This window comes from Pelophylax lessonae, assembly GCF_965119305.1.
Source record: "Pelophylax lessonae genome assembly, chromosome: 8".
Lineage (NCBI taxonomy): Eukaryota > Metazoa > Chordata > Amphibia > Anura > Ranidae > Pelophylax > Pelophylax lessonae.
Genome location: NC_138775.1, coordinates 95,692,386 through 96,152,463, shown reverse-complemented (window position 1 = coordinate 96,152,463; position 460,078 = coordinate 95,692,386). Strand labels below are relative to the sequence as shown.

At 45.4% G+C, this 460,078-nt stretch overlaps 1 protein-coding gene and 1 pseudogene across 4 annotated transcripts; one reads left to right on the top strand and one right to left on the bottom strand.

The window, feature by feature from the left end:
• Positions 1–98,499: 98,499 nt before the first annotated feature.
• On the top strand, positions 98,500–402,539 carry SUN2 (Sad1 and UNC84 domain containing 2). Of its 3 annotated transcripts, none has more exons than XM_082266172.1 (19): positions 98,500–98,773; positions 99,140–99,228; positions 119,221–119,335; positions 120,442–120,599; positions 134,184–134,321; positions 178,885–178,983; positions 205,156–205,249; positions 229,909–229,979; positions 260,742–260,884; positions 278,684–278,893; positions 282,295–282,372; positions 282,626–282,669; positions 312,856–313,021; positions 316,874–317,107; positions 318,034–318,118; positions 318,222–318,337; positions 327,272–327,439; positions 358,168–358,260; positions 402,120–402,539. In XM_082266172.1, exons 3-19 carry the CDS (start codon positions 119,232–119,234, stop codon positions 402,231–402,233), a joined length of 2,115 nt encoding a protein of 704 aa, XP_082122298.1. In that variant the 5' UTR covers positions 98,500–98,773; positions 99,140–99,228; positions 119,221–119,231; the 3' UTR covers positions 402,234–402,539. The 3 variants fall into 3 exon arrangements, with proteins under 3 accessions (XP_082122298.1, XP_082122296.1, XP_082122297.1); XM_082266170.1 differs by having other exon boundaries at positions 119,218–119,335; XM_082266171.1 differs by having other exon boundaries at positions 98,500–98,780; positions 119,218–119,335.
• A 31,767-nt stretch (positions 402,540–434,306) lies between these two features.
• Positions 434,307–439,072, bottom strand: LOC309562063 (annotated as a pseudogene). Its single transcript has 3 exons — positions 437,719–439,072; positions 436,073–436,136; positions 434,307–434,339 (listed from the first exon to the last, which is right to left on the bottom strand). The product of its transcript is annotated as an uncharacterized misc_RNA (transcript).
• Between the last annotated feature and the right edge of the window lie 21,006 nt (positions 439,073–460,078).

Below are 460,078 nucleotides of genomic sequence, written 5' to 3'. Positions count from 1 at the left end.
AGTTGATCCCGAATGTTTCATACATAGACCCCTAATAAATGTTCACTAAGATTGCATAGTCAAAAATGCATCCAAGAAAATACATTTTTATAATCTTATTCCACTACTAAGACTTTGTTCGCTACTTCAACATGAATTACATGCTGCCATTTGTTATTTTTATTGCAGTACAGCCATGTGAAGTAGCTCTGAAAAGAGGTCTGGAATGTCAGCTTCAGCTCAAGACACCAGTGCTTAGATTCTAATTTTAGCCTCTGCTTCAGTTCCAGAAACTCTAACTCTAACTCAACTCTGGAGATCCTCTAAAAATTGCGGTTAGTTTTGCCCCTGCTCCAGAAAATGGAGCCAGCTCTCAGTGGAAATAAATATACAGTATATAAATTACTCCGCATAGGTCAAGTGCACACCACTACATTACAACACTATTGCTATACTTGCATTTTTTTATTTCCACCAGGAACTTTTTTGAGTTTTGAATGGTTTAAAACCAAAAATATAATCTATTGCAGCTTACCAATCAGTAGATGTGGTGGCTGCATTGGGTTCTTTTTCTTTGGCTTTTTTTTCTCTGTATTCACCTGGTGATCTGGACTGAATTTTGCTTGTTCACTACCCGCCAAATTTTCGGACATTTGTTTACATTGGGGAGAACTTTGACCCATGACACAGCCGTCAGGTGGAACAGGACAGCCAATTGAAACATTCCAGCACATGGACATGCTCATTAGGGAGAGATTGCTAGAGACATATAGTGCTGTGAAGATCCACAAAAGCCCTTTTCAGGGCTGGTATTTCGGTATAGGCCTTCTACAGTCTCTTTTCAGGTTAGGGACAGGTATCCAGTGGTTGCTTTAGGGGCAGTTAGAGATCGGCTGCAGTCACAAATCGCTCTGTCAATGTCCACAAAAGTCCTTTTGAGGGCTGGTATTTCGGTCTAGTATCTTTAGTCTTATCTAGTAATATTTGAAAATATTGCTAGAGATAGGAAAAAAAGCACCACATCCCTATGATAAATAGTAACTACAATGGGGGGGAGGGGGCAAATTGGGACTTTAAAGGTGCAAATGATGGAGAAAAAAATCTGAATTCTCAAAAATTTAACATTTTATTACACAAAGAAAAAAAGACAAGACAGGACATTTGATAAAATGTTAAAAGCAAAGGAATGCACTCAAAAATATCAACTCTACATGTTTCGCCATCTTCATAATAGCTTCTTCAGGAGTTTTGCCAGATATTTCTTGAGAGTGAACATTTCTAGGTTACAGAAAAAAAGAGCATAAACAATAGAACAAAGGAATAACTGCTAGGGCAGAAACCAAAAGGTCCTAAATTTGATGCCCTCATACACTTCACAGTTTTAGCACTAATATCAAAAAAGTACCTTTATAAAGACCTGACCCCTTTCTTTTGCCGGAGGTGAACACAACGTAGGCGCCGGAGACCAGATGAATGAGGAGGGAGGAACTGAGACATCTAGCCCCTTAAAGTTGACCCATAGAGAAGGTGATAGCCAAGCCAAGGATAATACGTATTGAAAATGAGAGACTGCAATATAGGAATATGTTAGAAACCATATGGATTTTGTGACTTATAAATATCACATTCTTGGATAGGAATATATTTACCTAATCTGAGATAGCAATAAAATATGCTTCAAAGGTATTCCAATATCAAAAACGGGGAGGGAGAACAAAGATTGTCCCATATAAATCCCCAAGAAGAAACATCCCTTTGAGCAAAACAAAAAAAAATATATATATGGTGTATAAGTATACCTAGAATTGTAAAAAAAAAAATATATATATATATATGCTGATGGTAAAAGGTAAAATGACCAAGAATATTTACCCTTATGAGGCAGTATTGCACACATAAAGTTCCATCCAGACTGATATATAATCGGGCATCAAATTGCGACAGACTTTCCCAATGGTATGCTCCAAAATAATGCTGCACAAGGGAGAGAAAGGGGCATAAAGCGCAAAGTAACCTGATCAGTATAAATAAGCCCAAAAGGAATCAGTGGAGTGGTAAAAAAGAGAAATGTTCCAATACCGCAGAAATCTTCAACCGCATATGTCGTTCCCCGGTGGTCTAATGTAATACTGACCATGTTGCGCCGGCATTTATACACCCTCTCCACTCCCGCGGCGTCTGACGTCACCGTAGGAGTGAGAGCAAGATGTACCCGGCGATCCAATTGAAGCCAAGCAGGAAGTGCGTCATATCGCCGCGACCGCATCACATGATGCGAACCGGAACCGGAAGTCGAGGATGACTACATCCGGTCCGGTCGCCATGTAAGCAGAGGAGGTGAATTGAAAAGGAGAGATAGTCCGAAATAGATTCAACACTCGGATCAACCCAAATGGCGCTACTTGAAGCGATGATACTTACCTGAGAGAATATTGAAATATATAAAATATAGAGACGATTTTATAGGACACAGTCACATACAAAAATCTGCCTCAATTACTCTCTAGTGTATATAGCAAGAAATATGTATTCAGCTGCTGAACAAAAGTAAAGAAAAAAGAGAGGAATAAATTATGGTATAAGGCTCCAAAAAAGGAAATCAGCCGGGAATCAAAGGCGGTGCTGCTACTAACCAGGCCGAACCAATTTTGCCTGGAAGAATAAGGTAGGGCACCGCGGGTGTTCGCTACCCGCCAAATTTTCGGACATTTGTTTACATTGGGGAGAACTTTGACCTGTGACACAGCCGTCAGGTGGAACAGGACAGCCAATTGAAACATTCCAGCACATGGACATGCTCATTAGGGAGAGATTGCTAGAGACATATAGTGCTGTGAAGATCCACAAAAGCCCTTTTCAGGGCTGGTATTTCGGTATAGGCCTTCTACAGTCTCTTTTCAGGTTAGGGACAGGTATCCAGTGGTTGCTTTAGGGGCAGTTAGAGATCGGCTGCAGTCACAAATCGCTCTGTCAATGTCCACAAAAGTCCTTTTGAGGGCTGGTATTTCGGTCTAGTATCTTTAGTCTTATCTAGTAATATTTGAAAATATTGCTAGAGATAGGATAAAAAGCACCACATCCCTATGATAAATAGTAACTACAATGGGGGGGGGGCAAATTGGGACTTTAAAGGTGCAAATGATGGAGAAAAAAATCTGAATTCTCAAAAATTTAACATTTTATTACACAAAGAAAAAAAGACAAGACAGGACATTTGATAAAATGTTAAAAGCAAAGGAATGCACTCAAAAATATCAACTCTACATGTTTCGCCATCTTCATAATAGCTTCTTCAGGAGTTTTGCCAGATATTTCTTGAGAGTGAACATTTCTAGGTTACAGAAAAAAAGAGCATAAACAATAGAACAAAGGAATAACTGCTAGGGCAGAAACCAAAAGGTCCTAAATTTGATGTCCTCATACACTTCACAGTTTTAGCACTAATATCAAAAAAACGGAAAATTCCTATCATACTTACCGTAATTTTCCTTTCCTGGTGGTCTCCATGGCAGCCTACGTGTGGGTTAACCCCGCCTCCTCTCCAATGGTATAGGACCCCCCTCTATAAATTTCAGCTTGCAGGCACAGCCAGTGTTCCATATCTTAGCCGAATCCAAGACCAGAGGGTGGGAACTCCGGCTGCCATGGAGACCACCAGGAAAGGAAAATTACGGTAAGTATGATAGGAATTTTCCGTTTTCCTGGCAGTCTCCATGGCAGCCTACGTGTGGGAAATAACTAGCCCAAACCACACGGGTGGGAATGTTTCAAATCAAATTTTACTTCAAATTATTAGCAGACAAAACAGTCAAGCCAAAATTAACTGAAGATAAGGAGGCTGGCTCCACACAATAATGTGTCATAAACGTATTTACAGAAGACCATGAAGCTGCTCTGCAGACTACTTCTGGTGCAACATGATGTGAAGCCGCCCAGGACGTTGAGATGCTTCTCGTCGAGTGGGCTGTCACCGCCTCCGGAGGAGCCAAACCCTCTACACAGTAAGCTCGCTGAATGGCAGACACAATCCAGGCCGCAATGGACCTTGACGAGGCCCGTTTCCCTCTATTCTTGCCTGAGAAAAGGACGAAGAGATTATCCGATTGTCTGAAAGAAGACGTTGACTGGAGATATTCCATAAGAGTTTTCCCTACATCCAAGGGATGAGGTTCATTATCCTCTGAAGAACGAAAGGTAGGAAGTACAATCTCCTGGTTCTCATGAAAAACCGATGATACCTTCGGATTGTAATTGAGCATCGGAATTAGGACTACTCGGTCCGGGAAAAACGTGAGAAAAGGTTCTTTATAACCAAGAGAACTGATCTCAGAAACTCTTTTAGCTGAAGTGATTGCTACTAAAAAGGCTGTTTTAATGGTAAGATCTTTAATGGAGTCCGACAAACTAGATCTTGAAAGGACGTTAAGGACAAGGGGAAGGTCCCATTTTGGGAACCTTGGCTTCCTCTGAGGTCTGAGTCTGACCGCACCTTTGAAGAATTGTTGTATGAGTATATGCTTGGCCCAGGAGAACCCTGAGAACACCGATAAGGCTGATATTTGCACCCTGAGAGTCCCAACTGATAGGGACTTATCCAGACCTGCTTGAAGGAACTTCAGGACTTCTTGAACTCCGAAATTCAGGGAAGGATTTCCCTCCGGGTACGTGAATTCCAAGAATCTAGACCAGACTCTACAGTAAACTCTGTTCGTGCTAGGTCTCCTAGAGTTCATTAAAGTAGGGATTGCCCCAGGAGGGCATCCGAGTGACTCCAACCTCTCCCTCTCAAGAACCAGACCGTTAACCTGAGCAAGGCGGGGCAGGGGTGTAATGTTGTTCCCTGCGAGAGAAGGTCTGGTTTGATGGGCAGGGGAATCGGGCTCCGATAGCTGAGTTGCAGGAGAAGTGGGAACCAGGGCCTGTTCGGCCAGTGAGGGGCTACCATGACGATCTCCACATCTTCTGCTTGGAGTCTCTGAAGAAATCTGAGGATGATGGGAAATGGGGGAAAAGCATATGCCCTGCTGAATTCCCATCTGTCGGTCAGAGCATCCGTTCCGCATGCTTGGTGACACTTGCTGCGTGTGAAGTACCGGACTAGCTTGTGGTTGCATGGAGATGCAAACAGGTCTACTTCTGGTGAGACCCCTAGGGACAGAATCCACTTGAATGAGTCTATGTGGAGAGACCACTCGTTGTGATTCAACTGAACTCTGGAAAGGAAATCTGCCTGAACATTCTGTGGCCCCGGAATGTAGGCCGCCGAGATGTTGGACAGATGGGCTTGGGCCCATGTCATGATTGGGTCTACTTCTTGAAGAAGGGAGAGACTCCTGGTACCGCCCTGTCTTTTCACATAAGCCACTGCCGTGGTGTTGTCCATTCGAAGAAGTACGGATTTGCCTTCTATTAGATGATGGAAAGCTTGAAGAGCTAGAAAAGCCGCACGAAGCTCCAGGACGTTGGAAACCGGGGAGTGGGCTTGCGGGGGCCATTTCCCTTGAGCCACCTCTGTCATACAATGGGCTCCCCAGCCAGAGTTGCTGGCGTCGGTTGTAATGATGACCCATGTGATGGGGACTAGAGAATGGCAATTGAGCAGGTTCTTGCGTTGGAGCCACCAAAATAAGCTGCTCCTCATGCTGTGGGAAATAAAGATATGCTGATCGTGATCTTCCGGATTCCACTGCCGAAGGAAGCCCCTCTGAAAGGGCCGCATTCGCCACAGTGCCCACTTGACCATAGGGGCCGTCGAGACCATTGTGCCGATGATCTTGAGACACTGGGATGCCGTCAGAAAAGAGGATGAGAGGGCTGGAAGGATCCTCTCCCGAACCACCGGGATTTTCTCTAGAGGCAGAGAAAGTGTATTCTGAACGGTGTTGAATTGAGCCCCTAGATAGACCAGATGTTGAGAGGGCTCCAGATGACTTTTTTGAAGATTCAACAACCACCCGAACTCCATGAGAGTTGTAGTAACCAGGTCCTGTGGAACAAAAGTTGCTCCCGGTCTTGTGACAACAGTAGAAGATCGTCCAAGTAGTGATGTAGACGTACACCCTTTGTTCTGATTAGAGCCACCACAGCTAGAAGGACCTTGGAAAACACCCTTGGGGATGTGGACAGGCCAAAAGGAAGGCAGATGAACTGGAAGTGTTGATGTTCTACCGCGAAACGAAGGTACTTGTGGAAGTTTACTGCTATAGGCACATGGAAATACGCGTCTTTGAGATCTATTGACACTAGCCAGTCTCCTGGAAGTACTGCTTTCTGGATAGTAGATAAGGTTTCCATTTTGAACTTTTCGTTCTTGATGAACCTGTTGAGATAGGTGAGATCTATCACAGGGCGCCAGGATCCATTCTTCTTCTGTACTAGAAAGAGGGGCGAGTATACGCCTTGGAATCTTTCCTGCACGGGCACCGGCATTATTGCGCCCTGAGCTACCAAAGTGCTTACATAGTCGAGCAAAACGTTTCTTTTCTCGTCCTGAGAAGGCAAGCGAGTGGGAATAAATCTGGACACGGGATCTGTTGAGAAAGTCCATGTGTGTCCTGTGGACACTGTCCTGATGGTCCAGAAGTCTGAGATTGAGGCCGCCCAGACACGCTGAAAGCGGAGCAGGCGTGCCCCCACCTGGCATGTCTGAACGGGCCCAATCTCAAAAGGACTTCGAGGTTTCTTGACCGGAAGGTGCTGAGCCTCTGACCGGCTTACGAGAGGATGCTCGGCTGCTCTTCCAATTTCTCCTGTAATCTCGCCCAGGCCTATATGAGCGGGCATCCTTTGATCGCTCTGCAAACTGCTTTCTTGGTTGCTGCTTCTTAGGGCCAAAGAGGCACCTATCTTGGGGAAGGAGACCTGACTTTCCACCCGTCACTTTAGTAATTGCATTATCCAATTTGTTTCCAAATAAAGAGGAACCTTCAAAAGGGATTTTGCACCAAGCCTGTTTAGAGGCTGGGTCTGCCAGCCAGGGACGCAACCACAGGGCCCGTTTGGCTGTGACAGAAGCCAACATGGATCTGAATAAGAGACGTAACACATCAATGGATGCTTCTCCAAGAAACACAGAAGCTAACTTCAGTTCCTGAACAGGAGAGTTCTCTACTGCATCTTCAGACACACTTCTTAATTTTAGTTCAACATCAGAAACCCAGGTTTCCATGGCCTTAGACATGGCTGCTAGTGCTAGCACAGGTTTACAAGCCGCACCGGCTGTGACATAAATTCTTTTTAAATCCAAGTCCATCTTCCTATCCAGAGGGTCTTTAAAGGACACCGCATTATCCAGCGGGAGTGTAACGTGTTTAGCCAGTCTGGAAACTGCAGCATCAACCAGAGGAGCTGATTCCAGGTGACTGACTTCTTCCGATTTAAAAGGATACAACTTGGACAGTTTGGAGGATAAGGAGGTCTTGCTGTCCCCTTTACTCCACTCTTCTAGGATGACATCCTTCAATTCTGACAGGAGCGGAAAGTTTAGCCGCTCTTTCCCCAAATGTTTGAAAAACCTTCTCTGTTTTACTTGTGGGGTACTGGGATCTTCCCATTTCAGAGCCTCTTTGACTGCTCTTATGAGAGGTGCAACAAGGGCAAAATCAAAACCCCCAACTGCACCTTCCTCTTCTTCCGAATCGCTCTCTGAGGATTTCCCGGAAGTGAAGCTTGGCTGAGAGGGACCTTGCTCTTCAGGAGCATCAGCAGGAGAGCTGGGAGTAGCAGATCCAGGTGTGGGACTAGCATTCCACTCTTTCATGGATTGTTGGACAATCCGTTTCACCAGGGATTCCAATCTCTGATCTTCAGACTCTCTTTCACCAGCTGCACGAGCGAAACAGGGCTCGCAAAGGGACTTGTCCTCCGGGACATGCGCCCCACAACCCCAACAGGCTCTCTGGGCCGTATGGCTACTGTGGCGGTGTGTGCGGTGTCTGGAGGAGGAATGTGAGCGTCTCCTCTCATGTCTGCTCCCAGATGGAGACTCACGGCGTCTTGACCTTGAAGATGATTCTCTTCGTGGCCTGACAGGGTCTCTTTCTTGACCAGACCTGGAGGAGCTGGGAGAAAGAGAAATCCAGGGAGACACAGGATTTAGCCATGAATCATGAGCCAGCATCCCTCCCTTCATATCCCTCTAAATGTACCAGCACTCACCTGTTGTGAGAGGGCTGGCCACAAGAGGGCGGTGAAGCAGGATCCATGTTTCAGGCAAAACCACAAACTCACTAGGAAGTAGAGCATACAGGGATCACTACAAAGCAATAAGGAACATTCAGGTGTTGTCCTAATATGCATCCAACCGCTCTCCCCCCCCCCTGCATACCACAAAAAGGTATGCAGCATCCGGTCCCCACATACCTGGTAAACAAACGGACAAGGTACCGGGAAGACGTCGCTATGCCCACAGTGCATTCCCAAATGCTCTGGAGCTGACAGGCGTTTAAATTTTCGCGCCAGGATGACGTCAGCGATGGCCGGCCGTGATCGCAAGTGCGCATGCGCGGACCAGGCCTCGCTTCCGATCGCGGCGAAGTGCGCATGCGCAGGCAGCGAGCGGAGCTCCATTACCATACAGCGCATGCGTCCGCCGGACTGAGCGGAGGGGAAGCAGGAAGGAGATGGCTGGAACGCACGGAGCGTTCCAGCCGCCATTGGGCCACCAGGGATAGCAAAGAAAGATAGTTTGGAGACAAACAAACATAACAAAAACACTGCCATGGAGGAGACAAATCTTCAGACCCTGCCAGGATATCCGTCGGCCATCCGAAGCACCGCACAGTTATCAGCCAAAGGGGATTTTGAAATGTCACTCACCCGCCCGTGGCTGGGCCCTGGACATAGACACCGACTTTTCATTCTGAGGTAAGCCGACCAAATTCCAACAGGAAATAATCCAAATAGTTGGTCCTTGGAGGAGGACAAAAAAGGAACACTGGCTGTGCCTGCAAGCTGAAATTTATAGAGGGGGGTCCTATACCATTGGAGAGGAGGCGGGGTTAACCCACACGTAGGCTGCCATGGAGACTGCCAGGAAAGTACCTTTATAAAGACCTGACCCCTTTCTACGTAGGCGCCGGAGACCAGATGAATGAGGAGGGAGGAACTGAGACATCTAGCCCCTTAAAGTTGACCCATAGAGAAGGTGATAGGCCAAGGATAATACGTATTGAAAATGAGAGACTGCAATATAGGAATATGTTAGAAACCATATGGATTTTGTGACTTATAAATATCACATTCTTGGATAGGAATATATTTACCTAATCTGAGATAGCAATAAAATATGCTTCAAAGGTATTCCAATATCAAAAACGGGGAGGGAGAACAAAGATTGTCCCATATAAATCCCCAAGAAGAAACATCCCTTTGAGCAAAACAAAAAAAAATATATATATGGTGTATAAGTATACCTAGAATTGTAAAAAAAAAATATATATATATATATATATATGTGCTGATGGTAAAAGGTAAAATGACCAAGAATATTTACCCTTATGAGGCAGTATTGCACACATAAAGTTCCATCCAGACTGATATATAATCGGGCATCAAATTGCGACAGACTTTCCCAATGGTATGCTCCAAAATAATGCTGCACAAGGGAGAGAAAGGGGCATAAAGCGCAAAGTAACCTTATCAGTATAAATAAGCCCAAAAGGAATCAGTGGAGTGGTAAAAAAGAGAAATGTTCCAATACCGCAGAAATCTTCAACCGCATATGTCGTTCCCCGGTGGTCTAATGTAATACTGACCATGTTGCGCCGGCATTTATACACCCTCTCCACTCCCGCGGCGTCTGACGTCACCGTAGGAGTGAGAGCAAGATGTACCCGGCGATCCAATTGAAGCCAAGCAGGAAGTGCGTCATATCGCCGCGACCGCATCACATGATGCGAACCGGAACCGGAAGTCGAGGATGACTACATCCGGTCCGGTCGCCATGTAAGCAGAGGAGGTGAATTGAAAAGGAGAGATAGTCCGAAATAGATTCAACACTCGGATCAACCCAAATGGCGCTACTTGAAGCGATGATACTTACCTGAGAGAATATTGAAATATATAAAATATAGAGACGATTTTATAGGACATAGTCACATACAAAAATCTGCCTCAATTACTCTCTAGTGTATATAGCAAGAAATATGCATTCAGCTGCTGAACAAAAGTAAAGAAAAAAGAGAGGAATAAATTATGGTATAAGGCTCCAAAAAAGGAAATCAGCCGGGAATCAAAGGCAGTGCTGCTACTAACCAGGCCGAACCAATTTTGCCTGGAAGAATAAGGTAGGGCACCGCGGGTGCCCATATGGGCAACAAAGGCAGAGGCAAGATGAAGGCCCAGTTCAAATTGCCTCTCAATCTGATGGAAAAAAGTCACCCGATCTGTTTGACGCCCCCAGTCATGCCCACCTACCGGCAAGGATCAGGAATTTGTTGAAAGCAGTTTGGTAAAGGAGGAGAAATTCCTTGTTCTTTTGTGAGTAGAGAACTACATCTGAAAAAATATAATACAATCAATTCATATCAACACTGTATAAATTCACAATGCATGAAGCATAAGAAAAGGGGATGCTGTGTCAAAGCACAGGATCCTGAACTGTTAGTTTTCAACCCTAATAGTGGATTTTAACTAACAATGAATTCTTTTGACATTGCCTAGCCAAGAAAGGGCTTGAAACTAATGGATTCATTTATACCAGGCTACTGAATGGCTGATAAATTAAATATCCATTTTGTTTCACATTGCAATAAATTTCTGTCTACACTTCCACCTCGTTCATTCAGTGGGACATGTTCCAAAGCAAAAAATGTCATCATTTTGTCATCAAAGCCATGATATAGACCCATATGTCGGCTAATGGGACTTTCGAACTTCTTGTTTTTGACAAGTTTCACGTGATCTCGAATTCTATTAAAAAAAGGTCTTTTTGTTTTGCCTATATAGAAGGCTTTACAACTACAGTACATTATATATACAACTCCAACAGTTTGTCAGTTTGCATAAAAATTGGGTTTGTATAATTTTCCATTTGGAAGAACAATTTCACTCAAATTAGGCAAATATCTGCAAAAGTTGCATCTTCTGCAAGAATATGTGCCCGTTAATTTATTTTTGCCTTTGTTTGAAGGAGTGTAGTGACTATGGACCAGCTGGTCCCTTAATGATCGAGACCTTTTAAATGTTATTTGAGGACGGTCACCAATATATTTGGACACCTTTTCATCAGCCTCTAAGAGGTACCAAAATTTCTTTAAAATTAATCGTACCTGGTCATATTGGCCAGAGTAACGAGTAATTAGCCGTACCTCATCAGTATTTGTAGTTTTTTTCTTTTTGCCAAAAATCAAATCAGTTCTGTTCCATTTTTTAGCTCTATGATAAGATCTTTTAAGACATGCCCTGCTATATCCCCTACATAGTAATCGTCTCTGTAATTTTTTTGCCTCTCTCTCAAAGTCTTCTAATTGGGTACAATTACGCCTAATTCTTAAGTATTGACTATATGGTATACTCGATACCAATGGTTGGGGGTGGGAGCTATCTGCCCTCAGGATGGTATTCCCTGCGGTGGTTTTACGAAAGAGGGTGGAGCCCAATGTTCCATCTTCACCTACATAGATGGTGATATCCAAGAAATCCAATGATTTCTGGCTATATGTATATGTAAATTTGAGATTGAAATCATTGATTTTTAAAGTTTCAAGAAACTTCAATAACATAGTTGAAGAACCTGTCCAAATCGTAAAAATGTCATCAATAAATCTTCTCCATAGGAGTACGCAGGAGAAAAGAGACTCGAGATCCTCCCTGGAGAAGAGATCACGTTCCCATCCCCCCAGGTGCAGGTTGGCATAGGAGGGGGCACACTTGGTCCCCATAGCCACACCCTGCACCTGGAGGTAATGGGAACCATTGAATAGAAAGACATTATTTGACAGAATAAATCTAAGAAGTGAGATGATGAAAACATTGTATTCTGATGAAGAACCTCCTCTCTCTGATAGGAAGCCCTCCACAACCCTAACCCCACAATGATGCGGGATAGAGTTGTACAAGGCCTCCACATCAATACCCACCAGCCATGCATCTTTAGGAACTTGAATGCCATCTATAGCTTTAATCAAGTCACTTGTATCTCTAATGTATGAGGGTAAAGCCAATACGTGGGGACGTAGATAGTCATCCACTAATTGGCTGGCTCGCTCTGTTAGGCAACCATTACCAGAGACTATTGGCCTGCCTGGAGGCTTTTTGAGGTTCTTGTGGACCTTAGGTAGAGCATACATAGTGGGCGTTTTTGGATCTTTTACATTTAGGAACTCCCATGTTTTCTTATTTATGAGGGCTCTGGAGTAGGCCTCAGAAATAAGTTGACGATATTTGATGACTATTCTTGCTAGGAAACTTTCAGAAATTTTTCTATACCAATCTTTGTTGTTTAAAATATCTAGAACCATGGCCTCGTATCCAACTGTGTCCATTACAACGACATTTCCTCCCTTATCTGAAGGCTTGATAGTAAGGGAAGAGTCGTTCTGGAGCGATTGAATGGCCTTAATCTGACTATCATTCAGATTTGAGGAATTCAAATCTTTCCACTTAGTTTTTTGAATTTCTCTAATCACTTGTTGGGTAAAAGCCCAAATATTCGGATTAGATTGCAGTAGAGGAAAAAATTGAGATTTAGATTTGTAAGTAGCTGGGGGTGGGAATATGGCATCCACCTCTGAGCCCTTTGAAGTGTCCAACAGAAGATTTGGCTCCTCATTAAAAGGCCAACCTGACGATTCTCCCTCTTCCCAGAGCTCCATCAAATCACTGAGTGCCTGCATCTCCGCCAAAGAAAGTTCATGGTCCTGTGCAGGCAGGCAGTGAGACTGATTAAGTTGATCAGGGGGGTGATTGTTTTTGTCATAAATTACTTTAAACATCAGTCTGCGCGCAAACAGATGAACATCCTTAATTAACTCAAAAGTATCAATTTTCTGAGTAGGACAATAAGTTAGACCAAGGGACAGGACCTGTATTTGAATTTCATTGAGTTTTTTGCTGGATAAATTTATGACTTTCAAAGCATCCGGATCCGAACCCTGAGGTTCCAGAAATGGTTGCTAACTAGGTAGGCTCTTAGTGGACTGAAAAATGGGTGCCGTGCGAACTTCATTATTCACCACTGTGCTGTGATTCATTTTGGAGGAAGAAGTAGTGTTAGGACTTGGGGTGACTAAAGAATTTTCAATAGTTAAATCCCCAAGATTTTGTGAAAATTGAGAAGGAGATTGAGGGAGTGATTGGTGATATTCAGGAGGGAATAGGGGGGTGCGTTTAGAGGACATATTGGGATTTCTTTTACCCTCTATTTTTCGTTTGTGAGGACCATTAGGATTGGTGTAGTGCTGTGACTTGACATGTGATGATGAAGTAGATGATTGAGACGACAGGTCTGAATCACTAACCTCATTGATGTGCGTTTGTGAATGAAAAGAGCTGGAATGAGGATTTTTGAATGTTCGTTTATTGTTTCTTTCTCTTGTCCAGTGGTAAGCTTCATCTTGTTGATATGCTTGCTTATCTCTGGCAAACTTTTTTTCTTTTGTTTTTATTAAATTGCCTACAAATGATTCTAATTGTTTTTGCATTTTAATTTCTCTCTGGGAAAAGGAGGGATCGTTCAGTAACAGTGCACTGTCAACAAAGAGTTGTTTTATATCGTTGTTCACATTATCAAAATCTTTTGTGTACTGTGAACACAATAAATTCATCATCTTCAAGGAACAGGAATGCAAGTTCATTTCCCATTCACTTTTTAACTCTGCATTGACTGTTTTAATCAAAGGAAAAATCTGAATCCTTAGTCCTCAAGGGACCAACTTTTCATCAATATATTTTAGAAAGTATTTTTTATTCCAAAATATCTTGGATTTTTTTTCCAATAATCTGCGTAATCTCAAAAAGAAGTGGTCAAGAGTAATTCCCCCTACTGAGGAGCTTTGAGCTTGATGGAACTTGTCCATTAATCCATCGAAATCTCTTCCACAATAGCCGTCCATATTGTGATGGGTCTAGGCTACTGTGGAAGGGGTTTCTAAGTCACAACACCACTAAAACGTAGCTAGGAAATGTCTATAAGCAATAACACTTTGTAGAAAAAATATAAGGCATATGTTATACTGAACAAGAAATTAAGTAAACTTAATTAAAGGATTGAATACACATTTTTCTCCAGCAATACAGGGGAAATGGGAAATGTAATCCCTAATCGTAATTTTTGAAAATATTGCTAGAGATAGGATAAAAAGCACCACATCCCTATGATAAATAGTAACTACAATGGGGGGGGGGGGCAAATTGGGACTTTAAAAGTGCAAATGATGGAGAAAAATCTGAATTCTCAAAAATTTACATTTTATTACACAAAGAAAAAAAGACAAGACAGGACATTTGATAAAATGTTAAAAGCAAAGGAATGGACTCAAAAATATCAACTCTACATGTTTCGCCATCTTCATAATAGCTTCTTCAGGAGTTTTGCCAGATATTTCTTGAGAGTGAACATTTCTAGTTTACAGAAAAAAAGAGCATAAACAATAGAACAAAGGAATAACTGCTAGGGCAGAAACCAAAAGGTCCTAAATTTGATGCCCTCATACACTTCACAGTTTTAGCACTAATATCAAAAAAGTACCTTTATAAAGACCTGACCCCTTTCTTTTGCCGGAGGTGAACACAACGTAGGCGCCGGAGACCAGATGAATGAGGAGGGAGGAACTGAGACATCTAGCCCCTTAAAGTTGACCCATAGAGAGGGTGATAGCCAAGCCAAGGATAATACGTATTGAAAATGAGAGACTGCAATATAGGAATATGTTAGAAACCATATGGATTTTGTGACTTATAAATATCACATTCTTGGATAGGAATATATTTACCTAATCTGAGATAGCAATAAAATATGCTTCAAAGGTATTCCAATATCAAAAACGGGGAGGGAGAACCAAGATTGTCCCATATAAATCCCCAAGAAGAAACATCCCTTTGAGCAAAACAAAAAATATATATATATATGGTGTATAAGTATACCTAGAATTGTAAAAAAAATATATATATATGCTGATTTATATATTTCAATATTCTCTCAGGTAAGTATCATCGCTTCAAGTAGCGCCATTTGGGTTGATCCGAGTGTTGAATCTATTTCGGACTATCTCTCCTTTTCAATTCACCTTCTCTGCTTACATGGCGACCGGACCGGATGTAGTCATCCTCGACTTCCGGTTCCGGTTGGCATCATGTGATGCGGTCGCGTCGATATGACGCACTTCCTGCTTGGCTTCAATTGGATCGCCGGGTACATCTTGCTCTCACTCCTACGGTGATGTCAGACGCCACGGGAGTGGAGAGGGTGTATAAATACCGGCGCAACACTGTCAGTATTACACTAGACCACCGGGGAACGACATATGCGGTTTGAAGATTTCTGCGGTATTGGAACATTTCTCTTATTTACCACTCCACTGATTCCTTTTGGGCTTATTTATACTGATCAGGTTACTTTGCGCTTTATGCCCCTTTCTCTCCCTTGTGCAGCATTATTTTGGAGCATACCATTGGGAAAGTCTGTCGCAATTTGATGCCCGATTATATATCAGTCTGGATGGAACTTTATGTGTGCAATACTGCCTCATAAGGGTAAATATTCTTGGTCATTTTACCTTTTACCATCAGCATATATATATATATATATATATTTTACAATTCTAGGTATACTTATATACCATATATATATATATATATTTTTGTTTTGCTCAAAGGGATGTTTCTTCTTGGGGATTTATATGGGACAATCTTGGTTCTCCCTCCCCGTTTTTGATATTGGAATACCTTTGAAGCATATTTTATTGCTATCTCAGATTAGGTAAATATATTCCTATCCAAGAATGTGATATTTATAAGTCACAAAATCCATATGGTTTCTAACATATTCCTATATTGCAGTCTCTCATTTTCAATACGTATTATCCTTGGCTTGGCTATCACCTTCTCTATGGGTCAACTTTAAGGGGCTAGATGTCTCAGTTCCTCCCTCCTCATTCATCTGGTCTCCGGCGCCTACGTTGTGTTCACCTCCGGCAAAAGAAAGGGGTCGGGTCTTTATAAAGGTACTTTTTTTATATTAGTGCTAAAACTGTGAAGTGTATGAGGGCATGAAATTTAGGACCTTTTGGTTTCTGCCCTAGCAGTTTTTCCTTTGTTCTATTGTTTATGCTCTTTTTTCTGTAAACTAGAAATGTTCACTCTCAAGAAATATCTGGCAAAACTCCTGAAGAAGCTATTATGAAGATGGCGAAACATGTAGAGTTGATATTTTTGAGTGCATTCCTTTGCTTTTAACATTTTATCAAATGTCTTGTCTTTTTTTCTTTGTGTAATAAAATGTTCAATTTTTGAGAATTCTGATTTTTCTCCATCATTTGCACCTTTAAAGTCCCAATTTGCCCCCCCCCCCCCTCCCATTGTAGTTATCTAGTAATAGGTCTAGTATCTTTAGAGCTTAGGGGCAGGTATCCTGTGGTTGGTATTTCGGTATAGGCCTTCTACAGTCTCTTTTCAGGTTAGGGGCAGGTATCCGGTGGTTGCTTTAGGGGCAGTGAGAGATAGGCTGCAGTCACAAATCGCTCTGTCAATGTCATCAAAAGTCCTTTTGAGGGCTGGTATTTCGGTCTAGTATCTTTAGTCTTATCTAGTAATAGGTCTAGTATCTTTAGAGCTTAGGGGCAGGTATCCTGTGGTTGCTTTAGGGGCAGTTAGAGATCGGCTGCAGTCACACAGTCCTAACATGGGGTCAAAGTGCTTTGGGGGGGCTGAGCCCCCCTGCCCCAAGGTATCCCCCCATGTTGAGGTAATGTGGCCTAGTATGGTTCAGGAGGGAAGGCGCTCACTTGTCCCCCCTTTTCTGGCCTGCTAGGCTGCATGCTTGGATAAGGGTCTGGAATGGATTTTGGGGGGGCGCCATTTTGTTTTTTTAATTTTGGCATGGGGTTCCCCTTATAATCCATACAAGACCTGGAGGGTTATATTTCATTACCGGCATTCTCTTGTTTACATTTCAACTGTCAGTGGGGAAGCCCACTGACAGCTGATGAGTCTACTCTTCACACAGTATTCAGAAAGTATATAGAAAATTAATAAACAAAACAAATTTAAATGACATGAAACCAAACTAAACAAATTCTGAAACAAAATATTGAAACAAAATTAGTAACATGAGGAATCTATCTGAAACGAAACAAATTTTCCTTTCTGCACATGTCTATCTGGAAGCGTGCCAGATCCTATGCAGGATCACCAGGAGATGCTGTTGAAGGAGCCCAAGCGATGCTGGAGGCAGCAGAGATGGAGAGCTTCCTTGGGGAACCGATGTGCAGTTTGCCGCTAACTGGAGACCGGGACCTGGTCAGAAGTGCAGAAAAGGACCAGCGGAGACAGCAGCAACAGAGAGAACCCTCGGGGAGCCAGAGGGGAACACACAGCTACATGGAAACCGAGACCTGATGAGAGATGCAGAGGGGACCAGCAGGATGACGTGGCAGACATGGCTTACGCATTTCAGGGCAACAGGGACCGCCCCTTTGTCAAAGCTTGAATAGCATCTATACAATATAAACTAGAATAAAGTTGGGCTACACTGAAATTACAGTGGACCACTAAATTGTGCATCATACAAAATTAGGCTGGTTAAATTGAACCATAAAGTCCTTTCATTGCCGTGCTAAACACCTGTGCAAATATAGAAAAAGTCCAACAAAAATTTTCGCACCCTCTGCTACCAAAGTAGTGATGAAACCTCCACCAAATCAGGAATACCTGCTTACCAAACAAATAGGACCTCTTGGGTGAGAGGTCAATACCACTTTTGGCTTAGCCCTGCCAGGACCTCTTAATCCTCCAAGAGGGATGAGCGATTAAGGATGCAGTCTCGCTCAAAGGACATGCGGCGATGGTCCAACTTCAGATCCTCTCACATAGTAACATTCCAAAAAAATGTATTGGTAAACTCGCAATAGTATAAAATCACTTATAACTTTATTTGTTGAATAAAAGATTGCCCTTACAATTGTGCGGCATTGTGCTAGCTTGAGCCTCGGGCAGTCCACATAGGTTCCGCCATCTTAAAAGAGAGAAATTGTCCCATCCTTATTGGTTTCACCTCCAATGTGTTTCCTATGGAATCAATAACCTAAAAACAACCCCATCTACCCAAATCAAGGCAACAAAAAATTCCCATAGCATGAAAAACAGAATACATGGCCCTCGATACTCAAATGTAAAAGGATCTAATCATATTCGGTCTCAGGATTAGACGGTTAAACTGGACAAGGGCTTATCATGTACTAATATGTATGCCCAAATCGCCAAATTGGAAGTTAAAAACCAAAGTATAAAACAAAATAATAAAATCTTTTTATATTACATTAATACCACCCAACTATAGGAAACCGGAAGTATCTCCCAAGTTAGTATGGGGACACTGAGCCTTGGGATTAGAAAACAAGAGACCCCTAGTGGTCAATGTTAAAACCATACCTGTTAAAAATGAATAAAACGGGTAGATTTATGTTTCTCCACAAAATATTTATATTAGGGATCAACCGATTATCGGCAACACCGATATATCGGGGGCCGATATGCACTTTCCCTGATATATCGGAATAGGCCCCTGAGGTTACCGATATTGCTGATATTTAGGGAAACTGCATGCAGCTAGAGACATCATCCCGGTACCGGTGTCCATAGCCGTTGGTTGGCTGACTTGTAATGACAACCGATGCGGCTGAAAAGCCGCTCGGCTGTCATTACAAGGAGCGGGAGGGGACGTTCCACCGGGAGACCCGGGCATCCTACCTCCACCGCCACCGAATAGAAGACCCGATCAAAGCTGCATTCGTCTCTGATCGGGTCTCCATGTAAAAAACCCAGAAGTGATGTCATGACATCCCTTCCAGGTACTCAGCGCCGAATTAAAATAACTGACAGCATTCAAAACAGCCAAACTTGGCGTTTTGAATGCTTTTTAGTGCCGAGGAGGGGTTTGGGGTCTTTCAGACCCCCAAATCCCTCCACAAGGAGTACCTTTGGAAAAAAAAAATTTTTTTACATGTCCGAAAATATCAGCCGATACCGATATCCGATGACCAAAATATCGGTATTAAAAAAACAATATCGGTCGATCTCTAATCTATATACCCATATTGCTTTACACTACCCAAATCAGTTAGGATTGCAAACAATAATTGAATAAAATTAAGATTGAAACATCAGTGAAGTGAATAAAAATAAACTTCAACACAATCTAAATTATTTTTCGTCTTTATCCACTTAAGCCCCAGCCCTATTTCGGACACTTTTTGTTTACAAGTTAAAATCAGTATTTTTTCCTAGAAAACTACTTCGAACCCCCAAACATTATATATATTATTTTAGCAAAGACTCTGGAGAATCAAATGGCGGTCATTGCAATATTTTTTGTAACACGGTATTTGCGCAGCGGTCTTTAAAATGCAATTTTTTTGGAAACATTTTGAAAAATCACATTTCACTGCATTTAAAAAATACTAAACAGTAAAGTTAACCCATTTTTTTTATATATTGTGAAAGATGATGTCACGCTGAGTAAATAGATACCCAACATGTTACGGTTTAAAATTGCGCGCACCCGTGGAATGGCGACAAACTACGGTCAATAGAAATCTCAATAGGCGACGGTTTAAATTTTTTTTAACGGTTACCAGTTTAGAGTTAGAGTGTAGCTCTGTTTTTTTATTTTTTTTTTACTATTTATTTTATTTTTTTTTTAACTTTATTACAGGTTTTAAAAAAAAAATAATCTGATCAATTTTATTGCTGTCACAAGCAATGTAAACATCCCTTGTGACACCAATATGCAGTGACAGGTACTCTTTATGGAGGGATCGAGGGTCTAAAAGACCCTAGACCCCTCGACTACACTTCCATGCATGCAAAACGCTGAAAACTGCGTTTTTGCATACAGCCATTTTTAAATTTGCCGCCTTTTGCAGCACAGTAACCCGGAAGTGACGTAATGGACGCCGCCTCCGGGTTACGTCATCGGAGACCCGATCAAAGCCGTTTCTGGCTTTGATCGGGACTCAATCCAGCCGGCGAACATGCCGGCTGGGTGCTCGGGTCTCCCAGTGTATTTTATTTAAGGTAACAAAGCGTGTATCAATATAGTTTCCACAAGATCCAGTGTCGACCATAGCCTTGGTGGTGATCCTAGTTTGGTCCCATTGTAATATTAAATGAACAAAAAGATAGGGGTTAGAAAAGGAAGTCGTTAATCCTCCCAGCAAGACATGTGAACACTCACCCTCTTTTTTGCGGACAAGGGGACAGGTGCTTATCAAATGATCCGAGGATGCGCAGTACATGCAGAGATTTCTGGATGTTCTTCTAGCTCGTTCAGTAGTCGTTAAAGGTGGGCGTATGGTTCCTACATCCATGGGAGTAGGGTCAACGGCCGAAATCTGAGAAGGACTAGACAATGGTATTCCCATCTTTTCAGCCCTTCTTTCTCGCAGTCGTCTGTCGATGTTGATACTAAGTTGTATCAAGGCCTCCAAGGTGCCAGGTAAATCCGCTCGGGCGAGCTCGTCTTTAACAGCTTCCGATAACCCGAGTCTGAATTGAGTTTGCAAAGATGTGTCATTCCACCCTGAATCAAGGGTCCATCTTTTGAACTCAGATACAAAGTCTTCTACAGGTCTCCTTCCTTGTTTTAAGGCCCTCAACTGAATATCAGCAGTACTCTGCCTATTGGGGTCATCGTATAAACTAGCGAGTTCCGCTAGGAATAAGGAATAGGTGTTGAGAATCTGATCATTATTCTCAAAGAGAGAGTCTGCCCAGGCCCGTGGATCACCCGTCAAGTATGAAATAACGGTACAGACTTTTATTTGATCAGTGGGGTATGTACGAGGTTTTAACAAAAAAAGCAATTGACATGCGTTTTTGAATTCACAAAATTTTTTCCGATCACCTGTAAACACTAGAGGAGGGTTTATTTTAGGTTCAGGAGGCTGAACAGCAGTAAGCCGTGAGAGCTGGGTTACCTGCCGTGTCAGAGTCTGATTCTTTTCTTGTACGTCAGTCAGAGCAAGTATTAACTTTTTTACTTGTTGTGTTAATTGTGTCACTTGAGTGGGTAATTCTGCTGAATCCATTTTTAAGGTTCGTTCAATCTGTAACGCTCCTGCGTTTTTAGTATAGGCTGGATTTGCAGCTGCAAAATCTCCCCTCAGTAGTCATGTAGAGATGTGTTGAATACCAGATCCAACTCTCCAGGACTCATCACCGTGGGCCTGTCAGCTTCAACATACAGATATATACACACTCAATGAGATGTTCCTGGAGTGATAGGATATATATGATAGTATGAAGGTGATGTGCTGAAGGGACAGGTGTGAACAGTGACAAGGATGGTAATCACTTGATAGGTTTGTATAGGAGAGTTCAAGATGGTATTTAGGAATGCAGATAGGTTAGTATCGAGTATGCTAACAGTTGGTGAGGACAGCAGATGACAAATACAGGATAGACTAACCCAGTGCAAGGATAGATTGTAGTAGACAGGAGAGCTAGCAATCTATGCAGCAGTGCAGATGATAGATGGTAGTAGGCTCAAGAGCTAGCAATCTATGTAACAGTGCAGATGATAGGATAGTATGGATAGGTAGTAACAGTTCTTAATGTGCATAGGTAGATAGTGCAATAAGGTTATGGAGGGTTCCCCTGCGGGGTACTTATCACTTGTAATGTTAGTAGTTTAGAGAGGTCCAGTAGATAAGGAATGATCCGGTAGCGAGATACAGGGATCAGTAGCGAGGTTCCGGTCTGCTCCAGGTAAAGGGAATAGCTGGAGGTTCCGATCGAGAGACAGGCTTGATAGCATGTGAATAACAAGGCAGGTTGAACGAACAATGTGAGTGAGACCGCCGGCGGTTGAAATAGCCGCTCTGCGGCGCTCAGCAGTGACATCATCGTTCTTAAAGGTATATGCGTACCACCTGAAGAGAAAGGTGGGACGCATTACAGAGAAAGTGGTGATTAAGGGTACCGGAGGTACCAGAATCTTACATCCAATTACTATCCTTTTCAGCGGTGGTGAGATCAAATGCCTGTTTCCTCAGTTTTACCATCTTCTGGAGATGAGCTTCTATCATGTCTTGTGTCTCAGGGCTTTCAAACCAGGTGCAGCAGGCATTATTATTTGCACGCACACATAGGCCTCCCTCTTTGGCTATCAGGGAAGTCCAAGGCCAATTTAATTTGCATGGTACGCTTGGGTAGTAATCCTAGGTCTGCAGCTTTTTCCTTGATTGCACTGTCAGTTTCAATAAACATCTGGTCAACCAATTCACTATAATTATAAAGAACTTTTTCCATTTTGTCTACTATATTTATGCCTCCCCCTAGTATTGCTGGAAAACATGCCCATACCTTTTCCCCAGTATTAAATACTCTGCATTTTCGTACAGGCATGGGTTGCTGGTGGTCCTCTAGATGACTCATTTGTACATTATATGCCCTGATGTCATTTTCCTCAACCACAAAGAGGGATGGCGCTAATGTCCCAATATATCAGGTACCATAACTATGGGAAGGTATCCACTTATAAGCCTTTTGATCACAGATAAGATAGTAAAGATCTATTAGTCCATATGGTGTAAAAGTCTGTGACTAGGGCAACGTATATACTCCCTGGTCTTATGATCATAACATCTGGCTGCAGAAACGTTTCCCATCCTGGGATATTAGATTAGAGAATACAGATTCTGATGAAACAGTGGGAAATTATCCACTTCAGCTTGAGTATAGACCAATGAGGGCTCAAAAGGATTTATAGATAAACTGATCATTTTGGCCCCATAGTTTCTGGGTATATGTGTTCCTGTGCAGTCCTTGGGGGCTAGAAACCATTCTGCTGACTTAATGTATTTACCATCCAGAGTTGTATAAAGTACTCGAAACCCATACTTGAGTAAAAGTGCAAGTGCTCGATCAAAAAGTGACTTGAGTAGAAATGGAAGTGCTCAATCAAAAAGTGACTTGAGTAGAAGTACTAAAGTATTCAACATTTTTTCTTACATTTTGCTACTCAAGTACTGAAAGTAAAAGTACCAGTAGTTTTGAAAAAAAAAATGCTACTCAAGTACTGAAAGTAAAAGTACAAGTACTGTGTTATGTAGTTATTAAAGAAAGAAGTCAAAAGTTTGAACATCATATTGTCTTTTATTATTTCAAATGCAGCTTTTATTTATGCATACAGTAGCATTTATTTTCGTATGCGCTGATAATACACATGTTTTGAGCTTCATGAAACCTGCCATCTACTGTTCTGGCAGTGGTAATTTTTATAAGAGTAACGAGTAACTATGCAGCACAAAAAAAAAAAATATCGGAGTAGAAGTATTGAAATCATCGAAAAAATGTAGTGAAGTAAAAGTGGAAGTAGGAGAAAAAGATTCTACTCTAGGAAAGTACAGATACCGCCTTTCGGTACTTAAGTACAGTAGTGAAGTAGGTCTACTTAGTTACTATACATCTCTGTTACCATCTCTGTACAAAAAGTATTCTGGGTTTGACATATTTTCTATTTTAATACCACATTGTATACATTTTGTCTGTGCCAAGCAAGGGGATGTTCCCAAATGTCTTTTGTTATATTTAGCATAAGGTGTATGTTCAATATAGTAAAACATTTGTAGCATTTCTAGACACACTGGTATTTGGACACCTTGTATTGTTTAAAATCAGAGTGAAGGTAAATTGGTTTAACATCTGGGGTCCTATCAAGGTAAATTTTTGGCCTGGCCCATAAAGATACAGTTTTCCAGGTGGTTAAATTAACTGCTTGCCGACCGCCGCAAGTAGATTTACTGCGGCGGTCAGCCCCTGCCAGGCAGAGTGACGTTAATTAACGTCACTAGCCTGGGAGGGTCTGGGGAGCGAGCGCGCGCCCGCGGAGGCGCGCTCCCGCGCGGTCACGCACCCCCCCGCGCGTGTGACCAGCGGACCCGATGTCCGCCGGCCACTCGGCGATCGTCGGGGGAAGAGGGAGAATGTCAGGCAGCTTGTGTAAACAAGCTGCCTGTCATTCTCCTCGCTGTAAAGACACTGATTACACGGATCTAGTATGTAGATCCGTTGATCAGTGTCCTTACAGCTAGAGCCACAGCCAATCACAGTAAGAATCACGCCCCTAGGGACACACACAGCCCCTCCCTCCCAAATAAAGTTAACCCCTTCACTGCCAGTGTATTTTTACAGTAACAGTGCATATGTATAGCACTGATTACTTTAGTAATGTCACTGGTAACCCCAAAAGTGTCAAAAATATCAGTCAAGGGTCCGATCTGTCCGCCGCAATGTCGCAGTACCGCAAAAAAAATCGCAGATCGCCGCCATTACGCGTTAAAAAAAAAAACAACAAAAATGACAAAAATCTTTCCCTTTGTTAGTAAACGCGATAACTTTTGCGCAAACCAATCAAAATACGCTTTTTGCGATTTTTTTTACCAAACATAGGTAGGATAAAACAAATTGGCCAAAAATGTTAAAAAATTTTGATTTTTACATTTTTTTTGGGGGGAATTTCATATAAAAAAATGTGAAAAATATTGTTATTTTTGCAAAATTGTCGCTCTTTTTTTGTTTATAGCGCGTGATCAAAAAATCGCACAGGTGATCAAATACCACCAAAAGAAAGCTCTGTTTGTGGGAAAAAAAGGACGTCAAATTCGTTTAGGTACAGCGTCGCACGACCGCGCAATTGTCCGTTAAAGTCACGCAGTGCCGAATCGCAAAATACCCCCTGGTCTTTTAGCAGGAAAATCCTCCGGGGCTTAAGTGGTTAATGGGAATGGGTATCAGGTGTATACCTTTCGAAATGTCTGGTTTATGTAAACAGATCCAGTAATTACTCAAGTTAGTCCTTATGCCTGCGAACATGTGCAATTTGTGCTGGCGGTTTTCTTCTATAGCCTTGACTACTAGGTTAAAGCAAAGGCATAACAGCAATTTACTCATCTTTTAAGGGTGGCTGTACTTTCTTGCAATGGCTGGCATGTATCCACAACTGTTTTCCTTCCAACTTTTGGTCCCAAGTGTACTTTCATGTGTTCTTTCACCAGAACACTATCACCTGGCTGTAAGTCATGTGTTACAGTTACTTGATCTGGAATAGAACCAAAAACAAACTTGTGCGTCATAGTTAGTTGCTTGTGCACAGCGATTACATAAGCAGCAAGATCATTCTACATTACAGCAGTCTGATGTGGAAAATACAATCCTGTCTTAGGTGGACCCCCAAACAAAATCTCATAAGGCTTTAAATTCTCTGCCTTATAGGTAGGGGTAGTCCTAATGCTGTAAAGAACCAGTGGCGACAGTTCTGGCCACTGTTTCTTCACTGACCCTTCCTCTCTTTCTTGCATTAGTTTAGCAAGTGTCAGGGTGCCAGGAAACCATACCAAACGAAGATACAAGTAAAATAAAGCGATTTATTTATGCAACAATAATAATCACACAGCGAGAGAGAGGAGTCAAATCAAGAACAGCTGGGGTCAAGTTCTGAAGCGGGTAGTCATCCAAGCTGGGATTGAGTCCAGGAACAGGTAGTCATCCAAGCCAAGATAGAGTCCTGAAGCGGGTAGTCTGCTGAAGCCGGGTCGTTGCCTGATGCAGGGTCGTCTGCCAATGCGGAATCCAGAGCCAGGAAGGTCATTAGCCAAGCCAAGTCATGCACGGAGAAACCACAGAGACCAGAGGACTGCTAGCTGCCATTCACCTTGGAGCACAAATGCAGGGGCAAGGTCTGAAAGCCATCAGGTGATATATATAGTCAGGTGTGCAACATCATCACTGAGCGATGCCCAGACAGCAGACAAGTGACGATGCAAACAGAGTTTGTAAGAGACAGTAGTCTGCACATGTACAAGATGGCTGCCAGCAGGAAGGCAAGGTAAGACCTTGACAGCTAGCCTGTTATTAATGATCCCATTGTATTTTTCTACCTTTCCTGAACTCTGAAGATGATAAGGGGTTCGAAAGGCCTGCTCAATTCCCAAGTCTTTGCATATAAATTTGCATGATCTTTCCATTGAAATGTGTTCCAAGGTCGCTCTTTATGGTTTCAGGGACTCCAAAATGGCATAATACTTCATAAAGGAGCTTCTTAGCTATCGTCTTGGCATTTGCTTTAGTTACTGGCCAGACTTCCACCCATCCTGAAGACATGTCCACACACACCAAAACATATTGGTATTGGCCTGATTTAGGTAATTGGATGTAGTCAATCTGAAGTCTTTGAAACGGTAATAGTGGCTTGACCAAATGTCTTTGTGTCACTCTAGTTGGCTTTCTTGGGTTATTTTTAGCACAAATTATGCATCCCTCAACAAAGTCTTGACATGCATTCCTGGAGTATTGAATAAACCATCCAGCCTTCTTAATGTCTCTCTTCATTGCTTTAGGGCCTACATGACCTGGGCCATGGGCTAATTGCATGATCATTTTCTCCATTTGGGGTGGGACACTTATTCTATTTTCCTTGCACAAGAGTCCATTTTGGTCTTTCCTTGCTCCATCCCTTTCCATGATTTCATACCAGTTATCGGGTGCAGATTCTTGCAGTTTCCTGATGAGTTCTTTTGCCTTCTGTATTCATTCTCTACTTTCCTCAAATCTTTTACAAGCTTCTTTTTCTTTTGAAAAATAAGTGACTAGGGTCATAATTTTTTCCATTTGTTTCCTTTTTTTCCATGGTTTGTCCACCAATATGTGCCTTGACCTTCAGGATAGCAACTTCCTTTGGGAGAGTGACTGCTTCAAAAAGCTCTTGAACATATTTCCAGTTTTGAATTAGTTCTCCTGCAGCAGTTGTGAATCCTCTGTTTTTTCCATATGGGTCCATAGTCATGAATTACACCTAGAGCATACCTGCTATCAGTATAGATGTTCGCTGATTGATCCTTTGTGGTCTCACAAGCCCTAGTGAGTTCTACCAATTTGGCAACCTACATTGAGAGTATTGAAGGGAGTAATTGGGTCTCAACCACTTCCTCCAGTGTTGTCACAGCATATGTTGTTCTTGGGACTCCGTCCTTGTATAGACGTGAACCGTCTACAAACAGGATCAGATCAGGATTTTTAAGAGGAATGTCCTTTACTGGGGAGATTTGCAGCATTTCTTCTTCCATGAGTTCCAAGCAATATATATATTCCAATATACAGTGGGGATCGAAAGTTTGGGCACCCCAGGTAAAAATTTGTATTAATGTGCATAAAGAAGCCAAGGAAAGAAGGAAAAATCTCCAAAAGGCATCAAATTACAGATTAGACATTCTTATTATATGTCAACAAAAGTTAGATTTTATTTCCATCATTGACACTTTCAAAATTACAGAAAACAAAAAAATGGTGTCTGCAAAAGTTTGGGCATCCTGCAGAATTTATAGCATGCACTGCCCCCTTTGCAAGGCTGAGACCTGCCAGTGTCATGGATTGTTCTCAATCATCATCTGGGAAGACCAGGTGATGTCAATCTCAAAGGTTTTAAATGCCCAGACTCATCTGACCTTGCCCCAACAATCAGCACCATGGGATCTTCTAAGCAGTTGTCTAGAAAACTGAAACTGAAAATAGTTGACAAAGCTGGAGAAGGCTATAAGAAGATAGCAAAGCGTTTTCATGTGTCAATATCCTCTGTTTGGAATGTAATTAAGAAATGGCAGTCATCAGGAACAGTGGAAGTTAAAGCAAGATCTGGAAGACCAAGAAAAATATCAGACACAGACAGAACAGCTTGCAGGATTGTGAGGAAAAACAATTCAAAACCCACGTTTGACTGCACGATCCCTCCAGAAAGATCTGGCAGGCACTGGAGTTGTGGTACACTATTCTACTATAAAGAGATACTTGTGCAAATATGGTCTTCATTGAAGAGTCATCAGAAGAAAACCTCTTCTACATCCTCACCACAAAGATCAGCGTTTGAACTTTACAAATGAACATATAGACAAGCCTGATGCATTTTGGAAACAAGTTCTGTGGACCGATGAGGTTAATATTGAACTTTTTGGCCGGAATGAGCAAAGGTACGTTTGGAGAAGAAGGGGCACAGAATTTAATGAAAATAACCTCTGTCCAACTGTTAAGCATGGGGGTGGATCAATCATGCTTTGGGGTTGTATTGCAGCCAGTGGCATAGGGAACATCTCACGAGTAGAAGGAAAAATGGATTCAATAACTTTTCAGCAAATTTTGGATGGTAACTTGATGCCATCTGTGAAAAAGCTGAAGTTAAAGAGAGGATGGCTTCTACAAATGGATAATGATCCTAAACACGCCTCAAAATCCACAGGGGATTACATTAAGAGGCGTAAACTGAAGGTTTTGCCATGGCCTTCACAATCTCCTGATGTCAACATAATTGAAAATCTATGGATAGACCTTAAAAGAGCAGTGCGTGACAGACAGCCCAGAAATCTCAAAGAACTGGAAGACTTTTGTAAGGAAGAATGGGCAAAGATACCTCAAACAAGAATTGAAAGACTCTTGGCTGGCTACAAAAAGTATTTACAAGCTGTGATACTTGCCAAAGGGGGCAGTACAAGATATTAACTCTGCAGGGTGCCCAAACTTTTGCAGATGCCGTTTTTTTTTTGTTTTCTGTAATTTTGAAAGTGTAAATGATGGAAATAAAATGTAACTTTTGTTGACATATTATAAGAATGTCTAATCTGTAATTTGATGCCTTTTGGAGATTTTTCCATCTTTCCTTGGCTTTTTTATGCACATTAATACAAATTTTTACCTGGGGTGCCCAAACTTTCGATACCCACTGTATATATCAGGTGATCACCCTCTTCTTCAAGATCTTCTTCTCTCTCTGGGGGAAAGCTGGCAGGGTTGATTGTAGCACATCTTCCTACTTCTATCTGTCCTGATTCAAGCAGGATTGCTTCATATTTGCTCTGCTTTGCTGATGACAGATGTTTGCTCTTTAATTTTTTCAGGATTTAAGCTTCGTACACAGGCACCGATTGTTGGCCGACCGATTGGCCGACTTTTGTCCAGTGTTGTTGTGTTGGTTGAAATGTGCTCTAGACTGCACACAAATTTTTTCAGCCAACAACAACCAACTTCAGAAGTGATGACACGTGATGGTTTACTTTCCGTGTGTTTTTTCTTCTCTGAGCATGCCCAGTCTTGCTCATCTGATTTTTGTCGGCCGAAATCTGTACTGACTGACGAACAATCGGCCGTTCTGTTGAGGGCCAACAAAAATTTTATAGCATGCACACCAGATTTTGTCGCAGTCGGTTGTCGGAAGCATCATACTAACAAGCCGACAATCGGCCAATCGGACGTTGGCCGAAAATTTACGGCCAACAATCGGTGCGTGTGTACAGGGCTTTAATTTGCTGCATGTGTTGTGCAGACTGTCAGAGGCTGATTCATAATTACAATGGCAACCTTTTCAACTAGTAATGCAGCAGCTGCAACTGCTCTTACACAGGTTTATGTTCCTTAAAGGATTGGGTCAAGTTGTACGCTTTCATAGGCCACTATGTGTGTTCCTGATGGTGATCTCTGAGTAAGGACTCCGTTTCCTGTGGCTCCCTTGACAGAACAATATAATTGGAAGGGCTTGTTTTGGTCAGGCAATTTGAGAGCGGGTGCAATCTGGATATCAGCTTTCAACTGGTTGAAGGCATCCTCCAATTCCTTTGTCCACTAAAAGGGTATAGTTAGGGCAGCATACAAGAGTTTCAACTTGATGTTAGCATCTAGTATCCATTGTCTCACATATGACACCATGCCAATTAATTTTCTAAGTTTCTTGTGGTTTTTCGGCCGAGGCATTTTAACCACTTCCCGTCCGCCCTATTACAAAATGACGGCGGGAATGTGGTTGAGTTATTCCCACTCGACGTCATATGACGGCGGGCAGGAAAAGCCGCTGCCGCGCGCTCCCCAGTGAGTGCACCACGTCGATCGGGCATGTAATGTGTCCCTCGGACACAGCGCATACCCGATCAGGGTAAACAGCCAATAAAATTGGCTGTTTACCACGTGATCGGCTGTGTCCAACCACAGCCGGTCACAATCAAAACACAGGAGCTGTTACTACTGATCTGAGCTCTTTTCCTGTCACACACCGTTCGTGTGAGGAGAAGAGAGCAAATCTTTCAACAGGGAGTCAAAATATTGATTTTTACAGTACCCAGTGCACTACACAGCCCCCCCCCCCCCCCAATACAGAGAACCTGTCACCAGTGTCACAGCCCATCTCTGTCACATCTGGATCTGTCACCACATCTGGATCTGTCAGCACATCCATCAGCCCGCCAGTACCCACCAGTACCGCCAGTACCCACCAGTACCATCAGTACCCATCAGTACTATCAGTACCACCAGTACCCATCAGTACTATCAGTACCGCCAGTACCCACCAGTACCCATCAGTACCATCAGTACTGCCAGTACCCATCAGTACCGCCAGTACCCATCAGTACTATCAGTACCGCCAGTACCCATCAGTACTATCAGTACCGCCAGTACCCATCAGTACCGCCAGTATGACCAAAAGGTTTTTTACAGCAGAGGAGGCATGTGAAATTCTAGCCATGTCGGATGATGAGAGTGCCGGGGAGCTCGCATCATCTGATACTGGTTCGGAATACGAGCCAGTAGAGGATAGTGGATCGGACCTTGAATCCGTGGAGGAAACAGTCCCTCCTCCTAAAAGGATAAGGAGAATTAGGAGAATAAGCCCTGAAGACCTTCCAACAACCAGCAGCACCAACACCGCCACAGCTAGACCCCAAGAAGAGGAGCCCAGTACCAGCACTGGAATAACAAGTGCAACCCAAAGAAGCTGGGCCGAAACCCACCTTCCCGATGCCCTGGCAAACCCCGTATGGTTGCCCGCCAGCTCAGGATCAACTATTATACCCCCTTTCACCGCACAGCCAGGTGTGCAGCCCAACACTTCCAATTTTTCCCTATTAGATTATTTTTATTTGTTTTTTCCCCAAGATTTGCTGCAGTATATGGTGGACCAAACAAACCTTTACGCAGATCAATTTATTGCCTCCAACCCCAATTCTTTCTACGTCCGTGTGTTCAATTGGCGCCATCTAACAGTGGACGAATTTAAAGTATTTTTGGGCCTTTCACTCAATATGGGGCTTTCTAAGAAGAATGAAGTCCGTGCTTACTGGTCCTGCCACCCCGTCCACCACATGCCTCTTTTTTCCTCTGTCATGTCCAGATCACGGTATGACATGATCATGCGCTTCCTCCATTTCAATGACAATTCCCAGTGCCCTCCCCGAGATCATCCCAACCACGACAAACTATAAATTGCGCCCCCTAATAAATTATTTTTTACAAAAATTTGCGGAAGTGTATGTCCCAGACAAAAACATCTGTGTGGATGAATCCCTTATTAATTATACTGGCCGGCTGCACTTCAAGCAATACATCCCAAATAAGAGAGCCAGGTATGGGGTGAAAATGAACAAACTATGCGAAAGAGCCACTGGGTATGTCTATGTCTATGCCTTTCGTGTGTATGAAGGCAAAGACTCCCAGCTCCAGCCCCCCGAATGCCCAACATACATTGGAACCAGTGGGAAAATTGGGACCTGGCATACCCCCTGTTCAAAAAAGGATACCATCTTTATGTAGACAACTATTACACCAGCCTGCCCCTTTTTCGTCACCTGTACCTGGAAAAACCCTGGCCTGTGGTACCAGCAGAAAAAATAGGAAGGGATTCCCACAAGCTTTGGTCCAAAAAAATCTTCAACCGGGGGAAACCGCATTTATGAGGAATGAGGAAGTGTTGTGGAGTGGAGGGACAAGAAAGATGTTTACATCTTGTCCACCATCCACAATGACACCTTGGTGGAGATTTCCAGAAGACGTGGCCCCATTACAAAGCCTGAATGTGTCCACGAATATAATCTGTTCATGGGGGGTGGTGGATTTAAATTACCAGATGCTGCAACCCTACTTATCAACCCGAAAGTCCTGTGACTGGTATAAAAAAGTTGCATTTTACCTTTTTCATATGGCCATGTACAATTCCTTTGTCTGCCATCAAAAAATATCAGGAAACCAACACATCACCTACCTCAAGTACATTGAAGACATCATCACTGCCCTAATATACCAACAAGGACCGGCCCCAGCAAGCATTCGCTCTGATTGTGTGAGTAGACTTCACGAGCTACATTTTCCCTATAACATTCCCCCCACAGAATCAGGAAGAAGGGGCCAAAAGAGATGTCGTGTGTGCAGCAGAAATGGAATTAGAAGAGACACTAGTTATCATTGTCCCGATTGTCCCTCTCAACCTGGCCTATGCATTGGAGATTGCTTCAAAATCTACCATATAGCTATAAGATTTTAGATCCCCTTATTTTTAAGACTGCCATTTTCCATTTTGACATTTTCCATTTTGAAATACCTGTCCAGATCATTTGCCTGCTACTATGTTTCTACGTTACCTGACCCTGGCCTGTTTACCGACAATGCATTTGCCTGCCGTTTTAAAAACCACGTTTCTGAAATCCATGTGCACCGACCTCAGCCTGTTTACCGACGATGCCTTTGCCTGCCATTTTAAAACCACGTTTCTGACATCCACGTGCACCGACCTCAGCCTGTTTACCGATTATGCCTTTGCCTGCCATTTTAAACCAAGTTTCTGACTTCCAAGTGTACCGACCCGGCCTGCTAATCAACCACGCTTTTTGCCTGTCACTTGGACTGATCTTTTGCCCTTCTACTTCAGTAGACAGGGGTCTCACACATATGTGAGGGGCTTCAGAATAGAGTTTGGAGTATAGAAAAACCGTTTTTGGTTTTCTGTGTTCCCAGAACAGGGTCTGGAGTCCAGAGGCTCCAAATAGATTTGGGTGGGAGAAGCCTCTACCCCTGTCCCCATTCTTTCCTGACAGAGGCCTAAGCTTGATGGTCCTTCCTGCTTCCTGGATCAATATTTTGGCTGTGCTGAACATATCGCTGCATATAATGACCCAGGACTTCATAGACCACATCTCTGCCTGCTACCTGGACCAATGCTTGGCTGTGCTGACACTATCCCTGCTTGCTGCCTGTAATGACTATGGACAGTATTCCTGCCTGCTGCCTGTAATGACTATGGACAGTATTTCTGCCTGCTGCCTGTTCAATTGCTTTTGCTGTCACGGACCACATCCCTGCCTTCTACCTGGATGCTCTCCTCTGTGGACCACTACTAAAATCACATGTAATCTTTTGTTTACCCTTTGCTCAGCAGAATATATTTTGGGGTGTAATTAGTATGTACATGCTATGTGTTAGAAATATGAAAGGCTTTCAAAAATTTAATAGGTTGTCAGGAAATTAGATGTAAAATGCATGCTCCTAGAACGTCTGAAGGTGCTACTTGGATGTTGAGTCTCTTTATGTGGTCAGGCTGTGTAAAAGTCTCACACATGTGGTATCGCCATACTCAGGAGGAGTGGCAGAATGTATTTTGGTGTGTCGTTTTTGCTATGTACATGCTATGTGTTAGAAATATCTTATAAATGGACAACTTTGTGAAAAAAAATAGGTTTTCATTTTTTTCCCACATTTTCCAAAAACTTGTGGAAAAAATGACATGTTCAAAAGACTCACAATGCCTCATAGAATATACGTTGGAGTGTTTTCTTTCCAAAATGGGGTCATTTTGTGGGCAATTCCATTGTCTTCGTGCTCCAGGGCCTTCAAAAGTGTGATAGGTAGTCAGATAATTATGTGTGTAATTTAAACTCCTAGAACGCCTGGCGGTGCTACTTGGATGTTGAGTCTCTTTATGTGGTCAGGCTATTTTTCAGTGGTGGATTTTGCACTTCCCATCGGTTTCTGAAGAATAGTCCATTTAAGAATGTGCATCCAATAACAATCAATAGTGACCTCTGTGACGGTGGCGGGTATCAGACCCCTGGCCTTCTCATCCAACTCGTGACCAAAGACCAAGCAATCTCACACCCTGCCGTCACTTGCGTAAAAATGCCACTCTCAGCTGCGCCCGGCACAAAGATTTTCCAGCTTGGGGGACCACAATCTAGATGCCAGCAGACGGAGAGCGATTGTCACCGGGTTAATTAAACGATTAACCCTTTCTCTGCCACCACCGCTACATGTGAATGAGTCCAGCGGACGCTAATGAATTTAGAAATATCAATTATGACTTTAGAATAATCATCCGTAACACGCTCTGTCACATGCAGACAGGAATGTCCGGAGGATTTATCCTAACAGTAGCGCTCTCAGGAGGCAGGTACTTTGGGTCAGTTTGCGTTTAAGAGCTTAGGGACAAAATTAACACTTTTCAAAATAAGGTTTAATTATAAGAAAGGTTAAGATTGGTGCAAATAAAAATATTTACAGAAAAACGGGTTACAAAGAAATAGAGACACAATACAGCAATTTAGAAATATAAAGATAAAGAGTGAAAATACTTGCATTCAAAAAGTCCTGGTATTATCAGAGTTCCAGAAGCTGAACATGTGTGATCGGTCTCCAATGGATAGATGTTCCTATTCTTTGATGTTACATAAGACTGAGAGCTCCATCAGCTCCTGTCTTTTTCTCTGAGATCAAAGGGGCGGTGACGGACACCCCTGACCAATTACAACAGAGTGGCAAAAGGGCTGTCCAGTGGTTTACGACCATTTCAAATGTACTTTTGTGGACAGAGTCATACCACTCTTAATATCTCAACATATGCAAGGGTTACATTCTTGAAACTGATATTTTATAACTAAGCATGTCATTTGCTTTCAAACAATATCAAACATGAATATCTTTTATCACAGAGGGAATATCTTATCGCTTGTTCCAATTCCCTGTATGACAGGGTGACCATGTGTGGTCTTGTTACGTCCAGTATGTTATTCGGCATTCAAATATTTACTTTTTGTCAATGTGTCATGTTCGGGTAAAAAGTTATGACTTTGTGGGTAACTGTGGTTATTTTCCTAATGACCCTTTGCTGTGGAATTCCACACAGCCTGTAATGGACATCTGCTCTCAGATAAGACTTGTCAGGATGTGTTTTGAGATAAGATCTGCTTGTTTATGACCCCATGCTGTGTTTTTGGAGACACAATTCCTGCTTGAATCTGCAAAGGTGGGGGCTACTTTAGCTCCCGGGAGAGATAGAGGGGGGAAGGAAATTACAGATTTTAAATGAACTGTACAAAATGGATGCCGTGATGACAAAATGGTGTCCTAACGCTCGACACCATTACACCTCCCCCTCTTGCGGGCGCATAGAAGGGGATTGCAATTTCCCTCCGAACGCAACCGACTCCAGTGGGTTTGGTTTGTCGCGACAAACCACCAGCATTGCCATGGGTGCTGCCTTTCTTCTGCTGGGTGACAGATGCTACTTGGGGAGCAGCTTCCAGCTCAAATAGAGGATGAGAGTTTCCTCTCCTTTCGCATCCCTCTGGCCTAGGGCTACATCTGGCCCAAAGGTAATGGCATAGGGTTGTGCCGGGACTGGGCGTTTAAATTCCGGGCGCCATGTCCCAGGTGCACGGACCAGTACCTCCGTCAGGGCCTGACGGTCCTTCTGACACACTGGCGTCAAGGAGGCCCTTTTAGCCAGGGTACCATTGGGTGGGTCAGTCACAGGTTCAGCTGAGCCACTATCGTCGCACCCCAGCATCCTCCTGTGGCCAGCTGTACCCAGGAATGATGTACCCATAGTTGTGGTTCGAGGAGTAGGCCAGGTCCTGGTAGCCTCAGTTCCAGATGTCTGGGTGCCTACTCCTTCCTGCTGTTCCCAGTACCAAACCCCTGACTGATCCATCTGACAGTTACTATGCAGAACTGTCAAACTAGGCCGTGCCAGAATGTTTGGGACTGTGGACAGGAGCTCTGGGTGTTCAACCCAGACAGGGCCAAACACCACCAGGCCCCTAAAGCAGGCCACTGCACCAGGTTCGACCTCTCCCCGTAGATCACACGTGACCCTTAGGGAGGTGTCTGATGCGTTCCTAACCCCATCTAGCACTGCTGTAGACGCAGTTAAGCCACATGGGGTGGGGAAGACTGGCTTGTCCTGAGCCTACCAGGTTAGAGGGCTTGGTCCACGCCCCCTGCTCAAGTTCAAGGCGGTTAGACAGCGGGCACCAGCCAGCTTCTGTGACACCTCACGGTTCCTGGGCACGGGGTAGGCCACAATCGCAGGGCTGACATTCAGCCTGCTAAAGGCTCCACAAAGCCTTCGCTCTGTTTCTTGTTCCCCATCAGCCTGCGCCTCCTGTGAGACAGGGGGGGTCGCAGGTATGGGGGAAACAGACACCCAGGCGCCCACCTTGTGGACGCCAAGGTGTGCCCTCCCAGAGTCTCCAATATCTCTGACGTGGCATGCTGTAAGCACTGCCAGCAGCATAGATACCAGGAGGGGGAAGGGTGGCTTCAGCTGAAGGCCCAAGCCCACTCCCTGAGTGTCAGCTACCGCTAACAGGACACCTGTCTTTCCCAGTTCAGGGGTACTAACTCCGCCCCTGGCAAGTGCTGGGCTAGGATGCTGTGTGAGAATCAGGTTAGGCCACAAGCCCTGGTGCTTCACTCCCGGCCTGGCCCTCCTGATCTCACAGAGACCCTTACCAAACAGATCAAGTGACACCTTCAATACATGTCTGTGAGGTTGACTGGACACAATGAACAGCTGTTTAACCCCTTCAGTCTCCAGGCCTCCTGCCTGTTGGCCTGTCACACCTCTCTGCTCATTGTCCCAGTCAAGCTGTTGTTTACTCATCACAGCAGGGGGCCTTTCAGCCCCATTCCTGAGTGATTTGAGAGTCTGGTTGATCCACAGTGCTGGCTGACAGGCAGTACTACAAGTTCCAGCCAGCTGTCCTGTGGCAAACAAAGACAGCTGCTGAGGCTTAACAGAGGTGGAGTCCACTTGGTCAGAACAAGGAGAGGGCATAGAAACCTCCTCCTGCTGCTCTGCGAACAGGGCCTGCATCTCTACTGCCTTTGAAACACTGCGAGGGACCATGTCTTTGATAACGCCCATTAAGACGGGCGAAACGCGTCAACGCACTTCCGGGCATCGGAGCATCGTCACTACGTCATTTCCTGGAACCACCATGGAACGCACGCCGGCAGCGTCCACAGAAGCGGAGGAATGCGCAGTGTTATTGCTTTGTATATGCCGATTACCAACCGATGTTTGTGAGTACTATTTTAATGCCTAATATTTATTAAATTCCATACGGGCTTCACTATGTCTGCCTCCTTCCTTCTTGTTTGAGACATAATACAGAAAAAAAAGGGGCAAGGTACCATTAAGGAAGCCAATATTAGGAGGTCCTAATCCAACCATCCGGTTAAAGGAATTTCTGCTTGCTTAAGGCTCTCTATTATCCTAGTTGTGGTGAGTGCATTCCCTTAGGGGGATTTTTCTTGAAGAGCACCTGGGCACTTTATGGATATGAGCACCTTTCCAGCACCTTAGTTTTCCTTGGAAGAAATCTTTCTTTGGACTGTACCTAATTTAGCACTTTGTATATGATTGCACAAAGGACATTTGATATTTATATTTTTGCACTGAGAATATTGTTTTTTACTATTGATCACCGTAGTATTTATATTTATACCTATATTCATTTATATCTCATTCAAGCACTTTATATTTATATTTATACCTATATTCACTCATATTTTTATATTCATTCAATTGTTTTATGATCTGATCACTCAATATGTAGTTTCCACAGACCATCTGTTTTACACATTATCCCCACTTTTATATACCTGTCAGCGCTGCCTTATCCATCCTTTCAATCCCACTGGTATTTTACCTAGTGAGCAGCAGCTTCAGGTTTTATCATTATTAATTTTTTACCATTCATCACAGCGCGGGTATTAATTTATTGGTTTTACACTGCGAGGGACCACCAACATAGGCAAAACATCTTTAGCATTATCATCAGTAATTGCATCATCATCAGCATTAGCATAATCATTTTCATCATCATTAGCATCAACATTATCATCATCATCATCAACATTATTACAGCATAACCCTGGTAACTTCACAGGCAAGGGGGCCTCCTTTCCCTCTTCAAAAGATGGAGGACTTGGTAATTCAACACTACCCTTCCCTTCCCCATCCCTCTGTCCATCCATAGGTTGCCCAGACATTAACCCAATATCTGCACACAGTACCTTGTCAAGTCCAGAGAGTTCCGTGGAGGCATCCAGGGTGCTCTTAGCAGGGGTGTAGTAAGAAACAAGGTTGCCTAGGTCGGCACCCAACAAAACATCTGTGGGGATTTCCTCAGAGACTCTCACCTCCCTCATCCCACTCCCAGCACCCCAATCAATGAAAACACGGATACGGGGCACCTGTGAGCGGGTCTTCCCCAACTCCAGTGAGGGTGAAAAACTTTCCAGGGATGATGTCCCTTCTTCTTATCACTTCTGGTCTGACCAGGGTGACTTCAGCTCCTGTGTCCCAGAAACCAGTGACAGTCCGGTTGCCCACGGTGACGGGCTGCAAGTTGGCGGTGGTCACCCGGGATTTCCTGCGGACAAACTGCACTGAGGACGAGTTGCTGGCCGGCTGACCAGGTGATGTTATCTGCTTCTGCTCAGGGCACTGTGTCCTGAGATGTCCCGCTTTTCCACAGGTGTAGCATTTGCGGGTGTCAGTTGCAGTGAAGGTGACACCAGGAACTGCAGGTGCTGGTTGTTAGGGAACTGGACTCACAGGTGCAGGAGGGGTTGCCATGTGCGATTTCCCTGCTTTCGCGCCATACAGAGGAGCCTTGCGATAGTCAGATACCTGAGTGTGGATGTAGATATCTGCCAGTTCTGCTGCTTCTTGAGCAGAGGCTGGCTTCCGTTCCAGCACAAACTGTCTGACGTCTGTAGGACAGATGTGCAACAATTGATCTCCAATCATGAGATCCTCCAGGGACTCAAACGTAATGGCTTTCAAGCCCTTAGTCCACTGCCGGAATATGCTGTGTAAGCGGCTTACCACATCCATATATGAGTCCCCAGGCCCCTTTTGCAGGGACCTAATTTGCTTCCGGTACACTTCCGGGGTTAGCTGGTACTTTTGGGTGATTGCAGCCTTTATGGCCTCATAATCACCATCCTTTTCTGTTGGCATTTCGACGTAAGCGTCCAGGGCCTTGCCTCGCAGCCCGGCGTCAGGTACCGGGCCCACTGTGCTTGGGGAAGCTGGTACTGATGGCAAGTATTTTCAAACAGTAGGTACACATCAATGTCACTGTCCTTTTCCATGACTGGAAATTTGGCTGCCGGGCTCACAAGCAGAGAGGTGTCCCTGTGCTCTAGGGATCCAAAGTTCTGAGCCTGTGGCTGCGGCGGGAGCTTAGCCATCTCCAGGTTGTGCCGACATTCAGCCTCCCTCTCCATAGCCTCTCTCTCAGCCTGGTGTTCTGCAGCCTCTCTTTCAGCCGCCGCCCGGCGTTCCTCTCTCTCAGCCGCAGCCTGGCATTCCAGAAACTGCAGGTACGCCATAGGATCCATCTCCTTGACACGTTGCAGCGTTTCCTGCATTTGAGGAGAGTCTATGCTGGTTGCAGTCAAGCTGGGGCTGGTCTGCTCATGCTGTGGCTGGGGGGTGACTTCCAGTAATACCCCAGTGTCAGTCTCTGCTGGCCCATCCTGCGAGGCCGTTCCTGAATCACTGGGCTCTGAAGTAACAGACACTCCAACTCCTGGTTGCGCCAGGTTCTGGATCGCCTGGATATCATACTCCTGCAGGGCATGAATCATTACTTCACAACTTTTGCCACTGACGTCAAGTCCTCTTGATGTGCACTCAGTAGTAAGCTCACTTTTGTTCATTTTCTTATAATCCGATAAATCCGGCATGTTTGCAAGCAGAAAAGATAGAACAGAAAGCAAAGATAGGAAGGAGCTGTAGAAAGTAGAGATTGCTGTGTGTCTCTTTTTAAAAAACAAAAAATATGCACCAGTTTGTCTCTAAGGACTGCTTTCCACAACCGTTACAATCCTTCAGTGCAGAGATAATTCCTAACAGTGCACTGAATGCTCCTAAATGCAAGACTATCCCACGTACCCTGCCAGCCAATATGTGACGGTGGCGGGTATCAGACCCCTGGCCTTCTCATCCAACTCGTGACCAAAGACCAAGCAATCTCACACCCTGCCGTCACTTGCGTAACAATGCCACTCTCAGCTGCGCCCAGCACAAAGATTTTCCAGCTTGCAGGACCACAATCTAAATGCCAGCAGACTGAGAGCGATTGTCACCGGGTTAATTAAACGATTAACCCTTTCTCTGCCACCACCGCTAAGTTTGAATGAGCCCAGCAGACGCTCGTGATTTTAGAAATATCAATTATGACTTTAGAATAATCATCCGTAACACGCTCTGTCACATGCAGACAGGAATGTCCGGAGGATTTATTCTAACAGTAGCGCTCTTTGGGTCAGTTTGCGTTTAAGAGCTTAGAGGCAAAATAAACATTTTTTAAAATAAGGTTTAATTATAAGAAAGGTTAAGATTGGTGCAAATAAAAATATTTACAGAAAAACGGGTTACAAAGAAATAGAGACACAATACAGCAATTTAGAAATATGAAGATAAAGAGTGAAAATACTTGCATTCAAAAAGTCCTGGTATTATCAGAGTTCCAGAAGCTGAACATGTGTGATCGGTCTCCAATGGATAGATGTTCCTTTTTCTTGATGTTACATGAGACTTACAGCTCCATCAGCTCCTGTCTTTTTCTCTGAGATCAAAGGGGCGGTGACGGACACCCCTGACCAATTACAACAGAGTGGCAAAAGGGCTGTCCAGTGGTTTACGACCATTTCAAATGTACTTTTGATGACAGAGTCATACCACTCTTAATATCTCGACTTATGCAAGGGTTACATTCTTGAAACTGATATTTTATAACTAAGCATGTCATTTGCTTTCAAACAATATCTCAACATGAATATCTTTTATCACAGAGGGAATATCTTATTGCTCGTTCCAATTCCCATGACAGGGTGATCATGTGTGGTCTTGTTACGTCCAGTATGTTATTCGGCATTCAAATATTTACTTTTTGTCAATGTGTCATGTTCGGGTAAAAAGTTATGACTTTGTGGGTAACTGTGGTTATTTTCCTAATGACCCTTTGCTGTGGAATTCCACACAGCCTGTAATGGACATCTGCTCTCAGATAAGGCTTGCCAGGATGTGTTTTGAGATAAGATTTGCTTGTTTATGACCCCATGCTGTGTTTTTGGAGACACAATTCCTGCTTGAATCTGCAAAGGTGGGGGCTACTTTAGCTCCCTAGAGAGAGAGGGGGTAAGGAAATGATTTTAAACGAACTGTACAAAATGGATGCCGTGTGGACAAAATGGTGTCCTAACGCTCGACACCATTACAACCTCCACCGCAACACCCTGTGAGTCTGGGTTCTCACCTACACTCGTGCGACCTAGTGGTTAAGCTAGGTCTTACAGCGCGGATTGCCCTAATTAGGGTCACCTTTCGCAGAGTCGGTGGTCTGCTGGTCTCCCAGGGGGTTATTTCTCCTTAATTGATGTCCCTCATAGTACCATGCGATGTTACATGAAAAAAAAATGAGGGGGACTCCAATAGTGCTTATATCTTTCGAATAAGTTTTATTAAATAAAAGCAATAATGTACTCACATTTAGTGGGTGCTTCAAGGGCACCAATCATACAAGCATCTTTAGTAGCAATTGGATGTGATGGCGATCTGGTGGGAATGGGGATTCTCTGTGTACTGTATAGAAAAATAAGCCGCGCTGCGTGAAGTGGGTAAACAAAAAATTAATGTCCAAACAAAAATCAATGTCCCATATAACAACTTGATTGACGCTGAAAACATAGATCACACTCCACGGTCTCTGTAGGAAATGTGCTTACCGGATAACCACTAAAGATATGCAAATTCATATGCTGAGATATGGTCACAGATCCGGGAGATGGGAGTTGTCAGAGTCCTCAGCGAATAACGTGTATAATATGCAAAAGAAAAAAACTTACATAGTGTGATACCGTAATTTAAATAAATTTCCACCACCAATAAGGAATCCCTATCAATCGTGCAGCAGCTCACCAAATGAATAATGAGTAAAACATGAATAGTCCAGTGTGAGAAGAGGAATGTGGAACAAACCACCACCAATTGTGAAGCCTCTTACCGAAAAAATAGGTCAAATGAGCAAATAGATAAATCCAGATCGCCAAGAAACCAGAAACGTCACTCAAAGCCCTATTAGCCTCTTACCAGATGACAAATAATCCAAGCAGTAGATTTAGTAACGCTTGCCCATCATGTATGAAGCTCCGGGACCAACAGCATCAATGGTGTTGACTAGAAACTCAGTGCCAAGATGTAGCCCGAGTAAAAGAAAAACCGCCAATAGTCAGCACGCCGTCCGTACCTTTGATAACGTCTTCTTGGACGAAACGCCGTCAGGTCGCGGCGTGCTGACGTCATCCCGGAAGTTATCGTAGGAGCGGATGCGCTTTGCCGTCCGGCCGGCGGCTCCCATCCATCGCGTTTTTATCTACTAAGCTTGTGAGTGTTTCTTTCCTTTATTAAATAAATCAGTCATTATTTTATTACACTATTGGCGGTTTTTCTAAGAGGCTGGACGTCATGTTAAGAGATCTGGACAATATTCAAGTCCATAAGTCTTCTCTCTCATCTGATCTGCAAAAGGGACTAGACTCCCTATGTGCGCGTAAAGACTTAGTGATAAGGCCTGCAGACAAGGGAGGAGGTATCGCGGTACTGGATAAAAAAGACTATGAGCATGAAATGCAGCGTATCCTTGGTGACAGACAAACATATGTGTTGTTACCCAAGGACCCCAAAGCCTCATATAAAAAAACTTTACAATCATTGGTAGAGAGGGGCTATAATTCCAGTATCCCATAGTCAGTGGTATTGACTCTGTGACGTCCCGGGTGGGGAAATACATAGACACGTATTTGCAACCTTTGGTTCAAGCCACACCTTCATTTATTAAGGACACTAAACATGTCATTAATATGTTGGCTGACTTAAGTCCTACAGAACATCTATGGCTGGTCACAGCTGACGTTTCATCTCTCTACACTGTAATTCCGCATGAGGTGGGTCTTGATGCCGTCAACATGTTTCTAACCCGTGACTCTAATTTACCAGAACCCCAAATTTCCTTTATCATGGAGTTACTCAAATTTGCAGCACAGCACAACTATTTTTGGTATAACGGCCAATTTTATCGTCAAATCACTGGCGTGGCCATGGGGGCCAAGTATGCCCCGTCCCTGGCCAATTTGTTTATGGCCCAGTGGGAGGAGGACGTCATCTATGCATACCACCGCCCACAGATTCTTCTGTGGGCTAGGTATATCGATGACGTCCTCCTCCTATGGGACGGTACATATGATGACCTATCCTCATTTTTGGAGGACCTCAATTCTAATGACAGAGGTATACATTTAAATTATGAATGTAGTCAATTAGGTGTTAATTTTTTGGACTTGAATATTTCCATCAGGGATGGACAATTTGTCACCTCCACCCACTTCAAGTCCACCGACAGGAATTCCTATATTCCTGTCGAGAGTTGCCACCATGCTCCTTGGTTGCGAGCCATCCCCAAGGGACAATACCTCCGCATTAGACGGAATTGTTCCGATATACGAGACTTTGATAGACAGGCACAAACATTAACTACAAGATTCCTGGATAAGGGATATAATGAGGAATTCCTTCAACATGCTCTGTCTGAAGTGAGATCAATTGACAGACAGGCTTTGTTGAGTAAATCTAGGAAGCAGGATCAGACAGATCCTTTTACTTTGCCATTTGTGACCACATACTCTAGTCAACATATGACCATAAAGAATTTGGTCGCTCGTCATTGGCACATATTAAATAATGATGTGGTGTTTCGTGAAAACTTACCTGTTAAACCTAAGGTGGTTTTTAGGGGGGTCCCCTCTTTGAGGGACAAAGTTTCTCCCAATATCTTGGAACCCCCTGGCCCCAAACCCAGTTTTTTGCAACAACTTACGGGATACTATAGGTGCAATCGTTGTCAAATCTGTACCCTTAGTTCTAATAAACGAAGAAGAGTTCAAGAATTTGTATCCAATAGTACAGGACGTAAGCACAATATAGAGCCTTTTATATCATGTACAACTACTGGGGTTGTCTATCTACTGCAGTGTCCTTGCGGACACCAATATATAGGCAGGACAAAACGCCCACTTAATGTAAGATTAAATGAACATGTGGCGAATATAAGGAAGGGCTTCCCCAAACACTCAGTATCTAAACATTATGCAGCAGTACACAATAAAGATCCTAGACACACCCTTTTTTTGGGCATAGATCGCTTTGTGCCACATTGGAGGGGTGAACCTCTTGTGAGGGGCATCTCTAAACTTGAGATGTCCTGGATACACCGTGTAAAATGCTATGTGCCTTATGGCCTTAATGTTGATGTTGAGGTTAATGCTTTTTTAGATAATTCATAATAATTTTTTTAATTTTTTCCTTTTAGATGTATAACTTTTTATTATATGTATAGAGTGATCAACCCTTGGGAATTGGTCACATTGGTTCAAACACTAGATGTAGATCAATTTTCCCTCTCCCCTAAAATTATATATACCATACATTATGGTGTTTATTAAGTATAATTGATGACACATTATATGATGGCTATCATGCTTTGTTGAATGGTATTAGTCATTTATGGTCATATATTCATCTATTGGGGATACTATTTCAACCGTTTTAATGTATTTGCAATATTTAGCATTTGGTCTATATTCATGATGTTGATCCCCGGTTGGAGTTTGAACTCATTCCGCTATAGTTTGATCCAATTTGTACATAATACGGTAATTATTTTTGTGTTCTCAGTGTATCTGGGCACAAGACGATATAGTTACACACAATGCCCATATATGTCCTTATGTTAATTTTGCTTACATTTATGGTTTGGCAATTTCTTATTTCACATCGGCTGTGTTAAATGGGCCTGCTATACTTTTAAATGGATTTTGCATTTAATACAGGACATTCCTGGGTTAGTGAAGTTGATAAGTGCCCTTAATTAAAATGGTGAGATAGACCTATCCCAGTTCCGGTCTTTGGATGTCCGGTTCACAGTTTCAGGGCGGAATTGTTCAAACACTTCCGGGTATCATAATCAGGTTTTTTCTATAAGAGATGGCGTCAGCACGCCGTCCGTACCTTTGATAACGTCTTCTTGGACGAAACGCCGTCAGGTCGCGGCGTGCTGACGTCATCCCGAAAGTTATCGTAGGAGCGGATGCGCTTTGCCGTCCGGCCGGCGGCTCCCATCCATCGCGTTTTTATCTACTAAGCTTGTGAGTGTTTCTTTCCTTTATTAAATAAATCAGTCATTATTTTATTACACTATTGGCGGTTTTTCTTTTACTCGGGCTACATCTTGGCACTGAGTTTCTAGTCAACACCATTGATGCTGTTGGTCCCGGAGCTTCATACATGATGGGCAAGCGTTACTAAATCTACTGCTTGGATTATTTGTCATCTGGTAAGAGGCTAATAGGGCTTTGAGTGACGTTTCTGGTTTCTTGGCGATCTGGATTTATCTATTTGCTCATTTGACCTATTTTTTCGGTAAGAGGCTTCACAATTGGTGGTGGTTTGTTCCACATTCCTCTTCTCACACTGGACTATTCACGTTTTACTCATTATTCATTTGGTGAGCTGCTGCACGATTGATAGGGATTCCTTATTGGTGGTGGAAATTTATTTAAATTACGGTATCACACTATGTACGTTTTTTTCTTTTGCATATTATACACGTTATTCGCTGAGGACTCTGACAACTCCCATCTCCCGGATCTGTGACCATATCTCAGCATATGAATTTGCATATCTTTAGTGGTTATCCGGTAAGCACATTTCCTACAGAGACCGTGGAGTGTGATCTATGTTTTCAGCGTCAATCAAGTTGTTATATGGGACATTGATTTTTGTTTGGACATTAATTTTTTGTTTACCCACTTCACGCAGCGCGGCTTATTTTTCTATACATTATCTGAGGGTGTGGTCGCACTTGAAGTCGCTGCTCTTTTTATATTATTCACTTTAGCGCGGTTATTTTTCTCTTTTTTACTCTCTTTTTTATTCTCTGTGTACTGCTCCTTTCCTGATTGGAATTGGCAATGATACCATCTGAGCCCCTCCCCTACGCGCTCGACACAGGGTCACCGTGTCTTCTAAGGGGGATATGATAAGACGGTATCTTTGGATCTGTTTGTATATATAGGGAGTAAATTATTTGAAGCCGCCCTGATTTACTTCCGGGTCTGTATTCAATGTCATAAATCTCCTCCCTTGTGCTTCCTAATGACTCCTTTATCCAGCAGGCATTAGCATAAACACACGTACAGTATACAAATTATGTAAATAATGAGTGTTGGCCAATCATAGGGGTGCACCATGACAGCCATGACAACCAATATAAACAAAAACCATAGGCCAATCATTAGGAAGCACAATTGAGGAGTTTTATGACACTGAATACAGACCTGGAAGTAAATCAGGGCGGCTTCAAATAATTTATTCCCTATATATACAAATAGATCCAAAGATACCGTATTATCATATCCCCTTTAGAAGATACAGTGACCCTGTGTCGAGCGTGTAGGGGAGGGTCCCGGACGGTATCATTGCCAATTCCAATCAGGAAAGGAGCAGTACACAGAGAATCCCCATTCCCACCAGATCGCCATCACATCCAATTGCTACTAAAGATGCTTGTATGATTGGTGCACTTAAAGCACCCACTAAATGTGAGTACATTATTGCTTTTATTTAATAAAACGTATTCGAAAGATATAAGCACTATTGGAGTCCCCCCATTTTTTTTTTTTTCATGTAACATCGCATGGTACTATAAGGGACATCAATTAAGGAGAAATAACCTCCTGGGAGACCAGCAGACCACCGGCTCTGCGAAAGGTGACCCTAATTAGGGCAATCCGCACTGTAGGACCTAGCTTAACCACTAGGTCTCACGAGTGGAGGTGAGAACCCAGACTCACAGGGTGTTGCGGTGAAGGTCACTATTGATTGTTATTGGATGCACATTCTTAAATGGACTATTCTTCAGAAACTGATGGGAAGTGCAATATCCAGCACTGAAAAATAGACACTTTTCTTCACAATTTATTTTTCAATAACGGCTTACACTTGGTTAATTCGTGCATGTTGATTTATTTGTTATTTAATTTTATTATATCATTCGCTATATATTATATAAGCACGCTATGCACTTTATTGATTATCACTACAAATATTGATATTTATTGCCACTGTAGAAATACTTATTGCACTTTGTACCAGAAATATTGAAGTCACCTTTTATTGTATATTTTATTATTTATACTGTTATCATAATATTATTATTAGGCGGCACAGTGGTGTAGTGGTTAGCACTTTCACCTAGCAGCAAGAGGGTCGCTGGTTCAAATCCCAACCACGACACTACCTGCCTGGAGTTTGCATGTTCTCTCTGTGCCTGCGTGGGTTTCCTCCGGGTACTCCGGTTTTCTCCCACACTCCAAAGACATGCTGGTAGGTTAATTGGATCCTGTATAAAATTGGCCCTACTATGTATGTATGAATGTGAGTTAGGGACCTTAGATTGTACGCTCCTTGAGGGCAGGGACTGATGTGAATGTGTAATGTATATGTAAAGCACTGTGTAAATTGACAGCACTATATAAGTACCTGAAATAAAATAAATAATAAAAATTATTATTGAATGCACTTTAATTAATCAAATTCATGCCGTTTACCTATTAATTATATTTGCACAAATACAGTACAGATCACATTTGCACAGATACATACATATAAGTTTTTGGAGCACTTTATATTGCGTGGCATTACCTAAATTCATTTGATTATTTACACTTTAGAGAGAGTGCTGTGCTCGCAGCAGTATTGAGAGAGAAGTGCTAGACCTATTTAGCTCGCAGGAACACTTACTTGTTAATACTAAAGAAAGAATTGGCCAATTCTATTCCGGTGTACACCCTTGTTCCTGTAGGTATATCATTGAGCAAGGTACTAGAATTTATGATAACAGGAGTGTCTTCCTCTATGATCTGATTGATGGCCCTTGAATCATGTACCATTGGATATACTGACTTCTCACCCTTTTTGACCTTTTTCTTTACAGGAAACATTGGCATTTGTGCTCTGCTCTCTGTTTTCTTTATAACACCTGCTTCAAGTAGTTATTTTATTTGTATCCGTATACCGGTAAGTTGATCTACTGATAGTGGGTTTTGTGGTATGCGTGGGATTTGGGCTCCTGCTTTTATTTTTAATTTTACTGGAGGGACTTGTAGAAGCCCCACATCATACTTTCTCTTGAATAGTTTATAGTATTGAATATGCGTAAGGCATAGGCATATTCTAAATTGTAATCTAGGTGTGATCGTATAGTCAATCCAATCAGTGTCCATATCTTCTGAATAGCAAGCTAATAGTTAAATGGGCGTTAACGTCATGTGACTGACACAAAAAGGGAACTAACAGGAGTCCGCCATGACAGTTGTTGGTTCAAACTGGTTCTGCCACAAATGTCTATTCTTTGATCAAACAGGAATGTAGGTGGTTGGTTTTCATCAGGCGGTGTGTCATCACAGGCTTAAACTTTGTTTCCTACAGTTAACAGAAAAGTGTACATTAGCTCTTAAAATAAAATAACAAAAAAGCAGAAGTAACAGTATATATATATGCGTATATAGAGAACACATTTATCAGACCCCCATATATTTACTTATGGGTAATGATTGGGTGTTGGGCACCATCCTACCTGACAAACCCCAGGTAGTTTTTAGAGGCACTTCCTCTCTTGGGGATACGATTGCCCCTAATATATTTAACCCCCATTGAAAGACCAAGTTTTTTCCAAAACCTTACTGGTTATTACCAGTGTAGGAAATGCCAGGTGTGTTCCATTAATTGTTGTAACAGTAGGAGGACGACAAATTTAGTCTCTACTAGTAGTTCAGCTGAATTTCAGATTAGGCCCTTTATTACATGTTCTAGTACTGGTGTTGTCTACTTGTTGCAGTGCCCGTTTGGGGTTCATTATGTGGGCAGGACCAAACTCCTCCTTCAGGTTCGGCTTAACGAACATTTTAGTAGTAACATAAGAAAGGGTTTTAAGCAACATTCAGTATGCAAACACTACTTGTCAGTACGCAATCAGGACCCTAGAAATACAATTTTTTTGGGGATATTCAAATATAGTCCCCATTGAGAGGGGAGTTCTTCAGTGAGGGAGATCGCCAAACTGGAGATATCCTGGATACACAAGGTTAAATCACATGTCCCTTTTGGGTTGAACATAGACATAGATGTTAATGCTTTTATAGATAATTCCTGATGATGGTGTGGTAACATTTTGACAATGGCTGACTATTTTTGATAATGCTAAAAAAAAAATTAAAACTATGTATAAAAAGTTTTTGTGCACTCGGTTTAAGTCTCAGGTCAGATTCCTATAAAGAGGAAAAAGAATTTAGATTGTGTTGAAGTTTATTTTAATGTACTTCACTGATGTTTTCATTTTAATTTTATCCAGTTATTGTTTGCAATCTTAACCGATTTGTTTAGTGCAAAGCAATATGGGTATTAAAGATTTTCGATTAAATCAACCTGTTTTATTAGTTTTCAATAGGTATGGTTTTAACATTGACCACTAAGGGCCTCTTGTTTTCTAATCCCACGGCTCAGTGTCCCCATACTAACTTGTGAGATACTTCCTGTTTCCCATAGTTGGGTGGTATTAATGTACTATAAAAAGTTTTTATTACTTTGTTTTATACTTTGGTTTTTAGCCACCAATTTGGCGGTTTGGGCATACATATTAGTACATGATAAGCCGCTGTCCGGTTTCAAGGTCTAATCCTGAGACTGAATATGATTAGATCCTTTTACATTTGAGTATCGAGGGCCATGTATTCTATTTTTAATTTTATGACAATTTTTGTGGTAATTTTTTCTACTACATCTTCGGGGAATGTTACTATGCGAGAGGATCTAAAGTTGGTCTATCGCCACATGGCCTCTGAGGGAGACTGCATCCTTATTCGCTCATCCCTCTTGGAGGATTAAGAGGTCCTGGCAGGGTTAAGCCAAACGTGCTATTGACCTCTCACCCAAGAGGTCTTATTTGTCTGGTAAGCAGGCATTCCTGATTTGGTGGCGGTTTCATTACTACTTTGGTGGCGGAGGGTGCTATCATCAAGTGGAAGATTTTTGTTGGACTTTTTCTTCACTTGTATATTTGCACTGGTGTTTATCATGGCAGTGAAAGGACTTTATGGTTCAATTTAAACAGCCTAATTTTGTTTGATGCACAATTTATTGGTCCACTGTAATTTCAGTGTAACCCAACTTTATTCTAGCTTGGTCTGATTTTCGTGTCTATCTCACAATCAAGTTGCAGCTCTATTTCTATATTTTTTATATTTTATTTAAAGCGCAGATTTTTTTTTTTTTTTTTTACTTCTTTCTTTGATCTATACAATGTGCTTATAAAGGGAGGGGGAGAGGCTGGGTGGAACTTATGTAAATAAAAAAAGGTGAAAAAACATGGGCCTCTCTATTAATCCTCTCTGGAACACATTAAAGAGGAAGTAAACTCTTCCTGTTTTTTTTTTTTTTTTCGTTTTTTTCCCCTTGCAAAGTTAATGCATAATGTTCTAGTATGCATCGCAAACTAGCACATTATGTGAAACTTACTTGCAAACGAAGCCCACATTGTCCCCACTGGCGGCCGCATCCATCTTCCCCTGTCTTCCTTATAGGTCTGCGGACTCCGGCTATATAACTGGCCGGAGCCGCGTAAAGTCAATCCTACGCATGTGTGCAGGAGTCGCCGGTCACGGCACAGGGCTCTGAAGAAACGACACGGGCGGCCGTTTATTCAGTGTGCATGCGCCAATGACGTCATCGGCTGCATGCAATGTAAATGTCTCCTAAACAGTGCAAGTTTAGGAGATATTTACAGTACCTATAGGTAAGCCTTAACCACTTTACCACCGGAGGATTTTCCTGCTTAATGTCCATGCCACTTTTTGCAACTTGGCACTGTGCGAATTTAACTGACAATTGCGTGGTCATGCAACCCTGTACCCAAACGAAATTTACGTCCTTTTTTCCCACAAACAGAGCTTTCTTTTGGTGGTATTTGATCACCTCTGCGCTTTTCATTTTTTGCGATATTAATAAAAAAAGAGCGAAAGTTTTGCGAAAAAATTGACATTTTCTAATTTGACAGTTTAAAAATATCCAATATATTCAATTTTTGTCATATATTTAGGCCAAAATGTATTTAGCTACATGTCTTTGACAAAAAAATTCTCAATGAGCGTATTTTTAACCGCTTTAAGACCGGAAGATTTTATCCCATTCCTGACCAGGCTATATTTTGCGTTTCGGCACTGCGTTATTTTAATGGACAATTGCGCGGTCGTGCGACGCTGTACCCAAATTAGATTTATGGCCTTTTTTTCCCCACAAATAGAGCTTTCTTTTGGTGGTATTTGATCACCTGTCCGATTTTTAATTTTTGAAAAAAAGAGCGACAATTTTGAAAAAAAAAAACAATATTTTTTACATTCTAATATACTGTATAACATTCCAAAAAAAAAATTAAAAAATCAAAATTTTTTAACATTTTAGGCCAATTTGTTTTCTGCTACATATTTTTGGTAAAAAAAATCACAATAAGCGTATTTTGATTGGTTTGCGCAATAATTATTGCGTTTACTAGTAATGGTGGCGATCTGCGATTTTTTTTGCGGGACTGCGACATTGCGGTGGACAGATTGAACCCCTAACTGACATTTTTGACACTTTTGGGGGTACCAGTGACATTACTACAGTAATCAGTGCTATAAATATGCACTGTTACTGTAATAATGACACTGGCAGGAAGGGGTTAACTTTATTGGTGATCAAGGGGTTAAATGTATGCCTGATGCTTACTGACATGTGTGGGGGGAGGGGGTTGTGTGACACAGACACAGATCGCAGGTTCAGCTATCTGTCACTGTCTGTCACAGAGGAGATCTGCCCGCTTTGTTTACACAAACGGGCGGATTTCCTCACTCGATCACCGCCTCTCCTCCCCTGGCCCGAGCGGTGGCCCTACAGCGGGAGCGAGCCTCCGTCGGCGCGTGCGCCGCCGAGAGAGGGGAGAGCCTGGTGACGTAGGTCTACGTCGCCAGACGTTAACGAGCCACTTTGCCGCAGTAGCAGCACAGAAGACTAAAACTGGCAATAAAACATGAAATGAAGGAGGAAATGTACAAAGAAAAGGGGAAGGAAAGGAAGGTCGTTATCCTGGGCAATCATCTTAAAAAGTGTAGAATTAAGTAAAAAAAACTTTACTGTTTGAAAGCAGTGAAATGTACGGATGGATGATGGGACTAGATAAAATGAATATTTACCAAAAAACAAAAAAAGATCTTTCAAATAAAGCGCTAGGGGGGAAAAACTTGGATAAGTAGATTGAATTCTTTTGGAATTCAAATGCTCTATGGAAAGATCACTTCTTACGAGGGTGTACATATGGATAGGAATGAAAATAAAAACGAAAAATTAAAAATAATAAAAAATAATAAAAACAACTCATGAATGAATTCATTAAAGAGAATGTGTCCTCGTGCACACTGCTCAAAAAAATTAAAGGAACACTTTAAAAACACATCAGATCTCAATGGGAAAAAATATCATGGTGGATATCTATACTGATATGGACTAGGTAATGTGTTAGGAACGAAAGGATGCCACATCATTTGATGGAAATGATTATCATCCTACAGAGGGACATGCCAAAAATTGAAGTGAAATAATGATGCAGCAGGCTAGTCCATTTTACTGAAATTTTTTATTGCAGCAACTCAAAATTGTAAAACAACAAGAAAAGGGCGCACCAAACTCGTGCATTACAACTAAAAAAGTTTATTAAAATCCGAAAAAGCAGCATACATTGTACTCACAAACGCATGATAATTGCAAACATGTAAGGAAAATGGAACCAATCACCTCCAGGACTGCCAGGATACTCCTATGGTGCTGGATGACGTGATGGCGTCCGCATATGCCTGTAATGTTCCGGTACCTTTGGTACCCTAAATTACACTTTCCACAAGTGTATGCGCCCCACCATTTACTTTTGGAAAGGTGCGCATACACCTTTAAGACTGGAGCTGTCATCACCCAGCGCCGGACTAGATGGCTATTTAAAGCGCCGGTTCTCACTCACATGTGTTCGTTCAAACACCCTTACCTGGATGCTAACCTTGCTTGAAGCTTCCATGCTTGCAAGCTTACCTCGCTGACGGAACCTCGCTGCGCTGATCCCTGTATCCCGCTACTGGATCATCCGCCTCTCCTGAACCACCCTTCGGCTGTATCGCTAATAGTGCTAAGTACCCCGCAGGGGAATTCTCTATAAACTTATACTAAGCTTACACTATCTAGCTCTGCATAGTAAAGACTGTTTATCACATCTGCATAACTAGATTGCTAGCTCTTGAGGCTACTGCTACTTTCCTGCACTGGGTTGATCACTCTTGTATGTCCACCTGCTACTCTGTCATCTGCTACCATACATGACTGCTAAACCTTCCTGCATCCATCTGCTACTGTCTCACCTTCAAGTGTCTATCACCTACCACCTTCACTCAACCTATCCCTCAACCTTCATCATTGTGTTACCACATACATAAAGTCACACTAGGAACCAGCTTGCTAATTGTGTGTATTTACTGGCTGAAATAAGACCTTCCACACATGATGAGTCATTGAGGTTGGGAATGGTATCTCAGCATATCTCTTACATGACTACTGACGTGGAACTATTTCTGCAGCTGAAAATCCACACCATATAAGAAACGCAGAAGCGTTACAGATTGAACGAACCAAAAAATGGATTCAGCAGAAATAACCACTCAGGTGACACAATTAAAACAGCAAGTATCTGTGTTAATACACGCACTTGCTGAATTAAAAGAAGACAATCAGGCTCTGTCGCAGCAGGTAATTAGACTGACACAACTTACCTCTGCTCAGTCCCCTTAACCCAAGATAAATCCCCCTTTGGTATTTACAGGCGATCGCAAAAAATTTCGCGAATTTAAAAACGCATGTGAGTTACTTTTTTTGTTAAAACCTCGTACCTACCTTACTGATCACATTAAGGTTTGTACTATTATTTCTTACCTATCAAACGATCCTCGAGCCTGGGCAGATTCTCTTTTTGAGAAAAACGACCAGCTTCTCAACTCCTATGCCTTGTTCCTGGCAGAGCTCACTAGCCTATATGATGACCCCAATAGGCAGAGTACTGCTGATCTTCAGTTAAGATCCTTAAAACAAGGAAGGAGGCCTGTAGAAGACTTTGTCGCAGAGTTCAAGAGATGGACCCTTGATTCAGAATGGAATGATGCATCTCTGAAAACCCAATTTAGGCTTGGCCTATCAGAAGCCGTTAAGGACGAGCTCGCCCGAGCGGATCTGCCAAAAACCCTGGATGCACTAATACAACTCAGTATTACCATAGATAGAAGACTACGAGAAAGAAAGGCTGAAAAGATGGGAATGCCATTATCCGTTTCCTCTTGGAGTCTGGCCGTTGACCCCGCTCCTATGGAGATAGGAACCATACGCCCACCGCTATCAACTATGGAAAAAGCCAAAAGACGAAATGAAAATCTCTGCTTGTACTGTGCATCCCTGGATCACAAGATAAACGTCTGTCCCCTAGTCAACAAAAAGAAGGGTGAGTGTTCACATGTCTCCCTAGGAGGATTGACAACTTCATTCACTAACCCCTACATTTCTGTTTTTTTGACATTACAGTGGGACCAGAACAGGATTACTACTAAGGCCATGATTGACACAGGATCTTGTGGAAATTATATGGATATATGTTTTGCTGCTTTAAATAAAATTCCTATTATTTCTAAACTCAAACCTGTCTCAGTAAGTCTTATTACCGGTGTTCCGTTATCCTCTGGTCCGATCACCGATCAGACACAAGCACTTCTAGTCACTATTAACGAGTCTCATAGGGAGACTTCTACCTTCGATTTAATACCTTCACCCCACTTTCCCATTGTGTTGGGACTTCCCTGGTTACACACACACCAACCAACCATAGATTGGAAGAAACGGTCCTTGACCTTCCCTTCTTGTTATTGCGAGGATACGTGTAACCTCCCGTTTTCCGGAAAGATTCTGTCTGTGGTGACAGATGAGATCGCACCACTATGTTATCAGGATCTTTCTGAGGTTTTTCTTGAGAAAAATGCTCAAAAATTACCTCCTCATCGAGACTATGATTGTAGCATTGATCTACTCCCAAATAGTAAATTGCCGTTCGGTCATGTTTATCCTCTTTCACAGGATGAACTTGCCCATCTCAAAACCTATTTGGATGAGAACTTGGAAAAAGGTTTTATTAGACCTTCCACTTCTTCTACAGCAGCAGGACTCTTTTTTGTTCGCAATAAAGATTCAAGTCTCAGACCTATCATCGACTACAGGAAATTGAATGCCATCACAATAAAAGATCGCTATCCTCTACCGCTTATCCCTGAGCTCATTGAGCAGGTGCGTGGAGCTACCTATTTTTCAAAATTAGACCTGAAAGGAGCATACAATCTCATTCGAATCCGTGATGGACACGAGTGGAAGACTGCATTCAGAACTAGATACGGATTGTTCGAATATCTTGTGATGCCATTCGGCCTATGCAATGCCCCTGCAGTTTTCCAACGATTTATAAACGATATTTTTAAAGACTTACTAGATGTCTGTGTTGTGGTATATCTGGACGATATACTTATATATTCACGGACCCTGTCTGAACACATAAGACATGTAAGACTTGTATTATCGAGATTGCTTGCACATAATCTTTATGTGAAGCTGAAGAAATGCTTGTTCCATAAAGATGAGGTACTCTTTCTAGGCTACATCATATCCAAAACAGGAATCGAGATGGACATGAGTAAAATATCCTGCATTCAGGATTGGCCTACACCAACTACACGCAAGGCGCTACAGCGATTCCTGGGATTTTCAAATTTCTACATGAAGTTCATAAAAAACTTTTCTGCTATTGTGAGACCCCTCACACAGCTCACTAGCATAAAAATACCATTTAAATGGTCAGAAGAAGCAAATAAGGCTTTCCACTTGTTAAAGACAAGGTTTACTTCCGCTCCCATATTACGCCATCCAGACCCATCCCTCCAATACATTCTGGAGGTAGATGCGTCAAACATGGCAGTAGGAGCAATACTCTCCCAACGACCTACCCACACTTCACCACTTCATCCAGTCGCTTTTTTTTCTAAATCCATGAGCAGTCCCGAGATAAATTACCCCGTGGGTGAAAAGGAACTGCTTGCTATAAAATTGGCTCTGGAGAATTGGCGACATTTACTCGAAGGCACCCAATTACCAATAATTATATACACGGACCATAAAAACCTCCAATATCTTCAGACTAGCAAAACTCTCTCGCATCGACAGGTACGATGGTCACTATTCTTTCTAAGGTTTAACTTCCTAGTGACCTACACACCTGCAGATAAGAACAAAAAGGCGGATGCACTATCACGACTAACTGAAGAAAACTACTCTGAAATCCCTTCCGTTCCTATAATACCTCACAAACGCATTATTGGAGTTGTCCGTTCCTTAAAGGAAGAGGTTCTGCATGGTATAAGTTTGGATTCACCCCCACCACAACTAAATACTGATGCAGAAGGCTTCCTCTACTACAAAGACAAACTTTACATACCACCTACCCTACGCACCAAGATCTTGGAATTATCGCATGATGTGCCTATGGCAGGACATATGGGTATGACAAAGACTTTCAATTTGATTTCTCGACAATTCTGGTGGCCTGACATGAAAACATCTATACAAAAATTCGTCTCTTCATGCAATGTCTGTGCCAGGTCCAAAATTGACACTACGAGACCATCCGGTCTGCTATGCAGTCTACCAATACCCCAAACTCCATGGGAGGTTTTGTCATTGGACTTCATCGTAGAATTGCCTCCTTCCAAAGGATTTAATACCATCTTGGTGTCAGTGGACCATCTGACAAAGATGGCACATTTCATTGCTATTCGCAGACTACCTTCGTCCAAACAAACGGCAGAACTCCTGATGAAACATGTCTTCAGATTACATGGTATCCCAAAAACACTTCTGTCTGACCGTGGATCCCAATTTATTTCTAAATTCTGGCAAGAACTATGTCACATACTACAGATTGAGCGGAAGCTCACTTCTCCTTACCATCCGCAGACCAACGGACAGACTGAAAGAGTCAACCAATGCATCGAGCAGTATTTACGTTGTTACACTTCTTACCAACAGGATGATTGGTTGGATCTTCTCCCCCTGGCAGAATTTGCCTACAACAACGCAACTCACAGTACAACCAAGCAGAGTCCGTTCTACTTGAACTATGGGTTCCATCCCTCTAGTCTCCCTCCACGCATCCTTCCTTCAAATAACCCAGTAGCCTCAGACTATCTTACCCAAATAAAGGATTCTCTGGGTTTACTAAATACTACCATTGCACACGCTCACAGTCAACAAAAGAAGTACTATGATCTTCGTAGAAGACCTTCTCCACAGTATACTATCGGGGACCTCGTTTGGCTCTCAACAAAAAACTTGAGACTGAAGATCCCTAGCAAAAAGCTTGGACCTCTGTTCTTGGGACCTTTCCCAATCAAGAAACTTATTGGAAAAGCTGCAGTGCAGCTTACATTGCCAATGGACCTAAAAATCCATCCCATTTTCCATGTGTCGCTACTAAAACCCCATGTTTCGGACCAAGGAATAAGGCCTAATATTCCACCTCCCCCTCCTGTACAAGTTGAAGGTGGAGAAGAATACGAGATAAAAGAGATTCTGGATTCTCGTATCTACAGAAGAAGACTTCAGTACTTGGTTAGATGGAAGAACTATGGGCCCCAAGACGACACCTGGCTAAACACCTCTGACATACATGCCCCTAGATTAATCCGCAATTTTCATGCGAGATACCCAGACAAACCAGCTCCAGAGGCCTTCAGGAGCAGGCCTTAAGGGGGGGGGGTATTGTAATGTTCCGGTACCTTTGGTACCCTAAATTACACTTTCCACAAGTGTATGCGCCCCACCATTTACTTTTGGAAAGGTGCGCATACACCTTTAAGACTGGAGCTGTCATCACCCAGCGCCGGACTAGATGGCTATTTAAAGCGCCGGTTCTCACTCACATGTGTTCGTTCAAACACCCTTACCTGGATGCTAACCTTGCTTGAAGCTTCCATGCTTGCAAGCTTACCTCGCTGACGGAACCTCGCTGCGCTGATCCCTGTATCCCGCTACTGGATCATCCGCCTCTCCTGAACCACCCTTCGGCTGTATCGCTAATAGTGCTAAGTACCCCACAGGGGAATTCTCTATAAACTTATACTAAGCTTACACTATCTAGCTCTGCATAGTAAAGACTGTTTATCACATCTGCATAACTAGATTGCTAGCTCTTGAGGCTACTGCTACTTTCCTGCACTGGGTTGATCACTCTTGTATGTCCACCTGCTACTCTGTCATCTGCTACCATACATGACTGCTAAACCTTCCTGCATCCATCTGCTACTGTCTCACCTTCAAGTGTCTATCACCTACCACCTTCACTCAACCTATCCCTCAACCTTCATCATTGTGTTACCACATACATAAAGTCACACTAGGAACCAGCTTGCTAATTGTGTGTATTTACTGGCTGAAATAAGACCTTCCACACATGATGAGTCATTGAGGTTGGGAATGGTATCTCAGCATATCTCTTACATGACTACTGACGTGGAACTATTTCTGCAGCTGAAAATCCACACCATATAAGAAACGCAGAAGCGTTACAGATTGAACGAACCAAAAAATGGATTCAGCAGAAATAACCACTCAGGTGACACAATTAAAACAGCAAGTATCTGCGTTAATACACGCACTTGCTGAATTAAAAGAAGACAATCAGGCTCTGTCGCAGCAGGTAATTAGACTGACACAACTTACCTCTGCTCAGTCCCCTTAACCCAAGATAAATCCCCCTTTGGTATTTACAGGCGATCGCAAAAAAATTTCGCGAATTTAAAAACGCATGTGAGTTACTTTTTTTGTTAAAACCTCGTACCTACCTTACTGATCACATTAAGGTTTGTACTATTATTTCTTACCTATCAAACGATCCTCGAGCCTGGGCAGATTCTCTTTTTGAGAAAAACGACCAGCTTCTCAACTCCTATGCCTTGTTCCTGGCAGAGCTCACTAGCCTATATGATGACCCCAATAGGCAGAGTACTGCTGATCTTCAGTTAAGATCCTTGAAACAAGGAAGGAGGCCTGTAGAAGACTTTGTCGCAGAGTTCAAGAGATGGACCCTTGATTCAGAATGGAATGATGCATCTCTGAAAACCCAATTTAGGCTTGGCCTATCAGAAGCCGTTAAGGACGAGCTCGCCCGAGCGGATCTGCCAAAAACCCTGGATGCACTAATACAACTCAGTATTACCATAGATAGAAGACTACGAGAAAGAAAGGCTGAAAAGATGGGAATGCCATTATCCGTTTCCTCTTGGAGTCTGGCCGTTGACCCCGCTCCTATGGAGATAGGAACCATACGCCCACCGCTATCAACTATGGAAAAAGCCAAAAGACGAAATGAAAATCTCTGCTTGTACTGTGCATCCCCGGATCACAAGATAAACGTCTGTCCCCTAGTCAACAAAAAGAAGGGTGAGTGTTCACATGTCTCCCTAGGAGGATTGACAACTTCATTCACTAACCCCTACATTTCTGTTTTTTTGACATTACAGTGGGACCAGAACAGGATTACTACTAAGGCCATGATTGACACAGGATCTTGTGGAAATTATATGGATATATGTTTTGCTGCTTTAAATAAAATTCCTATTATTTCTAAACTCAAACCTGTCTCAGTAAGTCTTATTACCGGTGTTCCGTTATCCTCTGGTCCGATCACCGATCAGACACAAGCACTTCTAGTCACTATTAACGAGTCTCATAGGGAGACTTCTACCTTCGATTTAATACCTTCACCCCACTTTCCCATTGTGTTGGGACTTCCCTGGTTACACACACACCAACCAACCATAGATTGGAAGAAACGGTCCTTGACCTTCCCTTCTTGTTATTGCGAGGATACGTGTAACCTCCCGTTTTCCGGAAAGATTCTGTCTGTGGTGACAGATGAGATCGCACCACTATGTTATCAGGATCTTTCTGAGGTTTTTCTTGAGAAAAATGCTCAAAAATTACCTCCTCATCGAGACTATGATTGTAGCATTGATCTACTCCCAAATAGCAAATTGCCGTTCGGTCATGTTTATCCTCTTTCACAGGATGAACTTGCCCATCTCAAAACCTATTTGGATGAGAACTTGGAAAAAGGTTTTATTAGACCTTCCACTTCTTCTACAGCAGCAGGACTCTTTTTTGTTCGCAATAAAGATTCAAGTCTCAGACCTATCATCGACTACAGGAAATTGAATGCCATCACAATAAAAGATCGCTATCCTCTACCGCTTATCCCTGAGCTCATTGAGCAGGTGCGTGGAGCTACCTATTTTTCAAAATTAGACCTGAAAGGAGCATACAATCTCATTCGAATCCGTGATGGACACGAGTGGAAGACTGCATTCAGAACTAGATACGGATTGTCTGAATATCTTGTGATGCCATTCGGCCTATGCAATGCCCCTGCAGTTTTCCAACGATTTATAAACGATATTTTTAAAGACTTACTAGATGTCTGTGTTGTGGTATATCTGGACGATATACTTATATATTCACGGACCCTGTCTGAACACATAAGACATGTAAGACTTGTATTATCGAGATTGCTTGCACATAATCTTTATGTGAAGCTGAAGAAATGCTTGTTCCATAAAGATGAGGTACTCTTTCTAGGCTACATCATATCCAAAACAGGAATCGAGATGGACATGAGTAAAATATCCTGCATTCAGGATTGGCCTACACCAACTACACGCAAGGCGCTACAGCGATTCCTGGGATTTTCAAATTTCTACATGAAGTTCATAAAAAACTTTTCTGCTATTGTGAGACCCCTCACACAGCTCACTAGCATAAAAATACCATTTAAATGGTCAGAAGAAGCAAATAAGGCTTTCCACTTGTTAAAGACAAGGTTTACTTCCGCTCCCATATTACGCCATCCAGACCCATCCCTCCAATACATTCTGGAGGTAGATGCGTCAAACATGGCAGTAGGAGCAATACTCTCCCAACGACCTACCCACACTTCACCACTTCATCCAGTCGCTTTTTTTTCTAAATCCCTGAGCAGTCCCGAGATAAATTACCCCGTGGGTGAAAAGGAACTGCTTGCTATAAAATTGGCTCTGGAGAATTGGCGACATTTACTCGAAGGCACCCAATTACCAATAATTATATACACGGACCATAAAAACCTCCAATATCTTCAGACTAGCAAAACTCTCTCGCATCGACAGGTACGATGGTCACTATTCTTTCTAAGGTTTAACTTCCTAGTGACCTACACACCTGCAGATAAGAACAAAAAGGCGGATGCACTATCACGACTAACTGAAGAAAACTACTCTGAAATCCCTTCCGTTCCTATAATACCTCACAAACGCATTATTGGAGTTGTCCGTTCCTTAAAGGAAGAGGTTCTGCATGGTATAAGTTTGGATTCACCCCCACCACAACTAAATACTGATGCAGAAGGCTTCCTCTACTACAACGACAAACTTTACATACCACCTACCCTACGCACCAAGATCTTGGAATTATCGCATGATGTGCCTATGGCAGGACATATGGGTATGACAAAGACTTTCAATTTGATTTCTCGACAATTCTGGTGGCCTGACATGAAAACATCTATACAAAAATTCGTCTCTTCATGCAATGTCTGTGCCAGGTCCAAAATTGACACTACGAGACCATCTGGTCTGCTATGCAGTCTACCAATACCCCAAACTCCATGGGAGGTTTTGTCATTGGACTTCATCGTAGAATTGCCTCCTTCCAAAGGATTTAATACCATCTTGGTGTCAGTGGACCATCTGACAAAGATGGCACATTTCATTGCTATTCGCAGACTACCTTCGTCCAAACAAACGGCAGAACTCCTGATGAAACATGTCTTCAGATTACATGGTATCCCAAAAACACTTCTGTCTGACCGTGGATCCCAATTTATTTCTAAATTCTGGCAAGAACTATGTCACATACTACAGATTGAGCGGAAGCTCACTTCTCCTTACCATCCGCAGACCAACGGACAGACTGAAAGAGTCAACCAATGCATCGAGCAGTATTTACGTTGTTACACTTCTTACCAACAGGATGATTGGTTGGATCTTCTCCCCCTGGCAGAATTTGCCTACAACAACGCAACTCACAGTACAACCAAGCAGAGTCCGTTCTACTTGAACTATGGGTTCCATCCCTCTAGTCTCCCTCCACGCATCCTTCCTTCAAATAACCCAGTAGCCTCAGACTATCTTACCCAAATAAAGGATTCTCTGGGTTTACTAAATACTACCATTGCACACGCTCACAGTCAACAAAAGAAGTACTATGATCTTCGTAGAAGACCTTCTCCACAGTATACTATCGGGGACCTCGTTTGGCTCTCAACAAAAAACTTGAGACTGAAGATCCCTAGCAAAAAGCTTGGACCTCTGTTCTTGGGACCTTTCCCAATCAAGAAACTTATTGGAAAAGCTGCAGTGCAGCTTACATTGCCAATGGACCTAAAAATCCATCCCATTTTCCATGTGTCGCTACTAAAACCCCATGTTCCGGACCAAGGAATAAGGCCTAATATTCCACCTCCCCCTCCTGTACAAGTTGAAGGTGGAGAAGAATACGAGATAAAAGAGATTCTGGATTCTCGTATCTACAGAAGAAGACTTCAGTACTTGGTTAGATGGAAGAACTATGGGCCCCAAGACGACACCTGGCTAAACACCTCTGACATACATGCCCCTAGATTAATCCGCAATTTTCATGCGAGATACCCAGACAAACCAGCTCCAGAGGCCTTCAGGAGCAGGCCTTAAGGGGGGGGGGGGGTATTGTAATGTTCCGGTACCTTTGGTACCCTAAATTACACTTTCCACAAGTGTATGCGCCCCACCATTTACTTTTGGAAAGGTGCGCATACACCTTTAAGACTGGAGCTGTCATCACCCAGCGCCGGACTAGATGGCTATTTAAAGCGCCGGTTCTCACTCACATGTGTTCGTTCAAACACCCTTACCTGGATGCTAACCTTGCTTGAAGCTTCCATGCTTGCAAGCTTACCTCGCTGACGGAACCTCGCTGCGCTGATCCCTGTATCCCGCTACTGGATCATCCGCCTCTCCTGAACCACCCTTCGGCTGTATCGCCAATAGTGCTAAGTACCCCGCAGGGGAATTCTCTATAAACTTATACTAAGCTTACACTATCTAGCTCTGCATAGTAAAGACTGTTTATCACATCTGCATAACTAGATTGCTAGCTCTTGAGGCTACTGCTACTTTCCTGCACTGGGTTGATCACTCTTGTATGTCCACCTGCTACTCTGTCATCTGCTACCATACATGACTGCTAAACCTTCCTGCATCCATCTGCTACTGTCTCACCTTCAAGTGTCTATCACCTACCACCTTCACTCAACCTATCCCTCAACCTTCATCATTGTGTTACCACATACATAAAGTCACACTAGGAACCAGCTTGCTAATTGTGTGTATTTACTGGCTGAAATAAGACCTTCCACACATGATGAGTCATTGAGGTTGGGAATGGTATCTCAGCATATCTCTTACATGACTACTGACGTGGAACTATTTCTGCAGCTGAAAATCCACACCATATAAGAAACGCAGAAGCGTTACAATGCCTGGCTGACACGTTTCGAGGGAAGACCCTCTTCTTCAGAGCTAAAAGTACTACTGGCCAACCATAAATTCACAAGGTGTTATATAGCCAGTCTGTACCACCCTCATTACTCAGCTCTGCCCCACAAGGAGCAAAGGTCAAGGGTGTAGATAGCTGGGATGGCGTTTGTTTACTGATAGTCTATAACGCCCATAAAAATGAGAGAGCACACAGTGCGAACTGGCACCCCTGTGTATACAAACCAGCCATACACATACACCAATTGTGAATAATGATGGTAACAATAATAAAGGTAAAATTCTACGAACAATTAAAAGCAAGAATTAAAAGAGTGAATGTCATGAATCGTTAACAGAGCCAGCAAACATAGCGACTAGGATTACGCAAGGGCTTAACTTTGGCTTTAAAACAGCAAAGATAGACCAAAATGCAAAACAGCAATACCTGTATATATATATATACAGTATACATTTATTTATTTATCTCTCTCTATTTATGTACTCCAACCTTGATGGGATCAAAGGATATTGGGGATCGTGCTCTACTCCCCCCCCCCCAAAAGATGGTCAATTCATCTGTATAGTCCACAAGGCAGGATTTATGTAGCCATCTGTGCCCCAAGCTGCATGGCACTTGCTTGGAATACATGCCTAACTCATACACCCAGATTTGCAGGTTCCATCGCTCAACACATCACTTCCGGGTGCACTACGGCATCACTTCCGGTTCTATCTGAGGCTGCCCCTTACCGTGAGTGGCAGCCCCAGAGGCCAGTGAGAGTCTCAGAGCATCTCAGACGGCCATCCAAGCCTGCCCCCCGCCTGGCAGACACACAGGGAGAAGAGATGGTGACATAATTCACCAAGTAGCTCACAGTCCAAAACCGAAGAGGACTGAGTGTGACATGTAATGTGCTGCAGTCCCCAAAAACAGAGAATAAAAGATGAGGAGAGAGACAAGAAAAAAGGACCTTAGTCTATTAGTCTAATACCCCCTGTTCTCAGAGCAGACACAGTTAAGAGTTGTATGCCTATGGAGTATGGAACATAGGCATCTTCCATCAGCCTTTGTGTTATCCCCATGGATGCATGCATATGTGTGACCGCATGTTTGGGTGCGACCGCGCATGTGCAGTGGTGCATAGGTAGGAGTACATCACCCTGCACATGTATGTGGGTTGGTTACGGACTATACAGACAAATAGATCATCTTTTGGGGGGGAGTACAGCTCGAGAGTACATAAAGAGATAAATACATATTATATATATATATATATATATATATATATATATATATATATATATATTGTGACAGGAAGTCAGGTAAATCTGTGGATGTAGTCACAGACAGGGCATACATTTCCACCTGGTTTAGAAAATTCACCAATTACTATAGGGTGTCGGCTGCAAAGGTAGCCAGAACTGGCTTAAGGAAGTTGAAAGGCCTTCAGCTGTTCGGAATGAGGAAGTTAAGGTCTCTATAATTTGTCCAAAGGAAGTCTAAGGATTGCTGCCTCCTGACGCTGTGTGAAGCTGGGGAGAGGAGGACAGTCAGATGTGTACCTCCCGAACGCCATGTGGGCAGGGGAGAAGGAATGCCCCCTGAAAGCTGTGTGAGCATGGGGAAGACCTCCTGAAGCGATGGGCGCTGAGGAGGGTAAAAAAGTGTGAAGACTTCTCAAGGTGAGAAAATGAACTATTTCTATGTGGAAGAAATAAATGAACTGTTTGCTATGTGAAGAGCCAAGCAAAGGAATGGTTGCTATGTGAAGAGACAAACAAAGGGACAGGTTCAATGGATATTTGTTGTGTGAAGAGATAAAACATGGACTATTGAGAGTCTGCTGTATGATCAGCCAAGTCTGCCCAACAGTAGGTTGGGGACAGACTTCATTAGATAGGTTCCTGTGTGTGAGAAGGTAGCCGCCCACAGTGGCAAGGATTTATTTTGTGTTTTATTTTTATTTTGCTGTTTTGAGGCTTGCACTTGTGTGAAGTAAACTGCAAGAATAAACCAAACTGTTGTTTGCAACCACTTCTCGGCTATCTCCCTGTGTAAACGCACCCCCCAATGGGGTCATCCACGCCCGCCACCGAGCTAATCTCCCACATATGGTGGAGGATGCGGGCAGAAGCAGAGATCCCTGCAAAAAAGTGCATATGTTTGATGAACTTTGTCTGGTGCATGAGATTGCACAATCTGTGTGTGCAGGAGAGAAGATCCTGAAAGAGAGAAAAACTACTTGTTTAAAGAGACAGTGGTCTCAAAATTTTTGATGAACTTTGTCTGGTGCATGAGACTGCACAAACTGTGTCTACTGGGTATATTTTACATTATGGTTTTATTCTCCTTTTAGGTGGATTACATGTGTCCGCATGGTTAATGTGTTGGGGATAGTTTCCTTGTAATGTATACATGGATGCACGAGTTCATGCATCCTTCTGTGGTGATAGTACACCATATGGAAGACACAATGATTTTATGTGCCTATTTTTGTATATTCATGTAGGAAGTGTATTCAGGTATGTGTGGGTGTATACCGACATACAGGTACATACACATACTATACAAAGGTTCTTACATTTGTTACATTTGTTATAGTCATTTTTCTTCTCTGTTTGTTACGTTGTATGTATTCACATTTTTTCCAATGACTTTCATTGGTATTTTTTACACATTTTTTTGAATTTTTTTAAAGGTTTTTTTAAAAGTTTTTCTATGTGATTGTTGGTCCAGGTCTTTGTGTGTATGGGTGAGTTCACGGTATGCACGATGGGCTGGACCTTCAGCTTGATTTTTATATTTAAATCACCACTGAGATGCCCTTTGGGGCTGAGGCTAGGTGATTATTTGAGCTGTGCACAACTGCTGATCGTTACCGCCCCCGGCACACCTGTTTTCATTGGGGCGGTCTATTTAAGATCTATAGTCAGCTACAGTCATTGTAATGATTAAGCACAAGATTTATGTGTGAAACATGTCTACGAGACTTCATGCTGGTGTCTTTGGTGTCATCACTTGCAACTTTTTGGAAATAAAGGTATTTGAAACCTATTGGAATCCCTGGATGTGCGGCTATTTCTTTTCCTACAAGACCTAACTCACAGATCCTGCTCCCTGTTAAGCAGAGTGCAATATAGAATTTACCTGCTGCTCCTCTGATAGACAGACAGAGCCAAAAACTATACTCACTCTCTAGCACCTACCTAGGAGGGTGCTACATTTTAATTGAAAAAATGTCTAGCTTTGCCACTGACTTCACAGAGAGAAGGGCTCTGGGAGGGCGGGATCTGAGGGGTGGGACTCTCCCTTTTCACACTGGTCAACATATTTAATTGGGCAGGATTGAATTCTAATTGTGATCTATTCAATCCTGCCCAGCAGCAGCACAGCTAGCTTTTTGAATAGGCTGTGTATGAAGGTGTTCTGTGAGGCAGAACACCTGTGATCTGTGAGGCAGGACTTGGGAAGTTTAGACCCTTCCTATAGGTGTGACTGGGCGGGATTGAATGCTAATAAGGATGTTTTCAATCCCACCCACTGTCAGAGTTATGAAGGAAGTTACATCATTTGCAGAGTCAGAAAGACTACAAAGGGGAGTGTTACAGACTCTAGCTGCTGCAGGAAGTAGCTGTGGAAGGGACAGAGTCTATCAGCAGGATATGCAGAGTGTCACATGACACAAAGAAGCAACTAAGCCCAGAATATCAGGGGATCTGCAGACAACAGAGCAACATGGTACAAATGTATAATCATTGCTGGGATTGATCATTCCATTTAGTTCTAGTGAAAAAAAAGTTTTCAGCTTTAAATCTCAAACCGCAACATAATGTTACCCTTGCATTGGAGCAGGACCCTATGTTAACACTGGTTTCTGCATCAGATTCTAGCTTAATCTTAAGCATGCAACAGGGCAGATCTGCCTGGGCGATGCAGATTTCTCTGCAACTATGTGAGACATTAGATAAAAGGGGTGGGAGGGGGTGGGAAGTACCGCGCTTGAGAGGTTATGTGTAGTATAAGGTGACTCAGTGATAAATAAATAAATTAATTAATAAATAATTCCACTGATTTCCAATGTGTTGATTAAATATCATGAAATAATTCATATAATCAAAAAATAAATAGCTGGTATTGGTGCATGTATAAATTCATATAAACTCTATATCTTAAAATTCATATACGTTATGAAGAAGTCACGTGTGGTCGTGACGTAACACGTTGTCAGGATTATTGGGGAGATTAAATAAAAGAAAAATGGAAATATGTCATAAGCTATATATATATATATTCTGTTTTTCATAGAGACTTTAAGCAGTGGCATCCATGTTAAGGTTACTGAAAGTTCAAATCTCCTTTAACGAAAGGTGCCTATTCAGGAGATTCTTAAAAGGTTTCCAACAGACATGCTGTGTTGACCTAAGGTAATAAATAAATAGCCTGTTTACTTTCTTTAGATAAAGTCTAGCTGACGCTATACCAAGATAATCTTATCTGTTTGGCTGACCATGAACACTAGTCAAGTATTTTCTGTGTTTAGACCCATTTTAAAATAAGATTTACAGATACATTATAATCCTATCTAAGAGAATATTAACAAGAAGTATATATATATATATATATATATATATATATATATATATATATATATATATATGAATAACATACATAGATATTTAGGAAATCTTTCTATACTCATTTTGTTTCTTATTCTTGCTAAATTCTAGTTTTCACTGATATTGATCATTTCATGTTTAGAAAAGCTTAAATAAGCTTTTGTAAGTGGTAGAGTGGTCATAAAACTTTTCTGACCTTGCCAAAGAATCTAGAAGGTTTGGGATTATAAGCTGTTTATCAACATAAGGGTTCAAAGTTTACTTATAGGTAAATAATGCTGTTATATTGCTACATACTGAATCTAAGAGCAATACAATACTGCCCTCTGACTGCTACTAAGTGAAGTCTTTGGTTAAACAGTCATTTCCAATATATATAGATATATATTAATAATATATTCTTATTTGGTGTTACCAGATTCAATCCTTACCTAGATACATGATGGAGATATTAGATGGACATGTATATTAGATGAGTATGGATAGATTTTTATGTTGTTTTTATGATTATTCTTAAAGAAATCATCACATAGTTTTAAATATCCAATATACTGGATAACCAAGAGGTGTTGCCCAATGACATCACCAGTTAATGGATAAGTTATCCCAACCAATGGGGATAAAGTTGCTCCTTCTGGGTTTGACTTATGTTAATTTTAGTGCCCATTTGTTCAACACAATATAAAAAGTGAACCCCAGATGTGAGAGGGACACACATTACGACAACATTCATTACACATACAACACACACGCTACTCACATCCATACATATACACATCTATACATACTCCATTTTGCTCCATCATTTATCTGAAACTTTTAAGGACGCCAAACGAAACTCCTCCCTAACTGGCCACCATTTTGGGAAGGCAGCCATCTTAAGGACTCTGGTAACGACCATTTTAAGCTAGCAGCCATTTTAATTATGGTAAATATACCTTGCTGTTTATTTGATTATTATTTACATTAGGGTAATGCGATTACAATCCCGGCCATATGAACCATAGTAGATTTTTCTGTAAGAGCTGATTTTTGTTTTTATACGTTTTTATTAATATCAGATTTAGCGCAATATTAGCGATCTAGTCTCCCGTTTTGCATAGCCTACTCTCGCCCCGTCTGCAGCGGAGTGACTGTTGGCTGCGCAATTCGCAGACAATTGAGGTCTGATTATATAGAACATTTAAATATGGTTTCTACTATACCTGGGAAAATGTAATCTTGCTTTATTTTTACTTTCATCATTGAGTTACACATCATATTGCATTTATCGTTTTAAGTTTGTATTTTATGTAAAGTTATCTCTTTGTGTTACCTCAAGTCTAATTATTTATAGTGAATACATGTTTTGTGAATAAATATTCTGATATATTCCCTGCTGTAGACTGTTTTCACTAAGATTGGTATATGCTGTTAAAAAGAAATTCATCGATTAAAAAGAACTAGTTACATATTGATTTGTGGAAATAAATTGAGATTCTCCTACCTTACAGATCTTTGCTTATTTACATAAATGGAGACACTGTTATATTCAGAGCAGTATAAATATTCTGACAGCGTAGGGCAGAGCACCGGAAGTGACGTAGCGGAGGACGGGAAGGATTAGTCCCGCAGCAGATAGATGCACTGTAGCAGTTTTTAATGTGAGTGGCTAAATTTTTTTGAATAAAAATTGTTTGGCGATACTACACTATATTGGCCCCCTTATTTTGAGATCCGTGGTAATATCAGAGAACCCATAAGTGGATCCCTGCAAGGAGGAATATACCACCATCCCCTTGACTCAGTATATATGTCCAGAGGAGGAGAGGAGAAAGGAGTGGACCCCCTGATAGTTCTTAAAGGCACAGTACCTGAGACATGGAGGCGAGCATTTAGCACACCTAGAGGTGACGAGCACCGAAGAGCACCCATATGCACAAAGTGTATAAGTGGAAGAAGTTACTGTAGCACACAGAAGAGGAAAATTCAAGTTTTTTTATTAATTTAATTTTAAAAAAATATTTTTTTTATCATTTGGGAAACTTGCGCACTTTATGATGTTTGCAGGCATCTAATCACAATTGTTACATATTGAGATGCATTCAGGCATCTAATCACAATTGTTACATAGTGACACAGAGCCCTTTATTGGCACGTGATTATCACTTTTATTACATTTATTTATTGAATCACCATAAGCACCTTTGAAGTTTGGATAATATGCGTTTGTTTATTATTTAAAGTTACCATTTTTATTACATTTATTTATATATTGAATCACCATAAGCACCTTTGAAGTTTGGATATGCGTTGATTTATTATTTAAAGTAGATAACGTATATTAATTTTAAGATACAGAGTTTATATGAATTTATACATGCACCAATACCAGCTATTTATTGTTTGATTATATGAATTATTTTATGATATTTAATCAACACATTGGAAATCAGTGGAATTATTTAATAATTTATTTATTTATCACTGAGTCACCTTATACTACACATAACCTCTGAAGCGCGGTACTCCCCCCCCCCCCCCCCCTTTTATCTCATATCTGTAACTGTGTGGTTAACAGCATTAGTACTAGCGGCATCAAGGGTACATACATTTATTTGCCTACAGGACAGCGCGAGAATCACACCCACATATATATGTGAAACATTCTTGGGCAAATATGCTGGGGCTGTGGAACTAGATGTAATGCTAGCTAACAATGAGCAAGTTTCAGCGGGTAATATTGGGGGCATTAGTGGTAGGGTGACTAGTATACCTAAACACAAGTTAACTAAGTTGGTAAATCCCAATTGTGGCCTCATAACAACAAACAAGGAAAAAGTAAGTGACAAGATAAATGCTAGATGTATAGCTAATAAAATGGGAGAACTAGAGATTCTAATTTACAAGGGGGATTTTTGATTTTGTGGGAATTTCAGAAACTTGGTTTGACAGTTTGCATGACTGGCTGTCAACCGTCCAGGGGTTTTCCCTATATCGTAGGGACAGGGAGGGTAGGAAAGGGGGAGGGGTATGCCTGTACATCAACAATGATATGCAAGTGAACGTGAGGGATGGCATTGCCTATGGAGCAAGGGAGGAGGTGGAAACCCCCAGGTTGGAGCTCAAAAGGGAGGAAGCTAATGGGAAAGTGATAGTGGGTGTATGCTACAGGCCCCCTAACCTGAGGAAGGATGATGAGGCTGACCTCCTTTCACAGTTAGAAATTGTGACAAGGCAGGGCAATGGTATTATAATGGGGGATTTCAATTATCCAAAAAAGGTACTGCTCATTCATCTAAGGCTCCCCATTTCCTAAATGTCTTGCAAGATAATTTTATGGGTCAGTTGGTGAATGCACCAACAAGAGACAATGCATTACTGGACCTGCTGTTTACAAACAACATAGACCTGATCGCAGATGTGGAAATACAGGGCAACTTAGGAAACAGCGATCACAAGTTAATTACATTCAGTATAAACCACAGGAAAAGTAAGCATAAGGGAAATACAAGTACACTAAATTTCAAAAGAGCCAACTTCCCTAAACTGCGCTCTATGCAACACAATATTAAAGTGATACTAAAGTATAATTTTTTTTGTTTAAAAATACCAAACATGTTATACTTACCTGCTCTGTGCAGTGGTTTTGCACAGAGAAGCCCAGATCCTCCTCTTCTCTGGTCCCTCGTTGGTGCTCCTGGCCCCTCCCCCCTGCCGAGCGCCCCCACAGCAAGCAGCTTACTATGGGGGTACCTGAGCCGAGTCACTGCTCTGTGTATCTATTCAGACATGGAGCACTTAAGTCCTCCCCCTCTCTCTGCTCATTGGCTTTGTTCGACAGCAGTGAGAGCCAATGGTGCCTCATTGCTGTCTCAGCCAATGAGGAGGGAAGTCCCAAGCAGCCGAGTCCCTCCTGTAAATAGAGATGGGGCTCAGGTAAGTATTAGGGGGGTTGCTGCACACAGAAGGTTTTTTTTTATCCTAAAGCATAGAATGCATGCAAATAAAAAAACCTTCTGACTTTACAAACACTTTAAATGGGATAAAATCTATGGAATAAGGAACACTGAGGACAAATGGGAGTGGTTTAAGAATATACAAAAAAAAAGTTATTGGCCAATGTTTTTCAATGGGCAATAAATATAAAAGAGCCAAGATTAAAACCTAGGTGGTTAAACTAGAATGTAAAAATGCATATAAAAGTGAGAAAAAGGCCTTCAAAAAATATAAGGCTGATGTGTCAACATTCCAAGAATACAAGCAATAGGGAATTAGGGAATGTAAGAGTGCAATCAGGGCAGCTAAATAGACCACAAAAGGCACATAGTGGAGGAAGATAAAAAAAAAAACCATAAGAAGGCCAGAACATATTAGCCCTATAATGAATGATAATGGGAATTTGGTTACAAAATACAAAGAAAAGGCAACGGTTTTAAACTAATTCTTCTCCTCGCTCATTTTCACAAAGGAAAAGGGGGGATATTTTAACCAAGACTGTAATGTTAACACATGTCACAGAATGTGATACTAAACTCGGCGGATGATACTAAACTAAGCATGCCAATATCTTCTATGCAGGATGTGGAAACCTTACAAGCGGACCTGAACAAAATAATGGGGTGGGCAACTACATGGCAGATGAGGTTTAATGTTGAAAAATGTAAAGTAATGCACTTGGGCGTCAAAAACATGAAAGCAAGCTACTCACTGGGGGGGGGGGGGGGGGGCTCTGGGTGAGTCTAGGATGGAAAAGGACCTGGGGGTACTGGTGGACAACAGGCTTGGCAGTGGCATGCAATGCCAAGCCGCTGCAAGCAAAGCCAACAGAATACTGGGATGCATAAAAAAGGGCATTCACTCCAGAAATAAAGAGATTATTCTCCCTCTCTACAAGACTCTGGTCCGGCCACATCTGGAGTATGCTGTCCAGTTCTGGGCACCGGTCCTCAGGAAGGATGTGCTGGAACTGGAGTGAGTCCAGAGAAGGGCAACAAAAATATTTAGGGGAATGGAGGACATCAGCTATGAGGAAAGACTACAAGCACTGAACTTATTCTTTCTCGAGAAGAGACGATTGAAGGGGGATATTATATCAATGTACAAATACTGTACTGGCGACCCTAGCATAAGGAAAAATCTATTCAGAGAAAGGGAATACAATAAGCCACGTGGCCACTCACTAAAACTAGAGGAAAGGCGGTTTAACCTTAAAATACGTAGGGGGTTCTTCACTGTAAGAGCAGTAAGGATGTGGAATTCTCTTCCACAAGCAGTCGTATCAGCAGGGAGCATTGATAGTTTAAAAAACTATTAGATGGGCACCTTAAAGACCACAACATAGAGGGGTATACAATGTACGGTTAACAGCAAACACACACACACATCATAGGTTGAACTGGATGAACGGATGTCTTTTTTCAACCTCACTAACTATGTAACTATGTACCCCCTGTGGCTACCAGAAGCCAGTGTCAGAAATAGACTTGAAAAACTTACAAAAATAAGTCACCAGGACCAGATGGCTTACACCTGAGGGTCCTTAAGGAGTTCAGTCAGGTGATAGATAGACCATTGTTCCTAATTTTTATGGATAGTTTGCTGACTGGAATGGTACTAGCTGATTGGAGGAAAGCCAATGTGGTACCAATATTCAAAAAAGGGCTGAGATATAACCCTGGAAACTACAGGCCAGTCAGCCTAACATCAATAGTCTGTAAGCTATTGGAGGGGATGATAAGGGACTATATCTAAGATTTTGCTAATGAAAACAGTATCATTAGTAGCAATCAGCACAGATTCATGAAGGATCGTTCTTGCCAGACCGATCTATTAACATTCTACGAGGAAGTGAACTGCCATCCAGATAAAGGAAGGCCTGTGGATGTGGTGTATCTGGATTTTGCAAAGGCATTTGATATAGTTCCCCACAAATATTTACTTTACAAACTGAGGTCTGCTGGCATGGACCATGGGGTGTGTACCTGGACTGAAAACTGGCTACAGGGGCAGGTCTAAAGGGTGGTGATAACTCAGTACTCAGAATGGTCTGGTGTGGTATGTGGGGTCCCCCAGGAAACTGTCCTGGGACCAATTCTGTTTAATTTATAATGTATTTATAAATATTATAGAACACATATATATATATATATATACACACACACACACACATATAAGAGAGAGAGAGAAAGCACGAGAGAGAGAGAGAGAGTATAATATATATATATATATATATATATATATATATATATATATATATATATATATATATTAGAAAACAAAACCTGAGTAATACATTGGGGGTACAGTGTTAACCAGCACTTAAGAAGAAAAAAGGTTTGGGGGTACTTATTTCAGAAGATTGCAAATTATGCAGTGTGACCAGCTAGTGGGAAAAGCAAACAGAATTCTAGGATGCATCACTAGAGGGATTACCAGCAGGTTCTGATCCCTCTATATAGATCTTTAGTGAAGCTTCATTTTGAATACTGTGTCCAGTTCTGGAGACCTCACTTATAGAAAGATACTAATAAAATAGAACGAGTCCAGAGACGGGTAACAAAATTGGTGAAAGGTTTGGGGGATAAAGCAGCACAAGAGCGACTTTAGGAACTTAATATGTACAGTCCGGAGGAAAGAAAGGAAAGGGGAGACATGATTAAAACCTTGAAATACATCAAGGGGTTGATTAAGGTTCAGGAGGGCAGTTTTTTCTATATCAAACCAAAATCAAGAACACGGGGACAATTCCAATTTGTTGCACTGTCATTGGGCCTATCCTCTGCCCCTTGAGTATTCACAAAGGACCTTGCACCCCCACTAGCCATCTTAAAAAAAGGGCTTCCAGGTCACAGGGTACTTAGACAACCTTCTTCTGAAGGATTTATCTCCCTCAAAGCTATCAGTAAACATTAAAAAGTCTACCCAGATTCTTCAGGCCTCGGCTGGGTAATTAACTTTCAAAAGTCTACTCTCCAACCTTCCCTTCTTTTTCAATATTTAGGCTTCATTCTGGAAACTGCCCAGGCAAGAGTTTTCCTTCCAGAAGACACACTTGCGCCGTTCAGACCTAAAGATCAAAAAGACATCCCTCAGTAAGATTCTTCATGAGGGTCTCGGGCCCTGTGGTAGCCTCATTCAAGGCTGTTCCTTTTGCTCAGGTCCACTTGAGGCCTCCTAAACACAACATTCTATTTTCCTGGGAGAAACACACTCTTTCTTCGAATCTTCCTATGCTCCTCTCTAGTGAAGCAAGGAACTCCTTAGCTTGGTGTAGTTTAAAATTCAGCCTTAGAAATGTGGAAATTCTGGTTTCCCGGTTCTACAAATACACTTCTTTGTGGCAAGAACCAAGGATCCTCTAGCACTGGAATCAAATGAATTGGTAATTCCTTTGACTCCATTTGCGTTAAATATGCCATCCCTCCAGTGCAGATTCTTCCTCAATTTCTCATTAAAATAGAGTAAGAGAAGAAATTGGTGTTTTTCATTGCACCAAATGGCCCAGAAGAACCTGGTACACAGACATATTAAAACTTCTGGTAGAAGACCCCTAGCCTCTTCCAAACAGGCCAGAGCTGTTGTCTCAAGGTCCCTTGTTCCATCCTGCTTCTTAGTCACTGGGTTTAACGGCATGGCTGTTGAAACCCAGGCCTTGAAGGACAGGGGTATCGCTGACCTTGTCATTTTCACATTATTCACAGCCAGAAAAGCCACTTTGAGAAAAATATACTACTTACAACCTTTTTTTCTTGCCTGGTTTGAATGCAGGCTTTTTAACCCCAGAGATTCTTCTGTACCTCATACTCTGGCCTTCCTACAACTGGAACTTGATCAGAATTTGTCCTTAATTACTCTTAAAGGAGAAGTATGGCCAGAGCGCTTTTGGCTATACTTCTCCTGTGGGTCACAGGCTTGCACTTAGTTCTCTGTTGCTGTGACCCAGATTCAGCTGATAGCAGGTTAAAGTCTGATGTTGGCTGATGTCATAGAGTCAACGCAGGCTCTGCAGATTTTTGTAATGTTGGGATCCGCCCAGATGTCTGACCAGCAGCTGTCTCAGCTTCTCAGCATGCCACTAGGACCCTGAGCCAACTGCTTTTACCCCATTCACAACAAAGGCTCTCCAGTGAGTGCTAGAGGGGAAGAGCAGAGAGCCAGCAGTGACTTACAATCTTCTCCCTGCTCAGTGAAGACTGAGAACTGAGTGATTACCAGTCATGTCCTAGAGCCAGCAGGGAACAGATGCAGCATTCAAATGATGCTACATCTACTAGTAGGTGAGTATAAATGTTTTTTTTTTTTTAAACCCATATTTCTATTTTAAGGGACACATTTTGGCCTTATTAACTGTATCCCAGAAACCTTTGGCTTTGCTTTCACTTGTGTGAACATTTAGTCCAGGTGTCTTATTAATCAGACAGCACCTTGTGCTGCCTTGGGATCTTAGCTTAGATCTCTCTGCAGAAGCTACTGTTTGAACCCATTAGGAACTCCCCTTGGATGATCGCTCCTGCAAAGTGGCCTTCTTTATGGCTATTAAGCCTGTCAGACTTGTTTCTGAGTTGGTGGTTCTATCTTGCAAAGAAACATTTCAAGGATAAAGTGGTTTTACATCCAATTCCCTTATTTCTACCTAAGGTTCAATCAGCTTTACAGCTAAAGGAGGACATTGTCTTTCTTTCTTTGTGCTCTGCTCAACAGCACCCCAAAGAAGGAATAATTAGATATGTGCGCTCCTAGGTCGCAGGATGTCTAGGCGCACCAAAGAGAAGATAGCTAAAAAGTGCCACATCCTAATTAACAGAGTTGAAAGTAAGGGAGAAAGAGATTGGACTTTATAGGCACCAATATAAAATAGTATATTCTTTATTAGAAAAATTTTTTTACAAAAAACACATACAAAGTAAACCCCAAAAAGGGGGAACATATAAAACAAAGAGCAACATGTCATATACGTTGATAATTGCAGTATGGCGGCAGGGCCTACAAAAAGTAGTGCAAAACACACAGCCTAATCAGATATTGATTATTATACAGTGTTCACAAGCGATACAACAATAACCTGTGTACATGAGGCGGCCCTGGAGATGGGATAGCCGTCTCCAAAGGGTCGTCTGTATATAGTAGACGCAGATGTTAGGTTGAATCCCAGCTGCTCTACATGTTTCGCTTAACCTATTAAGCTTCTTCTGGAGCACAAGGTAAAGACAAACATCTGCATAAGGACAAAACATTAAAAGTGAGTATTCTTATGCAAAGACACAACGTTTACATTTTTTTAAAAAAAAAAACACAAAACAAGACGATTTATTATACAGTCATGACTGAATAGGTCTAATAATCAGTCAGCACATCATTGCATTCTGAGGCTGCATGCCATACCCTTGTCACAGCAGAGGACCAGGAGAGGATAAGTAACGGGAGTGAGAGTAAGAGAGCCGGGTGGCAAGAAGGAGGGGGAAAAAAAGAGGAAGAGTGGACTGGGGAGAGGAAAGAAAAAATAATGAAAAGGAAAAGAAGATAAAGTAAGAAAAATGAAAAAGAGAAAGAAAAAGAAAGAGGGGTTGAAGAGAAAGAAGCCTGAGCGTTTGGGGGTGCTAGCCATGCCCGGAGACACAGAAACAGACGTAGGGACCAAGGCTTGGTGTTAGAGTAGACTGGGGTATATCTGAGAAGATGAGTAAAACAACAACAATATACTTAGCAAAATACATACCTGAAAAAGATATTACAGGTGAGAGAACTTTGTGATGAATCATGCCATAAAGGCTGAAAATAGTAATAACGAGGGGGATCGGTGCGCTGTAGTTGGGACAGGAAGCCAAATATGAACATCCAAACTATCATAGGGTATAGAGCTTGGAGTAGCCTAAAATAAATGATGGAATGAGTATGATACACAATGATTGAGAATGGGTCAGTTTGAAAGGAAAAATAGGGTGGGGGTAGCCGTCCAACACTCCACCTCCGTGCAACTAAATAAATATAGTTCAAGAAGGACCCCAAGTTAATACAAGGACCAGTGTCACATACATTACCCAATGAGAGTGATGATGGTAGATAAAAAGAGAAAAATTCCCAGAAGATGTAACAACATGCATCAATAAGTTAAAGTGAGGGTTAGGGTGCCTAGGGTGAAAAATAGGCATCCCCACTGTAGTGGGTGACCACAAACACCAAGCTGTGATAGAACAGAGATAGGGTAGTTGATGGAAAATACTTACATAAATATAGAGCAAAGTATTAGCTTATTACTGTGGAAGGTATGGTCCCATAAAGAGATACTGTGTGGCGACCGGGTGGGGAGAAAAACCCCGGCCCACAGACCCAAATCGCGGACCAGTGAGACAAAAAGCTCACATGCCAATAGACCTGTAAGGGTTACAGATAGTAAGCACACTAAAGCGCCATGTAAAGAAATAGATAGTTCAAAAGGTCATGTAAGCTTACCAATAGTATGCTAAGGCTGTGGATCCTCACACTACAGCGACCGTGTATGCACCCCCCCGGATGGGGATACCGCCATACTTTAGAGCGAATATCACGCTCTATTTAAAGGCCATGGTCCCGGGTGATGAGTCAGACATGTGACGTCATCAACCCCGGCCGGTATTTCCCGCGCATGCGCGGGCCACGGGCGTCACCATAGTGACCCAGCAAGCAGCTGGCCGCGTCACGACACGGGGAGGGGAGAGTCCTTGTGGGTCAGCTGACCCACAACGCCTCCTCCTATTCACGCCAGCGGGGATGCCCATTGACCGTCAACCGCTGGGCGTGGTTACCCGGCCGTACGTCGGCTCCAAACAGTCAGCGGGGATGGTGTGCATATGCCCCCACACGCACGGCACTTTCCTAAAGAAAATAAAGAGGGGATGCTAGGATAGGGCAAAAAATGAAGATGGAAAAGGTATAGCATAATAAAAAGCGGGGGAAGAGAGGTAGAGAGAAGTGACTAATATATCTGGCAGGTGCGCCGTTGGTATAGCCTGGGAGAGACGGTGCACCTGCAAGTGTCAGTGAATCTTAACTAGTTACATCTCGGGTACAAATCACAAATAATAACTCGAAAGCCCATCTGACCATGTGTTGGACAGTAATGTCACAAACACATGGGCATGATGCAGTCTATCCATACAACATTCATAATAACCACAATAAAATACATAGTATTGGATATTTATGCTAGATGTATCCAACAGTGATGTCTTAAACTCTGAGCCAGTTAAACAGGGGGGCGAAAAAAGGGAAGAGAAAGGAGGGGGGGGGGGAAAAGAAAGGAAAAAGGGAAGGGGGGGGGGGAAAGAGAGAAACTAAGGAAGGAAGAAAAAAAAAAAAAATTTTTTTTTTTTTTTTTTTTTCTTCCTTCCTTAGTTTCTCTCTTTTTCCCCCCCCCCTTCCCTTTTTCCTTTCTTTTTTCACCCCCCCCCCTCCTTTCTCTTCCCTTTTTTCGCCCCCCTGTTTAACTGGCTCAGAGTTTAAGACATCACTGTTGGATACATCTAGCATAAATATCCAATACTATGTATTTTATTGTGGTTATTATGAATGTTGTATGGATAGACTGCATCATGCCCATGTGTTTGTGACATTACTGTCCAACACATGGTCAGATGGGCTTTCGAGTTATTATTTGTGATTTGTACCCGAGATGTAACTAGTTAAGATTCACTGACACTTGCAGGTGCACCGTCTCTCCCAGGCTATACCAACGGCGCACCTGCCAGATATATTAGTCACTTCTCTCTACCTCTCTTCCCCCGCTTTTTATTATGCTATACCTTTTCCATCTTCATTTTTTGCCCTATCCTAGCATCCCCTCTTTATTTTCTTTAGGAAAGTGCCGTGCGTGTGGGGGCATATGCACACCATCCCCGCTGACTGTTTGGAGCCGACGTACGGCCGGGTAACCACGCCCAGCGGTTGACGGCCAATGGGCATCCCCGCTGGCGTGAATAGGAGGAGGCGTTGTGGGTCAGCTGACCCACAAGGACTCTCCCCTCCCCGTGTCGTGACGCGGCCAGCTGCTTGCTGGGTCACTATGGTGACGCCCGTGGCCCGCGCATGCGCGGGAAATACCGGCCGGGGTTGATGACGTCACATGTCTGACTCATCACCCGGGACCATGGCCTTTAAATAGAGCGTGATATTCGCTCTAAAGTATGGCGGTATCCCCATCCGGGGGGGTGCATACACGGTCGCTGTAGTGTGAGGATCCACAGCCTTAGCATACTATTGGTAAGCTTACATGACCTTTTGAACTATCTATTTCTTTACATGGCGCTTTAGTGTGCTTACTATCTGTAACCTTTACAGGTCTATTGGCATGTGAGCTTTTTGTCTCACTGGTCCGCGATTTGGGTCTGTGGGCCGGGGTTTTTCTCCCCACCCGGTCGCCACACAGTATCTCTTTATGGGACCATACCTTCCACAGTAATAAGCTAATACTTTGCTCTATATTTATGTAAGTATTTTCCATCAACTACCCTATCTCTGTTCTATCACAGCTTGGTGTTTGTGGTCACCCACTACAGTGGGGATGCCTATTTTTCACCCTAGGCACCCTAACCCTCACTTTAACTTATTGATGCATGTTGTTACATCTTCTGGGAATTTTTCTCTTTTTATCTACCATCATCACTCTCATTGGGTAATGTATGTGACACTGGTCCTTGTATTAACTTGGGGTCCTTCTTGAACTATATTTATTTAGTTGCACGGAGGTGGAGTGTTGGACGGCTACCCCCACCCTATTTTTCCTTTCAAACTGACCCATTCTCAATCATTGTGTATCATACTCATTCCATCATTTATCTTAGGCTACTCCAAGCTCTATACCCTATGATAGTTTGGATGTTCATATTTGGCTTCCTGTCCCAACTACAGCGCACCGATCCCCCTCGTTATTACTATTTTCAGCCTTTATGGCATGATTCATCACAAAGTTCTCTCACCTGTAATATCTTTTTCAGGTATGTATTTTGCTAAGTATATTGTTGTTGTTTTACTCATCTTCTCAGATATACCCCAGTCTACTCTAACACCAAGCCTTGGTCCCTACGTCTGTTTCTGTGTCTCCGGGCATGGCTAGCACCCCCAAACGCTCAGGCTTCTTTCTCTTCAACCCCTCTTTCTTTTTCTTTCTCTTTTTCATTTTTCTTACTTTATCTTCTTTTCCTTTTCATTATTTTTTCTTTCCTCTCCCCAGTCCACTCTTCCTCTTTTTTTCCCCCTCCTTCTTGCCACCCTGCTCTCTTACTCTCACTCCCGTTACTTATCCTCTCCTGGTCCTCTGCTGTGACAAGGGTATGGCATGCAGCCTCAGAATGCAATGATGTGCTGACTGATTATTAGACCTATTCAGTCATGACTGTATAATAAATCGTCTTGTTTTGTGTTTTTTTTTTTAAAAAAATGTAAACGTTGTGTCTTTGCATAAGAATACTCACTTTTAATGTTTTGTCCTTATGCAGATGTTTGTCTTTACCTTGTGCTCCAGAAGAAGCTTAATAGGTTAAGCGAAACATGTAGAGCAGCTGGGATTCAACCTAACATCTGCGTCTACTATATACAGACGACCCTTTGGAGACGGCTATCCCATCTCCAGGGCCGCCTCATGTACACAGGTTATTGTTGTATCGCTTGTGAACACTGTATAATAATCAATATCTGATTAGGCTGTGTGTTTTGCACTACTTTTTGTAGGCCCTGCCGCCATACTGCAATTATCAACGTATATGACATGTTGCTCTTTGTTTTATATGTTCCCCCTTTTTGGGGTTTACTTTGTATGTGTTTTTTGTAAAAAAAATTTTCTAATAAAGAATATACTATTTTATATTGGTGCCTATAAAGTCCAATCTCTTTCTCCCTTACTTTCAGCACCCCAAAGAAATTGCTCTCCATTGCCTAGAGCTGTCAGGGTCTATCCATAAAATGGACTCTGTTTTTGCTGACAGGGTCTGTAAAAAAAGGGCATCTAACTTCTAAGTCCACTGTTTCTGAGTTGATAAGAACACTTTGTGAAGGACTTATTCTCTAAAAGCCCCTTTACGTACTCACCCCACCGGATCGGTTGAGGATTACTTGGCTTTCTGACATCAAGCCTCTGCCCAGCTTTGCAAGGCCACCCCCTTGTCTTCAGTTAATACTTTATCCAAGTTTTACCAGGTTGATGTCCAGGCCTCTGCGGATGCAGCCTTTGGCTGCAAGGTTCTTTCAGCTTCACTCTGAGTTGGGTCTTTGACCCTTGTTTCTATGAATTGTTGGGCCTGTTGGTGCTGTTCTGTTTGCCTTGGTATTGCTCATCCCTCTGTTCCAATGCTTAGGGATGTCCCAAGGTCTGTGAAAATCCAGCCTGTGACCTGTACTGTGTGATTAATTTGGTCATACTCTTAGTCTTATAGACCAATTTGCCTATTATCCACATATGTGAAAATACTTGCTAAGGTACTTGCCAATAGGCTAAAGAAGGTCACTACACATTGTATTCACCCTGACCAGGTTGGCTTTATGCTCAAAATGTCAACAGCTGTTAACATCAGACAGGCCTATTTGAGATTAGATGCCATTATGGCCTTTGATAGTGTTGAGTGGTCATATATATAGGCCGTTCTTCAAAAATGTGGTTTTGGCTCCAACTTTTCTAAATGGGTCCGCTTTTTGTATACTGCTCCTCGGACGTCAATTAGGGTTAATAGCCTCCCATGTCCCCCTTTCAAACTTTTTCAGGGCATGAGGCAGGAGTGCACACTGTCTCCCCTGCTTTTTTTACATTGCCATAGAGCTCTTTGCCTGTCTCTTGCAGACTGCTTTCGATGTTACAGGTTCGGTTAGAGGTGCTTTGGAAGAGAAGATTGCATTGTAGGCAGACGATGTCATCCTGTTTCTAATATTTGGTCATCTCTTCCAGCAGCTATGAAACATGTTGACGAATATGGAAAATTTTCATGGCTTGGTATTAATTGGGTGAAATCCATGTTATTACCACTAGACCCCTTGCTAGCCTCCTTACCCTCCACACTGCCCCACCTTAAGGTTGTGTCATCTATAAAGTATTTGGTTATAACTATGTCTCCCTCTTCGCAAGCGTTTATCCCAGATAATGTTACTCAATTACACTGTGTGCACAATTATTATGCAAGTGAGTATTTTGACCAAATCATAATTTTTATGCATATTGTCCAACTCTAAGCTGTATTAATGTGAATGTTCATTGAATTTAAGCATATCATTGTTTAATGAGGCAGGGTGTGGCCTAAGGAGATCAACACCCTATATCAAGATGTGCATAATTATTAGGCAGCTTCTTTTCCTTGGCCAAAATGGGCAAAAAAAAAAAAAAGAGATTTAACTGACTCTGAAAAGTCAAAAATTGCACAGTCTTTCAGAAGGATGCAGCACTCTTGAAATTGCTAAGATATTGGGGCGTGATCACAGAACCATCAAACATTTTGTTGCAAATAGTCATCAGGATTACACGACACATGTTGAGAAAAAAAGTCGCTTATAAACTGCCAAAGGTTTGGGAAGAATCAATCGTGGCACTACCAGAAACCCATTATCCTCCAGTACTGTCATATTCCAGAACTGCAACCTGCCTGGAGTGCCCAGAAGTACATGGTGTTCAGTGCTGAGAGACATGGCCAAGGTAAGGCAGTCTGAAACCAGACCCCCACTGAACAAGACACGTAAGTTGAATTGTCAAGACTGGCCCAAGAAATATCTGAAGAAAGATTTTTCAAATATTTAATTGACTGATGAGATGAGTGTGAATCTTGATGAACCAGATGGATGGGCCTGTGGCTGGATCAGTAAAGGCCACTTCAACTCAAGGCAGCTCCACTTCAACTCAGATGCCAGCAAGGTGGAGGTGGGGTAATGGCATGGACTGGTTTTATTAAAGATGAGCTAGTTGGATCTTTTCGGGTTGAAGATGGACTCAAAATCAACTCCCAAACCTACTGGTAGTTTTTAGAAGACACTTTTTTCAAGCAGTGGTACAAAAGTCTGCATCTTTCAAGAAGACCATGATATTTATGCAGGACAATGCTCCATTGCATGCATCGAAGTACTCCACTATGTGGCTAGCCAGTAAAGGGCTTTAAGATGAAAGAATAATGACACAACCCCCTTCCTCACCTGACCTAAACCCTATTGAGAACCTGTGGGCCTTTCTTAAGCAGGAGATTTATGGTGAAGGAAAACAGTGCACCCCTCTGAACAGTGTCTGGGAGGCAATGATTGTTGCTGCACAAAATTATGATCTTCAACAGATAAGGAAACTGACAGACTCTATTAATTGGAAGGCTTATGACTGTTATTGAAAAGAAGGGTGGCTATATTGGTCACTAATTTTTTTTTTGGCATAACAGAAATGATTATTTGGAAATTTTGAGTTGTTTGTTTATTATTCTCACATTAACAGATGAAAATAAACAAGTGCGATGGGAAAATGTTTGTATTTCATTTAGTTGCATAATAATTCTGCAAACTGATATTTGCCCAATAATTGTGCACACATAGATATTCGCCTAAGAAAGCAAAAACCTCACTTTTACTTAAATATTCAGGTTTGAGGTTTAATAACATTTTGGATTGACCAAGAGCACTATAGTTGTTCAATAAGGAAATTAATCCTCAAAAATACAACTTGCCTAATAATAATATGCACACAGTGTATTGTCTAGATTACAAACTCAAAGTAAAGTCTGGAGAAAGCTACCCCTTTCTGTAGTAGGTCATATTAACCTTCTCAAGATTATATGGATTCCTCAGCTCTTGTATTATCTGTATATTTCTCCTGTTTGAATACCCTTGCAGGTATATATTAAGATTAATTGCATATTTAGGGATTTCATTTGGCGAAAGAAGGCCCCTCGTATAAAATTGGAGGTACTACAATATTCTAGGGATGCTGGGGAACTAACAGCACCTAATCTGAGGATATATTTTCTTGATTCTCAACTAAAGCATTTTGCTTGGTGGGCTTCAGTCCCTCTTACCATTTATTTTTCTATGTGTTTTGGTGGTTGGCTCTCAATATATGTGAATAGATGAAAAAAAAAGTGCGCTGCTATGGTATAACAATAAAAATGATAATTATGTGATGTGAATTGCTGCTCCCACCGTGTTCAAGTACTCAAAACTTGAAATGATCAGTAGTATGTGAATGGATAGTGGTGCGCTATTAATGTGTGTTCGCTGTGTACTGTACATAAATTAACTTAAATATAAAGAAATATAAAAACAATAATCCAGAATCTGTGTGAAACTCTTTCTACTCTCGGACCTTTCCACACCTCACTCTCCACTATTACCTATCCTGGGAAACCTGCAATTTGCCCTGGATTATCAAGTTGGGCCTTTCTGCAGACTACATGATTTGGGGTTCTACCAGGCTTCCCATTTTGTGGAGTCTGGATCCTGGATTTCTATTGCTTCCCTGACGGACCGGGGGGGGGGGGGGGGGATCCTATAGACTAGACTTCTGGACAGGGCCGTCTTTAATATGGATTGGACCCTGGGCAAACATTTTCTTGGGGCCCCCCCGCCCATACAATTTCAGAAAATATCAATATAATAAAATCGATCGTGCTTCTAACAGTGATGAATCAAAATGTGCTGGTGTGCAATGTAATCCGACAGTGCCAATATCACAATGACAATTTAAATAAAACCATAATTACATAAATACAATGGTGCTGCAAAACGAATGCAAAACGAATGCCTTATTAACGTTTCTGGAATACACTACCTGTATAACGGATTACACACATGCGTTTTCCCTGTGTGTTTGAGGTAAGTGGCCACTGCACACTGTAGAGCATCAAGTTTTAGATTTCGCTTTCTTTAGTCATCACACCTGATTTTGGACTCTTTTGTGAAAGTTTTTTTGCACATAGGAGTGCATGTTGTTTCACACAGTGATTCATCTTATTTGATTGATTTGGACATTCATTTTGTTAGAAGCACGATCAATTTTATTATATTATTTGATATTTTCTTTGTGATATTTCCGTGTGACACTATTGTAGTGATTACACATCACCCCTTTTTTTTGCATCCACCATTGATTTTATTTGCACATCATAGTTTTTATGAATTAGCGCCGATCCTGCTCACTTTTATTATTATCTTTGAAAATGAGGGCCCCCAACCTGCATACATGTGAATCAGGCCTAAAGTAGGCCCATCAAGCAGTGTCTGGTGGTGGGCCAGAGCCATGCAGCGTGCTCTCTAAGGCCTCTTTCACACATGGAGTCCGTCGGACGGACTCCGTTTATCTCAGCGGGGGATTGATCCGCCGATCCCCCGCTGAGCAGGAGGATGACAGCTGTGTCTCCGTGCTGTGCGCGGAGACACAGCTCTCAGATCCCCATACATCTCTATGGGGGAATCGGATGGGAATGGACCATCAGTCCGTTCCCATCCGATCCGATCCGCTGGACGGATGGAAAATAGGGTTTCCATCCGTCCAGATTTGACGGATCGGATCGGATGACAGCGGACATGTCTCCGCTGACATCCGATGCCCCATAGAGATGCATGGGGGGACCGTTCAGATCTGCCAAAAAAACAGACAGGCGGATCTGAATGGTCCACCTGTGTGAAAGGGGCCTTATAAATAAATCCTTCTGGACACAGCCTGAAATGGTCAGGATTTACTAACTAACTGTATCAACTGTGGTCAGGGCATCAGTTGCAGTTGCACAAATACAAAGTGGAGGGGGGGGGAGGGGGGATTTAAACATGACAGCATTTAATACAGACTGTATTAAATGCTGTCATGTTTAACCCCCCCTCCCCCCCCCCCTCCACTTTGTATCTGTGCAACTGCAACTAATGCCCTGACCACAGTTGATATTGGGCTATTGGGATATCACTACTACCTATGGGGAGCCTAGAGAGGAGAAAGACCTACCTGGTCTGGTCCTGGCCAGCTCCGCTGTGATCATTGATTGGTGGCTGCCTGTAAGTTGTTGTAGCTGTGGCCTGCGTGACAGCCAGGACGGGAGCACTCTGCTTTCGGCTCCACTGTGCAGTCCTGCTGTCTACTCCGTCTCCTACCCCGTCCCCGAGGCCCTCCGTCACATGACACGCCAAGGGGCGGGGCTACGGCATCTTCGAGCTCAAGGCCCCGCCCACTCCTCTCTGCTCGCTCCGTCCGCGGCGCCGATGCCAGGTCCGGCCGGATGCCGGCTTCTTCGCACAGAAAGTGAGTCACTGACAGTCTGAGACTGTCTAGATGCAGCGCCGTTGTCCGCGGACCCAAAGTTTGGAACAGAAGATTTATAATACAGCGGTCAGCGCCGATTTGTGGCTTAAGGGGCAGCTCTGCTTTGGGCCCCTAAAGGTTGACAGGGCCCTGGGCAGCTGCCCCTTTTGCCCTGCAGTAGAGATGGCCCTGCTTCTGGAGGGTCCTTCAACTCCATCACTTCCTACAGTGTTTACCCCAGCCTAGAGAGTTTAGTAGGCCACTCACTATCTAGAGGAAATTTGCACGCAGACGGGTACATTGCCGCACGTGCTCTTGACAGCCTATAACCTTCTTGTGACACCTCCTATAGATTACAGACCATCTTATATAGCCAGCTGGGAAAGGGACCTAAACTGCACGTTTACTCCAAACCAACTAAACAATATACTAAGGTTTACGTTCACGCGGATTCAGAAAACAAACTTTAAATTGCTATCGAGGTGGTATCGCACGCCAACACGTCTGCACAAATTTATACCGACTGTGACGGATCGGTGCTGGCGATGTCAGGAGGAAAGGGGGACTCTCCTGCATATTTTTTGGGAGTGCCCTAGACTCGAGGAGTTCTGGAGGCAGGTACGGGAGGTGTCCCAGAAATTCACCAAACGGGCAATACCAAACGACCCTTCTTTCTCCTCCATGCCCCGGATATACCGGCTGGCAGGTATAAACACTCCATTTAATAACAATATGTGCAGCACTAACGAAACAATGTGAAATTATTAGGTGACACAAATAATAAAATTAGTGCCAAAAAAAATTATCAAAATACAAAGAAAATTTCTGTGATATTAAGCAAACACATTAATTAATATTAGTGTCCAAAAAAGCATAAATATGAAAAACAAGAACAAAAAATCCATGCAAATCAAAAAAAGGAAAAACGACTAAAAGCAGTGTCCAAACAGATTCCTTAGTTGTGATATAAAGTGCTTGGATAAGAATTCAAGGAGCCACAAGTCCCAGCAGGTAGATGTAGTTTTCACATAAACCAGGGATATTGAAGAGACACCCGTGTAAAGATCACCAAAAGAGCGAATTAGCAGCTTACCAGAGCAAGTTGGTCACCCAAATTAATGGGTAAACCTATGTAGGCTTAATGGTAATACCAAAACGAACCACAGGATGTCACTTCACTATTGCCAGGCAGCTCAGATCCGATATCCAATTAGCATGTATGAAAAAAAACGATGACAGGGATATAGTGTAACTCCATAAAACGCAATCCATTTATTTAAAGCATAAAAGTATCAAACTCACATTTCAGAAGAACATCATGAGCGTTTTAAATCAAATGCAAGGATCAAGAGAAGGCGACATCTCCTTGAACATAGCAGATCGTAAAAGCCGGCTGTTGGGGGTGTGGTTGCGTCACGTCTGACTCACCCGACCGGTTTCGTCATACGTTTGACGTCATCAGGGGCGTGGCTGTCATACGTGACTCCACGCCTATATATCCCCCATAGAAGAACGGTGGGCGGGACCACACACGTTCAATATAATCAGACAAAGAAGGGCGGAAGTGCTGTACCGTGATGGACCGACAGATAGATGCTGCAAAAGCTTGTATCCCCCTCCGATGGCGGAACGCCAGCCCCCTGACTATTGGAATGTAGATGAGAAAGGTAGAGGAAATAAACAGGTTTGAGGATCTGACTTTGTCAGCATGAGACAAACATGAAAGATACACAAAAACTTGGGCTTTATGGAACCAGTTTGTCTTCCATGACGAAGGAAGGTCACTTCTCACAGGTTCTTCATGACTGCCCTCCCACCACCTATACCAAAGTGCATCAGTAGTGGCTGATATTCCCTTTAAAACAACTACATCCTTGAACTGAGCGAGATGTATAGTTACCAGAAATTGCTTAAAATTGTGCCTGAAATGCTACCTATCCTGTCACGCTCCCCACCCCTATATCCCACCCTCTCCACTCTACCCCCCCCCCCCTTTTTATTTTTACTCTCTTCTCTTCTTCCCTCCTTTTACCTCTCCTCCTCTCTCTTATTCTCCTATTTCTCTATCGCTTACTTTACCCTAACCTGAGAAAATTAAAAAGCACTGGAATGTTCTGGTTGTTTGTTAATATATACCAGTCTGACTCACAATATGAACTCTTTTCGCTTTATTTTTTCCTCTGGAATACTCACACGGATTTGGTTATGTTTGGAAATGTATCCTTTGTTTATGTTCACACACAACAATTTGAGTGCTGTGATTACTGTACTGGAATGTATCCTCTGCTTTTGTCTAAATAAAAAGTTTGAAAAAAAAAAAAACAATAATCCAGTGTATTAAAATCCTTTCTTAATGAAAAAAATAGCATCATATTACTAGTGGTGAGTGTTAACGTCTGTGATTTTGCATGCAGTGCTTCTTGATTGTAACCAAACAGAATTGTGAAACTTTAGTAACAAAGTGCCTCTTCTTTCAAATACAAACAGGTGCTGTTGTGCCAAACACTTCCACCAACGCACCTTTATGTGCAGTGCGCGCTCACCTGCAGCACAGCAGATATGTGCAATAAGATGTCAAAGTCCTCCGACATTATTATCATTTTTATTGTTATACCATAGCAGCGCACTTTTTCATCTATTCATTAATTTCTCACTTACTCATTATCACTGGTGCTGCAGCCATGGAGATTTTTCATTTTTTAGAAAATAGAGAGGTCAATAAAAAGGAGATCTTCAACCAAGAGGACACACACATTACAGGAGATTTTGATAGTACCTTTAGGAAGTTCAGGCACCTTATGAAAAAAAGGTTAATTTATGGTGGGATTTTTTTTTTTTTTTTCTTTTTAAACGGTTTTTATTGAAGGCAAAAGAAACATGGTACAGTAACATGCAGTAGAAAGATTAGGTACATGTCGTGATATAACAAGTCACAGTAAATATAGAACTACAGCATATAACATTCAAGGAATAGGTAACAATGTGATACGCATAAGAGATCGACCCGGCATCCCGACTGAGAAGCAGTAATGGCACGTGCAAATTGAAGGTGTGGCCGAGGTCACAATGCGTAGATGGGCCCCCTCATAGAAGGGGTCTCAACCAAAACAAAGGTATAACACTTAATGAGATATGCCAGGGGTATGGTGGGATTTAATCTCACACGAACAATATATAAAAGATAAAATAGTACCAAGAAGATTGAGGTGGGATTTCCCCCATCAATTACAGATTAAAGCGGTTGTAAACCCGAAAATGAAAAAAAAAAAAAAAAAAAAAACCTGCAAGACAAAGCCATAATGAGCTAGTATGCATCGCATACTAGCTCATTATGCATTACTTACCTTAGAACGAAGCCCCGACGCGGACCCCCGGACATCGCTGCGGACGCCGCCATGATCCGGAAACATCTCTTCCGGGTTCGGCGGCTCCGGCTCTGTGATTGGCCGGAGCCGCGATGACGTCACTCCCGCGCATGCGCGCGGGAGTGATTTTCCGGCAAGCTGCCAGCTAGGAAAACTGAAGGTCCCCCCGGACCTTCAGAGCGCATGCGCCGCTCGCGTGAGCGGCTGCATGCACTGCAAATATCTCCTAAACCGTGCCGGTTTAGGAGATATTAATTATACCTACAGGTAAGCCTTATTATAGGCTTACCTGTAGGTAAAAGTGTCAAAAAGCGGGATACTACCGCTTTAAAAGATAAGGAATCCGTAGAGGAATGGTTCAAATTTTTCAATACTAAAGGATTAGATGTGTTACAATTTCTACTAAAGAGGAAACAGAGAAAAATTAAAAAAATTAACTTCAAATTTCTGAATGCAAAAAGTTAATAGAACCATTAAAAGACACACCCTAATTTGGCACATTAACCACCCAGTTAAGTAACTGTATGTATTCATGTTCTCACCAATATGTGTATATGCCCTAAGTGATTGTTGTTATATATATTACATTTTATTTTTCCTTTTCTCTCTTTTTGTGTGACGCCCTGTGTGGGGTGATCTGTGTGCTTTATTTGTGTTGTCTTTAAAATCTTGCTGAATGACGGCTACAATGAGGTCGCACATTTCCGGTAGGGTGTCTATTGAGGTCCTCCCAGAACCTTGCCTCCCCGTGCGCCCCCCGGGGAGTGCATTTGGTGTGTTCTGTGATCCCTGTGTCCTTCGGACACAGCTCATCAGGGATCAGGGTAAAGGGCCAATCACAGCGGCCCTTTACCTTGTGATCAGCTGTGTCCAGTGACAGCTGATCACAGTGCAAACAGGATTTGCCAGTAATTGGCAGTCCTCTCCTCACACTGACAGCATGTGAAAAAAGGAGAGCCGGAAAGTGGCAATTCACACAGGGGACATCTACACTGATATCAGAGCACTGATCATCAGTGCCTTGATTATCAGTGCAGCCCTATTAGTGCTGCCTTACAATGACCATCAGTGATGCCTGCCAGTGGCCATCAGTGCTACCTATCAGTGGCCATCAGTGTTGCCTGTCAGTGCTCATCAGTGATGCCTGTCAGTTCTCATCATTGATGCCTGTCAATTCCATCAGTGCCGTCTATCAGTGCCCATCAGAGCATTTCCACATACCAGTGCCCACCAGTGCCCACCAGTGCCACATATCAGTTCTGACTCATCAGTGCCCATCAGTGCAACTTAATCAGTGCATATCAGTGAAAAAGAAAAATTACTTATTTATCAAATTTTTTAACAGAAACTAAGAAAATCTTTTTTTTCAAAATTTGCTTCATCTCTGTGTATAACCTGAGGCCAGTTACTTTACTGGCTATATGTAAGGGTTTAAAACAAGAGTTTAAGTATAAAGGGATTTTGACAGAACACAGGACACCCTCCCCTATGTTCCTACAGTATGTTAAGCGGGTCATAGATGGTTCATTTTTTCTCATTCAGCCAGCAAGCTGAAAAAAAAAAAAAACAGATTCCTTCATCCACACAAAGTGGAAGGAAGAATCCGCCCCTCCTGCCATGACATTGTATTCTGAAAAATTTTCTAGTATGTCCCTTCAACAGAAATCGATCAAACAATCAACTTCTGTCAAGCAGGGACAGCCACAAACTGATTGAATTTCAGCCGGCCCTGCTGAGCCAGCCGAATTCCGATCAGTGTATGGCCAGCTTCACTCTGCATTGCTTGCTAAAAAAACTGAGGGTTCACAGAGTGCGATGGGGTTATTGGAGTATGCCAAGGGACGTAACCAGCAAAACTTTTGCTGTTGTCCATCTACCTGAAGGTAGCAGCCTATAACCCAGGGTCTACATACACCAATCAGCCATAACATTATGACCACCCACCATAACACATCAAAGCATGGACTCCAGTAGACCTCTGAATGTACAGTATGTTGTGGTGTCTGGCACCAAGCTGTTAGGAGCAGATCCTTTAAAGTGTTACTAAAGTCTAAATTTGTTTTAAATAAAAATAACAAACATGTTATACTTAGAGCCCGTTCACACTGGGGCGACCTGTCAGGCGACCTGGTCGCCTGACAGGTCACCGTAGGTTGCCTGCCATAGAGAAGCAGTGGACCCGTTCTAATAGGAGCGACACAAGTCGCTCCGACTTAGAAAAAGGGTCTGAAGCTTCTTTGGGGCGACCTGGAGCGACCTGCATTGACTTTAATGTTATGAAGTCCTGGCCGGCCGCTCCGAGGTCGTGGTGCGAGCTGCGCGCCGTGACCTGTGAGGTCGCCCCGGCAAGTCGGATCGCCCCAGTGTGAACGGGGTCTTACCAGCTCTGTGCAGTGGTATTGCTCAGGGTGGCGATCTTGGCTCCTCCTCTTCTTTTAATGTCCCCGTAGCAAACAGTTTGCTAAGGGGAACACACAGTGCGTGCTCGCTCCTGCGCTGTGTGTCTATGGAGCCGTGCTCCATAGACTTACACATTGGGACTTAGGCCCGTCCCCACTTCCTCTTCACTGCATTTGATTGACAGCAGCAAGAGCCAATGGCTCCTGCTGCTGCTCGAATGCTGTGTGAAGAAGGAAGAAAGGGGAGAATAGATACAGCCATGCATAGCGCTGATCTTTTCTCCCCTCTCTTCCTCTTCATACAGGGGAAGGGGTGCACAGGGAAACTGAAAACTTTTTTATCCTAATGTAAGCAATTCATTAGGGTAAAAAAACGTTTTTAGGTTTAGTATCACTTTAAGTCCTGTAAGTTGCGAGGTGCAACCTCCATGGATCAAAGTTGTTTTTCCAGCACATCCTACAGATGCTCGTTTACATGTAAGACTCTTTTACATGGCCGGGTAGCTGTTGGATTCCTGCTGCAGGAATCAGAAAATTCTTGCTGCTGGAATGACCAGTTTATGCAATCAGCAGCAGTCAGCTGCATCTAGATTCGGATATCTGTTCCTAAAAGCAGCTAACTGCTCTGTGTGCATCTACATGGAAACAGCACTTGCTGCTGTCAGCCCGCTATTAGTTTAAATGGGCTGATGGACCTCTGCTGATTGCATAACCAAGTCTTTTCAGCAGGAAGAATCCACAGATTTTTGCCACAAGAATCTGGTGGCAGGGGCCTAAATCCAATGCATCTGTGGGATGTGCTGGAAAAACAAGTCCGATCCATGGAGGCCTCACATCGCAACTTACATCACTTAAAGGATCTACTGCTGATGGCTTGGTGCCAGATACCACAACATACTTTTAGAAGTCTACTGGAGAGGCCTAAGATCTGGAGAATTTGGAAGCAAAGTCAACAATTTGAACTCATTGTTCTGTTCCTCAAACCATTTGTGATATTATCGGACAAGGCCTTCTTCTTCCATTGCTCTTGTTGTCCAGTTCTGATGCTCATGTGTCCATTGTAGGCACTTTTGACTGTGGACACAAGTCAGCATGGACACTCTGACTAGTCTGCAGCCACGCAGTCCCATATGCAACAAACTGCAATGCACTGTGTGTTCTAACACTTTTCTTTTGGAACCAGCATTAACTTTTTCAGCAATTTGAGCTACAGTAACTCTTTTATTGGATCGATTACACAGGCCAACCTTTGCTCCCCACGTGCACCAATGAACCTTGGCTGCTCATGACTCTGTCACCGGTTTTCCTTCCTTGGATCCTTGGATCTCTTTTGGTAGATCCTGACCACTGCAGACAGGGAAGATTTGGAATTGCTAGGACCCTGACATGTATCCATGACAATTTGGCCCTTGTCAAAGTCACTTAAAGCGGAGTTCCACCCTGAAAATGTTTTTTACCTAAAAATACCCCCGGGACAGTCAGGACTAGTGCATTTAAGCAACGATAGCCTCTGAATTGTCCCCTGTTTCACTTACCTTTTAGAAGAAATACTTACCTTGAAAATGTCTTGTCCAGCGCTGCCATCTCAGGTGTGGGCAGCTGAAGCCGGAACGTCCCCTTCGGTGTTGTCGGAGTCCCAGAATGCCCTGCACCGGCCCTGCTTGTCACTTCCGGGGCAGGCGCGTCATCCCTGCACAGCTTCTGGGCATGCCCAGAAGCTGTTCAGCAGGGAATAACACGCCTGCCCCGGAAGTGACGAGCAGGGCCAATGCAGGCGCATTGACTCCTGGGATCGATTATGCTCATCTCTCAGGAGTCAATGCAAGGAGGAGGTGATGGCGCGGGCCGTGTCCGCAGAGGGAGGAAGAGGAAGGTAAGTATATTTTCATTAAAAACAAGGTAAGTGAAAAAAAAAATATTTTAATTATCTAACTCTTTTTCAGGTTCATCTAAGCTAGCGGACGGTGAAAAAATAAATTTTAGGGTGGAACTCTGCTTTAAATACTTTTGCTTAACCATTATTTCTGCACACAACACATCAACCTCAAGGAAAGCATGTTCGCTTGCTGCCTAATATATCCCACCCACTTTCATATGCCATTGTAGCAAAAATCAAAATTGTATGAGCCCCCATTCACACTGGGGCGACCTGTGAGGCGACCTGGTCGCCTCACAGGTCGCCGCAGGTCGCCTCCCATAGGGAAGCTGCGGACCCGTTCTGATAGGAGCGACACAAGTCGCTCCGACTCAGAAAAAGGGTCCGGAGCTTCTTTGGGGCGACCAGGAGGCGACCGCCATAGACTTCAATGTTACGAAGTCCGTGGCGGCCGCTCCGAGGTAGCGGCGCGCTGCTCGCACCGCGACCTCGGAGGTCGCGGTGCGAAGTAGCGTCGCCCCAGTGTGAATGGGGGCTGAAAGGTTCGGCTTTAAAAAAAAAACAAAACAAAAAAAACAAAAAACAAACAAGCATGTCATACTTGCCTGCTGTGTAATACTTTTGTACAGAGCAGCCCCGATTCTTTCCTTCTTGGGTCCCCTACCAAAGGTCTTGGCTCCTCCCTCTTGTACAAGGCCCCAAATATCAAGCTTCTTGCTATGGGGGCACTGGTGTGCTTGCTCCTGAACCCTGCTCTATGAATGCAGAAGACACATAGAGCCGCAGCTTTGCCCCACACCCCTTTTTTCTCAGTGGCACACTGGCTGTGGTTTACAGCAGTGGGAGCCAATGGCTCTCACTGCTGTCTCAGCCAATGAGGAGAGGAAGTCCGGGACAGATGAGGCTTTCGTGCACATTGCTGGATTGAGAGGGGGCTCAGGTGAGTATTAGTGTTCTATGGGGGAGCAGCGAACTGAAGTTTTTTTTAACCTTCATGCAGAGAATGCATGAAGGTAAAAAAAAAAAAAAAACTTTCAGCCTTTAAAACCACTTCAATGATATTTACTTTTTTGTGTCAGTTGTCATGTTATGGCTGATCAGTGTATATCCAGCCTGTGTCCTGTACTGTACTCATGGATATGAAATTCATAGGTAAGTCAAAATTATTTTTTCCTTGCGCCAGCATGGAAGCATATAACCACATGTATGCTGCTGTGGATTGGGCACAGGAAAAGAAAATTACGATAAGTAGTTGGTACGATTTTCCTGGTGTCAACATGGCAGCATACATGTGGTAATATGCTGCCGTGGATTGGCACCAGGAATGGAAAGTGATAAGTATTTGATACAATTTTCCTGGTGCCAACATGGCAGCAAACATGTTTTAACATGCTGCAGTCGATTGGCACCAAGAAAGAAAATGATGATAAGTATTTGATGGGATTTTCCTGGTGCCAACATGGCAGCATACATGTGGTAATATGCTGCCATGGATTGGAGCCAGGAAAGGGAAATTATGATAAGTATTTGATACAATTTTGCTGGTGCCAACATGGCAGCATACATGTGGTAATATGCTGCCATGGATTGGGCACAGGAAAAGAAAATTATGATAAGTATTTTATACAATTTTCCTGGTGCCAACATGGCAGCATACATGTGGTAGTATGCTGCTGTGGATTGGCACCAGGAAAGGAAAATTATGCTAAGTATTTGATACGATTTTCCTGGTGCCAACATGGCAGTATACATGTGGTAATATGCTGCTGTTAATGGCGCCAGGAAAGGAAAATTATGATAAGTATTTGATACAATTTTGCTGGTGCCAACATGGCAGCATACATGTGGTAATATGCTGCCATGGATTGGGCACAGGGAAAGAAAATTATGATAAGTTTTTTATATCATTTTCCTGGTGCCAACATGGCAGCATACGCGTGGTAATATGCTGCCATGGATTGGGCACAGGATAAGAAAATTATGATAAGTATTTTATACAATTTTCCTGGTGCCAACATGGCAACATACATGTGGTAATATACTGCTGTTGACTGGCGCCAGGAAAGGAAAATTATGATAAGTATTTGATACAAATTTCCTGGTGCCAACATGGCAGCATACATGTGGTAATATGCTGCCATGGATTGGGCACAGGGAAAGAAAATTAAGATAAGTATTTTATATGATTTTCCTGGTGCCAACATGGCAGCATCCGTGTGGTAATAAGCTGCCATGGATTGAGCACAGGAAAAGAAAATTATGATAAGTATTTTATACAATTTTCCTGGTGCCAACATGGCAGCATACATGTGGTAATATGCTGCTGTGGATTGGCGCCAAGAAAGGAAAATTACAGTAAGTATTTGATACAATTTTACATTTTTTTGACCAGGGAGCCATGTAGCTTTTTTAGCTTGGGAAATGATTTTTTGCTATCTTGCTAAAATAAAGTTTTCTTTTTTAGTACCAAAGTCCTAGTAGATAAACAGAGTTAGTATAAGCAGTTTTTCTCCAAACGTGTGACCTGATAAAGGAGAAGGTTTTCTGATACAATAACTACCGAAGATTAGGCAATGCTCTGAGAAGATAGACAGATTTCAAAAGCCAGGAAAGCAGAAGAAGGTTTAGTGAGAACACGAAGAAGAAAGAAATGGGGGGGCGTGAGGGGAGGTGGTTCCACAGACAGACCATGAGACACAGACAGAGGGCGGGAGAAGAATCACAAAGACAGAACACAAAGAGGCGCGTGTGGAGGGAGGAGAGGCTGAGGTCTGTCAGGGAGGCGACAAAACACGGCGGGATACATGTCAGGGTAGAATGCTTCTTAAAAATGCGCGCCCTTTAGGCAGAAAAGCGCGTTCTTTGCATTGCTTCGGCCTCCACACACTTATGACGTCTTGTGGTACAGAAGCAGTTAAGGAGGCAAGGAGCCAAGTACAGCCTTTTCCTGCAGAGAGACAGTGTAAAGTCTGCCCCCACCCTTTCTATTCAAACCCTCCAACAAGGAGGCCGCCTCAGCCTAGACTGACAAGAAAGGCGACCAATGTGCTTCCTGTGTGAGGCGAATGCGGACAGCTGCATCCTCAGATGACAGCACAGTGTGTGTTTGTGTCACTGTCACCTGCGCACACACGGGGCTGCACAGACAACGGTACTTTGTGAGCTGCTCTTTGTCACTTTGTCCTGCTCAGACTCTTTTCTTTTGTTTCTGTTTGTGTCTGTCTGTCCCTCTGCTGCTGACTTCTCATTCTTTGCTGCCATGTCTCCCCTGTTCTAGGTGCAATGTCTTCCCCCTTCTCTTCCCCTGTGACTGGACCCTGCTCACTCCCTCGATATTACTCCCTCATGAACTAGGACATTGTTTTCTATTGCTTGTCATTTTGCTGTCACTTTAATACTATTCATTCAGTCATTTGTATTTTAGAACATGTTCAGGCAAGCTGTGTGTTTTCTTTTCTCTTGTTTTTATTGAGTTTCTTATTCATTAATCTTTAATTCTATTGTTTTTGCTTATTAGGATAAAGCAGCCTCTTTGGCACAGACTGTTCTTCATCTACCTCATTGGTGCGATATTGACCATCGGACAGAAGACTGGATAAGTGACCGGTGAAGACTGGAGCATCTTTGTGCCGTCACAAAAACAAACAAGGTGACTATGCTTTGGATATCATCCCTATTGCAGCTGCTGTAAGAGAAAATGATAAACATCAGGATTTCGAATCCCTTTACGGTCAATAGAATAGTAAAAAGAGGTGTAGCGCTAAACATGTGTCAGATAAAGTCCATATCCATAAGGAAAGGCCAATGTAAAGATAGTGTCCAAAAAATGCTCAACTCTTTTGTGATTGATAGAGGAACCACCACCGTCACCCAATTGTGAAGTCTCTTACCGGATTGAAATGACCCTCAATACAAAGGCCAATATAGCAGGGGCTCTCACACAGATGGTACAATCCTAGGCTTCCCCAATAGTCTCCTCATGGATCTTAAGGCTACATTCACATGTGGGCTTAGCGGATCACGGGCAGAATCACCGCAATTCTGCCCGCGATCTGGAATCATTGCAAATCGTGGGACGCCTGTGCGATGCCTGTGATTTGCGATGGCACCCTAAATGCTGTGCGATGTTGCGATTTCCACCTGCCGAATCGCGGTAAAGTCGAGTAAACAGAATCGCGGGACACAATATGCCCAAAAAGGTACAGGAGCTACTTTTGTGCGTCATGATTCTGTTTGCGCGATGTTTTTGATTCCGGATCGCGGGCAGAATCTAAGTGATTCTGCCCGTGATCCGCTACGCCCACATGTGAACGTAGCCTTACAGTGCACCAGATAGTGCTACCTCGAAAATCAAAAGTGTCAGCAAGACAATTATTGTATGTTCTTGTTTTTAGCTTTGTAACTTTGTAGAAAATGATTTTCAAACTAGATCTCCATCACAGACAACCCGCCTGTTAAAACACAGCTACTTTACGATCGCCTGACACTAATGTCCAGTGGCAAAAAGGTGAGCTTTAGTGGCGGTTCACACTAGTCCGATGCCAGACATCCCATGTGATTTGCACTGCATTGCTGTGCAGATCACATGCAATGTCTATGCGGTGCGAATTCAGCCATACAAACTGTGTGGCTGAAATCGCATTCGCACCAAAAGGTACAGGACCCTTTTTTTTGGGTTTGCACTGGAATCAGATCGCATGAGTGTTCACACTAATGCAATCTGATTCCTGCACCATTTCACAGTTCCCACTGCGATCTGCAAACCAATCTCCGGGTGTCATTACCTTTACATTGACACCCCCCCAGCGATTCACAGATCTCAGTGTCAACCACTGTGCGATTTTGATGTGATGCAGGAAACAGCACTCAATCGCAGGGTTTTCCGCATTGCACCAGTGTGCTCAGGAGTCAAGGAGGTAATAAATGCTAAAGGGAACATTTATTATGTTGCAGTTTACCAGTGCTTAGATGTGATGGCTGCATTCATTTTTTTTAATGCTTTATTTATTTTTACCTGGTGATCTGGCCACAAAGGATTTTGTATTTCAACAGCACAAGCTGCAGATGTAGAGGGTTGAGACAAAACTTTTTATCACTGATAGGGGTGTTCATAATGATCAGCTTTTATTTATGTAAATTTTTTACACCAAAGAGAAAAAAAAGCTGTTGCTTTAACTGTTTAAAGGAGAAATTACGGGTTACTGAAAAAAAAACAAAACCATACATATTCTTGCATCTTTGTGATGCTGCAGGTGTACCCCACCAGCACTAAGACTGAGAACTGAGCAATCAAATTACTAATCTTTCAGTTCTCAGTGAGCTCTGAGCAGAGAGCGGTGACTGTCATTCATCGCTCTCCACTCTGTCCCTCCAGTGCTCACTGGAGTGACAGACTGGAGACAGCGGGCACAGCTGGCTTTCGGCTCTCAGCTGCGTACTGAGAGACTTAGTCAGCTGTCAATCAAGCAAGTGCTTAGATCACAACAATATGGTTGGGATCCTTCCTTCTGGAGCTGTTCTGTGATATAAGTCGACAGCAGGCTTTAGCCTGCTCTCCACTGATTCTGGGTCATAGGAGAACACAAGTAAGTTCTCACCTTTTACCCAAAAGAGAAGTATGGCGAAAAAAACTTTGACCGTACTTCTCTTTTAAGCAGTGTTAGCTGAAGTTTGGCTTCAATTTATTAGGGCATCTACTAATGCATCTAACGCTCCCCTCCTCCTAGACTGACAGTGCTGCTGTCCAAAGGTGCCCTTGTGCTCTTTCATCCAGAATGTAAGTACTCTAATATAAGAGACGTGTTACTTGCTGAATCACCAGGTGAAAAAGAGGGGGAGAAAAGCCTAAAAAAGAAAACGAATGCAGCCACCACATCTAAGGATTGTAATACCCCTAAGTTATAATACCCCTTCAAGGTATTCTCTGATCAGACGAGATAGAGGTTATGATGTCACCACCCCACCTTGTCACTGTCCAGTTACAGGCTGGGGCAGGTCCAGGACAACCTGGGCTCGGAGGAAGTGGGTTGAAGGATGCTGGCCATCAGTGGGGAAAATCGCAGGATTGAAGCTGAATATTGCAGCAAATGCTGGTTTTGTTATTTTATCGGGCTTTTCATTTTTATCTTTAATATTTTTGGTTTTGCAAAAAACCTGTGTATTGAAATCTACTGATTGCTATGTGGTGGCCTTATATGAAGTCTAGTTTCCACACTCGCATGTCTACAATTTATTTTCCTGCCTACAGCCTTTCAGGGTTTAGCTTGCCACTCTTTTTTTTCAGGGCTGCTTTGTTTGAGGTCTGTAAAAGTCATTGAAGGATTTAACATCGTTTTAGTGTAAACTTTGTGCAAGGATCCACCCAAATAATTAGTTACTTCAATCACAGGTGCTTTAAGAGAGCTGACAAACTGATTCCCTGCTTGCCTACTAGACACGTTTAACCTGTTTCTGGCTGGAAATCATATGCATCATATTTATTGGCATCGTTTTGCCCTTCATTAGGTGTAACTTTTTTATTCTTATAAAGGAATTTTTTTTGAAACCTTGAGGCATTCTATAATAGCCATCAGCCTGGTTGTCACAAATCCAGAGGAAGTATATTGATAAGGACTTCTGATTTTAATACTCTGATATTCATACTTACAGGTCAGCGATTTAAAAGGTACCAAAATAAGAGTCAGCACAACACTCCGACTTGAGTTTTTAGGATATCAGCATTACCCACATTTCTCTTAGCGAAGGTTTACTGTAAAGTTTTTAGATGACAGTTTCAACTCTTTCATGCATGAATAATGAAAGTCACATTCAGAACTTTTTCCCCAGTGTTTTTATTACTCTTTGGACAAAGAAAGAAAAAAATTGACTTTATTATTATTTTTTTTTTTAACATTTTTCACTGTGTTTTTCACATGTCCACTCGAGTAGACTGCATGCGTTTTGCCTTTCTATCACACTCTGCAAAATATAAAGACATTAACCATTAGGCCTCATGCATATTGGACATTTTTAACGTTGCTCCTCGGGGCATCTGTCATTTTTTATTTATTTTTTTGCTTCTAAACACCCCTACATGTTAGTCTGTGTCCATGCACACATAAATGTTTAAAGGAGTTGAGACAGGGGCGTTTAGAGGCAGAGGCGATTATTATTCTGACCTATTAAATTAATTGACGTGCCCTTATGTGATGATAGGAGTCTAGTCTCCTTTTGTATCATCGCATAAGGGCACATAAGATCAACCACAACCTATATGAAGCAAGGAAGCAGCAGTATTGCCATTCAGGGGATATTGCATACCTGGCCAGGTATCTCACTGACACTTCGGGGTGATTCTCTATCTGATATCCATTTACCCACTAAGAGGAACATCGTTGGATGGCCTACTTGTTTCCTACTTTTCAGCACAAGAAGCACTTTTATATGTTTAAGCACTTTTAACATATTTACACGGACACTATTAAACAATTTATAATATTTATAATTCCTATTTATATGGTTTTAGCTCATGTAGTTCATTTATTATTGTTTTGCACTGTATCAGTATGGATTGTTTATATGCACTATGCACTTTATTTTATTATAATTGCAGTGGATTTATAATTAGCACATGTATGGTGCACAGTTTTTATGATTATAATTCTTTGTTTAATCACTAGCACACCTATTTCATATAGCAAGCGCTATGTGAAGTGTCTATCAGAGCTGGCAAAACATCCAGTGTGCAGTGGGCCTTACTCACACAATGGAACTTATCTGCTCAAAATTATGTTTTTGTTAAAAAAAAAAAAAAAAAATGCAAATTACATTCTAATAGCATAATTTAATTCCGGGCTCGACAAACCCCGGGTGCCAGGTTGCATTGGCGACTAGAATTAGCGACCTGGCGCCTGGGCTGCACTGCAAGAGGTGTCCTGTCCCTTTTGCACCCCCCCAACCACTCACCGAGTGCACGGACTACTGCGCCATCCGAAAATTGAGGCCGCGGCTTTTCGGCCTTCTTCAGTGAGAGAACAGGGAACTGGCGCCCTCTTGTGGTGGCCGGGAGTTTGACAAGCAGTAACTAATGGCTGTTTCCCCTGCCTGTCCATCTCCTTCCCCAAGAGGAGATGAGAGGGAAGTTTTTGCAGGCTTCGTCTCCCTGTCCACTTACCTTTGCTTAAATGGTAAGTGGACAGGAAGTGTGGTTATTATTAGTATTATTAATTTTTTTTTTTAATTATTTAAAAAAAAAAAAAAATTTCTTTTTTTTAAATTATTATTATTAAAATAAAATGTATTTATCTTTTTTCAATTATAAAGAAAAATAAAAAATAATTTATTTTTCTATTTTTTTTTTTTTTCAATTATTATATAAAAAAAAAAATATATATATTATATAATAATATATAATTTTTTTTTTTTCCTCATCGCCATGCCACAGCCGAAGGCCCCTTTCACACCGGCTGTCTGATCAGGTCCGTCTGTCAGTTTTTCAGGCAGACCTGATCGGACCCTTCAGTCTCCTCTATGGGGCTGTAATCTGCCGCCATCTGATCCTGTCCGCCAAAAACAGACTGATGGTGGTTCTATTTTCTATCCATCCCGTGGATCGGATCAGATGGCATCAGTCTGTTTCCATCCGATTGCGCTATAGAGGAGAGTGGGGTTCTAGTCGTCTTTATGTGTAAATTTAGTATGTTATTTTTTTGGAAATAAAGCTTGGTTGTTTGTTTAAAAAAAAAAAAAAATGGCTCCCAACTTTTTTTTAGCTGGCTCCTAGATTTCAGGAAAATTTGTCAAGCCCTGATTTAATTGATTTGCAGTCAAAAAAAGTTACTGCAGCTGTAATATTTTCAATAAAAACAAAGTCCTATTAATTGTATGAATTGAAGCTGAAATATAACCATGATACATAATGTCCAATGTAATGGACAGATGATTAATTGTAATTTCTGCCCAAGATAAAAACAGTACTAGTAAAATTTAATTACAATATGTTTCATTATGTGTTGCTTGATGTTACCATATTTTATGATCTTCAAGGGTCTCCTCCTATAGAAGTATTGGCAAGATGTTCCTAAGCTGCTCAGCCTTTCTGGGCTTCTGCTGGCTATTTTGGTTTTGAGAATTTTTTGTTGTACTTTCACTTTTTGTTGTAATGGCTTTCCAGTGGGTGGCAGAGTATGGAGTGACACACTAGCATCCACTGTGTATTGAGTGATATGCCTCTATACATTCTGAACTCTTGCATATACAAGAAAACCATTTTAAATAGCTGTCCACTTTAGTGATCACTATGCATGAAAGGGTTAAATATGTCCCTGCCCCCCCCCCTGAAAATTTAGCATTTCTTTTAATTAGCCTTTCATACAGACAATATATTTTGGAGTTTTATGAAAAAAGTGCCAAAAGTATTTTTATAGGATAATTGCTAGGTTAGGTTGCATTCATTTGTTTGGTTGGTTTTCAAAAGTTGTTTGGTTATTGGTTGAACTAGATGTACTTGTCTTTTTGTGCAACCAAACTATGTTTGGAATTGGTTAAAATTGCTAGGAAGTTTGTGTGTGTGCAGACATATTAATCCTATGGTTGTCAACAGACCACATGCTAGTTGCTGTTCATTTGCCAGGAAAAATGTACAGCATATTGTTATCTTATGGCTCTGGTCTTCCTGGTTGGACTTGGATCAAAAGTCATAAATTCAAATCCAAGCTGCAGCATAATTAAAATCATGTGTCTAAAACGAAAGTAAAAGGACTTCAGAAATTCAGAACCCAGATTCATAAGTGGTTTTGGTTTGTGAGATTTTACTTCCCCTGATAAAGCAAGGAGAGTGATAGATTGGAGCTGTAACCCATGCCAACCAGTTTCCTTGATGCTTCTGAAAAAAAAAAAAACACATGAAATTGTAAACAAATGCTTTAGCTTGGCTCCTGAACTGCTTCAGAACAATTATGTATTTTACCCTTTCATTCATTTTGTGAGAATAAAATTACCTCTACAAGCTGCATCTACATTTTTACATTAAATGGTAAATAAAAACACATTATTTGAAAGATTCTTTAAATATAGCAGTATTTGCCATAGTGCAAGGTTTCTCAGAAAGTTCATGACCGAAACAAAAATCATAATATATTTTTTTGCACCATGAGATACCAGCACTTACAGTGGTGGACACCATTGTCAGTTTTGAAGCCAGATAGGTAAAGGTGTTATTGGTAGTCATTAGGGATGGGCTCAGGTGTGTTCAGACCCTGGTCCAAACCCACCTGAGCAATCCCGCCTGGAAGCTGTCACTGCACACTGCCAATCATGAGCAGCCTAGTCAGGGAGTGTGCATGTGCAGCTGCGGGTGGGAAATACCTCACTGCCTATGATTGGCGGTGTGCAGCGGCGGCTTCCTAGCGGGATTGCTCAGGTTGGTTGGGACTAGGACGTGAAAACGTCTAAGCTCATCCCTAGTAGTCATGTACTTCAGGAAGAATGGTGGGCCGCTTACTCCTAAATTATTTCCCCCAACTTCCTATGTGCTACTGACAAAGAAGTCTGCCATTATGTTATGTATTCGAGAGAAGATTTTTAGGCCTACCTAAATAAGGTAAAAATTAGGCAGATATTTAACAAAAAGTAAAGCTATAGTTTTTTCTTCCAACACTACTGATTTGCATTAGTGGAGTTGATATTCTTTGTGGACAAAAATGAAGCAAATAAAAAAGTTGGCCAAAATACATAAATCTAAAGTACAGCATTGACAATTTTATTGGATTAATATATCTATTATCTAGCTAATATGCACCAATCACACTATTGTACCATAAACTGTAGATATAATTTTATGTAGGGGAAATTGAGATCTAATAATGATTTCAGGAAGGGGCAGAGGTTCCATAGCTCTGTTTAAGTTCTGACCAGACCACCTTGCCATATATGCAGGAATATTTTTTATTTGCTTTGGCAGGGAACAAATGAACAGTGTAAGCAGTAGTAGGGTGAAGTTAAGGGTGAACCTTTAAGGTTGTTCTGCAATATAGGAAATATAAGAGTAACTACAACATCAGTTTACTATTTAAAAATGTGGCCGTAGGCAGGTGGGTTGAATTGCTGTAGTTTCCCCCATTCTGACATGGACCTGTCATCTCCCTTTAGCTGTCATTCGACAAATATTGACCTAGCTAGAAGCTAATTAGCTGCAAAAGCTGCTGCATGTGCAGACTATCCAAAAATAAAGTCAGCAAAGTATATTAGAGATGTGAGCACACTGCAAAGGGCTTTTTTTATATAGTTGTCCTTTCTGGAACTCTATCCCTCTTGTGTGCATTGTGCTGCCTGTGTTTATCTCAGTATTAATGCACATCGGAAATTTCAACATAAATAATTCTTATGGTTGGGAATAACTGTCTCCTGGAAAGCCCTGTACCTGGCCCAGGAAATATGGAGACCCAGATTTCCAGGTCCCCATTTCTGAAAACACAATTTTAAAGGCAATTAATAATATCCTGATCCTTCCCCCACTGAAGTTTTTGGGAGACAGGGAGACTGAAAAGCACAGAATGCTTGACAGAAGGCTGGGATCCAGTCACAAAGGGCACAACCTATCCTCTGTGTACTAGTCCTCCATACTTGTGTTTCTAGATAATCTTCTAAATGTCTGTGTTTCTGATCCTGAATATATACAGAATAAATCTTAAGACTTACAAACATATAGGAGTAAAATGCATTGTGGCATGGAATGGATCCTTTCTAATTATGCATTCCCTGACCATTCCAAATGAGATGATGCATGCCTCTAATTTTTCCTTATTGTAGTGTCATGGAAGCAAGGAACCTGTTCAGAATAAACATCTCCTGGGCTACAATTGCACCTAGAGGCCATCTAAAAGCTCTGCTCAACTTAGTAATGGGACATTGTAGAAAATGACATTTACTTTCTTTATTTGTTATTTCTATAATGGAAGTTTATAGTGTTTTCATTACTGTGTAATGTGAGATTTAGGATTGCACTGCACTTTATTGTATATTATTTTAATTACCACTTTAAGACCCCATTCAGACTAGCGCAACTTGTCAGCCTGACAAGTCGCGCTCGGTCGCTCGCCATTGATTAGCACAGGACTCGTTCTAATAGGAGCGACACAAGTTGCTCCGACTTAGAAAAAGGGTCCTGTACTACTTTGGGGCGACCTGGGAGCGACTTGCATTGACTTCCATTATGTGCACCGCGACTTCACAGGTCGCCCCTCGAAGTCGGATCGCCTCAGTGTGAACCGGCTCTTAATTTTATGTTTTAGCTACCCTTCAAAATAAACAATGCAGTATGTGGAAAGCTTAGATGCCTATGAATATTCAAAACCATTAACCAGGTAGCTATTTCAGGGTCCACCTAGAGTCTCGGGATATTCAAAAAGTTGTGCCTTGGATAACAAGTACATTTATTATTTTTCAGGATAAACTTAATATACAGGATATCTAAATACAAAATTTTTTTTTTTGCAATTTTGGATAAAATTGGGACTGGCTAAAACTCCCTGTCAGGTTTTTTTTTTTTTTTTTTAATGTCTTTGGCCTGCTGGGGAGTTTTCCCTTCAACTCCTTTCCTAAATTGAAGATTCTGCCCCACCAAGTGCTGTTATCTTGTCTAATGAGAGTGGTCATTGAAACAAATCTCATAGTTAAGAAGGAATGGCAGCTGGTGGGGCATGGCCTTTAAAGCGGAGTTCCGGCCACAAAATCGACATAGTCCATTTTGGATTATCCGCTTGCTTTTGGTCAACTGAAGAATAAATGGATAATTAAGATTTTTTTTTTGTTTACTTACCTTGTTATTGAAGAAAAATATGCTCACCTTTCTTCCACTTCCTCCCTCTGCGGCCGCGGCCTGCGCCGTCACTTCCTCTTTGCATTGATTCCTGGGAGCTGAACGTCATCGCTCCCAGGAATCAATGCTGTGGAGGGATGATGCGCCCGCACTGGAAGTGACGAGCGGGGCCTGTGCAGGCGCATTCTGGGAGAAGAGGATGTGCTGGCTTCAGCTGCCCACATCCGAGATGACAGCGCTGGAGAAGAAATTTTCATGGTAAGTATTTCTTCTAAAAGGTAAGTGCGACCCGCGACAGTACAGAGGCTCTCCATTGTGGAATGTACTAGCCCTGACTGTCCTGGGGGTATTTTTATTGAAAAAAAAATTTTCGTGGCAGGAACTCCGCTTTAAGTCATACATAAGTAAAAAAAGAAACTCATTTCTAAGAGGCAAAATGGGAGAAAAGTTTTTTCTGCTCTTAGGAAGAACATTAACCCCCTTACAAGTATAGGCATTAGATCTATGGCCTAATCTCCAATCTTGTCTCACAATATCTCCACTCATTTTCACGAACCTTGGCTCAAAATATCACCCAAACCATCCTCTCTGCTTTTCCCAAGACCTCGTGCTCGCTAGGTCTATTGTCTCTTCCTCCCAAGCCCTCTGCTCTCTAGGTGTCAGGAACCATGAATCAGACTGAGACAGAAAATGCAGTAAAAATCACACCTTTTAATGTTATGGTAAAAAAATGGTACAGAACAGTAAACGTGGTCAAAACATAAGCCAGGGGTCGGAAGCCAAAACAGGAAGTTAGACAAGCCATTGATCAGGAAACCAGAAATCAGCGTAATCGGAGGCAGAGGAACAGGATCAGGATCCAGAAGGGACGTCTTCCGGGCAAAGTCTTTCACAGGAACACAGCAGAGAAACTTCAGATATGTTGACCAGGGGAAGGCCGGAAAGGAATGAACAGTGTAGCTTAAATAGCCAGAAGGGGCTGGCTGTAGGTGGGACTTACTAGCAGATCATGATAACCAGGAGAGCCACTGAGGAAACAATAAGTGCTGACAATTATCCGACAGCTGAGCAGCCTGAACACTAAGAAGAGAGCTGATGTGAGCCCAGCCCTTACACTAGGTCTATTGTCTCTTCCTCCTATGCTCATCCCCAGAGCCTCTCCCATCCTCTGGAACTTTCTCAAAATCTGTCCAGCTATCTCCTATTCTGGCTACCTTTAGGGAATCCTCTGAAAATTCATCTTTTTGGGGAAACCTATCCCACCTCCACCTGACAATTGAATGTTTCATTTTTTCATCAGTCTATCCCCCACAGCTTATTACTCATTACCTTTTGTACCACTTGCCCCACCCTGTTAGATTGTAAACTGTCATGAGCAAGGCCCTCCTAATCCTCTTATAATTTATTGTATTGTAACTGTACTGTCTCCCTTTATATTGTAGTAAAGTGTGGTACAAACTGTTGTCATCATATAAATCCTGTATATTAACCTGTTTCCGACCACCCGTCGCCTTTTTACTGCGGCAGGGTGGCTCTCCTGCGCAAACCGACGTAGACCTAAGTCGGTCGCAGGTGGGCAGCTAGGGGGTGAGCACGCGACGGCGCGCCCACTTGGCAGCAGGGAAACCAATGCACGGGTCAGGTGGCTCAGATTGCGCCTGACACCCGCGTTCGTTCCCCGCTGAGAGAGAAGAGCGGTCAGCTGTTGTAAACACAGCAGACAATTCTTCTCCCTGAAATAATTATAGGGCCTCTGTGATCCTTCTATATAGGATCACAGGTCTCTATGATCATTTCAAAAGCCACGCCCCCCCTAGGCTCACATTTAACCCCTGATCACCCACAATGTTAACCCCTTCCCTGCCAGTGTCATTATTACAGTAACAGTGCATATTTTTAGCACTGATTACTGTAGTAATGTCACTGGTCCTCCCAAAAGTGTCAAAAATTTCAGTTAGGGTTCCGATCTGTCCGCCGCAATGTCTCAGTCCCGCTAAAAATCGCAGATCGCCGCCATTACTAGTAAAACAAAAAACAATAAAAATTACATAAATCTTTCTTGTAGTTGGTAGACGTGATAACTTTTGCGCAAACCAATCAAAATACGCTTATTGCGATTTTTAAGGGGCCGAGATGTATCCCGGGGAACTATAGGCCGGTCAGCCTAACATCGGTAGTCTGCAAGATTTTGGAGGGGATGTTAAGGGACCATATACAAGACTTTAGTAATGAAAACTGTATTATTAGTAGCAATCAGCATGGATTTATGAAAAATCGTTCTTGCCAAACCAATCTATTAACCTTCTACGATGAAGTGAGCTGCCACCTAGATAAAGGTAAGCCTGTGGATGTGGTGTATCTGGACTTTGCAAAGGCCTTTGACACCGTTCCCCACAAACGCTTACTGTACAAACTAAGGAAGGTAGGTATGGACCATAAGGTGAGTACCTGGATAGAGAACTGGCTCCAGGGGAGAGTTCAGAGGGTGGTGATTAATGGGGAGTACTCGGATTGGGCGGGTGTGGAAAGTGGGGTCCCCCAGGGTTCTGTCCTGGGACCAATCCTGTTTAATTTATTCATAAATGATTTAGAGGAGGGGATATCTAGTACAATCTCAGTATTTGCAGATGATACTAAACTAAGCATGCCAATATCTTCTATGCAGGATGTGGAAACCTTGCAAGCGGACCTGAACAAAATAACGGGGTGGGCAACTACATGGCAGATGAGGTTTAATGTTGAAAAATGTAAAGTAATGCACTTTGGGGCCAAAAACCAGAAAGCAAGCTACTCACTAGGGGGGGAGCCTCTGGGTGAGTCTAGGATGGAAAAAGACTTGGGGGTACTGGTAGACAACAGGCTTGGCAGTGGCATGCAATGCCAAGCCGCTGCAAGTAAAGCCAACAGAATACTGGGATGTATAAAAAAGGGGATTCACTCCAGAAATAAAGAGATTATTCTCCCACTCTACAAGACTCTGGTCCGGCCACATCTGGAGTATGCTGTCCAGTTCTGGGCACCGGTCTTCAGGAAGGATGTGCTGCAACTGGAGAGAGTCCAGAGAAGGGCAACAAAAATAATTAGGGGAATGGAGGACATCAGCTATGAGGAAAGACTGCAAGCACTGAACCTATTCTCTCTGGAGAAGAGACGACTGAGGGGGGATATGATATCAATGTACAAATACTGTACTGGCGACCCTAGCATAAGGAACAAACTATTCAGAGAAAGGAGATACAATAAGACACGTGGCCACTCACTAAAACTAGAGGAAAGGCGGTTTAACCTTACGGAAATGCGTAAGGGGTTCTTCACTGTAAGAGCGGTAAGGATGTGGAATTCTCTTCCACAAGCAGTCGTATCAGCAGGGAGCATTGATAGTTTCAAAAAACTGTTAGATGGGCACCTTAGAGACCACAACATACAGGGTTATACAATGTACGGTTAAAAGCAAACACACACACATCATAGGTTGAACTGGATTGACTGATGTCTTTTTTCAACCTCACCAACTATGTAACAAAAATATGTAGCAGAAAAAAATTGGCCTAAAATGTTAAATTTTGATTTTTACATTTTTTTTTTCTTTTGAGAATGTTATATAGCAGAATGAAAAAATATTGTTTTTTTTGTTCAGAATTGTCGCTCCTTTTTTTTTTGTTTTATAGCGCAAAAAATAAAAATCGCACAGGTGATCAATTACCACCAAAAAAAAGCTCTATTTGTGGGGAAAAAAAGGACATCAATTATCTAGGTACAACGTCACACGACCGCACAATTGTCCGTTAAAGTCACGCAGTGCTGAATCACAAAATATGGCCTGGTCATTAAGGGGGAAAATTTTCCAGTCCAGAAGTGGTTAATAAAAATAATCTTTGGCATGAACTATGAACAAAGCATATCCCTCTACAGTGCGTACTTGTTTATATTCAGAGTACTACGTGCCATTTCTGTCTGCTGAATTTGTTCCTCTGCTATCTGTCACTTATGACAAGTTTTCCTGACACCAAGAGATAACATATTGACAGGGGAGGGAAGTCCAGCACACAGCCTGTGATTGACAGCCTCAACTCTATTCCTGTGTGTGTGTGGGGGGGGGGGGGGAGGGGGGCGGGATCAGCTTTAATTGGCTCTCGGCTATAGTAACCCGGAAGCAATGACCCTGAGTAGGGATTTGGGGTCTTAGTACCTGTCGCATACCTAAACAAAAAAAAAAAGTTTAAAGCAGCAGTGTAAAAAACAAAAAAAAACTAAATAAAGTTATAATGCAAAAAAATTTAAAGTGCCCCTGTCCTCCCATGCTCGTGTGCAAAGGCGAATGTGCGCGTCAGTCCTGCACACATGCAAACCTCGATCATCCCACATGTGTGAGGTATCGCCACGAATGTCAGATCATGGACAGTAATTCTAGCACTAGACTTAGGCAGGCCATAGACGATTCGAATTTCGTTCGAAAATCGTAAATGGCAGTGTTATCGAACGATTTTCGTATCGTTAGTGTGGTATGTAAAACGTTCGATTTTCGTACGACAGCAAAAATTCACATATCCAACATGTTGGGTTTTTTTGCGAAAATCGGCCGAATTTCGTATCATTAGTGGGGGAGTTGTATGATTTCGCCTAACAAAACACAGAACAGTAGGGAGTGTGTCCGGTAGAGATGTGGTTAAAATGCACAAAAAATAATGTTTTGTCGTACGATTTTCGGCTCACATTGATGGTACACTCGATGATGTGCACGAGTTGCGCTTTCGTTTATCGAACGATAAATCGTACGTAATTCGAATCGTCTATGGCCTGCCTTACTCTATAAATCTAAAATGGTAACCTGTAAAGACTTTAAAGCCTTTTCACCGGCATGCACAATTTTAAAACATGACATGTTTGGTATCTATTTACTCAGCATAACATCATCTTTTATATTTTACAAATAATTGGGTTGTGTATTGTGCTTTTTACATTAGGTAAAAACTGTGTGACATAAAAAATTGCAAAACCCACCACTTTATTCTCTAGAGACAAGGGCTGAACTATAGTCGATGTGATATCGACTATAGTTCTGCGGGCGTGGGCGATATTCATATCGCCGAAGACACGATATTTAGCATAGGCAGGGAGAAGGACTCACAGTGCTGGCAGCCGACACATCCGTTTTGCTTTCGGCTGTGATCGGAACTCCGCCCCTCCAGCCCGATGCAATCCAGCCCTCCCAGCTCTGCCTCTAGTATCCAGTCGAAAAGTACTCCGCCCATTGTCTCTCCTAGCTTGGCTGCATCGGGGGCGGGATCAGGCTGTAATGTTTTGTAAATAGATTCAATGGAGAGACAATGGGCGGAGTAATGGTCGGCTGGAGACTAAGAGGCAGAGATGGGAGGGCTGGATTGCATGGCGGCGGAGAGGCTGCAGAGCGCCACAGTGCAAAGCAGCAGGAGAGGGGGGAGAGACGTCCGGAGCATGGCGGAGGAGCACCGGGGGACAAAGGCTGCTACCGTACTACTGCTGGGACACTCAGCCCGCTTCCTCTACACTCCGGCTCCGACACAAGGCTCGGGCTGTCCGGGCGGGAGAAGTTCTACAAGTGTGGCGGATCCCCTGGCGGAGAGCTGAGCTCTGCTCACTGATCCCTCCTGCGGAGACTGTCCGGGGCGCTGTGTATACGGAGCTGGCACTGGGTGCGAGGATGTTCTTCTACCTCCTACCACCACTGTTAGTCCCGACTAATCCACACTGTCGGTGTCTTCTGCATTCCACCCAGAGAAATATTGCGATATATATTGTTGAAAACCAAATATCGCAGTGTCCTTTTTTTCCCCAATATCGTGCAGCCCTACTAGAGACTCTCTACTTTACTTTAAAAAATATATGTATGAAGGCGGTCCTTTTTGCCAGCCTGTATTTGTAAGAGGAGTCTGGGGGGGTATATAAATTCCTCCTCTGGCAGGGATATGTCAGTCTGTTTCCTTCTGGTTCTCTACCACCCGTATCCCCCCCCCCCCCCCGTTTTTCTATTTTCAGACACCTATATACTTAGAGTATGCCCTCTTTTAGGTATACTGGCCAGCACAACTTTGGCACACCTCAGGTCGTAGTAGTTACGGCTATCGCATTTCTAGTTGAATATAATGTTTGGAAGTTCTAACTAATTTTCTAGCAAAATACTAATTTTTACATATAAATAAGTGTCAGAAAAAGGCATGGAGGTCAAGTGGTTAAAGCGGTCTTAAGTTCAAAAACAAAATTGTAATACATTGCAGCTTACTAATTGTTGTGTGGTGGATGCATTCGTTTTCTTTTTCTTTCAATCATTTTTATTGTAAAGTTTAAGCAAAATATTGAGTACATTACAAAACGTAAAAAAGAAAATAACTTTTCCATAATGAGGATACACAGGTTAACAAATGTGTAGAGTGTGAGAAGGTTATACATTGCAGGATAACGAAACATTGAGAGAGTGTAGGTAACTCCACATGTCAAGATATGCTTTGAGAGAACATGAGCATGAGATCGTATAACCATGAAAACTGTTTAACATAGGGAAGATGAGGGGTTCCAATGCCCTGTTGAATAATCCATAGATGTATAGCCTGATAATGAGGAGCGATGAGGAGGAAATTTCTCTTAACTCCTGCTCTTAATGATAGCTGGAGCTCCTCCACCCTGTGAGTTGCTCCTAACTTAAGGCATAAAATCCCTTATCTCCACCACACCAAGTGCATGTAACAAATGTCCAGGACTTTTTTTTTTAACTCTTCTGTTCTAGAAAAAATCCCTCAGGATTGTCCAGAGTGGATTTGAAGTGAGTAGGAGGTCCCTACTGGTTAACTTTTTCTCAGTGAGTTTCAGGAGATTGACATATCCCCACTTAGGGAAAATTCTGCATAGTGGATCCCACCATCATCGGTGGGGTCATATCAATCTCCAACCTGGATCCCTCCCCAAGAGGGGGAACCTGATAGAAAAGGAAGAGCCATAGGAAAGAAGATTAGAAATTGGAAAGTCAGAAGTCGGATGGAAGAGAGAAGGGGAATGCCCTACCAGAACATGTTGGGTAAGATGATATAATTAAATTTTACATAGTCGCCAGGGGGAGTTGCATGAAATCAGCCCACGGTTCCCAAGTGACTTCAAATTTCTGAACTGAGTCCAGGAGGACACTGGCCATCTTCTCTTGGGCCATAGGGGGGGAAAGGGTAGACACAAAGATGTGAAAAAAGAGTAAAAGAATAGAAAAGGAGAGGTAAAACACTCTCCTGAGGGAGGGGGGGCCTAGTCCCCTCTGACCCTTTAACATATTTGTAGAGTCTTCTTCTACCAGGGAAGAAAAGTCCTTGGCCCAGAGAGACGGAAAGTCTGTGTCTCTAGGTCAGGTGGAGGCACATGAACCGCTCCGACCTTTTTTTAAATATACAACTTAAAACATTGAATAACAGTAACTTAGTGTTATAACAGCACAACCATTGTAAAGTCAGTTAAAAAAATTGAAAAAAAAAAGTAAAATTCCCCCAAAAATGGGGAGGGGAAGAAACAAAAGAATTACACCTTGGATGCTAACATGGCTGAAGTGGTTTCCACACTAGGAGGATCAGAAAGCAGTACCCCTTGAGGGGACTGCAGACTCTGGGTCAGTTCGTAACCGGGTCAGTCCATCCAAGAGGATCCAGACGTGTAAAGGCTTGCCAAGCCGATGGGATTTCATGTAGACAATAACCCCTCAGGTGTGGCCTGATTCTTTGGACCTCTTGGTTTGGGGTTTTTTCCACAGGGGTGATTAGGCTGATAGGCATTTGTCGTTTGGAGGCTCTAAAGTTGGTTCCAGAGGATGGGGAGGTAGGCGTCTGAATAATGAGTCTCAGATGCAGGAGTATTTTTTTCTCCTTCCACGAATTTAGAGAATGTGTAGGATCTGTTCTTAAACGTGAATTTAAGAATTAAGGGGAAAAACCACCAGTATTTTTTATGTCTTTTTGAGACAGGACTGAAAGAAGAGGTTTAAGAGCGCTTTTGGATGGTTGACGGGGGCAAGTCTGCGAAAACTTGAATAGGGTGTTCACCTATCTTGAGTTGTGAGGCCAGACCAGCCTTCTGCAATGCATGACCTCCTCCTTAGTTGCGTAAAAGTAGGGTTTCACCACAATGTCCCTCGGGGGGCCATCTGATCGTGGGGGTCCAAGTGCTTGATGAGCACGATCCTGCTCCAGTTTGTGTGAGGGAAGATCTGGAATGAGGGTTTGGATTAGGGGCCGTACTGCTGCATGAACATCCCTTACATTTTCTAAAAGGCCTCTCATCCTAAAATTGTTTCTCCTCGATTTGTTTTCAAGATCTATTTTGGATAGGGCCGTCTCAAGTTGATTTTAAAAATCCTGTATTCAGTCAGTGTTTTGGTTTGTTCTGGAGATGGTTTCATCTAGTTTTGATTCGACTACCTTTATACGAGATCCTAAGGTCTGAAGCTCTGCTTTTAATATCGCCTTTTTTCTTGGAAGCTGTCTGTGACAGGCTATTATTAAGAATTTCTGAAAATTTGGAAAACATGGTTGCAGTATCATAGGGTAGGTCTGTAGGATAATCTGAGTGGGCAACATTTGCCTTGTAATGTGAGGGGCCATCCTCCATAGGTGAGAATAGGAGTTCCTCCATAGTGTGCCCAATCAGGGATTCTGTGGACACAGGTGATGCTGCCTGTGTTTTGTGGGTACTCACGTGGACCACTAAGGGGGGCTAAGCAGCAGAGGGTCCGGTGAGGGGACGTGTTTGTGTTCCCCTTTTTCTTCCTGTGCATGAGGCATAGAAGCGACCACCATCTTGGATTCTCGGGCTAGGGAACCTGCTTGCAGTGTCAAATTACAGCGCAACTAGGTATTAAATAGTGAATAAATATATATGAAATTACTATAAATAAGTAACTAATAAGGTGCAACGTGCAATTAATGTGCAAAAAAAAACTTGTGGTACCCCCACTTCGGGGTTAAATACAATGAATAAAACTACAATAAATATATAAATAGTGCCAATCCAAGGTAAATGCAAAATAAGCAATAATATTCCAATGAATAGATGATAGCATCAAAAGTCCAAGTAAGTCCCAAAAAGTGCTTGAGTGCCAGGAAAAAGGTGCAAAATCATGCCATCAATCCAGTGCAGTGAATAGTGCCGATCCTCCCCCTTTGGGTGTTCACTTACCGGACAGAGATGACCCCTGAGCTATATAGCTGAAAAGGGTCAGCAGAGCTTGTGTCCCAGTAAGGAACCTGGTGTAGCAATCCTTAAGGGCAAGGTATCGGTAACCTTCAGTGGCTCTCAATGACCCGATGCACATAAGTGGAGAAAAGGAAGCTCACAATAGTGTAACTCCTACATAAACTTTTATTGTCTAAAAGCAAGAATAAGACTCACATTTGGTAGCATGAATTCAGGCAGACAGTAAAAGTAGGCTGGTGTGGAATCCTTCCTGGCCGCGGTGTGCGCTCGGGATGGCTCCTTGGTCCCGGCGTGCGTTCCACCGCACCGGAAGTGACGTACCGCTAGTTGTAGACCGGAAATTGTGTTGACGCGTTTCGCCCTCCTCTTTGGGCGTTATCACAGACGGGGAACCTGCTTGTGGGAGCTTCCTCTCCAGGGCTCTGCGAGCGGGAACGGCTGACAACGGGGGTAATCCTTACACTGACTTCCCTCTCTGGCTGTGGGAGCAGCTTGTGTTTTGTGGTGCTGTGAGCTGGAATGTGCGCCGTTCAGTCGTAGCAGCTGCAGAGCTTCCGGTCTACACGGCCATCTTGGGAGCCGCCACGAATGCGCACTCCTCATTTTTCTTTTTTAGACTTTTTTTTTTTTTTCATTTTTTTTTTAACTGGTGAACAAGTCAGTAACACGCTTCCTGTATTAGGGTGTCTGCAGTTTGGCTGAAGTTGTAAAGCAGACATCTTTGGAAAGAAACATTGTCAGTCTGCGGGAGGGTAGTATTAGACTCAGATAGACTTGACTAACAAAGTTAAGCTGAACTCCAGCTAACACTTTGTAAGCAGTAACAGCAAACTGAGACGTGCTTCTCTATGGCTGAATGGAGGACAGGATCTGGTGGTGGAGTTCTGTACTCCTCTCTGCTGCTGATTGCTGAGACAAGGTGGGGGCAGATACGAGGGGGTATTGCAGCTGCAGGAGAGATGCGAAGGCCACATAAAAATGGCCTGGCGGGCTGGGTTTGGCCGGTGCGCCTTGTGTTTGACACATACTATAACTGCTACTTTGTCTGTACAGCTTGGTTTTTTAAAGGAATTTGAAAAAATGGAGCCTTACTGGCCAGATAACCAGGGTAACATGAAGAAAAAAAACCCTAAAAAAAAGAATGCAACCACCACATCTAAGATTTAGTGAGCTGCAATTTAATACATTTTGGTTATTGGATTTAAAATTGCTTTAAGCAACATTTTTAGAGAACGAATTTTTTAGTAGAAAAGTGAAAATCTAATCTCAAAAGTAGCAGTTTTTGCAGCACCCTATGCTATGGATGATGCATTTAGCCTCCATAAATCTTGTCCACCTATTATAACAGGTACTTTCTGTCCAGTTATAAAACAAAATGCTTATTTACATATTTTACTGTCTCCTACTCCCCCAATAAGTACATGTCTCATTTAAACCCCATAGGGACAATTTCCTTCCTTTTTTGTGTAATTTACCTGCGGGGATGACATGACTTATATTTAGCCTATACTGTAACCCACACTCCTTCCTTTTTGCATAAAATGCAAATAATATCCTCTGCATGTGTCCCTGTCTATACAGTATTTCTTTGTTTCTAGCAGTATAGCAGAAGATGTCACGTCGCAGCAAGCGTCTCAGCACTCTGGATCAGGAAGATGACAGGAACAGCACTAGCAGCTTGGAGAGCCATGTATTGTATAGAGACAGTCCTGTCAGGTTAGTATTTGTTTAGTGATCTTTCTATGTGGATTGTCATTCCCCATGCATTTATCCTATAACACTTTGTTAAACATTTGGCCCCCTAGGTGTGTACATAGGAACATTTGGCAAGCAAGAGCTATAGAGCAGCCTTCACTGTCACATCCTGTGGTATGCAGAGAGGAAACAGCACTAACACAGGAAACTGTGTGGTCTTCAGCATCACAAACGTTCACTTCTATGATATGCACAAAAACAAGATGTAGCCATCTCTTCTCTCATTTTTGAGTCATCGTTTCCTTTAACAATAATGTAAACAGAATTTAGTTTATTTTCTAGCAGATAAGCACACGTTTGTACACTTTTAAACACGTTTAGATAAATACTTCAATGTACATAAAGCTGCATCACAGAGAGACTTTAACATGTTACATATCTTTCGAAGCTACTCTAGATAAATGGTATAAATAGAAAGTTCAGCCATGTAGGTGTATGTTATTACTATTTTAGATCAGTTGTATATAACAAATTGCCATATGATAAAGTTTAGCCTTAATAGGGAATTTCAGGATTTTTTTGTGATTTTACTCCTTTTTCAACACAGCAGCACATTCCCTGTCTTTATAGTTTAGTATTGCTGTTCCACCAAAACAATAACAGTTCTGCTTGAAAAATATTAGATGGGGAAACAATTCAGACTGCTAATGTAATTCCCAGTTAGGCTAGGTTCACATCTATGCAGGTGCTGGATTTTGTGTAAATTGGATGCTTTCCAGCATCCCCAGCAAAAATTGCATATGCGCGGAAGTGCCAATAATTCGTAATGGCAGGCCTACTGGAAACTGCAGTTCATTTTGCAATGTTTGGAAATGCATAGCAGTTTTCCTGTGGCCGTGGTTTTTGGAAAGATGCAGGGACATTTCCCTGCATTTCCCACAGGTACAGCAACCCATTCAAAAGAATGGACTGCTGTGCTTGCACAAACGCAGCCGATTAGAATGGAATAGTGTGAACCTAGCTTTACAAGAGTCCTGGTGTTACCAAAGTGTTTATGGGGTCATTGATCTTGCAGCACATTTGTCAAAAAACCTTGAAAATATTTTTAAATATTGTTTATTCTACAGGAGTACAAGGAGAAAAGTGACCACCATCAAACGAGCTCCCATTCCCCAACAGAACACAGAGCATACATACTACAGTGAGACATCTACATATATTAATCGGGACCGCGGTAGTTTGTCTTCAGCTCTAAAGGAAACAGACTATGAAGGATCTACATGGGGTAATTTTACTTGTAATATATGCTGCTGTTGTGCAGATTAAATAAAATGATTTCAGTTGACAGATAAAAAGTGACATATTTTCTGGGTTCTAATCATGATTAGAATTCTATATTTGCTAGAAAGAACATGACTTTAAAGCATCCAAAAATATATAAGTTAACCACCACATACTGATTACCACCTTTGTTAAATAATGTTATATTAATATTATGTTCATAGCAGCATTCTTTATTTTGTAAGTTCTCTTAACCACCTCATTAGTCAGTGGACACTAATGCACATGCCTCAGTTCAGCCCCATAGGATATATAGTTTTTATTTGCTATGTGCAAGTCAGTATAAAAATCTGATTGTTGTTCTGCGATCATCTGCTCTTACGGCTAATTGATTAGTCAGATTAGGTAAGTGTTATTACGATGTCCAACCAGATAATAGTGCTTATGACGTTAAGCCCCCTTAGCCTCTAATAATAACAACACAACATGGAAATACCATGGCAGAGCTTGTATGCTTGCCTCAGATGCCTGTGATGTTTGATTTTAAAAAACTAGGATTTTGTGAAAAATACTGTAAAACATAAAGACAGCGGCATACTTGATATTTGTTTGCACATCATTCCACAAAGGAATTTCACTCTATGCGTATTCCTGATGTAAAGTTCCCATTTTTAGAGATGATTTGAAAACTGTAAAGGAACCTTGAAGGGATCTGGGTTAATACATGAGATTACAAACCTTTTTTATATCTGCTAACTGGGAATTCTCATGAAAATGTTGGTCCTGCTCTAGCCAACCCCCCGCCCCCCGCTCCCTCATCACTGATCACTGGGTCTGATTGACAGCACTGGGAGCCAATTGCTCCTGTTGCTGTATCCGAGCCAATGAGGCGCAAGAGAGCAGAGAGAGCCTTGACTCTTGTGCACATTGCTGGATCAAGATTGGGCTCAGGTTTTTATTTAGTGGTAGCTATGGGAGGAGCTGCATGTAGAAATTATTTTTTACCTTAATGCATAGAATGCAGTACAGTAAAAAACCTTCAGCCTTTCCAACCATTTTAAAGGCTTTTCCCACTAAAAGCTCTACAAAGTCTTCAGGCTCCAGGACCAAGACAGAATTCATTAGGATTCTGAGAAAGCAATACTTTTTTTTCCCCCATATCAGTCAGTGTAGATGAGAAACCTAGGTGACACATATACACAATCCACAGTTTTGCTATTTAGTGGCTCACAATATAGATATACTGTGTATTCCTTTTACAAATAAATATTTATTATATGACAAAAAATTCCCAGAGCACAATGAGTTGCAGTAAGAGTTTTTTCTTTTAGTGAAACCCCAGAAGGAGCCTTACACAGGGAGGAGGGACGAAAACATGTCTTACATAGTTGCATAGTGAGGTTGAAAAAAGACATCAGTCCATCCAGTTCAACCTATGATGTGTGCGTGTGTGTTTGATGTTAACCGTACACTGTATACCCCTGTTTGTTGTGGTCTTTAAGGTGACTGTCTAATAATTTTTTTAAACTATCCATGCTCCCTGTCCAATTCTGTCTGAAATACAATATTTTCTTAACATGTAAATTTTAGCTTGAAAAGCATAGGAGATAGTGGACAACACGTGAAAAAAGGCTAAAATTCTCGGGAAAGAAAGCTCCCCTGGTTACAGCAGAGGTTCTATGCCAAAGCCAATAAAAAGGACTTGCTTTTTGCCAAGAAATTAAAATGTTTCACCCCAAGTCCTATCTCTATTCTACATAAAGCTAGAGTAACCCGTGCACTAGAAACTCAGTTAAAATCCTAGAAGAGTTCCATACACAGCTTAGTAAATTTCACTTGGATTTTTTGACTTTTAACCAGGACTTAGCAGAGGAATTGTTTTCCAACTTTCAACTTCCCACAATCTCCGACTTACTTATATCTATATTGGAAAAACATTAGTCTGTTTGAGGTTTTGACTAGCCTTCAAAGCCTAAAAGACAGATAAAAAGACAAATCCCAGATGACCTTACAGATTTTTTGTAAAAAACAAAACTGACACCCTATCACCACTGCTTGTTGCATAACATAGTAAAAGAATACAGGGCTCTCCTGACTTAAAATGTAAGGGTCAATATTGTGGTGGTGCATAAGCAGGACCCCATTCTTTTTACATGCCCACCCCCCCTCTGACCATTCATTTCATTTTTGTTTTTACAAAGATTCTTAGGCAGAATTTAAATATCCTACTAGGCCGCCTTCCACCCAGGGGCCAGATTGGATTTATCCATCACAGACAAGCTGGAGAAAATATTTGTAAAATACTCTACTTATCTATCTTGTTCAGAAAATACTTCCCTTATCAAATATATGGAAAAGGCCTTTCACTATATTTCATGGCTATATACAGTATGTTTTCGAAACTTTGTAGGTGGGGGTTTAAGAAGCATTTCCTTACTTGGCTGTTGATCATCTATGTGACCCTGAGAGCTACTGCATGGTACTGTGGAAGTCTGATCCTCCCACTTCCAAATCACTAAGGGCACAATGATGCCTGCTGTCCCCTCTTTTTTGCTTTTAATCTTTTGATTTAAGTATAACTAAAGAAAAAACATTTTGTTTTGGATAGAGTGAAGAGGGATTAGAACCCCTGTCATTTTGTATTGCTGTCTGTGCCCCCAAAGAAGATTCAGCCTCTCTTGTTCTGTTTACCATTAATATTGAAAGTTAAAGTAAAAGAAAACCCCACATTTTCGGTTGTCCCCAGAAAAGTAATAGGGGAAATCTTCCAATGGGGACACTAGTTCTGGTGACCTGAGGGTCCCCAAGGAATTCCCTTAATTTTCAGGGATTTCCTCTCACTTCTTGTTTTGGCTATGGGACAGGAAGTGAGGGTAAATGATGGCAATAAAAAATCTGACAGGGGTTATAACCCTCCCTTGCTCTATTCAAAATGAAAAAAAAAAAAAACGTTTTGCCTATAGTTCTACTTAAGTGTTTTAGGAAATACAAATAGAAAAACAATCGTGTCCATCAACCGCGGCCCCCTCTTTTATTTGTTCTGACGGTCAAGCCTCTGGCCCAATACATACAACAACATACAGGTATCAGAGGTTTGGAAATATTGGGCTTCGATGATACAATTACCTTATTCCAAGGTCTATTTTGAACCTTGGATAAAATTGCAGAAAATAGAAAAAGCAAATCCTTCCAAATCCGTGACAATTACCTCTCCTCTCTTAACTTGCACATACTTTTTCTCGCTTTCTGTTTTGACTATGAGTAAAGGGAAATCTCTCAAATGGGACACAGAAGCAAAAAAGAAAAAAAGCTAGCAAGGCTTATAACTCTCCCTTACTCTATCCAAAAAGAAAAAAAAAGGTTTACCTAGAATTCCACTTAATAAACCTATTGTAGAAAAAATGCTTAAAACCTTGGCTAGATGGAGGAATGCATAATAGTATTTTGTATTCCAGCATTTTCATACAGTACTGAATAATCAGCCCTTAGTAACAGGCCCAGTCTGACATATCGCCTCTTTTCCCCTGCATTTCAAGTCTATGAGGACACTTACTCTAAAGGGGTGGTGCTTTTTTTTTAGCTATGCCACTAAAGAGCACTTTAGATGGAGTGCAGTCTTTGCAGACTTTTGCTATTCTCATCTGCTGTGCCAGTTACCAATCTTTTGTCGCACACTGTCTTTAAAGGATAGGGATTATACCACCTGTCAGGTTGCTTTCAATGCCCCCATTAGGTAGATTCACCCTCTCTATTTTTTTTTTGGAATCTTTTTTATTTGCGATCAGCAAAGGGTACAAACAGTATCTGCTCCGTTACAAAAAAAAAAAGATATATAAAGACAAACAAAGGCAATAGGATTGACCTGTCCAAAATACTGTTACCATATTACCATAGCCCAGCGGAACCAAACCTTTCTAAACTTTTTGGGATCTCCCCTGGCCTCATACGTCATTCGATAGAGCAGGATATCCGTATTAACCAATTTCAACCACATTTCCACAGTCAGAGGTTCAACATGGATTCATCTCCTCGCAATAAGCTTGCGGGCATAAAAGAAAAGTAGTCTAAAACCGTTTCGTAGCCGCATCAATCGCCTCATCCTCAATGGCTCCCAGTAAACAAAATTTAGGATTACAGACATTAGGGAGGCCATGAACTCCTTCACCGGGGACCACAAGGGCCTAACTTGTGAGCATTTCCACACCATGTAAAGAAAAGTACCCTTACTCAGCTGGCATTTGACATGCGGGAGAGTCTTGTTTATGCATACAGAATAAGCGAGCAGGGGTATAATACATTTGATGCAACTATCTTAAGTAAATCATCCTATCCGTGGTGGATACAGTAACAGTGATTAGATATGTATCAAGCACCTCACTCCACATCTCATCTGATTAACTCCAGTGCAACACCAATCCAACAGACTATAGTTCTCCCAAACAACTGAACCCCAAATAATATTTAAAGACCAACCTAGTAGGATCCGGGTCCAGCAAGAGTGTCTCCAATTGTTTTTTGTGTAGCTAAACGACTCCCCTCCCAAACTGGGCTACTGCAGCTGATGGAGCTGTGTATATTTAAAGCACCATGTCCTGGGTACCCCATATATTCTACAGAGCTGCTCGAAAGTGCATCATGACTTTCGAGTTGAAATTCCCATCATTAAATAATTTGATGTGCACATTTGATCCCATATCAGGCCCACAGAGAACTGCCCTCCAGTATAAAAAAAATCTCTAAGGCTGGATTACACCTTAGGGGGTTATTAGGGGAACATGATAGAGGAAGGTCATTTAAGCTATGGGAACGATGAAAAATCCTCCCCGGTAAACACATAACCAACCGCTCCCTACTGCCTCAGCTGTAATGGTGGCATTTGGAGTTTGGGGAAAAAATCTCTAATGGAGATAAACCCATTGAGAGGCAAAATAGTCAGTCCATAAGTGTGGCATTGCCAATCCCCCCAGAACCCAGGGCAACTTCAGAGTAGCTAAGGACACCCTGGGTATACGGGAACCCCACAGAAAACTAAGGACTATGGAGTCTATGTTCAAAAAGACCTTTTTGGGAACATGCATAGGGGAGTTGAACAAAATATCGAAACATTTAGGAAGAAATATCATTTTGAATGAATTGATGCGCCCCATGAGGGTAAGCGGTAAAGCTTGCCATTCCTACACCTACTGAAACTAGGGTACCACCGGTGACAAATTGTTGTCCAAGACAGGGAGACAGTTGAATCTTGACCCCCAAGTACCAAGAAGACCCTGACAACAGAATGGGGCAACTAGCAGGGACACCCAGGACATCATCAGTAGGGAACAGAGATGATTTAGACCAATTTATACAGAACCTGGAATAATCCTTGAATTCCTGAATCGGGGCAAAAGCGACAGACAGGGAGGGACCCGAGTCCTGCAGGTACAAAAGCACGTCGTCAGCATACAACGACACGCATTCTTCCAGTTGCCCAAACGCAGACCAGAAAAGGTAGTGTCTGCTCGTAATTTTGCCCCTAACTGTTTAATTGCCAGGGCAAATAGAAGGGGGGATAAGGGGCACTCCTGTCTAGTTCCCCTGAAATTTAGGAAAGGAATCAGAAATAACTACATTAATACGTATACGCACCACTGGATCAGTATATAATAGCCGCCCCTATGACACAAACTTAGGCCCAAAACCATAATATTCAAGCAAAGGAAAAAAATAAGGCCACTCTACAGAGTCAAAAGCCTTCTTAGTATCCAATGAGACAACTACCCTTGCTCTGGAGTTAAAAACCTGGAGTAATCGAGGAGCCAGCAAGTCCCTAAACATTCCGTACCACTCCCAGGGCAGGCCATCTAATCCTGGAGATTTCCGAGGAGAAAAGGAAGCAATAGCCGCCTCAATTATTTCAATCGTAATATCCCTATCCATCAAAACTTGATCATCCTCCTGACAGCCCCAGAAGATCAGTCTCAGACAGGTAAGTTGAGAGAGCAGCCTGACTCGCAGAAGCACGGAATGCATACAGATATCTATAAAAATGAACAATGCCTGCAGAATATCAAGCGAGTCACCTACTCAACCTCCCCCCCTCCCCCCATTGTGGCAGTCTGATAGCAGCCTTATGTACTGGCATATAATCAGGCTTCTCTAAGTAGGCTAGTAATCTACCACTCTCGTCCCCAAACTCAAAAAAAACGTGGCCGCTGAGCTAGCATATATTTTTGGTAGTATGGGCAGACAAGACTGATCAGAGCTCACCCACCTGCTGCTAGTTCACCAATCTACCCTGTGTAGGTTCACAAACATATGCAACCTCCACGAGAGAAACAGTGTTCACTACCTCCGACAACGCAGAAGCAAGCTGAGGTTTAAAGCTGCGTACCTCTGTAAAAAAAAATCCCTCTCAAAGTAGCCTTAAAGACTTCCCATTGAAGCAGTCGTGATCCACACCCTCTTTATTTTCAGTGTTTAATATTATCATTTAAAGTGAAAGAAAATACCATATTTTAGGTTGTCCCCAGAACAGTAATAGAGGGGAAATCTCCCAGTGGGGGCAATAGTTGTAGTGACCATGGTGACAACCAGGGATTCAATCACTTTGTAGGGATTTCCTCTCGCACCCTGTTTTGGCAATTGGACAGGAAGTAAAGGGAAGGTTCTCCAATGGGACACAGATGGCAAAAAAAACTGATCGGACTCCCGAACAAGCAGAGTTCAGTCCGAACCTGTGTTCGGACTGAATGAGAGCTCATCCCTAATAATGAGAGTGGATATCCCCAACAGGGAAGCAATAGTGAAGACCCAGTAGTGATTCTTTCCTAACCCCCGACTGCTTGTTTGGTGGAGGGTTATTGACAGTGGAATTTTGGGTCAAATGTTATCGGATTCGAAATGCATAGTTCAAAGATTTTCATGTTTTTTTTTTTTTTTTTTTTACAAGTTAAAAATTTATGGAGTACACACACTTTTAATAGGTGAAAAATAAATTTCTCTTACGTCCTCCGACAGTCGCCGCCTCTTCATATTCGTCACTAATGGGGTTATTGACCTTTGCTCCGTAGGAGTGCTAGGCAACCGAATATATTAATATCAAAGCTTTTAGCATATCCCACCCCCAGGGGGTGGTCCCCTCAGTCAATACCTCCTTGCTTCCTGCATACCAACTCAGTTTCATATGCCTAGCTCAGGAGTGCAGGCTGTTCCTGTGCTGGGGCTCTTAGTCTCAGCCACTTTTCTCTTTTTTGATTTTATTTGAAGTTTTTTCTCTTTCTTTTACTTAGCTGTTTATTTCCAGCGTTAGTTCTTCTGATGAAGATGATCGTGCGGAGCTGGGTCTCAGTCTGGCCACCCTGGATCCCAGGGCTCAGGGCCAGGGGCTTCCCAGCCTGCCATCGAGCGTTCAGCTTAGGTTTTGCCCTGACATATTGAACGACCCATCCCTGTTCGCTGCAGGGATGCTATCGGTGAGGTGGCTACCTCACTGGACGCCATTGCGGTTTCGCACCGCAACTCCACTGCGTCATGCTTGCGACACTCCCTGTCCTCAGTACTGCGGTTTGGTCGCTGGAGCAGGCTCCCCACGCCATCCGGACTGGTAAGTGTAACTCTATGTGGGGACCTGTCTTTTTTGGGTGTCAGTCTGGGACTGTGTGACCCTGCATGTCTGTGTGACTGCTGTGCTCCCTGTCAGCTCCTGTGTACACTTGCTGCCTGTGTGGGCTGTGAGGGGGGGGGGCTCTCCCGCTCTGCTGGGTGTCATATGAAGCAGTAAGATTTTAGACATGCTGTGCGGCGATCGCTGCGGCAAACCGCCATTTTCCTGGGGCAAAAATTATGGTGGCAGGTCCTGTGAGGTACTGCACACGTTTTTGGCGCCAAACGCCGCCATTTTGAGCGGCGATCGATCCCACATGTCAGCGCCATGTTCTCTTTGCCCAGGGTTTTGTCCTCAGCCAGCGGCCATGTTTGTGTAGCCTTGCAGAGGCTTCATAGGGGCGGTCAGTCTTGCATCACTTCCTTTTCCTCTGGGACAGCGATCGGTGCAGCAGCCTGTGTGAGCTCTCCAGGTTTTATATCTCTTTTTTTCCTGTATTCCTTGCCCAGTTTCTTATCCCTGTGGGGTCAGTGTGTTTCAGTAGGTGCGGTGGGCATCGCTCGCCGCGATCTTAAAGGGGCAGTACCCTTTATTGATTTTTTTGCTGGGGCATGGATTCTCAGGATTGCAAGTTTCCTCCCACCCTGGTGGGGGGCCAAGGGGCTGCTGCTTCCCCCGAGGGGGCTGATCTGGCCACTATTGTGGCTAACTTAGCTGCTCAGGTGCAGATGCTGGTGGCTGATCGATCCACAAAACGGCCCAGGGTGTCTATTTCCTCTGATTCAGAGGGCGATGGGGCTGCTATGGCTGGAGTGCCCTTCTCAGGGTGTCACTCATCCCTGGACCTTGTGGGGTCCGACGGGGAGGCTGAGGTGGAAGGGGTTGATAATTCTCCCCCTGGCTCGTCTGAAGAGCTTGCACTCATGGATGAGTTGGTTGCTTCTATCAAGCAAACACTGCATTTGCAGGAGGAACCATGTCCTCCTGCTTTGATGTCCTCTTATGGGACGCAGAGGAAACGCAAAACATCGCAGGTTTTTCCTTGCTCTACGGAATTTCAGCGCGCGGTTGATGAGCAATGGCGCAATTTAAAGAAGCCTTTTGCTGTACCGAGTAGGTTCAAACTGCGTTATCCCTTTACACCAGCTACTGATGAGCGTTGGTGTGTACCACCTCAGGTGGATCACGCGGTGGTGATTTTGAATAAATCAACTGCGATCCCTGCTGAGGATACCCCGGTGTTCCGGGACCCGACGGACAGGAGATTGGAATCTCTGGCCCGTCATGCTTATACGGTTGCTGGCTCTATGCTGAAGCCTATTTTTGCTTCCATTATGGCAGCCCAGGCTATTGCGGATTGGACGCAGGTGCTCAAGCGCACTCTGGTGGCTGACTCTGCCCCGCCGACAACTTTGGCTATGGTGGATCAGATTCATCAGGGTGTCATGTATTTGTGTGATGCGGACTTGGATTTAGTCCCTTTGGCGGCGCGCCTTTCTAGTGTGGCGGTCTTGAACCGTCGCCTGATATGGTTGAAATGTTGGTCGGTTGACCAATCTTCTCGCAAGACTCTGGCAAATTTGCCCTACGCGGGATCCCGCCTTTTTGGCGAATCTTTGGATACTCTGATAAAGGGTATTTCTGGGGGTAAGAGCACTCTCTTGCCCCAATCTCACAAGAATAAGTTTGTTCGTGGTAAGAAGAATGCATCGTTTAGGCCCTCTCAGGGGTCCTTTCGTGCCTTTCGGTCACACTATAAGGGCAAGCCCTTCAAGGGCCAAGGCTCTCAGAAGAAGCCGTGGGCGGGTAAGCAGAAGTCCGGCCAGTCCGGTTCCGCTACCCATAACAATGCGGCCTGAAGGGGCGCCCTCACCCGTTTCTGGGGTGGGGGGACGTTTGCTCGGTTTTCTTCAACCCTGGCTGGACCGCGTTCGGGACAGGTGGGTTCTGGAAATCGTTCGATCTGGATACAAGATCGAGTTTCTCTCTCGGCCGGCGGGCAGATTTTTCCCCTCAAACCTTCAGCTGACTCCGGAGCGCTTGCGGGATCTGCACCTGGCGGTGCGGGACCTGCGGGCCCAGGGAGTGGTGGTTCCGGTGCCTCATCGGGACAGATTTCGGGGGTTCTATTCCAATCTGTTCACTGTGCCCAGAAAGGAGGGCAAAGTACGTCCGATTCTGGACTTAAAAGCTCTGAACCGCTTTGTGCGGGTTCGCAAGTTTCGCATGGAATCCCTGCGCTCGGTGGTGGCTGCCCTGGTTCCGGGGGAATTCATGGCCTCCATCGACTTGAAGGATGCGTACCTACACATCCCCATTTTCGAGGGTCACCAGAGGTACCTTCGATTTGCCATTGCGGAGGATCATTATCAATTCGTGGCGTTACCCTTCGGTCTCGCTTCGGCTCCGCGGGTTTTCACCAAGGTGCTTGCGCCGGTTCTGGCTTTACTGAGGGCCCAGGGCATTTCTGTCCTGGGGTATCTGGACGATATCCTGATTCGGTCCGCGACCTGTCCATCACGATGCAGACTCTGCAGGAATTCGGCTGGACGATAAATTTTCCAAAATCTACGTTGTGTCCGTCGGTTCGTCTTCCCTACCTGGGGATTATTCTGGACTCTGTTCAGGCGAAGGTCTTCCTGCCGGAAGACAAGCTTCGGACACTTCAGTGCAAAGTCAGGTCCCTCAGGGACAATCAGTGCTCGTCCCTCCGGACGTGTATGAGGTGTCTGGGATTGATGGTTTTGGCCTTCGAGGCGATTCCCTTCGCCCAGTTTCACACACGGGAGGTTCAGGCGGAGGTCCTGGCCAAGTGGGACGGGCGTCCGCAATCTCTGGATCTGCTGCTGTCATTGAGCCATCTCACCCGAAGGGGTCTTTTGTGGTGGCTCCAGTCCCCGGCGGTGTCGGGGGTCAAGTCCTTTCATCCGTTGTCGTGGACGGTGATTACCACGGATGCCAGCCTGTCGGGCTGGTGTGGTGTTCTGGGCGTTTTGTCCGCCCAGGGAACTTGGTCGGAGGAGGAATCCTCCCTTCCGATCAACATTCTGGAATTGCGAGCGATATCTCTCTGTCTTCTGCGTTGGACGGACAGGATTCAGGGCCGTCCAGTTCGGGTGCAGACGGACAATGCCACAGCGGTGGCCTACATCAACCACCAAGGGGGCACCAGGAGTGCCCGGGCGGCTCGGGAAGTAGCCGACATTCTGTCTTGGGCCGAGACGCACGTCCCGGCGATCTCTGCAGTTCACATTCCGGGGGTGGAAAACCGGCAGGCGGATTATCTGAGCCGCCAGACCCTGGACCAGGCAGAATGATCCCTTCACCCGGATGTTTTCCAGATGTTATGCGCGAAGTGGGGGACCTGTTCGCGTCTCGTCTAAATCACAAGGTGGAAAGGTTTGTGGCAAGGACGCGCGATCCTCGGGCAGACGCCTCGGACGCGTTAGTGACGTCCTGGCGTCAGTATCGTCTGATGTATGCCTTTCCACCGATTTCAGCTGCTGTCCAGGTTCCTTCGCAGGTTGGCCTCGGAACCGAAAACGGTGATTCTGGTGGCACCGGACTGGCCTTGCCGGTCTTGGTACGCAGACCTCGTGAATCTGGCGGTCGACGCTCCGTGGCGTTTGCCTCTTCGAGCAGACCTTCTGTCTCAAGAACCGATATTCCATTCTGCTTTACAGTCACTGGCTTTAACGGCCTGGCTGTTGAAAGCCAGGTCCTGAAGGATAGGGGTCTCTCCCCTGAGGTCATTCCCACTTTGATCAAGGCCAGGAAGGCCTCTTTAGGGAAGATTTACTACCGTACTTGGAAGGCGTATTTTGCCTGGTGTGAGTCCAGGGGGTATTCCCCTCGCTCATACTCGGTATCGAGAGTGTTGGCTTTCCTTCAAGCGGGCGTGGACCAGCGTTTGGCGTTGGCCATGATTAAGGGTCAGATTTCTGCGCTGGCCGTTCTTTTTCAATGTCCTGTGGCTTCTAACTCTTTGGTTAGCACCTTTTGTTCAAGGGGTGCGACATTTAGTCCCTCCTAGGAGGGAGCCTTTGCCTCCATGGGATTTGAACCTTGTTCTGTCCGTGTTACAACATGCTCCTTTTGAGAATATCAGGGAGATCTCGTTGTCTTTGTTGTCCAAGAAGGTTGCCTTCTTAGTAGCGATTACTTCGGCTCGCAGGGTGTCGGAGCTGGCGGCCTTGTCCTGCAAGTCTCTGTATTTGGTGATTCACTTGGATAAGGTGGAGAATTTCTGAATTTCACCTCAATGAGGACATTGTCTTGCCTTCGCTTTGCGCGAAGCCTAAGCATCCGAAGGAGGTGGCTTTACATTCCCTGGATGTTGTTAGGGCGATCAGGGTTTACCTGTCCTCGACTAAATCCTTTCGCAAGTCGGATTCTCTCTTTGTCCTTCCTGAGGGACCTCGGAAGGGCATGGCGGCGTCGGCTTCTACCATCGCCAAGTGGATCAGACAGACCATTGAGCAGGCCTATGCTTTGAGGGGGAAGGTTCCTCCCGTGCCTGTGAAGGCGCACTCTACCAGATCTCTGAGTACGTCTTGGGCCTGTCATCATCGTGTGTAAGGCGGCGACTTGGTCGTCCGTTCACACCTTCTCCAAATTTTACAAAGTGGATGTTCAGGCATCGGCAGATGCTTCTTTTGGCCGCAAAGTTTTTAGTGCGGCAGTGCCTTAGGGTCCCTTGTTTGGGTCCTTGGCTGTTGGGGTGTTTTTACCCCTAGGTTACTTGTTTTTTCCTGGGTTGTTGCTCCTGTTGAGCACGTTTTCCTGTTGCCCAGTTGGTTCTCTTACTTTGGTAAGGTTCCTTTCTCTGATGTGGGTACTGCGTTGCTTTAGGCGCGACTGCTGTTCTTCCCACCCCTCATGTCTACACTGCTTTGGGACGTCCCCATTAGTGACGAATATGAAGAGGCGGCAACTGTCGGAGGACGTAAGAGAAAACGGAATTTTTGTAAAATCTTACCTGTAAAATTCCTTTCTCTGAGTCCTCCGACAGTCGCCGCCCCCGCCCCTCTTTTGGGGTTTGTTTGTATACTCTACTGCTATTCTACTGAAACTGAGTTGGTATGCAGGAAGCAAGGAGGTATTGACTGAGGGGACCACCCCCTGGGGGTGGGATATGCTAAAAGCTTTGATATTAATATATTCTGTTGCCTAGCACTCCTACGGAGCAAAGGTCAATAACCCCATTAGTGACGAATATGAAGAGGCGGCGACTGTCGGAGGACTCAGAGAAAGGAATTTTACAGGTAAGATTTTACAAAAATTCAGTTCTTTCATTCTTTGTAAGTATGCACATTATACAAAAAGGTTTGGTAAATAATAAGGTTAACTTTTCTTTTCCAATAATTTTTATTAAGGTTATAAACCACTCGGATGTAAAAACATACAATACAGTATAGAAAAGCACCATGAGAATATTAGTGACATACACCATCGCTAAGGAACTGGTATAATGCAATTTTGGGCTATGACTATAATTCTTAATAACAAAAGGTATGTCCTCCAAAGAGGAACTGCATGACCGGGAGATGCCCTCATCTAAAGGCCAGTACACGCGATTCGAAAATCATACTAAAAATACCGCTTCCCATGCAATCGTACGATAATCGGATCATTAGTACACAGCTTTTGAGAGCCGATCACCACAGTTCATCGGATATAATCCGATCGAACAACCCCAAAAATGTTCTCGTACGATAACAGATCTTAAGATTTTAATTTAATCAGTATGTCTGAAAATACAATACAAATACACTACAACACATGACCTCACTTCCTATTTTTTTTTTATTCTGTCGTACGAGAATTTTCCTAAGTTTAGTAAACTCTTCATGTTCGATATGCAACCCTGAATCAATCACTGTAGCTGGTCTTTGTGTTTGCATACACAGCCCTCAGACGGGGAGCGGGACCAATGGCAGCCGACCAGCAATATTGTTACCTTTTATCATATTATGTGCTTATTGTGCAATTTGACTTCTGCAGGAGAGAGTGACTTGGTACGGAAAAGGCTCGGGATAGATATTTCCCACCTCAGCAGCAAGAATGGCTTGTCAGAAAGACAGGCAACGTATGACAAATCTCCTTCATCTTCTGGTTATTCATCAGAGGAGGATTACAATGGTAAGGACTTCTGTTTTTGAATCTCTGTTCCCTAATAAAAGGAGTACTGTCAGTGAAATAAAGTGTATGTGAAGCCAGAACTTTTTTGTTTAGTTGAATAGAAGGAAAAGTGTAATAACCTCTGTGATGCTTTGTTGCTGTCTGGGGAAATTTACCCTTTCTATTTGTCCTGATGACATTGTCTCCACTACAAAAAGTGGAAGAAAATCCAAAATGTTAACATGTTCAAGTCGTGAGGAGAAATCTTCTAATAGGTACAGGTGGTGAGGAGAAATCTTCTAATAGGTACAGGTGGTGAGGTTAAATCTTCCAATAGGGACACTGTCCTGGTGATGACTGTTTAAGAAGTGGTTTCCTCTAGCTTTGGGATAGGAAGTGAAATCTCACTGATGGGTAACAAAAAAAAATGCCTGACAGGGGTTTTAACCCATTTGTAATTTATTTAATAAACTTTAATTTGTAGCTACGCATACTGTAAACATCAGATTGGATCCTGCGTTAGGTGACTGAAACATTTTATCACAATAATACTGAAATCTAAGCTCTTAAATGTAAGTCAGCCCCAAAGCTCTAGGTGCCTTTTGTCAGACTATGTAAGCACTATGCCGATCTGACGGGGCCAGCTTCTTTTATTCTGAGGTTTCCCCCTTTGCTAGAGTTTACTGTTCTCAGCACAGGGAATCATTTGTTTCTTGTATTAATTAGTATAGAGCCTCAGATGTAGGCACATTGGCTCCAGAACTTCCAGCAATGTTGTCATTTGAAAGTGGAACAAACTAGTGATTGTAAAGAACCACAGTGTACAGTGGGGGACAAAAATGTCTGACACTCCTGGAAGTTCCTATCAGTGGGGGTAGCTCCACAAGCAAAGATCAGAGGCATGGATGGCAGGACAGGTTAATAATATTTACTAGTTACATACTTAGGTTAAAAAAGATACTCAAGTTCATCTGATTCACCCCTTAGAAAAAAATATGAATAAATAAATAAATAGAAAACCTCCATAAACAGAACCTTACACTCACAATTGGTCCAGAGGATTGCAAAAAAAAAAAAAAAAAAAACCCTATAAAGCATGCTTTAATTTGCTCCAGTGAGGGTAAAAAAAAATCTTTCCTGATCCCCCCAGAAGGCATTTGGATATTCCGTAGATCAACAATTCCTGGTGTTGTTACCTATAAATGTTAATATCTAATTGTTTGGTTTAATTTTAAAACATTCTGCTGATCTTGCTTGACTTAGTTCTTAAGGGAGCTTTTTTAGCTCTTACCTGTTATCTTACCATCATCTGCTTTATGGTGTACTGATTTTACTACACGGAATAAAGGTGATTTGCATTGGAGTGCAGCCGTCCATCCTAAGGGAGCTTATTCCACATTTTCACAGCTGTTACTGCAAAAAACTTGTTCTGTATTTGAAGGTTAAATGTTTTTTTTTTTACTGCAGGTATAAAGAGTGCCCCGTTGTCCTTTGTGGTGAACTTAAAGTGAATAGCTCTGTCTACACCAAGTTCACTATATGGACCACTTATATATTTATGCCTGGTGATCATACCCCCCTCCTTAATCACCTCTTAAGCGAATAAATCCAGTTCAGCTAATCTTTCCTCATAGCTGATATCCTCCATGCCTCTTGTCCGTTTGGTTGCCCCTTTCTGCACTTTTTCCAGAACAGCATTTTCTTACTAATGATTATGTCTCTCTCTCTAGAGTCTATACCTCTTTTAATACAAGAAAGTATTTTGCTTTCTCTAGAAAGAGGGTTGGCAACCCATCGATTGCGATCTACTTGACAATCGACCCAACAGGTGATGGGTAGATCGCTTTTGCTTCCCTGCCTCCGTCGCCTATGATTTGCTGTCGACTTTGACAACTTTCAGGCGGGTTAGGAATGGTGTCCAAACATGCCTTTGGTTATCCCCGGAGAGCATTGCACTGGCCCCTTTCAGCCCTCCTCTCATGTCCATCCCAGGCAATTGTGGGTAACCTCATGTAGGATGGATGAGAGAGGGGACCAGCAGAAATCAGTGTGCCTGGACAGGTAGATCTGTCACAGCAGAGGTCAGAGGCCATCTTTAAAGCATCCTTTTCACTCTGAAGAGGCTGATGAAGGAGGTATTGCCATGCCTCCGAAACACGTTCCGATTGTCCAGAACACCTCCAGGTGGTACAGAACTCTGGCAGCTGCAGATTCCTTCTGTCATCGAGGGAACCAGCCAGCGTCCTCCCAACTCCCCTAGCCACGGCTGAGACTGACACACGGCACTCGCTGCTCACCACTGAGTTCCCTCGCTCTGGCGATCTGTCAGCTCTACATGTTTGTTTATACTGGATACCTTGTGAGTGCAATCAGTTTTTAAGTTTAACCACTTTCCGCCCGCCCCTATAGGCGATTGATGGCGGAAATGTGGTTGCATTATCCTGACCGGAAGTCATATGGCGGCGGCAGGAGCGGCGATCGGTGATGCGGCGTGTCACACTGACACACTGCATCTCCGATCTCGTAGGCTCTTTACCATGTGACCAGCTGTATCCAATCACGGCTGATCACATAGTACACAGGAAGAGCCGTTGATCGGCTTTCCTCAGTACGTGCCTGACAGGCACGAGTAAAGGAGAGCTGATCTATGGCTCTCCTGACAGGGGGAGGTCTGCACTGGTAATCAGATCATTGATTACCAGTGCAGACCGTCGGGGGGGGGGGGGGGGGGTGCCACTAGAATCACCAGGGATGCCCACCCATGACCCCAGGGATGCCCACCCATGACCCCAGGGATGCCTACTATGGCCACCAGGGATGGCAATCGGGGCTCAGGGAGCCCGCCAGTGCCCTCCCCATCAGTGCTGCCCACCAGTGCCCATCATTGCCATCTATCAGTGCAGCCCACCAGTGCCCATTATTACCCACCAGTGCCGCCTATTAGTGCCCATCAGTGCCGCCTATCGGTGCCCACCAATGCTGCATATCAGTGCTACCTATCAGTGCCACCCCATCAGTGCCTCCTCATCAGTGCCTGCCAGTGCAGCCTCATCAGTGCAGGAAAAAACTTATTTACAAAATTGTATAGCAAAAACAAAAAAACTTTTTTTTTCTCTTACGTCCTCCGACAGTCGCCGCCCCTCATAAGTCATCACTATTGGGTATTGACTTCCGCTCCGCAGGAGTAGCTAGGCATAAGACTTAGTTAAAAGAACAAAAGCATTTAGCATAGACACACCCATGGGGGCTGTCCCACTGGTCAATACACCCTGCAGTAATCCCTCCCAACTCAGTTTGTCTCTGCCTAGAATCAGGAGTAGTCAGGCTTCCCTGTGGTGGGGCTTCAGTCTCAGCCTTTCTAATCTTTTTCTTAGATTTTTATTTGCAAAATGTCAGTTTTTTTCTTTGCTTTACTAGCTGTTTATTTTGTCAGCTTTAGTTTAGTCGGATCTTTGGATGAAGATGGATCATGCGGAGCTGGGAATCGGACTGGCCGCCCTGGTTCTCCAGGGCAGAGGGTCAGATGGATCCCCAGCCCGCCATCGAGCGTTCTGCTACGGTTCGCCCTGGCACTATGAACGACCCATCCCTGCTCGCAGCAGGGATGCAGCCTGTGAGGTGGCTACCTCACTGGACACATTTGCGTGCTGCAGTATCCTGCGTTTTTTGGCTGACGGCATTCCCTGTCATCTGAGGACAGAGGCTTTCCGTTCATAGAGGCACCCCACGCCATCCGGTACAGGTAAGTACTTTCTGTGTGGGGACCTCTGTCTGGGGTGGCAGTCCTGTGTTGCTGTGTGTCCCCTCATGTCTGTGCGTTTATGGGGCTCCCTGATGCGATCCCTGCGGGGGTCTTCTTTAATGCACTGCTGATGCTGTGTGGTGTGGGGGCCCCTCTCCTGTGTCACTTTTTAGTGTTTGGGAGATGCAGACTGTGTGTGAGGCGACCGCTGCGGCTAAAAAACGCGCGGTCCGCCATTTTGGTTGTGGGCAGCATGTCTGGCTTCACTGTGGGCTTTTACAATAGCTTGCTATGTAGTGTTTTTGGCGCCATCCGGCTCCATCTTGTGTGGGGCAGAACGATCGTTCCGAGCACATGTCGACGGCCATCTTGCTGAAGCCTCTCATTCGTTCCTATGGGCAGCCATTTTACCTTAGCCTTGCAGCACATAGTTCAGCCTCTGGTGACCTCACTTCCTTTTTCCTCTGGAGCAGCGATCGTGTGGTAACACTCTGTGGGGCTCTGCAGACTGTCTCTTCCATATCTTTCTGTTTTGTCCTTCCTGGCTCAGTTTTGTCCCTTTTTGGGGGTCTGTGTACATAGTGCTTATAGCGGTGGGCTGCGCTATCCGCAGCGCTTTTAAGGGGCCAGTTCTTTTACTCATTGTTTTTGCAATTGATTCTCAGGACAGCAAATTCCCCCCAGCCTTGGTGGGGGACCCCAGTTCTGCTGAACCCCCCGTTATACCTAATTTGGCCACTGGTGGCGTCTTTGGTGTCATAAATGGAGGTGCTGATGGCTGAACGAGCTGCTAGAAAAAGGCCTAGATCGTGGCGTTACCTTTCGGTCTCGCTTCGGCTTCAAGGGTCTTTACCAAAGTGCTGGCGCCTGTTCTGGCCCTGTTGAGGGCACAGGGCATTGCGGTCTTGGGATATCTGGACGATCTCCTGTTAAGATCGAGTGCCAGTCAGAGCCTGCTGTGCGATCTGTCGACTACAGTACAGACGCTCCAGGAGTTCGGTTGGACCATCAACGTTCAGAAGTCGACGTTGTCTCCTTCGGTTCATAGAAACATAGAATGTGTCGGCAGATAAGAACCATTTGGCCCATCTAGTCTGCCCAATATATCTGAATCCTATGAATAGTCCCTGACCCTATCTTATATGAAGGATAGCCTTATGCCTATCCCATGCATGCTTAAACTCCTTCACTGTATTTGCAGCTACCACTTCTGCAGGAAGGTTATTCCATGCATCCACTACTCTCTCAGTAAAGTAATACTTCCTCATATTACTTTTAAAACTGTGTCCTCTTGTGGTAGTTTTTCTTCTTTTAAATATGCTCTCCTCCTTTACCGAGTTGATTCCCTTTATGTATTTAAAAGTTTCTATCATATCACCTCTGTCTCTTCTTTCTTCCAAGCTATACATGTTAAGGTCCTTTCAACCTTTCCTGGTAAGTTTTTTCCTGCAATCCATGTACTAGTTTAGTAGCTCTTCTCTGAACTCTCTCTAGAGTCTTCCCTATCTGGGAATGGTTCTGGACTCTGCTCAAGCAAAAGTGCTACTGCTGGAGGACAAGCTCCGGATCCTTCAGAACGAGATCAGGTCCCTCAGGGACAACGAATCCTCGTCGCTCAGGACCTGTATGCGGTGCCTGGGGTTGATGGTGTCGGCCTTCCTGGCGATACCCTTTGCTCAGTTTCACACTCGGTCTCTCCAAGCGGAGATCCTGGCCAGGTGGGACAGACTACCGCAGTCCTTGGATCTGAGTGTCTCGTTGAGTCGCCGGACCAGAATGGATCTTCTGTGGTGGCTTCAGTCCCCGGCGGTGTCGGAAGGAAAATCCTTCCGTCCGTTATTGTGGACAGTGATTACCACGGATGCCAGCCTGTCGGGCTGGGGTGGAGTCCTGGGCAATCTGTCTGCCCAGGGCACTTGGTCGGAGGAGGAATCCTCCCTTCCGATCAACGTGTTGGAATTAAGAGCGATCAGACTTTGTCTCTTCCAGTGGTCGGGTCGGCTTCGGGGCCGTCCTGTACGGGTACAGACGGACAATGCTACCGCGGTGGCTTACATCAACCACCAAGCGGACACCAGGAGTGCCCGGGCGGCCCGGGAGGTGACCGACATTCTGTCTTGGGCCAAGACTCATGTCCCTGCGATTTCGGCTGTTCACATTCCGGGTGTGGAGAATTGGCAGGCAGATTATCTGAGCTGTCAGACCCTGGATCAGGGGGAATGGTCCCTACACCCGGAGGTCTTCAAAATGCTGTGCGAAATGGGGATCCCCAGCCGTGGATCTGTTCGCATCTCGGCTAAACCACAAGGTGGAAAGGTTCGTGGCAAGAACGTGCGATCCTCGGGCGGACACCTCGGATGCGCTGGTGGCCCCTTGGCATCAGTATCGTCTGATGTATGCCTTTCCTCCGATTCAGTTGTTGTCCAGGTTCCTTCGCAGGCTGTCCTCGGAACCGAACTTGGTGATTCTAGTGACACCGGACTGGCCACGCCGGTCCTGGTACATGGACATTGTTCACCTAGCAGTCGAGCCTCCTTGGCGACTGCCAATGCGGGAAGATCTACTGTCTCAGGGACCGATCTTCCATCCTGCTTTACAGTCGCTGGCTTTAACGGCCTGGCTGTTGTAAGCCAGGTCCTGAGAGACAGAAGTCTCTCCTCAGAGGTCATTCCTACTTTGATCAAGGCTAGAAAAGCCTCGTCCGGTAAGATTTATTACCGTACCTGGAAAGCTTATTTTGCCTGGTGTGAGTCCAGGGGGTTTTCTCCTCGCTCATTCTCGGTGACGAGAGTCTTGGCTTTCCTCCAGACTGGTGTGGACCAGCGCCTGGCGCTGGCCACGATAAAGGGCCAGGTATCTGCACTGGCTGTTCTTTTTCAACACCCTGTGGCGTCTCATTCCTTAATTCGCACCTTCATTCAAGGTGTGCGACATTTGGCCCCTCCCCGGAGGGAGCCTTTGCCTCCATGGGACTTGAACTTGGTTCTGTCCGTGTTACAGCGTGCTCCCTTTGAAAACATCCAGGAGATATCGTTGCCTCTGAGGTTGCCTTTTTAGTGGCGATCACTTCGGCTCGCAGGGTGTCGGAGTTGGCGGCGTTGTCTTGCCGCTCTCCTTACCTGGTGGTTCATAGATATAAGGTGGTCTTGCGACCTAATTCGTCATTTTTACCTAAAGTGGTGTCTGACTTCCACCTTAATGAGGACATTGTTTTGCCTTCACTTTGTGCGAAGCCTAAGCATCCTAAGGAGGTTGCGTTGCATTATTTGGATGTTGTCAGGACGATCAGGGTTTACCTGTCGTCCACTGAATCTTTTCGGAAATCGGATTCCCTCTTTGTCCTTCCTGAGGGACCTCGGAAGGGCATGGCGGCGACCATTGCCAAATGGATCAGACAGACGATTGTCCAGGCCTATGCTTTGAAGGAACGGGTTCCGCCCTTCCCTGTTAAGGCGCACTCTACCAGATCAATGAGTACGTCCTGGTCCTACCGGCATCAGGCCTCGGTGACCCAGGTGTGCAAGGCTGCGACTTGGTCGTCGGTGCACACAAATTCTATAAGATTGATGTTCTGGCATCAGCTGATGCCTCCTTTGGCCGCAAAGTTCTCAGTGCGGCAGAACCATAGGGGACCCTTGTTTTTTTGTGGGTCCTTGACTGTTGGGGTGTTTATCCCCTGGGTAATTTGTTTTCCTGGGTTGTTGCTCCTATTGAGCCTTTTCTATTGCCCAGAAGGTTCTCTTACTGTGTGTGTAAGGTTCCTTTCTCTGATGTGGGTACTGCGTTGCCTTTTCTATGGTTACGTCTCCCACACCTCATGTCTACACTGCTTTGGGACATCCCAATAGAGATGACTTATGGGGGGCGGCGACTGTCGGAGGACGTAAGAGAAAACTGAATTTTTGTAAAATTTTTCCGTAAAATTCCTTTCTCTGAGTCTTCCGACAGTCGCCGCCCCCGCCCCTCTTTTGGGGTTTTTTCTTGTATGCCTACTGCTATTCTACCAAACTGAGTTGGGAGGGATTACTGCAGGGGGGTATTGACCAGTGGGACAGCCCCCATGGGTGTGTCTATGCTAAATGCTTTTGTTCTTTTAACTAAGTCTTATGCCTAGCTACTCCTGCGGAGTGGAAGTCAATACCCAATAGTGATGACTTATGAGGGGCGGCGACTGTCGAAGGACTCCAAGAAATGAATTTTACGGTAAGATTTTACAAAAATTCAGTTTTTAATTTTTTTTTCAAACTTTTCGGTCTTTTTTTTTTTATTTGTTTAGCAAAAAAGAAAAAACCTTGCGGCGATCAAATGCCACCAAAAGAAAGCTTTATTTGTGGGGGGAAAATGACATAAATTTGGTGTGGGTACAGTGTTGCATGACCGCGCAATTGTCATTTAAAATGCAACAGCGCTAAAAGCTGAAAAGTGCCCTGTATTGAAGTGGTTTTAATGCTCTACCAATAAACAATACTTCCCTATAGGCGGCTTTGCACTTCTCTCTCCCTGCATTTTTGTCCTACATGAGTTGTACTTGTCTATCTGCCGTCTTCTTTTTTCTGCATTTATTCAAAGTCCAGAATTTATACAGCTCCTCTGAGCTTCCATTCCCCAATAATTTCCAAGATTCAGGAAAAATGGCACAAAGATATTCCAGATATTTCAAAGCTGGATTGGCAAGAATACTCCAAACCATATTTTGATACTGTGAGAAGAGAAGTACAACGCCCAGACAAATTCCAGTGCTCCTGCTCAAAGTGTCTTCCCAACACTAATGGAACATGGAAATATAGAGTAGAGAGCTGGCAACTTATTTTTCCGAAAAATAATTACTTTATTTCATCAAGTGGAGTGTGCAAAAATACAGTGTCTCACGCGTTTTGGCAATAAGCCTTAGCTCTCAACTCTATTTACATATTTTGATGCTGTCATTTCCGAGAGAGATAAACCTATTCAATTGCAATATTTTCATAGAATTTATTACACAGCACTTAGTTCCAAATGCTTGAAAGAATCACAACTCTTTGTCCTAAATGTTAAAAATAGGATAATGGTGACCTCCTTTATATGGTCTGGACCTGTGGTAAAGTCAGACTACTCTGGTCCCAGACTACCGCCTTTATTTCCTCTCATTTGACATTCCCAATTTATGTAATCTTAAGTAGTGTCTCTTTGGCAGACTTAAAGATTTAGATATCAAAAAACATTTTTATGCCTACTTTTTGTTTTCTGAATCTGTTTATATACAGATTCCTTCAACCTCTACTTGGTGAAAATACTGTTTAATCAAACATTGCTTCTATATAAACTAACCTATGAGGCAAGAAGCTGTCCTTAAGGTTTGGAAAATAATTGGAGGAATACTGTTGTGTTGATAATTGCGATTCTTCTACTCTGTAACCATATCTCTTGAACCTAAGAACCTGGGGAAAGGCTGGATGACACTGGGAACACTATAGTTATGAAAATCACACAGGAAGGTACTGGGAGATGAGACTGGAAACATTGGGGGTATGGTGATCACAATGGAAGGCTCTGAAAGACACTTGTGAGATTACAAGGAACCAGGTGGGGTTCAACTACAGAAACGCTAGGAATTTTTTGTTACTTAGAGTCTCTTAGAAATTCAAGGAAACTAGGAATTTTGGGGTCACTCAGTCTTCTTGGAAGACCTTAGAAAAGACTGGGGGTCAACTGGAATCTTCTCAGAAAATTGGGGACTCTTGGAAACACTGGGGGACCTGGCTCTAGGAACACAAGCTATTCAGGCAGTGCACCAATCTTAAATCGAAAGGTAGACATCCTAGTTGGGCAGGGATAGGGCAAGTAGCTGTTTGAATCAACAGCAGATAAATAGCCAGTCTTGAACACAAGTGTTGTGGGATAACAGCAGACCTTGTAAGTTAATGCTATGGAACTATATGTACCAGCATGCCTGCTGAGCTTTTGGAATAGAGATGACATATCTGCAGCAGTGCAGACAAGCAGAGCATACCAAAACTTCGAAATCTGGTCACAAACGTTTTCATTACTCCAGAGCATGTTAGGGTTAAAGTAGAACTTTGGATAGAGCCAGGAAGGGTTATAACCTCTGTCAGATTTTTTTTTTTTTTTCCGCCATCTGTGTACCATTGCAAAAATTTCCCTTCACTTTCTATTCCATAGCCAAACAGGAAGTGAAAGGAAATCCCTGCAAATTAAGGAGATTCCTTAGGGATCCCCAGGTCCCCGTTGGAAGATTTCCCCTCTATTACTTATCTGGGAACAACCCAAAATGTGGGATTTTCTTTTACTTTCTCTTTCAATGATAATGGCAAACAGGACTAATAGAGAGGGTGAATCTCCTAAACGGGCACAGTGAGCAATAAAAGCTGACAAGCAAACTAATCCCTCTCTGCTCTATCCAAAACTAAAAAAGATGTTTTAAAGTAAAAATAAGTTGTGGGCGCTAGGTATCCTATAAAGACTTTTAGAATTTGATATCCCTCTATGTGAAAAACAAATATTAACCGTTTACAGTATAGTGTGGCCTTTAGTCAAATGACAACATATAGAAGTCCACTTGTTTGCTCGGAGATACAGATCCTTATAGATCATATAACAATATACACAAGTCCACTGTAGTGCTCAGTGATTTATTCTGATTGTGCTCCAATCATACATAAAATGTGCTTTGTGCTGTAAATCTTCATGATCCTCTCCACCACTAAAACACACTGACACTCACCAGTCTCAAAGACCCAATGTTTTGTGGGTCAGCTTGCACTCAAATACACGCTCTGTCAACTGGGCTGTCAAATCCCCTATTCTCTCCTACTATCCTCAATTCCAGTAAGGTACTCCAAAAAAAAAGAAATCAAATGCTCTTCATAGCGTAACCCCGTTTTATTAATAAGATTCTTAAAATGACAAAGATGGGAATAAAACTCACATAATCCAGTGCCTGAGCCGGCACCCAGCGATCTTAGCAGTGTTCGTTATGGCCACCGGCCGCCTTCTCCTGCATGGGGTATTGGTGTGCGTTTCAACCAGTAGAAGTTGAGTCACCAGCTGTGACATATGAAACCACGTAACCCCGCCTCTATGCATTTCACCGTGATAGCATTACCTGGAAGCTAGAAACGTGGTCAATTGGGTTGATTATGTACTTTCCCTCTGGTACCGCCTCCAAGGAAGTTATCAATTTTTTTCCTGTTCTCTATTACCATATTCTCCATTGCTGAGATCGCTGGTTACATCGTACACTGCTCAAAAATATTAATGGAACACTTTTTAATCAGAGTATAGCATCAAGACAATTAAACTCCTGGGATATCGATCTGGTCAGTTAAGTAGCAGAGGGGGTTGTTATTAGGTTTCAGCTGCTTTGGTGTTAATGAAATTAACAACAGGTGCACTAGATGGGCAAAAATGAGACAACGATAAAAATAGGAATGATTTTACAGGTGGAGGCCACTGACATTTTTATTCCTTACTCCTCTTTTCTTGTTTTTTACTAGTTTTTCATTTGGCTAGGGTCAGCGTCACTTTTGATAGCATGAGGCAAAACTTGGACCCTATAGAGGTTGCACAGGCAGTCCAACTCCTCCAGGATGGGCACATCAATATGTGCCATTGCCAGAAAGTTTTCTGTGTCTCCCAGCACAGTCTGAAGGATATGGATTTCAGGAGACAGGCAGTTACTCTAGGAGAGCTGGACAGGGCCGTAGAAGGTCCTTAACACATCAGCAGGACTGGTATGTGCTCATTTGTGCAAGGAGGAACAGGATGAGCACTGCCAAAGCCCTACAAAATGACCTCCAGCAGGACACGAGTGTGAATGTCTCTTACCAAACAATCAGATACAGACTTCATGAGGGTGGCCTGATAGCTCGACGTCCTCTAGTGGGCCCTGTACTCACTGCCGGACACTGTCGAGCTTAATTGGTATTTGCCATTGAACATCAGAATTGGTGTAGGTCCTACAATGGCGCCCTGTGCTTTTCACAGATTAGAGCAGGTTCACCCTGAGCACATGTGACAGATGTGAAAGGTTCTGGAGAAGCTGCGGAGAATGTTATGCTGGTTGTAACATTCAGCATGACTGGTTTGATGGTGAGTCAGTGATGGTCTGGGGAGGCAATGGCACCCTGACTGCCATTAGGGATTGGAATGAAATCCTTGAACTCATCAGACCCTACACTGGTTTAGTGGGTCCTGGGTTCCTCCTGGTGCATGACAATGCCTGACCTCATGGCGAGAGTATGCAGTCAGTTCCTGGAGGATGAAGGAATTTATAACTGTGACGAGACCAATCTCGCCACTGGGCATTGGAGAAGCCTGGTTGCTCGCCTCCTGCAAGGTGACTATGGACCCTCTCTCATCAGCCCATGCTAAACGTAAACCCCATGGCAATTTGACTGTGTTTGTGGCATCTGAGCGCTGTTTGGATATGTTGAGCGCTCCGATCCAGGCTATCTGGGGATGGGTTGAATGTGGGGGTTCTGTTCAGTAGACTGGGAGTTATGCATTTTTGTGTCTTTTTGTGTTTCTTTAACCAATGTGGCTAATGGAGTCTTGCCTCTATCCTGGAAGCTAAAACTTATTCCTGTAAACTGTAAGGAACAGGAAGTCAACTCCTAATATGGTCATTCCAGGAAGTTCTGAGGAGACGGACTGTCTAAGGTGGCTCCCCATTCACCTTTTGTCAGGTGTGCTAATGACCTCACCTGTTGTCTGCTAAGGGAGGTATTGACACTCATAGTAATGTGTATTGAGGGCTCGTTAGGGAACCATTGTTCTGTGTCTGACTATAGTTTACATTGATTGCCCCCTGGGGCTTCTGTCTCCTTGCATTGGTGAAAGCTATCTGACCAATCCCTGTTGACTCATTTTCAAGTCCTCATTTGCATAGCAGCCCTCCTGGTCAAGCTATCTGACCAATCACTACTGACTCATTTTCGAGCCCTCATTTGCATGTCTGGAGAGGACCTTATGGGGGACTGCAGGTACTGTGAAATTGACCAATGGGAAAGCGGTTGTTGGGGGAAGGATGTTCCAAATTCTGTATAAAAGTGTGCTGTGTTCTTCCAATAAATGTTGTTCCTGTTTTACCCTCAACTCGGAGCTCTGTCTCGTTCTTGGGGGGATTCACTGTATGCTGTTGGAGACTGATTGCTAGGAGAGTAAGCTGATGTATGCTTTTCCTGTTCGTCTGCTAGCAGCTATTCGTGAGGTTCCAGGTTGGAGTGCTCTTTTGTATCCAGTTCGGGAGTTTGGTGTTCTGCAGTAGCTGTGCCTGTCTCTCAGAAAGGGGCATATCGCCTAAACGGATTTTAACCCCTTGTCTCCTGAAACGTTCCGTTACAATAACATTATATGGCCCCCACGCTTCCCTAACTTAGGTCCAATAGAACACCTCTGGGACATTATGTTTTGGTCCATCTGACGCCGCCAGGTTGCACCTCAGTCTGTTCAGGAGCTCAGTGATGCCCTGGTCCAGATCTGGGAGGAAATACCCCAGGACACCATCTATCGTCTCATTGGGAGCATGACCTGACGTAGTCAGGCATGCATAAGAGCACATGGGGGGGCCATACAAACTACTGAGTACCATTTTGAGTTGCTGCAATTAAATTTAATCAAAATAGACTAGCCTGCTGCATCATTTTTTCACTTGGATTTTCGGGGTGTCTTTGAATTCAACTCTCTGTAGGTTGATAATTTTCATTTCCACCAAATGATGTGGCATCCTTTACTTCCCTACACATAACCCGGGTCATATCAATATAGATATCCAGCATGATATTTTTCCCCACTGAGATCTGATGTGTTTTCAAAGTGTTCCTTTCATTTTTTTGAGCAGTATATTTAAGCTTTTCAATAAAAATATAATCATTTTACATATAAAAAGAAATTCAAATAAAATAAAATATCATCAAAATTAAACCTTACCAGGCTATGATGCACTTTTACCTTCTCTTTCTTCTTCTCCTATATTAATAGTTATATACCGTCAGGAGTCATTCTACCACCCAGTGTTTGAGTTTTACACTGGATTTGAAAACGCCACTCAAACGCCTATGCAAATGATACAATGGACAGCACATAGCTGTTCACATTATAAAAACCTGAAGCTTTAGCAACGTGTCGCTTCAGAATTGAAGCCTTATGTCGCGTCAGGAAGTGTTTGAAGCCCTTCAACGCCTCTCATTCAAGTCTATAGTAACGCTCAGCAAACACTCTGGCAGTTGTTTGCGACGCGGTTGAAGTGGGGTTGCAGGGCGTTAAAATTTGTTAATTTCTGTCACTTTCCATTGTGGAGCAGTTTTAATGTGCCTTAACTTTCCTCAAAAGGTTTAAAACCATGCAGAGGGTGTTTTTAGAAAGCGTTTTTTAACGATTGTAAAACGCCCAATACTAAATATCATTGATGCCAGTCTGAAGTCCATACTAACACCATACAAACGCTATAGGAGCGTTTGTTAAGCATTAGAAATTTAGTCAAGTGCCCTTACTCCTCTTGTTTGAGATAGAAGGTCCTATTAATATTTTAATATGTATATTACTTAACCACTTGCCGACCAGCTGCCGTAGTTTTACTGTGGCAGATCGGCTCTATTACGCAAAACGACGTACCTGTAGGTTGCGTCGTGTAACAGATAGTGGGGGTGCGCACGCGCGCCAATTGGCAGGAAGGGTAGCCAATTGGCGGGTCCGGCGGACACTCGCGATCGCTCCCCATGAAGACAAAACGGCGGTTTGCCTATGTAAACAAGTCAGACCGCTGTTCTGGCAGAGATGAACACAGGGATCCTGTGTTCCTCCTATTTAGGAACACAGGTCTCTGTGTTCATCCAGTGTTCCGCCAGTGTCAGTACAGTAACAATGCATATATTTTACCGCTGATTACTGTAGTAATATCACTGGCCCCCTCAAACGTGTCAGTTAGGTGTCCGATCTGTCCGCCGCAATGTTGCAGTCCCGCTAAAAATCACTGATCGCTGCCGTTACTAGTAAAAAATACATTTAAAAAAATGACATAAATCTATCCCCTAGTTTGAAGACGCGATAACTTTTGCACAAACCAATCAATATACACTTATTGGCATTTTGTTTACAAAAAAATTGTGGCAGAATACATATTGGCCGAAATAATGAAAAAATTAAATTTCTCTTACGTCCTCCGACAGTTGCCGCCACCTATAAGTCATTACTATTGGGGTATTGACTTCCGCTCCACAGGAGTAGCTAGGCATAAGACTTAGTCAAAAGAACAAAGCATTTAGCATAGACACACCCATGGGGGCTTCCCACTGGTCAATACCCCCCTGCAGTGATCCCTCCCAACTCAGTTTGTCTCTGCCTAGCATCAGGAGTAGTCAGGCTTCCCTGTGCTGGGGCTTTCAGGCTCAGCCTTCTAATGTTTTCTTTTGATTTTTATTTTTAAAAAATGTCAGTTTTTTCTTTGCTTTACTAGCTGTTTATTTTGTCAGCTTAGTTTACTCGGATCTTTGGATGAAGATGGATTCTGCGGAGCTGGGAATCGGACTGGCCGCCCTGGCTCTCCAGGGCAGAGGGTCAGAGGGATCACCAGCCCGCCATAGAGCGTTCCGCCATGTGTTCGTCCTGGCATTATGAACGACCCATCCCTGCTCGCAGCAGGCATGCAGCCTGTGAGGTGGCTACCTCACTGGACACATCTGCGGTGCTGCAGTGTCCTTTTCTTGGCTAACGGCATTCCCTGTCAGATGAGGACAGCGGCTTTCCGTTCATAGAGGCACCCCACGCCATCTGGTACAGGTAAGTACTTCTGTTTCGGGCCTCAGTCTGGGGTGGCAGTCCTGTTTTGCTGTGTGTTCCCCATGTCTGTGCCTGTGTGGGGCTCCCTGATGCGATCCCTGTGGGGGTCGCTTGTACATGCGCTGCGGTGCTGTGTGTTTTTCGGGGCCCCTTCCCCTGTGTCACTTCGGTGTTTTTAGGGGTGCAGACTGCGTATGCAGCGGGTAAAAACCGCGCGATCCGCCATTTTTAATATGGGCAAGCATGTCTGGCTTCACTATGGGCTGATCTGCATGCTGTTTTGGCACCACCCGGTGCCATCTTATGTGTGGCAGAATGATAGTTCCGAGCACATGTTCGGCGGCCATCTTGCCGAAGCCTCCCATTCAGTTCTATGGGCAGCCATTTTCCCTGGGTCTTGCAGCTTATAGTTCAGCCTCTGATGACCTCACTTCCTTTTCCTCTGAAGCAGCGATCAATGTGGTAACACTCTGTGGGGGCTCTGTCTCTTCCATAACTCTCTGTTTTGTCCTTCCTGGCTCAGTTTCTTCTCCTTTGTGGGGGTCTTTAGTCACTGTACATATAGCGGTGGGCTGCGCACTCCGCAGCGATTTTAAAGGGCCAGTATCTTTTATTGCACTGTTGTTTTCTAACTTGGGCAATGGAATCTCAGGACAGCAAATTCCCTCCAGCCCTGTTGGGGGACCCCAGTCCTGCTGTGGCCCCTGTTATACCTGATTTGGCCGCCGTAGTGGTGTCTTTAGTGTCCAAGATGGAGGGGGTTGATGATTCTCCCCCGGGGTCGCCTGAACGCGCGACCATGGATGAGTTGATTTCTTCTGTGAAAGAAACACTACACTTGGAGGATGAGCCCAGTCCTCCGGGCATTGTGTCCTCTTTTGGTACACACAGGACCCGCAAGTCGGCACAGGTTTTTCCCTGCCCCGCTGAGTTTCATTACACTGTGAATGAACTGTGGCGCACTTTAAAACGTCCATTCACGGTACCTAGTCAGTTTAACTTGCTTTATCCATTTGTGCCGGCTACGGAATCGCGATGGTGTGTGCCTCCACAGGTGGATCACACTGTGGCCGTGTTAAACAAGGCTACCTTGATTCCTACTGAGGAGACCCCGGTTTTTCGGGATCCCACGGACAGAAGGTTGGAGTCTCTAGCCCGCCATTCCTACACGGTGGCGGGTTCCATGCTCAAACCTGTTTTCGCGTCCAATCTGGTGGCTCAGGCGGTGGCTGATTGGACTAAGGTGCTTACACGCAACCTCGCGTCTGATTCTGTCCCGCCTGCCACGCTGGCTATGGTGGACCAAATTCACCAAGGAGTCATGTATTTGTGAGATGCGGCCTTGAATGAGGCCCCTTTGGTAGCACGCCTATCTAGTGTTGCAGTGCTTAACCGTCAACTGATCTGGCTGAAGAGCTGGTCGGCTGACCAGTTATCACGGAAAACAGTTGCTTATTTTCCCTATGCTGGTTCTCGCCTTTTTGGCGAGGCGTTGGATACCTTGGTAAAAGGCGTCACGGGGGGCAAGAGCACCATGCTGCCCCAGAACCCGAAGAACAAGTCCTTTCGTGGCAAGCGGGGTTCCGCCTCTCGACCCAATCAAGGGTCCTTTCGTGCCTTTTAGGAATCAAACCAAGGGCAAGCCCTTCAAGGGCCAAGGTAGCCAGAAGAAGCCCTGGGCGGGCAAGCAGAAGTCCGGCAATGCCAGTGCTGCGGGTCAATCCGCCTCTTCCTGAAGGGGCGCCCTCACCCATTTCAGGGGTGGGGGGACGTTTGCGCGGTTTCCTCCAACCTTGGCGGCTCCGAATTCTGGACAGGTGGGTTCAGGAAATCATTCGATCAGGGTACAAGATCGAATTCCTTTCCCGGCCGGCAGACAGATTCTTTCCCTCAAATCTTCATTTGACCCCAGGGCGCCTGCAGGACCTGCGTCAAGCAGTGCAGGACCTCCTTGCCCAGGGAGTGATTGTCCTGGTGCCTCATCGGGACAGGTTTCGGGGGTTTCATTCCAATCTGTTCACTGTGCCCAGAAAGGAGGGCAAGGTGCGTCCTATTCTGGACCTGGAAGCGCTGAACCGCTTTGTGCGCGTTCGAAAGTTCTGTATGGAATCTCTCCGCTCGGTGGTGGCCTCCCTGAGTCCAGGGGAATTCCTGGCCTCTATAGACCTGAAGGATGCGTACCTACACATCCCCATTTTCGAGGGTCACCAGAGGTACCTTCGGTTCGCAATAGCGGAGGACCACTATCTGTTTGTGGCGTTACCTTTCGGTCTCGCTTCGGCTCCAAGGGTCTTTACCAAAGTGTTGGCGCCTGTTCTGGGCCTGCTAAGGGCTCAGGGCATTGCGGTCTTGGGATATCTGGATGATCTCCTCTTAAGATCGAGTGTCAGCCAGGACCTACTGCGCGATCTGTCCACCACGATACAGACGCTCCAGGAGTTCGGATGGACCATCAACGTACAGAAGTTGACCTTGTCTCCTTCGGTTCGCCTTCCCTATCTGGGAATGGTTCTGGACTCTGCTCAAGCAAAGGTGTTCTTGCCGGAGGACAAGCTCCGGACCTTGCAGGATGAGATCAGGTCCCCCAGGGACAAGCCATCCTCGTCACTCAGGACCTGCATGCAGTCCCTAGGGTTGATGGTATCGGCCTTCGAGGCGATACCCTTTGCTCAGTTTCATGCACGGTCTCTTCAAGCGGAGATCCTGGCCAGGTGGGACAGACTACCTCAGTCCTTGGATTTGAGTGTCTCGTTGAGTGGCCGGACCAGAATGGATCTTCTGTGGTGGCTTCAGTCCCCGGCTGTGTCAGAAGGAAAATCCTTCCGTCCGTTGCTGTGGACGGTGATTACCACGAATGCCAGCCTGTCGGGCTGGGATGGAGCCCTGGGCAACCTGTCTGCCCAGGGCACTTGGTCGGGGGAGGAATCCTCCCTTCCGATCAACATATTGGAATTGAGAGCAATCAAACTCTGTCTCTTCCAGTGGTCGGATCGACTTCGGGGCCGTCCGGTTCGGGTACAGACGGACAATGCTACCGCGGTGGCTTACATCAACCACCAAGGGGGCACCAGGAGTGCCCGGGCGGCCCGGAAGGTGACCGACATTCTGTCTTGGGCCGAGACTCATGTCCCGGCAATCTCAGCTGTTAACATTCCGGGTGTGGAGAATTGGCAGGCCGACTATCTGAGCCGCCAGACCCTGGACCAGGGGGAATGGTCCTTGCACCCGAAGATCTTCCAAATGCTGTGTGCGAAGTGGGGACCACCGGATGTGGATCTGTTCGCATCTCGGCTAAACCACAAGGTGGAAAGATTTGTGGCAAGAACGCGCGATCCGTGGGCGGACGCCTCGGATGCGTTGGTGGCCCATTGGCATCAGTATCGTCTGATGTATGCCTTTCCTCCGATTCAGTTGTTGTCCAGGTTCCTTCGCAGGTTAGCCTCGGAACCGCACTTGGTGATTCTGGTGGCGCCGTACTGGCCACGCCGGTCCTGGTACGCCGACGTTGTTCACCTGGCAGTGGCGCCTCCTTGGCGGATGCCAATGCGGGAGGATCTACTGTCTCAGGGACCGATCTTCCATCCTGCTTTACAGTCGCTGGCTTAACGGCCTGGCTGTTGAGACCCAGGTCCTGAGAGACAGGGGTCTCTCCCCAGAGGTCATTCTACTCTAATCAAGGCTAGGAAGAGCTCATCTGGTAAAATCTATTACCGTACCTGGAAAGCCTATTTCACCTGGTGTGAGTCCAGGGGGTTCTCCCCTCGCTCGTACTCGGTGTCAAGAGTGTTTGCTTTTCTCCAGGCTGGTGTGGACCAGCGCCTGGCGCTGGCCACGATAAAGGGCCAGGTTTCTGCACTGGCTATTCTTTTCCAACGCCCTGTGGCATCTCATTCCTTGATTCGCACCTTTATTCAAGGTGTGCGACATTTGGCTCCTCCATGGAGGGAGCCTTTACCTCCATGGGACTTGAACTTGGTTCTGTCCGTATTACAGTGTTCTCCCTTTGAAAACATCCGGGAGATATCGTTACCTCTGCTGTCTAAGAAGGTTGCCTTTCTAGTGGCGATCACTTCGGCTCGCAGGGTGTCCGAATTGGCGGCGTTGTCTTGCCGCTCTCCTTATTTGGTGGTTCACAAGGATAAGGTGGTCTTGCTACCTCATTCGTCTTTTCTCCCTAAGGTTGTCTCTGATTTTCTTTTTTGAAAAATTCTTTTTTATTGATTTTACAGAAGAACAGAGAAACAAAAACCGACAGTTACAAAAAAACAAGGCAGACAATAAAACAACAACGTCCACCGCTAAAAACCCACAAACCCCCCCCCCCCCCCTCCCAAAAGCAGCCACCAGCACCTTAATAAGACCAGGAGAGTTGAGGTCTGGGGGCCGGTGCAGGCCAAAGTCCTAGGACAACAAGGCCGACCACCGACCCCCGGAGGAAAGCACCCCCCGGTCCCTAATCACAGAAATCATATCTTCCCCCATTCCCGGGAACGCATCATATCAACACAGTACAAACGAGCCTCAATAACTGTCTGTATACATGTACAGTTCTAGAGGTCATTCAGCAGGCCCGTGTCTTAGCACAAATACAGAAACCTATGCTTTAACCTACAGTTTCCGAGGAGTCAACCCATGCCCTCCAAACTTTTTCAAATTTTTTGGGGCAACCCTGTGAAACATAAGTGGCCTTATAAAGGGGCAGCACTGCATTAACCAAGCCCTTCCAGAACAACAATGAGGGTGGGGATACCTTCTTCCAATGCAGTAAGATAGCCTTTTTAGCATAAAACAGGAGAATGACCAGTAGAGTTCTGTGTGCCACCGAGGGAACTACCTCCTCCACCAAACCCAGGAGACAAACTCGCTGGGTCCGCGGAATCGGAGTAAGCAGTACCTCCGTGAGACAGGAACTGTAGTCCAAAACTGTTGTATCTGGCTACATTCCCAGAAAATATGAGTTGCATCCGCTGGGGAGGCGGAACACCGCCAACACTCAGCCGACGAGTTCGGATAAATTTCGGCCAGACGGGCCGGCATGTAGTATATTCTATGAAGGAATTTGAATTGTATTAGCTTGTCCCTGGCAGCAACTAAATATTTGAAAGGCTCAGCCCATACTTCATCCCAGTCATCCCCCTGCAGGTCTGTCACCTCAGCCGTCCATTTTTCCCTACATCTAACTATGCTAGGGGGTGTAAGTCCATATCCTTATAAACCGTGGAGAGGGTTTTTTGCGTGGTATCACAAGTCAACACGCATTCCAAGTCCGAAGGAGACAGCGCCACCGGAGAAGTAGCAAATTGGGCCTGAAAGGCGTGACGCAGCTGGAGATAGCGAAATATGAAGCCACTGGGTAAGTCAAATTTTTCCCGCAGACGTTCAAACGGCAGGAGTGCTCCTGCCGCTGTTATGTCTCCCAAGTTTTTCACACCCCGCACCGCCCACATCGGATCAGGCAAGCGACGAAAATGGGGAAAAGTAGGGTTCATCCACAGAGGAGCGGAGGGAGAGGATCCGACATAACTGGGACACGTCAATTTCAAAGACTGGGTCCTCGCTTTAACGGTCGCCCTCATGGAAAGTGTCAGAGGGAGATCTGAGCCCAGACCCCTAAACAGTGCCAACCTGAGGGTCTCGAAGGAGCCCAGGTGAGCCGCTTCCAAGATCGTAGCCGAATCCTCATCCGCCCTCAACCAGCGCCTTGCAAACACCATTTGCCCTGCCACATAATACTTGCGCCAATCCGGAAGCGCCAAACCTCCATTACCCCAAGGCTCCTGGAGGGCTCGTAGGCCAATCCTGGGAACCCCGGGCGACCAGAGGAAGGAACTGACGAGACTATCAAGTTTCTTGAAAAAGGACATTGGTACCCATAACGGAGAATTTCGGAGGAAATTCAAGACTACGGGCAGAAATTTCATTTTAAGTACACTAATACGACCTAATAAGGAAAGCGGGAGTCGCTTCCAAGTCAGGATATTTTGTTGGAGTTTGGGCAATAAAGGAGCCAGGTTCAACGAAAAATAATCTTGAGGGCGCCTAGTGACCCTAACACCCAGGTAAGTGAAACTATCCACCCAGCAAAGCGGCAGGTCCCCAGCCGCAGCAGGTTGAGCACCCTCATCAAGGGGCAGAATGGAGGACTTACTCCAGTTGACACGAAGACCAGAGCATTTGCCAAAATCGTCCAAGATAGACAGGGCCGCTCTCAAGGAGGGACCCGGGTCCTCTAGGAACAACAACATATCATCGGCGTAGAGCGCCTGGCATTCTTTAATGGAACTGACTTTAATCGACCCCACGGCTGAGGAGCTGCGCAGCGCGGCCGCTATAGGTTCAAGCGTGAGGGCAAATAGGAACGGAGAAAGGGGACACCCTGCCTCGTCCCCCGCCCCACCTGGAAATACGGAGAAGTAAGGTAGCCCAACCGTATGGCCGTTCTAGGGCCCGTGTAAAGGAGCCGGATCCAGGTCTTAAAGTTGGGGCCAAACCCCATGAGATCCAGCGTCTTGAGCATAAAGGCCCAATCGACTGAATCAAAGACCTTCTCAAGATCTATGAAGACCACCACCCGCTGGCCCGACACCTCCCCGGGGAGTTGAAGATGAGTGAACAACCGCCTAATGTTAGTATCAACTGACTTACCCGGCATAAAGCCCGTTTGATCCGGGTCTATCAATGAATGAATGACCCCAGCCAATCTAAGGGCTAGGACCTTCGTCAGGATTTTAAGATCCATATTCAAACGGGCGATAGGGCGGTAAGAGGAGCAGTCCAGGGGGTCCTTACCCGGTCTCTGTAGCAGCACCATATAGGTATCTAACATGGAGGGAGGAAGTTCCCCTGTCTCTAAACAGTGCTGCAACAGAGAGCTTATTCTAGGCGCCAAATGTTCCGAATATTGTTTATAAAAGTCAAACTGTCATTATCCGGGGCTTTGTGTGGCGGGAATGCCGCAATGGCTCTTTCCACCTCCAGAGCCGTTATCGGTTCGTCCAAGAGGGCACTATCTTCATCTGACAGGGATGGTAGGGTAACACTCCCCAGGAGGTCAGCCGCAGCCGCGGAGTCACCACCCGGCAGTGGAGCATACAGGGCCTCAAAATAGTCAGAAAACGTCTCCAAGATGTCACGAGGATCTGTCCTAATCACACCCCCAGCGTTCCTAATAAGCGGGATATTAACCGGCGGCTGCTGGTCAGCCACCAACATCGCCAAGAATTTACCATTCTTGTCGCCTTGTGCAAACATAAGATGCCCGTAGATTGTTAGCTTCAGTATGAGCGAGATCAGATATGTGCAGAGAGAGAAGGCGTCTCGCCTCCAGCAACCCAGCATAGCTGGAATCAGACGGCAAATCCGCATACTCTCCCGCCCGCCTCCGCTCCTCTTCCTGCAACATCCGAACCTCATTGTTGTGATCCTTTTCTAGCAGTTTTAATGGCTGAAATACACTCTCCCCTTGTCACAGCCTTAAATGCCTCCCAAAAGACCCTCTGATCTGCTGAGTCCACGTTTTCCTCCCAATATGACTGGATCGACTTGCCAAGGTGAGAGGTGACCTGATCCTGTTGGAGCCAGCCGGCAGCCAGACACCAACCCCGCACTCCAGCCCACAATTGGAGGTTCAATGTCAAGAGTAGCGGGTTGTGATCAGACACCCCCCCCGACCTGTATTCCGAGGCAGCCAAAAGGGATTGCATTCGAGCATTACCAAACGCCAAATCGATCCGAGCAGACGAGTGGTGAGCGGTGGACAGATGAGAGTATTCCCTCAATAACGGATGCTTCCATCTCCAAAGTTCAGTCATGCCCACCGTGGAAGCCCAGGTGAGTAGATCCACAGAGGCCGGCCTATAGGGGTTGGAATTATCCAGGGCAGCATCCAGGATGGCATTAAAATCTCCCATGAACAACAGCGGCAAATGCATATACTCAGCCAACTTATCAGTCAAATCATACAGTAATTGTATCTTAAATGGAGGAGGCACATAGACAGCAACTAATAGCACGGTAACAGAATAAATATCCATAAGCATGGCCACATATCTGCCCCCCGGATCAGAGATCAGCCTTTGGATTGTGCAAGGGATGGATTTACTAATGAGGATGGAGACTCCTCTAGCATACGTGGAGTAGGTGGCATGAAACGCCCTCTGTATCCACGGCCTCCGAAGAGCTAAAATCATATTACCATCAAGGTGAGTCTCCTGCAGGAGGATGATATGTGGCTTAATGAGCTTTAAATACTGAAAGACACTGGCCCTCTTGAATTTATTATTCAAGCCCCTCGCATTCCATGAGAGGAGTCTGATATTGTCAGCCATGAGAATCGAGGAAAAAGTGGTGCAGAACCCAGGTAGAGGCAGGAAACAAAATAAAAAGTAAGTGGGACCCAAGAACAACCACCTCCAAGTACCCAGGAGTGAAAAAAATCCGGTGCTGGTGCAAAAGTCCCTTTGCCATTATACCAAAAACCAACTCAACAAACAAAGAAAAAGGGAAAAAAAGAAAAGTATCCCAAAAAATAGTCTGGTATGTGGCTTGAATCCCAAACTGCCCAAAAAACTGAAACGTGCGACGGTCCTCCAGTGTGAGCAACAGTCCGGTAGAGAAGATGTCCTAACTGTTCCGATGGAGCCTCTGGAGATACCGGAGCAACAGGTGTGCAGAAAAGGCAATGATACACCCCCCACCTCTCAACGACCAGCCGCCAAACAGTCAGGGCAGGAGACCCCAAATGCAGGAAACATGGCACAATCAACAAACTGCAGGCATCCAGAAGGAAAAATTGGTCAGAAGAATAGTGCAGGCATCAGGGAGATCAGGGGCAGCAAACAACAGGAAAACAGATAAGGACCACATCCAGAGGGCAGAGAACCGTGAGCAGAACCACAAACAGCCGGGACTCACCGCAGGCCATCCAGCCAGTCGGAAGCCTCCTGTGGAGTGTCAAAGAATTTCACTGAGCCCTTGTATTGCACCCTGAGCCTACTGGGATACTGCATACTGTAGATGATCTCCTTAGCTCTCAGGCGCTTCCTGACATCAGTAAAGGAGCGTCGACGGTGTTGTGTCTCAGCCGAAAAATCAGGGAATAGCATGACGCGTGCATTCTCATAGTGAAGCTCAGGGTGTTTCCGCGCTTCCGATAGAAGCATATCCCTGTCCCTATAATTGAGGAATTTTACCAGGAACGGGCGAGGGGGGGCTCCAGAAGGTCTAGCCCCGGCTGGAACTCTGAGCCCGTTCCACCACATAGGTGGGGGTAAATTTTCCAGAGAAAGAAGTTGCTTGAAGAACTGCTCCGCAAATGGAGCAGGTCTCTTTCCCTTCAGCCCCTCAGGGAGCCCCACCACTCTTACTCCGGCGCTGTCTATCCTCCGCATCGTCAGCGCGATGTTGCAGCAATTTCACAACGTCCTGCAGTTCGGCCAGTTGAGCACTGTGGGAATGTGAGCTGTCCTCCACCTCCGAGATACGGTCCTCTGCAGCAGTGAGCCTCCCCTGGAATTTGTCCAGGTCATGGCGGATGAGCGTGCACTCTTGACGCCAGGTGATCTATGCGTACCATCAGTGCCGCCTTGCATCCATCTATGGCTTCCAGGATCGGGGTAGTTATCGCACGCTGGTCCGCAGCCACCGCCTGATCAGGTCCCTGAGAAGCTCCGGGAGTGGAGACGTCGGCGCCAAAATGGCGGAGGCGGAGCCCGGGCCCTGACCTTTGGTGGAGCGAGTCTGTCGCTGGTCCTGGGGCGGCTGCTGAGCCGCTTTAGGGGTCGAGGATGGCATCGCTGGAACCCTGGGAGTCTCTCCCACAAGATAGGATAGAAGAGCAGCCCCACCGCACACCGTAAACGGAGTTAAATTGCAGGATAAGCAGAGAGCTCCGGTCCGGCACATCTACCCTCGCTCACATCCGGCCACGCCCCCCGTGGTCTCTGATTTTCACCTTAATGAGGACATTGTTTTGCCTTCGCTCTGTGCGAAGCCTAAGCATCCTAAGGAGGTTGCATTGCATTCCTTGGATGTTGTCAGGGCGATTAGGGTATACATGTCGTCCACTGAATCCTTTCGGAAATCGGATTCCCTCTTTGTCCTTCCTGAAGGACTTCGGAAGAGCATGGCCGCGTCTGCGGCGACCATTGCCAAATGGATCAGACAAACCATTGAACAGGCCTATGCTTTGAAGGAACGGGTTTGTAAGAATATTTAATAATAAATATCTCGCGCTCGTACTTATGTCAGAATATTTATACTGCTCTGAATATAGCAGTGTATTTATTTATGGTTAATAAGCAAAGATCTGTGAAAAAGGAGAGTCTTCACCTATTGCCATAAATCAATGTTGTGAATTCTTTTTAATTGATTAATTTCTTTTTAAAAGCATATACCAATCTTAGTGAGTACAGTCTACAGCGTGAAATATATATAAAAATATTTATTCTCAAGACATGCAAACACGATATATGATCAAACAAGAAGTGACACAAAAAGATAACTCTACAAAAAAAATACTAACTTCAAATAATCAATGCAATGTGATGTTTAGCTCAATAATGAAAGTGAAACTGAAACAAAGTGAAATAAAACAAAGTGAAAGCAAAACTAAAGCAAGATTACCATTTCTTCCCAGGTATAGTATAAGCCATAAATTAATGTTCTATGTAAACAGACTAAAATGGTCTGCGTAATGCATAGATGAAAGTCATTCCACTGCAGATGAAATGAGAATAAGCCATGCAAAACAGAAGACTTAAAATTGCAAATAATGCACTAAATCTGATATTAATAAAAATGTATAAAAACAAAAATCAGCTTTTTAGAGAAAAATCTACCATGGTTTATACGGCTGGGATTGTAATCTTGTTACCCTTAAATATGCAATATAAAACATATAAGGAAGGAAATAAACAATTGTTGAATAAAATCAAATAATACAGCAAGGCATAATTACCACACTTAAGATGGCCGCTGGCTTCAATTGGGCGTTGCCAAAGTCCTAAGATGGACGCCTTTCTTAAGATGGTGGATTCCCTTCAAGTTTCAGATGAATGATGGACAAATATGGAGTATGTCTGGATGAGTCTATTGAGGAATGTAATAGTGTGTGTGATGTAAGTGTATTGTCTGATGGGCAGTGTAATGTGTGTCCTCGCTCTCATCTGGGTTGGTCTTTTATATGGTAAGAACAAAGAGCTATAAAAATTACCATAAGTAAAACCCAGAGGGATGAAACATTATACCAATTGGTCGGGATATTCTATACCTAAACTGGTGAGGTCAGAGACACACCTCTTTAAATAATTAACCCTATACCTGGTATAATAAAATAAGGATGATTCCTCTATATGTAAGATTAATCATAAAACACAACATAAAACTTTGTCCAGACTCCCAGTACATACATAAATGTCCACCTGTATCTCCATCATTCACCTTGGCAAGTAATGCCATTTCAATAATTATATTATTTAACACAATATAATATTTTTATATTGGAATATCTCAAATTATCTCAAGACTGCACCTGGTATTTCGCCTCCAGAGGGCAGTATCGTACCGTTCATTAGATTTTGTATTTAACATACTTAGAAACAATTACCATTATATCCTTATCTGATGACCTCTGACCTCTAGCTAGTGAATAGCCATTACTTCTTTGACCATGTCTTACACTGTCAATTAAGATGTCTGGCCTGTAGGATTTACAACACCTTGAGCTCTTAGACTAGACTTCTCTGAAATGAGGTAACTAGTGACGAGATACATATGTCCTTACACTTATTAGAAAAAGAATTCTAAGTAAGATTATTACTATGAGAATATTAACCCAAAATGTGATATAACATTCCTAAATATATATGTATATGCCTTACAAAATATAATGACATAATTATAGCTAATATCTTCTCACATATAATAATGTATCTATGAAAACTTATATGGTTCATCTTTAAATGTATGCTGAAAAACACTGAGCCATTGTCTATTGTTAAATACTTATAGACAGACTGACACTACCATCCCCTTAACATCTGTTATCTGATAGAGATGTCAATGTATAAGCTTATTTATGACAAAAGAAAATATAAATGTCTGCTGAAAGTATAGGACCCTATTGTAAGCCTGTAAGAGACATTTTGTTTAACAAGTACATAATGAACTCTATTTCACCTTAAAAACAAGATGGACGCCATGCAGCACCATTCAGAATCTCTTATGCATAATATGAATACATGGCTTTTAAAATCACTTTTCTTTTTACCTATTATTATTTTAATCAACCCCCAATAACCCCGACAGGTTCCACCCTTCCCTGTTAAGGTGCACTCTACCAGATCATTGAGTACGTCCTGGGCCTACCGGCATCAGGCCTCGGTGGCCCAGGTGTGCAAGGCTGCGACTTGGTCGTCGGGGCACACCTTTTCCAAATTCTATAAGGTGGATGTTCTGGCATCAGCTGATGCCTCCTTTGGCCGCAAAGTTCTCAGTGCGGCAGTGCCATAGGGGACCCTTGTTGTTTTGTGGGTCCCTGGCTGTTGGGGTGTTTATCCCCTGGATATTTGTTTTTCCTGGGTTGTTGCTCCTGTTGAGCCTTTTCTTTTGCCCAGAAGGTTATCTTACTGTGCGTGTAAGGTTCCTTTCTCTGATGTGGGTACTGCGTTGCCTTTTCTGCGGTTGCGTCTCCCACCCCTCATGTCTACACTGCTTTGGGACATCCCAATAGTGATGACTTAGAGGTGGCGGCGACTGTTGGAGGACGTAAGAGAAAACTGAATTTTTGTAAAATCTTACCGTAAAATTCCTTTCTCTGAGTCCTCCGACAGTCGCCGCCCCCGCCCCTCTTTTGGGGTTTTTTATTGTATACCTACTGCTATTCTACCAAACTGAGTTGGGAGGGATCACTGCAGGGGGGTATTGACCAGTGGGACAGCCCCCATGGGTGTGTCTATGCTAAATGCTTTGTTCTTTTGACTAAGTCTTATGCCTAGCTACTCCTGCGGAGCGGAAGTCAATACCTCAATAGTGATGACTTAAAGGTGGCGGCGACTGTCGGAGGACTCCGAGAAAGGAATTTTACGGTAAGATTTTACAAAAATTCCGTCTTTTTTAATTTTTTTTATTGCGAATGTTTTATAGCAGAAAGAAAAAATATTGTGTTTTTTTTGTTTTTTGTTTTTCAGAATTATTGCTCTTTTTTGTTTATAGAGCAAAAAATAAAAACCGCAGAGGTGATCAAATACCACTATAAGAAAGCTCTATTTGTGTGAAAAAAAAGGTCATCAATTTTATTTGTGTACAGTGTCGCACAACCGTGCAATTGTCAGTTAAAGTAACAGTGCCGTATCGCAAAAAATGGCCTGGTCATTAAGGGGGTAAAACCTTCCGGTCCTTAAGTGGTTATTACCTACTATCATTTATCACTTGCTAGGTTTGAATTTTATCTAAACACCATTAATAATGTTTATACTAAGCTTTATCAAATTTGATGGCATTGGACTGATGTACTTTTCCATCAATAGTTAGAGATGAAGTAGTTTAGATCCAAATCTATGTTTAACCCTTTGGGTGTGAGAGTAGCCATTTCAAATATGCATCGGGTCTTATTTTGTGAGATGGCTTTTTTTAAATCTGAGCCTCTCCAGTGTGTTTCCCTCCTGTCAATCCAATAGAACTTCTGTCCAGTAGGATTTCTATTATGAGCCAACCTAAAGTGATTAGAGACGCTATGGAATTTGAAACCTGCCTTAATATTAATAATGTGTTCCCTAATACGAGTTTTTAATTTCTGGGTGATGCGTCCAACGTATCGGTATCCACATTCACACTCCAGTACATATATAAGGTTTGTGGTATTACATGTTATAAACTTTTTAATCTGATATTCTTTACCTGTTTGGCTGGATTTAAATTGCTTTCTCCTCTATTGGATCTGGGAACCGTGACACAATCTGTACACCTCCCACATCCAAAGAAGCCTGTAGTATCAAGAAAGGTGCACTGTTTAGGAGTTATTTACTTTAGTAGCAGCCGTCAATGTCATCGGTGCATGCTCACTGCACTCCCAAAAGGATGGCATGCCATCCTCTGAGAGAGTTGTGACTCCCACGAGCATGCATGGGAGTCATGTCATCGCGACTCAGCCATTCAAACGGCTGAAGCCCGTGAACCCAGAAGGAAGACCAAGTGAAGATGGAAGTTCTGTCACTGGTGACAGCGCGCCACTGGAGGGCTTTGTTTTACGAAAAGTCTGTTAGATTTTTTTTCTTTCTTTCAGCTTGCAGGCTGAACTAAAAAATCTAGAGGTGTATGGCTAGCTTAACACTGCAGTGTATTTAAGAAGCTTCTGACGACTGCCTCTCTGCCATGGTTTCACTGAGGCTGGGTTCACACATATGCAATTTGCATGTGGGTTTCCCCACATCAAATCGCATGACAGGAGAGTGTGACCGGCTAATGGAGCCGGTTCACACAGCTCCGGGGCGGCCACTGTCCAGGTTTGAAAAGGGTCCTGTACATCTTTGGCTCCAAATCAGGTGCGAATTCAGGCAGAAATTCAGACCTGATTCGCACCTGAATCGGTGAACAGGGATGCACCGGGCCCCCTGCTGTGAACCGTGGCCACAGCATGTGTGAACCCAGCCTTAATGTTACACAGTCTGTGAGTGCGGGAGGGCTGGATGAATGACAAAATGTGTTCCATTCAGTGAAATCAATAAATAGACATTTGTCACTTGAGGAGAGGGTAGGAGAGAGGGGGCTGTCATCGGAAGCTTCTGAAACACATTAGACTCAGCTTTTAACCCCTGCAATGCTGAAACCTCAGAGCTGGGTATAACGGGACAGAGGTTTTTGTTAGGAACCATCAGCTGGCAGGATGTGGGACATGCTTCATTACAGGTAAGCTATGGCACTGCAGCAGTAGGTAAAAAATAAACTTCACTCTTCACTCTAAACTCTTAGTCCCTCTGCAAATACTTGTTGAGCCTGCCTGTAGATTCCATTCAATCTAATTCAACCTACTGTGATGGGGTGGCAATGATGCTGCACTTCTCCTGAATTCAGAGCAGAGTTGCCACTCGCGTGGGCTTGTGCCTGCTTGCACTACATTATGATGGAAAAATATTGCTGCAGACATTATCAAGTGAAATTAAAACAATTTTTGTCTCTTTATAGTAAAGGATAAGTAATTAAGAAAAGTGTTAATTAGTAGAACTTTGAAAGTAACAAACGTTTTAAATCAGAGAGGACTGACGGACTACACTGGTGTGTAAAAAAAAAGGCGAGTCTTGTTTTCCATCTCCTTCAATGACTCTGACAACTTCCCAATGTAAAAAGAATACGTTAAGAATATTGAGGAAGATGGAGACAACGGTATGGTAAACAGTGGCAAGCATATAGAGTACCCAAACTGTCCACTCTGCCCCTCTCAAGACCTGCTCTCTAGCTTCCTTGTCACCTCCTCCCATGCTTCTCTCCAGGACTTCTCCAGTCTCGTCTTCTGGAACTCCTTACCCCAGTCTATCTGTCTACCTCATCCTCTATCTGCCTTGAAAACTCATGCCTTCTAAGAAGCCTGTCCTGCCTCCACCTACAAAATGTACTGCTACCTTGTCATCAGCTTATTCCCCACAATTACCTTTTGTACCACTTGCCCTTCCCTTTTAGATTGCAAACTCTCATGAGCAGGACCCCCTTAATTCTCTTGTATTGTATTGTATTGTAACTGCACTAACAGTTTATATTCTGCACATAAATCCTGTATAATAATACTAGTAATAATATAAATTCACACATACATAATTACTCTTAGGCCTCTTTCACACCAGTGGACCTTTTGGGTCCGCCTGTCAAGTTTTTCAGGCAGACCCGACTGGACCAACCATTACTCTCTATGGATATGTGAATGCAGCGCTGCTTAAAAATATATGAATAAATAACAATGTGTAAAAAATGATGATCATATACTCATAATTATCATAAAATTAAACAAACATATATTTCTAAAATCAATAGGATTAAATAAATATATTTTTTGTGCTTGAAATAAAGTCCATTAATAAATCCTTCTGGAGTGGTGTGTCCTTCACCGATAGTTATAAAGTGCTTGAGTGCTTGATCTGTGCTTTACATGGGGTTTCCCCCTTCAGATGTCTACTTACCACTAAGTAGATATCAGCAGGCATGAATGATTAGACTTTACACTCCGCATCTCCAATAAGGGAAGGAAAGAATATTGCTGGAAGATCAAGGTTCATTCCCCGTGTCCTCAAGGAAAAAGACTAATCATAGTGAAGTTCGTTTAAACATCACATTTATTGGATATACAACGGGGGTTTATACTCACAAACATCACACAGTTACATGCAGGGAATAAAAACAGAGCGGCTCGGTGGTGTGCTGATCCCGCAGCATGCAATCCTCCGGCCGAAGATCACGTGGTACTCGCTCTACCTATCGCTAGACGCGTTTCGCTGTGACACACAGCTTCATCTGTAGCTGACATTAGAGGCGTACCACTCAGTTTAAGTATGTTGCATTGCCACTCCTACTTGCTTTCAAGTCCGTAAACCAATACTTTGTATTGTATATGTTGCTACTACTCTCAATTAATTGGAAACATCGGAGTGCATGCTTTCTTATGTGAATGCTGATAGAGATAATTTAAAATAAGGGTTATCTTTATTAAATATTAACTGATTTTGTTTAAAAACAATACAGGTTACTCCTTATTGCCCTCTCCTGGTGAGACCTGTATTTTTAGGCAATAAAGGTTGATTCTAGCCCATACATCTTGCGATTGGTTATGAGCGATTCCATGTATATAGTTGGAATAAAGTTTCATTCTTAATTACACATAAATGTTCAATTTACAAGGCTGGGAAAAAATTAAATATCATAAGTAAATATATTATAAATACAGATTTATGCAAACAATTTATAGAACTATATAATTTATTTTAAAAATCCTTAAAATTATTAAATATGTTAAAATTATTAAAAATCATTAATAAAACAATTTATATCCAGGTCAACATTCAAACCTTTAGGTGTCATACTGTCTAATTTATGAATCCACCATGTTTCATTTTGTGAGATGGCTCTTTTCATGTTAGTGCCTCTCCAATGTTTTTCTACCGTATCTATTGCACAAAATTTCAATTTACTCGGATCTTTATTATGTACATTTCTGAAATGGTTGGACAGACTATGCTTTTTAAAACCTTTTTTGATGTTGGCAACGTGTTCTCTAAGTCTGATCCTGAGTTCCCTGGTGGTCCGTCCTATATACTGGAGTCCACATTCACATTCCAATAGGTAGGTGACATGAGTGGTCCTGCAGGTTATAAACTTTTCTATTTTATATTGTCGTTTAGTAACATTTGATTTAAAGTGCGTTTCTTTTTTGGATTTGTTATTTTTTCTGCATGTGCGGCATATGACACAATTTCCGCACCTGTAGAATCCTTTTTGATCTAGGAACGTCACCGTTTTTTTCGGAGGGTCCGGTATGTTTTTAGCAATTTTGTCTTTAAGGATAGGTGGTCTTCTGTAAATGAATCGTGGTTTTGTTGGTAAAATATTCTTAAAAGTGGAATCTCTCATTAAAATGGGCCAGTGAGTTTTAAAAATGTTCTCTAATTGCTTGTACTGCTGGTTGAAATCTGTACAAAAGGCGATTTGATGGGTTTTCTTTACTTTATTTCTGGGTTTAAGTAATTCTTTTCTGTCCATATTTATGACTTTTTGTTGAATCTGATTAAGATTTGTGGTTTTATATCCTTTATTTTTAAATCTTTGCAGTAACATATTAGATTGCTGCAAATAATCGTTTTCAGATTGACAATTTCTCCTAAGTCTCAACAATTGTCCTTTTGGGATTGCTGCTAACCAATTCGGATGATGGTTACTGCTGGTTGGTATGTAACTATTTCTATCTGTACTTTTAAAGTACGTTTTTGTAGACATATGATTGTTTGATTTGAAGATGGTGAGATCTAAATAGTTAATTTCTTGTTCATTTATCGTTGCTGTAAAAGAAATCTGATATTTGTTTATATTCAGAGACTCTATATATTTTGACAGGGATTCTTGCGATCCCTCCCATATAATTAAAATATCATCAATAAATCTTTTAAAACCTTTTAATTGTGGGTGTGGTTTGTTAAAAATATAGTCAGCTTCCCATTTATTCATAAATATATTAGCTACTGTGGGGGCATACTTAGCCCCCATAGCTACGCCTTTAGTTTGCTTGTAAAAGTGCTTGCAGTGCCAAAAGTAATTATTGCACATGGCCCATTCTAAAATGTCTAATAAAAACTCAATTTGGGTCGGAGGTAATTTCTTGTCTGCCTTTAAAGCCCATCTGACTGCTGCTAAGGCGTCTTTTTGATATATATTAGTATATAATGAATTGACATCCACACTCGCTAAGATTGTAGTGTCCGTTATTTTTAATTGCTCGATATAATTGATCACATCTTTGCTATCTTTAATGTAGGATGTTGTTTTCTGCGCCAATGGTTGTAGATGAAAATCCACATATTCACCTACCCGTGAAAAAATTGATTCTATTCCGTTGATAATCGGACGTCCGGGTGGCTTCTCCATATTTTTGTGGATCTTTGGTACCTGGTATATAATTGGCATTTTGGGAGCTTCAGGTATTAAATATTTCATTTCCTTTTTATTCAGAATCTTATCTTTATACGCCTTTTTTATTTTTTTGGTCAGTGTTGCTTTGAGTTTATTAAGCGGGTTACCTCTTAATTTCTCATAAGTTTCACTATCATTTACTATTTTGTCCAATTCATCCATATATTGTTTTTTGTCTAGGATTACAATACCCCCTCCTTTATCCGCAGGCCTTATTACTATGCTTTTCTTTTTCTCTAGTGATTCTATACTTCTTTGTAGTTTTTTACTTCCTTGGATAGGGTGGATGGATATACTTTCTATATCTTGCTGTACCATAAGTTTGAAGACATCTAAACATTGGTTGTTATTAGTTTTTGGGTTGAATGTTGATCTATTTTTAAGACCACTGTGTACTATGTTTCTTTCTTGTGGTTGTTCTAATCTATCATTTATTTTGTTTGCAAAGAATTTTTTAATATTCAATGTTCTTACAAATTTGTGCAAGTCAATGAACGCCTTAAATTTGTTTATATTTTTAGGGGGGGCAAATTTGAGCCCTAAATCAAGGATGCGTAACTCCTCATCTGTCAGGGTTACGCTACTCAAATTATAAATGCCCTCTCCTAGTTGATTCGTTTTCTTTTTCCTTTTCCCCCCTCTACATCCTCTTTTCTTTCGTTGTGTTGTGGTTGTGTAGGGGGTCCTTGGTATGGGGGCTGTGTTTGATGGTAACCTCTCGGTCTCCAATAATACGGGTTGCCCCTTGGTGGACCCCAATATGAGCCTCTCCCTCTGTTTCCTCTCCAAGGGGGTCTGCCCTGTCCCCTGTTCCAAAAATCCCCCCTATATGAGGGTTGATGTTGGTAACCTTGATGGTAGTAAGGTGGGGGACCTCTTGGTCTAGGGGATGGGGAGTATTGATAAATAGGTTCAAACCTATTATGTGTGGATACATTATATTGAGGTGTATCATCATACTGTTGGGGGGGTTGATTGACTCTAGAAGTACTTGGAGTTGGAGTGTTAGAGGGGAAGGGTGATGAAACACTTTCCCTTTCTGGAGTCGAATCTCTTGAGAGAATGATCTCCTCCTCCATTAGCTCTTGCCATTTGTAAATGTTTCCTGCCTTGTAATCAGTTAAATCTCGTTGGAATTTTTTTATTTTTTTCCTTTGTGTATCTTTGTCTAATTTTGATATAAATTCTTGTATGCTTTTCATTCTGTCTTTATATTCGTTGGTGTTAGCATGTGGTTGTAGTGTTTCTTTTAAGTTAAGAATCTTAGTTTCCAGCATTTTTAGTTTGTTTTTTCGTCTTACTAAGATGAGATCCAGCAATTTTTGTTCGCATGTATTAAAGAAGGTATACCAACTTTCGTTGAGTTCCTTATTATCAAGACCATCATTGGGGGCCAAATCCCAACGTAGTCTTCTGGGTGTCATGCCTTCTTTGATATATTGTTCTAATGTTGTGATATCCCACCACACCCTTACTTGTTTGTCAAGGGTGTGTTTTAATGCTTTGCAGCTTTGACCCATGTCTAATGATGTGGGATTGCTGGAGAATATTTCCTCTGTATTGATTTTCCTTTTTGATATAAAGTCAAACAATTCCATAGCTGCTAAGGTGATAAAGTTAAGTGAACTTTGACAAATGTGAACTGAGGGACCCTGCGCTTATGGATTTTAGTGAAAGAGTGCTCACTCAGTGCTAAAAATGAATAAATTAAGTGATTTTTAGTAAAGCTGCTAGCTGCAAAAAAAAAAAAAAAAAAAAAAAAAAAAAAAGTGCAAGTGCTCTTTAGAAATGTGGATATGTGAATGCAGCGCTGCTTAAAAATATATGAATAAATAACAATGTGTAAAAAATGATGATCATATACTCATAATTATCATAAAATTAAACAAACATATATTTCTAAAATCAATAGGATTAAATAAATATATTTTTTGTGCTTGAAATAAAGTCCATTAATAAATCCTTCTGGAGTGGTGTGTCCTTCACCGATAGTTATAAAGTGCTTGAGTGCTTGATCTGTGCTTTACATGGGGTTTCCCCCTTCAGATGTCTACTTACCACTAAGTAGATATCAGCAGGCATGAATGATTAGACTTTACACTCCGCATCTCCAATAAGGGAAGGAAAGAATATTGCTGGAAGATCAAGGTTCATTCCCCGTGTCCTCAAGGAAAAAGACTAATCATAGTGAAGTTCGTTTAAACATCACATTTATTGGATATACAACGGGGGTTTATACTCACAAACATCACACAGTTACATGCAGGGAATAAAAACAGAGCGGCTCGGTGGTGTGCTGATCCCGCAGCATGCAATCCTCCGGCCGAAGATCACGTGGTACTCGCTCTACCTATCGCTAGACGCGTTTCGCTGTGACACACAGCTTCATCTGTAGCTGACATTAGAGGCGTACCACTCAGTTTAAGTATGTTGCATTGCCACTCCTACTTGCTTTCAAGTCCGTAAACCAATACTTTGTATTGTATATGTTGCTACTACTCTCAATTAATTGGAAACATCGGAGTGCATGCTTTCTTATGTGAATGCTGATAGAGATAATTTAAAATAAGGGTTATCTTTATTAAATATTAACTGATTTTGTTTAAAAACAATACAGGTTACTCCTTATTGCCCTCTCCTGGTGAGACCTGTATTTTTAGGCAATAAAGGTTGATTCTAGCCCATACATCTTGCGATTGGTTATGAGCGATTCCATGTATATAGTTGGAATAAAGTTTCATTCTTAATTACACATAAATGTTCAATTTACAAGGCTGGGAAAAAATTAAATATCATAAGTAAATATATTATAAATACAGATTTATGCAAACAATTTATAGAACTATATAATTTATTTTAAAAATCCTTAAAATTATTAAATATGTTAAAATTATTAAAAATCATTAATAAAACAATTTATATCCAGGTCAACATTCAAACCTTTAGGTGTCATACTGTCTAATTTATGAATCCACCATGTTTCATTTTGTGAGATGGCTCTTTTCATGTTAGTGCCTCTCCAATGTTTTTCTACCGTATCTATTGCACAAAATTTCAATTTACTCGGATCTTTATTATGTACATTTCTGAAATGGTTGGACAGACTATGCTTTTTAAAACCTTTTTTGATGTTGGCAACGTGTTCTCTAAGTCTGATCCTGAGTTCCCTGGTGGTCCGTCCTATATACTGGAGTCCACATTCACATTCCAATAGGTAGGTGACATGAGTGGTCCTGCAGGTTATAAACTTTTCTATTTTATATTGTCGTTTAGTAACATTTGATTTAAAGTGCGTTTCTTTTTTGGATTTGTTATTTTTTCTGCAGAAAAAATAACAAATCCAAAAAAGAAACGCACTTTAAATCAAATGTTACTAAACGACAATATAAAATAGAAAAGTTTATAACCTGCAGGACCACTCATGTCACCTACCTATTGGAATGTGAATGTGGACTCCAGTATATAGGACGGACCACCAGGGAACTCAGGATCAGACTTAGAGAACACGTTGCCAACATCAAAAAAGGTTTTAAAAAGCATAGTCTGTCCAACCATTTCAGAAATGTACATAATAAAGATCCGAGTAAATTGAAATTTTGTGCAATAGATACGGTAGAAAAACATTGGAGAGGCACCAACATGAAAAGAGCCATCTCACAAAATGAAACATGGTGGATTCATAAATTAGACAGTATGACACCTAAAGGTTTGAATGTTGACCTGGATATAAATTGTTTTATTAATGATTTTTAATAATTTTAACATATTTAATAATTTTAAGGATTTTTAAAATAAATTATATAGTTCTATAAATTGTTTGCATAAATCTGTATTTATAATATATTTACTTATGATATTTAATTTTTTCCCAGCCTTGTAAATTGAACATTTATGTGTAATTAAGAATGAAACTTTATTCCAACTATATACATGGAATCGCTCATAACCAATCGCAAGATGTATGGGCTAGAATCAACCTTTATTGCCTAAAAATACAGGTCTCACCAGGAGAGGGCAATAAGGAGTAACCTGTATTGTTTTTAAACAAAATCAGTTAATATTTAATAAAGATAACCCTTATTTTAAATTATCTCTATCAGCATTCACATAAGAAAGCATGCACTCCGATGTTTCCAATTAATTGAGAGTAGTAGCAACATATACAATACAAAGTATTGGTTTACGGACTTGAAAGCAAGTAGGAGTGGCAATGCAACATACTTAAACTGAGTGGTACGCCTCTAATGTCAGCTACAGATGAAGCTGTGTGTCACAGCGAAACGCGTCTAGCGATAGGTAGAGCGAGTACCACGTGATCTTCGGCCGGAGGATTGCATGCTGCGGGATCAGCACACCACCGAGCCGCTCTGTTTTTATTCCCTGCATGTAACTGTGTGATGTTTGTGAGTATAAACCCCCGTTGTATATCCAATAAATGTGATGTTTAAACGAACTTCACTATGATTAGTCTTTTTCCTTGAGGACACGGGGAATGAACCTTGATCTTCCAGCAATATTCTTTCCTTCCCTTATTGGAGATGCGGAGTGTAAAGTCTAATCATTCATGCCTGCTGATATCTACTTAGTGGTAAGTAGACATCTGAAGGGGGAAACCCCATGTAAAGCACAGATCAAGCACTCAAGCACTTTATAACTATCGGTGAAGGACACACCACTCCAGAAGGATTTATTAATGGACTTTATTTCAAGCACAAAAAATATATTTATTTAATCCTATTGATTTTAGAAATATATGTTTGTTTAATTTTATGATAATTATGAGTATATGATCATCATTTTTTACACATTGTTATTTATTCATATATTTTTAAGCAGCGCTGCATTCACATATCCACATTTCTAAAGAGCACTTGCACTTTTTTTTTTTTTTTTTTTTTTTTTTTGCAGCTAGCAGCTTTACTAAAAATCACTTAATTTATTCATTTTTAGCACTGAGTGAGCACTCTTTCACTAAAATCCATAAGCGCAGGGTCCCTCAGTTCACATTTGTCAAAGTTCACTTAACTTTATCACCTTAGCAGCTATGGAATTGTTTGACTTTATATCAAAAAGGAAAATCAATACAGAGGAAATATTCTCCAGCAATCCCACATCATTAGACATGGGTCAAAGCTGCAAAGCATTAAAACACACCCTTGACAAACAAGTAAGGGTGTGGTGGGATATCACAACATTAGAACAATATATCAAAGAAGGCATGACACCCAGAAGACTACGTTGGGATTTGGCCCCCAATGATGGTCTTGATAATAAGGAACTCAACGAAAGTTGGTATACCTTCTTTAATACATGCGAACAAAAATTGCTGGATCTCATCTTAGTAAGACGAAAAAACAAACTAAAAATGCTGGAAACTAAGATTCTTAACTTAAAAGAAACACTACAACCACATGCTAACACCAACGAATATAAAGACAGAATGAAAAGCATACAAGAATTTATATCAAAATTAGACAAAGATACACAAAGGAAAAAAATAAAAAAATTCCAACGAGATTTAACTGATTACAAGGCAGGAAACATTTACAAATGGCAAGAGCTAATGGAGGAGGAGATCATTCTCTCAAGAGATTCGACTCCAGAAAGGGAAAGTGTTTCATCACCCTTCCCCTCTAACACTCCAACTCCAAGTACTTCTAGAGTCAATCAACCCCCCCAACAGTATGATGATACACCTCAATATAATGTATCCACACATAATAGGTTTGAACCTATTTATCAATACTCCCCATCCCCTAGACCAAGAGGTCCCCCACCTTACTACCATCAAGGTTACCAACATCAACCCTCATATAGGGGGGATTTTTGGAACAGGGGACAGGGCAGACCCCCTTGGAGAGGAAACAGAGGGAGAGGCTCATATTGGGGTCCACCAAGGGGCAACCCGTATTATTGGAGACCGAGAGGTTACCATCAAACACAGCCCCCATACCAAGGACCCCCTACACAACCACAACACAACGAAAGAAAAGAGGATGTAGAGGGGGGAAAAGGAAAAAGAAAACGAATCAACTAGGAGAGGGCATTTATAATTTGAGTAGCGTAACCCTGACAGATGAGGAGTTACGCATCCTTGATTTAGGGCTCAAATTTGCCCCCCCTAAAAATATAAACAAATTTAAGGCGTTCATTGACTTGCACAAATTTGTAAGAACATTGAATATTAAAAAATTCTTTGCAAACAAAATAAATGATAGATTAGAACAACCACAAGAAAGTAACATAGTACACAGTGGTCTTAAAAATAGATCAACATTCAACCCAAAAACTAATAACAACCAATGTTTAGATGTCTTCAAACTTATGGTACAGCAAGATATAGAAAGTATATCCATCCACCCTATCCAAGGAAGTAAAAAACTACAAAGAAGTATAGAATCACTAGAGAAAAAGAAAAGCATAGTAATAAGGCCTGCGGATAAAGGAGGGGGTATTGTAATCCTAGACAAAAAACAATATATGGATGAATTGGACAAAATAGTAAATGATAGTGAAACTTATGAGAAATTAAGAGGTAACCCGCTTAATAAACTCAAAGCAACACTGACCAAAAAAATAAAAAAGGCGTATAAAGATAAGATTCTGAATAAAAAGGAAATGAAATATTTAATACCTGAAGCTCCCAAAATGCCAATTATATACCAGGTACCAAAGATCCACAAAAATATGGAGAAGCCACCCGGACGTCCGATTATCAACGGAATAGAATCAATTTTTTCACGGGTAGGTGAATATGTGGATTTTCATCTACAACCATTGGCGCAGAAAACAACATCCTACATTAAAGATAGCAAAGATGTGATCAATTATATCGAGCAATTAAAAATAACGGACACTACAATCTTAGCGAGTGTGGATGTCAATTCATTATATACTAATATATATCAAAAAGACGCCTTAGCAGCAGTCAGATGGGCTTTAAAGGCAGACAAGAAATTACCTCCGACCCAAATTGAGTTTTTATTAGACATTTTAGAATGGGCCATGTGCAATAATTACTTTTGGCACTGCAAGCACTTTTACAAGCAAACTAAAGGCGTAGCTATGGGGGCTAAGTATGCCCCCACAGTAGCTAATATATTTATGAATAAATGGGAAGCTGACTATATTTTTAACAAACCACACCCACAATTAAAAGGTTTTAAAAGATTTATTGATGATATTTTAATTATATGGGAGGGATCGCAAGAATCCCTGTCAAAATATATAGAGTCTCTGAATATAAACAAATATCAGATTTCTTTTACAGCAACGATAAATGAACAAGAAATTAACTATTTAGATCTCACCATCTTCAAATCAAACAATCATATGTCTACAAAAACGTACTTTAAAAGTACAGATAGAAATAGTTACATACCAACCAGCAGTAACCATCATCCGAATTGGTTAGCAGCAATCCCAAAAGGACAATTGTTGAGACTTAGGAGAAATTGTCAATCTGAAAACGATTATTTGCAGCAATCTAATATGTTACTGCAAAGATTTAAAAATAAAGGATATAAAACCACAAATCTTAATCAGATTCAACAAAAAGTCATAAATATGGACAGAAAAGAATTACTTAAACCCAGAAATAAAGTAAAGAAAACCCATCAAATCGCCTTTTGTACAGATTTCAACCAGCAGTACAAGCAATTAGAGAACATTTTTAAAACTCACTGGCCCATTTTAATGAGAGATTCCACTTTTAAGAATATTTTACCAACAAAACCACGATTCATTTACAGAAGACCACCTATCCTTAAAGACAAAATTGCTAAAAACATACCGGACCCTCCGAAAAAAACGGTGACGTTCCTAGATCAAAAAGGATTCTACAGGTGCGGAAATTGTGTCATATGCCGCACATGCAGAAAAAATAACAAATCCAAAAAAGAAACGCACTTTAAATCAAATGTTACTAAACGACAATATAAAATAGAAAAGTTTATAACCTGCAGGACCACTCATGTCACCTACCTATTGGAATGTGAATGTGGACTCCAGTATATAGGACGGACCACCAGGGAACTCAGGATCAGACTTAGAGAACACGTTGCCAACATCAAAAAAGGTTTTAAAAAGCATAGTCTGTCCAACCATTTCAGAAATGTACATAATAAAGATCCGAGTAAATTGAAATTTTGTGCAATAGATACGGTAGAAAAACATTGGAGAGGCACTAACATGAAAAGAGCCATCTCACAAAATGAAACATGGTGGATTCATAAATTAGACAGTATGACACCTAAAGGTTTGAATGTTGACCTGGATATAAATTGTTTTATTAATGATTTTTAATAATTTTAACATATTTAATAATTTTAAGGATTTTTAAAATAAATTATATAGTTCTATAAATTGTTTGCATAAATCTGTATTTATAATATATTTACTTATGATATTTAATTTTTTCCCAGCCTTGTAAATTGAACATTTATGTGTAATTAAGAATGAAACTTTATTCCAACTATATACATGGAATCGCTCATAACCAATCGCAAGATGTATGGGCTAGAATCAACCTTTATTGCCTAAAAATACAGGTCTCACCAGGAGAGGGCAATAAGGAGTAACCTGTATTGTTTTTAAACAAAATCAGTTAATATTTAATAAAGATAACCCTTATTTTAAATTATCTCTATCAGCATTCACATAAGAAAGCATGCACTCCGATGTTTCCAATTAATTGAGAGTAGTAGCAACATATACAATACAAAGTATTGGTTTACGGACTTGAAAGCAAGTAGGAGTGGCAATGCAACATACTTAAACTGAGTGGTACGCCTCTAATGTCAGCTACAGATGAAGCTGTGTGTCACAGCGAAACGCGTCTAGCGATAGGTAGAGCGAGTACCACGTGATCTTCGGCCGGAGGATTGCATGCTGCGGGATCAGCACACCACCGAGCCGCTCTGTTTTTATTCCCTGCATGTAACTGTGTGATGTTTGTGAGTATAAACCCCCGTTGTATATCCAATAAATGTGATGTTTAAACGAACTTCACTATGATTAGTCTTTTTCCTTGAGGACACGGGGAATGAACCTTGATCTTCCAGCAATATTCTTTCCTTCCCTTATTGGAGATGCGGAGTGTAAAGTCTAATCATTCATGCCTGCTGATATCTACTTAGTGGTAAGTAGACATCTGAAGGGGGAAACCCCATGTAAAGCACAGATCAAGCACTCAAGCACTTTATAACTATCGGTGAAGGACACACCACTCCAGAAGGATTTATTAATGGACTTTATTTCAAGCACAAAAAATATATTTATTTAATCCTATTGATTTTAGAAATATATGTTTGTTTAATTTTATGATAATTATGAGTATATGATCATCATTTTTTACACATTGTTATTTATTCATATATTTTTAAGCAGCGCTGCATTCACATATCCACATTTCTAAAGAGCACTTGCACTTTTTTTTTTTTTTTTTTTTTTTTTTTTTTTTTGCAGCTAGCAGCTTTACTAAAAATCACTTAATTTATTCATTTTTAGCACTGAGTGAGCACTCTTTCACTAAAATCCATAAGCGCAGGGTCCCTCAGTTCACATTACTCTCTATGGGGTGGCAGATGTCAGCAGACATATGTCCGCTGACACCCGCCGGGCATACAATCTGATAAAATCTGCAAAAAAATAGACGTATAGCGATATGTACACCATCCGTCGATCGGATGATAATTGGATGGAATCGGACATTGTCTGTTTCCATCCGAAGGCCCCATAGAAGAGAGCGGGCTGTGTCCGTGTCCACTCTGTGGAGCAGACACAAACCTGTCTTCTGCCTGCTTAGCGGGGATCAGCGAAGAGAGTCTGATCAGGCGGATTTTGCTTGGGCGAATCTGATCCATCTGAAAGGGGCCTTAGCCATAATGCCATATATACATAGCATATATACATGAATAAAGACACTAAAAATTCGAAATATATTGATATTCATGTCTTCATGAAAGAAAACCTACTTGCTTGTTCTTAATTTCAGGTTTATAGATATTGTTCTTTTTACTGTAATAGGATGTTTTGTAGTCAGTTAAAGGGGCTAACAACATTTTGCCAGGGAAACTTTAGATTATATCCTATTACAAACAGCACAACACTCACTGTCTATTGTAACTTCTAAACATGGTATACTGTACACCGCAACATAATAGCATATTTATATTCTTCTGCCATGCTTGCTTTGTCTTGTAAATGCAAACTAGGATTCTGCAATAGTCTTTTTATTAGAAATTCAGTAGTAACCAAAAATATAGACTAGAAAATTTACACTGTGGATAGTGGTGGTAAATACCATGATCTGCATACAATTGCTGAAAAAAAAGACATTTTTCTGTTACTCAATATGCTTTATATAAGTGTTTATAATATTTAGTATACTGCTTTTGATTTTAGGCCACCCTCGTTCTCAAGAAGGTTTTACTCGTGTCTCTCGTTGGAAATGGTGGGCCCAGCAAATGAAGGATCTGCCTTGGCTTTTGTTTTCCTACCCAGGTTAGATGTTTACTATACCTACACAGTGAACTCCTATAATTTTATTCCTATTTTAGGGAAGAATGAAAACTTCTTTTCTCTTTCGTTCATTGACGGACACAGCTCTTCGTCTTCTTGACCGTAGGGTTATACTGCCTCCTAAGGGAGTAGGACACTAGGCAGAGAAAAAAGCTTGAACACGCCTATAGGGCAGTCCCTGGGGGTATACTCCCTATTCCTGCTATAGGCATTCCTTTTTTTACTGCCTAGTCAGGAGTAAGGACCTAGTTCCTTGCTAGGATCTCTAGTCCTGGCATTTTTTTCATTTTGCATGGAATGTTTTCCTCTTTTTATTATTTTGTTCCTGTGAGAGCTAAAATCAAGTGCTGGACTGGGCAACACACTGGATGATATAGATCATTAGGGTCCCCCACAGTCTGGCCAGTGCAGACCGTAGCTCTGCGCTAGGTTGGGCGCGATATAGCCCCACTGGACAGGGGCTGGCCTGCGAGTGAGTTAAACGTCATGCGAGGGCGCATACAAACTGGCTTCGGCCTGAGTCGCAGCATTTCCTCCAGGCCGACAGCACCCAGATTACGATGTAGTGGTGTCCTGTCCAGGGCGGTGCCCGCCCTGTTCCTGGTGTGGTAAGTAGCTGTCCCCCCACTACCCCTGGAGGGTTTTGGGGTGGACGTGGCCCCTCCCTGGGATGGTCGGACCCCCACACCCCCCCTCCCTGGGTGAGGTTATGAGCTGGCTGTTGCCACATGCTCTTAAGGGGGTCTGGTTCAAATTGCTGCTGACCAGGTTTTCCTGGGGTGCAAGGGGGGTTGAGCAGGGTTCCCTGCCATCCTGGGGGTTGGTGACTAGGGCAGGAATGTCCTCTGGGCTCCCTGCGGCTGTCGTTGGGCTGAGGGAGCAGATGTTTTAACATCCACGGGTACGTGATGTTGGGGGGCAGCCTCAGTGTGTGTAGTTGAAGCTCCCACTCCTTTTTTGGGCACCGGGCTGAGGATCTGTGCAATTGCGGCTGAAATTGCACAAAAATTATGTTTTTTGGGGTGAGCTTAGTATTGAGCGACCCTACTGGGTCTGTGTCCACGCATCCTGAGTGCTCAGATAGTGCGGATGATTCCTCAGCTCCTCTAGCCTCGCTTAAATAGGCGTTGGTGGATATACTGTTTATGTCAGTGCGTGAAACTTTAAAAATAGAGGTCGTGGCTGATGCTGTGTCACAGGCACTGGTTACTTTTGGCACCCACAGGCCCTCCAAAGTGGCAAGGGCGTTCCTCTTTCTGCTTACCTTGACAACATTGTCACAAACCAGTGGGGTTGTCCAAAACGCAGTGGTTGTTAAGCGTTTTTGCTTGCGGTATCCTTATGAGGATTATCCTTATCCTTATGATGCCTTACAGGTGGACGGTTCCATCTGTAGTGGACTTGCCGGTTTCCAGGTCAAATTGAGCTACCTTCATTCCGGTTGAGGAGTCCCCTGCCTTTACAGGTCCAGCTAATAAGAGGTCGGAGGCTCTGGCCTACCATATGTAGCTGTAGCTGGTTTGGCGATTAGGTCGGTAATTACTATTGCCCTGATGTCGCAAACAATGACTGAGTGGGCTAAGCTTTTACGCCGGGACCTGGAAGAGAAGCAGCTCCCCCCTTGCCTTGGTGGAGCTGGCGGATCAGTTGGTCCAAGGGTTACAGTTTGTCTGTGACGCCTCTTTGGATGCCACTCCCTTGCTTTCTAGATTGTCTGTCTCAGCAGTGGTCCTGCGGCGCATTATCTGGTTGAAATGCTGGTCTGCGGACCAGGCTTCTAAGAAGGACTTGTCTGATCTTCCATTCATGGATGATCGCCTGTTTGAAGCTTCCTTGGATGACATGATCAGGGGCCTCACAGGGGGAAAGAGTACTCTTCTTCCTCAGGCTTCCAAGGGTAAAGAGTCCTGTCGCAGATGGGGACCCTCCTTTTCGGCTCACAAACGACTTTTTCGTCCTTCGGGGTTTCAAGACAAGGGATCTACCCCTTTTCAGGCCTCCGCTGGGGGCTCCAAAAAGTCTTGGTCGGCAAACTACGAGCAGGTGCTGCCAGACCTGGAGACAAAAATTCCTCCTCATGAAGGGGTGCCCTCACCCTTATCTGGGGTGGATGGACTTCTATGCTGCTTTCCAGATCCGTGGACCTCCCTGATCCAGGACAAGTGGGTCCACAAAGTAATTTGCTCCGGCTATAAGATCGAGTTTCGATCATATCCTCTGGAAAGGTTCTTCCTGTCCAACCTGCACTTATCCCCAGATCGCTTAAAAGATCTCTATGGGGCGGTGCAAGATTTGTTACTTCAAGGGTTGATTGTTCTGGTTCTAATGTCAGAATGTTTTCAAGGTTTTTACTCAAACCTGTTTACAGTTCCCAGGAAGGAGGGCAAGGTGCTCCCAATATAAGGTGCTAAACAGCGTTGTGCGGGTACAGAAGTTCCGCATAGAGTCCATGTGCACGGTGGTGGTGTCCCTACATCAGGGGGATTTCCTCGCCTCCATCGACATCAAGGAAGCCTACCTTCACATCCCAATGTGTGCTACCCATCAGAATTTCCTCTGCTTTGCCATGGGCGAGGAGCATTATCAATTAGTGGTGTTACCCTTTGGTCTCGCTTCAGCTCCTCTGGTCTTCACAAAAGTGTTGGCCCCGCTTCTAGTATTGCTGCATCAGCGGGGGATTGCGGTACTAGGGTTCCTGGATAATCTGCTTTTACGAGCAGAGTCTTTGTCCGCCTTGTTGGACAACTTGGAGATAACTCTGCAAATGCTGAGGGAGTTCGGTTGGATTCTGAATCTTCAGAAGTCTGCCCTGGTTCCGTCCACACACCTAGTCTATCTGGGTCTGACTTTGGACTCGTCCTTAGCCAGGGTGTTTCTTCCTCGGGAGAAACTTAAAAAGTTGCAGGAGGCAATTCGGCTTTTGCTGACCAGCAGACGGTCGTCTCTTCTGACTTGCATGCACCTGTCCGGGTGGAGAGGCGTCCTCGGCACAGATTGTGCTCATGGGGTCAGGTCTCAGGAAGAGTTCAGACTACCGATAAATGTACAGGAGCTATGAGTGCTCAGACTTAGTCTGGATTATTGGACAAGTCGTCTCCAAGGGTGTCCAGTGCGGATTCAATCAGACAATGCCACGGATGTGGCCTATGTCAATCACTAAGGGGGCACAAGAAATGTCCTGGCAAGTCGGGAAGTAGCCAGCATTTTAAGGTGGGCAGAAAGATTAGTTCCAGCCCTCTCTGCTGTGCACATTCCAGGGGAGGAAAATTGGCAAGCAGACTATCTCAGTCAACAGGGGTTAAACCAGGGAGAATGGTCTCTTCATCCAGAGTGTTTCATCAGTTGTGTCTCAGTGTTTGCTCCTCTCCAGCTTCTGCCGAGATTACTATCCTTGGTACGCTGATCTGGTACGGCTGGTCACAGTTGCTCCTTGGAAACTCCCTCTGAGCGAAGATCTACTGTCCCAAGGGCCAATCTTTCATCCTGCTTTACAGTCGCTGGCTTTGATGGCTTGGCTGTTGAAAGCCAGGTGCTGAAGGGCAGAGGGTTGTGTGACTCAGTGATTCTTACACTGTTAAAAGCTAGAAAATCTACCTCTAGGAAGATTTATCATTGTATGTGGAAGACGTACATTGCATGGTGTGAATCCCTCCGGGTTCACCCTCAGTCCTTTTCGTTGGCTTTCCTTCAACAAGGGGTTGAGCAGCGCCTGGCCTTGAGTACCATCAAGGGCCAGGTCTCGGCCTTGGCGGTTTTCTTTCAACGCCCGTTGGCCACACACTCTATGGTGTGTACTTTTCTCCAGGGCGTGGGACACTTGGCTCCTCCAGTGCGGTCTCCATTGCCACCAGGGGACCTCAATTTGGTGTTGTCAGTTCTACATAAGTCTCCCTTTGAAAATATTTGGGAGAATCCCCTTCTTATGTTGTCTCAGAAGGTGGCCTTTTTGTTGGCCATTACTTCAGCACACAGGGTGTCTGAACTGGTGGCCTTGTCTCGTTGTTCACCTTACCTGGTGGTTCAGAGGGATAAGGTGGTTCTGCGTCCATGTCTGTCGTTCCTTCCGAAGGTTGTCTCTGACTTTCATCTGAATGAATACATTGTGTTGCCCTCCCTGTGTCCCAAGCCTAAGCATCTAAGGAAGTTGCCTTGCACTCCCTGGATGTGGTTCGGGCAATAGGGGTGTGTCTGGCAGCTACGGAGTCTTTTAGGAAATCAGACTCATTATTTGTCCCCACGGATGGACCTCGCAAGGGGCTGGCTGCTTCTGCTGTGACCATTTCCAGATGGCTCAGACAGACTGTGGTTCAGGCTTATTCTATTAAGGTCAGGTTCCTCCTGTCCTTGTCAAGGCGCACTCTACTCGGGCGCTTAGTGCCTCCTGGACCTTGCGTCATTAGGAGTCAGTAATGCAGGTTTGCAGGCGGCTACCTGGTCGTCTGTACACACATTCACAAAGTTTTAAAAAGTGGATGTGTTGGCATCTGCGGATGCTTCTTTTGGCCGCAAAGTTTTGCAGGCTGCTGTTTAGAGGACTTGTCCTTTTTGAGGGTGTTTTTTTTCAGGTGAGCTCCAGTTGTTGACAGTTAAACTCCAAGTTACCTGGTTGGCTGTGTTTAGTCGTGGGGATGTTTTTTTTTCTGTTGTTTCCACCCCTCATGTTTGACACTGCTTTGGGATGTCCCTACTGTGCCCGTCAATGAACGAAAAAGAAAATGTGATTTTTGTCTTACTGTAAAATCCATTTCTCTGATGTTCATTGACGGACACAGCCCCTCTATCAAGTTGGGTTTTTTCCTTCTGACACTGCTTGTTACAAAACTGAATACCTATAGCAGGAAGTGGGAGTATACCCCCAGGGTGTTTTCAAGCTTTTTTTCTCTGCCTAGTGTCCTACTCCTGTAGGGGGCAGTATAATGGTCAAGAAGATGAAGAGCTGTGTTCATCAATGAACATCAGAGAAATGGATTTTACGACAAAAATCTAATTTTTACTCCACAGTGCTATCCACTACACGAGACCAGTCCCATTCAACCTTTCCAAGGCCAAGACTTTAATCAGACAAAACATTTGGTTCTCATTTCGAAATACAACTTTGATTTAGGCTCAATAGACCATTAATGAGGACCAATATTTAAAAAAATCAGAGCTATAGAAAAAAAATTTGGAATTTTAGAATTCCCTGGGCACTGCATTGGGAGGGGCACCACCGCTAACAGGGGTAGTGACAGCAGTATCTCTTCTTTTCGGCCTGTCATTGCATCTGTCTAGAGAAAGATAAGCAGAGAAGAACAGTGAGAGAGGGATGATTCTTCTACAGAATTCCTGATGGATCAAGCAGCCAGGTGTTGAGCACCAGTGCCCCCCTCCCCTACCGACTGGTAGTGCCTCCAATCTGCCCCCACGAGGCACCAGGACCCCCCATCTCCCCCACTAAGCACCAGGACCCCATCCCCCCCCCACACTAAGGACCAGGACCCCCCTATCTTCCCCGCTAACAGGGGTAGTGACAGCAGTATCTCTTCTTCTCGGCCTGTCATTGCATCTGTCTAGAGAAAGATAAGCAGAGAAGAACAGTGAGAGAGGGATGATTCTTCTACAGAATTCCTGATGGATCAAGCAGCCAGGTGTTGAGCACCAGTGCCCCCCTCCCCTACCGACTGGTAGTGCCTCCAATCTGCCCCCACGAGGCACCAGGACCCCCCATCTCCCCCACTAAGCACCAGGACCCCATCCCCCCCCCCACACTAAGGACCAGGACCCCCCTATCTTCCCCACTAAGCAACAGGACCCCGCCTATCTCCCCCACTAAGCACCAGGACCCCCCATCTCTCCGACTGAGCACCAGAACTCCCCATCTCCCCCGACTGAGCACCAGTGCCCCCTTTTGTCCCCCAACTGAGCACCAGTGCCCCCCCACTGAGCACCAGTACCCCCCTTGGTTCTGATCATTCACTGTGTTAATTCATAACTGAAGCATAGTAAACTGTGTTTCTCTAGCGCTCATTGACAGACGTAGTCCTCGGTGATACACCACCTTCGGGTTATGTTGCCTCCACAGGAGCAGGACTAGACAGGAAATTAAAAAGCTCTGGCCACACCCTAGGGGCAGTCCCAGAGGGTATATCCTCTCTCTCTCTGCCTCAGCAAATCAGTTATTTTCTGTCTAGTTAGGAGTAAGGACCTAGATACCTTGCTGGGATCTTAGGTCCTGGCAAGATTTTTTTCTTAAAGGATTTTTTAGACAGCTTTTTTTCTCCAGTGTTCCTGTGAGATCTTCAAGCAAGAAAGCTGAACTGGGCGACGGGCTGGATGTTGAGATCCGGTGGTCACCCCAGTTCAGCCTACGAGCGCGTGCAGGCCATAGCTCCGCGCTGGGTCGGCCGCGACAAAGTCCCATTAAAGGACTGACCCCGCGAGTTAAACGTCTCGCTGAAACGCCAAAGACCATGAGTCACGGCGTCCATATCGGTCGACAGCCCTCCCGCCCCGGTGGAGAGGGGTACTGTCAGGAGTTGGTGCCCGCCTGGTTCCGGTATGGTGAGTAGTATGTTCCCCCTTTTCCCCTGACGGGTCTTGTGGTGAACGCGGGCCCCTCTCTGTATGGTAAGATAGAGTCCCCCTCTATCCTATAACATGACACAGATCCCCCTACTTTGAGTGTGATTTTATGTGCAAAAAGCCAGGAGGCTTGGTTTGGGAGCTAACAATCTAATTGTATACATGTTAAAAAGATTATAATCTGTGGCATTCTGGGAATCTTACGGTGATAAGAATAAGCTACCTACCAGTCAGAAGCCACGGACATGTAGACTGCCTTCCTAATCAGATCTCCAGCTATTAGCAGGCCTCCCGAATGGCCATGCGGTCCGCCAGGGCCGGTACCGCCAACCACGCCAAATCCCCATGCAGAGAGAGTGCTGTGTGCCCTGCAGCACACCGCTATTCAGTACAGGCCGCCGCCATTTTTTTTGCTGGATCGCACGAGCCGCCATTTTGGCGTAGCCTCGTGTCTCCAGCATGGGGGCGGCCATGTTTGAGGTGATCCAAACACCTCGTGGAGCTAGGGGAGGCGCCGGAAGGCGTGCAGAGGGGCGGAGCCGCCTCCTTTCTTCCTGGGCAGCCAGCCAAAAGACTTCCTGTTTGTCAAGACAGCGCTGTAACCTGTTGCAGTTAAACTCTGAGCATCAAGTGGTGAGCCTGGGGGTCTATCTCTCTCTCTCTCTCTCTCGATCGATAGGGATCCCTAGCAGGTAACACTAAGGGGTTTTTTGTGGCGCTGGGGGTCTGAAAAAAAAAAAAAAAAAAAGTTTTTTATTTTTGAATTATATTATCCAGGAAGTGACTGGAATTATCATGGACCCTGCCACACATATTCCCCCACCTGTTTCCCTCGAGGGGGTCACGGGACCCGCCGGTGCACAGAGTGTAGAGTCATTTACAGCAATTTTGGAGTCTATGGTGGCTCGGGTGGAGGCGGCCTGTCAGGGACGGGGGTCAAGGAAGTGACCCCCGCCTACCCCTATACTATCTGACACCTCTGACTCTGATTCAGAGATGGTCACTGCAGTTGCAGGTTCCTCTGCAAAGGCTGTTATCCCAGGTAAAGCCCCCTCAGACAGTGAGGAGGACGCTTCTTCTCCTGCTATAATTCAGGAAGAAGCATTGGTGGACGCACTAGTTGTGGCAGTGCAGGAAACCTTAAAACTTGAGGCTTTACCGGCAGAGGCAACTGAAACAGAGATTCCTTTTGGTACTAATAAGCCCATCAAAACGGTGAAGGTTTTTCCTGTACCCAAATGTTTCGGTAATCAGATTAAAGGAGAATGGGAGCATTCTAAGCGTACCTTTACTATTTCCAAGCGTATTGCTAGACGCTATCCGTTTGAGGAATCCATCATTAAGAAATGGACGGTACCACCAGTGGTGGATCCACCTATTTCCAGGCTGAATAAAGCCACGGTTATCCCAGTGGAGGACACTTCGTCCTTTAAGGATCCGGTGGATCGAAAGATGGAAGCAGAGTCCCACACCATCTTCTCTCTGATAGGGTCAGCATTTAGACCAGTAATTGTTATTGGTCTAGTTTCCCAGACACTTACGGAATGGGCGAAAATGGTACGCCAAGACCTTAGGGGAAAAGATATTCCCCAGGAGACATCTGATTTGATGGAACAGATTATACAAGGGCTACAGTTTATCTGTGACGCAGCCTTGGACACTACTCCTTTATTAGGGCATGCATCTATGTCAGCGGTGATCCTCAGACGTGTGCTGTGGTTAAAATGCTGGTCAGCTGACCTAGGTTCCAAAAAGACCTTGACAAATCTCCCTTTTCAGGGGAATCGTCTATTTGGGGCCAACCTAGATGAAATCATCAAGGATGCCACTGGGGGCAAGAGCACTTTTTTGCCACAGGCTGCTAAAGCTAAAGGACCTCGCAACAAGCGAGGACCTTTCTTTACCGCCCATAAAGGGCGCCCGGCTGGTACTAGCGGGAAAGGCAAGACTCCTCCAGGAGGGTTCAAGAAGGGCTGGTCGGACAAGCAGAGGACCAACCCAGCCAAACCCGAAGCAAAGGAGTACACAGCCTGAAGGTGCGCCCCCACCCGGTTTCAGGGTGGGGGGACGTTTTCACTGGTATTCAGGACATTAGATCGAGCTTCAACCACTACTACCGGTGCGATTCTTCCCTTCCAACTTTTAAGTACTACAGGAAGCGGTAGTTACCGTTCCCTGAATAGATCTTTTCCTTTACCTTTTCCTAAGATTAGTCCCTATACCTCACAGGAATCGGATCTGGTTGACCAGATAGGCCAAGTAGCCTCTAGTCGGGTGACTTCGGTCCCTGAGGTTCAACCAGAAAAGATCACCCTTCCTGATAACAATCAGGTATCTGATAAATGTGTGGGAACAGAAAACGACCAGACTTTCTCGGATGGTCGGGGCCAGATACCTCTAGGGACGCCTGGTTCAGATTCTATCAGCGCCAGTGGTCCTAGAAATTCTAGGCTGGCCTCCTCAAGCCGGCCTGGCCGACTTGGACATGCTAGTCGCAGACGTTCCGTGGGAACTTCGTCTCAGGGAGTGTCTGTGGTCTCAAGGACCAATTTACCATCATGCTTTACAGTCGCTGGGTTTAATGGCCTGGCCATTGAGACCCAAGTACTGAAGGACAGAGGTTTGTCTACTTCAGTCATTCCTACCCTTATTAAAGCAAGGAAAGCGACTTCCAGCAAGGTCTATTATCACACATGGAAGACTAATATTGCGTGGTGCGAATCTTTAGGATTTCCTCCACGTACCTATTCGGTGACTCGAATATTGGCCTTTTTGCAACAAGGGGTTGAGCAGAAGCTAGCCTTGAGCACCATCAAGGGTCAAGTTTCAGCATTAGCAATCTTCTTTCAGAAACCAAGTCCTTGGTGCGGAATTTCATCCAGGGGGTGCGGCACCTGGCTCCTCCAGTCCGCGCGCCCTTACCGCCCTGGGATCTTAATTTGGTTTTGTCGGTTCTACAGAAACCTCCCTTTGAAAACATCAGGGAGATTCCCTTGCTTACTTTATCCCAGAAGGTGGCCTTCTTGGTGGCTATTACTTCTGCTCGCAGGGTGTCAGAACTGGCTGCATTATCATGCCAGTCCCCATACCTAGTGATTCATAGGGATAAGGTAGTACTTCATCCTAAGCCATCTTTTCTTCCTAAGGTGGTTTCAGATTTTCATCTGAATGAAGATATTGTACTACCTTCCTTGTGTCCTCAGCCCAAGCATCATCGGGAACATGCGTTGCATTCCTTAGATGTGGTTCGGGCAATCAGGGTATACCTGAAAGCTACGGAATCATTCCGTAAGACGGATTCACTTTTTGTGATCACTGATGGCCCCAGAAAGGGTTTGCCTGCATCTGCCGCGACCATTGCCAAATGGATTAGACAAACGGTGGTACAGGCTTATTCTATTAAGGGTCAGAGTCCTCCGTTCCCTGTTAGGGCGCACTCCACTCGAGCGCTCAGTACTTCCTGGGCCTTTCGCCATCAGGCGTCAGTGGTCCAGGTATGTAAGGCGGCCACCTGGTCGTCGGTACATACCTTTACAAAATTCTATAAAATTGATGTGACGGCATCGGCGGATGCCTCATTTGGCCGCAAGGTTTTGCAGGCCGCAATTTGAGGAGACCGGTGGTCTACCTCGAGGGTTTTTTTCTGTTTGAAAAAAAAAAAAAAAAAAAATTTTCTCTTTTTTGTTGAGTCTCATCATTAAGGATGAGCATTGTAAACTTCTAGTTGGCACCGGTTGGGCCTTCTAGATTGGGATTTGATTTCCATTTTCCCACCCCTCATTTGTGATACTGCTCTGGGACGTCCCGAAGGTGGTGTATCACCGAGGACTACGTCTGTCAATGAGCGCTAGAGAAAAATGGATTTTTGTAAAATCTTACCGTAAAATCCTTTTCTCTTAGCTCATTGACAGACGTAGTCCCCGCCCCTCTGTTTTTGAGTTGGGTTGGGTTAAAATCTCTAAAGACTGCTTTTTCACATAACTGATTTGCTGAGGCAGAGAGAGAGAGGATATACCCTCTGGGACTGCCCCTAGGGTGTGGCCAGAGCTTTTTAATTTCCTGTCTAGTCCTGCTCCTGTGGAGGCAACATAACCCGAAGGTGGTGTATCACCGAGGACTACGTCTGTCAATGAGCTAAGAGAAAAGGATTTTACGGTAAGATTTTACAAAAATCCATTTATTATGCTTCAGTTTATTAATGAACAGGAAGCCACTCCACATAGAGCACTTCCCATTAGTTCACGGTCAATTGAAGCTGAGGCTGCAGAGAAAGGCACCGGGGGAATTTGTCCTCAGTCCCTTTCTCTGTCTCAAAAGTGAGACATCAGGGGTCGGTTTAGTCCTCTAGATATCTAACCAAAGCCACTCAACAGGAATAGTAAAAAACTGTAAAAATAAATAATAAAAATGTAAAAAATACAAAAATAATAAAAATAAAAAACTATTGACTCCGTCCACTGCCCTACTGACACCAATCTGTGCCCTACTGACACTGTCCTCTTGGGAAGTGGGGTTGGGATGCCGAACTAAAGCCTCGTACACACGCGTCGAAAATCGACAGGGAATTTTCGTCCGACGACCGATCTGCCGATTTTCGGCTTGTTAGTATGATGCTTCCGACAACCGACTCCGACTTTTCGGCCGGAAAAAATCTGGTGTGCAGGCTATAAAATTTTTGTCTGCCATCAAAACACGGCCGATTTTCGTGCAGTCAGTACAGATTTCGACAGGGAAAAATCTAATGAGCAAGTCTGGACATGCTCAGTGAAGAAAGAACACAAAGAAAGCAAACCAACACATGACATCACTTCTGAAGTAGAATATTGTTGGGCGAGAAAATTCGTGTGCAGTCTAGGCACATTCCAACCAATAAAACACCACTCTGGACAAAAGACGGACGATCGGTCGGCCGATAATCGTTGCGTGTGTACTAGGCTTAAGGCTTCCCCCCCAGGTGAAAGAATGTCTAGCTTTGCCACTGTAGATCATTATTAGTTTAAAGGCATATGCTGTTCTGTATTGTGTTCCATGCATGCCCTTTACTATTTAGTAGCAAATCGTGGTGGGAAAGATAAACAATTCACAAAGTTTCCCCAACTTTGGATCGAGACCCATCGGTTACATGCCATGGCTTTGAGCTGCCTCTGTATTGTAATTGGCTTATTCTAATTGGCTTATTTTGCAGTGGCATCTGGCATGATTTTTTGCTTAGGTTAAACAGAAACCTGTCAGGGTGCCAGTAATGGAAAAATGTTTGCCTCATGATAAGTGTACTATTGATATCAGATAGTTAACCACTTTAGCCCTGGAGGATTTGGCTGCTCAATGACCAGGCCCTATTTTGCGATTCGGCACTGCGTGACTTTAACGGACAATTGCGCGGTCGTGTGATGCTGTACCCAAACGAACTTGACGTCCTTTTTTTTCCCCACAAACAGAGCTTTCTTTTGGTGGTATTTGATCACCTGTGCGATTTTTTTTATTTTTTTTTTTTGCGCTATAAACAAAAAAAGCGACAATTTTGAAAAAATAACAATATTTTTCAAAATTTTTTATATGAAATTCTCAAAAAAAAAAAAATGCAAAAATCTCTCTGCTGCGGAAAATCACGAGTGGCCGGCGGTAACACGCGCTGGCTCCCCAGCTAACAAGTAGGGGCTGGAGCACGCCCGTGGCGCGCGCTCGCCCCCTACAGTCTCCTGAGCGAGCGACGTAGGGCTATGTCACTTTGCCCAGCAGCGGGTGAGTGCCACAGTAAAAGTACGGTGGGCGAGGCTGAAGCGGTTAAAGAAAGCAAGCACCTGGAGCTCTTGCAACAGGATCATTGAGCAAACAGAGGAGAGCATATTAATGTGAGCAGGGTCATAAGGGGTTTTTACGACTATAAATCTGGTCGTAAACCTCTGGTGTTCAAGGCTAAATGGTATTTTAGCTAGCCGACAGGCACCCAGACGCAGTCACATGTATCCTGTAGGTTTTTGTGTTAAGTGAAGCAAAAAACAATCACTTTTTTAAATTTTTGGTTAAAGGTTCAGGCCTCGTGCACACACAATTTAAAAATTGCTGCTTTTACAGGTGTTTGACATTTTTTTCTCAGTGTCTTAACGCACTCTGTTAGCGAACATGTTTACATTGGCATTTAAAGGCGTATTAGAAAAGGAGTATTTGGAGGCTGAAAAAAACACATCACCTGCGTGTTAGAGAGAAGCTTTTTGGCAGAACAAAACACCTGTAAGCTCACCTAAATGCTAGGCACGTTTTTGTGCTTGATCATTAATTGCAATGGGCAGAGTAAATTAATATTCTGGCCAATGGAATCCATGGACAGTCAAACAATCCAGGGGAGGAAAAAAATGTCTTGTGTGCATGAGGTCTAAAAATGTAACAAGAACACTGAAATCTTAAATGAAAGTATTGTGGGAGGTAAGTATAATGGAAAATTTACATTTACCACTGACCTGACCTTTTCAAGGAAGAGAGCTTTCAAAACAAAGCAGTAGTCAGAAGCAGTTGCCTTCATAGAATGCTATAGGGACAACTAATGTAATTTATTTATAATATAGTGCTGGGACCTGAGGCATGGGTTATTAGTACTGCAGCAATTAGAGCTGTGTTTTCAAAGCTCTGTTCTGGCAAACAGTACAGCAAAGGTAAGTGCAAAATATTCCATTACATATATCTTCTGCACGACTTTAATTTGTGACTTCCAGATTTTCCTTCAAACTAAAATTCAACTTACTACCACTACAATGGCATGCATCTATTTTCGCTAACACTGAAAGTCCCATCACAATTAGCTGTACTTACCTTTAGTTATCTTTTAAAATTTCTGAAGTTGTAGTGTAGCAGTGTGCTCCTTTACATGCCATATGCAGATAGAAGTATGGGCTGCTTTACTTTCCTTATTACAATCCTCTGGGCTCCCACAAGCCCAATAATTCATGGGCATGCCCAAGGGGGTATAACTTGCTCTTTCCCCTGCTCCTTGGTGCTCAGAAAGACTGCGTCTCACGAGACAGCAGTGCCTGAGCATGTGAGCTGTTGCCAGGTGACTTAGCCTCCTACTTTAATCCTTGCAAACTGGCTGCCTGGTTTTAGTACAAGAGCACACAGCTAGCTTTCAAACTCCAGTGGCTACATAGGGCACTGTGCCAGCTATGCCCAGAGTGCCAAGCCTAAAGTGGGGTGCTCTTGTGCATGCAGAAATGCAAGGCTGTCCTCTATGTTGTTCGTTTTATTGTGTTTATATACATATCTTTTTGCCACTCTTACTCTGTTGGCATTGTCAGTTTTCACTCTGCATCTATTAAGCAAAGTTGATGTTAAAGCCAACCTCTGTCTGTCTGATCATTCGGCTGAACATGAATCCCATTACATTGCATTTAGTATCTACAAACAGGATCGACCATGATGGACAATGGTGATTGGAGAGTTGATACTCCACAAGGAACCAGGCAGCCTATCACCCCTGCAAAGATAAATCCTTATTCCTGGCAGGATTCCTGTTGCAACAGGTACCCAAGTACACAGGGCAAGGGCAGAACTTGAATGATTGGATCAAGAGGTTAATATGAGATCCTGCCTTCTCAGTAGGCAGAACTGACCTGGGAAAGGGGCCAAGTAGCACAGCTTGGCTGGGGTGATACAGATGGAGGAAGAACCAATTCATATATGGACTGAAGTCTGACAAATTCAGAGAAACCTTAAAAAAGAAAGATACAAGTAGCCCCAAATTGAAGTTCCACAAACTGTTAGAAGTAGCTATGGCATGTTATAGCAGACACACATGCCCTGACACACCCATGGGCATCATAGCAGGAAGCCAGTAGACCTACAGTATCTGCAACCTAACAGGCAGCCCCCTGGGAGGTGGCCATCCAGAAATTTGACAGCAAGGATGGTTTATCTTCAGACAGAGTTATCTGCTTTAAAGTGCAGATAGAAATACTTGCGGGGGAATAGCGAGGAGTGGATTTCCCCTTGTTGAGAGGGGGAACGTCACCCCAGACGTGGACAGGGTGAGCAAGGTCACCATATCCGTCTTGGGGGTGTCTTGTTTGACTATGTTCAAAGAAACTGCCTCAACTGGAGGAAGACCCAAGGTTAGGCCTAAGTAAACCTTATCCGTGCAGTGGAAGAAACTTAGAAAGAGGATACAGTGATTGCCCCTTTAATAGAGGCACTAGGGTTATGTAGGTGGCTCAGTCCTATAGAAGGGTTAAAGCTACTGGTAGAAACCCCAAAAAATATTGAGATAGTCCTGCCACATCCTGAGGGATGGGATTACTTGACTACAGACTATAAAGTTTTCACCACGACTCACTACCGAACTGGCAGGTTGTAATGTCTAGGTTCCAATCCCTGACTCAAGTTGTGTGTGGGTCTGTTCTAGTGAACTGTGGGTTGAAGGGGGCTAAGGCCCAGATTCCCCTTCTAATTGGCACGCTCTGACTTCCTAGATCCAGGAACAGAAACAACAACAGTATGAAGTAAAAATCTATAAAATATAGTAAATGTCTTCAATAAATGCCTGATACATATAAAGTTCAAATGGGTGTATCCCTAATACTCCTCATTAATATAAGTATCTGATATAAATAATATATAAAACGTGAACAATGATCCAGTGAATATTTCAAAAAATCAATATTATATAAATATACTTTTAGTGAATCCAATAAATTTTCATAAAGGTGAGTATTGTAAATGCTAAAATGGTCCAGTGAATATTATAAAAAATTAATATAATCTAAATAATCCAGTGAATATTATAAAATATTAATGATATAAATCTACTTTCAGTGAATCCAATAAATATTCATATAAGTGCGTAATGCAAACGTTAAAATAAAGTGCATCAATTTGTAAACCAAAATGATAATCAGATCTATCTATAATCCTACACAGCTGGTAGGTCCCTACCAGCAGCATATGACAGGAGCCGCCCGGGAGTGTGCGGTCACTGGAGTCAGTCAGTCTTCACCATCAGAACAAAGATTGGAGCACATGAATAACACAAAACCAAAACTTAGCAAAGAGCAGAAGAAGCAGCATAGAAAGCAAGCAAAGGCCAAGAATATTCTTCTGAAAAATGAAGGCATAGAGACTGTCTCTCATCCTTCCAAGAGGTCTTGATGGAGAGATTTACCTGATTCCTGTTAAAACTTCATTCATAACGTGTTGTGAGCCACGGATCTTTGGAAGGGTTATCCCTGATTTAGGAGCCCCTATTGATGAGCCTGATTTAACTGTCCCTGAGGGGAGCGGCCATTCACAAGGGGGTGCACAGTGATTTAAGGATCCGTGACACTCTGGTCACTCACTACTCTGGTGAGCACCTGCCACCTTGTGGTGGTTTTAAGCACTGCAAGATATCGTTGTCTGTACTGATTCACAAGGACTATTATATATTTTTCATTTTCTTCTTTTTTTGGACATTCATCTTCTAGCACGTTTTTTATTTATTCACTTTGCACTTTATTATAGGATCAATCTGTGTAGGATTATATATAGATCTGATTATCATTTTGGTTTACAAATTGATGCACTTTATTTTAACATTTGCATTACGCACTTATATGAATATTTATTGGATTCACTTATATACTAAGTATATTTCTCTATCGCTCATTGACAGACGTAGTCTTCTTGATTCTCAAGAGCTGGGTTATGTTGTCTCCGCAGGAGTAGGACTAGGCAGAAAGACAAAACGTTCTGGCTCCACCTTAGGGGCAGTCCCTGAGGGTATATCCTCCCTCTCTCTGCTACAGGGAATCAGTTTTTTTCTGTCTAGTCAGGAGTAAGGACCTAAGTTCCTTGCTTGGATCTTTTGGTCCTGGCAAGATTTTTTTCTTTAGAAAAAGACATTTTTTAGGTAGTTTTTCTCCAGTGTTTTTTTCCTGTGAGATCTTCAAGCAAAAACGCCGGACTGGGCGACACTTGTGGTCACCCCAGCCGGCCTACGAGCGCGCGCAGACCATTGCATTGCGCTTGGTCGGCCGCGACACATTCAAGTAAGTATGCGGGGCCGGGCGACGGGCTGGATGTTGAGATCCAGTGGTCACCCCGGTTTCTGCCTACGAGCGCGTGCAGACCAGAGCTCCGCGCTGGGTCGGCCGCGACGGAGTCCCAGTGGAGGGACTGACCTTGCGAGTTAAAAGTCTCGCTTGGACGCCAGGAACCAGAGAGTCGAGGCGTCCGGAGTGGTCCACAACCCCCCACCCCGGTGGAGAGGGTATTGTGAAGAGAGGGTGCCTGTCGGTTTGGTATGGTGAGTAAACGTTCCCTTTTTTCTTTCCTCGTTATGAGGCAGTATGAATTATGGGCCCCTCCATACATGGTCAGTATATATCTGACACTAAAAAGTCCCCCTTGTAAATACAGTATGTGTTTGTGGGAAGTGGACTTGGTTTGAGAGCTAACACTCTACCCAGCAGACTGTAACATTACAGCAGACATAGGAGGTATAATCCTACCTTATTTGTAGTGTATCTCCTGTAGATCCATATATCGCCACTTAGCAGAGATGCAGGTGGATGTGCTGGGAAAACGATTTCGGCGGTCCGCCGCCATTTTGCCGTAGACCAAGTGCATGTATGTCCTCAGGTCACGCCGGCCGCCATGTTTTTGGAGTCTTATGTCTCTTGTATGGGGGCGGCCATGTTTCATGAGCCCAGCTACCTCGTGGAGAGCTGGGAACGCCGGAAGGCGTACACAGGGGGCGGAGCCACGTCCTTCTACCCGGGAAAAAGCAACAGCTCCTTCCAGTCTGTAAAAGACAGACGCTGACTGCAGTTGGTTGGAAACTTCACTGCATTGGTTGGTGAGCCTTGGGGGTCCCTCTCTCTCTCTGTGGGGATCGAGAAGCAGGTACTCTGAGGGGTGCTATTGCGCTAGGGGGAGACACATAAAAAAAAAAAAAAAGAAAGTTTTTTTGTGTTTTCTGGCAAAGGTGTCCTGAATTAACATGGACACTGCCACTCATGTATCTCCTCCGGATCCCCTCGAGGGGTCTGCAGGATCCTCCAGCACCCCACTGACGATTGAATCATTGTCAGCTATTATGGAAACTTTTGTGTCCCGGGTGGAAGTGGCTTGTCAGGGACAGGGCGCAAGAAAGCGACCCCCGCCTAACCCCTTATTATCTGAAACCTCGGATTCAGACTCTGAGCCTATTTCTGCAGTTGCAGGTACTTCATCTGGGATTGGTGTCTCGGGTACTGTCTCTTCAGACAGCGAGGAGGATGTTTCGGCATCAGCCATAGCCAGAGAGGAAGCGTTGGTAAACGCACTCATTGTATCTGTTCAAGAAACCTTAAGATTACAGGGTATTCCGTCGGAAATAGCGGAAACTGAAATCCCTTTTGGGACTAAAAAACGCATCAAAGTGGCGAAGGTTTTTCCATTGCCCAAATGTTTTGGCAATCCAATCGAAGAAGAATGGCGTCTGCCAAAACGCACTTTTACTATTTCTAAACGCATTAACAGGCGTTATCCGTTTGAGGAAACCCTCATTAAGAAATGGACAGAACCACCTGTGGTGGATTCACCAATTGCTAGAGTGAATAAAGCCACGGTTATTCCTCTAGAAGACGCTCCGTCTTTTAAAGATCCAGTGGATCGCAAGATAGAAGCTATGTCTCGCACCATGTTTTCCTTGATTGGATCAGCTTTCAGACCTATAATAGCTATTGGTCTGGTTTCGCAGGCTGTAACTGAATGGACCAAGTGGTTACGCCGGGACTTAGAAGAGGTCCCTCAGGCGGTATCAGATTTGTTGGAACAAATGATACAGGGGTTACAGTTTGTGTGTGATGCGGCGTTAGACGCCACTCCATTATTGGCGCGAGCATCAGTCTCAGCAGTGGTTCTCAGGCGTACACTGTGGCTAAAAGGTTGGTTAGCCGACCAAGGTTCCAAAAAAGCATTGGCTAATATCCCCTTTTTAGGAGAGCGTTTATTTGGAGCCAACTTAGATGAGATCATTAAGGATCTCACGGGTGGAAAGAGCACCTTTTTACCGCAAAATTTTAAAGGTAAAGGAACTCGTCAAAGACGAGGGCCTTCTTTTTCTGCTCACAAGAGGTTTTTTCGTCCCGCGGGTGAAAAAATGAAGTCCTCCAAAGCTCCTTCAAGAGGCGTCAGGGGTCGTTGGTCGGGCAAGCAAAAGCCCGCCCCCTCCAGGCCTGAAGATAAACCGTCCAAAGCCTGAAGGTGCGCCCCCACCCATAACTGGGGTGGGGGGACATCTTCGCCGGTTCCCGGATCCATGGCTTTCCAGAATCCCGGACAAGTGGGTTTGCGAAGTCATAAGGTCAGGGTACAAGATCGAGTTTCGATCTCTCCCACCGGCGCGATTCTTCCCTTCCAATATTCGACTATCCCCGGATCGTTTAGAAGATCTGCGGAGAGCAGTCACAGATTTACTACAACAAGGAGTGGTAGTCCACGTTCCTTGGACAGAACGGTTTCAAGGGTTTTATTCAAACCTATTTACAATACCCAGGAAAGAGGGCAAAGTGCGTCCAATTCTGGACTTAAAGAGGAAGTAAACCCTCCTCAGGAAGTTGTATCTATAGGTAAGCCTATGATAAGGCTTACCTATAGGTACTGTAAATATCTCCTAAACATGTACGGTTTAGGAGATATTTACCTTTAATGCAGCCAGTGACGTCACTGGCGCATGCGCTCTGAAGGAACGGCTGATCGTGCCGTTCCTTCAGAGCCCCGTGCCGTGACCGTCGGCTCCCGTGCGCGTGCGCGGGAGTGACGTCACCGCGGCTCCGGCCAATCAGATGGCCGGATGCCGCGATCCCGGAAGACGGGCGACTGAACATGTCGCTCGTCATACAGGTAAGAGAGCGGGAAGGCGGGGGCTCGTTCTAAGGTAAGTATTTCATAATGAGCTAGTATGCGATGCATACTAGCTCATTATGTCTTTCTCTTGCAGGTTGTAAGAAAAAAAAAAATTTTTTGAACGAGTGTACAACCTCTTTAAAGGCACTCAATTCTTTTGTCAACATAAGAAGATTCAGAATGGAGTCCATTCGCACAGTAGCAGCCTTCCTGCATCCAGGGGATGTCCTAGCGTCCATAGACATCAAGGACGCATATCTTCACATTCCCATTTTCGCAGGACATCAGCGGTTTCTACGCTTTTCCGTAGAAGAGAACCACTATCAGTTTGGGCGTTACCTTTCGGTCTCGCCACGGCTCCTCGGGTCTTCACAAAGGTGTTGGCCCCAATGTTGGCACTACTGCGCCAAAGAGGCATATCGATTCTTGGTTACCTAGACGATCTTCTGCTTCATGCAGAGTCTCCTCAGACCTTGCTACAAAACATAGAAATTACTATGATTTCTTTACAGGAATTCGGGTGGCTGGTGAACCAGCAAAAGTCATTTCTGGTTCCCACCCAGAGGCTCGAATATCTGGGTCTAATTCTAGACACAGTCAGGACAAGAGTTTTCCTTCCGGTAGGGAAACTCCGAAAGATTCAATCTGCAGTCCAGTTGTTACTATCCAACAGCTGGTCTTCCCTTCGGACTTGCATGAGGGTTCTGGGGTTGATGGTGGCTTCCTTCGAAGCAGTCCCATTTGCCCAGTCCCATACCCGAATTCTTCAGCAAGAGATTCTTCTCAGATGGAATCGGAATCCGGAATCCCTGGACAATCAGATCCGATTGAGCAAACAGACCAGAGAGTCTCTGGTCTGGTGGCTTCGGTCTCCGATGCTCAGCCAGGGAAAGTCATTTCTGCCAATATATTGGACGATAGTGACCACGGATGCCAGTCTATCCGCATGGGGAGGAATTCTCGGTCAGTTATCTGTCCAGGGACTTTGGTCCCCGGAAGAATCCAGGTTACCGATAAATGTATTGGAACTGAGAGCGATCAGACTTTGTCTGATTCACTGGACCGAGCAGCTCCAGGGCAGCCCGGTTCGGATCCAGTCGGACAATGCCACGGCCGTGGCTTATGTCAATCACCAGGGGGGCACCAAGAGTGTCCGAGCGGCCAAAGAAGTGGCTTGCATTCTTCGCTGGGCGGAACGATTTGTTCCAGCTATCTCTGCGGTGTTCATTCCGGGGGTGGAGAATTGGCAGGCAGATTATCTCAGCCGTCAGACTCTGGATCAGGGGGAATGGTCCCTCCATCCAGACGTTTTCCACCAGTTGTGCCTACGTTGGGGCACCCGGATGTGGATCTGTTGGCATCACGATTCAACAGGAAAGTACAGAGATTCGTGGCTCGCTCCCGCGATCCTCTAGCAGAGACCGCAGACGCACTGGTCACCCCGTGGGGGCAATACCAGCTAATGTATGCCTTCCCTCCTCTTGCGTTACTGCCAAGACTTCTTCGCAGGATAGAGGAGGAAGGAATTCCAGTAATTCTGGTAGCTCCGGACTGGCCTCGTCGAGCTTGGTACGCCGACGTGGTCAGACTGGTGGCGGACGTCCCGTGGAGACTTCCTCTCAGGGAGGACCTACTGTCTCAGGGACCGATCTTCCATCCTGCTTTACGATCGCTGGCTTTAACGGCCTGGCTATTGAGACCCAGGTGCTGAAGGACAAGGGATTGTCAGCTTCAGTTATTCCTACTCTAGTTGAAGCAAGGAAAGCGACTTCCAGAAAGATTTATCATCGCAAATGGAAGTCCTACATTGCATGGTGTGAACCTTTGGGGTTCCGTCCACGGTCTTATTCGGTTAGTCGAATATTAGCTTTTCTGCAACAAGGGGTTGAGCAGAAACTGGCCTTGAGCACTATCAAGGGTCAGGTCTCAGCTTTAGCTATCTTCGTTCAGAAGCCTTTGGCTACTCATTCCTTGGTGCGGAATTTCATCCAGGGGGTGCGACATCTGGCTCCGCCAGTGCGCGCGCCGTTACCACCCTGGGATCTTAATTTAGTATTGTCGGTTCCTCAGAAACCTACCTTTGAAGATATTAGGGAGATTCCTCTACCTACGTTGTCCCAGAAGGTGGCCTTCTTGGTGGCTATCACTTCTGCACGCAGGGTGTCAGAACTGGCCGCTTTATCTTGTCGTTCCCCATATCTGGTGGTTCATAGAGATAAGGTGGTTCTTCGTCCGAATCCATCCTTTCTACCAAAAGTGGTTTCAGAATTTCATCTAAATGAAGAAATTGTATTACCTTCCCTGTGTCCTAAGCCCAGTCATCCTCGGGAGTTTGCTTTACACTCCTTGGATGTGGTCCGGGCGATCAGGGTATACTTAAAAACGACAGACTCGTTTCGCAAGACGGATTCACTGTTTGTGATTCCGGATGGACCCAAAAAGGGGTTGCCTGCATCTGCCGCGACCATTTCCAAATGGATCAGACAGACGGTGGTACAGGCTTATTCTATTAAGGGTCGGGAGCCCCCGTTCCCTGTTAAGGCGCACTCCACTCGGGCACTTAGTGCGTCATGGGCCTTTCGCCATCAGGCGTCAGTGGTCCAGGTGTGCAAGGCGGCTACCTGGTCGTCGGTGCATACCTTTACAAAACATTATAAAGTTGATGTAATGGCATCATCTGATGCCGTGTTTGGCCGCAAGGTTTTGCAGGCCGCCATTTGAGGAGACCAGTGGTCTGCCTCGAGGGTTTTTTCCGTTGGAAATTTTTCTTTTGAGTCTCATTCTTTGTTTATAATGAGCCTTTAAAACTTCTAGTTTGGCACCGGTTGGGCCTTCTAGATTGTATTTGATTTTTGTCAATCCCACCCCTCATTTGTGGCACTGCTTCTGGATGTCCCAGCTCTTGAGAATCAAGAAGACTACGTCTGTCAATGAGCGATAGAGAAAAATGGATTTTTGTAAGATCTTACCGTAAAATCCTTTTCTCTTAAGCTCATTGACAGACGTAGTACCCGCCCCTCTATCATTGAGTTGGGTTGGGTTAAATTCTCTGTTACTGCTTTAGAACAGAACTGATTCCCTGTAGCAGAGAGAGGGAGGATATACCCTCAGGGACTGCCCCTAAGGTGGAGCCAGAACGTTTTGTCTTTCTGCCTAGTCCTACTCCTGCGGAGACAACATAACCCAGCTCTTGAGAATCAAGAAGACTACGTCTGTCAATGAGCTTAAGAGAAAAGGATTTTACGGTAAGATCTTACAAAAATCCATTTTTATATCATATTAATATTTTATAATATTCACTGGATTATTTAGATTATATTATTTTTTTATAATATTCACTGGACCATTTTAGCATTTACAATACTCACCTTTATGAAAATTTATTGGATTCACTAAAAGTATATTTATATAATATTGATTTTTTTAAATATTCACTGGATCATTGTTCACGTTTTATATATTATTTATATCAGATACTTATATTAATGAGGAGTATTAGGAATATACCCATTTGAACTTTATACGTATCCGGCATTTATTGAAGACATTTACTATATTTTATAGATTTTTACTCTGCGCAACACATTTTTACATTTTAGATTATATACACTTTTTATGAGAAGTGAGGTGTTTGCGGCATTTTAAAAATCTAAATAGTAAGAGGTAGCTCGCAGGAACTCTTTTTCTTTAACAACAGTATGAAGGCCAACAGTTTGTTAAAGGCCAATCAACGGGGAAAGGGAGCATCAGACTTTGGCCTTCAACATTTCAAAGAGTCTGTGAATCATAAGCCTCTCCAAAGCCAAAGGTTCGATAGGGACTAAACCTACTTTTTTCACCTTAGCATCCCAGACCTCTGGCAACAGCCATGGAACTCTATGATCTTGCACAGCCCACGAGCTACCCAGCTCAGGGCCATGCTCCTGCTGAAGGGCCCTCTGGACCATCGTCCTCTGATGCGCCTAAAAACAGATGCCTTGCCTCTTGTCCCAGAAGATTGAGCAGAGACTTAACCTTGAGGCTCTCACAGACATAGCATAGTGAGACCCTTGAAAACTTTGCGCAGGATAACTTGTTCAGTCTTCATCCTTACCAAGGATGGCAAGTTCAAGTGAGTTGGAGTGTAATGAAATGCCCCCTTACTTACAATGCACAAGTGCAGTTTCCGGCTCCTTTATAAATCTGTTTCCCACAATCCTCTGGGCTTTCATAAGTCTCTGGGCTCCTAGACACGCTCAAAGTGTATAAATTGTTCTCTCAAAAATACCTTGTCTAAGAGACTTTCCTGCCACCACCCTGTGGGATCTCTTCAGCTGCCCACCTGGACTACTAAAAACTTTCACCTCCCTGTGTAAGAGGTTCTGTTCCAAGAGAAATGCAAGTAGCCACTAGTACTGACTGTTATCTGTCTCTGAGTGTCTCATAGACTGTGCTGGCACCTCGTGACTATAAAGAAACTGCTCCTTGGCAACCCTGTTATTGCAATCTCTTCATTCTCTGTTGTCTGTTGTGCTACAATATGTGCATATCTCTTTGGCACTCTAACTCTGTTGGCATTGCCACTTTCTACTCACTCTATTCAGAAAAGTTCAAATTAAAGCCATTCCCTGTCTGATTATTCAGCTGATCACAAATCTCATTACATTACAGTAGATCCTTCAGATTGCTTAAATTGTTTCTCCATCCTGACAAGTGAGGTGGATAAAGAAATCCACCCCACTGGGACATAGCATTCTGACAGCAGAATACATTGATCAAGAAAAATTTACCAACATTTCAATTCAACAGTAGTCTGTAGTTAGATGAACTACTGAACCAGCAGTTTACCCATTTATGGCCAACTTTAATCTAGGGTTATCTTACAAACATTCTTACTTTATCATTAATGTTGGTGATGGGGGTCTGTTTCTTTCATTATGATTGTCAAGCAGTTAATAAGTAGCTTTCAGCTGTGCATACAAGTTACCTGGAGCAGAATGTTTATACACTGTATACAATTTGTATACTGTATGTAAACCTGAAGTCTATTTTTCAGTATGTTAGCCATCACTCCTCTTTCTATTTTTCATTTGCAAATTGCTTTTCTGAATCTGCTGCAGTTTCTTTCCTAGTGATCCTGCCAGTAACAGTACTTACTATTTTAGGCTGACATTGCTAAGCTGCAACCTTAAAATAAGCAGCAATATAGTTAACCTGCCATGCACACTTTTTCAGTTGGCCATTGGGCTGCCTAGTAGGTCTGCAGGAGGTAACTCAATGGCCATCTGAAGGACTGAGCACAACAGGTCAACAACTCAACACTACTGGTAGGATCTACAAGTAAGAAACATTGAAACATATTTACCAAAAAATGATTTGCTTGCCATAGTTCTAAAGGCAGGACATATTTACCTTAATTCATTCTTTGCATTAAGGTAAAACATTTCTCACTGGTTGTATGGCCCCCTCATCTGAGTGCAGTAGTGCTGCTCTCTGTTCCTCTCCTGTACATTCTGTTGACCAGATTTCTGGACATTAGAATGCATTTACGTGGGAGCGCGCCTAAATGCATTTATGCATGTTTATGCACTTGTGAGCATTTTGTTATGCTCAGAAGCTCCTCTCCTGAACACAAAGTAATGTTTTTTTTATGCCTCTAAACTGTACATTGACACATAGATTGTGGGGTGTTTTAGAGACTTCAGACCTCAAAGCAGCGTTTTTGTGCTTAAGTGGCACCACTTGTTACAACGCATATAACATATTAAGGTCTCATTCACACCTAAGTGATAATAAAGGTAAGATTAAAAAAAATAATACATGGGTCATACTTGCTCTGTGCAGCTGTTTTGCACAGAGCAGTCCCCATCCTCCTCTTCTTGGGTCCCCCGCTGGTGCTCATGGCCCCTCCCTCCTGCCGTGTGCCCATAGAGCAAGCAGCTTGCAATGGGGGCGCCAGGGAAGGCGCTCTCCTGAGCCACTGCTCTGCATGTCCAGTCACACACATAGCCGCAGCTCAGTCCTGCCCCCTCTCTCTCCTCGATGGCTCACTGGCTGTGATTGAAAGGTAAGTATCGGGGGGGGGGGGGGGGCTGCTGCACAGAGATGGTTTTTTACCTTCATGCATAGAATGCATGAAGGTACAAAAAAATAAACTTGCGCATTTAGAACTATTTAAATTTTAATGTATATGTATGCTTCTTTTTTTCTGTGGGAATTGCCTTAAAATGTGTAGCCTTAGATGTGCAAGACACATCTAGGTGACCAAAGTACCTTTGATGTGAGTGATGCTTTGAGTCAAAGCAAATATAAGAAATCCTGACTCTTTGACTGTTATTTATAGCATATTATTTACAGCATATTTATTTTGAGTCTTTGACTCCAAGTTTGCCAAAGCTTGGCATAGCTAGAAAGCTAGCATCTTCAGAAAGAGACTAGCGGCAATAGCAGCTCCATATTTTTTACACAAAATGTTTTATGAACGAAACAGAGAAGGAAACAGCTGATTATAGAGCCAAAGCACACTATATGGATGTCATGCATAAAATCGTTTTAAAAATCTGTGATTGTCAGTTTCATGATTGTAGTCCATATTAGAGAATAGAACTAGAAGATATTGCTAATGGCATCCTAGAGAGTTCATCTTTCCAGTACATCTGTACATAACAAAATGCATGTGGTTTTCTTTTTACACAATTTTATCTATTCTGAATGATGTATTCAATTAGTTACTCTTTTTTTTTTCCTTCTGTTCTTTAGGTCGTGTATTCAGACTCTTATACTGGTGGATTGGTACAACCTGGTATCGTATGACAACCTCTGCTTCTCTTCTTGATGTCTTTATTTTAACCCGGTAAGTAAAGCAAACGAAACGTATGCAAATAATAGACATAACTTAAAAGCATTTTATTCAAAACGAGGGATGCGTGACCCACCAAATTATGACCAAATGGCCTAAAACATAACCTTTATTACGCAATGTATAAAAAATAAATGAAAATGTGAAAATATATGTATATTTACTCAAAGGGGACACCTTAATAGGGGAGAAATGAGAGATTACCATGGTGGTCGTTCATCTACTATATCAATTACTGTCTGCTCCTGATATCTGAGCTAATCAGTTGATCCAAATACTGCCAAGTATAGCTTCAAATTTTTGCTGGCTGTATCTATAAATCATGGACCTTTCTTTTATTTCTACAACTGGCCCTCAAACAAACACAAGCTAGCTATCTATTTAAAAAAAGCTATACTGGCTGTCGGTATCGGGTATTAAAACTGTCCCTCAAAGAAAACTGACTTGTCTCGAGAGATATTTTCTGCAGTTCTTCTGTTATCAAACTGCCTATACTGGTGATTCCAACTTCTGCCTTGATGGAACTATTACCCAATATCAAAACTGACAAAGTCTCCTGATGTCTGATAGTCTAGACCAGTGATGGCGAACCTTGGCACCCCAGATGTTTTGGAACTACATTTCCCATGATGCTCATGAACTCTGCAGTGTAGTTGAGCATCATGGAAAATGTAGTTCCAAAACATCTGGGGTGCCAAGGTTCGCCATCACTGGTCTAGACTGACCACCATTTGTCCCTCAATAATCCCAGTTGTTATCCCCCACAAAAGCCATGTAAAAATCCACAATGAAAAAAGGAAATTCTCCCCAAGTGTTCCCCAAAATATAGCCTCAGAAAAGAAAAAAACGACATGTTTTGTCTATAAATAGACTTTGTCAGGGTTATAGTGCTCATAGTAAATAAAAAAGAGAGTGCATAAAGAAAATAATGCGGGGGGGTGAAAAGAATTAACCCTAACATGGCAAAAACATATTTTCTCTGTCGCTCATTGACAGACGTAGTCCTCTTTGATTCACATCAATTGGGTTATGTTGTCTCCACAGGAGTAGGACTAGGCAGAAAGAAAAAATGTTCTGGCTCCACCCTAGGGGCAGTCCCAGAGGGTATATCCTCCCTCTCTCTGCTACAGGAAATCAGTTTTTTTCTGTCTAGTCAGGAGTAAGGACCTAAGTTCCTTGCTGGGATCTCAAGAAAGAAAAAATATTTTTTTAGGTAGTTTCTCCAGTGTTTTTTCCTGTGAGATCTTCAAGCAAATTACGCCGGATCTGGGCGAGTCACCCCAGCCGGCCTACGAGCGTGCGCAGACCATTGCATCGCGCTTGGTCGGCCGCGACACATTCAAGTAAGTATGCGGGGCCGGGCAACGGGCTGGATGTTGAGATCCAGTGGTCACCCCGGTTCTGCCTACGAGCGCGTGCAGACCAGAGCTCCGCGCTGGGTCGGCCGCGACAGAGTCCCATTGGAGGGACTGACCTTGCGAGTTAAAAGTCTCGCTTGGACGCCAGGAACCAGAGAGTCGAGGCGTCCGGAGTGGTCAACAACCCCCCACCCCGGTGGAGAGGGTATTGTGAAGAGAGGGTGCCTGTCGGTTCGGTATGGTGAGTAAATGTTTCCTTTTCCTCGTTATGAGGCATTTTGGAATATGGGCCCCTCCATACATGGTCAGTATCTTTCTGACACTAAAAGTCCCCCTTGTAAATACAGCATGTGTTTGGTGGGCAAGCGGACTTGGTTTGGGAGCTACCACTCTACCCAGCAGACTGCAGTATTACAGCAGACATAGGAGGTATAATCCTACCTTGACTGTAGTGGACCTCCTGCAGAGCGATAAACCGCCATTAGCGTGGTATGCAGGTGGATGTGCTGGGAAGACGATACTTCGGCAATCCGCCGCCATTTTGCTGTAGACCAGGTACACGAATGTCCGCAGGTCACGCCGGCCGCCATTTTTTTGGAGTCTATTGTCTCCCGTATGGGGGCGGCCATGTTTGAAGAGCCCAGCTAACCTCGAGGAGAGCTGGGAACGCCGGAAGGCGTACACAGGGGGCGGAGCCACTTCCTTCTACCCGGGAAAACGAACACAGTTCTTCCCAGTCTGTAAGAGACAAACGCTGACTGCAGTTGTTAGGAAACTTCTCTGCATCGGGTGGTGAGCCTTGAGGGTCCCTCTCTCTCTCTCTGTGGGGGTCAAGAAGCAGATACACTGAGGGGCGCTATTGCGCTAGGGGGATACATATAAAAAAAAAAAAAAAAAAAAAAAAAAAAAAAAGTTTTTTTCTGGCAAAGTGTCCTGGGTTAACATGGACCCTGCCACTCATGTATCTCCATCGGATCCCCTCGAGGTGTCTGCAGGATCCTCCAGCACCCCGCTTACGATTGAATCATTGTCAGCTATTATGGAGACCTTTGTGTCCCGGGTGGAAGTGGCTTGTCAGAGACAGGGCGCAAGGAAGCGACCCCCGCCTAACCCCATGTTATCTGAAACTTCGGATTCAGAATCTGAGCCTATTTCTGCAGTTGCAGGTACCTCATCTGGGATTGGTGTCTCGGGTACTGTCTCTTCAGACAGTGAGGAGGATGTTTCGGCATCAGCCATAGCCCGAGAGGAAGCGTTGGTAAACGCGCTAATTGTATCTGTTCAAGAAACCTTAAGATTACAGGGTTTTCCGTCGGAAGTAGCTGAGACTGAGATCCCCTTTGGGACTAAAAAACGCATCAAAGTGGCGAAGGTTTTTCCATTACCCAAATGTTTTGGCAATCCGATCAAAGAAGAATGGAGTCTGCCAAAACGCACTTCTGCTATTTCTAAACGCATTAACAGGCGTTATCCGTTTGAGGAAACCCTCATTAAGAAATGGACAGAACCACCTGTGGTGGATTCACCAATTGCTAGATTGAATAAAGCCACGGTTATTCCATTAGAAGACGCTCCGTCTTTTAAGGATCCGGTGGATCGCAAGATAGAAGCTATGTCTCGCACCATGTTTTCCTTGATTGGATCAGCTTTCAAACCAATAATTGCTATTGGGCTGGTTTCACAGACTGTAACTGAATGGACCAAATGGTTACGCCGGGACTTAGAAGAGGTCCCTCAGGCGGTATCAGATTTGTTGGAACAGATGATACAGGGGTTACAGTTTGTGTGTGATGCGGCGTTAGACGCCACTCCATTATTGGCGCGAGCATCAGTTTCAGCAGTGGTTCTCAGACGTACACTGTGGCTAAAAGGTTGGTTAGCCGACCAAGGTTCCAAAAAAGCATTGGCTAATATCCCCTTTTCAGGAGAGCGTTTATTTGGAGCCAACTTAGATGAGATCATTAAGGATCTCACGGGAGGAAAGAGCACCTTTTTACCGCAAAATGCTAAGGGTAAAGGACCTCGTCAAAGACGAGGGCCTTCTTTTTCTGCTCACAAAAAATTTTTTCGTCCCGCGGGTGAAAAAATTAAGTCCTCCAAAGCTCCTTCAGGAGGCTTCAGGGGACGTTGGTCGGGCAAGCAAAAGCCCGTCCCTTCCAGACCTGAAGATAAGTCTACTAAACCCTGAAGGTGCGCCCCCACCCATAACTGGGGTGGGGGGACGTCTTCGCCGGTTCCCGGATCCATGGCTCTCCAGAATCCCGGACAAGTGGGTTTGCGAAGTCATAAGGTCAGGGTACAAGATCGAGTTTCGATCTCTTCCACCGGCGCGATTCTTCCCTTCCAATATCCGACTATCCCCGGATTGTTTAGAAGATCTGCGGAGAGCAGTCACGGATTTACTACAACAAGGAGTGGTAGTCCACGTTCCTTGGACAGAACGTTTTCAAGGGTTTTATTCAAACCTATTTACAATACCCAGGAAAGAGGGCAAAGTGCGTCCAATTCTGGACTTAAGGGCACTCAATTCCTTTGTCAACATAAGAAAATTCAAAATGGAATCCATTCGCACAGTAGCAGCCTTCCTGCATTCAGGGGATGTCCTAGCGTCCATAGACATCTAGGACGCCTATCTTCACATTCCCATTTACGCAGGACATCAGCGGTTTCTACGTTTTTCCGTAGAAGAGAACCACTATCAGTTTGTGGCGTTACCTTTCGGTCTTGCCACGGCTACTCGGGTCTTCACGAAGGTGTTGGCCCCAATGTTGGCACTACTGCGCCAAAGAGGCATATCGATTCTAGGTTACCTAGACGATCTCCTGCTTCATGCAGAGTCTCCACAGACCCTGCTACAAAACATAGAAATTACTATAATTTCTTTACAGGAATTCGGGTGGCTGGTGAACCAGCAAAAGTCATTTCTGGTTCCCACCCAGAGGCTCGAATATCTGGGTCTAATTCTAGACACATTCAGGACAAGAGTTTTCCTTCCGGTAGGGAAACTCCGGAAGATTCAATCAGCAGTCCAGTTGTTACTATCCAATGAAAAAACAGGAATATCGGCGCAAGCATGAATAAATAAATGGATGGAAATAAATAAAAGCAGCTGACACCAAGGTAAAAAATATGTAAAACCCAATGTAAAACTGATAGTGAAAAGTGCAGCGCTAAAACAATAAGACAATAAAAACATCAATGGATAAATGAAAAGTCTATGAATGGCACGCAGTAGTCTTGTAAAAAAGAGGAGAAAACAGTCCAATAAGAAATCCCAATGAAAGTGCTCAGTGCTGATCAGTAAACAGGACACAAGTGCTTGTTCAGTGCAATCCTTCACCAGAGGTGCTAGCCTCTCACCTGTAGGCTGTGAAAAGACAGCCTTAAAAGTACACTCCCAGCAATGTGAAAATCCTGACCAGGACAGCAATCACAGAGGGCATCTCTCCTTTTTGTAAAGGTGTTCACAACGATCCCCATGTAATAGAAAGGGGGCAGACCATAGTGCAATATGTTTCAAACACCACAATTTATTAATAAAACAAATGGACAGCCTCTTACTTCAAGGTAATGCAAAAACGAGCAGTACAGCAATCCAGCTGATCTCCAGACAGAGCGGAACGCTCTGCTAACAGGGGCTACGAGTGACGTCACGATCTCCTCCCCCTTGCGCACGCGTATCGTCCGTTGAGGAAGTCCCGCCCACGGACGATACGCGTGCGCAAGGGGGAGGAGATCGTGACGTCACTCGTAGCCCCTGTTAGCAGAGCGTTCCGCTCTGTCTGGAGATCAGCTGGATTGCTGTACTGCTCGTTTTTGCATTACCTTGAAGTAAGAGGCTGTCCATTTGTTTTATTAATAAATTGTGGTGTTTGAAACATATTGCACTATGGTCTGCCCCCTTTCTATTACATGGGGATCGTTGTGAACACCTTTACAAAAAGGAGAGATGCCCTCTGTGATTGCTGTCCTGGTCAGGATTTTCACATTGCTGGGAGTGTACTTTTAAGGCTGTCTTTTCACAGCCTACAGGTGAGAGGCTAGCACCTCTGGTGAAGGATTGCACTGAACAAGCACTTGTGTCCTGTTTACTGATCAGCACTGAGCACTTTCATTGGGATTTCTTATTGGACTGTTTTCTCCTCTTTTTTACAAGACTACTGCGTGCCATTCATAGACTTTTCATTTATCCATTGATGTTTTTATTGTCTTAGTGAAAAGTGCAGCGCTAAAACAATATCAGTTGTTACTATCTAACAGCTGGTCTTCCCTTCGGACTTGCATGAGGGTTCTGGGGTTGATGGTGGCTTCCTTCGAAGCAGTCCCATTTGCCCAGTCCCATACCCGAATTCTTCAGCAAGAGATTCTTCTCAGATGGAATCGGAATCCGGAATCCCTGGACTATCGGATCCGATTGAGCAAACAGACCAGAGAGTCTCTGGTCTGGTGGCTTCGGTCTCCGATGCTCAGCCAGGGAAAGTCATTTCTGCCAATATATTGGACGATAGTGACCACGGATGCCAGCCTATCCGGATGGGGAGGAATTCTTAGTCAGTTATCCGTTCAGGGACTTTGGTCCCCGGAAGAATCCAGGTTACCGATAAATGTATTGGAACTGAGAGCGATCAGACTTTGTCTGATTCACTGGACCGAGCAGCTCCAGGGCAGCCCGGTTCGGATCCAGTCGGACAACGCCACGGCTGTGGCTTATGTCAATCACCAGGGGGGCACCAAGAGTGTCCGGGCGGCCAAGGAAGTGGCTTGCATTCTTCGCTGGGCGGAACGGTTTGTTCCAGCTATCTCTGCGGTGTTCAATCCGGGGGTGGAGAATTGGCAGGCAGATTATCTCAGCCGTCAGACTCTGGATCAGGGGGAATGGTCCCTCCATCCAGAAGTTTTCCACCAGTTGTGCCTACGTTGGGGCACCCCGGATGTGGATCTGTTGGCATCACGATTCAACAGAAAAGTACAGAGATTTGTGGCTCGCTCCCGCCATCCTCTAGCAGAGACCGCAGACGCGCTGGTCGCCCCGTGGGGGCAATACCAGCTAATGTATGCCTTCCCTCCTCTCGGGTTACTGCCAAGACTTCTTCGCAGGATAGAGGAGGAAGGAATTCCAGTAATCCTGGTAGCTCCGGACTGGCCTCGCCGAGCTTGGTACGCCGACTTGGTCAGACTGGTGGCGAACGTCCCGTGGAGACTTCCTCTCAGGGAGGACCTACTGTCTCAGGGACCGATCTTCCATCCTGCTTTACGATCGCTGGCTTTAACGGCCTGGCTATTGAGACCCAGGTGCTGAAGAACAAGGGTTTTTTCAGCTTCAGTTATTCCTACTCTAGTTAAAGCAAGGAAAGCGACTTCCAGAAAGATTTATCATCGCACATGGAAGTCCTACATTGCATGGTGTGAACCCCTGGGGTTCCACCCACGATCTTATTCGGTTAGTCGAATATTAGCTTTTCTGCAACAAGGGGTTGAGCAGAAACTGGCCTTGAGCACTATCAAGGGTCAGGTCTCAGCATTAGCTATCTTCTTTCAGAAGCCTTTGGCTACTCATTCCTTGGTGCGGAATTTCATCCAGGGGGTGCGACATCTGGCTCCGCCAGTGCGCGCGCCGTTACCACCCTGGGATCTTAATTTAGTATTGTCGGTTCTTCAGAAACCTCCCTTTGAAGATATTAGGGAGATTCCTCTACCTACGTTGTCCCAGAAGGTGGCCTTCTTGGTGGCTATTACTTCTGCACGCAGGGTGTCAGAACTGGCTGCATTATCTTGTCGTTCCCCATATCTGGTGGTTCATAGAGATAAGGTGGTTCTTCGTCCGAATCCATTCTTCCTACCAAAAGTGGTTTCAGAATTTCATCTGAATGAAGAAATTGTATTACCTTCCCTGTGTCCTAAGCCCAGTCATCCTCGGGAGTTTGCTTTACACTCCTTGGATGTGGTCCGGGCAATCAGGGTATACTTGAAAACGACAGACTCGTTTCGCAAGACGGATTCACTTTTTGTGGTCCCGGATGGACCCAAAAAGGGGTTGCCTGCATCTGCCACGACTATTTCCAAATGGATCAGACAGACGGTGGTACAGGCTTATTCTATTAAGGGTCGGGAGCCCCCGTTCCCTGTTAAGGCGCACTCCACTCGGGCACTTAGTGCGTCATGGGCCTTTCGCCATCAGGCGTCAGTGGTCCAGGTGTGCAAGGCGGCTACCTGGTCGTCGGTGCATACCTTTACAAAACATTATAAAGTTGATGTAACGGCATCGTCGGATGCCTCGTTTGGCCGCAAGGTTTTGCAGGCCCGCAATTTGAGGAGACCAGTGGTCTACCTCGAGGGTTTTTTTCCGTTGGAAATTTTTATTTGAGTCTCATTCTTTGTTTATAATGAGCCTTTAAAACTTCTAGTTGGCATCGGTTGGGCCTTCTAGATTGGATTTTGATTTCTGTCAATCCCACCCCTCATTTGTGGCACTGCTTCTGGATGTCCCAATTGATGTGAATCAAAGAGGACTACGTCTGTCAATGAGCGACAGAGAAAATCGGATTTTTGTAAGATCTTACCGTAAAATCCTTTTCTCTTAGCTCATTGACAGACGTAGTACCCACCCCTCTATCATTGAGTTGGGTTGGGTTAAATTCTCTGTTACTGCTTTAGAACAGAACTGATTTCCTGTAGCAGAGAGAGGGAGGATATACCCTCTGGGACTGCCCCTAGGGTGGAGCCAGAACGTTTTTTCTTTCTGCCTAGTCCTACTCCTGCGGAGACAACATAACCCAATTGATGTGAATCAAAGAGGACTACGTCTGTCAATGAGCTAAGAGAAAAGGATTTTACGGTAAGATCTTACAAAAATCCAATTTTTGGACAAAACATGTAGGTTTTTTCTTTTCTGCACCCTCATTTTGTATAAAATAGTATTGCCGGAGTTGGCCTTCAAATATTTAGGGTATTGTTTGTAGATATAACTTAAAAGTATGAAGCACGTTTTAGGTGCAGTTCTAGTCAGCTTTAATCAAATTGCTTGCATGGCCATTGATCGGTTTTGTGTTGCACCCTAAGCAGCAGGTTACCACTGCTAGAAGCTGTTTGGCCCTTAAAATCATTTAAAGCAGCATGGTATCATCATGAACAATGGCAACCAGTTTAGCATTCTTGCCTTGCAGATCTAGGTATTGGGTTTGAGTTAGGACACTAGCTACATTGGGCTGGTATGTTCTTCCTGTATTTGTGTGGAGTTTTCTTGCTTCCTCCTATAATCCTTCAACTGCTAAGTGAACTGCCACACTAAGGGCATATTGCCCTGTTGTGGTATGGAAATTAAAAGTTGAGCTTGTTTGGTGTGCATAGTTTTAGAACTATAGCCACATGTACAGGGATTAAAGCTTTTGTTCCCTAGTGTAAGGCACCGCTTCTCTCAATGATTAGCAGGGCTGAAAAATCTCTGTTCCCCGCTAAACTCCTAGCTCCCCTTTTGCAGGATATAAAATGAGATTATCCCATTTTACCCTATGTATCCTCAATCAGTAGAATATAGTGGAGACACTGGAAACAGGTACAGCAAAAAAAACAGTAAATTTGCTTGAGCGCATAAAACAGTAAATTTGCTTGAAAAGAAGACTTAAAAATAATTTTGATTATTTAAGTCGTTGTACATTCAAAAGAAATCTACAGTGTGTGTTTCTTTTTTTTTTTCTGTGCCCCTCTTTGAATAGTCTTTGTATTCAAGCATATATCATTTCCTAGGTCTCTGTAAATTCAGAAGATAGTTTTTATTCAACAGCTTTAGTGGCCAGAAGTCTCCAACATGGCAAAACTATTTTGTCTTATACTGGGTTACCTCACCAAACACGTGGACAGTCTTAATCCGTTAGCTAAACAGCAAATACATGTATTTGTTTTTTGCCATGTGGTGAAATGTGCAGTTTTATGTTATGAATTGAGTGTCCTGCTCCATTGCTAAATGTTACAAAGCTTTGCTCTTAGTAAGTACAATTGTGAATGGTGATGGTAGAATAAACTGCTATAACAGCACTTTATCCATAAGACCTTAAAATGATTTAATCTGTCTTCGTACTAATCGTGAGATATAAAAATAACTCCGAAGCAGCTTGAATTAAAGTGAAACTAAATTTATTTTCCAAAGAAAGTCTATACACATCCACTACTGAATAGTCCTGTAATCTTTTTTTCATAAAATTGTTTTTTACTGTTTCTCACCTCCTTGTAATGTCCTTCGTAAGCTCCCAAATTACTTTTCTCTTATGTCCTCCGACAGTCGCCGCCCATTCACACAGTCTTCACTAATGGGGTATTGCTTCCACCTCCGCAGGAGTTTCTAGGCAAAAGACTTGTAAAAGAACAATTCATCTACATAGTCACACCCATGGGGGCTGTCCTTCTAGTCCAATACCCCCCTGCAATAGCCATTCCAAATCAGTTTGTCTTCTGCCTAGCTTAAGGAGTGGATATGCTTCCCTGTGCTGAGGCTACAGTCTCAGCCTTCTTCTTTTTTCTTCTTGATTTATTTTCCAAAAATGTCTTTTTTTTTTTCTTTACATTGCTAGCTGTTTATTTTATTAGCACTAGTTAGTTGGATCTTCGGATGAAGACGGCGTTTGCAGAGCTGGGAATCGGACTGACCGTCCTGACTCTCCAGGACAGAGGATCAGATGGAATCCCAGCCTGCCATCGAGCATTTCGCAGGCTATGTGTTCGCCCTGGCCTCGCAAACGACCCGTCCCTGTCCTCAGGGATGCAGCCATGTGAGGTGGCTACCTCACTGGATACAGCATAGATTCGTCCATGCACTTCCAGTGTCCTGCGTTTTTGGCTGACGGCACTCCCCTGCCATCTGGAGGTGGGCGGTTTCCCGTTGATATGAGGCACCCCACGCCACGGGTCTGTGTGGGGCCTCTGTCTATGGTCAGCAGTCCATGTGTGTCTGTGGTGTCCCCTATGTCTGTGCGTTTTTTGGGCTCCCTAGTCCCGGTCCCTGCGGGGGTTTTGTTCTCTCACAGCAGCGCTGTGTGGGGGTTGGGGATCCCCCCCCCTAATGTCACTTTAGGGTGCTTGGGGGTACAGACACATGCGGCGACCGCTGCGGGGTTAAAAACTGTCGGTCCGCCATTTTAGGTGTGGGCAGCATGTCTGGCTTCACTATCGGCACTTATACAGCATGCTATGTAGTGATTTTGGCGCCGAGCACATGTCGGTGGCCATCTTGCCGAAGCCTCCCATAGTTTTCAATAGGCATCCATTTTCCCTTGGTCTGCAGCTTCAGTCCAGCCTCCGGCGGTGACATCACTTCCTTCTTTTCTCTCAGAACGACCAAAGGAGCTGGTAACAACTTGTGGGGTCCTGTCCTGCTATTCTTTCCTTTTCTGCTTTGTTGCAATACTTCTGGCCAGTTTTGTCCTTGCAGGGGGTCTGTGTGCCACAGTCCTTATAGCGGTGTGCTGCAGGGGTCAGCAGCGCTTTTAAAGGGCCAGTACTCAAAAAAAAAAAAAAAAAAAACTTTATATCTGCAATGGAATCCCAGGACAACAAATTCCCTCCAGCTTTGGTGGGGGATTCAGGTTCTGCTGAATCCTCTACCCTGACAAATTCGTCTGCTATTGTGGCGACTTTGGTGTAAAAAATGGATGTGCTGATGACTGAACGGGCTGCTAGAAAAAGGCCTAGGCTTTCCTTTTCTTCTGTTGCTGTAGGTAGCGTGGCCCTTTCGGGGTCTCGCTCTTCTCAGGACCCGCAAGAGTCTAAGGGGGGGGGGCGGAGGTGGCAGGGGTGGATGAATCCCCCCCTGGGACGCCTGAGGAACGCGCAGCCATGGATGCGCTGATTCTTGCCGTTAAGGAAACACTACATTTGGAGGATGAGCCCACTCCTCTGGGCGTTGTGTCCTCTTTTGGTACACACAGGACCCACAAGATGGCGCAGGTTTTTCCTTGCCCCGCAGAGTTTCACCATAAGGTGAATGAGATATGGCGTAATTTAAAACACACCTTTGTGGTGCCTAGGAAGTTTCAACTTCTATACCCTTTTGCGGCTACTACGGTTGCACGCTGGTGTGTGCCTCCTCAAGTGGATCACACAGTAGCCAGATTGAACAAGGCTACTCTGCTCCCTGCTGAAGATTCTCCGGTGTTTAGGGACCCTACTGATAGGAGGTTAGAATCTCTTGCCCGACATTCCTACATGGTGGCGGGTTCCATGCTCAAGCCTATTTTTGCCTCGGTAATGGTGGCTCAGGCTGTTGCGCATTGGACCAAGGTGCTCAAACGCACCCTCGTGGCTGATTCTGACCCCCCCCCCACTACCATGGACATGGTGGATCAGATTTATCAGGGGGTCATGTATTTGTGCGATGCGGCCTTAAATGAGGCCCCTTTAGCTGCGCGCCAGTTGAGTGTCGCAGTGATTATCCGTCGACTGATCTGGTTGAAAAGCTGGTCGGCTGATCAGAAATCCAGGAAGACGGTGGCTGATTATCCCCTATGCGGGGTCTCACCTTTTTGGGGAATCCCTGGATGAATTGGTAAAAGGAGTCACTGGGGGCAAGAGCACTCTGCTGCCCCAGAACCCTAAGGGTACGTTTTTCCGCGGCAAGCGGGGTTCCTCCTTTAAACCTAATCAGGGGTCCTTTCGTGCCTTCAAGACGCAAAACAAGGGAAAACCCTTCAAGGGCCAAGGTGGCCAAATAAAGCCCTGGTTCGGCAAACAAAAATCCGGCCAAGCGGAGTCGGCGGCTCAGTCCACCTCTGCCTGAAGGGGCGCCCTCACCCGTTTCAGGGGTGGGGGGACGTTTGTGCGGTTTCCTCCAACCTTGGCTGCTCTGAATCTTGAACAGGTGGGTTCAGCAAATCATTCGATCAGGGTACAAGATCGAATTTCTTTCACGGCCGGCAGACAGATTCTTTCCCTCAAATCTTCATTTGACCCAGGGCGGTTACAAGACCTGCATCAAGCGGTGCAGGATCTCCTAGCCCAGGGGGTTATCGTCCTGGTGCCTCATCGGGACAGGTTTCAGGGGTTTTATTCGAATCTGTTCACTGTGCCCAGAAAGGAGGGCAAAGTGCGTCCGATTCTGGACTTAACAGCTCTGAACCGCTTCGTGCGCGTTCGGAAATTCCGCATGGAATCGCTCCGCTCGGTGGTAGCCTCCCTGAATCTGGGAGAATTCCTGGCCTCTATCGACCTGAAGGATGCGTATCTGCACATCCCCATTTTCGAGGGTCATCAGAGGTACCTCCGATTCGCTATCGCGGAGGATCACTACCAGTTTGTGGCGTTACCTTTCGGTCTCGCTTCGGCTCCAAGGGTCTTTACCAAAGTGTTGGCACCTGTTCTGGGCCTGTTGCGGGCACAGGGCATAGCGGTCTTGGGTTATCTGGACGTTCTCCTGTTAAGATCGAGTGTCAGTCAGAGCCTGTTGCGCGATCTGTCCACTACGGTCCAGACCCTCCAGGAGTTCGGTTGGACAATCAACATTCAGAAGTCGACCTTGTCGCCTTCGGTTCGCCTCCCGTATATGGGAATGATCCTGGACTCTGCTCACCTGAGGGTGTTCTTACCGGAAGACAAGCTCCGAACCCTACAGGCCGAGGTCGGGTCCCTCAGGGACAACGAATCCTCGTCGCTCAGGACCTGTATGCGGGCCCTGGGGTTGATGATGTCGGCCTTCGAGGTGATACCATTTGCACAGTTTCACATGCGATCTCTCCAAGCAGAGATCCTCGCCAGGTGGGACAGACTGCCCCAGTCCTTGGACCTGAGTGTGTCTCTGAGTCGCCAAACAAGGATGGATCTCTTGTGGTGGCTTCAGTCCCCGGCTGTGTCGGAAGGAAAATCCTTCCGGGCCAATTCTGTGGACGGTGATTACCACGGATGCCAGCCTGTCGGGCTGGGGTGGGGTCCTGGGCAACCTGTCTGCCCAGGGCACTTGGTCGGAGGAGGAATCTTCCCTTCCGATAAACGTTTTGGAATTGAGGGCGATCATGCTGTGCCTGATCCATTGGTCGGATCCTCTTCAGGGCCGTCCTGTACGGGTGCAGACGGACAATGCCACTGCGGTGGCTTACATCAACCACCAAGGGGGCACCAGGAGTGCCCGAGCGGCCCAGGAGGTGACCAGTATTCTGTCTTGGGCCGAGACTCATGTCCCGGCGATATCGGTAGATCACATTCCAGGTGTGGAGAATTGGCAGGCCGACTATCTGAGCCGCCAGACCCTGGACCATGGGGAATGGTCCCTACACCCGGAGGTGTTTCAAATCCTGTGTGGGGATCCCCGGACGTGGATCTGTTCGCGTCTCGGCTAAACCACAAGGTGGAAATGTTCGTGGCAAGAACGCGCGATCCTCTGGCAGACGCCTCGGATGCGCTGGTGGTGCCTTGGCGTCAGTATCGTCTGATATATGCCTTTCCTCCGATTCGGTTATTGTCCAGGTTCCTGCGCAGGTTGACCGTGGAACAATCAATGGTGATTCTGGTAGCGCCGGACTGGCCTCGCCCGTCCTGGTACGCGGACATCGTTCACCTGGCCGTAGAGCCTCCGTGGCGGCTGCCAATGCGAGAAGATCTACTGTCTCAAGAACCGATCTTCCATCCTGCTTTACAGTCGCTGGCTTTAACGGCCTGGCTGTTGAAAGCCAGGTCCTGAGAGACAGGGGTCTCTCCTCAGAGGTAATTCCTACTTTGATCAAGGCTAGAAAAGCCTCTTCTGGTAAGATTTATTACCGGACATGGAAAGCTTATTTTGCCTGGTGTGAGTCCAGGGGTTTCTCTCCTCGTTCCTACTCGGTGACGAGGGTGTTGGCTTTCCTCCAGACTCGTGTGGACCAGCGCCTTGCGTTGGCCACGATTAAAGGCCGGGTGCCTGCCCTGGCTGTTCTTTTCCAGCGCCCTGTGGCGTCTCATTCATTGATTCGCACCTTTATTCAAGGTGTACGTCACTTGGCCCCTCCTAGAAGGGAGCCCTTACCTCCATGGGACTTGAACTTGAATCTGTCCGTGTTGCAGCGTTCCCCGTTTGAAAACATCAGGGAGATCTCGTTGCCTATGCTATCTAAAAAGGTGGCTTTCTTGGTAGCGATCACTTCTGCTCGCAGGGTGTCGGAGTTGGCGGCGTTGTCTTGCTGCTCCCCTTACCTGGTGGTTCATAGGGATAAGGTGGTCCTACGACCTAGACCGTTCTTTCTGCCGAAGGTGGTTTCGGATTTTCACCTGAATGTGGACATTGTTTTACCTTCGCTTTGTGCGAACCCTAAGCATCCAAAAGAGGTTGCCTTGCATTCTTTGGATGCTGTCAGGGCGATCAGGGTTTACCTGTCGTCATCTGAATCCTTTCGGAAATCGGATTCTCTCTTTGTCCTTCCTGAGGGACCTCGGAAGGGTATGGCTGCGTCTGCAGCGACCATTGCCAAATGGATCAGACAGACCATTGAACATGCCTATTCGTTGCGGGAACGGGTTCCTCCCTTCCCTGTCAAGGCGCACTCCACCAGGTCGGTGAGTACGTCCTGGGCCTATCGGCATCAGGCTTCGGTGGCCCAGGTGTGCAAGGCTGCGACTTGGTCGTCAGTGCACACTTTCTCAAAATTCTACAAAATTGATGTTCTGGCATCAGCTGATGCATCTTTTGGCCGCAAAGTTCTCTGTGGGGCAGTTCCATAGGGTACCCTGGTTTGGTACGGGTCCCTAGCTGTTGGGGTTGTTTTTCCCCTTGGTTATTTGTTTTCCTGGGTTGTTGCGCTTGTTGAGCCTTTTTTTGTTGCCCTGACGGTTACCTTTCTGATCACGTAAGGTTCCTTTCTTTGATGTGGGTACTGCGTTGCCTTTCTGACGGTTGCGTGCCCACCCCTCATGTCTACACTGCTTTGGGACATCCCCATTAGTGAAGACTGTTTGAATGGGCGGCGACTTCAGAGGACGTAAGAGAAAACTGAATTTTTGTAAAATCTTACCATAAAATTCCTTTCTCTGAGTCCTCCGACAGTCGCCGCCCCCGCCCCTCTTTTGGGGTTCTTTGTACACTTTTCACTGCTTGCGACCAAACTGATTTGGAATGGCTATTGCAGGGGGGTATTGGACTAGAAGGACAGCCCCCATGGGTGTGACTATGTAGATGAATTGTTCTTTTACAAGTCTTTTGCCTAGAAACTCCTGCGGAGAGGAAGCAATACTCCATTAGTGAAGACTGTGTGAATGGGCGGCGACTGTCGGAGGACTCAGAGAAAGGAATTTTTCGGTAAGATTTTACAAAAATTCCGTTATTTTCCTTCTCACTTTCACTTGTTTAGAAAGAGCAGTGCATGCTACTTGTAGTCATGTGCATTGCTCTATGCACACTACAAAGCCAATAGTCTATAATCAGTTGTCCCTAGTCCACCTTGGGAGCAAGCAAGAGAAGGTGGCTACATTCTTATATACAGTGAAATCATGGAGGACGAACTTAGCCACCCTCTAACAGGAAGTCAGATCAGAGCAGCAATAACAATAGAATTTGAATAATTGGAGGAGGCTGAAAACCGAAGATACTTTTCTCGATCGTTCATTGACGGACGCAGTTCTCTGATCCATATCAGTAGGGTTATACTGCCCCCTAGAGGAGTAGGACACTAGGCAGAAAAAAAGTTCTGGCTACGCCTATGGGCAGTCCCGGAGGGTACACCCTCTCTCTTCCTGCATAGGATGTCATTTTTAATCTGCCTAGTCAGGAGTAAGGACCTAGTTCCTTGCTGGGATCTTTGGTCCTGGCATAAAAGTATTTTTTTATGTAGATTTTTTTTTTTTTTAGCTAGCCTTTTTCTCCGAAATTTTTTCCTGTGAGATCAAGCAACTATGCCAGGCTGGGCGACAGGCTGGATCTCTATATCCAGTGGTCACCCCAGTCTGGACAGCAAGCGCGTGCAGGCCTTAGCTCCGTGCTGGGTCGGCCGCGACATAGTCCCACTGGACGGTGACTTGCTCCGCGAGTTAAAGGACGCACATGACAGGGTCTAGGCTTATGTCGCAGCATTCCTATTTGGCCAACAGCCCCCCACTTCGGTGGCGTAGGGTCCTGTCAGGAGATGGCGCCTGCCTGTTTTCCTTGTATGGTGAGTAAACGTTCCCCCCCCCCCCTTCTCTGGTGGATTTTGGGGCAGACGCGGGGCCCCTCCCTGGGCTGATCAGACCCTCACACTCCTGGGTTTCCCTCTGTCCTGTTGTGACCCCCCTCCTACTCCCCCCTCCCACGTGGGGGACTGTTTGGGCCTACCTGAGGCTGAGACCTAGTGTGCAGGCCGCATGGGTGGCCGGGGGTGCGCCGTTCGCGGCGCTCGGTTGATCGTGCGGGGGGGGGGCCTCGGTCGGTTCCTCCAGGGCCGGATGGTGTAGGAGGGCTGGCGGGGGTCTCCCTGTGGGGTCCTGTTGCCGCGTGAGGCTGCCATTTTGCTGTAGCCTTGTCTGCTTCTATGGCCGCTGGCATCTTGGTACACCTGTTTTGCGGTGGATTTTTTGCTGTAAAGGCCTGTGGGAGTGCCTGGAGGCGTTCTTTTGGGGGAGGAGCCCCTTCCTTCACCCCGGGCAGCTTCCTGGCTCACTTCCTTTCTCTGAGCCACCGCTGAGACCCTCCTAATCCGATAGCTTACTGGGGACAGTGAGTTACTGTGGGTGGTCTCTCTCTGTGGGGGTTCATTAGCGCGTGCTTCTCCTCTGGGGGCGCTGTATCGTTGTAGGGCCGCTTCTTTTATGGAAAAAAAAAAAAGTAATTTTTGTCATTTTTTGCCACGCAGGTAGCATCTGGCACTCTCATGCCATCAGGAGCAACTTATTTTGCTAGCATACTTTTGTAGGATGGGACCGTCTGAGACGTTCCCCTGGGGTGTCTAAGTGGCTGCTAGACATTACCCTTTTGGGGAGTCTCTGGTACAGTGGACTGTTCCGCCTGTGGTGGACGTACGGTCTCTGGGCTGAATAGGACTACCGTTGTTCCGGTGGAAGAATCACTGTCCTTTAAGGACTCGGGGGATAGGATGGCGCAGGTAGTGGCCCGCTATCTGTACTCCCTGGTGGGGTCTGCACTGGGAACAGTGTTCATGATTGCCCTTGCCACGCAGACTCTGCCTGATAGGCGGAGTTCCAACGCTGTGTCTTGGTGAGGGGCAAGTCCCTCCTGCCCTGGAGCTTTTGGACCAGCTGGCGCAGGGGCTGCAATTTGTTTGCGATGCCCCGCTGGACATGGCTCCTTTTATATGGGTCACCTGTCGGTTTCAGCGGTAGTTGTCCGACGTATACTTGACCGGAGTGTTTGGTTTGCGGATCAAACTTCTAAGAAGGCCTTAATGGATCTCCCTTTTCAGGGGGATCCCCTGTTTGGCGCTGCCCTGGATGACATTATATAAGGGTCTCATGGGGGATAGAGTGCCTTTCTTCCTCAGGCTAACAAGGGTAAGAACCTTTGTCGCTGACGGGGTCCCTCCCTGTCGGCTCACAAACAGTTTCTTCGTCCCTCGGGGACAGTCGATGTGGCGAAGTCCTTCAAGACTTCCTTGGGTGGTTCCAACCGACCCTGGTCTGGCGAACAAGAGATCCTTTTTTTCCAGACCTGCGTACAATGCCTACTCGGCCTGAAGGTGCATCCTCACCCACCTATGTAGTGGGGTGACATGGTTGACGGTTTTTGGATCTGCGGCTGGCCCGGTTCCCAGGCAGCTGGGTTCAGGAGGTCATGCGGTCCAGTTGCAAGATCGAGTTATGATCTGTTTTTTCCGGTAGGGTTTGATCTTCCAATGTATGGCTGTCACCGGACCGCTTGCAGGCGCTCTTGGGGCAGTTCAGGCTCTGGTTCAACAAGCTAGACCTACTGGCCCTTTGATGTTTCCGTGCGGATCAGAAATTCATGATGGTATTGGTTCGCACGGTGGTGGCTTCCCTACATCAGGGGGATTCCTGGCCTCCATAGACATCAAGATGCCTACCTTCACATCCCGTTATGTTCAGGACACCAACGGGTTCTCCGTTTTTGCCATAGGGTAGGATCTCTATCGGTTTGTGGCGTTACCCCTTGGTCTCGCTTCTGCTACTCAGGTCTTCACAAAGGTGTTGACTCCGGTCCTGGCGCTGTTGCGGCAGCGGGGCGTATCGGTCCTGGTTTCCTGGCCGATCTGCTTCTCCGTGTGGAGTCCCCTACCATGCTGACAACAAATTTGGAAGTCACCATGAGAATTCTGGAGGAGTTCAGGTGGGTTCTGAACCTTCAGAAGTCATCCCTGGTCCCTTCCATGATACAGGACTATCTGGGCCTGACTTTGGACTCGTCCTCAGTCAGGGTGTTTTCTCCCTCCGGGAAAACACACTTGGAACCTCAGACTGCGGTTCAACTCTTACTGTCCAGTACATGGTCGTCCCTTCGGACCTGCCTGTGAGTTCTGGGGCTGTTGGTGTCATCTTTCGAGACGGTCCGTTTCGCTCAATCCCTCTTGAGGATCCCCTTGAAGGCAGTCCTAGAATGGGACTAGAATCCAAACTCTCTGGACTTTCGGATCCGGCTGAGCCAGTTGACCAGGGAGTCTTGATCTGAGAATCCTTCCTCCTCTTTTTACTGGACAGTTGTCACCGCAGATGCAAGCCTGTCCGGGTGGGGAGGAGTCCTCGGCAGGTTCTTTGCTTCAGGCTATGGTCCCTAGAGAAGCCAGGTTACCGATCAATGTCCTGGAGCTGAGAGCGATCTGGCTTTGCCTAGTTCACTGGATCGGGCACCTGCAGCTGTCCAGCGCACATTCCATCGACTACTCCATGACCATGGCTTATGTCATTCACCAAGGGGGCACCTAGGGTGTCCTTGCGGCCTCGGAAGTGACAGGCATTCTTCATTGGACAGAGCGCCTCGTTCCAGCTCTCTCGGCTGTTCCCTTTCCAGGTGTAAAATATTGGCAGGCAGATTGCCTCAGTGGACAGGCCTTGGATACAGGGGAATCGTCCCTTCATCCAGAGGTGTGCCTTCATTGGGGCACTCCAGATGTGGACTTGCTGGCATCGCATCTACTGGATAGTGCAGAGGTTTGTGGCCTGCTCCCGGGACCATCTGGTGGGTGCATTGGTGGCTCCATGGGTTCTGTAATAGGCAAGAACATTCGCTAAGTTCAATGTGAACGATGCTGAGAAGTTTAGCATGGTCACCTGCGCAAGGCTGACGCCGGCATGGTCGTAAGAGTGATCACGGATGGGCCAAGGTCAGTATCAGCTGCTGTCTGCCTTTCCTCAAGTTGCTTCCAAGAATTCTTTGCAGGATCGAGGTGGAAAGGATTCCGGTCATTTTGGTGGCTTCAGACTGGCCACGCCGAGCTTGATACGCCGACCTGGTCTGGCTAGCCTGGTAGACTTCCTCTAGGGGAGGATTTATTGTCTCCAGGGCCAATCTTCCATCCGGCTTTGCTGGCTTGGCTGTTGAAAGCCGGGTGCTGAAGGACGGGGGATTGTCTGCTTCAGTGATTCTCACCCTGCTTGAAGCGTGGGAAGCCACTTTTAGGATGATTTTTTCGTCATACGAGAAAGTCGTATATTGCGGGTGGGCTTGTGACGGTATCAGATTTTCATGCTGCGATTAATTAAGGTTTTGCCAAGGTATACGGTATTGTCACGGTATTCAATTATTAGATTTAAATTATTACATTTCTACCTCACTTGAATTTCATTGCTGAATTTAGGGACTTTGGTTCACTTATGCACATTATTATATAGTCAGACAGTACAGACTCTGTGAACCAGGCCTAAAATAAGCCATCAAGCAGTGTCTGGCCTACCTGGTGATGACTGGTCCTGGCGCTCGGCCCCGATCCGATGGCCTGGTCATTAAGGGGGCAAATCCTTGTGGTCAAGAATTGGTTAAACCTGAAGGAGGACCGGTGTTGTTATTTATAAATTACTTTACTATTGCTTTAGGCCTGGTTCACATGTATGCGGGTTGGTGGCCCACATTTGCACAGGCATAGCAGCCCATTGATTTGAACGGGTTGCTATGCCCTCATTTTCCGCAGAAAAAAGGTGCATGCAGCATTTTTCTAAAATTCAGTGGCCTTGAAATCCATCCTGTTTTTGCACCATGTGACTTGTTTTTTATATACGTGGGCCCAGCATTTAAAAACACAGTTTGCGTGTGCAGCAACTGCAGGTAAGTCGCATGGTGCAAAAGAAGGATAGATTTCATGGCCACTGCATTTTTTTAAATTCTGCATGCACCTTTTTTCAGCCGAAAACGCAGACATAGCAGTTTAAGCCCATTCAAATCAATGGGCTGCTATGCCTGTGCAAATGTGGTGCCCCAACCTGCATACATGTGAACCAGGCCTAAAGCAATAGCAATAGTAAAGTAATTTTATAGATAAAAACACCGGTCCTTCTGCAGGTTTAACCACTTTTGGACCGCAAGGATTTGCCCCCTTAATGACCAGGTCATCGGATCAGAGCGCCAGGACCAGTCATCACCAGGTAGGCCAGACACTGCTTGATGGCTATATAATAATGTAATGTGGGCTGCTATGCCTGTGTGTGTGTGTGTGTGTATGTATATATACAGTGGGTACGGAAAGTATTCAGACCCCCTTAAATTTTTCACTCTGTTATATTGCAGCCATTTGCTAAAATCATTTAGGTTCATTCTTCTTCCTCATGAATGTACACATAGCACCCCATACTGACAGAAAAACACAGAATTGTTGACATTTTTGCAGATTTATTAAAAAAGAAAAACTGAAATATCACATGGTCCTAAGTATTCAGACCCTTTGCTCAGTATTTAGTAGAAGCCCCCTTTTGATCTAATACAGCCAGGAGTCTTTTTGGGAAAGATGCAACAAGTCTTTCACACCTGGATTTGGGGATCCTCTGCCATTCCTCCTTGCAGATCCTCTCCAGTTCTGTCGGGTTGGATGGTAAACGTTGGTGGACAGCCATTTTTAGGTCTCTCCAGAGATGCTCAATTGGGTTTAAGTCAGGGCTCTGGCTGCGCCATTCAAGAACAGTCACGGAGTTGTTGTGAAGCCACTCCTTCGTTATTTTAGCTGTGTGCTTAGGGTCATTGTCTTGTTGGAAGGTAAACCTTCGGCCCAGTCTGAGGTCCAGAGCACTCTGGAGAAGGTTTTTGTCCAGGATATCCCTGTACTTGGCCGCATTCATCTTTCCCTCGATTGCAACCTGTCGTCCTGTCCCTGCAGCTAAAAAACACCCCCACAGCATGATGCTGCCACCACCATGCTTCACTGTTGGGACTGTATTGGACAGGTGATGAGCAGTGCCTGGTTTTCTCCACACATACCGCTTAGAATTAAGGCCAAAAAGTTCTATTTTGGTCTCATCAGACCAGAGAATCTTATTTCTCACCATCTTGGAGTTCTTCAGGTGTTTTTTAGCAAACTCCATGCGGGCTTTCATGTGTCTTACACTGAGGAGAGGCTTCCGTCGGGCCACTCTGCCATAAAGCCCCGACTGGTGGAGGGCTGGAGTGATGGTTGACTTTCTACAACTTTCTCCCATCTCCTGACTGCATCTCTGGAGCTCAGCCACAGTGATCTTTGGGTTCTTCTTTACCTCTCTCACCAAGGCTCTTCTCCCCCGATAGCTCAGTTTGGCCGGACGGCCAGCTCTAGGAAGGGTTCTGGTCGTCCCAAACGTCTTCCATTTGAGGATTATGGAGGCCACTGTGCTCTTAGGAACCTTAAGTGCAGCAGAAATCTTTTTGTAACCTTGGCCAGATCTGTGCCTTTCCACAATTCTGTCTCTGAGCTCTTCAGGCAGTTCATTTGACCTCATGATTCTCATTTGCTCTGACATGCATTGTGATCTGAAAGGGGTTATATAGACAGGTGTGTGGCTTTCCTAATCAAGTCCAATCAGTATAATCAAACACAGCTGGACTCAAATGAAGGTGTAGAACCATCTCAAGGATGATCAGAAGAAATGGAAAGCACCTGAGTTAAATATATGAGTGTCACAGCAAAGGGTCTGAATACTTAGGACCATGTGATATTTCAGTTTTTCTTTTTTAATAAATCTGCAACAATGTCAACAATTCTGTGTTTTTCTGTCAGTATGGGGTGCTATGTGTACATTCATGAGGAAGAAGAATGAACCTAAATGATTTTAGCAAATGGCTGCAATATAACAAAGAGTGAAAAATTTAAGGGGGTCTGAATACTTTCCGTACCCACTGTGTATGTATATATATATATATATATATATATATATATATATATATATATATATATATAAAGATATATCTATCTAATTCTATCTATCTATCTTATTCTATCTAATTCTATTGATCTATCTTATTCTATCTGCAAAGACTTGCTTGTATTAGGCAGTGTTTGTTTCTGTCTGTGTCTGAGCCCTGGAAGAAGCATGTGGATGTGTGCTGGGAGCTGTCTGATTGGTTACAGGGAGGAGCTCTCACTCTAGGATCATATTACCAGAGCTGTTTCTATTGAGTGAGTGAACTGTTGAGTGAGTGAATGAGTCATCCAGCTCACTGAAATGTATCAATTCAAAAGTCAGACTTGAGGAGCAGATAAACACAGTATTTTAAAAATGCCACAATAACAATACCGTGGGTATGCAATACCGCGATATATCGAATTACCGAAAACCGGCATATCTTAATTGCGGGGTGTGAGTCTCTTTGGGCTCCCCCTCGCTCTTACTTGGTGGCCCGGATCTTGGCTTTCTTCAACGGGGAGTTGATCAAAAGTTGACCTTGAGTACTGTCAAGGGTCAGGTTTCCGCTTTGGCAATTTTCTTCCAAAGGCCGCTGGCCGCCCGTTCCCTGGTGCGTGACTTCTTCCAGGGGGTGCGACACTTGGTACTTCCAGTGCGACCTCCGTCACCAACTAGGTACCTTGATTTGGTGCAGTCGGTTCTTCAAGAACCTCCTTTTGCAAGTATTCGAGGGTATCTCCTGCCTATCTTATTATAGAAGGTGGCCTTCTTGGTTGCTGTCACTCTGCATGCAGAGTGTCGGCACTGGTGACATTGTCCTGTCCTCCCTATATGTTGGTTCATAGAGACAAGTGGTACTTTGTCCGGATCCATCCTTCCCTCCGAAGGTGGTTTCTAGTGTTCACTTGAATGAGGATATTGTATTACCATCTTGTGTCCTAAGCCCTCACATCCTAGGAATGTCCATTGCATACTCTTGATAGAGGTTGGGCACTCAAGGTGTACTTGGCAACTACTGAGTCTTTTTTGGAAGTCAGGCTCGCTCTCTGTACTTACGGAGGACCCATGAACAGGACCGCCTGTGTCTGCTGCCACTATTTCCAGATGGGTCGGGCAGACAGTAGTGCAGGCTTATTGGATTAAGGGTCATGTCCTACCTTTCCCTGTTTCTACTCGGGCGTGTAATGCTTCCTGGGCTTTTCGCCTGGCAGGCATATGTGCTCCAGGTTGCAAGATGGCTACCTGGTAGTCTGTTCACACCTTTACCAAAATTTAGAAGGTGGATGTGCTGGCATCTGCCGATGCCTCTTTTGGATGCAAAGTTTTGCTGGCTGGAGGGCTTTTGGCCTTCCTTGAGGGTGTTTACTGTTAGTTTCAGGTGGGCCTCATCTTTTGTTCTGCTGAGTCCAATGTTGCCTGGTTGGCTTTGTTTAGCCTTGGATACTTGTTCTTTTCTGCTGTTCCCACTCCTCTTTTTATGGCACTGCTTTGGGACATCCCTACTAATATGGATCAGAGAACTGCATCCGTCAATGAACAATCGAGAAAACTGGATTTTTTACTTACCGTAAAATCCTTTTCTCTTAAGTTCATTGACGGACGCAGTACCCGCCCCTCTATTTTGAGTTGGGTCGGTGTTACTTTCTGACACTGCTTTGATACAAAACTGACATCCTTTGCAGGAAGAGAGAGGGTGTACCCTCTGGGACTGCCCATAGGCGTAGTCAGAACTTTTTTTGTGCCTAGTGTCCTACTCCTGTCCTGTAGGGGGCAGTATAACCCTACTGATATGGATCAGAGAACTGCGTCCGTCAATGACTTTTAAGAGAAAAGGATTTTACGGTAAGTCAAAAATCCAGTTTTTTGAGCTAGAAATACATACTTGAATATCTTTTTTCAGTTAAGTATCACTTTCACTACTTGAGCAGTGAGCAAATTAAAGAATATCAGATGGAAGTCAAAACAACTCAGGAGCACCTTGTAATTATGCTGCATTTAATTTAGTTTTGGGTCTGGTGTAAACATACATGAGCTCTGAAACATTTATTTTTATACATTTTTATATACATTGTATGACATTTTAGCATGTTTTTTATTTTGCAGGCCTTATCATTTTCTAAAGAAAGCTCTGTTGATTCTATTGCTTCTTCTGATTTTGGCTCTGATGGCTGCAGGTAAGTGTTTGTTTTATGTTACCTGTGTGTTTATAGGACTGTATTTATAAAAATCAGATACATTTAGGCACTTATGCATGTTTAGATTCACTAGGATTTGTAGTACAGATTCAATTGGCTGGGTATGAAGAGGAAGAAATATACAGTAAATGACAGTTTTAGGCTAATTGGAGCAGTGGTCTGCAAGCATGGCAAGGTCTCCATATGAATGGGGAATCATTGATTTGTTGTTTGCAAATAGCAATTTTTTTGCCATCTGTGTTCTATTGAGGAACTTTTCCTTAACTTTCTGACCTATAGCCATGACAGGAAGTTAGAGGAAATGCCTCGAAAGTGAAGGAATCCTTGGTTTTCAACATGTCCCCATTAGAAGATTTCCCCTCTATTCCTGTTCTGGGGATAACCCAAAATTGGGAAATTCCTTGTACTTTCACTCTCGGTAATAACGGCAGCCCCGACAAATAGAGAAGGTGAATCTCCCTAATGGGAGCACAGACCGCAATAAAAACCTGACCGGTGTTCTATTCCACACTAAAACGAAAAAAAAAAAGGTTTTGCCATTAGTTATACAAATTTTTTATTATTTTTTTTTAACCACTTCGTATCCGGGCCATTTCTAACACTTCGCTCCTTCATGTAAATATCTTCTTTTTTTGCTAGAAAATTTCTTAGAACCCCCAAACATTATATATATTTTTTTACAGAGGCCCCATAGAAAAAAATGATGGGTGTTGCAATTTTTTATGTCACTTAGTATTTGTGCAGTAGTTTTTCAAACACAAATTTTTGCGAACAAATACACTTTAGTGAATTAAAAATAAACCATAATTTTTTCCACTCGAATCACTTCTGCTAGAAACGGAATCACTGGGTGAATTTTTTTTTTCATACTAGGATGATACCTGTAGAAGCAGGCATCATCCCGGTTTACCCGCCTCAAACCGGGGACGTCCATGGATGTCCTATGGACGGCAAGTAGTCAATCAAAGATAGTGTGTTCCAGGTACAGACTTGCAAAGAAGTAGTCTTTAGAATACACATCAGTCACAAAAATCAACAGGCATTAAAATAATTGTAGTGTGTAACATCGAACTGTAAAAATAAAAAAGGACTAAGGCTGTCCATACAGTATGTAATTTTCCTTTAGATTTATCAAAACCATATAATATAAGGTCAAACCTAAACACTTATAATTTGTATGCAGTCAGACAGGCTCTCGTGTCTTTATAAAGTGAAAAAGTTCCATACATACACATTCCTTGTGTGCGACAACACTTCTGATGAAATAGTGATTCTACCTCCACACCCAAAGTGTATATAAATCCACTCACCTTACTTTCAAACTACAGTATAAGAGGTCTAAACAGGCACAGGTAAGTAAAATAATGGTAATGATTGTTTCTACCTTCAGTAGCACCTTCCAGTTAAAGCTTAACCTCCAAGCGGACAGATTCTTATTCACAGCTCCTTCAGAACATTAAAAACACATACAGTGCATCCGGAATATAATCACAGCGCTTCACTTTTTCCCATATTTTGTTATGTTACAGCCTTATTCCAAAATGGATTAAATTCATTATTTCTCTTTCATTCATCAACGGACATATCTTCTGATCTTCATAACCATTGGGTTAAACTGCCGCCCACATGAGTAGGACACTAGGCAGAAAAAGAATCTGGCTACGCCTATGGGCAGTCCCAGGGGGTATACTCCCTCTCTTGCTATAGGTACTTTTTTCTGCCTAGTAAGGAATAAGGACCTAGTTCTTTGCTAGGATCTCTGGTCCTCGCAATTTTAGATCTTCTTTTTTTCTCCTGTTTTTTTTCTGTGAGATCTACAATCAACTGCCAGACTGGGCGACGGGCTGGATAATCTAGATCCATTGATCACCCCAGTCTGGCCAGAGCGCGCGCAGACCTCAGCTCCTTGCTTGGTCAGCTGCGACATAGCCCGACTAGACGGCGGCTGGCCTGCGAGTTAAACGAGGTCGCATACGACAGGGTCTCGGGCCGAGACGCAGCGTTCCTCCTGCCCGATAGCCCCCCTTTTCGATGGGGAGGAGTTCTGTCTGGAGCGGTGCCCACCTGGTTCCTAGTATGGTGAGTAGCTGTCCCCCTACTCCCCCTGGAGGGTTTTTGGATGGATGTGGGCCCTCTCCTTGGGTCGGTCGGACACCCAGGTTCCCCCTCCTTCCCATCTGACATTTCCCTTTTATCTATCCTCCATCCTACCCCCTCTCCACATATTCTGGGGCTGTGTGCTGCGTTTGCCACACACTCCCTGGTGCGTACCTTTCTTCAGGGTGTCTGACATTTAGTTCCTCAACTGCGGTCTCTGTTGCTGCCTTGGGACCTCAATTTGGTGCGTTCGGTCCTCCAGAAGCCACCCTTTGAGAATCTTCAGGAGATTCTCTTGCTTACATTGTCTCTGATTTTCATTTGAATGAAGACATTGTGTTGCCTTCCCTGTGTCCCAGGCCTAAACATCCAAAGGAAATTGCATTGCATGCCTTGGATGTGGTCTGGGCAGTTAGGGTGTACTTCGCAGCTATGGAGTCTTTTAGGAAGTCAGATTCAGTTGCATGTTTATTTGAGGTGCTGGGGAAGTTCCCCTGCTGGTAACTTCGGGCAGGGCCGCCATTTTCCTGTGGAGCACATGTGCGGCCGTTTGGCCACCGTGTTTCCAGAGTTGGCGGCCTTGTTCTCGGTGCCTTGTTCTAGGTAGGAATGCATCTAACCACTGGACCCACTCTCAGAGGGGAGGGGGGGATCCTCGGGGTCCCACTCGGCAATGGCGGCTATGGCGACGGTCCTGCAATCTTTAGTGTCTAAAGTGGACCTGGTTCTGCAGAAAAGGCCTGGCAAAAAGCCCCCTCCGCCTTCACCTGTTTCATCTTCCTCCTCAGACTCTGAGGCTGAATCAGCTGCTGCGGACGCAAGTCACCCCACAGGGTCTGCGTCCACGCACTTCGATCGCTCTGATAGTGAGGATGATTCCTCTTCCAGCACCGCTCATGAGAAAGGCAGAGGTAGAGGCACTGATTGTGTCAGTGCAGGAAACTTTAAAAATGGAAGACTCAGCGGATGCTGCGTCAGCTGCTCCGGTGCAATTTGGCACCCGCAGGCCATCCAGATCGACTAAAGTGTTTCCTTTCCCTGCCTATTTTGACGAGATTGTCACTAGTCAGTGGGGATCTCTGAAATGCATGGCTGGGATACCTAAGTGTTTTGCTAGGAGGTATCCTTAGTCCCTTTTGAAGAATGACAGTACCACCGGTGGTGGACTCAGGTTTCTAGGCTGAATAAAGTCACGTTACTACCAGTGGAGATCACTCCGTTCTTTAAGGATCCCGCAGATAGAAAAGCTGAATCTGTGGTCCGCCATCTTTTTACCGTGATGGGTGCAATCCTAAGACCGGTGTTTGCATAACCTTGGTCTCTCAGACCTTGACGAAATGGGGGAATAGTTTACGCCAGGATTTGAAGGAGGGTCAGCACCCTCAGGAAATTGCGGAGCTGGCGTACCAGTTGATACAGGGGTTGCAATACATTTGTGATGCCTCCTTGGATGCAGGGTGTCGGTGACGGCGGTGACTTTACGCCGCATGATCTGGTTGAAATGTTGGTTTGCGGACCAAGCCTCCAAAAAGGTTCTGACAGACCTTCCTTTTGTAGGGGACCGCCTGTTCGAAGCCTCCATGGAAGAGATCATAAAGGGGCTCACGGGAGGCAAGAGCACTTTTCTTCCGCAGGTTTCTAAGAGCAGAGAGCCTCGTTGCAAACATCCTATTTTTTTCAGCTCACAAACAGCCCTTTCGTCCTGCGGGGTCGAAGGACAAGGGGGTCTAAATCCTCTTGCCCCTTTATGGGGGGGTTCCAAGAGACCCTCGGTTGGTAGGTCTCTGGCCCTGCGGACAAGCCCTCCTCTGCCTGAAGGGACGCCCTCCCCCATTATAGGGGTGAGGGGACGTCTTTGTTTCTTTCCAGACCCAGGACTTGGTTTATCCAGAACAAATGGGTACTTGAGTTGATTCGGTCCGGTTACAAGATCGAGTTTCAATCCTTGCCCTCGGCAAGGTTCTTCCTCTCCAATTTGCATCTGTCCGCCGATCGGCTTCACGGTCCTCTAGGAGCGGTACAGGATTTGTTGTCACAAGGGGTAATAGTCCAAGTTTCAGAGTTGGAAAGTTTTTAGAGGTTTTATTCAAAGGCCTTGAACCACTTTGTGCGGGTTAAAAATTTCAGAATAGAATCTATTCGTACAGTTGTGGCTTCTCTTCATCAAGGGGACTTTCTAGCCTCCATCGAAATCAAGGACGCTTGCCTCCATATCCCGATCTACATCGGGCATCAGCGCTTTATTCGCTTTGCCATAGGAGAGAAGCACTATCAATTTGTGGCGTTGCCCCTTGGCCTCGCCTCTGCTCCTCGAGTGTTCCCAAAGGTGTTAGCTCCGGTGTTAGCCTTGCTCAGACAGCGGTCGATTTCGGTACTGGGGTACCTGGACAATCTTTTTCTGAGGGCAGAATTGTCATCTGTTCTGCAAGAGGATCTGGACATCACAGTGAGAACTCTGCAGGAGTTCGACTGGACTCTGAATTTTCAAAGGTCAGCTTTGATTCTGTCCACCAAGTTGGACTTCCTGGGGCTGACTCTGGATTCAGCCTCAGATCGGGTGTTCCTCCCAGAAACAAAACTCTTAAAATTGCAGCATGCGATTTGGCTCCTGTTGTCCAACTGTCGGTCGTCTCTCAGAACTTGCATGCAGGTGCTGGGCTTAATGGTTTCCACCTTCGAGGCTGTTCGATTCGCCCAGTTCCATGCCAGACTTTTGCAAAAGAAGATTCTAACTAAATGGGACAAGGATCCACAGTCTCTGGACAATTTGATCCTGTTGATTCGGGGCACGAGAGGATCTCTGCTTATGTGGCTCCTCTCCCCGGCACTTCGACAAGGGAATTCCTTTCTCCCCCTGTTCTGGATTTTGGACGGTTACGTCAGACTGTCCGGGTGGGGAGGGGTCTTGGGCACGCCATCAGCCCAGGGGTTATGGTCCAAGGAGGAGTCCAGTCTGCCGATCAACATCCTAGGAATTCGAGCAATCAGGCTCTGCCTGTCAAGGTGGGCGAATGGTCTACAGGGGTGTCCGGTGAGGATTTAATCGAGCAACGCCACGGCCGTGGCATATATCAATCACCAAGGGGACACAAAGTGCCCTAGCGGCCAAAATAGTGTCCGGTATTCTAAAGTGGGCAGAATGCTTTGTTCCAGCGCTCTCTGCTGTACACATTCCGGGATTGGAAAATTGGCAGGCAGACTACCTCAGTCGTCAAGCTCTGTGCCTGGGCGAGTGGTCCCTTCACCTGGAAGTGTTTCAACAACTATGTCTCCGGTGGGGGACCCCCCATGTAGCCCTGCTGGCCTCTCGTCTCAACCAAAAGGTTCCGATATTTGTTGCGAGGTCTTGGGATACTCTGGCAGAAGCCACAGACGCTCTGGTGGCCCCCTGGGGTCGGTATCTAATACAACTTCTGAGGAGACTTCTGCGCAGAATCAAGGCAGAAGTGATTCCGGTGGCCCCAGACTGGCTTCGTTGGTCCTGGTACGCGGGCCTGGTAAGACTGGTAGCCGATGCCATTTTGCGGCTTCTTCTCAGAAAAGATCTTTTCTATCTCAAGCACCGATCTTCCATCCTGCTTTACGGTCGGTGGATTTAACAGCCTGGCTATTGAAAGTAAGGTGTTGAAGGATAGGGGGTTTTCTGAATCGGTAATCCCTACTCTGTTGAAAGCTAGGAAATCTACTTCTCGGAAGATTTACCATCGAGTTTGGAAATCGTTTATTACTTGGTATGAGTCTAGGGAGGTTTCCCCCTGTTCCTTTTCGGCATCATGTCTACTGGAGTTTCTCCAAAAAGGTGTAGATCAGCGTTTTGCTCTGTGCACCAATAAGCTCCAGATTTCAGCTTTGGCAATTTTCTTCCAAAGACCGTTGACTGTGAATTACTTGGTTCACACCTTCGTGCAGGGGGTTCGCCACCTGGCCCCGCCGGTGCCGTCCCTGGTGCCTCTGTGGGACCTTAATTTGGTACTGTCGGTCCTTCAAAGACCGCCTTTTGAGAATACTTGTGAAATTCCTCTACTTACCTTGTCACAGAAAGTGTCTTTCTTGGTGGCTATTACTTCTGCACGCAGAGTCTCAGAGCTGGCTGCGATATGTCCTAAGCCAAAGCAACCGAAAGAGGTTGCTTTGCATTCTTTGGATGTGGTCCGGGCCATCAGGGTGTACTTGATGGTGACTGAGTCTATTTGGAAATCAGATTCCTTGTTTATCCTTACGGATGGTCCTCATAAGGGGCAGGCTTCATCTGCTGTGACCATTTCCAGATGGATCAGGCAAACGGGGATGCAGGCCTATTCAATTAAGGGTCAGGTTCCTCCTCCCCCTGTTAAGGCGCATTCCAACAGGGCGCTTAGTGCCTCCTGGGCCTTCCATCACCAGGCGTCAGTGGTCCAGGTTTGTAAAGCGGCCACCTGGGCATCTGTATACACGTTCACCAAGTTCTACAAGGTGGATGTTTTTATAGCTGCAGATGCTGCCTTTGGCCGCAAAGTTTTGCAGGCTGCTGTGGTAGAGACTTCTGCCTCTTGAGGGTGTTTTTTGTCTGGTAAAGGAGCTCCAGTTGTTCCTGGTTGAGCTCCTGGTTTACCTGGTTGGCTAAGCTTAGCCCTCCTTTTAGGAATATTGTTTATTGCTGTGTTCTTTTTTCTCACCCCTCATGCTGATACTGCTTTGGGACGTCCCATCCGTCAAATGAAGATATGAAGCTGTGTCCGTCAATGAACGAAAGAGAAAACTGGATTTTTGTCTTACCGTAAAATCCTTTTCTCTGATGTTCAGTGACAGACACAGCACCCACCCCTCTGTGCAGTTGGGTTATGTATTCTTCTGACACTGCTTGTTACAAAACTGAGATCCTAGAGCAGGAAGTGGTAGTATACCACCTGGGACTGCCCCATAGGCATAGACAAGCTTTGATAACTTTTGTGAACCCTTTTACGCCTAGTGTCCTACTCCTAGGAAGAACAGCATAACCCATCCATCAAATTAAGATATGAAGCTGTGTCTGTCAATGAACATCAGAGAAAAGGATTTTACGGTAAGACCGAAATCTATTTTTCTTTTTTTTTTTTTTTTTTTTTTTTTATTAGTCGTATATAATATTCTAGTTTTCTGAGATACTGAATTTTGGGTTTTCACTAGCTGTAAGCCATAATCATCAAAATTTAAATAAATGCTTGAAATATATCACTCTGTGTGCAACGCATCTATATAAAATATGAGTTTCCCTTTTTTTTATTGAATTACTGAAATACATTAACTTTTTAATGATATTCATATTTTATAAGATGTATGTATAACATGCACCTGTGTCTTCATCCGTGATGTGCACCCCACACCGATAGATATATCCTTCTGTGCTTCAACCAATGCTCCTTTGTGTCACTACTGTGCTCTTAGAACTCTCACCTCAAATAGCTTATGGTTAAGCCTATATCTGTCCAAGACGGAGACAGCCGTGGAACCGGAAGTGACATATGTGGAAACATTTTCCAGTACTTCCTTGCAAGTACAAGTTTTGAAAGTTTAGGTGCAATTTTTGATCTTAATAAAACGCTTGGCAAGTTTTACTATATTATGGGAGACATTTGTATTACTTTGCATGGTGTGGGCAAGGGGAGTGTGGCAGCATAAATGTGAGAGTGTCTTAAAGGAACCCTACCCTTATTTCCATCAGAGCAGTGAGAAAGCTATATAGTGACTCCCTATTGGACAGGAAGAGGCGGAGGACTAACAATTGGAAAAACCTTTTACAGATATAGACTGAGGTACAACCTGGCAGCGTCGGATGGACCGAAAACATAATGTCTTTGAGGTGTTCTTTTGGATTTAGGTCAGGCGAGCGTGCAGGGCTGGTGCAAATATTTTTTACACCCTAGACGAAACCTTTTTTGCCACCCCCCAATTATCTGCTCCCCTGACTCCACCCCCCCTTTTGCCCTGCCCATGTGTATGGTGGAGGTGGTGAGGGTGGAGATTTCTGCGGCGCCTCTCCAGCTATTTCTTCAGCCGTGGTCCGCAGGCCTGCACATGCGCCTCTGGACCCAGGCTGAAGACAAATAGTGGTGGCTCGCTTTCTCATGCCAGCCGTGGTCCGCAGGTATATGGACAGGCTAGGGTAGTATGTGGGCAGGCTAGGATAGTATATGAACAAGCTAGGATAGTATATGCGCAGGCTAGGGTACTATATAATCAGTCAGTGATCAGTGTGTCGTGAATACAGCCAATCAGTGAGCAGTGTACGGTGAGGACAGCCAATCAGTGAGCAGTGTGTGGTGAGGACAGCCAATCGGTGAGCAGTGTACGGTAAGGACAGCCAGTCAGTGAGCAGAGTGGGGTGAGGACAGCCAGTCAGTGAGCAGTGTACAGTGAGGAAAGTCATTAATTTAGCAGTGTATGGTGAGTACAGTAAGCCAGTGAGCACTGCGTGGTGAGGACAGCCAGTCAGTGAGCATTGTGTGGTGAGGATAGCCAGTCACTGAGCAGTGTGTGATGAGGACAGCCAGTCACTGAGCATTGTGTGATAAGGACAGCCAGCATCAGCATAGGGTCTGAAAAGGAGTCCAAGGATTTCATCCCAATACCCAACGGCAGTCAGGGTGCCATTGTGTAGCCTGTAGAGGTCTGTGCGTCCCTCCATGGTGGTTTGTGCGTCCTTCCCAAGACCATCACTGACCCACTACCAAACCGGTCATGCTAAACGATGTTACAGGCAGCATAACGTTCTCCATGGCTTTTTCAGACCCATTCATGTCTGTCACACATGCTCATGGGGAACTTGTTTTCATCTGTGAAAAGCATAGAGCGCCAGTGGCTCACCTGCCAATTCTGGTGTTCAATTGCAAATGCCAATCGAGGTGCCGAACAGGGAGCACAGGGCCCACTAGAGGACGTCTGTCCTTCAGGCCACCCTCAGGAAATCTGTTTCTGATTGTTTGGTCAGAGACATTCACACCAATGGCCTGCTGGAGGTCATTTTGTAGGGCTTTGGCAGTACTCAACATGTTCCTCCTTGCACAACGGAGCAGAATACTGGTCCTGCTGATGGTTTAGGGACCTTCTACGGCCCTGTCCAGCTCTCCTAGAGTAACTGCCTTTTTCCTGGAATATCCTCCATGCTCTTGAGACTGTGCTGGGAGATGCAGCAAACCTTCTGGCAATGACACGTATTGATGTGCCATCCTGGAGGAGTTGGGCTGCCTGTGCAGGGTCCAGGTATCGCCTCAAGCTACCAGTAGTGACACGGACCCTAGACAAATGCAAAAATAGTGAAAAACAGAAAAGAGGAGTAGGGAAAAAATTGTCAGGGGCCTCTACCTGTAAAACCATTCCTGTTTTGGAGGTCATATCATTGTTGCTCATCTAGTGCAGCTGTTAATTTCATTAACGCCAAAGCAGCTGAAACTGATTAACAACCCCCCCTGCTACTTAACTGAACAGATTAATATTCCAGGAGTTTAATTGACTTGATGCTGTAATCTGAATAAAAAGTGTTCCTTTAATTTTTTTGAGGAGTTTATATATGCGTGATGCACGCTCCCTGTTTTTTCCCAAGCTGGGAGCATGGGCATGTGTGCCTGACCTCCCAGGAGTGCTGTACTTCAGTCCAGCTCCGATCAGTTACCAGGTCCAGGCAAATGATTTTTGGCCTGGACCTGCAGATTGGTTTTGGCGAATCATGGAACAGCATGTGCCTTTGGTTTACAAAACACAGGCACAGAAAATAATGTAATTTTCTCTCGTATAGCCCTTTTTTAGTTCTAGAGATAACCTCATACTGTCAGTAAAAGCACTGCACTGACACACAATCACATAGTTAGGCACATTTAACCCCCTTGATGCCCCGCCCACCCATTTACCCTTTCACTGCCCTGTCACGCTGTCATTAGTACAGTGCATAGATTTTTTTACTAATCACTGTTTTAGGTTCACAGGTGACGCTAGATAGCCTTAGCGCCAATTCCAGATAGCGTCAGTTTGCCCGCCACCTATTCACTATCCCATTTAAACCCTTTGATTGCCAACAACACACACACTAAAAACCTCCATTACTAGTATGGTGTCTGAACGGATCAATATCCTTGATCAGATCAGAAGTATACTATCTTCCCCAATAGTATAGTGTCTCCAAAAACGCAGTGTTAGCAGGATCAGCCCTGACACCTGCCGGCTCCTCCGTTTAGACCCTCTCTCCCCCCCAACAAGTGCAGTGTCAGTAGATCACTTTCAATTCTGATACTTGAAAAAAATGAAGCATTAGCAAGATCAGGCCTGATCTCTGCTAGGACGAGCAGGTACATTTTTCTGTAGTGGTTCAAGCAGTTCCTGACAGGCAGGTGTTCTTTTTTTCCGCACTAGGTACCTGTAAATTTAGTGGCCAAAATGTCCAATGAAAGATGCACTATTAAAGAGGCCTACAGGATTCTGAGTATGTTGATGAGAGACTTACTGACAGAATGGGGCGACGGAATACGACCCCGTAGAGTGCAGCGGCACCCTGACAGGTAACTCAGACGATGGAGAAGAGGTCCTTGCTAAGATCAGGGGTACCCGACCCCATGCTCTGGTTGCAGAGGTACTACAATCACATGATGATTCTCATATGCAAGAGAGTGCCAGTACTAGTGCCACACATGTTTTAGTGAACTGGTGAGCACCAGTGGCCTAGTACAACGTGGTCTTTTATACACCAGCACTACAGTATCACTTGGTGACCTGGCGAGTCCCATAATGCAGTCCAAGCTGGTGCAGTGGCTAGCACAAGTAGCGTCCTGCAGCCACCAAGAATTAGAACACAGGCCCATAGAGCCCATAGTGTTCTTCCTGATGTGCTTGCAAATCCTGATTTGGCAGCCCCCAGATTCTGCAGCACCCATACTTCCCCCATTTACTGCTCAACCTTGAAACTGCAAATTCCCCTTGATTTTTTTTTTTGTTCTAGTTGTTTTTCATGTAAGATCTATATCAATCGGTTGTGGACGAAATCAATTTATATGCTGAGCAATTTATTGCCGCCAACCCAAATTTTTTCCTTGCTAGACAATCCGATTGGAAATCTATTACTGTTTCTGAGTTTACAATTTTTTTGGCCTAACCCTTAACATGGGCATTACTAAAAGAATGAGTTGCGATAATTTTGGTCTACAGATCCGACTTCATCATAGGCCCATGTTCTCTGCTGCCATGGCCACGTCTAGATATGAGAATATAATGTGATTTATGGATTTTAACAACAATGAACTCTGTAGTCCTCGGGGAGACCCTGGATATGATCCACAAAATCCGTCCCCCCGTAAATCACTTTTCTCTATCATTCATTGACAGACGCAGCTCCATATCTTCTTGACCATTGGGTTATGCTGCCCCCTACAGGATTATGGACACTAGGCATGAAAAAACTTTACCACACCTATGGGTTAGTCCCTGCAGGCATACACACCCACACACTCTGCTATAGCCCTCAATTTGTTTCTGCCTAGTTTGGGAGTAGGACCTAGTTCCCTGCTGGGACTTCGGTCTTAGCTGGGTTTTTTTTTGGGAAGACTTTATTTTTTAGTTAGTTTTCCTGAGAGAACTACAAGCAACAGCTGGCTGGGTTTCGGACTGGATATTCTAGATCCTTAAGGTCTCCCAGCCGGGCCAGTGAGTGTGAGCAGGTTATAGTCCAGTACTAGGCCTCGTCACGACAGAGCCCCGATGAACAGGGGCAGGCCTGCGAGTGAAACACCTCGCTAGGACGCACACGACCTTGGATGCCCTGAGTCCCAGCATACCCCCTGACTGTCAGCACCCCCACCCCGGGTGGAGAGGTAATCTGTTCGGAGTGGCGCCCACCTGACGCCATCATATGGTGACTAAGGTCCCCCCTATTCTCTGGTGGTTTTGGGGTGGACGTGGGCCCCCTCCCCGGAAAAGTCAGACCCTCTGGTATCCCTTGGTTCCCCTGGCCTCTCGGTGATACCAGGCCCCCTCGGCTGTCCCCTCCCCCCACAAGCGGGTTCCTACCTCTGGGGGCCGGATGTATTGCGGCCACTCTAGCGGTTCTGCATGGGGAGTTTTGTTCTGATGGGGTCTCCTCTTGGGGACCCCCCGATGCCTCTGTCTGATGACCCCCCTGGGGGGTCCTGGGAACTGCATGGCGCGCCGTGGAAGCCGCCATTTTGCTGTAGTTTTCTGTTCTGCATCAATGTTAAAAGTCTCTCATTGAAATGCATGGGTGGCAATGTTTTGGTAGTTCCCCATAGGAATGCATGGGGTGGCCATTTTCTTGAAGTCCACGATCACTGGACAGCAAGGAAGAAGCTAGGGGCTCTAGGCATGACCTAGGTGTTTTTCTGTTCCTGTGTCGGATCGTTTCCTCCTCAGCTGCCGCGTGGGAAAGCGCGCTGGTAGAGGCACTTATAGTGTCAGTGCGGGAACCTTAAAAAATGGCAGATGATTCTACCGTGGGGACGCAGGTGTCTTTTGGCACCCACAAATCCCGGAAGCCGGGCAAAGTTTTTCCCTGTCCGTAACTTTTTGACAACATTGTCAATGAACAGTGGGGGCGCATCAAACAAATGTTAGTGGTGCCTAAGTGATTTAAAAGGCGTTACCCCCTTCGCAGATTCGGTTTTAACTAGGTGGACCGTGCCACCAAAGGTGGATCATCCGGTTTCCAGACTAAACAAGTCTACTGTTGTCCCTGTGGAAGAGTCCCCGGTATTTATGGACCCCATGGATAGACTGATTGAGTCTCTGTCCTGCCATTTGCATGTGTTCTCAATACTAAAACTGGTCTTTGTGATCACTCTGGTGTCACAGACCATCACAGAATGGGCAAAGTTGCTAAAAGGTGACTTGGAAACAGAGCAGCTCTCACCGGGCCTGATAGAGCTAACGGACCAAATGGTTCAAGCCCTTCTGTGTATATGTGATGCGTCGCTTGATGCGGCTCCACTGGTAGCCAGAGTGTCTGCGGTGGGGATTGCTATTAGACGCATGATGTGGCTTACCTCTGTGGGATCTTAAAGCAGAGTTCCAGCTGTTTTCGTGTTTATTAAAAGTCAGCAGCTACAAAAAGTGTAGCTGCTGACTTTTAATAAACACATACTCACCTGTCCCATGGTCCAACGTTGCGGCCGGGGGAAGCCTCCGTTCTCTCCGTCTTCTCCCCGCGGTGCTGGCATCTCTGGTGTGGTCACCCGGCTGTGACAGCTTGTGGCTTCACAGCCTGGTGCACACTGCGCATGCGCGAGTCGCACTGCGCGTGCTGAATGGCCCAAGTGGAAATGAAAGCGGGTACCTGTCCAGTCTAGGTACGCCCCCCCCCCCCCAAAAAAAAATTACATGCCAAATGTGGCCTGTCAGGGGGTCAGGACCACTTAAAGCGGAAGTTTCTTTTGAGTGGAACTCTGCTTTAATTTGTTATTGTCTGTTCTTCAAAAACCTCCTTTTGAGAATATTAGGGAGATTCCTCTGCTTACACTGTCACAGAAGGTTGCCTTTTTGGTGGCTATTACTTCTGCCCACAGAGTATCCAAATTAGCGGCGCTGTCCTGCCGCTCACCTTATCTGGTGGTCCACAGAGATAAAATGGTACTTCGACCTCATCAGTCATGCCTTCCTAAGGTGGTTTGTGATTTTCATCTGAATGAAGACATTGGGCTGCCGTCACTCTGTCCTAAGCCCAAGCATTTCAAGGAAATTGCCTTGCATTCTTTGGATGTGGTTCGGGCAATTAAAGTTTATCTGTTGGCTACTGAATCTTTTAGGAAATCAGACTCTTTGTCCTCGCCAAACGACCTTGAAAAGGATTGGCTGTGTCTGCTGCGACCATATCTAGATGGATCAGGCAGACGGTGGTTCAGGCTTATTCACTGAAGAGTCAGGTTCCTCCTTTCCCCGTGAAGGCACATTCTACTAGGGCACTGAGTGCCTCTTGGGCCGTTCGCCATGAGGCGTCAGTGATGCAAGTTTGCAAGGCAGCACCTTGGTAATCGGTGCACACGGTCACAAAATTCTGCAAGGGATAGATGTGTTGGCATCCTCGGATGCCTCTTTTGGCTGCAAGGTTTTGCAAGCTGCTGTTTAAAAGAGAAACTATTCTCTTTGAGGGTGTATGTTGTTTTTAGGTGAGCTCCGGTTGTTCCTGGTTGAGCTCCATGTTACCTGGTTGGCTAAGTTTTGCCTTTGGGGAATTACGTTCTTTCTTTGCGTTGTTTTTCCCACCCCTCATGCAAATACTGCTTTGGGACGTCCCAATGGTCAGGAAGATATGGAGCTGCGTCTGTCAATGAAGGATAGAGAAAACTGGATTTCTGACTTACCGTAAAATCCTTTTCTCTGAAGTTCATTGACAGACGCAGCACCCACCCCTCTAATTATGAGTGGGATGGGGTTTTTTTCTTCTAAACACTGCTTGCAACAAAACTGAGGGCTATAGCAGATTGTGTGGGTGTATGCCTGCAGGGACTGCACCATAGGTGTGGTAACGTTTTTTCCTGCCTAGTGTCTTACTCTTGTAGGGGGCAGCATAACCCAATGGTCAAGAAGATATGGAGCTGCGTCTGTCAATGAACTTCAGAGAAAAGTATTTTACGGTAAATCAAAAATACAGTTTTATTTTTTATTTTTATTTTTTAAAATTCTTTTTATTGTTTTCAATAGAAAGAGTTTAACAAAACAGAGCCTCTGGGCATTCTCCGGCTGAAAAAAAACCACATCTAAATAAAAAATAAAAAAAAACTTAAATTGCTCGTTCCGCTAACAGACAAGGATATATGTGACCATCAATACCATATATGATCTCCCACTCCCCTACCCCCTCTCAGAAGAGAAAATTAGAGCTCGGATATTATAATCGAAGGGAACTCTGACCCATTAAAGGTAAAGAGGGAAAAGGGCACCTTATAAGATATGAGAGGCTAGGTCATAGGAGCATCTACTAGGTTTCAATAGTATGAGAGGATTGAATCCAAATTTCCAATACTTTACCAAACTTAGCTGGGCAACCCAGCGATAGCATTGTTTATCCGAGCTTTCCAGAAATTTAACGAGGGTGACCCATTTGACTTCCATTTGATGGTTATGGCTTTCCTTGCATAGAATAAAAGTAGATGTATTAGGGTCCTGGTTGCGCGACGAAAAGCCAGTGAGTTCACTAGACCAAGCAAACACACTTCAATGGACATCGGGGTCTGGATAGAGGTTAAGGAGGAGAAAAAGTCTGTAACCTCCACCCAGAACTCCTTCACGTTGGGACAAGACCAAAACATATGATTGAAGTCCGCTACAATTTCAGTACATCTCCAACAATGGGGATATACCCCAGGGAATATTGTGTTGAGACGTTGTGGTGTCAGGTAGACCCTATGAACTATTTTATATTGTATTAGGTGATCTCTAACCGATATCAATTGTTGAAAGGGGTATTCCCATAAATCTTCCCAAGCTTCTAGATCAGGAAATTCCATATGCCATTTGGAGTATAAACTCTCTAAACCCTAATGGACCGAAGGTAAGAGGAATTTATATATGTTAGATAATGGATTCACTAGGGTGTTATTTCTCAGTAGGGTTTCTAAGTTAGCTTGAATAATATTTGGTCCCTGCGTATCAAACTGAGTAGAAAAGGCATGCCTGAGTTGCAGGTCACAAAAAAAGTGGGAGTTGGGGAGCTTGTTTTTATTTTTTAATTCATGGAAGGACCTTAATGTATTACCTACACAAATCTGGTCCAGTGACTTTAATTCTCTTCCCAGCCCACACCACCGGATCAGGTATGGAGTAGAATTCAGCTAGGTGCGGATTGAGCCAGATGGGAGTTTTTGGAGACCATCTATTAGTGTCATCTGTGTGCTGACACAACAACTGCCATGCCCTGACCACTGCTTTTATGAATAGTGTTAAAAAAAGAGCTTGAATACCTCTGTATAGTAGATTTCTCAGTGCCTCATAGGACCCAATATGTGCTGCCTCAAGAACCACAGAGGTGTTAGAATCATCAGAAACCACCCAACCATGTGCATGTGTAAGAAAAGCTGCGTGAAAATACTTTTGAAGATCTGGGAATGCCAGACCACCCTGCATCTATGGCCTTTAAAGGGTTGATCTCTTGAATTTGGGACTGCCAGATTTCCACAAAAAGGGAATAATTATGGATTCAAATTGTTTAAAGAAGGCTTTTGGAATCCAGGTTTGTGAATTACATATAACATAGAGCAATCCTGGAAGTACTTTCATTTTTAGAAGATTTATTCTTCCAATAAGTGATAACGGCAGATTGTTCAAGGCCTTCAATCTAGTTTTTAGAACAGTTAACTTGGGAATAGAGGTTTAACTTAGTAAAGTCTGATACATTAGAAGTGATATTGACTCCCAGATCCCGAATGGATGTGGTCCAGGTAAAGGGAAGGGAGAAGTCGACAGCTTAACTAGCTTGGGAGTCAATAGGAAGGATTTGAGATTTTACTCAGTTGACTTTCAGCCCTGAGAGAGCCGTGAACCTGGAAAAAATGTCTAGTGCTGAATGCAGTGAGGGACCAGGATCATTAAGAAAGGATATCATCAGCATAAAGTGCCAGTTTTTCTATTATTGATCCTACTTTTAATACCCTGAATTTCCCTGGATTGTCTTATGGCAGAGGCTAGAGGCTCCATTACCAATGCAAATAAAGCAGGGGACAAGGGGCACCACTGTCATGTCCCCCTGTTTATCGGGAAGGCCTCTGAGAGCATGCCCTGGAGTTTAATCTGGGCTACTGGGGATTTGTAGAGTATGCTAATCCATTTACAGAAAACAGGGCCAAAACCAAAAGCCTTCAACACCGCCAGCATATAACTCCAATTCTCAGAGTCAAAGGCCTTCTCTATGTCCAATGCCGCCAAAACCCTGCTGTGAGTCTGAAGATGGAAGCTGTAGATGGGTAAGCACTCTTCTCAGGTTAATATCGGTTGACTTCCCGGCATAAAGCCAGTTTGATCTATATTTACTAAACCTGGCAGGACCTCTATCAATCTGGTGGCAAGAACTTTGGTTAGTATTTTAAAATCAAAATTCAGGAGAGATATTGGTCTGTAGGATGAACAGAATAACGGGTTCTTCCCTGGTTTCATAATTAAAACTATATGAGCTTGATAAATTGAGGGGGGTAAAGAGGCATTTTCAAAACAGGCTGCATAGAGGTCATGAAGTCTGGGCACCAACCGCTTAACATATATTTTGTACCAGTCTCCAGCAAGGCCATCTGGCCCCGGGGTTTTTGCAGCAGGATAAGAGGATATTGCCTTTTCAATTTTGTGTAATGAAATTGGAGATTCTAGAGTAATAGTCTCTTCAGGCGTTAAAGAGGGGAGACAAAGACTCAGAAGTTCAGGGAGTATATCAAATTCAGTAGAAGCTAGGGGTTGGTTGTATAGGTTTGCAAAAAAGGTACTAAATTAATTTAGTATGGTTTGTGGTTCAGAAGTACATTCCCCTGTATCTAATTGAAGCTCCGAAACTACAGTTTGAAAATGGGGTTCCGCCACCAGATTAGCCAGAAGTCTGCCATTCTTCTCACGTGATTCAAATATCCGTCCCGCCTGAATTCTGGATTTGCTTTGTGTTAGATCAGTGTTATGAAGTTTTATATCCCTTCTCGCCTGGGCCAGTGCAAGATAGGTCTCTGACGTAGGATTGATGGCGAAAGCCTGAGCTGCATCAGTTTCACATTTCTCCAAATGTACTGTTTGAGTGGCATATTCATTTCTGGTGGCTTTATTGCTGAGATATATTCTCCCCTTACGATTGCTTAAATGCATTCCACACTACTATTTGAGGGCCAGAATCAATATTATTGGACCAGTAGGAGTGTAGTTGGGGAGAGAGTAGCTTGTGGATTTTTTCATGTACCCAGCTAGGTGCTAAACTCCATGTATCCGGATCTCGGTTATTACTAATTTGTAGACCTAATTACAGAGGCGAATGGTCTGACAAACCTGCTGGAAGATAGGAAGCTTTAGCTACCAAATGCCAGGTCAATGTGAGAGCTCGGTCCGTGTATTGGCGATAGGTGGGAAAAGGATTTGGTATGGGCATGCTTCAGTCTCCAGATTTCTGTAAGAGTGAAAGTCTGCTCACTGCAGCAGATCCTGGTAAGCAGATCTTTGTGGATTGGAGGTGTCCTTAGTAGGATCTAGGATAGAATGGAAATCTCCTCCGAACACAATATTTGCACTTTGATAAGGAGCCAATTTTTCAAAGATTGTGTATAATAGTGAGTGGTCAACAGGCGGAGGCAAGTAGATTTTAACAAATGTCCAAAGGACGTTGTGTATGTTCAAGAGTATTATAATATAATGGCCTCCGGGATCTGTAATAACTTTGTCAACCTTACACGGCAAGGACTTATTAATCAAAATAGCTACCCCCCTTGCATAGGAAGAGTATGTGGCGTGGAATGCCTGTTTGACCCAGGATCTGCACAGTGGCAAAACCCCACTTTCCATGAGATGCTTCTCTTGCAGAAACAGAATGTGTGGCTTATGGGAATTTAGGTATTTGAATAAGAGTGATCTTTTGAATTTATTGTTGAGACCCTTAATGTTTCATGAGATCAATTTAAGTGGCATCCTTGTAAATCACTTCAACCAAAAATTTGCAGATGCGTATAAACCCCAACAAAACGTCTGCGTAATTGAGTCCCTCGTTAATTTTTCTGGCTGCCTTGCATTCAGTTTCTCCCAAGCAAGCGTGCCAGATATGGGGTCAAAATGTATGAGCTCTGTGAGAGGATAACAGGCTATACAAGTAATTTTCGAATTTAGGAGGGTAAAGCTAGACATGTGGAGCCCCCTGGATGCCCCGATTACACGTTGAGCAGTGGCAAGATAGTTTGATGTCTCCCCTTGTTCAGGAAGGGGTACCACTTGTACATAGACAATCTTTATACACGCGTGCCACTTTTTAATCTTGTAATTGGCTCATGTGGCACAATTCAACCTAATTGCCAGGGCTTTCCCCAATGGCTTGTAAATACCAAAATTAGAAAGGAGGAGAAAGCCTTCTTGAGAAATAATGAATTGCTCGAAGTGCAGTGAAGGAACAGGATGTTTTGTCCTGTCTTCCATTCACGTACACATGACAGTCCAAAATTACAACGGCGTCTGATGTTGTTGAAAAGCCCCTCTGTGTCCACGACTACAACCTTAACATGGGGTGGACTTCAACAACAATGATCCCAAACACAAAGCAAAGAAAACTCTCAAACCAATTGAGAGTTTCCTTGGCTTTGTGGTTGGGATCATTGTCTTGCTAAAATGTCCACCCTCGTTTCATCTTCATCATCCTGGTAGATAGCGGCAGATTTTTATCAAGAAAGTCTTTGTACATTTTTCCATTCATCCTTCCTTCAAGGATCTGAAGTTTGTAAGTACTGTATGCTGAAAAACAGCCCCACGCCATGATGTTCCCACCTCCAAACTTCACTGTTGGTATGGTGTTTTTGGGGTGATTTGTAAAGTAAAACTTTAATGTTATGTAAAATGTAATGTAACTGTAAAACAAAATTTTATTTTTTTGGATATTTTTTATAATAAAAAGTGAATATATATATATATATATATATATATATATATATATATATATATATATATATATATATATATATATATAATATAATTTTTTTTTTTTTTTTTTCAAAATTTTCAGTCTTTTTTTGTTTATATTGCAAAAAAATTAACAACCCAGTAGTGTTCAAATACCACCAAAATAAAGCTCTATTTATGTGAAAAATGGATATGAATTTGGTTTGGGTACAGCGTTGCTTGACCGTGCAATTACCAGTTAAAGTAACGTAATGCTGAATAGCAAAAAATGGACTGGCAAGGAAGAGGTGTAAAACCTTTTGGAGGTCAAATGGTTAAAGTGCACTTGAATTGATTTATTTTGATTGTTTATGTACATACCATGTGTGTTTGTTTGTGTGTGTATGTATATATATATATATATATATATATACACACACACACACACACATTGCCTGGCGAAAATCTTCGGCCCCCTTGAACTTTTCGACCTTTTGCCACATTTCAGGCTTCAAACATAAAGATATAAAACTGTAATTTTTTTTGTGAAGAATCAACAAGTGGGACACAATCATGAAGTGGAACGAAATTTATTGGATATTTCAAACTTTAACAAATAAACTGAAAAATTGGGCGTGCAAAATTATTCATCCCCTTTACTTTCAGTGCAGCAAACTCTCTTCAGAAGTTCAGTGAGGATCTCTGAATGATCCAATGTTGACCTAAATGACTAATGATGATAAATAGAATCCACCTGTGTGTAATCAAGTCTTCGTATAAATGCACCTGCACTGTGATAGTCTCAGAGGTCCGTTTAAAGCGCAGAGAGCATCATGAAGAACAAGGAACACACAGGCAGGTCCGAGATACTGTTGTGGAGAAGTTTAAAGCCGGATTTGGATACAAAAAGATTTCCCAAGCTTTAAACATTCCAAGGAGCACCACTGTGCAAGCGATAATATTGAAATGGAAGGAGTATCAGACCACTGCAAATCTACGAAGACCTGGCTGTCCCTCTAAACTTTCAGCTCATACAAGGAGAAGACTGATCAGAGATGCAGCCAAGAGGCCCATGATCCCTCTGGATGAACTGCAGAGATCTACAGCAGAGGTGGGAGACTCTGTCCATAGGACAACAATCAGTCGTATACTGCACAAATCTGGCCTTTATGGAAGAGTGGCAAGAAGAAAGCCATTTCTTAAAGATATCCATAAAAAGTGTTGTTTAAAGTTTGCCACAAGCCACCTGGGAGACACACCAAACATGTGGAAGAAGGTGCTCTGGTCAGATGAAACCAAAATCGAACTTTTTGGCAACAATGCAAAACGTTATGTTTGGCGTAAAAGCAACACTGCTCATCACCCTGAACACACCGTCCCCACTGTCAAACATGGTGGCGGCAGCATCATGGTTTGGCCTGTTTTTCTTCAGCAGGGACAGGGAAGATGGATGGAGCCAAATACAGGACCATTCTGGAAGAAAACCTGATGGAATCTGCAAAAGACCTGAGACTGGGACGAGATTTGTCTTCCAACAAGACAATGATCCAAAACATAAAGCAAAATCTACAATGGAATGGTTCACAAATAAACATATCCAGGTGTTAGAATGGCCAAGTCAAAGTCCAGACCTGAATCCAATCGAGAATCTGTGGAAAGAACTGAAAACTTCTGTTCACAAACGCTCTCCATCCAACCTTACTGAGCTTGAGCTGTTTTGCATGGAGGAATGGGCAAAAATTTCAGTCTCTCGATATGCAAAACTGATAGAGACCTAGCCCAAGCGACTTACATCTGAAATCGCAGCAAAAGGTGGCGCTACAAAGTATTAACTTAAGGGGGCTGAATAATTTTGCACGCCCAATTTTTCAGTTTTTTATTTGTTAAAGTTTGAAATATCCAATAAATTTCATTCCACTTCATGATTGTGTCCCACTTGTTGTTGATTCTTCACAAAAAATTACAGTTTTATATCTTTATGTTTGAAGCCTGAAATGTGGCAAAAGGTCGAAAAGTTCAAGGGGGGCGAATACTTTTGCAAGGCACTGTATGTATGTATCTATCTATATATATATAATGTAGAGAGATAGATATGATATAGGATTTAGTCTTGGGAGCAAGGATACATGTTAGAAAATGGTTTATGGTAGTAGTTTAGAAAAATATTGAGCAGTGCAGCACAATCTGATATCACTTGTATACATGTATAGTTGTCGGAACACTATCTGGTACTAGCAGCAGCTTTTACAGTTTTAACTAGTGATTGACCGATATTGATTTTTCGTTACTGAATATTTTGCTGATCGTATATCGGTATCGGCCGATATTTTCACATGTGTAAAATTTTGCCCAAAAAAAAAACCACAACATTTCGACACAAATCTCTTAATAAACATGTTAATCTTTATTAACATTTTTAACATTCTTCACACCTTAACTGCATGAAAACTGACATGAAAAGTGCACTTGCAGGGACATTTACATTTCACATCATCTGATTGTGCATTAATGCATAATATAGTACTGCAGTAGTGGACTCACTCACTGCAATATTTTTAATTCACTACTGCAGTGCAGTCAGTGCAAAACTGCTAGAAAACAAAGCTAGGCAACAGCTACACAGTGGATTGGACTGGAGTCAGTGGACTAACTCTGCAGTATGGCACTCACTGCAACTACTGCATTCAGTGCAAAATTGCTAGAAAAAAAGCTAGCCAACAACAGCTACACAACACATACACAGTGGATTGGACAGGAGTCAGTGGAGGACTACCTCTGCAGTAAGCAGGGTTCGTACGGTCATTAAAAACCTGGAAAAGTTATGTAATTCTGAGATGACACTTTCCAGGCCTGGAAAGGTCATGGAAAAGTACGATTTTACAAATGTTTTGGAAAAGTCATGGAAATCTGGGGAGGAGCGGCGGGCAGCGGCGGGGGGAGCGGATGCGTAAAACTTTTTTATTGCAAATTAATGTATAATTATTTTATTTTATGCTTGTGCACATTTCCGGGTCCGCAGCAGCCAAGGAGTAGATCATACACCAAGCACCAATCGCTGGCAGCGGGGAGGGCCGGGCCGCGGTTTGCCTGTATGTGACTGGCCAGCAGCAGCAAACCAATCACAGGCGGCGGAAGCGTCACTGGAGGGCGGGCCGCATGAACGTGATGATGACGCGGAAGGGGGCGGTAACCGTTTCAATTACCGCACCCCCGCGTCATCACGTTCATGCGGCCGGCCCGCTCTCCAGTGATGCTTCCGCTGCCTGTGATTGGTTTGCTGCTGCTGGCCAGTCACATACAGGCAAACCGCGGCCCGGCCCTCCCCGCTGCCTGTCATTGGTGCACGATCATTTCCTCGGCTGCTGCTGGCCAGTGACCGACCGTAGGGCAAACTGCGAGCACCTACTGTACCAGTCCTACGGGAATGTTAAAAATAAATGTAAATAAATAATTAAGCATCCAATCCTGAGTCGCCTTAGTTTCTGTGAGAACTCTTTTCTGCCTCATGGGACTGTTAGGTTCGGCCTAAGAATAGTAAGCGCCGCATTTTTTCCAGCTGCACCTTCATGACTCACTGCCACCTGAACAGCTTTATTTGGGCAAGCAGGAGCACCACTGTTCTTTCTCCCAAAAGTAAGTGCCGTATTTGTGCACCATCAGATCTGTGCCATCCATACCAGTCTGCCTGCACCTCATGACTGTCGCTTGGGCCTAAAAGATTGCTGTGCTGCATTTTGTGCATCTCACTGTCTGTGCCATCCATACCAGTCTGCCTGCACCTCATGACTGTCGCTTGGGCCTAAAAAGATTACTGTGCTGCATTTTGTGCATCTCACTGTCTGTGCCATTCATACCAGTCCGCCTGCACCTTATGACTGTCGCTTGGGCCTAAAAAGATTACTGTGCTGCATTTTGTGCATCTCACTGTCTGTGCCATTCATACCAGTCCGCCTGCACCTTATGACTGTTGTTTGGGCCTAAAAAGATTAAGTGCTGCATTTTGTGCATCTCACTGTCTGTGCCATCCATACCAGTCCGCCTGCACCTTATGACTGTTGCTTGGGCCTAAAAAGATTAAGTGCTGCATTTTGTGCCATCCATACCAGTCCGTTCACAGTTACAGCAATGCCAGGGAAATGCAGCTTTAAAAATGTATGGCTTCATGACGAAAAGTATGAGAGGTGGCTGGAGAAAGATCAGGACCCGGGACGTGCTAAATGTACAGTGTGTCGTAAAACATTTGACATTTCGAACATGGGAGAGGCAGCGCTGTCTAGCCACGCTAAAGGTGCAAAGCACCAGTCTGCAGCTGCGTGCTCGACAGCTTCCAATCCGATCGCTGGCTTTTTCACCCGTGCGCCTGAAGTGACACTGGCTCCCAGCTGCGGCAGCGGTGCTTCCACCTCATCCTCTGTAAAACAAGGGACCATTTTGAGTCACGCTGTATCCAGAAACGAAACTCTAACAGTAGAGGTACTGTGGGCTCTAAAGGTGGTTAATTCACACTATTCATACAAGTCTTGTGAAGACACAGGTCAGCTTTTCCAGACTATGTTCCCAGACAGCAAGATAGCGGCCAGCTTTGCATGCGGCGAATGTAAGTGCTCATATTTATGTTCAGAACAGTGTTGCTGGACACTTTTATTTTTTAGTTGCTTCCCCTTGATTTATGTTATATCTCCTGTGGATTACGTTAATCCATTTCTAAGCGGTTCTCAGGGTTTATGTTATGAAACGTCGTTACTGTGCAAGAGTTATTTAAATAAATATTTCATATTCCACTGTACACTACAAAGCTGGTCATTTATATTAGTAAAAATATGCTGGGTGTGACATAGATTTTCTTCTTATTTAACACGTATACATAGACATTTCATGAAACATTAGGTCATGAATATTTACGTGAAGTCATGGAAAAGTCATGGAAAAGTCATGGAATTTCATTGGTGAAAATGTGTATGAACCCTGAGTAAAGCACTCACTGCAACTACTGCAGTCAGTGCAAAACTGCTAGAAAAAGAGCAAGGCAACAGCTACACATGTCACAGTAGATTGGACAAGAGTCAGTGGAGGACTACCTCTGTCTGCAGTATGGCACTCACTGCAACTACTGCAGTCAGTGCAATACTGCTAGAAAAAAAGCAAGGCAACAGCTACACAGTGGATTGGACTGGAGTCAGTAGACTACCGCTGCAGTAGGGCACTCATTCACTGCAATAATTTTAAATCACTACTGCAGTAGTGATTTGATTGCAGCAGTGAGTGGCGCTCTACTGCAGCAGTAGTCTACTGGCACTGACTCCAATCCACTGTCTACTATGTCTATTTTGTTTTTCTAGCAGTTTTGCACTGACTGCAGCGCAGCGCAGTCAGTGCAAAACTGCTAGAAAAAATAGATAGACACAAGCTAGACAGTGGATTGGACAGACTCAGTGGACTGGTGGACAGACACTACCACTACACTTTCAAATCAATACTCCCAGTTAAGTAAAACAATATTATAGTGCAGAAAGGATAACATTTCAGCATGTTCACCAGTTAAACGGCTTCTTTTCATAAATTGCTGCCACTTCACTAAAAACCCACTCACTTGGTACTGAGGAAGGAGGAGCAGAAAGGTATCTTCTAGCATGAGAAGCAAGTCTTTTGTAGCGTGCCTCATTTTCTTTCCACCACTGAAGAGGATCACTTCTTCTGTCAATTACTGGTTCCTTCAAATATAGATAAAGTTCATCATCCAGGCTCATTATTGCCGATTCTGATGAATCCTCTGCATGAGGCCCCAATAAAACGCTGAACATTGCATCTATTTGACCACAATTCATTTTCTCTTCTGTCCGTTGTCTTTTGGGACATTTTTCTCCTGCATCCTGCTCTTCCACATCAGAAACCTTCTCTTCTTGTGTTTGACTTTTCTTTTCGTCAGGGAGAACCTCCTGCACCTTCTGTTGAATATCTTCTGTCAGCCATTGCTTTGCCTTGGCCAATACATCATCAGAAGAGAAAGAATGGTTCTTGTATTGAGGATCCAAAAGACATGCAAGCACAACAGTTTTATTCTCCTCTTGCTTCTCAAAACTTTGATGAGGCTGTCCCTAATGGCCTGCCTACATGCTTTGGAGCCATGTGTTGGGTCCTTCATTCTGTTAAGTAAGAAGCATCTTCAGAACTCTCACACATGGGATCACAGAGGAAACAGATGAGTCGTAATGACTCACCTTCAGTGTCACTTCCTCAATGGGTACGAGTGTCTCTATAATGTTGGCTACTATGTCCCAATGATCTGCAGTGGACAAGAATGTCCTCCAAGTCCATATTCACCAGAATATACAGTGAGAGCTCGCTTCTTCTCCTGCACCCTTTGTGTAACATGTGTAGCGTTTAGTTCCATCGTGTTGGAACAGCCTGTATGAGGTTGTTTTTGGGTAGGCCAAGGTTTTCCTGAATGCACCTCAGTCGCTGCTTGGCAAGAACAGAATGGTGGAAATGGCCTGCGCACTTCTTCAGCTTGGTAATAATGTCCAGCAAAGCTTTCTGGTTTGACAGACCATCATTTACCAGTAGTTGGAAGGTGTGTGCCATGCAACTGAGGTCTGACACTTCAGCAAGTCTCATACCTTTTAACCATGTTCGCTCCATTGTCTCGCAGCACAAGCATCACTCGGTCTTTGCTGATTCCCCATTCTTCTAGCATGCCTAGAAACATTTCTTTTATGTACTCCCCAGTGTGGGATCCTTGCATCACTTTTGTATTCAACGCCAAATGCCTTCTTTCCATCTGCTGTCAATGTAGTGGCATATAAGCCTCATTAGTGATTCTGTTTTGTCCTGACCAGCAGGCCGTCGTGAATGAGAGTGAGTTGCCAGCATTCTTTGGTTGCAGCATAGTCTTTACTTTGTCAAGGACCTTTTGGTGAATCTTTTGCAGCATTTCAGTCCGATACAATTTGTCACTCTTCAGTGTGTACCTTGGCTCAACTATGGACATCAACCGCTTAAATCCAGAGTCAGACACTATTGTAAATGGCTGGTTATTAGTCACCATCATCTCTGTGATTACTCTGTCCAGCAGTTGGGATCTTCCATCACATTTTAGCCACCTGTTTTTCTTCTGAAACATATCTGTTATTGTTGCCTGGGATAGGGATGATTCACCTTGTGATTCATTTTGTTTTTTCTGTGCTGCATTATACAATTCAACATGATGAACTCTTAGAATGGCCCAAAGATTAGACATATTTTTGGTTTTTGCAGTTCTTGATCCCATGCTCACATTGGTCTTGCAAGTGTTGCACAGTGTTGCTGATTTTCCTGGAGATGGAGAAGAGAAATAGTCAGAGACCACACTTTTAATTTTTCTATCTCCATCCATCTCCATTGAAACAAGAGAGTCAGACACTAATATAGGCTTAAATAAAATGGTGGCTGGCTGGCACCCTGTAGTGGGTGGCTTTCTGGCTGACTGGCACCCTGTGGTGGGTGGCTGGCTGGCTTGCATCCTGTGGCGGGTGGGTGGGTGGCTGGCTGGCTGGCACCCTGTGGTGGGTGGCTGACTGGCTTGCACCCTGTGGTGGGTGGATGGCCAGCTGACACCCTGTGGTTGTTGGCTGGCTGGGACCCTGTGGTGGATGGCTGGCTGGCACACTGTGGTGGGTAGCTGGCTGGCACCATGTGGTAGGTGGCTGGCTGGCTGACACCCTGTGGTGGGTGGCTGTCTGGCACCCTGTGGTAGGTGGCTGGCTGGCTTGCAGCCTGTGGTGGGTGGCTGGCTGGCACCCTGTGGTGGGTAGCTATCTGGTTTGCACCCTGTGGTGGTTGGCTGGCTGGCACCCTTTGGTGGGTGGGTGTCTGGCACCCTGTGGTGGGTGAGTGGCTGGCTGGCTGGCAACCTGTGGTGGGTGGGTGGCTGGCTGGCTTGCACCCTGTGGTGGGTGGGTGGGTGGCTGTCTGGCACCCTGTGGTGGGTGGGTGGGTGGCTGACTGGCACCCTGTGGTGGGTGGCTGGCTGGCACCCTGTGGTGGGTGGGTGGCTGGCTGACACCCTGTTGTGGGTGGGTGGCTGGCTGGCACCCTTTCGTGGCTTGCCGGCACCGGGTGGGTGGGTGTCACCCTGGCTGGCACCCTTTGGTGGGTGGCACCCTGGCTGGCACCCTGTGGTGGCTGCCTGGCTGGCATCACTTTGATTGCTGTCTGGCACCCTTTCATGGCTGGCACCGGGTGGGTGGCACACTGGCTGGCTGGCACCCTTTGGTGGCTGGCTGGTAGTGGCACCCTGTGGTGGCTGCTGGCACCGCTTTGATGGCTGGCTGGCACCCTTTCGTGGCTGGCTGGCACCGGGTGGGTGGGTGGCTGGCTGTCTTTTTGTGGCTGGCTGGCACCCTTTGGTGGCTGGCACCCTTTTGTGGCTGGCTGGCTGGCACCCTGTGTGGTGGCTGGCACGTACAGGTCCATGACCTGTGGCTGGCTAGCTGGTACAATCAGGACTCAGGAGTCTCAGGACTCAGGCAGGGCCTGTGGCTGGCTGGCTGGCTGGTACACAGTGGGGGTGTGGGACTGGGTGGCTGGTTGGCACCGGGCAGCTGTGGTCGGTGGGTGGCCGGAGCGGCTGTGTTACAGAACAGAATAGATACAGAATGTGTTTCAGACTGTTGGTCACTGTTATCACTCACAGAACAGATACAGAACTTGTGTCAGACTGTTGGTCACGGTTATCACTCACAGAACAGATAGAGAACATGTGTCAGACTGTTGGTCACTGTTATCACTCACTAGATGTAGAACTCACTGTCCCGACCGACCGCCTGTGCAACATGCAGACTCCAGTGTGGCCACGGCGGGTAAAACACACTGTAACAAGGCTAAGGGAGGCCGTCTAAGAGCTGCCCAGTGCGGGGAGGCATGTGGTGCAACATACGCGATGACGTCACGGCAATATCGGTAAATCCAAAGGCCGAAACACATATCGGGGAAAGTGCATATCGGCCCCCGTTATATCGGCGTTGATCTCTAGTTTTAACACTATTACTTTAATTTTGGGTTTGACACAGTAGTATACCATTGGTAGCACAGGAGTACACCTACTACAGGTTACTTAGAATTATCTAGCAACGCTGTGGAGTATTAAAAACCTAGAGAGGAGTGTGGACCTCAAGGCTAGTGTAGAGGAAGGTGCAGAGACTAGGTGCAGGATCCAGAGATAGGTAACAGAGTTACAGTTAGGAGATGGGGTAGAGGGAGAAGCTCGCCCTGAATTGATACACCCTAATAACTCAGGAACATAATATACAGTCTGGAGGAAAAAAGTAAAGGGGAGACATGATTGAAAAACCTTTAAATACATCAGTTGGGTAAATAAGGTTCAGAAAGGCAGTATTTTCAATATGAAGACAAGATCAGGAACACGTGGACAGGACATGAAACTAGCTGGAGGAAAGTTCACAACTAATCTTAGAAAGTATTTTACTGAAATTGTAGTTAATGCTTGGAATAGACTTCTAGCAGAGGTAGTGAGACAGTCAACAATAAGGCTCCATTCACACCTGGGCGTTTTGAGCGTTTTTCAGCTCCAAAAACGCTAAAAAAAAAACGTTCCAAAACGCCCAACAAGTAAAACCCCATTCATTTAAATGGCCCCTGTTCACATCTGAGCGTTTTAACGCCTAAAGCAAAACGCCCAACGCTCAAAGTACAGGAGCTTCTTTTTGGGCTGATTACCAGCGTTTTTGTTGATGTCAATGCCTGCCTCCAAAAACGCCTGAAAAATGCGGTAAAATCGCAGTAAAAAACCACGCGAAAACGCTACACTCAAGTGTGAATGCAGCCTAAGTGGATTCAACCATGCTTGGGATAAGATTTATACTCAGACAAAAAAGTTAACAAAAAATAAGTAAAAACAAAAAAAATGTGAATAAAAACAAAATGGACAAACTCGATGGACTACTTGGTCTCTTTTTTCCGTCACTCTTATAAATATGTCTGGTTGAATGATATTAGAAATACAAGTAGCATAGATGGAGTAGAATACTTCCTCTAGTAATCACACAAATTATTGTTTCTGTAAGGGTGGGAGCAGGAATATAGACAAGGAGGGACAGATACTGGTGGTAGGGGACTTAACTTTTAGAAGTACCCATTATACTAATACAAAACAAATTACAGTATGTTCACAAATGCAAGAAGTCTGGCAAACAGAATGGCAGAACTGAAATTTCTATGACTTGAGGAATATTTTTACTTGGTGGGAGTATTCTGATTAGACAACTTGCATGACTGGGCAGTTAATATTCAGTGTTACACTCTGTTTCAGAAGGATAGAATTAATTGAAAAGGTGGTGGGGTATGCCTGCATATGAGTGATTTGAAAATGAGAGATGAAAAAAAACGAATGAAGAGTTGTGATACTGAAGAGTCATTATGGCTGGAGATGTATATGAGTGTATCAAATGCTAAAGTAATTTGAGTCATTTTATAGATTGAAACTGTTGGGAAACTGGGCAATGCTCTTATAATGGGGGTTCCAAATACCCTGATTAGACTGAAATTATGGCATTGCATATGAAACAAAGGCTTGTGATTACTTTGTGATAACTGGAACTTATTGCATGGCAATTTCATAGGTCACAATTTGGTATTTGTTCACCTTTGTTCCACTTTATATTCCTTAGGAGATTAATTCAGGAATTCATCTTATCACCAGTATGGGGCCAGGAAAGGTGTTTTTACCCTCTTGCAATAAATTGGCTAATGCTTGTAGGGGTTGCTTTTGACTTCCTGTGGAGCTGACACATAAAACTCACACTCATAGAGGCTGCACTTGATTTGCCTGTGTCTTTTTCAGCAATACCCACTACATAAATATGTAACTGAAGCTTAATTAATTAGGAAGTGTTAATATAATATCAATAATTAATAGCCAAATGTTAAAAATATAGACTGCTGTATCCCAGTACAAACATATTTGAATACTCCAAAAAAAAAAAAAAAAGATTGGATGCTCAGATAAGGGATCCAAGTTTAAAATATATAGCTTACCTGTTCACTGTTTCCTTGGGGGTTTAAGAGGATCTTTTTTAATTTAATGTATTCACTTATCAGGGTTATGGCATTTCTACCCATTTGGACTCCGTGGTTTGTTATCTGTTCCAATGGCTGCATTTTCTGGCTCACAAAAAGTTTCGAAAGACAGTGCCTTGAGAGGAGACAGTCCAGGACCCCAAATACAGCCTCTAAAATTCCAGGTTTGTACCAAACCAGCCTTTAATAAATTCTTGTAATTTATCATAAAATGTCAATGCAACCAAATCAAAAATTCTGTTTGGATGGACTCCAGCAGCCCAGCTGCTGAACAATATATTTAAAAGAACTTGCATGTTTGTGCCTGTGGAGGATAGAGCAAGGAGCACTGTGTATGGTGTGACCTATCTCAGGGGAGACAATAATGAACAGTCAGAAAAGTGCTCAGCCAATTAAATTTGCCGCAAGCATGCTTGACCGAAAATCAAAAGCCAGTATTGTGCAGGGGCCTACAACTATACAAATATTCTCCTAACGTGATTGTAAATGCTGTAATAAAAAATAAAAAAAACTGTTATACTTACCAGCTCTGTGCAATAGCTTTGCAGAGACCAGCCCCAGTCCTCTTCTTCTCGGGTCCCACGCTTGTGATCATGGATCCTCTTCCCCACTGCATACCCCCATAACAAGCCACTTGCTATGGGGACACTCATGCGGGCTTGTTCCCGAGCTGGCTCAGCCCCACCCCCTTCTCCCTCTTTACTGACTGTGATTGACAGCAGCAGGAGCCAATGGCTCCCACTGCAATGTCTGAGCCTATGAGACTGGGGAGAGCTGCTGCTCTTGTGCACAGCACTGGATCAAGATCAGGCTCAGGTAAGTATAGGTAGGGGGAGGGGCTGGGGAGCTGCCGAAAATGCGTTAAGGTAACAAGCCTTTAGAACCACTTTATGAGAGAAGTATGGCCAAAGGTTTTTGTCCATATTTCTCTATTGGTTCACAGAAGTACACTTACTTTTGTTCTTTTGGGACCCAGAGTCAGCTAAAAGCTAAAAGGTGGGGCAGAGCTACACCTTGCTCTGAAAAAATCCCGACAATATATCAGGATCCCCCTGGCTGCCTGACTAACAGCTGGCTCTGCCTTTCAGCACATGGCTGAGAGCCAGAGCAGAACACGATCACTGACAGTCATCGGTCTCTGCTCGGAGCAGACCAAGAACTGAGCAATTAGTAGTAATGTGATCTTTCAGTTCTCAATTTTAGAGCTGGTGTGGGGCAGCTGCATCTTAAAACTGATGCTTTTTTTTTACAAACTCCATCATTCTCCTTTAATGCACCTTTCAAGGAATCTTTTGTGTATGCATAATGTCTGTGGTAGTCAGCCACAGTGTAGCTTTTTGTTTTTTGTGAATCTTTTTAACTATTTTGCTACCCTTGTTTATTCATGCACACTTGGGCTCCATTTACACCCAAGCGTACTGTTTTCAGGTGTTTTTTCAGACATTTTTCAGGCATTTTTTGCAGGTGTTTGGAGGCAAGCATTGACATCTAACAAAAATGCTTGTAATCTGACAAAAAAGAAGTGCATGTACTTTTTTTGAGCTCCAGGCGTTTTGCTTCAGGTGACAAAATGCTCATATGTGAACAGGGCCATTGAAATGAATGGGATTTTTCTTGTTGGGCTTTTTAGGACTTCAGAGATGAGCGTTTTACGAGCTGAAAATTGCTCAGGTGTGAACAGGGCCTAATTCTCAAGTGATGCTTGGATCAGTTTATACTTTTTAAGGCCCGTACACACGTAGCGATTGTCGGCCGTAAATATTCGGCCGCCGAACGATCGGCCGATTGTCGGCTTGTTAGTATGATGCTTCCGACAACCGACAGGGAATTTTCGGCCGAACAGAATGTTGGCCGTCACCAGAACGGCCGATTGTTCACCAGTCAGTACAGAATTCGGCCGACAAACAGCAGATTAGCAAGACTGGGCATGCTCAGAAAAGAAAAAACACACGGAAAGTTAACCATCACATGACATCACTTCTGCAGTCGGCTGTTGTTGGCCGACAAAATTCGTGTGCAGTCTTTTGCACTTTTCAGCCGACAGGACAGCACCGGACAAAAGACGGCCGATCGTTCGGCCGACAAAAGCTACGTGTGTACGGGGCTTTAGTTTCAGGTTGTCAGGCAAGTATATCTCGTTCCCCTCCCCATCACAGAGGCTGTGTAGGTCCAGCTTATTTCCTTTGGCTATCTAGAATGACAATAGAGCTTAAAACAGGCACTGGAATGCATTTGGGTTCCTACATAGGCAGGTGCACACATGCCACTTTTTCAGGAAGTGTTTTAGAACATACTGGGTCAACTACTGGCATATGCCCAGTAGATGACACCATCTCCCAAAACTAATGGGAAAACAAAAAAAAAATTGAAAAAAGTTTTTCTCTTTCGTTCATTGATGGACACAGCTCCTGATCTTCCTAACCATTGGGTTATACTGCCCCCTTCAGTTGTAGGACAACTAGACTGAAAAGAAAGTCTGGCTATGCCTATGGGCAGTCCCAGGGGGTATACTCCCTCTCTCTGCTATAGGTTCCTTTTTTTTCTGCCTAGTCAGGAGAATCCTTGCTGGGATTTCTGGTCCTGGAATTTTTTTCTTTTTAGATAGATTTTTCTTTCCTGTGAGATCTACAATCAACTGCCAGGCTGGGCAACGGGCTGGATAATCTAGATTCAGTGGTCACCCCAGTCTGGCCAGCGCGCGCAGACCTCAGCTCCACGCTGGTCGGCTGCGACATAGCCCCACCGGACGGGGGGTGGCCTGCGAGTTAAACACCTTGCGAGATCGCATACGACCGGGTCTCAGCCCGAGTCCCACCATTCCTCCTGGCCGACAGCCCCCCCATTTCGATGGAGAAGGTTCTGTCTGGAGTGGTGCCCGCCTGGTTCCTGGTATGGTAAGTAGCTGCCCCCCCTCTACCCCTGAAGGGTTTTGGGCTGGATGTGGGCCTCTCCTTGGGAAGGTCAGACCCCAGGGTTCCCATCCTTCCTGTTAGGCACCCCCACCTCTCGGTGGTCCATGTGGGCCATCTCCCCCCCCCCCCTTCACTTGCGCTGGGGTTGTGGGATGAACTGGTCCAACTCCTGGGGTGGGAGCAGGGTGTTGTGCTGGCAATGGGGGCATGCTGCCGGCGACTGGGAGATGGGCTGTGATTGGGGCTCCTGCCATGGGGCCCCTTCCTTCATGTCCCATTTTCTGAGGCCTAGGGATCCATTCTGGGTCCCTGGGAGCCTTGTGGTGCCACATGGGACTGCCATTTTGCTGTAGTCTGTGTGCTCAATGCATGGCAGCCATGTTTGTGTAGTGGCCATTAAAATTAGTGGCGGCCATGACATTGGTGCCCTATGGACGGATGATTTCATCCCCTGGTGCTGACTCCTGGATCTTTTCCCTTCCTGATTGCCGCATGTGGAGTGCAGAATAGATTATTCTGGTGGCTGAAAGGGCCTGTTTCTGCTGGGTGGTAAGTCTGGTGGGGTCCTCTCCCTCTCTGCTGAGGATCAATAGGTGCTCTGTTACTGGCGACCGAGTGGTGCGGCAGGAGCGGTGGGGGTGTCCCTTAGCAGTATTTTTACACCTTTTTTTGTGAGGTCCCCCTATTGACTCATGGAGTCTTTTGGAGCACATTTCCCCACCTGATCCCCTCTTAGAGGCTGTGGGGCCCTCTGGGTCTTAACCATCCATCGATGCACCAACAGCGGTTCTGGAGTCCTTTGTGTCCAGGTGGAGGTGGCTTTTGGGCTGCGGGCTAGTAAAAAGCAGCTCCCCCCCCCCCCCCCCCGCCTTTGCTGAGCTGGTGGACCAAACAGGCTCTCTGTTTTAGCAGTGGTCCTTCGGCGTATTTTTCAGATGAAATGCTGGTCTGCAGACCAAACTTCTAAAAAGGCCTTGACTGATCTTCCTTTTCAAGGAGATTGCCTGTTTTTAGCTACCCTGGATGACCTCATTAAGGGTCTCACAGGGGGGAAGAGTACCTTTCTTCCGCAGGCTAGTAAGGGCAAGGGCCATCGTCGTAGACCTGGGCTATCCTTCTCGGCTCATAGGAAGTTTTTTTGTCCCTCAGGGGCAACTGACAAGGGATCAAAGCCTTTCCGGGCCTCCTCTGGTTGATCCAAGCGGACCTGGTCTGGCAAGTCAAGAGCGGGCTTCTCCAGACCCACATACAAGGCTCCTTCAGCATGGGGTGTGCCCCTTCACTCGTATCGGGGGTGGGGGGATGTCTTCGCTGGTTTCTGGACCCATGGACTTCCTTGGTACAAGACAAGTGGGTCCACGAAGTCATACGGTCCTGCTACAAGGTCGAGTTTCGCTCTTACCCCCCAGCAAGGTTCTTACCTTCCAACTTGCGCCTGCCCCCGGACCGCTTACAGGGTCTGTTTAGGGCGGTGCAAGACCAGTTACTTCAAGGGGTGATTTGTCCCAGTTCCGACATCGGAACGTTTTCAAGATTTTTACTCAAATCTGTTTACAGTTCCCAGGAAGGAAGGCAAGGTACGTCCAATCCTGGACCTCAAGGCACTAAACTGCTTTGTGCGGGTGCAGAAGTTCAGAATAGAGTCCATTCGCAAGGTGGTGGCTTTCCCTGCATCAGGGGGATTTTCTTGTCTCTATCGACATCAAGGATGCTTACTTTCACATTCCAATATGTGTCGGTCACCAGCGCTTCCCCTGCTTTGCCGTGGGAGAGGAGCATTATCAGTTTGTGGTGTTATCCTTTGGTCTCGCCTCTGCTCCTCAGGTCGTAACAAAAGTGTTAGCCCTGGTGCTAGCATTGCTACACCAATAGTGGATCGCAGTACTGGGCTATTTGGACCACCTTCTTCTGCGAGCGGAGTCTCCTACTGCTCTGGTGGACAACCTAGAGATCGCCATACAAACTCTGCATGAGTTTGGCTCGATTCTGAATTTTCAGAAGTCTGATCTGGTTCTGTCCACAAAGCTGGACTATCCAGGTCTGACTCTGGACTCCGCCTTAGCCAGAGTGTTCCTTCCTCTGGACAAACTCCAGAAAATGCAGGCTGCAGTTCGTCTTCTGCTGTCCAGCAGATGGTCATCCCTCTGGACTTGCATGCGGGTACTGGGCCTGATGGTGTCTACCTTCAAGGCGGTTCCGTTTGCACAGTTCCATACGTAGTCCCTGCAAAGGGAGATTCTGGGTAAATGGGACAAGAATCTGCCTCCTCTGGACAATCCGATCCGGCTGAGCCGGGGAGCGAAAGATTCCCTGATATGGTGTCCTCGTTCTCCGGCTCTTCGGCTGGGCAAATCCTTCTTTCCCTTGTATTGGACAGTGGTCACCACGGATGCCAGCCTGTCCGGCTGGGGAGGCGTCCTCGGCAAAAATTCTGCTCAGGGGGTCAGGACGCTGGAAGAGTCCAGACTACCGATCCATGTATTGGAACTCCGAGCGATCAGACTGTGCCTGGAACTTTGGATGGATCGTCTTCAGGGATGTCCAGTGCGCATTCAATCGGACAATGCCACGACCGTGGCTTATGTCAATCACCAGGGGGGCACAAGAAGTGTCCTGGCATATCTGGAGGTAGCCGGCATTCTAATGTGGATAGAACAGTTGATTCCAGTCCTCTCCGCCGTACACATTCCCGGGGTGGAAAACTGGAAGGCGGACTACCTCAGTCGGCAGAAGTTGGACCAAGGGGAGTGGTCCCTTCATCCGGAGGTGAAAAAACAAGAAACTAATATACCCATGGGACTTTGGAGGCAGTGAACAGTAGAGAAGTATAATCAAAAAGTTTATTAAATAGTCAGTAAAAGGTAATGGATATCACAATAAAATTGAGCAATACAGGGTCACACAGTACATGAAAAAACATGCAACAAAACATCCATAAAACTCTAAACTCTACTGGTTCTCAGGGTTGGAAAACCAAATAGTGGTAGGGTTCACAAGGATTTCCAACATGTTTCGGAATATATGATTCCTTCTTCATAGGGTGTAGGATGAGAGTATAATAATTCATTCTATAGGTACAATAAATCAGCATATTAGTATATACAGTATTGGAATAGTTCATATACATTTATAGACATATTCATAGAAAATCATGAAAATTAGGTAATGCAATTACTCACACTGTATACCATTGCTCATAGATGGACGTACATCTGGATAAATACAATCCTCCTTGCATATAAACCTCCCGGGGGCCAGTCAGAGACTGGAGCAGATGAAGAGTTGGAAGGAATAATAGATTGGGGGGTGCACATATGAGGCCCACCTATAGAGACTCACGAGGATCAGAAAAACGCAAGGACCCTCCCTAGTGTAACAAAAAGTTACAAAAGGAGCAAGAAAAAAAAAAAAGGGATGCCTAGGTAATTTAGTAATAACCCCCCCCCCCCTCCCATATTAATGGGAAAGGGTATAACATGGGAAGGGGATAAAATGGAAAGGGGGTGTAACAAAGAATGTAGGAAAAAGTAAAGACTTGCAAACATCCAGTAGCCTCGTGGAGGGTAGTGTGCTGGTTCACAGCTAGACTAAACCCAGTCCAGTCAGTGACCAGGCCCTCGATATACTGTATATAGGCTGATGAAGTAAAATGTAAGCTGTGGGATGGAAGTCTGTGTGAATGGAGTGTAGGTGCCTGAAAACCCAGGCACTATAATTAGAACTAAATATTCTAATGGCATTCCTTTGCCAGTGGACCTAAGTCCACGTGCACTGATGATCCCCCGGTCCCTGTGGTGTCTGATGCGGCCGCGCTAGCATCGCACAACCACAAAAGATGTCACAGGGCCGCCGACACTGGAGTGAAAGGCCGCAAAACATCTGGTGGAAGGGGAAAGAGTGTGCAGGCGCGAACCAGAATATCTGGCTGGGCAGGCGAACAGGCGGCTATGGCGAAAGGCCCAAAGCATCAGAAGACACTAGGGGCCTTTCCGTGTCGGGGAGTCCTAAAGGGGGCTGGATGCCACCAATAAATAATATATAAAAACAAATACGCAAGGTGCGTCCAATTTTGGACCTCAAGTCACTGAACCGCTTTGTGCGGGTGCAGAAGTTTCGGATGGATTCCATTCGGTCGGTGGTAGCATCTGTAAATCAAGGGGATTTTCTAGCCTCCATTGATATCAATGATGCGTATCCCTATATATGGGGGACATCAGAGGTATCTCCGTTTTTGCAGTGGCGAAGGAGCAATTTCAATTTGTGGCATTACCCTTTGGTAATCTCCTGTTGAGGGCAAACTCTCACCCAATCTTGTTGGGCGACCTGTCAATCATGGTCCAGACCCTTCAGGAGTTCGGGTGGACCATCAACTTAAAAAAATCTGCGCTGACCCCGTCGGTGCGACTAAATTACCTGGGTCTGACTTTAGACTTCTCTCTGGCGAGGGTCTTTCTTCCCGAGGATAAACTTCAGATGTTGCAGGGAAAGATCAGATTGCTGATGGAGAACAATCTCTCCTCTCTGCAGACTTGCATGAGAGCCTTGGGGCTGATGGTGTCGACCTTTGAGGCGGTCCCATTTGCTTTCATTCCAGGCCTCTGCAAAAGGAGATTCTTGTCAAGTGGAACAAGGATCCGCAGTCCTTCGACAGAATGATATGTTTGAGCCGACTCACGAGGTCAGCGCTCTCGTGGTGGCTTCTGTTGCCCGCCCTGAGCCAGGGCAAGTCTTTTCTGCCGCTGTTGTGGACGGTGATCACCACGAATGCCAGCCTGTCGAGCTGGGGCGGAGTGCTGGACAATCTCTGTGCCCAGGGAGTCTGGTCGACAGAGGAGACCTCTTTACCGATAAATGTCCTGGAACTCACAGCAATCAAGCTTTGCCTGCTCCACTGGACAAATCGCCTACAAGGTTCCCCGTTTGGATTCAGTCCAACAATGCCACGGCTGTGGCCTACATCAGTCACCAAGGGGGCTCAAGGAGTGCCGAGATTCTGACTTGGACCAAGGAACATGTTTCGGCTCTTTTAGCAGTTCACATTCCAGGAGTGGAGAACTGGCAGGCGGTCAAGTTCTGGACCAAGGGGAATGGTCCCTTCATCCAGAGGTATTTCATCTCCTGTGTGCCCGGTGGGGCACCCTGGAGGTCGACCTGTTTGCGTCTCCTCTGAACAAGATGGTACGAAGTTTTGTGGCCAGGGCTCGAGACCCTCTAGCTGACGCCCCAGACGCAGTGGTGGCTCCTTGGAGCCAGTATCGGCTGCTTCATGCCTTTCCTCCGATACAGCTGTTAAGGTTCCTCGGCAGATTGGAAAATTGGCAGTGGAAAAGATGCCAGTAATTCTAGTGGCGTCAGACTGGGCTCCCCGGTCTTGATATGCAGACCTTGTAAAGTTGATCGTCGAGCCTCCCTGGTGGCTGTGTCTGAGGGAGGACCTGCTGTCTCAGGGGCCGATCTTCCTTCCTGCTTTACGGGATGGCTGTTGAAGGCCTGGTGCTGAGAGAGGGGTCTCTCTGAGTCTGTGATCCCTACCCTGTTGAGGGCAAGGAAAGCGACTTCCTGGAAAATTTATCATTGTACTTGGAAGATGTATATTTTCTGGTGTGAATCGCAAAATTTGCACCCTCACCTGTTTTCGGTTGCGAGGGTCTTGGCTTTCTTGCAGAAAAGAGTTAAGCAACGGTTGGCCTTGGGCACGATCAAGGGCCAAGTGTCGGCCTTAGCTATTTACTTCCAACGCCCGTTGGCAACTAATTCCTTGATCTGCACCTTTATTCAAGGGGTGCGTCATCTGGTTCCCCCAAGAAGATCCCCTTTGCCTCCGTGGGATCTGAATTTGGCTTTGTCTGTTCTTCAGAAGTCTCCTATTGAGAATATTAGGGACATATCTCTGCCTTTGTTATCTCAGAAGGTTGCCTTACTGGTGGCTATTACTTCTGTAGTAACAGAAAAAAGCCGCTCAGGTGAGGCAAGGCACTCTGGTGCAGGTCGAATCCGCCATCCAGTCATCAAGTAATCAAAGAGAGAGTTTGACCGTTCTCAGGAGTAGATGAAATGGAAGTGTTTTATTCCCCATAAAACTTGAATACATACAGTGCATCACACAGACATGGGACAGGTTGACGCGTTTCACGATTCTACAGATCGCTTACTCATAACCAATGGTATGAGTGATATTGGTTATGAGTAAGCGATCTGTAGAATCGTGAAACGCGTCAACCTGTCCCATGTCTGTGTGATGCACTGTATGTATTCAAGTTTTATGGGGAATAAAACACTTCCATTTCATCTACTCCTGAGTGCGGCTACTACTTCTGCCCGCAGAGTGTCTGAATTGGCGGCGCTTTCCGGTCGTTCGCCTTACTTGGTCGTTCATAGAGATAAAGTGATTCTCCGATCTAATCAGTCTTTTTTTCCTAAGGTGGTGTCTGATTTCCATTTAAATGAAGACATTGTTCTGCCTTCACTCTGTCCTAAGCCTAAGCATCCCAAGGAAATTGCCTTGCCTTCTCTGGATGTGGTTCAGGCAATCAGGATTTACCTGTCGGCCACGGAGCCTTTTAGGTCATCAGATTCTCTTTTTGTCCTTACCGAGGGATCTCGTAAGGGTTTGGCTGCGTATGCTGCGACCATATCCAGATGGATTAGGCAGACGGTTGTTCAGGCTTATTCATTGAAGGGTCTGGTTCCTCCTTTCCCTGTGAGAGCGCATTCTACTAGAGCGCTGAGTGCCTCTTGGGCTTTTCGTCATCAGGCATCTGTTGCTTAAGTGTGTAAGGCGGCGACTTGGTCATCCGTGCATACTTTTTCAAAATTTATTTATTGGCATTTACAGATGCCTCTTTTGGCCGCAAGGTTTTGCAGGCTGCTGTGTAAAGGTACTTGTCTTTTTCCCTTTAAGGGGTCAAACTTTGTTCGTGGGTAAGCTCCTGTTGTTACTGGTTGAGCTTTCTTCTTACCCAGTTGGCTATGTTTTTTTAGCCTTGGAAATACATTAACTGTTTTTTGGTTGTGTTCTTCCCACCCCTCATGCCTATACTGCTTTGGGACGTCCCAGCGGGAAAGAAACATTGCTGCTGCATCTGTCAGTGGACGATAGAGAAAACTGGATTTTTGTAAGAACTTACAGTAAAACCCTTTGCTCTGAAGCCCATTGACAGACGCAGCACCCGCCTCTCTATTATAGGGATGGTTTATGTCTTCTTTTTACTGCTTGCTACAAAACTGATTTGAGAGCACAGTGTGTGGGGGGTTATTCCGCCCTATAGGCGTGTCTGAATTTTTTTCGCTGCCTACTCTATTCCTGTAGATGGTGCATAACCCAAGGGTAAAGAAGCATTGCTGCTGCGTCTGTCAATGGACTTCAGAGAAAAGGATTCTTACAAAAATCTGTTTTTTCAGGTGGGCTCCAGTTGTTTTGGTTGAGCTCCTGTTTACCTGGTCCACTATAGTTTAACCTTGGGAATTTCTTTTTCACTGTTCCCACCCCTCATGTTTAACACTACTTTGGGACTTCCCAATGGTTAAGAAGATCAAGAGCTGTGTCCATCAATGAACGAAAGAGAAAATGGGAATGGTAAAATCCATTTGTCTGATGTTCATTGACGGAAACAGCACTCACCCCTCTGTGGAGTTGTAATTCTTCTGACACTGCTTGTAACAAAACTGAGTACCTATAGCAGAGAGAGGGAGTATACCCCCTGGGACTGCCCAGACTTTTTTTCTGCCTAGTGTCCTACTCCTGTAGGGGGGCTTTATAACCCAATGGTAAGAAGATTAGGAGCTGTGTCCGTCAATGAACATCAGAGAAATGGATTTTACGGTAAGTCAAAAATCCCATTTTCTCTTGCGTTCATTGACGGACACAGCTCCATATCTTCTTTGACCCTTGGGTTATGCTGCTCTTCTGAGGAGTAGGACACTAGGTGGAAAAGAGTTTAAAAAAAAAGCTTGACTATGCCCAGTAGGGCAGTCCCAGGAGTTATACTCCCACTTCCTGCTATAGGATCTCAGTTTTTTTTCTGCCTAGTCAGGAGTAAGGACCTAGGTCCTTGCTGGGATCTATGGTCCTGGCATTTTTTCATTTTTAAACAAAACTTGACCTTCACCTGCTTCCTTTTTTTGTTTTCTTCTACAATCAAGTCTGTTCCAGTGAGAACTACAATCGACTGCTGGACTGGGTGACGCACTGGATATCCTAGATCCTTACGTTCTCCCCAGGCTAGCCAGCGAGCTCCATGCTAGGTTGGCCGCAACGTAGCCCCACTGGAGGGGGGCTGGCCGGCGAGTGAAACACGTTGCAAGGACGCACACGACCGGGTCGCAGCGTACCTCTGCCCCACAGCGCCCCCATTCCAAGATGGGGAGGTGATCTGACCGGAGTGGTGCCTGCCTGCGTCCGAAGGTATGAGTAGTGTCCCCCTTTTTCCTATGGGAATTTCGGAGTGAGTCCCTCGTACCCTTTGTACCCTAATGGCATCCCCTCCTCATTTGTGGGTTCACCTGCACTAGCTACCCCCCCTCGTGGCTGGGGTGGCGGTACTGATTGGTAGGATGGGTGAGAGCAGTGGCTGGAGGGGGGATAAGAGCGCGCTCCATTTTCACGTGTGCCATATGCCTGGAGGGGGATCCCTAACTAAGCCCCCCATTGCTGATGAGGTACCTGTTTGGGTCCCTGAGCCCCAGGGAGTCGCGCGCTCGCCGCGTTGCGCCACTGTTTGCCCATTGTTTAATGCATGGGAGCTCAGGCGCCATGTTTGTGTAGTCCGGCAGGCAATGTTTTCATAGTTTCCCATTGAAGTCGATGGGTGGCCATTTTCTTGTAGTGTACAGGAGTCTTGGGGTTGTAGATACTGCATCCTCCTGCTATAGTAGCGCTGATAAGTGCGCTCGGACTTGTAGTACGGTTGGTTCAGCGGTAGTCACTGCGATTTTCTCAGTTTTTTGGGCAAATATCACTGGTGGTCCCTAGGTTACTATGGAGTCCCCAGAGCACATGTCACCACCTGACCCACTATCAGAGGCTGCGGGACCATCTGGGTCTCAGTCTGCCCTGGTGGCCATGACGGTGGTCCTGCATGCAGTCACTGGTGTCTAAAGTGGATATGGCTCTTCAGAAGTGACCCAGTAAAAAGCGCCCTCTGCCTTCACCTGCTTCCTCTGCATCCTCAGATTCCGAGTCTGATTTGGCCGTCACAGACGCAAGTCACCCCACAAGGTCTGCGTCCACGCACTTTGAGTGTTCAGACAGTGAGGATGGGTACTCTTCCACTACCTCTGTGCTAGAGAAAGCGCTTGTGGAGGCACTGATTGTTTCAGTATGGGAAACTTTAAAAATGGAGGACACAGCTACGTAGGCCGGGTCGATGCACTTTGGTACCCTGCAGGCCTTCCAGGGCGACTAAGGTATTTCCTTTTCCCACCTATTTCGACGATATTGTCACTGGTCAGTTGGGTTCCCCCGAAATGCATGGTTGGGATACCTAAGCATTTTGCAAGGAGGTATCCCTTTGTGTAATCCCTCTTAAAGAAACTGACAGTCCCACCGGTCAGGTTTCCAGGTTGAATAAAGTCACTCTGCTACCTGTGGAGGACGCTCTATCTTTTAAAGTCCTTGTAGACAGGAATGCTGAATCTCTGGTCCGCCACACCTGTTCCCCGTGGCTGGTTCAATCTTGAGGCTGGTGTTTGCATTTTCCTTGGTCTCTCAGACCTTAACGAAATGGGCAAAGCTTCTGTGACAGGATTTGAAAGGGGGGTCAACATCCCCCTGAGCTGGCAGAATTGGCGGACCAGCTGATACAGGGTTTACAGTTTATATGTGATGCCTCCGTGGATGCGGCCCTATTAGCCTGCAGGGCGTCTGTGGCTGCGATGACCCTTCGCCGCACGATTTGGCTGAAATGCTGGTCTGCAGACCAGGCTTCCAAAAAGGTGCTAATTGATCTTCCCTTTGTGGGGGATCGTCTCTTTGGAGCTTCCACTGGAAGTGATCATTAAAGGTCTCACGGGAGGTATCAGCATCCTGCTTCCACAGGTCACTAAAAGCAGAGAGCCTCGCCCAAAACGTGGTCCTGTCTTTTCAGCTCACAAGAGGCCCTTTTATCGCGCGGGGGCGCAGGACAAGGGTTCAGAATCCTCCGTACCTTCTTGGGAGGTTCCAAGAGACCCTGGATTTGCAAGTCAAAAGCGGGGCTCCACTGGCCCCGCAGACAAGTCCTCCTCTGCCTGATGGGACACCCTGACCCATATATTGGGTAGGCGGATGTCTTCGCTTCTTTCCGGAAACCGTGGACCTCCTTCATTCAAGACAAATGGGTCCTTGAGTTGATCCAGTCCGGTTACAAGATCGAGTTTCGGTCTTCGCCCCAGCAAGTTTTTTTCCTTCCAACCTGCGCCTGTCCCCGGATTGGCTTCAGGGCCTTCCCGGAGCGGTTCAGGATTTGCTCAAACAGGGAGTCGGAACATTTTCAGGGGTTTTATTCAAACCTATTTACTGTTCCAAGGAAGGAGGGCAAGGCAGGGCCGATCCTGAGCGGGTGCAAGGGGTTCACCGCACCCAGGCGCCGCGAGCTGAGGCGGAGGAGGGGCGCCGAAGCTCCAGTGGCAGAGTCCTCCCCTCCTCCAGCGGCAGTGACGTATGGGCGGGGGCGAGCAGTACGGCCAGTGTGAAGGAGAAGGCAGCTCCGCCTCCTTCAGTCCACGCTGCTCGTGGGGCGGAGCCAGAGCCGCCGCGGGAAGAAGGTAAGTGCCCGAGCTGGAGACGGAGGAGGGGCGCCGAAGCTCCAGTGGCAGAGTCCTCCCCTCCTCGAGCGGCAGTGACGTATGGGCGGGGGCGAGCGGTACAGCCAGTGTGAAGGAGAAGGCAGCTCCGCCTCCTTCAGTCAACACTGCTCGTGGGGCGGAGCCAGAGCCGACGCGGGAAGAAGGTAAGTGCCCGAGCTGCTCAAAAAGAAAAGGCCCTCTGTCAGCCCACCATATCACAGCCGTGTTCCCAATGCAGGCTCCGATCCTCCCCGAGCCACCTTGTGCCTATATCCGGCCGTACCATGTGTGCAGGGGGGAGCTCCTCTGCCGAGTGCCGCAGTGGAAGATTCCAGTGTGCAATCCTCATTCCTGTGTGAGCCTCACACATAGCAGAGCTGAGACCAGCCAGGCACACCGGGGGTGGGGGGCACCTCTGGAAGGGAGCCTTGAGACACCTCTGGAAGGGAGCCTTGAGACATAGCTGCTGTCACTGTACTGGGCTGCGTCGCTCTTCTATGTGACACAAATAAGGGATAAAGGGATGTAACTTTGTGTTGTGTACCCATTATGTGGGCATCTGGGGGGGGGGTGAGCGTGGGTAACCTCTGGCAAGGCTGTTCTAAATGGAACTAGTATGCAGTGCAGCCAATCAGAAAGCCATCTGCTGGGTGCTGGGAGTGTGGGCATAGGAGGTCTGTACCTGGCACCTTACCCCCGGGCTGTGTATGTTTGTATATAAGAAGCTGTGGGCAAAGACTGTGTGGCCTGTATTGCATGGAGTCTGCATGTCTTATGGGCACAGTGTACAGTCCATACATCCATTTGTGCAGCACACAGGCCCTAAGGGGGCCTAGTGTTATCTAACACACAATGCACACATGGAGGAGCTGCTTCCAGATGTCCCCTCCTCCTTGCTTATTTTCCCCCTTTCTCCCATCACGGATGCCCTGTGACTTCTTTGCAGCTGTTTGCTCCTCACCCTTACTGCAGGGGAGTTATGGGGGATTTAACTCCAATAATAGATTCCCCCACTGCTTTGACCCCCCTTACCGATACCCCATGCCACCTGCCTGCAGTGCTGCTGGCCGGGTTCCCTCCAGCTGGCTTTAGCTACTGCAGGGGAGCTTCAGACCAGGGAATCCAAATCTGTCAAAGAATCCTCTTCACTGCATGGTGCTCCGGCACTTCCTGTACTGGGCTCCCCACTACAGCACCAATCTGCACCCACCTCCCTGCAGCTGCTGCCCGGCTTCCTCTCCACCCCTGTAGCTGTAGCTGCTGCTGGGCGGGAAATCAGTGCAGCTGCCAGGAGATGGACAGCGGGGGACTGGTAAAAATTCCATGTTTACCAGACCCTTCCCGAATAAACACAGTGAGCAATCAGTATAAATGTGGGTACACACTATAATCCATATTGGATGTGTATGGCTGGCATAATATATCATCTGCATATATTGTATGTGTTCAATATAGTCATATTGTGATGTATAGTGACGGTCACAGTATATTCTCTATACAGTGTACATATAAGGTGCAGGCTGGTAGGCATGGTAGGCTGCATTTGGTGGGGACTGGTAAGATGCATTTGGTGGGCACTGGTAATCTGCATTTGGTGGACACTGGTAGGCTGCATTTGGTGGGCACTGGTAGGCTGCATTTGGTGGGCTCTGGTAGACTGCATTTGGTGGGCACTGGTGAGGCTGCATTTGATGGGCACTGATGAGGCTGCATTTGGTGGGCACTGATGAGGCTGCATCAATGCATTGATCTCTTGTATCATATCCGCAGTCTCTGACCATCTCTTGTATCAAGTCTGCAGTCTCTTACCATCTCCTGTCTGGGGGATCTGTCTAACAGACTCTCTAACAGATACCCTCTCTGTGTCCATTAGAGAGACCCCCCTCCAGTTCCCATTAGAGTACTCTGCTTCTCTTACTGTAATTTGTTTATTGTTAAGAGATCGTGGGAGGGTCCCGGGGTAAGGAAGACTTTTTAGGGGAACATCTGTGTTTGAGCCATTGCCATAGAAACATTTGTAAAGGGGAGGGGTTAGTAAGATGACCACGCCCATGTGGGGGCGCCAGAAAAATTTCTGCACCCAGGCGTCTGTGACCCTAGGATCGGCCCTGGGGCAAGGTCCATCCAATCTTGGACCTCAAGGCCCTGAACCGCTTTCGTGCGGGTTCAGAAATTCAGAATGGAATCCATTCGCACGGTAGTGGCATTCCTTCATCAAGGGGATTTTCTGGCCTCTATCAATATCAAGGACGCTTACCTTCAGATCCCAAAATATGTTGGGCATCAGCATTTTCTTCGCTTTGCTGTGGGCGAGGAGCACTATCAATTTGTGGCGTTACCCGTGCTGACGAAGTCCCGTAGGACATAACGCCGCGTACGGGAGGCGGAGTCGACTTCGTTGACGTCACCCGCTGCTGTTTCGAGGGTCTGCACGGCCGACTGCCTATGTGCAGAGCCTGCGGCGCTGTTGATGTGATGGAGTTTTACTGCGCTTTTTATCCTGTTTATATGAAAGTGTGATTCTATATTAAACTATCCAGTACCATACATTATACGCTTAGAGGCCTCTTTTCTCTTTTCATACATCGATTGGAGTCTATCCCCAAGCAGCTGCACCATAGGAGGCTTGCTGTATCCTGGTAGTGTCTATTATTGGAAGGATTGATGCTCTGCGTTTTTTGACCCGCTGGTAATACAGGGGTCAAATATTGAGGTGAGCGCATATGTGTGCCTTTGGTGAAGGGGATGTTCATTAAATGATTCCTGTGTTACCCGTTTTCCAGGACCTTATGCGGATTTATGTGCCTTAAAGGTCTTCTGGGACTTTATCTATACCTATGGACAGTTCCTTTACCCATTTTTCCAATTGTTGCTGCTATAGTAATTTATCTTTGTTGCATGTGATTTGCGCTGCACCCTTTTTTTGTATCTGTTACAAAGTGGTGTCGATCAGCGTTTGGCCCTGGGTACCATCAAGAGCCAGATTTCGGCCTTGGCAATTTTCTTCAAATAGCTGTTGGCTACAAATTCTTGGGTTCACACTTTCGTGCAGGGAGTCTGCCACTTGGGTCCTCCGGTAAGGTCCCCGGTTCTTCAAAAACTGCCTTTTGAACATATTTGTGAATTTCCTCTGCTTACTCAGTCACAGAAGGTGGCTTTCTTGGTACCTATCACTTGCTTTGTGGTCCACAGGGACAAGGTGGTACTCCGTTCCCATCAGTCATTCCTTCCCAAGGTCGTCTTGGGGCTCCGCTTAAATGAAGACACTGTGTTGCCTTCCTTGTGTCCTAAGCCTAAACACCCTATAGAAATTGCATTACATTCCCTGGATATGGTCCGGGCTATCGGAGTGTATTTGGCGGTGACTGAGTTGATCGAAAATTGGATTCCCTTTTTGTCCTTATGGATGGTTCTCGTAAGTGGCAGGCTGCAACTGCTCCGACCATTTCCAGAAGTATTAGGCAGACGGTGGTGCATGCCTATTCTTTCAAGGGTCAGGTTCATCCTTTCCTTATTAACACGCATTCTACAAGGGCGCCCTGGGCCTTCCGTCATCAGGTGTCATTGGTCGTCTGTACACACATTCACAAAACTTTACAAGGTGGATATGTTGGAATCTGCGGATGCTTCTTTTGGCCGCAAAGTTTTGCAGGCCGCTGTTGCAGAGGCTTCTGCCTCTTGAGGGTGTATTTTCTCCTGCTAGGTGAGCTCCAGTTGTTTCTGGTTGAGATCTTTGGTTACCTGGTTGGCTACGTTTAGCCCTTTTTGGGAATTCTGTTTATTGCTGTGTTTTTCCCACCCCTCATGCTGACACTGCTTTGTGACGCCCCAAGGGTCAAAGAAGATATGGAGCTGTGTCTATCAATGAACAAAAGAGAAAATGGGATTTTTGTCTTATCGTAAAATCCTTTTCTCTGATGTTCATTGATGGACACAGCACCCGCCCCTCTCTGGAGTTGGGTTATGTATTCTTCTGACACTGCTTGTTACAAAACTGAGATCCTATAGCAGGAAGTGGGAGTATACCCCCTGGGACTGCCCTAGGGGAATAGTCAAGCTTTTGTTAACTCTTTTCTGCCTAGTGTCCTACTCCTAAGAACAGCAGCATAACCCAAAGGTCAAAGAAGATATGGAGCTGTGTCCGTCAGTAATCCAAAGAAAAGGAATTTACGATAAGACAAAAATCCAATTTTTATGGTACCTAATGGGTAATGAATGAGAAATATTATCCAAACAATATATTATGTTTAAACGTTCTCTTATAAACATTATTTTCTCTTTTAAAAGGCTGAATTAATGTCCCGCATGGAGTCTCTAGAAAAAAGGTTTCAGGGCTTAGAGGATGAAAAGAAATTGTTAAGAACTATGGAATTGGCCCCTTCCACAGACACTGGAATACATCGAGAAGAGGTTATTCAGATTTTCAAAGGCCTTTCCGTCTCCAGAGATTCAGCTTTAAGAGAAGAGATTCTGCAAGAAGGCACAGAGAAGACAAAGGTATGATAAATGGATATATTTTTTACTAATTTACACTACTGTGTAAACATTTCTATGCAAGTTTAATTATGTAAATTATCCACTTCCTTACCGCTGGACGTCATATGATGTCCTGGGCTTTAAGTGGGGATATCCGAATGATGCCTGCAACTGCAGGCATCATTCAGATATCATTTTTTTCACCTGGCGATTCCCTTCACCATAAGAACAATCACAGCAGCTGTGCAGCCGCTTGATCGTTCTTACAGGCGGTGGGAGGGGTGTCCCTTAGGTGCTTCTACTGGCTCCCCCCTCCGATCGGCGAGCCGGAGAAGGAATCGGCCGCCGGCAGAAGTACACCACAGAGACTGCGAGGACCAGATGGTCCCTGGCAGTCTCTATGACTCTCGGAGGCCTGGGCGCGACGTGATGACGTCATACGCAGCCTGGCAGTTTTCAATACTGCACTAATCTCGGCTGAATAGCCCTGATAGTTTTTTTTTTTTTTTGTTTTTTTTATTTCAGGCTTTCCAGCCTGTAGGAGAGATCTGGGGTCTTATTGACCCCAGTTCTCCCAATAAAGATGACCTGTCATTCACTATTCCTATTACAAGGGATGTTTACATTCCTTGTAATAGAAATAAAAGTGATCAAAAAAAATTAATGGGAAAGTGTAAAAATAAAATAAACAGTACAAAATTTTTTTTAAAGTGCTCCCGTCCCCGCGTGCTCGCAAGCGGAAGCGAACGCATGCGTTCGTCGCGGCCACATATATGTAAACAGCGGTCAATCCATACATGTGAGGTATCACCACAAACGTTAGAGCGAGAGCAACAATTCTAGCCCAAGACCTTCACTGTAACTCTAAACTGGTAACCTGTAAAATTTTGTAAAGCGTTGCCTATAGAGATTTTTAGGAACCGAAGTTTGGCGTGATTCCACGAGTAATTAATTTGGCAATAGACCGGGCTCAAATAAATACAATAAATAAATATCAATCCAATGAGTAAAAATACAAATATAAAAAAATTAAAATATAAATCAATCCATATTCAAGGTCGAATCGTAGGTGGAGGCACTATAGCTGGCTTTTGTGTTCTTTGCTTATAACAGACCCCTTTCACATAAGGCAGCAGACTACCGGTACTTGGTTGTCTTATACACATTGCTATAGTACCTGGCTACCACGCCAGGGCTGGCGCAAACTGAGCACTGTAAACAGGTTGAGCACTGTAAACCAGGTGTGGTTGGCAGATAGGCAGAGTGGTCCAAAGACAGTCCAGACACAAGGCAGGCAAGGTTCAGTATAGTCAGTGTCCAATCCGTAGTCAAAAGGCAGGCAGAGTTAAGAGGGTTAGGCACACACATGCTTGCACAGCATTAGCAACAATGAAGCAACATAGTTCAAAAGCAACATGCAACATGCAACTGGCAATATAGAGTGAGTGTCTTGTTTGATTTTTATATATGTTATTTATTACTTTATGTTCATTTTTGCACAAAGGATTTGTGTATGAGCGCTGCAGGAATTGTTTATAGAGTTCAAAAAGTAGTCCCAAGTTCCGATCTGAGGTCATAGGCAGGGTAATCCAAACAGCAGAGCAGGGCAGACAAACAGGGAGCTTGAAGCACCTGTTAAACACACTATCACAAGCATGAGACTGCAGGCTTGACTGGCTTACATCCGGTTTTGTCTCCACCCAGAGACTGGCTACATCAATCACCTTGAAGGTGGACTGGTAGATGGGGAGAATGCATCACAACCAAAACCAGAATGCTGGAATGAGACCAGCAGCTGTCAAGGAGCAGACGTGTTTACACGCTGCTGACAATTAGTAGAGTACTTGGCTGTTCCTCACCCAGTTTTAAGCCTCCTACACAGCTGTTTCTGTTTCAGTAAATGACTGTGTTTCAATCTACATATAAAATTGATGATTATTAGCACCTGCTTGGAATAATGTGTTTATCATACACCTGACTCAAATCCTGCAAAATCCTTGACTGTGCAATTGTACAGTGTGTAAGAGTAGGAATTGTTGCTGGTTTGAAGCCAAAGGGTAGTAACACCAAATATTGATTTGATTTATATTTGTCTTTTGTTTGCTTACTTTGCATCTTGTAAATTGATAAAACTAAACAATTAACCCCTTCATGCCTTAGCCTTACAGATAAAATCTGTGTTTGTTGCTGGAAAATTACTTAGAACCCCCAAACTATATATATATATATATATATATATATATATATATATATATATATATTTTAGCACAGACCCTAGAGAAAAAATGGCGATCGTTGCAATATTTTATGTCACACAGTATTTGTGCAGCAGTCTTTCAAACGCAATTTCTTTGGATAAAATACACTTTCATGTATTAAAGAAAAACAAAACAGTATAAATAGCCCAATTTTTTGTATAATGTGAAAGATAATACTGAGTAAATACGCCACCTAACATGTCATACTTACGATTGCGACAAACTATGGTACTTAAAAATTTCCATAGGCGAAGATTTAAATATTTCTGCATGCTACCAGCTTAGAGTTACAGAGGAGGTCTTGTGCTAGAATTATTGCTGTCACTTTAACAATCATGGCGATACCTCACATGTGTGGTTTGAACACTGACTACATTTGCGGTTGGTTCTTCGTGCAAGCACGGAGGGAATATTGCGCTTAATTTTTTTTATCTTTTTTTTTTACACTCTCTTTGAAAAAAAAATTCTGATCACTTTTATTGCTGTCAGGAGGAATGTGAACATCCCTTGTGACAGTAAAGGGCAGTGACAGGTACTCTTTATGAAGCGATCTGGGGTCTATAAGACCCCAAATCCCTCCTTTGCACCTAAAAGCATTCAAAACGCCAAGTTTGGCTGTTTTGAATGCTGTCATTTTTTTTAATTTGGCGCCTTTAAGTCTTTTGTAAACCGGAAGTGATAGCATGACATTGCTTTTGAGTTACTAGACCTGAGACTGGATCGAAGCTGATTCCGGCTTTGTTTGGGTCTTCGGCCAGCTGGTGGACATGCCTGCTGGTCGCTCGGGTCTCCCGCTGGAACGAGAGAGCCTCGGCGAGCCGTGAAAGGAGGGGAGGATGTCCCCTCCCGCTGCTTGGGATAGCGGCTGAGCAGCTTCTTAGCTGCATTGGTTGTTATCTGAAAAAAAGCCAACCAATGGCTCTAAAAAAAACTGTACTGGGGTAATGCCTGCAGCTGCAGGCATCACCTGGTACAACCCCTTCGAGCCAAGGCCACATATTTGTGTACAGTCGGTGTGAAGGGGTTAATAAATATATTTTTGAAAGTATTCTTACTTTACAGCATTTCTTCACACCTGCCAAAACTTTTGCATGGTACTGTACATGTGTAGAATGGTGACTAAATAATTGCATTTCACTGTACTTGTGGGTTTCATTATTCTAGACTGCATTGATAGGACTGAGGCAAGAGCAACAAGATCATCTCCAGGGCATTCTTCAAAAAATGCATCAAATGTCTAAGGTGAGAAAAATATGTGACGTAAACACTGTAAAATAAAAATAAAAAAAGCTGTGTCTGTTTTAGCATGATAATGTACTGATGAGGAAAAATTGAGATAAGATCTAACGGGTATGGCAGTACTGAAATCTGCACAGTATGCAACACTTTCAGGTCAGGCTTGGACTGAATTCATAGGAGATGGACAGTTGTGGTGATATATACGGTAAGTTTGTATGTATTGTCACTAAAAACAGATTGTCATTTCTTTCCACAGGATGTAGAAGACCAGATTTTGCAGCTCAGGGCAGAGGTTAAAAGGTAAATGAAAGTTACACATGTCAGTGGATGGTTGGATTCCTTGCATCAGTGGTGCAGCAGGATAGTCATATCTGTTGTTTTTGTCTAATAAATTGTACACACATTTAAATTTCTTATATCTTAATTAATTTAATTTCCTATTTATATGAGTTGTACACATAGTATTGCAGCTGAGAAAATCATTATTTAAACCTCTGCAGATTTTGTAAGTTTGTCCACTTATAAATAAATTAAGGATCTATCATTTTTATCACAGGTGTATTTTAAATGATAAAAACAGAATATCAACCAAAAATCCAGAAAAAACACATGATACAAATGTTATAAATTGAGTTGCAGTTCAGTGAGTAAATTTGAGTTGCAGTTCAGTGAGTAAAATTTGATTCCCAAGCAAAACATGACTTATTACTTGGTGGAGAAACCCTTGTGGGCAAGCACAGAGGTAAGACGTTTCTGTAGGATTAGGTCTGGAGAATGGCTAGGCCACTCCATAACCTTATTGTGCTTCTTCAGCCACTCTTTTGTTGCTTTGGCGATATGTTTTGGGTCATTGTTATGCTGGAAGACCTATCCACGACCGATCTTCAGTGTTCTGGCTAAGGAAAGAAGGTTCTCATCCAAGATTGTACAATACATGGCCCCGTCTATTGGCCCTTCAATATGGCAAAGACAGCCTTTACCTTTAGCAGAGAAACAGCCCCAAAGCATCATGCTTCCACCTCTGTGCTTGATTGTAGGGATGGTGTTCTTGGGGTCATAGTCAGCATTTTTCTTTCTCCAAACACGGCGAGTCGAGTTAATGCCAAAGAGCTAATTTCTGGTCTCATCTGACCACAGCAATTTCTCCTAATCCTTCCCTAAACCCTTTAGATGTTCTTTGGCAAACTTCAGACGGGCCTGTACATGTGCCTTCTTGAGATCATTCACAAGCTCCTCCCGTGTAGTTCTAGGCTGATCCCTAACTTTTTTCATGATCATCCTTACCCCATGAAGCAAAATCTTGAATGGAGCTCCCGACTGGGGGCGATTGATGGTCATTTTGTATCTCTTCCATTTGCAAATAATCACTCCAACAGTTGTCTCCTTCACACCAAACTTCTTGCTGATGGTCTTATTGCCCATTCCAGCCTTGTGCAGGTCTACAATCTTGTCCCTGATGTCTTTTGACAGTTTTTTGGTCTTGCTCACAATAGTGAGGTTTGAATGGAAGAAAGAGATTCTGTGGATTGGTGTGTTTTTTACACATAACGAGTTGTTGTTAGGAGCACCTTCTTAAATTGACAGGACTAATCTGTGTATCACATGAGCACATACTGTAGCTAGACTGTGGGAGCCAGAATTATTGGTGTTTGGTAGGGAATCAAATACCCTTTTTACTCACTTTGTATCATTTGTATCAATCATTTTTATCATGGTTTGCTTTTTTTCTGGATTTTTGGTTGCTATTCTGTCTCTATCATTTAAAATACACCTATGATAAAAATTATAGACCTTTCTTTGTAAGTGGGCAAACTTACAAAATCTGCAGGGGATCAGATTATTATTTCTCTTACGTCCTCCGACAGTAGCCGCCATCTTCATATTCGTCACAATGGGGTATTAGACTTTGCTCCGTAGGAGTAGCTAGGCAACAGAATATGTCAATATTAAAGCTTTTAACATATCCCCACCCCAGGGGGTGGTCCCTTCAGTCTATACCCTCCTGCTTCCTGTTTCATACCTCAGTTTCAATGTCTAGCTTGTCAGGAGTAGCTGGATGTCTCTATGCTGGGGCATTTTGTCTCAGCCTTTCTCTTCTTTTTTTTATTTTTGTTTGAGTTTTTTCTCTCTCTTTACTTAGCTGTTATTTTTGTCAGCATTAGTTAGTTCTTCTGATGAAGAGGATTCGTGCGGGCTGGGTCTCGGGCTGATCCCCCTGGTCGCAGGTTGTGGGTCAGTGGCTTCCCAGCCTGCCTTCGAGCGTTCAGTCAGGTAATGCTCCTGGCACAATGAACGACCCATCCCTGTTCGGTGCAGGGATGCTTTGGTGAGGTGGCTACCTCACTGGACGCTGTGCGGTTTCTCAACCCCAGTTTTTTCTGCGTCCTGGCTGCGACTCTCCCTGTCACATGTGCAGTGGCTTGTTCGCCTGTGCGGGTTCCCCACGCCATCTAGGAGGTAAGTGTATCTGTGTGGGGACCTGTCTGTTTGGGGGGTGTCAGTCTGGGACTGTGTAACCCTGCCTCTGTTCACACTGTTAAGCTCCCTATCTCTCTTGCTGCATTCTGTGGGCTGCAAGGGGGGGGGGGGGGCTGTGCTGCACTATCTGTGTCAGACTGTGAATGTGTGACAGGCTGTGGGGCATGATTGTATCGTGTTTGGGCACATTACAGCGACCGCTGCGGCGGTCCGCCATGTTTTACTGTACTGTAGTGTTTTTCAGCGGTCCTCACTGTGGTGGAGGAGCGGCGTTTTCAGCGCCAAGCGGCGCCATTTTGGCAGCGCTTGCTCCGGCCGCATGTTAACACTGCAGGCGGCCATTTTCTTGTAGCCTTCCATAGGCTTTGATAGAGCGCCCTGAGTTACATCACTCCTTTTCCCTGGGCGAACCGATCGAGGCAGCAGCAGTGGTCTCTCCAGGTTTTTATCCTCTCTATCCCTATATCCTTGCCTGAGTTGAGCTTTTATCCCTGTGGGGGTCTTCTGGTGCTAGTGTGTGTGTGCGGTGGGCTGCGCTCGTCGCGCTTGTTAAAGGGGCAGTTAACCCTTTATTCTCCAGCATATTGTTTGGGGGCAATGGATTCTCAGGGAAGCAAATCTCCTACCACTTGGTGGGAGGCCAAGGGACTGCTGTTTCCCCCCCATGGGGGGTTTTGGCTGAGGTTGTGGCTAACCTTGCTGCTCAGGTGCAAATGCTTGTGGCTGCTCAATCCACAAAACGGCCCAGAGTTTCAATTCCCTCTGGTTCAGAGGGTGATGGTGATGGGGCTACTATGGCTGGGGTCCCTTTATCGGGGTCCCGTTCCTCCCTGGATCTTGTGGGGTCCGAGGTGGAGGCTGAGGTTGAAGGGGTTGATAATTCTCCCCCTGACTCGCCTGAAGAGCCTACACTCATGGATGACTTGGTTGCTTCTATCAAACAAACACTGCGTTTGCAGGATGAACCATGTCCTCCCGCTGCCCTGGCAGCTTATGGGACGCAGAAAAGACGCAAGACATCGCAGGTCTTTCCCTGCACTGATGATTTTCAGCGCGCTGTTAAGGAACAATGGCGCAATATACGCAAGCCTTTTGCTGTGCCAAGTAGGTTCAAGCTGCGTTATCTTTTCACGCCCGCTACTGATGAGCAGTGGTGTGTACCGCCTCCGGTGGATCACGCGATAGCGGTTTTTGATTAAGTCCACTGCGATTCCTGCAGGGGATGCCCCGGTGTTCCGGGATGCCACTGACGGGAGGCTGGAACTCTTGCCCGTCATACTTATTCTATTACGGGTTCTATGCTAAAAGCTCTATTTGCTTCTCTTATGGCAGCCCAGGCTGTCGCAGGTTGGACGCAGGTGCTTAGACGCGTCCTGGTGGCTGATTCGGCCTCACCGGCGACATTGGATATGGTGGATCAAATCCATCAGGGTGTCATGTATTTGTGTGATGCGGACTTGGATATAGTACCGTTGGCTGCACGTGTACACAGTGTGGCGGTATTGTCTCGCCGCCTGGTTTGGTTGAAGTGTTGGTCTGTGGACCAATCTTCGCACAAGACCTTAGCCAATCTGCCCTATGATGGATCTCGCCTTTTTGGCGAGTCCTTGGATACACTGATAAAGGGGATCACGGATGGTAAGAGCACGCTCTTGCCCCAATCCCACAAGGCTAAGGCGGCTCCTGGTAAGAGGCATGCTTCTTTTGGGCCCTCTCAGGGGTCCTTTCGTGCCTTTTGGTCGCATTATAAGGGCAAGCCATTCAAAAGTCAAGGCTCCCAAAAGAAGCCGTGGACAGGTAAGCAGAAGTCCGGGCAGTCCGGATCCGCTGCCCATAACAATGCGGCCTGAAGGGGGTGGGGGGACGCTTGCTTGGTTTTCTTCAACCCTGGCTGGCCCGTGTTCGGAACAGGTGGGTTCAGGAAATCGTTCGGTCTGGCTACAAGATCGAGTGTCTCTCTCGGCCGGAGAGCAGATTTTTTCCCTCAAATCTTCAACTGGCTCCCGATCGTTTGCGTCATCGGGACAGGTTTCGGGGGTTCTATTCCAATCTGTTCACCGTGCCCAGGAAGGAGGGCAAGGTACGTCCAATTCTGGACTTAAAGGCTCTGAACCGCTTTGTGCGGGTTCGCAAGTTCCGCATGGAATCCCTGCGGTCGGTGGTGGCTGCCCTGGTTCAGGGGGAATTCATGGCTGCCATCGACTTTAAGGATGCGTACCTTCACATCCCGATTTTCGAGGGTCACCAGAGGTACCTTCGATTCGCCATTGCGGAGGATCACTACCAATTTGTGGCGTTGCCTTTTGGTCTCGCTTCGGCTCCACGGGTTTTCACCAAGGTGCTTGCACCGGTTCTGGCTTTGTTGAGAGCCCAGGGCATCTCTGTCCTGGGGTATCTGGACGATATTCTGGTTCGGTCTGCGACCAGCCAGGGTCTGGAGAAGGACCTGTCTGTCACGTTGCAGACTCTACAGGAGTTTGGTTGGACGATAAATTTTCCAAAGTCGACGCTGTGCCCGTCGGTTCGTCTTCCCCACCTGGGAATGATCCTGGACTCGGTCCAGGAGAAGGTCTTCCTACCGGACAACAAACTCAGGACTCTTCAGGAAGAAGTCAGGTCCCTCAGGGACGTTCCGTGCTAGTCACTCCGGACGTGCACGAGATGTCTGGGATTGATGGTCTCGGCTTTCGAGGCGATTCCCTTCGCCCAGTTTCACACGCGGGGTCTCCGAGCGGAGATCCTGTCCAGGTGGGACGGGCGACCGCAATCTCTGGATCTCCAGATTTCGTTGAGCCATCGCACCAGAAGGGATCTTCTGTGGTGGCTCCAGTCCCTGACGGTGTCAGGGGGCAGGTCTTTTCGTCCTCTTTCATGGACGGTGATCACCACGGATGCCAGCCTGTCGGGTTGGGGTGGTGTTCTGGGCGTTCTGTCCGCCCAGGGAACTTGGTCGGAGGAGGACTCCTCCCTTCCGATCAACATTCTGGAATTGCGTGCGATGAATCTCTGCCTTCGACGTTGGACGGACAGGCTGCAGGGCTGTCCGGTTCGGGTGCAGACGGACGATGCCACGGCGGTGGCTTACATCAATCAACAAAGGGGCACCAGGGGTGCCCGAGCGGCTCGGGAAGTGGCCGACATTCTGTCTTGGACCGAGACACACGTCCCGGCGATATCGGCGGTTCACATTCCGGGGGTGGAGAAATGGCAGGCGGATTATCTGAGCCGCCAGACCCTGGACCAGGGGGAATTGTCCCTCCACCCGGATGTCTTCCAGATGTTGTGCGCGAAGTGGGGTCTTCCGGAGGTAGACCTGTTCGCGTGTCGTCTGAACAACAAGGTGAAAATGTTCGTGGCAAGGACGCGCGATCCTCGGCAGACGCGTCAGACGCGTTGGTAGCTCCGTGGCATCAGTACCGACTGATGTATGCGTTTCCACCAATTCAATTGCTGTCCAGGTTCCTTCGCAGGTTGAACTCGGAACCAAAACACAGTGATTCTTGTGGCACCGGACTGGCCTCGCCGGTCCTGGTACGCTGACCTCGTGAATCTGGCGGTCGACGCTCCGTGGCGTCTGCCTCTTCGAGAAGATCTCCGGTCTCGAGGGCCGATATTCCATCCTGCTTTACAGTCGCTGGCTTTGACGGCCTGGCTGTTGAAACCGAGGTCCTGAAGGATAGGGGTCTCTCCCCTGATGTCATTCACACTTTGATCAACGCGAGGAAATTTTCCTCGGGGAAGGTCCATTACCGTACCTGGAAGGCCTATTTTGCCTGGTGTGAGTCCAGGGGGTTTTCACCTCGCACGTACTCGGTGTCTAGGGTGTTGTCCTTCCTTCGAACGGGTGTTGCCCAGCGTTTGGCGCTGGCTACGATCAAGGGTCAGGTGTCTGCGATGGCTGTTCTTTTTCAACATCCTATGGCATCTTACTCCTTGGTTGGCTTTTTTGTTCAAGGGGCATCTGGTTCCTCCTAGGAGGGTACCTCTGCCTCCTTGGGACTGGAATCTTGTTCTGTCCGTGTTACAACATGGTCCTTTTGAACGGATCAGGTAGATCTCGTTGTCTATGTTGTCCAAGAAGGTCACCTTTTTTTTGGTGGCGATCACTTCGGCTTGCAGAGTGTCGGAGCTGGCAGCTTGTCCTGCAAGTCTCCGTATCTGGTCATTCACTTAGATAAGGTGGTCTTGCGACCTAACCCTTCTTTTTTTCCGAAGAGGTTTTCGGAATTTCACCTCAATGAGGACATTGTCTTGCCTTCGCCTTGCGCGAAGTCTAAACATCTGGAGGAGGTGGAGTTGCACTCCTTGGATGTTGTTCGGGCGATTAGGGTTTCCCTAAAATCGTCTGAATCATTTCGCAAGTCGGATTCTTTGTTTGTCCTTCCGGGGGTCCTCGGAAGGGCGTAGCGGCGTCGGCTTCTGCCGTCGCCAATTGGTTCAGACAGACCATTGAACAGGCTTATGCTTTGCAGGGAAAAGTTTCCCCTGTGCCTGTGAAGGCGCACTCTACCAGATCTCTAAATACGTCTTGGGCCTGTCGTCATGGGGCTTCTGTGGCCCAGGTGTGTAGGGCGGCGGCTTGGTCGACCGTGCACACCTTCACACGATTCTACAGAGTGGATGTTCAAGCATCAGCAGATGCTTCCTTTGGCCGCAAGGTTCTTAGTGCAGCGGTTCCTTAGGGTCCCTTGTTTTGGACCTTTGGCTGTTTGGGATTTCTTTTTATCCCTGGGTTATTTGTTTTTTTCTGGGTTATTGCTCCCGTTGAGCAAGTTTTTTCTCATGTTGCCCAGCTGGTTTCCTTCCTTTGGTAAGGTTCCTTTCTTTGATGTGGAGACTGCGTTGCCTTTAGGCGCGGCTGCGTTTCCCACCCCTCATGTTTGCACTGCTTTGGGACGTCCCTATTGTGACGAATATGAAGATGGCGGCGACTGTCGGAGGACGTAAGAGAAAACTGAATTTTTGTAAAATCTTACCTGTAAAATTCCTTTCTCTGAGTCCTCCGACAGTCGCCGCCCCCGCCCCTCTTTTGGGGTTTAGGTACTCTACTGCTATTCTACTGAAACTGAGGTATGAAACAGGAAGCAGGAGGGTATAGACTGAGGGGACCACCCCCTGGGGTGGGGATATGTTAAAAGCTTTAATATTGACATATTCTGTTGCCTAGCTACTCCTACGGAGCAAAGTCTAATACCCCATTGTGATGAACATGAAGATGGCGGCGACTGTCGGAGGACTCAGAGAAAGGAATTTTACAGGTAAGATTTTACAAAAATTCCGTTTTCTCATACGTCCTCTGAAAGGCGCCGCCCGATGGTATTAGCCTTCACTAATGGGAAATGGTGCCCTCTGCAGGAGCAAGGCTAGGCAGATAATTGATTATCAGGTTAATACAAAAAAACTTTTATACCTCGGCACGCCACTAGGGAGCCATTATCCTGAACCCAATCTGATATTACCTTAGTTTTACGCTGCCTAGCTAAGGAGCTGGTTAGGTCTTCTGCTGGGACCTTGTGTCTCAGCTTTCTTTGTTTTTTTTTTTTTTAATTCATGTGTTTTTCTTTGCACAATAGATTTTTATTTCTCTCACTATCACTAGTTAGTCAGGGATTCCTTTCCTGGAAGACTACAAGTGACTGCAGAGCGGGGCCTCGGACTGGGTATTATAGATCCTTATGGAGTCCCAGCCTGCCAACGAGCGTCACAGGTTACTGGTACGCCCAGGCCTCGCAACGACAGTGCCCCTCCGATAGTGGACGAGCCTGCGGAGCTGCGCCTTCGCTGAGGGTGTCTCAACCCGGATTGCCCGCGTTGCCAGCATCCCTCCTTGGCTGACCGCACCCCCACTTAGGGTGGGAGGTCTCCCGTATATGAGCGGTGCCCGCTTCCTGGACTGGTGAGTACTGTTACCCCCTTGTCCCTGGGGACGTTGGGGGGTTGTGGGCCCACTCTTAGGGGATAGCATGGCTGGTGGTCTCTGTAGGATCCCCCTTCTGGCCGGGTTGTTAGTTCTCTCTTCCTCCCTGCTCCGAGCTGGTAGTGCTGTAGGGGTCTCCCTGGGGTCCCCGATGATGGCCAGAATGTGTTTGTACACTTTTTTTGCCGCCGTTTGGAGCGGCCGCCATGTTTTATGGTGAGCAGATTCTAAGCTCTGTGTGAGAACAGCAGCCATTTTAGGATTCTGCACATGCTCCCGATCGGGCGCCATCTTGGATGTGGGCAAATGCCTAGTAAGGGCAAGCGGACATTTTCCCGGTGACATTTTACATTGAGTTTCAATAGGCACCTTTTGTCTGGGCTCGAGGTCTGGGCCTCTAGCGGTGTGAGGTCACTTCCTCCATCTTTACACATCTCCTGTGTAAAAATGTGCTGACAGGCTGGGGGGTTTTTGTTACTTCTGTCATTTTTCAACCAAAACGTTTTTTACTTGTTGCTGGTGTGTTTTCTGAGGGGGCACTTTCAGTTAGTGCAGATTGCGGAGGGGGGGCACGGTAACCGCCGATTTAAAGGGCCAGCGTCCCTTTTAATTTGTATGGCAAAAATGGACTCCCGGGCCAGCAAATCCCCTGCAGGCCTGGTGGGGGCTTCGGGTCCACCCTGAAGCCTCTGCCATGACCTCTATATCTGCTGTTCTTGCGACTTTGGCGTCCCAGGTGGATCTGCTGATGTTGGAATGCTCCTCCAAAAAACGACCTGTGCCCTCCAAGTCCTCTGACTCAGCCAAAAATTGGTTGCCACGGACAATGGTCCCCCTGAGGGGTCCCGGTCCTCCGCTTCTGATGGGGAGGAGGCATCTTCCTCCTCGGTAGCTCGGGTACACGTGCTACGATGGATGTTCCCCTTAGCGACGTTAACAATAAACTCTCTATCTTGACGATGAGCCGTCTCAGTCAAGTCAGCGGTCCGCTTTTGGTGTTCCGAAGGGCCCAGAAGTCAGGTCAGGTTTTTTTCCTGCCCTGTGGAATTTCACGGGAATGTGAATGTCCAGTGGCGGTGCATAGGCACATGTTGGTGGTGCCTAAGCGTTTTTTTCCCTCCGCTATCCAATTTTAGGGGCGGGGGACAAAGTGGAATGGTGTCCCCAAAAATGTGGATCACGCTGTATCTACGCTGTATAACACTACTTTGATGCCAGTAGAGGATTCCTCGGTATTCAGGGATCCGGCAGATGGGCGTGTGGAAGCACTCGCCCGCCACATTTCTCTGGTGAAGGTTTCCCTGTTAAACCCTGTTTTTTTGGCCTCGGTGATGGCCTATCAGGCTCTCCCGGCATGATCCAAGGTGCTTCGCAGCACTCCGCCTGCCCTTGCTATGGTGGATTGCACCCAGACTGGGATGTCCTTGTGCGACGCAGCCTTGCACGAGGCCCCGTTGGTCGCCCGATTGTCCGCAGTAGGGGTCACGCTCCGCCGCATTACCTGGTTGAAGAGCTGGTCGGCTGACCACGCGTCCAAAAAGACGGTTTCTGAGGTCCCCTATGTGGGGGGTCGTCTTTTTGGGAAAACTCTAGCTGAGTTAATTAAGGCGCTCACTGGTAGGTAAGCGTACTCTGTTGCCCCAGGTCTCTAAGGGTATGCCCCCCCCGCAGACAGGTTTTTTCCGTCCAATCTCTAGCTGTTCCCCGATCGTCTCGGGGATCTTATGGGGGCAGTGCACGATATGCTTGCCCAAGGAGTCTTTGTACCCGTTCCTCCACGGGATAAGTTTAGTGGGTTTTACTCCAACCTGTTTACGGTGCCCATAAAAGAAGGCATGGTGCGTCTCCGATTCTGGATTTGCTGTCTCTGAACCGCTTTGTGTGGGTACAGTAGTTCAGGATGGACTCCATCCGGTCAGCGGTGGCATCGTTGAGGCCCGGGGTCTTCCTGGCTTCCATCACCTTGCAGGATGCGTATCTACACATCCCTATTTTTGGGGGTCATCAGTGATATCTCGGCTTCACGGTGGCTGGGGAGCACTTCCAGTTTGTGGCGTTACCTTTCGGTCTCGCTTTGGTTCTAGCCTTGCTGCGTTTACAGGGCATTGCGATCCTTGGTTACCTGGACGACCTTTTGTAAGGTCAAGCTCGTGTGACCTTGGCGAGCGCTCTGGCCGTGTTGGTTCAGACACTCCAGGAGTTCGGGGGGACCATCAATTTTCAGAAGTCGGCTCTGACTTCATCAACTCGTCTTCAGTACCTAGGGATGGTCCTGGACTCTGCTCAAGTTCGGGTCTTCCTTCCGGAGGACAAACTCGGGTCTCTGCGGGATGAGATCAGGTCTCTCAGGGACAACGATCTCTCCTCCTTGCAGACCTGCATGCAGGTTCTGGGCCTGATTGTTTCGGCCTTCAAAACAGTTCCGTTTGTTCGATTTCAACCCAGGACTCTGCAAGCAGAGATCCTGGACAGGTGGAACAGGACGCCTCAGTCCTTGGAGAGGCGGATGTCAATGAGTCGCCCGGTACGGTCGGCTCTCTTGTGGTGGCTCCGGTCGCCGTCCTTGGCGCAGGGCCAGACCTTCCGGCCTCTGTTGCGGTCGATTCTCACCACGGTTGCCAGCCTGTCAGGCTGGGGCTGAGTTCTGGGCGCACTTTGTGCCCAGGGGATGTGGTCGGCGGGTGAGACTTTGCTGCCGATTAAACGTCTTGGAGCTCCGAGCGATCATACTTTGTCTGTTCCGGTGGTCAGCTCTACTTCAGGGGTGTCCGGCCTGGGTACAGACGGACAATGCCATGGCTGTGGCTTATGTAAATTACCAAGGGGGCACCAGGAGTGCCCCGGGCGGCCAAGGAAGTGGCCGAGATTCTATCATTGGCCGAATCGCATGTACGCCGATCTCGGCTGTTCACATTCCGGGTGTGAACAACTGGCAGGCGGCCTATCTGAGTCGCCAGACCTTGGACCAAAGGGAATGGTCCCTGCATCCGGAGGTATTTCGCCTCTTGTGCGCCCGGTGGGGGACCCCGGACGTGGATCTGTTCGCGTCCCGTCTCAACAGTAAGGTGGATAGCTTCGTGGCCAGAACTTACGATCCTCTGGCGGACGCGTTGGTGGTGCTTTGGCATCACTCTTGGCGGATGTATGCCTTTCCTCCGATTCAACTGTTGTCCAGGTCCCTTCGCAGGTTGGCATCGGAACTGATGTTAGTCATTCTTGTGGCCCCGGACTTGCCTCAACTTCTATCGCGAGGACCGATCTTCCATCCTGCTTTACAGTCTCTGGCTTTAACGGCATGGCTGTTAAAAGCCGGGTCTTGAGGGATAGAGGTCTTCCACAGGTGGTTATCCCTACCTTGTTAGAGGCTCAAAAAGCGACTTCTATAAAGTTTTATCACCGCACCTGCAAAGTGTATATCGCTTGGTGCGAAGCGCATGGTTTTCATCCTCGCTCCTTCTCGGTGCCCACCAGGTTTCACACATCTCAGGAGGGATTTTGTCCCACTCCTCTTTGCAGATCCTCTCCAAGTCATTAAAATTTTGAGGCTGACATTTGGTAACTCGAACCTTCAGCTCCCTCCAACAATTTTTTTTATGGGATTAAGGTCCGGAGAATGGCTAGGCCACTCCAGGACCTTAATATGCTTCTTCTTGAGCTACTCCTTTGTTGCTTTTGGCCATGTGTTTTGGGTCCTTGTCATGCTGAAGTAGCCATCCACGACCCATTTTTAATGCCCTGGCTGAGGGAAGGAGGTTCTCGCCCAAGATTTGTCGGTACATGGCACCATCCATCGTTCTTTTGATGCGGTGAAGTTGTCCTATCCCTTAGCAGAAAAACTTCCCAAAGCATAATGTTTCAACCTCCATGTTTGATGGTGGGGATAGTGTTCTTGAGGTCATAGGTAGCATTCCTCCTCCTCCTCCTCCAAACAGGGCAAGTTGAGTAAATGCCAAAGAGCTTGGTTTTGGTCTCATCTGACCACAACACTTTCACCCAGTTCTCCTCTGACTCAATCAGAGTCAGAGTTCATTAGCAGACTTCAGATGGGCCTGTACATGTGCTTTCTTGAGCAGGGGGACCTTGCGAGTGCTGCAGGATTTAACTCCTTCACGGTGTAATCTGTTACCAATTGTTTTCCTGGTGACTGTGGTCCCAGCTGCCTTCAGATCATTGACAATAGTCTCCCGTGTAGTTCTGGGCTGATTGCTCACCATTCCCATAATCATTGAAACTCCACGAGGTGAGATCTTGCATGGAGCCCCAGACCGAGGGAGATTGACAGTTATTTTGTGTTTCTTCCATTTGCAAATAATCGCACCAACTGTTGTCATCCTCTCATCAAGCTGCTTGGCGATGGTCTTGTAGCCCATTCCAGCCTTGTGTAGGTCTACAATCTTGTCCCTGACATCCTTGGACTGCTCTTTGATCTTGGCCATGATGGAGAGTTTTGGAATCTGATTGATTGATTCTGCAGACAGGTGTCTTTTATACAAGTAAAAAGCTGAGATTAGGAGCACTCTCTTTAAGAGAGTGCTCCTATTCCCAGCTTGTTACCTGTATAGAAGACACCTTGGAACCCGAAATCTTGCTTATTGATAGGGTAGGGGATCAAATACTTTTCTCTTACGTCCTCCGACAGTCGCCGCCTCTTCATATTCGTCACAATGGGGTAATTGACCTTTGCTCCGTAGGAGTAGCTAGGCAACAGAATATGTCAATATTAAAGCTTTTAACATATCCCACCCCCAGGGGGTGGTCCCCTCAGTCAATACCCTCCTACTTCCTGTAACCATACCTCAGTTTCATTGTCTAGCTTTCAGGAGTTAGCTGGCTGTTTCTGTGCTGGGGCATTTTGTCTCAGCCTTTATCTTCTTTTTGATTTTATTTGAGTTTTTTTCTCTCTCTTTACTTAGCTGTTACTTTTGTCAGCATTAGTTAGTTCTTCTGATGAAGAGGATCGTGCGGGCTGGGTCTCGGGCTGGCCCCCCCTGGTCGCAGGTTGTGGGCCAGTGGCTTCCTAGACTGCCATCGAGCGTTCAGTCGGGTATTTTTCCTGGCATATGTGAACGACCCATCCCTGTTCGCTGCAGGGATGCTGTGGTGAGGTGGCTACCTCACAGGACGCCATGTGGTTTCGCACCGCAGTTCTACTGCGTCCTGGCTGCGACTCTCCCTGTCCCATGTGCAGTGGCTTGATCGCTTGTGCGGGTTCCCCACGCCATTCAGAAGGTAAGTGTACTCTGTGTGGGGACCTGTCTGTTTAGTGGGTGTCAGTCTGGGACTGTGTAACCCTGCATGTCTGTTCACACTATTGGGCTCCCTGTCTGGTTTGATGCTGCTGTGGGCTGCAAGGAGGGGGGCTGTTATACACTGTTCTGTGTTACAAACTGTGTGATTCTCTGTGTGACATGCTGTATGTTGTAGGGCATGCTGTGGATCATGTTTTGTGCAACATGCGGCGGCCGCTGCTGCGGTCCGCCATTTTATTAATAGCTGCAGGCATATGAGGGCCATTTCTGTGTGCTGGGAGCGGTGTTTTTGGCGCCAAGCGCCGCCATTTTGGCGGCGATCGTTAGGGCCACATGTCAGCGCTGCATGCTCTGCCTTTGCAAGTCACTCACCGGCGGCCATGTTTGTGGAGCCTTCCATAGGCTTTATAGGAGCGGTCTGTGTTACATCGCTTCCTTTCCCTGAGAACAGCGATCGGTGCAGCAGCTTGAGTGGTCTCTCCAGGTTGTATCTTCCTTATTCTTGTATTCCTTGCCTATGTTTTTGTGATTCTCCCTGTGGGGGTCGGTGTGTGCTGTGTGTGCGGTGGGCTCCGCTCGCCGCGATCTTAAAGAGGCAGTACTCCTTTTTTTCCTACACACTTTTGGGGGCATGGATTCTCAGAAAAGCAAATTTCCCCCCACTTTAGTGGGGGGCCAAGGGACTGCTGCTGCTCCCCCCGCGGGGGGTGATTTGGCTACTGTCGTGGCTTACTTAGCTGCTCAGGTGCAGATGCTTGTGGCTGCTCAATCCACAAAACGGCCCAGAGTTTCAATTTCCTCTGATTCAGAGGGCGATGGTGATGGGGCTGCTATGGCTGGGGTCACCTTATCGGGGTCCCGCTCGTCCCTGGACCTTGTGGGGTCTGAAGGGGAGGCAGAAGTTGAAGGGGTTGATAATTCCCCCCCTGGCTCTTCTGAAGAGCTTGCACTCATGGATGAATTGGTTGCTTCTATCAAACAAACACCGCATTTGCAGGATGAACCATGTCCTCCTGCCGTCCTGGCCTCTTATGGGACGCAGCGGAGACGCAAATCATCGCAGGTTTTTCCTTGCACTGAGGATTTTCAGCGCGCTGTTAGGGAACAATGGCGCAATATACGGAAGCTTTTTGCTGTGCCAAGTAGGTTCAAGCTACGTTATCCTTTCACACCCGCTACTGATGAACGTTGGTGTGTGCCACCTCCGGTGGATCACGCGGTGGCAGTTTTGAATAAATCTACTGCGATTCCGGCGGAGGATACCCTGGTGTTCCGGGATGCCACGGACAGGAGGCTGGAGTCTCTTGCACGCCATACTTACTCGGTTACCGGTTCCATGCTGAAAGCTATTTTTGCTTCACTTATGGCAGCTCAGGCTGTCGCGGATTGGACGCAGGTGCTCAGGCGCGTCCTGGTGGCTGACTCTGCCCCTCCGGCGACGTTGGCTATGGTGGATCAAATCCATCAGGGTGTCATGTATTTGTGTGATGCGGACTTAGATATAGTCCCTTTGGCTGCACGTGTGCACAGCGTGGCGGTGTTGACACGCCGCCTGATTTGGCTGAAATGTTGATCTGTGGACCAAGCTTCTCGCAAAACTTTAGCTAATCTACCCTATACGGGATCTCGCCTTTTTGGCGAACCCTTGGATGCGCATATAAAGAGGATCACGGGGGGTAAGAGCACGCTCTTGCCCCAATCCCACAAGGCTAAGGTTGCTCATGGTACGAAGCATGCTTCTTTAGACCCTCTCAGGGGTCCTTTCGTGCCTTTCGGTCACACTATAAGGGCAAACCCTTCAAAGGTCAAGGCTCCCTAAGGAAGCCGTGGACAGGTAAGCAGAGATCTCCCGGCCGGCGTGCAGATTTTTTCCCTCAAATCTTCAACTGTCTCCGGAGCGTTTGCGGGATCTGCACCTGGCGGTGCGGGACCTGCGGGCTCAGGGAGTGGTGGTTCCGGTGCCTCATCGGGACAGATTTCGGGGGTTCTATTCAGATCTGTTCAATGTGCCCGGGAAAGAGGGCAAGGTACGTCCAATTCTGGACTTAAAAGCTCTGAACCGCTTTGTGCGGGTTCGCAAGTTCCGCATGGAATCCCTGCGGTCGGTGGTGGCTGCCCTGGTTCCGGGGGAATTTATGGCCTCCATCGATTTGAAGGATGCGTACCTTCACATCCCCATTTTCGAGGGTCACCAGAGGTACCTTCGATTCGCCATTGCGGAGGATCATTGCCAGTTCGTGGCGTTACCCTTTGGTCTCGCTTCGGCTCCGCGGGTGTTCACCAAGGTGCTTGCACCGGTTCTGGCTTTGTTGAGAGCCCAGGGCATCTCTGTCCTGGGGTATCTGGACGACATTCTGGTTCGGTCTGCGACCAGTCAGGGTCTGGTGAAGGACCTGTCCGTCACGATGCAAACTCTACAGGAGTTTGGTTGGACGATAAACCTTCCAAAATCGACGCTGTGCCTGTCGGTTCGTCTTCCCTACCTGGGAATGATCCTGGACTCGGTCCAGGCGAAGGTCTTCCTACCGGACGATAAGCTCAGGACACTTCAGGAAGAAGTCAGGTCCCTCAGGGACAATCAGTGCTCGTCCTTCCGGACGTGTATGAGGTGTTTGGGATTGATGGTCTCGGCTTTCGAGGCGATTCCCTCGCCCAATTTCACACGCAGGGTCTCCAAGCGGAGATCCTGTCCAGGTGGGACGGGCGACTGCAATCTCTGGATCTCCAGATTTCGTTGAGTCATCGTACCAGAAGGGATCTTCTGTGGTGGCTACAGTCCCCGGCGGTGTCGGGGGGCAAGTCTTTTTGTCCTTTCTCATGGACGGTGATCACCACGGATGCCAGCCTGTCGGGCTGGGGTGGTGTTCTGGGCGTTCTGTCCGCCCAGGGAACTTGGTCGGAGGAGGAATCCTCCCTTCCGATCAACATTCTGGAATTGCGAGCGATAAATCTCTGCCATCGACGTTGGACGGTCAGGCTGCAGGGCCGTCCGGTTCGGGTTCAGACGGACAATGCCACGGCGGTGGCATACATCGACCACCACGGGGGCACCAGAAGTGCCCGAGCGGCTCGGGTGGTGGCCGACATTCTGTCTTGGGCCGAGACGCACGTCCCGGCGATAACGGCGGTTCACATTCCGGGGGTGGAGAACTGGCAGGCGGATTATCTGAGTCGCCAGACCTTGGACCAGGGAGAATGGTCCCTCCACCCGGATGTCTTCCAGATGTTGTGTGCGCAGTGAGGTCTTCCGGAGGTAGACCTGTTCGCGTCTCGTCTGAACAACAAGGTGGAAAAGTTTGTGGCAAGGACGCGCGATCCTCGGGCAGACGCGTCAGATGCGTTGGTAACTCCGTGGCATCAGTGTCGGCTGATGTATGCATTTCCACCGTTTCAACTGCTGTCCAGGTTCCTTCGCAGGTTGACCTCGGAACCGCACACGGTGATTCTAGTGGCACTGGACTGGCCTCGCCGGTCTTGGTACGCAAACCTCGTGAATCTGGCGATCGACGCTCCGTGGCGTCTGCCTCTTCGAGAAGATCTTCTGTCTCAAGGACCGATTTTTCATCCTGCTTTACAGTCGCTGGCTTTGATGGCCTGGCTGTTGAAACCGAGGTCCTGAAGGATAGGGGTCTATCCCCTGAGGTCATTCACACTTTGATCAACGCGAGGAAGTCTTCCTCGGGGAAAGTCTACTGCCGTACTTGGAAGGTCTATTTTGCCTGGTGTGAGTCCAGGGGGTATCCCCCTCGCTCATACTCGGTGTCTAGGGTGTTGCCTTTCCTTCAAACGGGTGTGGACCAGCGTTTGGCGTTGGCTACAATCAAGGGCCAGGTTTCTGCGCTGGCCGTTCTTTTTCTACGCCCTGTGGCGTCTAACCCCTTGGTTAGCACTTTTGTTCAAGGGGTGCGACACCTGGTCCCTCCTAGGGGGGAACCTTTGCCTCCATGGGACTTGCACCTTGCTCTGTCCGTATTGCAACACGCTCCTTTTGAACAGATCAGGAAGATCTCGTTGTCTATGTTGTCCAAGAAGGTCGCGTTTTTGGTGGCGATCACTTCGGCTCGCAGGGTGTCGGAGCTGGCTGCTTTGTCCTGCAGATCTCCGTATTTGGTCATTCACTTGGATGAGGTGGTCTTGCGACCTAACCCTTCTTTTCTTCCGAAGAGGTTCTCGGAATTTCACCTCAATGAGGACATTGTCTTGCCTTCGCTCTGCGCGAAGCCTAAACATCCGAAGGAGGTGGATTTGCACTCCTTGGATGTTGTTCGGGCGATCAGGGTTTACCTGAAATCGACTGAATCTTTTCGCAAGTCGGATTCTTTATTTGTCCTCCCAGAGGGACCTCGGAAGGGCATGGCGGCGTCGGCTTCTACCATCGCCGAATGGATCAGACAGACCATTGAACAGGCCTATGCTCTGAAGGGGAAAGTTCCCCCCATGCCTGTGAAGGCGCACTCTACCAGATCTCTGAGTACGTCTTGGGCCTGTCATCATCGGGCTTCTGTGGCCCAGGTGTGTAAGACGGCGACTTGGTCGTCCGTTCGCACCTTCTCGAAGTTCTACAAGGTGGATGTTCAGGCATCGGCAGATGCTTCCTTTTGGCCGCAAGGTTCTTAGTACGGCGGTACCTTAGGGTCCCTTGTTTTTGGGCCCTTGGCTGTTTGGGATGTCGTTTATCCCTAGGTTATTTGTTTTTTCCTGGGTTGTTGCTCCTGTTGAGCAAGTTTTTTTCTTGCTACCCAGCTGGTTTCCTTCCTTTGGTAAGGTTCCTTTGTTTCTGCTGTGGAGACTGCGTTGCCTTAGGCGCGGCTGCGTTTCCCACCCCTCATGTTTGTACTGCTTTGGGACGTCCCCATTGTGACGAATATGAAGAGGCGGCGACTGTCGGAGGACGTAAGAGAAAACGGAATTTTTGTAAAATCTTACCTGTAAAATTCCTTTCTCTGAGTCCTCCGACAGTCGCCGCCCCGCTCCTCTTTTGGGGTTTGGTTATATACTCTACTGCTATTCTACTGAAACTGAGGTATGGTTACAGGAAGTAGGATGGTATTGACTGAGGGGACCACCCCCTGGGGGTGGGATATGTTAAAAGCTTTAATATTGACATATTCTGTTGCCTAGCTACTCCTACGGAGCAAAGGTCAATTACCCCATTGTGACGAATATGAAGAGGCGGCGACTGTCGGAGGACTCAGAGAAAGGAATTTTACAGGTAAGATTTTACAAAAATTCCGTTATTTCACTCATTAAAATGCAAATTTAGAACTTTTCTGAATATTTTTGTTGTTATTATGTCTCTCGCTGTTAAAATCAACCTACCATTAAAATTATAGACTGATCATTCCTTTGTCAGAGGGCAAACGTACAAAGTCAGGAGGGGATCAAATACTTTTTCCCCCTCACTGTACCTAGATGCTGGGTTACATTACTATTATAGGTGAAAGATGTTCGTGCATGGGCATAACTTAAAGAAGTAATAAAAAGTATATGTATGCATGTTTTTGGCTTTTCCCATTAATGTTTTTGGCTGCATCAGAATGTATAAAATATACAGTTGCACCTATACCGTTTTCTAATGGTGAGTACAAATACTGGTACGTTCGGTCAAGTACTTGCCGATATCAAGTACTGATACCTTTTGCGGTGTGATTTGAGCCCAAACAAAATGCCTGGGCTCAAATAGCACTGCAAAGAACCGCATGCAATTTGAACAGCAATGCAGTGTGATTCCTGTCCGAATCACATGTGGGTTCCCACACCACTCCTGTGTGAACCCGCTATGTCACTTTGACAAGCCTGGGTTTACACAGGAGCGGTGGGTGAAACCATATGCGATTCGGACAGGAATCACACCACATTCCTGTTCAAATCACATGCAATTCTTTGCAGTGCAACTTTAGCGCATTAATTTAGCATGGGCTAAAATTGCAACGCAAAGGTATCTGTTTTAAGCGGTGAACGAAAAAAATTGGATGGCTACACTCCCACAAAACAATGCAATTCAGCTTTATTCAAAAGATGAATAAAAGCATTTGTGGATGAGCATAGAGCAAGGGCAGGAATAGATTGAAGCGTTTCACATGATTAACATGCTTTGTCAAAACCACAAAATGTTCAACCACTACCCACACTAATATACTAGATCACATGATAATGCAGGTGTGTTCAATTAAGTGATTGTAACATTCTTTCCCAGATGTGTTTCCATTTAGAAAAGAACATCAAATCATAATCACAATAAAAAAATGAAAACATACAGGTACATCTCAAAAAATTAGAATATCATCAAAAAGTTAATTTTTTTCAGTAATTCAATTAAAAAAATGAAACTCATATATTTTATATAGATGTGTTACACACACAGAGTGATATATTTCAAGCATTTCTTTCTGATGATTATGGCTTACAGCTAGTGAAAACCCAAAATGCAGTATTCGAATATTACATAAGACCAATAAAAAAAGGATTTTTAATACAGAAATGTTGGCTTACTGAAAAGTATGTCCATGTACAGTATAGTATGCATCTAATACAGTGGTGATCGAAAGTTTGGGCACCCCAGGTAAAAATTTGTATTAATGTGCATAAAGAAGCCAAGGAAAGATGGAAAAATCTCTAAAAGGCATCAAATTACAGATTAGACATTATTATAATATGTCAACAAAATTTAGATTTTATTTCCATCATTGACACTTTCAAAATTACAGAAAACAAAAAAATGGCATCTGCAAAAGTTTGGGCACCCTGCAGAATTTATAGCATGCACTGCCCCCTTTGTCAGGCAGAGACCTGCCAGTGTCATGGATTGTTCTCAATCATCGTCTGGGAAGACCAGGTGATGTCAATCTCAAAGGTTTTAAATGCCCAGACTCCTCTGACCTTGCCCCAACAATCAGCACCATGGGATCTTCTAAGCAGTTGTCTAGAAAACTACATGAAAATAGTTGACGCTCACAAAGCTGGAGAAGGCTATAAGAAGATAGCAAAGCGTTTTCAGATGTCAATATCCTCTGTTCAGAATGTAATTAGGAAATGGCAGTCATCAATAACAGTGGAAGTTAAAGCAAGATCTGGAAGACCAAGAAAAATATCAGACAGAACAGCTCCCAGGATTGTGAGAAAAGCAATTCAAAACCCACGTTTGACTGCACGATCCCTCCAGAAAGATCTGGCAGACACTGGAGTTGTGGTACACTATTCCACTATAAAGAGATACTTGTACAAATATGGTCTTCATGGAAGAGTCATCAGAAGAAAACCTCTTCTACGTCTTTACCACAAAAATCAGCATTTGATCTTTGCAAATGAACATATAGACAAGCCTGATGCATTTTGGAAACAAGTTCTGTGGACCGATGAGGTTAAAATTGAACTTTTTGGCCGGAATGAGCAAAGGTACGTTTGGAGAAGGGGCACAGAATTTACTGAAAAGAACCTCTGTCCAACTGTTAAGCATGGGGGTGGATCAATCATGCTTTGGGTTGTATTGCAGCCAGTGGCACAGGGGACATCTCACGAGTAGAAGGAAAAATGGATTCAATTAAAATTTCAGCAAATTTTGGATGGTAACTTGATCCCATCTGTGAAAAAGCTGAAGTTAAAGAGAGGATGGCTTCAACAAATGGATAATGATCCTAAACACACCTTTGAAATCCATGGGGGATTACATCAAGAGGCGTAAACTGAAAGTTTTGCCATGGCCTTCACAATCGCCTCAACATAATTGAAAATCTATAGATAGTTACATAGTTACATAGTTAGTGAGGTTGAAAAAAAGACATCAGTCCATCCAGTTCAACCTATGATGTGTGTGTGTGTGTTTGCTGTTAACCGTACATTGTATACCCCTCTATGTTGTGGTCTTTAACCACTTGCCTACAGTGCACTTTCACCCCCTTCCTGCCCAGACCGATTTTCAGCTTTCAGCGCTCTCACACTTTGAATGACAATTACTCAGTCATGCAACACTGTACCCATAAAAAATTTGTGTCCTTTTTTTCACACAAATAGAACTTTCTTTTGATGGTATTTAATCACTACTGGGTTTTTATTTTTTGTGCTATAAATAAAAAAAGACTGAAAATATCGTGGAAAAAAATGAATTTTTCTTTGTTTCTGTCATAAAATTTTGCAAATTAGTAATTTTTCTACACAAATTATGGCTAAAATTTATACTTCTACTTATCTTTGGTAAAAAATAACCCAAGTAAGTGTATATTATTTGGTCTTTGTGAAAGTTATAGAGTCCACAAGTTATGGTGCTAATCATTGAAAATTGATCACACTTGAACACACCTGATGTACTGAAGGCCTATCATTTCTTGAGACACTAAAAAGTCAGGAAAGTACAAATACCCCCCAAATAACCCCTTTTTGGAAAGTACACATTCCAAGGTATTTAATAAGGGGCATGGTGAGTTTTTTGAAGTTGTAATTTTTTCCCACAATTCTTTGCAAAATGAAGATTTTTTTTTTTTTTTACAAATTGTCGTATTAACAGGTTATTTCTCTCACACAACATATGTATACTTGCAACTACACCCCAAAACACATTCTACTACTCCTCCTGAGTATGTCGATACCACATGTGTGAGACTTTTTCACAGCCTAGCCACATACAGAGGCCTAACATCCAAGTAGCACCGTCCGGCTTTCTAGGAGCACAAATTACACATATAATTTCCTGACAACCTATCACACTTTTGAAGGCCCTGAAGCACCAGGACAATGGAAACCCCCATAAAATTACCTCATTTTAGAAAGCAAACAACCCAACGTATAATCTTTGAGGCATAATGAGTCTTTTGAACGTCATTTTTTTCCACAAGTTTTTGGAAAATGTGGAATGAAAATGCTTTTTTTTTACACAAAGTTGCCCATTTATGCAATATTTCTAACACATAGCATGTACATAGCAAAAATTGCACCCCAAAATACATTCTGCTATTCCTCCTGAGTATGGCGATACCACATGTGTAACACTTTTACAGAGGCCCAACATTCAAGTACCACTTTACACAAAGTTGTCCATTTATCCACTTTAAGACTGGGCCTATTTTTGACATTGGTGTTCACAAGCTAAAATCATTTTTATGCTAGAAAACTACTTAGAACCCCCAAACATTATATATTTTATTTTTTTTAGCAGAGACCCTAGAGAATAAAATGGAGATCGTTAAAATATTTTTTATCACGCCATATTTGCGCAGCAGTCTTCCAAATGCAATTTTTTTTAACAAAAATTCACTTTTTTAATAAAAAAATAAGAAAACAGTAAATTTAGCCCAATTTTTCTCCATAATGTGAAAGATAATGTTACGCCAAGTAATTAGATACCCAACATGTCATGTTTCAAAATTGGGCACGTTCGCGGAATGGCGCCAAACATTGGTACTTAAAAATCCCCATAGGCAACATTTTAAAAATTTCTACAGGTTACCAGCTTAGAGTTACAGAGGAGGTCTAGGGCTCAAATTATTGCTCTCGCTCTAACGATCGCGGCGATACCTCACATGTGTGGTTTGAACACCGTTTACATATGTGGGCGGGACTTGCGTATGCGTTCGCTTCTGCGCGCGAGCTAACGGGGACAGGGCACTTTAATTTTTTTTTTTCCTATTTATTTTATTTAATAATTTTATTTTTACACAGTTTTTTTTAAAAAAAAATGTTTTGATCATTTTTATTCCTATTACAAGAAATGTAAACATCCCTTGTAATAGAAATAGGCATGACAGGTCCTCTTTATTGTGAGATCTGGGGTCAAAAAGACCTCACAACTACACTAAAAAAGAAAAAAAAAAAGAAAAAATGTTGAGGAAAAAAAAAACAAACGAAAAAAAAAATGGCCCTTTAAACCGGTTGCTAGGCAACGACTTTTGACGTAGCTCCGGTCCTCCAAGACCATAGAGTCGAGTGAGGGGCATCTTGCCCTCACTCGACTTCCTGTCTCTGAGGATCCGGGACCGGATAATTTTCCCCGCTGCCGGTAAGCTGGGAAAACGTCTAGGACGCGACGGGAGGGGGGGTCACCTCTTCCCCTGCACCGTTGCGGATTCCGCGGTGGATCCGCCACTGAGACCACCCTTATCTGAAAGCCGACCGCCCGCCGTTTAAAAAAATACCAGGGTTATGACAGCTATCTGCTGCCATAACCCCTGTATTTAGCTTTAATCGCCGATGTATAAATGACAACCTATCATTTTTGAAGGCCCCTCATATTTTTTACACATGGCATGTACATACCAAGAATTACACTACAAAATACATTCTATAAAGGAAAGTGTAAAAAAAAGTATTACCGGTGGTTTTAGTAGTGCAGTTGTCCACAGAGGAGAGCATTAGTCCAGGCAGCAGGCAGGGACATGCTTAGCGACTACAATAGCAATTTTCCTGGCAGCAGGCAGGAATATAGTCTATAGTCAATACTGGGGTAGTAAGTTAGCTGAGGGCCTCGGTTAGCTAAGACCTGGGGACAGGGGTAGAGGCTTCTCCCACCCAAATCTCTTTGAAGCCTCCGGACTCCAGACCCTAATCCAGAATTTACGAAACCCAGAGAGAACCAAAAAATTGTTTTTCTCCATCCGGAAAAACAACTCTGGAGCCCCTCACATATGTGAGACCCCTGTGTACTACAGTAGCAGGGCGACAGATCAGTTCAAGCGGTAGGCAGAATCATAGTCGGTAAAACAAGCCAGGGTCAGTTCAAGTGCAAGCAATCCAAGCGGCAGGCAGAAGCGTAGTTGAAAAACAGGCCAGGGTCAGTTCACAGGGAAGCAATCCAAACAGTAGGAAGTAGCGTAATCGGTAAAACAAGCCAGGGTCAGTTCACGTGAAAGCAGTCCAAACAGTAGGCAGAGGCATAGTGGAAAAACAGGCCAGGGTCAGTTTATGTGGAAGGCAGTGGCATGGTTATATGAGGAAAATTGGTCAGCACAGATGAAAACGTGGGAAATGGGCTAGTAATTTACGAATGTATGGTAACGTGTGAAGCATTCTCCAATGCACAGGCCAGGTTGGGAGGGACAGTACCGACAATAGAAGCTGGTATCTTTACGAAACCCCCTTTTGCTGCATACACAGCATCTTTTTTGGCGTCTTCGGCCTGCTTCAGACGGTGGAACGTAGTCTGGAAAGTGGTGCTCACTAAGTCGGCTAACAGCCTCAGAGCGAAGGTTTTCTTGGGGGAGTCCTTGTGGGTAGATGAGGGTCGTGACAGTTTCTTCGATGAATTTTAGGATGGAGATGGGGCTTTCAGTGGATTTGGTGTAAATAACATTAGCGTTCTAAAAGGCCAATTGAAATAAATAAATTGCAACTTTTTTGTACCAGAAACGGGACTTCCTTGTTGCTAAGTAGGGCTGAATCATTTGGTCATTAAAATCCCCCCCCCCCCCCCCCCCTGTAAAGATTGTAATCCTGCACACATGTTGGTTTTTGAAGGTTTCTTCGAACCTCAACTGTGGTGTCGTTATGAATGGTGGACATCATGTACACATTTCTGTTATCCTTCCATCTCAAGGCCAGCACTTCATTGTTTCTCACGACTGCTATTTCCCCCTTTCTCATTCTTTTATTTACTAAGGATTGTGGGAAGCCCTTCCTGTTCTTCCTGGTGGTTCCGCAGACCAGGGTTCCTTCAAGGTACAGATGTTTGAAGAGGGGCAGGCTGGTATAAAAATTATCCAGGTATATGTGGTACCCTTTCCTCAGCAGTGGGTACGCCAAGTCCCATACAACCTTTCCGTTTGTGCCCATGTAGGCCGGGCAATCAGGGGGATCGAGCTGGGAATCTCTTCCTTCGTATATGCGGAACGCATACAGATATCCTGTAGCTATGTCGCACAGTTTGTATAATTTGACCCCATATTTGGACCTTTTGCTCGGAATGTATTGCTTTATTCCTAGCCGGCCTGTGAAGTGTAGCAGGGACTCATCTACACATATATTTTGATCAGGGACGTAAAGTTCTGCAAAACTTTGGGAAAGAAAATTTATGAGGGGGCGAATTTTATATAGCTTGTCAAAATTTGGATAATTTGGGGGGGGGGGGGGGGGGCACTGGCTGTTGTCACTGAAATGAAGGAAGCGCATGATAATTTCATACCTGGACATTAGGGCAGAATATATGGGCATACTGTGTATGGGTTGGGTGGACCAGTAGGCATGTCCTTCATTTTTTTTTGTAACCTCCATGTTTATGGTGAGGCCCAAAAACATTTTGAACTCCTCCAAGGTTAACTCTCTCCACTCAAACAGACAGGAATAGGAAGATTGGGGGTTGTTTACAATAAACTGCTGGGCATACAGATTTGTTTGGTCCACGATGTATTGCAGAAAATTGTTGGGCAAAAATAAATGGAGAAAATCAATTAACGAAAAATTCTCTGTATTGGCCTGCACACCTGGCTGTGCGGTAAAAGGGGGAATATTTGCTGATCCCGAGTTGGAGGGCAGCCATCTTGGGTTGGCAAGAGCATTTGGGAGGTGGGTAGTGGCCCTGGCTCTTTGGGCATGTGACACTCCAGTGCTGGTAGAAGGGGGATTTGAAATTGGGAGTGATGCCGCAGCGCTGGGCCTGGGCATTCGCTCCTGGGTTGTATCGCTGGTGGCAGTGCTGGTACTGGGCCTGGGCATAGGATCCTGGGGTGTACTGCTGGTGGCAGTGCTGGTACTGGGCCTAGGATCCTGGGGTGTATCCCTTGTGGCTGCCTGGTTTCCAGAGCGCCGTGCCCTTTTGGGAGGGATCCATTCTTCCTCCGAGTCCATCTCCGATCCGCTACTATTAGTGACTTGAAATTCCAAATCGGATTCGGAATTGGATTCGGATACTGATGAGAGTGCCCCGGTGCTCTCATTAGTCATAGAGAGGATCTCAAACACCTCCTCGCTGCTGTACATCCTTTTTGACATTCTGGCTGTGCGACGGTGACTGCGGATGATCACTGATGGGTGGCAGGTGACGGATAGGTGGCAGGTGACGGATAGGTGGCAGGTGACGGATAGGTGGCAGGTGACGGATAGGTGGCAGGTGACTGATAGGTGGCAGGTGACAGATAGGTGGCAGGTGACGGTCACTGATGGGGTGACAGATGACGATGACTGATGGGTTGACAGATGACGATGACTGATGGGGTGACAGGTGACGATGACTGGTGGGGTGACAGGTGACGGTGACAGGTGACGATGACTGGTGGGGTGACAGGTGATGATGACTGATGGGGTGACAGATGACGATGACTGATGGGGTGACAGATGACGATCACTGATGGGGTGACAGGTGACGCTGATTGATGGGGTGACAGATGACGATGACTGATGGGGTGACGGGTGATGGTCACCGATGGGTGACAGGTGCACCGCTGGCGGTACTGATGGCAGTCTCTGGTGACGGGTGCACTTTATTGGTGGTGATTTCTGATGAGGTGACTGTTGGGTGACAGGTGCAATTGGGGGGGGGGGGGGGGTGCTGATGACTGTATGGGGACAGTTTTTTTTTCTGCTTTTACACTGACAAGACACAGATCAGTAACTCACTGTTTCTGGCTCTGCTCTCCTCACACTGGAAACGGTGAGTTACTGCTCTGTGTTTACATTTGTGATGGGCTGTGAATGGATTCACAGCCCATCACGTGGTAAACAGCCACTGTCATTGGCTGTTTTACACTGTCGGTGACTAGCTGTGTTCCTAGGGAACACATAGCCACCGACATGACCGCGCTCCCGATCGCGCATGCGCGGTCTTCTTCTGGTATTTACTACTGTGATCGGCTGTGTGATTAGAACACAGCCGATCACGTGGGAAACAGCCATGCCCATTGGCTGTTTCCCCCCTGCCGGTGACGCGCTGTGTCCCGGGGACACTCCGACACCGGCAGTGCACGCCTGCCCTGCCTGAATGGGCCACCGTCATATGACGGCGGCCCAGAACAATGGTCGCACCGCTCCGCCGTAATATGATGACGGGCGGGCGGCAAGTTGTTAAGGTGCCCATCTAATCGTTTTTTTGAAACTATCAATGCTTCCTGCTGATACCACTGTTTGTGGAAGAGAATTCCAAATCCTTACTGCTCTCACAGTGAAGAACCCCCTGCGTATTTTAAGGTTAAACTGCCTTTCCTCTAGTTTTAGTGAGTGGCCACGTGTCTTATTGTATTTCCTTTCTCTGAATAGGTTTTTCCATATGCTACGGTTGCCAGTACAATATTTGTACATTGATATCATATCCCCCCTCAATCGTGTGCTTGCAGTCTTTCCTCATAGCTGATGCCCTCCATTCCCCTAATTATTTTTTTTGCCCTTCTCTGGACTTTCTCCAGTTCCAGCACATCCTTCCTGAGGACCGGTGCCCAGAACTGGACAGCATACTCCAGATGTGGCCAGATCAGAGTCTTGTAGAGTGGGAGAATAATCTCTTTATTTCTGGAGTGAATCCCCTTTTTTATACATCCTAGTATTCTGTTGGCTTTGCGTGCAGTGGCTTGGCATTGCATGCCACTGCCAAGCCTGTGGTCTACCAGTACCCCCAGGTCCTTTTTCATCCTAGACTCACCCAGAGGTCCCCCCCCCCCCCTAGTGAGTAGCTTGCTTTCTGGTTTCTGGCACCCAGGTGCATTACTTTGCATTTTTCAACATTAAACCTCATCTGCCATGTAGTTGCCCACCTCATAATTTTGTTCAGGTCCGCTTGTAAGGTTTCCACATCCTGCCCAGAAGATATTGGCCTGCTTAGTTTAGTATCATCTGCAAATACTTAGATTTTACTTGATATCCCCTCCTCTAGATCATTTATGAATAAATTAAACAGGATTGGCCCCAGGACAGAACCCTGGGGGACCCCGCTTTCCACACCCGCCCAATCTGAGTACGCACTCCTGAGCCTTGCATTCTGAGAGCAATGTATACCTAAGCCCTGCATTCTGAGCGCAGCGCATTTCTGAGCCCTTCATTCTTATTGCAACTCTCTCCTGAACCCTGCATTCAGAATTCTCTGCCTATGGGCTCCTGAGATGTAAATCCAGGCCCTGGCTGCTAATTGCATCAGACTGCACAAAAAGTAGTGCATGTACTACTTTCAAAAATGAACCAAGCAAAATTGCCAGTGATGTTCGACTTTATCAGAGTTGTTCAAGTCAAAACCAGATGAGGTAAAAAGCACTGGAACATTTTTAGCAGTTCCTCTACATATTTTATCACATTAACATGATTTCTTGTTTCAGGTATCAGAGCATTTGTATCAGTATCGGTGCAACCCTAATAAAATATAAGCCACGGCCAATTTGAAAGTAGACAAAATCCCTGTGCATAAAATGAAAACCCAGGAAGTGGGAAGGACAGCAAGCTCCACCGTCCCTCTCACCTCCTGGGCCATAGCAGAGCGCACAGCGTGGTTTGGAACTCTCGTAGCCCTATAGAAGCCAGAGTTAAAAGTGTTCGTAAGTATGTTTAAGTGACAGGGTTCTATAGGTTTCTGTTACAATAATCAGGGAGCACTTTCACCTGTGTATGTCCATAGGAAGTGTGTGGTGGAATAATCAACCGTCACTCCCGGTACAGTGCAGAGAACTGAGGGCACCAGGCCCCTTCACATGACTCTGCCTGCAGCCTGATAATAGGCCCTGCCCATAGACTGACACCAGTCATTGCCCACATACTGTGACCACAACCCATTCTTCCAGCTCTCTGTCTCAATTTCCCTTGCTAGAGAGTGGGAGTGACAGCCTTCTCTTCAATGTACAGGGGAATGGGTCGACACTCCCTGGCTTCAGAGGCCTTTTCAATGTGCAACTGACCAGCTGGCTCTATGCACAATAACATATAGCAAAGCATTCATCCATATTTTAGAGATAAATGCCTTGCTAAATATTTATGTGAATTGAGCCATCTAAACTAATTCACAAATTGGTAGGACCCTGTTTTCCACTACTGTCATAAAAACCCCAATGACCGCTGCTGCAAAACCCTGCTCACCACCACTGCACCTGACAAGCAAGACCCTGCTTACCACCACTGCACCTTATTGCTTTATACATTGTTGTACAATTCAGCGACAAACGCACTGCATGCACATTTGCCAAAATGTGCTCTTCTGCACTCGCCAACATTGCAACTAGGTGCCTTCTGCATGCAATGATGCGCTTTTCTGCACTTGCCCTCATTGCAACAACATGCATTCACTAACACCACACCTATGTGCATTTCCGCACTAGCTGACAACGCAGCTACGTGCACATTTGTATGCGTGTACTTCTACACACACTGACATCGTACTAAGTATGTTCTTTTGCACTCACCAACATCACAACATGACCTTTTACACCTGCCAGCACTGACAGGCACAGTTGCAGCTGTCGATACCATACCAGCATGTACGTCTGCACTAGACAACACTAATATGGTACACCTTTTTGGACTGTTAATGCAATGCACAGCTTTGCAGTTGATAAAACCAGAATGACATGCTCTTTTGCATTTGCCAGTACCACAGTAATGTGCACTATTTCATTTGCTAACACTTTTGTGCATTTTGGTATTCATTGAGGTGGATTAACTAAAGGCAAATAGACTGTGCACTCTGCAAATGAGGGGAAACATTTTCCATCATCCAATCATGTGCAAGCAAAAATGCTGTGGTTTTTTCTTTTTTCCTTACATGTGATTGGGTATGAGTGCACAGTCTGTTTGCCTTTAGTAAATCCACCCCATGGACACAGCAACAATGCATGCTTTTGCACTTGATAGCACCAAAATGCATGTCAGCATTCATCCTGTTAAAACAAGCATACTTTTGCTAGTCTTGGTATTTCTTCTAAGATGCATTCTTATTTTTTCACTTCTTTACAGCCCACCTCAGGAAAGTTTAAGGGAGATTTTCCTGCAAGATTTGGGAAAGCTGGAGACAAAACTCTTACATCTTCAGCAAGAGTTGGAAGCTGTTCGAAAGACCCAGGGTGATGTTTCTCAGCAAATGGCAGCCATTCCTGGCCAGATAAAAGGAGTCAGGGATGAGGTGATTTTAGCATTTTTCCTTTGGTCATTCATGAGCACACCACCAACTGGATAAATTATTAAGATCAGCTGCATGTAGACATTGCAATGATTATTAGTAATTGTAGAATTGATATCAATAGTAATATATATATTTTCTCTGTTCTGTTTGCAGTCACCCTTAGCAACCAGTCAGAAATAACCTCTCGGCTAATCTGACTGAAATGGGATTCTGTTCAGCTTTGTATAACTGCATTTTACACATAAATAAAATGTGTCGTAACCGTGCTAGTGCAAATAAAAAATAAGCAGCAACTTCAAGTGATACCGCACCCAAAACAATGTATATTTATATAAAGTCGCGCTAATTATAAATAAATTAGAAAAATATCAAATGTCCTTTAGGGAGTCCATAACAATTAAATAGTGACGTGAAGATACAGGAAATTTTCAGGTGAAGATTCCTGATGGTATTGTGCTTACCAGAAAGCCAAATATAAATAGCAGGAAATCAAGGTCAGGATACCTTGACGCCGGGAAGGATGAGTCAGTAGTTGGACTTTCTCTCATTAGCCGCTGATTTGTTCAGGATTGGCCGGTCTGAACAGATGCGATGCCTGGTAACATACATAGTAACATAGTTAGTGAGGTTGAAAAAAGACATCAGTCCATCCAGCTCAACCTGTGATGCATGTGTGTGTTTGCTTTTAACCGTACATTGTATACCCCTGTATGTTGTGGTCTCTAAGGTGCCCATCCAATAGTTTTTTGAAACTATCAATGCACCCTGCTGTTACGATTGCTTGTGGAAGAGAATTCCACATCCTTACCGTTCTTACAGTGAAGAACCCCTTACGAACTTTAAGGTTAAACCGCTTTTCCTCTAGTTTTAGTAAGTGGCCACGTGTCTTCTTGTATTCCCTTTCTCTGAATAGTTTGTTCCTTATGCTAGGGTCGCCAGTACAGTATTTGTACATTGATATCATATCCCCCCTCAATCGGCTCTTCTCCAGAGAGAATAAGTTCAGTGCTTGTAGTCTTTCCTCATAGCTGATGTCCTCCATTCCCCTAATTATTTTTGTTGCCCTTCTCTGGACTCTTTCCAGTTCCAGCACATCGTCACTGGTAAAGGCATATTGGCCCCATAAACAGTTATATATGCCTGGGTGTCAATATCTTGAGCGCATCTTTGGAGCCAGCTGAATTTCCTATGCCCTTTGGAGTTTTATGTCCAACATCAGAACATATGTTATATGCGCATAACCTCCGGGGATCCGGTAAGAAGCGCTGATATTGGTGGTGGATTCAGTAGCCTTTTGTCTGTCAGCAACCCCTTGGCATTTTTCAATGAGCACTTATTTTATATTTTTTGGAATTTAATGCATCTGAACCTTTTGGGAGTCTCCATCACTACATCATAAGGGCTTTCGTTGGTTAAAGGCATCAAGATATCCTGACCTTGATTTCCTGCTATTTATATTTGGCTTTCTGGTAAGCACAATACCATCAGGAATCTTCACCTGAAAATTTCCTGTATCTGCACGTCACTATTTAATTTTTATGGATTCACTAAATGACATTTGATATTTTTCTCATTTACTTATATTTAGCGCGACTTTATATATATATATATATATATATATATATATACATATGCATTTTACACATAATCAGTGTACCTTAAACTGCTTAATTAGGTCTTACAATTCATCTATTGACACATTTATTTTAACCACTTAAGAACCAAGCCTTAAAAAAAAAAAAAATAGTTGGAACCCTCAAACATTCTATTTTTGTTTTAGCGGTGACCCTAGAGAATAAAATGACGCTGCAGTTTTTATGTTTCACAGTATTTGTGCAGCGGTTTTTCAAATGCAAATTTCTTGGGAAAAAATACACTTTAATGAACTTTATTGCAAAAAAAAAAAAAAAACCCAATATGGAACCCAATTTCTGGGTAAGCTATAAAAGGGTGATGTTACGCTGAGTAAATAGATACCTAACATGGCACACTTTAAAATTGCGCACACTTGTGGAATGGCGACAAACTGTGATACATAAAAATCTCAATAGGCAATGCTTTAAAATTTTTTACAGGTTACTTGTTTAGGGTTGCAGAGGAGGTTTAGCGCTAGAATTATTTTTATCGCTATAAAGTTTGCGGCGATACCTCACATGTGTGCTGCAAACACTGTTTACATATTTGTGCATGACCCAAGCATGCATTCACTTCTGTGCACGAGCACTAAGGGATTGGGGAGCTTTAAATGTATTTTTTCTTATTATTTTTACACTGTTCCTTTCATTTTTTTTCTTTTATTTCTATTACAAGGCATGTAAACATCCCTTTAAAAAGAAATAAGGGATGACAGGTCCTCTTTATGGAAAGATCTGAGGTCACTAAGACCCAAAATCTCTCTACCTTTTGAAAGCAAAAGATAAAAAACAATTGATCTTATGCTTTAAAGAAAAAAAATTTGTTTACTTTTGCCCCAGACTGAATCATGACGTCACTCCGGTCCTCCTAGATCATAGAGGTAGGGAGAGACGATCCGGTCTTTCCTCACTTCTGTAAACAGCGGTGCGAATCTTCGGATCATTTCCCAGGAACCCTGAAGCTGCTTTTAAAAGCAATCTAGTGGCTAATCCTGAGAAACCAAGTCTCTGCCTGAAAAAAAACAAATCTTGGGGTTATGCCTGATGGCTTCAGCCATAACTCTTGTAAACCACTTCAGAGTCGCAATGTATATATACAGTGTATATGTATTGCGGTCTTTAAATGGTTTAGTGATTTTAAATGATCACCTTGTAAAAGAACCCATTCATTTTAAATTACAAATGAAAGGCAAAACATTTGTGTATAGATCTAAAAAATCATTATAAAAACGTTTTTTATAAGTGATCTCAATCCCTCTGTTCCCAGCTGCATAAGAGCTGGGGAAGGAGAAGCAACAGTACACTGAGCTTTCCAGTAAAAAACTGTTTTGGGAGTGTCAGGACAACTCTCATCATTGGAGTTCCCAGCATAGCTAGAGAATTGACCATAGTGTGTTCTCCTGCTTAGTTTGGTAATTTTTTATTAAGAAAAGCAGAGGGACGGGCAGGAACACCAGGGATTTTACACAAGGGAAGAAATACAAATAGAACAGGATACTTTCTCATACCAGTACATGGTACAGCAGGAACATATCAGGAATATGAAATGTTGGGATTATATGCTCCTTAAATCTGTATACCCTGGTACATAGGTTTACTAATGGTTTGCTTTTATGCCAGTCATTGTTGTAACCTATTTAGTTTTCTCTATTTATTCCTTGAAAAAAACACCATTACTCAACTTAAAGTGGCAGTAAAGTTCGCTCTTATTTCTTTTTTTTTTTTTTTTTTTTTGGGGGGGATCCCCAGGTGTGTTATGCCATAATGTGCTAGTGTGCATAGCCTATTAGCACATTATGACAGACTTACCTGTCAAATTAAGCTTTCCAGCGCTGTGCTGTAAACGAGTCGGTGGGTCCTGGGCGCTTCCATCTTCACCTGGTCTTCCTTCTGGGTTCTGTGCCTTTGGCCGCTTAATTGGCTAGGCGATGATGTCACTCCCATGCATGTGCACTGGAGTCACATCACAGCGGCACAGATCAGGACTGTAAATGTTAATTGAGCTACGCATGCGTGTACATGATGGCTGACAGGCAGGAGGAAGCATTTATGACTGGAGAGAATGATAGGGTCTCTTCTGTCAAAACTGTGCTGTCTGTCAGCAATAAAAAAAAAAAAAGTTTGCTACCACTTTAAACCCAACACTACTCAATGATTTATAGATGTACATGCCCATTATTATTTAAATCTTAATGTGTCTACATATGTGTTATATCAGGTTCAAACTCTTTTCCCAACCTGGCTGCTGAATAACTTGAAGTCAGAGAAAACGGTTTCCAGTTCACTCTCGAATACCTTCCTCCGCCGGGATGAGCTGCAGAAACCTTTATTGGATTTGGAAAAAAAAATCCTTGCTGCTGTGGCTGCAGACATGAGACTTCAGGGATCTCAGGCTCATATAACCATAGACAAGGAGATACAGGCAAGCGGACTGTCCGGAGTATCACGGGAGGTAGGAAAGATCTTACTGTACCACCCTTTGACATTTATTTTTTCTTACTGTTAGACCAAAGTTGTACTGCCTTTCAGAACAAACTTTTATGTGACTATACCTAGGTAGCATCGTTATCCAAACCAGGCTACTGAAGTTTGCACTTCATCTGTATCTGCTCTTGCAGATTTCTGCAAAGGTTAAGCCAATTGTTTTCTTGTGAGGAAAAAGTAGTCAGTGCCAAACTTTTTACATATGGTTCAGGTTTTAGGTGTCTGTTCACTAGCCATTGGTTGGCAGAGAGGAAGAGATTGATTTTCTCCGCTAATAATAAGCCCACACATGAGCTTCCTCCACTTTGTAGGCTGAATAATTTCCAGGTAGACACAATTTTTTGCACATCAGGTCACCTGGTGCCTAGAAACAAAGGTGTGAAACAGCCAGATCTGCTGATTTGTGGCAGTTGTAGTTTAATGATGATTAAACTAGGATGATGTTCTAAAAACTTTAGGCTGGATTCACACTGATGTGGTATGTTTCCACAAGCATGTTAACATTTATTGTGTTAAGACAGCCCATCTATTTTGAATGACCTGCCAGTACACTGCAATGGACATTTAACGCACGTGCACCTTCAGTGAATGCGCAGCAACATACCAAAGTCTATTTCAATTGTTATGATAATGTATTGTAAAACACGCACTTTACCCCAATGCAGTCCAGTCTGGAGGTAGGAGGGAGGCTTACTGTACTTGTTAATGATTTCCAGACCACACTAAAGAAAAAAGAAAAAAAAGAAAAATACTGTGATGGCTTAAAACTAAATTATAAGACAAAATGCTGATATGTACAGTAGATTCTTGTTCCCTCCTGAAGATTTAAATAAAGGTACAACTCTTTCTATGTACCCCTTCCATAACTTTTATCATTTTTGTTGTTGGTTTTAGGAGGTTTATGAAATTGTGAATCGCGCCCTGCAGAGATATAGTGAGGACCGAATTGGTTTGGTGGATTATGCCCTGGAATCTTCTGGTTGGTTTGTCTTCATTTGCCAGACCTATTTATAAAGATGAGCCCACAAAAGCTGATATGTGTTTTATTGATTTATTTTGTCATCTTATATATTTTCTTGTAGGAGCCAGTGTTTTAAACACTAGGTGCTCTGAGACCTATGAAACCAAAACTGCCCTGCTCAGCCTGTTTGGGGTTCCACTATGGTATCAATCACAGTCCCCACGAGCCATACTTCAGGTAAAAGCCTATTGCTATAACACACTGAATATTGATAATTCTTCATCTTAAATCCATCAAAATATATGCATTATTAAAGAACAATAAATGAGTTGCATCCAAAGATTTTTACCTACTGTATTTTGCTCAAATTATGCATCAAACACTCCAGGAGTTTTCTTCTGGCCTTTTGGATCTCACAGAAATAGAAATAATTTCTCACAAATTGAATGCGACTACTGTGAGCAGTCGGTAATAACACTGAATAAACAGCCATATACAGTTGGGTTGTTTGATTCAAGGCAAGCCACATGAAAAAGGAAATTTTTTAGTATTTTAGATTTGTATGGTTTTCTTCCTTAAATATTTACTTTCTCTATCATTCATTGACGGACACAGTTCCTGATGTATATCAGTAGGGTTATACTGTCCCCTACAGGAGTAGGACACTAGACAGAAAAAAAGTTCTGGCTACACCTATGGGCAGTCCCAGAGGGTATACTCTCTCTCTTCCTGCATAGAATGTCAGTTTTAATCTGTCTAGTCAGGAGTAAGAACATAGTTCCCTGCTGGGATCTCTGGTCTTGGCAAAGTTTTTTCTAGTAAATTCTTTTTAGTTAGCTTTTCTCCGGAGTATTTCCTGTGAGATCTACAAGCAACTATGCTGGATCTGGGTGACTGGCTGGATGTACAGAACCAGTGATCACCCCAGCTTGCCAGCAAGCACACGCAGACCTTAGCTCTGCACTGGGTCGGCTGCGACATAGTCCCACGGGATAGGGACTGGCCCCGCGAGTTAAACGTCTCGCCAGGTCGCACACGACCAAGTCTAGGCCTGAGTCGCAGCATTCCTATTTGGCCGACAACCCCCAACCCCCCCCAAACTTCGTCGGAGAGGGGTTCTGTCAGGAGATGGCGCCTGCCTGTTCCGGTATGGTGAGTAAATGTTCCCCCCTTCTTCCCCTGGCGGATTTTGGGGTGGACGTGGGCCCTCCCCTGAGACGGTCACACAATCCTGGGTTCCCCTCTGTCTTTGCCTTGTCCACTGGACCAGGTGCCTGCAGGGTTGCCCAGTGCGCATTCAATCAGACAATGCCACGACCGTGGCTTATGTCAATCACCAAGGGGGCACCAAAAGTGTCCTTGCGGCCTTGAAGTTGCAGGCATCCTTTGTTGGGCAGAATGCTTTTGTTCCAACTTTCTCCGCTGTTCACATTCCAGGAGTGTAAAATTGGCAGGCGGATTACCTCAGTCGACAGGCCTTGGATGCAGGGGAATAGTCCCTCCATCCGGTGTTCCAGCAGTTGTGCCTTTGTTGGGGCACTCCAGATGTAGATCTGTTGGCGTCTCGGGTAAACAGAAAAGTACAGAGGTTTGTGACGCTCTCCCGGGATCCTCTGGCAGATGCCGCAGACACGCTGGTGGCCCCGTGGGGTCAGTATCAGCTGATATATGCCTTTCCTCCTCTCAAGTTGCTGCCAAGACTTCTTCGCAGGATCGAGGTGGAAGGGTTTCCGGTTATTCTTGTGGTTCCGGACTGGCCTCGCCAAGCTTGGTACACCGACCTGGTCAATTTAGTCGCATACGCTCCTTGGAGACTTCCTCTCAGGGCACCCATTCCCTGGTATGTAACTTCATCCAGGGGGTGCGACACTTGGTACCTCCAGTGCGACCTCCGTTGCCACCTTGGGACCTAAATTTGGTGCTTTCGGTTCTTCAGAAACCTCTTTTTGAAAGTATTCGGGAGATTCCCCTGCTTACCTTATCCCAGAAGGTGGCCTTCTTGGTGGCTATTACTTCTGCGTGCAGGGTGTCGGAACTGGCGGCATTGTCCTGTCGTTCTCCCTATCTGGTGGGTCACAGGGATAAAGTGGTTATTTCGTCCAGATCTGTCCTTCTTTCCAAAGGTGGTTTCCAGTTTTCACTTAAGTGAGGACATTGTGTTACCTTCTTTGTGTCCTAAGCCAAAACATCCTAATGAATTCACACTGCTTACTTTGGATGTGGTTCGGGCAATCAGGGTGTACTTGGCGACTACTGAGTCTTTTCGAAAGTCAAATTCGCTCTTTGTACTCACGGATGGTCCAAAGGAAGGGCTGCCTGCGTCTGCTGCGACTATTTCCGGATGGATCAGACAGTTGTGCAGGCTTATTCAATTAAGGGTCAGGTTCCACCTTTCCCTGTTAAGGCGCATTCTACTCGGGCGCCTAGTGCTTTCTGGGCTTTTCGCCATCAGCCATCTGTGGTTCAGGTTTGCAAGGCGGCAACCTGGTGGTCTGTTCACACCTTTACCAAAGGGGGATGTGCTGGCATCTGCTGAGGCCTCTATGGGCCGCAAAGTTTTGCAGGCTGCTGTTTAGGGGGCTTTTTTGCCTTCCTTGAGGGTGTTTTCTGTTTGTTTCAGGTGGGCCTCATCTTGTTTTTCTGATGAGTCCTTTCTTGCCTGGTTGGCTAAGTTTAGCCTTGGGGACTTGTTTTTTTCTGCTGTTCCTACCCCTCATTTTATGACACTGCTTTGAGATGTCCCTACTGATATGCATCAGGAACTGTGTGTCAATGAACGATAGAGAAAACTGGATTCTTGACTTACCGTAAATTCCTTTCTCTATCGCTCATTGACAGACGTAGTCTTCTTGATTCTCAAGAGCTGGGTTATGTTGTCTCCGCAGGAGTAGGACTAGGCAGAAAGACAAAACGTTCTGGCTCCACCTTGGGGGCAGTCCCTGAGGGTATATCCTCCCTCTCTCTGCTACAGGGAATCAGTTTTTTTCTGTCTAGTCAGGAGTAAGGACCTAAGTTCCTTGCTGGGATCTTTTGGTCCTGGCAAGATTTTTTTTCTTTAGAAAAAGACATTTTTTAGGTAGTTTTTCTCCAGTGTTTTTTTCCTGTGAGATCTTCAAGCAAAAACGCCGGACTGGGCGACACTTGTGGTCACCCCAGCCGGCCTACGAGCGCGCGCAGACCATTGCATTGCGCTTGGTCGGCCGCGACACATTCAAGTAAGTATGCGGGGCCGGGCGACGGGCTGGATGTTGAGATCCAGTGGTCACCCCGGTTTCTGCCTACGAGCGCGTGCAGACCAGAGCTCCGCGCTGGGTTGGCCGCGACGGAGTCCCAGTGGAGGGACTGACCTTGCGAGTTAAAAGTCTCGCTTGGACGCCAGGAACCAGAGAGTCGAGGCGTCCGGAGTGGTCCACAACCCCCCACCCCGGTGGAGAGGGTATTGTGAAGAGAGGGTGCCTGTCGGTTTGGTATGGTGAGTAAACGTTCCCTTTTTTCTTTCCTCGTTATGAGGCAGTATGAATTATGGGCCCCTCCATACATGGTCAGTATATATCTGACACTAAAAAGTCCCCCTTGTAAATACAGTATGTGTTTGTGGGAAGTGGACTTGGTTTGAGAGCTAACACTCTACCCAGCAGACTGTAACATTACAGCAGACATAGGAGGTATAATCCTACCTTATTTGTAGTGTATCTCCTGTAGATCCATATATCGCCACTTAGCAGAGATGCAGGTGGATGTGCTGGGAAAACGATTTCGGCGGTCCGCCGCCATTTTGCCGTAGACCAAGTGCATGTATGTCCTCAGGTCACGCCGGCCGCCATGTTTTTGGAGTCTTATGTCTCTTGTATGGGGGCGGCCATGTTTCATGAGCCCAGCTACCTCGTGGAGAGCTGGGAACGCCGGAAGGCGTACACAGGGGGCGGAGCCACGTCCTTCTACCCGGGAAAAAGGAACAGCTCCTTCCAGTCTGTAAAAGACAGACGCTGACTGCAGTTGGTTGGTCTCTCTGTGGGGATCGAGAAGCAGGTACTCTGAGGGGCGCTATTGCGCTAGGGGGAGACACATAAAAAAAAAAAAAAAAAAAAAAAAAGTTTTTTTGTGTTTTCTGGCAAAGGTGTCCTGAATTAACATGGACCCTGCCACTCATGTATCTCCTCCGGATCCCCTCGAGGGGTCTGCAGGATCCTCCAGCACCCCACTGACGATTGAATCATTGTCAGCTATTATGGAAACTTTTGTGTCCCGGGTGGAAGTGGCTTGTCAGGGACAGGGCGCAAGAAAGCGACCCCCGCCTAACCCCTTATTATCTGAAACCTCGGATTCAGACTCTGAGCCTATTTCTGCAGTTGCAGGTACTTCATCTGGGATTGGTGTCTCGGGTACTGTCTCTTCAGACAGCGAGGAGGATGTTTCGGCATCAGCCATAGCCAGAGAGGAAGCGTTGGTAAACGCACTCATTGTATCTGTTCAAGAAACCTTAAGATTACAGGGTATTCCGTCGGAAATAGCGGAAACTGAAATCCCTTTTGGGACTAAAAAACGCATCAAAGTGGCGAAGGTTTTTCCATTGCCCAAATGTTTTGACAATCCAATCGAAGAAGAATGGCGTCTGCCAAAACGCACTTTTACTATTGCTAAACGCATTAACAGGCGTTATCCGTTTGAGGAAACCCTCATTAAGAAATGGACAGAACCACCTGTGGTGGATTCACCAATTGCTAGATTGAATAAAGCCACGGTTATTCCTCTAGAAGACGCTCCGTCTTTTAAAGATCCAGTGGATCGCAAGATAGAAGCTATGTCTCGCACCATGTTTTCCTTGATTGGATCAGCTTTCAGACCTATAATAGCTATTGGTCTGGTTTCGCAGGCTGTAACTGAATGGACCAAGTGGTTACGCCGGGACTTAGAAGAGGTCCCTCAGGCGGTATCAGATTTGTTGGAACAAATGATACAGGGGTTACAGTTTGTGTGTGATGCGGCGTTAGACGCCACTCCATTATTGGCGCGAGCATCAGTCTCAGCAGTGGTTCTCAGGCGTACACTGTGGCTAAAAGGTTGGTTAGCCGACCAAGGTTCCAAAAAAGCATTGGCTAATATCCCCTTTTTAGGAGAGCGTCTATTTGGAGCCAACTTAGATGAGATCATTAAGGATCTCACGGGTGGAAAGAGCACCTTTTTACCGCAAAATTTTAAAGGTAAAGGAACTCGTCAAAGACGAGGGCCTTCTTTTTCTGCTCACAAGAGGTTTTTTCATCCCGCGGGTGAAAAAATTAAGTCCTCCAAAGCTCCTTCAAGAGGCGTCAGGGGTCGTTGGTCGGGCAAGCAAAAGCCCGCCCCCTCCAGACCTGAAGATAAACCGTCCAAAGCCTGAAGGTGCGCCCCCACCCATAACTGGGGTGGGGGGACGTCTTCACCGGTTCCCGGATCCATGGCTTTCCAGAATCCCGGACAAGTGGGTTTGCGAAGTCATAAGGTCAGGGTACAAGATCGAGTTTCGATCTCTCCCACCGGCGCGATTCTTCCCTTCCAATATTCGACTATCCCCGGATCGTTTAGAAGATCTGCGGAGAGCAGTCACAGATTTACTACAACAAGGAGTGGTAGTCCACGTTCCTTGGACAGAACGGTTTCAAGGGTTTTATTCAAACCTATTTACAATACCCAGGAAAGAGGGCAAAGTGCGTCCAATTCTGGACTTAAGGGCACTCAATTCTTTTGTCAACATAAGAAGATTCAGAATGGAGTCCATTCGCACAGTAGCAGCCTTCCTGCATCCAGGGGATGTCCTAGCGTCCATAGACATCAAGGACGCATATCTTCACATTCCCATTTTCGCAGGACATCAGCGGTTTCTACGCTTTTCCGTAGAAGAGAACCACTATCAGTTTGTGGCGTTACCTTTCGGTCTCGCCACGGCTCCTCGGGTCTTCACGAAGGTGTTGGCCCCAATGTTGGCACTACTGTGCCAAAGAGGCATATCGATTCTTGGTTACCTAGACGATCTTCTGCTTCATGCAGAGTCTCCTCAGACCTTGCTACAAAACATAGAAATTACTATGATTTCTTTACAGGAATTCGGGTGGCTGGTGAACCAGCAAAAGTCATTTCTGGTTCCCACCCAGAGGCTCGAATATCTGGGTCTAATTCTAGACACAGTCAGGACAAGAGTTTTCCTTCCGGTAGGGAAACTCCGAAAGATTCAATCTGCAGTCCAGTTGTTACTATCCAACAGCTGGTCTTCCCTTCGGACTTGCATGAGGGTTCTGGGGTTGATGGTGGCTTCCTTCGAAGCAGTCCCATTTGCCCAGTCCCATACCCAAATTCTTCAGCAAGAGATTCTTCTCAGATGGAATCGGAATCCGGAATCCCTGGACAATCAGATCCGATTGAGCAAACAGACCAGAGAGTCTCTGGTCTGGTGGCTTCGGTCTCCGATGCTCAGCCAGGGAAAGTCATTTCTGCCAATATATTGGAAGATAGTGACCACGGATGCCAGTCTATCCGGATGGGGAGGAATTCTCGGTCAGTTATCTGTCCAGGGACTTTGGTCCCCGGAAGAATCCAGGTTACCGATAAATGTATTGGAACTGAGAGCGATCAGACTTTGTCTGATTCACTGGACCGAGCAGCTCCAGGGCAGCCCGGTTCGGATCCAGTCGGACAATGCCACGGCCGTGGCTTATGTCAATCACCAGGGGGGCACCAAGAGTGTCCGAGCGGCCAAAGAAGTGGCTTGCATTCTTCGCTGGGCGGAACGATTTGTTCCAGCTATCTCTGCGGTGTTCATTCCGGGGGTGGAGAATTGGCAGGCAGATTATCTCAGCCGTCAGACTCTGGATCAGGGGGAATGGTCCCTCCATCCAGACGTTTTCCACCAGTTGTGCCTACGTTGGGGCACCCCGGATGTGGATCTGTTGGCATCACGATTCAACAGGAAAGTACAGAGATTCGTGGCTCGCTCCCGCGATCCTCTAGCAGAGACCGCAGACGCACTGGTCGCCCCGTGGGGGCAATACCAGCTAATGTATGCCTTCCCTCCTCTCGCGTTACTGCCAAGACTTCTTCGCAGGATAGAGGAGGAAGGAATTCCAGTAATTCTGGTAGCTCCGGACTGGCCTCGTCGAGCTTGGTACGCCGACGTGGTCAGACTGGTGGCGGACGTCCCGTGGAGACTTCCTCTCAGGGAGGACCTACTGTCTCAGGGACCGATCTTCCATCCTGCTTTACGATCGCTGGCTTTAACGGCCTGGCTATTGAGACCCAGGTGCTGAAGGACAAGGGATTGTCAGCTTCAGTTATTCATACTCTAGTTGAAGCAAGGAAAGCGACTTCCAGAAAGATTTATCATCGCACATGGAAGTCCTACATTGCATGGTGTGAACCTTTGGGGTTCCGTCCACGGTCTTATTCGGTTAGTCGAATATTAGCTTTTCTGCAACAAGGGGTTGAGCAGAAACTGGCCTTGAGCACTATCAAGGGTCAGGTCTCAGCTTTAGCTATCTTCTTTCAGAAGCCTTTGGCTACTCATTCCTTGGTGCGGAATTTCATCCAGGGGGTGCGACATCTGGCTCCGCCAGTGCTCGCGCCGTTACCACCCTGGGATCTTAATTTAGTATTGTCGGTTCTTCAGAAACCTCCCTTTGAAGATATTAGGGAGATTCCTCTACCTACGTTGTCCCAGAAGGTGGCCTTCTTGGTGGCTATCACTTCTGCACGCAGGGTGTCAGAACTGGCCGCTTTATCTTGTCGTTCCCCATATCTGGTGGTTCATAGAGATAAGGTGGTTCTTCGTCCGAATCCATCCTTCCTACCAAAAGTGGTTTCAGAATTTCATCTAAATGAAGAAATTGTATTACCTTCCCTGTGTCCTAAGCCCAGTCATCCTCGGGAGTTTGCTTTACACTCCTTGGATGTGGTCCGGGCGATCAGGGTATACTTAAAAATGACAGACTCGTTTCGCAAGACGGATTCACTTTTTGTGATTCCGGATGGACCCAAAAAGGGGTTGCCTGCATCTGCCGCGACCATTTCCAAATGGATCAGACAGACGGTGGTACAGGCTTATTCTATTAAGGGTCGGGAGCCCCCGTTCCCTGTTAAGGCGCACTCCACTCGGGCACTTAGTGCGTCATGGGCCTTTCGCCATCAGGCGTCAGTGGTCCAGGTGTGCAAGGCGGCTACCTGGTCGTCGGTGCATACCTTTACAAAACATTATAAAGTTGATGTAATGGCATCATCTGATGCCGTGTTTGGCCGCAAGGTTTTGCAGGCCGCCATTTGAGGAGACCAGTGGTCTGCCTCGAGGGTTTTTTCCGTTGGAAATTTTTCTTTTGAGTCTCATTCTTTGTTTATAATGAGCCTTTAAAACTTCTAGTTTGGCACCGGTTGGGCCTTCTAGATTGTATTTGATTTTTGTCAATCCCACCCCTCATTTGTGGCACTGCTTCTGGATGTCCCAGCTCTTGAGAATCAAGAAGACTACGTCTGTCAATGAGCGATAGAGAAAAATGGATTTTTGTAAGATCTTACCGTAAAATCCTTTTCTCTTAAGCTCATTGACAGACGTAGTACCCGCCCCTCTATCATTGAGTTGGGTTGGGTTAAATTCTCTGTTACTGCTTTAGAACAGAACTGATTCCCTGTAGCAGAGAGAGGGAGGATATACCCTCAGGGACTGCCCCTAAGGTGGAGCCAGAACGTTTTGTCTTTCTGCCTAGTCCTACTCCTGCGGAGACAACATAACCCAGCTCTTGAGAATCAAGAAGACTACGTCTGTCAATGAGCTTAAGAGAAAAGGATTTTACGGTAAGATCTTACAAAAATCCATTTTTTCTCTTAAGTTCATTGGCGGACGCAGTACCCGCCCCTCTATTTTGAGTTGGGTTGGCATTACTTCTCTGACACTTCTTTGATACAAAACTGACATCCTATTCAGGAAGAGAGGGTGTACCCTCTGGAACTGCCCATAGGCGTAGCCAAAAAATCTTTTCTGTGTATTGTCCTACTCCTGTAGGGGGCAGTATAACCCTACTGATATGCATCAGGAACTGCGTCCCTCAATGAACTTAAGAGAAAAGGATTTTACACTAAGTCAAAAATCCAGTTTTTTATTCTTAACATTTACCGGTGTTATGTCTCTAACTTGTTCTGTTTTAATGTTTCCAGCCAGATTCAAACCCTGGTAACTGCTGGGCTTTTAGAGGATCCCAAGGGTATGCTGTAGTTCGTCTGTCTAGTCGCATCCGACCAACAGCTGTCACTCTAGATCACATCCCTCGTTCCTTGTCACCAAAGTCCACAATTTCAAGTGCTCCAAAGGATTTTGCTGTATATGTAAGTCTACAATTGATTGACTAACCAGATAACTAAAAGCGTACTGCATTATTTTTGAAAGTAAAGTATTTTTAGGTGTATTTTTATGTGTATGCTAAGGCCTTAACGTATCAGAAAGCTGCACGGCTTTTTAAGTGCACACCAACTAATTGTGACAGGAGCAGGCTTATCTAAGTAGCATTTTGTCCAAGTTTTCTTTGGAGTATTTTTTTCTTTCCTCCACCCCAAACTCGCTCATCCATGTCTTTATGGACCTTGCTTTGTGCACTGGTCCAAATCTGGTGAAGTGGGGATTATGGTGTGGCTTTTTTTTTTTTTTTTTAAAGGGTTGGGCTTGGCCCCTTAGTTCCAGTAAAGGAAACTCTTAAGGCGTCGGCATACCAAGACATTTTGGACAACTTTGTGGGAACAGTTAGGGGATGGCCCCCTTCCTGTTTCAACATGATTGCGCACCAGTACAAGCAAGGTCCATAAAGACATAAATGAGCGAGTTTGGGGTTAAGGAACTTGACTGGCCTGCAGTCCTGACCTCAACCCCATAGAACATCTTTAAGATGAATTAGAGCGGAAGCTCCGAGCCAGGCCTTCTTGTCCACGTCAGTGGCTGACTTCACATCACAAATGCGCTTCTGGAAGAATGGTCAAAGATTCCCAAAGACACACTCCTAAACCTTGTGGACAGCCTTCCCAGAAGAGTTGAAGCTGTTATAGCTGCAAAGCCAACTCACTATTGAACCCTACAAACTAAGACTGGGATGCCATTAAAGTTCATGTGTGTGTAAAGGCAGGCGTCTCAATACTTTTGATAATATAGTGTTGCAATAGTGTGCAAGGGCTTCACTGTTAATTAGAATGAATTAAAATGTATGCTGTGAATTAAAAAGATGGTTTTGGCTTATTACTAGCACCTGTGAAATCATGAAATATACAATAAGATATGTATAACTGACAAAACAGCACTCACTTTAGTTCAGAAACCATACTGTGCAAATTTTGTCCCAATGAATTAATGAAATAAACTTCATTTCAAATGTTTAACATGTGCTAAATTAATTCAATAAAGTGTAAAAAAGCTCATTTGATTACTTCATCTCAAAGTACTCTGAAAAAACATGAGTTATGGTTTTCATGCAAGTGAAAAGCAGCATCAGGTAATCTATAGAAATAAAGTGTAGCGCTAAAACATATCTTAGTGCCGGTTCACACTCTTGCGGCTGCGGCGATCGCATGTAATATCGTGCACTGCTCCTTCATTACATGCGATCGGCTGTGCGGTGCGAATTCAGACATACACTTTGTATGGCTAAATTCGCACTGCACCCGCACAAAAGTCGCACAGGACCCTTTTTTTCAGCCGCATCAGGATCGGATCGCACAGTGGTTCACACTTGTGCGATCCGATCCTGTGCGAACTGTAAAGATCACACTGCGATATGCGATCAAACTGGGGGTGTCGTTAACATTTCATTGACACCCCCAGCGTATCGCATATGGCAGTGTGAACTGCCAAGGGTGCGTTTGCGATGCGGGAACAGGCTGCAAATTCGCAGCCTTCCCGCATCGCATAAGTGTGACCCGACACTTAAAGTGTAAAAACTTGGTGTAATCCACACATGTAAATATCAAATATACAGAAAAACATGCAAAATAATAAAAGAAAAAAAAATATATATATATATATATATATATATATATATATATATATATATATATACACACACACAGTATCTCATTGGAGTGGTAGAGGACTCCAGTGGCAACATGTGAAGCTCTGGTGAACTCCATGCCCAAGAGGGTTAAGGCAGTGCTGGAATAAATGGTGGCCACACAAAATATTGACACGTTGGGCCCAATTTGGACATGTGAGGGGTGTACTCACTTTTGTTTGATATTTTGTGTGTGTGTGTGTGTGTATGTATATGTGTGTGTATATATATATATATATATATATATATATATATATAATATGTATATGTGATAGATATATATATATATATATATATATATATATATATATATATAAACAATATTCCAATTCATGTGATGAATAAATATGAATCCTTGAATCCCGGTGCAATCCCGTTGTTTATGGATGTCAGCGATCACAATTCGTGTAAAGGGGAATTGAAGCTTGGTACGCGTTGTACTACCCCTCTTCAGGCTGTTGTGCGGTTGTCCCTCGACGCATGCGCAGTGCAATCATCAGATCGGCGCATGCATGTCGGGTGATATTCAGAATGAGGTTTCAGTCACACATATCAATTCCGAAGACGAGGCGTGGTGCGCACGCGATAATGTCATTCTACTCAGTACTTCCTATGATTCATGAGCCAGGCTGTTTATCAATTATTTTACCAAGCTGTTTAAACACGCAATGACCGGGGTGGATGCATGCCCCAGATGATGTCTTAAAAGATGAAATACGTCCAGGTTTCAGTGCTATCCAGGCCATTGCGTTCCAGATGTCTATTCTTTCTTTGTTGGCTATTGTAACAAGCGTTTGCTCATTTATGGGATTTAACTATTCTACTTTTTTTAAATAAATTCTGTGGCTTCAGTTTTACACTATGCTGAGGCTTCTTGTATTTTTATGGTCCTATGGAATACATGATACACTCAACTGAGAGGTAACACTATTGTGAGATTGAGATGTGAGACCCTCAGAATTGTCTGCTGACCACCATATTCTTCATTTATACAAGCGTGGTTGACTCATTGCTACAGTACCTGAGTCCCTATACTCCGGTAAGCGTAATATCTCCTTTGGAGTTGGATGATCACTTATGGGTGGTTGTTAAACGAATTGTGATCACTGACATATATAAACATTGGGATCACACCGGGATTCATATTTCTCTATTGTCCATCGACAGACGCAGCCTGATCTTCATCAGCTGAATGGGTTATGATGCCCCCTGCAGGAGTAGTCTAGGCAGTACAAAACTTTTGTACATGCCCACGGGGCTGTCCCCGCAGGCATAACCCACCCACACTCAGCACACCAGTTTGTTTCTGCCTAGAGAAGGAGTAGAACCTGGGTTTCCTGCTGGGACTCCGGTCTCAGTTTTTTTATTCTTTTCAGAATATTTTTATTTTATTTCTCTTTACTCACTTGCTAGCTAGTGTCAGGGGATTTCTCCTGGTGATCTACAAGCAATGACAATTGGGGCCTGAGTCGCAGCGTACCCCTCGGCTGGCAGCACCCCCACTTTGGGTGGGAGTAGGTCTGCCCGGAACGGAGCCCACCTGGTCCATGGTATGGTAAGTAAATGTGACCCCCTTGCCCCTGGTGGCCTTGGGGGGGGGGGGGATGTGGGCCCTCTCCTGGGGATAATGGGACCTGTGCCTCCTAAAAGATCCCCCCTGGCCTGCCCGGTACCTGGCCTGTGTGCCTATGTCCCTCTTTTTCCGTTCCCCCGGGGTGCTATGTGACTGGGGCGCCCTGAGGGGGTAGCATGGTACCTTGTGGCTTGCTGGTTCCAGTTTTGGGTCCTTGAGGCCTTCATGGTGTCGGTCCTTGGCCGCATGGCAAGTTGTGGGCGCCGCCATCTTAGGTGTGGGCAATGTACTGAATTCTCCCATTGACTTGTATGGAGCAGCCATTTTCCCTGAGCTTCCTATTGCAATGTATTGGCAACCATGTTTGTGTATCCTCTGTACTGCATTGAGCAGCATGACCTTGTACATCACTTCCTGTGCTTCCTGCTGCTGGCCGAGGTCCTTTCCTGTCTCTTCTCCATGCTGCTGAGGATGATCAGGAGGTTTTTTTTATTCTCTGGACATATCCCTGCACACTCTGCTGTTAGTGTAGTTTAAAGGGGAACTCTGCAGACCACTGCGATCGTTGGTGGGAACCGCGATCAGCGACACTTCTTAAAGCGACACTACTCCCATTTTTAAAAATTTTATGGAGTCCCAGACTGTGAATTCACCCTCAGACCCACTCTGTGCGACTCCCGGACAGTACGGATTGCAGTCGCTGGCCACAATTTCAGCAGCTCTGGAAAGCCTGGCAACCAAAGTTGATTTTGTCATGAAAAAGGTTAATAGTCGGGAAACGGCCGCTGCCTTCTCCATCTTTGGTGGTGTCCTCTGATTCAGAGGCTGATGTGGTTACCCCGGACGCCCCCCTCCTTGAAGGGTCGATGTCCTCGCAGTCAGATGCTGAAGAGGTCTTCAGCTGCAGCGTGGGAACACGGTTTGGTGGAAGCCCTGAATTTTTCAGTGCGGGAAACTTTAAAATTGGCTGATGAGCCCACCCTGGCAGGGACGCGGGTGGGTTTTCGCTCTGGCAAGACTCAAAAATCTGGCAAGGTTTTTCCTTGTCCTGACACCTTTCATGATATTGTTAATGAGCAATGGCGGCGCGTTAAGCACGTGTTAGTGGTGCCAAACCACTTTAAATGCCGGTATCCTTTTGCTGATACGGTTTCCAACGGTTGGACGGTGCCACCTAAAGTGGACAACCTTGTTTCCAGATTGAATAAATCTACTATTGTGCCTGTGGAAGATTCCCCGGTTTTTACGGATCCGATGGACAGGCGGGTGGAATCCCTTTCTCGCCATCTTCACGTGTTGGCGGGTTCCATTTTGAAACCTGTTTTTGTGTCTTTTTTTAGTTTCACAGACTGTTACGGAATGGATTAGGGCCCTGAAGGGGTCTTTTGACCCTCAAATAGTTCTTCCGGAACAGCTGGAACTTTTGGACCAGGTGGCCCAGGCACTCCTGTGTGATGCGTCCCTGGATGCAGCTCCCCTGGTGGCTGTGGGGATTGCCTTACGATGCATGGCTTGGCTGAAGAGCTGGTCGGATGACCAAGCTTCCAAGAAAGCCCTGACAGGTCTCCCTTTTTTGGGAGAACGTTTGTTGGGTCACTCCTCTCATGAGTTGATCAAAGGTCTGACTGGCGGGAAGAGTACTCTTCTTCCTCAATTCTCCAAAGGTAAAACATCCCGTATTAAGCGGGGTCCTTCCTTTACTGCTCACAGACGTTTTCTTTTCGTGCCTCCGGGGCTTAAGAAAAGGATAAACCATTCAGAGCTTCTGGCGGGGCTAAAAAGCATTGGAGCAAGCCCAAAGCCAGACAAGTCCTCTTCAGCATGAAGGGGCGCCCTCACCGGTCTCAAGGGTGGGAGGACATCTGCGCTTCTTTTGGGAACCCTGGGATTCCTTCCTTCAAGGCAATTTGGTTAGCGAGCTGGTTTGTTCCGGGTACAAGATAGAATTTTGGTCTCGGCTGGGGGACAGATTTTTTCAGTCAAATCTTCACCTGTCTCTGGAGTGTTTGAAGGATCTTTGGGCAGCTGTGTAGGATCTCCTGGCTCAAGGAGTGATCGTGCCGGTTCCGCCGCAGGAACGATCTCAGGGTTTCTATTCAACCTGTTCATGGTACCCAGAAAGGAGGGCAAGGGGCATCCCATCCTGGATCGCAAGTCTCTGAACCGCTTTGTGCGGGTGCAGAATTTTTAAATGGAGTCCATTCGGTCAGTGGTTGCATCCTTGAACTAGGGGGATTTTATGGCCTCCATAGATATCAAGGATGCGTCTCTCCATGTCCCCATATTCGAGGGACATTAGCGATTCCTCCGCTTTGTGGTGGCAGAGGAGCATTATCAATTTTTGGCGTTACCCTTTGGTCTCGCTTCCACTCCCAGAGTCTTTACCAAGGTCATAGCCCCTGTGCTGGCCTTGTTACGTCAGCAAGGTATCTGTTGCGAGCAGTCACCTATTCGGATCCGTTGGGCAACATCTCCATTAGGGTTCAGACCCTTCAGGAATTCGGGTGGACGGTGTGACAGGAAGTCAGGTAAATCTGTGGGTGTTGTCACAGACGGGAGATACATTTCTGCCTTGTTTAGACAATTCACCAATTACTATCAGGTGTCGGCTGCAGAGGTAGCCAGAAAGGTTTAAGGAAGTTGGAAAGCTTCAGCTATTCAGAATGAGGCAATTAAGGTCTCTATAAGTTATCCAGAGAATGACTACTGATTGCTGCATCCTGAGGCTTTGTGCGTTAAGGAGAGCAGTGAGCTGAGAAAGACTTCTGAAGGTGAGGTGGTGTTGACTTTTTCTGTGTGAAAGGAAAACAAATGGACTATTGGTTTTCTGCTGTATGACCAGCAGTGTCTGCCCAGCAGTAGGTTGGGACATACTCCATAGGTAGGTTCCTGTGTTGTGTTGTGAAGTTAGACGCCCCAAGTGGCCAGGGTTTATTTTAGGTTTGTATGATTTATGCTGTTTGGATGCTTGCACTTGTTTCCAGCAAATTGGAAGAATAAACCATAGACCATTGTTTTCAACCACTCCTCGGCTGTCTCTCTGTGTAGCGAGCCCACCCAAGGGGTCACCCACACCCGCTACCGAGCTAACCCCTTACAACGGTCAATTTCCAGAAATCTGCTCTGACGCCATCCGTACGAGTCCCTTATCTGGGGCTGACTCTCGAATCTGCTCTGGCGAGAGTCTTTCTTCCCTTAGACAAGCTTCAGAAACTGCAAAGGGCGATCCGGTTGCTGATGGAAACCGATCAGACTTCCTTGCGGACTTGCATGAGGGCTCTGGGCTTGATGGTGTCGACCTTCAAAGCAGTCCCGTTTGCTCAGTTTACCTCGAGACCTTTGCAGAAGGAGATTCTGGCAAAGTGGAACAGGGATCCTCGGTCATTGGACCAGAAGATTAGTTTGAGCCATCTCATGAAGTCGGCTCTATCCTGGTGGATCCAGTCACCTGTTCTGGGCCAGGGCAAGTCTTTCCTACTGTTGTTTTGGACAGTGGTGACCACGGATGCCAGTCTGTCGCGCTGGGGTGGAGGTCTAGGGAAACTTTGTGCCCAGGGGACCTTGGCAGCACAGGAGTACTCCTTGCTGATCAATATTCTGGAGCTAAGAGCCATCAAACTATGACTGCTCCATTGGATGAGTCGGCTTCACGGCTCTCCAGTTCGGATACGGTCGGACAATGCCATGGCTGTGGCTTACATCAATCATCAATGGGGGGACCAAGAGTGCCCTGGCGGCCAAGGAGGTGGCCGAGAATCTGGTTTGAGCGAAAGCCAATGATCCAGCTCTTTCCTCAGTCCACATTCCGTGTGTGGAGAATTGGCAGGCGGATTACCTGAGTCGCCAGGTGTTGGATCAAGGGGAATGGTCCCTCCATCCGGAAGTGTTTCACCTCCTGTGTGCCCGGTGGGGGACTCTGGAGGTGGATCTGTTTGCGTCTCGTCTCAACAGAAAAGTTCAGCGGATTGTGGCCAGGTCTCGGGATCCTCTGGCTGACGCCACAGACGCTCTGGTGGCCCCTTGGAGCCGATATTGCCTCATTTTTCCCTTCCCTCCGCTCCTACTCCTGCCAAGGTTTCTTCACCGGGTGGCAGTGGAAGGCATTCCGGTCGTTCTGGTGGCACTAGACTGGCCTCGGCGGTCTTGGTACGCAGAACTGGTAAAACTGGTCGGGGATCCTCCATGGCGACTTCCTCTACGGGAAGATCTGCTGTCCCAAGGCTGGCTTTAACGGCTTGGCTGTTGAAAGCAAGGTGTCCATGGATAGAGGTCTTTCTGATTCCGTGATTCCTACCCTTTTATAGGCCAGGAAGTCTACATCTAGGAAGATCTATCATTGTACGTGGAAATCGTAGATTTCTTGGTGTGAGCTGCACCCTCGCTTGTTTTCTATAGCTAGGGTTTTGGCCTTTTTACAAAAGGGGTTGAGCAGCGCTTGGTGTTGGGTACAGCTAGGGTTTTGGCCTTTTTACAAAAGGGGTTAAGCAGCGCTTGGTGTTGGGTACTATCAAGAGCCAGGTTTCGGCCTTGGCTATTTACTTCCAAGGTCTGTTGGCTGCTCATAGTTTGATTCGCACCTGCATTCAGGGGGTGCGTCATCTGGCCCCTCCGAGGAGATCCCTGTTACCACCGTGGGATCTTAATATGGTTTTGTCTGTTCTTCAAAAGCCTCCTTTTGAGAATATTAGTGAGATTTCTATGCTTTCCTTGTCGCAGAAGGTTGCCTTCCTAGTGGAGTCTGAGTTGGCGTTGGTGTCCTGTCGTTCACCTTATTTGGTGATCCACAGGGATAAAGTGGTCCTCCAACCTAATCCGTCCTTTCTTCCTAAGGTGGTGTTGGATTTTCACCTGAATGAAGACATTGTGTTGCTTTCCTTATGTCCTAACCCTAAACATCACAAGGAAGTTGCTTTGCACTGTCTGGACGTGGTTCGGGGGATAAGGGTTTATCTGACGGTTACTGAGTCCTTCAGGAAGTTCGGACTCTTTTTGTGCTTCCGGACGGTCCTCGCAAGGGTTTGGCTACGTCTGCTGCGACCATTTCGAGATGGATCAAGCAGACAGTTGTTCAGGCTTATTTGATTAAGGGTCAGGTTCCTCCTTTCCCTGTGAAGGCGCATTCTACTAGAGCGCTGAGTGCCTCTTGGGCTTTTCACCATCAGGCCTCTGTTGTACAAGTTTGTAAGGCAGCGACTTGGTCGTCTGTGCGCAACTTTTCCACATTTTACAAGGTGGATTTGTTGACTTCTTCGGATGCCTCTTTTTGCCGCTAGGTTTTGCAAGCTGCTGTTTCATAATAGAATGTTTGTTTGTACTTCTCTTCAGGGTCTTTTATCTGGGTGAGCTCCTCTTGTTTGGTTGAGCTCCATGTTGCGCAGTTGGCTACGTTTAGCCTTTTGGAGTTGATGTTACTGTCTGGTTGCGTTTTCCCACCCCTCATGCCTCTACTGCTTTGGGATGTCCCACTCAGCTCATGGAGATGAGGCTGCGTCTGTTGATGGACGATAGAGAAAATAGGATTTTTGTAAGATCTTACTGTAAAATCTTTTTCTCTGATGTCCATCGACAGTTTGGGGTGGGTTCTTTTAACTTCACTGCTTTTAAACTAAACTGATGTGCTGGGTTGTGCATTGGGGATTTATGCCTGGAGAGACAGCCCCCTGGGCGTGTGTATTCAAATTTTCCTGCCTAGACTACTCCTGATGGGAGGAGCATAAACCCACTCAGCTCATGGAGATGAGGCTGTGTCTGCCAATTTTACGGTAAGATCTTACAAAAATCCAATTTTTTTCCTCCAAGGTAATAATCATACACCCCTTGACATCTGGATTCTGTTGTAGGAGAGCTGCACTGGCAAAAAGCAGGGGGATAAAGGACACCCTAAACGCCATTGTTTAGGCCCACTTTTCTTCAGTGTTCTTTGTTGCAAGAATTTTATCCCATTAAGTATCATGTAGTATGGAGCACAGCTTAGTAAACTTGGCTATTTTAAAATTGAATGCTCATGTCCTAATCTCATGCCTTGTTTAATATGCCTCATGCCTTATATAATTTATGGCAAATGTATTGGCTCTGTGGTCACGTTTACCTAAATTATCCCTTCCCATCTGTGGTGGTTGCTAAGAAGCGGAGAGCCACTGGCTTTCTAATGACCAGCCTAAACAGGAGGCAAGAACTTTTAGCAGCAATATTAATACTGCTGTTACCTGTATCCCTTCCCACTGAAGTCAGAGGTTCTCCTTGGCAAGTGGGCGAGCATCTCATGTTCGTAACAGGCAAAATTTGGACCAAATTCCACTTTGGTCCAAAGCCAAAAGTAAAAATCTGCACTTATGTGGACAGTCTGCACTTGTCCCTTACCCACCCAAATACTTCCCCCTAAAAGAATGAAAAAAAAAAAAAACACTCTTCTTTCTCAAAATGAACTTCCAAAAATCAGAAGAAATGGTTTGTACGATGATTCCCCAAAAAATAAATAGCCTTAAAAAACAACTATAAATTTGAATTGGCAACTAGAGCGAATAAGTATATAAGCACTCTCATTCCAGCCAATCTAAAGGAAACCTTAGCCCTGAACTTCCCACCTCTCCTTTTAAAGTGTGAAATCCTTATTTTGCCAGCTGGTTCCTTGGTTTAGTCACTGCAACATCCTTAAAATGACATTTTTTCTGAAATTTCTCCATCTACTTCTGAACCTACCATTTCATATTCTGCCTCTCTATCTTGGATCAGTCAGTTGAATATTCTCCAAACTCCTGTGAACCAATAAATGATTCTAAGGCTCCATGTACACGGGACGTTAGAAAAAACGTCCTGCAAAGCTATTTCTGACGCCGGGAAAAAGCAGCTGTTAAACGTGCTTTCAGTAGCTTTTTCCATTTGCGTTATTGCACATTTGGCCACGTTGCTTTTAGCAGCGTTTTTCTGCCTCCATTCAAAATCAATGGTTCCCTATGGGAGCCTATTGATTTGACCAATGCACTGTGAGAATCTTGAGGGGGAACTCCACGCCAAAAATGGGGAAAAAACTGCTTGGGGGTCCCCCCCAGGTTCCAAACCAGGCCCTTCGGGTCCGGTATGGAATTTGAGGGTAGCCCCACGCCGAAAAAACGGCGTGGGGTACCCCCCCAAAATCCATACCAGACCCTTATCCGAGCATGCAGCCCGGCAGACCAGGAAAGGGGAGGGGACGAGCGAGCGGCCCCACCCCCCCTGGACCACACCAGGCCACATGCCTTCAACATGGGGGGGTGTTGGTGCTTTGGGGCAGGGGGAGCTCTGCACCCCTCACCTCAAAGCACCTCGCCCCCATGTTGATGAGGACAAGGGCCTCATCCCCACAACCCTGGCCAGTGGTTGTGGGGGTCTGCGGGCAGGGGGCTCATCGGAATCTGGAAGCTCCCTTTAACACTGTACCCCTACTCATTCACCACATAAAAGGCAGTGTATGGAAATAACGACAGGAGACGTTTTGGAAAATTTATTAAAAATCTTCATCCGGCTCTTCTTGTCTTCTCCTCTCCGCTTTTCTCTTACGTCCTCTGACAGTTGCCGCCCACTCAGTCTTCACCAATGGGTATTGACCTCTTATCCATAGGAGCAAGCTAGGCATAAGACTTGTTAAAACAAAGAAATTTACATAGACACACCTATGGGGGCTGTCCCACTGGTCCAATACCCCCCTGCTATCAGCATTCCCAACTCAGTTTGTCTTCTACCTAGTTAGGAGTAAGATAGACTCTCCCTGTGCTGGGGCTACAGTCTCAGCCTTCTTCTATTTTATTACTTTTATTTTATGCTAAGTGTTTTTTTTCTTGCACCACTAGCTTTTTATTTGTTCCTGCGCCTAGTTAGTCGGATCTTCGGAAGACTACGGCATTTGCGGAGCTGGGAATCGGACTGGTCGTCTTGGTGCTCCAGGACAGAGGGCCTTATGGAATCCCGGCCCGCCATCGAGCGTTTACCAGGCTATGCGTACGCCCTGGCCTCGCAAACGACCTGTCCCTGTCCTCAGGGACGAAAGCCAGCGAGGTGGCCACCTTGCTTGGACGTCTCAACTGCGGTTCCGTGCGTTACTAGAGTCCTGCGTTTTTTTGCTGACGGCACCCCCACCATCTGGGGTGGAAGGCTTCCCGTCGATGAGAGGCGCCCACGCCATCTGGTACAGTAAGTACAGTCTGTGTGGGGCCTCTGTCTGGGGATGGCAGTCTGCTAGGTCTGTGGTATCCCTCATGTCTGTGTGTCTGGAGCTCGCCTTACTCCCGATCCCTGCGGAGGCTCTACCGCGTCTAGGACGCTATGTGGGGGGTTGTGGGGGTCCCTGCCTTGGGTGACACTGTTGTGACTGTGTTTGGGTGCAGACATGCATGGGCGAACCGCTGCGGTGTAAAAAACCACGGGTCCGCCATTTTAGGTGTGGGCAGCTGCTTAGCTTCACTATGGGCACTTCTGCAGCCCAAAGCATGTAGTGTTTTTTGGCGCCTTCGGGCGCCATCTTGCATGTGGCAATGTGTTCTTTTCAGTGCACATGTCGGCGGCCATATTCCCGGAGCCTCCCATTGCTTTCTATGGGCAACCATTTTCCCTTAGCCTGAGTCCTGTTCAGCCTCATGCGGTGTGACATCACTTCGTTTCTCATACAGAGGAGATCGTCAGCCAGCGTGGTAACACTTGTGGGGGTCTGTTCTTGCTGTTTTCTGGGGAATATCTCTAGCTATCAGCTTTATTCCTCCCTCAGGGGTCTTTCTGTATAGTCCTTCATAGCGGTGTACTGCGGTGGGATCGCCGTGCGTTTTAAAGGGCCAGCGCCAAAAAAGTTATTTTTATGGAGTCCCAGGACAGCAAATTTCCCCCAGCTTTGGTGGATGATTCAGGCTCCTCTGAATCATCTACACTTACTGCTGCACTTGCGACTTTAGCGTCCAAACTGGATCTTTTGATGGCTGAACGGGATTCTAGAAAAAGGCCTAGGTTTTCTCACTCTTCTGATTCTGAATCTGACATGGCTGCCGTAGATAGTGTGCCCCTTGAGGGGTCTCATTCCTCCCAGTCTGAAGGGGAGGTGGAGGACGAGGAGGGGGATGATTACCCCCCTGGGGCGGCCAGAGAACGCGCTGCTATGTCTGCGCTGATTACTGCTGTGAAAGATACACTACATTTAGAGGATGAGCCCAACCTTCCAGGTAAGTGGTCCTCCTTTGGGACCCGCAGATCCCAAAAAGCAGCGCAGGTGTTTCCTTGCCCCGCTGAGTTTCACGAGACGGTGAATGAACAATGGCGCAATTTGAAGCGCAATTTTGTGGTACCAAAACGGTTTCAACTGCGTTACCCCTTTGGGTCTCCTACGGATTTGCGCTGGTCTGTGGCCCCTAAAGTGGATCACACGGTGTCCAGATTGAACAGGGCCACTCTGGTACCCACTGAGGATTCTCCGGTGTTTAGGGACCCTACGGATAGGTGGTTGGAATCCCTCGCCCGCCACACCTATATGGTGGCGGGTTCCTTGCTGAAACCTATTTTCTTCTCCGTCATGGTGTCTCAGGCTGTGGCAGATTGGACTAAGGTGCTTAGGCGCACCCCCGTGGCTGATTCTGCCCCCCCCTACTACTTTGGAGATGGTGGACCAGATAAGTCAGGCGGTTATGTACCTGTGTGACGCGGCCTTAGATGAGGCCCCTTTAGCCGCACGCCTGTCCGGTGTCGTGGTGCTTAACCGTCGCCTGGTTTGGCTAAAAAGCTGGTCGGCTGACCAGACTTCCAGGAAGACCGTGTCTGACATCCCTTATGCGGGGATTCGTCTTTTTGGGGAATCCCTGGACGAATTGGTTAAAGGAGTCACTGGGGGCAAGAGCACTCTGCTGCCCCAGAATCCTAAGGGTACGTTTTTCCGCGGTAAGCGGGCCCTTCCTAGTTTAAACCAAACCAGGGGTCCTTTCATGCTTTCAAAGTACAGGACAAGGGGAAACCCTTCTAAGGCCATGGCGGCCAGAGGAAGCCTTGGGCGGGCAAGTCAAAAGCTGCCCAGGCTGGAGCGGCGGCCCAGTCCGCCTCAACCTGAAGGGACGCCCTCACCAGTTCCAGGGGTGGGGGGATGTCTGCACGGTTTTCTCGAACCTTGGCTGCTCCAGATTCCGGACAGGTGGGTTCAGGAAATCATTCGATCAGGTTACAAGATCGAATTCCTTTCATGGCCAGCGGACTGGTTCTTTCCCTCAAATCTTCATTTGACCCCAGATAGTTTGCAGGATCTTCATCGGGCGGTTCAAGATCTTCTCGCCCAGGGGGTGATAGTCCTGGTGCTGCATCGGGACAGATTTCGGGGGTTTTACTCAAATCTGTTCACTGTGCCCAGAAAGGAGGGCAAGGTGTGTCCAATTCTGGACTTGAAAGCTCTGAACCTCTTCTTGCGCGTTCAAAAATTCCGCATGGAAATCGCTCCGTTTGGTGGTAGCCTCCCTGAACCCAGTAGATTTCCTGGTTTCCATCGACCTCAAGGATGCGTATTTACACATCCCCATATTTGAGGGTCATCAGAGGTACCTCCAATTCGCAATCGCGGAGGAACACTATCCGTTTGTGGCGTTACCTTTCGGCCTCGATTCGGCTCCAAGGGTGTTTACCAAAGTGCTGGCTCCTGTTTTGGCCCTGTTACGGGCACAGGGAATTGCGATCTTGGGATATCTGGACGATCTCCTGTTAAGGTCGAGCGCCAGTCAGAGCCTGCTGCGCGATCTGTCCACTACGGTTCAGACGCTCCAGGAGTTCGGGTGGACCATCAACGTTCAGAAGTCGACTTTGTTTCCTTCGGTTCGTCTCCCCTACCTGGGGATGGTCCTGGACTCCGCCCAAGTGAAGGTGTTTCTACCGGAGGACAAGCTCCGGACCCTGCAGAACGAGGTCAGGTCCCTCAGGGACAACGAGTCATCGTCGCTCAGGACCTGTATGCGGTCCCTGGGGTCGATGGTGTCGGCCTTCGAAGGCGATACCGTTTGCACAGTTTCACACACGGTCTCTCCAGGCGGAGATACTGGCCAGATGGGACAGACTTCCTCAGTCCTTGGACCTGAGGGTATCTTTGAGTCGCCTGACCAGAGAGGATCTTCTGTGGTGGCTCCAGTCTCCGGCCGTAGCGGAAGGGAAGTCCTTCCGGCCGTTGTTGTGGACGGTGATTACCACGGATAACAGCCTGTCGGGCTGGGGTGGCGTTCTGGGCATGCTGTCTGCCCAGGGCACTTGGTCGGAGAAGGAATCCTCCCTGCCGATAAACATCTTGGAATTGCGAGCGATCAGGCTGTGCCTGCTCCATTGGTCGGTTCATCTTCGGGGCCGCCCTGTACGGGTGCAGACGGACAATGCCACTGCGGTGGCCTACATCAATCGCCAAAGGGGCACCAGGAGTGCCAGGGCGGCCCAGGAAGTGACCAGAATTCTGTCTTGGGCCAAGACACATGTCCCCGGCGATCTCGGCAGTTCACATTCCGGGTGTGGAGAATTGGCAGGCCGATTATCTGAGCCGCCAGACCCTGGACCAGGGGGAATGGTCCCTACACCCGGAGGTGTTTCAAATGCTGTGTGCGAGATGGAGATCCCCAGATGTGGATCTGTTCGCGTCCAGGCTAAACAACAAGGTGGTTCGTGGCAAGAACGCGCGATCCTCTGGGAGACGCCTTGGATGCGCTGGTGGTACCTTGGAATCAGTATCGTCTGATTTATGCCTTCACCCCGATCCAGTTGTTGTCCAGGTTCCTTCGCAGGTTGGTCTCGGAACCGAAGTTAGTGATTCTGGTGGCCCCGGATTGGCCGCGCCGGTCTTGGTATGCGGACATCATGCAACTGGTGGTCGAGCCTCCCTGGTGGCTCCCGTTACGAGACGATCTGCTGTCTCAGGGGCCGATATTCCATCCTGCTTTACAGTCGCTGGCTTTAACGGCATGGCTGTTGAAAGCCAGGTCTTGAGAGATCGAGGTCTCTCTTCGGCAGTCAATCCTACCCTGCTTAAGGCTAGGAAGGCTTCATCCGGTGAGATCTATTACCGTACCTGGAAGGCTTATTTTGCCTTGTGTGAGTCCAGGGGCATCCATCCTCGTTCCTTTTCGGTGGCGAGGGTGCTTGCCTTCCTGCAAACTGGTGTGGACCAGTGTCTTGCGCTTACCACGATAAAAGGTCAATTGTCGGCACTGGCCATTCTTTTCCTTTTGGCGTTGAATTCTTTGATACGCAACTTTGTTCAGGGGGTGCGTCATTTGGCTCCTCCTAGGAGGGCGCCTTTACCTCCTTGGGACCTGAATTTGGTCCTGTCCGTTTTGCAACGTCCTCCCTTTGAGAACATCAGGGAGATTCCTCTGCCTGTGCTGTCACGAAAGGTTGCCTTTCTGGTGGCAATCACGTCTGCTCGCAGAGTGTCGGAGTTGGCAGCCCTGTCCTGCCGCTCCCCCTACCTGGTGGTTCATAGGGATAAGGTGGTCTTGCGACCTAAGCAATCTTTTCTTCCCAAGGTGGTTTCGGATTTTCACCTCAACGAAGATATTGTCTTGCCTTCGCTGTGTGCGAATCCTAAGCATCCTAAGGAGTTTGCTCTGCACTCCTTGGATGTGGTCCGGGCGATCAGGGTGTACCGGTTGTCTACTGAATCCTTCAGGAAGTCGGATTCTCTCTTCGTCCTTCCTGAGGGCCCTCGGAAGGGTATGCGTCTGCGACGACCATTTCAAAATGGATCAGACAGACGATTGTACAGGCCTATTCAATTAGGGAACGGTTTCCTCCCTTCCCTGTCAAGGCGCACTCTACCAGGGCGGTGAGTGCGTCCTGGGCTTTCCGGCATCAGGCTTTGGTGGCCCAGGTGTGCAAGGCTGCGACTTGGTTGTCCGTGCACACCTTCTCAAAATTCTACAAACTTGATGTTTTGGCATCAGCAGATGCCTCCTTTGGCCGCAAAGTTCTGTGTGCGGCAGTGCCTTGATGGGGTGAGGCCGTTGCCTGTCCCTATCTGTTGGGGGTTGTTTTTTTCTCCCCCTTTGGTTATTTGTTTCCTGGGTTGTTTGCTCTTGTTGAGCTTTTTGTACCCAGAGTGTTTTACCTTTTCTGCTCAGATAAGGTTCCTTTCTCTGACCTGGGTGCTGCGTTGCCTTTGTGACGGTTGCGCTTCCCACCCCTCATGTCTACACTGCTTTGGGACATCCCATTGGTGAAGACTGAATGAGTGGGCGGCGACTGTCAGAGGACGTAAGAGAAAACTGAATTTTTGTAAAATCTTACCGTAAAATTCCTTTCCTCTGAAAGTCGCCGCCCCCTCCCCTCTTTTGGGGTTCTGTGGACTTTAACTGCTTGCTACAAAACTGAGTTGGGAATGCTGATAGCAGGGGGGTATTGGACCAGTGGGACAGCCCCCATAGGTGTGTCTATGTAAATTACTTTGTTTTAACAAGTCTTATGCCTAGCTTGCTCCTATGGATAAGAGGTCAATACCCATTGCTGAAGACTGAATGAGTGGGCGTAGACTATCAGAGGACTCAGAGAAAGGAATTTTACGGTAAGATTTTACAAAAATTCCCTTTTTTCAACTTGGCACTGCTTGATTTTAACTGACAATTGCGCGGTCATGCAATGCTGTTCCCAAATAAAATGTACATCCTTTTTTTTCCCCACAAACAGAGCTTTCTTTTGGGGGTATTTGATTACCTGCGCGCTTTTTATTTTTTGCGATATTAATTAAAAAATGAGTGAAAATTTTGAGAAAAAATTAAATTTCTCTTGCGTCCTCTTGACAGTCGCCGCCCACTCCTACAGTCTTCACTACTGGGGTATTGGTCTTATCCACAAGAGTAAGCTAGGCAGAAGATTTTGTTAGAAACATTCACAAAAACTTTGCATAGACACACCTACAGGGGGCTGTCCCTCTGGTCCAATACCCCCCTGCTAGCAGCATTCCCAATCCAGTTTGTCTTTTGCCTAGTTAGGAGTAGGCAGACTTCCCTTGGGTGGGGCTGCAGTAGGAGCCTTTTCTTCTTCTTCTTCTTGATTTTTATTTCTGCAAAAGTGATTTTTCTTTACACTTATAGCTTTTTATTTGTTCCTGCGCTTAGTTTGTCAGACTTCGGAAGACTACAGCGTTTGCGGAGCTGGGAATCGCACTGGTTGTCCTAGAGCCTTACGAAATCCCAGCCTGCCATCGACCGTTAGCAGGCTATGCGTACGCCCAGGCCTCGCAAACGACCTGTCCTCAGGGACAAAGCCTACAAAGTGGCTACTTCGCTGGGATGTCTAAACTGCGGTACGCCGCGTGTTGCTAGCGTCCTGTTCGGCTGACGCCACCCCCACCCGGAGTGGGAGGCTTCCTGTCACAGAGCGGTACCCATGTTTTCGCTGGACCGGTGAGTACCATGCTACCCCTCTATCTATGGCATTATCTGTCGGGGGTGTATGTGGGGCCTCTGTTATGGGGATGGCAGTCTATGTGGAGTCTGTCAGTATGGTTCCCGTGTGTCCCTTTATGGTCCCTGCGGGGGCGCTATTGCGGTTATGCCGCAGTGTGGGGGGTTGTGGGGGTCCCTGAGTCCCTTGTAATGCTTGTGCAACGTTTTAAGGGTACAGACATGTTTGTGGGGGCCGCATCGGTGTAAAACCGTGGGGCCGCCATTTCAGGTGTGGGCAGGCTGTTTTGGCCTCATGTGAGGGCAGCAGACATTTTCTGTAATGTCTTGGCGCCCTTTCGGGTGCCATCTTTAATGTGGGCAATGTGTTTCCTCGTGCTCGGCTGCCATTTTCTCGGGGCCTCCCCCATAGACTTACATTGGCAACCATTTTCTTGTGGCTCAGACCTATGTTCGGCCTCTAGTGGCATGACCTCATTTCCTCTTTCCAAGCACACAGATCGAGCTGGCAGCGTGGGTACAGTATAGACACATTTCTGGGGGCTTTTCTGCTATTTTTTCTGGGTTATATTTCTGCTGGCAGTTATTATCTTTCAGTGCTTAGTAGCACAGGTTAGTCACTCATTGCGGTGGGAACCGCCGCTATCGCCGATTTAAAGGGCCAGCGCCATTTAATCTCTAAGTGTTTTTGATGGAGTCCCAGGATAGCAAATTCCCCCCAGCTCTGGTGGAGGGTTCAGGCACTCCTGAATCCTCTGCAATAGTCTCACTTACTGCTGCACTTACGACTTTAGCGTCCAAGGTGGATCTGTTGATGTCTGAGCGGGCTTCTAAGAAAAGGCCCAGGTTTTCTCAATCTTCTGATTCAGAGCTAGATATGGTTACCACGGACAGTGTACCCCCTGAGGGGTCTCAGTCCTCTGTCGGATGGGGGGGAGGAGGAGGTGGAGGATTCCCACTCCGGATCGGCCAGAGAACGCGCTGCAATGTCTGCGCTCATTAGCTCTGTTAAATACACGCTACATTTAGAAGATGAGCCTCACCTGCCGGGTAAGCAGTCTTCCTTTGGCACCCGCAAAACCCAGAAGTCGGTTCAGGTGTTTCATTGTCCCGCTGAGTTTCACGAAACAGTAAACCAACAATGGCGCAATTTAAAGTGCAATTCTGTGGTGCCTAAGCTGTTTCAGTACCGTTATCCCTTTGCGTCTCTGGTGGATTTGCGCTGGCCTGTGGCCCCTAAGGTGGTCCACACTGTATCCAGGTTAAATAAAGCCACTCTGATGCCCGCGGAGGATTCTCCGGTGTTTAAGGACCCGGCGGATAGGCGGGTGTAGTCTCTTACCCGCCACTCCTATCTGGTGGCAGGTTCCTTGATGAAACCCGTGTTCGCCTCAGTAATGGTCTCTCAGGCTGTGGTGGAGTGGACTAAGGTGCTAAGACGCACCCTTGTGGCTGATTCCACCCCTCCTGCTACTCTGGAGATGGTGGACCAAATTATTCAGGCTGTTTTATACCTGTGTGACGTGGCCTTGGATGAGGCCCCTTTAGTCTCACGCTTATCTGCAGTCGCAGTGATGATTCGTCGCATTGTGTGGTTGAAAAGCTGGTCGGCCGACCAGTCTTCCAAGGAGACGGTATCTGACATCCCTTATGCAGGGAATCGCCATTTTGGGGACTCCCTTGACGAATTGGTGAAGGGGGTCACTGGGGGTAAATGCACGCTGCTGCCCCAGGTGTCCAGGGGCAAGTCTTTCCGCGGTAAGCGGGGCCCTTCCTTTAAACCTAACCAGGGGTCCTTTCATGCCTTCAAGGCACAAGACAAGGAAGGCCTCTGGTGGCCAGAAAAAGCCTTGGGCGGGCAAGTCAAAAGCCGCCCACACTGGCACGGCGGCCCAGTCCGCCTCGACTCGAAGGGGTGCCCTCACCCGTTTCAGGGGTGGGGGGGACATCTGCGCTTTTTTTCCGAACCTTGGCTGGCCAAGATTCAGGACAGATAGGTACAGGAACTCATTTGGTTAGGGTACAAGATCGAATTTCGATCACGCCCAGCAGACAGATTCTTCCCCTCCAATCTTCATTTGACCCCAGATCGTTTCCAAGATCTCCAAGGGGCGGTTCAGGATCTCCTCGCCCAGGGGGTGATCGTCCCGGTGTCACATCGGGACAAGTTTCGGGTTTTTTACTCAAATCTGTTCACGGTGCTCAGAAAGGAGGGCAAGGTGCGTCCAATTCTGGACCTAAAGTTTCTGAACCGCTTCATGCGGCTTCAAATGTTCTGCATTGGAATCCCTCAGATCAGTGGTGGCCTCCCTGAGTTCAGGAGATTTCCTGGCTTCCATCGACCTCAAGGATGCGTATTTACACATCCCCATTTACGAAGGTCATCAGAGGTACCTCCGATTCGCAATCGCGGAGGAGCACTATCAGTTCGTGGCGTTGCCTTTCGGTCTCGCTTCGGCTCCAAGGGTGTTTACCAAAGTGCTGGCTCCTGTCCTGGCCCTGTTGCGGGTGCAGGGGATTGCAATCCTTGGGTATCTGAACGATCTCCTGTTAAGGTCGAGTTCCAGTGCCACTCTGTTGCACGACCTGTCAACCACGGTTCAAATGCTCCAGGAGTTCGGGTGGACCATCAATTTTCAGAAGTCGACATTGTCTCCTTCTGTTCACCTCCTTTACCTGGGGATGGTTCTGGACTCCGCCCGGCGAAGGTCTTCCTGCCGGAGGACAAACTCCAGACTCTGAAGAACGAGGTCAGGTCCCTCAGGGACAAGGAGTCCTCTTCGCTCAGGACCTGTATGCTGTCCCTGGGATTGATGGTGTCAGCCTTCGAGGCGATACCATTTGCACAGGTGGGACAGACATCCTCATTCCTTGGAAAGGAGAATTTCTTTGAGCCACCAAGTCAGAGAGGATCTTCTGTGGTGTCTCCAGTCTCCGGCTCTGACGGAAGGGAAATCCTTCCGGCCATTGTTATGGATGGTGGTCACCAAGGACGCGAGCCTGTCGGGCTGGTGTGGCGTTCTGGGCAATTTGTCCAGGGCACTTGGTCGGAGGGGGAATCTTCCCTACCGATAAATGTCTTGGAACTGTGAGCGATCAGACTATGTTTGCTCCATTGGTCGAATCATCTTCGGTGCCGCCCTGTGCGTGTGCAGACGGACAACGCAACTGCGGTGGCTTACATAAATCACCAAGGGGGCACCAGGAATGTCCGGGCGGCCCAGGAAGTGGCCGAGATTCTGTCCTGGACCGAGAAGCGGGTCTCGGCGATTTCAGCAGTTCACATTCCAGATGTGGAGAACTGGCAGGCCGACTATCTGAGCCGTCAGACCCTGGACCAGGGGGAATGGTCCCTACACCCAGAGGTGTTTCAGATGCTGTGTGCGCGGTGGGGATCCCCGGACGTGGATCTGTTCGCGTCTCGTCTAAAAAACAAGGTGGGAAGGTTCGTGGCAAGAACACGCGACCCTCTGGCAGATGCCTCGGATGCGTTGGTAGTGCCTTGGAATCGGTATCACCTGATTTATGCCTCCCCCCCCCCCGATTCAGTTGTTGTCCAGGTTCCTTCCCAGGTTGGTCTCGGAACCGAGGTTGGTGATTCTAGTGGCTCCGGACTGGCCGCGCCGGTCTTGGTACGCGGACATCATGCAACTGGTTGTCGAGCCTCCCTGGCGGCTCCCGACAATCTGCTGTCTCAGGGGCCGATCTTCCATCCTGCTTTACAGTCGCTGGCTTTAACGGCATGGCTGTTGAAAGCCAGGTCTTGAGAGATCGGGTCTCTCATCTGCGGTCATTCCTACCCTACTCGAGGCTAGCAAGGCCTCGTCCGGTAAGATTTATTATCTTACCTGGAAGAATTATTTTGCCTGGTGTGAATCGCAGGGTTTCCATCCTCGCTCCTTTTCGGTGGCGAGGGTGTTAGCCTTCCTGCAATCTGGGTTGGACCAGCGTCTTGCGCTGACCACTATTAAGGGTCAGTTATCTGCGCTGGCCATTCTTTTCCAGCGCCCCTTGGCGTCAAATTCCTTGATCCGCACCTTTATTCAAGGGGTGCGTCATCTGGCTCCCCCTAGGAGGGCACCCTTGCCTCCCTGGGACCTGAATTTGGTTCTGTCCGTTTTGCAATGTCCTCCATTTGAGAACATCCGGGAGATTCCTCTGCCTGCGCTGTCACGGAAAGTCGCCTTTCTGGTGGCGATCACATCTGCTCGCAGAGTGTCGGAGTTGGCGGCCCTGTCTTGCCGCTTCCCCTACCTGGTTGTTCATAGGGATAAGGTGGTCTTGCGACCTCCTCAATCTTTCCTTCCAAAGGTGGTGTCCGATTTTCATCTCAACGAGGACATTGTCTTGCCTTCGCTGTGTGCGAATCCTAAGCATCCTAAAGAGTTTGCCTTGCATTTCTTGGATGTAGTCGGGGCGATCAGGGTATACCTGTCGTCTACTGAATCCTTCAGAAAGTCGGATTCTCTTTTTGTGCTTCCTGAGGGACCTCGGAAGGGTATGGCTGCGTCTGCGGCAACCATTTCTAAATGGATCAGACAGACGATTGTACAGGCTTATTCGCTTGGGGAACGGGTTCCGCCCTTCCCTGTCACGGCGCACTCTACCAGAGCGGTGAGTGCGTCTTGGGCCTTCCGCCATCAGGTGTCAGTGTCCCAGGTGTGCAAAGCGGCGACCTGGTCGTCCGTGGCCGTGCACACCTTTACAAAATTTTACAAACTTGATGTTTTGGCATCGGCCGCAAAGTTGTGAGTGCGGCAGTGCCTTAGGGGAGACATGGCGTTTTCGCCTGTCCCCTCCTGTTGGGGTTTTTTACCCCTTGGTTTTACTTTCCTGGGTTTGTTCGCTCCTGTTGAGCTTTCCTGTTACCCAGTGTTTTACCTTTCTGGTTCAGATAAGGTTCTTTTCTCTGACCTGGGTGCTGCGTTGCCTTTTAGACGGTTACGTTTCCCACCCCTCACATCTACACTGCTTTGGGACATCCCAGTAGTGAAGACTGTATGAGTGGGCGGCGACTGTCAGAGGACGTAAGAGGATAGAATTTTTGTAAGAACTTATCGTTAAATTCTTTTCTCTGAGTCCTCTGACAGACCCCCCCCCCCCTTTTGGGGTTCATGGACTATCTACTGCTTGCTTCCAAACTGAATTGGGAATGCTGCTAGCAGGGGGGTATTGGACCAGAGGGACAGCCCCCTGTAGGTGTGTCTTTGCAAAGTTTTTGTGAATGTTTCTAAAAAAATCTTCTGCCTAGCTTACTCCTGTGGATAAGACCAATACCCCAGTAGTGAAGACTGTATGAGTGGGCTGCGACTGTCAGAGGACTCAGAGAAAAGAATTTTTTTTCTTACAAAAATTCTATTTTACTACTTTGTCTTTTAAAAAAATATCCAATACACAAAATTTTTGTCATATATTTTGGCCAAAATGTATTTAGCTACATGTCTTAGACAAAAAAAAAATCTCAATAAGCGTTTTTTTTTGGTTTGTGCAAAAGTTATAGCGTCTACAAACTATGGTGTAAATACTGGAATTTATGCAGCTTTTACTTTCTGACTGCCTATCTCATTTCATGAAGTGCTAAAATGGCAGGGCAGTACAAACCCCCCCCCCCCCCCCAAATTACCACTTTTTGGAAAGTAGACATCCTAAAGAATGTCCTGAGAGGCATGTTGAACTCATTGAATATTTAATTTTTCTGTCACAGGTGTTTGAAAAATGACTTAAAAAAAAAGATTTTTTCTTTTTTTTTTTTACACAAAGTTGTCATTGAAATGATATATTGCTCACGCATGCCATCGGTATATTTGTAATTACACCTCAAAATATATTCTACTGCTTCTCCTGAGTACAGGGATACCACATGTGTGAGACTTTTTGGGAGCCTTCCTGTGTATGGGACCCCGAAAACCAATCAGCACCTTCAGAATTTCAAAGGGCGTAAATTTCTCATTGCACTTTCTCACTACCTATCACAGTTTCGGAGGCCCTGAAATATCAATATAGCACAAACCCCCCCCCCCCCCCAATGACATTTTGGAAAGTAGACACCCCAAGCTATTTGCTGAGAGGCATCGTAAGTCCATGGAATAATTTATATTTTGCCACAAGTTTTGGGAAAATTAAATTTTTTATTTTTAACACAAAGTTGTCACTAAAAGATAAATTGCTCACACATGACATGGGTATATGTGGAATGACACCCCAAAATACATTCTGCTACTTCTCCTGAGTACAGGGATACCACATGTGTGAGACTTTTTGGGAGCCTAGCGGTGTACGGGACCCCGAAAACCAATTAACACCTTCAGGTTTTCTAATGGCATAAATTGCTTATTTTACTTCCTCACTACCTGTCACAGTTTCGGAGGCTCTGAAATTTCAAGATAGCACAACCCCGCCCCCCCTAAATGACCCCATTTTGGAAAGTAGACACCCCAAGCTATTTGCAGAGAGGCATGTTGAGTCCATGAAATATTTATATTTTGCCACAAGTTTTGGTAAAATTTAATTTTTTTTTGTTTTTTGTTTTTTTTACACAAAGTTGTCACTAAATGATATATTGCTCACACATGCCATATGTACATATGTATATGAAATGACACATGTGCACATATGTATGGGAAATTACACCCCAAAATACATTCTGCTGCTTCTCCTGAGTATGGGGATACCCCATGTGTGAGACTGTCTAGTCACGTACAGGACCCCGAAAACCAGTCACCACCTTCAGGCTTTCCAAGGGCGTAAATTGTTGATTTCACTCCTCACTACCTATAACAGTTTCGGAGGCCATGAAATGCCAAGACAAGACAAACCCCATCCCAAATGACCCCTTTTTTGGAAAGTGGACACCCTAAGCTATTTGCAGAGAGGCATGTTGAGTGTTTTGCAGATCTCACTTTTTGTCACACAGTTTTGAAAATTGAAAAAAGAGGGAAAAAAAATAATTTTCCTTTTTTTTTCTTCTTAATTTTCCAAAATAAATGAGAGCTGCAAAATGTTTACCATGCATCTTGGCAAATACCCTGGGGTGTCTACTTTTTGAAAAGGGGTCATTTGGGGGGCTTTTGTGCTATCTTGGCGTTTCATGGCCTTCAAATTGTGATTGATAGGTAGTGAGGAGTGAAATCAACAATTTACGCCCTTAGAAAGCCTGAAGGGGGTGATTGGTTTTTGGGGTCCTGTACGTGGCTAGGCTACCAAAGAGTCTCACACATGGGGTATCCCCATACTCAGGAGAAGCAGCAGAATGTATTTTGGGGTATCATTTCACATATACCCATGGCATGTGTGAGCAATATATCATTTAGTGACAAATTTGTGTAAAAAAAAAAAAAAAAAAAAATTTCCCGAAACTTGTGGCAAAATATAAAATATACCATGGACTTACCATGCCTCTCAGCAAATAGCTTGGAGTGTCTACTTTGCAAAATGGGGTCATTTGGGGGGGGGGGGGTTGTGCTATCTTGAATTTTCAGGGCCTCCTAAACTGTGACAGGTAGTGAGGAAGTAAAATGTGCAATTTACGCCATTAGAAAACCTGAAGGTGGTGATTGGTTTTCGTGGTCCCGTACACAGCTAAACACCCAAAAAGTCTCACACATGTTGTATCCCTGTACTCAGGAGAAGCAGCAGAATGTATTTTGGGGTGTCATTTCACATATTCCCATGGTATGCGTGAGTTATATATTATTTAGTGACAACTTTGTGTAAAAAAAAAACCAAATTGTAATTTTCCCAAAACTTAGGGCAAAATATAAAATACTCCATGGACTCAATATGCCTCTCAGCAAATAGCTTTGGGTGTCTACTTCCAAAAGGGGTAATTTGGGGGGTGTTTGAACTGTCCTGGCATTTTATGCTCAATCTTAGCCGCACATCACCCACTCTTCTAACCACTTGAAGACCAAGCCTTTTCTGTTTTTTTTTTTTGTATTTTTTTTTTTACCAGAAAATTACTTTGAACCCCCAAATATTATATATTTTTTTAAAGCCGAGGCCCTACAGAACAAAATGGTGGATGTTGCAATTTTTTTCGTCACGTAGTATTTGTGCACAGATTTTCCAAACGCGATTATTAAACAACTATTTTTGGCTTTTTTATTTTAGATTTTTTTTTTTTTAACTTTTTTTTTCTTCAACTCAACTGTAACATTCTAGGTTAGGGTCTCTCAAAATGACGATACCCATCAAACCTCTATCGAGACCCTGTGTTAGTGTGCCCTAGACTGTGCCGTGCTGTACCCTACGCTAATACTCCACTAGTGTGTGGTAGCATTGGAAACATTCCCAGATGCAGAGACCAGGTTGGTCAGGACAGAAGGGACAATAAGTGCGGGTGTCATACCTCAATCCGCGCTTACTACAGACACGACATCTTTTTGGGGGGTTTCTTTTGGCAGGGGTACTCTGGAGGACATGGGGAAAATGCCTCTCATGCATCTTGTAGGGAAAGTGGGGCAGGAGCACCTCCTGGATACAGGTAGGCACTGATGTTCTCTTCCTGGAATTCTAGGAAGGATCCAGTTCGTCCTGACGCTTTGTATAGCACAAAGGCGTTCAGCAAAGCCAATTGGAATAAATAAACAGACACTTTTTTGTACAAGCGTCTGGCTTTACGGGCAATTAAGTACAGCACCAAAGACTGGTAGTTGAGGTCAACCCCTCCCATATTAAGGTTGTAGTCGTGGACAGAGAGGGGCTTCTCCAAAACACCAGTTGCCGCAGGAATTTGGACCGTCGTGTCTGCGTGAATGGAGGAAAGAACGAAAACATTCCGTGTATCCCTCCACTTCACTGCAAGCAGTTTGTCAGTTTTCAAGCAGGCTCTTGCCCCCCGATTAAGACGGGAATCTACAAGCCGTTGGGGGAAGCCCCGGCGATTAGGTCGCACGGTGCCACATGCGCCAATTTGTAATTCGAGCAGGTGACTAAAAAGTGGCACGCTTGAATAAAAATTTTCCACGTACAAATCGTACCCCTTTCCGAATAAGGGTGACACCAAGTCCCAAACTATCTTGCCGCTGCTCCCTATGTAGTCTGGGCAGTTGGGGGGCTCCACAGTGCTATCTTTACCCTCGTAAACACTGAAACTAACTGTATAGCCTGTGGTTCCTGTCACACAGCTTATACAGCTTGACCCCGTATCTGGCACGCTTGCTGGGGAGATACTACTTGATAGTAAGGTGGCCAGTAAACTTAATTAGGGACTCATCAACGCAGACAACTTGTTGGGGGGTAAACAAGGCTGCAAACCACTGATTGAAGTGGTTTACGAGGGGCTGAACTTTGTGGAGCCGGTCGTATCCAGGGTCTCCCCGAGGATGACAGAGTTCATTGTCACTGAAGTGCATAAACCGCAGAATTTGCTCATATCTCGCCCTGGACATTGAGGCAGAGAACACGGGTAAATGGTGAATTGGGTTAGTGGACCAATATAACCGCAACTCACTCCTTTTAGTTATACTCATGTTGAAGGAAAAGCCCAGAAAAGTTTTAAACTCGGAAACCGTTATAGGTTTCCAGCCAAATTCTCTGGCAAGGGACAAATTTGGATGTGCGGCGATATATTGACCAGCATATCAATTGCTTTGGTCCACAATAGATCTGTAAAGATCTTCTGTGAAAAACCGCTCAAAAAAATTAAGGGGAGTAAAATTGGATGTCTCCACATGAATTCCGGGTTGGTCAGTGAATGGGGGAAGTACGGGCGCTGTAGAATCTGCGGGCTGCCAATTAGGATATGCCAGCGCTTCAGGGAGGACACATGGGCTCTACGGGCCTGTCTTCGAATTCTCGTGCTAGCCACCGCACCAGCTTCAACTGCACTTATGTGACTCGACACGTCACCAAGTGATACTACAGTGCTGGTATGTCTAGGTCCAGGGTGTACTAGGCCGCTGATGCTTGCCAGTTCACCAGAAGTGTGAGCGGCACTAGTACTGGCTCTCTGCTCCATACGAGCACCCTGCAATTCCTGCACCTCAGCATCTCCAGAATGGGGTCGGGTACGCCTGACCTTAGCAGGGATCCCTCCGTCGTCTGAGCTATCTGTCAGGAAGCCACTGCTCTCTACAGGCTCGTATACTGACCCTCATTCTGCCAGTGAGGCTTCCCCATCGCTCTGACATCTGACATGGTCAGTATGCTGTAGGCCTCTTCACTACTGTACCACCATTTGGACATTTTAGCCACTAAATTTACAGGTACAGTAGTGTGACTCACAGGTAAAAAAGCACCTGGTTGTCAAGGACTATTTCAAATGCTACAAAAAAAACTGCTAGTGCTAGCAGGGATCAGGCCTGACTCTGCAAACGCAGCGGTTTTGTGTGTTGTGTTTTTTGGAAGTGACCGTAATCTATTGATTACTGCACATTTGCATGGGTGGGGTGAGGAGGGCTGGGCGGAGGGGCTAAACGCAGGTGCTGGCAGGTGTCGTGACCGATCCTGCTAACGCTGCATATTGGGAACCCTAAACTATTGGGGATGCTAGTATAGTACTGATCAGATCAAAGATATTGATCCGTTCTGATACTATACTAGTAATGGAGGTGTATGTGTAAGTATGTGTGTGTTACTGGTAATCAAGGGGTTAACTAATATTTCTAACTCTGCGGCGGGGATCTGCGATGTCCTAAACTGACGCTAACTAGCGTTAACACTAACTAATGTCACCTGTGCCACTAATAATAGTGATCAGAAAAAAATCTGTACACTATAAAAGTGACACTGTGCCAGGGCAATGAAGGGGTTAACTGGGGGTGATCAGGGGGGTAAATATTTATTGGGGTTGGCGGTATCCTAAGCCTACTTGGGACAGAAACTAACTCGCTAGCGCTAAATAAAGTCACAATCACACTATTACAGGAGTACAGAAAAACGCTATATACCTGTATCTAGTGTGCAATGTGACAGGGGGTGAAGGCAGTGGTGTATATTGGCCTAGGCCAACAAGGCCCAGGCTTAGGGCAGCACTTTTCAGGGGGGGGCAGCAAAAAAGCTGCACCCCGCACGAAAACATAACAGCCTCCTCCCGGCTCCCACATGAAAAGGGTCCCTGCCGGCTTGCGCTACACTTTTAGTATAGTGCCAGTACTACGGGGCAAATTGGGCAGGAGGGCAGGGTCCAGGAGGCAAATCAGTCTGGCATCCCCATAAAGCGGTCACACTGCTACCTGCTGGTATGATAATACCAGCCGGTGAGGACATTCGGACAGACCGCAGGCCGCCAACCACACTTAATACAACTGGACCGACGGCCGCCAATGCTAATAAGTGTGGCACTGCAGCCTAATGTTCCGCCTACCCTCCTCCACCCCCAGGTATGGCAGGCATCATGTCAATAATATAATTTATTTCTTTAAACATCCTTGTCCTTGAGTGAGAATATTGAATTGCATTTAATTGTATATGATGGTAAGAATATTTTCGACCTGCTCAACTCATATGTGCTATCCCAATATGTCACTGGATTAGTAAGATTACTCCAATCTTAAAAGATATTTGGACTTGTGTTTGCTGCCCCTGATTATTTAACTTATTTGTATAATGACTATGGACTTCCTATACATTATACAAATAAGTGACGTAATCCTATGTGGCAGCAAACACAAGTCCAAATATCTTAAAAATAACTGATGGGGCTGTACTGATTAGGCAGCACTGATATGTTGCACTGATGGGCGCTAATAGGCTGCACTAATGGGCACTAATATGCTGCTCTGATGGCCACTTATGAGTTGCCAATGGTGGGTACTGATAAACTGCACTGATGGGCACTGATAAGGCAGCACTGATATTCTGCACTGATGGTCACTAATGAGGCTGCACTGATGGTCACAAGACGGCACTGATAAGCATCACTGATGGGGTTGCACTGATATGGTGCCCTGATTTTCAGGAAGGGGTGGGTCTAATTTCAATTAGGGGGTGCACAAGTTTAGTCAGGCCTAGGGCAGCACAAAAAATAAATACTCCACTGGGTTAAAGGGTTAACTGGGGGGGGATCAGGGGGTTAAATCTTTATTGGGGGGGTTGGCGGGTATCCTAAGCCTAAAAGTAACGGTCGCTAGCGCTAAACCAAGTCACAAGACACACTAATACAGAAATATACAAAACTGCTACATACTGTGTATAGTGCAATGTGACAGGGGGTGTAGGGGTTAACTGGGAGGGGGGTGTTCGGGGGTTAAATGTGCCTATCTACGTGTGTGGAAGTGTGCTTGGTGCAGTACTTACAGTTGATCTTCTCTCCTCTCACGCTGGAATCCAAAAAGGATTTTGTGAGGGGAGAGTGGACATTTTCTGTGCCTGTGTTTAAATTGCAGAGGCACAGCTCGGCCTGCGATTGGTCAGGACCGATCAGCAGGTCCAGGCCAAAAATCATTGGCCTGGACCTGATGACTGATCGGTTCGGAACCGAATCAGACATCGGCGGGGCCGGGAGCACGCCCCAGGGCCCAGGGAGCGAGCGCCGTACATGTACGGGGCTTTGCCTGTACGAGCCAGCCTGCCGCAGTACACCTGAGAAGGGAGAGTCTCGGGTAGCCAAGACACTCTTGCAACATTGCTGGATAGAGTAGGGCTCAGGTAAGTATTAGGGGAGCTGAGGGGGGCTGCTGCACACAGAAGGCTTTTTATCTTAATGCATAGAATGCATTAAGATAAAATAAACTTCTGACTTTACAACCACATTAATAAAGCTGTAGGGCACATGTGCATTCAGATCAGAGGATTTTTTTAATATTCAAAACAGATCGAATTAAGTTTTTGATAGGTGAGTTATACATTCCCGCTACAGGAAGTATGGATAGCTGCATTCTACATCATGATTACTTTGGGAGATTCATATTCAGATTGATTTCTCTGGTGATCTATGAAAAATGTTTACGTTGTTTAAACTACAATGTACCTATCATAAATACATATAAATAATTTGTAATTTGTGACTGTTCGATGTACTCTGACCCACAATATTATTGTGTATTATTGACATAGTTACATATAACCCAACTGTATCTTTTAATTCTTACCCCCTTATCATCCAACTATATAAACATTATTTTTCTTTTGTCACCACAGGGTTTAGAGGAAGAAACACAGAAAGAAGGTATTCTTCTTGGAAACTTCAGCTACAGTCAAGATGGAGATCCTATTCAGACTTTCCCTCTAAAGGTAACAGAAATATTATCCTCTCCCAATATTTTCTTCTTTAAAGTTTGCTTCATATTTGGCTACACAATGAATCAAAGGGCAATTGTAGGTTTCCTATTTGAAAAAAATAGTTTAGTTTTCACTGAAGTATTCATGGTCTGTTTATTTACAACTGGCACAAATAAAATATATATAAAGATGATACAGGAGATATATAAAGTAAGGTACATTTATTACGTTAATCATTTAGTACAGAACACAAAACTTTTATTCTTAGACCATTGGTTGCATGCAGCTACCTTCCTGTAATAGAACACTTACAAAAAAACTTGCTAGGGCTCCCCCCAGAGTGCATAATATAACTCCACCCATTCCATCACACTCTAGTTTTTCTCTTACGTCCTCTGACAGTCGCCGCCCACTCATTCAGTCTTCACCAATGGGTATTGACCAGAGATGTATAGTAACTAAGTAGAACTACTTCACTACTGTACTTAAGTACCGAAAGGCGGTATCTGTACTTTCCTAGAGTAGAATTTTTTTCTCCTACTTCCACTTTTACTTCACTACATTTTTTCAATGATTTCAATACTTCTACTCCGATATTTTATTTTTGTGCTGCATAGTTACTCGTTACAATTATAAAAATTACCACTGCCAGAACAGTAGATGACAGGTTTCATGTAGCTGAAAACATGTGTATTATCAGCGCATACGAAAATAAAAGCTACTGTATGTATAAATAAAAGCTGCATTTGAAATAATAAAAAACAATATGATAATCAAAATTTTGACTTCTTTCTTTAATAACTACATAACATAGTACTTGTACTTTTACTTTCAATACTTGAGTAGCAATTTTTTTTTCAAAACTACTGGTACTTTTACTTTCAGTACTTGAGTAGCAAAATTTTAAAAAAAACTACTTGCAATACTTAAGTACAAAAAATGTTGAATACTTTAGTACTTCTACTCAAGTCACTTTTTGATCGAGCACTTGTACCTTTACTCAAGTATGGGTTTCGAGTACTTTATACAACTCTGGTATTGACCTCTTATCCATAGGAGCAAGCTAGGCATAAGACTTGTTAGAATCAAAGCAATTTACATAGACACACCTGTAGGGGGCTGTCCCACTGGTCCAATACCCCCCTGCTATCAGCATTCCCAACTTAGTTTGTCTTCTGCCTAGTTAGGAGTAAGATAGGCTATCCCTGTGCTGGGGCTACGGTCTCAGCCTTTCTTCTGTGTTTTATTACTTTTATTTTATGAAAAGTGTTTTCTTGCACTACTAGCTTTTTATTTGTTCCTGCGCTTAGTTAGTCGGATCTCCGGAAGACTACAGCGTTTGCGGAGCTGGGAGTCGGACTGGTCGTCCTGGTGTCTCAAGACAGAGGGCCTTATGGAATCCCAGCCTGCCATTGAGCGTTTAGCAGGCTATGCGTACGCCCTGGCCTCGCAAACGACCTGTCCCTGTCCTCAGGGACGAAAGCCCGTGAGGTGGCCACCTCGCTTGGACGTCTCAACCGCGGTTCCGTGCGTTGCTAGAGTCCTGTTTAGCTGACGGCACCCCCACCGCCTGGGGTGGGAGGCTTCCCGTCGCAGAGAGGCGCCCACGCCATCGTGGTACGGTGAGTACATTTTGTGTGGGGCCTCTGTCTGGGGATGGCAGTCGGTTAGGTCTGTGTTATCCCCTCATGTCTGTGTGTCTGGGGATCGCATTACTCCCGGTCCCTGCGGGGGCTCTACCGCGTCCAGGACGCTCTGTGGGGGGTTATTGGGGTCCCTAACCTCGGTGGCATTATTGTGTAAATGCTAGGTTCAGACATGTGTAGGCGACCCGCAGCGGTGAAAAACCGTGGGACCGCCATTTTGGGTGTGGGCGGCTGCTTTGGCTTCACTGCCTCAGCAGCCATTTTCCTTGCTTGTGTGTGGCGTCTGACTTTATGCAGGTGTTCGGCGGCCATTTTCCCGGAGCCTCCCATTGTTTTCTATGGCCAGCCATTTTCCCTTAGTCTACATCCTGTTTAGCCTCTAGGGCGTGACATCACTTCCTTTCTTCACATACAGAGGGATCGTCCGCAGCGTGGTAACACTTCTGGGGGTCTGTTCTTGCTGTTTTTTGGGGAATATCTCTTGGCTATCAGTTCTATTCCTGCCTGAGGGGGTTTTCAGTCTAGCCCCTATTTGCGGTGCATTGTGGTGGAATCGCCGCTGTTGCGATTTAAAGGGCCAGCGCCATAAACGTTTTTATGGAGTCCCAGGACAGCAAATTCCCCCCAGCTTTGGTGGATGATTCAGGTACGTCTGAATCATCTGTGATTTCTGCTGCACTTGCGACTTTAGCGTCCAAAGTTTGATCTTTTGATGTCTGAACGAGATTCTAGGAAAAGGCCTAGGTTTTCTCACTCTTCTGATCAGAGTCTGACATGGTTGCCATAGACAGTGTACCCCTTGAAGGGTCTCAGTCCTCCCAGTCTGAGGGGGATGATTCCTCTCCTGGGACGGCTAGAGAATGCGCTGCTATTTCTGCGCTTATTACTGCTGTAAAAGATACACTACATTTGGAGGATGAGCCCAACCCTCTGGGTAAGCGGTCCTCTTTTGTGTCCCGCAGAACCCAGAAAGTGGCACAGGTGTTTCCTTGCCCCGCTGAGTTTCACGAAAATGTGAATGAACAATTGCGCAATTTGAAGCGCAATTTTGTGGTACCAAAACGGTTTCAACTCCGTTATTCCTTTGCGTCTCGTACGGATTCGCGCTGGTCCGTGGTCCCTAAGGTGGATCACACGGTGTCCAGGTTGAATAGGGCCATTCTTGTACCCACGGAGGATTCTCCGGTGTTCAGGGACCCCACGGATAGGCGGATGGAATCTCTCGCTCGCCACTCCTATATGGTGGCGGGTTCCTTGTTGAAACCTATTTTTGCCTCTGTCATGGTGTCTCAGGCTGTGGCAGATTGGGCCAAGGTGCTCAGACGCACCCTCGTGGCTGATTCCGCCCCTCCTACTACTTTGGAGATGGTGGACCAGATTATTCAGGCTGTCCTGTATCTGTGTGACGCGGCCTTGGATGAGGCCCCTTTAGCAGCGCGACTGTCTGGTGTCGCAGTGCTTACCCGTCGCCTGGTATGGCTGAAAAGCTGGTCGGCTGACCAGACTTCCAGGAAGATGGTGTCTGCCATTCCTTATGCGGGAACTCGTCTTTTTGGGGACTCCCTGGACGAATTGGTTAAAGGGGTCACTGGGGGCAAGAGCCTCAGAATCCCAAGGGTAAGTTTTTCCACGGTAAGCGGGGGCCCTTCCTTTAAACCAAATCAGGGATCATTTCGTGCCTTCAAAGCACAGGACAAGGGGAAACACTTCAAAGGCCATGGTGGCCAGAGGAAGCCTTGGGCGGCCAAGGCAAAAGCCGGCCAAGCTGGTGCGGCGGCCCAGTCCGCCTCGACCTGAAGGGACGCCCTCACCCGTTCCAGGGGTGGGGGGACGTCTGTGCGGTTTTCTCGAACCTTGGCTGCTCTGGATTCCGGACAGGTGGGTTCAGGAAATCATTTGATCGGGTTACAAGATCGAATTCCTTTCGCGGCCAGCGGACAGGTTCTTTCCCTCAAATCTTCATTTGACCCTGGATCGTTTACTAGATCTTCATCGGGCAGTTCAAGATCTTCTCTCCCAGGGGGTGATCGTCCCGTTGCCACATCGGGACAGATTTTGGGGGTTTTATTCCAATCTGTTCACTGTGCCCAGAAAGGAGGGCAAGGTACGTCCAATTCTAGACTTGAAAGCTCTGAACCGCTTTGTGCTGGTTCAAAATTCCGCATAGAATCCCTCCGTTCGGAGGTAGCCTCTCTGAGCCAGGGAGATTTCCTGGCCTCCATCGACCTCAAGGATGCGTATTTACACATCCCCATATTCGAGGGTCATCAGAGGTACCTCCAATTCGCAATCGCGGAGGAACACTATCAGTTTGTGGCGTTACCTTTCGGTCTTGCTTCGGCTCCAAGGGTGTTTACCAAAGTTCTGGCTCCTGTTTTGGCCCTGTTATGGGCACAGGGAATTGCGATCTTGGGATATCTGGACGATCTCCTGTTAAGGTCGAATGCCAGGCAGAGCCTGCTAAGCGATCTGTCCACTACGGTTCAGACGCTCCAGGAGTTCGGGTGGACCATCAACGTTCAGAAGTCGACTTTGTCTCCTTCGGTTCGTCTCCCTTACTTGGGGATGGTCCTGGACTCCGCCCAAGCCAAAGTGTTTCTGCCGGAGGACAAGCTCCGGACTATGCAGACCGAGGTCAGGTCCCTCCGGGACAGCGAATCCTCGTCACTCAGGACCTGCATGCAGTCCCTGGGATTGATGGTGTCTGCCTTCGAGGCGATACCGTTTGCACAGTTCCACACACGATCTGTCCAAGCGGAGATCCTGGCCAGGTGGGACAGGCATCCTCAATCCTTGGAAAAGAGGATATCTTTGAGTCGCCAAGCCAGAGAGGATCTTCTGTGGTGGCTCCAGTCTCCGGCCATGACGGAAGGGAAGTCTTTCCGGCCGTTGTTGTGGACGGTGATCACCACGGACGCCAGTCTATCGGGCTGGGGTGGCGTTCTGGGCACTCTCCCTGACGATAAATATCTTGGTACTGCGAGCGATCAGACTGTGCTTGCTCCGTTGGTCAGATCATCTTCGGGGCCGTCCTGTGCTGGTGCAGACGGACAATGCCATTGCGGTGGCTTACATCAATCACAAAGGGGGCACCAGGAGTGCCCGGGCGGCCCAGGAAGTGACCAAGATTCTGTCTTGGGCCGAGACACAGGTCCTGGCGATTTCGGCAGTTCACATTCCGGGTGTGGAGAATTGGCAGGCCGATTATCTGAGCCGCCAGACCCTGGACCAGGGGGAATGGTCCCTACACCCGGAGGTGTTTCAGATGCTGTGTGCGCGATGGGGATCCCCGGATGTGGATCTGTTCGCATCCCGGCTAAACAACAAGGTAGGAAGGTTTGTGGCAAGAACGCGCGATCCTCTGGCAGACGCCTCGGATGCGCTGGTGGTGCCTTGGAATCAGTATCGACTGATTTATGCCTTCCCTCCGATTCATTTGTATTCCAGGTTCCTTCGCAGGTTGGTCTCGGAACCGAGGTTGGTGATTCTGGTGGCCCCGGACTGGCCGCGCCGGTCTTGGTACGCGGACATCATGCAACTGGTTGTCGAGCCTCCTTGGTGGCTTCCGTTACGGGACGATCTGCTGTCTCATGGGCCGATCTTCCATCCTGTTTTACAGCCGCTGGCTTTGACGGCGTGGCTGTTGAAAGCCAGGTCCTGAGAGATCGAGGTCTCTCATTGGCGGTCATTCCTACCCTGCTTAAGGCTAGGAAGGCCCTCGTACGGTAAAATCTATTACCGTACCTGGAAGGCTTATTTTGCCTGGTGTGAGTCCAGGGGCATCCATCCTCGCTCCTTTTTGGTGGCGAGGGTGCTGGCCTTCCTGCAAACTGGTGTGGACCAGTGTCTTGCGCTGACCACGATTAAGGGTCAGTTGTCTGCGCTGGCAATCCTTTTCCAACGCCCCTTGGCGTTGAACTCCTTAATACGCACCTCTATTCAGGGTGTGCGTCACTTGGCTCCTCCTAGGAGAGCGCCTTTACCTCCTTGGGACTTGAATTTGGTCCTGTCTGTTTTGCAACGACCCCCTTTTGAGAACATCAGGGAGATTCCCTGCCTGTGCTGTCCCGAAAGGTTGCCTTTCTGGTGGCGATCACATCTGCCCGCAGATTGTCGGAGTTGGCGGCTCTGTCTTGCAGCTCCCCTTACCTGGTGGTTCATAAGGATAAGGTGGTCTTGCGACCTAACCAATCTTTCCTTCCTAAGGTGGTAATTGTCTTGCCTTCGCTGTGTGCGAATCCTAAGCATCCTAAGGAGTTTGCTTTGCATTCCTTGGATGTAGTCCGGGCGATCAGGGTGTACCTGCCGTCTACTGAATCCTTCAGGAAGTCGGATTCTCTATTCGTCCTTCCCGAGGGCCCCCGGAAGGGTATGGCGGTGTCTGTGGCAACCATTTCAAAATGGATCAGACAGACGATTGTACAGGCCTATTCAATTAGGTAACGGGTTCCGCCCTTCCCTGTCAAGGCGCACTCTACCAGAGCGGTGAGTGCGCCCTGGGCTTTCCGACATCAGGCTTCGGTGTCCCATGTGCGCAAGGCAGCGACTTGGTCGTCCGTGCACACTTTTTCCAAATTCTACGAACTTGATGTTTTGGCATCAGCTGATGCCTCCTTTGGTTCTGTGTGCGGAAGTACCTTGATGGGGGCAGGACGTTGCCTGTCCCTGTCTGTTGGGGTTGTTTTCCCCTTTGTTTATTTGTTTCCTGGGTTGTTTGCTCCAGTTGAGCTTTTCTGTTACCCAGGGGTTTTACCTTTTCTGCTCAGATAAGGATCCTTTCTCTGACCTGGGTGCTGCGTTGCCTTTGTGACGGTTGCGATTCCCACCCCTCATGTCTACACTGCTTTGGGACATTCCATTGGTGAAGACTGAATGAGTGGGCGGCGACTGTCAGAGGACTTAAGAGAAAAATCTTACCGTAAAATTCCTTTCTCTGAGTCCTCTGACAGTCGCCGCCCCCTCCCCTCTAAGTGGGGTTCTTTTGGACTTTAACTGTTTGCTACCAAACTGAGTTGGGAATGCTGATAGCAATGGGGTATTGGACCAGTGGGACAGCCCCCTACAGGTGTGTCTATGTAAATTGCTTTGTTTCTAACAAGTCTTATGCCTAGCTTGCTCCTATGGATAAGAGGTCAATGCCCATTGGTGAAGACTGAATGAGTGGGCAGCGACTGTCAGAGGACTCCGAGAAAGGAATTTTACGGTAAGATTTTACAAAAATTCCGTTTGTGCGCTACCCTCAGGTGATGGCTTTGTTCTCCTCTGGAGGATTATTTTCAATTTGTAACCATTAAATTTTTTCTCTGAAGCATCTATCAACATCTGATTGCTTATTGCCCTAGGCCAGGGCTTCCCAAACTTTTTTGGGCTGAGACCCACTTCTGAATACAGTTATTTTTCGGACCCACTTGCAGCCATTTTCACGTCATAGTGCTCCTTTACACATCGCACTGTCCCATTACACCATGGGTGTCCAACCTTTTGGCTTCTCTGGGCCACATTGAGTGTAGAGAAATTTCCTCGGGCCGCATATAAAATATATACTATAGTTAAGGTATATAAGTAATAAAATGCCGCCGCGCCGTTCTCGTGCCACCGCACCCCCCCCCCCCCCCCGCATTAATTTAACTCAACTAGAGGATAATCAAATAAAATGGAATCAGTATACAGAGGTTTACTTCTTCTGAGAGATATCAAAGGAACACTCTAACCACCATGACCACTTCAGTGATTTCAAGTGGTCATGGTGGTAGGAGTCAGAAACACTGCACTACCGTTAGTTGGAAGCCGCTGTGGCCGTGCCCCCAACCTGACTTCCTTCCTCCCTAGCCAAAAAAAAAAAATTGTCAGGGGGCAGTGGGCCGCATTGCCTGGGGTTTCGGGCCGCATGCGGCCCTCGGGCCGCAGGTTGGACATGCCTGCATTACACTGTAGCCATTTTCACATCATAGTGCTCCTTTACACATCACAGTGTTATACTAGTGCGGTATGACTTAACTGGTTCCCAACCGCCCATCGCAAGTTTTATTTGTAAATTACTTTACTACTGCTTTAGGCCTGGTTCACATGAATGCGGGTTAGCGGCCCACATTTGCACAGGCATAGCAGCCCATTGATTTGAATGGGCTTCTATGCCCTCAAAAAAAAGGTGCATGCAGCATTTAAAAAAATGCTGTGACCTTGAAATCCATCCTTCTTTTGCACCATGCGACTTACCTGCAGTTCCTGCACTGCAAGCTTTCTGCGATTTTATATACGTGGGCCAAGCATTTAAAAACACAGTTTGCGTGTGCAGGAACTGCAGGTAAGTCGCATAGTGCAAAAGCAGAATAGATTTCACGGCTACTGCATTTTTTAAAATTCTGCATGCACCTTTTTTCAGCGGAAAACGCAGGCATAGCAGCCCATTCAAATCAATGGGCTGCTATGCCTGTGCAAATGTGGGTCGCCAACCCGCATACATGTGAACCAGGCCTTAAAATAAGCCATCAAGCAGTGTCTGGCCTACCTGGTGATTGGTCCTGGTGCTCAGCTCCGATCCGACGGCCTGGTCATTAAGGGGGCAAATCCTTGCGGTCCAGAAGTGGTTAAATCTGCAGGATGACAAGTGTTTTCATTTGTAAATTACTTTACTATTGCTTTAGGCCTGGTTCACATGTATGCGGGTTGGCGGCCCACATTTGCACAGACATAGCAGCCGATTGATTTTAATGGGCTGCTATGCCCTCGTTTTCCGCAGAAATCCATCCTGCTTTTGCACCATGCGACTTACCTGCAGTTTCTGCACTGGCAAGCTTTCTGCATTTTCATACAGGTGGGCCCAGCATTTAAAAACACAGTTTGCATGTGCAAGAACTGCAGGTAAGTTGCATGGTGTAAAAGCAGGATGGGTTTCACAGCCACTGCATTTTTTAAAATTCTGCATGCACCTTTTTTCAGCGGAAAGCGCAGGCATAGCAGCCCATTCAAATCAATCGGCTGCTATGCCTGTGCATCAAGCAGTATCTGGACTCTGGCCTACCTGGTGACTGCTCCTGGCGCTCAGCTCCGATGTGATGCACTGCACTCTGATATCGGCTCCACTCAGTCAGACTCCTATCCCGAGGCGCTGCCTCCCGTACAGAACAACGCGCACGGCAAGCGGCATGGTCAGAGCATCAGTGGAGCTCAAGGCCCCGCCTGCCTGCTCGTAACACAGTGCGCTGCCTTTGCCTGGGCAGCTCAAAATCCGCCGGCGACCCACAGAACTGCAGCTCGCGACCCACAGTTTGGGAACTCGTGCCCTAGGCTATCTAGCAATTTCCATATCAGTTACCTTCAGTGTGTACCTTGGAGGGCCGTAACTGGATCCCACTGTTTGGGGCCAGCCTGTAATGTTTGCTTCGGGCGCTGAATCTTGCATTGGGAGCTCACCTTGGCACAAAGTGCAATATGTGTACTTAACTACGGTATACCATAAAGGTCTAGGACCTTGGTCCATATTTATGGCTTCTAGTCCCCTCAAGTGTATGCCCACTGTAAGGCCTGGACCTCTAGCATCATAAAAAAGGTAGGACAGGTTTGCCCTGTGCATTTACACTATATCTCAGTGTTCTATAGACAGAGGATTTGGTGTTTTTTTTCTCCTCCTATCCACACTTTCTTCATGGCACCTTCTTGCCTGCAGTTTTATTTTCGTCGACTAAAATGTTTTCGTCGACTAAATTAACACAATTTTAGTTGGCTAAAATATGACTAAAACAATTCAGATGACTAAAATACGGCTAAAACTCAATTGAAAATAGACATCAAAATTAACACTCCTCTGCTGGTCATTTTTAAATCGGCAACATAATTCCAGAGCCTATAAAAATAGAACATTAAAGTTTAAACCTGTATTGCACCACCGCATAAGCATAAGTAAGGGGCATCTACTAAGCTGCTGAAAGAGAAAAAAAATAAGAAAAAGGCTTTTCTTATATTTTTTCCTAATATTTAATGTTGTTAATATATTCAGGTAATATGTGCAATGACATTACAGCCAGAGTTTACAGTTTTTTGGTTTTTTTTTGTATTATAAAGTTGAACTCGGTTTTATTTATAAAGACGTTATAAATCACAAATGCTAAATCTGTGTCTGTAGTGCGTGTTCAAACCTTAATACCATAAATAATAATAAATGTTATTAGATTTTTACTCCAGGAGTATAGAATTTGATTGGAAATTCTAGAGAAATTTTTAAATAATGCATTACAATTAACCTAAACCTATTTGATTTGTAGTTGACTAAAATGTATGAGATTTTAGTCAACTAAAAGATGACTAAAACTAAAAAAATTCAGAGGACTAAAATACGACTAAAACTAAAATAGCATTTTGGTCAAAAGACTAAAATACGACTAAAACCAAAATGGCATTTTAGTCAAAAGACTATAACTAAAACTAAATTAAAATTTGCTGCCAAAATTAAGGCCCCTTTCACACTAGCGGACCGTTCAGATCCGCCTGTCAGTTTTTCAGGCAGATCTGAACGGATGCCCCATTCATCTATATGGGGAATCAGATGTCAGCGGAGACATGTCCGCTGACATCCGATTCGGTCTGGTCTGTCAAATCTGGACGGATGGAAACCCTATTTTCTCTTACGTCCTCCGACAGTCGCCGCCTCTTCATATTCGTCACATATGGGGTATTAGACTTTGCTCCGAAGGAGTAGCTAGGCAACAGAATATGTTAACAATAAAGCTTTTAACATATCCCACCCCCAAGGGGTGGTCCCCTCAGTCAATACCCTCCTACTTCCTGCAACCATATCTCAGTTTTAATGTCTAGCTTGTCAGGAGTGGCTGGCTCTCTCTGTGCTGGGACTTTCTGTCCCAGACTCTTTCTTCTTTTTAAAATTTTGTTTGAGTTTTCTCTCTACCTTTACTTAGCTGTTATTTTGTCAGCGTTAGTTAGTTCTTCGGATGAAGAGGATCATGCGGACTGGGTCTCGGGCTGATCCCCCTGGTCGCAGGTCGTGGGTCAGTGGCTTCCCAGTCTGCCATCGAGCGTTCAGCCAGGTAACGCTCCTGGCACAGTGAACGACCCATCCCTGTTCGGTGCAGGGATGATTGGTGAGGTGGCTACCTCACTGGACGCTGTGCGGTTTCTTAACCCCCATTGTGTGCGTCTTGAATGCGACTCTCCCTGCCTCATGTGCAGCGGTTTGTTCGCCTGTGCGGGTCCCCCACGCCATGTGAGGTAAGTGTATTTATGTCTGTCTGTCTGGGGGGGTGTCAGTCTGGGACTGTGTAACCTGCCTCTATTCACACTGCTTGTCTCCCTATCTCTCGGCTGCATGCTGTGGGCTGCAAGGGGGGGGGGGGAGCTGTATGACACTGTGTGTGTCAGACTGGTCAGTGTGAGAAGCTGTGTGCTGTGGGGCATGTTTTTTTGGCATGTTTGGGCATATACAGCGATCGCTGCGGCGATCTGACATGTATTCTGATTTTGGAATGTAATGTGTGTTTTAATGCACTGTGGAGCGGCGGTTTCGGCGCCAAACGACGCCATTTTGCCTACACTCGCTCCGGCCGCATGTTTTACATGCATGGCGGCCATTTTCTTGTAGCCTCCATAGGCTTACATAGAGCGCCCTGGCAGCATCACTTCCTCTTTCCAGGAACACCGATCGAGGCAGCAGCAGCGGCGAGGGTCTCCTCAGGTTTTATCCTTCTGTTTCTTGCTATCCATTGCCTGTGTTCAGTTTGCATATTCCCTGTGGGGGTCTTATTGTGCTTGAGTGTGGTGCGGTGGGCTGCGCTTGCTTAAAAGGGGCAGTTAACCCTTTGTTGTCTGGCATTACAGGGGCAATGGATTCTCAGGAGGGCAAATTTCCTACAGCTTTGGTGGAAAGCCAGGGGACCGCTGTTTCCCCCCCAGGGGGGGATTTAGCCACTATTGTGGCTGGCCTTGCTGCTCAGGTGCAGATGCTGGTGGCTGCTCAATCTACTAAAAGGCCCAGAGTTGCTCTTTCCTCTGATTCTGAGGGTGAAGGTGATGGGGCTGTTATGGCGGGGGCCTCCTTATCGGGGTCCCGCTCCTCTCTTGATCTAGTGGGGTCTGAGGTGGAGGCTGAAGTTGAGGGGGTTGATAATTCTCCCCCTGGCTCGCCTGAAGAGCTTGCAATCATGGATGAGTTGATTGCTTCCATTAAGCAAACGCTGCGTTTGCAGGACGAAGTGTGTCCCCCCCGCTGCCTTGGCGGCTTATGGGACGCAGAGAAAACGCAGGACGCCGCAGGTTTTTCCCTGCAATGATGATTTTCAGCGCGCTGTTAAGGATCAATGGCGCAATCTGCGCAAACCTTTTGCGGTACCAAGTAGATTCAAGCTGCGTTATCCTTTTTCGCCTTCCACTGATGAAAGGTCGTGTGTGCCTCCCCCAGTGGATCACGCAATTGCGGTTTTGAACAAAGCCACTGCGATTCCTGCAGAGGATTCCCCTGTGTTCCGTGATGCCACGGATAGGAGACTGAAGTCTCTTGCCCGTCATACTTATTCTGTTACGGGTTCTATGCTTAAGGCTCTGTTTGCTTCTCTCATGGCGGCCCAGGCGATCGCAAGTTGGACGCAGATGCTTAGGCGCGTCCTAGTGGCCGACTCGGCCTCGCCGGCGACCCTGGATATGGTGGATCAAATCCACCAGGGTGTCATGTATCTGTGTGATGCGGACCTGGACCTGGTTCCGTTGGCTGCACGTGTGCACAGCGTGGCGGTGTTGTCTCGCCGCCTGGTTTGGTTAAAATGTTGGTCGGTGGACCAATCTTCACGTAAGACCTTAGCCAATCTACCTTATGATGGGTCTCGCCTTTTTGGGGAGTCCCTGGATGTGTTGATTAAGGGGATCACCGGGGGTAAGAGCACTCTCTTGCCCCATTTCCCCAAGGCTAAGGGGGCTTCTGGGAAGAAGCATGCTAATTTTCGGCCCCCTCAGGGGTCCTTTCGTGCCTTTCGGCCGCACTACAAGGGCAAACCGTTTAAAGGTCAAGGCTCTCAGAAGAAGCCCTGGTCTGGTAAACAGAAGTCCGGCCAATCCGGATCTGCAGCCCATAACAGTTCGGCCTGAAGGGGCGCCCTCACCCAGTTTTGGGGTGGGGGGACGCTTGCTCGGTTTTCTTCAGCCCTGGTTGGCCCGTGTGCGGGACAGATGGGTTCAGGAAATCGTTCGATCTGGTTACAAGATCGAGTTTCTCTCTCGGCCAGAGAGCAGATTTTTTCCCTCAAATCTTCAGCTGTCTCCAAAGCGCTTGCGGGACCTGCACCTGGCGGTGCGGGACCTGAGGGCTCAGGGAGTGGTGGTTCCGGTGCCTCATCGGGACAGGTTTCGGGGGTTTTATTCCAATCTGTTCACCGTGCCCAGAAAGGAGGGCAAGGTTCGTCCAATTCTGGACTTGAAGGCTCTGAACCGCTCTGTGCGGGTTCGCAAGTTCCGCATGGAATCCCTGCGGTCGGTGGTGGCTGCCCTGGTTCCGGGGGAATTCATGGCCTCCATCGATTTGAAGGATGCGTATCTTCACATCCCCATTTTCGAGGGTCACCAGAGATACCTTCGATTTGCCATTGCGGAGGATCACTACCAGTTCGTGGCGTTGCCCTTTGGTCTCGCCTCGGCTCCACGGGTCTTCACCAAGGTGCTTGCACCGGTTCTGGCATTATTGAGGGCCCAGGGCGTTTCTGTCCTGGGCTATCTGGACGACATTCTGGTTCGGTCTGTGACCAGCCAGGGTCTGGAGAAGGACCTGTCTGTCACGATGCAAACTCTGCAGGAGTTTGGTTGGACGATATATTTTCCAAAGTCGACACTGAGTCCGTCTGTTCGTCTTCCCTATCTGGGAATGATTCTGGACTCGGTGCAGGCGAAGGTCTTCCTGCCGGAAGACAAGCTCAGGACTCTCCAGGAGGAAGTCAGGTCCCTCAGGGACGTTCCGCACTCGTCTCTGCGGACGTGTATGAGATGTCTGGGATTGATGGTCTCGGCCTTCGAGGCGATTCCATTCGCCCAGTTTCACACGCGGGGTCTCCAAGCGGAGATCCTGTCCAGGTGGGACGGGCGACCTCAATCTCTGGATCTTCAAAACTCGTTGAGTCATCGCACCAGAGGAAACCTTCTGTGGTGGCTCCAGTCCCCGTTGGTGTCCGGGGGCAAGTCGTTTCGTCCGATCTCGTGGACGGTAATCACCACGGATGCCAGCCTGTCGGGCTGGGGTGGAGTTCTGGGCGTTCTGTCCGCCCAGGGGACTTGGTCGGAGGGGGAGTCTTCCCTTCCGATCAACATTCTGGAATTGCGTGCGATAAGTCTCTGTCTTCATCGCTGGACGGACCGGCTGCAGGGCTGCCCGGTTCGGGTGCAGACGGACAATGCCACGGCGGTGGCCTACATCAACCACCAAGGGGGCACCAGGAGTGCCCGAGCGGCTCGAGAAGTGGCCGACATTCTGTCTTGGGCCGAGACTCATGTCCCGGCGATAACGGCGGTTCACATTCCGAGGGTGGAGAACTGGCAGGCGGACTATCTGAGTCGCCAGACCCTGGATCAGGGGGAATGGTCTCTCCACCCGGCTGTCTTCCAGATGTTGTGCGCGAAGTGGGGTCTTCCAGATGTGGACCTGTTCGCGTCTCGTCTCAACAACAAGGTGAAGAGGTTCGTGGCAAGGACGCGCGACCCTCGGGCAGACGCGTCGGACGCGTTAGTGGCCCCGTGGCATCAGTACAGGCTGATGTACGCGTTTCCACCGATTCAGTTGCTGTCCAGGTTCCTTCGCAGGTTACTCTCGGAACGCAGCACGGTGATTCTTGTGGCACCGGACTGGCCTCGCCGGTCCTGGTACGCAGACCTCGTGAATCTGGCGGTCGACGCCCCGTGGCGTCTGCCTCTTCGAGACGATCTACTGTCTCAAGGACCGATATACCATCCTGCTTTACAGTCGCTGGCTTTGACGGCCTGGCTGTTGAGGCCGAGGTCCTGAAGGAGAGGGGTCTCTCTCCAGAGGTCCTTCATACTTTAATCAACGCGAGGAAGTCTTCCTCCGGGAAGGTTTATTACCGTACTTGGAAGGCCTATTTTGCCTGGTGTGAGTCCAGGGCGTTTTCACCCCGCACGTACTCGGTTTCCCGTGTGCTGTCTTTCCTTCAAACGGGTGTTGATCAGCGTTTGGCGCTGGCTACGATAAAGGGTCAGGTGTCTGCGCTGGCCGTTCTGTTTCAACGTCCCGTGGCTTCCAACTCCTTGGTTGGCACCTTTGTTCAGGGTGTGCGGCATCTGGTCCCCCCTAGGCGGGATCCTCTGCCCCCTTGGGACTTGAATCTCGTTCTATCTGTGTTACAACGTGCTCCTTTTGAACAGATCAGGGAGATCTCGTTGTCTATGTTGTCCAAAAAGGTCGCCTTTTTGGTGGCGATCACTTCGGCTCGCAGTGTCGGAGATGGCAGCTTTGTCCTGCAAGTCTCCGTACCTGGTTGTTCATTTGGATAAGGTGGTCTTGCGACCTAATCCTTCTTTTCTTCCGAAACGAGTTTCGGAATTCCATCTTAATGAGGATATTGTCTTGCCTTCGTTGTGCGCGAAGCCTAAACATCCAAAGGAGGTGAGATTGCATTCTCTGGATGTTGTTCGGGCGATAAGGGTTTACCTTAAATCGACTGAGTCTTTTCGAAAGATGGACTCCTTGTTTGTTCTTCCAGAGGGTCCTCGGAAGGGCATGGCGGCTTCGGCCTCTACCATCGCCAAATGGATCAGGCAGACCATTGAACAGGCCTATGCTTTGCAGGGGAAGGTTCCCCCTGTGCCTGTGAAGGCGCACTCTACTAGATCTCTGAGTACGTCTTGGGCCTGTCGTCATGGGGCTTCTGTAGCCCAGGTGTGTAAGGCGGCGACTTGGTCGACCGTGCACACTTTCACAAAATTCTACAAAGTAGATGTTCAGGCATCGGCGGATGCTTCCTTTGGCCGCAAGGTTCTTAGTGCGGCTGTTCCCTAGGGTCCCTTGTTGGGGATTCCTGGCTGTTGGGATAAGTTTTTGTATCCCCTGGTTTTTTGTCTTTTCCTGGGTTGTTGCTCCTGTTGAGCACTTGTTTTTTGCTGTTGCCCAGCTGGTTTCCTTCCTTTGGTAAGGTTCCTTTCTTTGATGCGGAGACTGCGTTGCCTTTCGGCGCGGATGCGTTTCCCACCCCTCATGTTTGCACTGCTTTGGGACGTCCCCATATGTGACGAATATGAAGAGGCGGCGACTGTCGGAGGACGTAAGAGAAAACGGAATTTTTGTAAAATCTTACCTGTAAAATTCCTTTCTCTGAGTCCTCCGACAGTCGCCGCCCCCGCCCCTCTTTTGGGGTTTGGTTGTATACTCTACTGCTATTCCACTAAAACTGAGATATGGTTGCAGGAAGTAGGAGGGTATTGACTGAGGGGACCACCCCTTGGGGGTGGGATATGTTAAAAGCTTTATTGTTAACATATTCTGTTGCCTAGCTACTCCTTCGGAGCAAAGTCTAATACCCCATATGTGACGAATATGAAGAGGCGGCGACTGTCAGGACTCAGAGAAAGGAATTTTACAGGTAAGATTTTACAAAAATTCAGTTTTTCCATCCGTCCAGCGGATCGGATCTGATGAGAACAAACAGGCGGTCTGTTCTCATCTGATTCCCCCATAGAGAACAGCGGGACCTGACAGCTCTGTCTCCGCACACAGCGCGGAGACAGAGCTGCCAATCCGCCTGCTCAGCGGGGGAAAGAAATGCTCAAAGCACGTTGCTGCACTCCTGCTGCCATCTTCCACAGAAACACTAATATGGTCACTGCCTGTGTTATAGCAGTTGCTAATTCTCGACATGCACAACCCTATTCATTTCACAGTTCATATCCATGAGTACCTTACTGGGGATTCAAACATAATATTCCCCACGCACATGTTCCCTAAAAATGGCTATTCGGTAATAATGGATGCTGCAATGACCAGAGGTTGGTGAACCGTGGACAATCCAAGTAAAGAGATGTCACCAGCACACCAAGGATTCCTCAAGAAGGGTCCTAAACTTTATTCTCATGGTCACATGGTATACATAAGGCAATGTTTCGGAGCCACCCAGGGCCCCTTCGTCAGGCAAGTGACAAAATGCAATGCAGGTCAACACATATTTAACAGACAATCCACCGGTGTTAATTTGGTGAACTAAAACATTTTTTTGTCAAAATTTTCGTCAGCTGCCTTTTTGCAGTGACGAAAATGAAATGAAACGTATACCACGGGAAGTAGGCGGAGTCCTCAAGCGCAGACATGTCTGGCTGATGCTCCACTCCTAGGGGACAGAAAACCACATACAGCAGTGGCTGCCCGCCGAATATTCGCTCCGTTTTTACAGCATTAGTACAGGAAACTGTGCTGTACATAAAGGTATGATTTTCAGCGGGTCTCGGACTAAATTTAAGTCCAAAAGTGGCAAGGAAGTGCTGTCCAGAGCCTCAATTAAAATAGCGTCGGCTCCCTCTCCCTCAGCCACCTCAGAATCACCTCACAGCGCTGACGCAGCAGTGAAACTATTCCCTCCTCTCCTCACATATCAAACTGAAACAGTCCGCAGTACCTCAGTTTCACAGGATGAAAAGGACATTGAGTTAGTCTCTCCCAATATATTATCACATATTGAACGTATGTTTCAAAAGGCACTTAAACAGACTTCTGACCAGATTACGAATAGCCTGACTAAAGAGATAAGGGAGCTGGGCACACGCATAGCTAATATTGAAACAAGGATTGAGGATATTGAGAATTTTACACAGGACCAAAATACAGAAATTGAGAATCTTAAAGAGGAAAACGTAGTACTTCAGTCTCGTCTAGAAGATTTTGAAAACGACAAGACGCTCCAATTTGCGCATAAGAGGCATTCCTGAATCCATAACTGACTTACAAGCGACAATGTTAGCCTTGTTTTAGGAATTACAACCTGCTATTCCAGTCGAACGCCTGGAAATGGACAGAGTCCATCGCGCCTTATCTCCTAAAAAATCAGAGGGTCCACCCAGAGACATCATCGTTCCATTATTACCGTACAAAGGAACAGCTCTTATCAGCTGCTAGAGAAAAAGAATCCTTAAATTTTCAGGGTCACGAATACCAAATATTCGCGGATCTGTCTCCTATCACCATGAATAAAAGAAGAGCTCTTAAACCATTATTACAAATATTGCAGCAAAAACATATCCCCTACCAGTGGGGTTTTCCTTTTTCGGTGCGTTTTACGTTTCAAGGTACTAAATTCAAATGTCATTCATCTGAAGATTTTCAAAACACCCTTCAAGACCTTCACCTAACTGAACACCAGAACTTGCTTGACGCAGATCTGCCTCTGGCTCACCACGCACTTTCTCAAAATCCTCTGGGAAACAAAATCGTTGTGATTCACATAAACATGGTCGCTTGATTTCTCCTTCTCCATCTGCTGAAGATTCCATGGACTGATGGACCAGATAATTCTTTTATCTCCTCTGTCTTATGCCAATGTGTCCCATGTTGGTCATCCAATTTCTTTTTCCTAGAAAAGACTTCAGTGTCTTTCTTTATCTTGCCAGTATAATATTTCATGGATCTAATCCCTTTTGCCACATACTTCTAATTTGTTTTTTGAGCTAAATGCTCAAGCTCATACATGTTATAGCAAACTACACTGTGGCACAGAATTCCATTTAGTTCTACTTATTGTAGATTAATCCCTGTTGCTTGGTTCAAATCAATCCTTTTCTTTTTTTTTTTTTTAATATGGTTATTATTCAGTTTCACTGTGCTACATCCTCTCCTATCTATAATATGTGCTAGAAGACATGGATAACTTCCTTTAGAGCTCTATAAAGTTCTTTATAGTTGATACTCATTCCTATGAAATTAATTCTTAGATTCGCAGTATCTTGCACAGCTACTACTGGCAGAAGTACTTTGATTTCTGCTCATTATTATGGCATAAGTCGCTTATACTACTGTATATTTTTTTAGTGATTATTAACTTGTGGTTTTCTATACCTTCCTAGGTTGTTCTGTGCTTCCTCACTTTGTTACCCTCAGTGGCCTCTCCCTTTCAGAGACTACTGACGGTAGCTATTTAGCCTTTGTTGGGGGATTTCCATCTCCCATCAACAGCCATACGTTCCTATTGGTTGTGCCTTAAATATTTGTTTTATATATTACCTTCTATGCTTAGCACACAATTGTCCCTTCTGTTTAGTTCTTCCCTTTTCTCTACACATTTCCTCCCCCTTCCCACATAGAGTATGAAACAATCGACAAATTCCACAATGGTATGGTATGCTAGACATCGTTTATATACAATCTTATGGCCCCCCTAAATATAATGTCCTTGAATATTCAGGGACTAAATAACCCAAACGTACTAAAGCTTTTCGCAACTTTGTATCATTAAAAGCACACATTTTGTGTCTTCAAGAGACACACTTCACCTTACAATCCACTCCCAAATATTTTAGTCCTAAATATCCTCAAATTTTCACTGCCTCTGCCTCTACAAAACAACGAGGTGTGCTAGTGGCCTTTCATCGGTCTACTCCATTTACTCTTGTACATGAAATCAGGGACCCTGAGGGCAGGTATCTGATTCTCACGGGATACCTTATTGACTCCGCTATCACTATAGTGTCATATTATGCTCCCAACAAAAATCCTATTCCATTTCTTTCACATCTTTTTCAGGTTGTGGATTCTCATAGAATGGGTGCAGTTATGATCTGTGGTGATTCAAATCAAGTTATTTTCCCATTTCTGGATAAATCCCCTATATCTTCTTCGAGCAGCCCTAATAAACTCTCATTCTCACAATTGCTTGCAAAACATATGGTAGATTCTTGGAGAGAGGTGAATCCAAACAAGCGTAGATACACATATTACTCGCACCCTCATAAAACTTTCTCCCGCATAGACCATATATTTCTCACTATAGGTCTCATACCTGAAACTATTGCATCTATGGTCAGACCAATCACATGGTCTGACCATAATGCAGTATGCACAGTTATTGCTTCAACTATTCCTAAAGCACATGACACTATGTGGTGCCTTAATGACTCTTTATTAAAAAATACATCTCATTGTCTGGATATTAAAAATGCTCTCTGTGAATATCTGTTACATAATTCAACGCCAAATGTGTCTCCCCTTACTTTATGGGAGGCACACAAACCAGTTATTCGTGGTATTTGTTTGAGACAGGCTGCACTCTTTAGACGTGAACGTAAAACACGTGAACGTAAAACACGTAAAACCAGAAATTAGAAACAAACTTTAATACATGCTACACAGTATATCAAAATAATCCTACTTCTTCTAATAAAACCAATCTTGATAAAGCTAGGCTTGAATTTGATCTGTATCTTACAGAGTCTGCAGATAAGGCACTTCGGAGATCGCGTCACAATTTTTACATTAAAGCAAATAAACCAGATTCACGCATTGGCCCGCATGCTCGCTTCACTTCATAAACCATTTAAACCCATACGTCTTAAAATCTCGAGAGATACATTTTCCAGTAACCCTATAAAAATTCTTAAGAAATTTAAAACACACCTAGCTACTCTATATTCATCTGAAAACAATTTGAATTTTTCTGCGACAAATGAATTTTTTGCTCAACTATCACTACCGACTCTTTCTCAGTCTCAGATGGAATTTATGGAAAAATCAATAACCCCAGATGAAGTGTCCCAAGTTATAAAATCTCTAAAATGAAATAAAAGACCAGGCCCTGATGGTTTTTCGGCATTATACTACCGGGTTTTTTCCAATTCCCTTTCGCCTATCCTAGCTAATGCTTTCAATACACTTCTTAATTGCCAATCCTTTAAACAGGAAACTTTAACTGCAATTATCTGTATGCTCCCAAAGCCTCAAACTGATGACACGATTTGGTCGAACTATCGACCCATTTCCTTATTTAATTTAGATATTAAAATTTTTGCCAAATTTCTAGCTTCCAGACTAAATAACTTCATAGGACAACTCATTCATAGGGATCAAGTAGGTTTCATACCTATTCGCCAAGCTACTGACAACATCAGACGTGCAACTCTGTTATCTCATATAGCTAAAACACGCCGCATCCCCTCGTGCTTCCTATCACTAGACATTAAAAAAGCCTTTGATACCATATCCTGGCCATATATGCAATATACTCTTAGTAAATGGGGTTTTGGCCCAAATTTTTTAAAATGGATCTCTGCACTTTATAACAAACCTAAAGCATATATTAAATACGCAGGCTATAAATCAGACTTGTTTAACATAGAGAGAGGCACGCTTCAGGGGTGCCCTCTCTCCCCTCTCTTATTTGCCCTTCTCATAGAACCTCTAGCACACAGTATTAGAAGTAATCCCTCAGTTTCTGGCATAGAACTAGGTGGTCACCATCATAAGTTGTGTTTATTTGCAGATGACATTCTTCTTTTTCTATCATCTCCCCATATATCAGCCCCTAATCTCATTGCTACCCTTAATAAATTCGCTGCTGGGGGCGTGGCTGAACCGTTCATGTGAACAGACGTGTGCTGAGCTGGCTCCGTGATCCTGACTACAATTATCCTGTTTATTGGACCCTAATCCCCGCTAACATTGCTCGTTTACTCCGCACCCGTGTCTGCCTAGCACCGGTGACCGATCCGACCACTCGGCTGCCTGGATCCGCCATGCAAAAGAAGAAGGTACCTCTGCCTCTAAGCAGGCCCAAGATGGCGGCGCCACGCTGCCTCAGCGCGTGGGCCGCGAGAAGCAACCTACAGCGATAGCTAAGTTGGGACAATTCGCCCGAGATCCTGCGACTCACCAGCCTTCTACATCCCCGGTGGTCTCTTCGCCGGCTCCCTGGCCTGCCCCATCCCCTCCATCGGCAGCGATGTCTCAGGGCTCTGCAGGCTCGGCCGGGCCTTCCCGCGGGAACGCAGTGAGTACACCGCCGGGCGTGATGGGTGCCCGGGGGACGCGGAGCAGACTGCTCCCCACCATACAGGACGTATTGACTGCTGTGCACACATATGGTGCGTCCCTCCCTGAGCTTGCCATAGAGGTCAAAAGCATGAAAGAGGGCTTACTGCACATCATGCAGGACATGCAGAAGATGAGGGAGCGTACCACCGCCCTGGAGGGTCGGGTGAGTGCTATGGAGGATGATTTACCCCTCTTGTGCAAGATGTGCGTATGAACTCCTCAGGAGTTGCTGAGGCAATGCATAGATTGGAAGATATGGAGAATCGATTGCGCCGCAGCAATCTCCGCTTGGTGGGCATCCCTGAGAAATCTGAGGGTAAAGCGCCTGTGGAATTTATTGAACAGTGGTTGATATCAACTTTTGGAAAAGACAATCTTTCACCATTCTTTTCAGTGGAGCGGGCTCACAGGGTGCCTTTCCGGGCCCCTCCACCAGGGGGACCTGATCGGCCTTTTCTATTGAAGCTCCTGCACTACAAGGACAGAGACATTATTTTGAAGTTAGCCCACCAGCAACCGCGTATGGAGATACAGGGTGCTAAGATTTCCATTTACCCTGACTTCTCGGCTGCCCTGCAAAAACAGAGAGCGAAATTTACTGACATTAAGAAACGCCTGCGTGCCATCTCATTGGTTTATTCCATGATGTACCCTGCTAAACTGCGCGTGGTTGCAAATGGCACAGTGCACTTTTTCGAAAACCCCGCCTTGGCAGCTAACTGGTTGGATCGCCAGGAACGACACCTCAGAGGGGCAGCGGAATGATGATGCTTCATCCGGCAAGTCTACGAAGTTCCGTTTTGTTGGGTCTACAAGTCCCCTGATTGGACCTGTGGTACTGAGTTCTGTTTGAAATACTATGGCTCCAAGATTGTCCGAGTTCGGGCCCTCTACTACTACCCCCCAGCCCCATCGGGGCCGGCTGACTGTTCCCTGCGAGGTGTGGATGAAGATGGCTACGTTGGCTGCTTTTCGTCCACTTTTGATGTTCCTGTTTTTTTTTGTTGTGTGTCCCCTTTTTTTCTTTTTTCTTGTCTGGTTTTTATTTTTTGGTGAATTCCTCTCTGGTGACCTACCTACTCCTATAGTGCCATGTCATCCGAACACTGCTACTCGAGTCTGTTGGTCCCTTCTTCAGTTGCAGCGGGGTGGGTTCCTTCGTGGGTACCTGACCTCTCAGCCTGTTTGTGACTTCCTTTGCCCTTGTTCTACCCTAATCTCTCCCCATGGCTGACACTAGGGAATCTATGCTCTCATGGAATGTGAGGGGCCTGGGGGACCCACGTAAACGCACGGCTGTGATGTCCCTGCTGTCGCACCACGGTCCAACCCTGGTGTGCTTGCAGGAAACTCACCTTACCCCGGACACGAAGGGATGTCTCCGCTCTCGGAGGTATCCAGTTCAGTTGCACTCCTTTCACAGTCAGTACTCAAGGGGAGTCTCTATTTTGATTTCAGCCGCTGCAAAATCTGAACTTTTGGACTCCGTAGTCGACTCTCAGGGCAGGTTTATTTTTCTGAGTGGAATGTGGAATGTCTTTAAATGTCTTATCGCTAATGTTTATGTCCCTCCCCCGTTCTCTTTTGAGGTGCTAGAGTGTCTGTCTCGGTTTATAGGGAAACATCCTCAGGTGCCGGTACTGGTGCTGGGTGATTTTAATAATGTTCTTGACCCAACTCTGGATATCTATAAACGATTTTGCCCTGGGGGATCCAGAACGCCCACTCACTTTGCCAGATTTATGGGGGAGCTGGGCCTTGTGGATCTTTGGCACAGTAAACATTCCCTAGAGGCTGGCTTTTTCTGCCACTCTCTGTCCCACTCCACATTGTCCCGCATTGATCTGGCTTTTGGCTCGGATCTAGTCCATGTGCTGGCGCCTGAGGTTGCGTATTTGGCTAGGGGTCTTTCCGATCATTCCCCAGTGCAGGTCCAGCTCTGGTTCCCTGGGACTAGGCTGCCTATGCACTGGAAGCTGAATCCATTTTGGCTTCCATTGTTCTCAGACCCTGCCTCCTTCAGTACCCAATTGGAAAAATTTTTCACTGACAACAGACACTCTGCAGCTCCTGGGGTGGTGTGGGATGCCATGAAGGCTTTTTTACGAGGTTTATGCATTAAGGAGGTGTCTACTATTAAATCTAGAAGTAGGAGGTGGGCACAGGATGCCAGTGAGGCTGTGCTTCAGGCCGAGCGTGATTACTTGAACTCCCCCACATCTGATTCTGAAGGCCGCTGGTTAGAGGCGCAACGCTTCTTCCGCTCTGTTCAGCAACAGCAGGCAGACCACAAGCGTTTCTTCACCTCTCAGGCGCATTTTGAAGAGGGGGAGAAAACCGGTCATATGCTTGCACTCATCTCCAGGGCGCAACGCCCCCCTTCCGTGATTCATAGGTTGGTACTTCCTTCTGCCCAGGTGGTCGAGGACACGGCTGATGTCCTGCAGGGATTCCGGTCGTTCTTTGAGGATTTGTACTCCTTCAAGGTGGCTTATGACCCGGATAACCTACAAACCTTCCTGCGAGAACTTCAGTTGCCACGGGTTTCCTCAAGAGATCGAGCCATGCTGGACTCCCCCATTAAATTTGAGCAACTCCAGGAGGCACTGGCATCGTTCCCTAACTGTAAAGCTCCCGGGACTGATGGAATCCCCGTCAAATTGTATAAAACCTTTGGAGGGGTCTTGTTGCCCGAGCTGCTTACTGTTGTTCAAGCCGCTTATGAGGAGGGGGAACTCCCCCGCTCTATGTATGAAGCGGTGGTAGTGGTTCTCCTGAAGCCCGGGAAGGATCCGACTCGTCCTGACTCTTATCGCCCGATCTCCTTATTGCCCACTGATCTGAAACTATTGGCTAAAGTATTGGCTACCCGCTTGTCTAAGGTAATAGCTACCTTCGTGCATGGGGACCAGTCTGGGTTCATTCCAGGCAGGTCCACAGCTACCAACATTCGTAAATTATACCTCAATATGCAATTGCCACCAGATAACTGTGGTCAGAGAGCAATATTGTCACTCGACGCTGCTAAGGCTTTTGACAGCGTGGAGTGGCAATACCTTTGGGCGGCCCTCGAGAGCTTTGGCTTCGGGCCCTCCTTTATTAAATGGATTCAATTACTGTATAGGGCTCCCACGGCTTGTCTCCGGGTGAATAATTCGCTCTCCCAGTCCTTCCCGCTGCATAGAGGCACTAGGCAGGGGTGTCCGCTGTCACCCCTGCTGTTTGCCCTGGCGGTGGAGCCCCTGGAGGCGGCTGTCAGGGCAGATACTGCTATTGTTGGTTTCCGTAGGGGTGAGGGGGAGGAAAAAAATTGCATTATACGCTGATGACGCGCTTTTATTTTTGGGTGACACCTCGGGTTCCCTGATTGAGTTGATGCACCTGATTGGTAGATTCGGATCCTTCTCGGGCTTCCAGATTAATTGGGACAAGTCGGTCTTGTTACCCTTGGACCCACTTGAGATCGCATTACCCCCTGTTGCGTCGCAGATCCTGGTGGTGGACCGGTTCCGTTATTTGGGAGTGGTGATCCACCCTGATCTGAGACAATATGTCAAACTTAATGTTGTCCCCCTCTTACATAAATTCCGAGAGAAGTTGGCCAGCTGGATCAGGTTGCCTCTGTCGGTGGTTGGCAGATGCAATCTGATCAAGATGATATGGAATGCACAGCTGTTGTACGCATTGCATAACGCGCCGGTGTGGATCCCCATTCACATTTTCAAGCAATTCCACACGGTTTACCGTGCGCTCATTTGGAGACAGCAGTCCCCTAGAATTCGCTTAGAGACGCTCCAGGAGGCAAAGGATGGTGGCGGATTGGCTGTGCCAAGCCCCTACTATTATTTTCTGGCGTCCCAGCTGCAACACATAACAGGCTGGTCGCGGGGCAGTGATTCTGATCCTGTCCAGCGAATCATCCGGACTCATCTGGCAGGCGGGGAGCTGGTGGAGTCTCTGGAGGCGGGCGTCTTACGGGGCTCTCCTGGTTATCCCACCCTGGTGCTCCTTGATAGGATATGGCAGAGGGCTAAGAAGCATTTTGCCTATGAGGGTTTTTCGAGATTTTCTCGCATTCTTAACAATATTAACTATCCTGAACTGAATAAATTGCAAGGCTCCCTTAGGTGGGATGATTATGGGATTAGGTTTATCTCACAACTATACAGGGGCGGGGTTCTCAAGGACTTCCAGACTCTTCGTGAGGAGTTCGGCCTGCCCAACTCCCTCTTTTACCAGAATTTGCAGCTGCGACACGCCCTTATCTCTCAATCTAAAATCTCTCCCTGGGGTCTATGCAATCCTGTTGTGCTTATTGATTTGACGAGCACTACTATTAAAAAGGGTCAGATTTCTTCACTATACACGGCCTTTATGGAACGAATTTCTCGAGCTATGACATTCAGGTGCCGGGAGGCGTGGACTGAGGATCTGGGTCCCATCTCCTCTGAGGAGTGGACTGGCATACTAGACAATGTACTTAAGGTTTCTCTGTCCTCTTCGCAGAAGCTTACACAACTATTTATACTGCACCGCACGTATAGGACTCCACAGCGTTTGCATCGCTGGCAGAGGCGAGATTCCCCCCTCTGCCCTCGGTGCAAGGTGCATACGGGTGACCTGTTACATATGCTTTGGCGGTGCCCGAAACTGCATCGTTACTGGCACGCGGTTATATGTACAATTAACGACATATGGAAATTGTCTCTATCTGTAGAACCGAAATTGTGTATTCTGGGATGGCTGGATGAAGAGCTCTACCCTCCTGCTGTACATACTGCAGTTCTCAGGGTTCTTTTCCTGGCCAGGAAACTGATAGCGCGTAAGTGGATCTCCGCTGTGGCACCCTTACACACTGAATGGATAGAAGAGGTTAAGGTCCTTCTGAATAGGGAGCATCTTACGTATAAACACAGGGGGAATGCACTGAAATTCGACCGCATCTGGGGTCCCTGGCTTGATATCCCAGGCTTAGCTCCTGTCCATTTGGTTGCCAACAGAATTATGGGTTGGGTGATTTCCTCAACGTAGTTTGGTCTTGGGTTCTATTTCTCTACCGGGGCTGACAAGGGAAGGAATCTGTGTGCTGCTTGGCTCCATCCGTTTGTGATGGACTGTACTTCACAAACATCAACATTGTTCATGTGGGTGGCTCACTGGAATTCACCTGGTTTGTTTGGTTTTTTCTCTTATTTTTCTTTTTTGTCTGATGTGTTTTGGGCGATGGTCTAGGTCAGCCTACATAAACTTATTATCAGGTATCGAACACAGTGGCGGGTGGGTGTTACTGTACAATAATCCTAGGGAATAAAATGTATTCTTATACACTGGATTTATGTTCATTATGCTGATTGCATTGAAGAACTGTGTAGATGCTGAATGCTTTGCTGTACCGTGGACTCCTTGTCGCCCTACTGTTGGTTTGTTTTTTTCTGTGTATGTGTAAAAAATTTCAATAAAAATAATCTGATTTAAAAAAAAAAAAAAAAATTCGCTGCTATTTTAGGACTAAATATAAATGTTCAAAAATCCACGGCCCTTAATATCTCATTGAGTGAATCTGAGTTAAATTTAGCGCAAAATGCGTTACCATTTTCATGGTCTTTGAAGCACATTCCATATTTGGGTATAAAATTTACTCCCAACCATTCTGATCTTTATGCAGCCAACTTTACTCCATTATTGAAAAAAGTTACTGAACTATTGACGAAATGGGCATCCCTTCCATTGTCGTGGTTTGGGAAGATAAATGCAATCAAAATGGTTATTCTACCCAAATTTTTATATTTATTTAGGGTCCTGCCAATTCATATACCTGCACATTTTCTTTGAATCTTACAACGTAAAACAATTAAATTCACCTGGGGTTCAATCAAACCTAGATTGCCCGAATCCACATTGATTCTCCCCAAAACAAGGGGTGGACTGGGTCTCCCCAATTTTGCAACATATTACAAAGCTGCGCAATTGGCACAATTAACGAAGTATCATGCCACTACTGGAATTCCCTTATGGATTACGATAGAATCTATCGAATGTGACCCCATCTCAATTTCCAATCTCTTATGGTTACAACCATCAGATCGAAAACATATTACTAACCCAATTACCAAGCATTCTCGCTCTCTTTATGGGATAGACTAAAGACTAATTATAATTTACAGTCTACACACAATCCACTACAATCTTTTCTGAGAAATCCAGCCTTTTATCCGGCTTGGGAATTCCCGCATTCATTTCGGGCATGGTCCAGGTCAGGCCTGTCAAGGTTATTTAATCTGGTCTCTAGCTCTTCTATCTTAAGTTTTCCTGAACTTTGTGAATCATATTTACCACATTCAGAACTTTTTCGATATCTCCAAATTAAAAATTTCTATACCCCAGATAAAATGAATGGTACCATTCTGAATCCACTCTCTCAATTTGAGCGTATTTGTATCAAGAACCCACACTCCAGAGGTCTAATTTCTAGCCTATATTCTCAATTGCTTAACAATCCAGACGTAGATACACCAAACTATGTAAGGAAATGGGAAACAGACCTTGGCCGTACACTTAAGCAATCAGAATGGTCTGAAATCTGGTCTGTAACTAAATCTTCTTCTTTAAATATTATCGCAATTGAATCATCATACAAGGTTCTTTCACGGTGGTACTTGGTACCAGCTAGAATCGCCAAGTTCACACCAAACTATCCGGCCTTTTGTTTTAGAGGTTGTACGGAAATAGGTACACATGTTCATATATGGTGGAATTGCTCAATTGCTACAGTTTTTTGGAAAGAAATATTCTCTCTAGCATCTAAAATGTTTGAAATAGATATTACTCCAGATCCGGTGATTGCCATTTTAAATTTAAAACCTGCATGTCTGACACGAAAACAATTCAAATTATTCCTTCAGCTTCTTAATGCCGCTAAACAAACCATAGCCAAAGCTTGGAAGACTACCACTTTGAATCTTGTAGAAGTTAAACATAGGATGAATGAAAGGAAAATAATGCATTGTTACATGCAAAAATGGAAGCCATGGATTGCGATAAATTTAGTACTTTTATAAGCATTTGGGACCCTTGGATTAAACATGGCCTATCACCGGGTTTTGAGGAACAGGTTCTGAATGCTTGGTAGTTAAGACTTATATTTTATTTACTTTGTATGTACTTTTGTGGTGCAAGTTCTATTCTCGATGCCCTCCCCTCTTACCCACTATACCCTACCCACACCCTGCTGACTTCTTCCTTTTTTTTTTTTCCCACACAGCCATGTTCTGAATACCTTCTCAAAATCTTAATATATCAGAATATCATATTAATAATTCTGCCTTTTTCTTTTGTTCCTTCCTTTTGTGCAAGCTTCACTATACAGTATAACATTTATAATACTTCTGTAACAATAACACAATAACTGTTTTATAAACTCAATAAAAAGTATTGAACGAGAAAAGTACACCACGTTTTCGTTCACTGACAAAAATGGTAATGAAAATCAATTACGTTTTCGTTAACGAACGAAAACTAAACAAAATTGGGAGGCAGGAACGTTTACCCTCATGAACTTCCGGTTTTCACGGAGCTCTGCCTGGTTCAGCTCCCAGAAAGCAAGCGACTCGAGTCCGTGGCATGCTTCACTTAGCAGCAGTTAGAAGGGTGTGCAGCCAGCATTACAGGCCTCTGAGTCCTCAGACGACCGTCCAGAGCAGCACTGTGCATTACTGGCCTCCCGACGAGAGTCCCACTCCCCGTCAAGGGCAGAGGGCACTATAAGTTTGTACAATAAAATTACAGGCCTCCCCTCAGACCACTGTCCATCCAGAGCATTGTTTGTACTAAAGGCCTCCCCTGACCACCGGCATCCAGAGCACTGTGCATTACAGAAAAATCCCTCAGACCTGAGACCAGCATCCAGCACTGTGCAGCATTACAGACCTCTCAGTCAGACCACCATTCCAGACCACTGTGCATTACAGGCCCCCCCCTCATACCACCACCCAGAGCACTGTGCAGAATTACAGGCCTCTCATACCACAATCCAGAGCACTGTGCAGCATTAAAGGCCTCCTCAGACCACCGTCCAGATCATTATGCAACATTACAGGCCTTCTCAGACTATCGTCCAGAGCACTGTGTAGCATTACATCCACCATCCAGAGCACTGTGCAGCATTACAGGCCTCCTCAGACCACTGTCCAGAGCACTGTGTGCAATGCATTACGAGTCTCCTCTTCAGACTATCCATGTCCAGAGCACTGTGTGCATTACAGGCCACCTTAGCTCACTGTCCATAGGACTGTGCAGCATACAGGCCTCCTCAGACCGGCCAGAGTCGCTAAAGCTGTATCTGTGAGTATCTGTTATAGCCTTAATACATAAATGATATATTGTATATATTTTTATAGGCGTATATAATGAGTTTGTAAATTCTATAGAAATGTTTAAATAATGCAAAAGAATTTAACTAAACACATTCTATTTTAGTTGACTAAAATGTACTGGAGATATTAGTTGACTAAAATAGGACTAAAACTAAAACCATTGCAGATGACTAAAATGGGACTAAAACTAAAATGGCATTTTAGTCAAGACTAGAACTAAAACTAAATCAAAATTCGATGCCAAAATTAACATTGCAATCCACCAATCAGTGCAAACAATTTAGGCTCAGCCCCGCTCCCCGACATCATAATGATGTCATAAGCCCGCCATTATACTAAGTTTAAACAAATGACATAACTGCCAAACCAAAAATAGTAATCAGCATAATAATAGCAATCCCCTCCATCAGTCATTGTACAAATGGGAAAACTGGACACTGTCTAAAGTTGAAAATAATCAAAATCCATGAGAGGGGCTTGTGATCTTCAGCAGACAGCAGGCAGAACAGTCCCAGGGAATTGTGTATAAAGGTTGCCTAGCAACCTGGAGGCATGTAATCCAGCCTTCAATGTTGTGCATACTGGTGCGTATGTTCGGGTGTTCGTTATAACATTCCAGCGGGTCGCGCTGCATTTCTGTGGCAACGCTAGACGTCACAGCGGGTGCCAGATCAACAGACATTGGAACTTCAGTCAGGAGAGGTCAGACCCCCTCTAGCGTGACAAAAGAAAAAGTACATGTGCAAGGAGTTAAGAGAAGATTTAGGGTCAAAGGAAGGGGAAAAGAACAAAGGAAAGGTAAAAAAAAAGGGAGAAAAATAAATGTGCAAAAGGCAAAGAAAAAAATAAAAATGGAAATTAAAAAATAAATAAAAATAAAGTAAAAATATTAACAATAGTGAAAGTGAAAATAAAATAAAAAAAGTGTAAAAGAAAAAAAAGGGAAAAGGAGGAACAAAAAGATAAACGAATTACAAAAGGATGAAAATAAAGAAAACACAAAAAGAAAAAGGGGAAGAGGGAAGGAGAAAGAGGGGGGTGGGTTAGAGGAAAAATTATGAGAAAAATTATATATGAGAACAAAAAGTGGGAAGATGAAAACGTGAAAAACCAGGAAAAGCAAGTAAAGGAGAGAAATATAAACACTATGTACAAAGTTCAGTGTTGAATACGCAAAAAACTAAAAAGTCAGAACGATTAAAAGTAGAAGTAATATCTCCTCAAACCCTCAGATCCCCAGAAGCTCACACAGACCGCAAATGAGCACAAAAGGGACCCCATGAAAATATATAACTAGTCTGAAAGGCGGCCTCCTGGATGGAAATCTGACAGATGTGAGAATCCCCAATAAAACTAATCAGTAAATTAATGTATGCCAGAAAAAAATAAGTAAATAATGTGTGACCTCCAACCAAACATGAGATTCTAATTGTTCTAACCATAATAATCTTTTAACATATGGCCAAAAAATAAAATTGGATTCTAATAATAGAGATCTGTATATAATTAGGAATCCATATCCTATATGTAGATACTAGGATTGAACGGAATACAGCCGGTGGCTGTTCTGATTGATGGGATTACATGATTACATCACTCCTCTTTCGACTTTGTGTTGGTCTTAATTACCTCCAGTTTCGTTATATATGAATTGGAGATCACTCTCTGAGTTTGTGACAGCTATAACAACACATTATAAAATTGACACAAGTAAGAACTACTTGAATCTGTTTGTGTGTGTGTGTACGACTATGGGCAGTCCTAGCTGGTATACATCCCCCTCTCTACTATAGGCCTTCAGTTTTTTACTAAAAAGTATATACACACGGTGGCGCAAGCAAATAGCATAAGAAACTAATGAGTAGCCATATAGGCTGCCCTGATAGTCCCTGTGGTGTCAGAAGAAAACAGTCTTTGAACTCAGGGCCAGCCTAGTGGGGAGCAGAAGCAATCTCCAGACATGTAAGAAAACAAAAGAGAAAACAGGCGCCTCTGAGTAAAAGACTGTAGCATTTATTTGGCAAGGTACATTAAAAACTTACATCACTTCAAGCTTGAAAAAGGAGCGAGCGCTGGTATTCCATCGCAGTGCACATTTTCCGAAACGCTTCGTCAGCACGCCGGAAGATTCCAGGCCTCGGTCTCATTCCACTAACGTCATCTCATTTCCTGCTGGACAGGAACCCGGAAACACAGCGAGGACAGTCGACCTGTAGCAGTGGCCCCATGCCGATCCCGGACAGAGACCGGACGATCCACACACCTGCATTTACTTACCATGATGAAAGTTTTTAATGTACCTTGCCAAATAAATGCTACAGTCTTTACTCAGAGGCGCCCATTTTCTCTTTTGTTTTCTTCAGTTTTTTTCTGCCTAGTCAGGAGTAAGGACCTAGCTCCCTGCTTGGATCTTTGGTTCTAGCATTTTTTTTTTCAAATTTTTGCCAACCTTTCAGCTTTTTTTTTCCTGTTTTTTTCTGGTGGAGATCTACAATCTACTTTTGGGCTGGGTGAAGGGCTGGATATTTAGATCCAGTGGTCCTCCAAGCCTGGCTATCAAGCTCGCAGACCAGAGCTCCACGCTGGGTCGGCCGTGATATAGCCCCACTGGATGGGGGGCTGGCCAGCGAGTTAAACGTCTCGGAATGTCTCAGGCCCCGCCTCGATCTGTGTGTGCATGGGCTCCCCGTGTGGTTCCCACCCCCCTTTGATTCTTTTCTCCTCAGGGGTAGCCCAGTGGACTGGGGTGGGGGTTCGGCATGCATTGTAGGGCACTGTGCTGATGTAGGGGCCGACGGGGTCTGTCGCCGGCGAGGCTGACTTTCCTGGGGCACTGCCCGGCTTGTGGGGCTTGCTGTCCGGGACCCTCTCTCACTGTGGCATGCTGGGCCTGGGCTCCAGGAACAGGTGCTGTTGCACCTGGGAGCCCCGTGGTGCAGCATTTGGCGGCCATTTTCCCTTGGTCGGCGGCCATGCTTTTGGGGCCTGTCTTTTTGCCCCTGGTGGCCATGTTTTTGTGGTCCAGCGGCCATGTTTGTTTTTCCGACGTTCACAACAGCGGCAGCCATGCTAGTGGAGCTGCGGGATGGTGGATATGGCCTTGTTGGCCCCTCCTCTTTTCCCTGGTGCTGACTTCTGGTTTTCCTCTTCACTTGGGCGCCAAACGTGAATCCCTGGCTATCTCTGGTTCTGGTGACCAGCGCTTCTCCGGTGGTGGTAATGATGAGTCCTGGTGGGGGTCTCTCCCTCTGCTGCGGTTAAGGGGCGCACTGTCTCTGGGTACCCCTGTGGTAGTGCAGGGTGCGCTGGCTCTGGTTAGGTGAGTCCCCTGGCGGTGTTTGCTGATGGGTTCTCCCTTATTACTCATGGAGTCAGGTGGATTCCCCACCTGATCCCCTCTTGGAGGCAGCAGGTCCCAGCTTTCTATTGATGCACTGACGGCAGTCCTGAAGTCCTTCGTTTCCCGGGTGGAGGTGGCCTTTGTGCCTTTCTGCTTTTTGCCAACCCTCGGCCATCTCCTACCTCCTCTGTCTCGTGAGATCCTGAATCTGGCTCTGTTGCCACGGACGTGGCCCACCCTGCGGGACTTGTCGCCACACTCCCTGATCTGTCCGATAGTGAGCATGATTCCTTCACAACGGCAGCAGCGCATGAGAAGGAGCTGATTGACGAACTTGTTACATCTGTGGGAGACATTGAAGATGGAGGATGCAGCTGAGGCTGCTGCGGAGGTGGCCGTTCCTTTTGATACTCACAAGCCTTCTCACACAGCAGAAGTGTTTCCTCATCCCTCCTATTTTGACAAGTTTGTCTACAAAGGTTGGGAGCTCTCAAAACATCCCTTTGTGGTTCCTAATCATTTTGCGGTGCGGTACCCCTTTGAAGAGTAATTTCTGAAGAAGTGGACTGTCCCACCAGTGGTAGACCCTCCTTTTTCCAGGTTGAATAAGGCAACCATGATTCTGTTAGAGGAATCCCCGGCTTTTAAAGATCCGGCTGACAGAAAAGCACAGTCTATGGCCCGCAACATGTTTACTATTGCTGGTTCGGTGTTACGGCCAGTCCTGGCCATTGCCCTGGTGTCGCAAACCCTGAGTGGGCTAAACTTTTTTGTGCCATGGTCTGGGGGGTGAACAGATTTCCCCCCCCCCTGCCTTTGTTGAGTTGGTGGACCAGTTGATCCAGGGGCTGCAATTTTTCTCTCTGGAGGTGGCTCCTTTGCTTTCCAAGCTCTCTGTTTCGGCAGTGGTGCTTAGTCATGTGTTGAGACTTAAGTGTTGGTCTGCGGACCAAACCTAAAAAAAAAAGCTCTAACTGATTTGCCCTTTCAAGGCGATCGCCTGTTTGGGGCTACCCTGGATAACATCATTAGGAGTCTCACAGAGGGAAGAGTAGTTTTCTTCCGCAGTCTGGGAAGGGGAAGGAGCCTCGTCTTAAACGTCTATCAGGGGTTCCAAGGGTTCCAAACCTTTCAAGTCCTCCTCAGGAGGTTCCAAGTGGCCCTGGTTTGGCAAGCCTAGAGCGGGTTTCTCAAGACCCGCGGACAAAGCCCCTTCAGCATGAAGGTGCGCCCTCACCCATGCCTGGGATGGGGGGACATCTTTGTTGGATTTTGGGCCCATTTACTTCCTTAGTGAAAGACAAATGGATTCACAAAGTAATTCCGTTACAAGTAGGGATGCACCTAAATGAAATTCTTGGCCGAAGCCGAATAATAATAAAATGTTTGGCCGAAGGCCGAATACCGAACGCGGTGTTTTGCATTTTTTCCATTTATTTTGCCAATTTTTTGTCCTCTCTCTTGTCCTCTCGTGTCTCTCTCTCTCTCTTGTCCTCTCTCTCTCTCTCTCTTGTCCTCTCATGTCTCTCTCTCTCTCGTCCTCTCTCTCTCTCTCTCTTGTCCTCTCATGTCTCTCTCTCTCCCTAAATGTTACTGTAGGGAATGGGATTCAGTGCACACTGCAGCCTTGTACCATAGGGTTAATGTTAGTGACACTGTAGGGATTGGGAAGGATGCTGGGAATGGAAATCAGGCAGCCTTGTAAATTTTAATTGCAGATACAGGGCTCTGGGCAGGTCAGGGTTAATGTGGTAACATCAATTACTCAGTGACAGTCAGTCAGTGTCAGTGTGGACTCGATCAGATTATACAGTGACAGACAGTCTCTCATAGTGGTGGTAGTAGGAGGCTGGAGGTTGACTAGTAGGAGCCTGGAAAGGAGCACAGCCGCATACATACATTACTCACCAGTGCACTGCAGCCCGCCCCACACATTCAGTGAGTCTTACTCTCCTCCCTAGTTTTTTCAATGGCACATTCAGGAAGCCAATCACGCCGTGTGCAGGCACGCGTGATTGGTTCGCTGTGCAGCTAATCACGGCGTGATTGGCTTCCTGAATGTGCCATTGAAAAAACTAGGGAGGAGAGTAAGACTCACTGAATGTGTGGGGCGGGCTGCAGTGCACGAGTGAGTAATGTATGTATGCTCACCGCTGAAGTGTCCCGGCTTCCCCTGCCTAACACGGAAGTCTGTGAGTCCTCCTGTCCTCCTCCGAGTCCCTTCCCCCTGTAAATATCGTGACCTCGGCGATATGAATATCGCCTACGGCCACAGAACGATAGTCAATATCATATCGACTATCGTTCAGCCCTATTATTCGGCACAAAATTATTCGGCCTTTTGACTTATTCGGCCGAACACCGAAAGTGCTATTTTTTCTATTTTCGGCCGAATAATGTTCGGCCGCCGATTATTCGGTGCATCCCTAGTTACAAGATAGTTTCGTTCTTGCCCTCCAGAAAAGTTCTTTCTCTTACGTCCTCCGACAGTCGCCGCCTCTTCATATTCGTCACATATGGGGTATTAGACTTTGCTCCGAAGGAGTAGCTAGGCAACAGAATATGTTAACAATAAAGCTTTAACATATCCCACCCTCAAGGGGTGGTCCCCTCAGTCAATACCCTCCTACTTCCTGCAACCATATCTCAGTTTTAATGTCTAGCTTGTCAGGAGTGGCTGGCTCTCTCTGTGCTGGGACTTTTTGTCCCAGACTCTTTCTTCTTTTTAATATTTTGTTTGAGTTTTCTCTCTACCTTTACTTAGCTGTTATTTTTGTCAGCATTAGTTAGTTCTTCGGACGAAGAGGATCATGCGGACTGGGTCTCGGGCTGATCCCCCTGGTCGCAGGTCGTGGGTCAGTGGCTTCCCAGTCTGCCATCGAGCGTTCAGCCTGGTAACGCTCCTGGCATAGTGAACGACCCATCCCTGTTCGGTGCAGGGATGATTGGTGAGGTGGCTACCTCACCGGACGCTGTGCGGTTTCTTAACCGCCATTGTGTGCGTCTTGAATTGCGACTCTCCCTGCCTCATGTGCAGTGGCTTGTTCGCCTGTGCGGGTTCCCCACGCCATGTGAGGTAAGTGTATCTATGTGGGGACCTGTCTGTCTGGGGGGGGTCTCAGTCTGGGACTGTGTAACCTGCCTTTGAATCACACTGCTTGTCTCCCTATCTCTCGGCTGCATGCTGTGGGCTGCAAAGGGGGGGGGAGCTGTATGACACTGAGTGTGTCAGACTGGGCTGTGTGAGGAGCTGTGTGCTGTGGGGCATGTTTTTTATGGCATGTTGGGGCATATACAGCGATCGCTGCGGCGATCTAACATGTATCCATATAATGGGATGAAATTGTGTGTGTTTTATGCACTGTGGAGCGGCGATTTCGGCGCCAAACGACGCCATTTTACCGGCGCCCGCTCCGGCCGCATGGTTTACATGCACGGCGGCCATTTTCTTGTAGCCTCCATAGGCTTACATAGAGCGCCCTGGCAGCATCACTTCCTCTTTCCTGGAAGCACCGATCGAGGCAGCAGCAGCAGCGGAGTCTCCTCAGGTTTTATCCTTCTATTCCTGTGTTCCATTGCCTGTATTCAGTCTGTATATTCCCTGTGGGGGTCTCATTGTGCCTGAGTGCGCCTCAACTACAAGGTGATGAGGCTCGTGGCAAGGACGCGCGACCCTCGGGCAGACGCGTCGGACGCGTTAGTGGCCCCGTGGCATCAGTACAGGCTGATGTACGCGTTTCCACCGATTCAGTTGCTGTCCAGGTTCCTTCGCAGGTTGCACTCGGAACGCAGCACGGTGATTCTTGTGGCACCGGACTGGCCTCGCCGGTCCTGGTACGCAGACCTCGTGAATCTGGCGGTCGACGCCCCTTGGCGTCTGCCTCTTCGAGACGATCTACTGTCTCAAGGACCGATTTACCATCCTGCTTTACAGTCGCTGGCTTTGACGGCCTGGCTGTTGAGACCGAGGTCCTGAAGGAGAAGGGTCTCTCTCCAGAGGTCGTCCATACTTTGATCAACGCGAGGAAGTCTTCCTCGGGGAAGGTTTATTACCGTACTTGGAAGGCCTATTTTGCCTGGTGTGAGTCCAGGGGGTTTTCACCCCGCACGTACTCGGTTTCCCGTGTGCTGTCTTTCCTTCAGACGGGTGTCGATCAGCGTTTGGCGCTGGCTACGATAAAGGGTCAGGTGCCGGCGCTGGCCGTTCTGTTTCAACGTCCCGTGGATTCCAACTCCTTGGTTGGCACTTTTATTCAGGGTGTGCGGCATCTGGTTCCTCCTAGGAGGGATCCTTTGCCCCCTTGGGACTTGAATCTCGTTCTATCTGTGTTACAACGTGCTCCTTTTGAACAGATCAGGGAGATCTCGTTGTCTATGTTGTCCAAAAAGGTCGCCTTTTTGGTGGCGATCACTTCGGCTCGCAGAGTGTCGGAACTGGCGGCTTTGTCCTGCAAGTCTCCGTACCTGGTTGTTCATTTGGATAAGGTGGTCTTGCGACCTAATCCTTCTTTTCTACCGAAACGAGTTTCGGAATTCCATCTTAACGAGGATATTGGTTTGCCTTCGTTGTGCACGAAGCCTAAACATCCGAAGGAGGTGAGATTGCACTCTCTGGATGTTGTTCGGGCGATAAGGGTTTACCTTAAATCGACTGAGTCTTTTCGTAAGACTGACTCCTTGTTTGTTCTTCCAGAGGGTCCTCGGAAGGGCATGGCGGCTTCGGCCTCTACCATCGCCAAATGGATCAGGCAGACCATTGAACAGGCCTATGCCTTGCAGGGGAAGGTTCCCCCTGTGCCTGTGAAGGCGCACTCTACTAGATCACTGAGTACGTCTTGGGCCTGCCGTCATGGGGCTTCTGTAGCCCAGGTGTGTAAGGCGGCGACTTGGTCGACCGTACACATTTTCACAAAATTCTACAAAGTAGATGTTCAGGCATCGGCGGATGCTTCCTTTGGCCGCAAGGTTCTTAGTGCGGCTGTTCCATAGGGTCCCTTGTTGGGAACTCCTGGCTGTTGGGATAGTTTTTTGTATCCCCTGGTTTTTTTGTCTTTTCCTGGGTTGTTGCTCCTGTTGAGCACTTATTTTTGCTGTTGCCCAGCTGGTTTCCTTCCTTTGGTAAGGTTCCTTTCTTTGATGTGGAGACTGCGTTGCCTTTCGGCGCGGATGCGTTTCCCACCCCTCATGTTTGCACTGCTTTGGGACGTCCCCATATGTGACGAATATGAAGAGGCGGCGACTGTCGGAGGACGTAAGAGAAAACGGAATTTTTGTAAAATCTTACCTGTAAAATTCCTTTCTCTGAGTCCTCCGACAGTCGCCGCCCCCGCCCCTCTTTTGGGGTTTGAATGTATACTCTACTGCTATTCCACTAAAACTGAGATATGGTTGCAGGAAGTAGGAGGGTATTGACTGAGGGGACCACCCCTTGAGGGTGGGATATGTTAAAGCTTTATTGTTAACATATTCTGTTGCCTAGCTACTCCTTCGGAGCAAAGTCTAATACCCCATATGTGACGAATATGAAGAGGCGGCGACTGTCGGAGGACTCAGAGAAAGGAATTTTACAGGTAAGATTTTACAAAAATTCCGTTTTTCCCTCCAATGTACAGTACATCTGTCCTCGGACTGGCTGCAAGCTCTCTTCGGGGCGGTGCAGAACCTGTTGCTTTAGGGAGTGATTGTCCTGGTTGTGGTATCAGAACGGTTTCAAAGTTTTTATTCAAACCTGTTTACGGTCCCAAAAAAGGAGGACAAGGTTCATTTGATTCTGGACCCCAAGGCCCTGAACTGTTTTGTGTGGGTACAGTAGTTCAGAATGGTGGTGTCATTCCTACATCAGGGGGATATCTTGGCCTCCATCAACATCAAAGATTCTTACTTGCACATTCCAATATGTGCCCGACACCAGCATTTCCTCCACTTTGCTGTTGGAGAGGAGCACTATCCATTTGTGTGTTACCCTTTGGTCTCACCTCTATTGCTCGGGTCTTCACAAAGGTGTTGGCCCTGGTCTTGGCGTTGCTACGTCAGCGGGGGATTGTTGTGCTGGGTTATTTGGATGACCTTCTCTTGTGAGCAGAGTTCTGGTCTGCGTTGATGAATAACCTGGAGATCACTATCCAGACTTTGAAGGAGTTTGGTTGGCTTCTGAACTGCCAGAAGTCTGCCCTGATCCTGTCCATGAATTGGATTACCTGGGTCTGACTCTGGAAGTGTCAGACAAACTCCAGAAATTGCATTCTGCGATTCATCTGTTGCTGTCCCACGGGTGATCCTCCCTCGGGACTTGCATACAAGTGCTGGGCCTGATGGTGCCTACCTTTTGAGGCGGTCCGTTTGCACAGTTCAATATGAGGTTCTTTCAGAGGGAGATCCTGGTAAAATGGGACAAGTGTCCAAAGTCTCTGAATAATCAGATTTGTCTGAGCCGGGAAACCAGGGGTTCCCTGGTCTGGCGGCTTCATTCTCTGACCCTTAGGCAGGGCAGGTCTTTTCTCCCCTTGTATTGGACAGTGGTCACGACGGATGCCAGATTGTCTGGGTGGGGAGGTGTCCTAGGCCTAAACTTAGCTCAGGGTTGTTGAACGTTGGAAGAATCTAGGCTACCAATCAATGTCTTGAAACTTCAGGCACTCAGACATGGCCTGGATCACTGGACAGATAGGCTCTGGGGGCTCCCGGTACAGATCCAGTCGGACAATGCCCTGGCGGTGGCTTATGTCAATCACCAGGGCGGAACCAAAAAGTGTGTTGGCGGCTCTGGAGGTCTCCGGCATTCTCCAGGTGGCAAAACGCTTCGTTCTGGCCCTTCTACGCCATGCACACTCCAGGTGTTGCAAATTGGCAGACGGACTATATCATCTGATTTGTCTGCGGCAGGGCCAGTGTCATCTGATTTATGCCTTCCCTCCTCTCAAGCTTCTTCCATTTCTGCACAGGATCAAGGGATTCCAGGCATCCTGGTGGCCCCGGTCTGGCCTCGTCAGTCTTCGTGCGCTGACCTAGTGCTATTGGTCACGGACATCCCTTGGAGGCTGCCCCATCTTGCATCCTGCTTTACAATCTATGGATTTGATGGCGTGGCTGTTGAAAGCCAGGTGCTGAAGGATAGAGGCTTGCCTGGGTCAGTGATTCCGACTATGCTGAAGGCTAGGAAGTCAACCTCCAGAAAGATTTACCATCGTACATAGAAAACGTACATTTCGTGTGAGTCAATCAGTGTTCACCCTTGTTCTTTTTCGGTGGCTCGTATTTTGACTTTCCTTCAAAGAAGTGTTTAGCAGAAGTTGGCCTTCTTTCAGCGACCCTTGGCCACGTATTCCTTGGTGCGTACTTTCATTCAAGGGATTTGGCACCTGATTCCACCAATGCGGTCTCCTCTACCGCCGTGAGATTTGAACTTGGTGCTCTATTCTCCAGAAGCCACCCTTTGAAAATATTCGGGAGATACCCCGGCTTACGCTGTCACAGAAGGTGGATTTTTAGGTGGCTATCACCTCTGCTCACAGGGCTTCAGAACTTGTGGCGTTATCTTGTCGTACCCCCTTTTGGTGGTCCACAAAGATAAGGAGGTTCTTCATCCCCGTCCCTCATTCTTAGCTAAGGCTGTCTCTGACTTCCATTGGAATGAAAACATTGTGCTGCCTTCCCTGTGTCCCAGGCCCGCTCATCCCAAGGAATTTGCGTTGCATGCCCTGCATGTGGTTCGGGCGATTTTAGGTTTATCTGGCGGCCACTGAGTCTTTTCCTAGGTTAGACTCACTTTTTCTGATCACGGACGAGCCAAGAAAAGTGCAGTCCGCTTCTTCTGCTACCATTTTACAGGTGGTTTAGCAGACGGTGATTCAGGCCTATTCTATCAAGGATCAGGTTCCTCCTTTCCCTGTAACAGTGCACTCTTCTTGGGTGCTTAGTGCTTCTTGGGCCTTTCATCATTAGGCATCAGTGGTGCAGGCTTGCAAGGCACACTTCTACAAAGTGGATGTTTTGGCATCTGTGGATGCTTCTTTTGGTTGCAAGGTTTTGCAGGCTGCTGTTTAGAGGGTCTGTTCCCTTTTTGGGCATGTATTGTTCACGTTGGGCTCCAGTTTTTTTATTGTTGAGCTCCTGTTACCTGGTTGGCTTCTTGTGTTTAGCCTTGGGTTTTTTGTCCCACCCCTCATTTTTCTGGCACTGCTTGGGAACGTCCCTATGGTTCTGATTATGGAGCGCAGTGTCCGTCAATGAACGAAAGAGAAAATAGGATTTATGGTACTTATGGAGTTTTGATACTTCTGATACTGCTTGTTACTAAACCGAAGCCCTTTAGCAGGGAGGGGGGTGTATACCTCTGCGTAGTGTTCTACTCCTGGGGCAGCATAACCCAATGGTCAAGAATTATATGGAGCTGCATCTGTCAATTAACTTTAGAGAAAAGGATTTTACCGGAAGACAAAAATCCAGTTCGTTTTTCATTACATTTAGTGCACACAAAAACAATATTATACACTTTTTTTTTGTAAAATATGAGATTGCATTGAGTAAATAAATGCCAAATATGTCAAGCCTCAAAATTGCGCAAAACTGTGAAATAGCAAAATACAGCATCCAAAATTGTACATAGGCAATTTAAAAGTCTTTGCAGGTCATTAGCAAATGTTGGCCCTAGAATTTTTCTTTCGCTCTGGCTTTTGGGACAATTGCTAATTATGTGTGGTGCACTTGTCGTTTGCACTTTCATTTTTATCCAACACATGCATTTTCAATAATAGGTACCTTTTATACTGGGGCAAGTGGCCTTTAAAATTTTATGAGGGTAAAATTTTATGAGGGATATAATTTAATTACTACCTTGCCATTTGCCTTAACAATTCGAGTACATAAAGTACTTGATTTGTTGTTTTCCTGCACACCTGGACATTTCCTGGGCAGTTGAGCCTCCTGACCGCCCCCTTTAAACTGCAAAGGGAGCCAGATTGGGTTGTACACATACTGCAGCAGAAATCAGACTCCTGTTTGACGGGCAATGCCACCATCAAACATGAACCATTCAAGTCAATGGGCCTGCAACACTAGGTTTTCGGTTGCAGTGCAATATTCCCATAAGCCCATTCGGCTATCGCGCCTCTTGAATGCTTGTCCAGTCTATAAAAAGCAATCCACCACAGAACAACGCAGGTGTAAATAAGCACTAGCCTACCTGAAAAGTATGTATTTTCTTTTTTCATGAAATGTGGAGCTACACTTACCATTGAGGTGCTAAATGCAACAATAATTCAGCCATTAAAATTATCACAGAATTGTAGTATGTGGTTGTAAACCCATACATATACCCTGTATAAGTATGGTATATGGTTGTAAACCTATATATATACCCTGTATAAGTGACTAGCTTCAGGTGATCGTGGAAAAGATCACATGCACTCTCGGACAGGATCTTCTCCACAGCTGAACTCCTAGAGCAATGGCAGCATGTATGAGATTGTTGGCCACTCCCCAATCAAGCTTCCTGGGTTGCTATGATCGTTTATGGTCATGTCCCCCTTTAGCAAGTCTCTAGCCCTAGCTGGGAGTGCATGTGATCTTTTCCTCTGTCTGCCTGCACAGCCTGCAGTGGGAGAGAGGCAGTTATGAAACACGTTGCCTCCCTGGCCAGGATTCCTCCGTGATCTATGTGGGATGTTTAAAGGCTCACACCTCATCTAAATAATGCAAATGCATTTGATTTATTTATCTTTTTAGTTTAAGAAAGTGTTTTACTGTTCTGGTTGTTCACTTTCCTTTGTTTCCTTATGGTTTGAAATTCATAGCAACTGCATTGTTTTGTGACTGTTATTTACTGTAAGGCTCCCTTCACACGGATGGCCAAGGGGTGGCAAAAACAGGTGGTTGGTCTGCATTTTTTTTACTACCCCCAACTGCTCACTTACAAGCAGACATGGTGTCGTTGAGTACACATGACAATTTTATTGTGACATGCTCAATTTGATAGGGACCCATTCAAACTCTCCCATGTAACTGAATGAGACAGCACTGCAATCTTAAGCCAAAAACTTGGATTACAATTGTGGTGTGTTACTGCTATGCAAAAATGTAATTCAGCAGTAAAAAAAAAAAACAAATTACAGGCAGCAGGAGGTAGCAGTATCGCCTGCCAAACCTCTTATCACTATCCTCTATAGGGACTATTAAGATCCACGCAGTGTTCCTGTCTGTTACTATGAAAAAAAAAAAAAAACATTGAAAGGAAAAAGAAAAAAAAAAAAAGCTGAACAGATCTGAACAATGACAAGTGTTGCCTTTGGAACTTTTCCATGCCTGACACCAGAATGAAGTTTAGATGGCAGGCATACATGAAAAGATTTTGTAAGCATCATGTCCTGGAATTGCTTATTACCTGCCCATCAATTGGCAAACAGGTGAAAAGTATGATTTTGTTGTATTTCATTATTTTAGCTGCTTCTCCTTATATAACAGTTTTCTGCTGTGTTCAACATTATCTCTCTAATTGTCTGTTTGTATTAAAGGGTGAAAATCTTTCTACTTATGAGCTTGTGGAACTGAGAATACAGAGCAACTGGGGACATCCGGAATATACCTGTGTCTATCGATTCCGTGTCCATGGAGAAGCAGACGTGTAGCAAAGTGTTGTAAAGACTGAATGGGCTTACAAGGTCCTTAGCAGAATAGTGTTGTATTGCTGAGCAGCTTCTGCTCTTTACTGCCAGCATGACTGGATGCAGTATTATCAGAAAAAAAACTGCCTCACTGCTGCATTGCCTAAACAGTTTTCCCAGGAATACTGCTATACAGTATATTACCCCAGAAAGGCTGATAAACTGCTTTATTGCAATCTTCACAAAGAAGAGACTACAGTGGTCTAACCAATGTAATTTGATATGCTAAGCCTCTCTGTGATTAAAAGTGTACAGTTTCTTTAAGCTTTTGTATTCACAGTATAAAATAACAGAAAAGTTTGCACAGTATAAAATAACAGAAAAGTTTGCACACCCGAAACAGTAGTAATGTTTTAGCTAAGAAAATTCTAGTGATGATCTAAAACTTTTTTTAAAGGCGAGGAGCACTGTGACAGTCAATTAACTGAAACTGTTGATGTTTCCAACTCGTCCTCATTGTTTCTCCACTGTGTGTACTATGTTATTCTGTGACAGAGGGAACCCATTTCTCTAGCCCTTCCATGGATTGGCTTACAGAATGAGTATGTTGGGTAACTGGAGGTCTTGCAATGAAAAAATTATTGGTTTGTAAACAACTTAGGAGCACGTGTATGACCAGCTGTAGTCCTTTTTGTATTGTGGTCATGAAACACCTACAATTTTGAATCCTAATCATGTTTACATTTTTCTGTCAATGAGGACTGTCATTATGGTACAAACATTTTTTTTCCAGATTACCAGAATGGTACATATACAGTCAGGTCCATAAATATTGGGACATCAACACAATTCTAATCTTGTTGGCTCTATACAACACCACAATGGATTTGAAATGAAACAAACAAGATGTGCTTTAACTGCAGACTTTCAGCTTTAATTTGAGGAAATTTACATGCAAATCAGGTGAAAGGTGTAGGAATTACAACAGTTTTTATATGTGCCTCCCACTTTTTAAGGGACCAAAAGTAATGGGACAATTGGCTGCTCAGCTGTTCCATGGCCAGGTGTGTGCTATTCCCTCATTATCCTATTTACAAGGAGCAGATAAAAGGTCCAGAGTTCATTTCAAGTGTGCTATTTGCATTTGGAATCTGTTGCTGTCAACTCTCAATATGAGATCCAAAGAGCTGTCACTATCAGTGAAGCAAGCCATCATTAGGCTGAAAAAACAAAACAAACCCATCAGAGAGATTGCAAAAACATTAGGTTTGGAACATCATTAAAAAAGAAAGAACGCACCGGCGAGCTCAGCAACACCAAAAGACCCGGAAGACCACGGAAAACAACTGTGGGGGATGACCGAAGAATTCTTTCCCTGGTGAAGAAAACACCCTTCACAACAGTTGGCCAGATCAAGAACACTCTCCAGGAGGTAGGTGTATGTGTGTCAAAGTCAACAATCAAGAGAGGACTTCACCAGAGTGAATACAGAGGGTTCACCACAAGATGTAAACCATTGATGAGCCTCAAAAACAGGAAGGCCAGATTAGAGTTTGCCAAACAACATCTAAAAAAGCCTTCACAGTTCTGGAACAACATCCTATGGACAGATGAGACCAAGATCAACTTGTACCAGAGTGATGGGAAGAGAAGAGTATGGAGAAGGAAAGGAACTGCTCATGATCCAAAGCATACCACCTCATCAGTGAAGCATGGTGGTGGTAGTGTCATGGTGTGGGCATGTATGGCTGCCAATGGAACTGGTTCTCTTGCATTTATTGATGATGTGATTGCTGACAAAAGCAGCAGGATGAATTCTGAAGTGTTTCGGGAAATAATATCTGCTCATATTCAGCCAAATGCTTCAGAACTCATTGGACAGCGCTTCACAGTGCAGATGGACAATGACCCGAAGCATACTGCGAAAGCAACCAAAGAGTTTTTTAAGGGAAACAAGTGGAATTTCATGCAATGTCCAAGTCAATCACCTGACCTGAATCCAATTGAGCATGCATTTCACTTGCTGAAGACAAAACTGAAGGGAAAATGCCCCAAGAACAACCAGGAACTGAAGATAGTTGCAGTAGAGGCCTGGCAGAGCATCGCCAGGGATGACACCCAGCGTCTGGTGATGTCTATGCATTCCAGACTTCAGGCTGTAATTGACTGCAAAGTATTTACAACCAAGTATTAAAAAGTGAAAGTTTGATTTATGATTGTTAATTTGTCCCATTTACTTTTCGTCCCTTAAAAAGTGGGAGGCACATATACAAACAGTTGTAATTCCTACACCGTTCACCTGATTTGGATGTAAATACCCTCAAATTAAAGCTGAAAGCCTGCAGTTAAAGCACATCTTGTTTGTTTCATTGCAAATCTGTTGTGGTGGTGTATAGAGCCAAAAAGATTAGAATTGTGTCGATGTCCCAATATTTATGGACCTGACTGTATTTAGTTCTGAATAGATGAAGTTGAGAAAATGAAAAGATCAAAAGGCAAAATGTGGTGGCAGTAGAGTAGGTATGTAAACTCCTTGTTATTGTTTGTAGCCAACTTCTGCATTTGAGGAGAGAAATGTAAAATCTTGAAAAATATATCACTTTTATATGTATGCTAGGAGTCAAATACAGAAGTCAAATGACCTTCAAAAATTGAAGGGTTCTTTTTTGCACTCGACCTGAATTTTAGCACTGATATTAAATAACGTCAATTTGCTTGCCTGGTAGCACTGTTCACTGTGTTCAGTTATTGTTCATGTCTGATGGAGCAACATGTTAATTTCTAGTGTTTCTAAAAATACTGTAAAGTAAATGTATGAATTTTGACATTATTCATGGAAGTTAAAGTGTATCTAAACCCAAAAGCAAAAACGTTATATATTGCAGCTTACCAAACCTAAAATGTGGTGGCTGCATTAGTTTTCTTTTTTTTTTTTTCAATGTTTTTCCTTTATTTTTATCTAGTGATCCAGCCAGTAAGTTGGTTATTTTTGAGCTTCCTTTAACAGACCAAGCACTGCCAGGGGTGTTTCAATGGTCAGCACTTACTAATTTGTGTACAGCCTTTATATAAAATGAAAAAGCTGTTTCTGTAACTGCTTAAAAAGTGTTAGCTGGGGTTTAGCTTTCATTTGTTGGTCAAGTCCATCTAAAATTGCTGATGCATCAAAAACTACCTTCTACCTAGGTTGACAATGCTGCTGTCCAGGGGTGGCTCCATCGCTCGTCCAAAGAGTGGAGACACCCTAAGGCAAAGTGTGTTAAAGAGGAGCTCCAGGCTGCATCAAAAAAAAAATTTAAAGTCAGCAGCTACAAATACTGTAGCTGCTGACTATTTAATATTAGGACACTTACCTATCCAGGGATCCTGTGATGTCCTCATCCGAGCCGGTTCTTCAATCGGATTCGGGTGCAGGTGCTAGCATCTTTAGTAAGGGAAACTGTTGCGGGTCGCGGACTGCCTTGTGGTCTTGTAATTTTCTGGGACCTGTATTGTATCCCAGGGGAAGGAAGGGGGCGAATCTCCGGCTCAGTAGGAATGGGTACCTGTCAAAACCAGGTACCTACTCCCCCCCCAAAAAAAGTGCCAAATGTGGAGGGGGAAGGGGTGAAAACTAGTGGAGCTTCTCTTTTGGGTGGAGCTCCGATTTATTGTCTGGATCACCAGGTGAAAATAAAGGTAACAAAAAGCCTAAAATAAAATGAAAACTAGTGTGGCCCTCACATTTAGGCTGGGTTCACACTATTGCAAATTGGATGTGGGTTTCTGCGCATCCAATGGGCATGTCAGGAGCCTGTGAAAGGCTCTCAATGGAGCCAGTTCACACAGCTCCTGAACGGCTGCGGAGCGAATTGCACAGGAGTCCTGTGCCTCTTCTGGTCCATTTCAGGTCTGAATTTAGCCAAAAATTCAGACTGAAATTGGATCTGAAACTGTGAACAGGGATGCACCAGACCCCTGTTGTGAGCCGCTCCACACAGAAGTGTGAACCCATCCTTAAGGTATGGTAGGCAGCAATATAATCTTTTTTGTTTCAATATGCTTTCACCTATGTCGAGTATTTAGGGCCGGTTCACACATATGTGATGCAGAAACACTGAAAATCCACTGTGGGGTCCCTCATCGCACTCAACTCGCAGGCAGTTCACCCTGCCATATGCGAATCACTGGGGGAGTCAATACAAAATTAATGACACCCACATGTGATCCAATTCTGGTGGGGACCAGAAAAAGGGTACTGTGCGACTTTGGTCCAAATGCATACAATCTGTGTGGCTAAATTTGCAATGCACAGATATCGCATGTGATTTGCAGAGCAGTGGGCTGTGAATCACATGCGATGTCTGACATTGCATATGTGTGAACGGGACTAACTCTCACTGACTAATTTTGGTCAAAACTTGTTTCATAATAAATTACAATTTTTTTCCTGGTAAGTGTTGATTCCCTTTTAATGACAGTCTCTAACCAGTATAACCAAGACATTTAAATTCGGTGGTTGTGCACTGCTCTCTCTCTCTGTTTCTGCATTATTGGACCCCAGCCACATAGACCACATTTACAGTGACATCATGCCCAATCTCGGAGAGGTAATTCATTCTTTGCTATTAACGAGAAACTGTTATTTACGAATACTAGGCAAAGTAATAGGATTACATTAAATGAATTGCAATAAGCAGTCAGTTCTTCCCTGCACTTTCCCTATCCCATGATCCATTGCCACACTGTCCAAGGTCACTTTTCCAAGCAAGTCAAAACTTACATAAGCCTATTGCTTGACTGCTGAGGCCATAGGTGTTACTTTTGTGGGAAGGCCAGAAGCATGGGACATATTTTTCCACACTCAAATATGTCAAGTATTTCTCAGTTTCATCCAGGGGTGGTGCAGAGAGAAGGTAATTATTGGATGCTTAGGATCCCCTTTGTAAATAAACCTGTTACTTTGTTTAGTATTGGACTGATATCAGCAAAAATTATAACTGTAGGCAGTTAATACATGTAATCCAGTATTCGAGTTCCCTGCCAAGGGTACTTTACAATGGTTATCTTTTATTTCATTTTTTTTGTTTGTTTGTTTTACACCAGATGCAGTTCAATGCGTTTTTATTCTGCATCAAAAACAGGTTAACACTGGGGGTGATCAAGGGGTTATTGTGCTTACTAACTGTGTGGGGGGATGGATTGAACAGCTGAATCACACGATCTTTCCCTGCCTCTCTGACAGGAGAGCCATCTTGCATTGTTTACATTCCAGATGGCTCTCCTGTCATTTTCTCTGAAGATGGCGGGAGGCCGGAGGCGATCAAGCCCGCTCCTCCCGCGGTCTGCCTTCCACTGTGTCTAATCACCGCGTGCACATAATGTCACGTAGATCTACGTGATTATGCGCAGCCGAGCCGCCCTGCCGCAGTAAATCTGCGTGGGGCGGTTGGCAAGTGGTTAACAGGGATTCCAATGACTCTGGTTTACATCAGTGCAGTGCGCTCCAGTGTAGTCAACAACAGTAGAACATGCTGCATTTTTTCTTTTTTATGGAATGCATATGGAACGTGGCAAAAGGCATTAAACACGCACCAAAAGCACATGTCCTTAAATGAGGTAAACAGAGAGGGGGAAAATGCACCAAAGCGCATCAAAAACGTGCATGCAGTAATGTATCTGGAATGCAGAAATTGTGGTGTGAACCAGCCCTTAGTGTTCTTAATGCTTAAAGTGACCCTAAACTCTGTTTTTTTTTTTAAGTTTCTAATTGAGTATGTATTCTCATAGAATATATTTTTTTATTAAGTTTTGGATAGAATGGAAAGGGATTATAACACTTGTCCGGTTTTTGTTGCTGTCTGTGCACTGACACCCTCTCCTTCTCCTGTTTATTGTTTTCACTAAGAGTGAAAGGGAAAGAAAACCTCACAGTTTGGGTTGTCACCAGAACAGGAAAAGGAAGGGAACACATATGTAGTTCTGGTGACAGCTAATAATTGCCTTATTTTGGAGGGATTTCCTCCCACTTCCTGTTTTGGGTATGGGAGCTATTTTGACCCCACAGAATATACAGGTTTAAACATTATCAAAGTTGCATCCAAGTAACACTACTTAATTGCACTGAAAGTCAGATCAAAATCGTATCGCAGCAGTGTGAACCTAAACTTACTCTATCCAAAATTAAAAATAAAATGTCTTTTGTTTTACTGTAAATGTACAAGCTATTGCTTTCAGCTTTCAGCCTCCTTCTTTTGCTTTTTTTTTTTCTGCCGTTGTGATCTGACTAGAGAGTGGCTACATTAGTTCCCCATTGTGCCAAAGTATGTAGGAATGTAGCCACCTTCTTTTGCTTACTTGCTCCTGGGATATACTAGGAACTAAGAAAGTTGTGTTCAACTTGTGTGCCGCACAATAGCTTAAGCATGGTATACACAGAAAGTTTTTTTTTTTTTCTTTTAACCCAGCGGGCTGAATGAAAAAAAAAAAAAAAACAGGAGGTCGCTGTACTAAGTATGCAATGTTAGTATAGCTATCTTCCCTGCAGTGCTATTGTGTTATGACAGGGGAACCGCCCCCCTCCCAGGACAAACCAGTCAGCACTCTTAGCCAGTGGCTGCAAGCGCTGATCAGATGCAGATCACCTCTTGTTTTCCAGCATGTTCGTGAGACCAGCTTCTTTCGAACGAGGAGCTGTACACACGGGCCACAAGTCGCCTGGTGACTGCCGAACTGAGTGTTTTATTTGATTTCCGGCCCGTGTGTACTTGGCTTAAGTTTTCAAAAATGTTCTGCAATCGGATACAAGGCAGTGTCGTGCCTCCGCTCCTGTGCAGCTGGCACATCTGGAGTCATGTATACCTGCCTAAAGGTGCCCAATAAGCAGACCCAGGTTTTCTCACAGAAGAGTGCTAGTGAGCCACATGTTGGGCACCAGGGGATGGGATGTACAGTATAGTCTGCAGAAAAACACAGTAAGAAATGATTTCAAGAAAACCAGATTACATGGCCATTAAGAAGTGTATTTGTAAAGACATTGTTTTGTGTCACTTTAATCACCTATAGCAGTGTTATAGCTTGTCCCAACCCCTCTCACTTTCACTTTTGCTGGACAGCTTGGTCTTCAAGAATATGTGCTGAATTTTGCTGAATGCTTTCATTATAGATATTAACTGCATGCAGGTATCGGAGAATGGTGCTCTGTGAATGTGGTCCATAAGTCGCCCTAGGGAATTGTGCACATTATCACATCTTAAAAAAAGAAATAATAGAGTTCACTTAACATCTCTAAAAGATTATTCAAAAGGTTCAATATGTTTATTTCATGCAAAATACATTGGTAATAATAAAAGTGTTTCCTTTTACTGCTTCTTGATGGTAGTTATCTCAAGTTGGACATTTGATGTGGTTTTTTTTTTTTTGGTTGTTTTTTTATGCACTGGCTATAAAGGCACTCAAAAGCCTGCATTTTGCACTTGCTTACTTATTTTCATGTTGGTATTATTTTGGAAAAAAATGTCTTGATTTTGTCTGCATCTATGACTCTTGCAGTATCATGTATTTATCAGATGTGCTTCAGTATTAATTTATAAACTTGCCAATCTGACTTCTTCAGCAAGGGTTTTGACTGAAAAAACTGAGCTATATTAATCAATAAAGATGTCTTCATATCATAGTTTTAGAAAGATTGTTTTGAACTGATTTTATTTATACTGTCAAATGTTCTAATTTCTCATGCATCTATCAAGAAAATATGGCTTGAAATGTTATTAAAAGGGTACAACTCCAATCAGATGAGTCACAGTACCTTCGTTGACTTTAAACTTGACTGTGGCTATAGGATACTCATAGGCATCCCCATGTACACAAATCACAGAATTTATTTTTAGCACAGGCCTAACCATATCAGCTTTAACCAAAGTAATCAAACTTCAGCAAGGCCATAATTAGTTTAACCACTTAAGACCAGGCCTATTACATACATTTGTTGTTTACAAGTTAAAATCTGTATTTTCTGCTAGAAAATTACTTTGAACCCCCAAACATTATATATATATATATATATATATATATATATATATATATATATATATATATATATTTCTCTTACGTCCTCTGACAGTCGTCACCCACTCATACAGTCTCCACGATTGGGTATTGGCGCCCTCTGCAGGAGCAAGCTAGGCAGCATTAAATAGCAAAAAACTTTTACATACATACAGACACACCTTCGGGGGGGGGGGGGGGGGGGTGACCACTCCTTCCTCAGTTTCTGCTGTCTAGCTTCAGGAGTTGGCTAGGTTTTCCCTGCTGGGACCTAGTGTCTCAGTTTTTCTTTCTGTTTTTTTTTTTTTTCTGAAAAGTGTTTTGTCTTCTAAAAATAGCTTTTTATTTTTCTCACCTACGCTAGTTAGTCAGAACATTGGAGGCCTACAAGCGTCTGCAGAGCTGGGCCTCGCACTGGTTAATATAGAACCTTATGGAGTCCCAGCCTGCCATCGAGCGTCGCAAGTTACTGGTACACCCAGGCCTCGCAACGACAGTGCCCCTTGCGACAGGGACGATCCTGCGAAGTTCCAATCTTCGCCAGGATGTCTCAACTTTGGAACGCCCGGGTGTGGCTAGCATCCTTCCTGGCTGACAGCACCCCCACTCAGGGTGGGAGGTCTCCCGTATCAGAGCGGTGCCCACGTTCTCTGGACTGGTGAGTACTACTATCCCTCTGTCCCTGGGACTATGTTATGAGGGGGTGTTATGTGGGCCCACTCTGGGGATGGCAGTACATGTGAGGTTTTTGTAATATCCCCCTGCTGGCCGTGTGATATGGTCCCCTGTCCCCCTCCCTGTCCCTGCTGGGGCGCTACAGTGGTGCTTCCGCTGTGCTGGGGGGGTTTTGGGGGCTTCATCCTTCCCGGGGGTGCTCCCTGGGGTTCCCGTGCATGCGTTTCTGCTGCGTTTTGGAGCCGCTCGAGCGGCCGCCATTTTGGGTGTGGGCAAGCTGTTTGAGACTCGGTGTGTGCAGCAGCCATTTTCTCAGTGCTTTTCTCCATTGACTGATATTAAGCACCATTTTTTTGTGGCTCAGGGCTGGCTTTGGCCTCTAGGGGCGTGAGGATTACCTCAGCTTATCTGCAGCAGCGTGACAGGTACAGACACTGTGGGGTGATTTGTACTGTTTTCTCTGGCATTTTTCCTTCTAGCACTTTTTCTTCTGGTGACTTTAGCTGTTCAAAAGGGTCTCCACAAGTGGTGCAGTTTGCGGTGGGGGTCCGCGGGAACCGCCGTTTTAAAGGGCCAGCGTCCCTGAATTTTCACATTGCTATTATGGAGTCACAGGATAGCAAATTCCCCACAGACCTGTTTGGTGATTCAGGTACTTCTGAATCTCCGTCCATGGCCTCTTTATCTGCTGCACTTGCGACTTTAGCGTCCAAAGTGGATCTGCTGATGTCTGCACGAGTTTGTAAACAACGGCCTATGCCCTCTCAGTCTTCTAATTCAGAGCCTGAATTGGTTGCCACGGACAACGCCCCCCTCGAGGGGCCCCTGTCCTCTCAGTCAGATGTGGAGGAGGAGGACTCGTCCTCTGGGACAGCACGAGACCACGCTGCAGTGGACGCACTTATTAGCTCCATAAAGGAGACTTTAAATCTTGACGATGAGCCCTTCCTGTCGGGTAAGCAAGTTTTTCCTCCGGGACCTGCAAGGCCCAGAAGTCGGGTCAGGTTTTTCCTTGTCCCGAGGAGTTTCACAAAACAGTGAACGACCAATGGCGTCGCATCAAGCATATGCTGGTGGTGCCTAAGAGACTAATGTACTGTGGCTCCCAAGGTGGACCATGCTGTTTCCGGGCTTAATATATCCACCTTGATGCCTGTGGAAGATTCCCCGGTGTTTAAGGACCCGGCGGACAGACGGGTGGAGACACTTTCCAGCCTCATGTATACGGTGGCGGGTTCCCTGCTTAAACCTGTGTTTGATTCGGTGATGGTCTCTCAGGCTATCGCGGAGTGGGCCAAGTCGCTTCAGCGCACTTTGGTGGCGTAGTCGGTCTCTCCAGCTGCTCTGGATATGGTGGACCAGATGGCCCAAGCCGTGATGTACCTGTGTGACGCAGCCTTGGACGAGGCTCCCTTAGTCGCACGACTGTCTGCGGTCAGGATTGCAATCCGCCGCATTATTTGACTAAAAAGTTGGTCACTGTCCACGCTTCTAGAAAGATATCCTTTATGCGGGGAACCGTCCTTTTGGTGACACTCTGGATGAGTTGATCAAGGGGCTTACGGGTAGTAAGAGTACTCTTTCGCCCCAAGCCTCAAAGGGTAAATCTCCCCGCGCCAGGCGGGGTCCCTCTTTTAAGACTAACCGGTGGTCCTTTCGTGCTTTCGGGGCACAGGAACAAGAAAAGTCCTTCAAGACCTCTGGTGGTCACAGGAAGTCTTGGGCGGGTGAGTCCAAAACCGGTCAGGCTGGTTCGGCAACCCAGTCCACTTCTTCCCGAAGGGACGCCCTCACCCGTTTCAGGGTTGGGGGGACTTATGCGTTTTCCCAAACCCTGGGTGTCCAAGATCCAGGACAGGTGAGTGCACGAACTTATTCGTTCAGGGTACAAGATCGAGTTTCGATCTCGCCCCGCAGACAGGTTCTTTCCATCAAATCTCCATCTGACTCCCGATCGTTTCCGGGGATTTCAAAAGGGCGGTTCAAGATCTTCTCACCCAAGGGGTCGTCGTGCCAGTCCCTTCACGGGACCGGTTTCGGGTTTTTTTTACTCCAATCTGTTCACGGTGCCCAGAAAAGTGGGCAAGGTGCGTTCCAAGTTGGACCTAAAATTTCTGCGGTTGCAGAAGTTCCGGATAGAATCCATCCGGTCGGTGGTGGCATCGTTGAGTCCAGGGGACTTCCTGGCCTCCATCGACCTAAAGGATGCGTATCTGCACATCCCTTTCTACGAGGGTCGTCAGCGGTATCTCCGTTTCGCAATAGCAGAGGAGCATTATCAGTTTGTGGCATTGCCCTTCGGCTCCAAGGGTGTTCACCAAGGTTTTGGCTCCAGTGTTGGCTCTACTGCGTTTATTGGGGATTACGGTCCTCGGTTATCGGGACGACCTCCTGTTAAGGTCGAGCTTGAGTGCCACCTTGACAAGCGATCTGTTGGTCATGGTTCAGACGCTCCAAGAGTTCGGGTGGACCATCTATTTCCAGAAGTCGGTTCTGATCCCTTCGGTTCACCTCCCCTACCTGGGGATGGTCCTAGACTCCGCTCAGGCGAAGGTCTTTCTCCCGGAGGACAAGCTCCGGACACTGCAGAGCGAGATCAGGTCCCTCCGGGACAATGATCTCTCATCTCTACAGACCGGTATGCGGTCCCTGGGTCTGATGGTGTCGGCTTTCAAAGCGATTCCATTTGCTCAGTTTCACACGAGAACCCTGCAAGCAGAGATGCTTGCCAGGTAGGACAGACAACCTCAGTGGTTGGACAGGCTGATTTCGCTGAGCCCCCTAGTGAGATCAGATCTTTTGTGGTGGCTCCAGTCACCGACTCTGACACAAGGCAAGTCCTTCCAGCCTCTATTGTGGACGGTGCTCCCCATGGATGCCAGCCTGTCAGGCTGGGTGGAGTTCTGGGCATGCTGTGTGCCCAGGGGACATGGTCGGAAGGGGAATCCTCCCTGCCGATAAATGTCTTGCAGCTCCAGGCAATCAAGCTCTGTTTGCTCCGTGGGTTGGCTCAGGGCTGCCCTGTTCAAGTGCAGACGGACAACGCCACAGCGGTGGCTTACATCAATCACCAGGGGGGCACCAGGAGTGCCGGGTGGCCAAGGAAGTGGCCGAGATCCTATCTTGGGCCGAGATGCACGTTCCGGCGATTTCGGCCGTTTACATTCCAGGTGTGGAGAACTGGCAGGCGGACTATCTGAGTCGCCAGGCCCTGGACCAGGGAGAATGGTCCCTACATCCAGAGGCGTTTCGCCTCCTGTGTGTCCAGTGGGGGTCTCCCGACGTGGACCAGTTTGCGTCACGTCTCAACTAACATGTGGAAAGGTTCGTAGCCAGAACACACGATCCTCTGGTGGACGCCTCAGACACGTTAGTGGTGCCTTGGCACTGCTATCGGCTGATATAAGCCTTTCCCCCGATTCAGCTGTTGTCCAGGTTCCTCCGCAGGTGATTCTGATGGCTCCGGACTGGCCGCGTCAGTCTTGGTACGCGGATATCATGCAGATGGTCGTCAAGCCTCCCTGGCGGCTTCCGCTAAGAGAAGATCTTCTGTCTCAAGGGCCGATTTTCCATCCTGTTTTACAGTCGCTGGTTTTGACGTGTGGCTGTTGAAAGCCAAGCCCTGAGAGACAGGGGTCTCCCGCTGGCTGTCATTCCTACCTTGTTGAAGGCTAGGAAAGCTACCTCCTAGAAACTTTTTTTCATCGTACCTGGCGGGCATATCTTGCCTAGTGCAAGTCGCAAGGGTTTCATCCCCGCTCCTTTTCGGTGGCGAGGGTTTTTTGGCCATCCTGCTAGAAGGGGTGGATCAGCGCTTGGTGCTGACCACAATCAAGGGCCAGGTGTCGGCCTTGGCCATTCTTTTCCAGCTTTCCTTGGCGACTAATTCCTTGTTTCGCACCTTTATTCAAGGGGTGCGTCATCTGGCTCCCCTGAGGAAGGCTCCTTTGCTTCCCTGGGACCTGAAGTTGTTTTTTTTTTATCGGTTTTACAACGGCCTCCTTTTGAGAACATCAGAGGCCTACCTCTGCCTGTGTTGCCCCAGAAAGTTGCTTTTCTGGTGGCTGTTACATCTGCTCGCAGAGTGTCTGCGTTGGCGGCTCTATCTTGCCATTCGCCTTATCTGGTTGTTCATAGGGAAAAAGTGGTCCTGCGACCCATTAAGTCTTTTCTCCCTAAGGTGGGGTCAGCTTTCCACCTAAATGAAGATATTGTGTTGCCTTCACTTTGTGCGAAGCCCAAGCATCCAAAGGACTTTGTTTTGCATTCCTTGGATGTGGTCCGGGCGATCAGGGTTTACCTATCTGCCACGGAATCTTTCAGGAAGTCGGATTGCCTATTTGTCCTTCCTGAGGGACCTCGGAAGGGTACAGCTGCGTCTGCGGCGACGATTTCAAAATGGATAAGACAGACGATTGTGCAGGCCTATTCGATCAAGGGTCAGGTTCTGCCTTTCCTTGTAAGGGCACACTCTACTAGAGCCGTCAGTGTGTCTTGGGCGTTTCGCCATCAGGCGTCGGTGGCTCAGGTGTGCAAAGCGTCTGTGCACATTTTTTTTACAAAGTTCTATAAACTTGACGTGTTGGCATCCTCGGATGCTTCTTTTGGCCGCAGTTTTGAGTGCAGCAGTTGTTTGAAGAAACGTGTTGCTGCTTCTCTGTCTCTTCTGGATGGGGTTGTTTTTTCGTTTTTCCTGGGTTAGCTCCTGTTGAGCTTTGGTTGCCCAGTTGGCTCAGTTGCATATCTCTCTGGCCTGGTTACTATATTGCCTTTTTAGAAGTTGCGTCTTCCCACCCCTCACACCTTCACTGCTGTGGGACTTCCCAATCGTGGAGACTGTATGAGTGGGCGGCGACTGTCAGAGGACATAGAGAAAATAGAATTTTTGTAATAACTTACAGTAAAATTCTTTTCTCTGAGTCCTCTGACAGTCGCAGCCCCCGCCTTTCTTGTTTTGGGGTTGATCAATTCCATGGACTGCTTGCTACAGAACTGAGGAAGGAGTGGTCACTAGCTGGGGATATTGGCTGGAGGGACGCCCCCCCCCGGAGGTGTGTCTGTATGTATGTAAAAGTTTTGTTGCTATTTAATGCTGCCTAGCTTGCTCCTGCAGAGGGCGCCAGTACCCAATCGTGGAGACTGTATGAGTGGGTGGCGACTCAGAGAAAATAATTTTACGGTAAGTTCTTACAAAAATTCTATTTTTTTTTTTAGCAGAAACCCTAGAGAATAAAATGGAGATCGTTGCAATACTTTGACACACCGTATTTGCACAGTTGTCTTACCAGTGTTCATTTTGTTTACTAAATTAACACAATTTTAGTCAACTAAAATATGACAAACTAAAACAATTCAGATGACTAAAATAAGATTAAAACTAAAATGGCATTTTAGTCATAAGACTAAAGCTAAAACTAAATTAAAAATTGACATAGAAATTAACACTCCCCTGCTGGCCATTTCTTTTTTCAAATTCTTTATTTAATCAAACAGGTGTATAAAACAGACAGTCAAATCGTGTGTATCAACATAGAAGGGGTACAGAGTACAATCAGAATAACCATATGTCGCATAAACAGGTATATAATCCAAAGAATATACTTTGGAGGTACACTAGAGTATAGGTAGGAGAGAAGAATGAAAAGAGGGTGGGAGGGGGGCGGAAGGAAGAGAAGGGGGAAGAAGAAAAAAAAAAAAGGGGGGGGAGGACAGAGAAGTGGTGTAAAATGGAGAAGGTAGGGATAGAGGGTCTTGGTTCAAAAAGAATCTAAAGAAACAGGTGCCGCTACTAGATTATGAGGCTATTGAAATTTCTCCCGTAAAGTCTCCATGTAGAGTTTTGCCCTCATATGAGTAGGTGAAGATGTTCCTACTAGACTAAGTTTTAGTATATTGGTCTCTTATGTTGTGAGTAGGGATGATCGAACGGTTCGGGTCCACCATCAGTTCGGCCCGAACATTGGGTGTTCGAGGTTCGGCCGAATTTAGAACTTTTTGCCCAAAAAGTTCGGAATTCGGCAACCAGAACCAACCAAAATGCAATGCTTCAGGAAATGGGCTTTAAAAGCCCGTGATTGGACCAGAACCATTAGCAAAAGCCAATTGAGGGGGCAGGAGAATGCTAGGAATGTGATTGGAGTGACTAGGGGGTCCCTAGACCAATCATTAGTGAATACGCCCCCCAGTATATAAGATCGCCCCCGCCAAATTCTTAGCATTCTTGTACGGGACATGGAAGAGAGTGGAATGCTGTTCTCGTTCTGTGTTACAAAGTGTCATTTAGCTATTTTTAGTGTGAGGAAAGGGATATCTAGTGTAGTTAGAGTGCTCCTTTACACTTAAGTTAGCTTCAAAAATTTAGTTTCTGTAGGGAAAGTGTTAAGTGTAAAGGGACCGTAGTGTAGTGTAGTGTAGGGTTAACTGACAGTGACTGCTATGGAAGGGTGACAAAAACCTTCCATAGCAGGGTGACCGCTATAGAGAAATGATCATTTCTCTGAGTTGCTTCGGGACAGGAATATGGCTTCTCACCAGCCAAGCATTTTTCATACTGCAGGGGCTGCCACTGCCAGTGCTTTTTTGAGGACATGTTTGATTTCAGACATGACATCTGAACATGTGTATAGGGGGTATATATACACATATATGTCTGTATATATACCCCTAGACATATATAGGTGTGATAGTAGCAGAAATATATGCTTGCGCTAATGAAATCATTTACAGTAATATATTTCTGCTACTATCACACCTATATATGGCTAGGTGTCTATATACATATAATTATGTGTGTATATATACCACTATACACAAGTTCAGATGTTTTGCCTGCCTCAAAAGAACCCCAAAAAATGCCAAAAAAACGCTAGCTTCAAAAAAAAAATGCCCAGGTGTGTTTTTGTTGGCATTTTTTGGGGGGTTTTGGAGGCAGGCAAAACATCTGAACTTGTGTATAGTGGTGTATATACACACATACATATATTTATATACACACCTAGACATATATAGGTGTGATAGTAGCAGAAATATATGCTTGCGCTAATGAAATCATTTACAGTAATATATTTCTGCTACTATCACACCTATATATGGCTAGGTGTCTATATACATATAATTATGTGTGTATATATACCACTATACACAAGTTCAGATGTTTTGCCTGCCTCAAAAGAACCCCAAAAAATGCCCAAAAAAACGCTAGCGTCAAAAAAAAATGCCCAGGTGTGTTTTTGCTGGCATTTTTTGGGAGTTTTTGGAGGCAGGCAAAACATCAGAACTTGTGCACAGTACCACTATACACAAGTTCAGATGTTTTTCCTGACTACAAAGAACCCAAAAAATGCCTGCTTTGAAACCGGCAAGGTGTGAAAACCGAGAAGAGAAGCTAACCCCCTGAGCTGAAAGTGTTCTAATACAAACAATCCTTTTTTTTTATGGTTCTGGACATGCTACAGAGCTGAAACTTCACATGTACACTTTTTAGACCCCCCAGATACGAAATCCAAAGTAAAATTCAAAAAATCTTTTTTTTTTTTTTTTTAATTTTTTAATAATTGGCTTTTTTATCAAAAATGACAATTTTTAAGAACTTTTTTTGTGTGATTACCTGTGAAGTTTCAGCTCTGTAGCATGTCCAGAACCAGAAAAAAAGATCATATAGGTGTAAAAGGAGGGTCCCACATCCCTGTTCTACTGAAAAATTATCTTTTTTTTTTTCATGGTTCTGGACATGCTACAGAGCTGAAACTTCACATGTACACTTTTTAGACCCCCAGATACAAAATCAAAAAATTTTTTTTTTTTTTTTCAATAATTGGCTTTTTTATCAAAAATGACAATTTTTAAGAACTTTTTTTTGTGTGACTAATAGTTAATGGGGCATGACCCAGAACCCTAGGGACTTTTTAGGGGCATTTATTGGGTTTTAGGGCTTAAAAATTGTGTTTTTTGATTACCTAAGTTCAGGTCCCATTGATTTCAATGGGGTTCTGAAATCCGGGCCGAACTTTCGGGAAGTTCGGATGTTCTGGCCGAACCGAACTTTTCAAAAGTTCGATCATCCCTAGTTGTAAGTACAGTACCATATCCTCCAAGGCATTAATATGTCTAACCTTATTAAGCCACAAGGCGATAGGGGGGGGGGCTCCTTGCTCTTCCAAGTCAGACCAATACAGGCCTTGGCAGCATTAAGTAGGTGGTTTAAGACCGAGTTTTTGTATTGTTTAACCACTTAAGTCTCGGAGGATTTGGCTGCTCAAAGACCAGGCCCTAATTTGCGATTAGGCACTACGTGAATTTAACGGACAATTGCGCGGTCGTGCGACGCTGTACCCAAATGAAATTTATGTGCTTTTTTTCCCACAAACAGAGCTTTCTTTTGGTGGTATTTGATCACCTGTGCGATTTTTATGTTTTGCGCTATAAACAAAAAAAGAGCGACAATTTTGAAAAAATATTTCTCTGTCGCTCATTGACAGACGCAGTCCTCTTGATTAATATCAAATCGGGTTATACTGCCCTCTACAGGAGTAGGACACTAGGCAGAAGGAAAACGTTCTGGCCACACCTTAGGGGCAGTCCCAGAGGGTATATCCTCTCACTTCCTGCTACAGGATGTCAGTTTTTTTTCTGTCTAGTTAGGAGTAAGGACCTAAGTTCCTTGCTGGGATCTTGGTCCTGGCAAGATTTTTTTTTAGAAAAATTTTTTTAGGCAGCTTTTTTCTCCAGTTGTTCCTGTGAGATCTTCAAGCAAGTATGCTGAAACTGGGCGACGGGCTGGATGTTGAGTCCAGTGGTCACCCCAGTCAGCCTACGAGCGCGTGCAGGCCCTAGCTCCGCGCTGGGTCAGCCGCGACATAGTCCCACTGGACGGGGACTGACCCTGCGAGTTAAACGTCTCGCCTGGACGCCGACGACCAGTTAGAAACTGAGTCACGGCGTCCGTATTGGTCGACAGCCCCCCCACCTCGGTGGAGAGGGGTTCTGTCAGTAGTTGGCGCCCGCCTGTTCCGGTATGGTGAGTAAAATGTTCCCCCTCTCCCCCTGACGGGTTTGTTGGTGGACGCGGGCCCCTCCATGGGATGGTATGATCCTGGGTCTCCCCTTTATCCTTTAACAGATGTCACAGATCCCCCTCTTGAGGGTGATTTAGTGTATAAGAACCAGGAGGCTTGGTTTGGGAGCTGACTATCGGAGTCACTGTATGAGGGCACTGCAAAGGGACCATGACTGAAGTCAGTGGCTGGCATTACTGTTATGATGGCCATGTAATAGGGTGATAAGCATCCTACCTGATACATAAGGTTGCTGTACAGGCCGATGCCTGTACCTGGACTACCGCCATCCGCAGGCCGCCATCCTCCCACAGGTCATACACCTCCCGCAGGCCGCTGCTATCTTGCCACAAGCCGCTGCCATCCTCCACAGGCCGCCGCCATTTTCCCGCAGGGCCACCATTTTGGCGTAGCCTCGTGTCTCCAGCATGGAGGCGGCCATGTTTGAGATGACCAAACACCTTGAGGAGTAATTGGGAGGCGCCGGAAGGCGTGTAAAGGAGCGGAGCCGCCTCCTTTACCCGGGAAAGCAAGCCAAAGACTTCGTGTCTGTAACAGACAGTGCTGGGAGCAGGTTGATAGAAACTTCTGTGCATCAGGTGGTGAGCCTTGGGGTCTCTCTCTCTCTCTCTGTGGGGTCCAAGCAGGTAACACTGAGGGGCGCTATTGCGCTGGGGGACTAAGAAAAAAAAATGTTTTTTTTTTTGCAATTATTTTTTTGGTTGCTGGCAAGTGTCTTGTATAATCATGGACCCTGCCACACATGTAGCCCCACCTGATCACCTCGAGGTGGCCGCAGGACCCTCCAGTACCCCACTTGTGATTGATGCATTATCAGCAGTTTTGGAGTCTTTGGTATCCCGGGTGGAGGTGGCCTGTCAGGGACGGGGGTCAAGAAAGCGACCCCCGCCTACCCCTATTTCATCTGATACTTCAGATACGGATTCTGAGTTGGTCACTGCAGCCGCAGGTCCCTTTTCTGGGGCTGTTGTCTCAGGTACGGTCTCCTCAGACAGTGAGGAGGACGCTTCTGCCTCCGCCATAGCACAAGAAGAAGCGTTGGTGGATGCACTAGTTGTGTCTGACCTGGAAACCTTAAATCTTGAGGTTACACCGGCAGAGGTAGCTGAGACTGATATTCCTTTTGGTACTAGCTAGCCTACCAAAATGGCGAAGGGTTTCCCTTGCCCAAATGGCGTCGTCCGAAAACGAACCCCTGCTATTTCCAAACGCATTGCTAGGCGCTATCCGTTTGAGGAATCCCTAATTAAAAAATGGACGGTACCACCAGTGGTGGACTCACCGATTTCCAGACTAAATAAAGCCACTGTTATCCTGTTGGAGGACGCTCCGTCTTTTCGGGATCCGGTGGATCGAAAAGTGGAAGCGGAATTCCGCTCCATTTATCCCCTGATAGGGTCAACCCTTAGGCCAGTGGTTGCCATTGGTTTAGTTTCACAAACGAAGCCCTCCAAAGCCCCTTCAGGGGGTTTCATTTCAAATCTTTTTTATTGCAATTTTCAAATAACAGGGTATAACAATAAGCAGGTATGCATAGTACGTATAACAGGTTTTGCGAAACACTAATCAATTAACCATCGTGAAACTAGATCCATTGGGCTTGTAAGCCTATAACATCCACAACAGATACCAATTGGAGGGTTAAACCATGACTACTTCACTCAATTCCTCTGGAAGTCACATAACAGTGTGAGTTTGCCATCTAGCGGCCGCCAGTTAAATTACACAAAAACATTCAGATTAAACCAGTGGTCCCATTTGGACCATATGTCTTTTTCCCTTTGGTAAGACTCACTATTGGGGGTTACAAGTAACTCGTACGTGTGGTGCAGTTGGGTAGTGTGGACGATGTCCTGGAGGGAAGGAGGTTGGCTACTCTTCCATTTTCTAGTGATACTCAATCTAGTTGCAAATAGGACATTCAGCACTATTTTACGGAGCGGTCTTGGGATAGTCTCTATGGTCAGGTTCAAAAGTCCCAGTTCAGGCGTCGGGTTCAGGGGTAGCTGTGTAATGTTAGTTAACAGCTGGAAAACTTCAGACCAAAGGGCTCAGATTGGTGGGCAATCCCACAACAGGTGTTTAATGGTGCCTAGTTTGCCGCATGAATGCCAGCATGTAGGAGGAGTGTCGTTATGGAACTTCGCTATTATGTCAGGGGTGAGGTACCATCTTAGTGGTATTTTTAGGTGCATTTCTCTAATGGAGGCACGCAAGGAGGCTTTACTGCTCAAGGATAGGGCCTTGGACCATTGTTGAGAAGAGAAGGTCGCCTCCAGATCTCGTTCCCATTTGAGCAGGGGAGGAGATTTGGTAAAGACGTTCTTTTCACTTAAAATAGGATAGATAGTAGAGATCCCCTTCGCTTTCTGAGAAGGGGAGGTGAGGAACTCCCAGATTTTCTTCGGGATGGTGGCTCTGTACTGGGGGTTACGCTGCAGGCAGGACTTAATTTGGACATGTCTGTACCATTCAGTCTTGGGGATATGGAACTCCGAAGACAACTGTGGGAAGGTTTTAAGGGCACCTCCAGTATAGAGGGCGTCTAGAGTGGCGATTCCATGGTTCGTCCATTGACTCAGGTTCATATCTGGGACTACTTGGAGAAGGCTAAGTAGAGGTAGAGAAATAGAAGTAAGCGGGGTATGTTTCCATCTTGAGTGCGTCAAGCGCAGCCATGCCGCGATCGAAGCTCTGGCGGTCGGAGGTAAGTGCGCCGGTATCTTGTCCCCAATTTGCCTACTACATAACCATGAGGTGAGATCTCTGCGAGGGACCAGGTGTTGTTCCAGTTTCCCCCCCTTCAGGGGGTTTCAAAGGGCGCTGGTCGGGTAAACAAAAGTCTGGCTCAGCCAAGCGTGAAGATAAGTCCGATACAGCCTGGAGATGCGCCCCCACCCATCTCTGGGGTGGGGGGACGTCTTCACCGGTTTCCGGATCCATGGCTTTCCAGAATCCCGGACAAAGGGGTTCACGAGGTCATGCGGTCGGGATACAAGATCGAGTTTCGATCACTTCCACCGGTGCGATTCTTCCCTTTCAATATTTGACTATCCCCGGATCGCTTAAAAGCTTGGCGGGGGGCAGTAATGGACTTGATGCAACAAGGAGTGGTAGTTCCCGTTCCTTGGACAGTTTCAGGGGTTCTAGTCGAACCTGTTGACAATGCCCAGGAAAGAGGGCAAGGTGCGTCCAATTCTGGTCTTGGGAGAGATGGAGTCCATCCGAACAGTGGTGGCCTCCCTGCATCAGGGGGATTTCCTGGCGTCCATAGACATCTAGGATGCCTATCTTCATATCCCCATCTTCGCAGGACATCAGCGTTTTCTTCGCTTTTCCCAAAGATCATCCCTGGTTCCCACCAGGAGACTAAACTATCTGGGCCTAAATTTGGATACATCCTTGGCAAGAGTGTTTCTCCTTGCGGAGAAACTCCAGAAGATTCAGTCAACGATTCAGATGTTGCTGTCCATCAACTGGCTGGGACTGATGGTGGCCTCCTTAGAGGCAGTACCGTTCGCCCAGTCTCATACCCGAATTCTCCAAGAGGAGATTCTTCTCAAATGGAATCGGAATTCCGATTCCATGGACAATCGGATCCGGTTAAGCGAGCGGACCAGGGAGTCTCTGGTCTGGTGGCTTCAGTCTCCGATGCTCAGCCAGAGGAAGTCATTTCTTCTGATAAACTCCAGGTTACCGATAAATGTGTTGGAACTGAGAGCGATCAGACTTTGTCTGATTTACGGGACCGAGCAGCTCCAGGGCAGCCCGGTTCGGATCCAATCGGACAATGCCACGGTCGTGGCTTATGTCAATCACCAAGGGGCACCAAGAGTGCCCTGGCGGCCATAGAAGTGGCCAGCATTCTTCATTGGGCGGAACAGTTGTTCCAGCTCTCTCCGCGGTATTCATTCCGGGGGTGGAAAATTGGCAGGCAGATTATCTCAGCCGTCAGATTCTGGATCAAGAGGAATAGTCTCTTCATCCAGAGGTATTTCACCAGCTGTGCCTCCATTGGGGCACCCCGGATGTGGATCTGTTGGCATCTCGGCTCAACAGGAAGGTGCGGAGGTTTGTAGCTTGCGCCCGCGATCCTCTAGCGGACGCAGCAAACGCGCTGATTGCCCCGTGGGGGCAGTATCAGCTACGGTATGCCTTCCATCCTCTCAAGTTACTGCCGAAACTTCTTCGCAGGATAGAGATGGAGGGAATTCCAGTTATCCTGGTAACTCCGGACTGACCTCGTCGAGCCTGGTACGCCGACTTGGTCAGGCTGGTCGCGGACGCTCCTTGGAGACTTCATCTCAGGGAGGTTCTGCTTTCTCAGCGACCGATCTTCCATCTTGCTTTACAATCGCTGGCTTAACGGCCTGGCCATTGAGACCCAGGTGCTGAAGGACAAGGGATTGTCAACTTCAGTTATTCCTACTCTAATTAAAGCAAGGAAAGCGACTTCCAGAAAGGTCGATCATCGCACATGGAAGTCTTATATTGCGTGGTGAATCCCTTGGATTTCCTCCACGTTCTTATTCGGTGATCCGAATCTGGGCCTTTCTGCAACAGGGGGTTGAGCAGAAACTGTCCTTGAGCTCTATCAAGGGTCAGGTTTCAGCGTTAGCAATCTTCTTTCAGAAACCTTTGGCTACTCATTCCTTGGTGCGGAATTTCATCCAGGGGGTGCGGCACCTGGCTCCGCCAGTGCGCGCGCCCTTACCGCCCTGGGATCTTAATTTAGTGTTGTCGGTTCTTCAGAAACCTCCCTTTGAAAATATCAGGGAGATTCCCTTGCTTACTTTATCCCAGAAGGTGGCCTTCTTGGTGGCCATTACTTCTGCACGCAGGGTGTCAGAACTGGCCGCATTATCTTGTCGTTCCCCATATCTGGCGGTTCATAGGGATAAGGTGGTTCTTCGTCCGAATCCATCCTTCCTTCCTAAGGTGATTTCAGAGTTTCATCTGAATGAGGACATTGTATTGCCTTCCCTATGTCCTAAGCCCAGTCATCCTCGGGAGTGTGCGTTACATTCCTTGGATGTGGTTCGGGCAATCAGGGTATACCTGAAAACTACGGACTCGTTTCGTAAAACAAATTCACTTTTTGTGATCACGGATGGCCCCAAAAAGGGGTTGCCTGCATCTGCCGCGACTGTCTCCAAATGGATCAGACAGACGGTGGTACAGGCTTATTCTATTAAGGGTCGGAATCCTCCATTCCCTGTTAAGGCGCACTCCACTCGGGCGCTTAGTGCTTCCTGGGCCTTCCGCCATCAGGCGTCAGTGGTCCAGGTTTGCAAGGCGGCTAACTGGTCGTCGGTTCATACCTTTACAAAATTTTATAAAGTTGATGTGATGGCATCGTCGGATGCCTCTTTTGGCTGAAAGGTTCTGCAGGCCGCAATTTGAGGAGACCTTTGGTCTACCTCAAGGGTTTTTCCTGTTGGGAGTCTCATCTGTTTGACTGATGAGCCTTTAAGACTTCTAGTCGGCACCAGTTGGGCCTTCTAGATTGGTCTTTGATTTCTGTTATCCCACCCCTCATTTGTGGCACTGCTTTGGGATGTCCCGATTTGATATTAATCAAGAGGACTGCGTCTGTCAATGAGCGACAGAGAAAAATGGATTTTTGTAAAATCTTACCGTAAAATCCTTTTCTCTTAAGCTCATTGACAGACGCAGTACCCGCCCCTCTACTTTTGAGTTGGGTTGGGTTAAATTCTCTGACACTGCTTTGTGACATAACTGACATCCTGTAGCAGGAAGTGAGAGGATATACCCTCTGGGACTGCCCCTAAGGTGTGGCCAGAACGTTTTCCTTCTGCCTAGTGTCCTACTCCTGTAGAGGGCAGTATAACCCGATTTGATATTAATCAAGAGGACTGTGTCTGTCAATAAGCTTAAGAGAAAAGGATTTTACGGTAAGATTTTACAAAAATCCATTTTTTTCAAATTTTTTTTATATGAAATTCTCAAAAAAAAAAAAAAAAGTAAAAATCATCATTTTTTAACATTTTAGGCCAATTTGTTTTCTGCTACATATTTTTGGTAAAAAAAAAAACGCAATAAGCGTATTTTGATTGGTTTGCGCAAAAGTTATTGCGTTTAATAACTATGGGAAAGATTTATGTAATTTTTATTGTTTTTTTTTTTTTTATCTAGTAATGGCGGCAATCTGCAATTTTTTTTTTTTTTATGCGGGACTGGGACATTGCGGCGGACAGATCGGACCCCTGACTGACATTTTTTACACTTTTGGGAGTACCAGTGACATTACTACAGTAATCAATGCTGTAAATATGCACTGTTACTGTAAAAATGACACTGGCAGGGAAGGGGTTAACTTTATTGGTGATCTGTGGGTTAAATGTATCCATAGGGGCGTGATTCTAATGGTGGGGGGCATGGCTTGTGATGTAACCACAGAGACATACAATTCTACATAGCAGGATCGTATAGTCTCTTGCATTTACATCAGGGAGAATGACAGACGGCTGTGTGTACATCAGCCATCTGCCTTTCTCCCTCTCCTGTGGGAAATCGCAAGTTGCCGGCGGACATTGGACACTCGCCACCGGCAGCACGCGCTCACACCCTCTACAGGCTCCTGGGCGAGCGACGTAGTAAATGTACTTGCGGCAGTTGGCAAGTGGTTAAGAGGGATTTGCGTGCAGTGAAGCAGAAAGAAAGCAGGATCCTCTGGGATTGAGTAGTCTGTAAACCTTTGGGATATGCGTCTCACCTCTCTCCAGGAAAGGCGGAGCTTGGGGCAGCTCCAGAATATATGGAACATGGTCCCCGGCTCCTCCTGGCATCTCCAGCAATGGTCTGAGGCTCCCGGAAAGTACTTGTACAAAGCTGCCTGGGTATAGTACCAGTGATTTAACATTTTGTAGTTGGTTTCCTGCATGCGTGTGCAAATGGAGGACTTTAAAGCACGATGGACAATGTTTCGAACGCATGAACGATCTGTTGAGAGCTCTCTCCCATTTAATGATGCCTGGCAGTGTATCAAATTAGGGATCGACCGATTTTCAGCAAGGTCAATATATCAAGGGCCGATATGCACTTTCCCCGATCTATCGGAATCGGCCCCAGGAGTTACCAATATTGCCGATATTTTCGTGATGTCATTCTGCCTTCTTAGGCCACCTCCCTCGCCTTGGGCAGCCTCGTCTGGAGTTGGGACTAGACTTGCAGGAGTGTAATCACATCCATACACCCACCCACAGCAGCCCGGTGCCAGCCAGCCACCCACAGGCACTGTGCCAGCAAGCCAGCCAGCCACCACAGCGTGCCAGCAAGCCAGCCAGCCACCACAGCATGCCAGACAGCCAGCCATCCACCACAGCGTGCCAGCCAGCCACCCACAGACCCTGTACCAGCCAGCCACCCACAGGCCCTGTACCAGCCACCCACCACAGGGTGCCATCCAGCCAGCCACCCACCACAGGGTGCCAGCAAGCCAGCCACCCACCACAGGGTGCCAGCCAGCCATACACCACATGGTGCCAGCAAGCCAGCCACCCACCACAGGGTGCCAGACAGCCAGCCACCCACCACAGCGTGCCAGCCAGCCACCCACCACAGGATGCCAGTCAGCCACCCACCACAGGGTGCCAGCCAGCCAGCTATCCACCACAGGGTGCCAGACAGCCAGCTACCCACTACAGGGTGCCAGCCAGCCAACCACCTTAGGGTGCCAGCAAGCCAGCCATCAACAGGGTTCGTACGGTCATTAAAAACCTGGAAAAGTCATGGGATTTTGGAATGGCACTTTCCAGGCCTGGGAAAGTTTTGAAAAATGACTGAACCCCACAAAGTTTTGAAAAAGTAATGGAACTGAGAAAGGCGCCACTGTGAAGCAGATGCTTAATTATTTTATTGACACATTTTACATGGTGTTAGCGTCTATCTGCATAGGAGGTAGGCGTCCTTCTGGGTCCGGGTCTGTGTGCTCCGAAACCGGTAACCGCCCCCCCCCCCCCGCGCCATCACGTTCATGCGGCCCTCCAGTGACTATGCTCTTCACCGCCGCCTCGTTCAGAAGTGAGTCCCCTGATTGGTTCTTTAGTGTCATCTCTCGATTGCTGCTGGCCAGTCTCAGGGAAAAAACGCGGCCCCGGAAGGATGCCTACCTCCTATGCAGATAGACGCTTACACCATGTAAAATGTGTAATAAATTATTAAGCATCTTCTCCACAGTGGCGCCTTTCTGTCTTTTCTGCCTGTTCGTGGGGCTGTGGCTTCGGCCTACAAAGAGTAAGCACCGCATATTTGTGCATCTGTGCCATCCACTCCGGCTGCACCGAAGCTTTATCCCCATGCAAGAGCGCCCATTAATCTTCTTTCTCCAGTAAACTAATCTAAGAGTAAGCGCCGCATTTCTGCATCTGTGCCATCCATACCAGTCCGGTTGCTCCTCCATCATGACTGCATGAACTAAAGCTTTATCCCCAAGCAGGAGCGCCCATTAATCTTCTTTTTTCCAGTATATTGGTCATATTACAATAGTTAACTTTATAGGGGTAACGCAGTTTCAGCTAAAGTTAGTGTGTAGCAATGCCAGGGAAATGCAGCTTTAAAAATGTATGTCTTCATGATGAAAAGTATAAGAGGTGGCTGGAGAAAGATCAGGACCTGGAACGTGCTAAATGTACACTGTGTCGTAAAAGGTTTGACATTTCGAACATGGGAGAGGCAGCGCTGTCTAGCCACGCAAAAGGTGCAAAGCACCAGTCTGCAGCTGCGTGCTCGACAGCTTACAATCAGATCGCTGGCTTTTTCACCCGTGTGCCTGAAGTGACACCGGCTCCCAGCTGCTGCAGCTGTGCTTCCACCTCATCCACTGTAAAACAAGGGACTGCTTTTAGTCACGCTGTATCAAGAAACGAAACCCTAACTGCAGAGGTACTGTGGGCGCTAAAGGTAGCTAATTCACACTATTCGTACAAGTCTTGTGAAGACACAGGCCAGCTTTTTCAGACTATGGTCCCAGACAGCAAGATAGCGGCCAGCTTTGCATGCGGCGAAAGCAGCTGTACAAAAAATAAAGGAACAGAGCGCACACCGCCCTAGTGTAACACCATTTATTTGAAGTTAATAGAAGCCATAAAAACAGGTACTCACAAACAGATAGGAAGTCATGCATGGAAATAAATATCCCCCGATGATGTTTACAGGGCTCTCTCCTCCTAGCCTCGGCGGCTCAGCTGTTCGTCCTGCACTAGTCAGTGAGTATCGTACGGCTAACCCACCTGCCTCGGATTACTTAAGGAGACTCGATGTGGTGAGCCTGCGCACTGTCCAGCCGCCGCCGCACACCCTCCAAGAGCCGGATGCTATAGCCGCTCAGAGAAACTGACAATGCGGTTAAGCAGAGGGAGACTCCACGATCGGGACCCAGAGCATGACTTGCATGGGGTTGCTAAGGACAACGTTTCGGAGGCGTAGCCTCCTTCTTCAGATCTCAACACCCCAGAGATCCTTTGCCCTCATTTATATAACAATATAGCGGCTCCTCCCCTCACTATTTCTTAAAGGGACATGACAATAGAGAGCCTGTAATCAGGGGCAATAATATCCAAACATTCATATATATCCATGAATTGTACATATCTAATAAAAATTTATAAAAGTGAATAAGTTCATAAAACTTTAAAAAACTTAAAAAAAAAAAAAAAAATTTATATATATATATATATAAATATACATATATAAACCTACATGACACTGTGGAGACTAGACTAACAAAACAAGATAAACACCATATATGTGCGCATATGTATCTCAAAATATTCCCGTATACTGATACTGGGTGCGTATAAAGGAACACACATGCCAACATATATGTACACTGACATAGAAGACCATAAGAGATGAGGAAGATGTAAATATATGCTGACAACATGTAAAATATATAGACTGGTACATACATAAAAACAAAGTTTTAAAGTGCCAACCTCCAATTCCTCATTCAAGCCATCGGGGGACATAGAGTTAAGCGTAAATATCCAATACGTTTCGCGCATACATAGACGCGAAAATCTTTCACCTTCTGATAATGTCAGAGGGATGGCTTCAATACCAAATAACTCTAACCCCTCAGTGCTGCCCCCATGTACTTGGCAAAAATGGCGGGGAACACTATGTTTGTCTTTCTTTTGTTCGATGAACCGGCGATGTTCACCAAATCTGGTTCTTATAGCCCTCACCTTTCTGCCCACGTAGAATAATCCACATGGGCACCGCAGACCATATACAACAAATTGTGTGCCGCAGCAGACAAACTGTTGAATATTAAATGTCCGCCCATCTTTTCCAACAAAGTGCTTTTTCCCATGGTGCATGAAATTATAGGCCATGCACCTTTTGAGTTTACATCTATAGGAGCCCACCATATTTAGGAATAACGGGATGTTATTTACTGACCGTTGTTTCTTGTTTTTAATTTGACTAGGTGCCACAATATTCCGGACACTTCTAGCCCGTTTAAAAACGATCTTAGGTTTAGTAGGAAGTACTCTATATAGGGCGGAGTCTTGCATAAGGATGGGCCAATGTTTTTTAATGGCCCTTTTGACAGCCCAATGTTGATTGGTAAACTTGGTAATAAAGAGGGTATTAGAGGGTTCCTCACTTTTACCTTCAATCCTTCTACTCTCGCCACCCATAGTATACCTATCAATGGCCTCATCAATGTGCTCCTCACGGTACCCTTTTTCTAGAAATCTTCTCTTTAATATATCAGCCTGCACCAGGTACTCTGAGACTTCTGTACAATTCCTACGCAACCTACAAAATTGGCTGTGGGGTATATTCTCCTTCCGCTTAGGTAAATGGCAACTTGTACGATGTAAGTATGAGTTGCCTGCAGTCTCCTTAAAATGCGTCCTAGAGGTGATGTTTCCATCAGCATCCCAGGATAGCTCTAAATCCAGAAATACCAAAGTTAGCGCATCGACTACATGTGTGAAGCTGATACCATAGGGATTGGAATTGCAGTAGGCCACAAATTCAGAAACTGAATTGAGGTCACCATCCCATATGATAATCACATCGTCGATGTAGCGCCCATAATAAACAAGATGCTTGGCAAATGGGTTCCGGGTCCAAATATGATTTTTTTCCCCAGAAAATTGCGAACGCAAGTGCTCATATTTATGCACTTTTGGACTGGCTCCTTATTTTAAGAAACTGACTTTGGCAGATGTATCGAAGCAAAGCCTCTATGTTATGCTCTTTGATGAAAGCCTCAATCACTATTTACAGTCTAAACAGTTAGACATGCATGTCAGGCTATGGAACGGGTCTGAGGTGAAAACTACATACTGTACATCGGCTCAGAGTTCATTGGCTATTCATCAGCTGAAGACATCGCTGAAAAAATGAATAACTTGCTCTCAGAGATCGAAATCAAGAATCTTGTCCAGATCTCAATGGAGGACCGCACGTCAACTGGAAAGTATTCAAAATACTCCAGAAGCAAGTGCAGGAAGATGAGGGAAATGCGTTCAGAGATGGATGTAAATCCACCGGATGGGAAGTTGAACACGGACTCTCTAGCTCAGGGCTTCCCAAACTTTTTTGGGCCGAGACCCACTTCTGAATACAGTTATTTTTCGAGACCCACTTGCTTGTAATTGAATATTGTAAAGCGCTACGGAATTTGTTGGCGCTATATAAATGCAAATACTATTATTAATAATGAATATTTTAAAGGGAGGGGAATGTTAAATTAAAAATATCAATCAATTTATTTTTGAATACACTTAATATTTAAATAAATATAAGGCTATATGGCACTCACCCTCCTTCCTCTCCCAGCGGTCCACAGTGAAGGTGAAGCCCCTGTTTGCCCTCTCCAGGGCCCAGCACACCTCACTCAGAGTCTCCATGATGAGGAGCTCTATGCTGGTCTTGGTGTCCTGGCTCTTCTCCTTCAGATCCTCTACTGGGGTCACAGAAGCTGCCATAAACGCCTGACACCGCCAGGCCACCTGGTCCTCCTATGGCACCAAGGCTGCTGTCTCTGTCCGCTATAGCTGAGAGAATCCCGCCGCCAGTCTAGCCACCACCGCTGCTGCCAGCAGGACCGAGGAGCTGGCTCTGCACCCCATGAACATATCCTACATAACAGCCCACATACGTACTCACTGATGCAAGTATCCTCCTCGTGGGAAATGCAGACCAGCCTCCATAAACTGCATGGGCAGGGTCCTGAATCCATCGAGATTTGACTGCTCTGGCTCTCTGTAATTTGCGCAGGCTCGCACAGCACAATTTAAGCAGGCCCGCTCTCAGTGATTTCTGGCTCTTCGCGATCCACTCAAATGCAGCTCGCGACCCACCAGTGGGTCCCGACCCATGGTTTGGGAACTCCTGCTCTAGCTTGTATTAGCTGTTCCATGATTGCCCTGCACGTCACAAGGATTTTATGACAGCAACCCGTTGTAAAATTTCCATGCTTAAATTTTGTAAGCACCGGTGGATTGAGAATGTCACCGTTTCAGAAAGAGGATTGCAACTCTGGCCACACGTCAAACAATACATCGAGATGGTAGAGAGAGGGAAACTACCCAATCCAAAAGTAAAGTCATTTGAAGAGGTGAAGATGCGCTGTGCTGATCCTCTCTTCCCAGTGAAAGTGGGAATACTCAACAGCATATCAAGAGAAGTCGACCCCTTCCTCACCATGTATCAGTCTGACCAACCAATGCTACCGTTTCTCTCCGGTGATATGTACAAACTGATTAAAGGTAAGGATAAACATAAATTGTGTGATTGCTAATAATGTTTCTTTAACTTATATAATTACAGTCAGGTCCATAAATATTGGGACATGGACACAATTCTAATCTTTTTGGCTCTATACACCACCACAATGGATTTGAAATGAAACAAACAAAATGTGCTTTAACTGCAGACTTTCAGCTTTAATTTGAGGGTAGGTATATAATAATAAAGCCGCGCTTATCCTAACATAATTAAGATCTGTTGTAACGGAGAAGTAGTTTAATCTACAGGTTCTCCGCTGGTAGACAGGAAAACAGGTAATAATCCAAATAGGCAGGTACAGCATGCAACAATCCAGGTAGCGTTATACTATCATTCCCTCCCAAGAACTAGACGACACATAGGCTGGGAGTCAACTCAGAATGCCTTGTTTATTGAAAAAACAAGAGATCTACACTCTGCCAAAACCCCTCCCTCTTCGAGTCATTCCACGCAAACACACATCCCATAATATGCTTACAAGGCAGACAGGAACAATAGGACAATGGAATGCAGGTATTCACAATAACAAACCCCACCCCACTAGCAGGGGTCTATGAAACACTTCTGCCATATTCTAGCAATATATCTTTATATATTTCCTCAGGGACACTGTTCAGTAATATTATGGTCACTCTTAAACACAATCCACACTCTGTGTCCATTCCGCTACACTCTTCCATTGTTCGGTACATTTAAACGAATGGACGATCGGTAGATAGCTGGGGTCTGAGCACACCTTTCGTGAGAGTATCGCTCAGATCCCAGCTGAAATAGCCGTACGCCGTACCAAATACATTTTACACTTGAGTTTACTTCAAACTACCGATTGAACCTAGGGAACCACATTACCGAAAGACCGGGCTCCTGAACGGTATGGAAGTCCAGCGGTATTCGTGCCGTCGAGTAGCCGATTTTAGTTCCAGGTGCTCGACGACCCAATACCGCTGGACGAACAAAGGATCCAAAATGGCCGACCGCCGCGTGGTCGGTAGTCGAACGACGGCCACCCTGAATCCTCTTAAAATACAGATTGCAACATTGTTTGAACCACATTACAAACACTTGGTTCTTAAAGGTATACACATGCAATAAACATAATACCTACACGAAGGACAATATACAGTGGCTGTGTTTGCCACAATGCTCCCCCAGAACCAAGCCGGCATACACAGTCTGATCCTAACGGATCGGCTTGGGGATGTCCAGAGGAGTACTCACAGATCATTTGTCAATGTCTGTTTGTCTGGATAACCCGTCAGCGTTGCAGTTTTGCTTCCAAGGGCGGTAGTGGATGGTAAAGTCAAAAGGCTGCAGCGCCAAACTTCAGCGCAGCAGCCTGGCATTGTCTCCTGACACCCTGTTTAGCCACACCAACGGGTTGTGATCCATGAGTAAAGAGAAAGGTTGTCCATATAACTAGGGTTGTAGCTTTTTGAGGGCCCACACCACAGCCAGGCACTCCTTTTCAATGGCGGCGTAGCTCACTTCCGGGGTAAAAGTTTCCTGCTTAGATAAGCCACTGGGTGCTCACTGCCATCCGCTCCGACTTATCTTAGTACTGCTCCCAATCCAAACATAGAAGCGTCTGTATGAACGAGAAATCGTTTTGTTGGATCGGGAGCAGAAAGTACAGGAGAGTTAACAAGTGCCGTTTTGAGCTGTTGGAATGCCTGTTCACACTCTGGGGCCCAGGCTACTATCTTGGGAAGATTCTCGCGAGTTAAATCAGTGAGGGTTTTGGCCAGGGGGCTGTAGTTGGGTTGGCAAAGGGGTGTCTGTTCTAAGGTTTCGACCTTGTGGGTGGCCAACGGGGTGTACCCGGGTAAGTTAGAGGAGGTGGCCCCCTTTTCCCTAATTAGACTTTGAACTTCGGTACGCTCCTGTGCGCTTAGTCGCTCCCCTAACTGTACTTCTCCCAGATCTCCGTTCCGGCCCTCCTGATCTAGGAGGTCTAAGAGAGGTAGATTATCAAAATCCTCGGCTGCGGATGCACAAATTGCAGTTACCTCTTCGGTACGTTCCTGGTAGGGTTTGAGCATGTTTACGTGGAGTATGCATTTGGCTCCTACGCCTGCGACTGGAACGATCACATAGGTGGTATCACATATTTGTTCTACCACATTGTATGGGCCCTGCCAGGAAGCCTGCAGCTTGTCTTTGTGGACCGGTCGTAAAATTAATACTTTTTGCCTGACTTGAAAGCTGCGATCCCTGGCTCCCCTATCGTACCATCGGCTCTGTCGTTGTTGGGCCGCCTGGAGGTTGTCGCGTACAGTCTGAGTCAGGGCCTCCAGGCGTTCCCTAAACTCCAGCACATATGGTACGATAGGTGTACCATCATTAATGGTCCCTTCTCCTTCTCAATGTTACCAGATTAAATCTAGGGGGCCCCTCACTCTCCTTCCGAACAGTAGTTCGAAAGAGGATAATCCGGTGGATTCTTGGGGTACCTCCCTATATGCAAACATTAAGTGGGGAAGGAACCTTTCACAGTCTTTCTGGGTATCCATGAATGTACGGATCATCTGTTTGAGGGTGCCGTTAAAACGTTCACAGAGCCCATTGGACTGGGGGTGATATGCGGAGTTCCAGATCTGTTGTACCCCACATATCTTCCAGAGCTGGTGCGTTACTTCGGCGGTAAACTGAGTGCCCCTATCCGAAATAATCTCCCGGGGAAATCCCACGCGGGAGAATATTCGCATCAGGGCATCTGCTACCATTTCTGCGTGCACATTGGTCAATGCCACTGCCTCAGGGTATCTGGTAGCGTAGTCTACCATGGTTAGGACGTATTTCTTGCCGGATGGGCTAGGTTTAGTTAAGGGGCCTATTATATCTACTGCGACCCGGCTAAAGGGTTCCTCAATTATGGGAAGAGATCGTAGCCGGGCCTTGTATCGGTCACCCCTCTTCCCTACCCTTTGGCAGGTATCACAGCTCTGGCAATATCGCCGTACATCCTGTGAGATACCTGGCCAAAAGAAATTCTGGGTTAGCCTGTGTTTAGTTTGTCTTTAGATCCCTAAGTATCCGGACAGGGGTATGTCGTACGCTATGCGCAGCAGTTCCAATCTATATTTCCGGGGAACAATTCATTGCTTAATGGGTATGGGGATCGATCCGGCTATTACCTTCTCGGCTTGGCGGTATAGGAGTCCCTTTTTCCCATGTGTATCTTTCCCCTTCTAACCCTGCCTGATTTTTATCTACACGGTCTTTATACAGCTGTAAGGAAGGGTCTAGGGCCACCTCCGACCCAAATTCTAGGGGGGACGCCCAGGGATTGACATTAGGCATGGGGGGCACATTGCTTACCTGAGCCTCAGAGTGGTTAGGTGGTGCGAGCCTGCTGCCGGGTCACAACCGGATAAGTTTCGTGGATGGTACAGTTGTGTTCAAAATTATTCAACCCCCACTGAAATTAATTGTTTTGGCCAGCTTGACATTGATTTTGATCATTCAATCATCCTGCTTACAATTAAATCAAAGAGGCACGTGTAGGTCAGACAAATATAACATAACATTTATAATGAAATAACCACAAATGTCTTTTCTGTGCTCACATCATTATCAGTTTTATTCAACCCCCAAGTGACATTCAATCTTATAACTGTAAAAGGATGTTGTACTAAGTACTAACAGCTTTTAAACGTGAAGCATAGCTTGACACAAGTGTCTTGCAGCGATCTACGGGTATCTTCGCCCATTCGTCATGGGCAAAAGCCTCCAGTTCAGTCACATTCTTAGGCTTGTGCACTGCAACTGCTTTCTTTAAGTCCCTCCAGAGGTTCTCAATCGGATTTAAGTCTGGTGACTGTGATGGCCACTCCAAAATGTTCCAGCCTTTAATCTGCAACCATGCTCTAGTGGACTTGGAGGTATGCTTGGGATCATTGTCCTGTTGAAAGGTCCAACGTCTCCCAAGCCTCAGGTTTGTGACGGACTGCATCACATTGTCATCCAATATCTCCTGGTACTGAAGAGAATTCATGGAAGCTTCCCTGTACCTGCAGAAGCAAAACAGCCCCAAAGCATGATTGACCCCCCCCCCCCGCCATGCTTCACAGAAGGCAAGGTGTTCTTTTCTTCATAGGCCTTGTTCTTCCTCCTCCAAACATAGCGTTGATCCATGGGCCCAAACAGTTCTAATTTTGTTTCATCAGTCCACAGAACACTATCCCAAAACTTCTGTGGTTTGTCCACATGACTTTTGGCATACTGCAGTCGACTCTTCTTATTCTTTGGAGACAGCAAGGGGGTGCGCCTGGGAGTTCTGGCATGGAGGCATTCATTACACAGTGTGCGCAGTATTGTCTGAGCAGAAACTTCAGTACCCACATCTGACAAATCTTTTCTCAGTTCCTCAGCAGTCACACAGGGACTTTTCTCCACTCTACACTTCAGGTAGCGCACAGCAGTCAAAGTCAGCATCTTCTTTCTGCTACGACCAGGTAGCGTTTCAACAGTGCCCTTTGCCTTGAATTTGCGAATGATGCTTCCTATGGTGTCTCCTGGTATGTTTAACATCTTTGCAATCTTCTTATAGCCATTGCCCTTCCTGTGAAGAGTAATCACCTCTTCTCTTGTCTTCCTGGACCATTCTCTTGACTTCACCATGTTTGTAACCACACCAGTAAATGTCTAGAAGGAGCCGAGTATCACAGTCATTTTAAAGCTGCCTAATTGGTGCTTATTAGGCTTTATTGCTGCTCCCTGACATCCACAGGTGTTTCAACCTCTGTTCTTCAGAGTGGTAGTCTTTAAGGAGTTGAATAATTGTGTCAATGAAGAATTGACAAAAGAAACATTTACTACTGTATTACAAAACCAATTGATGTCATTTTAGTTGCATATGGTTCTTTAAGAAGTCCTTGTAGGATTTCATTCTGAATACAATTACAAATGTACACTAAATTCCCTAAAACCCTTTACAGCACTGGGGGTTGAATAATTTTGAACACAACTGTAGATTGGGGAACAAAAGCTGAAGTCAACTCCCCCAGGTCGTTGCCCAAAATAACGTCTGCGGGTAAATCCTGCATCATGCCCACCTCCACATTCCCCGCTCCCCAATTCAGGTGTACCTTGGCAGTGGGGATCTTGTAGATCACTCCCCCTGCTACACGTACTGCCACACACTCCCCTGTGAGGTTGCCCTTGGGTACTAGGTGGTTGCGGACCAGCGTTACAGTAGCTCCAGAGTCTCGCAACCCCTGTACCTTTCTCCCCTCCATCTGTACCTCTTGTCGGTGCCCTTGGCGGTTGTCAGAAGCTGCTTGGATAGGGTTGACTTCATGTAGCGTACTCAGAGGTTCCTCTGTGGAAGCTGGGACCTCGGGTACTCTGTAGGGTTCCGCTTGGGCACAATGAACCGCTGCCCGATTGTTGGGTGTCGGGGTATTCCAGCTGGGCCGTGGTCGGTTGCGGGGGCAGTCCTGCTGCATATGTCCCTGCTGGTTGCAGGTGTGGCATCGTATCGGGGGGGCGAGCCTGATACCTGGGGGTGTAGGTGTTATTGCTTACCCCCGGGCGTGCTGGGACAGCTGCCGTTACGGCTGGTACTGGTGCTGTAGGTCCATAGGCTGCTCTTGGTTGAGTGCGCTGTTCCCTCCTGGTATCTTGGAACTCATCCGCTAACTTGGCTGCGTCTTGTAGAGTGTGTGGTTTCCGATCTCGCACCCAATTCTGCAGATGAGCGGGTATCCCATTAAAGAACTGCTCCATTACCATTAGCTGGAACAGGTCTTCTAGGGTGTTGACTTGGCTGGCTTCCAGCCATCCTTTTGCCGCTCGTTGTAGACGGTGCGCCCATTCTGTGTGAGTGTCTCTGGTGAGCTTTTTAATATGTCTGAACTTTAGGCAGTAGGCCTCTGAGGTAATCGCATACCTAGCTAGAATGGCCTGCTTCACCTTGGCATAGTCTGTACTGTCCTCGTCGGGTACGGCACAGTATGCCTCTGCTGCACGACCAGATAGTCTCCCTGCCAGTAGGGGTAATGTGGACAGGCGTTGGAGCTCTCTCCCGGGTCGCTGACTTGCTTGGTGTCTGACCACCAGGTATTCGTGTACGTCCGCCATCAGCCGGTCCAGTATTTCTCTTGAGTGGGGCTCTGGGTAGTAGGCCAGTCTGCTCTGTAGCTCCTTGTCAAATTTGCTGCGTTCTGCCTCCTGTGGGGTCGCTGCAGGTGTGGCTCTGTCTCCCTCCATGAGCTCTGCTACAAGGGTCGCTTTTGTTTTGTGGCTGGCGTTTCCCCCTCTGGCTTGCAATAATTCCTTCAATGTAGTTCTTTTCAATGCTGCATAGTTTACCTCCATTCACCAAGCGTTCGTATACTTTGACATATTTCCCGAATGCTGGTTTTATCCGAATGGCTCCTTCCGTTGTGCTGCTGCCTCTCCTCTTTGTTTGGTAGTTACTGACGATCGTGGATCTGCTGTGCGGTTTGAAATCTCGTCGCTTGCCACCAGTTGTAGCGGAGAAATAGTTTAATCTACATGGTCTCCGCTGGTAGACAGGAAAACAGGTAATAATCCAAATAGGCAGGTACAGCATGCAACAATCCAGGTAGCGTTATACCATCATTCCCTCCCAAGAACTAGATGACACATAGGCTGGGAGCCAACTCAGGCTCGTTTACCGTATCACTCAATGCAGCAATATGTAAACAGAGAGCTCACAATAGTGCATGAAATCCTTAAAATGATTTTTATTAAATAAAAAGTAATAGGTCTCACTCACATGTGATGGTGCATAGCATGCACCTTTAAATGATCATGGCGATAAAAGTAATCCATCCAGACAAGATATAATCGTGGTGGTATAGAGGGAGATGCTGTTCACGTTTGCCTGTAGTGTGTGCCGGCAGCCGACAGTCTCACCGAGGAATGCGAAGCGCTCCATCCTGTGGGAGGGGAAAGGACGGACGGAGCGCTTCGCATTCCTCGGAGCATTTGCACTTTTAATTGCACGTTTTTTGATCTGACCTTTATCAGATTTATGTGAGATTACAATTTTGATGGTACAATTATTTATACCTTTTGTTAGTTTTAAATTATTTAATATATTTGCGCAACACTATTAATTTATTTGATTTGATCACACTGTTATGAGAAGTGGAGTGTCTGCAGCAAATTGCTTATACATTTACTATTAAGAGATTGCTCGCAGGACCCCTTTTTTCAATTTTCACTACACCAGAGGAAGTTTTTCTGCTTGTCTGCCCCCATTTGGAAGCACACAGGACATAAACAGCTCCCTCCCTTGCCCCTGGAATGTGGAAGTCGGATAGGATCCAATTTAAATACCCCCTCTCAGCATCCCCTTTGGATACACACAGGAACACGGGATTGACACCATCCAAATGCTGTAACCTTACAGCAGTAAGGTAAGGGTCTAGCACACCCAGAAGCTTTGCACATCTCCCTATTACACCTCACTGGTTGATTCCTGGAATCACTCACCTGATTTTACACCACCTGATTTGATGCCACTTTCACTGCATAGTTACATAGTTAGTGAGGTTGAAAAAAGACATCAGTCCATCCAGTTCAACCTATGATGTGTGTGTGTCTACTGTTAACCACACATTGTATACCACTGTATGTTGTGGTCTTTAACCACTTAAGCCCCGGAAGATTTTACCCCCTTCCTGACCAGACCTCTTTTTTCAACTTGGCACTTCGTGACTTTAACTGACAATTGTGCGGTCATGCAATGTGGTACCCAAACGAAATTTATGTCCTTTTTTCCCCACAAACAGAGCTTTCTTTTGGTGGTATTTGATCACCTCTGCGCTTTTTATTTTTTGCGATATTAATAAAAAAAGAGCGAAAATTTTGCAAAAAAATTACATTTTCAACTTTGTATTTTAAAAAATATCCAATATACTCAATTTATGTCTTTTTTTGGCCAAAATATATTTAGCTACATGTCTTTGACAAAAAAAAAAATCAATGAGCGTATTTTTATTGGTTTGCGCAAAAGTTATAGCGTCTACAAACTATGGTGTAAATACTGAAATTTACGCAGCTTTAATTTCTAAAGCCCCGTACACACGTACCGAATGTCGGCCGAATGATCGGCCGTCTTTTGTCCGGTGCTGTCCTGTCGGCTGAAAAGTGCTAAAGACTGCACACGAACTTTGTCGGCCAACAACAGCCGACTGCAGAAGTTATGTCATGTGATGGTTAACTTTCCGTGTCTTTTTTTTTCTCAGAGCATGCCCAGTCTTGCTAATCTGCTGTTTGTCGGCCGAATTCTGTACTGACTTGCGAACAATCGGCCGTTCTGGTGACGGCCAACAAAAATTTTATAGCCTGCACACCCGATTCTGTTCGGCCGAAAAGTCGCTGTCGGTTGTCGGAAGCATCATACTAACAAGCCGACAATCGGCCAATCGTTCGGCGGCCGAATATTTACGGCCGACAATCGCTACCTGTGTACGGGCCTTAACTGCCTGAACTGAACTGAAATCTCATTTCATGAAGTGCTAAAATGGCAGGGCGGTACAAAACCCCCCCAAACTACCACTTTTTGGAAAGTAGACATCCTAAGGAATGTTCTGAGAGGCATGTTGAGCTCATTGAATATGTAATTTTTTTGTCACAGGTGTTTGAAATATGACTAAAAAAAATGTTTTGTTTTTTTTTTACACAAAGTTGTCATTGAAATGATATATTGCTCACACATACCATGGGTATATGTGAAATGACACCCCAAAATACCTTCTGCTGCTTCTCCTGAGTACAGAGATACCCCATGCGTGAGACTTTTTTGAAGTCTAGCCGAGTACAGGTCCCCGAAACCAATCCCCACTTTCAGGCTTTCCAAGGGCGTAAATTGTTGATTTCACTCCTGACTACCTATCACAGTTTCGGAGGCCATGAAATGCCAAGACAGCACAACCCCCCCCAAATGACCCCTTTTTGGAAAGTAGACACCCTAAGCTATTTGCAGAGAGGCATGTTGAGTGTTTTGCAGATCTCACTTTTTGTCACAAAGTTTTGGAAATTTAAAAAGAGGAAAAAAAATGCATTTCCTCTTTTTTCTTCATTTTCCAAAAAAAATGAGAGCTGCAAAATACTCACCATGCCTCTCAGCAAATAGATTGGAGTGTCTACTTTGCAAAATGGGGTCATTTGGGGGGGTTTTGTGCCATCTTGGCTTTTTATGGACTTCAAAAGTGTGATAGGTAGTAAGGAGTGAGATCAATAATTTACGCACTTAGAAAGCCAGAAGGTGTGGATTGGTTTTCCGAGTCCTGTACGCGGCTAGACTGCCAAAAAGTCTCACACATGTGGTATCCCTGTACTCAGGAGAAGCAGCAGAATGTATTTTGAGGTGTCATTTGACATATACCCATGGCATGTGTGAGCATTATATCATTTACTGACAACTTTGTGTAAAAAAAATAAATAAAAAAAAAAATTTTCCCGAAACTTGTGGCAAAATATAAACTATTCCATGGACTCACCATGCTTCTCAGCCAATAGCTTGGAGTGTCTACTTTGCAAAATGGGGGAGTTTTGTGCTATCTTGAAATTTCAGGGCCTCTGAAACTGTGACAGGTAGTCAGGGGTAAAATCAGCAATTTACGCCATTAGAAAACCTGAAGATGTGGATTGGATTTCGGGGTCGCGTACACAGCTAGGCTGCAAAAAAGTCTCACACATGTGGTATCCCTGTACTCAGGAGAAGCAACAGAATGTATTTTGGGGTGTCATTTCATATATTCCCATGGCATGCATGAGCAATATATCATTTAGTGACAACTTTCTGTAAAAAAACCACAAAAAAAAAAGAAATAATAATTTTCCCGACACTTGTTGCAAAATATAAAATATTCCATGGACTCACCATGCCTCTCAGCAAATAGCTTTGGGTGTCTACTTTTCAAAAAGGGGTCATTTGGGGGGTGTTTGAACTGTCCCGGCATTTTATGCTCAATCTTATCCACACATCACCCACTCTTCTAACCACTTGAAAAACAAGCCTTTTCTGTGACTTTTTGTTTTTAAATTTTTTTGTCACACGGTATTTGCGCATAGATTTTCCAAACGCAATTTCTGCGGAAAAAAATACATTTTTTTTTAAATTTTTTTGCACAAATACACTATACAATTCCAATTTGTTTGGTAAAATTTAAAAGATGATCTTATGCCGAGTACATAGATACCAAACATGACTTGCTTTAAAAATTGCACACGCCTCTGCAGCGGCAACAAAGTACGTACATTTTTAAAAAACATTTAAAAGTCTTTACAGGTTACCACTTTAGACTTACAGAGGAGGTCTACTGCAATAATTACTGCACTCGACCTGGCGTTCGCGGCGATACCTCACATGCATGCTGCAATTGCGGTTTACATATGTCACTAGACCAACGCTTGTGTGCGCCATTGCGCGCAAGCACGGGAGACGGGGGGCTTGATATTTTTTTTTCCTGCTTTTTTATGTTATTTTGACACCTTTCCTTTCATTATTTTTTTTTTTAAATCATTTTTATTGTTATCACAGTGAATTTAAATATCCCCTATGATAGCAATCTGTAGTGACAGGTACTCTTTTTTTAAAAAAATTGGGGTCTTTTAGACTCTAGATCTCTCCTCTGACCTTAACGCATCTGACCACACCAAAATTGGTGTGATAAAATACTTTCCCAATGGCCCTGTTTATTTCTGGCGAAACAGAGGTCATGAAATGCTCGTAGCTTCCGGTATCTTAGGCCATAGAGATGATTGGAGCCATTCTCATCTCCAATTAGCTCTATGGTTAGATAATTGAACCACCGGCTGCACTCTCGGGTTAACCGGTGGAACAGGAGAGCCCGAGAAAAACTGTGGAAGGCGGCGGTGGGGGGGTTTGGAGTCCCCTCCCACTGCATGTAAAAGCAGTCTAGCGGCCAATTATCTGCTAGGATTGCTTTTACATGTAAGCCGACCGCTGGCTGTAAAAAACGATACCAAGATGATGCCTAAATCTGCAGGCATCATCCTGGTATAAGCACTCAAAGTCCAGCAACGTACCAGTACATTGCTGGTCCTTGTTTGGCATATAGGTTTTTTTTTTCATGCAGCCTGTGAACCTATCAGAAATCAGCACAGGAATAATATGTAGTATTACTCATCATTAACCACCCAAACAACCACCCACTGAATTTAATGATGGGTATATACGACACTATCCACGTATACCAAAATAGGATTTTAACTGCAGTGCTGAAATCAGAAAATCACCACAGCTGCTGCCAGCTAAGGTATCCATATATGCTGAGCGCAAACGCTGTTTGTGTCAGAATATATAAAATCAATGTCGTGGCAGCCGACGAGTACCTGCAAGAGAAACAGGTCACAAAAGAATGAAAAAACAAACAAAGTACATTAAAAGTACAGTAGGAAGAGTATAAGAACATATAAAATGACTGACACAACAACAGTTTTTGGATCCTTTTATTTTTCTTTCTAACTGTTGTTCCTTGATTTGGGACTGCGATCTTCCAGCTTGGGTCTCTCAAAATGTCGATGGATATCCAACATCTTTCGAGACCCTGTGTTTGTGTGCCCTACACTGTGTCGTGCTGTACCCTACACTAAAACTCCACTAGTGTATGCAGTGCTGGGACAAGGCAATTTGGTGCCCAGGGCGAAGATGGAAAACTGCGCCCCCCCACCAGACAGCCCCCCACCCCCGTGTAAAGAAAGATTCAGTGTCTGTTTAAAACAAGAGAATACTTAAAACAGCTTCCAATTTACGTAATAATAACCGACAGCATTCGCACCAGTTTCTGCAACAATGATCCCCAGCAATGGCACTGGCCCTGGGGGCTCCCCCCCAGCTCAGGCATAGCAAAGGCTTTTCCCTGCCACACACACATTCCAGAGTCAGGCGGAGAAACAAAAAGATAGGCAGGGGAAGCAGAGTCCAGACTGGACTGACAGTGTGATCGGGTCCAGCCCTGGGAGGAAGGGACATGAGTGGGGTTGTCCCCAGACACAGCATAGGACAATGGGTGGGTTCTCTCCTCTCTTAACAGGACCCCTCACCTGTGAAGGAGCTGCGCACTGTGAGAGTATATACTGTCCTCAGTCGTACAGACTGTGCCCTCCATGTACACATCACCTTCAACCCATGTCAGTCCGCTCCTCTTCAACTTGACCCTTTCCATATGAAGGAGGAGGAGTGGAGTGAAATTTAGGACTGAAGCCTCTCATGGGGCCCCCTAATAGCCCTGGGCACTGCCCTAAGTGCCGGTTCACACTGCAGCGGCACGACTTCGGCGCGACTTGCACGGACTTCATAAAATGAATGTCTATGCAAGTCGCCCCCCGAAGTAGTACAGGACCCTTTTTCTAAGTCGGAGCGACTTGTGTCGCTCCTATTAGAACGGGTCCTGTACCGAAAAATGGGAGCGCGACGGACGCGACTTGTCAGGCTGACAAGTCACGGTCCAAGTCGGATCAGTGTGAACCGGCACTAATGGTCAGGCCATTCCTGGATATCTGTACAGTGACCGCTATTCCATAAAACTGATATCTGTACACTGAGTGCCACTCAGTGTACAGATATAAGTGTTATATATAAGGAATAGCACTAAGAGTACAGATATCAGTGCTATATATTGGGAATAGGACTCATTAAGTGCTATTCCCTGTTTATAACTGATCTCTGTACAGAGTGCTAATACCTGTGACTGTACTCTGAGTGCTATTCCCTATATATAACACTGATATCTGTACACTGAGTGGCACTCACTATACAGTTATCAATACCCTCAGTGTATACAGAAATCAACACTCCATAGATTAAAGCAGAGTGATATACTGAACTACTGGGCAGAAGGCTGGCCAACACACTAACCTGCTGCTGTGCTGCAAACAGGTTGCTACCAGCTCCAAGACCGATCCTGTCTGCAGTGCACTCTCCATGGCGGGGATGTGGATTGTGGCCCCGCCCCTGAGTTGAATTTCCCGGTGGAAGAAGTGTCCAGAGAGGCTACTGCTGCAACTACCGCTGCTCTCTCATCCCCACCAGCGCAGGAGTCCTCTCCGAGCGCTGCACAAACCACCATCCACCTAATGGTCAGTCTGCCCCTGTGTGGGATACACACTTAGTTCCTCCTCTACGTTTCAGCCCTAGCATCGGTCCTCTGGCATCCCGCTTCCGGCCGGCGTCTCAGTGACGTCACACAAAGCTGGCACTGTGAACTGTGAGTGTGAAGGTCCTGTCAGTATCTCCACTGACAGGGAAGGGTTCTGCTGTTCCAGGCTTGTACCGAGTGCAGGAGCGCACTCGGTACATATAAAGCCACATATAAAGCCGATGGTGTGTACAGTCACACACACAGACAGTGTACTTTGCCGACACTTCATCTGCGCCCCCCCCCTCCTCTATTAAATGGTACCTCCCAGGGCACCCGCCCCTTCCGCCCACCCCTTGTACCTGAGTGTATGGTAGCACTCAAAACATTCCCCGATGCAGAGATCAGGTTGGTCAGGACATTTGGGACAATAATAACGGGTGTCACGCCTACATCCGCACCTGCTACAGACACGACATCGTCTTTGGGGTACTCGGGAGGACATAAGGAAAATGTCTCATGCAGCCGGCTCACTGCATCTGGAAGGGAAAGTTGGGCAGGCATGCCTCCTGGGTACAGGTAGGCAAGGATGATCGCTTCCTGGAATTCCCGGAAGGATCCAGTTTGTCCTGACGCCCTGTATAGGACAAAGGCGTTCAGCATAGCCAATTGGTAAAGGTAAACAGACACTTTTTTGTACCAGCATCTGGCTTTACGGGCAACTAAATACGGCGCCAAAAGCTGGTCGTTAAGGTCCACCCCTCCCATATTAAGGTTATATTCGTGGACACAGAGGGGTTTCTCCATAACGCCAGTTGCCATAGGGATTTAGATCGTCGTGTCTGCGTGAAGGGAGGACAGAACATAAACATCCCATGTATCCTTCCACTTCACCGCAAGCAATTTGTCCGTTTTCAAGCAGGCTCTCGCCCCCCGACTAAGACGGGAATTTACAAGCCGTTGGGGGAAGCCCCGGCGATTAGGTCGCACGGTGCCACATGCGCCAATTTGTAAATCGAGAAGGTGACTAAATAGTGGCACGCTTGTGTAAAAGTAGTCCACGTACAAATGGTACCCCTTTCCGGAAAAGGGTGACACCAAGTCCCAAACAATCTTGCCGCTGCTCCCTATGTAGTCTGGGCAGTTCGGGGGCTCCACATAGCTATCTTTTCCCTCATAGACCCGGAAACTAACTGTATAACCTGTGGCCCTGTCACACAATTTATACAGCTTGACCCCCGTACTTGGCACGCTTGCTGGGGAGGTACTGTTTCATAGCAAGGCGGCCAGTAAATTTAATCAGGGACTCGTCAACGCAGACAACTTGTTCGGGGGTAAACAAGGCTGCAAACCGCTTATTGAAGTGGTCTATGAGGGGCCGAATTTTGTGAAGCCGATCATATTCAGGGTCTCCCCGAGGACGACAGATTTCATTGTCGCTGAAATGCATAAATCGCAGAATTTGCTCGTATCTCCCCCTGGACATGGAGGCAGAGTACATGCGCATATGGTGAACTGGGCTAATGGACCAATATAGCCGCAATTCACTCTGTTTAGTTATGCTCATGTGGAGGGAAAGGCCCAGAAAGATTTTAAAATCGGAAACCGTTATATGTTTCCAGCCGAATGGTCTGGCAAGGGACGAATTTGGGTTGGCGGCGATGAATTGTCGTGCGTATAAATTTGATTGATCCACAATAGATCTGTAAAGATCTTCCGTGAAGAACAGCTCAAAAAAGTTCAGGGGCGTAAAACCAGCTGTCTCCACGTGGATTCCAGGTTGGGCAGTGAATGGGGGAATTACTGGCGCTGTAGAATCAGTGGGTTGCCAATTGGGATATGCCAGCGCATCAGGGAGGGCACTATGGGCTCTACGGGCCTGTCTACGAATACGCGGTGGCTGCGGGCCACTACTTGTGCTAGCCACCGCACCAGCTTCAACTACACTTAGGGGACTCGCCACGTCACCAGGTGATACTGCAGTGCTGGTTGTACTAGGTCCAGGGTGTACTAGGCCGCTGGCGCTTGCCAGGACGCCAGAAGGATGAGCGGCACTAGTAACCACACTCTGCTCCATACGAGCACCCTGCGATTCCTGCATCTAAACAACTCCAGAATGGGGTCGGGTACGCCTGGGTCTAACAGGGACCTATCTGTCGTCTGAGCTATCTGTCAGAGAGCCGCTGCTGTCATCCGGTTTGTATACTGACAGTAATTCGGCCAGTGTAGCTTCCCCATCGCTATCATCTGACATGGCCAGTATAATATAAGCCTCTTCACCACTGTACAAACATTTGGACATTTTGGTAACTAAATTTACCTGTACAGTGGTGTTGACTCACAGGTAATAAAAGCACCTGGTTGTCAAGGACTATTTCAAGCGCTACCAAAAAAACTGCTAATGCTAGCACGGATCAGGCCTGACTCTGCTAACACAGCGGTTTTGTGTGTTGTGTTTTTTTGTAAGTGACAGTAATCTATTGATTATTACACTTGCCTGGGTGAAAGGGTTAAACGCAGGCGCTGGCAGGAATCAGTGCTGACCGTGCAACCACCGCGTTTTGGGAACCCTAAACTATGGGGACGCTAGTATAGTTTTGATCAGATCAGATATTGATCTGTTCAAACACTATACTAGTAATGGAAGTGTATGTGCGTGTGTGTGTGTGGTAATCAAGGGGTTATTTCTAACTATGCGTCGGGGATCTGGGGGGGGGGGTGGCGGGGACCCTAAACCTCCTTTGGGATAGAAACTAACTCGCTAGCGCAAACTCAAGTCACAATCACACTAATACAAAATACAGTAAAAACAGTATATTATGTGTGTTTTAGTGTTCAATGTGACAGGGGGGAAGGGGTTAACTGGATGTGATCAGGGGGGGGATCAGGGGGTTAAATCTTTATTTGGAGGGGGTGACGGGTATCCTAAGGATAAAAGGAACGGTGGCAAGCGCTAAACCTGGTCACAAGTCACACTTAGTCACACTTATAGAAAATGCTATATACTGTATACAGTGTGTGTTGTGGCAGGGGGTGTAGGGATGATCAGGGGGTTAAATCTTTATTGGGAGGTGGCAGGGACCCTAAGGGCTCTTTCACACGGGCTTTCCGTGTGAAAGGTCCGCTGCGGGACTTTTTTTTTTTTTTTTCACGGAGCGGAAGACATTTCTGTCATCCGCTCCGTAGGTCCGCATATCATCCCATCCGTTTGCGGATGATATGCGGACCTAATGTAAGTCTATGGGGGATTGCGGATGTCAGCGGATGACACAGCGCTGACATCCGATTTTCCTTCCTTTCCGTTTTTTGAACGGAACAAAAATAGGATTTTTTCTGTTCCAAAAAACGGAACAGAACTGACAGGAGGAAAATCGCATGTCAGCGGATGGTATTCCGCTGACATCCGCAATGCCATAGACTTACATTATGTCCGCAAATCATCCGCAAAAAAATAGGATGATTTGCGGACATACGGAGCGCCCGTGTGAAAGGGCCCTAAACCTCCTTGGGACAGAAACTTAGTCGCCTGCGCTAATTCAGATCACAATCACACGAATACAAAAACACAGTATATTACGTTTGTATTAGTGTTGAATGTGACGGGGGTAGGGGTTAACTGGGGGGTGATCAGGGGGGGATCAGGGGGTTAAATCTTTATTGGGGGGTGGCGGGTAATTTAAGTGGAAAAGGGGGGGCCGCAAGCGCTACACCTGACCACAAATCACACTTATACGGATATATAGGAAAATGCTATATACTGTATACGGTGTGTGTTGTGACAGGGGGTCTAGGGGTGATCAGGGTGGTTAAATCTTTATTGGGGGGGTGGCGGGGACCCTAAACCTTCCTGGGACAGAAACGTAGTCGCCTGCGCTAATTCTGATCACAATCACACTAATACAAAAATACAAAAACACCGTATATTACGTTTGTATTAGTGTTGAATGTGACAGCGGGGTAGGGGGCAACTCCAAAATCTTGCAGACTACTGATGTTAGGCTGACCGGCCTATAGTTACCCGGGATATATCTCGGCCCCTTTTTAAATATTGGTACCACGTTGGCTTTTTTCCAATCAGCACCATACCCGTCTGTAAACTATCCTTAAAGATCAAGAATAATGGTCTGGCAATCACCTGACTGAGCTCTTTAAGAACCCTCGGGTGCAAGCCATCCGGTCCCGGTGATTTATTTATGTTAAGTTTCTCTAGTTTAGTTCTAAGTCTATCTTCTGTTAGCCATGGCGGTATTTCCTGAGGTGTGTTGTTTAGTTTAGCCTTACAAGCTGGGTTAGTGTAGCCCCCCGATTCTTTTGTGAAGACTGAAGAGAAGAATTTATTTAACACTACCGCCTTTTCCCTGTCCTCTGTGGCCAAAACTCCCTTATTGTCTTTTATGGGGCCAATGTGTTCTGGCCTCGCTTTCTTACTGTTTATATACTTAAAGAATTTCTTGGGGTTCTTTTTACTCTCTTCCGCTATATGTCTCTCGTGTTCTATTTTAGCCACCCTGATTTCGTCTTTACATTTCTTATTACACTCTTTGTAATGCTTGAATGCTGCCAATGCACCCTCAGTCTTGTATTTTTTGAAGGCCTTTCCTTTAGCATTAATATGCATTTTTATGTAGGAGTTTAGCCACCCAGGGTTTAGTTTTGCTCTTTTAAATTTATTTCCCTTTGGAATGCACTGGTCAATCCCTTTGTTAAGTATGCTTTTGAAGCACTCCCATTTTTCCTCAGTGTTCTTTGTTCCCAGGGTTCTATCCCATTTGATATTTTCTAACAGAGAGCGCAGTTTTGGGAAATTGGCTCTTTTGAAATTCAGTGTCCTTATATTGCCCTTGTGTTTCCTATTACTGTAATTAATACTGAAACTAATTGACCTATGGTCACTGTTTCCCAAGTTGTCCCGTATTTCTATATCCGTGAGCAGGTCTGTATTGTTGGTAATCAGTAGGTCAAGAACCGCATTGTTTCTTGTCGGTGCATTCACCATCTGACCCATGAAATTGTCCTGCAAAACATTTAAGAACTGCCGAGCCTTGGCTGAATGCGCGGTTCCTTCTGCCCAGTCTATATCTGGATAATTAAAGTCCCCCATTATAATGACATTTCCCATCCTTGCTGCCAATCCTATTTGTAAAAGGAGGTCCGCCTCCCCCTCCTCCCTCAGGTTGGGGGGCCTATAGCATACGCCCAATAATACTTTTCCCACAGTGCCTTCCCTTTGAAGTTCTACCCATAGGGATTCTGCCTCGTCCATAGCTCCATTATTAATATCATCCCTCATATCTTTATTGTATACTGTTCTTAATATACAGACATACCCCTCCCCCTTTTTTACCTTCTCTATCTCTGCGATAAAGGGAATACCCCTGAATGGTCGCCATCCAGTCATGAGAGCTGTCAAACCAAGTCTCTGTTATCCCCACAAAATCTAAGTCCTCCTCAAACATCAGCAGCTCCAGCTCTCCCATCTTGTTAGCCAGGCTTCTGGCATTGGTATACAAGCCTCGTAATCGGTTTATCGGTGATTGGTTACAAATATCCTCATTTGATGTTTTTAGGCTGCTCTTGTGATTTCTCCCCATACCCCTCCTGGGTTTAGGAGCTCCAAACACCCTACCGCTAATGTCCCCATTTCTGCCCTCTGGATCTTGTTTTCCACTGGCTAATTCTAAATCTGTACCCTCCCCCCCCATCACCTAGTTTAAAAGCCCCTCTAACTTTTCGGCCATCTTCTCACCCAGTACGGTTGCACCCTCCCCAATTAGGTGCAATCCATCCCTACCATAGAGCTGGTGGCCGACTGAGAAGTCGGCCCAGTTCTCCAGGAACCCAAAACCCTCCTTACTACACCAGCTCCTCAGCCACTTGTTAACTTCCCTAATATCCCGCTGCCTCTCTGGTGTGGCTCGAGGTACAGGTAGTATTTCTGAAAATACTACCTTGGAGGTCCTACTCCTCAACTTAGCGCCCAAGTCCCTGAAATCGTTTAGGACTCTCCATCTTCCTCTGCGTATGTCATTGGTACCCACGTGTACCATGACATCTGGGTCTTCCCCAGCCCCACCCAGTAATCTGTCCACCCGATCCGCGATGTGCATAATGATTGAAGCTGCAACAGATCACTGAATGGACTTGTTTTATGGGTTTTTTTTATTTCATTGTTTATTAGTTTTATACATCATATTATCATCCTACTGTTCCGCAGCTGTTGTGCACTTGTCACTTTGTTCACTATATTTATTTTGTAGGTACAGTTAGCCGTCACACTGGGACGAAGAGTGTATATGTATGGACGTCCCTGGATTTATATATAATCTCCTTGCACTTAGCACCTTTGTCACAGCAGTTTGCACCTCACGGACTATTCATGCTATTATATATTTTATTTTTACACTGTAGGTACAGTTAGCCGTCACACTGGGACGAAGAGTGTATATGTATTGACGTCCCTGGATTTATATATAATCTCCTTGCACTTAGCACCTTTGTCACAGCAGTTTGCACCTCACGGACTATTCATGCTATTATATATTTTATTTTTACATATTGGATGGCACTAGGAGCACTTTGAATATATTAATCATTTATTATTGATCAAGCACATTATTAATTGTTTATTGAGTGAATGAAGTAATCAGTGGATAGGTGATTACCTATAGCGCTTGCTTCAATTAATAAACCATCTAATAAATTACATATAAAATTTCATGAAATATATCAGTTGAGTGAAGCTGAAAAATAAAAGTAATAAATATATATGTTGTGACAGTAAAAAAATATATATAAATCAAAATCCGTGATAAATTAGACATATAAAATGTATATAAATCACTCTCAGAAAAAAATCCTTAAAGTTCATGTGCACAAAAAATTGTTAGATAAACGATCCATTAAATAAAAGTGCAGAAAAAAATTTAACACAGTAATGTCCAGAAAAATAAAGTGATTAGTGCTGGTGCTCTCACTCTTGCCCTGGTGTCCCTTCTAGTGTTTCACCGTGAAAGGTAGATAAATTTCACACTCACCAGGACTCGTGGGTCCTATATGTCTTATGACACTAGGACCAATCGTGCTTAAATGACCCTCTCCAGGTCGGGGTGCGTTCCCTCCAGGCAAAACTATTCCTCTGCAGTACCACTCCTACTGCTGATTACCTCCAAACGGGTGCGTTCCCTCCAAGCAGACCTGTTCCTCTGCGGTAACAATCCTCCTGCTGATCACCTCCAAACAGAGGGGACGTGTAGAAGAAAAAAAACAGATAGTGCAGTAACATTTAAGTGGTTTTTTATTGCACACAACCCTAGTCAAACCAAAAAATACAGTCCCAATGAAGTGATAAAACAGGTAAAATCCAATAAAAACGGTGAAAAGTCAGTGAGAAACAATATAAAACAGAAAGAACGCCGTCACACATGTGAGCTGCGACACGTTTCGTCATTGGCTGAAGACGTCTAGCCAATGACAAAACGCGTTAGGTGGAACGCAAGTCGTGACGTCACACGAGCTTAGTGGAACGCAAGCCGCAAGTACCGCTCTCAACTCGCAGCTCACATGTGTGACGGTGTTCTGTTTTATTTAGGATTGTTACCGCAGAGGAACAGGTCTGCTTGGAGGGAACTCACCTGTTTGGAGGTAATCAGCAGTAGGAGTGGTACTGCAGAGGAATAGTTTTGCCTGGAGGGAACGCACCCGACCTGGAGAGGGTCATTTAAGCACGATTGGTCCTAGTGTCATAAGACATATAGGACCCACGAGTTCTGGTGAGTGTGAAATTTATCTACCTTTCACGGTGAAACACTAGAAGGGACACCAGGGCAAGAGTGAGAGCACCAGCACTAATCACTTTATTTTTGTGGACATTTTCATCAAGAAGTCACTACTGTGTTAACATGAACTTTAAGGATTTTTTTCTGAGAGTGATTTATATAAATTCTTTATACATTTTATATGTCTAATTTATCACGGATTTTGATTTATATATATTTTTTACTGTCAACATATATATTTATTACTTTTATTTTTCAGCTTCACTCAACTGATATATTTTATGAAATTTTATATGTAATTTATTAGATGGTTTATTAATTGAAGCAAGCGCTTTAGGTAATCACCTATCCACTGATTACTTCATTCACTTCTTAGCACATGCACTTTACTATAGTAGCAGCGAATCACATTCATTTATTTAGGCCCTAAATATTCATAGGTCTCCTCACGTGGCGCGTGCAATATACTCTGTATATTTTACCTACATTAATTGTTTATTCACTTATATTTATTGATTATAGATATTAATTATGTTAGGATAAGCGCGGCTTTTTTATTATATACCTACTTTGATTGATTTGGTTTTAATTGAAAGGCTGAGTTGAGAGCTGCAGCAGATCCTGTCTTTTACACCTCATTCCTGTAAGAGATTTCTCTGTTACTAAGTGATAGCGCAGGGGTCATTTCTTAAACTTTTAATTTGAGGGTATTTACATCCAAATCAGGTGAACGGTGTAGGAATTGCAACAGTTTGTATATGTGCCTCTCACTTTTTAAGGAACCAAAAGTAATGGGACAGATTAACAATCCTAAATCAAACTTTCACTTTTTAATACTTGGTTGCAAATCTTTTGCAGTCAATTACAGCCTGAAGTCTGGAATGCATAGACATCACCAGACGCTGGGTTTCATACCTGGTGATGCTCTGCCAGGTCTCTACTGCAACTGTCTTCAGTTCCTGCTTGTTCTTGGGGCATTTTCCCTTCAGTTTTGTCTTCAGCAAGTGAAATGCATGCTCAATAGGATTCAGGTCAGGTGATTGACTTGGCCAGTGCATAACATTCCAATTCTTTCCCTTAAAAAACTCTTTGGTTGCTTTCGCAGTATGCTTAGGGTAATTGTCCATCTGCACTGCGAAGCGCTGTCCAATGAGTTCTGAAGCATTTGGCTGAATATAAGCAGATAATATTGTCCGAAACAGAATTCAGAATTCATCCTGCTGCTGTTGTCAGCAGTCACATCATCAATAAATACAATTTATTATATTATTAATGACACTACCACCACCACCATGCTTCACTGATGAGGTGGTATGCTTTGGATCATGAGCAGTTCCGTTCCTTCTCCATACTCTTCTCGTCCCATCACTCTGGTACAAGTTGATCTTGGTCTCATCATGAATGCACCTCAGTCGCTGTTTGGCAAGAACAGAATAGTGGAAATGGCCTGCGCACTTCTTCAGCATAGTAATGTCCAGCAAAGCTTTTTGGTTTGACAGACCATCATTTACCACCAGTTGGAGGGTGTGTGCCATTCAACTGAGGTCTGACACTTCAGCAAGTCTCATACCTTTAACCATGTTCGCTCCGCTGTCTCGCAGCACAAGCATCACTCGGTCTTTGGTGATTCCCCATTTTTCTAGCATGCCTAGAAACATTTCTCTACTGTACTCAGTGTGGGATCCTTGCATCACTTTTGTATTCAACACCAATTGCCAGCAGACGCAGCCAATCCTTTTCTAGGTCCTTCAGTGAGGACAAAAAGAGTGATTTCCTGAAAGATTCAGTAGCCGCCAGGTCAACTCTAACTGCCCGAACCACATCCAAAGAATACAAAGCAATTTCCTTGGGATGCTTGGGCTTAGGACAGAGTGAAGGGAGCACAATGTATTCATTGAAATGGAAATCAGAAACCACCTTTGGCAGAAATGACTGATTAGGTTGAGGTACCACTTTATCTCTGTGGACCACCAAATAAGTTGAACGGTAAGACAATCCTACCAGTTCAGACACCCTGCGGACAGAAGTGATAACCACCAAAAAGGCAACCTTCTGATAGAATGAAGATTTAGAAAATGGCTGCCCATACATTACAATGAGGGATTCAGACATTAATGCAGGGCAAGTCTATAGCAAAGTGGCGGCCACCACGGCGCATTTTCCAGGGCCCCCGGGGGGTTTACTGACAAAAGCATCAGATGGTCCCATGGAGGGGACCCCACCACAAAAAAATACCCCCCAAAAAGGTAGGAACCTGTAGTGGGGGGGGGGGGGGAGCTGAAGGGGGAGGCCTGGTGTGTCCGAGGCAAGGGGAGCCGAGGGATACCCGAGGGTCCGACTATTCTATGAAGGGGGCCAACATCCACCTAGAGACCGCCAGAGACATGGGAGGACTCTTAGTTACCATACCACAGATCCGGTGGGTGCCGCTCCGAGCAGACTACCTCCCACCTGGGATGGGGGGGGGCGCTGCCAGCCATGGGGTACTCAGGTCATTCGCGTCCCCTGCCATCGGGGCTCTGTCGTGGCAAGGCATAGTGATGGACTATAACCTGCGCACACTTGCTGGCCAGGCTGGGAGACCTTAAAGATCTAGAATATCCAGTCTTGCTTGTAGTTCTCCAGGAACTCTACTTAAAAAATAAAAGCACAAAAACAGGTTCCCAAAAAACAACAGCTAAGACCGAAGTCCCAGCAGGGAACTAGGTCCTACTCCTAAACTAGGCAGAAACAAACTGAGGGCTGTAGCAGAGTGTGTGGGGTTATACCTGCAGGTACAGCCCCATAGGCATGGTGAAAGCTTTTTCCTGCCTAGTGTCCTAAAAAGACCAGACTCCAGTGAGTGGAATACACAAGCTATTACAGAACAAACTGACCCGCTTTTACAGTGCAAGTGAAGCTCCAGTCCAGGTTCCTTCTAACATGATAAAGAAATATGGCAGCCATCATTAAATGGTGGCCCGCGGACGAACCGTACCATGCTTCTGCCCAGACCGTCAGGCCTGCCACCTACGAGCAGTCATTGGTTTGCTGGGACCGCAGGTGTCCCAGCAACCAGTGACGTCCTGTGTGTGCGCCCCGCCCCTCTGCTTCTTATTGTTTCTCCCGGTGTATGGCTCTCACTCCAAGCTGGGCCACGAGTTGGGGCGTGACGTCATGTATGCGCCCCACCCCCCTGCTTCTTACTGCGGCTCCCAGCTGGGCCGAAATTGGGGCGTGGATCACGTGCGCCCCACCCCCCTGCTGCTCATGGTTCCTGGCTATGTATATCTCGTGACTCCTGCCCCAAAAGGTATGTGGGGTACATTTTAAAAAGGATTGCTGATGAGAAGAATTGTTGAAGTGCACACTGTTGGACATATTTTGTTAAGGGGCACACTGTACCCATCATATTTTGTTAAGGGGCACACTGTACCCATCAGAGTGCCCCATAAAATAAAATGTGCCCATCACAGTGCCCCTTAACATAAAAAGTGCCCATGAGCATGCTCCTTATTTTATGTTAAGGGTCACACTGATAGGCACATTTTATGTTAAGAGCAACACTGATGGGCACATTTTGTTGTGCCCATCAGCGTACCCCTTAACAAAAAGTGCCCATCAGTGTGCCACCTAACAAAATGTGACCATTAGCTTGCCCCTTATTTTATGTTAAGGATCACCCTGATGGGCAAATTTTATGCTAAGGGGCATGCTGATGGGCATATTTTATGTTAGGGGTGACGCTGATGGGCATATTTTGTTCTGCCCATCAGAGTGCCCCTAACATAAAACGTGTCCATCAGCGTGCCCCTTAGCATAAAATTTGCCCATCAGCGTGATTCTTAACATAAAATAAGGGGCACGCTGATGGGCACATTTTATGTTAGGGGGCACTCTGATGGGCAAAACAAAACCGTGTCCATCAGCATTGCTCTTAACATAAAATATGCCCATCGGCGTGTCCCTGAACATAAAATTTGCCCATCAGCGTGCCCCTTAGCATAAAATAAAGGTCCTCCAGGACACTGTTCCAAAATTTGAAAAACTCCGGACTCCCCAGATTACCCATTTCCTTCCCCCTGGCCTTGACATTCCCTTACTGCGCACGCCCATGACAGAGTTTTGGTCTGTAATCACGGGCCGTGCCAGTCCCCTCTCCCCTGGGGGAGACACACACACCCCATACCTTCCCTTTATCCTTAGCCTCACCTCAGACCCGGCTTCCCCTTTTCCTCTTCTACCTCCCCTGACCCCCCGCCCTTTTTTTTTGTCTCCCCCCCCCTCCCTTCAGGCTGACCTTGATTAACTTCCACCCCTCCCATATATCACGGTCTCCCAGACTCCTCTTGCTCTTTGGCATTGTCCTCTATTGGGGTGGCAAAACAGCAACGGCCCTTATGCTTTACATTATACAAGGGAGACGATAGCAACATTCCCATCTCCCCTACAAATTATTGAAAAATATGCCTACAGACAGCAGCAATCTGGGCATATGTATTGTATTCTTGGGTGGTGCCCCTATCCTTAATTGAATATTCGAAATGGAAGGATTGGGAAGACAAGGATTTCGGGCACACCATATCTATAAAATCAAATTTTTATTTAAGATTCAATTAAAATCGAAAATCCTATATACATTCATGTGTTGGATTAGAAACAGGACCTATAGACGGTCCATAAGATAATGCATATACGGTTCACAGTAGATGAAATCACAGTTTTCATACAGAATAATATATAACATATGTTAACAGTTTGAATAGTCACAACATTATACTTCATATCAGGAGATTCCTGCTAACGGATACCCGAGTAACTGAGGTGCCGGCCAACCGGATCAACTGATGTCGTATTCAGATGTTCACAATAATAGGTTTAGTTTTTGCTCAACATGATTTTTTGTGTTAGAAATTATCCCCCCAAGACCCACGAGGTGGAAACTGGGATAAAAGGATTCTACAGAGAGAAACACTCTGGATAGAATGCCTAAATGCCACCCGCAAACCCGGTTTAAATGAAACTCAGTCATATCGACCGTTCCTATAAAAGAATGAATGATCTATTATACCTTTCAGATAAATCGTAAAACTATGGGGATAATGGCCACAACAGTCTTCTTACAGGCTCGTATACCCGGGTGATCGTCTCCCCCCGTGACATAATGCGTGATCAAGCAGATTCCAAAAATCATTAAGTACATCTAGTACCCAATCCTTTTAATCTCTAGATTGAGCTTTATAAGGGCATAATATCCTTAAATAAACATCTCTAAACTTATGCCAGTAAAGAGAATATGGTGTACAAAGTTCTGATTCTGCTAGGGAAATTGATGAGGAATGTTTCCAAATAATGCATGAATTGCATAATCCTTCTGGAAGGAATGACTACATTTTGTAGGACATACCATATCATTATAACTTTATTGTTACACAAATATACAGCATATAAAGATCTTAAGTATTAAATTAATGTGTCTATGTAGGTAATCGGTAATTCAGCTCATATCAATGCATACACTTCTAATATATGCCGATTCGTTTGTCATCATTATGTGCTATAATCATATTCTATTTGATGTTACTCTTTCATGCTGTTATATCTGGGACCACTGGAGGCGCTGTAGGACATGGAGGAGTCGGCTGCCATTGTTGACATATGTGCGGCCAGAACGGCCGCAAGTCTGTCCCGCCCCATTTTGGGATATGTCCTGTGGCACTGGAGTGGGATATGAGGGCAGTTCCTGCTCATCATGCCCACTCGCCCCCATTGGTAGTGACGGCGGACCTAGGGCGTGCTTCCGCCGGACGTCACCGCGTCATATCTGGGGGAGTGGCCGGGGCGGCGACGTCATAGACAAACCGCCCGGAATCTACACCATTTAGGGGGCCTGTACATGCCCTAGTATGGCGGCGGTTCCCCATCCGGGGAGGAAATACTTGTTGGTGAACAGGAGCTCGATGTGGGGTGAGTGAACACGCTATCGCTTCTGCCTTTTCCACCATGCATAGGCTTATCTAGCGTTGTCATTACAATACTATTATCTTCACAGAATAGAAACTGCTGGGTCTTATTGGCTGTGACTACAAACACAGCAGATATTCAGTTCTATGGCTAGTGGTAAGCCGCTTTTTTAAATAGCCCCACTTACTTGTACTGCATGCTATCTTTCAGGCACCTTGTAGGTAATATACTTTTGTGCTATTCTCTGCTGGGACAATATGAATGCCTGGGCATGCGCGCCGGCGTTTTTATAAATAGAGACCGACCGCGCCGCGCACACATGCTCTCGGTAGAAGTCTCCACGACAAAACGCGGCAGAGCTGTAGTGCGCGGTCGCCCATCACATTAACATCACGCCGGACATCTTCCAGGTTTCCTTGGTATTAAGGAATTGGTGGCCATCCAGCGTATACATTTACTCAATGCCTTCATTAACGGCCTTCCTGTAAGTAGACATCTGGAGGGGAGAGGGGCTCAATTTGTTTTTT

Bases quoted from the DNA above. Each gene is read 5' to 3' on its own strand.
- SUN2 (XM_082266172.1), top strand. From the start codon at position 119,232: ATGTCACGTCGCAGCAAGCGTCTCAGCACTCTGGATCAGGAAGATGAC. The intron at 178,984-205,155 runs GTTAGATGTTTA...TCTGTTCTTTAG, and splicing joins GCTTTTGTTTTCCTACCCAG to GTCGTGTATTCAGACTCTTA. The intron at 318,119-318,221 runs GTTGGTTTGTCT...ATTTTCTTGTAG, and splicing joins TTATGCCCTGGAATCTTCTG to GAGCCAGTGTTTTAAACACT.